Source organism: Agelaius tricolor, unplaced genomic scaffold (genome assembly GCF_023055355.1).
Source record: "Agelaius tricolor isolate 1412-34295 unplaced genomic scaffold, bAgeTri1.0.p SCAF_5, whole genome shotgun sequence".
Lineage (NCBI taxonomy): Eukaryota > Metazoa > Chordata > Aves > Passeriformes > Icteridae > Agelaius > Agelaius tricolor.
The window spans coordinates 12261102-12744364 of record NW_027269265.1 but is presented as its reverse complement, the minus strand read 5'-3'; the positions used below and the strand labels follow the sequence as shown (position 1 = coordinate 12744364).

Genomic DNA, 483263 nt, shown 5'->3' with positions numbered 1-483263 from the left:
GACTGGGCTGCCATTGTGATCTGCAGAAAACAGGTCTGATTTCTCACATCTGTATTTATATTGGAATTTTGATTCTCGTTTAGTATCAAAATAATGGAATTATGCCTGTATTAAACAAGATGTTGGCAGTCCTTCAAGTGAGTATACAGGAGACAGAAAATAATTTCCCCTCTAAATGCCAGCAAACAAATTTTCATAAACATGCTTCATAAAGGAACTCAGTCTAGTTTCAGCAAATCATGGACTCTTCCTTAATGAACCATATGACACAATTAAATCTTATCATGTAGCAGACAAGGTCAGTTCCAAAATTTAACTTGATAATACCAAGTACATGCAATTAATTCATACATACAGAATTCTTAGAAATTCAGCATTCTTGGTCTGATTTGCCAGTTAACTTTACATCTTTACAAAGTTATGTCGAATCCAACATCCCAGAATAATGCAAATAGTAAGAATGGCTTAATTTGAGAGTTATTAGAAAAGTAACTTCACTTGATCTTTGCAGCAAAGTTCTTGCCCACTGCTTCTGCAGCAGAAGGTTGCTCCTTCTGATGCCTAATGTAATATTTTACTTTAAGGTGTTATCAGTCAATTATTTGACCTGGGCAATTCCAGCCCCACCAAATAAAGTGAAAAGACAGGCTTGAAAGCAAGGTTTGCATCTCAGAGCTCAGTAGGAGTTTTGCAATAAATGTGATGGGTTGGCACTTAAAGTGCCAATTCTTACACACAGTGTAAGAATACATTGTGTTTACACTGCAAAATTATCCTGATACAAAAATCATTATTTCAAGCATTTTTATAGTCTATATATATTTCATTTATTATTCTATTCTATTCTATTCTATTCTATTCTATTCTATTCTATTCCATTCCATTCTATTCCATTCCATTCCATTCCATTCCATTTCTCTCTGTTCCAAGCTTTTTTAATCTTTTCAGTGATGTATGGATTCCTGTACCTTGCTGAAATCCAGAACATGACCGATTTGTGACGAGCTGGCACTGGATTGGGTGCATTTTATGCCAAAGTCCTGGTCCTGGAGATTTCTGGTCAGCAATTACAAATGTCATAGAAAAATCACAGAACTGCTGAGTGCATCAAAACTGTGTATGTTGTATGGTTTAAATTCAATCCATGGGGCTGTGAATTCTTTGAAATGGCCCCAGGTGATGTGAAAGCTCAACCCTGACGAGGTGGCAGAGCTCGTGTGACCCAGTTTCAAAGGCTGGGTGCTGCCACAGGCTGGGAGGAGACTGGCACAGCCTCCTTTTGCCCAAGCCCAGAAGAATTCCCTTTGCATGGGAGGAGTTGCTTGCATGCATAGGAGAGCTCAGATGCATAATCCAGAAGGATGTGGAATTAATAGAGGGAAATAGGATGTCAGGGATGGATGGAGCATGCGTTCGTGTGCGCGTTCCCTGCGCAGGAGGGAGAGGGCTGGCTGCTCCTGCAATTTTGAAGCATCTCTCTAATAGCAACAGACAGATAGCCCAAGCATATATTACTGCTCCTCTGCTTTGTTGCTCATTGCCCAGACAATCTGGTGATAAGCATGGAAAAATGCCCAGGGAGAGAAAGGCAGGAAAAACCTCAGTGTCCTTTCCTACGTTCACATCTCTTCTGCAATATTAGCCAAAGCAGACAGATGCCCAGACATCATCCTGTATCAGCCCACCCAGAGATCTCAAAGGAAAAAAAAACAGGAGTAATTGTGAGGCACGAGGATGTTTTGTTTTGCATGGAGTGTATCTCCATTAGGATGGTAACCATTTTTAAGTCTGGAAGAATTTTGCACTCACTAAGCTGATTTTACAAGCAAAGAGAAGTGCTTGTCAGCAAAGGTTAATGTAGCTGTCACGGCAGGAGAGCCCTGTGGGTAGAAAGTCTCATCTGGCTCTTTTTTAGAGGGCAAGAGTCATCACTGTGAAGGAGGAATTTTTCCATTTCTAGGAACCTTTCACATCATTGTAGTGAACTCCTGCATCAGTTACCACCTCTCTACAGTTTCTCTGTTTTTATGATTATCAATATTTGTGTCTATTATATGTATTTTAAAGTCTTATAAGATGTTCTTGTCCAAAATGTATAAGTCTTTATTTGAGAAGATGAAAAGAGAACTTCTGTGTGTTTTTATGGCTCACATTGGTACAATACTAGGGTACTGTGAAGTATAAAAGATTTGTCTCCCCTTTTTATTGATGAAAACAGGGGAAAATAAGAGATTAAGCACTGAAATCAGGCTACATACTCTAACCTCCTGCCTTGGGTATCCTGAATACCTTTAATTCATGGTGGTCTCAGCATAAGGGAATTGAATCCAAGTCTTCAGCATGGCTACCTGCTTACTGCTGGGTGGGCTCAACCCTCCTTAAAGCATCAAAGGTGAGATCTGTACAGTTATGGGCTAAATACTCCTAATTCATGTACTGTAGTTGCAACAGAGAGATATTTGGCCACATCAGGCTGGCCTGACCATGGAAGGTCTCACACTGGAGGCATCCAGACTCTGTGGTCATCTTCCATTTACACCTTCAGGATGTCACTGGCACAGCCAGGGGACACACACGCTCCATGTAACAGCAAAAAGCCAAGAATGATCCTGGGACTCCCAAAGAGCAGATGGCTTTATTTCCCCCTGGTCACCAGGAGATGGAGTCACGCCACATGAAGCATCAGTGCACGCAATGCTTTGCCCCACAGAAGTTGAGATATTCAGGAAATTTTCTCTTGGAGCTTACAAATAAGGCAGCTGGCAATGCTGAGTGCTTGGATGCAGAGGCATGGAGGGGAAGAAGGCTAAGTGTGGGCATTCCCTTGTGAGGACAGTGCTGGGAACAAGCCAGTTTCCCAAGGTGATAGAGGCTAATAAAGATGCCATTGGATACAGCTCACATGGCAGCTATTTGTGTGGTAACAGCCCTCAGGTGTTACTGAACTAGATTTGAAACAAAGACTCAGACGTGGAAACCTGGATTTGGATCCACCATACAGATGTCACATAAAGAATAGAGAAAAGTACTAATCCTTAACCCAGATCCACCCATTGTCTCTGCCACGTCAGATACTGGAAATATCCATATGGTAGCAGGCTATGCACTGGACACCACAATTTAAGTGAGAATCTGTTGACAGCAGAGTTTGTACCCTGGCAGAACTTCATGGTGAGAGCTCAGAGCACCTGCAAGATTTGCATTATCCCAAGAGCTCAGCTGTCTCCTCCAGTGGATCCAGAAGCAATCCATCCAGGAGCACCTCAGTGCCTTCCTTGGGCTTTGAGTGACCCTGAAAGACACCTTCTCTGCTCCTCAATCCACAGCATTTGGGAGCAGTAAAGAGCTCAGAGGCCCTGAGAAGCTGCTCTCAGTCAAGGGATAAATGGTGGTTATTTCATGGGGCACTGCCTGGGTTGCATAAAACAGAGTCAGCATTTAGAAATAGCACAGGATCCTCCTTAGCTGAGGAATAGCCAAAGCACCAGGAGCAGGGATGATTTTTTCACTGCTGATGCTTGCTCAGAGGGGATTTCCTTCTGCTCCTGACCCAGATGTTGATACAGTGAACAGGGCTCTGCTCAATCTAGCTTGGGTTACTGCAGGATGCCCCAAGGGCATCCAGAAATAGCAATGCTGTGTGATCTCCAGTGACCTCCCAGTTATCTCTGTGTGACAATCAGGCTGTTAATTTTGACATATATTAGCTGTAGTTAGTTCAAGACCTCCTTATCTGACCTCTCCCTTGCTGGACCGCTGGGGCTGTGGGAGGTGATCAGACCATAATTTCCCAGATATGACCTGTTCAGGGCTTGTGACAGGTCACTGACAGGGAAAGCCCCTTTGCTCCTGAGCTGTGCTCCTTCCTGCCTGCAACAGCCAAAGCTGACAACTCCTGACACCCCAGTCCCCACTGAAAATGCTGCAGCCAATGCTGAGGCCAGGGAAGAGCCAAGAGCAGAAACTCTTTTAAACCCATGTACTCCTACAGCAACAGATACTATTGCTCATGAATTAAACATCAAACAAATACAGCTCTAATTTGCAGTTATTTCCAGCAGATCTTAGAAAACTCTACAAAAATAAAAATTCTGCACAAAACCTAGAATTTGTGCCTGTTGATGTGGTTGTGCCTTTTTGGCTTTCACAGCTATGTTTCTGCAAAGCTTTTAAAGTGCCAGATCTGCTTTTGAGCATTTTGAACTATGTCAGGTTGACTCATAAATCATAACTGATATACAGACTATGAGACATTTTGCTTATGGCAAAATAACTCTAAGTGTCTGAAAATGCCATTCTTTCAAAACTTAGGAATTAATTCCATTATTTAGGTCAATAGGACTTTAGAGCTGGAATTGCAAAAGTCTAGAGGCACATACAGACAGTGGAAATGCCAAGGGTGTTGAAGTACACCAGACACTGAGCCTGTGTGGACAGCAGTGGCAGGCAGGCACCTAACCCACTTGGATTTGTAAAAGGCCATCATGAACTTCCTCCAGAATTAGGCTGTGAGAGAATTTAGTAGTCTGCAGTACTGTTGCTCCATTACAGCCTTTTCTGTGGGGCAGAGCAGCAAGAGGAAGGGAAGCAATCAGAACCTGCTCAGAATCTCCCTCAAGTTTCCAGGTACTGCCCCTAGAGCAGGTTTTAGTTGCAATGTTCCCAGACCACTGCAGCATTTGCTGTTACCAAGAGAGGTGCTTGAAGATACCCCACAGTGGCAGATGCCCCACAGCAGTTTGGGGACAAAGTTTGGGGACAAAGCCTCCTCAGCTTTGGGGAGGGAAATGACCACGTGTTTCTTCTCAACCTTGCCCATAGAATGTGAAAGGAAAAGCACCGGGTCAGTGATGGAGGAGAATGGTTGTCTTGGCCCTTAAATGCAATGCTACTGTAAAGAAACTGAAAATTTGCATATTCCCTCATCAGATAAAGTAATTCTTTGAGTATTCCTTGAAGACACTGGATTTGATTGCAAACCAGTGGCAGTGTGGTTACCAGATGTCTGCTGGTACTGGGGCAGATATGCAAGGGATGTAACTACCCGAGATTGATGATTGATTCAGGATTCTCCAGGTGTTCTAAAGTATGCCTGGTCTACACAACCATGATCCCTGTTCCTCCAGAAAAGAGCCAAAGAGCCCACTAGAATATCCACATGGACTTTTGCAATCTTTTCTTTTTCTTTTTTTTTTTTTTTTGCTTTCCTATTTTGTCCTTCCTGAAAATTTGTTTGGCCTCTAGGTATGTTTTCTATGAAATGCATATCTGAGGGCTTGGTTGAGCTGTCAGTGTTATACACCTCATTTCTCAGAAAGATTTCAGAAATACTAAATTTGTAATATCTCTGGGTTTAGACCAGCATCCATTCTTTGCTGCATAACCTGATTACTTTAGGGAAGAATCTTTCAAGTTTCAGCTGGCTTTTATTGGCTATGACTTGTATTTTCAACCATTAGAAAATATCTGAACAACCTGTTTATTAGGTTTTTTGTCCTTCAACAGGGGTGGTGTAATAGCAGCCTTGGCTGCTGCTAGCTTTCTTCCAACAAAGTAACATTTTTGTGGTTCTTAATCAAAAAAACCTTATTCTCTCCAAACTAGAGATAGAACTGAATGATCCTGGGACAAATGCCTGGATCCAAATGGAATTTTTTCCTTTTGAGTATGAGCTCAAGCTATGATTAATCACCTTTTCTTTCAGTGGAATATACTAGCTTCTGTAAGTGAGCTTTTTCACCTCACAGAGGGAAATGAAAAAGCGGGGTATTTTATTATGCCTTGGATCACTGATGAGGAAAGGCTCATTTGTACAATTCACTGAGCAAGTCTTTTGGTCTATTTCTTGTTACAGACAAATTATATGGTTATATGTTAAGTTACAACACAAAATATTCAGATGTTACATAAAACCAATACAACGCTTTCTGAAAAGAAATATACATTTTAATGTCTTTATTTCTCTTGTGACCAAAATAAAAAGATCCATGTACTATAAAACAGAGAGAAGCCATTCAAGGGTTGTTACTTATTGTTCTATTGCTGTTACCGCAGGGAAAATAGTAGTAATTTTAAAAAATCATTTCTGCATGATCTGCTTTTGTGTGAACTGATAAGAAAATATGTTCTTTCTGCACATGCAACACATAAGGAATGTTTACTGCCCATATGGTCTCTTGAGGACTCTGACATTAGAATTTCTATGGTAGCAAGTTGAGAGCAAAAAAAGCAATTATCTGAATGCTGTGAATGCCGTAAAACCGTGGTGTTTTCATCCTGCCTGTGCATAAAATGAGCATAAGAAGGACAGGAAAAGCATTTAGCAATGTGCCACCTGTATGGGAATCCTGGATATTATACACCATGGTTGAGCTCTGCTGATTTACATCCTCTGCAGGGTTGCCTCACTGCTTTGTGCAAAAACCTGCCATGACACAGAGCCCAGAAACGTGCGCCAAAGGCTACTGCTGAAGGTGCTTCATCACAGCACGATGAAAGGATGTGATGGACTAACATTGTTCCATTAGAATGAGAAATTAGGTCTTTGATGCTGCAGCAGTTCGTTTCATTCCACATCTGAGTCACCCCAGCATGCCAGGACGCAGTGGGAATTCTGCTTATGGACCCCTCTGCCAGTGTTCCTGATCCAGCACACGGTGCTGCCTGCACTGGGCTGGCTCCCCAGCTTTCCTGCAGTAAACATTTCCCCAATATCAAAACGTATTGGTAGGCCTGTCACTGCCAGTGTGACTTCAGCTACGTGTGTTCCCTGGAAAATCACCTTGAATAGAAGATGCCCATTTGCTTTTGACTGTTCTGTAAAACTATTCTTTCATCTTTCCTCAGGTTTAACACATTGTTTCAATTGTTTGTGTAGAATAGTAAGAGCTGTGTGAATGAGCAGCCTCCATGCCAGTGGATCACAGACTGCCTAGCATGGGTTCTGCTCTGTTCAGGTTTTAGCTCACCTGCATTGTGGGTTTGTATGTACAGGCACACACACATTTTCCTTTATTTTATTCTCATAATAACAATCTGTCCTCAGTTTCTCCATCAGTCAGGAAAATAAAACACTGAGAAGACAAATGAGGAGCAGAAGGGTTTTGTGATCAGATGAGCATTGAGAAAGCAAAGCCTAATTTCCTTTGAGAAGAGCCATAACCCTGTGTTTAATTCCTGACTGTTAAGTTTTTAGGGATGGTGTTCACAGCTGACTTGGGGATGAGCAGTGTGTCCTTTGGCTATTAAAGCTCAGAGCATTAAGCTCCCCTTAAGGATGGACTTCCAGACATGGGGTCTGATATTGGCAATTTTATCAAACTCAATTTGTTTACATTTTTAATCAATGTGCCCATATTCACTTATTCATGCCCACAGTCCCATGAACACTACCAAATTCTAATGCATGCAGGAAGAGAAAAAATCTGGATGTTGTACATTCAAGGAGCTCGGTCTGAGATACATAAGGGAGTTTTTTTGAGCTGCAGGGTACCTACAACTATCAGTTGCTTCAATGGTCACTAAAGATTTCAGGTTTCATACATCAAAACGAACAACATTTTTTAAATATAGTTTTTTTTGTGCCTTAATGTTGTGTTGTTTGTAAGCAAATACTGCATTTTCACACTTGGTTTTTTCAATTTCATCCATCAATAAAAATTCTAATTTTGAGAATTAATTAAAGTCAAAAACTTCAATGTAAAGTCAAAAAATCCAATATCTTAACAAAAAATATCAATTAAAAAGACACCAAAAATAAAATAAAAAAGGACTTGTTTCCAATAGCTGATAAACAGCACAAAATATTTAATTGATTGACTTAGGCCATCAGGCACAAGAATGAGTATTCAAATTAACCAAATTAAAAATGAGTCATTTTAATACAAAACTTTCTGAGTACAAAATTCTCAACCTACCATATGATCTTGGAGAATACTGCTTAAATCAAACTTCATCCCCATTCTGTGACTGCTGCACAGATGCATGTTATTGCCCCTGGGTAGGAGCAAGGGCAACCTCAAATTTAGCATGTCAGGTCAAGGGTAACAGTTCCCCTTCTGAGCTTAGTCTCTAGCAATGGCTCAGCAGAGAACTCATAAAAAAAGAAAAAAAAGGTGATTAAAATATAAATAAACAACACCTTGAGAGACTGCCATGGGGTGGATGAGCATTCACTGCCCTCATTCCACAAATGGGAGAATCCAGGCAGAAGCACAGTATCTTGGGAATAGTAAGTTAAGTCTCCAGGCAGAGCTGTGTGCTCTATGCACCACACCACAGATCCCTCAAATGCAGCCCAGGAGCTCCTACCTGTGGCCTGAGAAACCTCAAAACTCAGCTGACAACAAGCTTTAAATTAAGCCATCTTTAATTGAATGATCTCATTAATAAGCCAAAGCAGCTCCAGTCTCTGCTTCAGCAGAGCCTTGCCTGTGAATTGCTGAGCAGTCCCCAGCCTGAGGGGCAACCAAATAATTGCCCTGCCTGAAAGAGCAAAACAATGGTAGCTCTGGCATGGGAGGTGTATTGTAAATGCTCACAGGGGACTTCCAGAAGGTATTTTATGCTGTTTCACAGTGATGAGCAGACCTAGTCTGTAGTTCTTGTTCTACAACTCACTGCTAAATATGCACAGCATTTAATTTTCCTTTCATTTCTGAAACGTTTCACGGATGCCAAACTAATCAAGAAGTCCAATAGGAAATCAAGAGGCTATAGGATAAATCTCATTATCCAGAATATGTTTGGCTACTGCACTCCATTCTTTATATATTAAGCATTGTTTCAGTGTTAATTAACAGTGTCTAATAATCATTATAAACACTGAAACAACAGCCAGTGTTAACCACAGGAATAAAAGATTAGCTGGGATGAAGAGGGAGATGTCTTTACATCAGGTTTTTTATGCAATATGGAGTTGCATAACTGCATACTCATGTTTTGCATGGCTCTCAAACTTTTCAGGGGCAGTAACTTGATCACGTGCTTTCCAAAGTCCTTGCAAACGTTGTCTGTGAAAAAAGTGGTTTTAAGTGACCAAAAATAAAAGGGCAGAGAATTCTCAGCTGAGATCATTGGGTATTCTGGTTGCCTGCACATTTGGAGAGTTTTGAGTGACCTTAACAGCAGTTACATAAGCATAGGGAGAGAAAATAAACTTGTATTAAATGTGTAATACATATGGTCTCCTGACAGGATGCTCCAAGCCATGCAGTGATTTTATAGTCCTTGTGCACTGTACAGTGGTTCTTTGGTCTCAAAGTAGGAGTCAGAAATAGTATATCAGCATGAATTCCATTCTTTGTCTTTGAGGGGCAGTCAGTGAGTTAGCATTAAAATACACAATACACTTTGGCTAGCTGTGTTTAACAGCAAAAAAAAAAGCCATCTGCCAGGGACTAGATCTTACTAGCTGATAGCACCACATATGATATGGCTATATACGATGTGCATGTGGAGTAACTATCTTCCTGAGGTGTGCCATGAGGAGCTTTAGGGTAAGGAAAGTGTCCTCAGCAGTTTTCCTCGGGCAAGGGAGCATCATTCTGAGTGCTTCACAGAGCCAAGTATGTCACCTGGGTTGCTTAGGGCCACACGGTGTAAAGACTATTCCAGACTGCTTTCCAGCCTCAAAGCTAAATCTAATCGGTCTCTGCCCAGGATGAGATTGACAAGGGATGCAGAAGCACTAGTTGTACTGAACCTGGGTTTTCTTGTTATTAAACATTAAACATCTTGTTGTTAAACAAGTCCATCACCCGCATAAACTCCGAGTGCTATTATTCTGTCGTGCCTGGATCACACAAAAGTCTCAGCGGCAGAGCCGAGTGCAGCAGACATCCCTTGAGGAGTCGGTCAAAGGAATCGGTTCCCAGTAGGATCCGCTGCGGTGCTGCGTGACACCCTGTGCCGGCTGTCCGGCCAAGCACCTGCCCGGCTGCTCTCTGGACGGAATCGAAATAAAACCTCGGGTCCAGAGGCACGGCGGAGACCCGCGGGCGCGGCGAGCGGCGGTGCCGCCCGTGCGGGCGCTGCCGGGGCCGCGGGCGGAGCGGGGCCGGGCGGAGCGGGGCGGGGGCAGCGCTGCCCCGGCCGGGCGCGCCCGGCGGTGCCCGGGCAGAGCCATGCGGGGCCCGCGGGCGGCCCTGGCGCTGCTGCTGGCGGCGGCGCTCGCCCCGCGCCCGGCGCGGCCGCACCCGCAGTGCCTGGACTTCAAGCCGCCGTTCCGGCCGCCGCGGGGCCTCGCCTTCTGCCGCCGCTACGGCGAGTTCGGCTGCTGCGACCCGCGCCGCGACAGCGCCCTGCTGCAGCGCTTCTACCGCCTCAGCGACAGCCTCGACGAGCGCACCTACGCCGCCTGCGCCGGGCACCTGCAGGAGCTGCTGTGCCAGGTGAGACCTCCGGGAGCCCCTCTGCACTGAGGGTATCCCGCCCGCGTGGGCTCGGCCACACGGGGCCGGTCAGCCCTGCACGGAGCTCTGGTGTGCGCATGGATGCTTCTGCCCCATCCCGGGTGGGGATGCTTTGGCCCAGACAGGGGTGCATTGATCCCATGGGTGCACTGGTCCAGGCACAGGAACTTTGGACAGTCCAGGGGAGTGTGAGCCATGATGTGAATTCCCAAGCCCAGACTGGAGTACCCAGCCACAGGTACATCAGCCATGGCATTGGCCCCTGGGCACAGGCATGGGTACATCAGCCCACACATCAGTGCATCAGGGATAGCACAGCAGCCTGGGCATGTGCTCCTAGGCACTGGAAGGAGTGACTGTCCATCATCAAGTATCCCAGTGGACTTTTTGTTCTTTGGCAGTTGTCTAAAAGAGGAACAGGGATGTTGCTCTTCTGTAGTTTAGGAGCAGAAGTCTCTGAGATAGGTAAGTGGGCATTTCAGTTTGCACACTCTCCTCCCCTCCCAGGGTTAGGATACCAGATCTGGTGAAGAAACCCACAGGGCACCTGTCTGTACAAATCTTGCTCCTTGTTATGACCAGCTGATGGGGTCAGGTGCTTTTTTTTTTGTATTGGGTTACAGCACTTTTAGCAGGTGCCAGGTGCTAATAGTCCTGGTGATGGGTGCAGAGCAATGCCTGTGGATGTGGCCTAGGAACCTCTGTGGTGGCCATCCTGCACAAGGGGGAATTTCCACTCAGAGCTGATGTTCTGGGGCCAGATATGATAATGGGATGATCACAGTCTGCACAGAGCAAAATGTCTCACCCTATCATCAGTGGAGGCTCGCATGTATGAAAATGCCCCTAAGACAGAGCAGCTCAGCACTGTGCAAGTGTAAACCTTAAATTAATTCAGACAGTGGAGTCTTGTCTGCTGTGCTCAGATGGGATCAAAATGGCTTTTCAGAAATCCTGCTCTTGGCGTTTTGCCAGTACCTCTTGGGTTCCTTAAAGTGTGAAGAGAAAGACAACACTTTTCCACACCAGGATCTATAGAATTGGCTTCTATTTCATCTCACGTTGTACTGGAAGCAAAAAACATTTGAATATATTCCTACAACAAGTGTTGTCTCAGAGTCCATTTGCAGATAGGACACCAATTAGCAATGTGTGCTAAGCACTCTTGCTGCTGGAAGTGATAACTAAGTCTCCTGTGTTTGTCAGAAAGCCAACCATTGAAAATGTCTTCAGCAGCAGAGAAATATTTCCATGTGGGAGCAATGATTCACTGAAAATGTTCTGATGAGCTCAGTGCATCACCAGCCCAGATGTGGCTACACACCACTGCCTCTGACTGCACAAGCATGTCACAGAACTTCAGTCATTGCAAACACTCTAGAAACATTCTGCTTCTATTCATTCATTATATATACAATTTATATCCTAGACCTGAATTACCTGTGACTTAGCACACTTCTGTCTCTTTCTGCTCACAATTCATGATTTCTCTCAAATGTGATCAAATTATTTTGACAAGTGTCTCAGTTTGTACTTGTGGATCCCTGCCTTTTCCTGAATTCATAAAATAATAGAACAGTTTGATTTGGAAAAGACCTAGTCCAACCTCCCCTGCAATGAGCAGGGGCAGCTTCAACTAGATCAGGTTACTCAACCTGAATGTTTCCAGGGATAGGGCTTCTATCCCCTCTCTTGGCAACCTGTTATAGTATTTCCACCCTCATTGTAAACTTAAATTTACAATGTAAATTTACATTTGTAAAAATGTCTTAAATCTGATCTGTGTTGACCCTCCTCCAGTTTAAAGCCATTACCTCTTGTCCTATCACTACACCTCCCTGTAAATCATCCCTCTCCAGCTCTCGTGTGGAAGGTGCCATAAGGTTACCCTGGAGCCTTCTCTTCTCCACCAAACTGCAAGAGCAGGTGCCTCACTCTGCTTCTCAGGGAACAGCTTGCTTAAAGGCTTGAGTTTCCAGATGGAGGTGGTCAGGGAATGTCAGGGATAATGTGGAGGTGCTTAAATGCTTTTCTGAGGAGTCCTGTTGCTTCCTCCAGGCTGATAGCAGCAGTAAATAAGACATTGCCTGATGTGGGTGTTCCATCAGACTGTTGGAATTCCCCAGATAAGGAGCTGCCACTGAATTCCTGGAACAGACAGGATGCATTTGGTTAGCCTGTCTTAATGTGACTTGTTTTGTTTTCTGATGAGTTATTTTCATAGTACAAACTTGTTCCAGCCCTACTGAAGTAACTGATCATCTGCCCAGTAGTTTCCTCAGTCTCTGGACCTCATCATAGTTTAAAATTAATGAGCAGACAGCATCATTTGGAAATTACAATTTAGATCTAATATTGATTCTGGGCTCTGACTACGGGTAGAGCTTCTTGGCATTTTGAGTTATGTGAACATGACAGGATGATGAGAAGGCTGAAGGACCACAACATTTGCTTTCTAAGCAGAGAAATTCAGCAAAAGGCATGAGGCTCCATCTCTTCCAGAATAAAATTTGGAAAATATTTCACATGTCTTGAAAATACCCAAGGACATGCTTAGGTACTTTCAGGCTAGTGATAGATCTCTGAATTTCACTGCCAGTGTAATGCTGCTGTAATTAGCTGTATGCCACCAGGAATGTTGTAAGGAGGGAAGAAGTTGCCCCCAGCTTCTATTCAGACACAGCTGAGGCCGTGGTGAGCAGCCTGCAATGGCAGAGACAGGGAATCCTTGTCTCTGGGCTATTTTAAATTCTGATGCTGAAGCCAGGGCATTGCTTTGTAATGCATAAGATCACTGCTTGCTTTGAAAGAGGCTTTCACAGAATGAGGTACACCTGAGTACTCAAGAGAGCGGCTCCTCTCTCTGAATGGGAAACCTCCATAGGCAACAACAGATTGAGCTCCCACCCAGCCCTCCCATCAAATTCTCTTTCTATCTCATTTCAATTTGTTTTCTAAGGCATTTTTTTCAGTCATTACAAGTGAATTGACAAATGCTCTGTCTCTTTCTGTCCCCGGCACACCTCGTGTAACCAAGCCAAGTGTGTTACCCAATCTGCCTGTGTAATTTCGGTGTTTTGTTTCACAAGCAATCTTCTTTTTACCACAATAATTGCTGCTCATTTGGAAGCTTAATAACCTTCATTTTGCAATGAATGGCTTGACATTCCAGGAGGAAAGCTTATTATACACTAATGATCTGTTATATGGCCTCTCAGTTTATTATGGTATGTAATGGAAAATAAAATAAAAATTAAATATTGTGTATGCTCATCAGCTAATTTAAACAGTTTGGAATCTCAGATGTTACATCTTTTCAGCTATTGAATAGAGTTGTGATCTGCATTAATAAATGTCTCCCTATAGATCTAGAAACAGCTCCCTATTTTTTTTTTAATTAAGCTGGTTTTGCTTAGTAAAAGAAGAAGCAATGCCAGATAGCAATTAAAGAATACAGAATTTATTTACATAGTGGTTTCTCTTCTGACCTTTGTTGCCTCAGGTATTTACTGAAATATAACTTTGAAAATAATTGAGCCTCCACAGAGTCATGTTGCATTATTTGAAGAGCACTTTTGAGGTGCTTGTTGGGAAGATGCATTATAACTGGAAAATATTGTGTTTATTACAAGCAAAAACCCTTGCAAAACAGAACTGAGTCACTTTGGTCAGTTTGTAATTTACAGACAGTTTTACTGAATTGCAGCTTTTTCATAAGGAAAATGTGTCTGTAGGAGTTCTCATCATGGAGATTTCAATGAGCTGTGTGAACTTGATCCAGTCCTTAAGCAGATTTCCAAGGCTGCACCTTCCATAAACAAGGGTTGAGCTGCAGCTGCTGCCAGGACCTTGCCTGGATTATGGCTATTTGTGCTCACTGTCTGAAATCCTGTAACCTCAGCATCCCTCGCAGAACTTGGTGACCCATGTCATGATCACGAGATGCCTTTCCCCACTCCTGGCTGGGGATGTAAACTATCTGTAGGCAAAGGTCCACCAGCAAAGGCAGCTGGACCCAAGCAAGGATGGTGTCCTCCCCTCCTCCTCCACTTTCACATCCCACTCCTTCCAAGCTGTAAACCATATCCATGTTTGAGGTTCATGCCTGGATTATCAGATGATGAGGTATGAATGTCCCAGGCTTTGACCCTGATGGCCTTTCCCATTCTATCATCAGTGTGCAGGGCCTGAATCTTCTCAGCTAATTCTTTGGTTTCACTTCTGCTCTGTGATTATTCTTATTTCATAGATAGAGTCAGAGCATCCAAGGAAGAAAAGTCTCTTTTTCTCCAGTACGGTCTGCTAGGGTGATATAGCAACATAGGCGTCATTGCAGGGTTTTTTGAAGAGCTCTGTGGTTAGAATAAATGAGTAACAGCTTGAGGAAGTCAGCTTTCACCAGGAAAGCTGAAGATAATTTCCATGAGTGCTGAGACAAACCCCCTCTCTAAGATCTTTCCCTCTGTTAACATATCTTCCGAATAAACCACAACATATCTTGTAATTAAGATGAAATATCTCCAATTAGCATCACTGCTCAGCTGTTTCAGATCTGATCCAATAAATGATTTGAACCTTTTTCTCCCTCCCTCTAGGAGTGCTCTCCATATGCAGCTCACTTGTACGACGCTGAGGACCCCTCCACCCCCGTGCGAACGATCCCCGGGCTGTGCCAGGACTACTGCACGCAGCTGTGGCACAGCTGCCGCTCCATCTTCCGCGCCCTCTCCGCGGACCCGGAGCTAACGGCGCTGGAAAACAACGCGGCAAAGCTCTGCCGCTACCTGTCCCTGGAGGACACCGACTACTGCTTCCCCCACCTGCTGGCCAACCAGCACCTGAACCAGAACCTGGGGCTGGTGACGGCTGACGCCGAGGGCTGCCTGCAGCTGTGCCTGCTGGAGGTGGCCAACGGGCTGCGCAACCCCGTGGCCATGGTGCACGCCAACGACGGCACCCACCGCTTCTTCATCGCCGAGCAGGTCGGCCTGGTGTGGGCCTACCTTCCTGATGGATCCAGGCTCGAAAAGCCATTCCTGAACATCAGCGAGGCTGTGCTCACCTCGCCTTGGGAAGGAGATGAGAGAGGGTTTCTGTGTATTGTCTTCCATCCTAAATTCAAATTTAATGGTAAAGTGTACGTCTACTATTCAGTTGAAGTTCATTATGAAGAGAGGATCCGAATCAGTGAGTTCAGAATTTCTCCTACTGACATGAATGCCTTGGACCATGGTTCTGAAAGGTATCGTACACATATTTTTTTTAAGATCCTAGAAGGCCACTTGTACATTTTTAAAGATCATTAATGAATGAGACTTACTTAGCTTCATGTTTCTGCATTCCAAAGTTAGTCCAAGTCCATGTCTAGTGTATTGAGGTACAGAAGCTGTGTGTCCTCCATGGTTGAACTGCAAGTGTGCAGGGGTAAAACATGTACAGTTCTCAGTTCTGGCACGTCAGAGGCTTTAACTAAACATGGATTAAACATTATTTATAGTTAGTGTTTTGAGGTTATTGTTGGGTGGGGCTTTGAAGTTTGTTTGTTTTGTACTTTTGTGATTACCCTTTAAAACAGACTTCTGCAAAGAATGAGTGAAATTCTTTCCAAAGCCAAAGGTTTCCAAAATTAGTATAAACAAACTAAGTGATACCAGACCTAAGATGGATTTGGTCCCATGTTTCTTTATCTGAACAACAACTCAACCCTTTGATATTACAAATCTAATATCAAATTAAATAAAACACAAGTCACCATATTATTATGGAGTGCATTTAAATTGGAAATGTCATTTGTTTGAGTCTGGTCTTGCGGTTGTTCCACACTAATATGCACAGATGATGAGAGACTTGTTTGTAGAATCAGGCTCACAGATTTATAACCTGTTACAGAACTATGTTCTACAACATATAGAACCACTGTTCTATATGTTAGCTATGTATAATATGCATATATGTAACTATATATGTATATAGTTATAGAACCACTCTTTTAAGAGATCCTTGGATATTACTAATTCAAAGATTTTTTCTTCATTATTTGGATTTTATTAGGGGCTTTCCAACACCCAGCTGTGGATGATTCTAGCTCAAAAATGCACATAGCCTAATGATAGAGAGGGGACACTGGTTTATAAAGCAGTTACAGCAATCCAGTGTAAACAGCCCTGTAGATGACAGGTAAGGGGAATTACAAGGTGGCACTCAGGAAAGCAAATCAGAAACCTGCAGGTATCAACAGCCCATGAACTGTCTTGTTTAAGAATCCTCAGGCTCTATGTTTGTAACAATTTCTGTGCTTACTTAGCTTATGGTTAGTACAGCAAAAGCTTAAGAAAACAAGCTTGTGGTCCTATTGTGCTTGTATAGGCTCAGGGCCCACTGACTTCACCCTGAGCTGCTGCCCAAGAGGGAGCTCAGGCTGACATGTGCTGTGCACTGCCTTGGCTCAAATGCATGTGTCTGTTTAACCTCAGATGTTTCTCAGTGAATTTTGGTTTTTTCCATCTTCTTTGGGAGGCTGAGGAAGATTCACCTTTGTGTCCATACAGGATCCTCCCTCACTCCTCCTGTCAGCTGGAACCTGTGCACTCTTGTACAGGTATCTTGTCACAGAGATGCTGACATTTAACAGGAGGTGACAGTAACTCCAGAGCTGGGTTCCTTCCCACAACTCACAATAACTATCAACATTTCAGAATCGAAAAAAGCTGTCTAAAAATGAGATGCTTTAAAAAAAATGTTATAATTTGCTTTTGTAGCTATTAAGATGCACTGCCAGATGAAATCTGGACTCTTTTAGAAGCTGGAAATAATAAACTTCAGTTGTCATACTTGGAAACCTCCACTGCATGTATTTGTGGCTTTACCATTCTATAAAATTATGATTTATGTATTTTTCCCCTTTCATGCTATGGAAGGGATTCCAGAAGCATAAAATAAACAAATAAAATAAAGGCTGTGGGGTTAAAATTAAGGTAAATTTTGTTGGTACTTCTTTAAATAGCCTTTGGTAAATTCAGTTTGTTGTTGAGGCTGCTTTTAACTGCTCTTTAAACTCAAAAGGTCCTGAGTGTGTAATTATCATTCAAGGATTCTTCTCTCTTTAAGAATTTAACTATTCCTTAAAGTTTGAGAAGTTTTATGTTCGCCTTGAAAGCACCTGGCAGGACTGTGCCAAAAGCTGCACAGATGTACAGATGGACTGGAGTCCCTTCTCTTACAATTTCCAATTGGTTATAAGCTCAGATGCCTCTTCTTTAATAAGTTATAAAGAAAAATAAAAAAGAAGATTAACAAGGAGGAAGAAAGAATCAGAGGAAAAGTTTAAGCAATTAAAAGTATATTTTGTCATGTGATTTCCCAGACTTTCCATATTACACAATTTAGTGTTTCTGTAATCTGGAAAATATGTTGAAACTATTTAAGGTTAGAAAATCAGCTATGCCCAAGAAAAATTCAGTAACTAGGATATGGAGGAATTTGCATCAAAACCAATCTGTGGCTGCTTCCATCTGTCAAGATCTACACTGTCATGACATTGCTCTGCCCTATGCATAGTGCTTGTGCAATAGGAAATTGCTTTCTCCCTGTTTTCACTTAGGATAATCCTTGAAATAGAAGAACCTGCTTCCAACCATAACGGAGGAGAGCTGCTCTTTGGAGATGATGAGTATCTCTACATCTTCACTGGAGATGGAGGCATGGCTGGGGATCCTTTTGGCACCTTTGGAAATGCCCAGAACAAGTAAGAGTGTATTGGAATAATACCAATATAGCTGGACAGGACGTGCCTAAGCTTGTCTGGCCCTTGGTGCTGAACCCAATGGCAGCAACTGTGGTGTTCTCACCCCAGAGACACTTTGGGCTGGCTGGGTGCTGCAGCTGGGCACGTGGAGGCAAGTCCAGGCATGCAGGAGCTCCAATGGCTGCGGATAGAGCTTCCCCCCATAACAGGGTCTGCTCCTTGGGTTTACCTCTGGCACAGAAGCTTTAAGGCGATGGTGGAGGAAAGGAGTCAGTTCTGATAGAGGGTTTTGGTCCAGAACTTTATTCCTGGCCCACAGGCCTCTGAATCCAGCAACAGCTCTGACAGAACTCCCCAAACCTTGCGGTTGCTGGCTCTTTTAACCCCGGGGAGAGGGGGAGGGAAGGGGTAGGGATCCCACCAACCGGGTACATAGAAGGAGGTCTTAAGGGACAAAGGACACCTGGGTGGCTCAGTGCCCCCCTCCCCAGGGATAGAGGGCATCCTTTGAATCTACCAATCACTCTGGAATTCCAGGATTGACAGACAGTGCTGGGAGGGGAAAGGAGAGGTGACTGACACACCTGGGATGGAATTATCCAGGGAGGGACCCGAGGTTCTGAGGTAAACCCTGAAATCACAACGCAACAGAGTGGATCCATCCCTATGGCAGCTCCAGGGTGTGGGAAATCAATGCCGTGAAACCCTAGACTTTCCAACCCTACCCTCCCCCCCACGCTCTAACTTTTTGCCAAGTTTTTTTTTATAAATGATCAATCATGAGCCAAATTATCAAAAATTTTGAAAAGATTTATTAATCTATCCATGCGACTGAATTTCGGTCTCCGAGACCACCACAGCCAAAGAGACAGCATCGAGCCCGGGGTCAGTGCTGGGTGAACATGGACCTGACCTCTACCGTGTCAGAGTCCCCCCTCATTCACGAATGCTGCTTCCTGTGGCGAGATTTTATACAGTTTATTGTGCCTGAGGCAAAGGTGTCCAAATTTCTTTTGTAACTCTTCACATTCATCGCTGTTCTTTTCAATGTGCAGAGCTGGACAAAGGTTGGGTCCAGGTGTGCACTCGGCGTTGATGGGCTCCAGGGGAAGCCGTGTATTCAGGTGTATCAGGGTGGCACCCTGACTATCTTGATTGATGCAGTCGGCAAGGCAATAATCGCTCTTAGGTGGTTCCCAACAACTCGAGATACCGGTGATGATTGCCCTGGAAGCTTCTATTCTTACATTATAGCATGGATTGTTATCTTAGCTTGTGTCCAGGAATTCCTTGTAGTCTGAATAGACAGCTGCTCTTGGGCCGAGGTGGTCAGAGACATATGTTTGGATTTTTACAAATCTTTTATACCATACATTAATACATGAATTATCCCTACCATATATGACGTTTTCATTTACCGTTTTCATTTCTTCTCGCAATACAGATCAGCGCTGCTGGGCAAAGTGCTGCGGATCGATGTGAACAACAACGACCGCGGGCCCCTGTACCGAATTCCCCCCGACAACCCCTTCGTCAGCGACCCCGCGGCGCGCCCCGAGGTCTACGCCTACGGCGTGAGGAACATGTGGCGCTGCTCCTTCGACAGGGGGGACCCTCACACCAAGGAAGGGAAGGGGAGGCTTTTCTGTGGAGATGTGGGGCAGAATAAATATGAAGAAGTCGACATCGTGGAGAAAGGGAAAAATTACGGCTGGAGGGCGAGGGAAGGGTTCAGCTGTTACGATAAGAAGCTTTGCACCAATTCTTCCTTGGGTAAATAGATGCGCTCTCGTTTTTGCGGTATTCACATTCTCTGAACAGAGAGAGGCATAATTCTCTCTCCCAGGATTTTTCCCAGGGAAAGCAGTGAGAAGCACAGAGTGAGAAGAGAAAACAATTCTTATCTCTGCTTGCTGCTCCTGTTGTTTGGCACGTGTACAATGTGTTATGGAGATTGTTTACCGAGAGGGATTTGTTAATTGGACACCAGTGATGGTTGTTTTTGATTGGCCAATTGAGTCAAAGTTGTGTCGTGACTGTCTGGAGACAGTCATGGGTTTTTCTTTAATATCTCTTTTGTATAGTTATAAGATAGTATTAGTGTAATACAATATAGCTTAATAAAGCATTTATTCAGCCTTCTGAAATCATAGAGTCAGAGCACATTATATACATTGGGGTCACCCCGAATCCATTAATTTTTTAATTCCTGCCTTCAAAGCCTGGCTGCTTGGTGGCAAACACACCTTTTTGAGGTGTAAACCTCTGCTGTCTCTCTAGAAGGGAACTGGCTTGGGCATAAATACTGAAAGTACAAATGTTGCTGTTTCTGAGTTAGGAGGAAAGTGAAACATGCTAGCTGTTGTTTTTCTAGGTGATTGGTGTTGTTAGTGAAATTACTTTGTGATTCTGTGGTTTAGAAGGACAATTTCATCTTTGCCACATAAAATAAGCTTTTGTGCAGAAGCAAGAAAAATTTGGAGGAATTGTATTTTCATCCATAACTTACCTTTATTTTAAAAAAACAGAGAAAAACATTGACTGATCAACCCTTATGCATACTGCTTGCTCTGCAGGTAACTGAATGTATGGTGTATTTTCATTTCTTTTAGCTGTGCCACAAAGGAAAACCTCATTTTATTTTAATTTCTTTAAACTGTTCAAAACTGGATTGAGGGTGTTTGCTGGCTGGCTAAATTCCAGTGAACATGTGAAGTCAGAACATATTGAATTGTAAGGGCTGATGTGGACCATGTCTTGTGCTGGAACCTCTTCTCAGAGGTTCAGGGGGGAGGTGGAGTGGGCTGACACTGATTTACATTAGCTGAGATTCTGATTCCTTTCTCTTCCATGTGCTGTGTGTTGTTGTTTAATTTTCTTCCTAATATTAACTCAGTTTAAATTCCTTCCTTTTATTAGCTTTGATATAAGTACAAGTGATTAACTATTTTTTTATAAAAATGTCAAGAGCAGGGAGCAGATTTTTTGCACTCCCTTTGCTGAAGCAGTTGTCAGAGAGCTCATTTATTGCTCTCCTGTGTGACAATACCCACATGAGCATTCATGGCAGACACTTGACTGAGGTCCCCAGGGATTCAGAGCAATTTTTGATGACTTTAGAGACCCTTTGTTAGAACAGTGAAATGTCACAGCCCCTTTAGAATGATAAGTACAGCTGAAGTGTGGAAAACACCTGCTTTAGAGGAAATTCCCCTGGTGCAAATTCCTTGCTGGCAGAGCTGCTGGGTTTGCTACCTGCAGCATCTGCTACATGGGCATGGAGAAAGGCTGTGAGGATGAGGAGGAAAGGGTACCATGAGGTACCTTTGAGCCAGGAGTTTCAAAGGAAAGGGGAGGAAGCATCTAATGGAGACCCTCAAAATCAGGACATCTCTCTCCATTTTACATTTGTCTTATGTTTTAACTTATATTTCCCAATGAATATGCCAGTACTACATCATTCATGCCTCTGCCATCCCATAAATATTTGATGGCCCTTTCAAGTTGCTTCTCCATCTCAGAGGAACAGAAGCTATTTGTGCTGACATCTGACATATCTTTTCATCAGTGCCTGCAGTCTGGAGTCACCCATCTCTTTTTTTCCTTTCACCACCTAGACAAAGCTGCATTGGGCAAACAGTTCCTGCATGGGTGCAGTGGCTCTAGGAGTGACCTGTGAATTTGCAGCTAAACCAGACAAGCTCTGTAGAAATGTGCCAGAAGTGGCACTAACAGAGATGGATTGTAGTGGGAGGAGAAGGGCTCAGGAGAATGCTGAAGTGTCTTGGTGAGGGGCAGGGCAATCAAATGTGATTCTGAAAAGGTGAAAATCAAACTAAATACAACTCCATTGGCAATTCATTTAAATAGAAGATGCACCAGGGAACCTGATTGTACTCTGCCAGTCTCAGAACAATCTAGATAAAGAGCTATTCTGCAGCATGTGCAAAATAAGTCACAGATCTTTTCTGCCTTACAGATGATGTGCTTCCAATTTATGCATATCCACACAAAATGGGGAAGTCTGTTACAGGAGGCTACGTCTATCGAGGTTGTGAGTCTCCAAACCTGAATGGCCTATACATATTTGGTGATTTTATGAGTGGGTAAGTAAACACTTAGGGCACTCACAAAGTTGTACCCCCAGCCAAAATACCCCCCAAAATGGCCTGATAGCCCCTCAACCCTCCCCTCTTGTTTTTTTCATGGGCTTGTGTTGCCCTTGAAGGCAAGGGCTTGCAGTGTGTATCATACATTTGGGTTAATATTAAACAATCTTTCACTCAGAGAAACTGCAGTTCCTATTGCAGCTAGTGTGGGTAGGAAGAATTAAATATCCATTCAGGTGTCCATGCTAGCATTCATAAATCATCTGGGTCAGGCTGTAGAAATGTTCTTTTGCCTTGCAGACGCCTGATGTCTTTGAAGGAGGACCATGCTACTGGAGAGTGGCAGTACAGTGAAATCTGCATGGGGACAGGACAAACATGCATGTTCCCTGGGCTTATCAATAACTACTACCAATACATCATCTCCTTTGCTGAAGATGAAGCAGGTAATCTTTTAACTTTGAGTCACACTGAATGGCATGTTTCAGAACAAAACACCAGAGAAGGGATCAGAGAGGGCAGCAGGTTGTGGAGAGGCACAGCACAAATCTTTAAAGTGCCAATTCCCAGCACCTCCCAAATACCAAACCAAAGTTACAATGCTAATTTTGAGGTCTGAGTGCCATGCAGTGCCTGCAGTGGGAGATGGAGAGTCAGTTGCCTTGAGACTGAGTCTGGTGTGCTGGACATGCTGCTGCCCTTCCCTCTGGACAACAGGGAGCAGAGGGGGGCAAGGAGAATAAAACAAACTTGGAAAAGAAACTTCATTCCTCACAGTGCCATGCCAAGGGGAATGCAGGCCTGGGAGCCTGAGAAGCTGAGACCCAAGAGAGAGCAAGTCTATCCTCTTGTCTAGTCAAGAAGGCTGTGGGCATTATTAATGGGTACAGGGAAGCAGATGTCAAGAACAGCAATTATTTATCTGCTCACCTGGGCTGGGGTATTTGTACCTCTCAAGATGAAGCAGAACAAAACTCTGTGTTATGTCTTGCATGAGGCATCAGCAAAAGAGTCTTTAAGTCCATATTTTATTAGTGCCAGCTGGGATTTTGCTTTGCATAGGACTGAAGGATCTCAGTAGAGCTTTGCTGTGTTTTCATGACTGCAGACATTTTGATTTCTGGAAGGGAGCTGCTGCTGTGACTTGAAGAGGAGGAAATAAAGAGTCCTGGGGTGCAAGCTGGTGGTGTCTGTTCACTGTTTGTACAAGCACTGCAGAATGTGCAGCTCATGCAGCCCCTGGCTGGGGGCAGGCAGAGGATGAGCCCCACAATGTGTGCTTCATGTGTGACCCAGCAGTGCAGGAGTTGTGCTCTGCCCTGCTCCAGGGAGGTCTTGGCTCGTGGTCACAAGCACCTGCTTCCAGAATGCCCCAGCTTTTAAACATCTGTTTTTTCCTGCAGATTATGTCAAGTTTGGATGTTGCTCAAATCATATAAATGCAAATTTTTTCTTGTGAATGCAAATCCTCCAAGTTAAGTATTAGCTTGAAAGTTTGACTCTTTTTTTAGAGTTAAATTCAATTTTCTTTAATGGTTAATATTCATGGAATTTACAGCTATTTCACAGTGCTGTAGTGAGAAGGATATCTTAACCTACAATCAAATAACTTAGTTCAAATCAGCTTTGTGCCAAGTGCAATATCAAGCTGTTGATTGCAACCCTTCCTCATGCACATGAGGATGACCTTCCTCATCCTGTGCTTGTCCACAGAGTCTGGACATAGCAGGGGTGAAATGCTGCCACCCTTTTGCCCTACACTGTGCCTTGCCTAAGTATGGTAGAGCTGAGTGGAGATTTGGGCTGCAGTCTTATTTCAGAGGCAGTTAATTGCCTTGTGTTTGCTTTATAGTAATGGAAAGAAATCTGTTGATAACAGTGTGGTGAGGTTGCTTTATCTGCTGTGAACAGTCTTCTCTTGTACCTTTTTTGTGTACTAGGAATCTCATGTTTTACAAGTTTGCCACACAGTTTATTTTAACAGGGTTTTCTTCACAGAAGCACTGAAGTTTTGGAGTTGTTGCTCTGATGGATGTTAATCTACCTGCTGCAGTGGGTGTGCAAATGTTGTGGGGAGATCTCTATTTATGGCTCATTGCAATTATAAAGCCATCAGCCCCATCCCTGGCCAGCAGAACCTGTCAGAGACACCCCAGACACTCTGTCTATGGGTCACATGTGTGTAGCCTGTGTGCTTCATGGCCTGAGCATCCAAACTCCTGCTGGCAACTTCCAGGAAAGAGGGGCAGGATGTAAAACACACATCACCACAAAACTCAGTGCCAGCTGTTTCCCATCCCCATTTGGACCAAGGCTGCCTCTGGCCTGTCGTTAATGAAGCTGACCAGAAAAATTAAGCCACCAGCCAGGAGTAGCCAAGGGTTTCTGCCCTGGGATTATCCAGGAGCTCAGCCCAGGGCAGCACAGGAGAGCAGGAAGGAGGATGGAGACTCAGCCTCAGCTGCCACCAACTGCCTACACATTCCTTTGCTCACACTGATCTCTCTGTTCCTTCCCCTCTTTCCTCTGGATTACCCATAGAACACCCAAAAAAATCTCCCTTATCCACTAAGCAAGTCCACAGAGCCTCTTTTTCTATTTTCTCTCATTTTTTAAATATTGCAAGTATATTTTTTCTCTCTGATCCTTTTTGTTGCACTTCTCAAGCACTTAAGCTCTCAAAATAATGCCAGAAGTACTGTTTGTCCCAGTCTCCCCTGCACAACAGGAGAAGGATAGAAATGCAGTTAAGAGAAAATAAGTCAAATAAAGGGTGATGGACATTGTTTGGTTGAAGGTTGAGCCCTGCACATGTGACCTGACAGAGCTGTGATGAATCAAATGCCTTTTGTCTGATATGTCTCACCCTGTGAGTCTGCTAGAGAAAGCAAAAGCAAAATCCTGTTCTCCTGTAATTCATCCCAAAGGAGCACTTCATCCAAATGAGCACAAGACAGTGAACTTTCTTAATTTCCTTTCCTTTCATTTCAACAAAAGTAATTCAGGGTTTACCTGTTTTACATTAGAGAAGTCAACGGACACAGATCATAATGAGATGACAAGGAAGGTCTGGGCAGGTGAACCTGCAGTGGAAATTTGTCCAAATAGTAATTCATGACAATTTGTAAAAGCTGCCACTCACTAGGAGTATTTTATGCCAATGGACTGCAGATGAGCTCTCAGACCTGTGATGCAGAGTTAATGCCTTTGTGCTGTAAAGGACAGAAACTCCATGGACAGTTTTCATGGGTGTGTCTGTTTTTTTATCTTTATCAGGAGAATTGTACTTCCTATCTACTGGTGTACCAAGTGCCACAGCTCCCAATGGAGTGGTGTACAAAGTGGTGGACACCTCCAGGTATGAGATGTTCTTGTAGCAAGGCCTGGTGATGGTGCAGTGAGTCCTGGCATGGATGGTGTGGATGTGATGGTGTGATGTGATGAATCATGTTGGTTGACTAATTAACTCTTCTCCCATGCTGGGCTCTTCTGGGGAATTCAATCAAGGAACATCTGGAGCAACCCTTTGCAGGTCTGCTTTGCCACTGCAGTCGTGGGGGTCTACATGCCTGGTGCCAAACTTTCATGGGGCTTGTTGGTGTTATGTAGGTTTGGAGATTTCCTGAATGCTAAAGAAGTATTTTATGGGTGGCTTGTCTTTCTTTGGCAAAGTTTCTCTAGATTTCTGCCCAAAAGAAGGCACTTCTTCTCAAGGTGTTTTTTCTGAGCTCCTCTCCATCCTTTTTTCATCTCCCACAAGAGCCCTGTTCCCCCAGCCCATGATAGCCAAAGCTGGATCAGCATGACCTGCAGTGCTTTCTTGGGCAAACCAGACATGAAAATCAAAAAGTAAAATTCTTCTTAATGTTTCAAAGAGCTATATGGATTGAACAGGAAAAAAGGACCATCATTACACCTCCTGGATTCCATCTGCCTGTATCTGAGACTGGGCAAGGCAGGGAATGGCTGTATTTTATGGGAAGACTTACAGCTGTTTTTTCCATCTTCCTGTTTTTAAAGTGTTACTATTATTGGCTGAACACCAAGCTACTTTCAGCCAGAGTCACGGAGAGTGAAATTTTTTATAGCTTTTCTTTTTAATGGATTAAATTTATAGCTTTAGCTAACTGAGGATTTTGAACCAAGCCACTTGTCTAGTTTTATGTTTTATGAAACCAGTCCCCAAAATTAAAAAGCCCCCAGATCTGTAATGTGTTTCCTCCAACTCTACTCTGTCAGGAGCATTTTCCATTATCTAATGCAGCAGAAGAGTTCCTGTAAACTGTGTATGAAGAAGCTGCTATTACGCAACCTGTGCAGAAATAGAGAAAGCAGGAGTCAAACACCAGCAGTGAGTTTAACTTTTAAAAAACGCTTCATTCATGTTCAGAGTACCAAAAAAAGTAATTGGAAAGTTCATAAAAGTAGGGAACATCCTTGTATAGACAGTTGAGAGAGAAGCTCTCTGCCTTCCACAGAAATGCAAAGGCAAACAATCCCAATTGCCCAGGAGTTGTACCCTCCAAATGCAAACATCATGCATTTTAGAACCAATTAAAAAACCTCTGAAGAAGTCTGAGGATTACCAAGATGGCTGTCATAGGAAAAAGTGGTGATGAGCTGGATGTGGCTTCCCAGAAGTGAGATACATCTCTGTGGCAAACAAATTGTGTCAAAATAAAGCACCGTACTAAGACAAAGCCTCTGAGGAGACAGAGTTCTTTTCTGAAACTAATGCATTTTTGGCACGACACTTGTTTGGGCTTTCTGTATGAATAATAGTGTGTTATTTTGCTTCCATGAAAACAGTCTGAAATCTTGCATACACATGACCTTTGTGTCAGATGTTCAACATATACTATCTAGTTTTGTAATTTTTATTTTCATTTTGATTAATCTCTTTCTGTCGTGCTTGAACCTGCCAATGTTTTATTTCCTTAATGGCTTCAATAGTGTCAACTGAAAACACAGACAGAGGACTCCACTGCCTTGTGAATATTTGGACTTTCATCAATGGTGATCTGTGATTCTTTGGTTATGTTTTCTATTGTAAGAGATTACTTGCATCATTTAAACAGACTTTTTTTTTTTCCCAATAAGAATTATGTTCTTAGAAAAACAATGGGAAGCAAAGTGAGCAAAGTGTTGCAATGCCAGAGGAAAGGAATTAATTGTGCAGTGTATGTGTCCCTTTCTTTCAAGGACAGCACCACCAGGAAAATGCCGAGTTGAGCCATCGCCAGTGAAAGTCAAAAGCAAGCGCATCCCGTTTGTGCCAAAGGAGAGTGAGTGCAACTCTTGCTGTTTATTATTGGTTCAAGTTAGCTGGCAGTAGATACAAACTCCAGACTTGCACTATCTGTCCACATATGTGGAAACTACCCAGAACTTCACTCTTCAGGGTATCCTCAAAATTAAATCTTCCCAGGTGTTTTGGATCTGAGGAGTTGGTTCAAATAAGTCATACAGTATTTCCCCTTTCCTGGCCATGTGAAATTTCCTTTGTAGTTTCTGACCCTGTTCATTTTCCCTTTTTCATGCTACATTTTACACATTTCATTACCACCAGCTTGGTTTCCCTGTAACTGTGCCTGTCCAGAGACCCTCTGCTCAATGGTGCTTTTCAGTGAGAAGTGATTTTTTGCAGTAGCTTCAGGTAGTGGAGAGGATACGATGGGTAAAGGGTTGGGAAGCAGCTCATTGAGCAAGATGAGAGCTGAGTCATTGTTAGTTGAAAGTGAGAAAATATAGGATGAGAAAATGCTCCCAAAAGAATCAGTGATCACACACTGAGGTGAACTTTGGCTTACCCAAACCCTCCAGGGCCTTTTGGTTGCTTCATGCTGCATGAAGTATTGTACTGCTAAAGCTGGAATAGTCAGTGGAGCTGAATCTGCAGCAAGCCAAGTACTCTTTATGTGAGGTACAAAAACCTAAACACAATATTAGGATCTCAGAAGTAGACTAGGCAGTATCACTGTTCTTTTCCCCTGTGCTTTTAATTTACACATGTAGGTACCTAGGCAGCACCCCAACAAATTCCCTTCCAACTCAGCGTAGTCCATAAATTTTCATAGTCCATGAACAAAGCTAATGATACTGCAGGAACTACAAAGTCAGGATACTTTAATTTTTAATTACATTAATCACGTTACATTGCTTTTGAGTCACTAACAGTTCCTACAGCTTTGGCTTCAGGGAATAATGAGGACACTCAGCACCTTGCAACACTGAGTCTTTAAGGTGGAACAAACTCTAAGGCTACTTATTGACTGCTGACATGCCTGAGCACTCAGTATCTTCAGAGATGTTCCCTTTTTTAGCTGTGCAGGCAGCTTTCAAATATTTGTAACTTGATTCATGTTCAACCATTTTTGTCTGTTTCTGCTTATGCATTATTCTCTACGCAAGTCCAAAGTTCAGGTTTTTAAACTATACATATAACTAAATCTTTTGGGCTTGTTTACAAGGTAGCTTTTGTCATAAATTAAAACTTAGAAATGGTGGGAGAGATTCTACCTAGTGTGTCAAGAGCTACACTCTCTTTTTGGTGAAAAATAATCATGGCCATTTTGATTCAGAAGCATGCAAACAAGGATGTGTAGCTGTAAATATTTATTGTTTTGGTTAGTATTTAGTCTGTTATTTAGTTTTTTATTTTGGTTAGTATTTAGTCTGAATGCAACAGAATCACCAGGGCATGTGCCTTGTATTAGCTATGAGTGCATTTTTTGGAAGTGTATTTAATAAAGAGTTTAATAGAGAGTATTATATAATGACAATTTGATCCAGTGAGGTGAAAAGCACTCCCAGGTGACCATTAGCTGTCATGCAGTCCTACACAGTATTCAATCAGTCCCAGAGTTTTCAAGTGCTTTGCCAGACCAGGCTCCGGCAAATGAGCTGTGCACAGGTAAGGCCTTCAAATCTGTTTCTTGCCTTGAGAACCGCAGCTTTCAAAGGAAGGAAATATTTTCGTGTCATGAACACATTTCCTTTTTAAAGACCTTATTTGGAAAAACATGGACCCCTGTGAAGGTCTGTCTTTTGGGGACAATAGATACTAAGCACAAATAAGACAGTGGTATTTTTCCTCCTCTCTGTACTACCAACGAAATGATGAATGAGGATGCATAAATCTGGGATATAATTCAAAGTCATGATGTCTTTGCAAATGTCTGTGACACTGTTCCAGCTCTGTTGAATGTTATTCCATGAAATTCTGAATTGCTTCCTTCTGGCAAACTAAAACTTATTTTTAAGCTAAAAATGAAACACATGTGAATAAGTAAATCCAGTAACACCTGGAAACTGTGACAGCAAAGAATTTTCATCTCTTCAGAGTTCAAGGCTCTTTTATTTTTTTTCCTTTTTTTTCATAAGGAAGAACAAACCCAACCCCAAATCCTGTTTTATATGTTGTCCTGGCAACTCTGTTCCTCTTGCACATTCCAGTTGCCAGAGAGAATTGATTTTGAATGTTCCTGATTTCAGCTCCTCTGAATAAAGCATCTGGCCCAGTGGGGAGGCCACGCTCTCCTCTGGTAACGATCCAACCCCCAGTAATGAAGAGAAGAGCAGAAACAGAGCCTGTCTATAAAATGCTTTCGGTGGCTCTTCACCGGGATGTGGTGTAGAGCTCCTCTCCTGACTGTGAAGCTCCAGCACCGACCCTTTAAGGGCCAGCCTGACATTTGCCAGGAAACCTCTTGGAGCTTCCTTTTTGGGAGAGACTCGGTTGGCATTGAGCCCTGCAGTCCTCTCTGCTAGCTAACACCAGCCGACATTTTCACTGAGGAAATACCGGGTCCCTAAGAGTGTCGTTGCTTCCCAACAGGACCAAGTAGACAAATTCCAAGAAATTAGTTGCACAAGTCAAAAGGAGTTTGGTATAGTTGGTTTCAAGCATTGCCCAGAGAGTGACAGACACGGTTCTCTGCCTTTTCCCCAACAGAGTTTATTATGAAAACACCGCCACCACATCCCCGCCTGCCGACCACCACCGAGGCTCCGTGGGGAGGCGCCCCAGCCCCGCGGACCCCAGCGCCGCCACGGACCCGACCCGGGCTGGGCAGCCCAGCAGCTCCCAGCGGCAGAGCCCCCGGGCCGGGGAAGGGCCCGGAGGAGGAGAAGGGGCAGCGCAGGAAGAAGAAGAAGAAGAAGCAGGGCCCCGGCAATGGCGCGGTGCGGCTGATGCGGCAGGGCCGGCGCGGGCGCGGCCGGGGCAGGCTGGAGGTGTTCATCGACGGCGAGTGGGGCACGGTGTGCGACGATGGCTGGAGCCTGCCCGCCGCCGCCGTGGTGTGCCGCCAGCTCGGCTTCCCCCGCGCCCTGCGGGCCGCCAAGAAGGCGGAGTTCGGGGAAGGGAGCTCGCTCCGCATCCTCCTGGATGATGTGCAGTGCTCCGGGCAGGAGAGGACGCTGCTGGAGTGCTCCCACGCCGGGGTGGGCACGCACAACTGCAAGCACGAGGAGGATGCTGGCGTGGTGTGCAGCCGGGAGGAGGCGGCAGACTGGTGACAGCGGCCAGCTGAGGGACTTGGAGACATCCCTCCCTTGCCCAAGCCTCTAAACCAGCTGCAGTATTGAGGAGGGTGTGCCCTGCCATGGGGATGCTGTATCTGTTCTAAGTAATTTTACGTTTTCTTCATGTTCGTCCCCATGCATTTGCCTCGGAGGAAAAAAAAAAAGAAAAATGAAGCACTGAATTATGTTGGGGGCAGGGGCTGCATTTCTGTGGGGTTTTTTTGTAGGAAGAAACCCCCAAGCATCAGCCTTTACAGATCAGAAAAGAGATGCGTCCTGTTGCCCTTTCCCATTTCAAAATACAGCATTCTTCAGCTGTGCATCACAATGTTTTGCCAAAAAATAAGTTCCCAAATGACTGTGTTTCACTCTTATGGAAGCATTTGCATTGTTTGCCTTGCTTTGCCACCTGCAGCTCTAAGCTGAGGTTTCTAAGGACGTGCCTTTCTAAATCTGTGCCTTTCTTTGCAAATTACAAAAGTATGTATATTTTTTTAACCTTCCACTCACTAGTTTAAAGGAAAATTATTTTTCTGTAATGCTTTTTATTGGTATAAACCTATTGGTCATCAAGGATAAGCAAAATCAGGTGGTTTAGAAGAAACCATAGTGTACTGCATGGAGAATATTTCTGCAGTTTATATTAGCCTAAGTGAAAAGAACCCCTTTTACATGAACAGGATTGAAAATCTGTCCCTTTTTAGATGCACAAAATCATTATCCAGTTCTGAAGATATTTTTGTACATGTTTTTCTACTTTCCCAAACTTTATAACATGTACATGTTTTTCCATTCAGTTTTTCACAGGTGTGAATGACTAGACAAGAGGTAATGCACTGGGGCAATAATCCAGTAATATTTACCCCTTTTTAGAGGATATTAAAAAAAAAGCAAACAAAAGCAACCCTATTTTGTCTGAAATGTGTTTTTCACCTGAGTGGCAATGGGAGACACATGTCTTATTAAAGAATTTGGCCTGGTTATTTGTTTTCCCTGCTGTAATCAGGATAGGTTTTGTCCTGCTGCTTACACAAGAACATGAGAAAGACAAAAAGATAAAAAAAATCTAAACCTCCTCAAATGTAAAATGACCAGTGTGTCTAGAAAAGTTCACAAGCAAAATCTTGTATCTAGAGACCTTACTGTGGATATTTAATTTAACCCAATTTCAAGTTGACAGTATCTTCTTAAGCCTAAAACATATATAGGGTAAATTATTCTGTTTTAAATATTTTTCCTGAATTTATCTTTCTGATAAATTCCCATTAAATTGTTTTTGGTATTAAAGAACACCTTCAACATGCAAAACCAGATGATTAAAAAAAAGTATTTCCCCTTACTTCTTATGAAGTATAAAGGAGGAACAGATGCATAAAGTGCCTTTTGAGAAGTACTACTCTCATTTCATTTGAAAACCTACAAATGCCATCACGCACCAGACTGTTATCAGGCCTTTCCCTTTGCAGTGACGTTGTAAACTTATTTGTTTCAAGTGCAGAAATTCACTTCAAAGTGTTCAGGGAACAGAAGAGTCCTTTGTAAACTTTGTAAATTCTTCTGTTAAAAGAGTTGGAACCTACTGAGCTGGTGGAACTAGAGGGCTGGAAGAAAATGGAAGGTGAAGATACAATCATTCTTTTTCCAAATTCCTATTCCACTTCTTTTGGCTCCTTAGCCAAATTTCAGCTCCCTCTGTCTGAGACATTCTAAAGAGAACCTTGGTCATAGTTATACTTGAAAACTTCTAGGTAGAAAAAAAGAACTGCACAATACAAGTTACCCTAAAGGAATTGAGGTGATTCCAGGATGTCTGCCACAGACAAATTAGGCAGGAATTTCACCAGCATTTCCTAACTATTAAGTATTCTTTTTCTAATTTAACTGTTAGTTACCCTGCACCTGCTTTAGTCCATTTGAACATCCTGAGAACAAGCAGAGGCCAAGTACATCTTGGACATTGCTGGTGGGGATTTCCAGCACCCCTGGCTGGCAGGCAGGGTGACACACAGGCTCTGGTGGCAGCCAGGGGCACAGGGGAGCCAGCTCTGGGTGGGAGCAGCTGTGCCTGGCAGTGCTGGCACAGAGCCCTGCACCCTGTGTTTGCTGGTGAGGTGTTTGTGATGCTGCTACATGGGTGCTGCCAGCTCCACAGGAAATATTTATTAGCAGAGAAAGAGACAAGACTTGTTAAGTAAAGGGTTTTTTTCCCTCTTATTCCTTCTCCCAGCCTGCACTGAGTGGGGAAGGTGTTCAAATAGGATCTAGCCAGCTCAGCACACGTGGCTGTGTGTGCATGTCTGTGCCTGCCAGCTCAGTGCACTGCTATGACCTGGCAAAGTATTTCTGACCATTGTGGTCCCTTCCAAGCTTAAAATATATCTGTTCTAACTCCTGGTATCTGTCAGTCTAGTTCACTGGTACTTAAATGATGAGCCTGTACTATTTAAAGCACACAAGTACACATGCATTTAAATACCTGCTATCTCATCTGTTGTTTAATAGAATTCTTAGTGATATCATTTTTAAATAGCAGGATGTCACACCAAGTAAGCATTAGATAAACCAATAAGCCCTGCTGCTACACTTGAACATGACAGTATACCTCCTGGATGCTAATTCAGGATAAATCTTAAACTAGCCCACAGTGCAACCAGACTTCCTCATGTACTTCCTTATGTGGCAGTCCTAAAGTTTTGTCTAGTAGCAATATCATTTATTGCCTTGACTCCTGATTCAACTCTGTGACTGAAACTAGAGCACCTGCATTTTTCCTTACATAGCTTTCCTTAAGTTAGCACAGCTGCATCACATAGAGGACCCACCATATCTCTAAGGGAACAATGTAAACTCAACATTTCCATGTCTTTTTCTCTACCTCCAAGGCAGAGTAGCTCTGCCCAGAACTCAGGATTTTTCACTTACATCCTTGTGGTGCCCAGCATCCAGCCTGAGCACTCACTGCCACGCTGTGTTGCAGTCTGCAGTATTGACATTATCTTCATTTGAACTTACCATGCTCTTTCCAAGAAATCCAATAGATAAATCTTCCCAACCTATTGAGGAATAATCTTTAGAGCTTGCTGCTCAAGCAGTGGAGGGATAGTGAAATAGGTAGGGTGTTGTATCAGGGACTCTCACTCAAATACTGGCAAAACTCTCCTGGAGCTGAGCCCTGGCTGGAGAATGCCATGAAGATATCCTCCATGTCAGGGGAGTTTTGGCTCTGCCCAGGTCAGGCTGCAGGGTATGAACAGCATGAGGCACATGTATCACATTAAATAAGCAAAGAGAAACCCATTGACATTGAAACTGTACTGAAGACATGGCTCAAGTTCAGAAAGCTCAGTGGTGGCACTGTGGGTGGCACTGGCACAGGGTGCAAAGGTGAGCCTGGGGCCCCAGCTTCACGTGCTGCCATCGTGCTGCCATCATGCTGCCATCGTGTTTGTCTTGCCTTTATCTCCCCTATCAGCCTCTCACCAGTTAGACCTTTGTGTTGGGCTTTATGATGGCCAAGGGGGAACAGCAGCTCCTGAATGCCTGCCCTGCCCCAGGGCCCAAAGCCAGCAAACCACTCCCAGGGCTGTGCCAGCTCAGCCTGCCTGTTTCACAAGTTAGCATTGATGCAGCTGTGGGGGGACAGTCCCCAGCACAAATCCATCCCTCCATAGGAGAGCTCAGCCTCTTGCTGTTTGGGTGTGGTCAACATAGAAATTCAGAAGCACAGAGGACAAAAACAGTCATAAGTATCAATATCTAAGTCTGATTTTGTATTGGAAACATGCCAGTAAGTCCTCTCTGAAGGTCAGCTTGGCATGTGAGATGCATTGGCCCCCTTAGATACTTTCAGACATAAAATCATATTTTTCTCTATGAAAAGAGATGTAAGCATCTTTTGATAACTACTAACTGTATTCCAAATGTAAGCTTTAAGAAAACATAGGTTTTTTTCCTCTGTAAAGCAACAAAACATGGAGCCTATTTGATGTGTGTTCATACCTTGCTGCCTCGTACACGACTTTCCCAAGGCTCTCATGTCTGGGGCACAGGTGCAGATATAGAGCTGCCTCGAGCAATGTTTCAACATTGTCAGAAAAGCAGCTATGATGGAAATGGAAATCATTCCTTTGCAATAATGTGGTAAATAGGGATGCTATTTTTAACCAAAAAAAAAAAAAAAAGCTGTAGTGTTCAGTCAGTTGTACAAGTATCACCTCAAGTAGTTTGTTCCTCAGGGGCATTAGCTGTTGGCAATCACTAAATGCTTATACTGTTCCTGTTAGTAATAACATCTTGCCAGTCACTTGTCCACTCCATGCTGGAAATTTTTATTGACTAAGAATGATCAGGACCTCAGTATATAAGGGCTGGGGGACAACTGACTCAGGGTGAAAATCACTGCAAAGGTCTGTATTTCGCAATGCTGGGTAAGTAACACCTAACCCACTGCAGGTTTTGTTTTGACTCCTATACCCAGCTATATCAACCTGTGGCTAGAGGTCTGATTTTAGATCAGCTAATTTATCATTATTATCATGACTAACTTGTTATTAGAGTTTTCCTGTCCACATCTGCCGTGGTAAATTCTGAGTGACCAGGACGCCCAGCTCTCTGGCTATTTGTGTGCTGCTGAAGGCATTTCCCAGCACAAGAGCTGCCTATGCTCTGCCTTCTCCTTGCTGTCCTCACTTACAACTTAAACAATGCTGCACCTTCAGAGAGAGAACAGAATGTTTTCAAACCTAGACAGCCATGCAACGCCAAGCAAAAGAGAGCAGGAGTTCGGACCAACCCTATGTCTCACCAGCTTTTCAAATTCGCCTTGGAACTTCACCTGTTAACAGTTCCCAGTTCTCTGCTCTTGTGGTCGGCTCCCAGATCTCTCTCGCTCCTCGCCTTTTCCCGGGAATGTGCAGGTTGGCAGAATGTCCACGCGGTGGCAGTTCAGTCCCCAGCAGCAAGGGGACACGGGGGAAAGCTCAGCCCAGCTCAGCCCAGCCCAGCCTTGCTCCTTCCTCCCAGCGCAGCCTGGGGCTGCCGGGCAGATCACAAACACAGGAGTGTCTTGGGATCATGTCCTTCACTCAAGGATATAGAAACACGTTAGAATACAAACAAAGGGTTGTATTAAAGTTTGTTGGAACAATAACAAAAGCTTTTATTGAAGTTCATCTTTAAAGCATGAAAAATAAGATAATTTCTGCAGTGTATCCAGGCTGAATATTTAGGTGAGTTATCAGGATAATTATATTTGCCTGAGATTGTGAGAGTGTACCTGATTTACTCAGGGATTAGAACTGTATCACATAACCTCTCTTTCCCATAAAAATATATAAAATACAAAATAGTTTATCACCTCCCAGTTAGCTGCTCACAAACAAGGTACAAGCAGAACTTTTTCACAGGAATTATTCTGACACTGAAACAACAACTTACACATAGTTATGATCTATTCTTGAAGTGTGCTGAAAAAACATTGATGACACTCCGAAAATCATTGTTTCATCAGGAAGTTCATTGAATGTCTTTAAAACCATGATTTCATCAGCTAGCTTTAGTTTTTAAACATCAGCTAGTTTCAGTTTTTAAACTTTGTCTGGGTGATGCTATTCTTGCTATCAGCTATATCTTTCCTAGTGATGGATACTCATACCATGTTATCATTATATGCACTGCCTGCATATAATGATAAAAAACTGGTCTTGAACACTTCCAGGGATGTGGCATCCACATCTCCTCTGGACAACCTGTTCCAGTGCCTCACTATCCTCATAGTAAAGAATTTATTCCTAATATCTAATCTAGATCTGCATTCTTTAAGTTCAAGGACATTTCCCCTTTGTAACAAGCTCTTTTGCAGCCCCAGCAACAAGGTCTCTCCTGAACCTTCTTATTCCGTGGGCTGAACAGCTCCGACTGTCACAGCCTTTCTTCATAGGAAAAGTGCTCCAGCTCTGTGAGCATCTTCATGTGTTCCTCTGGACCACATCTACATCTACACACGTGCGCACACACACACACCCACCCACCCACCCACCCACCCACACCCACCCACACCCACCGCAACACACGCACAGGCACACACCCACACGCACACAGACACGCACCCGCACACCCATCGACACACACCGTGCGCCTGTGTTTTACAAGCACCGCGCCCCAGCATAGGCCGCTGCCGCCGGGCTCTTTAAACAGGGCCGTCCCCGCCCGCCCCGAGGCCTGGCCCGGCCCGCCCGCCCTTTGCTTCTCGGGACGGGGGAGACGCTGTCAGCCGGCGGGGATGGAGGTGCTCTGGGCGGCGGGGGTGCTCCTGCTGGCGCTGGCCCTCCTGGCTTTCGTGCTGTACTGCTGCTACGTGCACTACATCCACGCCAAGTACGACTACATCCCCGGCGCGCCGCGGGAGAGGTAAGGGCCGGCCGGGCAGGCGCGGCGGCGGCGGGCAGGCTCGGTGGCTCCGCTGCCAGACCGGAGCCGTGAGGCGGCCTCAGAGCAGAAAATCAGCCCTCCAGCCGCTGTCCGTGCGAGGGCCGGGCAAGGGCAGCGGCGAGGGGTCACGTAGGCTGGGCACAGCGCTGGTGGGTGCCCGCTTCCCGGGCAGCGCCGGCACCGCCGGGGATCCCGCATCCTGCTCAGCAGCACGGCCTGCCCGGCCGGGACTGCGTGTCCTGACCTACATGGCCGCAGCGGCACGAAGGGGCGCTTCAGAGCCGCCCGCAGGAGCTGCGCCATTGCTCCTGACCCTGCAGAGGGACCCGACAGCAGCGTCAGCCGCGCAGGAGGGACCGCACCGCCCCCGTCCCTCAGTGCGCCCGGAGCCACGCTGACACTAACTCCAGCAGTCACCTTCCGTGCCCTCCTTCGTAAGCCGGGTGTTTAGCTTCTGCCAAAAATAAATAAAAATGTCGTAAGTGATAAGGGGTGATAAGAAAGCTGCCAGCAAGGCAGTGGCAGCGCTGTCACGAGGAGTCATAGCCCCTGCAGGAGTGTGTGAGCTCCCCACTTAACCTCACCTGTGGGTGCACATGTCCTCCCTACCATGCCGCAGGAAGAGACACCAGCACTCGTACACAGCCTGACAGGGACACCACTCTCTCCTGCCCACCTCCAGGCTTCAGCCTCCTTGTGTAATCAGGGTCAGACACCAAAAGTAGAGAGAGGATCATCTTGTCATACCTGAACCTGCTCATCCTTGGGTTCATTTTGAGGTGTGAAGTAACACCGTGGTGTGATGGCACACCAGAAGAGCCACAAGTGGTACCTTGTTTCCTGTGCTGCAGATAGAGCAGTTTCCAGAGCTAAAAAAGGAAACTTCTGTGTTGTGTTTCAGGCTTTCACATCTTTTTTGGGATACAATTACAAAGGAAAAGTCAAACAAGTGGAGGATTAAAAGTTTCTGTAGATGTTGAGTAACTTTGTAGAGTTCTTGTTATTTTAAGTGCCTCCCAGTTCCAACAGTAATAAAATAAGAGCCTGTTTTCCCCCATAGTTTATTTATACTATAAAGGATGATAACATGGCTCTCTGTCTCTCAAATGGAAAACAGATCTTGAGTGCAGCTTGCTTCATTTAGAGAGGAGCTTGGCCAAATCTTCCCTCAGATTTATACAAAGCCAATGGGAATTCACCATTCACAGTTGAAAGAAGGAATTTATCTCTAAGTTTTTAATGCAGCTATATTTGAAGAGTTAACATTTTTTATTAATTTCTTCAATTTCAATATTAATCAGTAATTATCCTCCTCAGTATTTGAAATTATGCAGTTTGGGACAGAAAGAGATGATTCCTAATTTCCCTTAACAGAAATCCTTTGACAGAAATAAAGTTACACTTACCAGGGATAAGCATGTATTAAGGAGCATTTAATGCAAATATCTCTTTCATGTACAGCAAGGTAATAGCTGCAGTCAGGATTCACTCAGACAGGCAAAGAGCAAAGCAGTTCATGGGGGTTTCCATCCAGACCCAAACATCTCCTACAATAAAGCATAAGAAAAAGATCTCATCCATCTCTGTGCTGGTCTTCCTGGCTGCATGTGAGCACCAGCCTGTCTTTGGTGCCCAGTTCACCAGCTTGGTGAGGGCTGGGCATTGGCACAGCTCAGAGTTATTTTCATCTTCCCTTATGAGGAAAACATGAGCAACTAGGATTGCAATCCATGCAAAACCCTATGCTGGCATCCTCATGACACTCTTAACCTTCATATTCTGCAGCTTTTTATTTGGACACCTGCCAATCATATGGAGAATGGTGAGGAAACAGGAGTTCACACCAGATGTCTTGCTGCGGTGGTAAGTTGAGGCACATCAATAACATTGAATGGGGTAGTCCTGTAGCACATATGGAGAAATCAAGGCACAAAAACCCTTACAGAATTACATAATTAGCATCATTGAGAAGGTTGGCAAAGGAGCTAGAGAGAGAGAGCATTGATCTTTCAGATCTGATTAGATATTAGAAAAAACTTTTTCACTGGAAGAATGGTTAGCCATAGGAATAAGGATAGTGGTGGAGTAACTTCATGAAAATGTTCAAGAGGCATTTGGATGTGGCACTTGAGGATATGGTTTAGGGGTGATTATGGTGGTGATAGGTTGATGGTTGGATCAGATGATCTTGAAGGACTCTTCCAACTTTGATTATTCTGTCCTGTGATTCTCTCTTAATGGCTTTATTGGCTGAGGACTGCAGTAGTTCCCACTGCAATGTGCTCTGGTCCTTCAAGGTTATTAGGTCTGAGCTGTTACATGTTGGTAGTTTGTGCCATAATTCTCTTTTTTAAATTTTCTCATCTTACAGGGCAGAGAAATATGGACCTGTTGTACGAATTAATGCCTTTCACAGAATCTCAGTATTGATTGTGTGTCCTGAAGGAGTGAAGGTACTGAAAAATAAAGCCAAATCAATGGTGGGGATAGGCCCATCCCTCCATAACAGGAGAGCTGGTGCCTGATGATCAGAGCAGCACAGAGCAGTCAATCCGTGCTTGGCTCTGGCTAGGTTAGGAGGATGAAGTGCTTTGCTCTCCAGGCTGTCCTGATTTTTTTTTCCTTGATCAGTTAATTTATTTTGTTACTTTTATTTAAACAGCACATATAGCAAACATTTTCCATTTGTGAAAAGCAGGCTGTCTGCAAGAGCTTAGTATCTCAAATGAATGGAGCACAAGAGACCAAATGTCTTTCTCTAAATCTTTGCAATTACAACAGAGTGAGATTTCAGGTCATTGGGCAAAAAAGTGCTAGAGGGATGCAAAGCAAGCTAGCAGCACAGGAACTGGGGAATCAGGGCATGCCAAATAATTAATCTACTCTTCAGACTATAGCTGCAGAAGAGGAGAGTAGATATGTGTGAGTGAAATTTTGTGTTTTGTCTGGGAAACAGATTGCACACAGTATTCACTGACCTGAGGTTTGATTTTAGGAGTTCTTGATGTCACCACAGCACCCAAAGGATCCGACAGTGTATGGTAGTCTCTTCAGCCTGTTTGGTGAGAGGTAGGCAAAACCCATCTGAAGCCACTGTGATCTGAAAATAAATGCAAGATTAATAATATCAAAGGCATGTCATTTTGACTCAGACCATTTACCGTAGTGTGGGGATTAATTTCTGATTCCAGACACACATAAGCAGCATGTACCTATTAAACTATATGTCAAGTCAAATGTCTCTCCAGTCAGGGAGGAGGATATGTTGGATTTTGTTTTACCTTGATCATGTATCCTTTTTCCCCCTGGGGATGTCCAGTTAGTCTCAGAGCAGTCTGCTAAAGACCATCATCAAAGTTCTCAGATTTTAGAGCACTGATTTTAGAGCACTCCATAAGGCATGGAAGTTTGCAACTTCTAAATTCAATTCCAAAAAAAGAGAATTTTTCTTTGTTAGTCTGAACCTTTAAAAAATAAAATAATCCAGTTATAATATTTATTATTTACATAACAGGTGTAATGAACTAGCATCTTATTGGACTCAGCAGTCCACACCCACCTGCAGAAAAAAATCTGTGGTTTGGTTGTCATCCACAGCGATGCAATGGTTGCATACTCAAAGGTGCTCCTTACACATGGAAAAATTGAAGAAAGTAGATGTGAAAGACTTACATTTGTGACTACATGGGGTTCAGCAGGCTCCTTTGCATAAACCTGCTCCCTTCCTTGTTTTCCTGTGTGCTAGGTTTCTAGGGAATAGCTTGGTAACTGTTTGCAACCATGAGCACTGGCACAAGCAGCGGAGGATAATGGACCCAGCTTTCAGCCGAAGGTAAGGCAAATACTTCTGGGACCTTCTAACTGTCACTTCTACTGTGTTGTCATGCTTCTCCCTGTCATTATTTGATATTTGGATGAAAAAGACCCCAACATTCAGTGCCAAAATCATATTTAACAAAGAATCCAGCACTCCATTCCCATGCTAAGTATAATTTGACCAGACTTCCCACAGAGCAGTGACACCCATGAACTTAGCAACGGCAGAAAGGTCCCAAGGTTGTGTATCCTGGAGCATGGTTATGGCTGCCTTGTCCTGTTGGAAAAGAGAAGGCAGAGGGTTGGTCTGGTTTGATGCATTGTGTATAGGGTCCAAAGATAAAGTTTATGTGCAAGGGGCACAGGCCACTGCCCTTTGCCATGACACATGTTAATTACATGGCAGGGCAGAGCAGGACTGATGTAAGAAGAATGCAGCTCATTCTATAAGCTTGCTTTTTAATGCATTAAGGCAAATTAATTATAAATTTTAAAAAACTTGACCACTTTCTATGGAAAATAACAAAGGTTCTTTTGACTGAGCAAAGATCAGAGCCCCCATTACTCATCTTTATTGATTGTTCAGCTACCTGATTGGTCTGATGGAAACTTTTAATGAAAAAGCAGAGGAGCTGATGGAGAAGCTGGAGGAAAAGGCAGATGGAAAAACAGAGTTTAGCATGCTGTCAATGATGAGCCGGGTGACTATGGATGTCATTGGAAAGGTACCAGCTATCCCTTTCTTGTTTCCTCTCAACTGGCAGGAAGGGATGGAAGTGATGCCTTCCAGCAGCAGGATGGGATCAGGAGCTGGAGGCAGGGAGAAAGACCTTTACCCAGCAGTGCCAGAAGACCTGCAGGACTAATAGTGCCACTTCCATTCAGTCCATGGGAAAGGGCAGGTAGGGAAGGGTATGCATAGTCTAGGTATGGCCTGCAGGATGGGGACACGTTGCAAAAGTCTTCAGCCTCATGCCTCCCACCCCTCCATACCAAAAGGGACACACCAGGGCTCTCCCATGGTTGGAGGTTGTATTATTGCCATTGCATGTCAGCAGGAAGGCTGCCTTATGCTGCCTTTTCCCTTTCTATGCAAGCCTGTTTGGAGGAATGGAGAATAGTGGTAAATTATTAATCCACTCAAATAAGGAGAAAATATAATGTTGATATTGGCCGCCCCTCGCAGCCTCCTGCAAGGTAGGATCCAGCCTGAGGTATTTTTAGGGGAAGAGGCAGTGCTGTGAGGCTATCCTGCTCTTTCACCCCCACCTCAGCAAGTTGCCCTTTTCTCTCCTGCTTTTCAGGCAGCCTTTGGCCTGGAATTGAATGCCCTGAGTGATGACCAGACACCTTTACCCAACGCTGTGACTAAGATCATGGAGGGACTGAACAAGGCACGCGACCCCTTCATAAGGGTCTGTACTCCCCTCACTTCAGTCCCCTCTCCTCGCATTCAGCTGCTCCTCCTTGAGCTCATGGAGCTGTGTCCATATGTATCAGGGAAACAGTCATCTGTAGATCTTTCCCTCCAATGGGCATCAAGATAAAATTCATTACTGCTTTAAAAAACTCTGAAATTAATTTTGTTCCCCCCTGCATGTGTCTCCTTCTGATATGGTTTTATGCTCTTGTACCCATTAAAAATTCAGATTTTTGCCATTTATCCATGAAGGATGGCAGCCTTCACTCAAAGTGGAAGAGCATTCTTGCTGTGAAAAAATTATATTTTCAACCCAAATTCATCTACCAGATTCATCTGCTAGGACATGATGGATGTAATATGAAATATTTAAGTAAAGAATTATTCCAGTGTCTCATGAAAGCTGTAGTTCAGGCTTTTAGAGCTCCTGTTTTCCTTTTTGAGACCAGGGGTGAGATTCTGCATTGCATGCTGCAGTTTGGGAGGTGATGAATTTTGCTCACAGTCCCCAAAACATCAGCTCTGACTCTGATGAGACACGACATCAGCATGCACAGATTGAAATATTTCTTATTTCAGCCCAAACCCTTCATCCCCCAGGCATTCAGTTTGTTGCATGGAGAGCAAATGTTTCAGTGACAAGTGTCATTTAGTGCAAAACAAGGTGCTCACATGTAAAATAACACTGACATTATTTTTACCAACGAAAGGAATAAAATGACAAAAGAAATTCTATATTCAGTTCATGCCAGGAAAGCAGAAGATGCTAAAGGAGACCAGGGAGAGTGTGAGGCTGTTGAGACGTGTGGGGAAGCAGTGCATTGACCAGAGGAGAGCAGCCATCCAGAATGGGAAAGAAACCTCAATGGATATTCTTACACAGATACTGAAAGGAGATGGTAAGAGACAGTTTGCTGTCACTGTTTGAGTGAATTTCTCTGTGGTATTTTTTGCTGTGAAATTCAGGGAGGATTGTTTAGGGGATCTAAACTTGGATCTTCCTTTAAAGTTGTTTTCACACTGAAGACAATGAGAGTTACTTTGAAAATTCGCTGTTTCTTTGTTTTGGACCAAGTACTGGTCACAAGTCACCACTGAAATGCCCACTCAGCATCCTCTCTTGATGCCATCTCAGCCAACATGTGCCCAACAGGGCAGAGCATTCTGGCTGGTCCAGCTGGGGCACAGGGACATTTTCTGATTTAATTTGTTTTTCTATCTTAACAGCTCTGGAGGAGACTAGAGATGATGAAAACATTCTGGATAACTTTATGACTTTCTTTGTTGCAGGTTGGTAGCTACTTTAATGCTGTCTACAAGGTTAAGATTAACATCCTTTTTAATCATAATTAACATCATTATTAACATCATCACTCCATGTGATGATCCTGCAACCAGGAATCTCTTGGTTGGAAGACCAAGTATTACACTGGCATAGGACCAGCTGGGTGAGGTCTGAAGAGAATTCTTCATTTAACAGGCAAATGATATATTGTCCTCTTTCAGTGATACCAACACAGCAAATAATGCCAGGTTGCTGTTTTCCAACCACGGCTTCCCACTCTCTGTTCCAGCCTCTGTCTTTCCACTGCCCACTGGGGTGCAAGGCTGTTCCTTAGGGGGTTCTGGCCCTTCTACCCAGATCCCACTAAACCACCCAGATCCCACTAAACCCCACCAAAAACATCTTTTACATGTTCAATGTGTCTTTTCATCACCTCATCCACATGATTAAATGCCATTCTTCCCTAAGTAGAAGAAGGCATTGTCAAGCCAATCAGAAAATGAATGGGCTGAGTAATTATATGAGATAGTTGGGGTTTTTTTGCAGATCTTGCAGTTCAAGATGATTTAGGTTCACAAGAAGGTGTGGTCAAAATGCTGTTCTTTAGCAAGAAAGATGTTATTGTAGCAAACATCTTTGCAGAACTCTGTTTTCTGTAATGCTTAAAAATAGTACATATGTCTATCCATGAAAAAAAGGGAAAAGTGTCCACATCAGAGAGTCACAAAGTGGGTAAGGTTGGAAGGGTCTTCTGGTCCAAACTCCCTGCTCAAGCAGGGTCATCCTAACATGTAAAGCAGACCTTTCAAAGAAAGATGATAAGAAGCTCTGTTTTCCCTCAAAACCAGCAAATCCTTCCTTTTTGGCAGCACTGTGTGTCCCATAATACGACAAGGCAAATCTTGGACCTCACTGGCCCTCCTTTTAGGGAGCTCATGACCAGTAGGTGCTGCATGCAACCATTGCAGCTTTGCTTAGGCATGATGGGTCATATCTTTGCCAGCTATGTCCTTTTCTTGTCATTGTTGAAAGCTCTTTATGTAGACTTTACATACCTATTATTATTTCCTTTATTTTCTAGCATGTTTAAAATAAAACATTTGGGGTTTGATGTTTAGAGCTTCCAATTCACAAACACTTTGTAGACCACCTTTGTATCATGTTATTATTTCATACTAACTTTTAAACTGGTTTTTGTTATCATTAGGTCATGAAACCAGTGCCAATCAGATGACATTTACAGTAATGGCACTGGGTCAGCATCCTGAAATACTGGAAAGGTATGTGTGCTCCAATTTTCAGACCCAGCTAGATGTTAATTTCAAGGTGAACTTAATTGTAAGGTTATTAAAAAGATAGGATCATTAAATTCTAGCCTCCCTTCCAAAATAAACAGTTTCCTAGCACGATTGTATCCAAAATGGTACAATGGATTATTTCAGTTTCACCTAGGTGATTTTTTCAAAGCCTTTATACATGCAGGTCCCAAATGCCCCCTGATTCAGCTGCCTTGTATGCACATTGCCTCATCCTGATATGAGGTAAAAGTTCAGGAAGCCTGGATGGGAATTGGTTGGCATTTTGCCTGAGGATGGGTGTTTATGTCCAACTCAGTGTCTGGAAGGTAAAATAATGTGATTTATCAACTTGCCTCGCAAGAAACAGGCATCTGCATCTCACAAGTTTTAATTGACCTGCAGGGCTCAGGCTGAAGTGGATGAGGTTCTTGGTGCCAAGAGAGACGTTGACTATGAGGATCTTGGCAAGCTCACCTACTTATCCCAGGTACTGTAGGAGTGAGGTAAGGTACCAGGCAGAGCTGTTTGGTAGCACCTCTGACATGTCATGGAGGAGCCTCACACTTCTAAAATTTTAAAAACTATGCTAATATTTTATCCTGATAGTGTTTGTCCCCAGAGAGTCAGCCAGCAGGTAGCCTGACACATTTGCAGCAGCCCAGACTTATTGGGAAGATGCTCCTCAAATGTACAGATTCCTTCACTGCTTTCCTTAATTATTTCCAGTCTGGATGCTAGATTAGAGTTGCATAATCCCTGTCTGTTTAAGGTGAAACAATTGCTGTAATTTTAAGAGAGGTGTGCAAATTTGAGCCCAACCTGTATATGAATCTTGCACACTTTCCTAATTCATTGCTCCATTTTTGTTTGATTATTGTTAAAGCATTTCCAGCTATGATCTCACCATATGCAATAAAGGGGGATTTGAGGATAGCCAAAAATAATGGCTTGGTTTTCTAGTGTCAATTTTTCATTATTCAATCTTGAAACCCTCTTCAGTCACTCAGGGGTGGTGGGGGAAAGAGTTTGGTCCTAAAAGAGGTCTTGTGTATAGAAGTGCTGGTTGGTAATGAACTGCAAAGCCAGTGTTGGCTATTAGCCAGTGTTTGTGTTGCATTTCCTTTCTTCACAACATGGGGGACACCAGTAGCCCTCAGGAGAGGCTGAATCACAATCCTGGCAGCTGTTCTGCATAAATTGCCCTGTGATTTTAGTAGTCCACCATGATCCTTTTTGTTTTAAACTGCCCTGCTGAGGTGAGCAACAGTGTTTTACCATTTGGCATATCCCATCCCACAAATTACTGTGCATGGATAGCAGATAGATTTCATAGATCTATTTCTCATAAGGAAAAGGCAATTCTATGTGATTACAGAAAGCAGCAGGCTTCCTTAGGCTTCTCCAAACGCCATCACAATTATACCACTCCAATTAGGATGAGGTATCTAAGCCTTTGAGTTTTAAAACAGATCACATGAGAGCTCCTCAAAGCAAACAATTTATTTAACAGCACAATCTTGGATCTGTACAATCAAAATCAGTCACCCTTGCTCAGAGCCAGTCCATCACTGGAGTATCAGAGACTATGGGGCTCCTCTCCTGTTGTTCAGGCAATCCTGAATCCTTTTGTGCAGGTTTCTTTTCCATTAGTCCACTCGTGCATGCACACTGTTAATTGCATTTTCAGTGCGATGCTCATGTGCACTGTTAATTAGGTTCACTTTGATGAAATAAACCATTCTTACAGCTCACTGACACCAAAAGAAGTGGTCTTGTTCCATTTTTTTTCTCAACATTCCCTATTCATTTTCCTTTGCCAGGTTGTTTTTTGTCCTTTTGGGTCTCTGACCTGGCTCAGCTCCTCAAGCAGCAGAAGCAAAGGCAGAAGCAGACAAAGGCAGGAGCTGAGGCTGGGAAGGAGGTGGGGGCAATCACCCATCCTCATGGCAGCCTGTGCTGCTCATCAGGGGCAGGAGACTTCACTCTTAGATATTCCTTCTGAGTTTGCTTCCTAATACTTTTTTGCTTAGTTGTTCATCTAACTTGAGGTGTTAGATCTGTTCCAGGATCTCTTCTGGGTTTTGTGTCTTTTTCTCTCTATTTTACCAGGTGTAAGAAAGAACCAGGCCTGAAGGAGACTTAGCCATATACTTTGCCTACAGGAGTCCAAGGCAGATAGACCAGCATCCATTTCAAAAGTCATAATTTCCCATTTAGCAGAAGTGAAAGGCCACAGGGAGTAATTAATTTTACTTCTGCTTCCTGCAGTGTATAACTAACTGACCTCTTGTGCTTTTTGCTGCCCTAGGTTCTGAAGGAGTCGCTGCGGCTGTACCCGCCCGTCTCGGGGACGCTCCGCAGGCTGCAGAAGGATCACGTCATCGATGGCATCAGAATTCCTGCCAACACCACAGTCTTTGTGAGTCCCATCCACCTGCAGGAGCTGCCTCACTTAATCCAGATGTAACAGACCTGTGGATGAGAGGGTCAAAATCTTCCCTGGGCATATTTATACTTGATTCTCTAAAATTTTGACCAAAATTGGGGTATGGATTAAGAATCTCAGTTGGGACTGGAGAGTGGAAGGCATTTATGGTTTTATACCTCTGACAGCAAAGATGCATTTTCAGTGTGTTGCTCCTGACTAGCAAAAATAAACTCTTTTTTGGCAGCTCAACACTTATGTGATGGGAAGGATGGAAAAGTTTTTCAAGGATCCACTTACTTTTGATCCAGACCGATTCAGCAAAGATGCACCTAAGTGAGCTTCTTTTTATTCCCATGTTATTAAATATGTATTAAGAAACCATTAAAGGAAGATATTTTAAGGGAAAGAAAAGTAGAATAAAGTTATTTTTCTGTTCCAGTATGAGTAAAACTAAACCATCCAAATGTAAATAGAGAGCAATAATGCACAGCTTTTGTTCAAGAATTCTTTAGATCACATGTTACCTTACAAAAAAAAAAAAGACCAATGTTATTGTTATTAAATGTTGATATTGAGGTCAAAGCTTTGGGGCCAAACCAGGTTGAATATTTGCCTTAGTACATTGTAAGCATTTAATGCATGACAGCCCTGGTCCCAGGGTGCTTTAAATGTCTCCATATTAGACAGGGGAGAAAGGGCTGAGGGAGAGAAGGTGCTGTTCAGCCACGTGGGCAGGCAGCCTAAGTCTAGTCAGTGGTCAGGAGTGCAATAGAAGCAACCAGTGAGTGACTAAACAGATGCAGAGATCAGCACCAGCTACTTCATGAGCCAGGAGTTTTCCTTCAGCCTAGAGTTAGTCTGGTCTCCTAAACCAAACACCCCCTCACTCACATGGTTCAGAGCTGCCCAAAGGAGCAATAATTGGGCAGATTGTGATGTCCTCATGACAGGCTGAAGAGCATTTAGAGTGTGCTTGACATTCAGCTTTGAAATAAGGCTGGCTTGCATCAAAACAGCTCTGGCAGCTGAGCCATGCAGTAAAGAAATGACAAGGAAAGGTGCTGCTGAGCTGTATTGCTGCTCTGGAGCAAAAAAGAGTTAGTTTGGAGACTGCTTTAACAAGTCCAATAGGTGAGGGGATATTTAGGTCATTTCCTTGCTGCTGTGATGAAATATTTGCTTGCTTCTTTACAACCAAGTTGTCAGAGTGACAGTTTTGAACATTTTTCTTTGCAGGCCATATTACTGCTATTTTCCATTCTCTCTGGGACCCCGATCCTGCATCGGGCAGGTGTTTGCACAGGTGAGTAGAGGCCTGGAACAACACTTGGTTAGCAAGCACTGGGCCAGCTCAGGGTGTGCTGACCATGGGTGGTGGTGGGCACCAGAGGCCACACTGATGTGCACTGCCCCTCTTCTCCTCAGAGGGAAGATCTCCCCCCATTCCCATGACAGGCATGTCTCTCAAATGCTGTCACAGGAGCAGCCATCCATGCAGCCAAGGTGTCTGCAGGGAGGAGCAGCAGGCTGCACTCCTTCCAAACTTTCCTGGGCCAGCCTGCTCAAATCCAAACCCCTTAATGGGAATCACAGTCAGTATTCTAGCCAGGGTCAAGCACATAGGGAATGTGCAGGGAGTCTTGGGGATCATCTCATGGCTGCCACTGATAGAATCAAGGCAGGGAAAACATCAGCTGGAGGAGGACACAATCCAGACCTGGCACAGAGAAGGTGAGGAAGGGGCTACATGGACAGAAGGAACAATTTAATGTGTGTGAGCATGGCAGAGAGCATTTCAGGACAGCCAGAGGCCAATGCTTTGGGTCTGTGCTGTGAGCTCATCTAAGCACCAGTGCTCAGAGTGCTTTAGTTTTACAGTCTGATTTCCAAAATGGGTTTAAGACATAAACAGAAAGACTGATCTTAGTGCCTGTCAGTTGCCTTCAAATCCAGGAAGTCCCAGGTTTCCTGCCCAAACTCAACCAGCTGCATGAACAGAGTAACATTTAACTTTCAAATCTCTGTATTGACAAAGCAGTATAAGATAGTAGAGTGACTTTAAGCTGTATTTGCTGTCACTGACTTCTATTTTCTTCTTAACAGATGGAAGTAAAAGTGGTGATGGCAAAGCTGCTGCAGAGGTTTGAAATACAGCTGGTGCCAGGGCAGAATTTTCAACTCATCGAGGCTGGAACCTTAAAGCCACTAGATGGAGTAATATGTAAATTAAAGCCAAGGAGCTCTGCAAGACGCTGCCAGGCATGACTGCTCAGGGAGGGGAGTGTGGCATGCTACTGGTAGTGTTTCTTCTGATTTTGGAAATCTTGGCACTAATCAAAGGTTAGATTTTGTAGACCCCTTTAGAGGATCACTAGATTGAAATTATTTCTAAACCTCCTTATAATTTACTGAAGAAAACCTAGCTCATGGTTTCCACTAAGCTTATAGACAACACAACATGGTCTAAGTAAGCCCTTGTTTGGGGAGTTTCTTACTTACACAATAAAATCAGAAAAGAGTAGAGCATAGATTTGGGCTGAATTTAGGAAGAGATGTTTGGAGATAGTCTCTTTGTCAAAGCAATTTTTCTATCCCTGCTCCAAATGTGAATAACAATTGATAGGAATAATCTGAAAAAAAACTCAAAACATCAGAGTCCGAGGCCACTACTTTTTCCTCATGCTACTACCTGATTTTTATTCAGTCTCTTCTGCTTTTCTTTTGGTAGTATGCAAAGCATAGATTCCCTGTCCACACTGTAGAAAGGGACTATCCTGCTTCCTTCTACCCCTCCACACAGCCTGTGCTCGTTCTTCTGAGAACACTCTTTGTGGTGAAAGTGTTGCTGTGTTTATTTTAACCTGGATTTTCCCCATATTGTTTTCCACAAAGCTACAGTAACACTTAGACCAGATGGTCTAGTAGGTACAGGAGGGCTGGAAATAAGTGCCTGAACTAAATGCTGCTTAAAATGATCTTGCCACTGAAGAAATGTGTCTGCAATTTGAGCCAGAGACAGGAAGGTCCTGCATCCCCTTCTCCTGCAGATGTGCCTGAAGATGTGTCTGTGAACACTGCATGTAGGCTTGCAGGCAGGCCCTGCTAGGGAGAAAAAACTATCATTTGAAAATGCTGCCATCCAGAAATGTGCATACCTAATAGGAGTTGGGCCTCCTCTATCATGAAATACAGAGAATTAAAGGCGTTTGATGCTGCCACTTTTGTTTCATATCTTTGTGAATTAAAAGAGTAAGAACACAGTCTGTACACTGTCAGGTTCCTGTGGTGGTTTCCATATTAGGAGGGCAATATCCCAGAGCTTCTCCTGACCTTGCTGCTGTTCTGCACCATTTCATTCAGTGCAGCAGTGGGATAGCAGGCCCAGAAGGTTGATGCTGCTTTTGGTAATACAATCAACACCTCACAATGTAATAATACAACTTTCACCTGGGGTACCAGTACCTGTATTGCAAGGGAAAGTTTAATCTATCTATCAATAGACCAGCTCTTCAAGACCTTGTGCTGGAAATCTGATTATATCCTCCCAGACATTAATGAAAGCTCATTGGGAAGGCTGAGGACTCTTCAGCTGGACATGTGTTCCCAGCAGCTGATGCAGGATGTCCCATGCCAGGCAGGCTGGATGTGCTGGTGGCATAACAAATGCTTGAATCCTGGGAATATGTCAAAGGCAGGGCAGTGTCTTGGGGCTGTGGGAAGTGGGGGGGAAGCTGTGACAGGAGTGGCATATGCTATGAACAGCACACAGACAGCTCAACAGACCCTGGCAAATTGTGCTGTGGAAATGTGAGATGCCACCACACCAGGGCTCTGCTCAGTGCCAGCAATGAACTAACTGAGATCCATTAGTTACACACACCTAACTGCCTTCTGCCCCCTCTGCAGTGAGGTCAGGCACCTCCAAGGAGGGCTCACAGGGTGTAAGCATGTTAAAATTCTGCAGTGAGTTCTGTCAGCCCTCACATGCCCAAGAGTGGAGCTTCCTGACTGCTTTGTGCTTACCCTCCTCAGAGGAACTCTCCCTGCTCTCTCTGCAAGCCCAAATGCCATCCAGCTCTTCCAGGACCACTGGCCCAGGCCTTGCTCTTTTTCCTGCATCCAGGAGTGTCTCCTGTCAGGCTGATTTCCTCCCAGCAGATGGCAAGCACTCATTGCTGGTGCACCCAACTGCAGCAGCACTCCTCAGCCTTCACAGCTCCTCTCTTAAGGCAGGCTCTCCTCATACTGGAGGAGATGGTGGCCTGTGGGGCCATGCAAATGCGCTGCAGTGTTCTCATGGTTTCATCCTGCACCTCTAGCCAGGAGGTCATCCTTCATCTGACCAAAAAAATAAAAAAAAAAAACAGCCCAAAAAACCCCCAAAAATACCTCACAAAAAAACCCAAACCAAAACAAACAATCCAAAAAACCCCCAAAACAAGCAAGTTCAGGAAAGCTGCTTCCTAGTGCCCTATATGCCAACTGGGTGCTGGCATCAGCTTTGTTAAACCCTGTTGATAAACCTGGGACCTGAAGTGCCTAGGGAGACAGCTGTGCCTGCCATGGGCTGTAAAAACACCTGGGAGCTGCACTGCAGCTCTCTTGGACACCACAGAAAAGCACAGTTTTTCTTCCTGCTGGGGAAGAGAAACATAATTTCAGTTCTAGGGCAATCATTTTTGCATCAAGCCCTTGGCTGGGGTTCCTGGCTGGTAAGGCAAAAAAGGAGAGCAAGGTCTGTCTCCTTAGTTCACTTGCTTGTAGGAAGGTATCATACCTGCATCTGACTTTCTTCTTACCCTTTTCCTGGCTCTTGGGCAATACAAAGAGAAATCTGGAAATGGCTGCTGGGGTGGTTTTTTCCCAGGTGCCACCCAGGCATGGCCACACACAGGCCAGTGTTGCATGCCTGAAGGCTGGATGCAAGAAGCTTTCTCAGTTGACATGGGAGTGCAAAGCCAGGCTGCTCAGGCTGCCCCTGCACTCTGCAGGTAAGTGCCTGCCCTCCAGCAGCTCCTCTGGCTTTCACCCTGCCTCAGATGTGCACACTTGCAGCTGGACAGGAACTGTCTGGAGGCAGACAGGAGCTCAGCTGGCAGGAGTCAGGGTAACTGCTGCCCTCAAAGGCAAGGGCACCAGTGATGACATGTATTCCCAAGAGTCTTTATTAGAGCTGTCTAAGGCTTCCTCCTGTTCTGAAGTGGCTGCTGCAGGTTTCTTTGATCCCTCTCCCAGACCTATAAACTCCTGGCCTCTCTCTTCTGGACTGATGCCCAGGACTTTCATGTATGTGTTCAGAGTGAAAACTTTCCCCCCAGGATTTCTCCCCAGGTTTTTTATGCTAACCCAAGAGCTTGATCCTTTCCCTTCTAGATCAGTGTCAGAGACAAGAAACAGGGAAGTGCTCGTGCCTAGATCTCTTGGGATAGGAGGGAACTAGCTAGGGAAATTGTACCCAGAGGTGTCTGTCTGTCAGAAGGCAAACACTCAGTGTTGGCATGGGAAAATGGGATGCTTTCTCACTCCTGTTAGTCTGGAGCACAGGAGACTCCCAAATTTTCATCTACACTTCATGTACAGACTCATCATGTTTTGAGAAAGAAGCCCAGCTAGCATTAGTGCCAGGACATTTTTTCATGAGAGGAATCTCATTCCAGCCCTTACTGGAAGCCAGAAAAAGCTAAGAAGCATGGGATTCAATCACACTTATTGAAATTATAGCACAGTGTGATATTTTCTGAACAGTGGACAGCCTTCTGCTCCATCTATAGCCTATAAAGGAATGAATGTAGATAAGAAAGTGTAAGATACTGGTGGGCCTAGGGGAGCACACAGGTTAACCAGGTGTGGATTTGCACTTGGAGGGGTTGTATGATGAGAGCTGCAACAGGAGGCCTTCCCTGGATTTAAGCAGCCTCTGCTGCTGAGACCAGACAATGACAAAGCAGATATCTGCAGCATGTATCCATCTGCTCCACACAGAGCTCACATGCTATCAAAGGCAATAAATTCAGGCAGAAACCTCCAAGGAACTAAAAGACTAAAAGCTAAAAGACACTCAAATGACCACATGCTCCACTGCTACATCCTGCTGCAGCACTTTGCTGTGTTTCCCATTTCAGGTGTCAGCTATGTCAAGCAAGGCCACCTCTTGTGCCATAGTCTGCAAAAAGCCTTGCACAGCAGAGCCGTGGTCTTGGCAGGAATCCCTAAGTGCTACTGTAGAGCAAGTAAATAATCATGTGTTGTTATTTTTTTTATGTATCTGTGAGTCTTCTCTAATAGGTTTTGTTGAGGAAAGGCTGAAATTAGATAATAGTACACACAGCTGGCATCTATTCCCTTGGAAACACAGGTAAAAATGTATTTAATACCTCCCCAGTGACAATGAATATTCATTACTATGACACAGATGTATACTTGATTTGAAAATAAGAACAGTAATTAAAGAGCTATTAAGGTTAAAAAGCAACAAAGGAAATTCAGCTACTGAAAGAGCTGCTCTGGGATCAGCTTCTGACCTGTCTGTGCATGGGTAAGCACAGGACGCCTGAGATTTTCCACTTGATTATTTTACATGTAGCAGCAAAACCTTTTGTTTTGCTGTCCCTCCTCAAACTCTGCTATCTGGAAATGACCTGAGTTCAGAGTTCATTTCTCCTGCTCTCTTACAGAACAGCTGTGCTCTGCTTAGGTACTTTACTCTGTCTCATTGGCTGCCCCAGTGGAATTGAACCAACAAGAAGTGAAAGGGAAACTTTCTGCAGGCTTTTGGGAAGGAAGCTATTTAAAAGTAATCATTTATGTACATTATTTTTGTTAAAATAGCCTTGGAGATCATCAGTCATGATAGCTGACTTGCTGTAATCTCTGAAATCTCCATCCCACTGGCCATGACATTGAAGTTGAATTTCTCAGGGATGTTTCACAAAGGTTCCTTTGCAGGGGTGACTTGTGGCTGTGGCCCCAGCAGTGCACACAGAGTTATAACTGAGCCAGGAGAGAGGTACTGGCACTGCTGTGCATGGAGGGGGGAAGATGCAGCAGATGTGCCCAAGGGCAGTGCAGGACTGAGGCCCCACTGCTTGATCACAGCCAGGGCACACCCTGTGCAATCTCACCCACTGTGTGCCCGTGTGTGACCTGCAGGCTCTCAGCAGGGCCGTGTCACAGGAACAGGGCAGCAGCATCTTCCAACCCCATCTGTGCCATGCATCACCTGCTCCCTCTCTGGGGAGGGTCTAGTAGTTATGCCACTGAAAACATTGGGGCAGAAAATGAAGCAGACCAGGTGGAGAGGCAGACTATTATTTTAATTTCTAACTCGGTAGCATAAACATAAATAAAAAACTGAATCCACCCACTTGGCTGTTGTTTCGAGCTGCTCAGTGAGGAGAGTTAACTGCGTATTGCCTAAATTAGAAGCAGACTGCATCTGCCTTTGCCCTAAGCTAACCTGACTGGCTTTCTGCACAGCAGAGCCCGGTGCAGACACGTGTCTAAAACCAGTGACAGAGCCGCGGCAGGGACCTGTCCTGCTTCTCGCACCCGCGTCGGAAACTTTCCTGTCCCGCGCGGGTACACGTGTGACACAGAAGGCAACCCTGAGCTGTGTCACCGCGCCGATCGATCTCATCGCGCCACAAGTGACAGATGTGTTTTCTGCCTGCATTGGCTGGCTTTGCTGGAGGACGGGTTCGGTTTGATTTTTTTTACCCCTGGAAAAAAATTCCAATTCCGTGCTCAGGCAGTGTATTACTGATTCAACCTCATAGGGTTTATCCTTCTAATAAGAGAAAGTGCCAGTGTTTGCACTTCTTAGAAACCGAACCTGAGAGTTTTAAGCGGCAGGGAAACGCGATATCCCAGTTCTCACTGATTTTAACTCGTCGTACATCCCTCGGCTGTAATCTGCGGTACCCTCTAGCAGGGCTGACGACATTCACGCCCGTGAAACCCGCGTGTTCTGCTATGAACAGCCGTCGCTGGAGCGTGGCCGGGCGTCTGCGGGGATGTGCCGCTCGCACCCGGCAGCTCCGGTTCCCACCCCGGGCCACCTCCTCTAGAACCGCTAAGGCTGCTCCACCGCCGCCTCCCCTCCCTGGGCGGTCCGTGCCGCCGCTGCCCCGTGCGCCCGCGGGGCCGGGCCGGGCCGGGCCGGGCGGGCGGGGTGGGGGCGCCGGGGGCCCGACACGCCCCCTCGGTGGCGCTCGGCTTCCCGGCGCGGCGGAGCGCGGGCGGCAGAGCGGCAGAGCCGGGCGCGCAGCGGCGGGAGCCGGGCGGGCGGCCCCGCTCTCCATGGCGGCAGCGGCGGGGCGGGCGCGGCGCGGAGCTCGGCTGAGCGCGGCCGCGCTGCTGGCGCTGCCGGCCCTGGCGCTGCTGGCGCTGCTGGCGCTCCCGGCGCTGCCGGCCGGCCGCGGTGGCGGTGAGGCGCAGCCGGGCTTCTCGCCGCCGCTGCTGCTGCCGCCGGGCTTGCGGGAGGAGCTGCGGCAGAGGCGACGCGACCTGCGGCGGCTGGAGGCGGTGGCGGGCGGCGGGGAGGCGGCGGCCGCGGCGGGGCTGGGCTGCGGCGACCTGAGCCGGGCCACGGCCGTCAGCGTGCTGGGCTGGGGCTTCACCAAGGTGGTGGCGCGGGCGGCGCTGGCGGGCGGGGGCACCGTGGCGCTCAAGTCGGTGCACGGGGCGGGCCGGGAGGTGCGGCGCTGCGTGCAGCGGTACGGGGCTCCGGCCGGCTGCCGCCGCCTGGCCGCCTACAAGCTGCTCAAAGAAGTGACGCTGCTGCAGCGCCTGCAGCACCCCGGCATCGTCAAGGTACGGCACGGCGGGGCGGGGGGATGCGGGAGGCGCTGCCGGGGCTGAGCCGGGAGGGGCGGGGGAATCGCTGCCGGGGCTGAGCCGGTCCGCCCGTGGTGCCCACGCTGTCCTCGGGCGGCCGAGATCTGCTGGCAGTGGCAGCGACATCGCCCCGACCGTGGCTTCTGCTCTCCCGCAGCTGCACGGCCAATGCTATGACAACAGCGGAGATGCTGAGCTACGGGTCACAGCCATGCTGGAGCTGGGATCCCCGCTGGAGATGATTCAGCTCCTGCAGACCCCCTGGGAGGAAAGATTTAAAGTAAGAAAACAAAGCAAAGGAGTTTTATCAGTCGCTTTTAGACCACAAACTGGGCAAACCGGCGAAGAGCCGGTGGTGACCGCTGGGACAAACGGGATTCTCCTGCTGACACTCTGTTTGATCCCGCAAATTGTCTGTAAATCGTTTCCTTTCATTCCTTTAAAATCACATTAACACAGCCCTAGCTTGGTGTCTCACGGTTAGTTTCTTTCTCCGTAGAGCGGTGTTAAAAGAACTTCATCTGGGAGGAGATAGGCACGAAATTCTACTCGGTGCTGGGGCGGTGGTTAATACCTTCGATTACGCGATAACGTTCGTTTTGCCTTTATATTCCCTATACATATATATACATATATATATATATATATATATATATATATATGTATGCAAAAGGGCTTTGGTCAGGATGCCCTTCGGCTACCGAGTCTGACTTGGGAAAGCCACATCACCACGCTCCGAGTCTGTGGTTTGCTGTATGTTACCTGTTCCAGGCAACAAGCTGAGCAAGCTGACCCTCACCATGTGTTTATGTGGTGTTTCTGATTTTGGCCCTTTAGGAATTGTAGTAAAATCGCTACTAAATTGCTTTCGTCCTGCTGCAGGTGCTAGGATTGCAGCCCTTCTAGTGAGATCTGGTTCATCTCCTAGGCATCCTGCACAGGGACCCATATGCTCCCCAGGAATATAAATGACTTGAGACATGACACTTACTTTGGTTATAGCTTGTTTTACAGTTTGCCTCAAGGGCTCAATTACTTATAGGGGGTTCAATACTACTTGTTTGGGTGCCAGGAGGCAAAAAAAAAGGCATCATGTAAAAAAGCAAGGGTATCTTAGTGTCAGCAAGAAATGCTTTAGGCAAAATAAAAGCACAACAAAAGTCCTAAAATAAAATTTCTGTCTGCATGTGGTCCTGAATGTTGAAGGGGAGCCTTGCCATCTGAGCCAGCGGGGGAGTGTGGCAACCGCTCGCTCAGCTGTGGGATGCAAAGCTGGGATTCTTATGATTGATTCCCTAAACAAGTTAAAATAGCATCAGAGCTTCCACAGTCATTTCTCTTGGCTTGGGGAGTTTTACTTTCTTCAATTCCATACTGGCTTCTACATAGCTTTCCTAGCACCTCATCATCTTAAGCGTGCCAAAGTCTCCCATGACGCTGGATTAGCTGGTGGTAAGGTTTGGTACGGTGGCATTAGAGATTTTAACAATCTCTTGACTGCAGAAGACACTAACTCAGAATTTACCCTGGCACTGTCTAGTCCTGTTTCCTAATTAGGGTGTCTAAACATGCGGGATTCCCTTGTTATGAGCCACATCAGATACCAGGGATGGTGCGAGCTGTTCCAAGGGAAAAATCCCTCGCGCCTGCACAGATCGCTATCGGCAGTGGCGAGGGGTGACGTGGGGCTGCCTGGCACACCCAGCTGAGGATGCACTTTGTCTGATGCCAGGGCTCCTGATACTGAATGAAAACTGCTGCAAAATGCTGCTTGAGCAAAGTGCTGGTGCAGTATAAATGCACTTCTCTAGCTCTGTTTTTTTAAAAATAGTTTACCAAGCTTTCTGCTGGGTCAGGTATTGTCTGGCCTTTCACCGCTGCCAGAAAGTTGTCATAAAAGCAAAAAAGCTGGCAATAAATACATTGCAAGCCTTGACTAATTCTTCAGAAGCATGATTGTGTGCCCAAATTCATACTGCTGAGGGATGCAGCAAGGCATGAATCTGGTATTAATGACCATGGAGCCTCAGTCTGTATTGAGCAGCATGGGGGAAGGGAGGGGAATCTATTAATTTTATACCAGGCTGGGAAAAAAACCCTTCTGATTTCAACTGGCAAATCAATATAGCTCCTGAAACATGAAGACTGCTATTGTTTTCCTCACAGCTTTCTCCTCTAGCTCTTCTAACTGTAAATGTCTCTTTTTGTGTACACACATTTTTAAAAAATGTTGCTAAACTACTTACCAGTCAAATCCTGTGGCAATGTTGATAATAAATTTTGTAGCATACATATAATTACCTTTTAAGTTCTGTATGCCTTTTTTCTCTTTTAATTTAATTGAATGCCCTCCCCTTTGTTCTACTTCCAATTTAATAGCTGTTTTTCATCTGTTTTTTTCCATGCATATTCATCTTCTCTTTCTCAGATTTGCCTGAGTCTTGTGAAACTGCTGTTTTACTTGGCACATTCCCCCCTGGGTTCAATAGCCCTCTTGGATTTCCAGCCAAGGCAGTTTGTTATGGTGGATGGAAACCTAAAAGTGACAGACATGGATGATGCCAGCACCGAGGAGCTGTCTTGCAAGGAAGATAATGACTGCACAATAGACTTCCCTACCAAAAGTTTCCCTCTCAAGTGCTCCATGGCTGGGAAATGTGAAGGAATAAATGAAAAGAGGAATTTGTTCAATGCGTATCGGTATGTCCAGCTGCATGGGGGAAGATTTGGGGTGGCTGAGCTCATGCCCTGCCATGTAGCCTCTAGCACCTTGTTCTTCTTCCATGTGGTGATTCCCCTCACCTCTGTCAAAGGGTTGTTAAGAATCACTTTGAAGCAAGTTATTTTCCTTATAAGGCAGGAAAATAGTGCAGTTGTTGTCTGGTGGGAATGAAGGCATCTTTCTTCTGCTGCTCCCTTTCCCCAACGCCCTCTAAAAACTTGCCCCAGAGCTTGCACCTGTAAATTTGCTGTTTGCCAAACAAACCCTGGTGCTTGACATCCACGGGCTGTGCTTGCTGAAAGCAGTGGCAGTGCAGGCTACCTGCCAAACCCCACCAGCTTTGAGTCCTGTTGTTGGGAACAGGCTGGCCAGTGCTTCCCTTCATCTCCAAATCTCTCTGTGGGCTCCTATGGGAGAGCAGGGGGCAGGTAAAGGCAAGGGGATGAGGCTGCTGCAGCACTTCACGTGGGCAACAGCTGAAAACTGAAAACGGACTTTTGCTCACCACTGATGCTTGGCAGGTCACATCCTGGAGGGAAGCCTTGGCAGCTGGATATTTACACAGAAGGACTTAGCAAGGGAGCCTGGATTTCCAGGATTCAGTGCTAAAGGGTAAATCCCTACATAGATCATTGCAGCCTTGCAGTTGCCCCTGTCTCTTGTGCACTTGTTCCTTAGGACAAGAATTTTGTGGAAGGGTCAGGAAATGAGTCATCCTGACTTTTCAGGGGCAATAAGAAGGTCAAACCTTTTCAGGGCAAGAGAAGGCTCTTGTGTGAGTCTTCTTTCATACAGGTGTCTTTTTTTTTTTTTGTGTGTGTGTGTGTGTGTGGGAAATACATTTCTTAGTATACAAAAATGGCCCAGGGGAATGAGGGGAAGCTTTATTGCATGAAGCTTTGCAAGGTAGATTTCATGCAGCAAGGACCAGGCTTTCAGCCCAACTCACAGGAACCATCTGAGGCACCAAGATGTGCTCAAACATAACTTTGTAACCAAAGCAGACTTACTAGCTGCATATGGATAATCAAGTCACGGGAAAATGTAGACAACTTAATCACCAGGGAAATGAAGGCACGGTATTCTAATCAGCCTGTGGGATTTTTTGCAGGTATTTTTTCACCTATCTTTTGCCACACTCTGCACCACCAGCTTTGCAGCCCCTTTTGAGTGATATTCTGAATGCAACAGGTACCAGCTAATATTTATAAACTTCTTTATTAGAAGTCTCTAAATGGTATTTCATGGAATTGTTTATCTTTGTCATCTTTTTCCTTAAATGTAGGTGATTTACGATATGGAATAAATGAGACCCTGAGAGCTTTTGAAAAGGTTTTATATCTGTACAAGTCTGGGCTCTATCTTCAGAAAAGACCTCTTCTTTTAAAAGGTAGTTGATTTTGAATGCTCTAAGTAACTACTGAGGGAGTTAGGTGCTTGGTAACTGGCCAAATTCTGATGTCCCCTAGGCTTAGGTAGTTTATAGTCACTAGAAAAAGCACCAAAAGTGTCTTTTTTTGATCAGGCTTTTGTTGGTTTTTTTTTCCCATGGAAGCTATGCATGGTTGTGCTGCTTTGCAAAGTAAAAGCAGTGCAGACAATCTGCATGGACATGTGTTTGCACTGCTTCTAAATACTCTTCTCATAATGAACGTCAGTGTTCTGGGATAGCAAACTGAGTAGCTTCTGTCTTGGGATATCCTTATCCTTTGGACCAACAGGTCAGTTTTCTGGGCTGATATTCAAACTTCCAATTTGACTGTGTGGCTTTTGTCTGCTGAGCACAGATTATGGAAACGTAGAGTGGGGAGGTGACAGCACCAAGATGAGTGTGGCAGGTTATCTGGAGCCTTCATGCCCTCTAAGTTCCTTTTCTCTGAAGATCTTTCTGTTGGACCTGTGGATGGATAGATGTGCCTTTATGAGGTTCATTCCTCTGAAAAGGACCCATTCAGTGGTAGAGATGAGGCTGATCAAAAGGAAGTTTCAAAAATCCAGTGGTTACTGTGGCTTGTGTTTTCCTGAGCATTCACATGAGGTGGTGGGTGATGGTGGCTTGCAGAAGAAAATCTCTTTACATGTGAAAGAACTATAATTTGCACAGTTATGAGCAAAGATATCTGGTCATTTGCATGGAAGGACCAGCAGCTTTAACAGGAATTACTGGTATGTTCCAACAACACCTGTCTATTGGCTTCGTACTGTGCCAAAAGGATCACCATCCTAGAGGTGTGGGAAGGTGGGGAGAGACTCCTAGCAGTCAGTGAACAATAGCCTGAACAGCACCTGCTCAGGCTTGTCAGGTCTCTTTGTCAGGTCTTTTGTCAGGAGCAGGATCAGGCCTCCCTTTCCCCCAGTGGGGTTCCTCAGTCTCCTGTTCCTGTGGGTGGCACCGTGATGGGTGGGTCAGTCCGTGCCCCATGTAGCTTGGTGCTGGATCTGTGACAAGCTTCTGCTCTTGAGGCTGGGCTGTAGGAGAGGCTGTTTGGAGGCTGGCTTCTGAGAGTGCACCTGGAGTGTTTTCCCAAACACCCTCTTTCTGTCCCCAGACTACATCTCCCTGAAGGGTTTCCGGACGGTGGAGGGAGAAGGCCACAAGTGCTGGCCCTCCTACAGCCACCTGGGCTGCCTGCTGTCCATCCACAGCGCCGAGGAGGCTGCTGCCATCTGTAACTCCCAGCTGCACTGTCAGAGCTTCATTGTCACCCAGCACAGGACCTGGACAGGTGAGCTTGGGCAGGCCTCGGGAGTGCTGCAGTTAATTGCAGCCCTGAGATGTGTGAAAAGTCTCTGTTGCGGCCCGTGCATTTGAAGAATGAGTCGGAGCTCTTCAGTTTTCGCTCTCAGAGTTGTTTATTGTATCTTATCTATAAAAGTTTTTCTCCTGCCCAGCCGAGGTCTGCTCAGCAGGACAGCCAGTGGCACTCTGACCGCCCTTGGGGCGGTGTTGTCTCTTTATAGTACAAACTATGTATAACATGTTTACAATCACTTTCCAATACCTATCACCTATGTTAGACAGTGGGATTCTATTCTAAACCAATCCCAAAGTGCCAGCATCACAGCAGAAGATGGAGGTAGAGAAGAAGAGGAAGAAAGGCTAGACACGCCCAAGTCCTTCCATCTTGTTCACAAAACCCCCACTCTAAAAATCCCAAAAATCCCAAAATCCCAGTGATAACTTTATTATTAAACTTCTATGGCTTTCAGGTCTTCATACAAAGCTGGCAATTTTCTCCATGGGTCATAATCAAACCCACAGGTGTTCTGGGCTGTGTGCCAGGGTCTCTGAGCCCCCTGCAGGGGTCCCAGCAACTCTGGACACCCAGAGGGTTGTCCTGAGTCCCGACAGGCAGGGTGACAGGGTGATGCCACGACGTGCTGCTGCCTTCCTCCATAGTGCCTTGAGCCTACAGGCACATCTAAAAGCTGCCTTCCTTATCCTCAAGCTCAGATGGCTGCCACTGTGGGCATCCAGAAATCCCCTGAGTGTTTGTAAGGAGACACAAGAGCAATTATGTTCTCCCTCTGCACCTTTTTTCCTCTACAAATTTTGCTCAGGACTGCCAGGTATTGTTAAACACTTACTCATTTCTTGCAGAGATGGCTTCACTTTGCTGTTAGGCTAAACAATCCCTGTGGTATGTATAGTTTGCAGAGCTGTGGGGATTTTAGAGATGAAAGAGGCTGTGTAAAAGAAGGTGGTTACTATTGTTATAATTAAAAGAATCATAGCTTACAAGTTGTTATCCCCTTTATCAAAACGAAAGCCCCAAGCCAAGGGATTTCCAGAATGTCCCTGTAATTAGCTCTGATTATAGCCTCTTACAGTTAGCATGTTTTCAGAATTATTTTAAATTATCTCATTTAGCTGACACTTCAAGCGTGGGCTAAATTGTTTCTTGAAGTAAAACACTAAATGAGGTAAATGAGTGTTTTCACTCACAATGATGCTGAAGGATCATGTTTTGTCAGTTCACATGACATTTTAAAAAACCCCCTAAACTATCAAAAATGCAGCTTTTCTGAGGGCTTGTCTGCAATTGGCATGTGCCAAACTAGTTACGTAAGAGCCTTTACACGGATGCAACATAAATCTCTTTGAGCCACCAAGTTCCACACCAGCAATGGATTGTGTGAGTTGTGCCTAACACAGGACATCTGGCTTCCTCACAGGGCAGCTCTTAGTGCTCTGTGCAGTGCCTGCCTGGAAGGAATCCTGCTTGAAACCATGGTGAGGATGCAGGAGAAGCACTGGGACAGGGACCCTTTCTGCAGTGCCTTGCTAGGGTGCTGATCCCTGACATCCTGCACCATGCCTGAGGTTTTTAGTGCTTCCCTTCCTGACTTTTTTCTTCCTTGCAGTTTCATGGCTCATCTTTGCAGCCAAGGATGCCAGAACTGTGTGGCTGAAATGCCAAGTGCCTAAGTTTTCCAGCTGGATTAATGAGAGCTGTGGGAATGTGCTGGTCTCTCCTAAGGCTGCTTGGTAAAGCAAAGCAAGATGTAAAAGCCTCTGGGGTTGGATGATGCATTCCTTGTGCACACTCTGAGCATCTGGAATTTACTGGGAGTGCAAAACACATCTATGGCAGGGCAGAGTGACCCTCCATTGAGCAAGCAGTGTGTTCCTGTGCCTTTTGCAATAAATAGCATGGGTCAAGGTGAATCTCTCTCCTCTATTAAACTTGCATTTTTATTTCCTTTCCAGGACGCCCACTCGCCTCATTCCAGAGTAGCTGGACTGATTTAGTACCGGATACTAACGCCGTGGTCTATATTAAACGTTCAGCTTCCTCGGGGGAAAGACTTTAAAGACAATGAGATCACATAAAATGATCCTGGGAGGAACAAACTGCTGGGCAGAATTTCATCTGCTGGAAAGAATGACATGTTTTATTTTGCTTTGGCATGGGATCTCCTTGCCAGCTCAGATAGAGTCAAATGCTGCTGTCTCCTTGATCAAAGCTCAAATTTCTCTTTGCTGCTCCACTAGCTTCTTTTCTGTTCCCACACTGCTGTTCCACATAAATGGTCTCAGTTTTAGTCAGATGTTGCTAGACTGTGCAATACTTAGCTTTGCTGCTTTGGCCAGCTTGTCAGCCAAGAAATAGAAATAGCTGCAAGGGATCCGGCTTGGGTAGGCTTAGTTATTTCAGTCACCTCCAAAAATCTACAGATGATGCACTTTGGAGAAGGCAACAGCTCTTTCTGCAGCTACAAACTGGGTTTTCTTACTACTGCAAATGTAAAGGACTGGATTTCAGTGGTGAGGCCAAGGTTGCAGGGTTGGGATCTGTACCCAGAGGTTGATGATGGGGGTGGTCCTCCAAGGAGGGTCCTGATTCAGTTCCTTCCATGCAGGGGAGGGAAGTGGTGTACAGGTCAACACTGGACCCAAATATCTCTGTGTTTGGATGCAGGATTTGGGGTTGATCCTATGTGATTTCTAATACCAGCTCCCATGTATCAACCTTGAAGGTTTTTCTCTGTTACTTTCCATGAAAGAGCGAGACATTCAAATTATTTATATGTAAGATGTGCCTTTGTATGATAAAGAATGACTGTTTATTCTAAGTATGCTGTGAGAAGTTTTTTTGGTTTTTTTTAATTGCCTAAGTCTTTACTGTAACCAAATGAAGAAAAGCTGGTGTTTCCTACCTTCAGCTCACCTAGCATTGTTACCCACTCCTGAGGCCAGCCTGTGAGTGCTCCAAGCAGTCTATGAATGTTCCTGAGCCCCCTTGGACACGTCGGTCCTGAAGGACACTGTGGCTGTACTTGCAGGCTTCTGAGCATAGAGGAGACAGTGGGGTCCCAAGAGCCTCCTGCAACTCTCTTTGCTAAAACTGTAGATGTGGCCTCTGAAGAATAGCTGGGGTTAGTATAATTTCAGACTGAAAGAGATGACAGTGTAATGTGCCACTGCTGGGAGTCCCTGGGAGCAGTGACTGTCCAGGACCTCTTCTGGAGGGAAAGCCTAAATCACCACTGACCTCATGCCTCCTAGGGAAGGTCCCTAGCTTTGTGCAGAGGAGCCACACTACAACAAACAGTGTGATGCCACATTGCTTTCTGCTTGTCCCACACGGGAAATTGCAGCTTTTGGGACATGCAGGAACCGTGCAGCCATTTCGGGTGGGACCTTGCCGCAGCTGGGGCACCCCTGCACTGAAGATGCTGCAGCTCTTGCCTGGAGTCGTGCTGTGTTTTTGATGGTCTCTCCTAGTGCAGGAGCCCATCTTTCAGCTCATTAGTACTTGATTAACCCACAGCAATGCCTTTGCATGGTGTCTTTCTCATGCACTGAGCCCCTGCTGCTTCCTCTGGGGCTGGGGGAGTCGATGGTGATATCAATTAGTGAGAATTCCTAGTTAGCACAGCAAGAAGGCTCTTGTGATGACATTGCTGGAGGCTTTGTGACAGCAAGGCTTTTTAAATGGGCAGGGACAGACCCCTCTCTCCATTCCAGTGGGTCCTGTGGAAGTTGAAGGGAAGGTCCTGCCAGGGGGCTGCTATTGTTTGACACCCACCCAGTGAGCAGGGCTTCAGACACCTGCTGTGCTCTACACTAGCAAGAGGTAAAGGGGGTTTATTCCATGTCTCCCAGCCTCCTGAGATACACAGCAGAAGTACTTCCCCCAAAGCAGGGCCATGCAAGGGCCAACCTGGGGTTGTTTCAGAGAGGAAGAAACAAAATGCAAAAGTTGAAGTGGTTCCAGTTTGTGTTAGAAAGACATTCCCATCTTAAAAATTTCTCCTGGTAAAAAGAACATTGTGTATTTCAGTCGTGTGATGCTTCTTTCACATGGTGGGTTTCTCTGTCAAGTACTCATTGCAGGGGTGCTGCCAGTCACGTGCAGCCCCTCAGCAGATGGTGGAGTTGCAGGGAATGCCAGTGTCACTGGCATAAATGCAGCTTCCAGCATCAGACCTGCAGTTGGACCCTGGCACAAGAGACCACTGATCATGTCCTGAAGGTTTTGAGCACACAGTGATTAACAAACAATAATAATAATAAAAACATAAAGAAAAAGGGAAGCTAGGCTTTAAAGAATTACAGTGCTTGGTTTGCTGTTGCCATAGAAAGTGGCTTTTGTAGGACATTTAGACCACCCTGTGCAAAGGAGTAAGCACATTCTTACAGCATGAACCCTCATTCATCTGGCTGCCACAAAGAAGTAGCCAGGGCACAAGCATACCTTTATGACCAATGCTGTTCATGTGCTAGACACTAAGAAGTTGCCACATCTAAAGCTGTATTTGACATGCATTTGAGGAAACAGTCACTGGGAAAAGCAATTCCCACCCTGGTTTTTCCCAGCTTCTTCCTGTTATTTTCTGCTGAGAAACTTTTACCAATGGTTGTGCCAGTTTAAAAGCATGTGGGATTTTTTCTCTGCTATTTTGCAGTGAGAAGCTTGTGACCCCCAAGTTTCAGGCAGCTCACACATGGCTCAGTGCTGGGTCTGTGTGAAGCACCCAAGCTGTTCCCAGCCCTAAGGGGAGGCTACAGGAGGAAGCATCTTCTACACAACTTTTGGGCCCATGTGCTGCTTTGTAGTGCACTGTCTTTAAGTCTCATCTCACTCAGTCAGCCTTTATTCATTCTATCCCTTCACTAAATTATAACTCAAGCGACTTCAGACTTTCAATGCCACTGAAAATTTCAGTGCATGCCTAAAAACTGTATTTCAGTAACTACAGTACATAAAACCTCAGATATAAACATTTACTGCCCTTAAAACTCCCAGTTGCTGGAGTCCATTTGTCTCTCTATCGCTGATCAGTATTTCAGTCACCATTGTGGAATTATGTAACAGAGGAAAGTGCTTGGAAGGAAACAGCAGGGGATCAATTGCAATGGAAACCATGTGTGCTGGAGGATGATATTTACCTAAATGTGTCTATCACATCTTCCCAAAGGATGCTGCCTTTAGGAGAGAATGGATATGAAAATGTTTCCTCCATAGGTATTTTTTTTAGACAAAAACTTTAATATTCTTAATTAATTCTGTATTGTAATAACAGATGATGCATTACTCATGTTCAGTATGTTTGCACAGACATTTACATGACCAGTGACTGCATAACAGATTGAAAAGCAGAGTGAGGGACACAGAGCCCAGTAATGAAAAATCAACTCTTGATGCATCAGACAGGGTTCAAGTACCAATGAGTGTCATACCTCTATTTTGACATGGCATATTCTGCAAACTTTGATGCTCTAAACAACACTAAGATGAAATTTCAAATTAATTTAGGGAAAGAAAAGAGAAGTCTGTCACAGTCAGCTGGAGGCCCAAATGACACATCTGGATTAACACTGATTTCTGTGAGGACATCTATAAATTGGTGTACCAAGCACTGAATTTTGTGGCTGGAAGTCAGAGCACTTTGGTTCTGCTGGGTTGAAAGGGCTGGGTTTGGGCTCCAGTTTGAGTAGTGAGTGAAGTGTAACTCCAGTATCCATAATGGCCCCTCATGATGGATTGGTAGGACTTCACAGGGGACAATTCCTGCTAACTGTAGTACTTGGAGCAATCTTTCCCCTTGGTCCCACTGTCCCAGAGTATCAACGTGTCACCACCAGCAATGTGGAGATGGGAAAATTCACAGAAGAGAATTTTATGAGAGGTAACTGTGAGCCCCTCTGCCTCCTGTGCAGCATCTGCTTAGTTCAGGATGGTGGATTTTCCCTGAATTATAGTTCTTGGCTAATGGGAAAATGTATCAGGTTCCATCAAACAGGTCTGGGTGTACCAAGGATGGGTGATAGCTGAAGGGAACACCTGTCAAACTCCTCTGCTTGGAATTCAGCTCCTGGCTCTGTGTGAGAGCTCCAGGCAAGGGCTTGTGCCTTCAGAGCCTCAGCCTGCCTAGCTGGCCAACCCAGATGGCAAAAGTTCTGGGGTTACTGGTAGAGGAGACTTCTTGGCAGAGCTGTGGAGGAGCTGGAGATGCTGGTAGTATTTTAAGAAATTCATATGCTGGGACTTTCTGGGCACAGGATGATGTCCCTTCAGTGCACCCATGGCCACAACAGCCTCATCCTCACTGCTCCAGGGACCACAACCACTGCTGTCCCCCAAGCCCTAATCTGTGCCTGAAGCCTGCACACTCAATGTCTCTGTCCTGTCATTCACTCCTGCTCCCCAGGTGCCATCCCAGCACACCTACTTGTTAACCCCTTGTAGACCCACACCCCCAACACCCACACATGGCCCCACTGCCTCTTACAGCCAACACATGGAATCACAGAATCACTGAGGTTGGGAAAGACCTCTAAGGTCATCTTAAGCCCAGCTATTGATCCAGCACTGCCAGGTCCACTACTAAACCATGTCCCTAGGTGTCACATGTGTTTTAACACTTCCAGGGACAGTGATTCCACCACTTCTCTGAGGAAGTAGTACCATATAGGGCTTATTTCTATTTTGAGAACCCTTATTTCTATTTGAGAGCCCTATTATTCTATTTGAGAGCCCTTATTTCTGTTCTGTCAGAGGTGAAATAGCCCTGTGTGCAGCAGGAGGCCACATCTGAAAGGTGCAACCACAAGATCAGCCTGCCTTTGATTTGTAACCTCTCTTTTCATTTACCATCGATGGTTTCTAAATTAGCAAGTGCTAAATACAATGTAGTAATAGCTTCCTGAAAAACAACCAACTTTAAAGCTGTCCATTAAAATCACATTGCCTTAACTACATTGTATGTCACATGGTGCATACCACCCTCCAAATCCAAGTCTAGACAAAGCTTAGGAAAATGCAAATTCTGACATTATGTTACATTTGTCAGCATTTATCCTCAAACCTCATCAAAATCAATAGGAGTCTCAAGTGGACTTTTTGGCTAAAATCTGTTGTCCTACTTCCAGTACTGGAAATGTAAGATATTGCCTCAAAACTAAGCTAAAGACCAGCAACCCCCAAAATTACAAAACAAACACCCAAATTTTCAGATTCTTGTATCTGTGACTTATATCTCCCACATAACGTCTTTAGCAAGTGAATTGTTTTTCTTTGCTGGGAAAAACCCTGCTGCAAATTCCCTCACTACTTCAGATGACAGATCAGAGAGCTCAGGTTTAGATTAAAAACTTGATAATGCAACCTAAGGACACAAGTTTATCATCACAACAGATAGATGGAGAGGTGCTTTATGAATGTCTTGGAAACACTGGAGCACAAAGGGAATTCTCTGGACCTCCAGTGGAAAATGTCAAGAAATATTCTGGCACTGCTGCTCTGTCCTGTCCAGTGCTGTTCCTCATTCACTAGAGGAGGGAGTCATTTACTCCCACTCCTAATTAATCTTGTTTGTTTGTTCTGATTCTTTAAAAACACAAGAAACAAACCATTGTCTCTCCCAGTGGAGTTAATGCCATGGTTTGCATTTTTCTGGGCTTGACTCTTTCAGTTTGTCCAGCAAAACTGTTATTACATAACTATATAGATTAACATTACCTCTGAAACAAAGCAATGGCACCCACCTAAATTCACTTGAACCCCAGAGTTGTGTCAAAACCCACAGTTTTACTGGCACTGCTAAAGAGCAGGTTAAGATGTACTCTGGAAATTGCCTAATCATTGAGATTGATTTCTTTGTTTGCTTGCTATATGAAAACAACAACTAAAACCTCTATCAAGACCCTTATAAATCAGCAACATATTGTTTGATTCACCCACAGAACCTTTGGTGGAAGCTGCTTTCAGCATAGAATTATTAACTTTTCCTAAAAAAAGTAATGGTGTTTAAGGACTGCATCTCATTGAGGAGTTTTAAATTTTATTTTAACAGAGTGTTTCATCTTTGAAAGAAAACTGTGAATCAGTGTTATTTTAACAGTGCTTCCTCCATCTTACTAAGACAACACAGAAGCATAAGGATCAGTCTCCCATCCTCACCTTCTGTTTTTGTGCTGATAGAAGCTGTCATTTCATGCTAATGGAAAAGCCCATGTGCACATGCCAGTGATGCCTCCAGGGAGAGGGAGGATGGTCTGCAAAGCCTCACTGCAGGACCCTGCAGGATGTCACCAAGGCTGTCAAGGGAGCTGCCACCCTTAGGCAGAGGAGATGGACCCAGCAGCCCCATGACAGCACCTCACAGCATTGCCCTGACTCTTCCCCAGCAAGAGATAAGGCAGTGGCTGCAGGCAGTGCCTGGGATCTGGCCATGGAGGAGTGGAGGCCCCTCATGGTGGGACTCAGCCCACCCATGGCTGTCTCTGGCATGGAATGGAAACAGAGCTCCTGCAGCCACAGAGCCAGGGGTGGGCGGGACTGGGACCAGCTCCCCGTGCTTTGACATCTTTTCAGCTCATGATCTGAAGGACCACTGTCCTAGGCCTGAATCTGATGGTGATGTGCTAAGAAAAGCATCAGCCAACATGTGCTGGAGCTTCTGTTTGAAATACAGATATCAGGAATTCTTTGTTTGGAGCCATTGTTTAGCAAAGCAGCTTCATTCCTGCTAGTCTGTAGATGAGCTATCTTGGGAAAGGGGAATTGTTCCCACGCCAGGAACCAAATCAAAGTTTTGCCTTCATGCTTAGAAGTGCAGTTTTACCTTGCCTGACCCTCCCACCCTGCAGAGGACCCCACGCTGGAGAGGCTGAGCTTTGCACGTTCATGCTCAGGAAAAGAATAGGGAGAACAAACAAAACACCCCACCCTCTTCCACTCATGTGAGATCAGAAGGAGAGTGTAGGCTAAGCCCAGAGGACTGGATTTATGGTTTCAGAAAAACCTAGTTATTAAAATGTTATGAAAGTTTTCCTCTCCTTTAAATGCATAAATATGCAGATGAAAGGAGCCATGTGATCTGGCCAGTGGCCATGCTGCTGCAGGCTCAGTCTAATTATCAGCTGCCAGCTCTGCTGCATTTTAAGTGGTGAACATGATTAAAGATACACAGACAATTGAAGAAAGTTAGATCAGTTCTTCAGGCCTGCTTCTATTTTATAACCACATGGCAGCTTGGCCTTGAGACTAAATCTGCCCTTAGATGCTGAGAGAGGAAAGTTCTGCTGATCAGACGGGTTTTTTCAACCACAAGCTCCACGTGCTCTTGAATTCATCATTTTCATAGCAAGTTATTTGCCAAGTCAGACTGTTTCCCTTCCCCACTCTGAGCAAAAGGGGCTCTGAAGGGGGGAAAGGATGCAGGATGCCTGACCCCCCCCAGGTGTGTGTGTGGGGGTGTCAGGCACTGCAAATGTGTGGCCAAAATATTCAAACTCTCCCAACCAGAGAGGTGCAAACTTATTTCAAATGCGTTTCAAAACCAGCATTTCCTGGGGCTTCTTCTTTCTCTTGGGACTGGAAATATCATCAAGAAACCCAGATGGTCTCATGCTTTTGGGGGAGAGCCACAGTCCTGTGGGCAGGACAAGGAACTAGGACTTCTCTTCCAGAGCTGCCAAGTTTCTGAGTCGAGTGTCATTGCCATTGCAGCGACAGCAAGGCCAAGCAGTCTGGCAGCATCTGTCCTTTTGTCATTGTACTCACCAGGGGCCAGAGCCTGGCTCTGCAAAGTGGCAGACCTGTCAAACCCCACACACTGGGTGTGAATCTCACACTGGGGGGGTTTGCCTCAGTGCTTCCCACAGCCATGGCTGGGTCCTGTGCTGTCCCCAAGCCTCACCCCGACCCCAGGGCTCAGCAAGGTGAAAGCATCTGCTGGGCTCTGCCTGGGAGCTGCTGTCCAGCTGCACCATGCCTATGGACTTGAAAAGTGACAGGCTTCTGAGTCACTTGTTTTAGTGCTGTTTGTTGCTTTCCAGAAAGACATTTATTTTCAAAAGACAAATATCTGGTTGTTTTTTAGCATTTCAAGTGTGGCACAGCTATCCATACAGTCCTGGGAGTGAGTTGGTGTCTGCACACCTGCCATGGCCCATTCCAAGAGCATCTGGAGCCATTGCCTGCCTGCACATCCCTTGGATGGGCACAACAGCTCTGCCCTGCCTCAATCTGCTGGATCAGTGCAGAGCAGATTGGTGCCCATGCATTTGCATCTCCATACGAGGCGGTTCCTCTGTTTCTTAAGCCAGCTTAGCAGTTGGTGCTGGAAGGGTGCACCTTGCTTCAGCCTAGCCCAGACATCCCATTTCATGCATGTTCCATTGTTGCTTCAGCAGAGATGGATTTCAAGCTTCAGCTGGATTTCAAGATGCCTCGGATATGCCCCGGCTACCTGTGCAGGTTCCCTGAAAGGAACAAGTTCCATGTGTACCCCAGCTCCTGAGCAGCCACTGGGGCCTTCCTGTGAGCCAGCTTGGCCAAGGGCAGCTGCCTGGGTGCCACCAAGCTGGGCTCAGGGCTGTCTGTGTGAGGAAGCTGAGGCTCTCCACAGCCACGTGCCCATGGCCCCCTGTTGTATTGTCAATCAAAGGCAACTCTGATCTTGGTGAGGGAGAGAGAATGATGCCTCTGACTCCATCATCAGGAGGCTAATTAATGACCTAATTATACTACACTGTGTACATTGTATCTAAACTGAATCTGCCCTGCACTCACTCTTGCTCAGCACTGCACAGAACTGCACTCATCTCTCATGCTCTCCTGACTGTCCCGTGACAGTCACACACAGACACAAAGACACACAGACACAGACACAGACACACAGACACACAGACACAGACACACAGACACACACACACAGACACACACACACAGACACACACACACAGACACACAGACACACACACAGACACACACACACACAGACACAGACACACAGACACAGACACACACAGACACACACAGACACACCCACAGACACAGACACACAGACACACACACACAGACACACAGACACACACACAGACACACACACACACAGACACAGACACACAGACACAGACACACACAGACACACACAGACACACACATACAGACACAGACACACAGACACACACACACAGACACACACACAGACACACAGACACAGACACACAGACACACACACACAGACACACACACAGACACACAGACAAACACACACACAGACACACAGACACACAGACACACAGACACACACACACAGACACACAGACACAGACACAGACACACAGACACAGACACACACACAGACACACAGACACACACACACAGACACACACACACAGACACAGACACACACACAGACACACAGACACACACACAGACACAGACACACACACAGACACACACAGACACACACACACAGACACACAGACACACACACAGACACACACACACAGACACACACAGAGTGACACACACACAGACACACAGACACACACACACAGACACACAGACACACAGACACACACACAGACACACACACAGACACACAGACACACAGACACACACACAGACACACACACACACAGACACAGACACAGACACAGACACACACACACAGACACACACACAGACAGACACACACACAGACACAGACACACAGACACAGACACACAGACACACAGACACACACACACACACATAGACAGACAGACACACACACAGACACACACAGACACACCCACACTTTTTGGCCCTGCTAGGCCAAGGGAACAAAACACCCTCACTTTGGGTAAACAGTCTCCACATTGCATTCTACTTTAGCGCAACACAGGCACAGCAAGTGAGACAAGAATTGTGTTTTCTTTCTTCTCTGCTTGTGTCTCAGCTTCTCTCTGCTCAGAGGGCCTGTGAACACCTCAGTGTTGTGGCAGTACCAAGCTGCAGGTGCTGTGCCCAGCACCTCTGCACAGCAGGGACATCTCAGCAGGGCTTTGTGGGCAGCTGTGGCAGAGGCAGCAGGCTCAGCACTCCTTGCACTCAGCAGAGAGCAGTGGGCCCTTGCTGGGGCAATGCATTTGACCCCTATTAGATATCTACTCCTGCACAGGGTGAGTTACACCCTCAGAGCACCTATTGATTATAGGAGCAGCCCAGGGCAACCAGTTCAGACACAGACTTGTGAAATGAATCCCACTCCAGGAGCTTGGTGCCAATGCTTGTCTGTATAAGCTAAGAGAGAGGGCTGGTGCACTCCCTGTGCTGCTGGAAATGTGACCCTACCCTGCTGCTGAGCCAAGGTGCTCAGATGTCAGAGGTGGGGAGCAGGAGCCAGGCTGTCTCCTTGCTCCCTGATTTATGAGCTAGATGCTAACAGAGTCACTCCATCCTTTGGAAGGGAGCAGCACATGAATGCATGCAGCTCTCTCTTTCCAAGGTCAGGGCCTCCTCCAGCTCCTTGCTGATTTTACCATCACACATCCAACCAATAAACTGAAGAAACAAAGCTGGAAGATAAAACTGATCATTGTGTCTCCCACCTGGGCAGCCCCAATGGCCCCCACCCTACTGCACCAGATTTGGGGTTTTATCCTCCTTGTGTTGTATTTGTCAAGATATAAACCAGTCAACAAAATGCATCTCCTGTGTGCCAAAGTTGTGCCTGAGGAAGCTCCACTGCAATTCTGTGCTCCCCTCAAAGGTTCTGGCTCACTTGTGGGACTGGAGCACGGCTGTTCACAGACAGCCAAGGGTCCCCAAAGACACAGTTTGTGATTACACATGGGCTAAGGTGGAGATTTGCATTTTCCTTACTCTGCCCACCCTGCATTGCTTCCCAGATCACATTCTCTCTTTTAGGAATAAAGAAGTAGTGTTGTGCTCTAACTGCTCAGTAAAGGCTATTTCAAAACATAATCTCTTTCATTGTTTGAGAAAATAAACATGCCTCTTCCTGGAGATTGTTCCATTGCAAAAGATAAGCAAAATGGACCAATAATCAGTGCTAACTCTCCTGTAAAGGCCATTCCATACTGATCCAATACACGCAGTCAGGCCACAGAAATCTGTTTTTTCTGACACATTAATAATGCATAAACATGCTACTCTTTCTGGTCTCAGCCAGATGTCTCTGCATTATTAGCCTACTCTCACTAATATATTCTCTGGTAGAGGAAAAGAGGATTAATAGCATGCAAAGAATGGCAGGAATATATATATATATAATTTTCTGTTCTCAGTATTTGTTTGCATTTAAACATGAGGACAGGATGGGAAGGGATTTCTTGTCAGCTCCTCTGCTTCTTCAGGGCTGCCCCTGAGGTAGAGCACAGCCAGGACTTCTGAGATCCTCTGCCCTTGAAGTAAAATGTTATCTGTAGATTTGCATCTCCACCCTGCCATCAACTTACTGTTTATCCACACTGCAGTCATTAATAGCATACATGTCGAGTTAGGGAGCTGTTAAATGGATTGGTTCAGAGGCTGGGGGGAAGAAAAGTGACTACATTTACAAGCCCAATTCACATAAAAAACCCTCCATTTTTATCAGTACAGGGAGGAAAAAACAAAATAATTATATTGGGGAGAGAGAACATCTGACTTCAGTCCATCAAGCCAAAGCAGCACCTCATTATTGCTAAAAGGGTCTCACAAACTCCTTGTCTGCCCTTGACTGTGCTTCTGCCAGGTACCTTGAGCTCCTGCTCCCTGAAAACCAATTTCACCCGTTAAAATGGCAGAGAATTTTCTGAGAAAAGAAATTAAAATTAGTGTATGAAGTTAGTGAGAAAAAAACCTGTCTGGGTAAGTGCCAGAGGAAGAGGGAGGTTGCCAATGGATTGGAATATATTGGTAAAGAGAGGCTGGAGAAAGGGCAGGGGGACATAAAAGGAGAAAGGGCAGAGCTGTGGCAGGTGGAAGCACCATGGTACAGGAGCATTGTCCTTGTGGTTTTGTGCTCCACTAAAGCAAATATTAATCTGTGTTTCTGGAAAGTGGTGTTTACCACCACTTCCCTTGCACCATCCCCTGCAGCGAGGCTGCTTCACAGCCAGCCAGACCAACAGGCACTAGAGAGACAGAATTGAACCTGAAGCAGGCATTAGAGACAGAAATGAGCCTCAAGCAGGCATAAGAGACAGAATTGAACCAGAAGCAGGCATAAGAGACAGAATTGAACCTGTAGCAGGCATTAGAGACAGAAATGAGCCTCAAGCAGGCATTAGTGCTAAGCCAGGGAGCTCCCTGCTGTGAACATGTGGTTCATGAGTGTGGTCTGGAGGCCAGGGGGGCAGGAGAACGTGGGTGCCAGAACCAGGGAGCTGCACAAACCCCACTTTTCCATCCATCCATCCATCCATCCATCCATCCATCCATCCATCCATCCATCCATCCATCCATCCTCAGTGCAGACTGAGACTGACTAACCTTCATGAAGAAGCTGCCCTCTGGCTCTCCTCCTTGGGGCTGGGCCTTCCACCCTGAGGCTCGTGTGCTTGCAGCTGCTTCTGAACTGCTTTAATGGGACACAGAATAATCACAGAATGGCTGAGTTTGGAAGGGATCTCTGGAGGTCATCCTGTCCAACCTCCCTGCTGAAGCAGGGTCACCTACAGCCAATTGCACAGGATTCAACCTAGGTGGTTTTTGATTATCTCCAAAGAGAGAGATTCCACAACCTCCCCAAACAAATGCAAACGCAATGTGAACAGCAAAAGTGCTCATCAGCTCTCTTCTACAAGGGATTTCAGGGAAGATCTCAAATCTGAACTTGTGAGATACTGCATTTCATCACCCTGCCTGGACTCCTCTGTCTAGTTGTCCCATTGTGTGATAGGGCAGCTGAATATCCCTGTCACTTTGCTTTAAAATTACTTTGGTCAGCACTGGCATGGTCCCCCTCTTGCCTAATGGAAATACCTGCCCAAATGGAGATACACCCTAAGAGGCATTCCCATCCCCAGACACTGCAGTGAGCTTACCTAGCAGAAAGTAATTATCTTTTTTTGCCAGGTCAGTTTTCTGCTTGTTTAATTTCCTGAGCTGCCTTACCCCATGGTCAGATAAGCATCATGCCAGTAGCTGGGTATACAGGAGGGACTGGGACAGCACACCAGATGAAACACTTGGCTACTGATGTTTAACTATTGTGCAACTACAGCTTGCACAGTTCAAGTAAGTGGTAGCAAAGCTCTTGGCCTCAGAAACCCCAAATCTCTAAATACAAGACTGCCCAAAGGGATTCTGCAGACCCATTAACTTGGATTATGAAAGCACAGTGAGTAAGGCCAGGATGGCAGCAGTGCTAAGCATTTTGCATGACTCCAGGTATAAGAGTTGCATCTCCTTTGTCTTGACTCTTGGCCTGATTACTGGTGGCAGGAATCTGCTCTCTCACAAGAGCAGCACCCCCTTCCTCAGCTTCCCCAGCTGTGGGGGCTCTGCCAGGCTGAGGTGATGGCTGTTGGGGAAGGGGCTGTCATGCACTGCCCTGGGTGAAGCCCAGAGAAGGTGCCATGAGCCCCTGAGTGCTTCATAGCCTGGTTACTGCACTGCTCTGTGCTGCTGGGAGCTTTCTTCTAAGAAAGGGCAGAGTTCTGCACAAGCCCTTTCTGTGCTCACTGTGGGAGCCAGGCTCCCATGGGGTTCTGTCCCAGCCCAGCCAGCAGCCAAGCCCCAGGCAGCCACTTGCTCACTGCCCCACAGTGGGACTGGGGAGAGAATCAGAAAGGTAAAAGGTAGAAAACTCTTGATTTGAAATAAAGACAGTTCAGCTTGCACAAACAAGCAAAGCACAGCAAGGAATGAATTCACTGCTTCCCATGGGCAGGCAGGTGTTGAGCCACCTCCAGGGGAGCAGAGCCCCATCACACAGGATGGTGACTTGGGAACAAAAACACCACTCCAAATGACCCCTCTTCCTCCTTCTTCCCTCTGCTTTATATCCTGCATATGATCTGGAATATCCCTTTGGTCATTTGGGGTCACCTGTCCTGGCTGTGTCCCCTCCCAGCCTTCCAGGCACCTCCAGCTTCCCTGCATGGCAGTACAGAAAGGAGAAAAGGCCTTGGCTCTGTGTCAGCCCTACCCAGCCATAACAAAACATCTCTATTACCAACCCTGTATTCAGCACAAATACAAAACAAAGCCCCATAACAGCCACTGGGAAGAAAGGTAACTCTACCCCAGCCAAAGCCAGCATACATGATCATAAGTCTCCTTTTGGCTTGTTTCAGCCCTCTGTCACCCTTGCTGGTGGCAGCCAGTGGCAGCTTTGGCACTGTGGTGCATCTTCCAACAGCTCTCCCAGGACTGGGGGCAGCTGAGGCTCCCTGAGAACTCAGAGTTTTGAGGCATGCTCAAAATCACTCTTCATGGGTTTCATTTCCTCACAAGACATTTACAATTTGGGTCTGTGTGACACAGGGTAAATTTGAAACCATGATGGATACAAATAATTTTGATCATTCAGCCTTTCAATGGAGATGAATCCTTCCCCTCATATGAGTCAGTAGAAGAGAATCCACAGCCATGACTCAAGCCCACAGCTAAAAATCATGAAGGAAATGTTCAGGAGTTAAAACAATCAGAACTCCAGGCCTCTCTACTAATTTCTGAAAAACATAAGGAAAAAAAAATAAAAAGGGGAGGATCCATCAGGATCAGCAGGTGGTGCCAGGACAGCTGTGGATTAACATAAGTGTACCAGTATGGGAAAAGCACCTCAAAAAAGTTGGAAAACTGGAAATAGCACTCTGCACAAATGAAACTCATGGATGTAGTGATGCATAAACAGCAAAAAAGCACTGGGATTTAGGAGAAACCTGCCTCCTGTGCCCTATTTTTCAGCCTGCCTTGCAGCAATGGCATCAGGCCCCCTTTCAGTGTTCCTGCATGTTAACAAAGGAGGCCCTTCCAAGAAGAGTTGCTGGAATTTCCAAGTTCTCCCCCTGGCAGTGCTGTGGAGGCAATGGCCCCGAGCTGCTTTGCTGCTCCCCTCCTTGCCCAGCTGGCTCAGTCCTGCCCAGCAGAGCTGCATGGAGCTGCATGGCTCCCTGCTCTGCTGCTGGCTGCACAAGGAAAGCTGTGCCTGCTACAAAATCATTGTCAGGTGATTTAATTAAACTGATAGTAATCTCTAATGTAAACACAAAACAAGAAAAAAATGTATCCTTGCTTTAAAGCCTGTGTAATGCAGCAAATGGATGGTAAACACAAGGGCAAGGGAGGGTGAGCTGGCTTGCAGGTGCTTAAATTTGGAGGCTGCACGCAGTGGTTGATGTAAAGGCAGGAAAGCTGCTGCCTAGCGTTGGCAGAAGGTAGGACAGCAAAAAGGCAAATTTGTGACAGTGAAATCATTCTTATTATTCTTGTTGAAACAGCCAAAATGTCAGTTGTCTATGGATTTTAGTGTGAAATTAGAAAGTTTCCCAGAAGAGGTGAGAGGAGAAAAGAAGATGGTGCCTGTGCTGGTTTACTGCATTTATCCTCGACCTGAGGAGTGCAGGTGGGGAAGAGCTGCTGTGGGGAAAGAGATGGGGGTGGAAGGAGGCAGGAGAGGAAGGGGCAGGGCAGCACTGCTGATGCTTTGGGCAGAGGCTGGGCTGCCTGAGCTCAGGGGATGGCAGATTGCTGCCTGGAAGGACGTGGTGGGAAATGCTGTAGATCCTGCCCTGGCAATGATCACACTCTGGGAAATGCTTCTCACCTGGGTCTCAGCTGCTGGGTATTTCAGCTTTTCTCTCTCTGCTGCTGCCCTAAGACCATGGAGACCCCAGTAAAAGGTACATCTATGAACTGGAAAGTAGACACTCACAGGCTTTCTGCTGCTGTCTGGGATGAGGTATCGTGGTCTTGCTCTTAAAGACCATCTGCTGTGCTCTCCAGACAGGCACCTCTTGCCAAAAGCACCATATGGAAGTTTGATTATGGAAGACATGCCAGGGAATGGGAGAAGCCCCAGGAGAGGCTTCCCTGGCACTGAGGGAAGGACAGATTACGTGGGCTGTGCCACTGGTGTGGAAGAGCACACAGGATGAGAATGTTTCCCTGCCATTCATCCAAAATTAACTACATCAAAGTGCTCATGACTTCTCCAGGGACTGGCACGATGCTGGTGATGGGTTTGGTAGGCAGGCTCTGTGTGCCATCCCTGGGGCAGCTCCAGAGGAAGGAGAGGATGCTCCAAGGGGGCTGCACTGCAGCTCCAGAACTCAACATCTCCTTCCTGTGCTGCTGCTTGCTGTGCCAAGCTGGTCCATTTCCTGGACACACTGATAAGGCTTGAGGTGGAGCCACAATGTGCTATCCCTCTCCAAGTTTCATCTGATTCAGGGGACAATGTGGTGCTTCCTGTCTTCACTTTCAAGCCAGATTTGACATGGTGTACCCACATGAAAATACAGAATCAGAAATGAGTTTCTGCACAGACCAACCAATGAGAAGTAGGAGTAGTTTGGGTCAATTTCTTTATTCACTCTAGTGAGTGAACTGAAAATTCACTAATTCAGATGATCCTAACTTGTCCATACAGGCAGTCACCTACCATCACCCCACGAGTTTGTAGCAGAGCTAGATATAAACCACCAAATGCCTCCAGGTATTTTTGCTGGTGTTTCCCAGACTGACTATGAGAAGTGTTTATTAACTTCAGCACAGAGCAGCGCTGGCAGGGGCTGCTCATCTCCTGACTCACAGACACCTTGTGTCCTTGCACCATGTGGCATGGAGGAAACAGATCTGTCTACAAAAGATTGTACAGGTATCATTGATTTCTGGCCTTAAGCCTTATTTGTGAATTTAGGTTTTATCCCCATTGAAGGTGGGGTATCCAAAAACCCCTGATGTTGCTGGTAAAGTAACACTTGAACACCTACTACAGCAAGTGGTTATGACAGAGAGGAATCATACCATGCCCTGCAATAAAGTGTGGAGAAAGCATCCTTGCTGGGGAAGTCATATACTTAAAGCCTACACTTCAGCACATCAGAGGAGTCATTCAATTAAACGATTTCACTCTTTCCACCTTCCATTTAGCAATCAATGAAAGTTCTCCCTCCAGGGAAAAGCTTGATGGCGGGGAGCTCTTGGCCCATTGTTTTGCCTGGGGTGCCAAAAAGAAATACATCATGATTTATATGTTAATGAGGAATTCTCTTTAGGCAATGCATTCTGCAAGGTGTTGCAATGGGGGACTGGGAGGTTGATCCATCAGAGGAAGCTAATTCATCATCAAAGCGAGTCAGGGAGCTCCCTGGTGAGAGCTGTAAATAGGGCATTGGGAGAGTGACAGATCGCTGGGTGGCATGTGTCCCCCCCATTAGCACTCCCACTGACAGCCCTGCCACTGCCAGCTCCCAGGCTCCAGCTCATGCACATTATTTATAGAGCATCTCACATTCCTGGTTGGTATCCAGCCGATGTTGGTTTCAATTAGAATAAATGCTTATTGATTGAGAGGAGATGGGCCAGCTGATTAGCTCCTTGGGAAGCAGAGCACGGCTGTGAGGGCAGGCTGAGCTCTGCGCAGAAGCAGGAGCGCATGGGGCTCTGAAAAGCTGTCAGGGAGGAGAAGTCTTCTAGATTAAATCAATTCATTGAAGAGTCCATCTAATAAAGATAAGCGGCTAACTTCATTAGGGAATTAATGATAGGCCTGATTAAAAATCCCTGTGGGAGCCCTGTTGACTTCAACAAGCTTCAGATCCAGCCCAATATTTGCCTTGAAGCCACAGTTCCCCACCTCTGATTAAGCTGCTGAGCGCTGTATTCCTACAGGCAGGCAGTGATCAGAGCAGGCACACCAAGAAGCATCTAGAAGCATGCCAAGAAGCATCTAGAAATGTCCAGCCAAACCAGAAAAACAACTGTATGTACATTAAGGAGGGATTTAAAAAAAGAAAAAAATACCTTTTATTTTCTTTTTTTTATGTTCTCTCTGTCACTATAGGACATGAAAGAACACAAACACACACTGCTGCTCTCAAGGTGAAGAAAAAAGGGAAGTTTATTTTCTGACCCTAACATTTATAGTTTTCCAAAAGTGACATAGATTGGAGGGTGACAGTGCCACCTCTCCAATGACACTGGACAAACCAACAGTCCATCCAATTTCTCCTCCTCCATAAAGGAATGCAAAACAATCAGTTACTTACAGAAAGTGTGTGAGAAAGTTCGTTACGAGAATGTAAACATCAGAAGGCTTAGAAAATCTTAAAAAATCAGGGCGACAGTTCTCTGAAGAGGAATATTAGCTGGTGGACAAAAGCTCCAGAAGCGTGAAATCCCAGCGCATCGTCCCTTCCCCAGTGCGCTGTGCGCTGCCACGAGCACAGCGAGATCCGGACGCGCGTTCGGGCTCCGGGCAGGTGTGACCGGCTGGGAGCCCCACGCCACGCGTGGCACAGCCCGCGGCCGGGACAGCCCCGGCGCTCGCTCGGGTCACGGCGTCGGCTCGGGCTGCCCGCATTTTGTCACACGCCATGGGAGGATGGCCCCGCTGTGCTGAGGGCACCGGGGCGTCCCGGCCGCTCCGTCCTCCCTGCAGCCCCGGCCCGGGGCTCTGCCGGTGCCCCCATCCCGCGGTGCGGGGCCGGGCACAGCGCTGTTCCCATCAGGAGCTCCTCCATCCCTCCATCCCGCGGTTCCCATCAGGAGCTCCTCCATCCCGCGGTGCGGGGCTGGGCACAGCCCTGTCCCATCAGGAGCTCCTCCATCCCTCCATCCCGCGGTTCCCATCAGGAGCTCCTCCATCCCGCGGTCCCCATCAGGAGCTCCTCCATCCCGCCGTGCGGGGCTGGGCACAGCCCTGTTCCATCAGGAGCTCCTCCATCCCGCGGTGCGGGGCCGGGCACAGCCCTATTCCCATCAGGAGCTCCTCCATTCCGCGGTGCGGGGCCGGGCACAGCCCCGTTCCCTATCAGGAGCTCCTCCATCCCGCGGTGCGGGGCCGGGCACAGCCCTGTCCGATCAGGAGCTCCTCCATCCCGCGGTGCGGGGCCGGGCACAGCCCCGTTCCCATCAGGAGGGCCCGGGGCCGCCCGGTGCGTGCGGCTGCGCTCCCCTCCTGCGGCCGGGAGCGGCCGGTGCAGCCGAGCGCGGCTGGGGCTGCCCGGACAGCGCGGCGGGGCAGGGGAGCTGGGGACAGCTGCCAAGCAGGGATGGATGGGAGGAACAGTTACATTTTAAACAGTTTTAAACTTTCAATTTAATTTTTTTTCCCACTTCCTTTCACTTTGTCTTGTTGTTTAAGAGTGCACATCCCTTTAGGTTCATGGTGTACTTGGAAGCCCTGTGATTTGTGGGCTTGGACAGGGATCTCAGAGTGGATGAGATATGGGCTGCAAAACCCTCTCCTGGTGTGACTTTTTCCATCCTAGGGACAGCATGACCTTGCCAAGCTCAGAAATGCTCAGTGGGATCAAAAGAGAAAGACTTCAACATGAGTCTCTAATACTGATGAATCCACAGGAACAGCTATTCCGTAAATGATTGAGTCCCTCCATTATTCATGCCCGTGTCAGGTGCTGCCAGGGAAGGTCCCACTGCAATCTGCCATTGCCTGCCTGCTGCTGCCACAGGTGCAGATGCTCCAGGGATGCAATTTCTGGGCAGTTTCACTGTGCAAATACCAGATGAAGCATCAATGGCACAAAAGTGCTGCTCAGATACCACTGCCTTTTTATGGGTCTCTTTTGCCATTAGTGAATAGGTTTCAATGTTTAATAGAGTCAGGATATTCATTAGCAGCTTCTGTGGTACATCATGCAGCACACAAACTGAAGGACAATAATTGGGTTTCTGGTGGTTAAAACCTAACAAAAATCAAATCTAACAAAAATCTCACCTACCATTTTGTTTGCAGCCACAACAATAAGGGAGGAAATTCCTTTGGAGTCCACACACATAGGAGGAGTCAAATCATTTGAGCAGGGCTTCCCCTCAGCCGCAGGATTTTCTCCTCTGGCCTAAGCCTTGGGGGGTGAGGCTAGGATGCTCTGCCCAGGAGGGACATTCACAGCTCACCATCCTAGCTCCCCTACCCTGCAGCCAGAGCTCTAATTACCCATGTCATTATCTCAGCCTGCCCTGCTGGAAATGCTATCATGGAGTATGGGGACTTGCTGGGAACACTCCTTCCAGTGCAGGACAATGTAATTATTATTGCCATCAGAGAAGGGAATGACTAATAAGGACATTCAGAGAGCATTTCCTTCATCCTTTGCTCCGTGGCTTCAAAGACAACTTTAAAAGGCATAATTAAGCAGCTCAAGTGCTAAAACTGCCTTGGCTCTTTTAGTTAATCTCTTCCCAATATCGAGACATAAAGTGGACAATAATTTCCCAGCAGGCCAACAGCTCCACCCTTAATGAGCTAATGGATCTTACATCTGCCCACTCTCATGGTTTGCTTTTGCTGTGCATTTTTGGTGCTCACTTTTCCCCCTGCTGATTCCAGTGATACTGCCCAGGAGAGGTGATTGGCCCATTTCCATCTCACTCCAGCCTTCTTTGCAGAGTAGCTCCTCACAGCTGCAGAAGAATGCTGGGTTTTGATGACTACCTGCTCGAGAGATTAGTTTGATTAGGCAAGAGATTTCAGTGTGCTGGCATGTTCATCACTCAGCAGAGGTTTATTCAGCTGCTTTGTAGAGCATGAGATGTCCTTTAAGTCCTTCTGGGCCTGCAGAGAGTAAAGCTGGATATAGCATTGGTGACTATGGCAATTTCTCCTGTGTTACCTTGACCAACCAACCATTCTTGGTATGATGCCACAAGCTGGCACTGTTATGTTACACAGTGTTCTTTGTTTAAAATATTCTTCTTACAACAGTTCCACATAGTGTAGAGTTAATTTTTTGGGATTTTATTGCGTTTATTTTTTTGTTTCATTGTTTATTTTTTTCCTGTAAGGATGACTAAACCACAGAGGAGTCCTATGTAACACATCCATTAGGCTCTCAGAGCATGACCATGGTGTCCTGTCCCTTCCCAGTCACCAGTGCTCACAGCATCAGTGAACACCAAGGAGCTTTCCCAGCACAGCTGTGGTTTAGGTGGTGGCAGGGAAAGGGCCACATCTGCTCTCCCACCCTATGGGTGTCAGCATCTCTACCTCTATTAATAGCAAAGAATGATTGCAGCTCACCCCTTCCTCTTTTAGTGAATTTGTTCTTCTGTTAGTCCCTGCAGTATCAATGCCAACTTTTAAAAACATGCATAAACCTAAGACACAGCCAGGCCCCTAATCCTCATTGAATTGTTTCCTAGCATTAATTTTAAAATATGATGCTCTTTTCTATTAAAGTAGATAAATCTGCTTTAGGTCTTTTCTTCAGTAAAATGCCTTAAAATGAGTTACTGTAAATAAAAAAAATTGGAAGGCTAAAAAAAAGAATGTTTAAATAAACCCACACATGCTTTTCTGACCTTCCTGTATTGAAGTCAGCTTTCAAAAATAGCAAAGCAGGTGTCTGGTATTCCTTTATACCTCTGTGTGTCAAGGGAGGCTGTTAAAATTAATGGAGTAGTACCAACATAAAGGAGGGATAATGAATTTGATTGGTTTTATTGCCTCACCCAGTGCTACTGAGAGGTGCTAATCTGTCTGCAGAAGATGTTGCAAGGCACTTCCAGGTACCTAAAGAACTCAGCCAATGTAATACTGAATATGGGGCAAACCTAATGAGCCTCCTAAATGATTAATTACACATCCTCTTTCCCACAATGGAGACAAATTAAGCATTTTAATACAGCAGTCAAAACTAGGCCAGATATTTTGATGTGATGTGATGAAACCCGACTTTTCTGCTCTCCAGGTGTTTGGATGGGGATTAGAGCAGCCTGCTCTGGTGGAACATGTCCCTGTCCTTTGTAGGAGGGGTGGAACCAGATGATTTTTAAAGTCTCTTTGAACCCAGGCCATTCTGTGACTGTGGGATTCTGAGTTGCCCAGAAGAAAAGCTCATTATCTGCACAGAACAATGATGCTTGGTGGCAACAATATGAACCTTTACTGCTCTGGGTGATCTCTTATCACCTGGTTATAAGGAACTCCTGAAAAGTGAATTTAGACAGAAACTAGTGCAATCTTCTCTAAACAATTAACATTTATAAAAATATGAAATTTGCTTTTTGTTAAAAACCCATTGTATTAATTACTCAATTCTTTACAGAGTCAGATCCTATGTTCAGCTTTTTGCTGAAAGTGCTAAAAAATAGGTGGCAATGGCAATCTGAAAAGCACAATAAATCTATGTGTATCCTTGATTTATTCTCAATTATTGCTATGACCAATGTAATATATAAAGAAGAGAGGGAATGTAGCTTAGAGATGGGTATACCTGAATCAGTTATAAAATGTTTTTTAGCAAATCTGGTAAGATGATAATATTAGTAGCTGTAAAAAGAGCAGGTATACTTATGAATTCTTGCATGAAGAGGTAGATCAGTTATAACCATGCTCTTAGAATAGCAGAAAATGAATGTATTTATGCCTTTGGTGCATAGATATGTGTGCAGTGTACGTTTCACATATAGCATACAGTTTTTATTTACATGCTATATACATATAAATGTGTTACACACAGGTCCTATACATATAACTCTAAAATAGCAAAAAAAAAAGTAATTTCCACAGGTCTAATGTTCAGCTGGTTGGAAGAATGCAATAGCAACTCCATCATGTTCCAGGAGAGGGCAGTCAGATATGTCCACAGGGTTTACAAGCTATTTGTAAACCCAGAGCATATATAAGGTAACCTAACAAATATGAACATTCATTTCTGCTTTCATGGCCTTACTGATTGCAGTTCAGACTAAAACACAGTCCTGAACTTACCAAACCATCAGTCTGGGATCAAAAATACTCTCCCCGATGTTTTCTCTCATCTCCTGGAGGATGCCTCTTCAAGCAGCTGACAGACATTGAAGCATTGCACAAAGGCAAATTTAAATACTGTGAGGCAGTGATCCATGGGCATTTCTCTTTAGCAGGGCTTCTTCAGGAAGTCTTGTGCTTGGGGAAGGACAGTGCTGCACCTTCCCTGCAGGTCAAGCATCCCCACAGCAAGAGGGTAATAGCCCAGGAGCAGTTACATCACTGTAATCATCTGAAAGGTGCTATTAATCTATTTTGTTGTGCTAATGGAAGATGCAAGTCAACAAAAAATATTAATTGCAAACCTGCTCAGTCAAAGTGCTTAGTGGCAAGCAGGCATGGTAATATAGCTGAGAGGCTTTGTGTTTTATATTAATTAACTCAACAAGAAAGGCAATTGAAATGAAATGTTTTCAGTTGTGTTTCCCAGTACTAATCAGCAGCTCGTTATCTTTAATCACACTGGCGTTGCTGTTCTTTTCCAGCAGGTGATGCAGGGACTTGCAGGATTGTGTGGTGGTGTGTGACATGGGTGAGGTGAGTGCAGCAAGGAGAGGATGAGTGGGGAGAGAAACCCCTGCTCACGTGGAGAGAGCTGAGCCCTGTCCCCACATCCACAACCACCACTGCTGGCACCCACAGAGGAGCAGATCCAGCTCTTGTCCTGCCATTTCAGCTGCAGCACTGTTGGGCTGAATGGTGAACATTCTCCAGGAGGTCACACAGGCCATGCCACCACAAGGCAGGGGTGTCCCAGCCTTCCCTCTCCCCCATCATCCCCACAAGCACAAGCACTGATGGCTCTACAGGTGGCACTGCACTCACAGAGATTCTCAAATCCTCATGCGTGGTTGCAAACCTCACCCTCTAAGGTTCACTCAAGGCAACAGGAGCTGCATAGACAGGATGTCCTGTCCAGCTCCCTCCAGGCCTGCAGTGTGCAGCTTGCTTCAGGGTATCAGCACCTCTGGTGCCCTCAGAAGCAGGCACGGTGCCTAAATCACTCAAGAGTGTCAAGCCTGAGAGGGCAAGGGCAGTGACAGGGCTCTCTCAAGGCTCTACCCCTGTCCTAGGGGCTGCTCCCTCTGTGCACCATGCAAGGGATCTCCTTGACTCTCCAGCTGTGAGTCCAGCATCCCCAGGGTGACCAGAGCCACGTCCCTTGAGCTATAAAAGTGTGAGACTTTGAACTCTTACTGAAGTTCTCATAGCTTGTCACTGCTTTCATTATTTCCCTACATCTTCATTTCTCTTCAGCACAAGGTGGTTATTACAGGTTAACAGAATGACACCTTGTTGGGTACCAGATCCAAATGGCCTTTTCTATCCTGAAATCATGTGCTTCTGTTGACTTACTGCTCTGTCCTCTGAGCTCCCCATGTCCAAGACTGATGTTTCTGTCTCTGTTATGTGTCCTTTGTCACTGACTCAATAGCCTGTGTCACCTCACCATGGAGTTGTATTAGTGCCTGTGCTTTCAGAGTCATTTTGCAAACATCAGGCACCTGTATGAGTCCCAAAATTTCAAAGTTTGATAGTTTCCCTTATTCTTGTGTGTTTTATACCTTGCAGCATTTAGTACTGAAAAGATCAATGATGCTACTCAAAAGAACTATTTCTAGGGCTATAGATATGAGCTTGAAGCAGTGTTTTGCAGTATAAAATTATATAGTAAGAGACATGTAGGTAGTGGATAACAAGGTGTGGATAAGTCAACCAAAATAATTAAATCCTTCTTTGGAAGATCCAAAAAGCAAATTAAATCCAGATGCAATCTAGAAAGAGAGCCAGATAAAAAGCCAAGTTTTTGCTATAGTTACATAAAATCTCATCCAATAGTTTGAGCTTGCAGAGCCATCCCAAGTCTGAGATTTTATAGAATCATAAAATGATTAGAGTTGGAAGGGACCTTAAAAATAATCTAGTTCCATCTGCCCTGCCATGGCCAAGGACACTTTTCACTAGGCCAGATTGCTCAGGGCCCCATCCAACCTGGCAATGTGTGTATGTGTCTGAATCACTGGTAAGGAGAGATAGCAGTGCTAGCTACTGCCAGATTCCAGATGAAAAAGCTCAACACAATGCAAATGATCAGCAGGATAAACTCTAGAGACAGAACACCAAACATGAAATTCTACTTTTGGGTATTAAAAATCTTCAGGGGAATGTACCTGGTCTCTAACCAGGCTGTATTACCCAATATTGGGGATTGGCCCAGTACCCTGGGAGCTGGTGGCAAATCTCCCAGTGAGCTCAGCTTTTCCTTGCCCAGCTGCTGGGTGGCTGCCCAGGCCCTGGACAGGCAGAGTCTGTGCAGACAGGCTGGGCAGAGCCTGGAAATGGTCCCTGCCATGATGGCACGTGCCCCTGCAGAGAGTGCTGGGCAGCACTGCAGCACCCCATGGCCCCTCAGACAGAGAAACCAGGCTCAGCAGCCTCAGCTTCCACATGCTGCAAAAATGATGGTAAAACTGAAACCTGTATTCTTTCCTGCTCAAAACCCAAGATCCATAAATCAGTGTTGGAGAGCCCTTGGGATCCTGTGGTTCAGATCACTCAGTTCTTCCTGGAGTTAATGTCAGTGCATCTCCATCCTGCTGCAGGCTGACTTGCTGTGTGATGGATTCAGTACACATCGTTTGAGCATGTGTTACACCAGACAGACCTTCCAGAAAGGTTACCACTTTTTGTTCCCTTTTTGTTTTTCCCAATTGATTTGGTTAGAAAAAAATACAGCTTCTCCAATATCTGGTAAGTACATAAACCTAACTGCTAATTTGTATTTTTACAAATTCTGCAACTTTTTCATAAAGACAAAGGTAAATGACCATCACTGCTATGAAAAGCATGGGGTAAATGACCACCAGAAATAGCTGTCAGGGATGACAGTGCTCAAGAACTGAAAACTCTACACACACTGGATCAGCAGCCACAGCCAGAGCACCTCTGTTTGGATGCCTGTGATGTATTTCAGGGTTCTTGGCTGTACTGTTGGATGCCACGTAAGGCTAGGGGTCAAGTTCACTCCTGGCATAAGCTCAGTGAAATCAAATCATCTGCCTTTGGGTTACTGGTGCTGCAGCAGGGACTAATTTGGCCCTTGGTGCTTCATTTCGATCGCATTCAGCTGGAATTAGCATTGATCATTTCACACAGCAGGCAGGCTTTACAAACAGGAGTTTTCTCTTCACCTCCTGCTGTGTGCCTCCCCACACGTCTTCTTCCATCTTTGAAAAATTATTCTCTTTATTCCTATTGTATCTGAGGGAAGTATTCATCAATGGAGAGAGAACTGTGGATTAGCCTCACATCTGCTCTCCTCCCTGCTATGGAGCAGGGTGAGGCTGAGCAGTTTTGCCACAGGAAACAGTGGCAGAGAGCACTGCTGATGTAGATAGAAGTAAAAAGTCTGCCCTGAGGACAGCTTGTCAAATGAAGCCTCCTGTGCCATTAATTACAGTTCCAAGGTGCAGATGAAATATGTATGTGATAGAAGAGCTTTGCCTTTTAATGTATGATTTGAGCAAATTTTTAAAGGGACAGCATCAAGCCAAGCCTTCTCTTCACACAGAGGGTTTTCTTCTCTTGTTGCTCACAGACTCTTCTCATTTCATCCCTGCAATGAAAGAGCAGTGCTGGTTACACCTCCAAAGACTGACTTCTTCCTGGGAAGAAGGGCTCTAACACTGAGAGACTATCTGTGGCCACATCAGCTCTCACATCAATATTCACAACTATGAGAGTAATCCCAAAGTAATGTTATTTGTTAGAGAATTACAACTAATTAAATGGAACTGCATCCAAAATTAAAAAAGCATATTGTGAAGAGCTATAATTAGGCTCTAGTTAGAATTTTTGTGTTTCATACCACAAGTGTAACAAGACCTTGGATGAGAACAGACCATGACTGTACTGGCTACAGAAGCACCCCAAGATCTCAGCCAGGGCAGGAGCTCCAGAGACAGGAGCAGTGTGAACAAGCTGCAGAATTGAATAAACTCCCACCCCAGGCAGGTTACAACTGGGAACTTTGCTGTCTGCAGAGGGAAACTGAGGCAGGGAGAAATCTAATCTTTGATTAGTGTTGGAGAGGTGATCCCTGGCAGAGGCAGGAACTAAACTTAGCCTGCTGAGTCCTGGCAGCAGCAGCAGCCCTTCCCTGGGACAGGCTGCATTCCTCCCCCAGCACCCTGAGCAATAAATAGCAGCCAGCAGGGAGAAGGGAAAGCAGGGCAGGGAGAGCTGGGGCTCTCCTCTGGGACTGGTGATGACCTGGCAGAGCAGGGAGATGGCCAGGGAGGAGGACCCACAGCTGGGGAAGCTGTGCCTCCCCTCTCTGAGCAGGGCAGGAGGGGGACAGGGGAGGCAGGAAGGTGAGGATGATAAAGGTGGCTTTGAGAAGCAAAGAGATGTGCTTTAGGCTCCTCCTGAGAGGGCAGAGCCCTGCAGGGCTGGGGTGCAGCCCTGCCTGTGGCTCAGGGCACCTGTGGGCCCTGGGCAGGCGGCTGGGAGCAGCCCCTGGAGCCTGCGGTGCTGGGGAGCACGGGCTCACCTCTCCCTGTGTTTCCCAGCTGCAATGACTCCTTTTCTCCACCCTAGACTCTCTAGCATGCCCAGCACATCACAGCAGTCCCCATGGCCCCTCCAGCAGCCTCCACTGCAGTCCTGCCTGACACTGCAGCCTCCCGGTTTGGATCCCCACCTTCCCCTGTGTCCGTGTAACGCTGCCTGTGCTGCTGGCAGGACAGAGGTGGCACTGCAGGGCAGCTCCGGGCTCTGTGTGCGCTGCACGGCCACCCTGGCCACCCTCAGTCACTGCGGGTCACACTGCCACCTGCCCCTTCACAGTATGGACACGTGTGATCCTCAACCACTCCCATTTCCCCTCTTTAAGGAGTCCCAGATGCTTTCTGGAAGCTGTAGGAACTTTCATGTCCAGTGAACCTCATTTTTACTTGGAACTAGGGACATGGAGTGAGGATTTATTACCAAAGGCACTGTGCAAATCTTGTTTCTTGAGGAAACAGCAATGGAAAAAGAATATTTAAATGGCAAGAAAGCACTGGGACAACATCTGCCTCTAGATAGGTGGGTGGGAGTCCTGGTTATTTCAGTGCCAAGCACTGTGAGCCTTTCCAAGGGCTCAACTTTTATCTGGCAAAGGTGTGGTTGGCCTGGCTGGGCCACAGGGAGGAGTGAGGAAGGGAGCCATGACCTTTTAAAGATGAGCAGCCAGATTTCTGAATGCATGTGTGCTGAAAGGAAAACTCACTTTGCTTTCTCTCCCTTCCCTTCCCCCTCTGAAAACCCCAGCTCAAAGGAAAAAACTTCTCTGCAAATGGAAATACAATTGCCACATTGCCCTTTGCAAGAGAAACAATTTGACATTTGACCACACGAGGAATTTCCTTAGATGTGGGCTCTGCTGCAAGACAAATTTCTCTTGGGCTTCTGCTGCTTTCTAAATTAAAGGAAAAGAATATCAGTGGTGGCTTTATTCTCAGCTCTGCAGACTTTGGGATTCTCTGGTCTATTCCACACCAAGTTTAACATCTTGCCATTAATAAGGTTTAGTACCTTTTAAGTATAATACTGCAATAAAATGTAACTAACTATAGACTGATGAAGAAGGCCAGGATCCCTGATTAGTGCACATGAGCTGCTGCAGTGATGGCCTGGGGATGGCCCTTCAGCACATCTGGACCTGCTCTGCACATATAATGATGATTTCATGTGCCAGCCCTGTTGATTAGCTGTAAACCAGGTTTTCAGAGGCAAGCATTCACCTGCTACTTCTAATTCCTGTCATTTCTGTGGATTAATAAAAAGATTGATGAGGAATGGGTCTGGGATAAAGCAGAACTATTGGCTCGGGTTTGTGCTGGAGGAGAGTAAAGGCACAGGATGGACAAGGCATCTCTGAGAACTGCAAGAGGCAGCCCTGGGGAATGTGGAGAGGCAGAAACAGCCCTGGCTCTGCCTGAGATGAGAGCCCTTGGGTTTGTTTAACTGCATGTGAGAATGCTGGCATTGGCCTCACTGCTCCAGGGAAGGCACACTGCCCGGGTGCAGGAAAGGCAGAGGGGGAAATTCCATCCCCACATTCTCCCTGGATCACAATTGGAGAGGAAGAAGGAAAAAGCAGCTCCATGCATCAAATTAAGAAACTGCAAGGAAGCTTGTCCCTCCAATTTTAAAGCATAAAATGTTTGATCTGGACTTCCTGAATGCCTCCAGCTCCCAGAGCAGGCTGGGACATTTGCTCATATGTTGAAAGGAGCCCTTGGTGCTGGGCTGCTGTGTGTCTCAGGAATGGTTGTAAGGTATTTCAGCCACAGAAGTGATTGCAGCTCACCAGAGAGCAGCCAGGTGGACACCAAGCAAATCAAAAGCTGCCACAGCTCTGTGGGGATGCAGCACCTGCAGCCAGGCTGGCAAGTGTCCAGAGGGCACTCCTGGACCAGCTGCAGCACTTTAGTACACTGAGGCAGAGGTTTGGGCTAAGTGAGAGGATGTCACACGTTTAAAGCCTCATTTCCAGCAGTCCTGCTGCAGCTGTACCTGTCCAAAACCCCAAGAGATCAGTCCCAGATCAGCCCATCCCACAAAAATATTTTCCATACATTCATCTTCTTCACTTTTAATAAAAAAAGAGAAGAAAGGTTGTTACACCTTTCATGAGTATTGAATGGAAACAGATTTTTTTTCTATTTTATTTTGTATAACAATAAGCAAATTAGACTTCCATATTTGCAGGCAGCACTCAAAACTGACTGATTTAGTGAATTCTTTCCTTTGCCTCCTCTCCCTTTGTGGAACAGGGACCAGGCTCACTGATAACCATGCCACAGACTCACAGGATGACCCCAAGGAAGTCACTTAACCCCCTTCCAGGGTTTCCTCATCTCCCTGCTGGCAGGGGGATTCTGATTCCTGTCAGGAGCCTGAGCTCAGCTCCAAGGCAGTCCCTGCTCTGCATCTTAGCCCAGGCTTGCCACCTCCAAACCCAAGAGTCTGACCACACCAAGGCAGTCTTGAATTTCTCCATGAGATACTAGAGATGCCTGTAGTGAAAAACATCAATATCAGAAAACCTAAACCAAATCTGTCCTGTTTTCAATGAAAACTGTTGGCAAAAAGTATTTGTGTGCTACTTAAGCAGTCCCAAGCAAGCTTTCCTTTTAACCCCAGCAACATGCCTCACCCACAACGTGACTGAGAGAGGTTACTTAAGTGGTAATAATCTGCTTAATTCACTATTCCCAAGGAGTCTTGTCCTCTTTGCAGAAATTGCCAACAAGGTCAGCACTTCCGTTCATTGTGCCTGTGTTTATTACAGACCCAGGCGGCTCCAGCGAGTGAGGATGGAAACTCCTCCCAGATCAGTCCTGCTGTCAAACACTGGGGAAAAATGTTTGCAGAAAAGCAAATGAAAGTGGGGTGTAAAGGGCACCATGTTACAAACTTCACAGGCACTCCAATGAATAATTTTCCCTGCTGTTTGCCTCTGATTCCATTATCAGCTTCTTAATCAATTCTGTCTCCTGGCATGGCAGACCTTCACTCAGTGTTCTGGGGACAGCAGTTGCTTTGCTAGAGAAAATCAGCTGGACAGATGATCAGCTGGACAATTATCAGATCAGATCTCTCTGGGGCTCTGTTTCTGTTGCTGGTCATTCCCAAAAGCACAGTTTGCTCCTGCTCCAAATGTGGGATGAAAGCCTGATCTCTTGGTTACCTGTTGTGGCCAACCTTGGCCAGCGATAATTTTAACATCTTATCTTCAGCTTGGTGAAAACATCTTTCTATGCTTGACATAGCACAGAGCAGGGATAAAGTCTTGGGGATGAGAATGGAAATGAGATGTAATTTGTCTGAAGGCAGGGCTGTGTTTGCCTGCTGTAAATATTCTGCCTTGGTTTGGTGCTCTCTGGGGCTGCCTCTAGCACAGGCAGGTGAAGGTGTGATCTCTCTCTGACTGCAGTGGACAGAGGATGCTTTCAGTGCCTCAAAACAAACTTAAGAGTTCCTAGGATGAGCCAATAACTCAGTGTGGCTGACACCTCACCTTCCTTTATCACCAAACTGATACCCTTGATCACAGACAGCTGCAATTAGTCCCCAGAGCACTGACAGGACACGATGAGCACTGTGGCTCTTGCCTCCCTAAAGGATGACACTGCCTCTGTCATTGCTCTCGAGGTTTTCCAGCTCTGAAGCCTTTGTCAGCTAACCTTGGATACACAAGCTGTCTGGGGGAGTTATTGATTCCTCTTGTCCCCACCTCCTCCCTGCCCAGTTAGACAGATTTATAGGAACTTTGGTAGGAACCACTAAAATCCTGGCAGAGCTCATTAATCTGTGAATCTTTTGAAGACTTCCCTCCTTGCAGAGGCCATCTGTTTGCCTGAGTGCTATTTCTGCAGCTGCCAAATCAGGTTTGCAAGACTCTCACCTTCTCCTCAAACCCACCACATGATACTGCAATATTTACATTCAGGGCTCGACACTTTTTCCTACCAGATCTGTGCAGAGCAAATGCAGCTTCACCCATCTGTGCAAGACTCAAACCCAGTGAAATAAGCAGCAATAATGCCCCTAAAACCAAAAGCAGCAAGATCAGACTGAAACATATAATTTCTCTTGGCTTTTCATGTTCACTGGGAGACAATTCAGTAGCACCTGAAACCTCTGCAGAGGGAACTGCCAATAACTGTAATTACTGCATGAAAATCTACCATGTATTGATGGGAAAAGAGCTCTGGGCTATGTCCCCTGTTCTGGGTGGCTCCTGCAGAGCTGCCCAGCAGAGAGTCACTCATGTTTGTCAGCAGATGCCAAAATCTGGCCTCATGCCGTCATGCTCACCTTTTCTCCAACCTTGTGCAAATGCATCTCACCTGAGTGCCACAGCTGGCTCATTTTGGCTCAGTGTGTCAGAGGACATTGTTAGCAAGAGCTGTGGCAGCTCAGAAGCCAGTTTTCTCTTTCAAATGTAGTTTTTTTGTTTCTTCACATCATTGCAGTAGCCTTTCATAACTTCCCCCCAGAGAATGTAACCTTTTATAAATTAGATGGGATGAAAATGCCACCAAGATTCAGACTATCAATTAATTTATTCTTTAAGATAAATCCTCTTCTGAATCTTTGATCTTCTTATTTAATGTATATTTGCACATTCACATAAAGTATTTTCTCTGTGAGCCAGCAATTATCACAGGTAAGGTTCACATTTCTTGGAGACAGCAGGAATTTCTTCCCCATTTTCTTTTTGAATGTGCAAAATTATTTTCCCTGGCTGCTGGATTTGTGTCACCTGACATAGTTAATCTTCTAATCTTCTCTCTGGGGTGACATCAGAGGAGATGATGGAGACATTTCCTTTCTTGAATACAAAGCTCAGATTCAATTTTTACTAGTGAAGATCTTGCTAATAACATAAAAAAATAGAGACAAATGCAAAATTATGACATGCCTAGTTATTTTGGGGGGCTGCTATTACTCTTGTATTTGTTGTTTCCTAGAGGGTTATTTTAACTGTCAGCTTGCCTATTTTGACTCACTTTTCCTTCTCTGGATGAATCCACATGAGATCTTGTCAGAGCACCAGCTCCTCTTGGAGTCGCATCATTACACCCCCCATCCATCAAGTTTAAATGCAAAGAGAATGTGTCAGAAAACAATGATGAAATAAAATTCCAATAATTGGGACTTCCTGGGCACTCTGCCCCTCACTGAAGGGCTGCTTTTCCTTCTGCTGGTTGCTGTACAGAGGTTCCAGCACATCTGAGCAGCAGCTCCCTCCTCTTCCTCATGTCCTCATGGCACAGCATCCCACTGGCCCTGGCTTTGGCCCACTGGTCCCACAGGTACCTCTGGGACCTCACCAAGGCCCTGGCAGTGACTCAGGGGAGGTGGGGCTGATAGTGGGGGCTCCCCTCTTGCTTCTCTGCCCTTTAACTGGGTGCAATCCAAAACCTGGGGTTGATTTTACCCCTTGTATTAGAGGCCAGAAAGGCACATTCCATCCCCACCACTGCAGGGCTTTTCAAGGGGGAAAAACGTGTCTCAGCTACCAAATTCCTAACACTTTGGGCTCTTCAGGGCTCTGAGAGAAGGTCACCCCCATCCTGATGCCAACCTGCTTATAGCAGCCTGCAGTTTCTCTTCTGGCCCTATCTTTCCCTTCCCCCTCCCCGGGCTGTGAATCCTCCGTACACAACAGTCAGGAATCTCTTCACAGGGCAGGAAAAACCCGAGGGAATTTGCATAAATTAGAGGGGAGAAGCGCATTTCAGGCATTCTCTCAATAAACGGCGTGCAAATCACGCTGATGGCAGATAGAAACGCCTGCCCGAGCGGGCAGCAAGGAGCTTGCTGCAATCTCATGGAAAATTGCAGATTTAGTAATCAGATCTGGCTTGGTTAGCTAAAGAAATAATTCTCACGTCTCACGATTTCCCTCTGTCAGGAGAGAGAAAGGCAGAGGGCAGCAGAACAGCTCAGCCGTGCCCCTGCACAGCACAGAGCTTAGCAAAGCAGTAAAGGCAGCAGGCAGGGCTGAGATCCCAGCCTGGGCTGCACAGCTCCTGCTTTCCTGAGAGCTTTGGTGAGGCTGGCTCCATCCAGGGCTCAGCAAGAGGCAAGTCAGCAGTAGCAAAAGCTCTGGCTCAGCTGGGAGCTTTCAGGTGGATCAGGCTCTTTTCAAAGTCAGGTTGCTGGGTCAGTCATGTTGTGGGGAAAATTATGACCTCCCCATGGGATTTAGAATCCTAAAGCCCAGATTTTCCATGATATTTAAGCACTTAGATCAGGCACAGGTCAGATGGGATGTGTAAACATGTAGATGAGAAACAAAGTCCCACTACATGTCTTACTCATGTGGGTGACAGTATTTGGGCTCTAAGGCAACTGTATATCTGTGCCCTGCAACCAGGTTTCCCCTAATATTCCCTCTTTCCTCAGGCAAATCAGCTCAGTTCCAGGCCTTTTGTATCTCAAAAGCCCTTGGCACTGTCAGGACCGGCCTTGGACATGTCCAGGGATGGAACATCCACAACATTCCTGGGCAGATAATTCTTCCTGGAAATCTCTGGGGAGGGGAGGACACCATAGCAGCTGCTTAAGTATTCCAGGATGCAGCAGGAAAATGCAACTGTCTTCCACAGGAGACTAAATGGTCCAGGAGAATCCTCTTTAGGAAATACTCCAGTGGCTTCCTTCCACATGTTGCCTGTACTACCCCACTCATGGCACTCGTCATGGATTTATGCAGACAGCTGTCTGAAGGGAGTAGAATGAAGCAGGGAGATTTAGAAATGGTTCTCTCTGCATGCTGAGGGATAAGCATCCTTCAGGTTCCTTGGAAAGCCTAAGTGAGCACAGTTTTTGGCAAATATTTAGCCCATTTCACCTGTTAGTGTAATATCTGCTGAAATAATTTGTGCTTTACCTCTCACCCTTTATTTCAGTTTTTGACTTTTGCCTTTTTTGCCCTGACAGACACCAGGCTAATTCATAAATGTCCAAAATTTTCTCTGTCAGCCTTAAATTTTCCAGGCCTTTTTTTGGCCTTTTTCCAGGAGCAAACATGGCTTTTCTCTTTTCAGGCTGAGAAATGGAGGAAGCTAAAAGAAATACTCTGTTTTAATCAAAGAAAAAAAAAGTCTTATAATTTATTAAAACCCAGCATTATAAGTAAAGTATCCAGGGATCAAAGGTAATTTTTTGATTGAAGTATCCACATCAAAAGAAGATGTTTGTTTGTGAGTATTGTTGTAATAATTAGGTCTGATCTGTTCAACTTTTGACCTGCTTTAGTGTTTCACTGAAGAGCTCTCCCAAGGTCAAATCCTAGTAAGGGCTCTGGCAGATGAGCTCTTGCCAACTTTGCTGTAGTTGTTTAAGATGTATTTGTCCTTCCCCCTCAGTCCTCTCTGCCCCTCTCCCAGAAGATGCTGACCACCTGCAGCAGACATGGCCATGGACAATAGTGGGGGTTACTGAGGCAGAGACTTGGATTCCCCTGGAGGATGAGGCAGAGCTGAGACACCAGTCTGAGTTTGGCATGCCTTCCCTGCAGGCACTTGTCCAGCTCTGCTAGAGGGCTCTAACCTCCAGTGGAGGAGCACCAGCACACAGCTGTGAGAGGGAACTTCAAAACCAGCTGCAGCTGTTTGCTCTGAATACAAGGAGGACTGGTGGGCCCTTAATCCTGCAAATACTCATGCATGTGTTTATAACTGTGAGCAGTTCCAGGAACTTCAGTGGGGCTTGAAGTGAAATTGGCACGTAAATGCTGCAGAGCTGGGAGCCTGCATTTGCACAGGATCAAGCTAAGAAAGCTTTGATTCTCACACATTGGAGCAATATGTGTGACACTGCAAGAAAAGTCCCCCAGTCTGGTTTAGGCCTTCTTCCTTTTGCAGCTGCATGCTGAGATGGAGACCAGACACCTCCCTGGCTGCCAGAGCAGCTAGTGGCCACTCCCTGGCTCTGTGGCTGGCAGCACAATGGAGAGGTTAGGCACGCTGCCCTGCACTTCTCCTCCTTGCACAGCCTCTTTGGCACAGAGCACAGCCTGAGGCTCTGCTTCTCTCAGAGCTGTGCTCCAGGTGAGCCTCACAGCAGTGAATATTTCCATGTGTGCTGCATGAGCAGATAGAGGAGCAGGCACTGACAAGGGCTGTCCTGACAGAACTGTGCCAACAGATCCTCAGGCTGGCCAGACACTTCTGGCTCTGCTTGCCCAGCCCTGTGTAGGCAACCCGAGGAATGGTTTTGGGAACACGTCACAATCTACTTTTGCAGCTATTTTTGCTTCTTAGTCAGAGGCCTGACATCCTGAATTGAATCCATGGCTAGCTGTGCTGCTGAGTAACCAGCAGAGTATAAAAAGGCTTCTCTTCAGAGAGAGGCAGAGCCAGCAGTGCCAGCCTTTGGGTGCTTAAGCTGAAGCATCTGAGTAAAAACAGCCCACACTTTTCAGAGGTGCTGGGCACCCTGAGCTCCTAGTATACTTCATGTAATTTATGCTTTTTTTTTTTTTTCCTTCAAGGCATTTTGAAGAAAGATGTTCCCGATAGCTCATTTCCCCAGGGGCTGTCTCTGGCCACATGATCTGGAAGTGCTTCCCAAGGACCGCCCCCATGGATCTCCCCCTTGCCTCCTCGGGTTCTGGGTGTGACATCCCGATATTTGTGGAGGGCTCAGACGCTGAGGGTCTGAGTAAGGCCAAGCCCAGGCTGCTCCTGACCGTTCCCAGGACAAGAAGCGGCAGCGGATCAGCGCCCCCCGGGTGCCGAGGCTCCCACCAGGTCCCGCACGCGTCTCTGCCAAGCCCAGCCTGGCTCTAACGCTGCCAGAGCCTTTGCTGGCACTTCATTAAGGTGCCTAATGAGCACACCAGTGTGCAGGGGTACTCTGCACTGACTATGTGAGTCTGGGAACCTCATATCCAACAAATCCCACATAAACATTTCCAAAGATTAAAAACGTAAGTTGTAGGAGCAGCCACTAAACTGGCATTAAAGTGGCGTGTTTTAAGCAAGAAAAGCCATGAAGTTACAGAGAAATCTGCACTCGCAATATTATTATAAAGCACGAAACAGCCTTTAGTAACAGCGTCACAAAACAATTTCTCAGATATTACAATATAAACAAAGACCTTTTTTTCCCCCTTCCTCCTTAAAGAGATACACCCTGGCTTCTGCCCCGTTTTCCAGCAGCGCTTGTACCCGGCCCCTGCAGGAGGAGAAGGTGCAGGGGAAGCTGCCAGAGCCTCTCCCCCAGCCCAGAGCTGCCCGAGCCCCCCGGGAAGCAGGAGCGCCCTGCGGGTGGCTCCCAGCCCCGGCGCACAGCAATTAGCTCTGGTCTCCCGCCAGGATTTGCGGCTTAGCCCTTAAAAGCCGTTTCATAAATATTCGATGGCCTTTCCGACAGGGTAATGTGCCTCTGTGACATTAAAGAGGAAACTCTGCGAAGGGGAGGGATGACAACAAATTTATCCACCAATAGCACACTCTTTTGGCACAAAAGCACATTCTTATCTTTGCATCCCATAATGAGAAGGCAGGGACGGGACTGTTGCTACAGCTCTCTGGGTGGGTAGATGTGCAGTGCAAGGGAAGGGTGGCTGTGAACTGTTTGGTATTTTCTCCCCCCTTGCCTTTGCAAAGAGAAGGACCCGCGCTTGCGGTCCCGCAGTGGTTTCTTTCCTAAGCCCCCGGTGAGGAGGACTGCCCACACCATGTCAGACTGCGAGGGACTGCCTGTGGGTAAGCGCCAGATTTATATTTACCCCGAGTCCTGCGACTGGCTCACATTCTCAGATTGCAAAGGCACACGCGGAGCCGCAGCGGGGCGAGCAGAAAGTCCCCGAAACCAGCGCAGATCCTGGTGCGGTGCTCAGAGTCCGTGCGGAGGGTGGGAGGGTGGCACTGCCTGGATTTTCTCCGCAGGAACAGCGGCTGGGCAGGAGGAAGGGTTCTGGAATTCAGGCTGATGAAGGACTGGAGGGTCGCTCTCCGCAGGGATGATGGTATCGATGTCCTGAGCTCACCGAGGAGAGTTTGTGGGGATGGGTGCTGCAGGAGCAGGCGCTGTGTGTGGGTCCTGTTTGTTCCTTGATAAACCTTCCCGGATGGTAACGGACACAGCCAGGGCAGATAAATGTAATGCAAAGGGTTTATTTGCTGAAAGGAAACAGAAATGTGCATTGTTGTTAAAATAAGGGCATTGCACACTTTGTCTGCGTCTGGGAAGGAATCCTGTACTAGGGCTTAGGGCTGTATCTGTCAAACTTCACTGAGCAGAAGAGCACGTCAGCAAGAAGCATGTTTCTCAGCTGTTTTTTTAAAAACTTCTATAGGAACTGTAAATATTATCTAGGCTGCCTGTAGAAAAGGAAACTTGTCAAAATGATAGCCTTATTCTCTGCCAAGGCGTTTTACTAATAAAGAGATGGACTACTGGAAATGCCTTTTATTTTTTATTTTACCATGGCAAGCATTTATCTTTTCACATGAATATGTATATGCAACATGTACTGTGTGGCACTCCCGTTCCATTGGTCTGTGGAGGCCGTGCATCAAAGATGAGGTTCTGGGCTAAAAAGTGTGGCTGGGGAAGGAGAAGGCTGCTGCAGTGTTTTTCTTCTTTCCTCCTCTCTCTGCTTCCATTTTACAGAGGAAATCCCAAGTCCAAAACGGATCAATCGTAACTAGAGTGGAAAAATATAAATTATGTATATGGTGCAGAGTGGGCTGCACCATGCACAATTCCATGGGCTGTTGCTATCAGCTAAAGACAGGAGAGATGAAAATGAGTATTTCCTGCCTATCTGCTCAAATGGGCGAACTGTTAACCAGCAAAGTTTCACTTCTACAGGCTTTGATTTTAAGGGCCTGGCCCCAGTTTGCTTATTAAGCACTCTGAGTTGGGGGTGGGATATTTCAGGGTGACAGTATCAGTATCAGCTGGCATCTGATATTAATGATGAAACTGATAGTGAGAGTGCATGGCATCTTGTGTGCAGAAATTACTGATATCTCAATTACCTATACTGCTGAAAGGACCTTCGAGTTTTCTTCCAGAAAAACATTCATGGATGCATTGAGGCAAGGAAGCAATTTCCGAAGGACAGGAATGAAAAATAAAGTGATGTATAGTCATGGATTAGAAATATGCCAGAAACAGAGCAAAGGTTTATTTCTCTCTGTTCCCCCAATAATTCTCCCATGCTGCTTCCAGGCCTGCTCCCAGGAAGCAGAGCTCACCTTCCCCCTGCCAGGGGAACCTGTCCCAAGGGACACCTGCTTCATGGACCTGGCAAAATATCCTGTACTTACAGACATGTGGATGCATTATATTAATATAAAAATGTTTAATGAACCAGCAGTGGACAGAGGAATGGTAGTACTCCATCAGAGTTATTAAGCAATCTTAGTGAACCAGCTGCTGACAGCTTGCTTTTCATGTCAAGGAAATTTTGAAATAATTCTCTTTGTGGCTATTGCTCTTTGACAAGCTAGGTCAAAGTTTAAAACTTTAGCCATTTAAAACTTAACACTCCATAAAAGGAGTTGCAAAAAATCATCATCAAACCTTCTAATACACTGCTTAGTGTTCACTAGTGCAGAAATGCCCCTTTGCTGAATCCAATGAGCACAGCAAGGCTGGAACTGTATATCCAAAATTCTTGGTTTTGAATGCAGCCAGCTAATACAGCTACAAGAAGTTGGTGCAGTGACAGATATCATTAGCACTGCAATGTGGCTGCAGTCCAGGGCCCTGCTTCGAACACAAACCCTACAGCCCCGTGCATGTGCCCGTGTATACACATGCACAGGGCTATAAATAAGTGTAGCCAAAGCTCAATATTAGTGTCAAGTGTATGGAGTGCTTCAGTAACCTCTTTGCAAAGGGTATGCCTCACGAACAACCTGGAGAGTTGCACTTTGTAGTTACAGGAAATTAATGCCAGAGTTTTTAGGCTGCTTGCAGCCTACACAAGAATGTAGCAGGAACAGCTGTGTAATTGTTCCCTCAGAAAAGCAACTTGGGGGGAATGGCTGAATATAATCTTTGACTTAAATAGCTGGATATGAACGGCTTGATACGCCAATAATTTTTTAAGAGACTTTATTCAGTAAGAGTATCCTACTTCAGTGCTGGAAATGGTTATGCAATTTTTCGTGCTGAAAGCATTGGGTGTTTTTAAATTACTGGTTTCTGTTCAATTCCAGCATGGCTGCACCCTTTCACTGTTGTGGAATGGAAAATTGAACATGTGATGCAAACAAAGTTTTATTTTGTTGTTTGGATGTAGTACAGAAGATATTAAAATAGGATCTTAAATGCCAGAATGCAGATTACATGTAAGCAAGTGTACAGTTCAATTCTGGATTGAATTCCTATCAAAAAAACACGACAATTGAAAACCTTTTGAGATTTGAAAGTGAACAGAATTCTAAAATTTACACTAATAATTTCCCATTGTAACACAGGGAGATAAAGAAAGAAAGATCAGTCACTTCAAGACAAATGCACTCCTATTTCTTCCTCATTAGCAATTATTGACATACAGATGCTATCCATTAGTGCCAACTACATAGATTTCTTGTCACTCCTACAAGCAGATAAAAGAAAAGCACATCAATTATTTAAGTGCTTCCCCTTGTGTGTATTATTTTCCTCTTGTAAGGAGTCGTGGTTCAGTCTGAATGACTGAACAGCTTTTCACGCACCCAGCATTTTGATTAGGAATATATGAGTCATGATGGTTCTGCTTCTTAACACAAACCTTTTGACTTCAGAAAAATCTCTGAAGTCATGCAAGGGTTCTTCAAGTGCCTCTTTTCTTTCTTTCCCCTTTCAGCCACAGACTGACTTTGAATAGCATGGGTAACTTCTTGTGCATAACACCACAGTTGAAATAACACAGGGTATTGAGCCATAACAGATGAAGATTATAATGCTGAAGAAGAACACCAGGAGTCTCATATATGCATACTTTCTCTGTTATTTACTGCAACAGGGCTGAGAAGGGAAGAAACAGAATTGATGTAGCTTGTTCTGCAGCAGGTGGCATGCGAATCTAACCAAATTTCCTTAAAATTCCTCACAACCTTTTACTGGCCTTGTTTCAGTAGAGGAGGAAGCAAGACTTTTCATCTGAAATATGTTCCTGACTCTTTAGCTAAATACTTCCTTTCAGAGCTAAAATTACATGTTTCAAACATGTCTTTAAGACAGACTGGAGCCAGTTGATAAAATTAGTGTTTTCAGAACTAGGATATCCCAGGAAAATACGGGAATTTAGATTTCCTGAAATTCAACACATTCTGCACTGTCATGGAGAGTCCATTTATCTCAGCCAGAGAGGCTGTTAGTGAGCAAGGCCTCCAGCTCCCACGCTGGACTGTCTCTAACAGCTACTGGGAATAAAAAATATGGCCCATATGCATTTCTGTAACAAACAATCATGACCCAGCGCACACATGAGCACTACTCTTGTCAAATAAAATGGTCCTACTTTCACATACTCATATTAGCATAGGACTGTGCTTGAAATTCACATTTCATTAGATTTGGTAAAGAATGTCTATCTTTTTGCAGATAAAGTGGTGGAGCACCACTTCTGCATCACAGTTTGCAGGGTGAGACCCTCAGTGAGAGGCAAAGGCTGAAATCCCCTTGCAGAGTGGCTGTGCAGACTGCAGCTAGTGCTCAGGGATAAGCAGAGAAGAGGGAAGGTTTCTCCAGCATATCAAGCCAGTGCTGTAGTTTAGGAAAGAAGTGGAATGACTGGAGCATCTCAAGAGAGGGGTCTGCAGGATGAACCATAGCTCCTGACTGCACTAACCCCACCAGCACTGGCTTGCATGCTCAGAGCTCCCCAGGAGCATCCCCCTGCCAGGGGAAGGTGAGCCCAGGGTGCTGGGGTGGTGAGCACCTGGCAAGTATCTGTATCATTTATCAGGGTTTGGGATGGATAAACACTTCACAGAAACTCTAATCTTAGTGTATGAACCCCTTGGCAAACTCATTTCCTTCTGCATTTGGGAAGTCAGCTTAGGAGATGAATGCTAGCTGTTAGAAGCAGTCACCCATTTTCCAATAGAGTGTTCTTTCATCACAAAATACAAATGTTACTAATTCAAAATGCAACATTTTGTTGACAATGACAATATATTAGCACATTTCTAAAGACCATATCTTTGAAAATTCAAATTGTGTGGGAGCAAGACAGAAAGCCTTGGGATGCTCAGGTAAAATCAAATCAAATCAAATCAAATATCTGGGAGTATTGCCCCAGTTTGATGAAAATGGAACAGAAATACCAGAATTATCTTGGCAGATGGGAATTCTCCTTCTGACCAGCTCTGCTGCTCCTCCAGAAATTCCATGTGTCCTCAGTCTGTGCAAGCATTGCCTTGAGCAGCAGGGGCTGTGCATTCAGGGGGCAAACACTGAGGATGATGATGATGATGATGATGATGATGATGATGAAGATGAAGCAATCATAATTTAAAGCTTTAGAGAGGGTTTGGAACACGAAGGTCAGACAACCACACAAGGAAAAATTTAATGACTCTGGTGCCCCATAAATCCATGTTTTGCAAGAAAAACCCCAGGAGTAGATTTTTAGTGATGAGCAAGCCCCATGGAGACACCAGGTTGGGAGCCTGCCAGAGGTGTGCCTGGAAAGCCATCTCTGTTCATACAGTATTTCAATATAGCCCCATGAGTCAAAATATTCAGCTTACTGTCCTTGAAGAGTTAAAATCACCTGGGTGCAGCCTTCACCTGGTGAGGGCTGAGCCTGGGTTAAAGAGCCTGCTGGGGAGGGGTTCCCACCTTCAGACAGGGCTTTCAAAGCCTTGGGGCTGTATGGCTCAGCTGTGCTCTCTTCCCATGCACCTCCTTAGATGTTTGTTGAGGGAAAAAGGGCTTTTCCATCTGGGAGAGATCTGAGGCCTCCCAGACCACAAAGCATTTCAGTGCTGAGAAAGGGAGAGAGCAAGCAGCAGCTCCACATTTGCACTTGGGCAAAATGCCACACAAGGCAAAGCTAGTTCTTTGTCACCAAAAGCAAAGATGAAGGAAGGTGATCTCTGTTGCATTCCAGTCTTAGGGAGTTCTCAATAGGGGTTCAGCCTAGCTTAAGCAAATTTAGTGTACCTGTACATAGCTGGGTAGTACAACACCCCTGTGCCACTCCTAAGTGACATATTTCTGACAACCAGCTTAAAAGTTTGCAGCTTCTGGAATTAAAAAAATGGCAATCTCTGTTGTTAGCTCTGTTTTTCTCCTCCAGCATGGATGTCCTGCCCCTTAGGCCTGGTGGTGGTTCTGTGGGAGCTGACTATGTTCCAGGAGTGTCCTGAGCACAGGCACTGGGTTAGTTTTCATCTCCAACCTCTGCCTTTAAAGTAGCAGGTGAGGTTTCCTTCTAGACTAACTGGACTAGAACCAGACTACTGGACTAGTCTAACTATTCAGCTGGCAAGCAGAGCCTGTGCCAGTTCACTGCTTTTCTGAAGCAGAATGTGAGTATGTGTGCTGTGTGCTGCAGAGGCTCCAAGTGGGGTATTTGACCTGGCAGACACATTAACACCCATTTTCACAAGAAAATATTGGTTGGTTTGTTTGTTGGTTGGTTTTCTTTCTTTGAGGAGGGGTGCAGAAGGAGGAGAGCTCTTTCAGGCAGTCAGTAGAGGCAGTAGAAGTTTGCATGAACATTTTCTGCTGGTGGTTAAGGATCTAGTTAGGAAATACAGAAGATGCTACATCTTTCCTAAGTGCTCCTCCCCTCCTCCCCCATCCCAATGGAAGGATTTTCCTTATCTGCAGAAATACTTGGAAGCTGTAGTTTGTCCCAGGGTCTGTGAGCAAGAGCACTTGCTGTGCTGCACATTTCTGAACAGTCTTATTCCATGATGTTTGCAGGAACTTAAGGCATGCAAAAGAGAACCAGACTGTTTTTTCTCTTCCTCTCCTCCATCCCTCATAACATCTGCAGTATTGCCAACACATTCTGTGTTAAGCCATCAGCATTTAGAAGCCATAATTGCATTTAACAATGTCTGGAGCCTTCTCTTGCTGCAGACCTGTTATACAGGCGGTAATTTAGAGGGTGGGGCCCCCTTCCCTTCCTTTGCCATTCAGACTGCAAACTGAATGCTCAGTGTGTCCTCCCAGAAAACCTGGCCAGTGCCCAGTCTCTCATCATCATATTCAGCTCCTTCTCTGTCCCTGTTATTTCTTTCCTTACAGACTGTGATCAGCTCCCTCTCCATACACTTGTGGCTTCCACAATTAAATTTGTAACATTAGGGGTTACCTCACATCTCAGATCTCCTCTAAAACTCACATAAAAGACTGTCAAGATCCCTCAAATGCTTTCTTCCTTGTGGGAAAGAAACTCTGGGGCAGAGGAATGGGCTCCTGTCAGATGCCAGGTGCTGGCATGGACACATTCATAGTGCCCAGGCTCAGTTCCCTGCAGGAGTCCTGGGTTTCATGGAGCAGCTGAAGTCACCCTTGAGTCAGCACACAGGGCACACAGGGACTGGCAGAGCTGCTCTTTGCTTCTGCACATGGTCTGTCACTCACACAAATTGCTCGGGGAAGAAAAGCAAGCCCTTGCTCAGAGGACTCCAAGCTAGGCTCAGAGAGATAGATGGTTATGACCCTGGAGGAATCACCACAAATTCTGAGAAGACTTTGGGAAGTACAATGCTGTCTTCATCACAAAACCCAGAGCATTTCAGAGAGGTGCCAATGGCTGATTTATCTCAGGCAGTTTTTCCACACTGCCCAGGTGGGAACCCCCCAGCCCCACATCACTGCTCTCAGCACTGTTTGTATGGCTCAAGTTTCCACCACTTCAGTGCTCCTTGGGAGAACACAGGCTCATCCCCATGAAGTATTATGAAGGCATGAAATTAAGTTTGGAGAGATGATTGAAAGGTCCAAAATCCCCTCAAAATCCATTGATACTACCTGCAAACTTGGCATTTCCTGTGATTCTCACCTATCTTGCAGATAAATGCACTCTTACACACATATCCTTTGTGATGTGTTCTTTGTGGAGCTGCAGGATGTGCTCTGGCTGTACAATCACACTGTGCACCCAGGACACTTCCCAGTGACTAACACAGTTACTGTGAAAATGGTAAAATCCTTACTGCTGAACCACAAGGTGGAAACTCTTGGCAGACAACTTGCCTGAAGAGGTCTGCTGAGGGAAGGAAAGGAAAGGAAAGGAAAGGAAAGGAAAGGAAAGGAAAGGAAAGGAAAGGAAAGGAAAGGAAAGGAAAGGAAAGGAAAGGACAGACACACAAAAAGAGCTGTGTGTAACACCTCTGAACACCTGAGTAATTTTTTGCAGAGACTCAAAAAAAAAAAAAAAATCTAAAGCAGTGACAGCAAGCTGAGCATCTCAGGTTGCACTTGATCATGTGATTATGAAGGACCTGACTTCAGGTTAAACTTATAATTTGCACATCTCCCACTCATGCTTTGGGACCATGACCCAGATTCTTTGAAATCAAACCTTTCCATTCAGTCCAATGAATTAGGATCACAGCTCTCAGAAATGTCAGCAATATCTTCATCCCCCTGACCCACCAGTACAAATGGTGGTTGGGTCAGTTCAGTTGTACTCCTCAGAGCAGCAGCCTGAGCCCTGTGCTGTTGGTTGGTGGGATTTGCTGGGTGAGGCCCCACCAGCAAGCACTCCTGGTGCATGGGAAGCACCAGGCATTAGTCATACTTGGTCCCAGCACAATTGCTCAGAGAAATGTATTTATATTTGCACTAATCAAAACTTAGTGAATGTTTCATACTTCCCCTACTGAAACATTGCTAGATATGACTCAGCAATGTCCCACAAAGAGCCATGGCTGCAGAATTATTCAGAGTTTGTAAGTGAGAGACTGAAGCACATCAAGATTAAGCCAAAACCAGTTCCCAGTGCTGTGGGTGTGTAATTGGAGATGCCAAGGAGCTCCTCTTTCAGAGCACCCAGCACACCACTGTATTTCAGGTATTCAAGCTCCATTGGCAGCTGTGAGCATGGGCATGTCCATAAATCAGACCTGTGGTCTCTGGTCCAGCATGAGGAGATGAGGAACCTGCCAATAGTGACCATTTGGGAAACCCTGGGTTCCCACAGCTGCTCCATGGACCAACTTCTCCCTTCAAGGGCTGCTCTGTGGCTGCAGCACAGATGCAATGCAGTTCCCAGCAGAACTTTTCAAGCTAAGTTAACCTGAAGTTGTCCTTGATCTCCCCAGAATGCTACACTTTACCATGTTCAATATCTTCTAGAGGTGAAGCTGGGATGTTATGATAAACAGCATATTGGAAACACACATGTCATGAATACAAGATACTTGGACACCTCATGACTAGATCTCTAGCAATGAGTATACTTGTTGTAATTATAACTTGATATTTCAGCAATTGCTTGGAGATGCTCTGCAATGTCAATAGCCTTACACACAAACACTTCTGATACAGGAAACCTGTCTTTGGGACACTAAATCTGTAATTTTCTGCAGCTCTTTATCTCAAATCAGAGGTTCCCAGCTTCATCTTGTTGCTGTGATAGTCAGCTGGCCTTCTGACACCCATATGACTTAGGCATGATATTGCAGTCTCTTTGTGCTGGAGGCATATGGACCACATGTGGAAAGGATTTTGAGAAGGAAACTGTTATTTCCTGCATCTACCATAAATTCCAAATGGTATATTCAGGCATAAGTGTTCAAAACCAGACAGTGCATTGATGAAATGGAAACAATTTATCTGGGAAACCTCATCTAAACTGTTTGATTATTCTCAGTTCTGCCAACTCTTTGATGTTTATCATGAGCCTCTTAAGACTTGTTTTAATTTTTTTTTTTCCTAAAGCCAGGTTTCTTGGGTCATGATTTTTTGGTGGCTGTCAAAATGTCTATGCACTGTCTGTTTTCACACAGTCAGCAACACATGGGGCTTGTTATGGCACTGGAGACCGGGGATTTATTTGCAAAGATGTTTTGGTCAGGTATTCAAATATCCAAGGCTTAAGGAGAAGCATCATGTGGGAAAGTGTGAGAGAATCTGCAATGTCTGGAACAGATATGGTAGACTGAGGCATACAGTGCTCACATGTATGAGGATGGAGAATAATGTTTCTCTAACAAAAGCTGTCTTTCTAAATACCAACCACATTTCTGCATATTTTCATTTTGAATCATTTAATAAAAAAATTGGAAAACTCCAGGGAAAGCATTCAATCTGCTCACAGTTGTTCACAGGAGGAGTGTTTGTTTTCTCAGCAAACTCCTCTCCTACAATTATTTGGTTTCTCGTGGCACACAGAGGAGCTGGAGAGTCTTTTTGCTGTCCTTTACTATTCCCTGCCTACTCTGATGTCCAATAAAGTGGGAAGAGTAAGAAGACATTTTCACTATTCTCCCACTGCACTGGAAGGAGAAAACCACTGAAAGTTGACCAGATGGCATGTTTTTGTTGAGGCATGGTGAGTCTCATTCCCTAGTGTAGGAGTGTCTGTGCTCAGGCCATTCAAAACATAACCAACGCCAGCAAGGATGCAGCACCATTTCTTGCTTTGGGGATGCAGAGGGATCATCAGGCCCTGAGCAAGAGCATCTCCCTGCTTCATTCTGCCTTTGGGATTGCAGCAGGACAAAGCCAGCTCCTGAGGGAGCACAAGTGCTCCTGTGCCACATCTCTCATTCTCAAGGTCAGGGGTCCCTGCAGAGGAAGGGAGAAAGAAGAGCACCCAAAAACGCAGGAGAAAACTCACTCTGGCTATGAGACACAGCCAGCCAGGAGCTGAACATCTCAGTTTTGTCCGAGGGGATGATACAGGATTAGAAAATACTTGTTTGTACTGAACTCATTTTATTTTCTCTCACAGAATTATGCCTCAGAGTTGGCCATGTGCATTTGCTTCCTTTTCCTACTGAAGTTCAGCAGCTGGGTTGTCCTAAATAATGGTGCCAAATCTTTAAAGATTTCCTTGTTCTGAGATGATTGCTCAATTGACAATCTGCCTTGTTAGTCAAGCTGCCTTGAGGGACAGTGGAGAACTGGAGGCAAGTGGGTGTTTCAATGAGTTCCACAGAGAGTGAGAGAAGGCTGCAGCAGGAGCATTGTCCATCCCAGCACGGCCCCAGGCCCACCCAAAGAGCTGCTCTGTGCCACCTGGGGTGCCTGGGCTCTCAGAGCTGCTCTGTGCCCCCTGGGGTGCCTGGGCTCTCAGAGCAATCCCCAGTGGAGCTGTTTGTAGTGAAGGGCCAGCACAAGGAGGTCTAATTTATTTTCCACTACTTGACACAGTGCCTTGCCATGGGCCACCCTGCTCACCAGTCCTGGAGAGTGCCAAGGAGTGAAGGCAGCTGGGCAGGCACCCTCCAGTACAGCTTCTGCAGGCTTGGCCTTGTTCTTCTGTGCAAAATCACTTGTTACCTGCAATGAGTCCCACACCTCTCCTCTCAACAGTTCATAGCATCTGATGAGCCCATGTACTCGAATTTCTGTGTTGATCCAATATCAAATATCTATAAAAGGTGCAAAAATCAGCAGCAGTGCTAATTACTGAGCTCAGACTATGGTCAGAGAGGGAGGTTAACTTTAGTTCAGTAAGAGGTTATTAGATCCCTGTTTCTCCTTCCATTATTTCCCAAAACCACTTACCAGAACTGAGTTATCTTCCTTGTCTAAATTCTGTAGCTACAGATGATGTTTGGCTGCCTTGTCTGTACTTTCAAGGCCTTATGCTAAATTTAGACAAGGAGGAGATTCTTCTCCTCTGGACCTTCATTTGTGGGTTACTCACTGAATGCTGCAGGCACAATGTGAGTTAAAATCCCGTTTGCTGCACAGCCAAGTGGGTTAGGGCTGGAAAATTGATTTCTTCTTGCTACCTATCAGAGCTCCACATGCCCTTCATGTGAAGGGCATGTGCCTTGTGCCCTGAGGGATGCTGCTGTGGGTTTCCAAAGAGTCAGGATCACCTTTTTCTTTCCTACATGTTACCTAAGACAGGCACTTAAAAATTCTCTCTTCAGCTGTGTATGGGGACCTCTGGAGAGCCTAAATAAATTATATCTGTGCTGCAGTGTGGTGCTCCCTGGAGACATTTCCCCTGAGACCTCTCTGGCCTTTCTTCAGTTCTTTGAGTCCTGCCCATCTGCTGCTGCCTTCCTTGTTCTGCCCACCAGCAAGCCTTGGGAAAATACCTTGATTTTATCCAGAGAGGAAAGAGGGAACATCAAAACACCAATTGTGAGAATTCATGGGAGTAATGTTTTTGCATCTGAATACTCATGAAGTAGAAATGCAAAGGAATTTTCTGTTCACAATGAAGAGCATGAGAAAATTCTTTGTACTTATTAATAGAAAGCACCTTCTACTATTTTTGCATCTTTGATAAAGGTGTGTTTCTCCAGTTCTTATGTGATAAACATGGAATTCTACCAAGTATCCAATGATGACACAAACTACAATAGTGAAATATGATCCACTTGCTCCTGTCACTGAAACCTCAGAGGGGAATTACAGCCTTCAGCAGGGTTCATTTGAGGTGTACTACTTAAGGTAATAGGGCTGGACAATCTCATTAAGATTTATTTCCACCCCATTTAAGCACGGGTTCAAAAGTACAGCTGGAGCTGTACTGGCTTTATCTTTGGCTTACAGAAGAGATTGCAAAAAGAGGTAAACAGAAAACACTCACTCAGCCAGGCCATGAGACTGCAGTATAGAGCAGACACAGGTTTGTGCCCAGGCTTGGAGGCTGAGAAAATTGGAAAAAACTTCTCATCCTTATTACATTGCATAGGCTTTTTCCTTCTATTTTCCCTGCCATGGAATTTAGGAGATATTGCATCATTCCATTAGGAAGAGGGAGGCACAAAACAATTGCATCTGCTCTTTAATGGTAGTTCACCATGTTCACTGGATTTCTTCCAGACCTGAATTTGTCTGTACCCATTAGGGAAATGTATTGGTTAGGAAAAATACATTTTCAAACATTTCAGCTTGTGTTGAAGATTCCCTAAGCAGTCTGAGATGTTTACAAAGCTCCCAGCACATCAGGCTTGTTCTCCCACAGACCACAGTATTGATGACAGTAATCCTTCTATCACACTCCAAGTGCTTCTGTTGAAGCCATCGAGACTGTGAGTTATTTGGCAGCTTTTTTCTCTCTTTTTTTTTTTTTTTCAGTGTAAAAGAAGCAGAGGAGATCTCACCTGGGAGAGGAGAATTTGCTAGATAGCAAATGCTGCAGCCCCTGTATTTGCTGCAGTGTCTTTTTGGTGAGAGTGAATAGAAGCACCCAGAAGCATCAAATGCTCAGGGCTGGCTGCTCCTGCCCAGACAGGCTCTGGGTGATGGTGCCCTGGAACCCAGGGGCTTTTGGGATCAGACACCCTGTAAGCCACAGGCAAAGCTCAAATTGCCAGCTCAGTCCAGCTCTTCCCTTTGCAGGCAGCATCTTCAGGCTCATCCTGGTGAGAGATCCTGCAGACTGCAGGGCCAGCACCAAGGGGAGCCTCCAGCAGGCAGGTGATGCAAACAGCAGAGGACATGGCCCCAGGCATGTCCCAAGTGTTGCTTCCACATCAGCCTAGTCGAGCCCTTTGGTCTGGGAGGGGATTTTCTTGTTCAGACATTGCACTCTCACCCTTCTCAGATTTGGACCATCCTTTGTGGTTTACCCAAATCCAGAGTAAATGAGTACATCCAGAGGCCCCTGGAGAATACTAAGACAGAGAAAGGCATTTGGCTCTCTCCAACACTTTCTGTGAGAGAGTCAGCTGAGAAGTAGGTCCAGCACTGCTGTTCCCTAAGTTTGATTTCCTTGGCACTTGTTAGATGCACAGAAATGTACAATCAACACTGCCATGTAGACAGGACTAAAATTGGAATGTTTGGAAGAAAAATAAGGGATTGAAGAGAAAGAAAAATGGAGTCGGCAGTTCTAAGGACCCATCACCATAGCATCAAGACATTGTTTACAAAACTTCTTTGTTAAGAAGTTTCCACATGCTCTTTCTTTCAATTTCAGTTAAACTCAACATAGTCACTGCTCTGGATTTAAACTGTGCCCTGAAAGGCCTAAAATCTAAACATGGAAACATTTAAGTCATTTGCTAAAAGAAGAAAATGAAGCTGCATCCAGTGCTGTGTGAGGACCCCTGGGCTGATCCTGGAGCTGCAATGGCCCCATCAACAGCCAGGCAAAAACCTCTTGCAAGCCCCAGAGCTGCCATGATGGAAGGAAAACCCCAACATGCCATTGTTCAGTGGGGAAACTCTCCTGCAAGCCCCAAAGCTGTTCTTCTAGGTAGAAACCCCCCTGCAAGCGCCATAGTTGCCATCCTGGGGTGGAAATCATTCTGCAAGCCCCAGAGCTGCTGTCTCATGGGGACAACCCTCATGCAAGCTCCAGAGCTGCTGTCTTGGAAGTCCAAGGCTGGGCCAGAGGTAACAAGAGCTGCCCAGTCAGCCTGGTGAGCTAGGACATAACATGGCCCCTCAATCCCTGCAGCTGCATCTCCAGCACTGCCTGGCACATCCCTGCACTGTCCTCTCCTGTGTGATCTAGGTGTGCTCCAGGCCAACAGCAGCAGAATAAAGCCCTGCCTATTTTCAGTGGCTGAGTTGTGTGAAATGCAGTTCAGACTCTGGCATGAAAGGAGAAAAGTATTTGGGTAGTCAAACTTCATTTTCTTTAATTTGGAGTTATTAAGAATATTTATATTTTTAAACACAGTGTTTAACCTGACAGCATCCCATTAAAATGCTTTATATAAGCTTATTAGGAGCTTCTGTGCAGTACTATATTTATTGCAATTAGCAAATATAAGTGGCTCAGACAAACTGCAAGATATATTTTCTGCCCTGCTCCTATTTAGTTTCTCATCTCCTTGCCTATCATAACCTAAGCCTAGCCTAGCTTAGATTCTTTCACATATCAGCCTTTCTGTCTGACAAGCCTTAAAGAAGGAGAAATAAAAAAAAGGAAAATGAATAGAAAATTAACCATTAAGAGCCTCTGAGAAATCAAAAGAGCCTTTTAGATTAAGTCTCTCAGTAGTGTCAAGGCTAGTAGCAGTGCCAGTGGCATTAGTGGCACTAAGTTACTTAATTCTAGTATGATTCAAAATCATTTGTAGCTATGAGCTTATCCAGAGTAAATCCTCATCCTCCCAGGTCTTTTGTTTGCCATCTCTTGACAAGCTACATTGCATATAAATGAGGTGATGAAACATGTGAAGGAGGAATGTATTTTCATTTGTATTGGAGTTTCATGCGTGCAAATGCTACTGTACAAATACCAGTAATGAACAGTATTAGTGGTTAATGAACTCAATCCTTATTTGGGCTTTGTTTTGGGGTTTTGTGCCCTTACACAGATATTGAAATGAAAGGAAGGTTTCCCTGAATAAGGACAGAGGCCAATTTTAAGAGATACTTACACCTCTCTCCAGTCGGTGGCAAACGGTGGCCCAGCTGGCCTGCTCCAACCAGGATGGCTCTCACAGGATGGCTGGAATTGAGCCTCTGGGGTCTTTCATGGTTTGTGAGCAAATCACAGGCTGCTGAGCCACTTCAAGCCCACAGACTGTCCAGAATCCAAGGGAGGAGCAAAGGTTTGGGTACCTGAGTCTCAGAGCCAGAACATGTGCCAGAACTCTGATAAAAGGGCTGGTTCAGACCTTTCCGGAGAACTTGACACTCCTGTGTGTACACACAAATGCCTGAGCCTTGACACTGATGAGCAGATAAGTTCTGGTGCTTATCCTGCAGCCTCCTGAGAGGATCCAGGGCTGTGGCAGAGGCATCCTGGGCTGGGTGCTGTGCACAGGAGGGCTGGAGCAGCATTAGGGAGCAGGGCAGAACCTCTGCTCGACCCTCCACCACCCACCTTGACCTTTTCCCTGGCAATGCCTGAGGCTGTGCTGGGAAGGGCTGCTGGGCCCCTGGCAGCCCTGCTTGGCTGGGGTGCAGCATGAGATGCAGATAAGGGCTCCTCTGCCCTCTGTGCTGCACTCTCCATGAGTGATGATACCTGGGGAAAAAGACCAACTTTTTTGAGGCTGTTAGAGGTTTTTTACTTTTTCTGGAAAGGGGGAAAATAAAGGTGTCCATGAAGTTCACTTACTCACTTAACAGTTAGACAAAAAGGCATCCAATCATAATCTTTTTGATTTGAATAGATCTCACTGTAAATGTGCCAGGTATGTGGAGCAGCAAACAGTAAAATGATTTTTCATTTGCTGCGAGCATCAAAACTATCACACAAGGCTCAGAGATCAGTTCAGAGAGTTCATTTTGTGGGCTTGGGCAATGAAGGCTCTGGTTTAAAATGCCATTCTTCAGCTGTTGATTACCTTGATTTAAGGGCCCAACTCACAGATATTTTCTAATTCTGTTATTTTCTATTGGAATTGCTTGGGTCTCTGCTTCTTGTCCCAGCTGTTGCTGCCCTTTCCTCCTAATGCCCTCCAGTGGGACAGCCTGCTACTTCACCACTTGGGAATCAATCCCAGAGAGTCTCTTGCAGGAGATACACTCCAAATGCTCATCACTGGCTAAGCACGACCCCTAAAGGCCATTGAACTGTGCTATGTGTCATTGCTACCAGCAGAAATTATCTGTTGCAGGATGTCTGGAGCTGGTTTGCATTCCCATCTAGAAATATTCATGCTGGTCTCTCTCATTCCTCATATTTTCACTGATTTCAGGGAGCTCAGCTTGGACCTACTGCTCGGGCTGAACTCATGCTCCTAAAACCTCAAGGTCTCATCTATTTTATTTTTCTTGGAAGTTTTTTGATCCAAAAATGCATCAGCTGACAAGTGTATCTTTGTCTTGTTGTGCCTTGTACAACTGTAATCTTTATGGCATGTACTGGCTGAACTGAAAAATATCACTGATGCCTACTTCCACTGCCTTTCCAGGAACTGATTTAGGACACATTCTCAAGATTAATGCCTTGGCTGATGGTGAGGAGCATTAAGAGTGGGACCAAGATAGGGTCAGATTACATGAAAGGAGAAACACTAGCTGCAAAATCCACTACTATGCAGAAGAGAGCAGAATAGCTCATGGATTAATTTACCAGCATTTCAAAGCTGCTCTGCTGGAGATGGAGCCAGCTACAGCTCTACAAACTGGAGTCTGCATTCCAGTTGTTTCCTGTGATCTTGCACTAGTTGGTTTACAGAAAATTTAAAAAGAAGGATAAATATTGCCTATAAGCCTTGTTGCCAAACTAAATGCAGGAGGTATTATTTTCAGCTGCTTACTCATTAAGAGGGAACTGCAGCACTTGAGTCTTGCTTGGCTTTTTGGCTGCTGGGAGCCAACAGTTTTCCTCTGTGAGTGTGGAACTGTGCACGCCCAGCTCTTGAAGGAAAACAGGGATAAATCACGAGTTTTCCGAAGTTACCTTGTTAAAATAATATGTATGGCATAAGCATGTGCAATCATAAACATGCTGTTGGAAGGGAAAATGTTTGGGGAAACTTTTACAAATTGGAAGATGAATATGCTGGTATCTCTAGTTGTGCTCCAGTAAGGACATGCAGTATTATGTGCAGATTGCCTGAAGACATCACTGCCTTTGCCAGGGATAACAGTGTTTCCTAACAAAGACAGATTGTGCCTACAGGGAAAAATAAAAGAGGTGGCTGCCAAATAATATCAGTGAATGTATCAAGAAAATACTAGTTTGTTACAAAAAACCATAAAAATCTGGTTACATGGCTTGTCTAAACTGAAGGGACCAACTGATTGTTGGTAAATAAGATTCCTTCCAACCCAAACAATTCTATGCTTCTATGAACTAAGTATAACTGCCCAAAGGACTCATTCATTATTCCCCAGTTATCCTACTGCAACTTAAATACCTCACAAAACAGTCCTTAGCAGCAAAAATTAAAACCAGCTGTGTTTTATTAGTTACCAGTGAATCTGCTCATCAAAAGATGGGAAGGGAAGGAAAGGAAAGGAAAAAGGAAAAAGGAAAAAGGAAAAAGGAAAGGAAAAAGGAAAAGCCATTAACCCTAGCATCCCAGATTCATTCCCAAGATGGTGTTCATGGGCACACTGATTACTGAGTGGTAGTTTCAGCCCCAGGAAAGGCCTGACTCAGCCATGTGCAGCTGCAGGGATGCTCTGGAGGAAAAGCAGGTTTTGGCTCCTCTGTGCTTGGGGCTCACATCAGTAACATCAACATGCACTCATTGTCCTACCCTCCCAGCTAAACACCTCTGATTTACCTGCCCTTCACATTGGAGCAGACATAAGGAAAACCATTGGGCAACTAAAGAAGCATCGTGTTCCATCATTCTTCCTAGTGTTACTTGTGGGGAGAATTTGCATACAAAAAATAAAAGATACTTCCAAGAATATAGTGATGCTTTAACAGATAGCAAAAAATTCAACAGCTCCAAACACAGCCCATTTCAGGTTCAAAATGCCTATCAATAAGCTCAGTTACACATTCATAAATCATCACTTGAACTACAAGGATGTCACCAAAGAGCCCAATTTAATTTCCTCCCAGTCCATGACAATTTACAGGACTCTGATTTAAAACCTGGTCATCACCCTAAGTAGGTATGTTTGGGGGCTGGGAAATTAAGTCACATGAAGCTTTCCTTCTCACATGATGCCTTCCTTAGCTGTAGTTCTAGAAATCATCCAGTGCAATTATTTATTTCTTGCATAGACCAGAGCAATGCGAAGAGGTTTGCTACTGAAGTTTAGCAGCATACTCCTGTTTCTGTTATTATTCTAACATACAACCTAAGAAAGGGGAAATTCCTTGGCTTTGTTTGTTGGGGCTTATTTTCTTATTATTTTTAATTTGGGGGTGGGGGGGCAGGGTTTTATTGGAGGGTGGTTTTTTTAGGTTTTTTGAGGGTTTTTTACAATGTTGTATGCTCCCAGGGAAATAATAGACAGTGATTTATTTATGAAATTCCTACAGCAGGAGGAAGCCACACTTGGGTCTTGCTGCATGGAGGGAGATAAACAAATGAACATATTTAGCTAAAGAATATGTAACCCATAGGAAAACAGACTGAACAAGACTGGAGAGACATATACAAGCTGGCAGAGGAGATACTGAGACAGTGAACAGAATGTTTAGATAGAGGCACTTATGGGTATTCCCCACCAACAAATGAATCATCCAGGGCATAAGTGGCTATTTTTAGCAGCAGTGTCTATGTTACTTTTGCCTTTTACATTGAGAAAACTGTGAAGCACCAGATAGGAGATGCTAAAAATCCATGCAGGGCAATGCTGGGCTTCCTTGGACAGGTGGGCTGGACTCAAGAGTGCTTTTGGCCTGGCTGTGCAGTGGACCTACAGAGATAGATAGATAGATAGATAGATAGATAGACAGACAGACAGACAGACAGATAGATAGATAGATAGATAGATAGATGTGAGGGGAGGTGTCTCCATGGAGTATCAGTACACTCCCCCAACACACATCATCACCAGAGTGGGAGTCCTCAGGCACCCTTTGTGCTGACAGCCTCCACTTCCATGCTTCCCCTCAGCTCCTCTGTGGGGATCAGGGAGATGGCACCTTCTGATATCCCAATCACTGCTCTGGGGAAAGTCCTTTGACTTCAGCTGTAAGGATCATGATTTAATCCAACAATTTAGCCCCATAATAGAAACCAGCTGGTAACAGAGTATTTGGTTTTGTCATTATGTTCACCACTTGGAAGTCACAGGCTGCAAAGCCCCTTTGATTTGTGGCAGGGCATTCCATTAACACATCCATAAAAACAGCCAAGATGTTTCCATTGACAGCACTTAACAATTTTCTCTATTCTTTGATGAGTGTTCACTTTGGATGGAAAGTGCTTTTCTGCACCACTGAAGCACAGCTAGCACATAACCTTGGAGCACTGGGAGGTGCTGAGATGCTACAAGAAGTCACACTTAGGAGAGCACATCCCCTCTTTGGCACTCACTGCCAGGCCATGCACAGCTCCCTGCCTGCAGCACAGCTGTGTCATCCACAAAGCAGGACAGAATGTGCCCTGTGACATTGAGGGGGGAATGGAGTTAATCTGCCTTCCCCTTTTGCATGATTACCAAGTCGATTTTGCATTCAATTATTTGTATGCAATTGGTGGTAAAATCTATGCAGGTCTAAGCTTGCTCCCCAAGCTTTTATTGGATAGCAAAACAGTGTGTACTGGTCTGGTGGTGGGGGATATAGAGACTGTAAGTTGAGAGGCTGGTGTTCAAATCCAGCAGATCAGCATAAAGCCCTCAGGATATTATTCTTGCTGCAATTACAACTAACAGCTAAAGAAAGGGTAGGAGACTCACGTAGTGAATAGAATTGTTTCTCTTCATTTGCTTGTATGAACACTGCAGACAAGGATAAATAGTTGTAACTGTAAAGCTCTCAGTGAAAAATTGATCCCCATTTGTGTCTCTAGCTGCCTCCAGCTTTTCCTTATGGGAGGCAGTGATGGGTCATCAATGTGGTCATTTTAAGCTTGCCACAAAATAAATCCTGATTCAAGAGTCTCCTTGAGTGACCTTTGCTTATATGCACAAGAGTTTCTCATGCAAAGAGCCCCAGTGATGCTGATGCTAATAGGTAGATGGTAGAGACAATTTCACAGTGGCTGCTAGAGACTGGAGATGAGGAACAAAAGCTCCTTTCTGAGAGCTGCTCATCCATCTCGAATGCTCTGACTCACTTCACCTCGTGTGGGACTGACTGCTTAGAAAAACCAGCACTGCCATCTTTGCACCACGTGGCCAGGATCACAGCCTTAGCATACACAAAGCATTACTCATTGCAGCTGATCCCATTAACGCTGAAGACACAGGCTTGCACTTACCCTGGGCAAGCTGCAGAAAAGGCTTCTCTATGAGAGGATTATGGCTACTGTTCAGATGCTCAACATTTCCTAGTTAAAATATTTCACAGTGAAGCAACAGCACCATTAAGTTTGCAATGTATCAGCATCTGTTTTATTTCTTCTGTTAAAGTCTTGCTAAAGTTTTTGGGGTTTTGTAAAGCTGCAATGAAACAAAAATGAGCTGTTGCTGTTCTTGATTTTACAAAACTACTTAAGAAATAGAGGAAAAATCTCTAGCTCAGTTGTACAATATCATCAGATTACCAATGCAAAATGGCAATGCAATGCCATGTCAATGGAAGCAGTAAGATGAGCAGATTTCTGGTCACCCAACTTGAGCCTCTCTAAGTATGCTTGTATGCAAACACAAAGTCAGTCTGACATAAATTAGAAGAACTATGTAATCTTGCATCAAAATATTTTTCCAGCTCTCCGTGTTTCCAAATATATCTAATTTATGCATTTCTGAGCATATAGTGTGCATTGCTCAGAGCTGAAGCAGGTGTAGCAGCTCTTCCCCTAGTTATATCAGAGATGCTGTTGCATATTTCAGTGGATAGAAAAAGTATTCCTCCAGGTGGTGCCAGGTTTGAGAAAAAATTTGACAAACACATAGTAGGCATCCAACACAAGCCCTCCAAACTACAGTCTTTTACTGCAGGACATGTACTCTCCCTTTCCAGTGACCTTGCCATCCTAGGCATGTTCTTATGACATCACCTTAATGCTGTGGCTTAAAAACAGCTTAATTAATTTAGTGTCTGTGCATTGCTGTCTGCTGCCATTGTAACATCCACATAAATAAAAAGAAGAGCAGGCACTCAGCTGCCTCTAATGCAGAGCCCTTTGAGTCCTGGCCATAACCCCCCAGCTGCTCCAGGGGCATCACTGAGGAACATGAAATCCATCCCTGAGGAACCAGCCCAGGCAGACCACAGTGGAGCACCAGAGTTCTGTGCAGGTCATTTGTTTCCTCCTTTACTTAAACTCACGTTGCTGTTGAAATGATGATTGACTTATATTTTATAACAGCTGGGATTTTAACTTAATTTACAAAGTAATTAATTTTCTTTAATTGTGATGGGGGCTTGCTGTTAAGTAGTAAGTGGACAGGGATAGTACAATGATGATTTCTGGGGTCTGGATACACTACTGTGTCATTTCTGTATAGTCTGATTTTAAATACCATACTACAGTAAGAAGAATTGTTCTGATCATATGTTCTTTATAAGTATTACCTGATCATGGTGGCTAATTTAGTCTGAGTGTAAAACAGAAAATAGCTTTCTTTTTCCTCCAGTACAAACTGGAAAGAAGACAGGTGGCAGTAAAAAAAAAAAAAAGACTACAAATCTAAAGCAAGCTATAATGCCATTAATGGTTTAAGTTACTTTAATAAGAAAGGATTTGTTGCTTACTAGCTTGACATTATATATAACTGCTTTCAATAAATAAGAGAAAAAAATAACAAGATAAGCTATGAATATAATTAATTTTAAATATATGTAATTGTCCTAAATAGTAGAAATAGTAGATTTTTTTTTATTTTACCCATTAAGAAAAGTAATCCACATCTGAGATCTAGACAAGAAAATCCAAGACTAGAGTTCATGCAGAGTCTAATCTGTGTAGATTACAGCACACCCCCACACCAGATTTAAAACAGAAGGATGTGTTGCATTTCTGCCCCAGACTGGAAAGACCAGCTCTCCTGCAGCAGGGTGCAGTGGCTGTAAGGACGTGGCAGTGCCTTGGTGCTCTGCAGGTGTGACCCTGCAGGGGCTGTCAGTGGCTGCTGGGTACTGCTGGTGCCCTTCACAGCACGGGAACCCACAGAACTGCCTGAGCCTGGCAACGGGCACCCCAGCAGCAAGGGGTTTTATCTGTGTCACAGACCAGCCCTGGGCCCTGAGCAGTGAGAACAGGCTCAGACCTGACCTTCTGACAGCCCCACTGCTGCATTTCATGGCATGAGACTCATTAACTGTGAGCAGCTGAGATAGCCCAGGTCAAAAGATGCTTTTGGAGCTGGCTGCTCTGCTCAGAGAGAGCTTCACAAAAATGTTATGCTTGATCATGTGGAAGAGGCACACTGAGGATGGAGGAGATCTGTTGGAGAGCCCTGACATTTTATCCTGGCACACACCCAGGAGCTATTGAAAGGCAGAAGTACACTGAGATCTCAACAGCTATCTGAAGCTATCCAGATGGGAGCTTGAATGCTAGGGTTTGTAGAAGATCAGATAATTTACATTTTTAACAAAAGTAGTTTATAATAGATAGTGTGATGAATCCATCCTCATGGGTTCTTCTGTGCTCAAAATAAAGAAATAAAATAGCTAGATGTGGATAAATCATACTACTTTTATTGTACTGTTGGAGATCACATTGCCCAGCATGTGTGGGATGGGAATCTCCAGCATGCAGGGCACCCATGGGAGGTGGGGACAGTGGATTTTGGAGGTACCACAAAGCTATGCAGGGAATGGTCAGGCTGGGTTGCCTCCTGCACATCTTCTGGTGTCGACACTGAGCCATGCGTGCACCCAGGCACTTATCTGGCTTTTATTGCATCCTGATGTTCTCCTCCTGGCCATGTCATCCTCAAGATGTTTTTCCATCTCCTCTAATCAGATTAACCAGCTGCTCATGCTTTAAGGACACCAACTCTGTGGGATGTACTTCAGACCATGGTCTGTCTCATCTCCCTGTTTACTCCCTTGACAGCTGTGTGCCTGAAGCAAGGGGACTGCATCTGTCTTGAATTTCTGGGACACCAAAATTCCCTTTCCTGTTTTCTGAGCACTGTTCTCTCTCCAAAACAGGGCTCAAGGTGGTACCTTCCCTGGAGGCCTGGCAGGGACAGACCCGTGCTATCTGCTTCTGCTGGTGTTATCTTCCAGGGTATTTTAAGGGATGATGTTTTACATCCCTCAGGGCACTGTGGGATGGCAGCAAGTGATTGAGATGGTACCTCTGAAGGGAACAAGCTGCCACTGCAGCTGAAGCTCCTTGCTTCTTTGCAAGGATGTTGTTAGTTTGCTGTAAAAAGGAAGTAAAATTGGTATGTGAAAATGACATGTCACTGGTGATGTAAGCCAAGTTTTTCATTAGTGTCTCCACAGTCCATATACACAGCAGTAAATGTCTATGCAAGGCAAGGAATAAATGTTTCCATTGTTGTGCTTACAGTCTGAAACAAAGACCCCAGTAATCCTCTGAATAGTATCAAATATATTCAAACTACAACATAAAAGACTTCCATAAATATATTCATTTCAAGGTGCCTGGAACTCTGCTCTTAAAACACACCCAGGGCTAATTTGCCAGTGAAATCAGCAGTGGCCATGCCAATCAGATGATCAGCAAAGAGCTAACACTGTTTACAGGACAAAGTCTGGGCTCCACTCAGCTTCACAACCGCTTAGAAACAGTTGCCATCACTACTTTTTCTGATATTCTCCAAGTTCTTTAAGATATACAACTGGACTTGTGAAGCAGTAGTTACTGTGAATGTGCATATATCTTCCCTCATAAATTATTTCTGGAACATCTTTAAGGTAAGGCAACAAACATATATGAACTAGATGAGCTGTAATTGTTGGGTTTGACTCACAGGTATTTTTACTGTGGTGCTCATTGCTTCATTAAAGTATTGATTTTGTCCCCCTGGTAAGTAAATAGGATTTTTAATATAAGTTTATTTGCGTAAAGCTAATATCTGTGATGCAGTGTTTGTTGGTATATTGTTTCTACCACAAACATTAGTTGCAGAAGATGAGATAAGGTATCTGTATCCAGCTCCTACATTGGCCATACCAGAGCTGAGAGTATGACCAGGTTTATATTTACTGCAATTTGCAGAGAGAGCTTTTACACAGTTTTACATTTACTGTCTGGCTTTACATGATCTTGTGCTTACAGCACTGCAGGTGTATTTGTGCTGTAGGCAAATTTGCACTTTAGGAAACTTGGATAAGTGGTGATGTGATCATTGTCCATTTTCCCTGATCACAAATGAAAAAGCTGGCCTAAAATGAAAGGAAATCAGGATTAAGCTAGCTAGTCCACAAAAATACAACCATCTACATACACAATTTTCTTTCTGCCTAGAAATTAAAATGTTAAATATAATGTCTACTTATGAAAAGAATATATTTTATTATTTCTTCCTCTAATAGTCATTGACTATAATTGAAAGGAAAAAAAGAAACAGAAATATTTTGATTTTATAGTCTGAAAAGTGTTCTGGAAACATAGGCTTGTGTTGAAGCATTTCTCAGAATAGTTCTTTAGATCCATCTGTCAAAGGAAGATGTTAAAATGGGCATTATCTATCTATCTATCTATCTATCTATCTATCTATCTATCTAATGGGCCTAAGATGACACCTTTCTTTGAAGCACATTTCCTGTTGTTTTCATTACTCTTCTGAAACATACATGATACCATGTAGGAACATTCCTTGATACATTTATTTACTTTTTATTTACATTTATTTACATTTTCTTTATTTTTGGCTGATTAAATCCTATACATCACACTTTCTAGGCATATGTGCACCAGTACTTAGCAGTACCAACTTCTAAGTGTAATCACATCACCAGCACTAACTCAGAAAGATTATCAAACATTATCATCCCCCCTCCATCTTCCCTGCTCAAGTCTCCTTGCCAAAATTCAGGTTTCTTTCATAGTCTCATCAGGAGCTTTTACCATGTTCTTTGTTCACACATAGATGCAGCAGTGTGTCGTTTCATTCCTGAGAAGTGCTGGGGGTGAGTAGGATGGGGAGGAAGCTGAGAATCCCCGTCCCTCCCAGCCCTGCTCCTGTGCCACAGTGCCAGGGAATGTCACAACATTGCCCCTCTGGAGTGGAGCTGCACTCTAAGCTGAGCACATCACCTCATTTGAACTCCTGCAGTATAGAAAATGAGGAAAGAGGTTTTATTCTATCCAAGAACATCCCCATGAAAGGAGTGTTAAGTAATTTCACTGATTAAGAAATCTCTGCCATTCAACACTTACTCAAGCAGAACTATTGATGGGAAGATCCCTATTACAGCTTGAATATTCTTTCTCATAATAATAATGAAAAACCTGATGCATATTATTACATTTTGAATGAAGGCTTCCATGCAGTAGGGTTTTAATGATCTCACTGTTGCCAAGATTTGCTTTCAGCATTCCAGTGGAACATTTTTACCAGGCCTATTAGGTAATGCACACAACTTTCAGGCACAAATTCGCTATCTCCTATTCAATGTCCTCATACTAGACCTTGCCAATGTCACAGATGTTCTTTTTCCATCAACCATGGTCTAGAAGCTGTGGTTTTTGTTGTTCTGTTCATCACTGCTTTGTGTGCATCTTTTATAGCTGGTCATTACCCCTTAACAAAAACATTTCTGTTTCCCTTCTTTTTAAAATAAAATTTCTGAGGCCAATTGTAGAAAGATCCTACTCTGCTGTGGGCCAAGCATCAGGAACATCTTCAGAATTTAAGATGAGAAAATGTGTATTGTCACAACCAGTGAATGAGAAGAATTTTTTTCCCCCAAATCTCAGAACAAGTCAGTTTTACAGATTTTGGATTGATTTCTTCTTACTGGCTTCTTTCTAAAGGGATTGTTCACATTTTGTAAGCTCAAAAGTGGAAGCTTTAAAATTTATGAATCTTTCAAGTGCTACTTTCCATAGGACATTAAGCACTTGGTATTTTCCAAAGATTTGGGGCTCCCAGGGCCATAATGAATATATTTGACTCCAAATCAGTTGTGTGGAAGTCATGCCCTAAGAAAAGACATGAACCTAATCAGTGCCTGCAGTCTGGGCTGACTCTCCAATCCTCAAATAAATGACTGCCCCAGAGCATCTCAGCTGGGATGGAGCCTGAGGGCACCTCCAGGCTGCTGTCACTGTTTAAGGCTCCTGCTGGGAATCCTCTGCCAAGGAACAACCAATTCATCTGTTACAGTGGATCCTCTGGTCATTCCTGTTTTATTGCCTTTCTTTCAGTATTGCTTAAGAAACAGTCTTTTACAAACCAGAAGATTAATGACATCATCTAATTGGTTTTGCTATCCTTAGAGATGATGGGCCAAATTAATCCCTGTTAGAGCTCCATTAATCTTTATGGATTTACACCCAAGATTAATTCATCCCCATGATACTAATCACTTGCTGTGTGGTCTGTGGAAAATCACATAACTTTGCATGTTGTTTTTCCACCCCAGATAGAAAATGGGGGCAATAATTCTGAGTTCAGTGAAGAAAAATGCTCTAAACACTCCTAGGATTGGTTAAAATGTAAGATAGTTTTAAATAAAATTAACATTTTCTTTCTGAATGTTAGTTTGTACTTGTATTCTCACTGGTATTCTCACTTTTTAGTGAACCTTGGATAAAAACATTTCCTTGTGGGGTTATGGATATGGTGCCTCATATTTATACCAAGAAAAGTCTTGATACTATAGAGCTTGGTGAGAATTTATGTGCTGATTATCCCAGATCCATGGTGTCACACTTCAGGTTTTGCTGAAGTCACACGCTCACACCCAGAGGCAGAATTTGGCCTTTCTCATTTCTGCTTCATTTAGGCCAATTTTTACAGCTGTTCCCCAGTGAGAATCTCACTGAAGATAGCAGGAATTTTGCTTAAGTGAGGATTACAGGATTAATCCCTCTATCTCCAGTCATGTTTATTTTGGCAGTCATTTAGCTTGGAGATCTCCAAAGCTCCCAGCTTAGGTCCTCTCCATTCTGCTCACAGATACACATCTAACTGCACTTCTCATGGGTTGAAGTAGCAATTGCATTTACCAGGAAGATTCCACATCTGCAGAAAAATGTTCTGGTAATGCCACCAATTAGATAAAATTGGGACTTCTCACATATAATAGAAAAGAAACTACTGATAAGGGTTGCAGCAATTTATTTTAGCTGGCCTGCTAGAGGTGAGTAACAAGCAATCCATCAGTCAGATGACAGAAAGTACACTTGAGTTTTACAACCCATTCTCTTTGAATAACCCCAGGCACTATTACTCAACCAGAAAATATCAGTGTTGAAATCTGTTCTTCTCTATTTATGCTTTTTTAATGTGTTCAATTGCCTATGGTAGCAAATATAGGCACAGTATAGCAAATAAATAGTATAATAAAGTAGTTAAAAGGTTAGTTGTTGCAGTCTTTTCTAGAGAGAAAGTATAAAGTAAGATTTAATAATCTTTGCAAAAAAGGAAGGCGCAGCATGTTCAATAAAGAAATAATTACAGGGTTTGGACATTTATTTGATACAGCAGCTTTGAGCAATATACAGATTGCTTTCTAAGTGCAAGTATTTTTCAGCCATGCATCTTATTTTACAGCCAGTATTAGTCATTTCTTCTTAATTCTAGGTATATGAAACTGTTTTACCTCCATACTGGAATTTGAATGGACATGCTAAATATACAGTGAAATCATCGTCAATTATTCATTTGACTTGGCAAGGAAAAATATTTTTAAAGTTTAATGAAGCCAGCAGTGACACACAGTTTCATGTTGCTGGGCAACAATACTGGTGGCCAGCACTTTTAAAGTGAGGGAATACAGTATAATCATGTTGGTGCCTCGGGACTCCCTGGTACCTCCCCCAGTGAAACTCAGGGGAGCAGGATCAGAGGGTGCCCGGGACTGCATCAGCTCAGTGCATTTCTCATGCAGAAGCAGCAGCTTGCAGGTCAGGAGGGGAACCTTAGGGACAGTCCCAAAATTCCACGGGTCCCAGAAGGAAGGAAGCTCTCACCTCCTTCAGGGCAGAAATGATTGAAGGAGTTGAGTTAAATTGGAAGGGAAGCTTAAGACAGATGTAGGAAAAAATTGAATGCTATAGAGAGAGCATTTAATCTGATCTTCTTGGAGTTCAAGGATAAAGTGTCATTAAACTAAGTATATAAATTTGATTAAAAGACAGGCTTTTGCACAATGCACAACTGACCTGTGGGACTAAGTATGTCAGAGTGCTACTGAGGCCAAAAGCATAAATGATTTAGAGAATGACTAGTGCTAATACAGGCCCACAAAATCATCATTAGCTGCAAGAGGTAGGAGATATTTTTAAGCAAGGAAAAAAATATGTATATAAATATATCCACTTGAGTTTATCTCATATATATATATATATATATATGTATATATGTGTATGTATCTGTACATATATATATGTGTGTATATATATATATATTTTTTTTTTTTATGTTTCCTGGGACTAAATATCTAAAGATGAAAACTGGGGAGGAGAGTTGTTTATAAATGCCTGTTGTGTGGCAAGCTGAAGCCCATCTGGTACTGGGCCAGTCAGAGCACAGGTCTGGGTTAGCCTGGGAGTTCTTGCTCATGCAATGCTCTGTAGGGGTGTCTCCCTGCAGGATGGATCTTGCCTTGGGCAACTGCCTTTTTATTTGGGCCAAATCCCATTTTGGTGGGACCCAGGTCAGTGAGACAGGGGACTTCACACAGGAGCTTCCTGTGGCCTCTGTGGTTTCAGAAGTGAAAGGAGGAGCCTTTCCACTTGGAAAGGCCCTGGAAGTACCACACTGACTAGAGGGAGTCTGTCCAAACCTGTCCCTTACTGATAAACACACTTCCAGCCACATGGCAGCCCTGTGGAGAATGCTGCACAACTCAAAGGAGCAGAGCAGAGTCCTGCTGTTTCCTCCACCACCAGCTTCTGTTTCCCTCTGATAATAGAGGGAATGAAAACAAGCAGCACTACAGCTCCTTATTTATTAATTGCATTCTCTAGTAAAAACACCGGGGCAAAGCAGAGGCAGATTCTCTTTGATTTGTGTGTATTTTGAAAAGTGTACTCTGTGCCTATTGGGAATTCTGTTTCTGAATGTTCCTTTTTCTGTACTCTCTGAGTCATATTCCCTTCATTCCTATACCTCACAATATTTTCCCATTGCCATAGAGACAGCCTGTGAGGAAAGCACAGCCGAGTAACCTCAGGTTTTTACTGAGCCCAAAGTGCCTGCCAGACTGGACCTCTGCTTGAGTTTATCTTACATCAAGAGGTTGATATGAAATGAGTAGTGTTTTTTCTTTTTAAGAGCTTCATAGTTCCCTTTCAAAGCAGAGGTGATATTGTCACCTGTCTGATCTAAAAATCCTCTGATCTTAAATCTTCTGAGCAGTTCTGAATCTGTGAACAGCAGTGACCCCACACCTGAGTTGTCAGAGAGCAGCTAAAGGAATTGAGTTGCAGTAGTAAAGCATGTATTGCTCACATGCATCTGCCCGTGTCCTTCTCTCCCCTGCTGCTGAATTCCTTACTCTTAGAAAGAGTTTGGACCAGAGCCGTGTTTCTGAACACCTCCCTCTGTTGGACATAGATCCAAATGCCACAGCTTTCTCAAATGTCACATTACTATACCCAAGCAGAACCTGAGTTTTTTAAAGTGTGAAGATATAATTTTAAACACTGTGGTTTAGGTTCAGAAATATATAAAAGATTAATATATTTATTTGTTTTAAAAGTGTGTCTTAGATAATGCTAAAGCCAAAATTATCTTATAGAAAAGACTTCTGCTAGTACTGCAAAGTACAAGTACAGGAATTAGATAGTCTAGCCTCGAGGTAAATAATCATTTGCAGTGCCTGTTTAGGAGATTGTGTCACTAAGATATAAATCATATTAGGTCATCACTCTTTATAAGGGAAAGGAAGGACAGAATGCCTTTATGTGTAGGTGTGTGTGAATGCAGATAAAAGAGATGCATAAATGCCTTTCATTTCATACAAGGGAGTAATACAAACACATCCAACATCCAATTCTGTCCCTAGCAGTACTTTGTGATATGAAGACATATATAGGCTAAACTCACTTTAAAATATTTTCAGATGTGCTGATTACAGATGCTCAGGAGCCTCAAATGCCACGACAGCTCTTCTTTCCATAGGTGTTTGTGTTTGCCTGCTAAGCAGCAAATAGTGGCTTTTAACTGAAAACAAATACTTCAGTCAGTGTGAATTGCTTTTCCACTTCATCAGCTTGTCTGCAGGAGCATTAAAGGAGTGGATCCAAAAAAGGGAACAGAGTAGAAAAATGAAATCCCAGGCATCCCATGTACTGCTAGGGAAGCAGATAATGAGGGCACCTCAGTCCTAATACCTGCTCAGGCTTTTGGCATTTCACTGTTGCAACTGTGATAGTGATTTTTTGGCCAAGTTTTGACTCTGCTTTGTATACACACAAGAATGAAAGAGTCATTATCTCATTTTATAACAAGCACTAGTGGATTGTGGTTGCTTCTTGTTGGCCTGACCTGACACACACCAGTGACTGAGAGAAGAAAGGCTGATTCTCCATCACTAGCCCCCACAGTAGTAGCACTGCACACGAGTACTCAGTACAGTGACTTGTCTTTTGGTATATAAACTTTGTTTTCTGGTCTGTTGTAAACGAAACTGTTTTCTTCACCACCTGCTCTTGGAGGTGGTAAGAATATATTACCAATGACTTAAATGGGGAAAAATTTATCTCCTCAGGACACACAAAAACCAATGGAACAATATTGTAATTTATATTCCAGTTCCATAGCAATTGAGATTTCTTTTTTTAAAAGTAAATTGGTATTATTTGAGGTGCACCAGACAATTACTTGTGAACCTCATGTGAAAACAACAGCAGAGCTCCCAAGCTGCAACCAGCACATTTACTGAGTATGTCTCCTGCTTCCTTTTTCAGTCACTAATGAAAAAGTGGATTGTAGTGGTACTAAGGTGGAAGATGTGCAGCATCATATTTCATACCTACTTCCATTTTGTGCCACTATTTAGGTATGGTTACCTCAACAGTCTTAGACCTGTTTGAACAGGTGTAATGGGGTCAGCAAGGCTGTGTTTCCTCATTTGCTTCTAGAGGATCAAGCTTCTGATCTTGATCCTCTAAGATCAGAGGATTTGTGTGTGTGCAGAAAGCCTTATGGAAGTTGAGTTACATGACACCAACTCCCTTTCCACAGCACAATACAGGCACAGGAAGAACTAAGCTGGTTTGACAGACTTTGTTCTTACAATGAAAACTGAATGCTACCCACTTCCCTTTTATTACATAAGCACTCATAGCATGTATGTCTAAAAAATCCTAAACTTTGGAGCAGAAATTTAATTTAATCAACTGATCAATAATCTACTACTCTTTTTTCCCAATTTAAACTACATGTCCCATGCTTTCCTACTTCTGATCCTCTGACACATTAAACATCCAGTCACTCAGAAACTTAATCAGCCTGCCCTTTAAGCATGAGAGGATGAAGTTAATACATCTAGGTAATTTAAAATAAAACATTGATTGTGGTGGAGCTAAGAGATGGATCAAACTGCAGAACTAATTGATCTTAGTAACTACCACCTATTTGTTGGATTAATTTTCAGCTGGAGCAGTTCCCCATCCAGATCTCTGCACACCATTACAGATCCCTGTGACTGAGGGATGAAGGAAAGCAGTCAGGGAGTGGAATGAAGCAAGAAAGGTGTAGCTATGTTTATCAGCAATAGGATTGTCTTACTGTGTTTGTTGAAATACAGCTTTGCTGAAGACAGATACAAAAAAGTCATCAACGACTTCTACATTGCTCACATCATCTGTCATGAGCTGCACCCTGAGTGCTGAACCAGCACTCTCCTGGCCTTCCTCCTCTGCATTTATAGCATCACATCTTGTAGCCTCACTGTCCCTGCTTAGATCTTATTTTGTGGGTTTTCCTTTCTGATTTCACATGAACATACTTCTGCCATTCATCCATATCCTGGATAGTTCAGTCCCTTTCCACACACTTTCCCCTGGTCAGGTCAGAAAGGGGCTTGTGATGAAGCCAGGAACTTTATTGCTACATTTCCTCTCCTTCCTCTACACTGGCAGAACTTGAGTTTCTGAGCTCCAAGGGAAAACATGCAGAGATGGAAAAAACCTGGGTTTCAGATTTCATATGCCATATTTCCTAATTTCACATGGAAGGAAATGGTGAATGAATGACAGAGCAAGCACTCTTCATCAGACAAATGGAAAACATAAAAAATGCTAAATCATATCAAGACTCTCCCTTAACTGTACTGCTTGAATATGAAGTAACTCCAAGCAGAATGTAGCTTATGGAGGACATGAGCAAAAGAGAAAATGACATTTTTTTCTGCAGCCCTTCAGCAGTTCTGATCTGCTCAGCAGAGCTGAATAGATATTTTGCTCTGCCTCTGGCCTCTAATTGCATCATTTTCCACAAGTTCACATCTACAACAGCTGTAAATCATGAGTCACATGTATTCTTTTCCAGCATAAAGTATTATTTACTCCTTACTCTTGGATGGTCATAAAATGGCATTTAATGTCATTTGTGAAGTTGGAAAAAAGTCCTTTACCACAGTCTTGTGTGGGTTTTCTGTGAAACATCTTACTTATCTGAAATTAATGACATCAACTTCTTTGAAATGTCTTTATTTTCTTAATTGGTCACACAAAAATAAATTGCATCAATATTGCAAAACTCTTTTTCCCCTGCTGAAATGAGTGCTGAATGAAAAATATCTGCTGATGTCTTGAAAAGACGTCATGAAAGAACAAGAAGATTTTAAGGATGCTTAAATCTGAAAAATCTGGACCCAGAATTTGACTTTGCCAAAGGACTGTTTAGTTGAATGGAGTCTCTGATGAACATTTAGCAGCTAGGTTATTTGTAATTATTTCTGTTTAGAGTGCCAAAAATTATGTAGCACTTTTTCTAATAAATAAAAAGGAATGAAACCAAGAATTCAGCAGAAGCTGATGGTGCTCTGCAAGGTTACACATGAAGAGCTGGCCCCTGACCTATTCTACCCACCCCTTAGTTTAGGGAAACTCACCTTAATATGGGAATCTTTGAAGGGTTAGTTTGGGCAGAAGATGCAAAATTCTTCAGAGCAAGATTTCTCAGACATCTGTAAAATATACCATAAGCTGGTTAGAGCCAAAATAATCATTAAACAGCTACTGATATTAAAAAAAAAAAAAAGAAGAAGAAGAAGAAGAAAAAGAGCTGTTTAAGAGGAAGAATGCAAAGGAAAAGGTGGCAGACCCCTGCATAACAGGGCTGCAGGCTGATGTTTAGGGTAAGTCCTTAGCTTGGACTGCACAGTGGTCACAGAGCATCCCTTGGCAACTCCCAGCCCTTCACCAGCCCGTGTACATGCAGGGGTTTTATGTTCCTAATTCTCTTGTTCATGGCTGCATCTGCTTGTATAATTTATGGCACACAATACATATTTTTCTTTTGAGATTCGCTCTATTATTTACCCTAGCATTTATTCTGTCAGAAAGTGAGTGGGACAATGAGGGGTTATCCGGCATTGAAAAGCAGAAAAGAACTTGTCTTCTTGCCCTTTTTTCCTTAAATTGTGGCTGCTAATGAAAAAATCATTTTAGTTTTTCTTCTTTCAGTTATCTGTAGTTCTGGTTTTCTCTTGCTTCTTTGAAAGCTTGAGAAAGAAACGTCAGGTGGTGAAATACTTAAGAATTAAAGGGCTGCATCAGGAAACGTTTTGAAAATTAGGTAACTTGGTATCTGAGACAAATGTACGATTGTTCTTCATCTTGGATGGCTGGCAGCCAGGCAGCAGGGCTGGGCTGGCTCTCAGGGCTTCATTCAGACACTGCCATTATTGCCCCTATTACTTTTTCCTCCTCCAGGACTCTCTTGAATGCCACCACCAAAGAAGAATGCCACGCATGGCTTACCCTGAGGAGGATTAGTAATCCTACACCTTGCACTGGGTGGCAGAGGTGTTTTAAGAACAACCAGAATTCTTTCACCAAAGCCAAACATTTTTTTAATGTATGGACCTGATCCTGCCATGTAAACCCTAATGCCTATTTATGCTCCTGGGCAATTCAGTGAAGGTTCCTTTGGTTCAACCACTTCCTTTCCTGTATTTTATTTCATACATTTTATATGTTCAAAGGAGCTCAAAAGTGAAATTTATCTAAATTTCTGGATGCACTTGCTATGAACCAGCAGAAAAAAATTACTTTGAATAAACATATTTAACACAGAATTGCTTTGATCACATTGTGGGCCTTGGGTGATTGCACAGACCAGAACAAAAAAAAGTTTCTTCCAAGGCAAATCCTGTTCCAAAGTAAATAAAAAAGTTTAATTCAGAACTGTAGTTACCCACAAAAAATAAAAGCTACAGCCTATGCTGGAAATCAGTGTAAAGTAATCTTGAAAACTGTAGGAAAGGATTATTTCCTATTGCTTGTTTCTCCAGCCAGGCAAGCTTAGAATAGCTGATGATTTAACTGTTTCCTTCCATCCCCAGGTTGTGTCTTGGGATCTTGACCTGGGAAAGCAGAAATAAGCTGTGGCAGCAAAAGCAGTGGAGGGATGAAGGTCTCAATGTAGGTGGTCTTGGGCTCTGTTAGATATCAAAGGAATCTGCAAGTGTAGTGGATTGGAATTCCTGCCTAGCCCTTGTAGGTCACACTGCAATCCACTCTCCTGTTCCTCCACCCACTCAAGGAAAGCTCATGGAAATTCAATGAGTTTGAACCAGTGGAGCTGGTATGGTCCCCTGCAGAAATAACCCACACCATACAAATGAAATACTGTCTTCTTTCTTCCCTACCTCTTTCAGCATAATTAATATTATATTTGGTGAAAGATACAGGTGGATGGATAAGTAAAACTTGAAGTTAAGTTAGTTGAAGTGGTAAATGGGCTTATGTGATGACAGGAGTTAAAATTACAGGTAAACTCTCTGCAGTTATTTCCTATTACTTGTTTATTAGCACAAATCAGTTTTTCCAATAAATCACCCACTAAAAGCAAGCATAACATATGAAATCGCCAGAAGAAATACATTATTTTTTCCAGCTATCTCTCAGAAGACATTTGCCATCATTTATTTTCCATATCTGGGCAAATTTCCAGTAACATAACTGCAAATGTAGAAAGTGCAGTAAATGAGATTGTCTAGCCCCTTCTAACATTAATATATTGAACCAACATGGTGCTTTGTCTTACCCATACATTTTTATGTGTGCTTTGTTATCTACATGGCTGACAGTAAATTCTCCTGGTACACATCAGTTCCCATGAGATGCCCTTGATTGTGCTGGATCCCAAAGCCAGTGAAACAGTGACATGGGAAATTGGGAAAATTTGAATATCAGTTCTGGTAAAGCACAGGTTTAAACCACCATCCTACTGGCCAGGGAATATAAAATAGAGTGCTGAGATCCTTCCCTCTCATCATAGGCACTGTGGGTACCTGTTTGCAGAAGAGAGAGATTTCTTTCTCACAGTGTAGCTGATGTGTCCTTTGGACAAATATCCTCTTTTGTAAGTCTGGGTTTTACATGTTCATGTGAATTGTTACAATCCAGTTAAAATGCTCCTTCTAAAGGATGAACAGAATGGGTTCTGTAGAACCACTTTGTATAAAAATGGCAATTTTTGTGGACATCTTAAATTATCAACTTACTATGCTGTTATTTAAATATAATTTTAAAGAAATATGTCTTTATTATAGCTTACTCTAGTCTCATTCTTCTCTAATATAATTCAGAAGGCACAGATTTATGTAGCTGTGGCTTTGTATAACAACTCAGACATTAAATTTTAACAAAATATTATTTAAATATATGCATAAAATAGATCTCTGGAATATATACTGTTGCAGTAACATCTTTATAATCATAGCATAGAAATTTAAACAAAACTACTCATCTCAGCCATGTGCAGAAGGGTGTCAGTGTGCTGCAAGTCACACAGAAGCATCACTTTTTCATACTTGCTGAAAGCATTTCCCCATACCTACATTCTGGAGGCTCCCTGGGGTTCCAGTGGGTGCAGGAAAGATCCTTCTGCTGGGAGGGAATTCCCTCTGGGAAGTGACACAGACCTGTAGGGATGATCCTCCTGTGCCCTGAACCGGTGAACCTGTGCCAAAGCTGTTGTAGCTGGAACCAGAGATGCCCCTCTCACAGGAGGTAGGATTTGTGCCCCTGGGTACATAGATCTCATAGAGCTCTGGAGCAGAAACTTTCAGGCTCTGTTGGGAACTGCAGCCACCAAAAATAGGGTTGCAGAACTGAGTTATAACTGAAAACTTCCTAAGGAGTAATTTTGAAGGGTGGATGGATCATTTTGTGTGATGCTATCCATCACTGTGCCTCTTCACATCAATCTCACAGAGTATTAATATCTCAGAAGTGCTGTTCCCATCTGCAGATTGCAATGGAATATGGAACAGGAGCTGCATTCCTGTGTGTCTGTAATACATTTTGCTTCTCATCAGTTTCAAATCTCAAAGTCACAGCTGTGGATGTAGTAAGGCTGCACTCGGCCATTACATACATTGATGTGTATTGAACCCAACATGTTAGGGGGCCTTGCAAAAATAAGAGTATTTCTACCACAGGCACTGTGCTTGAAAGCATTTCATAACAAACCATACAAGTAGTATCTTCAGTGTTTACAGGCAGGATATTCTCAGTAGACTCATATTGCAGTTGGTGCAATAACTGGTAGTTATTTTGGCTTGATTTTGTCACAGACTTCCCAGCATGACCTTGGCTGTGTCATGTTTTCTTCCCATTTTCCAAACAAGCAAATAAAGCCAACATTTATTTCAAAAAGGCGGTGCAAATCTGAAAGCATCAGTGTTTGCTGAGCACCCTCCCCTCTTTGAATAGGAAGAGTCATAGATGTGGAAAGCATTATTCTTTTCATCTTCAAAGTATTCTCTTTGTATTTACAAATTCACCAATCTGCAAAACAGTATTTTTTTTCAGGACAATATGATTATTACTATTCATTTTAACTGTAGGGAAACTTCCATAGTTCCAATACATGTAGTTCAAAAGAACATGATATATATAGAAATATTGCAACATATTTTCATTTGGATTATTAAACCTGCATAGCTTTGATGGTTTCATCCCACATTTGCTATACTGTATTTTTAATGCACTCAGACTGTGCTGGTATAATGGGGATCCTCCTCTTATACCCCATCTTTCCCACATGCATGAAGTCTGCTTTGTAGTGACATTCATGAAGCTCCCTGCTGTGGCTGAAACACTGGAGTCCTGCTATTTAGAATGAATGATTATTCCAGTGGTTGAAGTGTTCTCACAAAGGAGACTGGGCAGCAAGGCACTTCTTCCTTTCCTACCACACTGGGAGAGGAAATCCTTATTTGAGCCTATGATGAGATCCTGATAGCCAGTACCTGCAAATAGTTTTAGCAGTGAGAAAAAGCCACTTCTGCAAAATAAAGACAATATATTCACTGCATGAAATTCTCTTAAAAAACCCAAACACTCATGCTGCTTTCTGAATAGAAAGGGAAAACAAATAAACAGGGTTTGTTTTTTTAAAAAAATCAGTATAAATCAGGATTTCATCAGATTTCAGGAAGCTAAATCCAAAACTTAACCCCAGAGCTTCTCTCTGCTATGTGCTGGTCTCACCCTGCTAGTTCCTAAAGCATGCATTGGCTCTTCCTTCTCCAGGGCTCCTGCTGTGTGCAGCTTGCTCCTGCTGCTGCTGCTGCTGCTGGGCATTGTGCTGCTCAGCCCTGGCCCCCAGCTTCTGTCAAAGCCCTGTGTGTCCAATGCTGAGGCAGGGCACTGTGCCTGTGCTATGATGCCAGCTTTCAGACCATCTAACTCTCAGTGCTGGGGATGAACAGCTGGAAAAGATGCCCATTTCTTCTGTTTTGAATGAGATGATTCAGGGAGAAGCACACACACCTTGTGTTTTGGATTGCAGTCTGGGCCCAGGCACCAAGTGTTGCAGTGCTTCAGCTTTTTAATAGATGAAACTTCTGACTCACTGAGGAAAAGCAAACCTTGAACAAGCATTCCATTTGAATTTTTCCAATTGAAAAGCTTCCAGGCTCAAACAGAGACCAACTGCTGCATTAGGTGACTGTGAATGGTGAAATGGACTTTTACATGTTAAATGGAAACACAGTGAGCTACAGAAATGAGCTTAGCTCCCTTTGATCATGCTGCAGTAAACGTGACCTATCAAATGATTGCTAAAGAGCTTGAGGGGATCTTCAAAAGTTAGTCATGGTAAAATAGATGCTATAATTATATCCACTGATAAATTTTAGCAAAACCAGCACATTTGCTGATGGTGCTAGATGCTTTGCCTGATGAAGATTTCTCTAGTTACAATGTACACTCAGTGTGCACAGCAGCCATCCGAGCTTCCCTGATCTGTTCAGCAGACAGGCTTTGCACTGACCTGAAAGAAGAGCCCTCCAGTGTCTGTGGTGAACTGAGCCTTCACCTCCTGTAAACTCTGCACAGAAGGGCTCAGCAGCAGCTCTGCACAGCAGGCTTTGCCACTGACAGCCAAATCCCAGCGTCCTTCCCACAGCCAGTGCCATCATCTGTCCCCCCACGAGCCTGCTGGAAGCAGTGGCATTCAGCACACACCCAGGGGGCAGCTATGAAGGCCAGGCTGTCCAAGCTACCACCACATGGTGAAAGCAGCCTGATCCTGTTTTCAGGAAGAGATAAATGGAATATCAAAATTTTCAGGAGTTGGACTTCAGTAGATCCTAGTGAACCCCTCCCAACTCAGAATATTCTGTGATTTGGTGATATTTGACTACAGCATATTAACAGGAAGTGAAAGCAAGTCTTCTTTGTCCTAATATTGGAGTATATTAATTCTTGAAAATTCATTGAGGGACGGGTGAAAGCTCTTTTATTCTCACTTAGCTAATAGTTATTTGCATTACACTACTGAAGATGAACAAAAGTTAAATCATTAGGTATAAAATACAGCTTTCAAAAATGTAACATCATAGAGTTTCTGACTGCCAGCAGTCAGTGTGCACAAGTGTACAGCAACAAATCCTTTCCCAATACACCAGCCTCACTGTACTGCTCAGGATGCCACATCCCCACCTTTATGGTTGCACACTTACCACAGAACTGGCTTTGAAATGTACAAATTATGAAGGCCACAGTATACTGAAAAATGGACAACTAGAAGTTTTTTTGTTGTTTCACCATACCAGAAGAATTCCCAGAGACATCAGTGCATCCTTCCAATCCATTGTCCCATTGTTCCCACAGCCAGACAGAATTTCTTTTTCATTTCGTGCCTTGTGGTGCAGTTTAGTATAATGAGATTGTTACAGGTCTCAAAATCATTAAATTATGAAAGTGTTTCCCTCTTCTAACCCCTGCTCTTATAGTATAATGGAATCATAACAGCATCTGGAGATTGGAGCTGAGACCATTTTCTGTCACATCTCTGAGCTGATTTGCAGCATGCTGAGCTGAAAGGCTTCACAGACACCATCACTGTTAATTTCAGTGGGAAATCTATTGCAAGGTTTTACATGTTGCATCTCTCTCTAAGAAGAGATTAGATTTGAGTTTCTAAGTGACTTTCAGTTTCTATTCTCTGAAATGGAGCCGCATTGCCTCTTTCTGGCCTTTCTCCTACTTTGACAAATCTCATAAAAGTTACTGGGCATTACCTTCTCTTATCTTTGTAGCAATCTCTCTGACAACACAGTTTTTACTACAAACATAATACTTTTAAATAGCATAGGTTAAATATTTTTGTTTTCCAAACCTTACACATCAGAGGGAGGTAGAGGTTAAAGTAACATTGACATCTTATGCCAAGCACACGTCTTGTCTCAAGATGGTGGAAAATAAGCACATTAAAACATTTCTCAACCTCAAAAATAATATCCAAATGATGGCAATAATGTTTTAAAATGAAGGAAATTCTTAATCAGAATTTTTACTGAAAATGAGCTTCACTTTTCTTTTGTTGCAACTTGTCTACCAAAAATCCCATATGTCTTTCTGTGTGTGTACAGTGTTTTAGAATAATATAGCATCTTTGAAACATTTGATGGCTTATGAATGAGAAAACCTAAATACTCAGTATTAATTTTCAAGATTAGAATGAATCATGACTTATTTAAAACACTGATTACCTATATGCTTTTGTATTTTTGAAGTAATTTTCTATTTTTTTTAAATCTCTGGTTTTGATTTTTTTGTTAAATATAACACCAAACTACCACAATTTTCTGTTATTTATAGCTCACAGCTATAAAATGCAGTTGGTTTTGTCTGATACAATTTAAGCACATCAGGCTGGGTAAGTGCTTGTGCTGCAGATGACTTCAACTCTACCAGTATTGGCACTGGCAATTCAGGAGGGAGCACTTTTCACTCTGCTTTAACATGGAACTGATATCTCTGCCTAATTTTATAGCATACTTTTGTGTTAGCACTGCCATGGTTTATGGTTGGTGAAAAGACTCACATATACCAAACCCACGCCTGTAAGTGGATCCACATGATGGAACTGCCATGCAAAAAGCTCCTGGAAGGACTGGGGACTGAAGGCATGATTTTTTTTGGCATTTTTCAAGCTGAAAGGTGCTATAGATGTGCAATGAACTATTTCCCTTGTGTCTCTTGAGGAGCTTGGACTAAAAATGTCTTTCAGTCACTGGACACTTCAACATTCTTGGCACAGAAATTGAAGCCCAAAATGCATCAAATAATTTTACAATATTACTAGCCACCAGTTTTGGACCACCACTTCACCTCAACACAAACGGACATTATGAATATATCTAGACAAAAATATGTTTAATAGTGAAAGCTATTTTAGTATCCTGTATTGGGAAAGGGTATCACTCTTCGAACTACATAGTTTAAACTGTGGCGTAAGGAATCACAGTGTGTATAATTCTTTTTGGTTTTGTAAGAGAGCATCAACTACAATGTTATCGTGATAGCTCCATCCTGTAGCCAGGAGAATCGCCGCTGACATCAGCGGAGGGCAGAAGGTGCAAATACAGGCAGGCTGTTGCTTCAGAGGAAGAAACGAGAGGAGCCTGGGCTTAGGCAGCCGAGTGCAGAGGCAGCAGGGAGGGATGCTGAGGCTGTGTCCGCGGGGCTGCCCGGCTGCACTGCAAAACCCCTGCCCCGCATCCCGCCCTGACCGAGCCCATCCACGGTGGTACTTGGGGTTAATCCCCGGGTTATGGGCGGGCATCTCCCGCCGCAGGGTCGGGCAGCGTCTCTGCTCCGCCCCGGCCCGATCGGGACACCCGGTCTCGCCGGGCCTCGCGTTCCGGCGGCGGCAAAGCCCCGGGCAAGGCAGAGGGACTCGGCAGCTCGTCCTTCTCTCAGCCGCGGCTCGGAGCCGGCGGCTCCGCCGAGGAGAGATGGCCGAGCCGGCCGAGGGACGCGGCTCCGCTCTCGCCCCGCCGCCCCGGGGTCCCCCCCGCCTCCCGGGCCGCGCCGTGCCGGCGGCCGCCCCGCCCCGCCCCGCCCCGGCCCGCCCCGTGGCTCTCCCCCCGCGCTCGGCGGCGAGCGGAGCGGAGCGGCCGCCGCCCCAGCCGCGGCGGAGTGAATGGGTTGCCATGGCAACTGAGTGAGGCAGGCAGCGAGGCCGCCGCGGCCCCAGCCGCCTCCGCTCCGCAGCGTGTGGGCGAGCAGGCAGCGGGCGGCCGCCGGGACAGCCGAGGGGACGCCGGGAGCGCAGCGGCAGGATGGAGGACGGCTTCTCCAGCTACAGCAGCCTCTACGACACCTCCTCGCTGCTCCAGTTCTGCAACGGTAAGGGCGGGGGCCGGCCCCGGCGAGCGGCGGGGTCCCGGCGCTCCGGCGGGGCGGAGGCGGAGGCCGGCGCGGGGAAGGCAGCGCCGGGAGCGGGCCTGGTCCGGGGCTGCCGGCGGCGTCTCCGCCGCCCAGGGCCGCCCGGCTCCGCGGCGCAACTCGGGGAGAGGAGGAGGAGGAGGGAGGAAACTTCAGCCCCTTCAGCCTCCCCCGTTATTCGGCGGGAAACCTGCCAGCCCTCGGGGCGCCTCTGCGAGCAACTTCTGCACCTCCTTCATGGGAATACGCGGAGATACGTGTGCGTGTGTGGACGGTAGAGATGTCTGTGTGCATCTTCCCCAAAGGCAGATCCGGCAGCTCAAGCGATCGCCCACCGCTGCGTGTCTCCGTCGCGCGTATGCCAACATACACACATATACATATAAATATATATATGTACATATATATAAATAAATATATATCTATGTGTATAAGACTTGTATTTACATGCATGTACAGGGCCGAGCTGCCCGTGGCCCCGGGGGCGCAGTGGGACGCAGGTGTCCTTCAGCCCCCGCTCCCGGAGCCCACCCGGCGCCGCTCTCACCGGCGAAGGGAAGGGCGGTGTGGAGGTGCGAGATGCCTGTGTGGAGTTACCGGAGTTGGCCCGCACTTACTGATTTTTCTTTCTGCTGTTTTTTAAGGTAGGGGTTATTGGAGTGGTGGCGTCACCTGGGTGGCAGCATGACAGGGGAGCTGCCAGGCTGCAGTGATGGGTCGTAAAATAGGAAGGAGATGAGGAACTGCAAGTGTCCTCACAGGCAGTATTGGAGATTGGCCTGCATAGTACTTGGGATTATTCAAGTAGCTGATATTTTCCTTGAGGGAAATAAATCAGCTATTCTAAATATTACAGAGAGTTCTTCATGGTAAACTGTAATCTCAAAATACCTTACTTTGGTACGAATTAATGCTTTCTAGCAGCAAAATTGTGAGCATTCATAATCTCATATTTCATATTTGTGGATCTCTTATTGCTCTACATTTTAGTAATGGTCTCTGCTTTCTACTGCTGTCTGAACAGCTGGAGTCAGGTTCATACAAAATTGCTTCATGACAGCAACTGCATCAGACATAGCTGCCTCTTTCCTTGGAAGCTGTGAAGATGACAAATTTCACATTATTTTCGTTGTGGTGTGGTGCAATAAAGGGACAGATTTGCAGAAAACTCTGATATGTGTGGACCTGGAGATTGTGGGAGCAGTTTTTTTAGGGCAGCAGGAGTTGTGTGTGTGGGCATTGTGCAGTGACACCCTATTTTTGGAGCTCCTCAGGAGAGAAAACTATGACTATGTATGGGGGTTGTACACTAATAGCAGATGCCTGTTTTGCCTAAACTTAATAAATATTTCATTGTAAGTGTTTTTAATGAGGAAGCATACAGCAATGTGTTTCAAAGTTTATACTCTAATCCATTTATAAGCAAGCTATCTTCCTACCAAAATCCCTGGACTTTGCTTTTACAGTGGTCATGATAGTAGCCTGCATGTGGGAGCAGAAGGAGAGTTGCATTACTTTCCAAATAGTTTGAAAAAGCAGAGTAGCTTATTCCTGTGGACTGTCCCTTGTGTTGATTTGGTAACTCTGAGCACCTATTATACTTGATGGAAATAAACCATATGTATTTATACTGTACATAGGTTTTAAAATCTTAGCAAATTCATTATTATTATATTTTGGAATTTGTTTCTAGAACAAATCACTTGCTTAGCTTTGTCTCATTGTAGATAATGACCTCAAGGGCTGTTGTAAGTTTGTATTATTCTCTGCTTATAAAAGAAAGTGGTTGAGTTCAGAAGCCCTTCATTTTACAAGTTATCTTTAGTGAGACTATATGAAATGAGATGAGAAATAAAAGATAATCAAGCCTTTGATTACAGCCTTGAGGTAATCAGGTATTTCACACATGACCCATGAGGAAGAAAATACAAATAGAAGATGCTAGTGAGGGTTTTGAGGTTGAAAAGTGGTAAATAAAATTGCATTACAGGAAAGTAGAAAGCTCTTGCATGTATAATGGGCACTATGAAAAATGATGTGAAGTTGGGAGTGGGGCAGACATACAGAAGAAACCAAACAAAGCAAGTGAGTGGTAGAGATAGAAAGACAATATGATTTTAGTATATGGTAAAGTGACATACAGACTGGCTGGTAAGCACTCAAAGTGGTCACTGTTGTATGCTGTAAAGGCTCCTGTTCTGAATAGGATTAATTTTAGTTGTACAAGAAAAGACTTGATGGAATTTTCTGGTGCTCTCAAACAGAATAAAGGATAAAGAGATTGCCCGTATGTATTGTTTCAAAAGATGAGGATGTAAAGGCTGTGCTCCTGAAAAGATATCTGTGGGTCACCTCTAGGGTAGTAAGCAAGGTCTGTCCTGGGCCAAGGATGGCTGCAGCTTCTGCCACTTGTCAGTACTTTCTCCTTGTTTGGAGTGGGTGGGAGCCCAAGAGGGGACAGGGAGGGAGGGAGCAGTGATGGGCAGGAGGCTGTGATGGGGATGAGGGAGCAGGACCTTGACTGGTGGAAGGCCTGGTCAGGGAGAAAAAAGTTAATACAAGAGCAGACTTGCCCCAGAGTTGCTCCTTTCTTTCTAGAAAGGGCACTGGGTTCAGGAGAAGAATTTGGGTCTTCACTCATATGCAGATTTAGTTTGCATGATTATTTAGTAATGTGTTTTTACGGCTTGTGATGTGTAAAAAAGAAGGTAAATGGAGAAAGAAGGGAGAGAAGAAAGAGGGTGAGGCAAATATGTTAGTTTTGAGCTGCATGTCTAAAATCTAGGGCAAATATTTAGCACAGCTAGTTCAAAGACACCTACTTTCTTCAAACTCCTTTTTACAGAATAGTAAAGCTACAGTTGGCATTGGAGAAACATTGTTTTAATGAACACGAGTGTCAGTCTGAGATAACATCAAAGCAAGAAATACAAACTTCCAATGTGATTTTAGGCAATTTATTTCATTATTGATGCCTTAGTTTCCTTAGTTGTAAACTAAGCAGAAAGTACATGCCTGCTCTGGAGGAGTTTATCATATTTATTGATTAGTTTGGTATCTCCCTCTTCAGTTTCAGAGGACAGTCTTCAGATGCACAGAATGTTTTGTTAGTTGCTCTGCCTGTTCTGTTTATTTTTAAGAAAGACACTAAAATAACTCCTCTTAAAGCTCAAGGACAGTTCTCAACTTACTTGTCACTTTCCAGGTAATGAAGGACTCTGTTGGTTTATTTTGCATGTTGTAAAATAAAGCTTAGATAATATTAAGTGTGCCTGGTTATAGATACCTTTCTTGGTATAGAAGTTACTTTTAGGTAGAAAGCCAGTATGTTTATCTACAGTCAATCAGGTTGTTAGTCATGTGTTATTTAAGCTGAAGGTAAAAGTGGAAGGATACTGATAAGGCAAGATAGTGTTGAGGTTTTTAGCATCTGCTTAAAAACTGGTGGAGAGAACCATGCTGGACATGAAACACTGCCAAACAAGACACATACTGGAATTAGAGACAGTGCTCATCTCACCCCCAGCTGCTTTACTAAGCTGCAGCTGTGATCAGTTTGGGAATCTGATCACAGCTGATCAGATTCCCAAAATCAGACAGGTTTTGGAAGATTACAGACAGGTTGGGAAGACACGAAGGGTGTGGGCAGAGTTTTGTGGGTGCTCTGACCACAAATCCCTATCTATCTATTCTCCATCTATTTACACAGCCTTCAGCACAGTAATTGCTCTGGGCAGGATTATTAGGTATTTGAAATGTAAAGGGTGAAATCTGGGATTCCTGCAAAATGCCTCTGTAGACTTAAAGATGGAAGTGAAAATTTATCCATGATTTCTTTGGAACTTGTAGCATCTTTTAAATGTCCTTCATGTGGCTACTGGGAAAATCATAGCTGTCAAATGGCCATTCCTGCAACTACAAATGCCTTGTTTGACAGAAGCTTCAACTTCAGAGTATCTGGGTAAAGCAGTAAAAAAAAAGTGTGAAACATTATTTCTAAATGAAATTTATATATTTGGCAAGGGACTCCGTAATATTAATTACAGTTCTGTTTAACAGATTACGTGAAGTTTAATTGTTAGTAAAAAATTTAGAGTTAGAGAAAAATTTAAGTTGATACAAACTATGCTGTAATTTATCTTTTTAAAAGAGCAGAATAATCACAGGATATGTAGAGCTGGAAGGGACCCACAAGGATCACTGATCATCCAACTCTTAGCCCTGCACAGGACCATCCCCAAGAGTCACACCATGTGCCAAGAGCATTGTCCAGGCACTTCTTGAACTCTGTCAGGCTCCTGGGGAGCCTTTTCCAGTGCCCAGCCACCCTCTGGGTGAAGAACCTTTCCCTGATGTCCAACCAAACTTCCCTTGACACAACTCCAGGCTCTGCCCTCTGGTTCTGACACTGCTCACTGCAGTGGCTGCCTGTCCTCTTGCCCTCATGAGGAAGTTGTAGACTGTGATGAGGTCTCAGTCTCCTGTTCTCCAGGCTGAACAGACCAATAATAAAAAACTTCTTAAAAATTAATGGCTCCTTTTGGCTCCCTCCCCCCAAAATCACATTAAGATTTTTGACAGGTAGTAGCTTTGATAACTGTCAGTCACGCTTAAGTCACGAAAAGTAAATTGTGTGACTCAGTTCTTTTCAGTCTATTTATGGTTTGAATCTTCTGTTTCTGAAGATTTCTTGAATCTCCTCCATTCCTGAAAACAAATTGAACATGTGTACCTCTTCTCTCTGACTCCTGTATCTGCAAGTGGAGCAGTGCCTGTGAGCGAGGAAGTGAGTACCACAAACAGGAAATCTGTATGGACAGTATTATTCTGGTGGTTGTCTCTTTTTTCCCATTTGACTCTCACACTTCCTCTCCTTAACCTTCCTAAATGCAGCCACATCTTCCTACAGCTGGACCAAAGTCACACAATATGGAATGGGTTAGGGAAGGAACAATGGTAAGTTGAGCCTTGTAGCTTTCAGGGCACCAGTTCAAATCTGTCAAGGGCTGGAAGAGACTGGAATTTGTTTTACTGTGATCACTTCCTAGCAATAATGCAAAACAAAATTGGATTTAATTCAGTGTTCACTGGGCAGATTCATGCCCTCTGTGTAGGATAAGGTGTTGCAAGCATGTTCAAAAAGATGTTGCAAATATGTTAATAGCATTACTCATGTTGTTTTTCTCAGAAGTCAAAAACAACACAGTCAGAGAAACAAATGAGGCTTTCCCATGTTTCATCTCTAGACCTCTTCTCTCCAGAACAGCAGCATGTTTTGAACTCAGGAATGGAGGCCATGCTCCACTTGAAGTGTCTACCAGTTTTGTAGGACAGAAGATTTTATTACCTTAGACAGCATTGCTTAGACAGCATTTTATTAATTTTTCTTTCAGTGAGATTTGTTCTGGCTCTTGCAGTCAAGCTCTTAAAGGAAATGCTGAATTGGACTCTACATTAAGTGTCAGTTTTATGTATTTTGGGCTATACGGAGTGGAATTGGTTCTAGAATATTTTTCTTCGCTACTGGAGTAAAGGGGAGGGAGAGGTGGCATACAGAAACACTTTTTTTTGTTGGTATGTGCAGTAATTGAATGCAGAATAAATCAGTATGCTATGAATTAAAAATAACTTGCTGCAATGGACACTTGCACAATATATATTGTTAGCCTATTAGAGCTCAAAATATTATTGCTAATAAGACACTATATAAATAAACTGAATTTGTTGCCCTTTAATTAGCTATTTATTTCCAAAACATGAATTATTAATACTTGTGCTAGTCATGAGTGGTGTTAATTATAGTTACTGGAATTTAATTTTTTTTTCCTTTTTTTCTTTTTTTAACTAAGCTTCTAAAAACAAATGAAAATGTAGACCAGTCATGAGAGAATCCTCTAGTGATAGTTAAACCTCAACAGAGAATCTGTGTCAGTGTTAGCAATATGGAGAGAAACTACAAGTATCAAGTATTTTATCATGAATAAAACAACATACAGAATTGCAAATTAAAGCATTGGGCTCTCAGCAGAAAAACATGCTTTATCTGATCTTCAAGGAGTTTTTAAAAAATTTAATAGTACTTTACGGAGCTGGTAAAATATATGTTTTAAGTTCTAATTAAAAATAGCAAATCTGAAATTCCTTTATTGAACCTTAAAACACATGCAAATAATTCAAATAAGATTAAAATTATATTAAAAGTACATTATTAAAAAGTGAATATACGTGAGGAGACAGTGAGGGAGCGCACCAGTCAGTGACATACATTTTAATAGGTTTTATTCTGACTTCCCTCTTCTTTCTCCTTTCCTTAGGAATTTAAGATGAAAATTTTAAAGTTGGTGTGCAGTTCTTTTGTCAAGAGAAGTTTTGTGAAGCTGTAATAAAGAACCTGTCTTTTGATCTCTAAAATCTTGGGGATGATGAGAGAGAATAAGTAGGAAGGTTGTATGAAATGGTGTAATGAGTACATTTTATGTTGGGTGCTTGCTCTTTGCAAATGACACTAATTGGGCAACCATAAGGACTTGTGAAAGCTTAAAGGGAGTGCAAAAGGAGCTGTGGATGATGCTCTTCTTCCACGAATCACAATTTAAAATGTTCGCCCATTACATAATTAAAATGTGGAAGTAGCTCCCTGAGGTTTTTTAGGGAGATGGGGTGGGGATAATGATATGTTAACATGATTTCACTAAATTAATCCTTTAGAAAGTAATTAAGTGAGATTGTCCACACTCCATTACTTCCAAAGGGTAAAATCTGACATGGTCCATCATATTCTCATCTTGCTTTGAAATGACTGATTGTTGAATAAATATATTATATTCATTTGAAAACTAGCATTGGAGACCTCTAGCACTGTTTTTAGGTATTGTGGAATGTAGAAACTAATCACCTTTTTGGATTTAAAATCTGAAATAAACACTTCATTGTGATAAAAGCAGTTTGCATTTCTTAACGGTATAGGCCCAGTATTTGATTGGAAACTTACGTCAAGATTCCTGCAAACAGGAGTGAAGAAATGCTTTCTGGATTTAAGTATGACTTCTATAATCTGTTGCAGGCCAATATGTGAAGCATTGCTATTGGCTTTTAGTCATCTGAGAACAGAGTGTGAACAGGAGCCTAAGCTAAGCTTTGAAAAGTGAGGTTCCTAAGATGCAGAATAGATGAACACATGTCGATATGTAAATAGAGAAACAATCTTTGTTTCAAGCTAGTAAAGGCAAATATTTTCAAATTAAAACTTTGTAATGAACCTTGTGTTTTATGAAAATTACATCTTTCTGTTTCTTACAACTGTGTTGAAAAACAGCAGACTGAAACAGCCTTTGACATTTCCCAGTGCACCTCCTGTACACTCAAGTGAGGCTAACTGGGCACTGGTGTCTAGAATTTCCTTGAGGTTGTTAAAGGTTTCTGTACCCTGAAGTCAGAAGCATTAGGAGCAGCTCTTACTTTATTTTTTTCCTTTGGTGAAAAAAAAATCCCTGTGAAACCTGAGAAAGATCCTGACAGAGAATTTCATATTTATTTTATGCTTACCAAAACCAATTACTGAAATGCAGCATTTCACAATCTGTTTTACCCAGACCTGTTGCTGCCTGGAAAGCATCCTTCCATCTCCCACATGGAGATGCTGCTTTACAGAGCTTGCAGGATGTGGCAGGTGGGTCCCTGTGCTGGAGCAGGTACAGTGTGTGTTACCCACGTTGTCTCAGTGCTCAGTGCCCCATGAACAGCACGGTGCCCCAGGGTGGCTTCTTGGAGGTGACCGAGCTCTGTGCCTACATGGGTGGTCCAGCAAGGCTGGCTGGGCCACAGGGGGCAACGAGGTCTTTATCTAAACTGATAAAAACCTTACAGGCATTAGCATATTCTGAGGCTCAGGCCAGCCTTTATTCAAACCAGTGTCTGCATTCCTGCCTTTTTGCTTTACAGCTTCCAAATGCAAGCCAAAATTATGGGGCAGTGGCAGACAGGACTATGTTTACATGATCTGAAAAATCAAGCCATCGTTTTTAGGTTACTAACTGTGAACCTAAACATTGAATTTTGAATTAATTAAATTTTAAAATTGAATTTAATGAGTTTCTATCCATGTATTATATGAGGCAGTGTAATAAACCTCAGTGTAACACAGTAAATAATTACTGATGTGATGATGGGGTAAGAAGCAAAATCCAGACAACATGCAGGTGATAGAAATTTAATTGTGGACTTCAATAGGACTGAACTTTGAAACTCTGGAAATGATCATGGCAAAGTCCAGTTGAATCTAAAAAAATGAGTGGTCTTAGAAATTTTGGTTCTCGTAGTAAAATATGTATCTATTGTAATTTAGTGAACTCTGTAAATGCCATGCAGGGAAGGAGGTGTGAGGGTAGGTTCTTGCTTTTTCTCCCTTTCATGCTAGATAGTGTGAGAAGTCCTTGTGGTAGCTGTATTTCAGTTTGGAAATAAGTGATTTCCCTTGTGTTCAGAGGTTTTAATGAACTAATGAGGGGTCCTTTGGAACTAAACATTTTACACGATTTTTAAGTTAAGCATTTCTATGTTTTGCAAGGCTCGAGGTCTTTCTCTACTGAGAAGTGAGAAAAGATCCATTTATAAACTTGGGGGGATGGTGTGTGGTCCAGCAGACCCCTGGTGTAGGGGCATACAGATAAGCCTTTTCTTGACTGGTGTACTGCAGGCTCTTGCAGCTGAAGGGCTGCATTCTTAAAAGAGCAATAAGGTGCACTGGCTCTGTGATGCTGCACTTCAGCACCTGCTATGTCCACCTTAGCAGGAACTGTGGGACAAGAGAAAGAAATCTGTAAAGCAAAACAGTTTGTGGTGAGGGCTGGGGTATCCAGTGTCTCTGCATTCACTGTGGGCTAGCTCTAACCTAATGCCATGTACCAAACACACTTCAGCACTGGAGCTGTGTTGCTGGAGTGCTCTCCCAAGACTTGACCTCTCTATGAGCCAAAGAGGGGCGATGGGTGACAAACACTGAATAAGCATCTTTGGGAACAAACTGAAATATGTATAGGGAGCTGTGGCAGCTAGAGCTGGGGCAGTTGAATTGTCATAGTATTTTAGAGATGTTTTCTCCCACTCTCTAGTCTTTAACCATTGCTCATTCTGATTTGGGAAGTAACATGGTCAGTACACCAACATAGAAGTTGCTTCCTTGATGTTCTGTCCTGGTTTTCTTGAGAAGAGATTTTTAATATTGTGAACAAGGGACCACAGGACTTGTGTTGGTCTTGAGCACTTCCTTAGGTCTGAAGATTTTTTTAAATGGTTTCTCTGTCAGAAAGATCACTATGAGTGTTGAGCATGTTCAGAACAAAAAATTGAAAACTCTGGACTTCTTTATTTTGAGCAAGTTTTAATGGATCGGACAGAGCTAAAATTAAGGCTTTGCATTTACAACAGTTCTGCTTTACTGAAAAATCTAAGCCCAGTCATTTTTAAGGCAGAAAGAGGGGAAGGAATATGGGTGTGTCAGTCTACCTGTCCTTTTTGTTTTTTAATAGCTTGGTGTTTCCATCTCTGGTTTTAAAGCTGAATAAACAGGATACAAATCGTAAGGGCTTTGGTTATCTGGGGTTCCCTCCCCAGATTGTTACTGATTATTGTGTGATGGCTTTTGCTTAGATAGTTTTTGCTGTATTGGATGACCTGTTGTTTGAAAGACTTAGGATAAGCATGTTATCTGTGCAAACCTGAAAAAATATGGTTCTGACTATCACACCAGTAGTATTTCAGAACAAATTTATAGCTGAATTACATCGTTAGTTATTTGGATGGTATTTCAGCTTTCTTTTATGATCTGGAGGCTTTGTTTTGGTTTTAGGAAAGAGTTAAATAACTGAGTTGTGGGATGAAATGTTCAGCTATGGAATTGAAAAATGGTTGCTGTTGTATTAAGTGAATGCTTTGTAACTAAAATTCATGGAAGTTGGAAAACACATTTGTTGGTGTGGTCTCACGAGAGCAATATATTTGTATCTACTCACTCATTTTTTATGGAGCACAGGGTTTTAGGCATTAGGGTGAAACTTTACAGCAGTGAACAGAGTAGTGTGGTTTATTCCAGCATTGCCTCATGTGTAAATTATTTGAGAGATTCTGTTCTGTAGCTGTCAGTTCTGGGTAAGATACTGTTGCTTGTATTTTAGCTTCTTCTGTGAGCACATACCCCCGAGTGATTGATCTGTTTATTTCTAAATTTTGTTTAGATAGGGGGAGTCTATAGCAGGGCAACCTACCACTTCCCACGCTCCCACAGGGACAAGATGAATCAAAAGAACTCTCTCTCCTTTCATCTGCCCTTTTAAAATAAAATGTACCTTGTTTCTGATGCATAGGGATGAAATACAATCATTTTTCTAACTTTGAAGATGAGTAATACTATGTGATAATGTTTCAACTGTTTCAATGAAATGAAAGGATACAAAGTAACATAGATGGGGAGACAAAGGGATGTTAAAGATGACAGGCTCAGTCCTTCAGATGTTATGTGATAAGAGGGTGTATAGTGTTCCTTAGGAGTAAAGGTTAATAAACCAGAGAGCTGTGGGAGCTGGAAGATAGCACTGTAAAATTCAGAAGACAGAGGTTAAGTGGATTCTGATCTTGAGGGCAAACCTGTTGTCCCTGCCCCACTGCCCATTTCCATTTTCACCTGGGGCTGATAAACCACACCACACTGTGCAGCTGCTGAAGGAAGGTCTCATTTCCCCTTCCCTCACTTGCTGTCTGTGGTTTTACCTACTTGATGGACTGAATTGTCAGGAGTTAGTTTAACATGCTAACCTAACAGAAAAAAAATTTAAACCAGGCAGCATCTGTGTGTGGTATTTTGGTTTTGTTTTTGCTGGGTTAGTTTTCTGCCAAGTTGGAGAATTAAATCAGTTTCCAGAGGGAGCAAAAGATAAATTGTAGGAGAGAGGGTGCTGCAGGCAGGCTGGGGGCTTCTAGAATGGCCATTGTGTCTTGTGGAACTGGACCCTTGCTTTTGTCATTGCAGCTGCTTGTGGCACCATGTGTTGCACAGCATCAATAAATTAACCCAAGTTAGAAGTGTTGCCCATCTGTTATGTATTGTAGCAGGTAGAAGTGATCCCCTTCTTTCTGTCTTGTGCCAGGCATAGTGGTGGTAGGCAAACTTTTAAAACAGTGCATAAGGCAGTACAAGGGAGAGACATGCAGCTGCTGAGGACTAATAAAGAGGGAAACTACTTTTTGACTGCTAGAAATATGATTGAAAATTGAATTAAGGTACATAGAGGTAGAAAATTACCTATGCATCATAAATTTAATTTCCATCCACCTAACCCATTCTAAGCAGAGTGAATGAACATAAATTTTTTACCATTAAGATTCCTCTCTTTCTTTGGTGAATGTTTTGGTTTTGTCATTGCTTTTCATGTGTGTCTGTGTGAGTTTTGTTGGTTTTTTCCCTCCCTGGAAACGACAGACCTCAATTTTTTTTTGTAATCCTTTTAATGTGCTCTTCAGAATATGACATCACATTCAATTAAAAAAAGAATCATAGTTAGCCCCAGGCACACAGGTGTACTCAATATTTTTTTTAACTGAAATTTTAATTAGTAATTGAATATTACCTACCTTTTTTCTTGCACTTTGGAAACTTTTAGCTTTGTATTTCTTAGAATTTTCCTTCATAGTTTTGAGATAGAAGTGAAATTTTTATCAAAAGAACAATAATCTCTTCTTTCTTACATTACTTTACTTGGGAACATACTTGTTTCAGGGGTGTGCTCATCAGATTATTCCATAACTTTTCAGGAAAAGACATACCCTAAAACCAGAATTAATCAGTAACAAACATCATCAGTGTGATGCTGCTGCTGTGTTCTCAGAACCAAATCTGGGCATTCTTTTGATTACAGGAGAATCATTGCAAAGAGAAGAGGAAGATCCACAAGATCTCTGTGCATTGAGGAATTTAAACACAAATACTCTTGCAGGAGCTAGTAATCATCTTTGGCAGTCCCATATAGGAAGGCCTGGATTAAAAATTTTGTGCTTGAGAGAGAGTTTACTCTTTTGTTTGTTTACTCTTCGTTGTTTCCAAGAAGATTAAATGGGCCTAAAGCAGCTCCAGTGATTCCTGCAAGGCTATGTAGGATTTTGTGAAGCCCAGAAACCATTTTGTTGATGCTGTGTTATTAACCTTGGTAGTTGTGACTCAGAAGGTTATGAGAGATTTGTGTGCATATTGTTCTAGAAGGTAACTTCAGGGATTTTCCTCCTTTCTAGATTTTATATTTGAGTTTTTAATTTTAAAAAATATTTAGCCTCAGGGAGCCCTCAAAATCTAAGCCTTTTACTGCCTCCTGAATTTGGCAGTTGCTTCTCTTGGTTCAAATCTCTAGGCATGTGTCATGTGAAGCTTTGAAGTAGCTGTTGCCTGGCTGAAGCCTCTCTGGAGGCAAGGAGAAGGATAATAAAGTTTTGACATTTTCTTTCTTTCTGTCATGCAGATATTTTAACAGAAGTGAAACAGCTGATTTTTAGTAAAGACTCTAAAATTACAGAATTGCTAAGATTGTCTCTTTTGTGGTTTGGTTTTAATTTAGAACAATTGCTAAAATCAGTGGTGTGGAAAGCCACATGCATTTTGTCAGTGTTTTAATATCTGGCATTAGGAACTGGTTAATCCATTTAAGTGGAACAAGAGATTCAAGAGGGAGATGTTGCAGCCCAGCCCAACATCTTAGATGTTGCCCAATGGACCATTGACAAATACCAGAAAAGGCAAAGAGAGATATTTGGGTGGGGGCAAAAACCCCAGCAGAAATTTCTCTCTCTTTGTAATTCTGGTTCTGCGTGGTGTCTGCCAGCCCCATGCTCAGTGGGCAAACAATTGCCAAGTCCATGGCAGTCTGTATCCCAAAGAGTGAGCACCTTCACCTTCTGAGCAAGGCTCAGTCTCAGCTCTGCTCCTGTACTTCCCCCAAGAGCTAAATAGATACAGGCCACCTTCTCCTGGCTACTCCTAACTTCTTCCAGTCTGGCTCCCTTAAAAGAAGTGTCTTGTTGTACAGAATAAGAAGTAGGACAATACATCAGGGAGGGAAAAAAGCTATTTCAAACATCTTGATTATGGCATGGTGAAACTCTTTCTGTTTGGGTGTTTCTGGCACACAGCACTTCTGACACTACACTGGTTTGTATTAACTAGGTTTAGTAGATTTAGTAGTGGCTAAAGTACATACAGTGATTTTAAAACAAGTGGTGTCATGCAGCCATTGCTCAGTTTACCAAGCTGTGTTCCTCTGTGCTGCAAAGACTGTGCACTGTGGAAGCTTTATCTTTACTGTAAATGTGGTAGTAAGATTTTTTTGTAGAAACTTGATTTATTTTAAGAAGTGTAAATTATCTGGTTTTACATGCAGTTTATTGGAGTACCTTTTCTTCTGCTGCATAAATAGGTAGACCTATATAAAAATGTAAAGTCACTTTGTGCTGCAAACAGCAATTCTGTAACTCTGCTGACAAGTCAGCAACTTGCACAGTTGTGAAATCTTCCCTTTTCCAGTTATGACTGGGGAAAATTGACATGTTGTTCTTACAAGTCCATGTTACCTGTCCTTTAGCAAGCTGTGGTTGAGCACTGCATACTAAATGTCAGTTATCATGTTGTGCAATCTGTATGAGCAGAATTCCCACTTCCACAGCTGCGGGAGTAGAAATGGGAAGCAGTCAAATAAACTCAGTCCCTCAAGGCTCCTCCCAAGGTGACTGGTGCAGTGCAGTGAGGTCCAGGGAATTCTTCTGACCTTTTGGAGGCACAAACCTTGGGAAACAAATGAGTGTTGTTAAAGCGATGACATCTTTCACATGATAAAAGTAGCAGCTTAAAAAAAAAGCTTTTGACACTTTTGACAGGCTTGCACATAATTAGATAGTAAAAAGAAGGTGTGGGTTGGCATTAGATATGAATGATATGCATGTTCATATCCATTTCTCTTTAAGCAATGTTGTGCTGAAAATGAAGCCCTCTGAACAGTTGTGTAAAGCAAAGGTTTCAAAGTGAAAATGGATTGTATCCATTTGAAATAATTCAAGGGAAGCTGTGGAAAGCTACTGGCACTCTTTTTCTGAATAACTCTTTGCCTCATTAAGAAGTTCTTAAGACAGCATATTATGGGTATAATCTTAGAACTGTGTGCATTGACTTACCAAGTGTCTTATTTATTCACTTTCAAATTAACTTTCAGGAATAATAAGCTTTTTTCTTGCACTGTATGTTCTGAACATTACCCTTACTGCCTTTACAACCTGTCAAGGATGCAGGAAAAAAGCTAAAAGAGAGGGTGATTTTTGTAATTTGCATTGAGAAGGAGGAATGGGAAGGAGTGAAGACAAAGCAGGGCCTTGACCTACCTATAGTGTATGAATTTTGTGATTAGTCCACAAGAAAGTTATATATGGGGAGATACACATAAGGCAGAAGACAATACATGGCATTTAGTATTCCTGTGGGATTTGGGGATCTTCAGCTTAATTTGGCAGGGTGTCATCAGCAGACCAAATGTACTGGTGGCAGCAGAATTGGGTTCAGGCAACTGCCCCTCTCCTATTGCCATGTTTCTGGCTGCTTGCATTGGACTTTGTCCATGTTCTGTGTCCTGTGCCATCTGGGAGCCTGATTCTGTACTTTCCACCTGCACAGTGGATCCCAGCTCTTTCCCACAACAAACAGAGACCCACTCCTACCTGCTGGAGCCCCCTGAGCTCCCAGCCTGGCAGTGCTGCCAGCTCTCTGCAGTATCTGGTGGTGGTGGTCACTCACCCTGTGCCCTGGGACCACGACTCCTGAGTGCAGCTCGGATGTGAAGGTATCCCTGCATGTACTGACTTGAGATATGGGGCAATCTCTTCCATGAAGGAGGGAGCAGCCACAGCTGCCTGTGTGCAGGGATTTGTCTGTGGGCAGTCAAGAGGCAGTTGTGAGGGCCTGGTCTATGCTGGCAGTTTTTCGATATTATTTTCTTTGCAGATTTTTAGTACCATTTTGATTTCCTGAGAGAAGGTCAGGCTGAGTTCTGGAGGATCAGCACTGTTGGGAGGACCCTTTTCCCAGCCCACTGCTGCTCTGTCCTGTTTGCCAGCATCCAAGTCCTTCAGAAATCAGAGGGGAGCTGCCAAAATAGCAGATGTTTCTGCTGAGTGTGCTGTAATCTCTCACAGCACTGATGCTGATCAGGCTTTGTGCACAGGTCTCAGCAGCACAGCTGAATGTCCTCCAGCCTTTGCCATGCCTGACTGAGTAGTCTTTATCCCCACAGGACAGCCCTGACTGAGGGCTGCAGGGCTAGGGCTGGGTAGATTTCACTGATGATAGAGCTAGGGGACACCTTCCATTAGATCAGGTTTCTCAAAATCCCATCCAGCCTGACCTTGAACATTTCTAATAATGGAGCATCTGCAGCTTCTCTGGGCACTCTGTGCTGGTGCCCCACCAGCCACTGAGCAGCTGAAGAGAAGAAGACTCCAGAACCTGCACTATGAGAGGGTAGCCTCCTGCAGAGTTTGTGAGGAAATGCTTTGAAATTCTTGGGACTTGCCTTTTTTCTGCTGTAAGCAGTTGTCCATGAAACAAAATGGGTTTTTTTAAATCATCTGGTACAGATCCATGGATGCCAATGCACTTTCCTGGTTGTTGGTTGTTTTGTTGGTGAAATGGCAAACAGATAGAAAGTTCTAGCACCTCTGGAAAAATTATTAAGCTTACTTTTTTAAGCTCTGGGGAGTAAGAAAATGTATGAACTAAGGCTGAATAATGAAGCTTAAAACAAAACTGGTTTATTCATTTTTATAAGTTTTTTTTAATTATTTAATCATTCCATATAATTTTTGTAGGAATTAGGCCTCATTCCTTTCAGAAGACAGACTTTCCTGGCATCAGATAAATCTGATAAGTGTATTTAATGTGATTTTGAAATGCAGTAAATATGAAACCAGTAAATTTGATGCCCAGTTCAAAAGCCTCTTTTTCATGCAAGGGGAGCTACTAGGGTATTGAGCTACTTTGCAATACAGTAGTAAAAAATATTTTTCTCTATTAATGATTAGGAAAGCAGGAACTATCCCACTCTGTGAATGACTTCTCAAAATGTAGTTTTCAGTTAACTATTTAGGTTTGGGTTTATTCTTGTGTGGATCTTTTGAGGAGCAACTTGTTTGTTTCTTTGCTTTGGGTTTTGTTTTGTTGGTTTTTTTTACTTGATAGTGGACCTACAAAGCTGTCTTGTTCCCATCTAAAAGGAAGAAAAAGAGAGTTGTGGATAGATTTACTTGACTGTGTGACCCCTTTGTCTTAGTGGCACTCACCGCTAGAGCAGTTGCTTGTTGGCTTAAGTGTAACAGGATTCCTGATCAACTGGATCATTTTTCCTTTCTTTTCAACTTTTGGCTTTGCAAATACTGATTGCTTTTGCTTTTGGTGAAGAATCAACATTTGGAAACTGTTACAAATAAGGCCATTGAGAGGGAGGTGTTGGGTCACTGGCTCAGGGACGCTGTAACCTCTGCCATGGAGATCTGTGTATCTTAGCATGAGCCTATGTATTAAGCTTGTTGCTTTTATGTAACTAAATATTTTTGTGAAGAAGCTGTACTGTACTAGGCTTTAATCTTGACTCTCTCATGGTAAAATGAAGGATATTTTGAAAAAGGCATCTCCTGGCTGACGTAAAAAAATTGATGTGCTGTGAGCAGATATTGTTTTCTGAACTATCTCTTCAGTGGAGTTGGGAGAAATGTCTTCCAACCGACTTTCTTCTGTCTCTTGTAAATCTAGTGATTTTCAAGTTCAATGTGGTGCTCAGTTTACAGCCCATGGAAATCACTGCTCTGTGCTGTATTGAGGAAATTTACTGTATCTGAATGTTGTTTAGGACAAATCTTATCGCTGCAATAATCTTTACATACTTGTAGACCACGAATCTATGTTCAGGACCACTTTAAAAATGTTCCTTCTTGAATTGTAAGTAAAGATTGTATTGTTAAACAGTGCCTTTAAAATGCTAAACTCATTTAGTTCAAGTGGCTGCACTTGACCTAACTTGTGCCTGTATTCTTGCATACAGAAGTCTGACTTATGTGCTTTCCACCCACATCCAGAGCTAAGAAAGCATAAGAGAGCTCTTGCCCTAAAACTGAATGGCCATATTAGCCTTAAAGGTTTGTCTTTGCTGATAGGCTCCACCTTATCATGAAGGCTGAGGCTCAGATTGCCATAATCACAGGGCTCCAAGAGCCTTATCAGCCAGGCTTTCTGCAGGGTTTGTTCACACTAGTCCTTCAGCACAGTGCTATTAGGAGATGGCTTTTGGGAAAGGATTTACTCTGCACAGCCATCATCCATCTAATCTCTCGAGTGAAAACTCATACAGGAGAAGTACTGGCTGCCGCCAGAAGGAAATCAGTCCCACAAAGTCCTTGAAGGAGAGGAACAGTCATGAGCCAGGCTCAGCTTGGACCTTGGCCTGAGGCTTGTTCCCAGCCAAGGGCAGACCAGACATCTGCTGACTCTGTCACTTTTACTGAGGGCTCTCCATAGCCCTGGGGAGAGACAATATTGCATTCATTGATCAAAGCATATTTCTAAACTTTTTTCACTCAATGTGAAAGATATAAAATAGTTTATCTCTGTCTCCTCCTCCATGAAAGCCTGAATTTCTTTCAAAAATAGGCAATGTGCGTGCTGTGGCATTGCCAAGTACTGCAGAGGATGGGGCAAGCCTTAGAATACAACTCATTCATTCTCACAGGGTGGCAGGACCACACTTCACAATGTGCTGGGAATGGCATCGCAGCTGGGTGACATTTGTGACAATGCTGTGCACCCTATTGTGGTGAAATAAGAATATGATCTCATGCTAGGGAACCCAATTAAAAATAAAAAGAATGGAAATTGTCTTCTAATGGAATTGTCTCTAATGGAAATTAGAAGAGTCGCATTTTTAACCAAATAATTTTTCAGATTATGTGTGCTTCTCTGTTTCCTGAAATAAACCTGAATTCATTTTTTATTTAAGGATAGCAAATAAAGGGGTTTTTTTCTTCCTTCTCCTAAATAGCCTTAATGCTGTCATCTTCCTGGTTAATGCCAGGACATCAAATATTGTTTCAAATATGGTATCTCTGGCTATGTTTGAGTCCTTGGCAAGGGCAGTTTGTTCTTTCTGCATTTATGTCAGCAAATTTTTTTGCTGGAGAGTGGGAATATGTATTGGGAAGAGTTTACAGTAAGAAAGTATATTGCTAATAATTATATTATTATATCGTATTATATTTGCCAGATTTAAATGGAGGGAAGACTTAATCCTAACTGACGATGAGGATGGACAGTGTGGGTAAAATTCCATTCAGTTATGGGCATTCTGGATGCTTTTTTACCTCTGCCATCCAAGCAAGGCTATCACTAGTTAATTCAAGTACTTCTCACATGCACTAGATTACTGCCTATTCTAGAAAAAAAATTTTGTATTTCTGTTAGAGACAGTACTGAACAAGACAGGTTTTAAAAGATGACTTTTAATAGTTTTCTAAATTTGAAATATTTTTTCCTTTAAATATTTAGATTGTGATTTGTCTTTGTGACAACCTGTAATGAAGCCTAACACTGCATTAATTTCAGAAACTAAAATATTCACGAGGTACAGAGTTCTAAAGAAAAGTCAGACCACTGCTGAAAGTAAAGCCATTTGCTGAGAGCAAGTAGCCAGAGTCTGTGAAAGTGATAAATCTGCTTTAGACATCAATGGCCCCTTCTGCAGGTGCAGGAGGAATCTTTTATTCTCTTTGTATTGTGTCCCTTAGTTTGAGTCTACAGAAAATAATTAATAAAGCTGATTAGCCTTTAAGAAATGTAAATGTAGAATGAAAGTGGTATTTATTTTACAAATAAATGCTATTGATTAGAGGCTGAGATTTTCCAATTCTTATTTCTCAGAGGATACACTTATGAAATAAGATAAAACATAAACTATTTGAAGTTGATAATTATGGATTACTTGCTGTTGATGTAGTCTCAGTTTAGTAAATTTGTAATTTCTTAAGTGGAAAAGTCTTTAATTTATTATGTATTTCTAAAGTTTAATAGTGTTTTCAATTTATTTTTAAATAAACATAGATAAGTAAGATTATAATTTTCATTTAACTGTAGATAATAAAAAAATATAGGTAAAAAGCTAATAGCCCAAGTAAATTTGAGGATCAGTTGTCATTTTAATATTGAATATGGAAATTAGGAAAATGACAAAATGTATGCTGACCTAAATAGTTTCTGAAGTGCTTAAATCCTCCTGTCTCTAATGTGACATAAGGGATGCATTTAACTGCAGATCAGCTACTGGCTGATGTATCTTAGGGTTTATTGAGACTATGAATCAACTTTTCTTTTTTAAAATGACTTAAAAACACAACAAAGAAGAAAAAAAAAATTGGCTCGTAATGCATTACCACTGGCTAACATCAATAACTTTTAAAAGGTGTTTAAAATCAGTTTTCTTGCCTTTGGAATCTCTCCTCACTGCAAGTAAAAGTAAATCTTTCTGCTTTTATGCATATGGCATAGTTGAAGAATGAAATGGAGACATCCAGTTTTTTACAACAGTGAAAAAGTATTGAATTAAACACTCTAAAGTTTCAAGGAGAAAGTTTTTTGTGAACTGATGTGTGGTGTCTATTTGCATGTGGTTTAAAGTATATTTAGGAGAAGCAAATCTCTTCTGAATTGGTTCTTTTTGTCTAGTAGTGCTAAACAAAAGCTGAAGGCTTTTTGCCTTACATCACGTGGTGAATTTGCATTCATTCCTTCCTAGCTGTTGTTGGATGACTTGGACATTTAGCCATAGCTGTGACATGGAGATGGAGAGTCATTGGAGATGTTCTCCATGTTCCACAATCTATTTTTCTTCTCTTGTTTTAAGGTCTTGATACAGGTCTCAGCACATCACTGAGAATATGACAGTAAAACACAGCCCAGCTATTCTGCCCTAATAGCTTAATTACCCTACTGGTTCCTTCATTAGCAAGTTCTTGTTAGGCTGCATCTTCAGTTTCTTAACTCCAGGCAGGTACCATGGAGTCCCTTCCTTTTCAAGCTACTATCCTTGCATTCATATTATGCTACAGAATATCATCTTTACCCTCCTGGTTTCTGTTTGCAATGTTGGGGTTTAAGGTTTTTTTTCAATGGCATGGGCTGATCCCAGCATAATGTGGAGGAATCATAACTGGCTAAAACATTTTCTATTGGCTTCTGTGTTCAACAGTGCCAACACAGTAGCTCTGAACTGTTAAAGCATTTATGTTGATAGACCTCTTCTGAGTAAAATTCCTCTAATTTATTGGTGTGTCAAAAATTTCTTCCGTCTTCTTCTAAAGTGCTATTGGGGAAGATAATTTTTAACTGATTGATTTCCAAGTAGAAGCTCATTTACCATCTGCTTGGGAAAAAATAGTAAGCTGCTGGCTATAGCTTGACAGCTACAGGCAGGTCAAGGGCACATGCTTATAATTTTGCTGCAGTGATTCCTAACTAATTAGCCACGAGGAGCTTTCTGGAAATGTTCTGTTAGATCATTTTCTTCTCTCCCATTTTGTTAATGAATGCAGTGCTCCCAGCTGTGAGGCCCTGAGTGATGATTGCTATTATGGATTTATCCTTTCAAATTCTGCCTCTAATTTTAGGAAATTATATTCCCTGTCTTTAGGTTTCTAGTGGTGAAACTGTAAAAGGACAAGTTATTCCTCAGTGAGTGTTGGGAAATAAAGTAATAAAAGTACCGGGTTGTAATAGCTAGCTGTATTAGAGGAGGAAAATACTGTTCACAAAAACAACCATCTGTAGTCCATATTAGTTGACAAAAATATTTGATGGGGTTTTTTTTGTTTGTTTGTTTGTTTTTTTGAATTAAAATGGTTTAGAAGCGATCTGTTCTCATAAGATGATGCTTTACTTTACTGCTACTGTGGTTCCCAGCACATCCAGAGTAGGGCATTAGGCAGATGTGTGGGACAGAGTTTTCTTCCCATTTCCTCCTACACATACATATCGTGTGAGGACATGGAAAAACTAATCTGGGCTGCTCAGATTACTTAATGTGAGATGTACCTGATTGTACCCAACTAGGGCATCTCCTTACATTGCTAATCACTCCTATCTTAAGAACATGCACCAGAATACAGAATGAACTGAAAAGTTGTCCTACCTGTTCAAAAATGGTATGTGTGTATACATACATAAGCTTATAGATAGGCATGGCATTGTTCCTGTAGCTATTTGGTTTAAATATTAGATATGATTTCTTGTTCCTCATAATCAAATTTTCCATCTCAAAAAGTATATATGATGCTTGCACTTTTATCCTATTATATATACATTTATAGCAAAATGCAGTTAGAGGATTAGACATTCAGCTGGCAACAAGTTTTGATTTCCAAAACTTCACATAAAGCAACAATGTTTACAGTTTTACCTGTAGTTAAAAGATTCTGCCTGTTTTTTTCCCCTAACCACACAAAGTAACAAGATTAAATAGGATAACATTATTTTGGGTTTTAAATCCACTTGCTTCTCACAGTGGAAAGCTCTAATCTGGCAGACCAGTCTAGTATGTACCAGACTTTATGATAAGCTGTTGCCCATATGTGTTGTCATTGTCCCCAGGAGACAAGCCTGGAGGGCTGCTGCTGTGTTTCAGGTATGGTACAGTGTTTTGCATTAGAAAAGTGAGCAGAGGAAAGATATTTAGTCTGTGAAATACTGTTGACATTAATCTTTTAAACAAAGGAGCCTGGCGTGGTGTTGTCAAAGGAAACTAAACCTGCTGTTTTATTTTCCCATTGTTCCCTTGCACAGAGGCTCTGGTCTGCGAATGACCACTGACATTATGCCACAGAAACTGATACAAGGAGAATACTTGGTACTTTCCAATCTTGCTTCAAAGCCTGGCAACAATGTTGAGCCTGCATTCCCCTGTTTCTGTGCTACAGTAAATTACTTGTTTTTATTCTGAGAAAAGTTGGATGATTGTCTCTCTTCCAATTTTTTTTTTCTCTCTGTTGCTGTCAACTCAGAGAAACTGTTTCTATCCAATAGCTTGTCTGCCTGACTTCTGTGACCCAGACCCAAAGATGCATGAAATGAACCAAATAGGGAGGGCAGGATTTGGAAGGTGTAGGAGAGGCCTGCCACAGAGAAATATTTTTCTGCTCTCATAGAGTGTTAAGCTAAACATGGTATCAAGAGAGGTGAAGCAGAGAGGTCATTTGAAAGTTAGTGGTAGTGTTACTCCCAGGATGCTTGAAGGAAGTTGTTGAAGTATCTCAGTTACTTGCATGAGATCTCAGTGGTGATGTGGGCAGGAGAAGGGGAACTTGCCAAACGTGTGACATGCTGAGTGACATGTGCCACATCTGACAGCTTTGCAGTTAGTGGAGTGCAAAAGCCATGGGCCTTTATGGGTGGAAAGAAGTTTCTGGAAGTGTAGGATCTTCAGTGTTCTTAATTGCTTGCTAGTATACTGGGTCAAATTCAGGCTATGGATCTCCTAATCTGCAAGATTGTGCTTTTTTTTTTGTTTGCTTATTTTTTCATAACTACTGTTTTTAACTTTCTCTCTCCTTTGATGGCATGTCTTTCTCAGCAGCTGCTATGTTCTGCTGTAGAGTTAGCTGCATGCTGAGGATGCAGAATTCCCTTCTGTCCATGTACATTTTCATAAGGCTGTATTAGTGGCCCTGAAGTTCATAGTTATTTCCAAGGAATGTAAATACTTGTACCATCTGATTTCAGGACAAGTACAGAATGTGATACACTTAATGAAATCTCTCAGTGACACAAAGTATTCCTGCCAGTTGAGCTCAATTCAGGCTTGCTGGCACAATCTATGTCTTTATGCTTGAAGAAGAGCTGCTCTGTGTGCGGGTGATGCTGCCTTTCCACTGCCATCCCTTGCCATGTTTTCCATCATGTGGGTTATCTTTAGTTTTTGCCAAAGACCACTGCTGGCATTTGCTGTCCTCAGAAGGCTGGCATTTTCTTTCCTGATGTCCTGCAGAGTGTCTAAATGCAAGGACAACTCTGCAAAGTCTTTGAGATGCCACTTTTAAAATGTATTATAAAGAAAGTGTCTAGCAACCACATTTGCAATCAGTTTTGGAAGTACTTTATGTACAGTTTTATCCTGTTAATTGGTGCTCCAAATATGCCATGTAGATTGAATAAATTCAAATTTTTTTGCCAGTCTTTTGAGATCAGTACCTAATATTTGCACTGCATGGTCAACTGCTGTGGTCTGAGCTGGACAAGATAGCCTCAAAATTAATGTCTGCATAATGCAAAGGTGGAATATGTTTAATAAAGTAGTTCTTCTAGGGGGGAGAATGCCAAGTTCTATTTTAATTATTTCATACACATTAACATACAGGTAAGATTTAGGTTTTTCAGAAGGTTTAGGTTTTTCTATAGAAAATAGTATGCATCTAATAGGCTTCCTTCTAACTAATGGTGTAAGTATGTAATTTAGCTTTAGCCCACATACAATGAAATAGTATTGAAATCACTCTTGTAAACAGCATACACATCCTGTTGTTGGCTTTGCTTCAGCTATTTCTTCACATTTGGCTAAGCTCAAGTACTAAATTGCTGTAAAACTGGAATATGCTCTGGAAGCAGATTAATCATTTGACTCAGTATTGTCTTTTAGTTTGCCATAAGAAATCTTTCCAATCTATGAGATCATGGATTAGCTGGTTGGACAATTTAGAGAGGCATGTAGTACATTCCCCTTTTTTGCTGCCTTCCCTTTGAAACTTGCAGAATCTCAGCAAAGCAAAAATGATAAATGACTCTTTTTTCCAAGTTTTACCACAAATGCCTATTGCAATGAAAAATGAGGCATCTGAATTGATACCTCATTGTTTTATCTAATTTTGGACATTGTAGGTGGCATTTATTTCATGAGATGTAGATTAATTCCCTGCCCATTGCAGATGGGCAGGAATCTTTAAGGTCCCTCCCCACCAAAACCATTCTATGATTTACATGTTAGAGACAATGATTTAGACTTGCCTCAAAATTGGTGAAAAGAAACTAACATTGTAGAAAGTGACTCAGGTTTCAGGTTTCTAAAAACATGTTGCATAAATTTCACTGTAAAGTCCTTTTTCTTCCCATTGATGAAAAAGGTAAAGATTAATTCTGTTGTGCTATTGATGCTGCCCATGTAGGCGGTGTGATGTCTGTTCTGCCCATCCGTGGGCAAGGGGTGGCAGTGACTGATAAGGAGATCTAATACTTAAAGGCAATTTGTCTGGATTTGCAGTCTCCTTCATATGCCTTTCCAAATTTCATTACAAATGTGTGCTAAAATATTCCTTGCAGATGTCCTTTGCTGTGAGGATGAATGGTACACTGCAGAGGCAGGTCACAAATTAGGCAAACAATACCACTCTTGCATGTGTGGACAGAGTAGGTGACATCTGCAGTGACATTTTAGTTGTTCTATTGTTAGTTTATAGCATTTATTGTTTTTTTCTCTTCTGATACTGTACCATTTCGCTTATTTGGCTGTGTTGAAGGTGCACCTTTATTGCTCAACATACTGGGATGTAATGATCTCAATGGCAAAAACATTCCACCCTCAACTTGCATAACAAACAGGTTATGCTTATTTTATAATTGAACTTTGCATTCTTCATGAAATGTAGTTTTGTTGTATTCTGTGTCTCTTTTCTAGCTTACGTGTACATGCATGCAAAGAGGAGGTAATGTGAAATGGTACTGGACTGTAAGCAATCTTGTCTCCAGCTGCAATCTTACAGAAAGCTGTTAAAATTTTATTTTTTTTCTGCATCCTTGGAAGGGAACTGCACCCAGTGAAGTAACCACCATAAAAACCAAACAAACTGTAGGTTACAGCAAGGATGAGGGTTATGTTGCCAGGACCCTACAAAAATGATTATAGTGGAAGATACAGATGTTGTGTCCAAGAAAGGGTTTGCTGGGGCCTGTTGGTCAGTGAGGGTGTGAGGGGAAGAGTCACAGTGACAGATGGGAGGAGGGGGAAGAAGGGACAGAACTGTACATCCTAATAGTTATTAGTGGGACTGATTTCTTACAGGACTGTAAATAAACCAGTGCCACTGATTTACCACTTGAAGATTAATGTCTGGGTGAAATTACTGTTTCCACACACTTAAAAATTAGTGAAATAGATACTTCAATGAGGATGTTTTCTTTTGTAGCAAATGTAGATCCTTTCAACACCAACTGATTTTCCCCTGGGTTTCCTTTACTGCCCTGGTTTTGGGATTTGGCTATTTCTTGTTGACTGAATTCAGAGGAAAACTATTCCTGATGATACTGAATTTGGCAGAATGGCTGAAGCTTGAATTTGGCTTGTATTGGTTAAATCAAGCTTTTGATTTGGTTGCCTATTGTCCAGTATGCTAATCCATGTTATTTCCAGCTGAGTTAAAGTGTAAAGTCATTAGAGCAGCGTGGGGCTTTTGTTTGTAGAGGAAAGGTTAAGTTCTGCAGGCAGCTCTTACTGCTGCCAGCATAGCTGCTGATCTGAGTTTGGGGACTAATTACCTGTAATAGCTACAGGACAGAGTCCTGTGTTGAGCAGAAGTCTGATTAGGCCAAAGTTTGGAAAGCTTTGTCATGGGGAAAGTTTTTTAATATTTTTCAGGAACTTGAGCTCTGATTTAGTTCATTCAGAACCAGATACTTGCATTACTACTATATTCAGTCTAATAATATCCTAATGGTGGTATTTTAAATAAGATCTGAAAATCCTATAACAGAATTAACAAGCATTTTAAACTATAGTAGTCTGTAGCTATTTCTGGACTCTCAATATTGTTACATTGTTTCTGAGTTATTTCTAATTCAGCTTTTGATAACCACAGATAGCTATTGGGGGTGTGAGAGATGAGGAAGCCAAAATTGATCTCATGAACAGATTTTAAAACCAGTCTGTATTGGAGTGATTTGGAGATCAATAGATTTTTTTGTTAAAAAATTTAATGCCATTTTTTCCTAGACGGTTATGATTAAAAGTTTGTAAGCATTAGTATTTTTGGATATGCTTTTAGATGTACTCAGAAACAGTTGTTTTCCTTTTTTAAACACTTAACTTTGTTTTAAGATTCAAGAGGAGTTATTATTTTACATAAACGATTTAACTTTCACATTGCGCCCTTTTACAAAAGAAGTGGAAAACTCTGGTTTGGAACAGAGGAGAATTAAGAACACAAGAAATGAAAACAAATACCACCTTCTTCACAAAGAGAGCTCAGCTTTAACAGAAGAAATAAAGGCTACAGGCTTGCATTGGGAATGAAGGAGAAGTCAATTATGCTTGCAGATAGCAGCATAAGTATCCATTTTTGCAACAGTATGACTTACTAAGTAATGAATTGAAAGCTATGATCCTTGACTAACATTACTGAAGATCATCCAGTAAGTTAGATACTAACTTTTTTTTTTAGGTTTCAAAGCCTAGTTAAATAAAACTTTGCAATTCTCTTTAAAAACTGTGCATTATTTTCCTATTTGATACAGACTTTGATGTCTTTGGTGCTGCTTTCTTCTTATTTCTCCTAACTTAATATTGTAAAAAGAGACAGTGTTTCTATGTGATACGAACAAAGTGCTCATTTAGGAAAAATATTCTTATTACTAGTTTTGAGTGGAAAGAACGTGTAGTCCTCATCATGGATTTGCAGTCGTGAAGCTTCTATGGGTTACTTCCAAATAATGGGTGAATTGTATCAAAGTAATGACCCTTTTAATAATTTGCAGGCCTAGAGTATAGTTACTGAGTAATTCTGAAGTTATTTGGGGTTTTATTTCAGTTAGAGGGAATGTTCTCAAAGCTGCTGGTATAAACTAGGGGTTAGCAGATTGGGTCAATATCTGTTCTTCAGCCTGTGTATGGTAGCTTGATAAAGTGTAAGCCTATCTGTTACTTATGTATTTGTAAAGTATCTCTATGACCTATGTGAGACAGAAAACTCTGGAAGGGTGTGTGCATATCAGAAAATGTAGCTCTCTATGTGAATGCCCAGCAGTGTCAGAATGTTGTGTTGAGCAGAACAGTGAAGGGTGGTGATTGATCACTGCAGTTCTGACATGCAGATAATTGGTAGTGGAACCCAATTAAAAACTGGCCCTGAAGCCAACATCATCATAACATCTTACTTAAGTATGTATCTTTTATTTATTTATTTTTATTTCCATCTCTTCCTTTTGGTCACTCAAAAACTTTCTTCCTCAAGAAGTCATCAAGTCTGAGAAAAGCCTTGCATGAGGTACTTCTGGATGGCTATCCATTATTGATAATACTTTTTTTTTCTGCTGCTTTGTTTAGATGACAGTGCCTCTGCTGCAAGCAGTATGGAGGTCACAGATCGCATTGCCTCTCTGGAGCAGCGTGTGCAGATGCAGGAGGATGACATCCAGCTGCTCAAATCTGCCCTTGCTGATGTGGTCCGACGCTTGAATATCACAGAGGAGCAGCAGGCCATGCAGAACAAGAAAGGACCTACCAAAGGTTTGCATTTCAGACAGATGTAAAACAGATAGTGCAGTTCAATGAGTGTTTCATATGTATTAAAATAGGTTGTTCATTAGATCTTGAAATATTCAAAATTAACAAATCAAACTCTAAATAAAATACATTTGACATTCAACCTGTTAAAAAGAACACATAGAAATCCAGATGATTAAATCTGTGAACCTTCTACAGTTTACATGAACCAGCAAAGCATTTGCATTTTCTTAACGCTTAATCCACAACCTACATTTAACCAACCTACTTCTGATCACAATATTTTATAAACTCTTTAGGGAAAGCATTGTCTTCTGTGGGTGAAACTCCTAATAGGTTGGGGTGTTTTTATCCTAAAAAAATAATTAAACTTAAGTAAAATGTAATTAAAATTTAATTTAAAACGTCTTAAGCGTCTGTGGACCATACAGACATAAGACAGAGCTCTAAGCTAGCACAGAGTTGACATGACTGAGGAGATGGTACAACACCAGCTGCTCAGCTACAAAAGAAAGGCAGAGCTGTGCTTGTTACCTGACCATGTTCCAGAGCAGCAGAGCCAGAGCCAGTGAGTACAAGGTGTGACAGATGTCACTGCTTGGCAGAATTCTGTGCTGTGCCCACGGGCCACAGTGTGCTCTCCTGTGGCTCCTGCTCTGCAGGAATGGGTTTTCTGTGCACAATTCAGAAAAGCTGAACTTGAGCACTTCATAGGGGCAAAGGTTTAGTAGAACCCAAGCAATGTGATTTACTGGAGTGTGTGAGCTGTAGAGGCCTGGGAGGCTGCCTGTGTGCTACTTAGGGAAACACACAAGGTATTTTAGGTCTTAGGAGTAAGAGTGGTGGCAACCTAGATGTGGAAAGAAGAACTGACTTCACAGGCTCTCTGTTGTCTAACTTAGGAAGTTGTTTTTTTGGGGGTCCTGATATGTATTAATATTAATTAAAACCTTACTTTACATGAGAATTATGCTACATATTTATGGATTCATAATTTTCTCACTTTAAAGTTAGGACTTCCTTTAATCTCTGTTATATATTTGTGACCCTGCAACAAATATTTAGTTCTAGTCACTGATTTAACAGACTTGGTAGGAACTACTTAATTTGCTGAACTGAGATGACATGTTCATTACAAAGTTTTGTGTCAGAAGATGAGGAAAGCTGAAAGGGACAGAATTAGAGAGCCAAATAATGAGTTGGTTGTGTCTCATGTTAGCTGTCAGATGAAATAGACGCTAAAATATCTGAGATCTTGTCTTCATGTTCTCTTTCTGTTGTAATCTTCTTATTTTGTCTTTGTTTTATTGAGAAAAAAATTAAAATATAAGATAAGTTAAATGTTACTAAAGATAGCCTCTACTGTGATAAAATGTTCCATCAAATCTGGTTTTACAAGGGATTAAGAGGCTTCATGTTGCCTGTAAAATAGATATTATCTGATGCATGGAGGAAATAAAGTCTAGTAATTATTACTGAGTTGTAACCAAATCTGTTCTTCATGCCTGCTGGCTTTACTTAGCAAAATATAAACCAGATTTTCATGGATTCTGTGAGCAGAGTTGAACTCTACATCAGGAGAGGTTTTCTTGGTCATGGCAGACCATTAGAGCCATAGTTCAATGTACATTGAAGAAAAGCTGCTGTAAGCCTATCCCCCTGTCTTTTATGGCTGGTTTTGTAGGGGTTTGTTTGTTTGTTTGTTTGTGGGATTTGTGTGTGTGTGTCTGTGTGTGTGGTTTGGAGGTTTTTTAATGTATGTATGGCATGCTTGGTTCTTAATGTGTGTGTGAAATTACAGTAGTAGAACATTTACTGTAATAATGCAAACAGAGGACTACAGGTGTCAATTGCTCCTCCATTGCAAATTACCAGAATGAGTCCTGGTATTTGCCAACAAAACCCACCTAATTTCTGGAGAAGATGAGTACTGTGACTGTTTATGTAAAGAACTTTCACTTTGCTGTACATCAGCTGTATCATTTAGTGTATAGTCAATATTATTAAACATGAATTATAAACATGAAAGAGAATCTGAAGTATTCAGAATACTTGTTTTTTCCCAGATGTTCTGTCAAATATGGTCTATTTCACTTAATCACCTATCATTCCTTAGTAGGCACAATTACTTTATTAAAAATTGTGTGCAATTACATAGCATAAGATTGATTTTAGTTTGGAATAGCATTATGAAGGCTTCTGATGGATATCGTTAGGAGAGGAGCTTTGTTAAACATGGGAGGAGCTGGAGTGGTGGCTTCTTATACCCCTTGGGCTGCATGGACTGAACCTGTGTTTATTCTCCCTATATTGTTTAATTACTAATTCCACATTTGAAATTTTAAAAAGTGGAATTTGATCCCACAGAATGTCACAGAAATTGTGTCCATGCAAACTGGGGCTTGAAGCATACTGTATGCTGCTGTTATCATTTGATCTATAGATGAAGTAGATCAGGATTAAGTGTGTGTGTGCTGGGGGAGGTCTGTGCCTTTGGAAAAACAGCATCACCCCAGTACTGTATAAAGTCTGCAATAATAATCTTCATGGGACAAATACCTTCATTTTTTCTGAGTACCTCAGATTTAAAATTAATTTAAAGATTTCAAGTTTCAGACTTTCAAATCTATAATGGAAAAATCTTGAGCTTGTTTTCAGTCTTTGTGTTCTTGTTCTAAACTTGAGCTAAGCAGCTTAAAAGCAGCATACATCATGGAAAGGGAGCGGCTTATCTTGTCCATTTGTGGAGCTCCTTCCCTAATGGTGTTTTGAGTTTTTGTTTAGTTGTTTGGGGTTTTTTTTCCCTTTCCTTATTTAATTCTACTACTTGGTGGAGTTTCAGTATGGCTTCCTGCCTTTGTTTTACTTGTGTTTGTTGTTCTTTCCTTTTGCAATTATTGGTTTGTTTGTAAACTTAACAGCCCTATTAATCCATAGATCAGAGTATGATTAAAAAAGCTGCTGCTGAGGCTGATAAACTTGTCAGTCCTGCTACCACAGGTAAGACCTTGAAGCACCAGAACTTCAAAAATAAACATTACTGACAAAGCAGTAATGGTGTGTTACTGACTTCTAACAGCAATGACAAGTTTGGGGTTGTGTGACTGTGATGCCAGTTACCACTGGTGTGAACTAGCTCTTGTAAGTAAAACTAAATAGCTCCTGAGTAAACAGTGGATTTATTCAATAATGCACAGTTTTTCTCTATGTTTTGCAAGAGTTTCATGGTGTTGCTTTCTTCAATAGCTGACCATTTAAATCTGTTTCCAGAAGTGTGTGTTGTGAATTGGTGCTGGATCTGAAGCAAAACTTCTGTTAAAGGTTGCAGGGTTTACTCCTGGCTGCTGCTAGTTTTGATTTCATAAGGTTAGGAGAGTAAACAGACTCCAGCTAGTTCACTCCAGCTGCTCTTTAGTAGGCATTCTTTTAAAATAACTACAAATAAAAAGATTTTAATAATTTTTTTAAACTTCTATTGCTGTTCTAATTGTCTTTTCAAAGTTCATTAAAGTTTTGTGAGCTACAGAAAGCTTGCAAGGAGACAGGTCCACAACTTCTCAACTGTAGCTACCTGTGATTCTGTAGAACACAACAGAATCATATGGATTATACATGGATTAATTGCAGCATTGCAGCAATTAGGAAAGAAGCAGCAGAGCTTCCAGCACAAAACTGTAAAAAGAATTTAATATACAAAAAAAAATAATAAAGGAGAAGTAAATAGAATTATATCTGAATTCATTAATTAAAAAAATAAATAGAGTTTACTTGGGAAGGTGGGGCTGGAAGGCACCCTCAGTGAGCATAGAGAAAATTTTCTTTTTATCTCCTTTGTTGACTTTGTTTCCTGTCATACTTCACTCTTCTAAGCCAAATAAGCCTCATTCCTTCAGTATTTCCCTTATAGGTTTTTTTCTGAATTTCTCTCCTCTGAACAAATAAACGACAAATACATAACAAGTGTGTAATCTAACAAAGTTTCAAGACAAAGTTTGTCTTGCAAGTTGCATTCTCTAGTAGACCATATATACTGACAATCTTCTGAAGGCACAGTTTTTCACATCTATCTTTTTGTTCAGTATGGGTGAACTTAGGGTGAGCAAGTCAATAAATGCTTGCTGTCAGTGCTACAATAAGATGTTGTTACAATATGACCTATAATTCTATACAATTGGTACTGTTTCAGTTTGGCCTTTTATTTCTTTTATCCTTGGCAATCTTTTTTGAAGAACATTTCATAGGTATTCTCCCTGCCATCCTCTCCAAGTTCAATGAAATTTTATGTTCCTAAAGTGACTTGTTACTGCTGCCTTCTCTCAGGTGGTGTTTCTCTGAACCCAGAGGCTTTTGGCATCTTTACAATGGCTTGTATTACAAAATCCTGTCAAATTTCAAGTGATTCAAGCTTTTTTCTCTGCTGTAGAGAGAGCACTAGTCATGTTTGTGTTTCAAGGCTATGATCCACAGTAGTATTTGTGTTGGTACTTATTGCTTGCAGTTTTAAACACTGTTTTTGCAACTAACTTCTAACTACTTGAATTGCACTGTTCTGTTATTCTAATGTTAATTACAGCTATGACACACAGATCCTTTTTTTGAGCCAACATTTGATCAGAAGAATGTAGGTAGATAATGCCAGCTTATTACCTTCACTCCTCTGCTGATTTCAGTAGCTTTTTCTGAATAAAGGGTACAAATCCTTTCTGTCAAACATAAGCCCACCTTGTTTGAAAAAGACCTTTTGGGGGAAGTAGAAATTTCTTAATAGATAATTTGCTTGTGGAAAACCTCCAAGAAGACTGAGGGACACAGAGCAGGAATTTCTGGGATGACAACTTGCCTTCATTTCTAGCACTCCTCTGGATGCTATCCAGGTGGGCAAGAGACTGATGCTCTTTTGACAGAGCAGGATTGGTTTTGAGGACAACAACTACTTTTGTGCTTACCACTAAGCTCCTTAATCTAGGACAGAGTTTTTACTTGATAGGACTATTATTATTATGAATAATAATAATAATAATAATAATAATAATAATAATATTGTTTTTAAATTCCTCAATGTTAAAACCCTCATCTATGCTGAATTTGGCCATAGTGACACAAAAACGGCACACTACATGGAAAATGTAAAATATTTTAGTGTTGTTTGCTGAAGAAAAAACACAGAAAGGAAAATGAAGGCAATGATTTCATCTTACACTTGTTTTACAGCAAGACCACTGGTTCAAACCCTGCCTTTAAGGACTACAGTTAACAATGGAACTGTATTACCAAAGAAACCAAGTGGCTCTTTACCTTCTCCATCAGGAAGCAGAAAGGAGACTGTAACACCAGCAGCAAAAAGGTAGGTGTCTATGGGAAACCTTAGAACCATGGAATTGAAAACATGGTATAGCTCCTGTCTTAACCTGCTAGATATGTAGGTTTTCTTACTTGCAAAGCAGCAAACTAAATATTTAGTTTGGAAAGAAAAGGAGATGGATTTCATTCTAAGAAGCTTTTAATTTATTCATTCTAATTGCAATTAAGGTTATTGCCATGAGTATTGAAAGAATGCACAATGCTTGGTCTTACTGGTTTGTGTACATTTCTTGCTTTTAAGCATTTAGCATAGAGAGAATAAAGCATTTCTACTGTGCTGCTGCCCAACACGATGTGAAAAGTGGTGCAAGAATCCTTTGAGTAGCTAGTAGAAAATATATAGTATGCAGAAAAACAGTGTTATCATTGCAAATCAGTATGTTATCTTTGGTGGTTTTCTCTCACTAACAAAATTATCATATAAACTGCATGCACAGGGTTAGCAGCATCTTAGGGAGGAGGAAAATTCTATGCCTAGCACATATTTATGCAAATGGAAACATCCATCTTTAGATATCTTATCATTAGCATGTATTAAGCCCTTTTAAAAATTACTGCTCTGTCCCAATTTGCTTTGTGTGTAGCTGTTTTTAAATATACTAAATGTTTTATATATCTGGTTCATAAGGAATGGAGTGGATTGGGTGAAGCAAGTTCAAGTTATATGTTGCAGTAATTGTGGTGCTAATCTGCTGTGTGGTATGTGTGTAAAAGATAATAGTGTGGGGTTTGGGGTTTAGGTTGGGGGATTTTTTTTGTACATTTCTTTTGTGTGTCTCCTCATCTTTTTATAGTGATGATGCTGTCAGCTCTGAGGGAGGGTAAGTTGTAGCGATGGGAGCATTAACCTGCTAAGATCTGAGGTCTCTCTCTTAAAAAGAATTTTTCCTCAAAGGGGAAATGGTGGCTAAGGATATGCCAGTTTTTGTTACTGTGTTGAAAGAGACTGATTTTCAAGAAACTCCAGGTTCTGTTATTGTAGAGTAGAGAGAAGTTACATTGTGCACAATTAAAATTGGAAAATACCATATTTGTTTATGTCACAAAAATGAACTCCTGTCAGTTCCTATGAGCTGGAGCTTGCTGCAGCTGTAGGCTTTGGCAGGCTGGTCTGAATCAGCCCTTAACAGAAGAGAAGGAAATCAAATACTGTCCAAGCTGTTCCGTTATTAGATTTGTAGAAGTTTGAAGATGGGTGAAAGATTTTCCTTTTAGAAAAGGGAGATATTAATGTTTACAAAGGAGTACTATTTAGTACATGCTGAATTTTAAACCACATTTGTTCTTCACAAATTATTTTTTCTTAATAATTATCATAATTTCATTCTCCTAATTAAGTTTCAACTAGTAGTTATAAAACATACAAGAATTGGGAGACTTCACCTGTGTACAGAGGGTGTGATTCCTGAGTCTGTGCTCTGTCTCTAGGTCTCAGCATGGGACTTTCTGCCCCAGAGTAGGGTGGATGAAGTGCAGCTCAGGATCATACTCATGCTTTCTCTATTCATGGAGGCCTTTATGTAGTTCAGGTGTTTCATCTGGTGTTGCCTTGTAGGCATTATCCTAGCTTAGGACCCTGTAGATAAGTGGCAGCCTGTATCCCTGCCACCTGACCCACGTGCAGCCTGGATACCCAGAATGCCAGTGAGAAAGTCCTTAGAGAGCATCATTAGGGAGTATTTTTAGACTGTCTTGATTCCTGTGTGAGAAATTCTTCCACAGGCCAAGTATTTAGTGTCCTTTTATTATGCTTTGTCTCTTCACATTGCTGAAGAAGCTAGGCTAAAGGTGCTTTAAATATGCAGCATGAAAATGTGTATTCAGTTTTGGAAAAGAAAAAAATATATGGACAGTTTTGCTGAAATAGGGGAGCACTTATTAAGAGTGCTTAGGAGGGTGGGATTGTTTCATGTCCTGAAAAAAGCAGTTGTAAATTCAGGTGCTGTACAATTATTGCTCCTTTCAAATGCTCTAAAATTCTGTATTGGTGTCTTTAATGTGAAAATGTACTTTATTATTACCTTTATTAAACTGTATTAAAGCGCATTTCTATGCTTTGCCTATAAATGTACTTCAAGAGGAATAAAGTGGAGTGGTAAGAACTTCATTGATTAATTACTGTACAAAACATTTTTTTGGTAAATTATTCTGTAATCATTTAATAGAGAACCTTGAAATAACTGGTTGGATTTCAGGGTTTTATAGTAAATGGTATAGTAAATGGTATTCCACATATTCAGTATTCAAAGATAATACAGTAAGTGCTCCAAATATCTTTCTTATATACAGTCAAGTAGAATAATTCATTATGCATTCTTGATGATGAATTCAATCACACTTTATACTGGACCCTTTTACCTTCAGGAAATGCATGTGTTTATGCATAAAACAGTAATGGAAATACATCAGCAAAATCAAAGAGCTTCCTTTTTCAAGGGGTAGGACTTGTTTATTTGTGTTGGAAGCTTCTCTCCATGTTGCACAGTTTACAGATGGTGGGAAATTTCAAGGTTTTTTTAGTTCTGATTTCTGCTAGGCAGTGCTCTTTTCTTATAACTGCTTCCAGAACTTGGCTAATTTGTCGTGTAGGTATTGTCTAGCCCAAAATATGATCATGTGACACAACAGCTGTAAATAGTATTAAGTGTTTATAAATGTTTTTAAACTTAATTTTTACGTGAATGCTTTTAATAGTTTTTCCATACAACACAGATGCACAATTGAAAAGGTGGTGGAGTTTGAAAAATGAAAGTTAAAAACAACAGTAGAAAGGGAAAAAATATTTTTTGCTGAGTCATCTTCTTAACTTTTGATCTGCTGTTGAGACTGACAAATATCTTCTAGAAAATAAATAGTAAAAAATAGCATCTTCCATTTTTTTTATTACCTGTGACCATATATGCAAGAGAAAGTGCAGGTGAATTAAGTCTTTACCAAATGTTTTACTGCCTTATGAAAAGAGAGCTTACAATCAAATATTTTCTGATTCCTCTCTTCTCCTACACTTGGCACTGTTGGGGTTGAGACTGTGTGATGTCCAATTGAAATGACATCAGTCTGTCCCTTGAAACAGTTTGTTGTGCATTATTTATGTAAATATATGCAAATAGTCTGCATGGGGACTAAGTGTACATCCATACATTCTCCTGCTTAGAGATAGAAGTATTTACTGGTATGTCTGCAGACACAATCTCATTTCATACAATAGCTGTATTAAATATGTTGGTTAACTCATTTGAACCCACAGGTTGGTATATGGCTTATCTGCCTTGCTGGATTACCAAGGAGGTGTGGTTCAGAGTTCACTGCATTTTCTGATTTCTCATTTAATATTTGAAATGGAAATGACTTCTTCTGGCAGGAATATAAAATTGGAGGTAATAAAAAATGCTTGAGGCTGAAAGGGTGGAACTAGCAGGCTTTTATTTGAGTTCTGTCATATATTCTCTCAGTGACCTTATGCAAATCATTTAACCTCTATGCATATTGCTTTTCCTTATGTAAAACATGTATCTCTGGATATCAGTAGGTTCTTATAGGGCCTAATGTGATAATTAGATCCAGATCTCACAAAGCGTTGAGTAACCTCAACTGACTCTGGGTTCAATTAGAATTGAGGGCACCAAACCCTGCGTCAGCATTCAGATCTCACAGTCAATACCCAATTGTCCAGGTTAAGGAAGGACTGAAATACCTTGAATAAAACAAAAGAACAAATCCAAAACATGGATCAACTGGATTATAAAAGTATATGGTGGTAATAAAGTGCAAGATAGAAAGCTTGGTGATGCTGGTGATACTGGGACCAAAAAGTGTGGTCAAGCACCAAGAGGAGCTGCTGCACTCAGGCTCTGGGGACCATGTGAACACAGCTCTGGGTGCCAGCCAGCTAACAGAGAGCTGGAGTGATTCTGAGATGGGCTGAACAATCATCTGACACAGATGGACAATCAAGAATTGCCTGGCTTTGAAAAGTGTTTCCACATCATCTTGACAAGAAACCTTCCATCAGAGGATTTGATTTAAATTTTAAAATATTTACTAATTCTGTGATTTAGAAGTATATGAGCTATTTTGAGTAACAGCTTTTTGAATGCTGCCATAGTTTTATTCCAAACTTTGTGCTTAGAATAATTATTTGAAATTTTCATTCTGAATAAGATTAGTGTATTGTGAGCAGAACTTTCCCTTCCCCCTGCATTTTTTTTTCTGGCATTTAATGTGGCTTGAAGTTTGCTGCTTAACACTAAATTTGTCTTTGGAATTTGGCCAGTGCGTAGTAGTGGTGTTTTGTGTTCTTTATTAAAATCTAAGGTTTTGTGACTCATCTAGGATAGCTTTGTTTCCAAGAGTTGAGGGGGAAAAAAAAAGTAAGAGAGGAGAATGCAGACAGTACCTTTCCCAGTAGGGATGCTGGTGCAGGCTGCAGGCTTGCACATACTTTGCCTTTCAAAAGGAGACAATCAGTCATTCTTTCTCCTCCAGTAGATTGCAAAGTATTACAATGGCACAAAACTCTGACAATGGAGATCAAAAGGAAGAAGCAGGAACAAAGAAAACATAAAGAGCTTTGTTTGCAGGGAGAATAAAATACTTTAATATGATAAATTCCTGTTCTTCTAAACTCTAAACACATGGCCCCTAGGAAATTGTTCAGTCGCCTGGAATTAATGTTGGGGGGCAGTGAGGGTTTGTAACTGGCACACACACAAACTCTGAATCAAACCTTCAATTAAATGCTCTGTGTAACACTCATCTCTCAAAGAAAATGTTTTAAAATATTTAGAATATAAATTAAAAAAGAAATCCCTCTCCATTGAACTTAGGGTGGGAAAACTATTACACCACTTCACAATATCTCTAACAATTAAAGTTATTAGTGCATTTTGCTCAGAGGCGCAATGAAATTAAAGTCATATGTTATTCCTGAGTTCATTCTAATTGATTTAAATGAGGGTCAGAATGAGTGCTAGACAAAATATTAATGCCATCAGTTTCTGTCTTAAGAGCATTGTGCACTGGTTTTTAATTTCTTTTATTAAAAAGCTTTCATATTTTCCCAAGTAATTTTAGTAATAAGGTATATATCTTTTTAATTTTGGCCAGATTTGTTCATCACAATTCAGTAATGCAACTGCCTGAAACATTCATGCTATGCAGTGGTATATGTATGTATATATGAGGATTTATTTTCTTGTCTTTGTTGTTGCTTTTTTAATAGTCTTTGTCTTTTAGCTGGATCATCTGTCGTGTTCCTTCAGATAGCCTCTTTGATTTTTTTTTAATTTTTTTTTTTAGTTTTGTTTTCGAGTCGCTTTACGAATGATCAGTCTGTTGGGGCACTGCTGAGATTTTGTCATTCAAAGATACATTGGTGTTCTGAAATGTATGGTTTGAAATGATCAAACATCTAACTGAGTCAATAAGCACTTTGTTGTTTACTCTTGCACGTGACTTCATATCTTGAAAGCATGCAATTTTGTCCTTTAATGTAAGTCTTGTAAATGTCTTGTTTCCACATTTTATCGTTGCATTCACTTTTTATTCTGCTTTGTTTACGCACCTCTCAATCTGGATTAAGCAGGTCTGTGAATCTTCTCAATGCATGCAAACTGAAAAAGCCTGCTCTAAGGTGAGGGATCCTTAATAGCTTTGTAGTGTTGAATTTCAGTTGTTTTTCCTTTCCATTTCAATTCAACACATAGAAAGTGGCTGTTTTAGTAAAAGCATTAACATGATAGAACTGTAATTATTATTGCCATTTTTAACATTTCCAGAAATACATGTCTAAAACTTTCTCATCATTGATAAATGCATCACACAACTTAGATAATAATAATGTCAGTGACAGTATCTGCATTATTTCATACTAACATAATTTTATTATGGGAGTATTAGACGACATTGCTGTCTCAAATAAGTTAAAAATTGTGCAACTAAATGTTATCTTCTTAAATAATTGCAAATGCTCTCCTTTCATGTCACTAATGTGGAAGTCAAATTCTGGGATCCAGTTATACTCTTACAAAGCTGTAAGTTAAATGAGTATTTTCTGTCATTTAAAATTCTTTCTAGGGTGACAGTGTATCTCTACTGTAGCTGTGGATATAATCACTGCTGTTTAACAGTCTACCTAACAAAATGTGTATAATGCCAAAACTGAGTTAATACAATGGAGTTATAATCCTTGTTTCCAACCACCAACTAATACTTTTCATTGGGCTTTTGTTGTTGTTGAAGTTTTAAAATAAAATTTGTCTGAAGATAGCATTACTAATTGGCTTAAGCAGTGATGGACATAAATCATTACAGTTTAAAAGAATTTTACACCTGTGGTTAAAGTAGTTTTTATACTGATATGAGACTTCATTATTCAGAAAGAAGATAGAATTAAACTTCTAAATTTTAGTCACACCCTTTCATTTCTTATCCTCCATTTCATCTTTTGAATGTTGACAGCTATAAAAATAAAACCCCAAGCAACATTAAAATTAGTTTCAAATTGTTTCTGTAACTTATTTTTTTTCATAAGATTAGTATACTTCGATAATGTCCTTAATTTAATTTTGGTGTAGGCTGAGGTTGACGCCTCTTATCCTTAAAGAAGAAAATATGCGTCAACATAAGCCTACACTGAAATTTTCCTAACCAGGAAAGGATGTCAAAATAAAGATTTGATCCTGACAAATCACACAGGATGTTTCTGTAATTAATGTGTTTAATAGTGGAAGGCACATGCTATTTATTTTGGAATAAACATTTTCAGCATCAAAATTTTATTTTTTAACTGGAGTAGTATTAAATTGGATGATGTTATGAGATGTGGAAAGAATAGTTAAATATTAACAGTAAATTCTTTAATTTGCTAGAGAAGGTTTTTTCATGCATTTGACATTGAGATGGCTTGGATAATGTTAGTTTAGTGTAGGAAGTACACTTCTGAAATTAAGACAGAACTAAATTCTTATTGCTGCCTTTTCTCTTCCCCTATGAATGTATTCTGTTCTGTCTTTGTGTAATTTTGCATTCTGCTTGCTCTCTTACATTGCTTTCTCCACAGAAACACTATTTTTTTAATTTCAGCCTAATCATTTGAAGCTTGTTTTTATTACAAGAATGCAGCACTGAACATCTGTCCTACCATCGCATGTACCAGAAGGTTTTTTTGTCAAGCTGCCTGAGATGCACCTTAACATGCAGATCCGCCCTGGATGGGCACTGGCTTCTTTTCAGAAGGGCCATTTCTTTCCAGAAAGACTCTGGTTCAGGTGTTCCCATCGTTTCTGTAGCTGAGTCTGAGTTGATTATTCCCCTCCTTGCTGCTAAAAAGACATGGGGGAGCAGAAATAAGTTTGGGGTTTTTTTAAAGCAGATAGTGTACAGTTGCTAAGCTAGGTGTTTTTTGATCAGACAGAAAAGTCTATCTTGGTTCCTCTAGTTATGGACAGCCAACTTACACTATACATGAAATAGGACAGAGCCAGAGGAGCTGACTGAGATGACAGGGTAGGGATAGCTGTTAGGGACTGCTGGGGAGGTTTGGAGTAGTCCTCAAGAATGAGATGAGTACTCTGGTAAGCAGAACATCCCTGAGGGTGAATGGAGGCTAAGGGGGAGGTGGCTGGGGATGAAAAAAAGTGTGACTAGGATGCTGCTGGCCTTAAAGGAGCAAGTACTGAAGTTTTCACAGTGGGGGGATGGAGGTTGTGGTTGAGATTTGGGTGGAGAGATGTGAACTGGAAAGCAATCATTGGTGTCCCTGGTTTCTGGGGTGAGAGAGCTGTTGAAGGTGGTTATTTAGTATGGGGATTTTATAACTTAAAGGGGATATTTTCATTGTTGATTCTGCAGAGGAGAAAATAGTACAGGACTGAAATGGGGGGAAATGAGACCATGCTTGAGTCCTGTCGTTCGCCTGCTGCCATGGGGGTGATTGCTGGTACTGCTGCCTGAGCCTCTGTGCTGCAAAGGGCCTGCAGCAACCTGTAAAGCATTACCTGCTTTGGGGCCTCACCCTTAGCTGCTCCCTCTCTTGCTAGGAAGCACTGCTTTAGGGAGAAGTGCTTTGGTCAATAATTTGTCTCCTATAAGGTGTAAGTTCTGAATGAGCTTCTTTTAATTCACTGAGTAGCACTGCTTGTGTTTTGGCTCCCATTTTTCCATCACAGAGAGCTGGGTGTCTAAGGGGTGCCATAAAGTCACAGAGGAGTTCCCTTGATAGCTATCTTGGCAGGAAGGATGGTTGAAGAGTGAGAGGGTAGGGTGAGCTTTAAGCCTTGGAGAAACCTCCTGTCAGGACATGTGGGGAATATAATCTATTCATAGATGTAACTAGGAAGCATACATTTTTGTCAACAATAAAAAATGCAGGCTAGCTCGCCATTAATTGCAGTTTGGAATATGTTAAAACTAGCTTTGAACCACAGAGTAATTGATATTGGATGAAGACCCAAAGTTAGCTTGCTTGTGTTCAAATTTTGACATACTTTTGGCATTCTCTGTAGTCTGGCTGGAAATGTCAGGCAATACTTTCTCTTTAAATCTTTCACTTCTTCGTAAGAGAATCCAAAAGTTCAGAAGTATGGAGCGGTAGTCAGAGATTTAAAATGTGACTCAGAAAAGTGATTGCAACTACTCTATGAAATTGGTTTAGCCCATCTTCTGTTTTATGATTAAGGAAAAAGTAGTGTGTTTGTCTCTGTTGCACCAGATACTCACCAAAATTCTTACATAGGCTCTTTACCAAATCAAGTAAAGATTTTTTTTTTAAATCATAGTTATTTTTTTAGGGTTAGTGTTCTACTTGATACATTTTTTCATAAATATTTATTGTAGAATATATACTTTTACAAGTGCCACTGTGAAACTTGCTCCTTGTTTTATTAGCACCATTAAGAGAACCAGTTCAGCTGAGCGTGTGTCCCCAGGAGGTCGGAGGGAAAGCTATGGAGATTCCAAAGGGAGTCGCAACCGCACTGGTTCCACCAGCAGTTCATCTAGTGGTAAAAAGAACAGTGAAAGGTAATGTCATCTAAGTACCTATCCCCTTTCTCTGCCTCCTGCTCTAATAATGAAATTAGTTTCTTTAGTGAACTTAGTTTTTCTTGTTTAAAATATTGGAAGCTTTTTTTTTTACAAAGCTCCAATTCTTGGACCAAAGTATATATTAAGACATTTGAAATAAAACAGGTTTTCATATTTAGATTAAATTTATTTGCCTTATTTCTAAACTATGAACAGTGTGAGAACTTAGAGTTTCCCAGGAAAGTTCATAATTATTAAACATGCCTTTTCTGATATCTTAATGGATTTCCTTCGTCTTTATATTCCTGACAAGTACTTCTTTGAGTTTCTGATTATGGTGCATTGACCCCAGCTGGCATCTAGGTATCACACAGCCATTCACTTCCTGTCCTCCAGTGGGAGAAGAAAATAGGAAGACCAGAAGTGAGAAAACTCATAAATCAAGATAAAGGTAGTTTAAGAAGTGAAGGAAAGAGGAAGAAAAACCAAAACAATTGCTGAGAAGCATTCAGTTACCACATCCCACATGTAGATTGATGTCCAGCCAGTCTCTGAACTATGAATGCCTTGATCTGACAGCCAGATTAAATATAAACATAGAGAGAGGTTTACATGCAAGTCCTGTTCAATGAAGCAGAATGAAGTGATGCCTATCTCTGTGTATCTTTGATCATGCTTCTCTGTATTGCTGACAGCACAGAGAAAAGAGGATATCTTGTCCGAGGGTTTCAGACTTAGGATCGCCTAGAACAAATAGCTGTTTCATTGAGGTTCATCAGTATTGTCAGTATAGGTCAAGCAGTTCTTTCCTGTATTTCCTAGTCAGAATTTAGTTTCAGCCATTTCACTTGACCTGTTCTATTGCAGTTTCCTTTGCAAGAAATGGTGTTGATGGTACTGTTTCACTGTCTCACTGATGATGTGGCCACAAAAACACATTGTTAATGAAGCTTGACTAATAACTTAATTTACCTGCTCTCTTTGGGCATCAATGCCATTACACGAGTCATTGTCAATGTTGTGGCACAAAATGATCCTTTAGCATATTTGCTTGAGTAAGGAGTGACTGAGCTGGTTGTGTACTATTTTACAACCCAAATATGGGTGATTACATTATTAATAGCTTGGTTTCTGGCCTATGTTTTCAGCTATGAAGCAAGACAGCAAGTGTGCAAACTATGGAACTTAGAATAAGTTATGGATTGGGATAAAAGGACAGACTAGTAAGAGTGGCTCTTTGTGCTGTTTGATACAAGCTGCCTGAACAGGAGGAAGTGCAAGGGGTCTTTTACAGGCAGCTTGAAGCAGCCTCAAAGTCACAGGCCCTGGTTCTTATGGGAGACTTTATCTACCTGGACATATGCTGGAGAAGCAACACAGCAAAGCAGAAACAGTCCAGGAGGTTCCTGGAAAGCATTGATGACAGCTTCCTGTCACAGGCAGTGGAAGATCCCACAAGGAATAGTGTGCTGCCTGACCTTGTGATAACAAGCAGGGAAGGCCCTGTTGGAGATGTGACGGTTGGAAGCAGCTTTAGTTGTCATGACCAAGAGCTGGAGTTCAGTACCAGGAGGGGATGAAGCAGGGCAGCAAGTAAGATTTTAACCATGGACTTCAAAAGAGTTAACTTTAGCCTGCTCAGGAATCTTAGAAAGAATCCCATGGGAACAGGACCTGCAGGGAAGAGGGATCCAAGAGAGTTGGCTGATATTCAAAGATCACTTCCTCCAGGCTCAAGAACCATGCATCCAGATAAGCAAGAAATCGGAAAAAGTGGGCAAGAGACCTGCATGCATGGATAAAGGAGAAGGTGTTCTGGTGGACAGCAAGCTGTCCATGGGTCGTGTCCAAGTGCATCCTTGTGGCCAGGAAGGCCAGTGGAATCCTAGGATGCAATAGGAAGAGCATTGCCCGCAGCTTGAGGGAGGCGATCCAATTAAAAAATATAATAAATTGTCAAGGTTGGAAGAGAGCTTTTAGATGATCAAGTCCAACCATTCAATTCTGCCCTCCTACTCAGCCCTGGTGAGGCACATCTGGAGTGCTGCGTCCAGTTCTGGGCTCCTCAATACAAGAGGGACATGGAGCTCCTGCAGTGAGTCCAGCAGAGGGCTACGAAGTTGATCAAGGAACTGGAGCAGGTCTCTTACAAGGAAAGGCTGAGGTAGCTGGACCTGTTCAGCCTCAAAAAGACAACTGAGAGGGAGCCTCAGTGATGTCTACAAGTATCTGAGCAGAGGGTGTCAAGATGAAGCCAGGCTCTTCTTGGTAATGCCAAGCAATAAGTAGAGGCAATGGGCAGAAACCGATGCACAGAAATAGGAGGAAAAATGTTTTTTACCATGTGGGTGACTGACTGGGCACTAGAAAAGATTGTCCAGAGAGATTGTGGAGTCTCCCTTAGTGGAGATATCTGAGAACTATCTGGACACAATTCTGTGCCATGTGCTCTGGTACAACCTTACTTGCTCAGGGAGGCTGGACCAGGTGAATAACTGTGATCCCTTCCGACCTGACCTGTGACTCAGTGAAAGGCTTAGAAAATTAAAGGAATAATGAAAAAATTTAAATACTCTCAGAGAAAATGTTATAAAATTGTAACTAAGGAAGATGTAATATTTACGCAAATTAATATCTTGTTTGCATTCTGCATCTATGCATGAGAATGAAGTTTTGATAAGCTAACAGAATTCCAAAGGACTGGGACTTCTGGTACTTATGGAAATTTGACTCTATCTTAGCATCTGAATTTTTTTTCCCTTAACATTTTTGTAAGATAATTATAAGAAAAAATAACTAATAGATGTGGGTTTTATTTTGTTTCTAAGATTTTTGTACTTCAAGATTTCTAAAAGACAAATGTAACTGAAAAAAACTTACTGTAGCAATCCATAATATCCATAAATAAATATTAATTTTGAGAGGAAAAGCAATCTATTATTAGTTTACTTAGGAACAAAGTGTCTCTCTGCATGTGCAGATTTGAACAAAATCTCTCTACCCTTGTAGAGAATGTATATCTGCACACATCTGAATCAGCAAACCAAGCATCAACAATCTTGGGGACAAGTGAGCCTGAATGGTTTGAAAGGCAAAACCAAGCAAAATCCATAATGACCAGCGAAGGGACAGCTAAAAAGCCAGCTCACTCTAATTTAAGCTGCAAATTCTGTAAAGTGTTGCAATGGTGTGTAACTTCATGCAGCTACTTTGCCTTGGTGAAGTTATTAGCATGGAGCTGCTGTTTTCTGTATTGATCTCCTTTAAATGGTTGGATTTTTTTCCTAAGGCTTTGCTTTTTATATTACATCTGTATATTACATCTTTATATTATATCTGTGTATAACTTCCTACTCTCACACATATCAAATTGTATCAACAGCCATTATGTGATTACCTCGTTGATTAAAATAACTTTATCTCCTATAAACAAAACAAACATCTTATGGATAGTTTTTGTTAAAAAACCTAGTTTCTATACTTAGATGGGTAGACTTTTTTCTGGAATATGAAAAGTGATTATTTCACCTACCAATGGGGAATCTCATTGCTTATCCAATTTGCTGTAGTAATTTAGTAAAGTTTTTGTAAAAGTTTTAACAAACATGATCCTACAGTGCCCTTGCTCTGTGTTTTTATATAAATTTTTATATAAAAAACTTGCATTAAATCAAGTGCCCAAAAGATGAATTCAGTGTGTGTTGTGCAGTGGAAGATCTACAGGTCAAAATCTAAAACAATACAGTGCTTTGCAAAGTCAGGTTTATGGATATATCTCTGATCCTGCTACCTGTTTAAGGTGACAATTATATGAAATTAGTTATATATTAAAGCTACTAAACACATGAAGTGAGACTATTAGTTTATTCACTTAAATTAAGGAAAGCTATGACTTCTATGAGCTATATAGATATACTGTATGCTTGAAAATTGATTCCAAAATAGCCGACAAATAAAAACATTGCAACAAAATAATGGTTATCTGCAAAATGTTTTGGTTTTCCTCTAAGGTTGACCGCTGTACTTGAGATGCATTTTTAATTTTTATACACTATTTCAACAGAAACTCAATGGTTATGTCATTTTGCAATTGTTAGGCCACAAAGGGTTGAAATCACTCACGTAGGATTTGGGGAGAAGGTCCAGCACACAAGGCATGCAATGGTTAAATAAAGTGCAAGTATTCCAAGGAACTAATCAAGAGCACGTGTTAGATTACCTCAACTGGTGTTTGTGATGTTGGCACCACTGTGAAAACAGTCATTGTATGGTTAGAGACTTTTCCCCTCATTTCTGTCCCATGCAGCCTGTTCAGCACCCCAGCTTTCACCTCCCTGAAGAATGAGTGTCCTTATCCTGTGGAAGAGGCTGGCTAAAGACTTGCCTCATGCTTCCTCTCAAAACTGAGCAACCATGCAAAATACAAAGCAAGAGTTATGGGAAGGAAAAAGATGATTCTGTACACTGGGACTAAGACTGTCCCTGAAAGCTGACTGTATGTGTGAAAGAGTGAGGAAGAGTGTGTTAACCTGACCATCTACTCACAGTCTGTTTGTATCCTTGAGCCCTTTGCATCCCTTCCAGCTTGAGATATTCCATGACTTTGTTTTTGAAAGCCTGTAGCGTTGTAGGCTGTTATGCAAAGCCAGAATGCTATAGAAAGCTCTTTCAAAAGCCTTAAGCATAAGGAGATGACCATAATCTCCCATGCTACTGTGAAGTGTCCCTACTCCTGTAGCTGTCAGCCAGGAGTAAGCCTTCCTGAAGGCTAGTTAAGTAGGATGTGACTCAAGTTCAGGGAAAAGGGTAGTCAGAGCTCTGAGCTGTGTGTGGTTAGGGTTTGTATAATTAGGAAGTACAGATGATTTGCTTTATTACTGTCATGAATCAGCCTTTCACATTTGCCTGATTAGCTTGAATAGGTCGGCATGGTCTGTTCAGAGCTAGGGACTGTTTGGTCTCTAATATGGCAGCATTTCTGACTAATGCTTCATCCCATAAAGTTTTTTTGTTTTCTAAAAATATATTCATTTGTAAGAGAAAATGTTCATCTTGGTGTTTACAATGGCAGCACATCATTCTATTTATATAAATGACATTGGCTGTGTATGCCAGCTTGAAGCATGTATTTTGATGCATGATTAACACAAAGGCTGATATTATGGAAAGTTGCTAAATCAGGAGTAGAATCAGAATTAATTTGGTTTGGTTTGGGTTTATCATTAAGTAAAGTATTATTCTCAATATAAGTGTCAAACTAAAGCAAAGGGAGAAATACAATAGAATTATTTGCTACATCTTTCATTTTAGTGAGAGAGAATCTTTTATGCTTAAAAAAACGTGTGTGCAAAAATCCAACACAGTCTTGTTTCCTTTTTTGATTTCTCCTTACTGCCCACTGCAGTCTAGAAAAGGGTGTTGAGATGGCATCAAGCTCTAGGAATACTCCATATTTCAGCATTTCTCCATCAGAATGATGGGGGGTTCACCCATTTTGAGATCACCCTAAGAAACTTAGAGCAGTTATCTTATACTTCAAAAATTTTATTGCATTAAAAAAGAGGGAACTGGGAAGAGAAATAAGTGCATAAAATAACTTTGTGTCCCTTCCATTCTTCATCAGAAACAACACTTTCAAACTTGATTTACAGGGGCAAAGGGCAAAAACAACAAATGACTAGAAACAAATTTCTTAACAAAGATTCTTTCCTTTTGGCCAGGGTAGTACTATCCAGAGAGCTTCTCAACTTGCTGTATCTATTTTCCCCTCAAGTTTTCCCAAATATTTTCTCAAGACAAAAAGAAAAAACCCATTTCCAGTTGTCTTGCAGGCAGCTGTGCAGTGACAAGTAGAAGACATTTTAATCATGGTTATGCGCTTTCTGTGTTTTATCAAGTACTGTCATTCACCCAGGAACAACGGGGCAGTTCCATGTTTTATGTGAAGTCTTTGGAAAAAACAGGATTCAAACTTTGATTTGCTCCTTAAATTCAGGCTGGAAACCAAAAATGATACAGCTGCTCATGGCCAGTTTCTGTGTTCTCCTGTAATTTGACTAACTTCACAGAAGAAGAGAATTTGGTAGTTAGTAGAGGAAGATCTATAATTTTGAGAATGTAATGAGAATTGAATATAAAGTGCAATCAAGGATGTTTACTGTTTTCACTTGTTTTTGCCTGGGGAGTTACTTTGTAAATAATTTAATTGAAAAAGTATTTTTATTCATACATACATTCAACAAAAATTTATTTTATTTTTAGTTTTATGTCATATTGATACATATACATGTGCAGACTGTATGTGCATGCTTTTAAAATAGTAATTTCTTCATTATTTTCACAGCAAACCCAAGGAACCAATGTTCAGTGCAGGTAGGAACTTTTCAAATTTTTAAGCAGATAGTAACTGTGATTGGGTTCCCCCACTAGCCCCCTTTCTTCTGTGGCTGCCTAGAAATTGGTATTGGGAATCTAAACATGATATTTACAGGCTGCTGCTGATATAGTATTAAAAAGTTGATCAGTTCACTTTAGATTTTATTGATGCTAGAGATTTATTTTACAGTTGATATTCTTTGTAAGAAGACAAGGACAAAAAAGACCATGTCTTCTTACTCCATATATGTTTTCTCTTTCAAAGCAATATTAAGGTTTTGGTAATTAAAGCAGTGCCAAGTTCATGTTAATCATAAAACAGTTTCCTCTAAAGATTGCTACATCTGTCCCAAAGCCTTGTAATGTAATTTGTCAAATTACAAATAAAAAGGTGGTTTGTTACTACAGTTTTGGTAATCTCTCTTTAATTTGAAAAGCACTTCAATTTTTTCCAACTTAGGTATTATCCCTGCTGAAAGATTTTGAAAGTGAAATAGTAGGTGTAAGTGAAAGCAGTGTTTGTTCTTGTCATTAAGCAGTTAAAAGTTTTGAAGAGTCTTAATAAAAATATGAAGCTGAGTAGTGTATACAACAGTGATTTTTGTTCTGAAAAGTCAACAATAACTAAAATAAAGATTGCTTTTAGCAAAATAGGGAAGGGGAAAAAAGTGTTGATTTATCAGATGTATTGTATTATTTTTATGCATAGTTCTGTGACAGTAATCATACATTAAGCTGAAAAAGTTGGAGATCTTTTGTTTACTGCACGGATTGATCAGCATCCAATAAAGCTTTTAAGCCATGTTTCAAGGTTTAATGTAACTGATTTTGAAGTCAATAATACATGAAATTAAATAAGCACTTTAATCTCTAGTGACAATATATTCATGGTTCATGTCCCTTCCATAAAAACTGATGGTTTAGAAAAGGAAAACTTCTGATTTGCACAGAATATGCTTTCCTTGCCTAATATTTCTCCTTCCTTTACACCATGTAAAAAAAGGTGTTGTAATATTTTTTCTTCTGCCACTTTTCCCATAGATAAAGTCAGTAATTAAACAGATGTGACACTACATTGATGTCCTTCTCACCTAGACAAAATTCCTACTGAAATGAATATTTTTTCCAAGAAGGTTATACTTGGTATTTTACTTAAGTATATGGTTGCATAATGGAGTTTAAGCCAGTGTTTTAATGGTAGAATCAGAGGCCCCTAACTGAGGAAGGAGGTTTAGAAGGTAATTACTCAGTGTATAGCTCAGGGTTTTGTCAAGCCCCAGGTTAGCCTGCAGCAGACTAAGACTGGACAGCCTCTAGAGCAGGTATTTAGAGAGTTATTGTATTCAAACACATCTTTATCTAGCCCTTCTGTCTCTGTCTCTGTAATCACAAGGGAAGCGCCGTGTGACACACTGCAAAGGTAGGCTTCACTTCCAAAACCTCATAGCTCTCGAAGCAAAATGGCTCTGGTGGGATAAAAACTCACTATATATACAGCTGTTTTCTAACTTGTGTGCATTTTGCAATGTTAAAACTTTTCTAGTTCTTTTGAGTGAAACAAAATGTTATATCATTTATTATATAATCTACTGAATTATAACCCTCAGGTGCACTTTAATTGTAATAACGGGTTATAATTTACATTCCTGCGGACTTAGTCCTCAGAATTTGAATTTTAAAAAAAATGTTGAGAGAGCTATATGGCAACACGTGGATGTTCACTGTGTTTGAAATGGCATTCTGCACTTCTGCTGAAATTTGTATAGAATTTGCCCCTTTGTTGGCTGTTTTGCTGTTAGCCTAACATGATCATAGAAGCCTTTGTTTTTTCTTGCTTTTACTTATTGAGTAGATTGTAGATTTTTCTGAATCTTAAATAAACAGACCTAGGCCTACAACTAATTTCTCGTTGCTTTTTGCTTAGTGTCATAAAGCAGAGTTACATTGGTAAACATACCACGTTGGTGTCTAAAGCTTTAGTTAAGTTGTAGCGTAAATATGCACATTTTTGATGCATGTTTATATCTGTGATCTGATCACAGATTTATGTGCTTTTTAGAAATAGCTATATCCTAACAGTTTTTCCACTAATCAGCGTCTTTCAGCTTTGCAATAAATGTGAATTTCACAAAGCAAAAATGTTTGTTCTCAAAGCAAAGTCTGTTAGAGAGTCTCTACCTCTGTGTATTCTTTGTACAAATTTATACCTGCAATCGGTGGTGGTCTCCTCTGCAGATCCCACTGGCATTGATGTCCTTCTTATTTCAGTTCATTAACTGTTCGTTTATGCAACAACAATATGAAATTTACAAAACCGCAGATGTAAAAGATACATTTGTCTAAAAGTTTCACTCTTGGTCTGTCTTTGTAGTTTGATGATTGTCTGTCTTTACATCTGTATCTTTACATTTAGAACTCTGCTGTCTTATAAACTTACTTAAGAAAAGTGTGAAAAAGAGGAGATTGATTGTGTAGACAATGTATTTGGGTTAGGAACAAAAACTAGTAGAGATGGAATATTACCAGAAGTTAGAAATAAGTACACAGTATGACCTCTGTACTTGACCTTATCAGCCTAAGTTCCTCTTTACAGTTAGGAGAGAGACATATACACATTCTGAAGGCATAGTTCATATACTTGTTGTAATATACTTGATGTAGTTTGTTTTCCTAGTCTGGTGTGACTAGGTCAAATGTTCCCGCTGTAGATGGCTAAATGCAAGTTTTATGAGTCCCATAAGCTTCAGATGAGAAAAGCAGCTTGGTGAATTAAACTTTGGTTCATTCACAGCATTTGATAAGTACAGCCAGTAGTTGTCATTGCTGAAAATCTGTTGACTTCCAGTGCACCAGCATCAGCAGTGTTGGCACGTGTTTGAAGCTCATTAAATAGATGCTGCATGCGCATACAAATAGTGCTGTAATGCTTTGCTATTTAATGCTCTACCCTCTATTTTATTTTCCAATACAGCTATATTGGAGTAGATTTTTAAAACAATTCCAATATTCTATCATTTTAACAAACATCTTGAACTTCCAACCTTCTGTCACCATTATTTCATCATTATTATCTCTTCTTTTTAGCATTAAGTTTTCTGTTGCTTTCACTTTATGTATGTGTTCTGTAAATGAAGCTAGAGAGACCTAACTGTAACTTTGACAGGTCAGGTAGATCTCTTTCCCATATAACTTAGTGTAAAGACAAAATACACATCTAGTTAGGTAATACAGCATTGCTATGATGTTTATTTGTTCAATCAATAATTCTTATTAATTTAGTCAGGATTTGTAGCATATGCATATTTCAAATTAAAATAAAGCCTTAGCTTTCAAATTTAAAAAATAGTGGTATATTTGTAATGATACTTAAAAATTCATAGCATAATTTAAAAGTCCTAAATTGTATCTTTTTTTTTCATTTACATGATTTTTGTTACTTTTGCCCTTCCATTTCCTCTGTGCCCACGATTATTCTGTCTAGTAACTCTACAGATGTCACTGACTCCAAAACTGCTTGATTCGCATGCGAACAAGGCTGAACCCCTTGATCTGCCGATGGAGCAGCAAGAGCCAGCACGTTCTGAATCTGGACAAACTTCATCAGAAGTTCACAGGACACCCACTTTGGCCTTGCCACTTCCCAAAAGTCCTAGTCAGACCTTCATGGCATTTCCCAGATCTCCTAGTTTTATAAGCCCCATGAAGTCCCCAAGTCAGTACTTCCAGATCTGTTATTAATCTCTGCTTCTCTGCCCCAAAAATATTTCTTACCAGTTCAACAGATTACTTTTAGTATTTTCTTCTAGAAATGTTTACTTCTGTCAGCCAATTGAGTTTTTGTAGCTTCTCTCCTGTATGTCATTTTCCTTTCTTTTAATGTGCTCTCAATGTTGTCATTCTTTTCTCAATGTTTAGTAATTCTTAAAGCACATATCTTTTCTGCATGTACATCAGCATGATTCCTCTTACTAATTGTTTGTGTTCCTTATTTCGAATGTATCTCTAACACTGTATCAAGTGTAAAGCATATCTTTACACTGGGATGCAAAGAATGCGACTGAGTGTTGGAAAATAATTTAGATGCTGATGCTCAACTGTAAACATTGATTAAAAAATAAAATTAATTTTAAGTGGCATTTCTGCGTTAATTGTAATCTTTGATGTATTCCCCTTCATTTTTAATATTTAAAAACCATAATATTGTAACATTTTTTTAAAAATTCAATTTCAGACCTTTCTGTTTTGTAGTTCTTCATGACATTGTTTAGTTCTAATTCTGCTACTCAGAATATTTAGAGGAAGAAGGGACTTCATATGTTTTTTAAAAAGTCTGCTTAGTGATTATGATTTAGGAAAAAAAAACCTGCTAAATTTCTAAGTTTGAGATTGCATGTCATTTTATAATTGTAATGCACCAAACTGTTATGTGGGAAGGGATGGAGGAGCACTGGAATTCTCCCCAATGGCTTTTTTGTGTAACATTAAACATTTCTGACCTTTTGTAGAGGAAGGATACGTAAAAATGTTTCTTCGTGGACGTCCTGTTACCATGTACATGCCCAAAGAGCAAGTGGAATCTTACAATTTGGAAGCAAAAGTAGAACTACCAGCCAAGAGGCTTAAGCTGGAATGGGTGTATCCTTTCTGTGCTGGAGGACTACTGGAAATCAATCATTCCATAATGATTTGGGTTAAATAACTTCTTGAGCTAAAGTATTGCAGGATTAAGGTCATAGGGTTCATTTAATTGCTGAAGTGACATTCCATTGAAAATAGGTGTTAATTTCTTGAGGCTGCTGTTCTTCACCTTGTAAAGTACAGGGTGGCAGCTTAAGAAAGATTTTGCTTAAATGTTGCCTGAAGGTTAAGTCTGAAGCATTCTAATTAGCCAAGGATTAAACTAGGCATATCATAAGAATGTAGTGAGATGGGATTATTAATTATAATATGCATAAGACAAGCTCATTTTTTTTTTCTCAGCAGTAAAATCATTAGTTTAGTTCTTAGCAGTAATTTATCATTTTAAACTGTTTTATAAAATGTACACCATTGTCCTTAAGAGGATGGTGCATTCAACTGGAATAAGCCCTGAATTGAGTAGTGCTGTGCAACTGATACATGCTTAGCCATAAAATTTATACAATATAATATATAAAATAATATTTGGATTTGTATCTTAAGGGGGCTTAAACACCACAAATACTGAACAACCAGATTTTTCCACTGACTTCTATGAGTGGACACAATTGCAGAAATCTAACTGGAAAGCAATCAGTGTTTCATGACATACAAAAGTTTTTTCCTATTTCACATTTAAGTATAATGATAGAATATATTCTTTATTTAAAAAAAGACATTTCACTTTTATGTAATCTTATTATATATAATAGATGATTCAAGATAAAATATAAACACAAGAAGATCTGAGTTTATTTGTAATATCTATTATCTTTAGAGAGATGACATCATCATAAGGTTTTCTATTGAAAGAAAAATCTCTTTTCTGGTTGCAGTGTAAATAGGAAATTACTTTGACTTCATAAAAGAAGACAGACTGCATATAGTCTTTTTCAAAGTTGTATAAATAGAACTGCATGTGGTTTCAGAATGTTCAGAGAGTTTCCAAAAGTCCCTTTGTATTCACAAGAGATTAATGACAGATTTAGTAACCATTCTTATTATTCCTATTGCAGCTGAGGCTGTATGTTCTATCCCATTCTGCTGGAACTGCATAGATAATGCATGCACAACTAAGTGAAGATGAGTTAAAAAGACAAAAAAATCCATAAAATTAATAAAACAGGTGAGATTACAGTGATAAATGCTGCTTGCAGCACTTTACCATCTAGTTCTACAGGTTTTCACTATTTATCACCACAGAACTGAATGATGTCTTTTGCAGTTGTAAGGAGCTCCTCACTCAAGGGGCCTAAGGATGGTAAGGAGGAAATGTTAGAAAGCTCACTGAAACAACAGAACACCCAAGCATGACACAAAGCAGAATGTCATTAGCAGCATGTAGGTGGAACCTGACGTCAATATTTCAGACTATTATAAGAAATTATAATTAGAGTAGGTCATGATTTCAGTCTCATTAGTTTCTCAGTTAAGCTTATTTGAATGACTGAATATTTGCCAGATGGATTATTATTTTTAGTTTGAATATTCATATGTCCTTCCAGGTGTGTGTCCATATACCCAGCAGAATCCTGTCTAAGGTTGTCTAAGAATAGAAGAGGTGTGAATTAATGGAACAATCTAACTAACCCTAGATGGTTATTCTAAATGGTATTGAGGAGGAGGTAGTTTTTTCCAAAAATATTGTGCTAGCTTCTTCTGTTTCTAATTTATTTGCAATTAAATCCAATCATGATATATTTATAGCAATGACTAGGTATATGGAAGGTTTAGAAAGACAATTTAAAAATAATTTTAAAAAAGAGGGAGAAGGTGATGCTCACTTTACAGACTGTAACAAGGGGAAGAGAAACTGTGAGCAGGAGCATAAGATCATTTAAGAAGAAAGACAAATACAGAAGAAAACCAAGCAATATTGCAGGCATTCATTCCAGTTGAGTTGGAGAAGCTGCACTGCTTGATTGGAGGGTAACGGAACTGGAATAGGAAAAAACATCTTTGTAACAGATAAATGAATGCAGCTGTGGGAGTACAGCCAGAAATGCTCTATAATGTAAGAATGGGGATAGGGAAACAAGATATTGGAGGTGGTGTGGACAAATGGAAAGGAAAGCAGAGTATGATGAGAAACAGCAGGAAAAAAATCTAATGTGTACAGATTTCAGGGCATTCCAGAACCATAAAGGGTTATTACAGTCACCTTAGCAGTTCTCTGGGCAAGCTGAAAAAGGTTCACACCTCTGATATATTATCATATATATTAGGACATGAAAAAACAAAAACAGTGAGTGATGAAGTGTGAGGGGGGCTGGAGCAGAGGTGCAAAATCCAAGTGAGAAATCAGCACTAGGGACATCAGGGTGGGAGCAGTGGCCTTCCCAGATCCATTTAAGAGCAACTCACTTGGCAGGCAGGAGGTTTGAAACAAAAACTGCAGGCCAAATGAAAAGAAAAGGTCAAGGTAACACTCCCTGAAATGCCAGCTCACCAAATCCAAGTCAAAGCCACCAAATCCAAGTGTGGGAAACAGTGAGGAAAAGGAGGGATCAACCCCAGGAGTTTGCATTTGAGAAGAACTGCTGATAGAAAGAAATTGAGTGTTTGACAACAGCAGTCATGTGAAGGGTTGAATGCAGCATTGTTCCCCACAAGAAGAATAGTAAAGAAAGGAGATTTTCCCTAAAGAATGTAATCTTTCCCATTTAATGGCTATTTTTGTGCACTGAGATTTGTTACTTATGCATGTTTGTGTAATGTTCTCCACTTTTTTTAGAAGTTCAATTCCTTACACTAACTTCAGCTGCTGGTTCACTATAAATTTGATTATATGTTGTTGAACTAGGGAAACATTATGTTGGCTTCAATTCATAATGCTCTCTGGCCTTAGAGAGAAAAATGAATGTAAACAAATAAATCATTGCCCAGCTATCTAGAGTAGTAACACCAACCATCACAGACAGATTCAAATTGATAGTAAATTCTTTCTAATTAGGATATTGATTGTTTCAATGTCATCCCACTTTAATATCTCAAGAAAGTTTGGCTGACATATTTCAGTTTATAAGACTAAAAGCTCTATTTCTGAATTCACACTTTAATAATTGGGTATGCTGCACTAGTTCTATTGCATTTATAAGAAAAAAGTCAGAAAGCTGTTTCTTCTAAAATAGGTATTTTTATAGGTTAACTATTGACCTTATTACTTCAACAACATTAAATGACTATTTTAGTTTGAGTGGCTTGTCACTGACCATCCAGAAGAGTGCACAAGTATCTTGTTTAGATCATGTAAATGGGGTTTCATTAACTGCCCATGTATTTTTCACAGCCAGTTCCTCCATACTGACTGCATTAGAATGCACTTCTGTTTTGCCAAGATTCTGCTAATGCTGTTTCTTTCTGTTCCCATAAAAAAAAAGAAAGCCAAAATAGTTGTAGTCCCTAATGACTCTTCAGAAGAATAAAACTACAAAATTTGGCTGATTTAACTTTCAGTCTAAATGAGATTATTATTCCAGTCATTTCATGGAATTAATTTTACATTCATATTGATATGACTACCATCAGAATCTGAGCCACTGCCTTTTAAATACTACAAAAATAAATTGGAATGGATGATGTAACCCTTTTATGGTTTTTGTCCATCTGGCAGGTCATGTCCACATTAATGAAATGAATCAACCTGCACACAGGATAATACAATCAATCCTTGTGTAGTGCAGGGAGATGTGCTGAATGACTTATCAGTGTTTCCATCAAGTCTAATTTTTTATTTTAATTAGTCAAGCAGTGTAAATAGTAAATACACCTGGGACAAAACTAGTATTGCCTTTGTCCGGTATTTAGCAAATTCTAGATGATGCTAAAGGAAAAGTACATCTGAAACTTCCCCTATTCTTTGCTATGTATTTTCTGTAGGATATGTAGGTTTTAAAGTCTGCAAAGTGCTTCAACTCTCTACTGTAGTAAGGGAAAGAGTTCTCAAGGTTATCAAGTAATAAAGCTGTGCTCAAGCCAAGAGATGGAGACTTTAGGACAGAGACTACAGACTACAAGGACAGAGAATCCTTTTTTTTTTTTTTTCCTTCTTGTTTTTAACATTCTTCATGGGTAGATGACGTTATTGCAGCTTGACCAGCACTCTAGCTATGGCTACAGGGGTCGGGACTGCCGCAGCAATCTGTACCTGCTGCCGACGGGCGAGACTGTGTACTTCATCGCGTCTGTGGTCGTGCTCTTCAACGTGGAGGAGCAGCTCCAGAGACATTACACTGGTCACAATGATGATGTGAAGTGGTAAGTCATCTAATAGCAGTTCTTTTTTTCTTCATAAGACATCTATTTGAGAGAGAGACACTCATTTTCCTTACTCTTCTTTTAGGATGATTGAGCATTATCTTCTTCTTTAGAATCTTCTTGCATTTTTTAAGTAGGGTTGAATTATTGCCCTTCACCAGGTGTACAGTCCCTTTAGGTTCAACCTAACCAGCAAAATAGTAGAAATTTCACCTGTGGCCTTCCTGGTATCTTCAGGCATGCTGAACCCATGGCAGATAGCCTGGGATAAACTAGACCTGGTTTGTTTGCTGCCATGCACACAGCCCAGATTGGGCTTCAAAGTGATTTAAGTGTGTTGAAGATCAGAGGATACTAGATACCAGCAAATATCAGAATCATTGAACTGAAATCTAAATAAACATATGGTTTATCTTGATGGTATCAGTCTGTTTGCACAGTGTAGCTGAAAAAGAGCACCTGGATTATCTGATGGGTGAAATGAGTTTGACATCCCTTCTTTAGATTAGGCATTATGAAACACCCATTGTCCCTCAAAGCCAAAAATAGGCCTGATAACCAAATCAGCTTGAATTGTAAGGATGTTTCATAAATTGAATTATTTGCATAATCTGGTTGTTTTACAAGGAGATTTTTACCTTGGACCTGTTCCATCTCATTTCCTTCTTTCAAATTTTCTGTCTCTAGATATTTCAAAGCTATCAGGTTTACTGGAAAGAGGATGCCTTTCTGGTTTGTAAAGCTAAATGAATTATTGCAGCAGTTCCTTTTGTAGGGTACTTGGCCTTTAGAATGGCATGCAAAACAGATGCAGTGAAAAAAGAATTCAGAGGACTTTAAAATACAAGAGTATGGCAATTGTTTTGTCAGTTCTGGTTTTATATTCTTTAAAAGTTTGCGCTTGTGCTGTGTGCTTTATATGACTAAAACAGGGCTATTTATTACAATCTCAAGTAATAGCTTGTTGAAATAGATTGTCAATAGATTAAATTGATTAATTTGATTAAAATTGATAATCATTTTTGATTAAAATTGATAATCATTTTAATCAATTGATAATTGATTAAAATTATTAAATAGATTAATGGCCTCTTCTTTTTTTTTTTGTAGCCTGGCTGTTCATCCTGATAGGATCACTATAGCAACAGGTCAAGTTGCAGGGACATCCAAGGATGGGAAAGTAAGTGGCTTCTTTAATGATGTATAATTGTTTATATTTCATAAGAATAGGTTATTAAGAAGATGCATGCTGTATTCTTTTCCTGCTGCAATTGGTCTTACATTTTTGGACTGAACAGAAGCAAAACATAATTTGAATGTTCCTATTGCACACTCTCAGAGTTACCCAACTCCATTATCAAGAGTGGTCAATGGTTTCTGGTTCCCTGACTTAGACTGAAGGTAAATTCGGAGCTGGTCTCTGGGAGGAATGGAGGGGTAAGGCTGCAAAGGAGACCTGAGAGCGTGGATGGATGTGGAGGAAAGGAGGACATTAAATTGTACAGTATGCAACGTCATTTTTGATCACAGCTACCAAAACCAAACTATGAAGAACAGGTTTGAGTTATTTGCTGGAAAAAAAAAAAAAAGAGGATTGGAAAAAGGACAAACCCTGTGGTTTGAAATAAGTATGGTTGTTGTTATTATTATTACATTTTAATTAAATAATAATTACAACAACAAAGACAACAAAAAGAGATAAATAAGACCCAAGAATGAAAAGTGATGTACAATGCAATGGCTTGCTGACTGATGGCCAGCTCATCCCCTAGCAGCAATTGGCTTCTCCTGGCCAACTCCCCAGTTTATGTACTGGGCATGATATTCTATGGTGTGGAATATCCCTTTGGACAGTTCAGATCAGCTGCCTGGACCATGCTGCCTCCTGGCTTCACATCTGCTCCTCACTGTCAGACCATGGGAAACTGAAGAGTCCTTGACTTAGGGTGAGCACTGCTCAGCAACAGCCAAAACATCTGTGTTATCCACATTATTCTTGTCCAAAACACTGTTTTACATCAGCTACGCAAAAGAAAATGAACTCTATCCCAGTCCAAACCAGGACAGGGGGGGAAAAAAAAGGAAATACCAGCTATGCAGTATAATTTTTATATAAAGATAACTTAGCTGAGTAACACAAACTATTAATTTTTATTATGTGTTGGAGCTTTTTTTAACTTACCAATGTATTTATGAAATAAAACATAAAAGTCTGAGGTCTGTGTTTGAGTGGAATACAGTATATAGGTATATAAAAGCCACTAATATAACTGAGGTATTGTTGCGCCCTTGGGTTTTTTTTAGATATATTTATTTATGTTAAAGGACGATTTCGCTGCTTGTGAGCGCGGACTCCACCAGCTGCCCGGGGCTGCCCCCTGGTGGCCGTGGGGGGCATCGCGGGGTGCCCGGAGCCAAAGGCAGAGGGGAGGAGCTGATCTGGGGCCAGGATGTACATCTGGAATTTTATTTACAAAATGCAATCTCATTCTGACTACAGTTGTAAAGAAGAGTTTGAACATAAAGTTATTTTCCCCAGCCATTTTTATAATGTTGAAATTAATTACATTTTAAAAATTCCTGAGCTTCTTTTCACACTTTTACCTTTTACATTTCCCAGAGTTATCTCTGTTGGTACAGTTTAAATTCTACCTGGGCCTACCAGTAAATCCCGTGTCACAAAGTCATCAACAATTTTCAGTTCATGCTGAGTATCTCAGTGGCCCTGAACTTTAGTGAACAAACTGATATCTGACATGCTGTACACTCTGCATAGTCAGTTCCAGATACTGGTCCTAGGCACAATAATCAGCAAACCATTTGTGATGTATCTGTGCTTACATGGGTGACTCTAGAGAAGTTCTGATAATTTTTATACCTTCAATTGTGATTTTTTTTTTTTTTCAGATGCATTCTCATTTTTTCAAATCCTGTTGGGTTTTCTCCATCATTGTTTGAGCTGATGTTTTCTGTGTGTGTTTTATAGCAATTGCCACCACACGTGCGTGTCTGGGATTCTGTGACTCTGAACACCCTTCATGTCATTGGAATGGGGTTTTTTGACCGAGCTGTCACTTGCATTGCTTTTTCTAAATCTGTAAGTAAAGTAAATGAGTAGTCATATCAAGACTGTTTGCTGGAAAGATCTTTGAAATCTTTTAAATTTAGGTGACCAAAACATACTTCCAAGCTGTCTTTTCTCCCAGGTTTCTCTGTAGAGGAGCAAAGCTTGTGGCCCATTTGTTTCCAGCAGCGTAGGTTGCTATTAAAGTTGACAATATCTCAGCATTCTGAGATTTACCATGTACTTAAAATAAACTGCAATTAATTTCTTTGGCAGTTGAAGAAATATTTGTGTACTTGAAATTTCAGCATCCCTACTTTTCTTGAATCATCCTATTCTGTTTCTCCCTGCATAAGAAATTTACTCTCTCTGCACCTTTTAATCCTCTCACTGTGTCCAAAATGATTGATGAAAGACTTTTTAAAAATTGAGGCTCCCATAGGAGAATCAAAATCTTTTGCTAAAAAGCAGCAAAGGCATATGAATAAAGGACTGTAAAATAGTAAAATCCTGTTGTTTGCCTCTTGGCACCATCCTTTGAACTCTAATCTTTCACAGAGATAAAGGAAATATTTACATGCTGATAAAGGCAGCATTTGAGTCCCATATAAAAACTTGAGTCTGTGACCTGGCATGTGCAAACTGCAAAGCCCCCTGTGCCCAACCAAATCTGTAAGCAGTGTATGTGGTGGTGTCTGGTTGTCCTGACAGCAGTTTTAGATAGGAGAGGACTACCTGGTGTATTCCCTAGACAAAATTTACTTCAGTGAAAGTTTCTACAAGCACTTGAAATCCATTGATAATTATGTTTCTAGAAAGTAGAAAAGAGAGGGCTGTATTGGGAGAACTAGTTAAGAATACAAAGGTGAAAGCTAACACAGTTTGACATCAACTTTGAAGGAAAAATAAAAGGATTTGTAAGCAAACACTCTGTAAATACCCCTCTGGAGGGAAACAGATGCATAATAACACAGGAGCACTATTGGCATTTGCCAGAAGAAAGCCAGTATTTAATATGTTTGCTGTGTGATTTTGGTCACAGCTTGGCCTGTTCTGAGCATCACTTCCCACTGAGTAGCAGCAGCTCTCTCACTTTAGATGCCCTCTCTTCAGGTTCCTTAGTCCTGCCTCTGCCCCACCTCATGGGCTGCTAAGGCACAGTTTTTGTAGCTGTGTCTGACACTTGTTTTGGGCCTGAAGAATGAAGAAAGAATGAAGGAATTAGGGTAATTGAGATTAGAAAGAGTGATAAATGTCATAACTATAAAAAAGACACCTGTCAAGAATAAGTTGTTTTCTAATTCCTTACTATGTTTTCTGATTTTGGTCCATTATACCAATATGAAGGATAAAAATGTTTCCTGTATTAACACACATCTGAGAATAAATAATTGGTTTAAATTGCAAAGAAAGAAATCCAGTATAGTTATCAGGAAAAGCTTTCTTAATAAAATAGATAATGATGTCTGTTTGCCTTTGGAATTTCCACTACTGAATATTTGTAAAGAGATATCTACCACATTCCTGACACTTGTCTGCAGTTTGCAAGAGTTTCTCTTCTAGGTCCCTTTTTAGCATGACCCTATAAATTATTATATTTTATGGAGATCTAACTACAAGTATAACAGTTAAAGAGTAAATATGTGTAAATATCTTCACTTACACATAGGTATTTCATTGTTTTGAATGTGTATTTATATGTTCCTCTTGTTGTTTGGATGATGCATTAATATTTCCCATGTTTTGCCTCAGAATGGAGGAAGCAGCCTGTGCTCTGTGGATGACTCCAATGACCATGTGCTTTCAGTGTGGGACTGGCAGAAAGAAGAAAAGCTGGCAGATGTCAAGGTGTTGCAATAAGATATTTTGTACTACTTGCTTGTATGTAGATCTAGTTTCTTGTAATAAAATATCTTTCTGTATTTAACTTTTTGTGCATTTTTAACACTTTCACTGTATAAAAGGCAAGGAACATGAAGAAAGGGAATATTTTCTCTCCGTTAAGATTATCCCAATAGTTTAGGTTTTTATAAAATTTTGTTGTTTGTTGTCATTCTAGAATTGATTAGAAAATTTTAGGCAGCAATGATAGGAGCATGTGCAGGAAAAAGATCCAAAACTAATCTTTTGTGTAGAAGTGCTCATTATCTGACATGATTTTTAGGGATACATTTTGATACTAACTTATAAAGACATAACATGTTTTGGCTACAAAGTAATCCAGTCTATGTAAGTAAATGAATAGCTCAGAATTATTCTTATATCAGAAGTATCAGTTTACCTAACTAGAGAACCATGTAATATTGTTTTCCTTCCTTTGCATTTTAGATTTTGATACAATGTTTTTCTTTTTCCTTCCAAGTGCTCTAATGAGGCTGTATTTGCTGCAGATTTTCACCCTACTGATACAAATATAATAGTTACCTGTGGAAAATCACACCTTTATTTTTGGACACTAGAAGGAAATTCCCTTATTAAAAAGCAAGGATTATTTGAGGTAAAATAAAATGTTTCTCTAATTTTATGTTTATAGTAATGATACAGTCATACAGAAATAAGGTTTAATAAGGTTTGAGTAAATCAAAAGAAGGGATTATTATTAAACTCAAAATGTTGCAGAAGCTCAGGTGGCATCCATGGTATGGCACAGAGAACTTTTCCATGGGTAAAACTTCCACACTGAAATTTTGAAATGCAATTGCCCATTTTTCCTTGTATTCTTTTTCCTATATTCTTTTTGCTACATACCCCCAGTCTCCCACTCACAACCTGTGGAAAATAAAATTACCTTAAAACTCTCTATGATTAAAAAAAAAGAGAGAGAATGTGTGATGGAGGAGATTTTTATTTTATAGGAGGAAAGACCCCATAAAAAATACATTTGTATGAATTTTCTTCCCTTTTCCTCTGTTCTGCTCAGACACATGCACATATGTCATTCAAATACAAATTGAGCTGGCCACTATTTGGTAAATATAATTTTCATTTCAAGGTTTGATTTGGTTTTGTTGTAGAATATAGACTAAGCTGTACAGCACTTGCATGCACAACTGAGGGATGTGTTTGCAATGACTGCAGATAACTCCAGTGAGTGCTAGTTTACTGCTTGTGGAAGCTCCTCGTGGCTCCCAAGGATAGTCAGAACAAATATTTACAATGTCAGTTCATATACTTTGTGTGAAATCAGGAGGAGATGCTGAGAGAATGCATGTAAATTTTGTCACATTTTATTTTTCATGTATTTTAAATGGATTTTTCTCCCTCTTCTGTTTCTGTTGTTCTTGATGATGGTTAGAGCTGGAAAAGGGTTGTGGTCCTTGCATAGAACAGCTCTTAGGTTGGGGGAGAAAGGGATCATACACACAGGTTGTCAACACGGAATATATAATGTCCTTAGAAGTTACCAGTGATGTTTTTGTTCCCTTACACATTTAATTTTTTTGTTGCTGTCAATGTCTTAAATGCAGAGTTTCATTATTGAAACTTGGGCTTCTTTCAAGAGATGATTCTTTCATTCTTACACTATGGCCAAAATCTCTAGTAATATTTTATTTTTTCTCCTAAAAACTTTGGAGTTAAGAATTATAATAATAAAGCTTGTTTGAAACTATGGCCACTTCTAAATACTCCAAGTCTTTGGCATTCTGCAGTAGTTGGGGAATTGGATTTATCTCAGAGCAGTCCTGGTCATGTGTTACATGTTGTCGGGCCTTCTCACTCACTCTGTCCCCAGCTTGCAATTAAAGGGTGCAGGATTGGGCCACAAACCTCAGGGGATGCATCTTCTGCCCTTGCACAGATTATTCTGTTTAGACTGTAGGAATGTATTTAACTCTTGTAGATGTTTAAGTGATAATAGAGCTGTATAAGACTAAACTAAATTAACCAAATGCATAAAGTTAAAATCCATGGGTTGTGTGTTGCTGTGAATGTATATTTTTCATAACCATGCAGAAACAAGAGAAGCCAAAGTTTGTCCTGTGTGTGACCTTTTCTGAAAATGGTGATACTATTACAGGAGACTCAAGTGGAAACATTTTGGTTTGGGGGAAAGGTAAGATAAAATTTCACTATTTACTTCCATCTAAATATTAGACTGTGCATGTAGACTTGAATGTAGAGCTTCATTTCAAGAAGAATAAATTTTATCTTGAGCTCTTTCCTACGACCAATCCAGCAGATTGTGCCTGGATTCTTTTCTACAAGAAGCTGAAGAATATCTGTACCTAACTGCTAGAGCACAAAATTCTATCAAAATTCTATCAAATGTGTTTCCCATGGTCAAATACTGAATCACAGAGCTGTGCCAGCATGCGGGGCTCCTGCTGATGTAAGAGATGCCAAGAAAAATTCTTTCTTTAATCACTGTACAGAAAGAAACATTGTTAATGTAATTGGTGATCTCCAGTCTCCTATCCTGTCCCTCTCTACTGTTTGCAGAAATTATGCCTATTGACACATGCTTTTAAAAAGACAACAAATAGCAGTATTTGTTTTCCTAGGAAGTCAAGCTAAAATGTATTCAGATCTAATTGTATTCCTCAGCTTTATTCCAGAAGAACAGATGGATAGGAAGAACTTCTTAAAAGGCATTTTCTAGTAAGAAGAGACCTTTTTTGAGGCAGCAGAAGGCAATGCCTGCCAGAGGGCAAACAGCAGCAATATCCTAAATGTGTACTTAGTGCCTGAGATGCCATGCATAGGGATAAGGAGGATCCCTTAGAGGAGGCCTTGTTAGCAAAGGAAGAAGGGATATGGATGACAGCTTTTTCCTATTTACTCAGTGCTTTCTCCCTAGATACTACTCAAAGGGATAAGATCCTGAAAACAATACAGTGGATCAGTTATACAGTTGAGCCTTACTGAGTTGTTTTGTTTTTTCTTTTTCAACCAAGGACTGTCAGCTAATTATCTCTTTGGCCAGTACACTGCTGGGGACAGGGGTGGATATGGTGTTTGTAACTTGGCTTCTCATTTATTTCCCTTTCCTTTTTCCTATGGTAATTTATAGCAAGGCACTTCAACACTTCTCCTTCTAAACTGACTTTAGAAATTGCACTGTCCCATGTCCTTGTTCTTTATTCTTATTTTGGACTGCCAGCAGACAAGGGAGGCAGGGACAGTGCGGTGCTCAGGGGCCAGTTTGCCATCATGCTGGTAGACCAATTTTTGCCTTGACTGCAAGCAGCCTCCTCTGCCCTTTCTCCCAGAAATAAAAGGGAATTCTCTGTGTGCTCATGATCTCAACTTCTGCCAGCTCTTTAGGGTTGGACAAAAATGTTTTTCTTCTTTTTCTGTCTCAGTACAGTGTACTTGCTCTGCCTTCACTACTTTTGATTCAGAGCTCTATGTGCAAGAGAGGGCTGCTTCCACCAGGTCAGAGTACCCTTAGCAAAAACTTCTCTTAATAGAAGTCAGTTGTGCCTGACACATTATATCCATAGACATGGATGAAGGAAAGGCAATTGGTTTTTCCTAACTTCCATCAGCCCCTTACTTGTGCTAAACATCAAGTTAGCCAAGCTTTGATGCAAGGTGCACATTTCAGTAATAGAATCACCAGTAATAATTTATTTGTACTTCATAATAGTAATAATTCACCAAATTAATCTAATGTAGTTGGTTTTGACAGTGTTGAGTCTAAGCTACTTGAACAAGCCAAGTTCATCAGTAAATAAGTACAGAGAGTGGAGAGTGATCAGCACATTCTGCCAAATATACAAGGACCTCTAGCTTACTCAGATTTTGGTACAAGTTCAGGATCTGGAGTCTGTAGAATATCTTATATCTGGAGGATAAAAGTTACTGGCTTATGGGTTTTTACTGATAAGGTGTGTAGTGCTACTGCAGGTCAGATGTGATGTCAAATTATTTTGCTTAAATGCCCTTGAAAGGTTTAAATGAACCTATTTTGTTTTGTTCTTGACCTAGACTGAGTATGTATATTTTCATTTTTGAACTGGGGAGAATATATCATAAAATGTACTAATTCATCCTCTTCTGTGGGTCTGTGTGTTTTGGTACAGCACCCCATGCCCACTGTTATTGTTTAAATGCAATCCTTGAGAAACAGTAGAGGAATGGAGGAAAAAAATGGGGGGAAAGGAGCTATTCAGCTGAGTATTTCAGTAATAATGCCTTTTTCCCTTCTATTCAGGTACCAACAGAATAAGCCATGCAGTTCAAGGAGCACACGAGGGTGGAATCTTTGCCCTGTGTATGCTGCGAGATGGCACTTTGGTATCAGGGGGAGGAAAGGACCGAAAGCTGATATCTTGGAATGGAAACTACCAAAAAATTCACAAAACTGAGGTGATATTGCCTATCTTGAAATTACTCTGCTACTTAAAAGTCTATTGTCCTCTGAGCATATTTTTAATTTTTTTTTTCTTATGGATCTGTGTTCTATGGGAGAGCAAATCAGTGGTAAAATACAGTATTTTCATATGCTGAGTTGGAAGGGACCCATCAGGATCATGGAGTCCAACTCCTGGCCCTGCACAGGACACCTCAAGTTTTCAGTCCTCAGGTCATTCCTGTGACTGCCTATTCATTAACATAATATTTCCTTTCTAAGGTCTGTGGTAGTTGGAAAACAAATCTTGTGTATCTTTCCATATCATTTCTTCCTTTCTTTGCATTTAATAATGTGAGGTAATGTTTAACTTCAGAATATTACAGTATTGAAGTGGTTTTATACATTCCTCTTTCCCAGAATGATGTCAGGATCTTTTTAGGGTTTTAATACTTAAAGTATTTCATTTATTTCTTGGTTGATGTTTTTGTTTTTAAAATGTAATTTAAACAAAATTTGAAAACTACTCCAGCTGCTATGTAGGAACTTAAAATACTAAAGCAGAATTTGTTTGGACAGAGCTACTTTGTTTACATACTGTATGTAAGAGAAGAATCAGCAGAAAAGTCTGAGGAAGGGCTTCAACTCTACTATATAATATTAAATAATAATGAAATAATAATACTATATAATTAACTTTTTAATATTAATAATATTTAATGTTGCAAATATATATACAATTGATATGTCTCTTTTTGTAATTCAGTTTTTAACACAGTACAAGGGACATGCTTGTTGTGCTGTTTCTAACTGTGGTGTCCTTCTTTTTTCTCTTATTTGTTCATATTCTGGTATTCTTTGTTATTTTACATCTTCCCTTGAACTTTATTTTAGAGATTTGCACTGGCTCTTTCAGAACCTAGGCTGCAATTAAAGAAACATTCATTGCCAGAAAATGTTCAGAGTAGAAATGCTTATTCTGATATCACAGCTGCAATTAAATACTATTGAATTAACACAGCATGAAGGAGCCTTTTGTGTTTCTTGAAATACTTGATTTAGCTGAGTATTCTGTAGATAAGAATGTCTTGTCTTGCAGTGTTATAGAAGTTACTGAGCTGCAAGTTGTTATAAAATTTTGCAAGACAGGCATGTGTATTAATTTGTTTCATTACTTTGCTGTGCAATATTTATTAAAACACATTTACCACTTTAAAAATGGCAATACCTAACAAATTGTCTGACTTTCCTGTCCTTTTGTCTGTTCTGACCACAGATTCCAGAGCAGTTTGGTCCAATAAGAACAGTAGCAGAGGGAAAAGGGGACGTTGTATTAATAGGAACCACCAGAAACTTTGTCCTACAGGGCACCCTGTCAGGAGACTTTTTCCCTATTACCCAGGTAAGCTGGGTTTCCTTACAGGAACACTTCTAAGTGTGTAAGAGCAATAAATATCCTGTTTAAAGTTAATTTTCATAAATATGCTTCTGATTTATTATTACAGTATTTTCAGCAGTAAGAATAATTATAAATATGTATCTATGTAGAGCTAACATATTTTTGGAATGTTTTAATATATATTTTGGTCATTTTAATACTGTTTAAACATGTTTAGTTTTCATGGCCTGACCTTCTTGTCTAAAAGCATCTCTGCTTGCATAGGGCCACACTGATGAGCTTTGGGGACTTGCAGTCCATTCCTCTAAGCCTCAGTTCTTCACATGTGGACATGACAAACACATTACACTCTGGGATGCAACCACTCACCATCCTATCTGGAACAAGATTATAGAGGTATGCATTTATTAAATACAGCTCTCCTGTTACAGAAATTCTCTAGTTATTTCTTTTTTTCTTAAGATTATTGTTTAAAATTACCTTAAAATATTAACTTGTGAGAAAAAAATCATTTCATGTTAACCTATTTTTGTCATAGAAATCAATGTAAAAGCTTTTTAATGCAGCTCTTCTGAGTACAAGTTAGATTAAATCCACTGTTTGAACCTCTGGCTTATTCAATAAAATATCTTTGCATTTGCTATGAAATTATACTTTGAAAACATTAGCAAATTTTCCTTTCTGTAATGCTGTAGTGTTTTAGAAACTGTGCATAGAAATCCTGGATCTCAACAATTCTCTGAAATTTTCTTTAGAGTTAGTAATTCTTTTCAATTTGTCACTTGCTTATAATTAATGAGAATATTCTTTCCACCTAGCCTCTAGGGCTAGTAATGACCAATTACTAAAAATGTCAGCAGCTTTACTGAAAGAGCTACAATGTGATACTGTTTTAAAATACAGAAAATTAAGGACACAAGCATTTCCATGAGATGGATCACCGGGCTGGGTTTTTTGCTTGCATTTTAAAATTATGTTTTAATGGTATAAGGAAAAAAAAAGCTATATTGGTATTTTCTGCTATAACCTGAAAAGTTCTGGATCTCATTCTTTGTAACTGGACAGGTATTATAAAGAAAATGCTTACCTTTTTTTAGGCATATGTTTAAATTGCAAGAAAAACACTAGAGTTTTACAAGGTAAAATGTTTTAAAATTGCACATCCAAATAAGAAACCCAGTTTATGCCCTTAATCTCCCACTGAGCTGCAGCTTAGGAGGTGCTAGAAAAAAGGTGTTGGTGTGTAGGAGTTAGGCTTTACCCCTCCTGCAAAGTGCACATACCTTTGTTGAGTAAGGGACTTGCTTGTCCTTCACACTGCAGGTAAACTGCAGCTTTGAGGCTTAATTCTAAGGTCAGCTCTAGTTTAAGAAGTTATTTTTATCTCTTATTTCTTTGGGATTTGTTGAGAAGCTGCCATTGCCAATGTTCTTGTCATGAAATCACTTGCCAAATTATTTTTAGAGAGTAAGGAAAAGAAAAGAGTGGCCTTGTATAGAGGGAAGATAAGTTAATTAGATAATATCTCAATTAGTTAAAAATGCTTTTTTACGTCTCAAGTTTATTTTGAAAGAGAAAATATGACCCCTAAAAATCAACAAGATAGCTTTACTGTGTTCCAGAGGCAAATAATTGAATTGTATTTTTGTTATAACTTGATAGCATGGACTGGTAAAAAATCATGCTTCTTTCTGAAACATTTCAGGATCCAGCACAGTCTTCAGGTTTTCATCCTTCAGCATCTGTAGTTGCAGTAGGGACACTAACTGGAAGGTAAGAGGTGCAGAGCTACACCTTGGGCACCAAAAAAATCTGATTTTTCCAGCTCACATCCAAGCTCATGTAGATGTATACAATCACACGTCTTCATTCACTATCGATTTCTATTGAATTCCACTGTGAAATTTATTTGTATTGCCTTAGTGCCTAGAAGCCCTAGGCTTGGGCCAGCACCCTGTGTTTGCTGAGTGTTGCAGGAGCAAAGAGATGGTTTCTGCCCTGGGAGAGAGACAGTGTAGATCAGTGGGAGGAGACATTTAGAGAGGGCAGAAAATCTAGATGAGCTGTGAGACCTGGCATGGGAAGTACTTTCACCATACCAGTGACCTAAATGTTGAATCTTTGTGTCCACTGGGAAAAAGGAGAGGCTAAAGGGGGAGTTTGATGTAGTGGAGGGAGATTTCCTCCAAGGCCTTTAGGGCTGCATGGAGGAAATCCCATAGAAAAATTCTGTGTTTTGGAAAATGCAGTGAGTGGTTCATGATCCCTAATGCAGTGACAACCAGAGAGGTTTTAAAAAAATTGCCAAATGTTCCACTGTGCTAGACATAGTGTAAAAATGCACATTAAGAGACTTGTTCTGTTTGCAGAGTGTGAGGGATAAACAAGGCAGAGGAAACTGAGGTGCAGGAGAGTATTTTAGGCAGCAGGTTGAGCCCTTGGTGACATCAGTGGCAGCTGCTGGGTTTATCTGTGGTTGTCTCTCACAGGAGGGACTGCCTTTGCCTAACTTCTCCCTCTCCTTTAGTGTCACTTGAGGGCAGGCTTGGCTGTTAGTACTGAAAACAGTTCCAGTTCACTGAGAACATACAGGAAGCTTGTAGGTTATGAGGCAAGCTTATTTCAGATTTTATATCAACCCTAAATAAAGGACTTACTTTTGTTACTGAATGTACTAAATAAAGTAAAACAGAAGGAGAAACTTTGAGAGGAATATTCTCTTTATCTTTAGTAATCTGATGCAAGTATTGAAATGCAAATTTTATCTTTGTCCTTTCTACATGTTTTCACAAACTAATTTTTGGCTCATTAAAATTAATCAATTAAACTAAACTACTGAAAAAATAATGAATTAATTCACTTTAAAATAAATTAATTAATCTCTTTCTTTTATCAGAAGAGAATGGTCCTGATGCCTGTTTGTGTTTTCCCTTGCTCTAGGATTTAATGCAGCCATCAATTTAAACATCAGTATAGCATAGAGGAAGGTCTTTAAAGGAGGAGATATCACAAGCAATGCTTATTTTATTCTTATGCATGACATACTAAAACACACTGAAATCTGAAGGCTAATATTGGGGTCCATGCCCATGCATTTTTACAGATAAAAAAGATGTGAAAGAAGTTATCCTTTTGTTAAAGTAAAAATAGACCAAACTGAGTAGCATTTGCTGTTTTTCTCTTCTTGGTATAAAACTTACGCTATTTTGACAGAAGAAAAGTTGGTCAAGATTACAGTAGATTTAAATTCCTTTTGGAATGATTTATTGGCCTATTTCTGTGTTTACAACAGGTGGTTTGTGTTTGACACAGAAACAAAAGACTTGGTCACTGTACACACAGATGGAAACGAACAGCTGTCTGTAATGCGTTACTCACCAGGTTTGAGAGCATTTATTTACTGGGAAAAAAAGGCATTGAATTTTTTATTAAATTAGGGATTGGCTTGTTTTATAATAAGTCCCTTCTTGCCACACTGAAGTTGAAAATAACTGTGCCATGAAACATTGGCAGAACTTTATGGGTGGTATCTGAAGCTCTGGTTTTGTTTTCCCTCCCTCCCCAACATGTTCAATATGGTTTCACTGGGAAGAAGGGGAAAAAAAAAGACTTAACTCTGCTGGTTATTGCAATCAGGTTAGCCCTAAATTAACTGTAGCTGCTACCAAAATTGTCATGTGTTTTTAACAGTAATATTTGTTAGTATTAAATTGCTGGTTTTTAGTCTTGATAAATACATTAACATGCAACTGGAAAATTAAAAATAAAATTTCATTTATTCATTTTTCAGTATCAAGGCCTTTAAGAACAGTTCCTCTTGTCTGTGACTTTTCAAACAAACTTTTCAAAATTAGCCTAAGTTCTTTCTTACAGAATAATTGCATTTTCACTTTTCTGTTTATAGATGGAAACTTCTTGGCAATAGGTTCCCATGACAACTGTATTTATATATATGGTGTAAGTGAAAATGGAAGAAAGTACACTAGAATTGGCAAATGTTCAGTAAGTAACCTTTTTTTTGCTGGTTCAGTATCAACACCCAAAGTGTATTTTGTAGCACTGTATTAATACTGTCAAATTGTGGCACACTGTTTGTGCAGTTGATACAATGCATTTTCTCTTTGTAGGGTCATTCCAGCTTCATTACTCATCTGGATTGGTCTGTTAATTCACAATATCTCGTGTCTAATTCAGGAGACTATGAAATCTTATACTGTGAGTAAGAATTAGATTTAGTCCTTTTGTGCAAAGTTCATGCAGTCTGACACAGATTAAAAATTTAAATGAGACCATATAACTGCCAAGATCAACCATATGTTTTAATTCATCTGGTGTAATCAGAAATCTATACAAGTTGAGAATTAAATATGTTGTTATGTGGGTTTTTTTTTCTTTTCTAGGGATCCCCTCTGCTTGTAAACAAGTTGTGAGTGTTGAAACAACTAGGGATATAGAATGGGCCACTTACACCTGTACTTTAGGATTCCATGTTTTTGGTAAGTATATTTCCTCTTATAAGTTCTTACCATTCTTCTTATTAACAAACACTTGCAATGCCAACTTTTGCTTATGAAACATGACTATTCATAATTCAGGGAAAAATACAGAACTTCTGTTATGCCATTTTTATTACAATCTGTCTCCTTATTTCAATCCAGAAAGACTCTGATTTAATATTCTTGCTAGCTTCAAGTACAAATATCATATTACAACATAAGTGGGAGATAAGGAAAAAATCACATACTGCTCTTTCTGTCACAGTGGTGCAGCTTCTCATAATGTTTAATTTAAAGTACCAGTTCTGTGAAATTGTCATGTATTTAGGCAGTTACTGGGTTGATTCCCCTTACCAAAACTGGTTTCATTTGCTCTGCTTATTGTGCAAGCACAAAATGAATGATAGTCTCCTTTATTAAGAACTTATCATGTGTTGTGATAGAGTCTGTAGCAATTAAATTGAGTGAAAGAAATTCAAAAAGAAAAACATAACAAAATCCAGTGGTTTGTTTCCATGGGACTTCTCTTTTGCTAATTTTGAATAATCCACTTTCCCCAATGTAGTCTGAAGCTTTGTACTCATTCTACAATATGTGCAGGACTGGACAGATGGTTACAAAAAATGAGTACAAGAAGCTTCAAATTCTTGAGTCCTCAAGAGGAAATAGGAAGCCGTGGTAGAAGTTCAGAGTCTGGTTTGGTATAAGTGGTAAACAAGGAATATTTGCACCCATGTTTCAAGTAGAATAGATTGCAGTGATGTGTTTGAAGGCAGACAGAAAGGGCATGGTTTCAATTTTCAAGGGCCTGAAGATGCTGTGGCAGTAGCAGTATGCTGGGAAAACACCTTCAAGTTTTCTGTCATTTAGCTGACAAGCAGTGCTTGGATAGCACTTGGATATCACAGCACACAGATTTTGTAAAAGCAGGAAATCCTGCAAGATTGGCTGCATATTGACATGATGTATGTTTCATTTAAGGGATAGAGGCTCTTATGGAACTATTAAAATATTTCTGGGGTAACTATGTGGTACACCCCACACATAGTTACAAAGCTACAAAGTGCTTGCATTTAGCATCACAGGTTCAGATACTCTGAGATACTAAATATTTTTTGTGAGGGTTCCTTACTTTTTAGTTCAGATTCCTGCAAAATACAGTCCTATTAGAGTCTGGGGCTGCTTTTGATGTATTGAAAGAGGAGAGATGCATGTCACACTTGAGAGGGAATCTCCCTCTTGCAGCAGATCAGCTTCTTGAGCCAGAGCATGGGACAAAATAATCTGCTGAGGGGGGAGGAGACATGACACTGCTAAAGCTGGAGTGTTACAAAGCCCAATGCTTTAAAAAATATTTCTTTAATAAAAGACTTACTACAGTTTAATGACAAACCCAGTTAGTGCCTACTGCTTTCAGTAGGGAAGGAGTAGTTTGGAAAGTTGAAATAAGTCAGGTATTTTCAAAGTATTTGAGTGTGATGAGCCTTGTTCTATCTGTAAAAGCAACTGGTTAGTGTCAGTTTGAGACTATAAGTACTTATTTTCAACACCTCACAGAGAACAGGCAAAGTACTGAACAACTGGAGAATGAAAGCAATATCTGCACAATCATATATATGCCTTCAGAGCCCATATGGAGAGGCTAAAGTGCAAAGTGAGTGGCTAGAATAACAAATTGAAGAAGCACATAGATTATGAGCTGGAAACCAGTCCATTTTTATTCTAAGTCAATCAGTACTTTAGGGCCTCAGAGCAGCCAGTTTGAACAGTCTTCACATGCTTGCTGGGATGGCCTCAGAAGCAGCACACAGAAGCAGCAATCACAGCATCCAGGATGTGTGGCTTCTAGTATATTAATTTTTCAGTAGCTGTAGCTGACTGAAGGCAGGGATATTTTCTCTCTCTGGTAGAACATAAAAATCCCAAACTATGCATAGCACCCTCACTCAGCATAACCAATGCAGGGGGAAAAGAGAACTCTGGTCCCTTGAACACCTGTCTTTGAGCACGGGAACACATTAGTCAGCCTGCTAGTGTTTAGAGATGATTTAACTGAAAGTCAATAGCATGTAAAGAAGTGTGCTTGAGGGGGGATGTTTTAGTGATACAAACACATAAATGTGAAGGAGCAAAGACTTTAAAACACACACTGATCTAGAAGCTCTTTCAAGAGCCGTGTGCTGCTGGATACACAAGTAAGGTATCAGTTCATAGCACGTGCCAAGTTTTGAAAAAAATTGTATTTGAGGTGAGGGACAGAAACAGAAGAAATCTAAGATACTGTACAAAGCCTGACAACATTGCAAGCAAAGCAGAACTCAGACTGGTTGGGTTCAAAACTGACTAGAACATTGGAAATGGATTACTATGTTTGAATATCTTCATTAATAGCATGCATCATAAATCAGCATGTAAAGTTTGTAGGTGGTGTAAAGCTGCAGGATTAGCAAGTTATCTTGAGAAACAGAGGAGTGGTATGAAAAAAGGAAGGAATTCAATAGAGTTCAAAGAGGAGGCTCCCCACTAGAATGGCAGAACCCAGTTGTACAAATGCAGAACAGCTGAGACAAGATCTGCACAGAAAGATCAGATTACTTTTGCATACAAACTGAACATGAGTCAACAGCATTATGCTGTTGTAGGAAGGGCAGATACATTAGTGAGATGTGTAATGAAAAGGATGCCATGCAAAATGTGAAGCAACCATCCATTTATCAGTATTGGCTTCAGGCACAGATAGAATGGCTGCTTCTGGTTTTTGCACATTGGACCAACAGATAATGTGCTGACTAGCAAGAATAATTAATTATCCATCTAAATATTGTTCTGGGAGAAGAGATGTAATGAATGAATTTTAGAGAAGAGGAGGAAAAAATAGCATGGCATCAGTCTTCAAATGAGAGAAATGAAATGGTCTCTTTTACAGGCCTGCAGAGGATGGGAAAAAATAAGGACTACTTTTTCAGCAAGAGGGATTCACTTTGCATGTTCATAAAAACTGAATGAGGCACTGGGGTAAATTTTGAAAGAACCAAGAGATTCAAAGAAAAATCCTGCTCTTATCCTTTCCCCATTTCAAAATTGCAGTCTTGTTTCTTTAACCATTTCCTTCAGGGGTTATTTATCCTTCAGGGGTTATATATTCAGCTTGTCATAGTGACCTCTTGGGAAGACTCCTGCCTCTTTTCAGCTAGCATTTGATATTCATATAGCCTCCTTCTTGTCAAAGCAGATAGTGGAAAATTTTCTGTTTCTCTTTTTTCTGCATATTCATAATTCCAGGAATAGCAATTATTATTTTTCTTTGCAGCTTCCATTTATTTGGGCCTCTTTTACTATCCCTGATCTAGCAATGTGGTGTTTCCACACATATCAGGGAAATTAAGAGCAGTCTACAAATCAGACCTTGCATTTGATTTACAGCAATTTGTAATTCCTTATGAAGACATGGAATGACCTGGTAGTGAAGTGCTGTGCAGTGATACAAAGGCTGTATTTGGGAGGAATCCCAGTGACTGAAGGATAGCTGTTCCCACAGTGCATGGCAAGTGCCCACTGTGGGGTTTTGAAGTGTCCCAAAGAAGGAGGAACTGGACTGTGCTTTGGGAGTTCTTAGGGGAGCAGGAACTCTCTCACCCTGAGCTGCAGCAGCAGAGGAGGAGCGTGCCCTTGAGTGGGCAGGGCTGCAGGGACACACTGCAGGGGACAGGTGACACAGGACACACTGCAGAAGGCAGGTGACACAGGACACACTGCAGAGTACAGGTGACACAGGGGCACACTGCAGGGGACAGGTGACACAGGGACACACTGCAGGGGACAGGTGACACAGGACACACTGCAGAAGGCAGGTGACACAGGACACACTGCAGGGGACAGGTGACACAGGGACACACTGCAGGGGACAGGTGACAGAGGACACACTGCACAAGACAGGTGACACAGGACACACTGCAGGGGGCAGGTGACACAGGGACACACTGCGGAGGGCAGGTGGCAAAGGGACACACTGCAGGGGACAGGTGACACAGGGAGACACTGCAGAGGGCAGGTGACACAGGACACACTGCAGGGGACAGGTGACAGAGGGGCACACTGCAGGGGACAGGTGACACAGGGGCACACTGCAGAGGGCAGGTGACACGGGAACACATTGCAGGGGACAGGTGACACAGGGACAGGCACTGAAAGTCACAGAGCCAAGACAGGGCAGGGGTTTTGCCAAGTCATGATGGCAGAACAGGCTGTATAACTGAAGATGACAGTGGTCTCTGAAAGCTTGCTGCCCTTTATGTTGAGTAGGGATTAGATAAAATCTAAATTAGAAAATCATAACCAGAAAAAGCCTGCAGTACTGCATACAAAATCCTGAAATTTCAATAACTGGGTGGATTTTAGTAAAATTGCAATTTATTCCAGGCAAGTATTCAAAGGCTTTGAAGATGTGGTACAGATTTGGTCTCTGCACTGTTGACCTTACAGTTTGATTTTAGGACACTACTTCATGCATGAACAGCAAAGAGTACAGTCTGTGGGGAAGGAAGAGAAGCACTTACAGTAGAACAAAAGCATTCAAAAACCTTATAGAAGGTTCAGTTCCTTTTCAAGAGATCTATTAATTAATAAATAATAATTTAAACTACGGAATGTCTTTTTTCATAGACTTTAGACTTTAGTAATATGAAGAGATTACTTTTGGATCATATTCTAGTCTAAAAAACATTCCCATGTAATATGAAAAAGTGTGTTAACTCATACATAAGGAGAAGGGAAAATAAAAGCAGTAACTGTTACTTTTCCACATAACCATATGAAAATTCTTTCAGGCTCAGACACGTGACTGTAATTCAGTACAATGCATCTTCTCAGAATACAAAGCACTTTGCTGACTAGAGGGAATAAAGTGGTTTTTTATATGTTTGGTTACCTCTTAGGATTTGGACTTTAGGTGGTGTGGAAGTACACATTCTGACTCAGATGCAGTTATTTTTATATGTTCTTCTTTTCCTTAAACAAGTAATCCTTTATTACTATTTTAACAGAAACTTAGGCTGTCACTTCTATTTCCTCTATAGAAGCCTTTAATTAGTCCCTCTGTGTTTCAGGTGTGTGGCCTGAAGGTTCAGATGGCACAGATATCAACGCTGTCTGTCGGTCCCACGGGAGAAAACTGCTGTCAACAGGAGATGACTTTGGCAAAGTACATCTCTTCTCCTATCCATGCTCACAGTTTAGGGTAAGGTATTTCCCAAAAATTTACTCTTGTAGTTTGCACAAATGCATTAATTGTTGTTTTCCTTTGAACAAAAAAAACCATCCCCAAAACACATTAGAACAGGAAGAATGGGAGTATTTATATATCTAAGGGATTTATTTAAAGTTGACTGAGACAACAATTAAATTTAAAAGTTAATTTAATATTAAAATACTTCAAGAGAATGACGTGATGCCTTGGTTTGATTGTTGCATGAATGTTCTAATGAGATGCTTTTATTCTCACTAATATGGTGTTTTCTAGGCTCCAAGCCATGTGTATGGTGGACACAGTAGTCATGTAACTAATGTAGATTTTCTCTGTGAAGACACCCACCTCATCTCCACAGGAGGAAAGGACACAAGTATTATGCAGTGGCGAGTCATTTAAAGGAAACAGCAGCATGAACATACACAGTTGAGTCGACCATGCACAGAACTTATGTATAAACTGTATATTTAAAACTTAACAGTATGTTTGCAGTTTAGCCTGGTCACTGTGATTTTTGTTTAAAAAATTCTTACAAACCTCAGGAAAATTAAGCCCTGTGCTGGTTACCTTACTCAGTCTAGTATTTTTTTTTCATTGTGTCACACCTTAAGGTTGATCGTTCTCTGTTGTACAATATACAATGCAGTACAAGTTTAATATAAGAAATGTGGCTTGACAGTTTGCAATACAGTGGTATCAGCAGAATGTGACTATCTTAAATGTTTTCTATAAACACTGCTAAACTGGTCACAAAAATGCCTTTCAAAGACTGTATATATGTGCTTATTCGTTTCACTATCTACACTTTGTACTATATATCTACTTATATAGAAAAATCTATGACAATGTCAAGGTACTGAACTGTTTCTGCTGGAGGCTGATGAATAGATACATAAAGTATAAACTGCAATTTAAGATGCAAAAATTAGTGTTCTAGACCTGAAAATGTGAATGCTGGTAAATTTGCATTCTCTTGGTAACAGCACACTGTGGGTGTCACCAATGAGGAGTTGTGTTCCTTTCCCAATGAATCAGCAGGCTTTGTCCCAGTTTGACCTGAATTTTTCAGCAGGGCTTACAGATGTCTGTGTGGTTCAGGTAGTCCATATGAGTTTAAATTAAAAATCTTTTTACTTGTATATGAAAAATTTCTTTTTGAAAACAAACCAATAAAGCTTGGCCACATCCCCATTATTGGCTCATATATTTAACTAATATGTATATTAATCAGCATGATGCTATATTGTACATGTATAAGATTTTAGCAGTTCATAACAAATGGTAAGGCCATCTAGCTTTACTTTTTTATGCTTATGGATACTGTATATTTGTATTTTAAGACCAAGTAGACCAAGTCTAAAGATATCTTTTTAAGTGTACCATAAACCTGCAGAGGGTAAAGGAAGACTTGGAAGCCTACATGAAATATTAATGTGTAACTTCTGGCCCCTGTGTTTTGTGCATGGATGGGTATTTATAGTATGAAATAAGATTGTGTTTTGCAATGAAGTAACAGTGGAGGTGGTATAAAATGGTTAAGAAGGCCTTATCAATGTTGATTGTGACACAGATTGAAATGTATTGTTTACTATGAGGAATGTATCTGAAGAATTTTAAAAGAAGAGTTCTAAGTGGACTCGAAAAAAGTAATATTAAAATTTTGCTTGTAACGGACAGTAAATGTTAATTCTCTGAACTCTAAAGCACTGGTTGTTTAGAGTGATTTAAATGAAATTGAACCAATAAATTTTGAAACTTTTTTATTACATCTCCAACCTCCTACACTGAAAGTGCAGGACACCAATAAACATGTATTAAAGTGACTTCTCAATGCATTCTTCTTGTTTAGTAAGGTGTCTTTGTTTAAGCATGATAAAGAGACAGGCTTTTAGTTAACAACAACCTTTGTGATTTCTCAATTAGAGATGCATTTGAAAATATTTGGCAGTAAAATCTAGACTTTGGGGTACATAATTTTATGTGTGCCCATGACCCTGGGGACATGGTGACAATCTATACCTGGAGAGTGAAACTCCAGCTTTGCAGCAGGAAGGACACCCCACATGCTCTCACTTACAAACTGCCTTGGTCCTGCCCCCCAGTACACATCTCCCATTTCTGGGTGCTCAGCTGGTGGAATGTTGTTCCACTGCTCAGATTTATGCTCGTGGCAAGAGCTCCTGACAATTTCTGTGTTAGGAACTTGTCCTCAGGCAAGACCTTTGAAGGCCATGGTTTCAGGGTCACTTTGCCCTGATGTGACCTGGCACTGTCACTGAAGGCAGAGGTCTTGATCCCAGCTGGTTACTCTGATCCCGTGCAGCAGCACAAGAGTTATTGTGGCCATAAGCAGAACCCAGCTGGGACACAACAACTAAGGCAAACAAAAAACCTGTTTCCTCAGTTTCTGATCTAGCTGTGCAATGTGAAAAATAAATGGCCAAAGGAGCACTGGAACAACTTTTTTTAATATTGATGTTAATCTCCCTCTTCTTGAAGTGTGTGTGAAGCTAAGGCACAATACCCTTACCCTTTCTAAGGTTAACTCAGTCATAAGAGTCCATAACACACAAGTGACAGGTTTTCATTGTGTCTGGATGCCTGGTTATCCACAATGCCTTTTGGTGATTTTTTTTTAATTTGCTTTTGCAAATGGGGTGCTTTCAGGTTTTCTGCTTTTGGAACTGTAGGTGACTTGTCATTACATGCAGCAGAGAAAACAGTAGTTGCAAATTGGCTTGGCTCATTCCCTTTTATCCTTCTCACATGGTGCTACTCTTGGGATATAGTAAAGCATTTGTGATCCCTTTCTTCATTTTAAACTGTTATCCTTTAGAAGAAATAGATGAGGAATACTGCAAGTTCATCCCTAGGGTTACTGATCAAAGGGCTTTTCAACAATCCCATCCCATCTGTGCCTCTGCTGCTCCTCTGTTTCTAACTTTTGCTGTTAAATGTGTCTTTGTTCCTCTATGAAAACCTGATAAATGTATTAGCTGAATTGGCAAATGGTGGGTAATGTCTTAAGCCAAATATCCGTTTGATGACTGTTATTCTCCTTTCTTTATCCAGGAAACTCTACACAATTTTGCCATTGTTATAGCTAATCTTCAGCTCTCCTCTCTTCCATCCTTGTTCCTTTGTTCTTGCATTTATTTGTTTTCTCAGGAGTGTCTTCTGTTTCACTTTACAAGAAAAAGAGAACAAAATAAAATAAAGAAAGAGCTTTGTGTATTTTATTCTCTCAAAACCACCTGAATTCTTTACCTGACACAGTGTCTGCAGCAGCTGTCTTTTCCTGCCTTGCCACAGAGCATAAGGCTGGTCTGAATCCATGGCTGAAGACACTCCTGGGCTTCTGCTTCTGTCTGTTCCCTCCCCTCATCCTGAGTGCAGTAGGTGCAGTGTTTCTTCAAGAAGAGACTCATCTTTTCATGTCTTTTGTGTATTGCTATTGTCTACCAAGCATTCAGATATTCCCCTTCAACTTCCTTTGGTTTCAGTTCCCATTTCTTGCTTTTCTTCCCTTCATTCTAGCATTGCTGTTCAGCTCCCAGGACTGCATCCATGACTGGCACAGGTTGCTGCCCTTACCTGCTCATAAAGCCAGTGGCCTGACTACCTCTCTGCTAGTTTTGGGGCTGTGCTCCTGGTTCCTTATTGTATCTCTGTTCACACTTCTTCTGTGACTCGTGCTTTGGATATCAGTGAGTGCATCTGCTTTCAGCCCCTTCTCCCTGCCCTGCCACCTCCCTGAGTGGGGACACTGAGGGGACCAGCACTGTCCTGTTGTTTCTCGATTGTCTCTCTGTGGGCAGCCTCTAATTTGCATCATGTACATAGATTTTGAAATATTTTTAGGGTAGGGATTTTTTTCTCTGTTCTGTGGCATTCAGGAAAGGGATTTTGGGATCCTATACTCACTCCAACACTATGACTGTCATATTTGTCCAGACTGATGAGCCTGTATTTGGGTAATGCTTCTCTGTTAGAGTATTCAAAGTGGTTAGCTTAAAATTGGTACTATCTATTCTCTTAAGTCTTAAGTTATTCAGAAAACAATACAAATGCTTTCAAAATACTTCCTTCTTCCTCTTTTACACACTTATAAAATAAACATAGACTCAATCTGGTTTTTAGGATCATTGCCCAACTCCAAGTAGAGATTTTCATTATTTTGTTTGCCTCTTCTGTCTGTCTTCATATATTTATTTTACTCAGAAATGATGCATATTTTTATGATACCAAAACTATGGCCTTTTTCAACTTAATCCAATATGTAATATTTTAATTATTTCCTTGAAGATGATTATTACATAAATGTTTCTGATAGTGCTCAGTTTGGACAGGTTGGTGAAACCTGAGAGGTACTACCAATTTCCAACAGACAAGCTCTACAAAAACCAGTCACTATATTAAAAAGAAGTTTAAAAAAAAAAGCAAAGAAGGGGATAAATGTAAAAGAAAATAATTTTTGTAATGCTGGTGAATTAAAAAATCCTACCATTTCAAATTCTTTTTAAAAATTCCTTGTGGAGCAAATAAATTTTGTTAAAATGGATTTTTTACTATTGTAATTAATATGGGGTTAGTTAATTCAAGGTCAGATTTCCTATGTGAAATGTTTGGATGATTTTTATTCTTCAGAAGATTTAATATTAGAGGATATTATTTTCCTTCAGAATTATTCATGTGCAAGAGCTTGCAAGGGCAAAACAGTCCCATTTTTGCAAGAGTTGGCATTTTTAATTTCTTCTGGTTCTGCTCAGGGAAGCAGGCAGTCTTTTGCTCTGTTTTCTACTGGAAACAGGGCTGTTGACAGATCACTCAATTGCATCCTCAAAAAATCCTACAGATGGCAAGGAAAATGTCACTTTAATTACTTGTGGAAAGAACAGACTTATGGGAAGCCTGAACTGAAATCCTCTTCTCCCATTGCTGGCCGGGGTTCACAGCTGTGCCAGGGCAGTCTGGTCACTGCCATGCAGCCCCAGCTGCAGCAGCCTGCCCTGCACAAGAGCTGCCCCAAGCCAGGGCACCTCCTCATGCAGAGGATGGCAGATGAGGAGCCAGCTCCTGGGAAACAAGGACAGAGCCACTCCCAGATGTCTGCTTGTGGCTGGAGGCTGCTGGCTGAGTGAGGACATTAGCGCTTCATGCTCTTGCTGGGAGAGATTTATGGTTCTCCTTAGTCATGAACTTCTGTGGCAATTTCATTTTTCTTAATGGAACTCCTTTGCCCCCTGAATTCATTAAATAATGAGAGATGACCAAGTGATAATTTGCATGGAGGTATCAATGGCAGTGCAGCCAAAGCTGCCATCTAGCTCTGAGTCCAACATAACTCAGCAGCAATAGCAATGGGCTAATGTTCAAAAGCCACTTCAGAGACCTGTGTCAGTCAGGATGGGTCACAGCACTGTGGATCCCCCCCTTTCCTGCCAAATGTAGAAGAAGGGGCCTCCTTTCAAAAGGGCCTGTCAGTGTCACCTAACACTGTAGGCACTCCTTTGGACCTCACATTTTGTCTGTCTCGTTAGGAAAGCTTCATGTTTTGGACTCAAGGGGTTCTTCCCCACCAGCTTCACAGAGGTTTGATTCTACCATCTTCTGGCTGACTACAGACTACACTAAAGGAATTCAGACATTTCTGTTTGTTTGTAGTGGACATACCTGTCCTTAAAGGCTGCCTTTTTGGGTATAGTCTGAGGTGCTGAGCTCAGAACCATAGGAATGGTGACCTGTTTTCTGGGTCTCTATGCAACTGAATAGGTTTTTATCATGAGCTTGTAAGAGGTGAACATTTTTTAAATCTGCCCTTTGGAATTACCTAGAATAAGCATGTAGCCAGAGGGAAACAAATTCATCTGCTCTGTGAATTCTGTCAGTGCTACACGAGCCACAGTTGCTCCAAATTCCAAGTAGTAGGATAAAGAAATCTCCTTCAGGCTGTTCAGCCATTATGGTTAGAAAGAAAATAAAAAGCCTGGGTGAGTTCTGCAGCCACGTTAGATTATTGTAATTTGCTGTTGCCTTGATTTGCCCTTGCACTGCAGAGATGTGCTGAAGGGGAAACAGCCTGCACGAGCCTGAAGAGAAGCTCCTCTCTGCAAAATCAATTGCCTGGCTGTTCTTTCTGGATTCAGTTTCTCATTGAGATAAATGTCATCATTTTAGGGTTCCTTCCTCCCTGCCCTGCTTCTCCTTTTCATCAGCTTTCATTGGCATTATAACATCAAATTTATGACATCAGTGTATAACCACAGGGAAAGTTATTGCACCAGAGGTTCAAGTGTTTTGGCCTCTTTACAGCACCTAAAAAGAGCAGAAGCTGAGTTCTGTCTGAGAGTCTCTGTCTACAGCTCCAACAGTTGCAGAGTGAGCTGACAGGAGGAAAAGCCCTGTGGCATTTCCCGTATGTGCAGCTCCTGCTCAGCAGAAAATGTGGCCACAGGCAGCCTTAGCAGCCTGGAGAGCCCCAGTGCCTCTGGCTTGGGGAGCACAGCACCACCCCTGTGCCAGCTCCCTTCCCTCTGGCTGTGGGGGAGAGGGAAAGTCACCTTTGGCCTGGAACAGGTCCCCAGGGTCTGCCTGCAAGGCAGAGCTCCTCCCTGCTGCCTGGAAGTCTGCAGCTTCCTGCTCCAGCCTCCCCAGCGATTGCAAACCCTGCTCTCAGAAGGCATAACAGGAAAAATAAAAGTGCCAGTGAGCTCCTCCCTTTCCAAGAGGAGGCACTGACCATCTCCCTGAAAGCAAAGTTGGACTCCCATCTTCACGGAGGAAGTGTAATAAAATAGAATTAAAGTATATCAACAGTCAATTTTTCCTACTTATTCTCTGCCCTTTCCTATATTACTTCTTTCCCTTCATGATTTCTTCATGTTTTTCCCTTTCATGTAATTTCCTTTTCTCTCCTTTTCTTGTAAAAATCAAAATTCCAAACTTACTAATTCCTTCATTTTTCTGTAGTCTCCATTTTCCTGTTCCCTTTAGCACCTGCTGTACTCTTCTGATACTTGATTCTTTGTTCCACTCTCTTCTCATCTTTTCTTCATCCCAGAACTGGATGAAGTATTGCTAAGGGAATCCAGGTGCAGACAGTGAGTGCCCTCACCATGGCTCCTTTGGCCTGCCACAACAAACCTGAGGTGGAACCTTTGCCAAATGGTGCCAAAGATGGTAGGGATGTGGTGGTGGTGAAAACCCAACATCCAGGACTGAACCTCTCTGAATTTTGGGGATCTTTGAATCTCACTTTGCACCTGAAATTGGAAATCATGTTCTTTCATTCTCAGTGAAGTGTCTATGAAATTGTACAACTTCATCTTTGGCAAAAGTTCTGAATCATGTTACTGTCTGAGGAACAATTCTTTTAGGAATAAAAGCATATATATATATTACTGGATGTGATATAATGAATTGATATAATTAATTCTTCCCAAGGGTGACTTTCACAAGGCTAAATCCTCCTTGCTTAGGAAGAGCCTTCCAATAATAAATGTGTAAAACAAGCTATTGTGGACATTTGTTTTCCCTTTTCAAGGGAAAAGAGGTTGTTTTGTGGACAGGTCCACAGGAAAGTGCCAGAGTTTCAAGAGAAGGCTCTGAGCTGGACAAATTCAGTGGCAAAAAATGACCACAGGGCTCTTGCTGCACCAGCCTGGACATGGCATGGAGTGTCTGAGAAAAACAGCTGGATGACCTTGAGCTCCTGATAGGAGGATGTTTACAGAGGATGTTGCCCCAGGCTGTGTGACTGCATAAGGAGGGCATCCTCTTCCTCCTCCTCCCCTCCTAACACGAAATCTCTGAAACAACAAACAGAGCAGGCCCCGGGGCAGTTATTGCAACAGGACCCAGGGGCCTGGCAGCAGATCCATCAGGGTTTGCCGTGCAGGAGGTCCCAGCTGGGAAAGGTGCAGTTGTAGGGACAGTACTTCTCTTGTGCAGGTCTGTGCTGGGCTCTGCAGGAGAATTTGCAGACAGAGAGAGGTGCAAGGGAAGAGGGAAGAGTGATGGAGTCACTCACAATGAATCCAGCAAGATCACACTGGAGGGTCAGGATTTCCCCTTGGGCAAAGAGCAGGTGAATTACCAAGAGAACAAAGATTATATAACTGTCAATACAAATTGCAGCTTTAAGTCTCTTGGAAGACATACAGTTCTGATTGCAATGTAATGTCAGATTTGTCCCAGCAAAGCAATTATTACAGGGTCCAGTCATGTCTTTCTGTCAACACAGTGATCTGCTGGCCAACCAATGAATGTTGATAAGGAAGCCTCACAGATTCTGATACAAGAAAGATTTTTAATGCTGTTCTATTTTTGTGCCATTAGTGGCCAGCAAGATTGGTATCTGTCATTCCTCTCTTGCTTCTTTCTGTAAGAATAAATAAAACAGCAAATACAATTGTCTAGTCTAGCAACCTCACTGCATTTCTGCATCACTTCTCAACCACCTCATGGGCAATGAAGCCTCCCAACCCTTTGCAAGGGTTGATGCTGCACAAGTTTATATCCAGTGAGGTGTTGCAGCTTGCCCAGGGACAGAGAGTAGCTGTGCTCAGGAGACAGGGCAGGTACAGAGTGGTGAGTGGCAGAAGCCACCCCTGTCCTTACCCAGTGGTTTGCAGTCCCTTGTGGGCAGCTGCCAGGGCTGCATGTGTCAGTACTGGGGCACATGGTGGCTGTGATTTCAGCTCTTTGTGCCCCTTTGTGCTGTGCAGCCAAGGTGCACAGATAAAAGTCTTTGCAGAAGACAGTTTTGCTTCTATAAAACAAAACATTGTAGTTTTGTATCTCAAACATAGTATGATTTACATAAATTTGCCTGTTTGATTTATGCCTGTATTAGCCTATCTTAAGGAAATTATATTCTTAAAAAACAGATTATCAGTGAAATTACATATGAATATTTTATTTTAATCAAGTCTTAAATTCTAGTATCACCATGAAACTCTAGTTTAATAAGTGTCCTCCCTGCCTTATGCTGTCTCCCATATGTCCCATGAGCTAGTCAGTGACCCACACTCTAAAGGATTAGTCAGATGATAGTAATAAGAAAATAGGTTTTATTTTTGCTCATTATTTCTTCATATGCTTAATACCTTCAGCAACCTCATCACAAATTATGTGAATGGGTTTCTCCAAGCCACTGTCACTTGGGGGAGACTGCATATCAGATCTGTGGTCTGACACAATTGTTCCTTTACACAAACAACATATTGTGCATCCTAGGAGATTTAGGATAATTGCTAATAAGAAAGGACTGTAAATTTTGATTTCAAACAAACAAGGAGGCCTCTTAGATATAGGGTAAGCAGCTTCTTTAGGAGCCCCTCTCTATCTGAAGTGAGCTTAGATGCATTGGTGGGGTTGCTTGGGAGGAGGATGGAGCAGACCTGCTGTGGGACAGGGAAAGCACGAGCTGGGAGCTGTGCTTGTGAGGCACGGGAGTGCTGGGGTTCCCTCCCCCAGCCCTTCAGTAACTCTGTCTCTAATTATTTCTTTAACATATTAATGATCATTGAAAATAGCATATATATATATATTAGCTACCAAAAAACAAGCATGGCCTTGAATAAAAGGTGTATACATGATTACTACCATGGGGTTTGTTGCTGTCATATTTTTGTGGTTGTTATTGTAGTATATTTTATTTGGTGTGGAGCTGCAGTGGACAGCAGCAAAGCCTGACAAGCCAGTGGTGAAAGAGCTCTGTAGGGCATCAAATCTATGGGCTTGATTTTTGCAATATTTATTCTGGTGGCATAGGTTACCACTACAGTAAAAGTAAGTGTTGTATTGGCATGAGTATATAAACTTTTCAGAGAAATTGAAATAAAAATGTAAAGTATTTATGTGGAAAACAGCCCCTATTGCTTTGCTCTTCATCTCCTGCATGTTCTGGGCCACAGCTGGTTGCCTCCTGTGCAGTCCCACAGTCTGCTCTGCACCATGGGCACACTCCCCTGAGCCCTCACACAACTTGGCACCATAGGCACTGGCCAGAGCCCACCTTGCCAGAGCCCACCCTCCCAGCCACACTGCCCAGAGCCCACCTTTCCCAGCCACACTGGCTGCACCTTCCCAAAGCCACCCCCACACAAAGACAGGGGCTACAGCTCCCTTGCCCTTCACAGCACACGTGGATGGGTCTCAGGGAGTGATGGGGGTGGTGTTAATTGGGATACAGACACACAGGGGGAGGGAGGAGAGGACCAGAAGCCTTTTCTATTCCAGACAGACCATGTACATACATGTGCCAGCTGCCTGGAAACCCACTGCCTGCTCTTGGATGACATGGTTGTTTGGGGGTTTTTGTGTCTAAACTGGGTAATGCAGAGCAGGGAGAGATCAGTGGGAGATGATCCACAGACTCAGAGTGAAGAGCCTTTACTGTTGAGAAATGGCAAACAAGTTATGGTCACCTATGTATGGAAGACCTGAGAAACAACTGCATAATTTTGTCCCGTATCATGGCAGATCCTTGAGGACATTCAAGTGATACCAATTTCAACATAATCTTTTTTCTACTGGGTGATGCATGGCAAGAGGTGAAGAGACATGGAGAGGAGCAAGGGAAGTTCCAGGCTCTGGACCTTGTCAATATCACCACCCTACAGGCTGGGCTGCACAAGGGAGCTGGCAGGAGGTGCCTGGAAGGAGAAGGGCAGCGGGTTAGGGACGGGACTGGGATGTGGAGTGAGGAGGAGATTTGGGTGGGAGAAGCACAGGAGTGGAGGCAGCGCAGGGTTCCCGGGGTGGGTGGTGAGTGTGGAGAAAGGACGAGGCTGGGAGCAGGGCAAGAAAGCTCGCAGGGACACTCCTTGAGACAAGTGGGAAGGGTGAGGGAGCAGGAACCACAGCTGCCCTCCGGTGTCAGCTGGAAATGCCATTTCTGCTCCTGCTTCTACCCACAAAAGCACCGGTTCTGTGCCTGCACAGGACACCACTGTGCAGAGGGGAGGTCTCCAGCCCCGGCACTGCCCCGCTCCAGCCGGGAACGGTTCGGGGACGCGGCACGGCCAAGCCCGGGCCGAGGAGCTCGGCGGAGCCCGGAGCCGCCGCTCGGAGCCGCGCACGGTGCGGGGCCGCTCCCGCCCCACCTGCGCCGGGCGGGGACCCGGGCAGGGCCGGGCAGGGCCGGGGCTCCCCCCGACACCCGCGGCGGGGCCGGGCAGGGCCGGGGCTCCCCCCGACACCCGCGGCAGGGCCGGGCAGGGCCGGGGCTCCCCCCGACACCCGCGGCAGGGCCGGGCAGGGCCGGGGCTCCCCCCGACACCCGCGGCGGGGGCGGCGGCGGCGCGGGGCGGGGCGGGGGGGGCGGCGCGGCCCCGCCGCGCGTGGGAGCGGAGCGGGGCGGGCGGCAGCGGCGGCGGCGGCGCTGCTTTGTCCTGCCCACACACACACAGACACAGCCACAGCGCAGCCGGGCGGGAGCCGGCAACATGGCCGGGCCGGCGGAGGGGCTGCCCGGCGCCGCGCTGCCCGGCTAGCGCCCCGGGGCCCGGCGCTGCCGCTGGGGCGGCGCCGCCGCCGGAGCCCCCCCGTCCCGCCGCCGCCACCGCCCGGTCCCGGCCCCGCTCCGGCCCCGGCCGCCGCCGCGCCCCGCCGGGAAGATGAGGTGAGTGCGGGCGGGGATGCGCCGGGCAGCGCGGCCGCGGAGCTCCGGGCGGGCGGGGGGATCGCTGTCCCCGCGGTGGTGTCACGCCGTGGGGGTGGGGATTTCCTGTGCGAGTGGAAGGCGGAGGAGAGGTTAAGCAATGCGGCGCTTCCTAGTCCTTCACCGGATGGATAGCAGGAGTGGGTGGTGACGTTTTTGGCATGTTTGACTGTCAGTGCCTAAGTCCATCTGACAGATTATCTGGCGCTTACAAAAGGCTGTAAAGCGCCCGTGAAACAGCCGGGATGTGCCCGCTGCTGCCGTGCCCTAATGCTGGGATGTGCCCGGTGCTGTGGTGCCCCGGAGCCGGGATCTGCCCGCTGCTGCCGGGCCGTGTAGCGGGATCTGCCCGCTGCTGCCGTGTCCTTCAGCCGGGGATGAGCCCGGTGCTGCCGGACCGTGCGGCCGGAATCTGCCCGGTGCTGCCGTGCCCTGTTAGTTGGTATCATCTGCCCGGTGGTGCCGTGCCCTGCTAGTTGGTATCATCTGCCCGGTGGTGCCGTGCCCTGCTAGTTGGTGTCATCTGCCCGGTGATGCCGGGCCCCGCAGCCGGGATCCGCCCGGTAGGGCCGGGCCGTGCAGCTCGGGGGAGCGGCGAGAGCTTCCTCGGGCAAAGGAGCCCGGGCGGGGAGAGCGGGTGCAGGGGAGGGGAACGAGGAGCGCACCGCAGGAGCGGAGATGGGATATTTCTCAGGAGCGTCCAGCATGGGCCGTGCCGGATCTCCAGTCTCCCTCTCCTCAGGCAGCAGGGATGCTACTGCTCGTAGTTTTCCCGAGGTCAATTTGTCAGCTGTGAAAGGAAGGGCAAAAAAAGCCCCACCAACCCAATTTCCTGGTGGAAGGTTGGAGGGGAAACGTTGTTTGCTTTGGTTTATACTCGTCCAAACCTCTCTCCTCATTTATTCGAGTTCGCTTGAGCTGTCAGTATCTCGGAGCAACCCAGTCCCTGATTCATCTTTAATTCTAGTGAATTTTCCCACTTAACAATTATCTTTAGCAAAGTGAAATTGCTTTGGGAAACCTTAAAAATGGAAATAACAGTTTGAAGCCAGATATCTTTCTGTGGTGCCTGATTCCTGAATTGCAGGGTTGGCATTGCTCCTAGCAAGTGCAGTGGGAGTCCAGAAAAGGCTTTGCCTGCATTTACAGTTACATTTACTCCTGGCACCATCGTGTGTGTTGAAGGCTTGGAGATGCATCAATTTTTTTAGCCATTTACATTACCAATAATTTTTCTCACTTGCTTAAAATTGCATTCTTGAGGAGGGCCTGAAGCTCAGAGACCTGCTGTGTCATGTGTCTGGTGGCCATGTGTCTCTGGTCTCCACACAAAAGGTGTGCCTGCATCAGTCTCACCTGGTGTGATCAGAATGCGACTCAGAGACCTCTGGGGAGAAGTCATCAAACACAACAGATGGTGGGCAAGTTTCCCCTTGCTCCCTCCTGCTCACTTAGGAGCACAGCTTGGGAGAACCCTTGCCCCATGCAGAAGGGTTTCTAGAGTTCTCCCAGGAAGAAGGGAAGTTGACTTACTGACTCATAAGCCCACCTTTCACCCCAGGAAGGCACCATGGGCAGATTGGAAGGCTGCAACAATGTTGGGTTTCTCCCATTGAAGATGTTCTGCTCCACATGGACTTCTACAGCTGGTGGTTGCACTTTTTGTTGGAAGAGAGAGCAGGGGGAGAGACCCACCAAGACAGACTGTGAATCAGGGCATCATAATGTCCCCAAAGTGATCCCCACCAGGAGAGCTGAGGCACTCTCAGGGGAGGTCAGCCACAGGGTGTTTTGGAAGGGAAAAGCAGCTTAACTCCAGGAGAGGCTCCAGAACTTCCCCATATCCCCACTTTTGACAATGATGGGGGGATGCTTCTCTAGGTTGCCTCTGCTGTAGCTGAGGCAGCCAGAGCTGGTCTGTGTGTGCTGCTGGGTGTGTCCTTGGGCAGCTGCCCTTTCTGCTTCCCCACGTGACACCTGGCATCTGCAGGTGCATCACACTTAGTCTTTTGTTATAAATACCACTTTCATACTTAATGCACATTATTATTTTGTTGGGTTTTTAATGGATTCCCGTTTTTAAATGCTTCCATTACAGATTTTTTTCCCTTGCATATACAGACATTACTGAATAGATTGTACTTGTCAGTAAATATATGTCTGTAAATCACCTAAAACCTTTTCCAATAACAATTCTTGTTTAATAAATACAGGCTGTATAATTCCAAAATACCCTGGCAGGCTACATAATCATTTAATAAAAGCCTCCTTGAAACATTTGCTTAAGCATGTGTGTTTTATTTATACTGCTTTTTGTGGTGAATAGATTACAGTGCTATTCTTTGCACTATTGCATTTATGTGATGGTTTCCATTTTTTGATAATTCTTTATGTCTTCACCTCAAAGGTATGAAATGTGTGAATAGTGGGTGTACTAGCCACCTTAGTAATAAAACAGGTTATAATAGATGTTCTGCCTCAAAAACAGATTAGGATCCCTGTGTGGAAAATGTTAAAGTGCAGAGGTGTTATTATTTTTTAGTACACAAAAATACTGCTTTAGTACAAGAAATGTAGGGGTTATTTGACAGTGGATATTCATTTATTCTTAGAAGTAACAAAATTAGCTCATGTTTGGGAAAATGTCTATGAATATCGCTGTGGCTGAAAATAAAATTTTTACATTCTGTCAGCAGAGGCATAACCTGTAATTTCTTAGTCATACCTGTAGTTTATAAGGCATCTGTGTTTCAGTGGCCCCTATTCTTAAAAATAAAAACCAGACATAGCATTTTGTGTGTATCCCTGAAAAAATCCATCTCTCTTTTTGCCATGGCTGTAGTGAGTGTACATTTGCTCTCTGTGCTGTGCTCCTGAGGCAATGGTGGGGGGACAAGCTTCCCACTTTAAGCACTTAGTATTTTTCTAAACAGAACATACAGTTAATATCTGGGGATGGAACCAGCCTCTAAACAGGATTATTCAGATTAAAATTATACCTCCTTACTTCTCCTGTGGTATAACATGCTTTAATCCAAGCCAAAGTAATGAGTTCAGCACAGAAATTGTGGGGGAAAACAATGTCACTGAGCACCTTAAAGTTCAGCTAAAGTCAACCTTTTTGTTCTGAGGTTTTTATATAGCTATCAACTGGAAATCTGAAAAATATGTTGTATTTAGCTCTAGTTCAAATGGATGGAGCAACATGTTGAGAAAAAGAGGACTGAATTTTCATAGCATAAATCTGTTTTAATAACAGGAAGGTGTATACATTATACTTCTTAACCCTTTTGTTTTCAGACATAAACAAGCAAAGTCTTTACATTTATATCAATAAACACAATGTATTGAGCATTTCAGTGTCCTCCCCATTATCTGTTCATTAAGCAGTTCAGGAAATAACTCAAGAGTCTTGCCAATTCTTTCAGTTTGCATGGAAGGTAACTGGACTTGCATGTACAATGTTATTTCCTAACTTTTCTCCCTTTACTGTTTCTTTCTGTTTGCATCTGTAAAAAACAAGGGAGAAGATGATGTTTTTATTTATAATGTCATCAAAATTGGGATTACCAACCTCACTGGACTGGTGGACTTTGTAGCTCAGAGTTTCCAGTAGAAAAGCAGGAGCACACCCTGAGATGGATAATAAAATCAAGTTGGCTATAAAATATAATTTAACCTTGTCACTTAGCAATTGATTTCTGAGCTGGAGCAATATGCCTGTAACTTAGCTAATTTTTGTTTAATTCAAAGGCTCTGTCCTGCCATGTTCTGACTCCTGCTGTATGCTGGTGTGTGTGGCTGTGTGTTCCTGGGGTCACCTGGGAGCAGTCAGACCACCCTCCACAGCCCTGCCTTGGATATGTTTGGGTTTGCAGCCTCTCAAGCTGTCAGTGCCACGCAGATCTGTCAGTGTTTTCTCAGTAGAAAAGCTCCCAGCCCTTTGCCTGTCATGGTTTGGTCAGCAGAATCCCAAGTGTGGGCACTATGCTGCTGACAGAAAATTGCTTTTGTTAGCTCATCCTTGATCTTTAGAGGGCTAGGTAAGCTCTAGCTGCAGATAAACTCGTTGTCAGGAGGTTTTGGAGCTCCACTGAAGGTTGTGCCACGCTGGCTGTGGCCATGTAAAGGCAGCAGTGGTGTTCCATTGGCAATGCTGGGTTCCCATCAGTGTACCCTGACTGTCAGGCCATGGAGCAGGCAGGCCAGCTGTGCCTCTTTCATGCTGTTATTCTGTATACTTTCAACTGTTTTTCCCACTCTCTAAAATAAAGCATAGATTCTGGACATATTTTTGTGCATTTCCTCATTTTTTGGGTATTTTTGTCTTGTATTTTGTAGTGGTGTGACTGAGGCTGAAGATAATCTTTCAAATGTGCACAGGCCTGTTTAACTCAGTGTTGTGGGTTTGTGTGTTGTGTCCCTTCTGCCTGTTCCTGGGTCACCCAAACCATGTTAAACAGCAGATACACTGACACAGAACAGCTCCATTAAAGTGTGTCACAATTAGAGGTGTCTGCATAGTCTGTCTGCACACGGCTGGCTACTTCTCTCTTTTGAAGTATTTTACTTAAATGTTTGTATTTCTTGTAAGAAATCATACAAATCTTTCCAAAGTGCAAACACAATTCAGTTTCAAAGAATTTCCAGTATCCTGTAGGTTTCATGATTTCTTTCCTTTTTCTTGTTGTGTCATAGCTTCACTCAGTTCTGAGCAATGTGTAAGGAGCAGTATGGAACTTCAGAAAATATTTCTAAAACTGCTGCCAAAGTGAAATTAATTACAGCTCATTTTTAATCTTAATAATTACAGAATTGATATAGAATAAGTTGAAATAAAATAAGTTGAATGAGCTGCAGGTTTTCTTTTTTTGAGAAGGTAGTTATAAATATTTCAGGATTTTTTGCTGAATCAGAACCATAGTACTATCTCATCCACTCTTTATTTACATTTAAGAAAATCTCACTGATGTTTTGGTATTGTCCTTCACTGCAGTAGGTAAGCAGCAAAAACTGCCCCAGCTGTACATTGGTATTGCCCCTATATATTTTTTGTTTTCCTGATAGTCATCATTTGGCAGAACTCAAGGGACCCACAGTGCAAAAAGGAGAACCTCCTTTTTGTTTTTCTCAGCCTTGTGGCCTGGGCTCAGTTTCTCGGGGGCAGGGAGGAGAGGTGGAGGAACTGTGCCACTGCTCCTTGTCTGGGCCTGTTGTTCGCCCCCAGGCAGATTTTGTCTGCAGTCACCTACCCAAGACTTCCATTTCATCTGCTTTTTGATCTGATGTGCCCTAATGAGGGGAAAGGACTGAAAACCAGCACAGCACACTTGATCAGCACACCCCAAAAGCCCTTGTCCCTGTCACAGGCAGCCCAGGGAGAGGACACCAGAGCCCAGCCAGGGTGCCAGGGTGCCAGCCTTGGCAGCACACAGCCTTGCCTGGCTTCACCCACCCTGCTCCTGCTACCCTGGGAAGCTTTGCAGGGTAAGGGCAGCTGTTCCCAGGATCTGGGCTGCTGGGACAGCTCTGCCCTGTGCTGTAGGGACCTCGTGGTTCACCTGGCACATTTTCCCTGTGACAGCTCCGGGTTCATGGGTGTGTGTGCACATCACCCAGTAACACTCCAAGTGTGTTTCAGTCCAGGTTGTGACTCTGTGGAACTGAAAATAGTTTAATTATTTTCTCCCCACATTTCTGGTGTATTTAGCACTGCAGAATGCTTCTTCCTGTGAGACTTTACATTTTTGCATCGGGCAAATGCTTGGAATAGTCTTTCCAAAATTTTTTCAGTACATGAAAATTATTGTGTACTAAATATTGACAGCCTTTCCAAAACTATTCATCATTTGAGAGCTGTAGGAGCATTAAGGATAGCTATCTTTATTAGTGAGATGAGAGAGAGTGGGCAAGTCCTTACCAAACATTTGAGCCTGGAAACTTTCACATTTCTGACTATCCAAAGTGCCATTCTGTAATACAACAACAAACAGTGAAGCATCACATTTCACTGGGTATTCCATAGTCCTAAAGTTGCAGAGACATGTGGCTGCCAGAAACTTTTGACTTTCCTTCTTGATGCAGGCATTCAAGCATTAAATTTGTTTCAAGCTCAGTGTTAGTTTATACATTTCTCCTGAGTTCCCATTCTCGTTCCCCTCAGCTGTGCTGATTTAGCCACTTGTGGTTTGGTAGGATGAGCTGGGTCATGAAGTCTTTACATAGAAAGACAGAAGAAAAGAAAATTCACTTTCCATATGCAAAAGGTGTATATATAAGTTGGGTTGTGGCACTGTTCCCACCAGAAATGCTCAAGAAACCATTTCTTCAGGAAGTGCTATTACTACAAATTAAAATATTTATTTTACTAAGATGCTGCTCCTGTTCTTCCTCTTATGCTCTGCAGACCCTTCCACTGCAGGCTCCCTAGTGCTTTGAGGTACAAACTGTGTAGCCTAGCTGTTGGTATGGATGAGCATTTTCTAACTACTAGTCATGTTCCCTGTCCAAAAAAGGTACTTTTCACCTGACTTCATGATGGAGGTGTTTCTACCTGCCCTGAGTTCTATATACTGTTTATCAGGAATTAAACACCATTTTTAAATCACTGAACCTCCCTCTCTGACTGAATTTTCTGTGGGCTTTCATTTGATCACCCTCACAGTCAGCACTGGGGCTGGACCTGTTTTGTAGAATCACAGAACAGTTTGGGTTGGAAGGGGCTTTAAAAGTCACTGCAGCAGGTCCCAGTTTCCTGTGCTGGGGACCCCAGAGCTGGGTGCAGCACTGCAGGTGGGGTCTCACAGAATGAAAAAGAGAGGCAGAATCACCTCCCTCTACCTGCTGGCCAACCCTTTCTTGATGCAGCCCAGGACTCAATTGGCTTTCTGGGCTGTGAGCACACATTGCTGGCTCATGTCCACGTGCTGGTTTGTTCTGTGGAAGCTCCTCACCACTGAGTTCGATCTCATTTAGGTGAGCAGTTCATTTCCCAGGCAGTAGGTGTCATTCCTGCAACTTGAGATCTCACAGTTGTAGTTCTGTCTTTCTTCAGCTTCACATAGGTGTCAGGATGGATAGACATCTTCTTCTGTGAAAAGAGAGTAAAAGTTAAAAAAAAAAAGCAAAGCAAGCTGTGTAGTACAGTGACTCACAGTGTGCCAGGGGGGCAGGCACAGGGAGATGCTCCAGCAGTTTGTGTTTCTGCAGCAAGGCTGGCCAGCCCCAGTCCTTGTGGTTGGGGTGAGCTCTGTGGTGCAGGCATGCTGTCCTTCCTGGGCTGGTCTGCAGCTGCTAAATCCCTTAGCCTTTTTGGCATCATTGCTTTATGTGCTGGAGGATGACAATTCTTACCTGAGAGGGAATTAAGATGATTAAGTAGCTGGGTCTCAGTCTAGCACTGGATTTAAGGCTTAAGTTTGGTCCTGTTGAAGTCCTTGCTTTGCTGGATTGGAGTCTCCTGTTCAAAAAGCATTTCTGAGGATGACAAGCATCTCTGTAGTAAATGCTAAGCATTACAGCAAAGTTCATTATGTATTGCCATCCATTCATTCCTTCCTCCCCTTTCTTCTTTTCCCATTCCCATCATTCGCTGCTTCTTAGTCAGCATGTGTGTAGCTTCCTGCCTTTATCCCTTGTCAGTAAGCCACTCCCTCAGTAATGAGGAGATCTAGAAAATGCAGTGAAATGGCATTAACAAGAAGCAGGGCCATGGCCACCATAATCCCTTTAATTGCATGCTGACTGCTTTTCTTTCCCCAGCTGTACACGGTTCAGGAGCTCGGCTGCAGCGATGTTCCGAGGGTGCGTGCCTGCATGCAGCAGGGACAGCTGAACACACCCAGGGCTGCTGGGTGCTCAGGATGAAAGGATAGCTGAAATTAGTAAATTCAAGTGTAAGAGCTGCAGTTGGAAATGCCTGTTACATGTGAGTAGGAATATGTCTTCAGCACTGAACAGACTAGCACTGTTCAATTCATGGTTCGTGGTCCAGAAGACATCAAAAGATGTCTACAAAAATTTTAAAAATCAGAAACAAGGCAGGTTAAAAGCATCCCCATAAGCACATATTTCATGCAGTTTGTGTGTGTACCTATTCCTGTTAGCTCCTTACTGTTCTTATTACCCAGTTAAAATACTTTTGATACTAAAATTATTTTATTACATGGCTGTTTTGTCTGTCATTCTAGCTCCCACCTGCCAAACAGTAGTGGGATTTGAGATAATCTGTGAATTTATTTTTGAAAAGGATTTTTGATTCAAAATGAGAGAAATGCTGGACAAGTATATTTTGATAGAATGAGGTAGCTTTAATATTTTGACTTCATTATGAATTAGTGTTGAGTGCTGCAACACATTTGCATGCTAATCTTTCTTTTCATTAACTAAATACATCACCTAGGTGAATGTAAGTCTGTTTTTGATGCCACAGCTGTTATGTTGAGAAGTGAGGGTTGTATCATTCAAATAAAGCAGCCTTCTCAGGCAATTAGTTTCTTTGACTATTTAGTAAGGAGAAGAGTGAAAACATGGCCTTACATGTTCATTTTACCTGCATGCTTAATAAAATGTCCTTTATCTGTCCCTGCTCATTCTCTTGCTTGTCTGGTAGTAAGAACCACCTTTGAGTAGGTGGAACAAGGAGTTACATCTCTTCATCACACTTTGGCACGTGCAGTATTGTCCATTAGAGGTGCTGCTTTGTCAGCTGTCACCAAAGTGATCCACAGCTCCCAACACCAGCTCAGATTCCACTGGTGGCCCAGTGTTGCGATGGATTCTCCCAGAGCCTGACCTGCTGCCTCTTGGTTTTGTGTTTATTTGGTGCTGAACTGTCAGATGTTAGCTCACAGCATCCAGAACCACACACAGCTGTCTCCAAGGCTGCCATGGAATAAATAGGGCAGGAAATCTTTCTCCTTTCTAATGCCTTTATTAAAAATCAGCTTGGGTGGGAAGAACTGATGGGTTGGTGGGGTTGCCCTTGCACCGCTGCTGCTCCCAGGAGTGGCACAGAGGAGGAGGAGGAGGAGGAAGAGTGCAGCTTTGTCTGCTGGGCTGCAGGCAGAGCTGGGGCTTCCATCCTCACAAGAGCATCAGGAGATTCCCAGTTTTACAGTTTGACATTCGAACTCCTCTGTCTAGCTGACATCTTCAGGTCAGGGTGAGGGGTAAAAAGGGTCTGAGCGGACACTGGATTCTGTTCCTCACGTCTAGACATCACGTCGATCTCTTAATCCCATGGTGGCTCGTTGTTTTTAGGGTTTTTCCTGCTAGATTTGGTGAAGGGTTTCCTCATTTGCATGGCAACCCCGATGTCACCTCCGCCTCACAATCCCGGGTGCCATCTTCCAGGAAGCAGCAGGGGGATACTTGACAAAGGGGGATTTCCAACCATCAAGAACAGGTAATTGAAGGAAAACTATTAACAACAGGGGATTACAACATTAACAACAAGTAGTTAGAACTCCAACTGGTTTAACTTGTGAACTCTGCAACCTTCTAAAAAAATGGACAACTTTTCTACTCATACTGGGTGATGCCCAGGGATGTCTGGTTCATCACACACCCAGGAGCTGGCCACAGGCACTTGCCTGTACCTGCAGGTCAGCCTGGAGCCATCAGCCTCCATCCTTGGGGGTTTCAGCTGCCCACATGTAATGCTGGAGGCAGGGAGAAAGCTGGCTGATGCTACAGCATTAAGGCCTTAATCTTGAAAGGACTTGTACACATTCCTGACCTGATTACTGGGCACAGCATCCTGGGGGGTTTGGGAACCTAATGGCCATTGTGCTGGGACCACTGACCGTGATCAATTTAAGTGTACGTGCAAGTGTTGGAGGGCTTGGGCTCTGATGGAGCTGTGAAGGCTCTCTTCTTCATTTAGGGCAGAACTCAGCAGGGGAAATTTGGAGCTTTTAGGAGGGGAGACAAAAGTTATTCCTGTCCTCTGTATGGAAGTCCTCACCTTTAACATATACAAATAAGAATATAAGCATCTTGTTTAAAATGTCCCCCCCCCACCCCCAATGAACAATTATTACCTGAAAACCTGTCAGCAAGTCAAGAACAACCCCAGCCAGCCCTTGGGGGAGCAGAGGAGGTGGCAGGTGGTACAAGGAGCAGGTTTGCTGGGAAGCAGTGTGGAGGGCTGGGGCTGCCAGAGCCATCCTGGTGAGGCAGGTGAGGTGGGTCCTTCCCTTTCAGGGGTTCACAAGCAAAAGTGGAAATAAGAAGGGAACAGAAAGATGGTCAGTGTGTTTAGTGTAGCTGAGGAGTGTTTGTGTCTTACTGGGGGGGTCCCCCAGGGCTTGTTGTATTGACCCCAGGGAATTTTATATTCCTCAAGATGTGACCCAAGGGTGAGCTGCAAGGGTCTGCTTGTCTCTTCTGTCCTGGCTTGCTAAATAAAAATAGTGCTGGAAGTGCACGACTGCAACTCTTTGCAGGAGCTCAAAAAGCCTGAGCCAGCATACTATTTTAAAATTTCATGGTATTAAATATGAGAGTGTTACAGAAATAGCAGAGGGGACACTGAGCCAGCAAGCTAGGGAATGTGGAAACAAGTTTGTAAGAGCAGTAAAGCCACACAAGGACATTTCTCAGGCCATGAAGTGTGGTCAGAGGTGTGCAGGGCGAATGCCTTGCGTGAGCATTTAGATGTTACTGCTGCCCTGAGGACGGGTGCAGGTCTGGTTTAGTCAGTTCTCCCACTTTCCAGCTGGTTCAGTCTCCTGAATCAGTTCCCCAAGGAGCTGTGTGAATGTCTGTCAGCACCAGAGGGAGTGGCAGAGAAGGCTGTGATGCCCCACAAGGCAGCAGGACAGCCCAAGTGGAAATGATGCTCCGTGTCTGACCCTCCTCACAGTGCTGATTTCATCCTTGCAAGAGCTCACATTTACATCACTGCATGGTCTGGTTAACCCAGTGGTTTGCTAAGGACCTCCATGCTAAATTGCTAAAAGAATAGTCCTTCTTCCTCACCCAGGAATGCTTTCTATGGGCTCCAGTCTCTGATCTCTTTGTCACTTTGGTCAAAGTCTGTCACTGCAACCTTAGTTGCACCCTGATGCCAGCTGTCATCTGTTGTTGCTATCAGGGCCTCCTCATCATCCTTTTGCTTCAGAGGTTTGGACACCTTTTGTGACCCTTAAAAGATGATAATCCTGAGAGGACACTGAAAAACAAACAACACAGCTGATGGTTCCCTGGAAAAATATTTAAAGGTATGCCTGTTTATTAAAGGTTAAGCCTGACCTTGCTAGAGCCCTTGACTTCTATTTGAATGCAGTAGGATTATAATCTAATATCAATTTCCATCTCTGATTTCCCAGCACCCATCTCAGTATGATAGGCCTGAACTGCAGCTCAGTTTCACAGATGGTACCTGCATCACAGAAAATATTAGATGACTGGTGCCCTAAATACGACAGAGTGCATTTGTCTACACATCTGTGTAGACAGAAAAATCTTTTTAATGGTAAAAAGCATAGTCACCTAAGAGGAATGTGAAAGGAGTTTGCTAGAAGACTCAGTGGTGACTTTTTATGTTTTGGAGCAGGGTAAGCAAAATGAGAAGACCTTAAAACTGTGAATAAACATGGCATCTCAATTTAACATGTCTGCCTAGAGAAGCAGGCTTTTATGATTTTTTGTTATTTCATTACAAACAAGAACTTTGATAACTGCTGTGTTTTCCCAACAGTAAAAAACATGTCAAATATTTTTGTGACCTGCTATTTAAAAAATAACCACATCAAATGCTTCAGCTTCCTTGAGGATTGTCGCATTTTCCTTCAGGACATGCATTTCTCATGGCCCATCAACATCTGTTCAGCCCTTGCAGTGCAGGAGGATGAAGTGAAGACTTCCAGGGTCTGATTTTCTCTGCAGCCTCTGGGCACCAGAGGAACTTTAGTGAAGACAGGGACAGGGAACTTTAGTGAAGACAGACCCTTTATGGATATTGAGCATGCAGCAGCCCTGGCAGTGTGTCCTCAGTGGGATGCACAGCTTTGAGTACCCCTCTCCTTGGGGGTGAATTCATTGACAGCTCAAAACTGCTGATTATGGGGACAATTTTTGCAGCATCTCCTCAGCTTTTTGCTGTCTCTCTCTATTCTAAAGCTGTCTGAGCAAGGATTTGAAGGAAAACTAATCCAAATCACCAAAAATGTGAATGTAAAGTAAATTAGGTAAACTAAATTAAACCATTGTATATATTATCTGATTCAGCATTCAAGTGACCTTAATTTGATTAAGCTTAATTCATATCACAGTAAATGATACCAAATATGAAATAGGGTTGATTTAATTAATAATGAGTGTGTCTGCAGGGATCTAATGTGGTTTCATTCATTACAGAAATGTTAATTCAGATTACCTTTCTAGAGTTTTCTCATGCAGATAAACCTTACAGGACAGTTTATTAGTTAGGCCTAAATGAGTGTAATTATGTATTTACTGCCTCTTGGCTCTAGAAGGACTTTCCCACTGCTCTCGTCTTGTGGCAGTTCATGAGTTCATTTTGTTGTGGGATGTTTTGTTAATTTGTTAATCCAGGCAAAGGAAATTCATCAGTTTTCTGTTGGCTTAGTCACCTTTTCACCTGATTTGTGGCTGCATGGTGCTCCACAGGTGAAGACAGGAATGTGAATGTGTGATCAAGGTTGAGAGGGTGGGAACTCACTTCAGGTCAGCCCTTTGAGCAAGAGACACCCTGCTGCCACCCACACTGTTGGGCTACACAGCACATGGACAGAAGAAATGAACTTTGTGGGAGTTGCCTAAAGTCACACACCACCAATTTTGATTTTCTTGGTGTTTAGGTACAACTATGATGTATTGCTTGGCTTTGGCTTGTACTCTTTCCCTCTGGCTTTTTGTCTCCTCTGTGCCTCAGTAGTACTGCAGAGCAGCATCACCCGAGTAGCTCATGCCCTCAATACACACAGGCTCTACTGACACATTTTCTGACTGCTTTGCTTCCTTTTCTCTGGGTGGCCTTGAAGTTCTGTGAGTCCATTTTTTGCTGTATGATTATTAAGGGAATGGACCCACCATAACTGTGAAGATGGGGGAGCTGCAGTGGCTGAGCCCCCCAAGTCTTTGTGAAGGGTTTTATGTAAGCATGGACTTTGTTTTCAAAGAATTGTGTGAAACAAGGCTGTGATACAAGTGTAAAACTTGAACTGAAGCACCTGATCATTTTCAAGAATTTGCCACATTGAAAACACAGGAGAGCCTTGAGGAGAGGAGTGGATGGTAAATATGAACTAGATGCAGCAAAGATTATACAATTCCAAAGCTTGGGTTTTTTTTTTTTTCTTTCTTTGTTTCTCTAAATAGAAGTAATCTGGTATCTGAAGAACAGAGAAATTCTCCAAAACATGTTCTGAACTTTAACAAGAACCCTAACTTTGATGCAAAAGCCTCTGAACTTTGGAAAGTGAGGTGGAACATAATCTTGTGCTCCAAAATTCACTCGAGGTCTGTTCCCAGAGTGCTAGGAAATGCTGGCTGTTCCTGCTAGCATCTTCACACCTTCTAGTTTGAGTTTGCCCCAGGAATCACTCCCAAACAGTGGCCAGGGCAGGGCTGTCAGCCTTCAGGAGCTTCCTGTGATTATCTGGTTCATTCTCTCTGCAAACCAGGCTTTGAAAGCCCGAGCTGTGCCCATCTCATCCTGCTGGAATATCAGCACACCCAGGCACATAAACAACGTGCCTCTTCACCAGGCAATGAAAATCAATGAGGCTTTGAAAAGACACACTCTTTAAAGTCATGGCCTTATTTGGGAACTTGCAAGAAGCTTGGCTGTCACAGGAGAATATTTTGGCTCTGTGACAGTTTTCTTTTATATGGTTCTTCAGTGAGGAATCTCCTGGGTTTGTGCAGTGATAGCTTGCAAGTGTTGTGTGTCTTTTTTACTCCTTCCCAGGAATATTTGCTTGAGGAGAAGCCAATATGTTGGTCAAAAGAGGCCAAAGACCCCATTTGACCTCTCTTATCCAAAGTATGTAGAGAAAAGGCAGGTTTTCAAAGAAAAAATGAAAAATTCCTGGTATTTCAGTATTCCTGAGCAAACTCACATGTTTTTATCATAATTACTTCTCTATACCCTTTTTATTTCTCACTACTCATTTGTTGAGTGTTGCCTTCTGTTTATGTAAGTGTGGGATTGTTTAGGAATAATCTGATCTGACATCACACTTGTGATCCTTACACTCCTTGGGAACATTTCCTTTATGTCCCTAACACCCTGTGAGCTGTGGTGGGATAAAAGAGCCTGCATGATAAAGATAAATAATAAACTGAAGGGAGAGTGTCGGAGACAGAAGCATTTTAGACTTGGAGTTGTTTGGGGAGAAAGAGAGAGGAGAGAGATTATCTCAGCAGCATTTTGAAAGGGTTTCAGAGGAGGTAGTTGAAAGAGAAAGGGGAATTAGAGAAGAAAGGTGTGATTATAACCTGAAAATCACTGTGGCTGTTTCTGAATCCCTTGTCTAAATGTTATAGAGGTGGAATATAAAATTATTTCAGAGACTTAAGCTGTACAATTTAGTGAATTCTGAGGGGAGGAGGGCCCTCAGGCCACACTGATGTTGGAGACCTGGGGCACAATGGTGGGCAGTGCCACATGGATCTGCCACAACATGGATACCAGAAAGGACACCCTCAAGCATCAACAATACTCAAAAATCATTTTAGTTTTGGGGGAAGTTGAGAAGTTGGGGGAAGAGGGTGAGATCAGCACAGTCTGGCTGTGGGACAGGTACCCATCCTGCAGATTTTGCTTCCTACAAAATACCCTACAAAATGCCCAGGACATTGAATCCTCCAGCATCTTTGTCTGGCTTCCCTTGACCTGTTCCTGCCATTGCTGTGTTGTAGTGACCCAGCCCACATTTCAGCTCCCCTCTGCTCTGCCCAGTGCCTTTCTGTTCCTGAGGAGCTGGGGAGGCAGGAGCAGGCTGGGCTCTGTTCCCAGCCCTGCTCTGCAGTGACAGAGGTAATGTTTGGAGAAGGGCAGGGGGACAGGGCAGAGTACCTGGGCCAGAAGCAACCCTCAGGTCCAGCACAGGGCTGATGTCACTTAATATTGTGCATCTGATACCAGCCTGAGGTAGCACAAGGGGCAGTGCCCATGGCAGTGGATAGGAAAGGAAGATTTGTGAAACTTGAGAGAGCTTGAGCTATTTGCAGCCAACGTGGGGAATGCATCTGGGAATGTGAGGCTGGAAGGAGCACGTGTCAGGCTGGTGTGCAATGCTCTGAGAGAGAAATGTGAGTTAAAAATATTGAGGAATAGGGATTCTTGTCTGTGGCTGGAAATTTAGAAGGAATTTCAGGAGAAAGGGGAATCATTTTTGGATAGTATTTGATGGTTTGTGATCATTCCTCATTTTATGAGTCTTGTGAATTGATTTCCAGAGCCTTGCTATTTCTGTCCTCCCTTTCAAGGTCATTGGGATGCACTGGTTACTCTGGAGCTCCATTCATTAGAAATTAGCTAAGCTGGGATTTGACTAGGATGTTTATCTGGGATGACCTGAGCCATTTGCTTCAGGAAGTCATTCATACTTGAAAAGACAAATGTATTTCATGTTAAAGGACAGGTCATGCTCACCTCTCTTTTCCTCCAAAGATGAGGGAAGTAGGATTTGACTCTTGAACAAATACTCAATACTTGAAGATAGGAGCCAGTTGTCTGAACTGGATTGGTGCCCAGTTCCATCATTGCAGATGACCTGGAGTATCCAAGTGCTGGATGTGGGGCTGCTGGCCATGACCAGAGCCCAACTGGATGCCAGACACTGTACACATGCTGGGACCCCTGGATTTGAGCCCCAAGCACTGCTAGGCAGTTTGGCAGTGGGAATAGGCAATGTTTCAGCTGTGAGCACTGCTGGGAGGGAAAAGCTTTTGTTTGCTGCAATTTGCTGTGGGGTTTGGTGTACGAATATGAGTCAATGGAACTAGAGCCAGACCACTGTGGTTGCAAAACCCACTCCTGATTTCGCCCTCTGTCCTTGCCTGGTCTTGGATACCTCCTTTGTGCAGTTTTGGGATGGACAAAAGTGTATCCCATTGCTTTTGCCAAGGTTGTGACCTGATTGTGCGACGCACTGGATGTGTTCTGTGTGCCTTGCCTCTTAGTCTAGCCTAAGGGATGAGAAGGGCCCCCTGAGCACAGGTAGGGAGGCAATTGCTGTTGTACTAAGCTGGACTCATGGTAGTGCAAGGCAGTTTGTGCTACTGCTCCTTACTTGGCTGTAAAAATGCTGCTGGCTCCACCACAGGTAGTTAATCATGGTTGTGTAGGCTAAGTGGGCAGCTTTTTTAAAGACAGAGTGAGAAAAGGGGATCATTCAGTTGAGAAATGATAAGCCATGCAATTATAGCTGGGCAAGTAGTGTCTGTGTGTCTGTGTGTCTGTGTGTCTGTGTGTCTGTGTGTCTGTGTGTCTGTGTGTCTGTGACCTCCTGCTCTGCTCCTCCTCCCAAGCTCTCCTGGTCTCTCTGGCTGGCTCTTGGGCAGGAGAGGTGGCTGGCCAGGGCTTAGGGCTGTTGGGACAGGTCACAGGAATGGTTTGATTGTTGAAGACTGGTTCAGACTGTGCATAAAGCAGAGGTCTGGGGGCTGGCAGAGCCAAAATAAGAATTCAGACTTCATCAGTAACTTTGCTACACAGTCCTGAAGTGGGGCTTCACTATTCCAGCCACCACCTTAGAAATCCTGTTTTTATTAGAGAAGATACAGGAAGATTAGGAGATGCATGGAAAATTCTGGTTATAAAACACAAAAAAAACTCCCCCTAACATGGGGTCTCTGTTAGTGTTTTGCTTTTGTGAATTTTAGTGCTTGCCCTTTTGTTAGGAAACTGAATCTCATCCCTGCTACCACTGGGAACTGGAGAGCTGATGATGTTCAGATGGTGTGGGGTCCTAAATACTGCCTGGGTTCACAGGTTGTATAAAGTCTTTTGCTGTGATGCAGTTTTTGTGATTTTCATGCATTTGACACTAAAGGATAATATGCAGCTTATGTTAAAAGGGTTTTTTTGTGTTCATTTTGGCACATCCTGTAATTAAAGTGTCAGACCTAATACTGTTTCATTGAAAAAGCCAGTGGAACCCCTTCAATGAGTCCAGCAGAAGCAGAAAAAAACAGGACCTGCGATATTTCTCAGCTTCTTAAACAAAAACAAACCAAAAACCCACAAATTTTCAATCTTCAGTCTTCTTTTATGTGAAGAACAAATGAGGGATAGAAACACAATATTCATAACAATACTTTGCAACATAAGCTTCCTGCTTTGGTTTTGATTTTCCATAGAATATCATAAAACATTTCTCCTTGCTAGGTCTGGCTCAGAAACATTGGGTCTTGGTGATGCTCTGCCAAGAGATTGGAGAAGTTGGCACATTTCCATTGACCCTCTGCAGCGTGGCCAGGCCACATGCAGTTCAGAGAAAGCTCCCCCTGAGGTTCTCCTGGGTTGTAGGATATACTTGTGGCCACCCTTAACTTTCCTCCAGCCTTAAAGGAAGAAGGCAGTGTGAAGTCTCAGCACTGTGGCCTCTCTGTGTCAGTGGTTCTGGTTAAAGATGAGGTACAATCCCCCTCTCCTGGCTGTGCTTTCCTTAGGGAGCAGGCGTGGTCAGAAAGCAAATTCCACAGGAGCTGTCACAAAAGGGGAGAGGTTATGGGAATGACCTGGTGCTGCCTGTGGAACATCTGCTGTAGCAGCCAGACACATTCAGGAGCAAACTGTTCTGTGCCCAGGGGATGGGAAGGTCCTGCTCACAGAGCCAAAGAGCTGTGGAGGCTGGCAAGGACGGCTGGAGATCATCGAGTCCAACCCTTGCTCATGACCTTGTCCTAAGGAGTTCTGAACATCTCCCAGCCTTTCCAGGCAACCTGTGCCAATGTTTGAGCACTCATGGTAGAGAAGTTTGTTCTCATTTCTGAAGTGGATTTCCTGTATTTCAAAATTTGCACCTATTGCCTCTTGCCTGTCACCTCTGAGAAGAGTCTGTCTTCTTTACTCCCCCATCCTGTATTTTTACAGAGTGGTGAATGTGTCTATAATGAAGTGATGTCAGAAGCCTGACTGGAGGCAAGATTTGTTCATGCAGAGTAGGCCAGACCCTGGCCAGGGTGACAGTGGTGTCACCTTCCCCTGGCCAGAAGCACAGCTCCAGTGGCACCAAGTCTCTCGTGCCAGCAAGGCCATTTGGGAGAGGGTGTGAAAGTGCTGATGAGTGCTAGGATGTAATGAAGCCTTGGAGGAATCAGAACTTTGTGTTTTCCCATGGGAGTGAGGAAATGTTGTTCTGAAATTGCCACAGCTTAGGTCTGGTGCTGCTGTCAGAAGCTGTTTCTGAACAAAGAATTCCACAGTGTGTGTGAATAATTCCTGCACATGTTTATTCTAATGTCTTTTGCATCAGATGCAAGGGAAGAAAAATCTGGGATTTTTTTTTCCCCCAGTTTTTTTGTAGGAAGAAGGGGGAGAACACATGCTAATGTGATGGCAATGCAGCTCAGTTTTGGCAGATTCTCTGTCAACAGCACCTTATACTGAATAACCCCCACATGTAGCAACTTTCCAGCACCTAAAGGGGAGCTGGAGAGGGACTTCTTAGAAGGGCTTGTAATGATAGGCCAAGGTGGAATGGCTTCAAATTGAAACAGGGGATGTTTAAATTAGGTATAGGAAGAAATTCTTCACTGCCAGCATGGTGAGGCACTGGCACAGGCTGCCCAGAAAAGCTGTGGCTGCCCCATCCCTGGAAGTGTTCAAGGCCAGGCTGGATGGGGCTTGGAACAACCTGGTCTAGTGGAAGATGTTCCCACCCATTGCACAGGCTGGAATGAGATGATATTGAAGGTCCCTTCCAACCCCAACCATTCTATAATTCTTTGTTCCAGGTGAAATTCTGGGCCTTGATCTGGTCTGAGCTTTCACATGATGTGTATGTAAAATCCCCATAAGCCAACAGCTCCTAAGGCTGGGTGCTGTGATCTTGTGCTGCAGAGAGCTTGCTCTACAGATAGTTTAGCAATCAGGACCTTTATCAGCTGCAGTGAGGTTACTTTTGGCCAAGGAGCAGAGCTGTAAAACAACCTTCATTTTTCTCTTGCCTATATGCTACCATCTAACTAGAGAGTGGAGAGGTGTAAGTGTTACAACCATCCCAGAAGCCAAGGGCAACCCAGGTTTTGTTAATAGATCCCTTGGGGCAGAATGGGAAAACAACACTGAATGCTCAGTGTCTGCAAATATACACATGTAGGGTTCATTGTGGAACAATTTGGTTGCACAGGAAAACAGATAAGTACCCTTTTGGTTGTTGTTATCTACAGCAACATGACAATATGAAAGCACTAAAGTATCACTTAAGGAAATATATAAGAAAGAGAAAGAAAGGGTAAGAGTAGAAAGATCTCACCACCCATGGCCCTCATCCTCATGGTGAGGCTTGGTTGGGTTTTTTTTTTGATGTTTGTTGGTCAAAGTGATGGTTGCAGACTGATCCCATGAGGAGGTGGTAGTGGTGGCAATCCTAAAGAGGCAGTGGAGAAAAATGCCCAGACCACAGAATCTGCTGGGTTTATATTCATTCAGGTTCAGGTGGGAACACCCAGGTGCCTCCCCTGGGGCAGGGACTTTAAGCTGGGTGATGTTGGGGATCAGGGGATGCTGCAGGAGTCTTTGACACCTTTGAACATGTCACAGCTGCTGTATCAGTGTTCTATCAGTGCAGCTGAGGCCATTGTGGCTCATTATGGCCCTTCAGCAGAGATGAGAACCTTCAGCCATGTGTGACTGTCCCGGTACTGCCTGGCAGGGGAGTTATCACAGCTGAGCTCACTGGAGTGAGGATGAGGTGGCAGGACCTGCCTGCTGGGGTTTGCCTCTGTCCTGAGCTCTCTCAACACCAGCTGGAGCCCCGAGGGCTGGGCTCACCCCCACTCTGCACTGCAGCAGCCTCCCCCAGTGTCTGACCCGCAGCATTCCAGCCCTGCTTCCCCTTGTGGATACATTCCTCTCCCCAGACCTGGGACCATTAAACAATACTATCCCCATTATCTTATCTCATGTCCAAATTCCAGCTGATAGGCATGTCTGGGGAGGTGTGGGCTTCAGGGATGGTTGCAGGTGGACACCTGCTTCTCTGCAGTTTGTTACTGAGAACACTCTTCTAATGTTTACCAGAGAAGATGTCTAGCAGACACTGGTATTTTCCATGCAGAATAACTTCTGTCTTGCCAGTTTACCTGATAATGAGTCAAAAATTCAGGCAATGATGTGCCCAGTTGTCAGGGGGAGGTTGCTTGGTTTATGGTGGCTGTTACTTCTGACTGCAAGCACGCCACTGGACAGGGGAAACACAAGATCTAGGCCAGTGGCTTGCTTGGAGATGACAAGAAGCCAGGGTGTTTGTGGTAGTGTGTGTATTGTATCCATGTCTGAAGCACACAGGTGTGTGTTTGGTGAGATATGAGATGTACACCCCCCAGAAGTGCCCAAATGTTTTATTGGGAAGTGCCCTTTAGTGGGTGAGTGACCATGGTTTATTCAGACTCTATTTCCAGTTCCACTGACATTTCACTTGATAGTGGTGATAATGCTGGTCAAGTTGTAACCTCTAACTTCCCTTTTCCCCCCCAGTTAATCCCTCACAATTTAGAAAAAGTCAAATTACTAATTTCAGCTAGCTTTAAGGAAGTTTACAATGTATATTTCTTCTGATTTTCCCTGATGGTGTCTTCTGTGTTCTGCTCTGTGTTTGTACAGATACTAATCAGCAAAGATGTAGCTGCTGTAAGATACTGTGCCTGTCAGGTGAATATTGAGGCAGTATAATTTATTATTACAAAGCAGATTTCTGTCTGCAACATGATTCAAATTTATCTCTGCTGAGCTGAAGAAAAAAAAAAGGTTGGTAATTTTTTATCTAGGAAAAATAATTCATTATTACCTTGCACTTCAAATTTGTGTAGCCTTGTCCCTTTCCATGGAAGGGATTTTATTTATTTTTTTTTAATCAATAGGGTCATAGAATGGTTTGGGTGGGAAGAGACCTTACAGACCATTTAGTCCCCATCCCCCTGCCATGGGCAGGGACACCTTCCACCAGACCAGGTTGCTCAGAGCTTCACCCAGCCTGGCCTTGGACACCTCCAGGAATGGGGTATCCACAGCTTCAACCTCTGGCAGTGCCTTGCCACCCTCACAGGAAAGAATTTCCTCCTAGTACCTATTCTTCACTGGCCTTTTAGATTGGAGCAGTTGTCCCTTGCTCTGTCACTACATTTTGTATTATTTTAAATAATTTCTCATAAACAGGAAGCAATACCCAAATCCTGATCATGATATTTGCAGCCTATACAGACTGAATCTCAGTTTTTAGATGTTTGGTGGCTTGACCATATTTCTTCTTTTTCTAATTTAAATTTATCTCATATATCCTTGTCTGTTGTTTATGTAAACTGCTTTTCCATGTTCAGCTTTCTATGGTGGTCAGCACCACACAGTCCTACACTTGACTGGGTATTTCAGGCACTGTTGCAGTGATCAATAACTTAATAATCCGGATGGAGCTTTTAGTTTTCACCCTGACTGGCTGAGTTCTGTTGGATTGCTAGCTGTGACTTGGTGCTGTCCCCAAGGGCTGATAGAAAATCAGTAAGAGCCCCATTCTCTCTGGTTCACTCCAGTGCACCTTCCCTAAAGCACTAGAACAAGGCAGATGAGGCTGTTGTGGAAAAACATCAGCCCTGTGTGCTGGTCTGCACCTGGTACAGGGTGTCTGTTCCTGAAAATGGTATGTGATACTCCCAGAATGATAAGAGCAAAGCTGTGGGGAAGGCATCAGCCATCCTGTGGTCAGGAATCTCAAGCCCTGAGATTTGCAAAGCATGAAGAATGTTTGGGCCAAAGCTGAGAGGGAAAAAATGGATTATTTCTGTGCAAATATTCGTGGGTTGTGATAATTCCAAGATATATAAATGAGGTAGGATTTTTTTTGGTGAGGGTTGACATCAGGAAATCAAACTTTCATGGTCAACCTGAAAACCTGAGAGTGAAAGGAAAAGCCTGAAATATGTTGGATTATCCTTGTGCATCAAAATTCACATTGTATGTTAAGGCAACACATAATAGAAATACCATTAATAAAAGGAGGGAAAAAAAAGTTCATTTTTGCCCCACCCATCCTCCCCTTTAACAGCTGAAGCTTTAAGTCAATACTCCAATACTGAATGCATCCTTGTTCTGTAAACTTAAGGGCACTGCAGTTATTTTTACAATCTCCCCAGTACCTGAACAAACAAAGGTAGCCACTCCTTTTCTATTTCAATAAACATTTTAAATCTTATTTTCTTAAGCCCACAAAAGACATTTGAACTCAGAGACAATCCTGTCAAAAGGAGACTTTTCAGCATATTCTGGGATGCTGCCTGTGATTGCCACATTCTCCACTGTGCAGAAATTTTGGAGATGCAGTGAATGAACACTCATTAGATATGCTCTTGTTGGCTCATTTCCCTTCTTTTTGTTTTCTTCCTCATGAATTGAAGTGAATGCTGAATTTTTCAGCACAGTTGCAGGGTTTTTTTAGAGTGGTCTGAATATCACTTCAGCATAATGATAATGCAGGCTTAATGACAGAAGTCCACTGTGTTAGTGGCTTTCTTCCTTTCCTTTCTTGAGCAAGGGAATAAGGGAATAACTTCATTAAAATGCCTCAGTCTGTTTGTGATCAGATAATGTCACCAAGCATCTGGCAAAGGCTTTGGTGGAATTTCAGGTCAGGAGGACAAATGCTGATACACTGATATACTAAATAACAATAATGCAAGATGTTTCACTTGAGGAAATGCATCAGCCTGAAGCCCTTGTATGGCAGTGAAATTCTAGATAGAGCCAGAAATTTCACCAGTATCCTCTGCCTTGTTCTGGTTTGTCATATGTCCAGGCTTTTTGTGCATCCTTTGCTTTTTTGACAAGCTTTCATCAAGGATAACCACTTCTATTACAGTCTCACTTGTTTGTTAGAGCCCAGCATTAAAACTGCAAAGTGTTTCCCAAAAAGCTGCTGCTTGTCTTCAGTGGGAGAGACACTCAGTGTCACACCTTTTTTGGCCTCTGATCAGAGGGTGGGGTCTGGGTCCCACAGTTCCCATTACATAAATTGTCCCACCCAATCTTTAGTAAATTTTGTCTCTTTAAATTATGTCTCTTTCATGTGACATAATTTCAATTTTTGTTAAATGAGGGACATTTGTCATCAAATGTCTGGACTGGCTACACTGCCAGGAAGGGAATAAACAACTTCTTGTGAAAATTTTCATTGCTGATTGTGGTTTCTGACATAATTTCTGTCTGCTTCTCAAGACCTCCAGTCTGGCTCAGGGCACAGGAAGTTACAGTCTTTGCTAAAACTTTATAAGGAGGTATTATAGGCTTGCATTTATTGATGAATTTGGCCATTGCATGTGTTCATGTGACTTTCTGAAGCTCCTGTGGGTTCTGTTTGGTAAAACTTCATGCTGAGCCACATTCATGTCTACAGTAGGACATGATGGTCTCAGATCTCACTATTGAATATGGGAATCCTAGGAATTAATTAAGCAGAATTGAGACTATTGGTTGTCTCACATGATAGAAGAAGTCCTGCTGTTTCTGTGTGTAGTGCTTTCAGCTGTTGTGAAAGTGCTGGCCAAGAAAAAAAAAAAGTTAAAATGTTATCCTAATGAAACCTTTCAACAGCTGACCTTTGCTGTATATGAAAACTTTGTGGAGGATGTTTGCTTTTCTAGTCCTTCACAGTGAACTCATTGATGACAGAAGCCTTGACTTGAACAGTTAACTATTTATTTGCATTGTGGCTGTTGAGAAACTGCAGAAATTGGAAGATCAGACAGTGATTTTGTCAACTTTGTTTCAAGAAGAATGCTTAGGGGAAAGCAGTATGTTTGCTCTTAATTCTATAGAATGGTTTTATTTTATATAAACAGCATGAAAAAGAAACACCAGCCCTCTTCCACTTGATTCAAGTTAGAGGAAGATTGTGGTGAGCAAGAAAAGAGAAGTTGAGAATTCCATCCTTCCCCGATGAGGGACCTTGGCCAGCTCTGAGGGTATAAAACCATTTCCTGCAAGGTCAGGAGCAGAACAGTTGCTTGCAGGGGTCCCCCTGCTGCTCCAGCTGCTGGGGTGCTGTGTGCAGTGAGCACACTTGTGCTGAATCTCAGCCTAAGTATGGCAGGAGGCTTCTTTGGATGGTTGTGTTCTTCTTGCTGCCAGATTCAATCTTTTATTAGGCTATAGCCAGAATCACCTACCTTGCAGTCCTTCTCTTGCTGGATGCCTGTGGAAGAATTAATTTCTGTCAGATGGTGTGACTGCATGTGTTTTAGTGTTCCTACAGCGTGCCTTTATTGTCACTTAACACTAACACATTTGTTTAAAGGAAATAAAATGAAACCCAAGGTCACTACTACATTAAAAACACCATGTCTCAAATAAATGTGGATTTTTTTTTTTTGTGCTGGGTTTTCCCAGTGCTGGGGTTTTTTTGCCATGAGTGCCTTTTCCTTTCATTCCAGCCCTTTTTGCCAGTATTTCTCAGAGCCATGAGATCAGATGCCACAGTTATCGTGGCCGGTCCCCAGTCACTGTGTCTAAGAGATATGGCAGTCTGTACCCTTTGGATGCTTTTCCAGCCTCCAAATCCCACAGCTCAGTGGGACAGCCATTGCCCTAGAGCCTCAGGAGCTGTAGTTGGGTTTGGATAGTTCAGACTCCAGCCAAAATCCTCCACGTGTTTCCTTGTGCTAGAAACCAGCCCTAGCAGCGAAAGAGGCAAGGAGGGGAGCAGCCCCAGAGGTGGCTTTGAATTTGCTGTCTCCCTGTGACTTTCCCAGACAGCCCATTCTCCCACTGCCCCATTCTCTCTCCTTCCCAGGGGTAGATTTCCCAGGATTTGAATCTTCCTCATTTCCAGCAGTCCTCACCTTTCACCTGCTCTCTAGCCAGCAGTGCCTGTCCCTCTCTGGCCAGTGCTGGCACCCATGGGTGTCCCCATGCTGGGGTGGCTGATGATGAGGCAGAGGCAGTGTGCACAGCCTCGGGGTTTAACCCCTCCCTGCCCTCCCCATCCCATTGCAGGGTGCACAGCCTCAGGGTTTAACCCCTCCCTGCCCTCCCCATCCCATTGCAGGGTGCACAGCCTCAGGGTTTAACCCCTCCCTGCCCTCCCCATCCCATTGCAGGGTGCACAGCCTCGGGGTTAAACCCCCCTGCCCTCCCCACCCATTGCAGGGTGCCCAGCCTCAGGGTTTAACCCCCCCTGCCCTCCCCATCCCATTGCAGTGTGCACAGCCTCAGGGTTTAACCCCTCCCTGCCCTCCCCATCCCATTGCAGGGTGCACAGCCTCAGGGTTTAATCCCCCCCTGCCCTCCCCATCCCATTGCAGGGTGCCCAGCCTCAGGGTTAACCCCACCCTGCCCTCCCCATCCCATTGCAGTGTGCACAGCCTCAGGGTTAACCCCTCCCTGCCCTCCCCATCCCATTGCAGTGTGCACAGCCTCAGGGTTAAACCCTCCCTTCCCTCCCCATCCCGCTGCTGAGTTTGGCTGCCTGGGCAAAGTCTCTGCAGTCTCATGGCTAACACCCAAACAACCCCTAAGCAAACTGGTGATGGGAGTGTGATTCCTGCGTGTCCAAAATTTCCACGGGATTGCTACGGGCATGGCGAGCCCTGGCTCCTGCTCACTGGGGTGTGTTCCCCAGCACCGTGAGCGGTGTTTTCTCAGCCTCGGCGAGGATCGCTGCCGTGTTATTCCCATCAGCAGCAGCAGCAGCAGCAGCGCCGTCCCTCGCCGAGCCCATCCCGGAGCGTGGCCGTGCGCTCCCCGCAGCCGCAGCCCCGGGGGCTCCCCCGGAGGAGGCGAGGCTGCAGCGCCGAGCCCGCCGTGCCCCGCGGCCCCCGGTTCCCCCGGCACAGGGCGGTGTGGCCGTGCCGCCGGGGGTGTCCCCGTGTGTCGCCCCTGGGGTGCGCAGCGGATGCTCTGCCCCCTGCGCTGGCTGCGCTGTTGCCATGGAGATTGCGTGCGCTGTTGCTAGGCAGCTGAAGCATCCTCGCCTGCACACTGCAATGCCACGAAATGCTCAACTTTCCTCATTCCTATCTCCCTTCTGTGATCTCGCAGACATGACTCCTTTGGCTCTTATCCCACCTCATTCAGTGGCACTGCTGCGATTTCTTGGTGTTAACCCTGTAAACCCTAAAAAGCCCGCATGGCCCTGCAAATGGGGTTTATGGCAATGAGTTCAGGGCTGAAGGAGTTAAAGTGGTTGGGGATAGACTACAGAGGAAATGATTTCTAGCAGATAAACTACTTTAAATGTTCTGGCATTCATGGAAGGGGAGGTTTGTGGATGCAGTCTTTTGTTCCATCACTGATGGTTTAGATGAATAAAAACAGACTAAAATATCACTACAAGGTAAGAAAACCAGCTTGAATGGGCCTAATTAATCTCTTTGGTTACAATATATATTTAGTTTTTTATTATCCTCTGCTTGCGCTTGCTGATTTTGATGTAGCATGTGAATGATAATTTAGCTGTGAAGCCTGTCGTGTACCATATTTGACTTATTTGGCTCGAATAATGAAGATATCAGCCTGTATTCTTGGAGTATACTGCATTAATCAGACTTGCAGGAATGATCACATGGTACTCTATCGCCTTTTCCTGTTAGCTGCTGCTTGTCAGCAGCTGGCTGAGCTGTAGGCTGCAGGCCAGTATCTGCATACCCTTTCTCCTCAGAATATTCCAAATATACTGTCTCGTCATTATGCATTTTGCTGCAGTTTGACAAACTAAATGGTCCTCTGCACGTTAAGAAGATTATTTTTAAATTTCAGAGCATTTGTGTAGTTGCTAGGCCATGTATGCATTTGAAGAATTCAGGTAGGCTCTCTGTTTTATACATCAGTGTGCTTGGTTTTTGTTCTCACAAGGTTTTTGCTGTGTAATGTCAGTCAGCTCTACAGTTAGTTCTTCAATGTGCAGATATTTATTGTGTTTTATAATCTCTGCCCTGTGCATGGGGAGAAGTGCTTGGAGGGTTCGTTGCAGGTAACGGGAGTTTAACTGCATGATGAAGTGCAAAGCTGGGTAATTGATTATATCTTGCACAAATTTCATGGCCATGCAGCCAGAGACAGCGAGTGCAGGGCAGTTATAAATATAAACCAGAAACTGTTCTCTTTAAAAGGGTCTTTGCTATTTTTAGTTCTGGAGAATCTGACAGATGCTCCTTCAAGATAAAATACTGATGGTGATAGAGAAGAGAAAATTGATGCTTGGATTGTACATAGGATGATTTTTTATGCTGCTGCAGAGTATACATGTCTTTTTCATAACCTTGTAGCTGCAGAATTCCTTATGAATTATATTTAAAATAAGGATATTGTTTTGTTTGTAGGGGTTGGTTTGTAGTTTGCAAACATTTGAACAACTGTGATTGTTAGAATATAAAATTAGCACTTTTTATTTGATATTGGTTCTGCTCAGTATTGCCTCTGCCCCCTCTTGTCCTCCATCCCCACCCCCAGTATAACTCCATCCTTATGCAAGTATTGAGGTCTATTAAAACCCCAACAGATATTTGAAGACATGAAACAGAATTTCTACCCTCACTAACAGACAATCATTTTCCTATGCAGTTTGGGACTTGAAAAAATTCTGGTCAGTAGTTGTGGGGTAGGGAGTGTCTCACTTTTTGTAAAAAAATTTTTTGCTTAATGTGTTCAGTTGTTGTAACTTGTGTTATACAATTGTCCAGATAAAATGGTGACAATGTTGAAACAGCACAAACAGCACTAGGCATCACTTTGTGATACATTTGTCTGCATATCGTTATTATAATGTATCTTTAAAATATCTTTCTTTTTGAGTAAAAAAAATGGATTGTTTGACTAAGTATGTAACTAGAGGAGATGATGGATTCTCTTTCTATACACAATGAGCATTCTTTATCAAATACCTTAAAATGAAACTTTCTACCCTCCGATTAGATATTTTTAACATTATTTCTGCCTTTTGTTAGGCAAATATATTGGCAATTTCCATTATTTTGTGACTTGCTGCTCAGTTCTGTGTGTGAGTGGTAGCAAAAGCAGTTACAGGACACCCCCACTCCCCAAAATGTTCTGATTCCAGATGCAAGGGCTGAGTAGATCCAGGCTGACTGTGTGTATTCCTCCTGTTGTGAAATGCAGCATGAATGCTGTCTGAGGGGAAAGATTTTACTGGAAGACTAGATAATGCTGTGTAACTGCTGTTGTCAGGGCTGTCAGGAGATGCTTGGAATCTTGACATTGCTGATTGTTGGCAGTAAATTAGGGTGCAAATGGGCCCCAAACTTACTGTGCCACTTACTGTACCCACAGAGTTGTTTGTATTTCTGCCAGTTTGTTGAGTCCTATTCTTAATTGAGTGAAATTCTCAATAAATCTACAATGAAGAAATTAAAAAAAAAAAGGATATTTTAAAAATTCTGCTTTTAAAGCCTTAGCTGTCTTTCAGTGGCTTTCCTAGACATCTTGGGCCAGAGAGACACCTAGTTTTGTGGCAGGAATGGCCAAATGCTGATTACACACCCATTAGGCTTATTTAATTATGTGTCATCCTCTCTTAGACTTGATTTGAAAATAGTATTAACATTTGATGTGCAGACTGCTAGACATTTTCTTTTAAATTTTGCACTGGTAGGGCTGGTGTTTCTGTATAGCAACATTTAAATGGCATTTATTTTATTAGGAATTTCTGTGGTGTTTTGTTGAGGTTGCATCTGCATGTTGATGGGTTTTTTTAATGGTATGACTATTCTTGTGCCTGTGGCTATTTTAGATTTTGATGGCATCAAAACAAATCTTGCAAGATAAAGATTGAAAAGAGGTTTAGTTGAGCAATGGGGTGGAAGCCTCCCTGCCATGGGCTCCTGGAAGCAAAGTGGCTGTAGCAGCAGAGGGCAATCTGGCCCAAGGGCCCCAGCTCCAGGGTTGCCCCACTCTCTTCTAAAGGTCCTGGTCTTCCATGTGCACAAAACACAGCCTTGCACTCATCTCTCACCTTGGCTTTAACCTCAAGTGGATGCTTGTGTGTGTGTGGCAGCAGCAGGGCTGCTCCATCCTCCAGTGCACCAAAGGCCTTGAGCACCCGAGTGTCCCCAGAGGTGGGGATCCCAGCAGTGCTGCCCATGCACACCCATCCTGGGGATGCCATCAGTGCCTGCCCATGCACACCCATCCTGGGGGGATCCCAGCAGTGCCTGCCCATGCACACCCATCCTGGGGGGATCCCAGCAGTGCCTGCCCATGCACACCCATTCTGGGGATGCCATCAGTGCCTGCCCATGCACACCCATCCCATCCTGGGCATCCCAGCAGTGCCTGCCCATGCACACCCACCCTGGGGATGCCATCAGTGCCTGCCCATGCACACCCATCCTGGGGGGATCCCAGCAGTGCCTGCCCATGCACACCCATCCTGGGGGGATCCCAGCAGTGCCTGCCCATGCACACCCACCCCATCCTGGGGATCCCAGCAGTGCCTGCCCATGCACACCCATCCTGGGGATCCCAGCAGTGCCTGCCCATGCACACCCATCCTGGGGATCCCAGCAGTGCCTGCTCATGCACACCCATCCTAGGGATCCCAGCAGTGCTGCCCATGCACACCCATCCCATACTGGGGGGATCCCAGCAGTGCCTGCCCATGCACACCCACCCTGGGGATCCCAGCAGTGCCTGCTCATGCACACCCATCCTGGGGGGATCCCATCAGTGCCTGCTCATGCACACCCACCCTGGGGATGCCAGCAGTGCCTTCCCATGCACACCCATCCTGGGGATCCCATCAGTGCCTGCCCATGCACACCCACCCTGGGGATGCCAGCAGTGCCTTCCCATGCACACCCATCCTGGGGATCCCAGCAGTGCCTTCCCATGCACACCCACCCTGGGGATGCCATCAGTGTCTGCTCATGCACACCCATCCTGGGGATCCCAGCAGTGCCTGCTCATGCACACCCATCCTGGGCATCCCAGCAGTGCCTGCCCATGCACACCCATCCTGGGGATCCCATCAGTGCCTTCCCATGCACACCCACCCTGGGGATGCCAGCAGTGCCTGCCCATGCACACCCATCCTGGGGGGATCCCAGCAGTGCCTGCTCATGCACACCCATCCTGGGGGGATCCCATCAGTGCCTGCCCATGCACACCCACCCCATCCTGGGGATCCCAGCAGTGCCTGCTCATGCACACCCATCCTGGGCATCCCAGCAGTGCCTCCCCATGCACACCCATCCTGGGGATCCCATCAGTGCCTGTTCATGCACACCCAACCATGACATCTCTCTGTGTTACTCTGCTCTTTTTTTTCTGTCTCCACACTGGCCCTTTCAGACCTGCAGGACTCCCCAGCAGGGTGGTGCAGACGGTGGCACCCTGACCCTATGCCAAGAGGCATCCCTGCAATCAGGCCACTCAAGTTCCCCCCGATTTCATTTTGATGCAGCCATCTTTGCTTCCCTGGTGAAATGGTGCCAGGTTATTTTAATGGAGTGTTAAGCAGCTGCTGGGCCTGTCTGAAGAATTGTCTCACTTAAAGACTGTAAGTGACTCTGGTGTATTGTTTGTGAAAAACTTATTTGTAAAGCCCTTTGGGATGAAATCTTTCCTGTGTGGTTACTGGCTGGATAAAGAGAGACTTAAGCCTCTGAAAAATAGGGAGTAAATCCATAGAATAATCTCACAGCTTCTTGTATCAGCCAAGCTTGGTTTATCTTCCTCTTGGAAAGAACCTAATATCCCCTGAAAAACTTTGCTTTTAAAGCAGGGTTAATGGAGCTAAGCCTCTTCTCAGTCCATATGGGCTTCTGGTTTCTGTGAGCTATGGGCTGGGCTCATTTTATTGCTGATTCCTGCACTGTCTTCATAAAACCCCAAAGCTCACATACATTTGGGCTATGATTGGAGGCAGGATTGTCCATAAGTTATGCTTTTATGACCACACTGCTGTAAGATGACTTTGCACGTGAAGCCATCAGGAGGATGGTGCACTAGGCCACGAGCAGCACTCCTCATTTGGTATCTTCCACCCAGATTTAGCTCTCTAGTGGCAGAACACAAATGCATTTTCTTTTCTTTTGTTGCTATGCCTTTATCTTTCTGGGATGTTACTTGGTATTCTTCGCAGTGAGCTGGTGTCTGTCTATTTCTGCTACACCGCCCACCACAGCATCGCAGTATTTTTAACTACATCTCCTATTCCCCCATCCAAAGAGCAAAACTGAGAATGCTACAGGAAGGAAGATGAGTCTCTCAAAAGAGAGAGCTGGCTCTGAACAGAGGAACTGAAACCCACCGATGAATAGAAAGCAGAGCTCAGAATGAACGTGGAGCATTTGGGTGCATGGAGAGCCTCTCACCTGCTGATCCCCAAAGCAACAGCAGCATTACCAGATTTCCTCTGGGAGCAGGTGATCCCCGATGGGGAGATGAAGGCACTGAGTTTATTGTGCCCACAAACATTTCATGGCTGAGTTTAGCTGCACAATTGGATCAGCGCACAGGAATTGCGATGTTTAAGCTGCATTTGCTGCTGCCAAGCAAAAAACCTGAATACGCCAAATTCGTGAAGAATTTTGATTTTAACATGATTCTGCAAAAGTGAATTCTGGTGGCAGGTGCCCATCAATTGCCTGGTCTGACTTTGAGTGCAGTATTCTCCTCTCTCTGGTGACCAACAAAAGGACACAAGGAAATGGAGTGAAGCTGCATCAGGGGAAGTTCACACTGGACTTCAGGAAACATTCTTCAGAGAGGGTGGTGGATTACTGGAATAGTTCCCCAGGGAATTGGTCACAGCACCAAACCTGCCAGAGTTCAAGGAGTGCCTGGACAATGCTCTTAGTCATATGGTTTAGTTTTTGGTAGTCCTGCAAGGAGCAGGAAATTTGGCTCGGTGATACTTATGGTTCCCTTCTAACATGAGATATTCTATGATTCTGTAATTTCACTGCTGACAGTTTAGGTATCTCCAGGGTAGCTGGCATATTTATTAAAGAACTGTATAAAGGACAAGCATGAGCATTTTGTAAAGATGGATATTACAGTAAAAGGCATGTGACTTTTCCTTCCCCCTTCCCCAACAAGTAGTAAGATGATTTATCAAAGGGACAGAAGGCTGGTGCTATGAAGGGATGCAGGCCTGTCTCCAGTAGCTTTTCCTGCTGAGAATTCCTAAGAAGGAGGCCTTTTAAATAATCCAAATTTTCAGAAGTGACACTGAATAATGAAGTTTGAATATCCAAGCAGCTTTAGGAAGCTGTAGGTGAGGTGCCAGCTAGCATGGCTTCACTAAGGGTGAATTGTCCCTGACAAATACAGGAGCCTTCTGCAGCGAGGTTACAGTGTTGGTGGATAATGAAGAAGTGACTGTCATCATCTGCCTGGATTTGTGCCAAATGTTTGACACTGTCCTGCACAACACCCTTGACTCTAAAAGGGAGGGACAACTGAGAGATGGACAACTCAAGGGTTGAGAAATTGGCTGGATGGTCACACTCAAAGAGCTGTGGTCAGCAGCTTGATGTGAGAGTGGACACCAGTGCTGAGTGATGTGTGGTGCTCCCAGGGGCCAGAGTTGGAATTGGCACTGTTCACACATTTGTTGGCAGCATGGACAGCGGGATTGAGCACACCCTCAGAGGGTTTGCCAGTGACACCAAGCTGTGTGAGGCAGACAGCACACTGGAGGGAAGGGACCTTGACACACTTGAGAACTGGCTCCATGTGAACCTCATCAAAGTCAACAAGGCCAAATGCAAGGTCCTGCACCTGGTTCAGGGCAATCCCAAGAATATGGAAGGTGTCCATGGCAGGGAGGTTGGAACTACATGCTCTTTAAGGTCCCTTCCAACTGAAACCATTCTATGACTCTATGACAATAGAAAAGGATTCCTGTTCCTTGCTGCAAAAAATACGATACTGTTGATGAGTAAGAAGCATCAGGAGAGTTGCCAAAAGACTATTTCAAGTTGCTACAGGTGTTGTAGAGATGTAATGGGATTGCAGCACTACAGAGAAGTGGAACACGTTGTTGTTCCAAGTTGGTGACTCTGACCTTCCAGGTTAGATGGAGCAGCTAGTGAAAAACACACCAAATGGTGGAGTTAATCTTTTCTGACAAGAGGAGAAAAATGTGAGGAGTAATTGTTTCTGAGTTCAAAGGGTGTTAAATGAAAGGGAGAAAGCAGGTTTAAAAAGGAGAAAATTCAAGGATGGTATCTTGGCAGACCATAATTAGTTGCAGGATCTTCTGACCTGCATAGCTGAACCTCCAATTGTATATCATGTTCAAAATATCCTGTAGGTGCTTAATAAATAACCACAAATATGTGAGCCTGGAAGCTGCAGGCTGGCCAAGTCTCTGCCTGCTCAGTGCTTTCTCTGTCCACCAGTGAGCCAGCTGCTCATGTTCCTCCCTTCTGTCCTCACATGGATGCCCACAAATTCACAGAATCATGCAATGGTTTGGGCTGAAGGGACCTTAGAGACCAACTAGTTCCAAGCCCCCAACCTCCCTCGAGACCCAGAACAACTTCCAACCTGGCCTTGAGCACTCCAGGGATGGGGCAGCCACAGCTTCTCTGGACAGCCTGTGCCTCACTGCCCTCACAGCAAAGAATTTCTTCCTGATACCTGATCCAAACATCCCCTCTTTCAGTCTGAAGCCCTTCCCCCTGGTCCTATCACTCCATTCCCTTGTAGAAAGACCCTCTCCCCGTTGCTTGCAGCCCCTTTAGGTTCTGGAAGGTGCTGTAAGGTTTCCCCAGAGACTTCTCTTCTCAGGCTGAGCAGCCCCAATTCTCTCAGCCTGTCTTTGCAGGAGAGGTGCTCCAACTCTTGAATGATCTCCATGGCCTCCTCTGGATTATCCCAAGAGGCTGATGTCCTTCTTATGCTGGGAGCCTCAGAGCTGAACGTGAAACTTGCTGAAAACACATTGTTGAGACAGAAGTTTTTGATTATCTGCAGGAATTGGCAAGTCTAGTTGTTCAATATGCAAATGTGAATATTCCATATGATGCATCTCATCAGAGAAAATGCAGAAGCCTGGGTGGCAAATTATGGTCTCAATGAGATCTAGAATACCCTTTATGTAATCCTTTACCCTTCATTTTGTGACTGAGAGACTAATTTTTTTTTTTTTTCCAAAACAAACTTGCACTAAATTAAAAAAGGAGGAAAAGGAACTGGGTTTGCATTATTCTTTTGCTGAAGGTGATTGTCTCAAATCTGCTCTTTGATATTGGAAATTGATTTTAGATCCTTGGATTTTGGACAGTTGTTATTTATCCACACAAGGCATATACCCTGAGGAAATGTTGCTTCCTTAAACAGCAGATTGAATCAAATGTTTTTGCTGACATATTTTTCCCTGTGACAACTGACACTGCAGTTGCCACATATTTCAGTGGTTTAGCACAGAGGCATTTGAAGAGAAGGAGAGAAATGCTTCTAAGAAAGTAATGTGAGAATGCTGTTGCTGGAAATGAAGATAAGCACGCACTATTCTCATAGTGGCTATGTTGAAATATTTCTACTGAAGAGGAAAATTGATAGAGACTCTTTGTTAGAGGTGGTGGAGTCAGGTTTGGTGAGATTTTAAGGGGCAAAAATTCTGATGATTGGGCATATAATCTTATCCCAAATATAAATATGACAGGAGACTTATCCTGAGATATTAATTGGATTGGAGGAGCTCCACTGTCTATGTAGGAGGTGATTTCCAGTCACAGTTAGATCAGAGTAAATTGTCTGTGGTGTGTGTATTTAGTGCCTTAAACAGGGGCAGCCTGTGGAAGAGTGTTCCCTTCTTTTCTCCTGTTGGACTGCAAACCCTCCAGAGTCTCACTGGTGCCAAAGGCTTGGTTCAGCTACCTGAGGTCAGCAGTGCAATTCATTTCCAAACACAAGGAATTTCCTCTCTGTTCCCTTTGCCTTCTAGGCATGATAACCTGTTTTTGCATTTTTGCCTTGTCTCTCTCATCTCCAAAACATGTTTATCCCCTTCTCCCTTTTTTTAACTCTCTCTCTCATTTCCAAAACATGTTTAGCCCCCCCCCTCCTTTTTTTAACCAACCTTGTGATAGTATTTACAAACAAGAAGTGTCTGCTGTTGTTTAATGAGGATCCAGACACACTTTTCAGAACTGAAGGTAGTTATCAAGGCACATGGAAATTGATATCAATCTTTAAAATTAAGACAAACACGAGTACAGATGGCTTCTTCAAATAACAGAATTTATGATAATTTTTAAATCCACCTATGGGCATCCATTAGAGCAAGTCATTCTCAGTCCTGTGTTTTTTAAGCCTTAGTATGAAGTCTGTAAAGATTTGAAGCATTTCAGCTGAACTTTCATGGTAAAAAAGCTGCTGCCCACTGCTTCCTACCTACAGTGCCTGCTTCTTGGGGGTGGATGCTTGGTTTCAACATCCTGGTGTCTCCCAGAGATGCTCATTATCTCTGTCCCTGTCCATATTTTCAGCTACAGGACAGCATGGATGTCCAAATCCCCTCTTGCCTTTTCTTGTGCAACAAGGCCAAATGGATAAAATTGCTAGCCTTGTTATTTCTGCTATTCATAAGGTAGATACAGGATATGGGGGCTTCTTCCTATGATCCATTTTAGTTCTTGTGGTGTAAAGCCTCAGACTAACTTCCCATTAAATTTGTCCATGGGAGGGAAAGAGACAGGGAAAAGAACAGGCTAAAAAGAAACAAAAGGAGAAAAAGGCAAAAATTTAGGGAAAGAGATGATTGAAACTTTTTTTTTCAGACTGAAGGAGGGTTTTAAATCAAAAGGCTCATTCTTTCTTCAGACTCTAAAAATTTTTATAATAAAAGAAGTATTCCTGTCAGCTTTGCCTCCAGACTGTCTTTGCTTCATGAGACAGCACTTTTTGATGCCATTTCATGTAGTCAACACTGTTCTGCCCAGCCATCATAGCTAAGCTGCTGTTTGCCAAGGAACTGTTTCTTATAAAGTGATGTTAAAATGGAAGTAACAGATAAGACTCTTTTGGACATGCATTGCAAATTATTTGAGATCAAAGTCACATTCTTGTTTCAATTGGGGAATGGAAATCTAAGAACCGTATTTCAAAAATGAAGAAAAATGCATTTTACACGGATCAGATTTTCACAAGAGCATGTATTGGCTCTGATTATTGCAGGGAGGAGGACCAGCTGGATGCTATTTATGTAGAAAATTGGCCTTTGTCTTTAAGGGCTCACGTAGATGTGGAGTGTTTGAATTATTTGAAAGTTTCTGTTTGTTTTTCAGTGATGAAGAGTGTGGAAAATGTGATTCTAAGTTTGCCTGTGTGTATTGCAGAATGAGGGCAGCAGGCATTTTGGCCCTAACGCTGCTGTATGGTGCAGCTGGACTGGTCCTGTTATGGTACTGGGACAATTTTGTTGCAAAAGAACCAGCAAAGGATTAGTCCTAAGTACTACTAATACAAAGGATGGGGGAAAACCCACCACCACCACTTTTGGATAATGATCAATCTCAAAGCTTGAGGATGAGACTTCAAAGACTGTACTGGCTTGTTAGGCAAGATTATTAGTACTAATAAGAGGTAATGCACTCATGTCAGTAGCTCCCCTATGGTAATTTTTAACTACTCCATATAACCAATGGCATTTTCAAAGCCCACTCAGACAGCACAAGCTCATTAAACAAAGATAGGCATTTATTTAAACTATTTATAAAGTTCAGTGTGTAAAGGAGAAGAAAGAAAATGTGTTATTAAAGAAGAAGGTGAAAATGAAGTACCCACAGGGTACAGCCTGTGTAAGGTATCTCTGTAATTTGACATGAAAACAATGTCTGATTTACTGCAGAAAATCCTGACATTGCTGACCAAGATGTAACAATATCCTGCTTTTGAAGGTCAAAGTAAGAGAAAAATCAATCCTGAAATACAATGTGATTTCCTAGCATCAGGCCTTAGGAAGTGGAGGGGTTTGTTCAGAGGGACACAGTACACTTGGCATCACCTCAGCTCCCAGAACTGCAGTTCTGCTCCTTTCAGATACAATCTTCCCTCCCAGAAAGGATCACATCTGTGCCTGCAAGTGCCCAGGCATTGGCTGTGGGTGTGAGCTCAGTCCCTGCAGCTTCCCACGTTCCTCCTGAGCTCCAGGCCCACTTGTGTGCTCTGGGTCTGCATCAGGATAACCTCAGCTGCCAAATACTGGGGATTTCAGCTGCTGCTCTTGTGTGTGGGTGGGGGAAAGCAAGGGCTCAGACACGGACTGGTTTTCCCTGTAGATGCAGAATTTGGCTCTTGAGGTCTGGAATGTGTTTTCCTTTGCTTTTTTGGTTTATTCTGTCTGAAGTATTTGAGGTTGGTCTGTCTGGCCTGGCAAGGCTGAGGAGGAGAGCCTGAGCTCTGCCTTGGTGTCACACACAGGGATTGACACCTTTGGGGTTCCACCAAACTCCAGGAGCCTGATACCATCTTACTTCTTGGGGCTTCAGCCCATCATCTTCCCCAGCATGTGCTGTGATCCAAGTACAGCACTCAGCTGGCCATGCTTCACCAAATTAAAGTTTCTGGTGGTTTTTCAGAATTTCTGAGATTTTCAAATCGTCAAATACAAAATGCAATTTGCATGCTTGTAAATCACACATGTTTAAATTAAAACAACTAATCTACAAACTGCTGCATCTTGCAGTTGTTTCTCTGTACTCCAAAAGGATGATACCAAGCCTTTTGGTGGGTACCATGAATAGGAAGTTGAATTTTAAGAATGCATTTTGAGATATATATCCTGATTTTATAGAGTCCATCTGGGAGAGGAGCTTTTGAGAAAATCCAATGCAAGAGAAGCAAAACCATGCCATCGTGTTTCTACATAAGAAAAATGCACTGTACTGCAGATTTGCACTTGTGGTTTAAGGTGATGATGAGCAGAAAGCATATTTCCAGGGCTTTCTTTGTGAGCAGATTACTTAAACCCAGATTCCTTCAGATGTCTGAGCTCAGTCATGGAAGCATTAAGAAAAAGAGTCAGCAACTTGACTAAGACTGCTCACCGAAACCTTTATTAAACTTTAAAGAAGGCAATGAAGCAAGGACTAGATGTAGATGGGTGTGGAAAATAGCTGTGGGGACAGGTGTTGCTTGTCAGTTTGAGTTTGACTTCGATGTTGGAGCGAGCCGAGGCAAGCGGGGACAGAGCTGGAGGGGAAGTGGGGCAGTGCAGGTGCACCGAGGTGGCTGGAACAGCACCTCTCACTGCAATCCCCAGAAATGCACTTCCAGGGAAGCCATCCCTCCAGGAACTCGGGCTGGAGGAGTCAGCTGGGTTTCCTTAGCTGGTGTCCAGCATGCAGACTCTAGTCTGAAGTCCCAAATCACTGTAAATTCAAGGGGAGATAGATCTGACAGGGCAGTTGTGCTCTAGAGCTGAGGATTTTTCTTTAATGCTGGGATTTAGTGCAGATGCTGCCAGACATGGTACCTCTGTGCCCATGCACATGGGGGGCTGTCCCCAGACCAGTTGTTAAAGGCAGAGAAATTGAGGTACAGAGTGTCCTAAATCCTGGGAGTGGCACTGATGAGTGAGATCCAAGCCCTGCTCTATGGCTCTCCCTCGTCCAAGGATGCCTTCCCTCTGAAACATTTCTGTATGTGTATATATGTACATAAACACACCAAGATAGTTTTGTGTGTGTGTTTCTATTTGTTCTGTAAATGAAAGTCTGTATTATGTGAGCAATTTCCTTGAAATTTCCCTGCTGGGGTTGTGAGCACAGAGGATGGAGGCAATGACACTGTTTTGATTTCTAGCCCAAATTACTGTGTACAGTGATTCAAGTGTGGCTTCTAGACAGGACTTATATATATCTGTCCATTAGATTTGGGAAAAGGCTGCATGTTTATTTACACTACTGCAATTCAAATCTATTTGTCTGCTACACTTAATGACAGAATGTGTGGGCTTTTATATATATGGAGAGATCTATTTATATACAGACATATTTAGGCAGAAAGCAAAGAATGATTTTTTTCATTAGTACATGATTTTAACAGGCAATACAAAAAGGGAATTTGGTGATAAACCTGCAAAGTGTCAGATCAGAAGATACAAATCCCAGAGAAATAGGCATGGGAATATGACTGAGAAGGACTGTTCAAAGAAAAGCACATGAAAATTAATAACAACTGTTTTAAAGGTAAATATCAGAAAAATGCTGTCTTTGTACTGGTAATCACAATAGTGTTCATACAATAGTTAATAGTATCACTGTTTTGATGAGGAGCACAGAAATCCCAGAACACTTCAGAGATGTTCATCAAGTAACTCAGCATTCTGGCAGAGATGTTAAAATTATTCCTTCTTTGCTGTTTGTAGGAAAAGTAAGGTTAAATAAAATGCCAAAGGTCAGATTCCAGATTAGATGTGGTGCTGGGAATAGAGAACAGGCTCAGACTCTTTCAACCCATGGGCTTAATTCAAATATTTGGAATGGAAAGACCTTGCCATGTTGGGAATTCACATTTGAGATCACTCTTCAGAAAGCTGGTTGTCTTCTACTTTTGTCTTTTTTCTGCAGTGGAAATTAGTCCCACTTTCAGCCATGAGAGGATTAGTAGTGCTGTGGATGCAGTTGTGCAGATGTCTGGGATGAGCTTCATTTCTCCTAACTCTGAATGTCTCCATCCACGCTGGTCCCTGTGGGCTCCTTGTGTAATCAATGGAGAGAAAAAACTGCTGCTAATGTGATTCATCTGACCTGTTTTAGCCACCTACTTTAGGAGTAGATGAAGCATGCTCTAGAAACACTTTTATTTCTTCTGATTTTAAGGGAGTCCAAATGAAGAACTGACCCTTAGAGGTTGTCTGGACTGGACAAGGTGAAGCAGAACTCTGAACTGAGTGTAAGAGGCTCTTAATATTTTGTCTGGCTCAAACTGTAGCTTACCTTTAGGAGTTTATCTTTTTTTTATACTGGGGTTTTGCATGTGTCACTTTTCAGCTTTTCTGCTTTACTTCAGCTTCTGGCCCATGTTTTAATGTCCATTAGATTTAACTGCAGTTTTGGAGTACAAACATGGGTTTGTACTTATTGACTTGGGTGAGACCACAGCTTTGAATTTGGTTTAGTGCTTGAATGCATCTCTTTATTGCAGGAAATGGAGCAAATAAACTCCCTTGTAAAACATGCTGTTAGTCAAGACAGAACTTGACTTCTGATTGGGGTACAAGCACCTCTTCCAACAAGATCACCTACTGCCCTCTTATAGGGAGAATTTTAGGGGTTCAGTTCATTGTTATCCTGATTCTTACCACATCCCCTGGGATGTCCTTTTTCTTTCAGTTTACTTTAAATTCTCCTGGAAATATATTTGGAATGCAGTGCCTGTGATTTTGAGATATATATCCTGATTTTATAGAGTCCATCTGGGAGAGGAGCTTTTGAGAAAATCCAATGCAAGAGAAGCAACATAAGAAAAATGCACTGTACTGCAGATTTGCACTTGTGGTTTAAGGTTCACAGTCATCTGAATACCACTTCTACAGGGGTACCCAAAACACTACTGCATCAGTATTCTTAGGTTAATGTGCTCCTGTGTATCCATCTAGGCTATCTACAAAATCCCTCTCTCTGTGTTAAGTTGTATGATGTGCCCTGTGATTTTGTTGTGCTTTGACTTGATAATGTATATGTAATAGCACCCAAACCACTGAAATTCTGTGCTGTCATGAAGCTTTCCAAGGGAAAGATGTATTTAAAAGTCCAAAGAGCTACATGTTCCTGGACAGTAAAACCCATCCAGATGAGGAAAACTGAGAATAGCTTCAGGTTCTACTTATCTTCCCTATGGGATGCTGGAGAAGCTGTGGAGAGAATTGCAGGGGATTTCAAAAAGTTCCTGATGTATTGAACACCTGAAACACAAAAGTGGATATGTCAAAGTGTATCTCATCTTCTTCTGGTCTGTGACTTACACTGACAGTGTGTGACTTTTGTTATCTCATTTGGGTGTTACTATCTTATGCTTTGAATCAATTAGCTAATGAAGCTGGGATAGCTGACATTTGCCTTGTTTTTATGAAGTGCTTTGTTTTAAATGTCATCCTAGACCATCCTGGTTTCACTGGTGCAGTAGTTTGCAAACACTAAAAGGAAATTCCCTTCAAGAAATAATCCCTGTGCTCCTGTTTACATGATTTTGTCACAGCCTCAAACTGTTGTGCATTTTGTAGATTAGCTGAGGATGTTCTCCATGCAGTACTACTTTATTCCTGCACTGGACCTGGCTTAGAATTAATTTACCATTGAAATAACAAGAAATAAGGATGGACCTTAAACATGGTTCATGCTTTCTGAAAACTTGGGCAGATGTGCCCATTGTTTCCAATTTTGAATCCTTTGTCACCAAAGTCAAGGATAACTGATGACTTTTTGTTTCAAAAGCTGAGCTCTGGGACAAGAAATCCCATATCCCTTCTTACACCTGCCTAAGCTTTTGCATCTCACTACTCTGAGAGATACTGCTGTGCTCTGAAAAGTGCCCATTAATATCCTGAGCTAACAGTTATTCCAACCAAGCCTATGTTGAAATAAAGGCTACAATCATCTACATGGCCCAGGAGCTGATCTCTTCTCCCCTGGTATTGCCAGCTGCAGAGTGACTGAACCTGTGGGTTTCCTGGGCTATGCTTCTAAATGTCTTAGCAAATATTAAGCAGATGAATATATAAATAATGTTAAATCGTCCAGTGATAACATCTTTATTGCAATTATAAGGTGGCAGTTACTGTTCCTTTAGTAAGAGGGGTTTTAGTTTTTTGTTTAACTTGGCAGTGAATTGATAATTCTCTTCTTGCCAACTGTGCCACATAAGACAATGAACTTCACAGTGAAATCTGACTATAATAAGACACATAATCTGTTTCACTTAGTTTTAAAGAAGGCAGTTGTTTAAAGCAGCTGGTGAAGTACACAGATGTTCTGGTTGAGGGCAATCCAATATTAAAATGGCATAATGTGGCAACAAACTTGCATTTGAAAATGAATGGCTGACAAAAGAAATATTTAGTTAAGCCTACCCTTAATTATAGTGGAAGATATTTTTCATCTGGAAGCATGTGTTCAAAAGGTGCTGAACACCCAAGCCTTCTTTGTGCAGAAAATGCTGTGTTGCAGTTCCTTAAGACAGAAAATACATTCACTGATTTGCTGGACTCAATTCCACTCTGTGAGTTTGCTGCCTGAGTCTGCAAGTGAAATGACAGTGGCTGTGCAAAGAGGCTTCACTCATTTACAGACACAAGTGCTGTGAAGCCATATAAGAAAGGAAAGCCAAAGGTAAGATGCTTGTGCCAGGGTCCTGCTCCTCTACAGGAACCAGCAGAGTTGAATTTTTAAGCTGGGATGGAGAGCAGCTGCCTCAGTGAGTTTCCTTGTGGAGGCATTTTGATCATAATATTTTACTCATCTTTGTGAATGCCTGCCCAGTGAAGCATGGAAGTGTTGGGCTTTCTCTCCCCGCTGCAGAGGAGGAGGTCAACTTATGCAATTTCCTTGCATTTCATTTCTTTGAATTTGCACAGCTGCCCTCTCAGGACTGCAAAGTCCCTGGCCCTAGGGCCTGCCAGTTTTGGAAGCTTCTAAATGTCAGGTCTAATCTCAGTTTTCATTTTAAAAAATACAAAGTTCCTTGACTTTTTGCTTGCAGAGAAAATGGAGCTATTCCCAGTCAGTCAAATCCTGGTGCCATTATATTTCTGGGTATAAGGTGGGAGACAGAATGAGATGTGACTATTTCATTTTCCTGCAATAAAATGAGGCGTGGTGCCTTCAATTACACCAATTAAATCAATTACATACTAACTTTCCTCATTATCACAAGGCCTCTGCTTTACACAGGCCTGTTCTCTAGTGCAGCCTCCAGCATCAGAAGCTCTTCACAGCCCACCCTGGCCAGGCAAAGACCAGGGCAGTTCTTTATTGCCTGGTTCCTGAGGTGGGAGTTCATCACAGAAGACACCCAAAAGCCTGAGGGGAGAGAGAGGATCAGATATTTTCTCATTCCCTCTCCTGTCTGCCCAATTTGAAGCCATTACTTAAATAAAGCTGCATGAATCTAGCCTGGAATAGAAGGTAGGTAGGTAAGTGATATCAAAACTTTAGTCTATGACTGAAAGTACATTTTGTATCCTTCCCTTAGCTGCTCCAACTGCCAGTTCACCAGTTTTAGCCCCAGGCTTGTAATTTCTGCCTCCCTTCTCTGCCCATCAGCTCTCTGTCATTGACTTAGTGTTAGTCAGAGCAGCAGCTGTCAGGGGGCTGGCAGGGGTTGCCTGTGGATCAATAGGCTGCTGTCTAATGCTTCTGGCAGCAGGGGTGGTGCAGAGACTGTGATGCTCACCTGGTCAGATGGCACCTGACCAAGCTGAACCTTTTGTCTGTGTTGGCATGATACCAGTTCATTAGTGCCATGATAATGATGGCTGAGTTGTACTCACAGAACTGGAAGTCACATTTCTTGTTTGCAGGAAGGGAGTGGTGTTTGTCCTTCTGCCATCCTTGTCAGTGAAACAATTTGTCTTTCCTGTACCAACATGCGTCACCCAGTGCCGTGTTGATTAACTGCTTACATTTTCTGGAATTCACCCTCACAGGGACCTCCTGTGTCTCAGAGTGCTGGAACCCTGCTGCCTGCTTGCATGGTCTTGGAGGCACTGATAAGAAGAGCCTTGTTCTGGCAGTGTTGTGTCTCCCCAGCCTTTAGAGGTCATGAGGGATGTGTGGCATGCAGGAGCTCTTCCTTGAGCTGGGAGGATGAAGGTAGAAAGTATTGAGCTCAGCAGCTTCACCATTCCAGTGCAGAGCACTGTCAGATTTATTCTTATTCCCACCACTGTTACAGAGACCCAGAGTTAGGATGGGCTTCAGAAAGACGATGGTGGGATGTGGTGGATGGATTGGGAGCAGGGCCTGGGAAGATCTGGGTTTCTTCCTAGGCTTGTGCTAACACTGGGGTGTCTTGGGCAAAAAGATTCCCTGTCTAAAAAATGGGCATAGGTAGACTCCTGGAATATAAACCTACTAAGGTTGCAACACTCTTCTTTTGGAAACAGCTTCTACTCAGGTGTTTTCCTTTTCAATGACCCCTCCTGGACAAAGTTATATTTGTATTTCCATGTCACACTGTTTTATAATGTGACTTCCCAGTCTGTGGCAGGAGGTGAGGATATATAGGCTTTAACACATTCATTCAGATTTAACTACCTTTTCAGGAAAATATTTAGAAGTACCTTCTCCACATAAGAGGTTTTCTATTGCTGAAAATGAATGTGCTGCCTTGGGGCAAATGCAGTATCTTCTTATTACTCATAACATGGTTACTTTAAATCTCCTGCCTTTATTGAGAAAATTATCATCCTTGCTGAGGATCCCTTGCTGAGGATCCCTCCATTAGTCTCTCAGGAAGGCGGTTAGTAGAGATGTGGATGAGTCATGTGAAGCCTTGTGTCTCTTAGTGCATGTTTGCAAACCTAATTTTAGTCAGTCTACTCCATTCCACTCTGCCAAAATTAGATAACATTGTTACAGCTATGCAAGTGTTTAAATCAAAAAGATTCTCCTGATAAATATAATTAGGAAAAGCCATTCTCTTTAGCTGTATTTAGCTGTATTCAGTCATGGATCACAAATACATCCATCTTTTTTTTCCCTTTTTTTTCCTACAAAGTACCTAAATTTTGGGTTCTAAGACTGCTCTCAGACCCACTGGCTTCAGCAGGCTTTGTGTCACATCCTTAACTATCACACATTCCAATGTGTGCCTGACATTTCCTGTGCATCTTTGTGCTTGAATGTGATTGTTACCACTACAGTGTTCTGCCTGCAAATGCCCTCCTGAGTCACAGCAGCAGTTTAAATAAAGATTTCTTGACTTGCCAGGAAATTGTCCTGTTCACTGTTAATTTTTGTGATTTCACACTCCATCGACTGGATTTGTATTTGAGCACCTCTCAGCAGTGAATCTCACCCTTTTGCCCTTGGGAAGCAGGGGATCTGACAGAGAGGTGTTTTTATGGTCACAAACTGAAGTCAACAGGGATTGGGACAGGATCGGAACCTGATACGAAATATCAACAGAACACATCCAAAAAGGAAGAAGGAAACTGATAGTGTTTGTAAATTGACTCTTAATTGCTACATCTGATGCCATTGCAACAGGCTTTTAGCAGCATTTGTTACTTCTGATTAGATTTGTTAGATGTACTCGATGACAACAGTCTATTTAAACATCCATTTATACTCTTGCTCTACCCTGTTTGGAGTCCTGTGGGTATTAAATTTGGAATTGTGGGGACACACAAGAAGCCTTTCTTCTTTCTTCCCAGTACTTTTGTTCTGATTTGGCAGCCATGGCACTTTGTTCCTGGGATCTCTTTGGCTTTTTGCCTAAAGAGGACCAGACATGGAATCTCTGGACTTGTGTTTCTCTCCAATTGCTTATGTTGGAGGAATGAAGTTAAGTCACAAAATCTTCTTTGCAAGGTGGATTTCTTGCTCCTTCCCTTTCCTCCCAAACACATCATCTGTCTGCCAGCAGGGGTTATCTCAGAGAGAGGTGGCCTGCCTGTGGAAGAGGTGGCTAACTCCAAACCAAGTGAGTGAATGCAGTGGTTAAAGAGAAGAACAAGGGCTGGCCTGTCCCCTTGTGTGCAGCCTGCATGGGGAACAAGTGACTCATGCCCTGGACAGCATGTTACAGGCTTCTCACAGCTTGGGATCCCACAGTTGCAGCTGATGTGTGACCAGTCATCCAGCATGGCTGGAGTGTGGGGCTGTGGAGCAGGAAAAATGCTGGGATGTGGTCCAGAAGGAGACTACTGCACTGGAAAATGTCCTAAAAATGTATCATTTTTAGCAAAATCTTAATGACCAAGAGCATCATCTTATCTCACAGTCAGGAGTGAATGTGGGATTTTATCCTCTGGGATAAAAAGGGGCTGGGGAGGGGAGATTGAAATATCTCCATCTTGGCCTTATTGATCCTTCAGACTTCTCTTATCCTGTGGGTTTTTCCCTTTCCTTCTGCTGCCAGTGTCCTGCTATGTGCTGAGGGAGGGCAGAGCCCTTGCTTGCATTGCACCTGTTTTCTGGGTAAACAGATTCACTGCTGTTCACAGCAGCCCACCAGCTCCTCAGCCTGCTGCAGTTCCATTTGAATAAACAAAGCATATTTGCAGTGGTGTGCAATGCTTGGCCATGGTAGCAGAGAGCCCTAGCAGGTGTCTTGAAGGCCTCTAGAGATAAAACAACAATCCCCAAGCAGAACATGCAGTGGGCTGGCTGCTTAGCTAATGGAAGCTGGCCAGCCTCCACTGGATTTCACCCAGGACAACTAGATTAACACACCACCAAAAAAACCCCACTTGTTTTCTTTCTAACCAGCAATGTCCCTTCTCTTCTGTCTCTCAGCAATCTGTCTCCTCTTTCTTTCCCCAATTTTCTTTTTCTGATCTTTTCCCTCCTTCCTCCTGCCACAAGGATCAGAAGTACAAACACACCATTTGCTAGTCTGGAATAACCCCTGAACAATTTGCCTTCTTGCCACAATCTTAGATATTGGAATGTCTTAGATATTCCAGGAAGCAAATGCTGCCTTTGTTTTTGAAAAAGACTGGTGGGGAACTTGCAAGAGGCAGGTGAAGTCCTGTGGCACACAGGGAAAGCAGTGCTGTGCTATTTGCTGGGTCCCCAGGACAAAGGAGGAATTGAGAATCTGACTCCATGTTCTTAGAAGGCTAATTTATTATATTAATATGATCTATATTATATTAAAGAATGCTATACTAAAACTATACTAAAGAATAAAGATACTTGCAGAAAGCTTAAGATACTAATGAAAAACTTGTGACCTGTTCCAGAGTCCTGACACAGCTGGACAGTGATTGGTCATTAAGTTAAAACAATTCACATGTTGGATAAACAATCTCCAACCCCATTCCAAAGCAGCAAAACACAGGAGAAGCAATCAGATAATTATTGTTTTCATTTTTCTCTGAGGCTTCTCAGCTTCCCAGGCGAAGAAATCCTGGCGAAGGGATTTTTCCAGAAAATGTGACAGTGACACTGTGCTGGCACCAGTGAGTTGTGTTGGGGAAGTGTTGGGATGGCACTGTGGGAGTGAGCCTGTGATGCTGGATCTCCCAGCATGTGACACTGGGAGGAGCTTGGAAAGCACAAGACTCTGGTGCAGCACATTGTCAATTCTCATTCCTGGACTCCATGGGCTGGCTGGGCAGTGCCTTTTGGTGGTGAAACTCCATCTTCAAGTCCTACTGAAGGACCCTTAGAGTTATTCCAGGTGGTTATTACTAGAGGGGATGAACAATCTTGCATGTCCAGCAAGAGTATTTGAGTCTGCTTAGATGGGAGGTTATCACGTGTCTAGCATTGACTGTGTTAGGAAATAAAAAGAAAAATCTTTATTTTCAGGGTTTATTATTATTGGATGAAAAAGATGAGCAGACAGTTAAAGGAGACAAATGGGAAACAGAAAAGGTAATGGAGTTAACGAGATTAAAAATTGATCCTGAATAGTGTGTATTAAATGATTTGTATTTATCCTGGTGTCTCTGTTAGTGGGACATTATTAATGACCTGTTTAGAAGGTGTGGTTAAAATGAGGACTTTTTTTTTTTAAAAAGGGGTTTGAATTATGAAACACAGCAGGAAAAACAGATGTTGGGAAAATTGGAGGCCAAGAATGTCATTAATAGACTATTTTTTGCCTTCAATGGATCTGAATACCTGATCATTTTTCTGAGCACTGCTTGGAAAAGGTGGGAGATGTGAGAGATTTATCCTCGAAGTCTTGCTACAGATGCTGAGATACTTCTATAGCTACATGTTAGTGTATGGCTGAGCAGCCTTCAGAGACTGGGAGAAAGTTCTACTTGATTAGAAGCAGCATCAGGTGGAAAATCATGGATGAAGTCAGAAATCAGTATCTTAGTTAATTGTGAATTATGGATGGTTTTTTCTCTGCTGTTTTTATGTCTTTGAAAAAGAATTGTGAAAATCTTCCTTCAGTTAAGAATATTTTAGTAAGTTCTCCATGCTGGCTCTTGAAGTTAAAAAGAATCTCTATTTACAGAAGAGGTGGAAGTTAGAAAATAGTTTGTGTTTAAGTGTTTAACCACCAAAGCCTTTTCCTGCAGAAGTATTGAGAGGACTGCATTGACTCTTGCTCGTTCTCCTGCATTGGCTGAATAATGTGAATTCAAAATTTGCAGACTGAATAGAATGAACATAAAGTTTTGGGGTTTGTTTTCTCTCCCCCTCCACATTCTAATTATGAATTAAAAAATCAGCCTGGTAGCATTAAAGCTGTGGAGGAGACCAAGCTTAAAGTCTGTCAGCTCAGTGTTATGGCAGATGATATTTTATATTTATTTTGCAATATTTTTAAAGTTAATTTTTAGATGGAGCTCAGGGAGTTATGCAACTTATTCCTGTGTGCTATGAATTAAAATTCAAATTTCCGTTGCTACACAGTGTGACAAATCAAACCCAGAAAAAAACCCCTATGAAATGCAAAACATGTGTCATTCATTCTTTGCCTAAGTTAATTAAAAAATTAAAAATTCTGAATACAAATGTACCTGTGTGATTTCTTACTGAGTTTTAATACTGAATCATGTATTCTGCTGATCACCTAAGGATGCACCAAGTTTCTTCCAACCATTAAGAGTTTCCTTTGGGAAAACCACTTAAAAGCACAAATGGGGACCAAAATGGCAGTAGTGCAGGACACCCTGTTTTAATTAATTTTACTGATTTACACCAAAATTAGTGCTTACTGCTTTTGCAAGAACTTGTGGGCCCACTTGGAAATGAAGGTGGGAGGGAGCCTGGGCAGTGGGCAGGGAGGTGGAACCCCAGGCTGCAGCACCCCAGCTCACTGCACCTCTGCATGATTTTCTCACTTCCAGAGGAGAGAGCTGGCCAGGACAGAGCCAAGCAGCACAGACCCAAGGCAGCTTCTGCAGTGCTTGTGAAATCACACTCTGCAGTCCCCCTGTGAAACTGGCCTTTGCTTTTATTAGAAAGGTTTTAAAGTATCCCAAATTGGAATGCAATGCTTAGTTGCTACATTAATTTGAAATAAAAAGTTTTTTATAGCAAAAAATGATGGTTTTCATTTGATTCATCTGTAATAGTTCAATTTTTCTGTTTTCTGTACAGAGAAATAAATCACCACGATGTGCTGATTTCTCTTTATGCTTGTTTATTGTGGTGTGATGGTTTGTTCTGCTTTCAAGTGTCATTAATCCCCAAGAAATAAATCAGAGTTTCTGAATAAGCTTTTCTTTGTCAGGTTTCATTGGGGTTTAATCCTCGTAATCGTTTAAAAAGGCTTTTCTTTTTATGGAGAAGCCTTGTTAGGAATTACAGCATGCAGACAGTAAAAGTTCAGACATTGTAGTTGTCACCTGTTAGAACCTGTATTTCTCCTTCCCCCTTCTCCTTCTGCCACATGTAGCTGTCTAGGGCTGGGGCTGAGACACAGACATAGGGGTTTGACTGCAGAGGGTGAGCAGGGGAGGATTACAGCTGTGCTGTGGTCTGGTCTGCAGCTCCTGTCTGACTCTGGCTTCACCACTCACCCCTGCAGTGGCTCTGGGTGAATTTCCCAGCATCACCAGCTGGAAATAACCACACGTGGCATTTAGTCCTGGGTGGTGTAGTCTCATGTCTCTGTGCAATGGAAAATTTAGGCTTTTGGTGCAGGGAGACTTCCTTCACAGCTGACAGCAAGGCAGAAGAGACTCATTAAAACAAAACAAAACAAAAAACTAAAACAACCCTCAGTAAAACCACCGTGCCAAGAACTGCCACAAACCACATGCTTCTTTACCTGCTCCTCCCAAGCAAAGACTGTAGCACATCAGCCAAGAGGCAAATAATTAGAAACATTTCCAAACTGTGTCCCTGAGAGGTGTGAGCAGTGAGGGGTCCTGTTTGATGGATGGTCCTGCATTTAGGAGAGGGGGAAGGATTCTCTTCTCTGTTCCCTTCCTCGTTTCTGGAAATAGCTATCAGAGTGTTGTGGGCTGGTCCCAGATTAATTTCAACAAAATTGAAAAACGGAGGCTGCATGTGGCAGAAGTGGATTTTCACTCTAGCTGGCTCCAAAGGAAAAACTGCAGAAGGCCATCAGGCACTTGGACAGGTTTCACACCTTGAAAAGTTGTTTGTCCTGCTCCGTTGGAGACATGGGATGCTCTGGTGGCATTCCAGGCAGAGATAAACTCATACACAGAGCAGAGGAGTACACATGGAAAGCACAGCATACATTAAAAGACTTAAGATCTCACAGGAGGAACTGGGTTTTTTAGTAGGATTGTGCAAACTCTTTACTTTCTACTTTGTAAAAAGGACTTAGGGCCTGTAAAACAGTTTTTGAAGTTTAGGGCTAGTCTGCAGACCTCACAATGATGCTATACTGCTGTGATTTTCTTTCTGGACTTCTTATTTGTGGCTTTATATCTAACATTTCCACTTAAACAAATTTACCTTGATGAAAATATCAATCAGCCTAAGTTTGGGAGAGGGGGAGAGCCTTTCTATTGACTGCAGAGTGATTGAGATGCAAGTTCAGACACTGATCTTGGTGTGGATGTGTGAGGTGGATGCAAAATGAATGTATGAGATGAGCAAAAGGATCTCTGAGGAGAAGAGCTGGGTATAAAAAGGCATAGATGGGGATATCTTGCAACATCCTCAGAAGTACTCCGATGCAGGAGGGATGTCTTTGTTGCTGGATAGAGTTTGCCATTAGATTTAAAGAATGGCCACTCACTCTTTGATTGAGACCACTACAAGGGATAAAAAATTACACATCTGCTTCATGCTGTCCTGAAATGTACCCTCCAATCTGCAAAAATAAAACAAGAGCTTTTTGATATGTATTCAATGTTTTATTATAATATCTACTATCCACAGAACAGCCTTGCTAAAAAACTCCAGGAAATGTAAATGACATGCTATGAATAGGCAAATGATCCCTAGGCAATAATGTGTGCTGAATAACCTTTGTGCCTTAGCAAGCTGCCAGATCTGCAGTGAGATCTGGCAGCTGAATAATGCATTGGGCTTGATGCTGTACCTGGCTCTGGACATGGAAAGCAAGATCAGGCAGCCCTGGCAGTGGGACCACTGTGTGCAGGATGGCACTGGAACAGGTTCAACCACAGCATCCCAGTGCAAATGGAGAGCAAATTTTCACTACAAAACGGTGCTGAGGATAAGCTGATTTGGGCTTCTCCAGTCATTTCACATTCTTTTTTAAGAGCAAAGCAGCCTTTCAGGACCATTTGTTGAAAGCAGAATGTGCCACTGCTGCCAGGCTTGGGGAGAGAAACATATCATCCTTTTGTGATAAGGATTAACACTGCAGCAGTGTCTACCAACACCAACATGAAAGAACACAACCTAACTGTGTGTCTTATTTGGGGCTTCTAAGTGTTTCTATCACTCTCTATGTCATCTGAGCTGTTTCAGAACATATTTTCAGCTGGATCAGCCACAGTGGATATTTTTAGAAATTCTTTCCTGTTATGCCATTCTGCTACTGACTGAAAAAAAGTGAAAGGGTAAGGCCAGCTTTCAAAGGGATGCATGCTCTGTCTGCTTCAATGAAATCAATGTTAGTCTCCACCTACTCTGGTCTGGGGTTGTTTTGTGAACTACGTATCAGAAGAACATCATATCATTACAAGCATTTGAAAATTATTCTCTAAAATCAATGTGCTATTTTCTCTTAAGCTTGCATTTAGCAAAATCTTTTCAACACTTCTTCCCACTGAAAAAGTTAGTGGCTATTAATTATGAGATAAATGCATCTGAAATTATTGTCTCCAGTGACATGGATTCATCTGTTCTATGGCCCACATAATTCTGTTTTTACTACAGTGACATTCCAGGGGTTACACCCAAGATAAATTTATCTTGATGTATGCTATGTTATTTATCCACAGAAATATTGGGGTAAGGGGGGATGAGCAAAATCTGGCTGCTGCTGTGCCTGTGCACATGCTAGAAAATCTGCTGGCAGCAAAAACAGCACATGGAGGAAAGTTAGCTGGCCTGATTCTGTCTTTTCCAGAAAGTCAGGGAAACGGAGGCGGCCCCGATGCAGCGCTGACCGTGGGGCACGTGGGTGTGCTCGGGTGCTCTGCAGCTGGGCAGGGTGCAGGGCACCCCCTGCCAGCCCCAGCCACCCCCTCAGAGTGTCAGCCTCTCCCAGAGCCCATCCTGCAGTCAGCTGAGCTGGGTTTGGGTGGAAAGGCAGTGCTTTGAAGTATACTCTGATGCCACACTAAAGGTCATCTCCACCGTGGCTCTTCCCCCTTAACTGAGCAATTGTGGGAGCAGCTGCACTGAGGCTGTGGCCACACAGACAACCACACCGTGTAGCTGCAGGAGCAGAAACATCCTTGTGTCCCTCTCATACCCAGGTGTTACCTTCAGAACTGCTCAAGGGTCATATCTTCATGCAGTGAACTGACAAAAATTGCCATCCTCTCTCTGCTTCACTCAGCAAATGCTCGTTGTGGATTTTTTATTTCTTTTTCCAGCAATGGTCTGCAACCTTGCATTGTGCTAACAACACACATCAGATTGATGGCCATGCCACATGGGGTGGGGAGCAGGGGTGCCTTAGAGCAGCCACCATCCTGCTCATGGAGATTACAGTCATCAATTTCCATTTTCTGTGAGCATCAACAACATGATTCCTGGCTTTAGGAACATCAGTTGATTCCCAAGGCTAAGTAGGTTTTCTTTTGGCAACCATTACTCCACCCCCACCATCAATGCTATAAAAAGACATCAGCAGCAGGTAATTTGCTTTGGCTCTATAATATATGAGCCTGAAATTACATATTTTCCTTTACTACATCAGACTGGTACCCAGATTGGTACCTTTTGAGCCTTTACAGATACCTTATGACTTTCAATCCAATAGCACAATCATCTCTTTTGCTGGCTAATCAGAAGCATTGTTGTTCAACACTGGTTTTGGGGAAAAAAAGAGAAAGCTTCAAACCTTAATTAAACACCTGAACAGTGCTTGGAATTCCAGGACAATAGGAGAAACAGATCCATTTGCAGGGCAGTAGGCTCACAGCCATGTTGCTGTTATCCTGCACCCCATCCAGCAGCGCTGGTCCATCCTCCTCCCTATGACCCTTCCTGTGAATTCCCCCACCCCCTTCCCACTTGGCTGCAGGCTTGGGGTCTCCATTTCATAGCTGAGCTGGTCTGCAAGCACACACAGCACGAGCTGCTGCACTTCAATCTGAATCTGAACATCCATTTCTGTCAGGGAAGACCTTTGCCAGGGTAGAGAGGATGGGTGGGGATCCTGACAGGGAAAGGGGACGCCCTGGAGGAAGCAGCTGGGGACTGTGGAGTTGAGGCTGATCCCTCCTGAAGTGTCAGACCCCACAGGCTGCAGGTACATCTCTGGTGGATCCCTAAGCTGAGCAGCTCTGAGCTGAACCTTGCAAGGGCTTTTCAAAGATTCATTCCCCAAATGCTTCTAAACAATGCCTGTGATTACTCAAGAACCATGACTGTAACACTTGGAGGAGGAAGAAAGGCTTAATAAACCCAAATGTGTTTGCTAGCAGTAATTCACAGAAGGGTTTCTGGCTGAGCCTGCCAGCTGCCACAGTCTGCATGGCTGCATTTAGCCAAGCCTAAAAGCAGGAGCAGTGTTGGCTCTGGAGAAACCTACTGCTCCCTCCCATTGTCTAGAGAAATGAATTGCTTTATAGTAATGCCTGGAAATTGTGTGCCAGTCACATGCTAAGCAGATAAACAGCAAAGGGAGAATACAGATTTGTTCAATGAATCTCCAAAGCTTTCTCACTAAGGTGTCATTCTGTTGGAGCTCCTATTGAAAAGAGGACTGATTCCTCCCTGGAATTCCTTCCTTCCAGGTGATGGTTTGTCCCTTAGGGGATGTGTAGAGCACTATCACATCAGGTGTTGTAACTATAACACTTGGTTGTGCAAGTGCTAACTGCAGTGCTGGAACAGTGTTTATTTCCTTTCACCATAGCATGTTCTAGATCCATCAGGAGCTGCAAATGTTCCAGGATAACTATGGCTTGTTTCTTTCCTTGCTGGAGCCTGCTGTGGCTGTGAGAGATCTGACTGGGGACATGTGCCAGCTGGGTCTCAGACACCACCATAATGTTGTTCAAATGTCCTAAGTGAGCTGTGCATGGGAGCATTACATGGGCACATTCTGTCCTTTCACAGGCTCATTCCTGAAAATGTTCAGGGACGGTGTTAACAGCATACTTAAATTGTCTACTGCAGTATTCATCTACAGCTTTCAACCCAAATGTTCTCTCTGTTGGCTCCAAAGTGATGGTTACTTTTGTCCCCTTCTCCAGAGATATGGTCTCAGCTCTGTTCTTTAGGAGACCTTCCTCTGAGAGCAGAGGAGTCACTCCATGGACAGCAGGAGTTTTGCATTTCTGACCCCCCCCATTTGGGTCACTTTAGTGCTGATGTACCTGCTGTGTCACCCACCTTGGCTCTGTTTGCTTGCCCAGCCAGGTGCAAACCCTCTGCTGTGGCCTCATGTCCTGTTGCAGTCATGTTTATGTCTACCCAATGCCCTGGTGTTTGTTGAATCTCCCCCTAGAGCCCCAAAATTATGCTTAAGTAACCTGATTTTTGAAGCAGGGAATTTCATGGAATGGAGTGGAATTTGTCCTTGCAAATAAGGAAAAGCCTCCTACAAAATCAACGGATTTCTGTCAGTATAAAATAAACTTGAGGGGGAAGAATCTCTTTCCTTCCTCTTCATGCCTTCATCTTTTTCCCTAAAGTGTTGTAAAAAGAATGATTGCTTCTGGTAAGCACTGTCCTGGCACTGGAAATGGCCTTCTGTGGCTACTTACAATTACTGTGGAGATCAATGGGGAGCAGCAGCACTTGTGCAGTGAAGAGTGAATGACATGAAGTTAACTTTCCCTTCCCTGCTGGGATGGATAGTGTACTGTGGCCCTGTTTCCTTATCTTCTTTATACAAGAGGCATTTCAAGCTAGGTTTTTCTTGATTATCAAAAGAGAAGTTACAGATTTTACTGTACTGAATCAACCCAAACATTGTTGCCGTTCAGAGGTGTGTCTCCTCACAATCTACCCTCCAAGCACATTTGGAGGATCACAGACCACTTCACCATAATGCATTTTAAGTTCATCTTGTTACCTTTCACACACACAGAGATACATAAATGTCCTTGTGCTGTGTTTGGAGCTATATGAGGAAGAGGGATGATCACATGTGCCTTCCCTTAGAGCAATACTGGCCACGTGAGATGTCGTGTAAAGGAAAGTGGAACTGTCTTAAAAAGCTGGGGAAAAAATTAAAAAGCATTAAGAAAGGAATGGGAAGCATTTTGTGCAGTCTACATATAAACAAAATGTATACCATTGTAAATGTCTTTTTTCTTAATTTTTTAAAGCTTGGACAGCATGATGCCTGCCATGTTAAATTGTTTCCTTCAGAAGTCATTGGCAGTAGCAATTGTATTGAAGTGGCTTTGAAGGCTGGACTGAACAGTGAGATAAATAATAGTTGCATTTTGGTTTGTGCATTATCATATTGCTCTAATTCAGCTTAATGAGTCGATTATCCACTTACAGAAATTAATTACAAAACAGGCTCTAAAAGTGTCCAGGATGGGTTCTGTCAAGCCAGTGTCATGTTGTGGGATGTGATGAATGATGCAGAGCCTCTCTCCATCTCTGTGCCTGTAGATTCCTTTCCTTGGGAGAGAGGTGGTGGGAGTGGACAACTTTGGTCTTGGGCTGCAGCACAAAACCTTCTGTCAGTCTGTCATGCTTGGTGTTCAGCTTCACCTTGAGTAAAAGTGGGCTTGGGAACATCAACATCATCTTGGGGGAAAAAATCTGGGAGGGGTTTGGAGCTAATTGAGCTGCAGCACTAAGGGCTTGCTGTCATTCTGGGGTGTTTGGGTGCTCACAGAGAGATTTACTGCAGGGATTCTGGTCTGTAAGACATGAACTACCTGTCTGTTGCAATGGTGCATCTCATGTCAAGGGAATGGAATGCAATAGATCAGAGTTAAATTAAAACACCTTTCATGTATTTATAAATGAGCAGTGGTATCTGTTTTTCTGCTTTGGTGAACCTGACACATATGAATGTACAAACCTCAGTCTCTGATAGCTGGTATTATTTTAATAGTAAGTGAAAAGCCCAGAGAGTATAAATTGCTTGTGTTTCTTCATGACAAAATTGGATTATATAAACCTGAAAGGAAACACTATACTTGGCAGAATAAAACTTATTCATGTATTGCCTGTTAATCTTTCACAATTAACACTGATTGAAGCTGGGGTTGGTTTTTGGTGGGTTTTAGTTTGGTTTGTTTTTTTTCTAATTTGGGAGTTGTTTCTTACTATCAGTAAAAGAAGTTAAGCATTGAATTGATTATTTGAATATTTAAAGGCTGAATCGTGCATTGCCATGAGTGCTGTGATCTTTAGAGGCACTGACAGCTTTCCCTCTGGCTGTTAACATGTCTGCTTTATACAACACAAATGTCAACATCACTACTCCTCTAATTAGAGCAGTAGGTCAAACAGAGTCTTTGTCTGTGGAGGAACCCGAGCCATTAGCCATGTTAAGAAGAAGCTCCTTTGTTAAGCTTGATTTATGTTTCTGAGGTTTGTTTTATCCTGTGGCAAGCTACAAATGCTGTTTTCAGAGTGGGGCATTTTTGCTGACTGCAGAAAGGGAAATACACAGAAGGGATTGTCCCTCCACTGGTTCAGCCTCTGCCTGAGCTGCAAAGCAAACCTGCCCCAGCAATCCCAGCTCACTGCAGGTCTGGCCTGTGTGACAGACTGCATTGCTTTAGTTTTATTCAAACACACGAAGTGTAGGCTTCCAGAGAGTTTAAATCATAATAGTACTGTGAGTTGTAGAGGGTTATAAAAGTAGAGAAATACAGTGTTATCCCTTAAAACTGATGCAAAGAAAAATTGCCATCGTCCTTGTTTGGGTTCTCTGCTGGAGGCACCAGTTCGGTTTTGCCTTTTCTGATTCGTTTTTAATTAGGATTTAGCATAATTTTAGCATAATGATAAATCTTCCATTTTAGATCAAGAAATAGTGTTGTCTGTCTTGACTATCCAAAAAATATGATTGGTATTTACAGATCATCCCGTTTGTTTTTCTGATGTCTTTGATTGCATCTCTTCCAATGCAATATGCATCTCACAAAACTGAAATTGCCTTATGGAAATACATAGAAAAATATTTTTAAATAGACTATGGGCTTAAAATTTTTATTTTAATTTTTTAAAAAAGATTTTAAATTTTATTTAAATGTATTTTTAATGAACTGATTTGTTATATAACATTTTTTGTCTCTGTGATCTTGGGTTTTAGTGGATAAGTAGTTGGTGAGTCTCCAGTGGAAATTCTCAGATTTCAGAACAGCAGGATTTTTCCTTAGAGTAATTAATAGTCAAATAAGCTACCACTGGCATGAGCTACTGTATATGCTTTAGTTGTTTCTCTGGAAGGAGAGTGCCAGCAGTGGAGAGGAGATCACAGCAATCTTTCCTCCTCAGAGACAAGCGTGTTGAAGAACAGGGCCAAGCAAAGATGGACAGGAAATGCTTTGGGTATTGTTTCTCTGTCTTTTGTTCTCATTAGCATTTGGCATAGCCACTTGTGCTTCCTTTCTCCTGCCCATTTCCCTACAATGCCATGTGCCACCACACAGACGAGGGTGGTCTGAGTGACTCTTTACAGATGAAATATTTGTTTGCCTCTGCCCTCTGGCAAACCTGAAGCACATGGAGAGCACAAAGGACAATGTTCCATCCTCCCCCCTCAAACCCACCCTGGGCACACAGCATGCCCAAAGCCTTGTGGCACTGGTGGGCATCTCTTGTGTGTCTGGGGCTGCCCTGTCCAAGGAATTTCCTGTAATTGGTCCCTGGGGTATGGACTGAGGTATTCTGCTTCCTCCACAAGAGAATGGAGTGGGGGGCTCTGCCTGCTGCCTTCCCACTCTGCCTGCCAAAAGCACTGCTCAAATGCTTTGCCTCTCCCAGGGTTGTCTGGGAAAGGAAACCACCTCCTGAACACCCCTGCAAGGTGCTGAAACATGCTCTTAACTAGAGATGGGAAGGTTCATCACATTTAGTTGGTAGGTGGAAACCTGAAATGGCTGAAAGTGCTTGCAGTGTTGCAGAGGAAAAAGTCTCTTCTCTCTTTCTGCTGTGCCCCAGCACAGTGCTGACATCTCAGGGGAGTTGAAGCTCTGGAGATTTTGTGTTGGAGGATCTTTACTACCATGGCTCTTTGGGTTGGTTTTTTTGGGGTTTGTTTTTTTTTGTTTGTTTTTTTGTTTTTTTGGTTTTTTTTTGTTGTTGTTGTTGTTTGGTTGGTTGGTTTGGGTTTTTTTACATGTGCTCAGTGACTGTCATTCTGCAGAAAATTAAAGCTGTTCATTACCCCCGACAGAAGCTGTGTTTGCAGATTTATGTTGCCCTTCTCTGAAGAGACAGTGCTGCTTCTGCCAAATTAGCTACAGCAGATCTGTGACCTGGAGGCTGCTCTTCAGTAGGCTGGAATTAAACCATCCAACACACATCCAACATAAACACTGCTCCTGTAATGAAGCTCAGATACAAGACACCAGGTGCCAAGTCTCTGTTGGATTTTAAAGTGTTACCTAACATATTTTTAGAAATACCAATCTTATTGCTGAAAACCAAATGAAACTGAAATAACAGACTTGGGTTTAATTTGTTTTCATTACCGCATCACAGACCTATGAATTAATGACTTTCAATTCATTTTTCCATTTCATATTGAATATAAACTGAAAGACTAAGGCATACTATTTCCTCTTTTCTTCTCCAGAATAAGAATGTCCTCAAATGTGCACCATAACTTTGCAGATGAAAAGCATGAAATAATTTTGATTGTTGTGTGTGCATAAAAAAAGTTTAATATGGAGATCATACATAAATATAAGTTTCTTAGTTTGCATAATATTTTGGCTCCTATTGACTCAGTACAAGTATTTCCTGAGGGCTGTCCTGACTCTTGGTCAAATGGATGCTCTCTGTTCCTCTGAACAAAGGAGGAGCAGAGAAGGTCACAGGTGGCCACAAAGTTGGCCAGTAGCTTTAGGAATGAGCTGGGGAGCTCTGCTGTTTTGGAAACCTGAATCTCCACAGGTTTCACACTGAAGATACCCTGTTAGCCACGCTGGCTGTGCCCTGGTATTTGCTGGTAGGCCTGCCCAGCAGGAAGCATTCCTCTCTGTCCTCACCCTGCAGTGCTGGCTCTCACACAGCTCCACGCCGTGTCTCTGAAGGCACACTTCATTGCATGCTGTGTTATGCTTTATTATAATGAGCTGGGTGCTCATTAAAGGTTCACAGTTATAAACAGAGCTGTAATTTAGCTTAAGGAGCACTGTAATATCAGTGTGGCACCTGGAAACTAACCTTGTCTCAAGCTGGGTTATGTCAAAATGTAAGTGAAGGTACTTATTTGTAACAACTGAAGTGGATGAGAGAATTGCAAGTGTTTATAAAATGTACAGATGAAAAAGTGAAGGAAAATCTAATCTAAGTCTACAAACCCTTTCTCATTCATTCCAGAATCAACCCTGTCTCCAGTCATTCAGCCAGCCCTCTGCTTCCTGTTCTTTGGTGTCATAGCTGTAGAGAGGGACTCTGCTCTCATCTACTGGTTCCAGAAAGTTTCCATTCCAGCAGAGGAGGCTCCCAAGAGCCCTCCAAGGGTCTGCATCACACTCCCTTTTCCTCTGTACATTTATAAAACCAACTAAATTAAGAGGCCACTATGAATTGCTTCTGATAAAGCCATGGTTTGCCTCCCCTCACATGTAAAGTATGAGTCTCTTTTTTGGCATCTGACTGAGATCACCCAGTGGTGATGCTAAGTTTGAAAAGACTGATTCCCCAAAACTGTCTTGAATGGGTGCAAATAGAATAGAATAGAATGAAATACACGAGTAAAATAGAATTTCCAACAAGCCCCTATCTTTTCTGAACCTTATGCTCATCCAGAGGTTATTTAGATGACCCAGCAGCAGCTAACAAAGCAAGTGTGGCACTGATGTAGCAGGGAGTGTTGGGTCCCAGAGCCAGCCTGGGGAGTGTGGATGTGCATGCTGCTGAGTGAGAAGTATTCTGCCTGTTTTCTGGAGGGGTTCTATTAAAAGCTGCAGTGCCTTGAGACTCCAAAATCAGAGCTGGGCAATTAGCATGGCAACAGTGTGCACAGTGCCTCAGGCATGGCATAGACCAAGAGAGCCTGAATAGAAAGTAAAATATAGAAAACCTCTTTATCAGCATGTTTTATTCTTATTCTCATTTTTAAATGGTGTGAACCTAACTCTAAGTGTCAGTGGAAGTGAAAAACCAAGAAGAACGAGGTATCGGGCTGTGCTGGCACACCAATTCATAGCTCTTGCTTTATTCTATTTTCCCCTTTCTCTTATTCTGGGGCAGGTGGGATGAGTACTGAAGAGCAAAACAACTCTATCCGGAAAAGATATGGGAAGGGATGGAAAACCAGGCAAATAATAAAGAGTCCACTAGATATGTAACACCAAGCTGGGAGCTGGAAACCATTCCCTGTGTCATTCCCTGTGTAGGCCACCATACCATCACAGTGAGGCAGGGAAGTCCTGTTTTCCCTTATCATGTCTTTCAGGGGAGTATTCCCCAAATCCATGGTCTGATTTCCAGCTGTGGTTGTATTATCACCTGAATAAAGACCATGGTCTTGGTGGTAGAACCCAGTTAGCCTAAGCAGAAAGAGATGGGCAACAAAAGCAGAAATACTGAAGAAGAAAGGTTCATGGCAAAAAATGCAGTCAGTTGTAAGGAAAGTGGTTCTTTGAAGCTTGTGCTCCCTAACCCAGTTCCAGTGCCCTTCATGGGAACCTGAGCTGGATTTGACTGGGATTGACTTGGAGGTCAGTGCTTTATCCACTAAGCTGCAGCTGCCTAAACTGAGTGTGCAGCCCAAGAGACAATTGAGAGCTTTGCCTGGTTTCTGTTCTGTTTGCACTTTGGGGAGTTGGTTTCAGCAGACCAAATAATACTGTAACATTGCTCAGCTGATAACACACCAGTTATAAAGTTCACTGTGAGGGATCTTGCTGTGACTTGACTGAAGGGTTCTGTGTTGCTCTTCATTTTGATGAGCCTTTTGGGGCCTACAGAGAAACCAGGGTGTGATGTAGGGCAAGACTTCCAAGGCTATGGCAATTTATTAAATCTTTCAAAACTCTTGTGTTGTTTTGGGGTTTTTTTAATTAAAAATTTGATCTTAATGTGGCTTTGAATGCTGCTTTCCATATTCTTGTTGGGGCTGAGAAATAATGGTTGATGCACTTGAATTTGCCTTTTGTTCCCACTTGGCTGTGGTTGTTAGCATTACTGTTGAGGCTGGGTTGCCTTAACACTGGCCCAATGGAAGATGCACTGCAGCTGTTATCTTACTCCCTAGAAATCCTCCATGACCTGAATTTGTGATCTTGGGAGATGGTGGAGCTGTAGAAGGTTCAGAAAGGCATTAGAAGGAACAGTGAGCTGAGTTACTGATGAAACTTTCCCCATTCCCTGTATCCTTTCTCTTACCTGACCTTTCTGTAAATTTGTTGACTTGTGAGTGATTTTAATTTCTCTTTTTAATTTTTTTCCCCAAAACATTGTATCAGTAATGCAAAAGGACAGTTTGAAAGATTTCAGTCCTGTTATAATAAACCCAGGGTATTGTTATGAAAAGTACGTCTCGACACAGACAGAGGCTTGTTGAGTACTCCCACTCTGTGTAATGGCTCAAGGGCTAAACTTTTATGTTAAGCTTTGGATGGAAGGGTTATCTTTTGACAAGTCTGAAGTGCTGACAAAACCCCTACATGTTTTAGACAGTGAAAAAAATGCCAGGTGACTAGAAAGTTGTACTTTTGGGAAAAGTCTGTTATTCTGATGCTGATTTTGAAAGGAACTGTGCATGCCATTGTGGAGGGTTTGGCGGTCATCAGATGGACAAACTGGTGAGGGTAGCAGTGGAGGTGAGCAGCAATTCTTTGGGAGACCCTCCCTACCAACGTGACTTTGGTTTGCTCTTCTAAGAAAATGAGGTTTATGCAGTTGCTTTACCTCTGTGTCTGCCCATCCTCTTCCTTCTCTCTATCACCTTCCCAGGAGCTGACCAGCAGATTCAGAAGTGTCAGCCTAGTTTGACAGAGGAGTGAAAGTCCCTGGTTTCTGGCACTCACCAAGTGGATGGAGAGGAGAGGGATTCAGTCTGGTGTCCTGTGTGAGGTGAAGGCAGGACACAGTCAGGTTCACCAGCAATTCACTGCCAGCTTGCACCTGTTTAGTAGATGCCCAACTCCTGAGAAATGGCTCTTTGTGGTGTCCCTGCATGGTGATGGGAAAGTCACAGAGGACATAACACAGTCAAGAAAATAATTTTGGACAAGATAAAGGGGGAAGGTTGCTAGGAGAAAAAGGATAAAAATCATGGTAAAGCAGGAATACTTCTGCTATGATTTGACAAACATCATGCACAAACAAGTCTGGTGCACAAATGTGCTCAGGGATCCTGTTTCAGTTTTGGCACTCAGAAAATCTTTTTATCTGCCAGGCAATGGGAAAAATCTTTGCCAATAAATAATCAAAGGAGGGAAAGGGGGAAAAGAAGGGGCTGCCAGGATAATTTTTGTTTTATTAAGTATTGTCAGTGGTTTTGGATGAAGGATTTGCATACTACACATCTCCATTTGCTAGCGGTCCTTGTGTTTAGTTTTGCTAAAATAATCTGAAAACTATTCTTCTTGTGAAATTTAAGAGACATTCTCCCACCTTCCTGATTGCCACAATTAATATGGATTTTTGAGTAGAGTTTATTGACATTTGGTGCCTTTTTATGCCCACCTCAAAAAGAGTGTCACCTTTTCACTGATGGAACACTACAAACAGTCAGATCTGCAATGTTCACTTTTTAACAGACTAAAGATACTTAATCTAAATCAACACTGTGACTCAATTGTGCAGCTTGTTTGGGCCCAACAATGATTTGTTATTCTTCCCAGCCAAAGTATATCTGCAAATATCAGGGCCACACTCATTGTCCATCACTGCAAACACTGGATTTAAGATGGGACTTCAACAGACCAGTATAATTTACCTTGTTCTACTGTCTGATGACACAGATGATATAAAAGGTAAATTGCTGCTGCAGCTGGAATGGCTAATTGCTAATAGGAATTTTGCCATCAACTTCAGCAAGGGTAAAGCAAGTATTGATTCATGCAAAACTACCTCAGTATCCTGTTAAATGCTACAAGGGATTATTCTAAGACATGAAAAAATGTGGAAGGAATATGGATGCTTTTAAAGGAGAGAGCATCTCTGTATGTGTGCACCTCGTTGTGTTACATGGCAGTGAAAGCTGACATGAAAAACTGCTGACTGTACCCATTCCACCTTCAGGGATCCTTCTGCAAGTTGAAGTTCCCCTGTGCCTATAAGTCAGCTATTATTTCCAACCTGTCCTATTCCAGGAAACATAAATATCAGAAACAAGGGCGGGCATTCTTTATCTTGGTGTGAACCTAGCCTTCTAGAGCCTGCACAACCTTCACTTTGAGCCCTCACTTTTTAGGGATGGGGTTTCTGTCTTGAAAAGTGCTTTCCCAATGAATATCACCTTATATGACCTGGACATCAGACAGGCACGTGCCTTTAGAGAACTGATAAAAAGACAGTTATGTGTGATTTCTGATGGGTTTTTGGTCAGCTGCTTTCCCTCCAGTCTCTTGAGCTGTGTTTATATGGTTTTTCTTTACTCTGGCATCCCTTATGTCAGAAAACCTCTCCTTATGTTCACACCTGCTGGGCTGCACCTCACCCATGTACCTCTGAAAGGTTTGTGATAGAAACCATTCCATGGGTTTATGGTGCCAACCACATGTGATAGGGCTGTCTCATGATACAAATATCTGATCTGTTCAGCAAAACATGATGCTTGAATTGCATTTCTTAATGGTGGATAGCATTAAATAGCTAAGGTAAGTACCAGAATTGAGGCAGTGCTAGTTTTGATTGAGAAACTCCTGGTCTTCCTTTGGGACTATTGTGAAGTTGGTATTTCTTGTTTCAAGTACAAACCCCAGAAATGAACATGATCACCTCATAAATCAAGAGCTACAAAAAAGTAATGTAGGCAGTTGAAAGGACCTCTGCCAACAGCTGCTGAAACCACTCATCATGTTTACTAAAGTTTAAGGAAAAATACAAGCTGAAGGTGAAAATACATCAGCTGTGGAGCAATGTTGGGAGATAGCATATGCTTGGTGACATAAATATGAGAATGTTTTTTAGCTGATACCCCAAGTAAGTTTATATTTACACTTAGACCATATCTAATAGCTCTTTAGATCAAGGGCATTGCTAAACTTTGACATAAAAGAAAAGTTATGTGGGAAAGCTAAAATTTGAAGTACAGGAGGTTTGCAATACTGTAAATCTCAGCTTCTGGAAAAGGAAAGGAGATGGTAAGCCTGAGCTGAGGTGCTGCTGGGAAGAGCAGCTGCTCTTTGCTGCATTGGAGCAGGTCTGGGTGGAGGGGCTGGTTCTAGCTATAGGTACAGAGGTGCCTCCTGCCTGCAGCAGGGAGATGCCCAAGCTGGTGGCTGCAGTGAGACTGCTGACATGGAGCCTTGGATGATAGAGCCCTTGGCACCACCAGCTGCCATGAAACAATGGGAAAATGTTTGTTTAATAAGGACTGTAAAATGTCCCCGGCACTCAGGACTCTTAAGTACTTTCATAATTTCAGAGGAACTTTTCCTGGCAGACTTTGATCATGTTAAATAGATTTCCCATGATATCATAGTGCTCCGTTTGTTATAAATGTGCTGATTTGCGGATGTGCAATTAGCTGACTCAAGCACAAAGCACTATAGATACCCTGTGTATGAAGTGGCAGTTTATTTCTCTCCATATGGTCTGTAACTTGTTCCATGCTGCTTACCGTGGGGTCTGGGCTCACTGCCCACTGCTCATCACAGTTTATAGAGAGGAAAATTGAAGGCAGCCATGGAGTTAATTCTTTGCAATACAGTTATTTCCTTCAGGCAATACCTAAGCTGTTTGCATCAGCCAAAACATCCCCCTGGAAGCAGGTGAGTCCTGACTGCTCCCTCTGCAGAATGAGGGTGAGATGAAATAATCTTAGCAAAGGGCACTGCATGACTTGAGAGCCAGGGGCTTCCCAGAAGGAAAAAACAGAGCTTCCCGAATCCTGCATAACACGTGGCCTTCAAAAGACTTTTTTCCTGCCATATGTTTATTTATCACTACTTGAATGGATCTATACAAAGGGCTAAAGCTTGTCCCTCTTAAGTCCATGGAAAGACTTCCTTGCACCTCAGCAGTGATGGGATTGCATCCTAAATTAATATCCCCAAAAAGACTGATTTGTAAAATATGCTCAGTGCAGGATCAATTGTTTTGCTGTTGAAGTGACACCCAGCACCTCACCTCACTGCACATTTTTAACTCTTCTAATAGTAAATAAGCATATTTTACATTCCAGTCTGGTTTCTCTCTTGGTCCTTTCAAATGAGTGGGGAGCATGGAAAAAAAGTGATTTGAGAGAGCAAGAGCATATATTAACATACAGGGTTAAATTTTCTGAGGACAAGGAATTTTTTTTGCCTCATCAGCATGTTTAACAGTTGCAAATCTCAGTGTATGAGGAAATGTCTTACATTCAAAGACTATTAACAGCTGTGAAATTAGATTTACAAATCTGAATGTATAAATACATATTTTATATGCTGTTGCATATCATTTGTGCATATATTCATGAAACTCCCTTGTAGTTTATGAAATTTGAGTGTAACATTTCAGTGGGAACTTCCAGATTTCTTAATCATGAAATCGTTAAATGAAAGTCTTGCCATATGCAAATTTTGAAATTTGTGCAATATACATGTTGCCTTTTGAGAATAACACAGAACTAAACCCAGAAGATATATAAGTATAAATAGTTATTTGGAAGGTCTGAAACATGCTTGTTAAGAAAAAAATATTTTAATCATGTCTACCTTCAACCAACTCGTAGGTGGGTACAGTTTTATACTATGATTGTGATTCTTATTTTTTAAATTGTATAAGCAACACATTCTACAGTGATTCACTTCATTCTTAAAAATAGCCTGGGTTTTATGCTTGGAGATGAGTCATTTTGAGGCTGAGGCACTCACCTTTCTCGCTCAGCCTATAGCTCTAAGGATTGAAAATACATAACATTATTGTCATATACAAATCACGATTCATCTGGTAAGGAAACTCTCCAAAAGAAAGCAAATCCAATATTTGGGAGTGTTTGGAACATGAAAGCTGAGTACATGGCCAGCAGACGTGCTGCTTGCAAACCTATGGGAATATTCACTTAATTGCAACTAAAGCCTTGCTTCTGTGTTTAGGAATCCTGATCTGCTCACACAGATCTCAACACATGACTGAAATAATCTGTTTATCCAGCATATGGTTCTTTGTGAGGACTGGATAGAAGTCAGCTACTCGGTCTTATGTGTCATTTGTCACAGAGTGCTGTGTCCTTCTAAGTGCTCCCTTTCTAGTCCAGGGCCATGGAGGCATTTTAGCAATGCAAAGAGGTGATTAGAGGCACTTCTGCTGGAATGTATGCTGTGCTGCTTAGTGAAATTAATTTGGCTTATGACAGGGGCATGGAAAGGCAGCCCTGGGCTTTGTCCTACTCACTGTCACTATTTCCTAGGGTGACATTGGATGTGTCAGTAGTGACCTGCTCTTTGCTGTCCTTCAGCAAAGTGCACAGTGCTTCATGCACAGTGCTAGCAGGAGGGAGGAGATTGGGAGTTTCCAGGTGTGCTCAAAGGTGTTTGTTCAGGAGAACCAAATCTTTAAAGCCAGGGTTTTCTAGCTGATATTATTGCAGCTGATATTTGTGTGTAAGGAGGGTAATACCTGCTTGGTTTAACAGGGAAATTATCATACCTCATAAGTGCTGTCTCGTTTCCCCCAAATCAGTGACCATATCTATCTCAGACACATCAGAGAAATGAAAAGGCTCCTCAGATCTTTGCTTATCTTCACCTTCTTAAGTTCATCTAAGTTCATCTTCCTGCATCCTTCTGCCTAGAACAGTGAAGCCAGCATGGCTGATCTGGGCCATTAGTGATTTGTGTCCATACTTACTTGGAGATGCATTTTTCAGGTTATGTCCTTTTCTGCTTTATGCAGTAAAGTACTATTTGCACTGACTAACTCTACAATTATTGTCAAGGCAATGTGTGAGCTATATAGAAAAATTGCCACTTGACCTGAAATAATGTAAAATTTTCAATTCATGAAAAGCAGGATTTTTTTGAATGAAACAAGGTACTGCCCGACATCCACACAGATCTCAAAGCAGAAGGATGTAGTATCAGGAAAATGCAGCCAAATTGAAATCCCAAGCAATAATAAAATGCTTCATTAAACAGAAAGAAATAAAAAGAGAGAAAAACAAAAGCACTACAGAAAAAACTGTGCTTAAATGTCAGTGAGAACTTCAATTCTTGTTGGCTTTTAAATTCCCCCCATCAGAAAACTGAAACTCTTCAGTCATACAGAGATTTTCTGCAGAGGAACTGGAAGCAGCAACTGAGCAGGCGATGTCCCAGCAGCTGGGAGAGCAGCCAGATTTTGACACCCATGTTTTCACTAGGTGCCATTTCAGCAGTAGTTTCTGTAGGTCTTTCAGTTGGACCATGAAAGTCATCTCTTGTAACAGGAAAAGCAGTGAAGGTGAAAAGAGCTCTGCTCCCCTGCTTAGGTGGAGCAGTGTTTGCAACCCTTGCTGCCCAGCAGAAACTGCATTGAAGGGTTTGTGTAGCTGGCGTGCCTTGCCAAATTCATTCAGCCTATTTCTTACACATCTCTCTTTTTGCTATATTGAACAGGGACCTAAGGTTTTACAAATGTATCTTACACTCTGAAAGCACGGCAAGGATGTCAGGAATCGTGTGATCTCCTGAGGACTGGTCTCCTCAGGGCTCTGCAGGTTTTGCTCTCTTTAGCAGAGACTTCAGGGCCTCTGATGCTGACTCCCAGAGAAAGTCTGTGTGCCTCCGTGGTAAAACCATGGCTTCTGACTGTGTTTCCAGCAGTTCTTCAAGAGCTGAGAAGCTCTGCAGTTTTTTGGGTGCTTTGGGAAGTTACCTGGTGTCTGCACCCTGTGTCCTCTGCTCCAGGTCAACTTGAGCAGATGTGGAAAAGGCATCTAAGTAGGTGAGGAGATAAAATTTGCACTGTGCTGTGCCAGGTAAAGTTCTGGGCTGGAGCTGGACCTCAGCAGGATGCCAGGCTGGCTGCCAGGCAGTACAGGGCCCTCGGTGCCACCAGGGCGCCTGGGTTTGGTTCATTGTGTAAACACCCGTGCCATAAATGAATAACAGCAATTTTTTTTCTTGGTCTGAGCTTTATTTGCTTTTGCTTTTTCTTGGACAGTGAACCTGTGCCTTGAGAAAATGCACGAAAAGTTTTTAATGTCCATGCCTCCAATGAGGCAACAACGGCACATCTAATCTAAATCTATATTGTTTGTACTTTTGCTCAGCAAAGCAGCTATAAGAAAGAATACATTTCTTCTTTAAAGTGGCTTCCCCGCCCCTGCTCTATGTTACTTCCTGCCCTCCTGCTCTCTCAGTAGCGCTTCCCTTTCCTGTTTTGGTTATAAGCCTTCATAGAGACTCTTGGCTTGTCTCTCTGCCAAATTTGTCTTCTGCTCAGGTGAAATAGAGTATTTGGATTTGAGCACACGTGCCAGCTTTGAGCGTACACCTCTGTGGGATTGCCTGACCAGGTCCTCCTCCATGGCAGGCACGTAAGTACCTGGGGACTGTGCCTGTTGGCAGGGACTTTGGTGACCAGAGTTAATGTGACTGGATGTGAAGGAGAGCATGTATTGTGATAAACACAGAAGGTTTGTGTTTTGGTTATAGCCTGGTAGGATAATTTATAATTGTATAAAATGGTAATTAAGCTTTTATGGCATGCTACATTAATATGCATCCCCTGGTAGTGAGGGAGAAGCTGACTTGATGAAGCGAGTGTTTCTTCATTCCTGATCTGCCTCCATCAGCTCCAGGGGAATTGTCACAGGTTTATTTACATTTCTTCTGGGATTGAAGGGAAACCAAGGCAAAGTGATGCCAGCTTTAATGAAAGATCTTTATGTTCATTTCCTCTATTCACTTTCGAGTCTGCCTTTCCTGGTCATTAGTTGTGATTATGATCTTTCAAAGCCTTTTTTTAAGGTCTCATTCTCCTGAAATACAGATATGGTTGGCCCATGAGTGAGAACCCTCAGTCATGTATTTTCACTTGACAGTTCAGTTTTGCATAATTCATATTTTACAAGATTAGGTACTTCTCGCTTTTATTTCTGCAATTTCAGGGGGAAGGGAAGTAGTTTATATTGATAGCAACCTGGTCCGGTTGAGTTGCTTTTTTACTGTTTTTCTCTAATTGAGTTCCTGGTGTTTCTTCAGGCCATTTACTTGACTCATTTTTAGGAACTTCTAAGCATTTACTTGATATTTACTTCTAGCAACTCCCAAAGTGTATCTTCAAGGTGGTGTATAAAATCTGGAAGCGAGCCCCGCTTCACAGAAAGAAATTTTACACGATTCAAAGCATTAACGGAGCAGTGAAGTTCCTCCATTAGGCGTCCCCATTAGCAGTCAGCTGTTGGAACTTGGAAGGAAAAGTTTCCTGGAGCGTGGCCTGGCAGCAGTGGCACTTAGCTTAATCACACCACTTCCCCAGTGAAGTGCCTTGTGCAAAGCAGATCTCTTTAAGCATTTCTTAGCATGCTGAGTTGAGATCCTGATAACTGGAGTTCCCCTGAGAGTCATTTGAATTCTTATGCTTCAGTTCACAAAACCTACCAGAGGAGGGATGGGTTAAAATTAACAACACTGCATGGGTTTAAAATCTCAGCAACACAAACTAAGCAGATGTGCTGGCTTACAAGGGCATCAATCTGTGGCCTCTCTGCTGGCCCCAAATCTGCACTGATTGGCAGATGTGCTATTTAGCTGCTGTGGCAGACACTGAGAGGTCAGGGCTCTCACAGACCTTGGCTGGCAGTGCTGAGGACTGAGCTGTTCTGGGCTGACAGTCAGACCCAGGTGAAGTATCTGTTCCTCTGCAGTCATGTTTTGCATACGGTATAATTTTTTGTATTTTTTCTCACTTTTCCCATGTTCAAGAGCATTGAGGTGTGACAGAAGGTTATGCAAGTTTCTCTGGTCATGCCAGGATTGTGTGTGTGTTCCCAAATTTAGCAACTCATCTGCCAAAGTCCTGGCTTAGTGTGCAACCTGGGTGCCTCATAAACTGCCTCTTCTCTGGTTTCCAGCTGATATGTCTGCTGTGGGTATCTGCAGCAGATACTGGACAAGGCTGTTCCCACTGGGTATGCCAATGTATTAAGGGACAATTCAAAATTAATGTCTTATTCCTAACAGAAAGTAACTTTTGAATATTCTTCCTTATGGAGGTGAAGTGGTGTTCATCTTACTCTTAATAGCCCTATAAGTACCAGTATTTCCATTTCCTGCTCTGTAAAATATGTATTTGTCTTGCAGGTGTGTCATGATTGTATTTAACAGTGTCAGTCCTTTGGAGAGTTGCTTATGAAGGAGGCTTCATATTTTTACTATTTTCTTGTAATTATTTAATATTAAACTGCCTAGATGCTAGAGTTTAACAGTGGAGAAAGGTGATGGCCAGGCACCTTCAGCAGATGCTTAGTGCAAAAGGCTCATTTCCCACTGGCAGCGCAAACTCCAGCACCAAAAGATCTGCAAGGTGAATGTGCAAACCTGAGCAGGAGACCAAAAAATAGCAGCTTCTCTGGGAGCTTCCCTTCAGGCTGACTGGAGCAAGGGCAGCACTGTTGGGTAGGTCCCTCTGCACAGGCAGGCAACCAGGAGCGAGTGTAAATTGAGAACTTCTGACCACTGGGCCCATGGGTTGGTTTTTCAGGGAATGCCAGAAAATGGAGCTCAGAAAACAACTGGAGGTAGTCATTGTGGCACCTCCATATTATAGATGAGAGTGTGACTGCTACTATTTATATAAAAGTCAAGCATTTTCATGTCACTGGGGACTAAAAGCACCTTTCTGGCTATAAAGCCCCCATGGGGCTGCCCTTTGGTGTGATCAAGGGCTAAATGCTGTATTTTCACTATGAGGTCTTGCTGCATTGCTTGAGGAAGTTTCTTCAGGGCTCTGGGACAAAGGTGAACGATGGTGACACCGGCTGTGCTGCAGTTTTGGTTGCAGAGGGAAGTAGACTCTGAAACAGGGGGTCCCAGGAGTCACAAGTGTGAGTGACATTGTGCTGGAGAAATGAGCCTCCCAAGAAGAAGTGGGGCCATGAGCAGAGCTGGTGGTGAATCTCTGGTGGGAAGGCTGGAGAGTCACTGCACTACAGCAACTTTAACAAGCTCAGATCTCAGCTATGGTCTCTATGTAAGCCCAAATGATCTGACTGTCTTGTCTTCAGAGGGTCTCTCAGGTTTTTTGTTCTCTAAATCCAATGGTCAGAGACAAATGTCCATTGTTTCAGGTTACTACTGAAACACTTCCCCTGCATCCCAGTCATTATTATGTTTATTAAAGTGAAAGCTATTAAAATGTTTACCAAATTAGTATATTAGTGTTTGAAGTACACTTTAAAATGCTGCAGGAGCATGACTTGTATCTTGCTAATTCTGAGGTTAACACAGATCTGTACTGCACAGATTGCACATCTCTGTATACAGGATTTTGGATGTACATTAGCTGTTTAAGCTGACACTGAGAGTATTCTGTCAGCTTCTACAATCAGCATCAGCAATTTCTTGCATGTCACGTTTAACCACACAAATGTGATTTCCTGTGGCAGCCTCAGTGTACAAGTAGAGTAAGATGTGCTAAATGACTTGTGCATTATCCCCCACATTTTCTGGGCTGAGGTTTCATTCTCAAGTAAGGCAAGCCTAGGGCTAAGTAATGTCAACAATTTCTCACACCAATAAGTGTGATTAGATCAGTCTAAAATAACTTTAATTATTAATGATAAAAATATTGAGGGGGGGATGTATGGGAGCTGGAAATGAAAAATAAGGTAAATGCTTGTATAAATAGCTATTTGCCTTTTCTATGAGTACAAGAAAAGAGCATCTTTAAAGGTCAAAGAATCATGAGCAGCTTGATAAAGGTAGATCTGTAATTGGTTCAAAGCATGAGATCTTGATTTCTGTCAGGGAGCTTTCAGAGGGAAAAAGCTTATGCTAAGGGAGTGTCTGTCCCAAGGACACAGTTGTGTCTGTAAATATGAAGGATAGTGGAAGTGTCCAGGTCCACCTGGCATGCTGGAGTAAAGCCCACAGAATTAAGTGTTTGGTCCCAATGTTAGCTGGTCGTGGGTATTTGTTACACCTTTTGTGAGCGTGATTTGGTGACCCCCCAAAAGCTGTCTGACCTTGTCCTGGCTCTAAGAGAAAGTATTTGAAACCTCTCCCATTGCCCCAGAGGTGTGAGCTCTGGGTGGTTTGGTCTGCACAGGGGGTCCAGGCTGGGGCTGGGATAACCCTGTGCCATGCAGGCTCTGCACGGGGCTGCTGGTCAGAGCAGGCTCAGTCACTCAGTACCAAGCTCTGCAAAAGTTTTACTCATAAGAGGATAACGGTGTAAGTAGAGAAAACAGGTCAGTGAAGGAGCACAGTGCAGCTTGGCCACTCAATCTGGAACGAGAGGGAAAAGCCTTAGAGACCCTTCAGAGCCAGACTCTCCTCCAAACATTATGGTTTGCTCTCTTTTTCCTGTTTATTCTCTGGGACTGGTCTTTTGTGGTTCCAGCCTGAGCTACTTGCTTGTATATTTGGATAACCCACTGGGCTAGGTAGTGCCAAGCCACCGTTTGTCATGTGACAATTCACAAAAAATACAGGTATTTTCCCAAGAATCCTGGTGTTATCTATTCCATTTGTGGCTCTTTTTTGGCTGTAGATCTTGGTAATCTTATGCTTACTAGAAGCCAGGAAGAAAGGACTGCATTCTCAGGTTCTGAACAGATGGAAGAGGAGAGGAGAGTTATTCCAGGACAAAGGCACCTTCCCTGCAGCACTGTCTCAAAGTGCTGGGCAAGGAAGGTCAATGCTGACCTTTCAAGAAGGGTTCAATCCAATTTAACCAATCTGCTGATTTTTTAAGATTAATCTTACACAGAAGAGATGGATGAGAGTGGGTCAAAATGTATCACACAGAATGAAACAAACAGTATTATCTGCAAGCTTTTTTTTTCTTAATTTACAGTTTTGTAGTATTGAAACAATATTCTATAAATCTCAACTATGAACACTGGATTTTAGATATCATGTGTGGACAAAACTAAACTTTCTTTAACTTCAGGCAAAGAAATGGTACTAGTGCAGAGGTTTGCCATCCCACAGATGTAATGCTTTCAGAATAAACAGGGGTGAATATTAGGATTTGGGGTCCCTAGGAAGAACCCCCTCCCCTCCACATTTAAATAAGATGACTTTAATCTGCCCCATAGTAAAGTGTTGCAAATTGGAGCAGATGTTGTGCACAAACCTGAACAATTTTGTAATTAAGACCTCTCTATGATTCAATTTTTATATATTTTTATACATAATTACCTATGGTCGGAAGTCAGGTGGATGAGTCTGACTGCATGTTAACGTAAAATAAAATATCAGTAGAAGAATTCCTAATTTTTGACATGTGTGAAATTTGATGGACCTCCATCAAATACCAAATTTTCAGTAACTTTTGTGTATTAGGAAAATAAAGCAAGTTCTAGAAGTGTACAAGCATAATTTTGCATGTAAATACTAATATATAACAAACTCTTATCATGGAGAAGGAATGTGGGTACTCAGAATTGTGTCACTAAGCACATTTATTACCTGTCACATGTAGTTGACATCAGTGATGTATGGTCCTAAAAATAACCCAAAATTTTGCTGGACCTTTGTGAAACCACTGGTGCTTGATTTGTGTTTAAAATAATGTACAGAGAGTAATACAGAGATTCTCAGTGAGGTTTATAAAGGGAGCATTTTCTGGGCTGATTTCAGAGAAGCCTCCTAAAGCAGCAGTGGGACAGTTGTGCCTTTTATGCATAGGAAGAGTAGAAAGTCTTCAGGACACAGAGTTACTAAACTCTTGGAGTTGTCTCACTCCATTTAGGGGGAGACAGCAAGCTAGCAATGGGTCCCTGGAGGCATTTTGGATGTTGAAAGATTGATGAAGTGCTTTGCAGGAAAGGATTCCCCTGGTGTGCTGTTTTATGTTCCTTTCTGTTATTTCACTGGAGGCCAGATAACAGGCTCAATCCTGTTTCCATTTAAATGAATGATGAAAAACTTCCATTGACTGCAGGAAAGCAGGGATGGAGCTTGATGTGCTGTTACTTTATGTCACAGTAACAATTGGCTGTCGTGCATCAAACACTGCTCCTGAGGTCTGTGTTTCAGCCACAGGGCAGCAGCAGCTCCTTTGCTGCTGATTTTGGTGGCAGCAAAGCCTGAAGGCAAAGTTGCTGTATCTGCTGGGATCTGGGTATGGCACAGTGAGCAATGCCATGTTAAGGCACCCGTGTCTGGATGGTTAGGTGTAGTGTCTTTGTTGTAAGTAAGGATAATTTAATTTTGACTAATTTAGCAGCTCGTGGTAATTGTGGATTTCAAAATTAATCTGAAATGGAGACAGCGTTGGGTTTTAGGCTTGCTCTGATGAAGCCAGTGATGTGCTCTTGCTTACTTTAGTGCACAGCAGGACTTGTAGTGCGTGGCAAGGCTTGAGGAGAAGGATGTGGTGTCACACTGGCTGAGTGTCACTCTCCCAGGAACATTTTCCTGGAGCCCCTGGCTCCTGGGCAGGGCATTGCTGTGCCCTGGGCAGCTGATGCTCTCCCCACCTCGGGAGCTGGAGTGGCACAAGACACCTGCTAGCAAAGGTAGGTGGCCACCATCCATCTATGAGACTGCACTGGGGATTATTTTTAGCCTTTCCACTTCCATATGACAAAGGCAATCCAGTGTACCTGCTGTTTGCTGGTCTCTTTCTCTCCCATTCTCCCCCTCTGTGAATCCAAGGCAGACTGAGTGTCCCCCAGCAGGTCTGGAGGATGCAGGCAATGCTGCCACTGCTGCCAGGCTGCAGCTCCTGCTGCAGCTGGAGGATTAGGCAGGCTGGAAGGAGCTCAAATCCCTCAGCTGCTCGTGTCAGATATGGAGGAGCTGCCACAAGACATTAGCTTACCTTAAAAAACAGGGGGGAGAGGTCTTTGGTGGGTAAGTACATCAGCAAAGGTGCAGCTGTTCTCCAGGTAAAATAATAAATAATACCAGGTATCTCACAAAGCAATAACAAGTGGTGGATGAGCTGGATTTTATGAATTCTGAATATAAATAAAATCATGTTTTGTCCTTCTGATCTGTATATATTGCTCTGGTAACAGAATTTGGCTGTTTCTATGATATGTAATAAAAATACAATTTATTCTGAATTTTCCTACCTTGTTCTTTATAGAGATGTCTGCTGGCATCATTGCTCCCTCTATAAATGCTGTGAGGACTTTCCAGGCTTTTACTGACAGCCTGGAGGAGACCTGTGGGCTACCTGGAGGCTGTGCAAAGTGATTGACAAAACAAGCCAGAGTCAGTAGGCTTTAGTCTACCATGGGGGATACATCTGCCTTGGAAATCTTTTTGAGACCCACAGGTCAGAAAAGATTGAAAATTGCTGCTGTAATCAACCCAGATCCTCTTAATACTTGAAGTAACATGCTCCCTTTCATTAAAATGATGGCAGTGATGGGGTCAGGCAGGTTTGAGTGTGCAGCAGTTGATAAAATTTACAAGTGGTGTAATTTGGCACAGTGGCAGTGCAGCAGCATGGTTTGGCATCACCCAGGAGCTTCTCCTGTATGTGTGTGTGTGTGTGTGTGTGTGTGTGTGTGTGTGTGTGTGTGTGTGTGCTAGGGGGGCAAACCCAAACCAAGAGGGAGGAGAAGGATTTGTGTGCAAAGAGGATTAACCACTTGCTGTTGCATTGTTGAAAATTATTTAATATGGCTTGGGCTGAGGAAGGGAGGTATGTATATACCTATGTATCAGTCTAAAGTTAACAGGACAGTCAACAGTTTCATTTAGATGCACTAATTGAATCATAAATGCATCATAAGATGCACTATTTGCTTGTTGAAGATCCCCGTTATATTTAAAGACCTCAAAGCTCCAAACTTTGCAGGATTAATTTTTTCTTCAACTTGTATTTCCTCTGGTATAAGAAAACTGGCTGGGAGATCACGAGAGTGGAACTGGAATTCTGAGCGGTATTGACATGTCACAGCATTTGCCAGTGGCATTTATTGCCCTTGAAGGGTGTGTTTTATTATGATTCTCTGTATGTATATTAGTCAGGATATGACTAACAAACAAGAGCTAATGTACTGAGGAATTTCAGTGACTATAAAGGAGAAAAATAGTTATTTACACTATACAAAACAGTGGTTATATACTTTAATACTGGCATGCATCCAGGTTTGTGGATTCCCCTTCCCCACTTTCTCTGCTATGAGGATGAAGGAGAAAAGAGTTCCTGTGTGTTTTGCTCTGGGTATTCTGGGACTTCCAAGTGCGTCAGCGGGTCTGGGAATTAGGCGTCAGCTGGATTAACTTAATTGATTTCTTCAGTTTACCTAACATGGCTTTTGCTCCAAGGTCTGCTTGCTTCCAGTTTGAAATGTATAACTCAGCTGTGGGTGTCACGTTTGTTTTGTCAGCAAGCTGTAAAATATTGGTAGGTTTTCATGCAAATGTAAAAGGCTTCGCTTGCCAATAGATATATAAAATAAATAGAGCGTTCATGCTGTTGGACAGTTTTCATAATGTTTATGTGATGCAGGTTATTTCTCAGGGCTTAATGTTTTATATAAAATAGATTATTGGTTCAAAACAGCAGTGTACAGGAGGTTTTTTAAGTCTGTGAACACATAACATGTCAGCTTTAATTTAAGAGAGCGCATTCAAAGGATTAGCAGATCTCTTATAAAACATATGTTGAAAGCAGTACTGATAGTTTCTGTTGTCTTTTTTTTTTTCCTTTAGAAGCTTTAAGTAATAAGCAATAAGCAGCAAATTCACTCTTCATTCCTTATATTTTTGTTTTTCTCCCCAGTGAACAGAGTATTTGCCAAGCCCGAGCTTCAGTCATGGTCTATGACGATACGAGTAAGAAATGGGTGCCAATCAAGCCTGGACAGCAGGGATTCAGCAGAATCAACATCTACCACAACACGGCCACAAACACCTTCAGGGTAGTTGGAGTTAAACTGCAGGATCAACAAGTGAGTAACTACATCAAGTTTCCTGTAAATTAACCTTTGATCTCATTTGGTAAGCTCAATTCTATACCTAATGCAACATTTCCTGCTCCCTGCAAGGTGTCTGCTAGTCTGTTTATATACTCCAGTGATTCAGGTTTTGTATAATTTTTTGCACACACAATATGTCATAAATTATTACTGCTTATTTGAAAAAAGAGTGTTTGGTAGATGCCAAAGAGATTTAAATGTTATTTCTTCCCCCCTCAATTTTTTCTTGTGAAATGAGTCTTATTCACTCTGCAGGTTTTGCTCTCAGCTCCCCCCAGATTACTTTTTACTTGTTCTTAGTACTATATTAAAAATAGAAATAAAAATCAATTGTTCTGCACTGCTGTCCCACAAAGAGTGGTTGTTACATTGCTGTGATAAGCAATTAGTTCCTTGTAATGCACTTTAAAATCCTAGGTGCACACTGTGATCTGATTTACAGCGGACTAATTTTGCAGGACCTCCTTGGGTATTAAAGGAATAATATGGGATTTAGATTATCAGAACTGGGATCAGACCCCTGTTGGCCACAGAGCATGATGCTCAGCCCAGGGCTGCCACAGCATGGCTCCAGCAGCCTGATTTGAGCTGTGCTGGGCAGCACGTGCCACCAGAGTGTCACAATTAGACCCCAAACAAAAGTTCACTTGAGTGGAGTAGTGGTGCAGTACTGCATTTTAGAGCAGGAATTTCAGAGTTGAGGGCTGCCCCCATGTGCTGGCATGAGGCTGGTTGGCAGTGGCAGCCCAGCCTGCCCGCCTTTTGTGCTCACCTTGGGCTCTGTGCATGGCACAGGGAGCAGGAAAAAGTGGGCCAGTGGGAAGGTGAGGCAAGCACTGCTGCTGGTGTGACATTGGCAGGGGCAGGGCAAATCCAGCCAAGCTGAGCCAGGTCAGGCCAACCCAGAGAGCAGGAGCCAGGGCACCACCACCTCTCAGCTGCCACCAGTGTTGAATGGATGGACCTGCTTGTGGAAATGCTGATGATCCTCAGCTGACAGCTGTAAAGGTGCTTGGGCCAACTGGAAAAGTTACTCAGGTTGCTTACTGGAGGTGACATGACTTTGGTACACCATGCCTATGCAGAGTAATCATTCTGAAAAAGAGGAACAAAAATAGGTGGGTTTCAAGCACACTGGTTTTCAGCTCCTTGCAGGGCACTTTTGAAACACCCGCCAAAAGTTTTGCGACTGCTTTTATTCTTTTCTGTAGAGCAAAGGCAATACATGAAAATAGTTCCATTCAGAAATAGAAAATATTTTCAAAAATAAATGAAATCCAGTGTTTTCTTTGTCAGTTATGAAAGCCAGTACTGCTCTGTCCCAGGCCATGCTAGTTCTTCATTTTACATAGCCAGCAGGTGAATGTAAATGATTTTCATGTGACTGCAATCTAAGATGGGACTGAATAGCTGGTGTACAAGAAGCAGAAGTTATAAAGTCAATATGTATATATGTAAGGGAGACTAAGTACCAGAGGTCTGTCTTAATCACACTATGCAGTTTAAAGAACAGGACATATTAAAAAGTCAAATCTTAAGCTGCCCTTTGAACATGCTTTGTGTTAACTGTAATATTTTATTTGCTTGCAAATGTTCCAACTTATGAAGATGCTGCATGCTATCTAAAAATCATCTCAGTTCAGAAGGAAACAGGTAGAAGAATATATTTCTCCAGAGTTTAAAGACTAAAAATCCTCTTTTAACTAAACAGAAATTATAGTCACCTAAAACTGCCCTTAAACTAACTTACCTTAGTCGCCTAAAACTGCCCTTAAACAAAGTGTTTCCTTTAAATATGATTATAAAAATCCAGTATTAAAATCAAGACAGAATAGTAGTACTTAAAGGAACACTCTGAAAGTCTCAAGATTCAGAATTTAATATATTTTATATGAGTCTGACATGGAATCATAAGCTTGCTAGGCTTGCTAAGTATTTACATTTAAAGAGAATAGAAATGAATTTCAGTTAAAATAATTCTCTGTTCGAGCCATTTCATGCTTGCTCTCAGGTTCTGTTAAATCTCACTGAAATTGAGGCTTTAGTGAATCTGTTGATTTGCCAGAAAAGACATATTTATCTGAAAAGGACCAATCTTCAGCTAAAATGTGATTTGGCATATGATGAAGCTAATGAAGCTACACAGATTTTTGAAGAGTTGAGAAGCTAGTTTAAAATATGTCATACAGCAATACCATGGAGGAACAATTTAAACTTTTCTTACAAACTGTTTGTCAAGTCACAGACTAGAGTAATCTTCATGGCTTCATCCCTGCCTGACTTTATTTCCCTTTTAATTTTGTTGGTTTATATTACACCCCTAATAATATCTCTCTTTAATTTTCATCCTCTTTTTCATTTTCCACATACCCTCTTCTGTAGATGCCTTGTCTTGTCTCTGTCTAGCTGTCTTTCTCTTTTCCATCCCTTTTTTGGTGCATGTGCTGTAGCTTATGACGCTGTATTCGTGTTCTGCTTACCTTATCTCCTCATCACCTTATCTCCTTCTGTAGCTGACAGTGTCTGTAGAGTTCACCACAGATGAATATAATTGGTAGAGCAGCAGAACTGGAGCATCATTCTCCCCCCAGGAAGTGGCCACCGGCTCTGTTCCCTGTGTGTGTCGGGGAGGTGCTCACCGCGTGCCGCGGCGGCGCTGGGTTACAGACCAGCGGTACCTGAGCTCCCTTCCTGCTCTGCACAAGGTGCAGCCTTGCACAGGCTCATGCTGGCCTGAGCAGGAGCCTTCAGAAACCCCCAGGTGCTGCCTTGAAGCTTTGAAGTCGCCACAGGGGCCAGAACTGGTTTGAAGCTAAGGCCAGATCAGTGTTGCAATCACTTAACGTCATGAGTTTGATGTTTCCTTGAGGCCTTCATTTTGGACTTGATGTTCAGTGAGGTCTTTTCCAACCTGAACTGTGATTCTTGAAGACAGCAGAGGCAATCATGTCTTTTACACCCATGTTGCAACTTGCCAGCTGTTGTTGTTACCTGGCCTGGTGTAAAGGTGACATGTGTGAACTTCAGCCACCATGCAAGAAGTTCACAAAGCTAACAAGCAGTAGCTCCCCATTCCAGAGTACTGATCAAGTGAAGGTTTTAAATTAGGACTTTACATCAAGTGATGTCAGTTCAGCATGATCTCATCACCCAAAGGCACGAGCTGAACAAACAGGCAGGGAGGAGGGTGCAACTCAAAAGTGAATCACATCTCCTGAGGGGCTGCTGTGTTCATGTGGCTGAGAAGTTAATTCAGGGCCTTGGGGAAGGTGAGAAATTGTACATGTGAACCCAAGCCAAAACTGAAAGAGGGACAGGATTCTTGTGATATTAGCTAACCACAGCATTTGAAAAGAAAGGACCAATTAATCACTGTTGTAACTGATTAGAACTTCATCAAGTTTGGGCCTGCCTACAGAAGTAAAGAATCTGGCCTCAGCTGTAGCAGTTTTTATATCCTTGCTGTTTTAGCAGTCAGGGCTGCTCCCTGAGAGATGAGCCTGAGCGCTGGCAGCATGGCAGGGCCCAAGCTGCTCTGCAGAAACAAGCAATTGTCTTGTCCTGGTTCCATGAGCAGGAGTATTGGCAGGGAGGCTCGTGTGGGAGCCCTTCCCATGATCCTGGCTGTGTGTTACACCTCAGCTGTTGCCCTGCAGCCCACTCTGTCCCCTCTAGCCCCATTCCTGTGAGTCCCATCAGCCACCACCACCATCACTGCTGACAGCTCACAGCTCCACAGTCAAAAGGAAAGGCTTCTTGGTTTTGAGCTTTTGTACAGATTCTAAAATTCCCTGTTGCTCCCAGGGAGCCTACACCTGAAACTGAGGTGAAAGGGTAAAGGAGAGTACTGGGTAGAAGTGAAGCTAATCTTTTTATACTGATGGGAACATTTAAACATGCCAACATAATGATATGCATGACTGGTCTGTGAAACTCCTTGCCACGTAAGATCATTGAAATACAGAATTTAACAGACTTCAAAACAACACAAACATTTATATCAGTAAGACATATGAGTAAGACTACATTATTTCAGGATATAAAACATTAAAAGAGGGTTGAAAAGGAAAAAAAGTGGCATATAAAATGTCATGTTTCAGCTTTTAAGTTAAATTCTAAGGGAAGAGTTATAGGAAGAACTGTTTGCCATGGACAAATCCATGATTTATTTCTTCAAGATTTCCAGTGAGAGCTCCTCCAGTTCACCTATTGTAGACAGCAACTGAAGATTAAAAGATGAACTCTTGGTCTGCTCAGCCTGGCAGATGTGCTCTCTAACTGACATACGAAGCTGTAGAGCAAAGATCCCTTAGAAGCACCTGTAAAAAACCCATGCTTCAAACAGGGAGACCTTCTTTATTTTAATTACTGCTCTGAAGCTCTTCATTATGATCATGTGCCTTGTAGAGTCTCCACACCATCTGTACAAGACACCTTTGTGCACCCATTCTTAACAACAGCCGGAGATCCCCTCCTCTTTTTTTCCATTTTCTATAAACACAAGCCAAAGGAGATAAAAATGAAAGTCTGGCTATTTTAAGTTTCATTTCCCAGTGATTCATTTCTCAGTAAACTCTGATTTGAGTTTGAAGACAAGGTATTACATGTGTGGGCATCCTGATGATTACTGAAGGTCAACATTCACATTCTGTATTTATTCAATTAAAAGGATCTAACCTTCAGAACAAAGCAGATCCTTGGAGTTCATTGGAAGCAGGTTTTGAACAGTTTACCTGACTTCCATTAAACAACTTTTGGCATAGGTTTTTACAATTTCTGCCTTTCATTGTACAGCTGCACTGCACCCTCTGGTGCTCTTTGGGCTTTGATAGGGGTGTCCTTTGAAACAGAGGTTTCTGTTAGTAGGTGAGAAAGGCTCACTTTGAAAGCCTGGTAGAAGCTCACAATCTTTCTAAACTTTTCCTCAAAGATACTGCCTAAGCCTTCCCTTGCTTGGTCCACGCCAAAATGGTTGGAAGCCTTAAAAATTGATCCATGATAAAAATGTTGGTTTAGAAATGCAGGCATGAGTCTACTTGATGCTCAAGAGACTCTTTGAGTGTGAGCAACATTGGCACAGGCTCTCCCAATGCTCAGTAGAAGAATGGGGTGATGTTCTCATTTTTCAAGGAGAAAAGGCTTTCCAAGCTGTCAGATACAAGAGCAAGTTCAATGCCTCTGCTGTGACCAGTTTCCACTTCATTCTGGTTGGTGTGGGTGTCTCCCCATGCATCATGTTGGTGATGCAGTTCCCATTTCCAGGGGACTAATTCTTGGGAGCCTGCATACCCAATGTAGGGCTGCATCTTTCTTTGGCTCACAGGTTCCAAATTTCTCAATGAAATGTGTCAAAAAACCCCAAAAAAGCAGTGTAGGTCTGATTGCTTCTCAGTGCATTTTCATGGAGCCTTAGTAATGATAGTAATGATACTGGTTTGGGTGCAGCAGCTGGACCATCATATTTGTGCCTAAAGCTAGACCAAGGATTCAAATACTATCTTCTGCATCACTCTCTAATGCTCACTCTGTAAGTAAATGAATCCTAGAAATAAGAGTGTATCTGTAATCATCTTGGGGTCTAATGGCTTCTTTGTTGGTTTCTAAAATTTTTTGTATATTAATATAGTAAAGTTACAAGACATCTGTTAACTGTATCAATGAGACACTGTTATCCTTCAAAAATACTAATGTGGGTGGAACAATTTGTTCCTTATTAGGTGCTCATCTAATGTTTCTTTGCCAGTTTAAACTGGCAATCCACTGAATATTCAAAACTCAGAGCTAGGAGTTGTTAATCTTTGAAATTAGTTTTTAAAGTCTGCCTGTATAATTAAGAATTGTCAGTCATCTACCAAAAATATTGTTGGACTAATAACATACAATGAAGCTTTTTAGTTGCAATCATAGTGTTAACAGAAAACTTTCCAAAAGGCTGGTCAGACTGTAAAAAAAAAAAATAAAGGTAGGTTTTCTGGTATGTGGGTCCACCTCTAACATAAATTCTGTGTACAAAGTGGTACAGTGGTGCAGTGGACACTCCTGCCTCCCCACCCTTAGCTAGCACAGCTTACACTTTTAGCAGTGGAGGTTTCTGTCTGGATCCCAGCTGTTCTGTGTAGCTGGGTGTCCCAGTGCCCTGCCCAAGGATAAGCAGGGCATTGTATTTAGCAGATTAAATTTCAAAAGAAACAGCCTTCTGCTGCAGTCTCCCCTTACCTGGAAAACACCACATGTGCAGCAGGGGACAAGGTGGGAGAGGAGTGGTGGTCTGGGTGTGTCATTGCCTGATTCTAAAGAAAAAAACTAAGCACAAGAAGCTGGTGGTGATCAGACACATGGGAGGAGGAAAGCAAAACTGGTGCAATGAGTCAAGAATTTATGTGCTATAGGGCAAGGTTAATGCCAAGAGCTCTGTCTGGCTCTTTTTCTAACAATTGTGCATGATCATCCTCCAAAAGATGGAAACAGCTGCTGGCCCTGGCTCCTGACAGCTGTTTGCACATCTGCACAGCTGCATCCTGTGGAGGTGCTGTAAAAAACAGGAGCAGGTAATAGATTTTGCAAAACTGGCTTGCAAGTCCCCGAGGCTGAACTGAACTGTTGTAAATCTCACCCCCAGATGTGAGTTTTCTGTCACTGAAACAAACACTTACCATGCAGCCAGGTAGGGACTGCCATAGGAGCTGCCTCTACCCATTTAGGTAACCTTCACACAAGGGTTGGGTGGGCTTGTTTCCCACTGAAAACAGAGCTATTGGTAATCCTTACTCCTGTTTCAATACACAGGTAGTGATTAATTACTCCATTGTGAAAGGACTGAAGTACAATCAAGCAACTCCTACCTTTCATCAATGGCGCGACGCACGGCAGGTCTACGGCTTGAATTTTGCAAGCAAAGAAGAGGCTACCACGTTCTCCAATGCAATGCTGTTTGCTCTGAACATCATGAACTCACAAGATGGAGGTAAATTAATCTCTGTTAGTCTGTGGCATTTTAACATGCTTGTTACCAATCACCTAGTGCAGTTGTATTGGATATTATGCCATTATAACACACATGATAATAAAAAGCCTTAGCCTTTAGATCAGCGTTTGCTGTGGTATGAATTGCACATTTTCAGATTTTATTTCCCTTTCTTCTCATTTTTCATGGTGCCTTAACTCACCATAGGAAATCAATAGTTATTTGGGAATGCCTCAGCAGGCAGGGAGCCCCACTGATTTATGTGGATGTTGTTTTACATATGAGATGGCAGAAGAAAACTTTAAGTAAACAGAAGCTAAAATCTGAAGTAAAAAAACAGAAAAAAACAGAAGCTAAAACCCTTGAGTAAATCAGAAGCTAAATCTGACGTAAAATTAGCAAAATCTGACAGGATAGGACTCAGAGCTGGTATTTCCAATGTGTTGGGCCAGCTTCAGCCGTTGGCTCTTGTGGGTCAGCTTTCCAAAAGAGGAGTGTGGGGCACCTTGGCTATTGAATACTATATTGACTCTAAAAGAATTTTGTGGTGAAGTTTGCTGTTCTGTGAATTTGTCATTGCATTAGCTTGAACTGGGGCCAAAATAAAGTCCTGGCTTCTCAGTGGAAACCAGTCTCTGGTTTGTGGTATCTGGATGAAGCACTGCCCTCAGTTACACGTTTATGACCTCTCTGCAGCTCCTGGGCTGGGAACAGAACAGTCCTTGTGTGGTGTCTTTTTTTTTTTTTTTTTTGCTCCTGCAAAAACATACACCACAGCCCTATTTTCCTTTTGCAAACATGATGAGTCAAGGTTTGCATCATGTGCTGCCATCCAGGTTTCACTGCAGTGTTCGCTGGTGATGGACAGCAGCTCTTCAGAGGGAGATTGTCCCCTGACAATCTTCAATACACAAATATGTCTTACTAAAAGGTGTACTTTAATGTAGGAGTTCAGATTTTTTTTATTTTGCTATTTCTGTTCTATTAAGCTGGCAAATGCAAAACTCGTCAAAAATCAAGACATATTTCTAATTCTTATCTATATTTAGAAGTACTGAGGACTTAATTCTGCTTTCTTCATCTTGAACATTTTCAGCTGTAGTTGTGCCACAGTAGGAGATTTCATGAGGAAATCTGGCCAAGATTCACCAGTCCCAAACTCACAAAAGTCTGAAGAATACAGAGCTCTTTGGCTGCTCAGATGTGCCCACCCCTTTTAGACCTCCAAATCTGTGTATTTTGACTATGGTCTGGGTGTAGTGATTGGTTTCATGTCTGTGATGAGTCTGCCTTTCTTCCAAAAGCCCTTAAATTTGGGTTGTTTTTTTTCCCATCTGTCTCTTCCTGTCAAAGGGAGTGAGGTTTTTGCAGGATTTTGAGTTTGCTTCAGGGAGATGCCTTATGGAAAAACAAGTCTCAGGGTAAGAATACAAGAAACTTCCTTAAATTATGTTAGCAACACCTAGCAATGAACAACAGGTATTTTTAAGGAAGTATTTTGAGCACAAGAAAAGCTTATTAAATTTCTGAGAAGTTTATGAATATACAGCCAGCAATAATTTGCATTTTGGTTTTTTTTGTGTTTTTTAATTCATTTCCTTAGCACACCAAAAAAAAGCACACCAAAAGTGTGCTTTAGATGCTGTACAGGTTTAAAATCCAGTCCATGCTGAAGAGCTTGTATTTAGAGTTTGTAGTTGTCACATTCAAAGACATTAATTGGGTCACAGATAAAAAACTTTATTTCCTGGACAAAAAAGAATGGTCTGGTAAACATTCAGTCTTCAGCAACCCTTTTTGTCTCATAATAATAAGTTTCAAAGATTGCCAGTTGTCCCAATCTTTACAGCTGAACTTGTCAAAAATTGAAATTTTGATTAAAGGGAATCTCAGGTGGTTTTTTTTAAAAACCCTCTGATTGTATGAAACAAATTCTAGAAACACTCATTTTTCATTTTTTTTTAAATTATGGAATTTATTTGCAGAGGTATTTCTCTTTGATATTAGCTACACATTGATAATGGATTAGAATGAAGCTTTTTATATCATCATAAGTTTTCCCATTACTGCAGTGATGTCAGCATGCAAATTGACAGCAAAAGTACATAATGGATATAAGGTGTAAAAGAGTTTTTCATATCTGCTCTTCCAGGCTTCTATAGCCCTTAAGCTTTTGTGGGCATGAATTAATGTGATAGGAATTCACACAAACACACATATGCATATATCTTTTCAGGCACTGCCACTTCCTGCATACTCCATCCTTTCTGCTGCCTGCATGCTGCATTAGGGTCTGCTTTTTCATATGGAAAAATCATTAGGGAAAAAACATATTTATTATATCTATGCATCCATGTATTAAAGGTGCCCATGTGCTTGTGCAGATGGATGGCAGCTTTAAGGAGTGCATTTGTATACCCAGAACTCCTCATACACTCATAAAAAGCTCAACCAAAACCACAGAGTGAAACAGAGTCTCCCTCTGCACCATTCTCAGGGCAGCAAACCCTATCTGCTGATCTGAAGTTGGAATATGCTGTGTGCACTATTTGGCACAGGCTATTTCTAATGTTTAGTTTTTTCCCACGTTCCCCACTGAGATATTATTACATTTGATACTGCTGATCCTCCCATAGTTGAATAGATTCTGGCTTCCATGGCTGCTTCTCCCTTCATTCTACCACCCACTTCCATAAACTAAAATTAATCATGGTAGACTACAGCAGTGGATGTGAGACTGCATCATGTCTTCAGCAGTTGTGGAGTCAGGGTACTGTTACATTTGGGAAAATAACTGATCTTGGCACAAAGTAATGGTGTGAGGTTTGAATGGTGCATTAAGCTGAATTAGTTTGGAAAAAATGGTAGTAGTCTATGTTTAGGGGAGTTGGAAATAATTTTTGGGTAGTGATGACTTTCAAATGACTGGGTCACTTCAAATGAACACACAGTTATGAGCTAGTGATGGGAATTACTGTACTGTCCTTCTTCTTCATGTGAGAAACTGCAGTGCCCAAGAACAACCACAAGCATTGATCTCCCTGTCCTGACTGCATGGGACATGAGTGAAAACTAAACCAAGTGCTTTGTTAAATGCCAAAGGTTAAATGGGTTGAATCAGATCCTACAGCCAGACTGTGTTTACCCAGGTTATATGTGAAGATCTGTGCTGGGGCAGGTGTCTTCCCAGGAGTGTGACACCCCAGAGTTTGCAAAAGTTGGGAGAAAAGCCACAGCCTAAACTCTCTCTCTGGTATGTTTCTGCAGTGGATGTGCCCATACCCATGGGGATGGCTGGCCACCTTACAGGTGACCATGTTCTCAGTGCTGTGGTGGGATCTTCTCCCAGTGCATGTCCCCAGGGTGGGCAAAGCAAGCCTTGAAAGAGGTGAACACAAACCTGGCTCATTCTTGTGCTTTGTAAGGATGCTGATGGTTAGGTCAGGGGTAATGCAAAATCAGATAAAATGGGACTTAAACTGAAATAATATTACAAATATGCACCATCCTTCCTTTAGAGGTTGACAGCTGCCTCACTGAATCACAGTTTTTTACCTGCCAGCTTATTTATGTGCCTAATTAATTTGATTTCCTTATACATCTCTTTAATCTGTTCTTCCTTACAAACAAAAGGAGAAATGTTGGTTCTGAGCCAGCCTGCAAAATGAGAGCAAACGATAACACTGACTTGCTCATTATCAATCTCTTGCTTACAGTGCTTTAATGGTGTCATTTAGTAAGATCATTAATATGACAAACAACTTGCCATTTAATTGTTTTTCTTTCATGCATGTCCACTTTGAGAAGCCAGACCTTTTGCTGGTATAACTTACCTGGTACAAGGTAGTGTGTCACCAGCTTACTTTGTCATCTGCAGCCAGGTTTCGCTGGGGGCACAGCATCACCCCTTCCTGCCCCAGGAGACTGTGGAAGAATTGTGCACAGATCCTGCCCACAGGCTGTTTGATGTTTCTTGTTTTTCAGGGCTTACATCCTCTTAGATTTGCCAAATGCCATGGCTGGTGGCAGGGCAGCATGGTTATTGGAGCAGGACATAACATGAGAACATTAGTAAGCTAAAGTGGGCAGGTTCTTCCCTGCCATAATTGTGTAGGAAAGGCAGTGGTGCCTGTAATGAAGGTAACTTTCTGCAGGGCTTAATGGAGCCTGTAGTCTCAGTGCCTCTCCCAGGGGGTGCTTACACTTCCAAGAGAGAGGGAATGAGATTATTTTCTCTCCTTTCATGTTTCCAATTTTCTGGGGATGGACAAAGGGATTCTTCATCTTTTTCTTTCCTTATTTGCTCACTGCAGACATTGAGTCCCAACTGGTTGCTGGCAACACCTGCATGTTCCTATGTCACATCAGGGGACAGTGGTTCAGCTTTGGGGCTTGGCATGACCAGCTCTGAGGGCATCTTGGGCTTCCATGGCTTAAAGACTTGGTACCTCTCAGAGAAGAATTAATACTCTGATTTGTGCTGCTGGTAAATGCTGCCTGTGACATAGTGAAGATAATGTACTGTGAACTTCTGCTTTTCTTTTGATGTCCATGCCCTGGGGACTTAGATAGTTATTGTTGACTTACAATGTATGAAAATTCCATTTCTAAATGTAAACACCACATGCTGAAATGCCTTCTGCAGAGAGCTCAGTGCAGAGTTAATCACAGTTAGAGGTCAGCTGCCTTATCTGACTAAGAACAGAGAATTTGGAGGAAAGCTTGAAATAGGAGAGAGGTTTGAAGAAGATTAATAGTGATTTATTTCTTTATTTATTCCTTGTAAGAAAGCCATTTTCTTGTTCTAAGTGTCTTACAGACCACACAATACAGACATAGGTCGTGGAGGGTGCAGAGTTCAGCCCTGTGGCTTCAGCTTCAGACCCTGCCTTACCTCTGCAGGGAGGATGTTTTGGCAGGCAGAAGGATTGCTCCTCACTCCTCTTCCTCTGGTTAGAAGATCTGCTGCCTTTTCCACCACTGTGGATTATTTCTCCTTGATTTTTTTAAGTTCTTGAGAGTTTAAGATCTTTTTCCATTCCTTCAGTCATTCTGCTCTTATCCTTTCAGAAGTGACGACACGTCTCCATTGCTGGGAGGAAGTTCCTTGAAAAACACTATGGAGAAATAAAAGAATAAAGCTTTGATTCATCAAATAGCAGACAAACTGGCAGAATGTACCATACATTCTCTCTCCTAGTTAGATGCCCTAAGTATTTGCAAGGTTTCTGTCAGTGAAGGATGTATGTGAAGATTATGGTGCACTGGATTTCAGACAAAAGTGTACACGGGGTTTTTTGGTTTTTTTTTCTAATATTATATTCAGCTCAGTATTTTTTCATTAACATTTTGACAGCTAGTCCTGCATCCCTCAGTATTTCAGTGTCAGTAAAGTGTAACTTCTGGGAAATTTAGTCATCATCTATAAAGCAGTGTCTGTTTTATTTGATAATATTGCCCCAAGACTTCCCAGCACCACAGAGGACACAGTGTGGGAAGACAAAATACTTCATCTTCATTACAGCACTGCATAATACATAAAATAGCTCATCAATAATGAAAGGGACCCACCACAGAACACAATGCCCACTTGCAGCCAGCTGGTTCCAAAACTGTGCTGGGGTAAAGAGATCTGTGCTCCATGCAAGGTGCTTTGCATGCTGCACTGTGCACTTGTTTCCCACACTATCAGGTGTGTTGGTGCAGATTATAAAGCCCTAAGGTGGTGTACTCTGTGCAAATGTAACTTTTCAGAGTGCTAATAACACTTAAAGATGTGTGTAACTTCAGCTGGCACAGACATTGCAGAACCATAAGCATGCATTCTGCTGCAAGTCTTTGGATCAAGTCATTCCAGACATTGTTCCTATTTATAATCTAGGCATAGAGAACTTGTAAACAGCAAACTTTTGGACTCACTGGTGTAAATATGATCCATGTGGTCAGACACCTAGGGCTAGCCAAATAGCAGCCTGCAGGCAGTGGTTAATTGGGTGCATGTGAAAAATAAAAAGAAAATTCTGTTTCTTTAAAACACAAATGTTTTCCCAGGGGAATAACTGTTTGGTGACTGACATCTTTCAAAAACACCAGAAAAAGGTTTAGAGAAATAAATTTCACAATGTTTCCAGACTCATGCCTACACCAGTTTCAGTATCAACTTTAGTCACTCAGAAATGTTCTGCAGATAGGGGGGTTTCTGATCTAAATTGCTGTGCTTTGTAAGTCAATGAAGAGGGAGGGAAAATTCAAATAAGATGATGAGCTTTTTCCTTTCATCTGCTGCATTGCTTTATCACTGAAACTGTTCCAGAAAAGTCCACGTGACATACAGAATCTTTTAGTATATTGCTTACTCTAGAAATACATTCCTTCCTTTGCCAGTTGGACAGGGATGAGCTGTTACCCAGCAAACCAGGTGGGAAATTATTTTCCTGCAGCAGCCAGTGAAAGGCTGTGAGGGCAGGAGTCCCTTGTGACCCCAGCTGTACAATATCAGCTCAGCCACAGGACCATGCATTGTGTTTAATTCCCAAAACTTCTTCCTGTGCTGGGGGGGGGGGAATGACAGTCCCTGTACAAGGCCTCTGCCCATCTTTCCAAAATAACCAAACTTCTCCTGGAATAATAGGCACTCACTTGCAGGCTTCCCCTGCCTGCCAGACTGCTCAGGTGCCCTTTTCTCAGGTTAACCTGGGCTTCCTATTTGGATATATGACATTTCACAGGATCAGAGTTGGAAAGGACTCACAAGGATCATTGAGTCCAACTCTGAAGTAAATGACCCATACAGGAATGGAACCTACAACTCTTGCATTATTAGCATTAGGCTCTAACCAACTTCTAGGAACCTGGGTACACTTCACATTAAGAGAAACATGTTTCAAACCAGAACTGAAACAAGTTGGCCCAGCCAGGAGAAGCAGTGAGTAAAACTGGTTAATCTTCTGTATTAGCTGACTGGAGCCCAGGAGGTGAATTGATTTGCTGGTGAATAGATAAACTGGGATTACAGACTCCTTCCAGTGCTAAAACTATAAATATCATTGAAATTATTCATCTGTCAGGAAGTATCAAACCGTTATTTAATTATTCTGCTCTATAGAAGTAGGCACTTTTTCAGCTCAGTTTTTCAGTCCCCCAGATGGTAGGGATCCACAGCAGAAAGTTTTCCAGGGCACTGAGGTGCTCTCACAGTGTTATGCAGATAAAGACCCATGACATGCTGCCTGTGTGCCTCTCAGCCCTTTCCTGCAGGACTCCATTGAACCCTGCTCAGAGCCAGAGCCGCTGTCCAACGTCTGCAACAACAAAAGGTGCCTCTGCTCTTTGAAAAGCACTGTGAACCTAAAGGTTCTTGAGTCTCTTGCTGATGCTTTTTGCTGTGCTGAACTCTTCTGCACTAAATCAAAACCACTTCAGGAAGGAAACTGTGTGTGGGAAACAAAATTGTTGAGAGATTTAAGAGAGACTTGCACACATTGATTTGTGCTAGCAAGATTCCCTTGCACCATTGCCTTCAAACCCCTGTTTATCTGAGTATAGTGCAAACTGGGGAAGTTCCCAGAGCTCAGTGATAGAAGAGTCACTGTGGCTTTTTCACTAGACTATAGTCAGTGGCAGAAGAATATATTAGCTTAGGAAAAAAATTAATTACCAAATATAACAAGTCCAGTAATTTATGTGCAAGCAGTATAGGCAAGATTTTGGCAAGTGTTCATTTGGAGACCATTTATAGAATTGTTTGGGTGGGAAGGGACCTTAAAGATCACCTAGTTCCAGCCCCCTGCCATAGGCAGGGATGATTTCCTCTAGATCAAGTTGCTCAAAGCTCCATCCAGCCTGGCTCTGGTTGCTTCTTTTTATTTAATAGACTTTCTGTATCCTCAGCTAAGAGCCAGACTCTATAATAGTTTGTACCTGCACAGTAACTCATCTACTCCCCTAGCTGTGATCCCACTCCTAGCAGTTAGTAATGTGTGACCATGATTTTCCTGTCAATGGGAGTAGAACTATCAGCATCTGTAGCACTGGCTTTTGTACCTGAGCTGGGTGGGATCTCTGTGTGGTCAAGAAACAGTAACAGAGGCTCTTGGTACAGTCAGTTATGTATTAGGTGTCCCTAAAGGCAAAATTCATCCCATTCTCCCTCTCTTTCTCATCACTGACTGCACAGGATTGATGCTAAGAACCTTTCTTTGGTCCCTGACAATTTTACTATCATCTTTTTACTTTCTTATTAATGAATTAATGATTTCTAGTTATGGTGTAATTAATTAGTAACTATAATGATAATTAAACCTCTGGTTTAACAATAATAAATTAGGGACCTGAAAACTAATGTGCATAAGGTTTATTTTTAGTGGTGCTCTGTGGATTTCCTTAGGACAGTCAATGAGAACTCCCAGGAACACATGTGTGTTGTGCATGTCCATACATGTGATCACATGAGCAGTACACATCAGATTTTCACTTTTCTGCCTGCCTGAGCTCTGAAAACAGATGGGCTTTTTGCATGCAATCTTTTTTTTTATTTTATACCAGAAGTGAACTTGGGAAGATATTCACACATATATAGATTGAAGTCAGGAATAAGTTGCTGGGCTAAGAGGATTTTTAGGAAGATATTCACATTTTTTTGGAAGATATTCGTATTTTTTTAGGATGGTATTCACACATATATAGATTGAAGTCAGGAATAAGTTGCTGGGCTACGAGGATTTTTCACTGATAAAATTGGTAGTATTTTAAATTTCTTTTTTAAACTATGCTGCCATTATGTGCCATAGTTCAGTGTGCAAACAGCACTCACTAGAAAGGTGCTCCTGGTCAAAAAGCAGTGTTAGGACCAGGGGACTGTGCAGGGACAGCCAGTGGTGCAGCTGGGGAGGTGGGGCAGAGCCCTGGAACCCTCTGGGGCAGCAGGCTCAGCTGAGGGGAAAGTCTGCTTAATTCCAGTGAATCCCCATATGCTGCTGCCTGCAAAGCATGTACAGCAGCTTCTCCTGCTGGCTGGTAATCCCTGGGCAGCTCACACAAAGTCTGCCAATGGCCTTCTTAGGTGACCCTCTGTGGCCATCCAGCATCTTCTCTTTCACCAAGTCAGGGAGTGGAAGGCTCTAGGTTGTGTTGCCTTCTGCAAGCAGAATCTCAGAGCCCTGTGGCAATGACTCCAGTTAATGCCAGTGAAGCAACACAGCTGAAAATGGGATTCATTTAACTCAACTGCAGCCATTTAAATGCTAGGCAGCTAGTTTACAATAATTGTGCATTTTGGGGTAGGGAGGTGAGTGGCTGCAGCCCTGTGCTGCTGGCCCAAGGAGCTGCACAGTCCCTGCCACACAGCAGGGAGCAAACTGAGTGATAGAATGGAGCAGCGTGGGGCTCTGCTGCAGCTCAGGAAGGAAGTCATCTCCTAACAGGGGATTTTAGTCCTCCAAGCATCCAGCCCTTGCCCTTGTACGTGCTCAGCTGCGCAGCTGAGGAGGACACGGCCTGATTCGGGTCCTGATGGCGCCTTTGAAATTCTGCTCCACCTCTGCTGACAAAAAAGCCAAACCCTGCCAAGCAATCACCGTCAATCAGATTTGCATGGATTGCTTTATCTGTTGGTCTTGATTAGTATTCCGGAGATCTCAGTAGAAAACATGAATTTTAACTCTGCTTCCTCCAGTGCTGGTTTCCAGGGACTCCCTCTGGTGGCCAGAGCAGCGCCTGGGAAGCTGTGAGAGCATCAGCTCTGCCACCCAGCACGCTGGGAGAGGTGAACCGAAGAGTATTTGGACTTTTTTCGCACCTTTAAAAATAAACTTGGGGCCAAAGTCACTGAGGTTATCACCTCTTTTGACTTCTTGAACTGCTAAGTGTGGATTGCTCGTTCTTGTCAAGAAATGGTGCCTTTCCTGCAGCATGGCAGGCTGAGGAGCATGGCTGCAAGTACCTGTGTGCTGCTCTGGTGCTCTGCAGACAGGAGCACGAGGACGTTCAGAAGGTTGGGTCAGAAATCCATTGTCAGAAATCCATTTGAATATGGATTGTCCTGAAATGTAGTGGATATCCCTTCTACAGCATTTTAGATTATGGAGTATTTGCTTTTTCTTTTTTTGGCTTACCACTAGCATCCACAATAGAAACGACTCTGCACATTTGAATCTGGGTCCCCAGGTTCCCCTGCATCATTTACAAACACATACATTGCAGTTTCACTTCTCAAGATGCTTTGCCAGCAGATCTTACAGGATCCTTGCTAAATGCAAAAGAAAACATTTTGAATCAGCAAAACAGCAGGGCTAACTGAACTTGGACAAAAGGAGAGAGCCTTTCAGTGTCCTCTGGAGCCTGCCAAAGCACTAAGTGCTGGTGATGACTAACAAGGGTGGCACATCTAATGCAAAAGCTGGCAAGAGTTACCATGCACAGTGCAGCAGGAAGGGTACCAGAGGGTCAGGGATGGAGAGGTGGAGGGATGCAGGGAGCCAGAGGCTCTGGAGATGCATGGCCTGAGAGTGTGGACAAGTTTCTGGTTCTGCAGTGGAGGCAGAAGGCACCAAGAGAAATCTTGGTTCTGGCAGAGTCAGCAGGAAAACTCCTGACTCAGATAAATGAGTAATTTATCCCTAGTTTGTGGAAGGAAGAGGGATTTGAAAAGTGTAAGAGAGGTGAGGATCCAAAGGGAAATGTGCCTTATGCTTCCTGCTGATTGTTTTATTTCTCATCTCTCTGACCTTTCTGATTACTCTAAATAAGATATTTCAGCTTCAGAGCTAAAGCTTGAAAATAGATATTTGGCTCTTCAGATGAGCTGGCATTTGATTTCTTTGTTTTTGGTCTGTGCTGTAACATTTCTGTGAGAGCACAGAGGAACTGTGGGGGTTTTACTGCTACTGCAATGATTTTCTCCCAGGCGAGATTGCCCCTGGCTGGCTTTACATTATCTCATCAGCCTGTGAGTGCACCCCCAAATCACCTCTTTTTGCTTGTCAGAGTTTACTGGTGTGTCCAGAAATTGCCCAACAAGGGTCATGCTGAATATACTTCTTGTCTTGCATCACATTATATTGCAGTCAGGTCTTTCAGCACCGCTGTATTTTTAAATAATGTTTTTCCTGACGCTGCAAATGGTGCAGAACATTGTAGAGGCAGACAGCCCCCAAAGTGAGCTGCTGAGCAGGGGGCAGGAGCCTTGGTCAGCAGGCTGTAACACACAGGGAAGCTATTTTACAGTGAGAAACCATTGCAAAAACCTCAGTGTGCAGAGCTGTGACCTTGGTGGGGCTGCAGAGGTCGGCACTGGGGGCATCAGTGGGGCTGGGGGTGCAGGGGCTGCAGCTGCTCTGCAGGCAGGACTGCTCACACATTTCACATCTCCCATCCCCTGGAGTGCCTCTGCAGCTTCTCAAGGTAAATTACAGACCAGACACACCAACTGGGCTTTGCTTCTGGAGCACTCCTAAGGTGCCTCCAGCCTGGGGAGCTCACTGAGAGGTCCACACCAGGGGTTTTCAAGGTTCTCTTAATGGAAACCAATTTTTTTCCCCAGAAATGGGTTACATTTGGTTGTAGTTTTTATTTTACTAAATCAAAATTGAACTTTCAACCTTCCTTAAAAGATGAAGTATGTATTTTTTGTTCTGAAATTACATTTTGCTTCACTTTTGGTTTTTAAATGCACATCATGTAAATTACCATATTTGGTTATTGTGAAGGCAATGAGAAAGCCCCAGCTTTCTGATCCAAAATAAAGAGAAATTCAAGCTAAACATTCTTTTGTGTTTCCATTTTGAAGCCCAAATTCATGGCAAATTACAAAACTAAAAAGACACATTTTATTTTTAAAGATGAGAGGAAACATTGTGATATTTTTAAAGAAAAGAAATATTTTTTAATGAGAATGGAACCTCCATACATTTCTGTGCAAATTCAAACGTTGTTTTTAAACTGAATTTTAAAATTAAACCCAAAAATTCTATCAAAAGTTCATTTTTCATGGCTACACTAGGAACAGTAAGGCAGCAATGAATCCTGGTCAGCAGCATCTTGAATTATTTGATTTCACATTATTTTTATTACGTTTATTTTTAGTGTCAAAATTCATTTACAGCTAATGTGAGAACATTAGCTATTTAAACAAAACTGCAGAACATATTGTCAGCTTTCACACTACATAAATTAAACTGGTATTTTCTCATATTACATGAGAAATAGTTACAGTAGGATATTTGAGGTTTTTATCATATCACATGATTCTGAAGGTATCTGTCGTGCTAATCAGCTGATTTTTGGGTTTCATTTTAATTGTTCTACAACACTCAGAAAGTCATTATGTCTTCTACACATATGTGCCTTTAAATTAGGTGGTTTTATTTCTTCCAGTTTAATATTGCTTGGAGATTTTGAAATGTTTTTCACTGGGCTTTCATCAGCACATTTCAGTCTTCTCACTGAGCTCAGTGCCTACAGAAGTTACAGTTACATCTTAGTTTCTTTCATTTTTTCAGCTGAAATACATTTTCCCTTCCTATGAGTTCCTGTTAATGTGAGAGCACTCAAGGATGAGCTCTAGTAGTCTCTGGGGTTCCTTCCTCCATTGCCCAAGTTTGTCCTTTTCAGGGTTTGTCCTCTGCAATGGGTTTATCAATGGGGGTAGATGGCTGGAGCAAATTTGAATGGATCTTTTTTTCTCCCTGTCAGTAGTGGATGGTTTTCCAGAGCTTTTATTTAAGTGATCTGGTCATGTAATCAATGACTTATAATTCAAAAAAGAGCAAACCCAAAATTTGACCTGCTGATAGGGTGAAGCATAATGTCTGTGCTGGCTTCTATGTGCACAGCACAAAAAAAGAACCCCAAAAAACCCCCCCCAAAAAAAATCCAAACAAACCAACCAACCAACCAAAAACTAAACCAAATCAACAACAACAAGAACAGCAACCAAGTCCTCCCCCCTCCAAACCAGCTGGTTTTGGATGGTGTATTTTCACAGGAGATACAGTTCTGAAAGGAGATGCTTTGGGAACCAAATCAGCTGGTGCATTTTTATAGGGCTCCATGTGCAGGGCACATAGGACATGGGATAAGAATTAAATCCCAAAAATCAAAGGACTATGGCCAGTCTCAATAGCCAGGAATCCTTGGCATGTTCTGTCTCTAGAAGAGAGGTAACAGCTGCACCTTGTGGGCTTGAAATGCCTGGCAGAGGGAAAGGAGCCCTTTGTCATGACCCTGACTTTGATTAAAGTCTTTTATTAACTGACTCCCAGAAGTTATCAGCAAGGCTTTGTCCTGTCAGAATAGATCTTACTTTTGAGGTACTAAAGATGAGGGCACATTTACAATGATGATTGTGTAGAGAGAGTATTATGCAGGGATTTATGTTCATTTGCATGTCAGATTAAGGCTTTATGCCATGCCCTGTGTGAATTAAACACAGATAGCAGTTTTGAGAGTTATGAGATTTTCTGATGGATTTCTAGGCTGAATTGCAGTGAAATTGTATCTTATCAGATGGAAGTGCCCACTCCAATACATTAATATCCTTTCGTATTTGGAATGGATATATAAATAGATATCACATTGTGCATGCAAATTAGTCACCATATTTGCACAGATTTTTATTTCAAAGAAATTAAAGGTCATTCTGACTCCATAGGGAATAAAGTTTACAATTGGTAAGACAAAGCAGAGCTGCCTGCCCTTTAATGTCACTGGTGCCCTCAGGGAATGGTGCTTCATGTCCCCTGTCTCAGGGGGGTGTGTGGATCCAGCTTCCCATGCCACCCCATCACTGCAGTCACCATCAGAGCCATCTGTCAAAAAAAAAAAAAAAAAAAAAGGTAATGGAAGGGAAAGATGACACAGAGAGAGAAATAAAACTAAAGAAAACAGTGGGGTGATGCCCAGCCAGTGCTCCAGCAGCAACCCCTGGCCAACCTTCCCCCTGGTTTTGTTGGTGAGCATGACCCCAGGTGGTGTGGAGCACCCCTTGGGTCAGCTGTGTCCCCTCCCAGCTCCCTGGTCACCCCCAGCCTGCTCACTGGTGGGGTGGGGTGAGAGGCTTTGTGAGCACTGCTCAGCAGCAACTAAAACATTCCTGTATTATCAACACCATTTCCAGCACAAATCTGAAATACAGCCCCATACTAACTGCTGTGAAGAAAATTACCTGGATGGCAGCTAGAAGCAGCACACCAGCCTTCTGCAAAGTGAGCATCCACACCAGGAGTGCAGAAAACATTGGTGTACTTCTTCCTAAAAATCTGCAGAACACCAACACAATATACAAACATACCCATACACTAATTTTATTCATAGAATCACAGCTTGGGTGTGAAGGGACTTTGGAAAATCATCCTCCAGCAGCAATCAGCCCCTCCCAGTCCAACTCCAGCAGTTTATGTACTGATCACAGCACATTATGCTGTGGAATATCCCAGGCCAGTCTGGATCAGCTATCCTGGCTGTGCTGCCTCCTGGCTTCTTGTGAAGCTCCTCACTGGCAAAGCACAGGGAACTGGAAAGTCCTTGAATTAGGGTGAGCACTGCTCAGCAACAGCCAAAGCATCCATATTATCCACATTACTCTCATACTGAATCTTCACCAGCTACCGGGAAGAAAATTATCCCAACTGATACCACAACAGGGTCTTTTCCAACCTGAATGGTTCTGTGATTCTGTGACCTTCCCCTAGCTCAGTTTCCTCAAGCACCATTCAGCCTGACCTGAACACTTCCCATGATGGGGCATCCACAGCCCCTCCAGATATCCCATTCCAGCATTAACTGAGAGCCCTGAGTGCTCAGTGCCAGGTACAGGAGCTGCTTTGCAGGATTGAGACCCCTCCTGCTCTGTGCCCAGTTCAGCCTCCTCTTCTGCAGGAGGATTTTCTGAGGAAGCATTTTGAGAGAAAAGCTATTTCATGCAATACTTTGGTAAGGAAAGAAAATTTCTGTGAAGGAAGTGGATTTTCAGTTGTTGGACATCCCATCAAGAAGAATTATTAAAATGTGAAAATAATGTTCAGCCAGAGGGTAATGGGGTGTGCTGATGGTGTGAAATGGGCTTCATGGTATTTCAGTGAGAGGTTAGCTCTCACCAGGAAAATGTGCTAGTTAGAAAAGGAGATAAAATGCTCCCCTATCACCAAATGTGAGTTACTGTAGGATTTATGAACACGGTCAGGGCTGTTGTGGTTGTGACTGATGATAGAAAGTGACTGCTGTGACCCTGCTACTTCATAACATCTCTATTTAAAGTGTCAGTGTATCACTTTTTCATAATATTGTGAGTCTGTTCCCCCAAATTTCCTTGAGGTGTTATTCATGGCTGCTTTCACAGTTTTTCATCTCAGCTAAGATGATTGATTAAAAATAGAACAACTGTCTTAAAGGTATTCCATGGCTCAATTCTTCCACTGAATTGCTCTTGCCTGGTCTCCTACCCTTGCTATATATATATATATATATATTTGGTCCTGGGAGGAGGTGTGCTGCTACCACCAGTATTTGTGAGAGGGATGTAGCAAGGGAGCTTTCACCAGATATTGAGGAAAAGTAACATTGAGCTGGTAAGCCTGAACATACAGAGAAGAAATTTTACCACAATTATTCTCTTCCAGTGTAGCCCAGCATATATCTGGAATTATATATATATTAAAAAAACTTCTACCAAATTGTTCATGCCAAGATTGCAAGAGATGGTTCATTTCTAAAATTTCTTTTAAGGGATCACCTCCAAAAGCAAACAATTTTTGACAAAAGCTGTTCAGCAGGCGCCTTTGTATTTATGTATTAGAATATGGTGGAAAAAGCAAACCAGTTATTAAATACAAAGCAGTGCTTGTCTCTAACAATATGTTTTAATAATATGTCATGTTGCCACAGAAGGGGTGAATATTTGGTGTCCCTGGTGCCCCTAGGGTTCCATTACAATTTTTTAATACTACACATTACAATCTCCTCTCTCTGTGATGTGAACCTGTGTTACTTTGGCCTAAATGGTAAAAAGTAAATACCTGTCCAGCTGGTGTCAGTGGTGAGGAGGTGACACCAGCAGCCCATCCTGCTGCTCACAGGCATCTCCACACCTGCACCTCAGAGCTGCTTTGCTAGAATAGGTGAGGAATTAATAAACCTTTCACATCTCACCAGCTAAGTATTGCTGCAGAGGACATCTGACCTGAGTGAGAGGTTCAAAAGAGCCTCTGTGTTCTGGTTTTGGTGTAGCTGCTCCTGTGGGACACCACACTCTTTGCCATACCCCTATGCCCATTCCCTATTTGGGATGGGCACTTTCCTGACTTTCAAGAGGTACTACCCCCTGCAAAGTGGTATTTAACATTGAAACTGAGGAGTTTTGTGTGTCACATTGGTATTTCAAGCTCTGCTTAGCAAATCTTTGATAGCAGACAGGTGTGATTCACACTGTGGTGCCAGGCAGATGGGTGACATGGGCTGTGGGTAAAGCCATCTCCTGCCTCAGGCTGGGATCTGTGGTCCAGGGCAGCTTGGTGCATTGTTGCTGTGTGAGCAGGGAGGCAAACCAGCCTCAGGCGATGTGAGGTTTTGTGACAGATTTGAGGTGAGATCCCACTCTTTTCCCAGAGTGTTCTTCATGCCATGGGATGTCCCTGGTCACACTGGGATTCACTGGTCTGTGTTTAGGTGCCAGCTTTTCCTCAGCATCTCATTTGAGCACTGTGTCTGACTGCTTAAGTCAATGCCTCTCTTCACATTCCCCTTAGGAAGCTTTTTATAAAACACCAGTTTATAAAATTCCAGTTTATAAAATTCCAGCTGGCTCAGCTGCATCTTCTGGAAGCGGTGATCTGGGCTGCCATCAGCCCAAGTACTCACTGGAAGTAAAACAATCATGTGAATAATGGTGCTTACAAAGCCCTCAGTGCTACCAAGCCCTGCCATGAACAGCTGGTCTGGGTTTTTCAGTGCCACTTCTTCAAAATAAAAATAACTGCATGTAGCCCTCTGCTGCTTATATCTTTAAGCTATTATTTTTTTAATGTAGTAATGATAACTATTAATTAGACAGCTACATGGCTGCTAAAGCAGATATCAGTACTTTCACTGGGTGCATTGAAAGAGGGAATGACACAAGGACACAACCACAGAATGGATAAGGTTCGAAGGGACCACAGTGGGATAAAATATTTGTACCTCCAGAAGAAGTTAGCTAATGTTAATACTGAGTCGTTGCACTGTAGCCAAAATTGCATTTTTTTAATGTGTGATTCTTAGTTCCTGTTTATTATAACTCTCACAGGTCTGCTTTTCTTACATGGCCTTGGCACAATGCACTGACTTTGTGCAGTCACCTCTGATTTACACATTTGGTGGAAGTCCAGTCTGTTGAGATGTTTATAAAATGCAATTTATACCTACTGAAGAGTGAGAGTGGGACATGAGATGATAATAGCATGCAAGTTTTTCTTCTGAATGATCTGTGTTAAAGCTTCTTGCATGAGAGGCTTTCTCCTCTTCCTAACTCAGCTGACCTGTCTGGTCACCTCTGCCTTTGAGTGCAAAGTAGTTGAGCTACGTAAAGAGATTTATGGAGCCATTAGATAATGAATTTCAGCATAAAAGAAGGCAGATCTGCAATTACACCTACATTTTGTTTTATTTTCCAGTTGTAAAGTGTGGGATTTATGCTTATTTATCTTTTTTCTTTCTCCTGAGGAGATCCAGACAAAGGGATGGTGTATTTCAGCAAAGAGGATTGGTGGTGGTTTGTTGTGCCGTCTTAGAACAAGTGCATATTGCAAGTTTAATGGGGCAAGCTGGATTTAATAATTGGTTTATTAGGATATATTTTTGTAGCAGCAGGCAGCAGACCTGCTGTGGCTCCAGCAGCATTTTGTCTCCTGGTGCTTTCTGGAGAAGTGGGGATCTTTAGTCCATGGTACCATGTAAAGCAAGGTTGGTCATGAATGTGTAGAGTATTGGTTAAGTGTGTGTCAGATTTTATGGGATGGAGTGATGAACTGCTCAGGGTACTAGCAGGAGGATGGGGCACTTTCCCTGCTTTTTTGTCCTTTGTGTCCTTGTTTCTTGGGGTCTCTTGCTGATCAGAGTGAGCCCGAGATAAGTTAGAAAATCTCTTTTCCCAGCCTGGCGGTCGAAGAAGGAGTCAGAGCTCTTCATTTCTCACTCTCAAGGTTGTTTATTGTATCTTATAAAATTCTTTCTCCTGTCCTGCCAAGGTCCGCTCAGGACCAGTTCCAGGCACTCTGCCTGCCCCTGGGGCAGTGTTCTGTCTTTATACTAAAAACTACATGTACAATATTCACAATTACTTTCCAATACCTATCACCTATGTTAGACAGTCAGCTTCTACTCTAAACCAATCCAAAAGTGCCAACATCACAGCAGAAGATGGAGGCCAAGAAGAAGAAGGAGAAAGGCTGGACATGCCCAGATCCCTCCATCTTGCCCCCTGAACCTCCATTCTAAAAACCCCAAAAATCTATTTTTCACCCTGTGATAAATTCACTATCATTCTACTTAAACTGCTGTGGCTTGCAGATCTTCATATAATTTGCTCCACGAGTCATAATCAAAACCACAGGCATCTTGGGCTCTGTGCCAGGGTCTCTGAGCACCCTGGCAGGGGTCTTGGCAGTCCAGGACAGCCAGAGGGATGTCCTGCATTCTGACACTTGTTCTCATTCCAGTTGGACAGAAGTCCAGTCCATGAGTGAGCAGATGATGGCTGTGCAGCCATTTGAGAAGGCCTGAGCAGCTCAGCACTTTGTGCTGCCTCAGGGAGTGAAAAGTGTTCCATGTCCTTCAAAACCTGTCTGCCCTTTCACCAGCCTATGACTACTGGCTCTCTATCTGCCCCTGGCTGGTCCAGTGTGCATCCAAAAATCTGTCTCTGTTGGTCTCAGAAGAGAAACCAAAGTGCCTGCCCTGTGGGTTGTCCTGGTTTCTCATTGTTGCAATTGATTTTTATTTTTTTATTTGTTGTGGAAAAGGTTAGCGGAGTATATCAGCTAGTCAGGAACCAGAAATGTACGAAGCTGGTCCAAATCAAACCTTTTCAATGAGGAAAGGATAGGTTCTGGTTTCCAGTCTTTCAGTTCAATCATCCTAAAAGCACTGCATGAAACACTAGATGCTTCAGAAAAAAAATACAACATTTAAATAGACGTATTATTCTGCCAAGATTTATTTGAATTAAAATTCACACTTGGAGGAGGGCTTGGGGGGAAGGAAGCATAATTTAATTTGCTAAGTGATACTAGAAAATTCCTTGTGAACTGTAAAGATCCTGATGGAAAAAAAAATCCTGTTTTCATTTCATCCTTTTTTAGGACACTAAGAGATGGCAGGTTAAGAAAGTCTGAGAGAACACCTTGTGCATTGGCACAGAAGCAGCACAAAGTCTTTCACATATCCATATTCTGAAAATTAATTATTTTCAACAATGGGAACACAATATAATGATTCCTGCAGGTCTGCTGCCACAATGCACCAGTTCTGTCAGTTCCCTGCAGCCCAGGTTCAGCCTGCAGCTGATGGTGCTTGGCCATGGCCAGTCCAGCTGTCAGAAGTGATGGCTCAGAGGTTTATGTTTGAGCATCTGCTTGCCTGCTTGCCCAGCTAGGATCCCAAGTGGCATTGCAGTACTGCAGTGCAGAAGGGCAAAGTGCTGGCATCAGGAGGCTGGAGAAGACTCACTGAGGTGCCAATTTCTGTCCCAGATTTCCTAAACCCCTAGGGCAGGAAGGAGACAAGCCTTGTCTCCAGCAGGTCTGTACAGCACGCTCCTGCCATGAGTGCGCCATTCGGGTCACAGTTGCATTATCACAGGTAAGAAGTAGTTTATGAAAGTGTTTTATTGAAAGTGAAATTGTAGCCCCAGCAGTTGTGGGTGTTGCTGAGGAGAGCCTCATGTCTGACAGGGAGAGACCTTTATCATCAGGGGAACTTCTGATTCTGCCTTTCCTTGTCGTTCGATATTTCTTGTCATTCCCATCTCCACTCAAAGGCACCTTTGTTTATTCTTCAATGTCAAGCTCCAGCATGACAGCTCTGTGCAGCATGTTTATCCACCAGGAAGGAAGACCTCCAGGAAGGATGCCCTTGAGAGAGGGCTGAGTGCAGCCACAGTTCCCATCTGCGGCACCCAGGCTCTTTCCAGCACAACCCCTCACCCATCCTGTGGTCTCCCTCTGTTAATGGCTCTGGCAGCTGAGAGCCATGACTCAGTCACCATTTTGCTCCTTACTTTCCCTCTGGCCATAGACCTGAGAACAACATCTTTTTTTTTTTTTTTTTTGCATTTTCACCCTACATGTCCAGTTGTATTGACTCTTTCTTCTTTTGTTGCCCCCGAGTCAGAGTCTTTCACACGAACCCTCTCTGAGCTCTTGCAGGGCTGCTTGGGGGGTTCAGGGCTGAGCTGCCTGGGCTCCAGCAATGCCAGTGACACATCCAGGCAGGCTCCCAGACAACCCAAATCAGTGGAGCATCATCACCTGCTAGTGGAGGTGGTGGATGCGTGCTGCCTTGGCTGTCACCAGTCTTGGCCCTAGAGCCTGTGTCCATGCCATAAGCAGGCACGTGTTTACCTCATCCTCAGTTCACCTCCAAACAGGCAGCAATGTTTCCCACAGTCAGCTGGGAGGACATGCAAGGGGAGTGGTGCAGAGCAAGAAGGTCCCTCTGCCATTTCACCCTGGCAGCTGCTCCCCAGCTTCTGCCCTTTTTCTAATATTCCTAGTTTTCCCTCATCCTTCTTAATATGGGGAATTGGAAAGGAGTATAACACACTTGATGTTTAAAAGGTGTCTTAAGACACTTTGGTGTCACTGTTTTGGACACCAACTCCAAGCGTGGTACCCCATGCCGTGAGATGCTGTGAAGGAAATCAGCTCCATGCCAGTCAGAGCTGATACACGCCTGTTTGGGCAGGGATGCTCATAGCTGGTCACACCTGGGCCCCAGACAAGGCAGGGCTTGTGCAAGGCTGGGCACTCTGGGCACCCAGGCAGGCACAAAGCATCAGCAGCTGATCTGGCCATGCCAGGTGGCTGATGCAGTGAGCAGTGCTGGCTCCTGGAGATAGCAGTGCAGTACCCAGGCTCACAGGAGCTGCTGTGCATCACCACAGAACAGGATGCCAAGCACAGGGGTGGTGGGGGTAGAAGGAGCAGCTCTGTGTTGTACTCAGTCACATCGCTTAGAGGAAGGGGGTTTGCTCTGTGCTACTCCCCGTACACACACACATTTTTAACAAAAAACAAAATGCAAAACAGAGGTGTGGAGCAGCCAGCTGCTCCCAGAGTTAAAGCCCTGTGCTGTGGAGGGTGGTCACTCCTCACAGGGCATGAGCTGACCCCTGTGGAGTGATGTGAATAATGTCTCAACCAGAGTAGATGAGAAGTTTGTTCTTTGTACCTGATCCTGTGTTTTCAATTGGGAGTTTAAACTGGAAAAGAGTTTCAGGATTTGTCTGATGTGTGACTGTATGCCAATTTCTATGGTAACCACCACATTTTATGTGCTCAGGGCATTTTCCTAAATTCTGCAAGAAGCTGTAGCTCTGTTTATTTATGCAGCTCAAAGTCAAGTTCCATTAAGCCACTGGCTGTTTTGGTTTTTCAGTCTCTCTTTTCCTTTTCTTACCACCATCCATTTTAGCTCTGCATTTTTGTTTTCCTTTCCAAATACAAGTGTTGTTTTGAAACACAGGCCCTTGTCTGTACCACTCCCCCCCTTTTAATTACAAGAGAAATGACAACTAAGAACGACTCTTCCTTGACACAGAACAAGTAGAGTAGCACTGGAGGAGTTGTCATCATTTAGCTCACTTAACCTTACTTGGAAATTTTGAAGTCTGCAGTGTCCAAGGCCAAAGTTCCTGAATTCTCACAGTCTCATGAAATTATTTATTATTAAATCAACATAAATTTTTTGGCTTGGACTATTTTGCTGTAGTGTGTAGAATAGCATTGTGTCTTTTGGAGGCTTGGAGCTGTGGGGAATTTTAATACTAAGTCAGCATCCTACTTCTGCTTTTTGGTTCCTTGTTTCATACAAGGTCATCTGTTACAGCAGAGCTCAAATTCAGGCAAGCACTTAGGAGATTATTAAGTATACTTAGGTATTAAATGTGAATTATCTTTGAAATAACGACCTTAATTAAGATCTAGAAGCTTCTTAGTGGACCCCATGCCATTAATAGAGAGGTCATTTTGCAATAAAAACCATGGTCAGATGAAGTTCCTTTATTTGCTCTCCATATGCTGTGGACAGCGATACCTGCTTCCTTAATTTCCCCAGTGTCTTCAGGCAGAGTTATTTAGGGATCTCTGGAGAACATCTAGTCCAAGCACCTATTTAAAGCAGGGCTAAATTCAAAATTTGCTCAGGTTCCTCAGTGCCTTGATCCAGTGAGCTTTGAGAATCACCAATGATGGAAAACCTCCCCACATGACCAGGCCCTTGTTCCTTTCCCATCATGAACCAGTTGGTGCCACAGTGAGATTGGTCCCCAACCTTCCTTTCTCTGAGCCAAACAAGATGACTCCCCCAGCCCCTTCCTCATGTGCCATTTGCAGCCTCCAGTCGTCTTCATCCCCCTCCAGTGGATCACAGAATCACAGAATCATGAAATCACGAAATGGTTTGGGTTGAAGGACTTTAAAGATCACCCAGTTCCAACCCTCCTGTCATGGGAGGGACACCTTCCACTGGAGCAGGTGGCTTGGATCCCCATCCAGCTTGGCCCTGAACACTTCCAGGAATGGGGCATCCACAACTTCTCTGGGCAACCTTGCCAGTGCCTCACCACCCTCACAGTAAATAATGTCCTCCTAATATGGAATCTAAACCTCCCCTCCTTCATCTTAGAGCCCTTCCCCTTGTCCTATTGCTACATGCCCTTATAAAAAGTCCCTCTTTCTTGCAGGCTCATTTTAGAAGGTGCTCTAAAGTCTCCCCAGAGCCTTCTCTTCTCCAGGCTAAACAACCCAAACTCTCTCCAAGTGTCTTTCTGATCATCTTTGGGGCCTTCCTCTGGACTCACTCCAACAGGTCCATGTTTTCCATGTGCTGAGGGCTCCAGGGCTGGGCACAGTACCCCAGGTGCAATCTCACAAGGGCAGAGTAGAGGGGAGGAATCCTCTCTCTGATCATGGCACTGTGTCAATAGTTTTCTTGCTGAGTTGGGTAGGCATGCCCTAGGGAGATGAAACAAAGGGCATTATTGCTCCATGAACAATAACTTTTCTTTTAATTTCAGCTGTGTACTCTAGCTCCAAGTCACTGCCATGCTGAGTGTGAAGAGTAAAAAGTCCAGTGTCTTAATCTAAGAAGAGTTGTGACACTGAGAAAACTGTGTATTTCCCAAAGAATCTGGGAAGCAAAGAGTGTTCATTTTCCCTGCTCACTGCAAAAGTGTTGATGATTATGTGCTGAAAGTACTGAATTTCACAGCATTGTGTGGTCCATGGATTACATGCAGACTGCAAACATATTTTTATGACAACAATCCTAGATTTTGTCTAATTTCACCTTAAGTCAGTAGAGGATTTCCATTGACTTCTCTTGAGGTTTTTTGTGATAAGTGTCTGACATTATTGTATTGAGTTGATGCTTATTTTTTTATGTAGCAATGGAGCTTTAGCTAAGAAATGTCAGATTTGTTTATTTCTTTCATCAGTGACATTTTATGTTCATTAATGATACATCTAAACTAGAGAAATAGAAAGGAGAATTGTATTGCTAAAAAAAGTTGGTTTAGCTACCAGGGATATGCCAACATGTCTGCAAACTCCACTTAAATTCAGTAAGTAATTGAGCTTATCTCCTCATGCACAGGATACTATTATTAGCAAAGCATTTAATTAGCTGTCTGTTGCATTACAGCTGAAAGCCAAACACCTCCTCTGGTATTTCCCAAGAAGTCTGTCTGTAGTTCTCAGAGCAACACTTTTAAGATTGCGTGTGGCTGAACAAGATTTTGCTGCAGGAAGCTTTATGATAAACTTACTGGTACTATTATTGGCCAGCCTAAAAAAGCCTTTCTTGAAATTTCCTAAGGCAAAATTATGCTGATTTGGCTTCATCTATGAAAGAAAGGGTTTAGAAAATGGCCCAAGAAGGTGCAAATGTAATATAAACCTTCAGGATACTTTAAATTGTCCAATATCAATTGTCATGCCCCTGCTCTGGCACAGCTAATGAATGAAAGAGGGGCTTAAGAAAAGGCTCTTGAGGAGCATCCTCCAGGTATTAGAAGAATTCCAGCTAGAATTAAGCTGCATGGCAAGGAGGACATGTGGTGGAACTGATCCAGGAGGTGCTGACTTGAACACACACCAGGAATGTGCTCTTGGCCCTTTGCAATGCCAGGAGAGGCAGAGAGCTGGCACCTCTTGTGCAGAGCTCAGCACTTTGCAGAATTGGGTCCACCTGCTGCTTGAAGCCTATCATCCCAAATCAGGCAGCCACATGGCTATCAAACAAGGTGTGTTAACCACTGCATTCTTCCATGAGATAAAAGCAAAGATTTTGGTAGAGACAGGAATTCTGCTCTGGTTGCAAAAGCACTCAGCCAGGGCTAGTGGGAAGGCTCCTGGTTTTTGTTTTCACTGTGTTTCATTTTGTTTTCATTGTTTACATCTGTGGTGTATTTTGTGTGTCTGTCTCCCAGATGAAGGCTCAGGACACTGCAAGGCTCGGGGTTAGCAGTGCTCCTCTTCCTCCCCATCTGGCTGGTGGGAGATCTCAGCTAGTGGAGTAAGGCTGGAGGGTGTCCCTGCCTCGCTAAGGGACTCCCATCATTAGGAGATTGAGAATTACTTGCCTAGATTAGGATCTGTCCAGGACTGGGAGTAACTCCATTCATGCATTTGTCAGCACTTGGCAAACAGCAACAAAAACTAAAATCAAGGCATTATTGACAGTATCCCACAAGTAAAATGAATACAGATAAAAATGTTTATTTTTATAATCTTTTCTCATAAATTAGCTGAAATAACTAGCTTAATATTAATTAGCCCTATAGACCCACACATATCCATATATATTAGTAAACTGCTTTTACTCAATAGCATGATAACACAACTTGTAAGAGAAAATATGAAAACTGAAATTCATTAGGGAAACATTTTGCAGTGCAATTAGATCTGATGCTGCTCAGTGTGGGGTTTCAATTTGTTTAATTCATATTGATGTGCAGACAAGGCTGCAGAGCAAGAAAAAGAGAAGCATACATTTAATATTATCTATTTTGCTTGTTCGTGCATACTTCAGCTAAAGTCTTGGCGCCATATGATTTCAGATTCTTTCTGTGTGTCCCTAATCAAATATTCATGGTGGTATTCACACTTACAGAAAGGATTCTGAAGCCTACCTTGAAGTAAACACAGGGAATAAGGCATATGTTCAGTCCAAACTTTGTTCCTGCTCATGCACATATGAGCTCTAGCAACAGCTACAACCAGTTACATGTGTGAAAATCAGACAGATGCTTCTTAGGCACAACATTAGCAGTGTGAACCTGTTGGGCTCTCTAGGACTGAGACACAGAACACTATGAACATGTGCAGTCCTCATTTCCCATTTCAGCTAGGGAATGGGAAAATGTATTTAGCCAAGAGGACAGATCCACACAGAAAATATAATCTTCTAGATCCAATTTAGCAGGAAATTATGTCCATTGGGTTCAATGGAGTAACATTTGGGTTCCAGCTGAGGGGCTGGTCTTCAATAACAGCTTTCACTCTTCATTTCTAATTGGGGAAGAAGTACAAAAGCAACTATCTTAAGATAAACATTTAATTCTGCTTATTTCATTATTAAGGAGTAGTAAATATCATTAATATTAATTTTCACATTATTAAAACTAAATTTTATTAATATATTATTAGGATTTTTTGACAGTGGAATAGAAAATTATATTTTGGTGTACATCAAAGTAACTTTAAAAAGTATGAGTGTTTGAACATAAGTTATTTCTAAAAAAATCTTTATAACATCTGTCAAAGTTATTTAGCTCCCTAACTTTGCCTGTGTTGAGCACTTAAGTCTTACTTGTACAATCATTTTCATGTTTGGTTCCTATATAGGTTGCTACTGTAAAAAGAAGTAAATTTGCTGGTGCTGTGTATTATTTATGCAGCACCCTAAGCAGAAAGAAAGAAAACTGACAACATCCAACCTTACCTTCATTTTAATTCCTTGGGAAGGATGTTTCATTATTTTTCCCCTCTTTGAAGTACCAGCTCTCTGAAATCTCTTTTTAATGATACAGATGCAAAATAAATCAGTAGAGGAAGGAGTCAGCGTGCAGAATTGGAAGAACACGAGACATTTTGAGGCCGTGCCGTGCAGGGGGGTGGGAGCAGCACCTCGGTGTGGGAGGCTGTGTGTGCTGGCTCCTGCTGCTGGCTGGGGTTCAGCAGCCAGGCAGGAGTTTCTCTCATTGTCAGGGAAGCAGCTGTTCTGGCAGATGATCGTGCTGAATTTCAGGTCATTTGATAACTAGGGCAGGCAGCCGTGGTCTGCAGTTCAGCTTGGGTGACACTTGAGAACTTCACCAGCGCGGCGCAGAATTGCTCACATTTCTGGGGTGCCCAGGTGGGCTTGTTCTGGGGGTGGAGAGGGGGTGTTCAGCCAGGTCCCACCCTTGGCAGCCAGACAGCAAGTCCTGCCTCCTGTTTGTCACTTCAGCATGCAGGAGAAGTGTGGGACATTGCTAGATTTTCAGCTTTATGATGAATGACGTTCCCAGTAGTTCTTATTTAGGCTATTACTTAAATCTGCTGGCAGGCTCTGCTTGGTCATCAGTGTGAATTGTGGTGCTGGCTTCCAGACTTGGAAGAAATGCTTATACCCATGTCAGGGAACAGCAAGGAAAGCTTCCCAAATCCTTTGGTGGCTTGGTAATACCTGAGGGCAAACTTGGGGAGAGGGGAGCCCTTACAGAACCATAAAGAGAAGCAGTCCAATCGTGCTCCTTTGTAAAGCTGCTCGAAAGAAAAGTTGCAAGGCTTGAGCCAGGGGAAGGATTAATGTAACATTCTGGGGAAAGCAGCTGGAAATATCACGGTTATTTTCTCAGCTTGGCGAGCTTTTAAGCTTTAATGTACTCCCAGAAGAGTCAAGCAGATCTTTGGTGTAAAGAAGCCCATAAGCAATGATGTTGGATTCCTAGAACTTTAGAGTCAGAAAAGATCATTAAAGCCATCCACTGTAACCTCTGTGTTCAAAGCTTTGGGATTCTGAACACAAATCCTTTACCAAGTGAAGGCGTCCTTTAGAAAGCCACTGCCTTGATGTAGTAACTTCATGTGACAGAGAATCTACCACTTCCCCAGCTAAGTTTGCCCACCTGGCTCATTACCCTCACTGGTAAAAAAAATACTGTGTTTGAAAGGATACAGCTTGCTCTGAAAGCATCAAGCTGCCTTGCTGATGCTGATAGCCAAACCAGACTGTCCAGTCATCTCAGCCCTGGGTGCAATGGGGCCAGTCTCCAATCCAGCTGGGACACAGGCACTGAGCAGGGCTAAAGGAGGATGCTGGGGAGCTGAAACACCACTGGTATAAGAAATGTGGGAATAAAGGCAGGACTGCAGTAGATTTTAAGAAATAACCTTTTTGGTCTGAAAAAAAGGCTGGTTTTAATGTAACTTAGAAGGTTGCATTTGCCCTCTCTCCACCAAAGCTTCTCATAACACTCTGAAAAGCATCTACAATTTGAAATAGTAAAGAAAATTTAAGGAGAAGAAAGAGCAGGGATTTAGGTGTTTTGGCAGAAAGCAGGCTGCTAAAGGTGCCTGTCATATTAGAGGTGGCAGCTTAGACTTGTTTTCTGTGTTTCAAAGTGAATACACCCTCTAAGGCAAACCAGCTATTTTTAACTCTCATTCTGGGAAGTCCTTTTTTCTCTATGCTGGGAGAAAAGATACGGGCTGTGTGTCACAGTTGTCTCACAACCACACTTACCTCACCAGCCTCCTTTCAATAATGAGACAGATAACAGGGCAGAAAGCTGGTCAGCAAACTCAGTGATGGATAAACCTCCACTCCTCATTCTGGGGGATGAACAGGGAGGGGAAAAGCCTGTTTGATTTATCAGGAGAGGTCCCATTCTGGGAGGTCAGGCAGAGCCTAGGAGGTGTGTGTTACTCACTGCAAGGAGTGTTTGCCCACTGTGCCCCCTGAAAGGCTTTTCTGGCACACCCAACGTGAGTCACAGCGGTGAGCAGAGTGCTGAGCCAAGCTGCAGTGGTGTTGGGTTTTCCAAACCCTCCCTGAGTCTGGGGGTAATTTGGTAGAGTTTATGGCTTAGTCTCTTAGGATTGGACTCATCCCAGCTGTATTTATAGGACTGAGTCTCAGCCAGGCTTCTCCTGTAATCAGTGGAGAGACACACTGAGGCCAGGGAAGATTCATCCTCCCCTAGACTGGTGCTGATAACTGAGGAGGGTGGTGTTGCAACTAGCAGTTTGCAAAGCTGAAGTACTTTGAGTTGTGCCTGCTAGCCTCTTTACAGGAGTTTGGGGCCTTTTCTTGGGTCTCAGGCTTTCTGCATCAGAGGAGTTCATCATGGTTTCCCAAGAAGTGCCTGTTCAAACTCTCAGGCAACAGAATGCATTTTCAAGTGAATCACAATCAATTTGAAAGTATAAATTAATTAAAGTCAAGCCCTCTGAGAAGTATCAAATGCATTCCTGCACTTCCTTTATACCAAATTATTCTAATAGCAGTGTAGCAGACTTCAGATTTCCCCATCAGTTAAATTGATTGAAATTTTTTTTGCAGATGGCAATTTAGAAAGCAATATACTGTAATATAGGTATGTTGCTAGTGACTATTTAATTGTTACCATATTACAGGCTACTGGCAGACAGCAGCTTAAATAACCTGTAAGTGGGGCAGCTGTCATGAGAAGTGGCTTACCAGCCTTCATCTTTCCTTCATCTGTGCAGCTATTTTGCTCTTAGCAGTGCCCTGCAGAAAAAAGATTTGCAAAGTGTAAGCATGTCTTCTAAATATTGTTTAATTTAGTACTACAAACACTGACATGATTTAATCAGGCATATTATTAAAGAATGGCATCAGTATATGATGTTCCAATGCAGGTAATTTTCTGGTAACTGTAATTTTTACTTGAGTTGACAGGGTTTTTCTAGGCTTAGTCTGTGAGACTTATATTTGCCTGGAATGCTTCTTGCTCTCTATTTCTTGGCAGAAACTCTCAGTCTTGCATCCCATTTAAAATGGTTTGTAACTGGAAATATGTGTTAGGGGCCAGTTCTGAAATAGATGCTGTGCCAGCTGAGTCTTCTCACTCCCATGGGTGAGTCCTGATTCAGGCACCTGAGTGTGGGCTGTCCATGCAAGAGCTGAAGGTTCCATGCTCTGTTCCTGGGTTGGTCTCGATGAGTTGTGCCTGAACTGCAGCTACTAAAATTTGGGAGAAGTTCCATCAGCTCAAGTGTCCTGGCTTGGCATGGACTGAGCCAAGCCTCTGTGTAGGGAACAGCTCCAGAGAGACAAAGTGTGGAGATGAGCAGGCTGATTTCTCCCAGGTCTTAAATCTGCTCCATACAGTCATAGCCCAGCCTAATTGCTAAGGTGTGTGGCTGCATTGACTGTGGAATAGCAACCATGCCAAAAGCATCCTGTACTTGTGGGAAACACCTCTGCTCTCCTTGGCACAGTACCCAGGAGTCCTTAGGAACTGATGGTGGGAATGGAGGTTGAGAGCAGAGAAGGGCAATATAAAAAATTAAGGCTGGTTCAGTATAAACAGCTTCTCCAGGTATAACAAAACATCTGACACTGACCCTTAACAACAGAAATGAGTTTCCATCTTAAGAACAACAAAGATATGGTCAATGGCACAAGAATGGCTTTTTTAAATATATTTTGTCTGGCTGAGGAACTTAAAAGCTCATTGTTCTCCTTCTTGAGTGTTTTCCAGAGTTCTCTAAAGTACAAACCTTCTCAGGGTGCCAATTGATAAAGACTCTACTAAAATGAAACCAGGCACTTGATTCATTTCATAGTGTTAATTCAGTTTTGGCAGAGCCTCTGGGTTCTTAGCTGTCTAATGTGCTGTTAAGTGCCTTCTCAAGCATGGATAATAGATATTAGGAATAGAAAAGGAAAGCAACCTTTTTCAATTAAGGACAAAATGTACAGAAAGTAAAATGACTTGAGTTGTATCAGCTGCACATTGGCTCGTACGTGCACAGTCTCCAGATACCATCAGTAGGTGCTCAACCAGATAATTACAGCCTTCCTGCAGAAGGCTTCATGTAGGAGAGTCACCTGCCTGCCTGCTACCACTTGCAGGATCAGAGCTGTCCTTTATTTTCACTGCTGCAGATTGTGGAATTAGTGTTTTCCAACTTCGTTTTTAAAAAGCATTTTTCTAGCACATCTTCCAGCAGGCTGCTGCACCAGGTAAGTGCTGGACATCAAGAGAGATTTGTCAGCCTTTTTGTCAGTAATGATTTATATTTGTCAAAATGCAATTTTCACAATTGATTTCCTGTTGCAAGGATTAGAGGAGCAGTTTGTTTGGGGAGTGCTTGCCTTCCAGCCAGCTGATATTGCTTCATGCTCGAATTGAGGTCAAGGGTTTTTATATACAGGAGTAAGAGGTGGTCAATTGAATTGTTACTTAAAATCTCTTCAGGTGCATCTGCAAGTGCTCCTCTTTGAAAAAAATCATCTGTGCTGGCACAGGCAGGCTGGGCTGTAACCTTTGTGAAGGTCAAGTAATGCTAATAAGAAATGACAGGATTTCTGGGGGGCAGGTTTATGCCCAGTGCTGCATGACAGACTACCCCTTTGAAATGACTTGCATGCAGCTGGTGGCACATGTACCACGATTTAAGAATCCCAGTGCAGGTGTTATAAAAGTATTTTCACAATGTTTTTGGCCACATCAGATTTTTCCCCTCTAAACTTGGACCAACACCAATGGTGTCCAGCAAATCATAACTTTGTTTATCCAAAGTAGAAGCAGAGGTGGTGGCTCATGTCATACTGTCTGGGGCAACTGCCTTCTCAGGGTATTTAATTATTTTTCCTGTGGGCCATGCTGCTATTTCCACTTAAAAGAAAGTGGAACTCACTCTTGCTGGTGGGATTGTGGAGACCAGTTCTAATTTCAGAGTCAGAAGAGGTGGTGGAGTCTCTCAGAGAGCCTGTTCCCAATCCATATGAGCTCCTGCTCTGCCATTTACTCAGCCACATGGTGGCCCTGGCTGTGCTGCCCCAGGTTGTGTTTGACTGAGCTATTGAAAAATCCTGTGTCAGTTTTAGGGAGGAGGGTGGGGCTGGGGTGGAAGCAGGAGCTGTCACACCCACTCACTGGTTTTCTGGCTCCATGGCAGACTGTGGGCAGGGAGTTTGCTGTGCAGCTGGTAAGTCTGCCCAAGGATCTGTAGGAATCTGTTAATCTCTGTTAGATCAGTTTGAGAGTCTCTGAGATGCTGTTTGGCCTTGAAGGATGTTTCTTAGCTTTTTATTAGTCATGACCGTATTTAACCCTGTAGAAACCACAACCTCACTGTGTAAGAGAATAATAAAGAAAATATGGGGAACATAGTCTCAGCCAAATAAGTGACTGAAAGAGTTAGATGCATTCTTAGGACAGAATTAAGTTGTACATCTCTGGATTTACAGATTCTGTCATTAGTTTGATACAGTGTTTTAAATTGCCTGCATTTGTGTAATAGTTTTCTTTTGAGAGAGCAGGTGATTCCAATGGCATTGCAGGATAAGAGAGCACTTTAGAGAGTTGAGCTGATATTTTACATCAGCCAGATGCCTCCCTTCAGTCCTTCAGTGTGAGATACAGGAAGAAAGCACAGGAGAACAAAAAGGATTTGAAGTGCCCTCAAAACTGAGAATGAAATGGTTTGATGATACCGTGTTCTCTAGGAAAACTGGAGTCCTGAATATAAAACATGGCCTACAATTTTACAATTTTAATGCTGTTTTTGTTCATTTAAATATATTCCTGAATCTTCTTACATTCTCAGAACGTAATTACATAAAACCATTGTCATTTATGGCTGTGAGACCCTGAATTTACACTCAGGTTTGAATTTAATACTCCTGTTTCTGGCGTGCCTCTATTGGCTTTATAACCCAGCAAGCAGGAAACAATGAGCATATACAGGTACAGTTTATACCATCTGTGTGCCATAGTGAAAAAGATAGTTTGCTTTTAACAGAGTTTTTTTGCTGTCTCAGATATTGATTGGTTAATGCTTGTTGTGCTCCATCTGATAGTGGGGAATACCTGAGAGGTATTGATATTGTAGACTTAAAATGGGACATAAATAATTCATAGCAGCAAACATTAGAAAACATATGATAAGCAGCTTTGCTATTATCTACATATCAGTCTTTCTGAGAATGTTGTGGGAGGCAGGTACAGAGAGTGAGCAACTACTCAGTTATGATGAGTAAGTATTGTCTGAGAAGGATAGGAGTGGCTCTGATACATTGCTAATTATGAACTTGTTCCACCTGGGTTTCACCTGGAGTAACCATAGGTAACTTATAAAAACTTCAAATTTTTATTCAGCATATTCTAAAAGTCAGATATTAGATAAAAGACTTAGCTGCTGAGTTCAGTGGGTCAAAATACCAATTGATCTACATCAGGGTAGTGTCACTGAAGCTGTGGAGATAGATCCCCTAAACCAGCTATGAATTTGCTTGAGGAGTAGAGCATTAGGCTGGGTGAATCCCCAGCAGACAGAATAATGCAAAGGCAAGGAGAAGGGAAAGAAATCAAAGGTGATAAGGCAGAGGTAGAGAGTGAATAAATATTCTGTTTAGCCTCCTCATAGAAACTCTCCATTAACTTCAACTGGATTGCCTCTGGAAGACGTGCCATACTTAAATATAGAAGAGGAAAGTGATTAGCAGGCCAAGAAGGTGAAGTGTTGGGATCAGAGGAGATCAGGTATGATGGGATGATGAAGAAAACATTTAACAGTAGATGGGGATTTAAAGCCATATATACATATCCCTGAAGCCATCTTGTTCACACTTACATTTTAAGACTAGTGCTCAACATTTATCACTGAACCCCTTTGACTTCAGAAGCTCCCAGTGAACTTGATCCTGCATGTTCAACAGCAGCCATTTTTTCCCCAAGACAACTGAACCTTCTGTTTATTCACACTTCACTTTTATTGTAATTGCGTGCACGTAGGTGAACACAGGGAGCTCTGATTGGGGCGGGAGGCAGAAAACGCAATTTCTTTCTTTCACAGCATTACATGGAAGTCCAGACAAAAGTCTGGCTTCAGACACCCCGAAGTGTTGTGATAGGTGAGGACGAGGGTCCCATTAAATATTGAGGTGGCCGGGCCCACGGTGCTGCTGCAGCAGGGATCGATTACACCTGGTGAAACCTGGCCCGGGAGCGCCGGGCATGCGGGGAGCGCGCTCGGGAGGCTGCGGCCGTGCTATGGTCAGCAGGGAATGGATCTGGCACTGCTTCTGCCTCTGCCACTGTGACTGCATCATCCTGTGCCGAATGTCCTGTAGGTGATGGAAACCTCGCCGCTGCCCTGCGTGCCGGGCTCCTGCGGGAAGCGGGAAGGGATGCTCGTTTTTGCATGGAGATGGTCTGTGCTGCCACCCTGTTGTGCTGGACAGCACTTCCAGTTGTAGCTCGTTGGTGGATGGTTTGTCTGTAATTTGCTTTTAATTCAGGCAGGCGGGCAGTGGGAGGCTGAGTAGTATTTGTGAGAAATGAGGCATCAGGCTGGGGAGATGCGGGCAGTGGGAGGCTGAGATAGTATTTGTGAGAAATGAGGCATCAGGCTGGGGAGATGCGGGCATTAGTCAGGGCTGTTAAATCAGGAGAGGTCATTACAGCAGGAATGTGGGATGATGACTTCTGAATCAACATGTTGGATTGCTTCTGCTCTTACTGCTAGTGAATAGCATCTGTACTCATGGAATAGATAATCATTGTAAAAAACAGATATTAAAAAGGGCAGCATCTTATACCTCCTATATTAATGGGATATTTGCCTATTTTTTCCTTCCTAATGACCTAGCTGTGACTGTCAATTCCTGTTAGCTCTTCTGGAAACGAAGATTTACAGAGATGAGTGGGTTTACTCTGGGCCTTCCTAGTCAGTGGGATTTTTGCTTCCCTTAAGCAGATAGCTTGGCTTTGGGTGTAAGTGTGAATGGGGATCAGGTGCTGTATTTGAATATTTTGTTTATCTCTTAAATTTATTTAAGACTGTGACTTAATTATCAAGGAACCCTGCCTGTTTGTAATTATATTTTTTCATGTGGTTTGTTGGGTTAGTTTGTTTTTTTTTTCAAAAATCCCAAAATATGTCTCCATTTAGCTGTGTTTTGTAGAAAAGTCCTCCTCTGTCCAGTACTCTTACCCAGGTACAGGTACCCATCCTAGTTGCCTTAGAGCAGTGGTGGGAGTTAAATCTTGGTAAAATGGATCTTGTCTGGATCTTAACCATTAACTAGGTGCAAACTGTGTGTTTATAGTATGGTGTTTTCTATGTGTGCATGGTGCTTCAGTGTATGTATGGGCCCTGCTGTTCTCCATGTGCTGGAAAAGGCTGCACTGAGGGGCACTTTATTGTCCTACCAGTAGGGAAACAGAAAGGAGACACTTGAAAATAGAGAGCCTTGCCTTGCAAGGTTGTACATGGAGATAGGCCAAGAATAGACCACGCTGCTCTTGGTGCCTTGGGTGCTGCACCAGGCTACAGTGGGGGGGTGTGTGTGTATATCTACATTTCTGATCTAATGTGTCATAAATCCTATAGTTAAGCAAAACCAGAGATTATTTTTGACCAGTGATATGTGTAAATATCAGCTGATTGAACTGCTGTCCATGCTATTGGCTGGGTTCTTTTCCCCTGTGACTTCAGAAATTTTCAAAACTTCAATTTGTCAAAAAAAAAAATTGATCAAATCCCTGCTTTTTATTTGATGTAAAGAAATGTAAGTGTGAAGTGGGTATAAACAGGTATATGCACTTACTTGGGTGCAGAAACATACAGAGTCACACTTAGCTAAAAGCAGATAGCTTCTGTCCCACAGAACAGATGTGTGGGGCTTGAGACATCCAAGGGAAATTGCTTTTTGATATCAGCAACACTCCTACTGCAGAGCACAGGGCCAGCATTGCAGTGTATCTGTCTCTGCAGGGACAGCACCTGGCAAACTGGTACTGGAGTGAAACAATTCATGTCCTCACTAAAACCAAATTCAGGAAATATCTTTGCAATATAAACCATATCTTTAGATGGTATGTTTTGGTTTGTTTCAGGCATCCACTGCCTGAATGCCCATGCAGTGGTGGGGTGCCAGCTTCTCAGGATGGCCTGTGCTCTTGATTTTAATGAGATTCTGATGGTATTTGGTGTTTTTCTTAAAGCTCCAGTACTGCCTAGAGGCACAAGATTATGAGCTAATCTTCACCTTTATTGAAAAGTTTCAGTCCTGGATGTTCAGGAAAATAGGCTTGATGCACATTCTGAAAAACAATCAAGAAGAGGAGGGAACAGAAGTGCTTGGGGGCTTGTTTACTTGCTACTAATAATTGTGGGGTTAATTTACTTCCTTTTATTTTTTTAAGATAATCTCATTATCCTGAATTTTATAGATTACTTTTTTGCTTCTGTCACTGATTGATGACATCTCCCATCATCTTCCCTGAATGTGTTCATAAACCCACCAATATTGAAATTACACCCTTAGAAATTCAACGATGTCCTTTCTTTTTTTTCTTTTTTCTTTTTGTGATGATAAAGTAAAATTACTCTTCCTCTACTTTTCTATGCACATAACATTTTTCTCAGAGCCAGAGGTGGCTCCCCTAAGAAAAGCATTGGTCATCAACTAAGCTGGATGCTTGTTTATCATGAAACTGCCTGTGGAAACGAGGCTGCTTCTCTAAATGCATCAGAGCCCCTGCCCCAGCCCTGCCAAGGAGGGAGGTGCTGACATTCCCCACCTGGGGCTGCCTGGCAGGTGCTGCCTTTCCCACCTCAGCTTCAGCAATGCATCATTGAGCCATCACTGAATTAGTTCCCTTTTGCTCAGAGCTCAGCTCAGTAAACAGAACCCCCCTGGGATGCTCGAGTTCCATCTTTTCCTGTCCTGCATGGAGGTTTCCTGCATTCAGTATTCTATTTGCTGGGACCCCCGTGGCAGGCAGGAAGGAAAGATGAATCTGACTCCATGTTCTCAGAAGGCTAATTTATTATTTTATGATACTATATTATATTAAAGAATACTAAACTATACTAAAGAATACAGAAAGGATTCTTACAGAAAGGATACTTACAGAAGGCTAAAAAGATAATAATGAAATCTCATGACTCTCTCCAGAGTCCCGACACAGCTTGGCACTGATTGGCCAATGAGTGAAAACAACTCACACCAGAAGCCAGTGAAACAATCACCTGTGGGTAAACAATCTCCAAACACATTCCACTCAAGCAAAGCACAGGAGAAGCAAGTGAGATAATAAATGTTCTCCTTTTTCTCTGAGGCTTCTCAGCTTCCCAGGAGAAAAATCCTGAGCAAAGGGATTTTTCAGAAAATGTGAATGTGACAACTCACCTTGCCAGAATTTCTCTCTGTCTTGGAGAGCCAGCACTGCACAGGTCCTGGCACTCCCTGGCACTGAGGCCTGATCCAGGTGGGTGTGCAGCCACCTCCTTCCCTGGGGCTGCCATCCTCATGGTCAGGTGCTCAAAGCCCTTCCTCTGGAAGTGGGGAACCAAGGTTCAGCCACTTCCCCTGCCCAGGCAGAACTGCAGCTTTCCTTGCTCACCTTCCCCCACCCCAAAAAGCTCGTGCTATTCTAGGTCAGTGTGTGTTTTGGGCTTCCTGTCAGAGCTGAGCTGCTGAGAGGAAAATAATTTCCAGTTCTTACACAGTTCTTATATTTATGTTGATCAGATAAAATGCAGGGAGTCCCATAGGTGAACACATGGGCTCCCGTCCCTGTTGCTTGCCCTAACTGTGGGGATGCAGTCCCATCACTCCAGGCTGCATTTTAGGGGAGATGCTGACCCAAATGGCCATGGAGCCACCTCACTGTGAAAGGTTTCCTGTTTGCACAGTCACCTATGTGTATTTTTAAATCTTGTTTAAAGCTGGTTATGCTGTTTCTCATCTGAGAGGTAACCCAAGCTGTGCTGCTGAGCTGAGATAAATGCAGCCAAGCCATGTCCTTCACATATTTACTGTGACCCCTGCTGTCAGAGTGGAGTTGTTTGCAGCAGGAGCTGCTTTAGCACTGTCTCATCTGTATTGCGTGCAGGAGGGAAAAAGAAAGTTTTTCTCCACCAGCTCAACCAAGACACAAGCATGAAAAGCTGCCAAATGCCGTGCCAGTGCCATGATGAATGAATAGTCAGGATCAAACAAATGCCTTCATATTTCATGCAAAATAATGGCATTACCAGCTTTAGCATTTGAGTCAAAGGCACTGGTTTCATGGTGTTGTGCTCAGTAACACTTCTGGTGAATTGGAGATGGTTTCTGTCTCATCATCTTCCAGCACTGGATCTTTGCACAGCCTTTTTGTTTGGTAACTCCCCTCTGGATCTCATGTCTTCCATCCTGCCCAGTGCACATGCTGTGTGGCTCTGCATGTGGGGACCCTTGCATTTCCATCTGTTGATTTTCCTAAAAGAAAAAAGGAAGAAAAGGACTGTGCACAGCATAAGCACCTGTACATAAGTTCTTGGAGAGGTGTGAGCGAGGGCAGGGCATTCCCATGTTAAATACAAGGCTTGTTTTTCCAGCTCTGTCACTGTCCTTAAATCTTATCTGCATCAGAAAGTTTCAGCATTGAATGTTAAATCAGTTTTTAGTTCAAATGAACAGACTTCATACAGACCCCCATGCTCACACCCTTATTTTACTTTAGGCAGGGCCTGTTTCATGTTAGATTACAGTAATCTTGAGGTAAAAGGTAAAAGATAAAAGCAAAGCAGTTGCAATCTTGGGAATGGTGCTTTTAATAGCTTCTAAGACAGGAATTTCTAGAATTCAGCTGAGAGTTGGTACCTGATAGACACTGTTCCTTGTCCAGTGTGATAAAAGGTAAATTCAGGTTATGTAAAGCATTGCTGGGGATGATTTTAAGAGGATGTGTTTTACTTTGCCACAGACTTACAGCACTGTTGGTCACCAAGGAACAAGGAAGGGAGGTAGAGAAGGTTTTCTGGCACAGAGTTGGAAATGCTCCTTTCCCTGCACTCTACTTGCCTCAGGTCAAACCAAATTTGGTCTGCATCAGAATAAGAATGCCTTAGGTGACCTTTTACATGGTTTTCACTGTGTCAGTAGCAAATCTCACCTGTAGGTAAATTGATGCAACCAAATTTTATTTGTGCAGACACCACCTGGGTGTAATCAAGTCACTTCGGCCTCATAGCTTAATTAAGGCTGATAAAGTTCTTTGCTCTTCTCAGAGGAGAAGTTTGGTCCATGTGTAAATGATGTCATAGAAGGTATTTAATGTACTACTCTGTTAAAATGCTGCTGAGGCACCCAGCCTGTGAGTAACACTCTCTGAAACTCTATTTCCAGTTAATGTTTAATAGGAGCGAGACAAGCTGCCTGCAAGCATTCTCTGTGACACTGTGCTCCCTTCGTGGGGTGTGCTCCCTCTCCCTGCCGCAGTGCTGCTGCTCATCAGACCAAACAATGAAATAATTAGGGCAGGAGATCTTTCTCCTTATTAACGCCTTTGTTAAAAATCAGCTCGGGTAGGGAGAACCGACGGGTCGCGCTCACCCTGCGGCTGCTCCCAGGAGGGGCACGGAGGAGGAGGAAAAATTCAGCTTTGTCCACTGGTCTGTGGGCAGAGATGGGGGTTCTGTCCTCACAAGAGCTTCAGGAGGTTCCAAATTTTTGGTTTGACATTTGAGGTCCTCTGTCCAGCCGACATCTTTTTAGGTTAGGGTGAGGGGTAAAAAGGCCTTGGCGGATACTGGATTCTGTTCCTCACGTCTGGACATCACTTCGATCCGTCAATTCCGTGGTGTTGGCTCGCTGTTTTTAGGGGTTTTTGCTGGGTTTGGTGAGGGGTTTCTTCATTTGCATGCCAGCCCCGATGTCCCCTCCTGCTCACCCTCCGGGTGCCATTCGACAAAAGGGGGAATTCTTAACCATCAGCAACAGGTAGTTAACGAAAAGGACAGGTTATTACAGTAACAAACAGTTAGAACTCCACCCAGCCCAGCCTGTGAACTCTGCAACCTTTTAAAAAAACGGGCAACTTTTCTACTCGTAGCAAACAAGGCAGGAGCAGGAGGTGTGGAGTCCCAGCCCGCTGCGACAGCAGTGCCGTGGTGGCGGTGTGGCAGCAGTGATCCATCCCTCCTCAGTCCTTCAGCTCGCCATGGAAAGTCAGGTCAGCCCGCCCTGCCGGGTCATCCAGCCCGAGTGTGGGCACCCTGCTCTATCTGCGGGCTTTATCTCGGCTAATTAGATGAGTGCTTTGTCCAGGATAATTGTCTCTACTAATGAGTTTAAGGGAGTGTCAGCAGCACGGCCGGTCACCAGCACTGTTGTTCCCGCTCCAGCGTGGCTGTGCCGGGACATCTCCAGCACGGGCAGTCCCCACCAGGAGAGCAGGCTGAGCTCCTCAGGGCAGGGGCAGGTGCTGGAGCGCTGACAGAGCCTCTGCAGCAGCAGCAGCGGGATTGCCCAACAGCGGCGAGAAAGCTAAAATTACAGACGGGCTGTGAATGGGGAAGTGGCGGCCGATGGGGACACGGAGCGCTTCCCGCTCTGCCTGACGCGGGGACAGCAGCCACCGATGTCACAGCCCCCACGGATGTCACAGCAGCCAGGTGTTATGAATAAAAAAAAGTTACCCATTTTTTTAAAAGGTTGCGGAGTTACAAGCTGAGCTGGTTGCTGGCAGAGGAGAGTTCTTTGTTAACTTCATGTTTTAAGAGTCGGTCGTTAACTCCCTATTGTTGAGAATTCCCCTTTTGTCAGTGCCCCCCTGCCTGCTGCCGGTGGATGACCCTTCTGGACAGTGAAAGGAGGGGACATCGGAGGGCGTGCAAATGACCTCGGAGCCAGCATGCCACGGGAAACCACCCCACCAAACTTACCAAAGAGACCCCAAAAACAACGAGCCAACACAGAATTAAGAGATCAAAGTGATGTCTGGACGCGAGCAACAAAGTTCAGAGCCTGCAGAGACGCTGAGACCCTTTTTTGCCCCTCACCCTAGCCTGAGGACCTCGGCTAGAGACAAGGCCCTGAAAGTCAAACCAGAAAAGGGAACAAGGGATGTCCCAACGCTCTTGTGAGGATGGACCCCCAGCTCTGCCCACAGGCCAGCGGACACAGCTGCACCCTTCCTCCTCCTCCTCCTCTGAGTCACTCTGGGGAATTCAGCGGCGGGAGTGCGGACCCGTCGGTTCTCCTGACAGAGCTGACCACTTTTAATAAAGGCATTAAAAAGGAGAAAGGTCTCCTGCCCGTGTTTATTTCAGCAGCCAAGGATGTCACAGCCCCAGGGGTGTCACACCTCAGTGTGGGGCCGGCCTGCTGGCAGTGGGGCAGCAACACCACCATAGCAAAGAGCCCCAGGTGCACAGGGGGAAGAGAAGGGGTGATGGTGAACCCCAAAAATAGCCTGCCCAGCTGAGTCTCAGTGTGAGTTTGCACACCAGCCCAGGCTGTAGCTGAACAGGGACCATGGGATTAGCATCATTCAGAAATGTTTTCAACAACTGATATGTTAGGGTTTTATGACAGAAGATGCCAATTTATTTGAAAGATACTGCTGTTGGAAGGAAAAGCTTTGCAGAAACTTGTAATCTGGAAAGATTTCTTCTGTTCTTGTCAGGATAAGCAGGAGTTTATGTCACATTGTCAGAATATAAACAATGACAGATCAGATCTGATGGCTGAACCAAAGTCTCCCACAATCCAAGTGTGTGCTGGAATCATCAAACAATGAGGGACAGCTGTCTGTGTCTCTGACACCTCTTTTCCCCCAGACATCTGCTGGGGGTTTGTGTTTGTTTGTTTGTGGTTTGGAGGTTTTGTATTTTTTTTTGCACAAAATCATGTTTTTCTCATATGTAAAACAAAGTTTTCATTATCATGAATTGAAAGCCCATATGTATTTCTAATTCAGCTCTGACTCTGGATCTTTTCCTTAGCCCACCACTGTCACCACACTGGTCCGTAAGCACCATGGAGCTGTAGGAGCTGCAAAAACCCCAAGCAGGGGCTGCTTCCATTCTGTGTAATGAATGAAAGTGTGTTTGTAGATTGGACTTGCTGTGTGGAAGAAGCACAAAATACCCGTTGCTCAGAGAAATAAACGTGTTTGATACTTTTTTTTCTAAGGGTATGCAGTCAGCATTGCTCGCAATTGAAGCCAAGGTGAAAGAGGGAACAGAAACATTGCTTGGAGCTTGTCCAGCAGGAGAGAAAGGATGGCATTGTTCCTGTCAGCCCGTGCCTTCCTGGCACTATTGGAAGCCGGAGCATGGGTTTTCCTTCAGGGACAGCTTTGTTCCTGGGGTTTGGCTTGTTCCAGACGTGGGCATATCTGTGCAGCGTGCAGGAGCAGCCCCAGCACGTGGAAAGCTCCACACCCAGCACAAAGCAGTGCCCTGTGCCAGGAGTTCCCCCTCGCTGGCTGCAGGGACAGCTGGGCAAGGGCAGAGTGGCTGCTGGGGTGGTTGAGCAGGAGGAGAAAAAATAAACGCGGAAAACATCTGTGTGCTCCCAAAATCTGCCTTCAGCTGAATCACAAGATGCTTCTATAAAAGCGTGGTTAATTATTGCAAAGCAACCAAGCGAGGAAACACAGACATTCGCAGAGTATCTCCTGCCTTAATTAGTTGCTAAAAATGTGGCTCCCAGCAGCTGTGGAGCTGCAAACGGGTCAGCAGCAAAACTCTTTCTCCTGGTCACTGTGCTGAGAAGAGCTCCTCTCTGAGGCTGTCCCCAAAGGCTGGCAGGGTCAGAGGCAGCTCATGGACAACCAGAGAAAGCATCTTCAAATGAGGGTGGCATCACCAAGAGCACTCACTGTTCATGTCTGCCTCTGTCGGAGAAATACCGAAAAATGTGGAGGGGAATTAAGCCTAGAAATCCAGTGGGATTGAAACCCCTGATCCTCGCAGCTGTCTGCTGTACGTGCACAGCAGAGCATGCATGTGCAGAATCGAGCACGAAATTAATCCCTGCCCTCCGTGGCCGCGAGCTGGGGCTGAGCAGGCTGAAAGCTGTCCCTGGCATCCTCACCTGTGGTTTCTGAGCTCCTTGCTGCACCTTAAACTCCTTTCACGGAGCCGCCTGCTGGGTGGGTCCCAAATATTTGCCAAGGTTTTCCCTGAGGCTTTCTTCCCAAAACAATCACCCGCTTCCCCACGTTCATTATTTCGTGTGATCTTTACAAAATGTGGCATTTCTGTCTAAATAGTTTGCCAAAGACCTATGATAAACAGCACTAAATTGTCAGTCATGAGTCATTAAAGTGAACTCTCTTCACTTCATGCCCAAACATAGGATATTTTTAAATGTCAGAGCTTTTGGCTTAGTGGTTGTCACTGGCTTCATTTTTGGGAGACCCCAAATTAGAATACACAGGCCTGGTTTTCAGAAAGTTCTGTGTACCCTTACTTCAAATGTTAGTCCTTAAACAGATTTCAGAAATATGCATGATTTCCTCAGGATCAGTCAATGCTCTGGAATTTCTGACTACGATGCGTTTCTGCCATCTTTCCTGTTTTCACATTTTCTTAATTGGTTTTCAGATAGCATTCAGCCTGGCAGTAATACATAAAGAATACAGAGATAAATATGCTTAACAATTTGAGAGTGACATATTTAGGTTTGTAAGTATTTAATTCTGGTTTGCTCTTGTTGGATAACTTTAAAAAGTGAGAAGTTTTACATTTAAAAATTAAAAAATAAGGTAGTCATAATAATTTCTTGCACATAATTGACCTCCTTCCCAGTTTATCAGGAAAATTGCTGTTTGATTTAATAAAAGTCTTATCTGTTTAATCACAGTTGAACTCCACCTCCTCAAATGAATGGAACAATCTTTGTAATAGGTGCAGGGCCACTTATGTTACCAGCAGTTATTTTTATTTTCAGAATAATTGTTTCTTTCTGAAAATGGCATGTAGGGGCAATGTCCTTGATTAAATGTCTGAGAACAGAGATTAAATGATGAATCAGGAGAGGAGATGTGACTCAAATGGTCATATGCATAGTCAGCTTTTGTTGGTGGATGCCAGTGAAAGCTCAGCTTGCTGTGCATCCCCCAGAAACAGGAGACCACAGCATTGTAAAAAGAAAAGTCACCTTTGTAAAAGTCTTGTTTAATTTTGCATCTCTTTGCACCTTCCATCAGGCAGCTTTGATTCCAGCTCAGCATCAGAGATAGCACAATGTGTGCTCCCAGACTCAGTGAGGCAGTTGAATTTCTGTGCAAGCACAGAATAATATCTGAAGGATGGAGCTGAACCATGTCAAAGCTAAAAATGCATCCCAGTGCAGTGGGCTGTCCTTCTACAGGACAACTTTTGCAACACTGCAGGCCCTCACATCACCCAGGGATTAGTGTGTAATCTACAGAAACCATGGTGCCAAGTTTCTGGACAAATCTGCTCCCTGAATTCTCCCAGTGGAATTAAAACTGTACAGGAGTCAACGATTTGTCTAATATGAAAAAATAGAGCTAAAAATAATAAAAAGGCAAAGAGAAAACAATAATGCTTGAGGTTTATCTGTCATAGTCAGGTGGAGAAGCAATCTGAGTGGCACTGTTTTTTCAGTTGCTTTCTTTCTTAATAGCATCTTCTCATTTTTTTCTGTAGGTCCAGCTGCCCAGCGCCAGATCCAGAATGGTCCATCTCCAGATGAGATGGAGGCACAGAGAAGGTGAGTTAATCAGCTGTGGCACAGTTCTAGCTTGTAACTTGCATGAACATGCAGTCCTTGTTCACCAGTAAGCACTGCTCTTTTTGCTTGTACACATTTTAAGCTGGTTCTGAATGTTTTCTAATTATTGTTAATGATTCTGTAATGGCTGTTACAGGGTGAAGTGAGCCAATGTTCACACTCCAGATAAACTCTTTGCTGGGTAGGTGCTCAGGAGTCTTCCTGCCTCCAAAAACTATAGGGGAAGTGTAGGGAAACTGATTTCCTGCACCTCTATGAATAACTGTGAAAGACCTGAGATTTAGTAGGGATTTACCCATGACTGGTCAGCAGTGAGGATATTTCACCTGAGATTTACTTTGGGAGAGCAGAGATACCACAAAGGTCAGAGAGCCCCTGCTCACACAGGGCAGGAGATATTGCCTCTCCACTGCCTTCCTGAAAAACCTGATCCAGCTCTTCCTTTAACCAGTGGAAGTCACTCATTCTGTGTGTGTAATTCAGGCCTCCAGTCTGGATGTCTGTTCTGTACATTTAAAATGTGAGCAGCTTAACTGTTAGAATAAAAAAAAAATATTTCTTCTTTTTTGTTTAGAGAAGTAAAAGCCCTTTGGGTAAGCATTATTTGACTGCTGCAGGGCACATGGCCCTAGGAAAGCTCCTTTTGCTCCACTGGAGTGGAATAAGATGTGCCAGTAGATGCAGTTAGATATTACTGCATCTGCACTAGAGGACTTTCAGCTTTAATTATGCTGATGCATTCTTTAAGCATAGAGCAGGCCCAATTTTAAGCCTAGGGTTTTTTTAATAAGCAGGAAGGAAATTAAGTTATGGTTTCTACCCTGCAAATTTGTCTGTTTAAAAGCTTTTTTTAGAGATGTTTACACAAATTTTTAAAGAATATTCTTTTTAAGTCAGAGTGTAATTTGTCCTCTCTTGTACTTTTCTCCTTGCATACTCCTTAAGTAACCTTGTGCCAATCCCAGGCTTTATTTAGTTCAACTAGAATAAATTTGACTTCCTAAGACTTTAAGAACTTCTCCTTTTAGCATGTGTGGGAGGGTGCATTTGGCACATGTAAACTGCTTCTGGCCAAGGGCAGAAAGGGCTGGTATGAGCCCCAGTGACTCCAAGTGGCAGTGGCTAACCCCTGCTTTGGATTTTTGCACCCTGAACCTCAATCTGTTCTGCAGCAGCTCTGATGATTTGGGGGTGTTTTACCCATATTTCTTTCTTATTCTGTCAGACTGGAATTTCCCAGGTTGGTTCTCTAGATAAACCTAGAATTTCCTCCAGGTTTAATCAGGAAAATGTGTGTATCAAGTTGTTCTTCATCATCAAATTTTGCTAATAAATGCCAAGCTAAGGTAGAGGACAGTATGCTCAGGAAATTCTTAGACATGTGTTAACAATCCATAACAATCAAGAAAGAGTCAGGACATGTATTGAAGCAAAGATTTATATTTATTTGGTTTAAAGTGTAATAGCTTAAATGACACCAGTTGAATCAACCAACTAAGACTTTCTCAAAAGTCATTCACCTTTGCACATATGATAATTTTCTCAGAAACCTGCAATATTCTAGAAATTGCATGGATTGCATGTTCTGAACATAAAACCACTTTAGGATTGATCCCCCCATAGCAAAATAATGTATTTTCCCTTACCATATATTGAACTAGATATGAAACACAGAAAATTTGTTTTGCAAGTTAAAAGAGTCTTTATTTTCCACATTGGACTATTTTTTACTTTAAAACCTTCTACTGGTATATAAATAAGACAGAATTGCTCAGCATTGCAGACTCTGGAAAGTACAAGTAAAGATGTAACAGGGAGGTGTCTTAAAATACTGTGCAAGGAGTCAAAATAGAAATGCTGCTTAGAGTTGAGCTTGCTTTACTGTACAAAGTAAATCAAGCTGAGAAAAGAGAAAACTGCTCAGTGAAGACTGGTCTAAAGATAAATGAAATTAATTAGGGCAAATTCAACCTAGAAACTGTGGAGGAAAATAGTAATAAACTTTATTATTACCAAGTGCTTCAGCAAGGTAAATTCAGAGTTGTGTTTTAATACTGTCAGGGTTTTTAGGAGGAGCCAAGTGAGGGTGGGTTTGTGGCAGGGGTCAGGGACATCCCTTCCTGCAGGAGCGGTCCAGGGTGCAAGAGCAGACTCTGCTGCTGGGCCCTTGGAACTGCACATCCCTGCAGAGCTGGCCCAGCCTCTCCCTGCCGGGGAGGCTCCACACCAGAGCTGGCAGCTCCTGGGGCAAGGAGCAGGGAGAGCAGCAGTGCCGGGCCGTGATGGGGTTTGCAGAGGGAGCAGAGCGGTGCTGGGGCTGCCAGCTGGACCGGCAGTGCCAAAATGGGCCTGCATGTGCACCTGGACAGCAGAGGCTTCCTGCAGTCAGCACCAGAACACAGATGAAGCTTTGCTATATTTCCATTCTAATATGCTAAAGTTCTACAAGTGCTTTGGGCTCCTGATCCATCAAAGATTCTGGACTGTGTCATTTTGAGTATTTCCTTCTCTGTCCAGACAGCTTTTGAATATCTTCTCTGGAGATACTCAAAAGCTGTGTGGACAGAATCCTGGGGATTGTGTCCTCCAGGGGATCCTTCTTGAGCAGGGAGGTTCGACCAGATGGCCTCCAGTCCTCCCTTCCAACCTTATCCAATGTGTGATTCTGTGATTTTATGTGGGATGCCCCTTACTCTTTCCTTGCAATGCTCACACACTTCAGGTTAACAGCATGCATGTTTGCTGTGCTCTCCTGGGCATTGGGCACTGCCTATTCCTTGTGCAGAGCGCTGAGGAGTTATTTTAAATGGATCAACCAGCCCCTGCAGTGTCCAGTGTGTGCAGGGCCATGTCCTGGTTAGGTTTCCCAAAGTGTGAACTGGCACTGCTGTGGCCAGGGTGAGTGAAATCAGACCCAGCTCCATCTCATAGGATCAGCTCTCTCCCCAGACACACAGTGCTTCTCAGGGTATGAAGCTTTCTCTCAAAATGATAAGGAATATCTAATGACCAAGGGTTTTTTCATTGCTGTTTTAGACAAGTGATGGAGCAACAGCAACAGCGCCAGGAATCCCTGGAAAGAAGAACCTCTACCACAGGCACGTATCAAATCAAGCAGATACAGTCTGCTCTCCCTGACTGTCTCCTCTTGCTGCTCTTGGGGTTGGTGGGGTGCTGTACAAAAGCTAGATTGCTGAAAGTGGTTATGGTTACAGTTATATTTTAAAGATTAGATTTCCAGCTAGAGACATACATGCATTTGGGCACGGTTGTGTTGTTTTGCAGGGGCTCAGGTCTGAGGCATGCTGGTGGAGCTGGGCAGGTTTTGCACTTGGCAAAACTTGTACAGCTGAGGGGCATTTTAGGTGTACCAAGGGGGCCTGGCCATGCTTCTTCCACACCCTGGGGAGAGCATGAAGCACAGCCAGCCCAAGAGTGACTCCAGGGGATGTCAGCACAAAGGGATTGATGCGCTGGATGTGCTCCAGCACTCCCCATTGCTCTGCAGCACAAAACAAACTACAGAGGAAGATACAGCTCTAGATGCTCTTCACTGGGGATTTTGTGATCATGAAGTCTTCTGTGAACTTAATGGAAAAAATATATATATTTAATGAGCTTTAAAAATCTTCTATAGCATATTAAGTTGCACTAAACTGAGAGAAGAGATGGCAGGAATAGTTTATAGCTACAAAGTATGGCTTTGCCTTTTGAAAAGGAGGCAGAGCAAGCAAGCCAAGATGGCCATCTTGTGTTTGGGCTTTGGATTTGGGCAAGTTTTTTCAGTTAATCTGGCCACATAAGGGAAGTGTTTTTTCTCAGCTGTTAAACCATTTCTAGCAACCAGCTCAGACACACACATGTGCCTTTGATGACAGAAAGAGTTGGACTCTTGTTTCAGCAGAGGTTAGTGTGCTGTTCTGTAGGGAACTTAGGCAAAATCCTGCCTTGGCATCCACAAGGAATGGGACATGGCTCCTAGGGGCTGCTGGCTGCTTCCTCTCTGCCTGCAGGGTGGCCACCTCTGTGTTCAGCCTGTCCCTTGCACCTGTCCCTGGTGCAAAGGTGATGCTCGTGATCCTGACTCAGATCCACGTGGGGTTTGGAGGAGCCTCGCTGTCACCAGAGCATGCAGCCCATCCCGTGCTGCCAGGGTTCTGCTCTGCACACCCCTCCAGTTCTGCTGAGGGCTGGAAATCCCCAAGCTGGTGCCTGCACCATCTCCTCTTGGCTTTGTTTGAGTTTCTGTTTGCGTTTACTTCACGGTTCCTTTTCCTCCGTTCCACTTGTTTCGTTCCTTCCTGTGTACCCACCTTATTCTTTTGTCTCTTCTGTTCTTTTAGTTTCCACCCTTCAACCAAGCATATGCTCTCCCCCCTCTCATCCCCAGTCTCCTCCTCCTGCCTCTAGTCACTGCGGTACTCCTGCCTCTGGTGTTGTGCTGCCCCCGCTACCTCCAGCCAGCGCTGTCTCTTCAGCACCCGCCGTCCCCGAGCCCGTTGCTCAGTCCCCTTTCCTGGCCCAGCCGAGAGCCAGAGAGCCCCCGCAGTTCCTGCACAGGCACTCGGCCTCTGAGCTGCCAGCAGCCCCGGGCTCCTCCCCTCCACCCTGCCCAAATGGCAGGACTGTCATGCCAGGCATCAGGAGAACCTCGCTGTCTCCACCACCTCTCCATCCTCCCCCCTTTCCCTCTCACCAGCCTCTCAGGGGCTCTTCTCTTTCCTGCTCTCCTCAGTCTTCTTCTCCCTCTGTCACAACTGCACCATCTCTGCAGAGGGGTGATGTCCTGCAGCCACGTGGTCCCACCATCCTGCCCGTGATTCCTGTCCCACCTGACAGGGTCAAGGCACCCGCAGATAAAGCAGGGTGGGAGACCTCAGCAAATGCCCCCCTGAACGGCCATCCTGAGGAACAAATTGCTTTAGGCCCCCCTGGAAGCCAGGTGAAAAGTGTGGATGGGTCCTTCTTTCCACACCTAGGAGCTGCACCCTGCTCCCCGCTGCCCACCATCGCCAGCCCCCCCAGCTCCTGTGGCCAGGCTCCCTCCCCATCCTGCCATTTGCCATCTTGTCCTGCCCAGCAGTGGTGCCAGCCCATGTCACACTGTCTTCCATTGCCTCCCCCTCACGCTGCTGTGTCTGAGGTGGCTTTGCCCAGGAGGACCCCTCCTTACATGACATCATCAGCCATTGCCCACTTGAGTAAGTACTGATTTTGAATGAGTTGTGACCTGTGTAAAGCCTCAGCTGTCACCTGTTCAAAAAGCCTGGTTGGTGCTGCCCCTGACCAGTAGAACGAGGGCTGAGAGACCCAAAGCTGCTGGTGCTGTGTGTGATTTCTGAAACTGGGGTGGAAAAATATCAAAATCACTCCAGACTGGTCCTGGGACCAGGCAAAAAGAATTACAGAACCAGGACCATGTAGCTGGGTTGTTCCAATGCATATTCCTACTATATTATCCCAGACCAAGATTTTTGTCATTCAGCAAAGTCAAATTGTTTTAAAGGGCTTCATATAGAACCTATTTTCAGCTGGTCCAAACATAGTAGGTGGGCTCTTCTGAAGTTGGAGGCCAGGTCTGTGGTAGGTTTCTTGTCTGTGTAGGATATTGGTAAAGGTTGTGATTTTTACTCTTTTTGTTAAGTGGTATTTCTGTTACAAGTGAAACACAGAACATGGATTTTGTTTAAGATACCCAGAATTCCCTGTGGTTGTGCAATTTATTTAATTCAAGAAACTCTGTTCCTGGTATTCACTGCATGTATAGTTGTGGGCTTGTCACTGTAACTATTCCAGCAAACCTTTCTCATTGAAGGCAGATCAAGGGCTGGGCTTTGTGTCTGTCCACTTTGTATATGGTCTTGATTTCTCATGCCTATCTAAAATGAAGCCTGTGGAGTGAGAACAATTTGCAAGCAATGCCTATTTGCAATTCAGAGCATATGTTTTGTGACTTGGATCTATTCAGATTTATAACCACATATAATGCTGAAGTAGTGTGCCTGTAAAAGGAAGAAAACTAAGACATTTCCTTTTACTTTCTGCTAAAAGTATTACTGTAACCACTGGAGGCTCAGTCCTTCAGCTGATGCAAGTCCTTGAAATCCACTTAGTTCAATACAGTTATTTTAAACTCACATCACTCCATTATTTTGACTCAGTTCAATTTTTGCCTGAGGCTGCCCTCTAATTAGGTGGGTGTAGTTTTGCAATTACAATTAAATGTACCCACAATGAATTACTAACTGTTATGTTCATGAACGAAAGAGGGCTTGAAATGTTTAAAGTATTTCTAACAGCAGCTATGGTTCATTTCAAGAATGGAATTGGGAGTGTGAAATAATGGCAGAAGTAACCACAGAAATCAGGCAATATTATAAGAAAATCTAGATAAGAAGAAAAACAAGCTGTTAATGTTAAATATGGTTTCCAAATATTTCTCAGTCAAAAGCCACCTGTCTTTCAAAGTAACACTGAACAACTGAAGCTGTGAATACATACCAAGAGCAGCCTGTTCTGGCAGTGTGCATGGAGAAATACCCTTGGGGAGGTGTATTCTTTCAGCTGACCTGTTACAGACAGGTGGAACACTGCAATGGAGTTACCACCATCATCCCATCTAACGGGCTGCTGCTGAGAGGAGCTTTGCAGAAGCTCAGGGTACTTGGAGCTTGAGTCTGCCCTGGTTATTCTGCAAAACTGGCTGAGGCCACACACCTTCTGCATGACAGAAAGGAGGATGTGTCACTGTAGCCCACAATTCTCCTGAAAAGCTGATGTCAACCAAAGTCCATGGAGTTTATTATCTCCATATAGAAAGCTGTGGGAGAAGAACAATGTGCTACTTACAAACTGGGAAGCGTTGTCTGTGTTCTGATTCTGACACAGAATGAAACACTAGCCCAGCCAGGGAGGAGAGGAGGGAGAAGACTGCCAGTGACGGGGTCTCTCAGGAGGACACAGCTGTAGCTGGCTGACCATTGATACAAGCACCTCTTCACATGGATGGTGCTCCTTTGCACCAGCCCCTTGTCCTGGAGTCAGGCCGTGGTGCTGGGAGTGGGAACGTGACCTTGTCTGTGGGGCTGGAGGACATCGTGCTTCACATCTAATTTCTGTTCTCTGCATTTCAGGCCCAGCACTTCCTCCTGGCCACCCCAGTGGTGCTGCTGTGATCCCTGCTTCATCTGGGGGGCCCCCACCTCCGCCACCCCCCCCAGTCCCTCCACCACCCATGGGAGCTGCACCCCCCCCTCCGCCCCCACTGCCGGCAGGCGCGGGCCAGGGGGCTGGCGCTGAAGATGGGTCAGTGTCAGGGCTCGCAGCAGCTCTGGCTGGTGCCAAACTAAGGAGAGTTCAGCGGGTAAGGAGGTGCCACTGGGACTCCCCAACGGGCTCTTCTCTGCTGCAGGACAGCCTGGCACAGCTTGGTGCAATGGTCTGCAAACCCTGAGTGAAACATGGTGAACCATGCTTCAGCCGCCCGTTGGGTGAACCTTTAAATGGGATTTTGCAGTGCAAATGAAGCTGAGCAGGAAATGTTGGGTAGAGTTTAGTCTCTTCAGAACATATGAGTTAGCTAATGGCTGTGACTGCTCACATTGCCAGGGTTTCACTACTTCCACATAATCCACCATTGTAATATGCATTAGTGTTTTCACTTAAGTGGTTAAAACTACACTATACTTACAGAAAAAAACAGTGTAGGCTCTTGAGGTCTGGTCAGTAGCTGTCCACTTAGGTAAGGGTTGCTTAACCATGCATAAAAAAAATTATGAACAAGCAGCACTGTGGGTTTTTTAATAATTTGCATCACCCAGATCTGCCTTGGTTTCAGTAATATTCCTGTGGGTCTTCTTCCCAAGGCAGAACACATCCTATCTCTGGTTTTGGGCTGTGATTGTGATTGCTGTTTCTAACACTTGGGAAAACTAATCATTAAGGGCGTGGTTGTAAAGCAAACCTTTCATTAATTCCAGTCTTGATTTCTCTCTTAAGCCAGAAGATGGTTCAGGAGGGTCCAGCCCCAGTGGGGTCTCTAAGAGCGATGCCAATCGAACAAGTAGCGGAGGAGGTGGAGGAGGACTAATGGAAGAAATGAATAAATTACTGGCAAAAAGGTTTGTACTTCCACCTCTAGTAAGCCCCATGAGATCTGAAGCAAATTGTGGAACAAGGCACTGTCATTTTTGTGGTTAGCAGTGGGTGTTTCCTTGCAATTTGACAGGTCCTGCAGATGTTGGTCACCAGTGTTGCCCAACTTCTAATGCGAAAGGTGTTGCATTGGAAAAATAGGCTGCCTTTTCCTAGTGTAAGATGCTATATTTTTAGATCTAAGTTTTTAAACTTGCAAGTAGTAAAAGAAAAGGATTAATAAAATAATGAAGGGTAGGTGCAGTTGTAGGGTGCACAGAGATGGAGTTTTTAAATAATGTTGTCTTAGTATAAAGACAGTTCTCCGCTCAAAAGGTATGATTTCAACTTTCCTCCATGTCCTGTTCATTTCAGAGGAAATTCTGAACATGGGCTGTGGATTCTTTGAAAATCCTTGTGAAACCCTTTGAAAAGTAGTAAATAAGTACACAACACTCTAAGAAGTTCCCAGCAGTATAAAATAGCAAACAGATAATTTTCTTTCTTTTCAGAATTAAAATAGCTTGACAGCTCTTAATAGATTTTAGGGATTCTTGGCCTGCTCTGTATCAAGAATGACCTTCCCTAACTGGAAGTTGTCTACAGGCAAAGTAAGGTTTGGTGATGCTGGGGTAACTAGCTCTGTTCAAGCAAGCAAGCTGAATGGGCATCTTATGTGTTTGGATATAGAAATTCAGCAGACTTGTGTGGTTCTGGTCTAAAGTATACTCCAGTAAAGCTTTTGGCAGTAGGATCTTGTGTCTTCAGGTATTTAGAGTGGAATTCCCCTGGTATCTTGACAAAAGCACTTGCACTGCCATAAGCATTGTGCTACCTCTACTCTGAAAATAACTGAGCCCCAAATCCTTTCCCAGGGAGCTGATAGCAACAGAGTTATCCCCTAAATTTTGCTTCACAAAGCCAGGGAGGTACCTGGAAATACACAAGTGCCATTCAAGGGTGCTGTCTGGGCACACGCTGTTAAGCTGATACTGCGAGGATTTCCTTTAGCTGCAAATTCCTTTTTATATGTGATGACATAGGGAAGGGAAGAACCTAGCACTGTGTTTCAGATTGCCTACTATTACCAGAAGGTAAAAAAAAAATATTAGTTTGGTTTTAAATTGAGCATGTTCAGTACAGAAATCAGAGTTATGAGCATGGGATCTCAGGGGCCCTTTTCTGAGCAGTAAACCCCATGCTCAGAAACAGGGAATATGTCTAATGCTTGGTAAGTAATGGAGGAAAACATTTCTGAGAGCTCAGATGCTATAAAATACCACTCTTTAGATTCAGTGGACCCCATGAGAGCAGCCCTTTGCTTCAGGACTAAAGTGCAAACAGAATAATGAACCCGCAGACCACTGTCACTCCCAGCCCAGTTAAGTTTGTTGCAGGACATAAATCTAACACTGGTCTCTCACCCTGGAAAATATTTCCCTCACTAAGATTTATAATAATTACAATTTCTTTTTGTTAGAAAAATCAAGTAAATATTAGAGAAAGACCAAAAAAATATTACTGGTTTAGTAAAATTATTAATGCAGTGAAATATCTGGAAATAATTCCCACAGAGCACTGTGTCCTACAGACACATACTGCTCAGTTTTTTCAGTTTTTTGTCACATTTTCATCAAATCCTCCAAGTTGTGTATCCAGTGAGGCTTTTCTCAGAAGCCTTTCTTAGTGCTTCCTGAGATTTTTTTTCCTGAGTTGAATTTTGTTCACTTCAAAACCAAGACTAAATGAAAAACCTGTCAGATTGGTGTTTAAAATCATCTGCTAAGGGAAGTGTTCACAGGTGGATAAGGGTAAAGTTCAGCACAACTAAAGTCCATGTGGAGACTTGAGCTGCAGTTCCCCTAATGGTCTAAAATGGGAAATTGGATTTCTAGAGCCTCAGCACCTGGCCCACTGGAGTAATGTTTAGAACCTAAATAGGGCTTAAAAATCAAGAATTTGGTCTTCTTTTCATCATCCAGTTTGGCTAATGCCTAAGAAGTTTTTTCAAAAACATGTATTTTTTAATGTATTTTTCAAAAATAAACAACCAACATCTTTGTTTACTGTCATGTCCAGTTTCCCAGTGGATGAATTGCAGCTCTTTGCCACTTACTCCTCAGAGAGTTTTGGCCCTCCTTGGGAAGCAGAAATGAGTGTGGTTCTCAGGTCCTCACTCAGCTTCTGCAGGCAGCACCAACACTGCAGGTCCTGGGACTACAGGGCTCAGGAGCTCTGCTGCCTTTGAAGTGCTTTTGAGACAAAAATAATCTGCTGTTGTTCACCAAAGGCCCTTGAAAACCAGGTGGATGGGCTGGTTTCCTGATTCCTAGTCTCCAGCCAGAGCTTTCCCACCCTGGAGGGAAGAAGGGGTCTCTTGGCTGAGCAGAAATGGTGCCCAGTCTCTCCCAGTGAGGGTGAACCTGGCTTGAAGGGCTTTTTGGACAGTTTTCCCATCATGTGGGAGCACTGCTAGAGCCCTTTCTCTGTGAGGATCAGGGATGTGGGATATAGGACAGGTGACAAAGTGACACTGGAGCTGGCTGCCAGCAGTGTCATCACTGCCATGCCCACCTGAGCCTCCTGCTGTGGGCAGGGTTGGTCCTCAGAAGCCCCTGAAAAGGGGTGAGGTGTTCCTCCTCTGTAGGACTTCCTGAATCCTTGAGAGAAGCCATCCTTTTCTCACCCAGTTTCATACCCAGCTTTGCTTCCTCCCTCTGTTTCATCACGTTTCCTTATGCTCCACACCCTCTGTTAAACACCACCTCATAATTTTGCCCCTCTCCCTGAGTTGTATCACTGGGATCTGAATTCTTCATCTCCACTCCAGCCCTACCCAACCAAACACTTCCAGCCATTGTTATGTTCCCTGGGATGAGCTAAAGAAATGGTAACTCCCACCAAAGCCTGAATCTTGTCTTCCCCTGAGGGTTGTTTTTAGAGGGTTGACTGTGTCCTATCTCCTGTTCCTTTGCAAAGGAGGAAAGCAGCGTCACAGTCAGACAAGCCAGCTGACAAGAAGGAAGAGGAAAGCCAAAATGTAAGTGAAACACTCCTCCCTGCTGTGCTCTTGCAGATTCCTTGTAAGCCAAAGCCCTGTGCTCATTCACTGTCTGGCAGGCAATAACTGCAGTGCTGAACCAGGGATAGATGTGCCCATTCAATCCAAAGCCAAATGTAACTGCTCCCACCTTTCCTGGGAGCAGCACCCTATAAACAAGAACAGCATATGAACATGAAAGCATATGAATATGCTTTATTCATAGGGAGGCATTGTCTAAACCAGGTTAATGAGCTCTATTTCATGGTCTAATCCCAGTGTTGTAGGGAGCAGGATGCTATTGCCCTGTAAGAAGGTGCATTGGACCTTTGGGCAAGTTAACTTGAGATAAAGTTCATGTTGCTTACTTGATATTTGAGGCTTGAGCTAAGCTGAAGTAGACCATCAGCCCTGCAATGTAAATTTGGATTGCCAGCCTCCATGCAAAGCAAGAATCAGCTCACTTCAGACTTCAGAGTGCACAGAGAACGTGCCTGGTGGAAGAAGGGGAAATGGTGTATTAACCATTAGATCATGGCCAAAATATGTGACCCTGATGGCTGCACTAAACTGACATAGAATTTGGACAACTTTGGGGAACTTTGATTAATTTCTCTTCCACAAAAGCAATTATACAAGTGGTTTTATTTGACTCAGTCTGTAGACTGAACTTGATGCAACAACTTTGAGTCCAACATGCAGATGAAAACACTTTTCTACCTGTTGAATGGTAAAGTGTGGAAGATCTTCTCTGTTTTAGGAGAGGGCAGGATTTGCACTGTGTCCTTTCCAATGTGATGCTTTCCCAGGCTGCTGCTCATTCAGCATTGCTGTTGCTAGCCAGTACCCTTGTGAAGCCTTTCTGCCACAGCTGCAAGGTCATAGAGCATTCAGTGTGCCTCGTATCGCCTGTGTAGCGATGTTCTCTCCAAAGACAAAGCTGTTCAGTAGGAAGTCCATTAAAAAAACAATCTAGGTCTTGCCCCAAGCAAAAAGGTTTGTAGGAAGAGCAGGAATAAGCACTTTTCACTGTTTAGGGAGAGAAGCAGCTGTTTTCTGCATGTTGTCCAAGACATGCTTCAAGCGTGGAATTTGCCTGGTGAACCCCTATGCAACCATTGCCCTTAATCTTGCCCCAAAGCTGGTTATGAACCATGCACTTGGAGATGAAAGGCACCATTTAGCTTCTAACTTGCCAGCCTCTGCTTTCTGTCCATTATTCTCTCTTGCTGAAAGTCTACATTAGTTTATATCCCCAATCAAACTTTCCAATAGCACCAATCTCTTTAGAAAAGTGATTTAGAAAGCACCTGTTTAATTTGTGTCTTGAGTACATTTCATGTTCTTTCAGACTAGGTGCAATTCCATTTTACAATGCAGAGCTCATGCTTTACCTGAGTATGTTTTGAGGGTTGCTAGATAATATTGTCATACCAAATATATGGATGAATGGTTTATGATCTGTCACACATAAATCCAAGATAAAAGAGTCCATATCTCTGATGAAGTGTTTAGTCTTCTACTTCCAAGGAGTACTGATTGATTTAGTTACATTCTGTTAGTACCTGATTTCCTCTCTCTGGTACTGCTGACTGTCTTGGGGTGAAAGACTGGGATGTGGCAACAGTTCCTTTAGGTGGCTCAGTTTCCACATCTCAGAGAGTTTCTAAATTTGGGAAGTGGATGATTTGTATTTAGGGAACAGCACTTTAGAGTGGTTTCACCTGATTTGGGATATAGAGATAAGAGTGGTTGAGTGTAATCACGAAAAGGTGTCCACATTAACTAAAATAAGAAAGGATGTATTTTTCCACCCAGTGTGAGAAAGTTAAAGTTTAAATGGCCTTGAGCCCATACCTTGGCACCAGTGCCTGTTGGACAGGGAGGAAACTTGCTTTTGTACCACATGTGCTGCAGCTGCCTCCAGAGTAGAAGAGGACTCTGCACTTCTTCCCTAAAACTCAGTAATGCCCTGTTTTTCTCTTTGTAGGATGATGCTAGCACCTCTCCTTCAACCAGTACACGAGGCTCTGCCCAGCAGCAGCAAAATTCATCAGGTATTAATTAAGTTGAACTACTGGCATTGTAGTTGTCTTCTTAATCTAGTCTTCTCCACCACCTCTCGACTCTGGATTCATTGTCCTACTTCTGAGTGCAGAAACTAACAGTAACTAACAGAAAAATTACCAAACACCTGTGGTTTTAAAAACTATATTCAGCAAGAAATTATGACTTCTATATGCTTCATAGTCAAGAAAATTGCAAGACAATTTAGTTAGACATGTAGCTGAGGATCTGTGTCTTCAACATTACATACCTAAATCTTTTAAGAGAAAAAAGCTGTATTATTTTACTTTTTGTAGTGTAAATGTCCTGATCTATACAGTTGGGGTTTGGATGTCAAACTGCTATTTAGTTTGTTGCAATAAGTCTGATCCTGAGAGTTCCCAAATTAAATTGTTTTTCCTAAAATTAGTTGAAATAATTGTATCTGAGTAGATGAGCTGCAAACACGCACATTCATCCCCTCATCAGTCTTGGCTTTCACATGTACTGAGAGAATCTCTCCCAAGGGAATGACTATTTAGCCATTCCAGCTTCCTTTTGGAACAGAGCCATGACTTGTGTGCTTTGCAGGGAAGGGGAGGAAGCCAGGAGAAAGGTGTATGTAAATGAGATCTAGAGATTTCCTGGGAGTGCCTGTAATTCTTTTAAAAGGCTTTTCAGGATCTCACAGAGAAGCAAATCCTTGTATATAAAGTTGTCAAATCTCTGCAACAGTTCATTTTAGGAGACTGGGATGATATGAAGTGCTTTCAGCAACAAGTGTTATGTAGTACAGCTTTTTGGGAATGTTCTTTGTGTTAGAAGTGCACATAACATTAAATAAATTCTCCATTATTCTAATAATGGAGATTTGCATAGTGGGCTCTTGCTGCCCTTTTTTTACATACACCCCCATTTTCTGCCAACTATGCAGACAGAAAACCTAAGACTTCTTAATATAAAATATAAATAAATATTGTACTGAATAAAGTAAGCCTTGCAGCAATTAGCCTGTATTTCCTAATAGAAATTATTTATTCTTTTCCTCCTGCAGTTCCAGTTCCATTTCTTTTTAGTGTTGTTTAACTATGTAGTCCCTAATTAAAGGGATCACTAAGCAGATTTTTGCTAATGCTTACCCAATAATGTAGGCAAATGCACTCATTCAGCAATCTCATTTTCCTGGTTCTTCTCCTAAGTCCCTCATCCTCACTGCAAGAAAGCAACTGTATAAGACAATCCACTTCAGGATATTTTTATTTTTAGAGCAAAAACAATAAACTAACTTTTCATGCTTGCTTTTCAGACTCTGGGAAGAAGCCATGGGAAAGGAGCAATTCTGTTGAGAAGCCTGTATCTTCATTACTTTCTAGGTGAGCTGCGTGGGGTGTCCCAGGTGGGATGATGCTCACGCTGTCCCCGTGGCACGCGCACAACTCATGTCTCGTTTCATTCCATTGCTGTAGAAATCCATCAGTGGTGAAGAGCTGTGAAGCTAAGAGCCCCACACAATCCCACGTGTCTTCTAGGTACTGGCTAACTGCCTGGCTTCTTAACTGTCTTGGCTTGTCCTTTGGCTCATCCCATCATTCAGCACTAGTGTTCGTCTTCTGCCGCGTCTTTTTGCTCATTCTCTCGCAATCTGCTTTGTCTGTTGCTGCACCAAGTGTGAAGGTGTCATGTCAGAGCTTTGTTCCATGAAAGCAGCCCCCTGCTCACTTGGGCATTATAGATGTTAATCATGCTGGAACCAGCAATTAAACCATCCATGTGTGTGTGTGAGTCAGAGACATGGGTCTGGCAGTGCTGTGCCGTGTGGAAATCACATTTTGGATGATCTCTCTACAGCAGGTTCATGGTGACCCTGCCAATAGGTGAAGCTTTCATTGCTCAACCTCTGCAGAAATTAAAAAGCAAAAGCAGAAATGATCTGAAGAGCTTGCAACTGGGATAAGGGAAGTTATTCTTCTACCCATGCAACCTCAGTGGGTGCATAAGTGAAACTTGGTAATAAAATCAAGCTGTAAAAAGGCCCCACCACAGACAGATCTTTCAGACACATGGGGTACAGAAACCAGCAGGTGTCAAAAGCCAAGAAACCTAATAGTTTGAGTAGCCAAGCTTCAGGATCAGCACCACTGTTTTTAATCACAGAGATTGAGATAAAGTTTGATGTTGGACAGCTGGAGAGGCTTGCTTCTCGTGCTGGTCCAGGAGCACCCAGTGTTACTGAACACTGAGATGGATGGATGAGTAAGGAGGTAGAACACAGGCTTACAAATGCTTAGTATTTACTGCAAAGAGAGAGATGTCACTTATTTTACATTGTTAGGTATATGACAGTGCTGATAGTCTAGAGAGAGGTAAGTTGCCAATGGCAACTATCTGCTCGTACTTGCTGCTTTGTTTAAAATGCTGTAACATGTTCTGCCCAAACATTCAGAGGCATGCATCAGTGTTACTACAGCAAAATATAGTTTTGCCAGCTCTCCTAAAACCAGTGAAACATGTTGGTTCTAGGAAAGACATGAGCTTCAAATAGATAGAAAAAGACCATTCTTCCTCTTTGGAAATGGGAATGAAACATGGGCTATTTAAAGCAGCCATCACATTTCAGTAGCTATTTTTTATAATGGCATTGCATCCCAGGAGGAGGAGTTCAGTGGGGAAAAATGGTTTCCTAATTTAGCACCTGGAGTAGTGCTCAGTAGTAGTAGGGCTTGCTTGAAAGACTTCTGTGGGGGAAGCAGGGCAGGTTTCTAAAGCTGTCTATGGTGACCTGTTTCCATTCTTCATCAGTTTGATGGCATTTGGATCTTTCTTAACTCCCTTAGCTGTGAGATGATAGGACACCATGTCAAGATTTCCCAAGGAAGGGTTGCAAGACCAAGCAACCCTCAGGAGCAGCAGCATCTCCATCAGCCCCCACTTTGGGCTTAAAGATGATGGCAAAGTTATTTGAAGCCTTTGTATAGCATAGTTAGTTTTTTAAATGTTTTAGAGTTACTGATTAAAAGAAAAAGGCAAACGGCTTCTAGTTCCTTAATTTATTTTATCAGATGTCATCATGGCTCAGCCCACTGACTAATACCATGCAGAAAGACTGATAACACTCAGGTGTACTAGCCATTAAGGCCAGACTGGTTTTGTTTCTGAGTCAATAAAAAATGACTGTGATACATGACACTATCAACAAGCCACACTTGACTCATTGAAGTCTTCCAAGGAAAGGATTAGTGGGTTATTATTTTCCCAATAATATTTTTCTAAGCTGTAACCTACTATTACTTTAGCACCCAGTGAAAGCCTAGGTTGCCAGGACAGGGCTGCTGTACAGAAAAGGGACTGTGAGAGAAAACCAGACACGTAGCTTGCAAATTGCAAATGCTGTAATAAACCACAGTGTTCAACAGGCTTTATCCCCTCAGCATTTTCTAATCTGAAATCATTGAGATTCCCAATACAAAAAAAAAATTAAGAATTCACAGCATCTTTGAGGGTCAGGTTGTGCATACAGGAGCAGTGCTGCTCTCTGGCTGCCAAATATTCCTGTCCAGTGTTTGAACACAGGTGTTCCTGCTCTGGGGTGGATTTCATCCACACCATCAGGTGGGTGCAGTTTAGCACACATTGCAGGAAACTGACTGGTTCTTTTATGCTTTTCTTCCATTTCTCAAGGATGAAGCCAGTGAGCAGCAGCAATGATGTGGCTATGGATGCCTTAGATTTTGATCGAATGAAACAGGTGAGTGAAGATGTCATTGGCACTTTTAGAGGTTTGGCAAGCTACCCATTTTCCCCCATGCATGCGCTGTACGAGCAAAACGGCTGTTCAGTCTTCTGATTTCCTCTACAACTAGGTGCCTAGGGAAGGGCTAGCTGGTGAGCAGCAAGAGAGCACAATCTCACTGCTATTTCATCCTTGTGTCTGCACAGAAATGTGCAAGTAAATATGCCAGCATCCTCTGCATCCATGCCTGGAGTGCAGAGGTAGCTGTTAACAGTGCTAGGCTCTGACCAGCAATGGAGGTGGGGGACAAGCACAACCATGTTAAACTTGCATTTTCTTCCACCAGTTAGAAGGAAATTCTGAGCAGCTGACTTGTGTTTTGTCTCATCAGGAAATATTGGAGGAAGTTGTAAGAGAGTTACACAAAGTGAAAGAGGAGATAATTGATGGTAAGAAAGAGAAAAATTATTATTTTTCTCATCTTTATGACTAATTTTCCACAGATAAGATGATAGGAACTGCAGAGAGTTCCCTGGTGTATTCAGACTTCTCTGAACAGCTCTGATTTATACACACATTTGCAGACAAGCATCTACCTTATCTGAGCTCTGACCATAACACTGCACTTACATCCTTTATTGTGCTGTTGATGAGCATTTTTACCACCAGCCTATGAGAAATTTGCTGGCTGGTGTTTCTCACAGGTGGGAGGGTGAGAAAGGGCCTGCCTGTAGCCCATGGCACATCAATTTATCACAATCAGCAAGCATGAAATTCACTTGTAACTTGCCAGCCACACAGGTCCGGGATGAGGAGGGGACAAAGGAAGCTAACTGAAAATCCTTCCCAAAAATCTTTTGTAGGCTTCCTATGCTTGAAGAGTTATTTCAAACCTTCACTTGATTACAGCTTTCCAAATAGCCACATGTTCTTATATTACATTGAAAGTACAGCAGCTGTACCAAATGTATCAGTAGGTTTTTATAAATTACTCTGCAGTTTACAACTGAAAGTATTTTTCAGGGCCATTATTAAAACGCACAGCAAAATTCTCATTTGAAGGCCACATTAGGGCACAGGACGATGCATGTCCAGACCCTGCACTCCCCACCTTAGATTCACAGGGAAGGGGAAAAAGAGGAGACTGTAAAACAGCTAAAATCCATTCCCTGTGCCCTTGCCCTAGATGTGTGTGCTCACAAACCTCCGAGGCAGTTTGCAGTAGGAGAGCCCCTTGTCCATACGCTACTGTCCCAGCAGCTTGGCCCTCAGAGCCTCCCTAGTTCATTCCAGTGCAAAACAAGGCATCCACATACACCACAGATGCAACTTCTCACAGTAGTACTGCAGTTTGCAAGCCAGCAGCTGACTGCTTACCCTTACTCATCCTTTTGCCCTCCACTCATCCTTTTAGCGGCGTGTACTTTCTGCAGCCTCTGCACTGAGCGATGTCCATCGCACTGGCTGTACCACTGTGCACTAACTCTCTGCTTTGGTTTTCCAGCCATACGGCAGGAGTTGAGTAGAATCAGTACAACATAATGATTGCAAAGCATTTGGACGGTACTAAGAATGCTAGGAAGATTGGATCATTTCTAAGTGTACCAAGGTCATGCAAGATGGTGGGAGAGGACACCGGCACTGTCTTTGTTCTTACACCCTTTTTATTAGCAGACTCAGCACACTTTGAAGCTTGCTGCTGCCTTGGATTCGCTTCATTTTACAAGTCTTAATCTAAAGATTATTAAATTTTAAATTTCTGGATTTTTTAGATTTCATCTGACACTGCACATTGGATTTGTCAGCCTTTTTTGTATTTTGTATTTGCTTATTTAAATGTATTACCTTTCTTTTTAGTAGTAGATAAGAACACACGTGAACCATTTGCTTTTGATAGATTACTTCAAAGTAATTTTACTAGTAGTCTGCAATGTAAATGAAGATCCTTTGCCAACAGAAATGTATTGAGGCATCACCAGAAGAAAGAGACATGTTTAGTTGTCAGCCAACAAGTTCTTTGTCTCAGAGTTATCACAATATTAAAAAATGGTACGTCAGTGCATCACAGTATCTGTGTTCATATTGGTAATAAACTGTTTATTGTCCACACGGCCCTGCCTTTCTTTGTTTCATTTGTCCCTTCAGTTCCTGCGCTTCTGTGTCACTTGGTAAGAGGAAGGTGACTGAGACTCACTGTGGGGTTGCAGCTCTGCCTCCTGCACTGTAGAGCATGAGGAGGGAGCCTACAAGTGCCCTGTGGCTGGAGCAGTGCAGCAGCCCTGCCTTCTCCCACAGGCAGACGTGGCCCTCGCCTGCCCAGCCTCTCACGTGGCTGGCTGAGCACCATCCTGCAGTCAGGCTGCCACCACCTCAGCAATGTTTTGCCAGAGCAAGTGAAGGACAGTGGCTTAAGGCTCTTCTCAGGCCACCACATCTCCTGCTGTCACTGAAAAATACACAGGTCCCATCATCTGTGCTCCTGCGGATTTGCAGTAATAAAAGGGAAGTGTTTGTTCATGCAGAACAAGGCTACCAAAGTATTGGGTGGATGCAAACTGAAATCCCAGGCACAGCACTGCTGACTAGGGACTTAAGGGGAGTCATTGGTTAATGGTGTGCAGGTCTTGTGCTTTACTGGTACAGGACACTGAACACTTAACAGTGCATAGCCAGTCATATCATCCAGGCCATGAAATTGTTTCCTTTGCAGCCATTCTTCCCACCAGAGTGATGCCTTGTCAAGGCTGACCTAGAACAGAGGCTAAACAGAGTTAAAGAATAAAGTAGGTATTTATTAAAAGGCCTCAATGGATACACCTTGGGTAGTACAAGAGCCCAGCTAGGGCTATACCCAAGATGAACCCAAAATGGTCCCAAAAATGGATGACCAGGCACAAGGTCTCTCACTTTTATAAGTTCTGGTCCATTTGCATAGTGGAGTTATTGTCCAATTAGAGCTTTAGGTTATGAAGTCCCATCCTTCTTGTTTTTCTCTCTTCAGTTCACATTGTTTATGCTCTTGGGCCTGAAATTTGGATTGGTTGTCCTTGGTCCCCAGCTGGAGATGGAATTGTTTTGTCTCCCTACTCTGTAAAGAGAGCTTGCTATCCCTTGATATGAAGCTCAGAACTACACACTAAAGCAGTACAGAATCTGAAAAATATAAAAGTTAAAACTTGAGGCATCAAGAGCAATCTTGGGAATTTCTGCTTGACTTAGTCTGGTGCAAGCTTTGCATGGCAGTTGTCTTGATACCATATTCTGGTAACCCTGTGCAAAAGCCAGGGGATTGGAGTTCCACTGTTGAAATCTGTCAAGTATTTTCCAAGTTCCCTTCATTTCTTCAGGCTTCCATAAAGATTTAATTTTAAAAGCCAGGCCCTGAGGGTTGGTTTTGGGAGCAGAGCCTGATGCAGCAGCCCAGGATTGTCCCATTGCTGGTGGAGCAGGCAGGAAGGACAGCCAGCCTGCTAGAGGAGACCCAGCAGAGGATGCAACATGGGTCCTGTTTGGCAGTCAGCTGTAAAGTGTTACCTGTTTTGTTTTGAGGTGTTCTTCAGTACTCTTCAAAGCAACCCAAATGCCTTGTGCAAATGAGTCTTTTTCACAGTCTGGTTACACTGTAGATTAAGTATGGGAGAAATGGGAGAAATCTGAGTTTAATGCAACAGTGAGCTCCAGACTGAGCCTGATGTTTAATGCCAGCTGTTTAATGCCAGCTGAAGGTAGGAGAAAGGTTAAATAACAAGATAAAGATTTCCACATGGGAACTAAAGCAAGCAGACACTGATGTGCATCACATTGCAACAACCCCAGGACCACAAGAAGGAGCCATCCCAGTATGAGCAACCCAAACAAGCATCAGTAACAGCGGAGATTAGAATGCTCTGTTGCATAAATCTCTTACAGTAGCTCATGCATTTCCTAATTATAAACCCATTTAATGGCATACCTGATAATGGCAAGTACTCTTCAAAACTGCTGCTTTTTAAGATCACATCTGTTTTGTGAAACTGTCCCGTCATCCTGATTAAGGTTCTGGAGGTTGGTGCTTGGCATGGTTCATGTTTTTCCTTGGAATGTGGCATTCTGCCTAAGGTCAGTAATAACCATGTTTTACAGCCTGGATATGGCATGCCCCTGTAAATGGGATTTTCTTGCTTTCTCAATTACCTTTGCAGGCCTCATATAATTACAAAATAATAAGCTGAAGTTTGCACAGGGACACTTAATAGTGGGAGCAAAGTGTGTGGGGTGGAAGGTGAAACTTGGCAGGGGAGCATTCCTGGCATCACTGTGCCAGTTCCCAGCCTTCAGCTCCAGTGACAGGGATGTGCAAGGTGGCTTATTTCCAGTAGTGGCACTGCCAGAGGATTCTCTTCTCCCAGACACTAATTCAGTTTGCCAGCTGTCTCTGCAGAAAAGGGTGTCCTCTCATCCTGGGCTTGTTGAGCCACTGCAACAGGGCAGGCCACAGGCATCGTACACAGCAGAAATCTAAGGGGACATCACTCTCCAATCCTTCCTATCATATAGCTACTTGCCAGACCCTTAGTGTGCCCAAACAATGAAGGAAATCTAGATCAATTTTTAAGCAAAAGGAATAAAACTTTACATAGCTCTAACACACTTTTAACCCAGACCCATATGCCCTGTGGTTATGAAAAAAAACCCTCCTGCCAATATTACTGGTAGTAGCAAAGACAAGCGCCCATGGAGAGAACAGGATCACAGCCTTCTCCAGCAGCACCCCAAATCCTGGAACCCAGCTCACACTGCACATCTGCAGGCACTGCAGCCTTCCAGCCAATTCCTGCTGAGATGGACAGTGCTGAGCAGGAGGAATGTGGGGCTGCCCAGGCTAAGCAAGCTGGGACCATGATGGAAATACTGATGGGAGGCCGGTGAAGAAGCAGCTGACAGTTTTGGTTGGCTCATTTACACCAAAGCCTCTGTGTCAGGCTAGGTTAGTAGTCCACAGCAGATGGGTGACCAGATCATGAAAGCTGAGTAAGGGAACTACAGCATAAAGTCACTCATAAAAGAGGAAAAGGATAGCAGTCATATTGAGGAAGTTAGCATAATCTTTATTGTGGTTTTTATATTAACTTATTAAGTTGGGCAAGAGAGTTGAGGAACTGCTAAAGACACAGGAAATTGAATACATGATCAGAGTGCCAGCAAATCTGAAGTAAATTAATAAAAATCTGAAATTCCCTGACATGAACACTGACACAGAGGTAATGGAAGTTCCCACACCAGCACCTTTTCCTTTGGGAGAAAAGCAGCTTTAATAATTCAGATATAATATGTGTTAAGTATTTTCATCACTGAGGAATCAGTAAAGGCTGAAGTGCTGGGAGAAGCCTCATTCTTGCTCTTCTTATCCAAAAGCACAAAACAGTATTGATGAATAAACTGGTGTTCCACCCCTGTATTACAAAGGATCGTGATCTTCTGAGCAAGCCTGGGTATTTATTTACCCAGCTGCTAAAATCACATGGGTGTGAAAAATGGAGAATGGGGAAATGAAGGAGGAACCCAAATGGCTGCAGCTTAGCTCAGCTGCCTCGTGAACAGACAGACTGGCTCCCTGGATCCAGTGCTGCTGAAGGAAGGGACAAAATCATGTTTAGTGAGGAAATCAGGCTTCTCAGGTCTAATACTCTGAGAGACCAATGAGGCTGCACAATAATCTTTTTCTTTGTTACAGACACAGATTTCCAGCAGAAAAAAACCCAAACTGTTAAAGGGCTACAGGGCAATTATATATAAATGCATAATTTCTCTCTTTTAACCACTTTATAAGGACAGAAATAATTTGCCAGTTTTCCATGGTAGAGGAAATTTACTAGATGGCATTTGAATTCCTGACTCCCCAGATATTGTGCTGCTTGTAGAAAGGTTATGTTGATTAAGGTTTTTGATGATACAGAATTCTTGAGGATAGCCAGAAGTTTATAATTGGAGAGGACAAGCAGGAAGATTTTAGTATGCCAGCAGGTGGAAATGAGAGATGAAGGTTAATGTCAGTAGCACCAAGTAAGAGATACAGAGAGAGAAACGACCCCATCTCCATGTTCCAGATGCATCCCCTTAACACCACCAGAGGCAATTTTATAGAGCTGGAGTATCATGTGCTTCCCAAATGTCAAGTTGTGCCCCTTGAATGACAGAGGAAAAGAATTGCCATTATTCTGAAAGCAGTTAGGAACAAATACCACCAGGAAGATGAAGGCACCTCCATGTCTCCGCTGACACGTACTCCTAACTCCCATGCACAGAAAGGGGTGCAATATAGAGGAAACCAAGAAAGGTGACCAGGAATGCTAATAGTTTTGGCAAGGAAGAATTAAAACTAGAACCTCTCCTTTCCCCAGAGGACTTACAGTAGGGAAAAGGGTGAGATACATGAAGTTATGAATACTGTTGAAAAAGTGAGTGAGAAAGGAGCACCCAGTTCCTCAGAGGCACATCCATGCTGCTGATCAGGAAGTAGGTGGAACACTAAAAAAAGGATTTTTCCTTGCCACAGTTCAGTTAGCAATAGTATTATATCCTACAAATGGAAATTCATTCATAAAAGGTTTAGAGAAAGCTCTGGAATAAAGATCAAACAGCATACTGAAATAATGCTACAGATGTACAAAAATATAAACGTATTCCATTGCATATATAAAATTTCTGCTATTAGCAATTATCAGAAGATATTAGATTAGACAAGACATTGAGATAAAAGCACCCTTGTGTTTCCAGAGAGTATCATTTACTTCTGTGTGCCAGTCTTCCCTGCTTCCACAGTCCTGTGCACGCAGAGCATCTACTTCCAATCTGGTGCCAAGAGAAACCAGTCCTGAACTACACACACATGCTCACACATAACACATAACAAAAATTCCCCCCACAGACAAAGCTAAAACATAGGCTTAGGCATATGTGTCCCAGGAAGTTAATTCTAAGCCTAGACCAAAGGTTCACCTAATCATAGTTCACTCTAATCTAGGTTCTGAGGGTTGCATATACAAATATCCTTTATTAAAATGTATCAGTTGTCTAAAATCGCTTCATTTTCACACCCATCTTCTTGGCATAAGCAGCATGCACCAACTTCAATTCAGTACACACAAAGATCCTTCTATTTCTGCAGAAAACTGAAGTCGTGGGAATGAACAAACACACACCACTGAAGCAGGAGGAGCTGCCCCGTTAGCTTTCCTTTGCCAGCTTGCACAGTCTCTTAACCCTTGAATAAGGACCAAGAGTGTCATCAAAAACAAAGTCCCACAGAACTCGAATCCAGGACTGGTGATGTGGGAGGTTATCATAATATTCTGCTGCAATCTTCTTCACCTGGAAGAAGAAGAGAGAGAATGAGTGTTTGGCTGCACAGTCAGGTGTGTTTCAACCTTCACACTCAGATCTGATAGCACAGCCATTACCTGAAGTTACTTGTTATTGCTTGTGAGCTTCTGAAGTTCAGCCAAAAGCATTTAGATACTTCTTAACAGATTTCTGATGTAAGTTTTGCCTCACATAATTTTTTTTGTCATAATTTGAAAGGCGATGGATTGCTGCCTTCAGTCAGAACTATTTTGTCTCATTTCAGAGGTGGTGGGATCTCCACAATGAGAGAAACTTTATCCACTTTATCAATTGCCAAGACTCCAGCACACCATATTTGAAGCCCTGTTTGCCCCATGTAATATTCTTCTGTTGAGGGTTCTGGGTAAGAGAGAATTAACAACCGAGAAAATGACAGACACAGCCTTGCCTACGCTTTGTTTTGTGCCCTGCATTCTGCTACCATGATGCAAATCCAAGAGATGGGTTCCTCCAGCAGGCAAAGAAAATTGCAGGAGTGGTCTGTTCTCCTCAGTCTGATATTAAAAATACTGCGAGATTCATTATTAGGTCACAAGTCTAATAAAATTTCATCCCTGCTACAGTTCCCAAAGTCTTAAGACTGTTGCCATCAGAGAAGCACTGTGCATGCATCATTGGAGTGGTACTTGTAGTGGGAGTTAGGCCAGAAGCAGAGGACAAAGAGGTTTCAAAGCTGGCAGGTTCAGGGGACTGTGAGGATTCCCAAGTTATCAGTTATTATTCCTGCTCCAACTAGATTGCTTTGCTTTTTGAACACATTTATGAAGCAGCAGAATCTGTTAACTATAGTACACTTGCACAGAACTGCTTGGGCATGGTTTTATTGCAGCTCCACCTCCTAGACAAACAAAGCTCTAGAATAGCTTGTCTTGCTGGACAGCATGACTTCTCTCTTTAAAACCCTGCAGAATTTTAAAGCCAGCTACACTGAGCACAGTGCAGACTTGCAGTGAAGAGAGAAAGGGTTACACAGAAATCACCATGCAGGAAGAGGGTCTCATCACCACCGAGGTGTAATGGGGCAACCTTAACACAGCATTTAACTGCTTGTGAAAAGGTAAGAATTCCAGTGAAAGTTAAATTATAAACTAGTATGGCTCCCTGCTAATTACCTCATTAATTCAGCTTCCTAGCAGACACTTCTCTGTGAAATAGGTTGTATAATGTACAAGAGTCATTAAAATCTTTTACCTCTGTCCCTTACACACTCCTGGTGCTCCTGGCATGTAGTGCTGTGCTAGAGATGGAAGATTCAGTTCAGGTCTGACTGTATTCTGTCTTTCACTGAATACCTCCAACTTCATAATCATTTTCTCTATCCTGCTTTAAAGCATTGGTTGGTACTTCAAAGTAGTTAATTTTCAATGGTTAATTTTCAATTATATTCAGACAATATCAGGATTTCTCCTTAGAGATATTTGTTAATGACAGGAAGAGAGGTGATTTCCAGGTTTCCAAGATCTCTGGAGAAGCAGATTTGGTTCTCTGTGCTCCTTCTGTAACCCCAGTCAGAAATAACTTAATCTGGGTATTGTGCCCTCCCTTTTCCCAGCTGGGTAATTGAAATAGCCAGAGGATGAGAGGGAGGACTATTTCACAGTAAGCTCCCTTGAATGAAGGTTACTCATGAGGCCTGATGCAAACACAAAGGGGGGCTCCTACACCCAGCTTCAAAAGCTTCACTCTAGCTCTGACATGGTCATTTCCTAGCACACAATAGCTTAGACCTTCCTTCCTGCCTCCATTTTAGAAATCCTGCCTTTCAACTGTAGTTTAGCCCTCATCTACACTACCCAAGAGCATATGGCAGGTCTACCATTCCCCTCTTCCCCAGAGCCCCAAGGATTTCTTGCCCTCTGAACCAGACCATGCTTTCTTAAGTAGTTACATTATCCTGCAGAGCTCTTGACCATGTTATATTCTGACCACCACAAGGGCTTCAGGAAGTTTTCCTATATTGCCTTTGCACATGGAAGTGCAAGGCAATATAGGAAAATATATTTCCTACTTGCACATGGAAGTAGAAGGCTGGAGATTCACAGAAGCCAATTCAGCTCCTAGGAGCATTGTCTCAGGCTATGTCCTCTGGCTCCAAAGGCTCCAAAGGAAAAGTAGGAGTGACATAGTCAAAAATGGCCCAGAGAAGAGGCCAATAAACAGCCTATATTCAGCCCAATAGCTTTTGCAAACATGAGCAGCACCTGCTGCAGGAAGGCAGGCACCACTTGCACCACTGCAAGGTCTCAGGGCAGGTCACTTGTATGAGAAGCACAGAAAACATGGAGAGGGAAGGTGAAACTGCAATAAGAAATGGAGGAAAGAGAAAATCTATTGAATGCAGTTAGAGGGGGACTTCTGAAAGATTTTCTTATGGAAAAGAAGGAAATTTGGTAGGTACATGTTCCCATCTTGCTAGCATATGGCAGGAAAGAATTTTAAAATATGTTTCTCTTTTATAAGAGATCTATGCAAAAGTTTTCCAGCAAAACCATCTCATTTTTCATTCTTTCTTTCAGCATCTCCATACATAAAACAGAATTATCACCTTATCTACCAGAAAAACTGGATAGTAGGAGGGCAGTAATTGGGGTTTCATGCAGGCTCCCTTTTAAATGCAACATCATATGGGGAGTGGCTGAGGGAGCTGGGGTTGTTTAGCCTGTAGAAAAGGAGGCTCAGGGGAGACCTTATCACTCTACAACTCTCTGAAAGGAGGCTGTAACCAGGTAGGGCTCAGCCTCTTCTCCCAAGCAACAAGCAGCAGGAAAGAGAAAAAAGGCCTCAAGCTGCATCAAGGGAGAAGGCTGGACATCAGAAAGAGTTTCTTCACTGAGACTTGTCAAACATCAGAACAGCTGCCCGAGTTAGTGGTGGAGTCACCCCTGGAAGTGTTCCAGAAATGACTCAACATGGCTCTTCATCCTATGATTTAGTTGATATGGTGGTGCTAGATCAAAGTTTGGACTCAATGATCTTGGAGGTCTTTTCCAGCCTTAGTGGTTCTATATCTATTAGTATGGTTGAGGCTGGCAGAGTCACCCTCTATGTTACAGTACAAAACCTGTAGATGGCAGTTTCCAGGTAGCAAGTTTTGTGGCCAGATCACAGATTGTCTTAAAGAGGATGGCACTGTAGTTAAGTATTCCAAAATCCTGCTCCTCAAGCTCTCCATATATTGCATTGTAGGTGATCCATTTTCTTCAACTCCTCCCTACCTTCTTCCTTACAAATCTCAACTGTAAGTCTTAACTCATTGCTAGTTTGTAAATGAAAATTGAGGCACATCTGGAGTGCTGTGCCCAGTTCTGGGCTCCTCAGTACAAGAGGGACATGGAGCTCCTGGAGTCCAGCGCAGGGTGACAAAGTTGATTGAGGGACCAGAGCATATGAGAAAAGGCTGATAGAACTGGGCCTGTTCAGCCTCAAGAAAAGACAGCTGAGAGGGAACCTCATCAATATCTTGAAGTATCTGGAGGGTGGGTGTCAAGAGAATGGATCCAGACTCTTCTCAGTGCTACCAAGCAATAGGACAAGGCAGAAACTGATGCACAGGAAGTTCCACCTGAACATGAGGAAGAACTTCACTGTGCAGTCACTGAGCACAGGAACAGGCTGCCCAGAGAGGGTGCAGAGTCTCCCTCAGTGGGGATATTCAAGAACCATCTGGACACAATCCAGTGCCATGTGCTTCAGAATGACCCTGTTTGAGCAGGGAGGCTGAACCTCGCCCATTCTGTGATTCTGTTATCATGGAAAGATAACAAGACATTGCAAAGTCTGCAGGACAATTACTAGGCACTTGGCACATGGTATATTGAGGCTTTTCTTCAAGTAGGTCAAGGTGGCAGGGCAAGAAATCACATCTTTTGGACTGAAACTTTTGTTCTGGTTCTGTGCTTGTGGAGCACAGTGAGAGGACCTTACTCATACTCTTCATATCTGATAGGTACAAAAGTTAAATGCAGCCTAGTATTTCAGCATGGCTGTTACACACTCCTTGTCCTGGGGCTATACAGAAGCTAGAGATCCTTATGACACAAAGCTGCAAAATTACATTTAGAATGCTCAAAGGCTTATTACAAGAAGTTCCTTCTATAGTCCTACATCTCCACCAAAGGCTGGTGAGCACTGGAACTAGCCCTCCTGGCCATCATAGGGTTAATGAAATCTGCAATTCAGAACCAGCACATCTACCATGTTTTCCAGTCTTGTCTGTCTAATAAATCTGGTTTCATACCATGTCTTTTCCTTTTCCCACAAGCTTAATGAGTAACTAGTTTGCCCCTGGTAACACTGCTGCTTTTATTGCAGCTTCTAGTAGAGTTCCTCCTCCTTCTCCAATCTCCTTTCTCCATGAGCATACTCTGTCCTTCAGACAATGAAGAATGGGTCTCTTTACTCATTGGTAAACAGTGCAATGTTTTATAGTTGTAAGACTTCATTCAAAGACTAATCTATTCTTAAGTCTACAGGGGTTTTTTCTTAGAGTAGGGCCTTCATTGCAAAGTTAAATTTCATGGTCTCTTGTGCAATCTCTCATTATACTAGTGGGACAAGTTTTTACTGTGCACCCATGTCACTCATCTTTAATATCCATAAGCTTATGAGCACAGCCTAATTCTTCCTCTTTCAAATCTGTCACAGTCCTAGGGTAAAGGTCTTTGCAGTGGCAAACACATTGCTCAGAATGTTCTGAATGACACACCTGTAACAAAGGAAAACACTGAATTTACTTTCCTGATAAGCAAGCTGAAAAGCTAGTTACTTTCCAAGATTAAGATCCAGTTATTCTCAAATCCTATTTCTCCCCTGATCTCAATCATGTAGGATAGATCTTTAAAAATACAGGTCTTTACTCCATTTTCTACCTGCCAATAATAAAAATAAAAATAGTCTTGTTGAGAGATCATCCATACTACACAATGCAACTATTAGAAGTTCAAGTGTCTGAGAGACTAAATCTGAAAAAAAAAAGATCTTTTCTGAGTGAGCAATTTGCCAGGAGGTTAAGCAAAGTAGAGCAAGGTGAGGTTGCTTACCTCCTAGGAAGTTCAAGATTTAAAGTTAATCAGAGAGGATCTGTTTCCTTATCTCTTTTCATCAGAGCAGCAGAGATTTTTTTTCTCATTTTGCAGAAAAGAGTAACCAATTTGTTTTAATGGTCAAAGGATTTTCTACGGGAACTGTTTTGCCAAAGAAAATACAACTTTTTTTAATAGAATTCTTTTTAATAGCATTTTCACTTGTAATTGATCTCTCATCAGACTCCAAGGCTTCCATATAGCTCTGTCAGGCAGCAGTGATTGACAAGCCTGCTCTCTCCTCCACCAGCAGGGCAAGTCTCAGTTGCCAAAGAGCAAAACACACATGAACACAAGCCCATGAAATTCAGCTAATAATTCCATCCTCTTTATGCAGGAGGGCAGACACTTCCAGCTGCTGCACTGCCTCAAGGAACTAGGCTGAACCATTTGTGGTGGGTGGAGAAGAGCTTTTCAGGTCTCAGTCAGGGCTGGAGCAACAGTCCCAGCAAGTTCAATTAGTCACTCACCTCCCTTGTGCAGGATACTGAGCTAACCTCCTTCTCTTCTATTTTCATTTTGGTAATCTAAGTATCTGAGCCCATCTAACAAGTTTGAACATTTGAAACTAGAGCCAAGCACATGCACTTCCCCACTGAGCTATCAGGTGTATCAGGGATGGGAGTGCCTCACAGGAGAGCTTCATATGCTAGTGTGGGCTGCTGCACCAGCTCCTCTGGGCCTCACCAGGAACAGGCAGTGTCTCCAGGACAGACCTCCAGCAGCAAAGGAGTGAATGGAACACAACTGCAGACTGTATAGAGGCTTCCCACACCCTTCTACACAAGAAAATCTCCCCTTGATTTGAATCTTCTCCCAGGGAGTGTTTCTGTGATGGAGAACATGAGCCCATCCAGCAGGGTTTGCCCACGTATGCCATCACAGAAGTTGTACATGGTCTCAGTAGTGGTGGGGAGGTCACAGCTCCTGAGCCTCAGGCTCTACCTCCACCTCATCTGGATATTGAGCAGCAATTCCCAGCTTTGCATCAGGCCACACAGAGATGTTTCCTTCCTGTTCCGTCAGAGAACTCGTGTGCAGGAGTAATCCTTGGGAGTCACGTACCTCCGACACTGCGAGCACCTGCTGAGCAGCCCTTGCACAAAACACACAAGAGCACCTACACACCTGGAGGGAGATGGAAAACCATTCCTAGACACCTGGGCTTTGCAAATTTGATTCCCACAGCTGATAAAACATAAACAAAAAGGGGTTTGCCTTTCAAAGGAGGAAAGCCACAGTGCTTTCCCAACGACAGACCAGGCCTCCTCAGTTTCTGTGGGTGGGGCAGGAGAGCTAAAAGGAGTCTCAGAGAGTGCGGCTTTATTTTCCAGTGCTACCTATGTCAGGCTGGAACATGCCCCAAAAATTATGTCATCTCAAAACCAGAAAAATTTTCTTTGATGTTAATCAAACAATATAGTTAGCAGATTGATCATTAGACAAATTTAAAGTAGTAATTGCCACCTGCCTCTCTTTAGATGGGTCTTTAAACTTTCAGAATCAAAACTTAGTGGCTGAGGGATGTAAATCGAGACATTTAAAGCCTTGTTGGAGGATTTTATCATGCAAAAGGTATTCCTCAAGCCCTCTGAGGATCAGATGTTCTAGTTTGCATCAAATAAACTAAGTATTACAGCAGTTTGACAGCTGTTTCTCTCAATCTCTGGTTTAAAATTAATTAGAAACAAATCCAGAAAAGCCGTTCTCTTTCTTTCCCCTTTTTTTTCTTAAATTCATCAATTGCTATGATTTGGAGTGTTTTCTTTGACACAGTTTAGCAGCTTCAATAAAAATCCAACTCCCTCCTGCTATACTTACCATGGGCAATCTGCATCCAGGAATGCTGGGGAAGTCATGGTGCTCCATGTGGTAGCCTACATTGAAGGTGAGCCAGTTCAGAGGTCCATAATAAGAGTATGTCTCATACCCTTTCAGGAACATGTAGTGTTCTGCTATGAAGTGCCCAGAAATGGGATGAAAACCCAAGCAAAGAATAGTACCTGCTATTAAGTAAATAACAGGTTTGAGCCCCCACAGGTAGTAAATGATGAGGTCTATAGAGAACTGGACGAGCGCATTGAGGATTTCCATCCGTGTGATTGCTTTGGGGTTCACATACAGCGGCCTCAGACTGTAGAACAGAGGCTGCAGGAACAGCCACAGCAGCTTCCGGAGCGGAGTGCAGAAAAACCAGCCCTCAAAGTCTGTGGGAATGTCCACGTCCAGGCTGTCCCCTCCCAGGTAGCGGTGATGGTCAATGTGGTATTTCTTGAAGGAGGCAGAGTAGGGCACACCCACGGGCAAGTTGGCAAAGATTGCGAACCATCGGTTCCACCTGGCCTGCTTGTTCCCAAAGGCCACGTTGTGTGAAATGTCATGGATGGCGAGGGTCAGGGAGTGGTTGATGCAACCCCCAAAAGCATAAGCCCAGAAGAAAATCCATTTCCAAGATAAGTCTTTCACCAGGTAGCATGCCAGAAGCTGTGTGAAAACCATTCCAGATACAATCCACTTTAAATGTGGATCTGGTCCCATCAGAGTCTTGATCTCTGGATACTTTGCTAAAGGGAAAAATGCAGAGAAAAACTTGGTTAGACATGATTAAGCAAACACAATCACCACTGTAACTCTCCGGTTTTATCACACTATGTTTGAGGCCCTGGTTTTATAAAATGTTAATTCCAAAGTAGGGTTGCCACTAAGGTGAAAGTTTTACTAGTTCCAGCATCATGTCCAGTTCTGATTTATATTGATAAACATATTAAAAAACCACCTTGATGGCCTCTGTGTGGTATGTGCCGTTCCCACAATGAGTATTGCTTCACAGCCAAATCCCACAGGACTTAAGCTCTAAGAAACACCTTCTGTCATGTTTTTAAGTTTTTATGTCCTTTTGTATTTTTCTCAAATGTTATTTTCCACTAAAGGGATACAACTGCCTTCTCTGTAGCCCTTTTCACACTGCTGTTTCAAACACACAAGCAGAGGAGAGAGCTGAGCAACAGGCTCACCAGGTTTTGCCCTGTGGTTAGATGACAAACACAGCATTTAAAAAAATTCCTAATTGTTTGAGTGTTTACCAGTGCTCACAACAGGCACAACTCTTCACACACAGAAACATCACAGTAAAGTCAGTAATATTTTCAGGATTTTGTACAGCATGGCAAATTTTTCTCTGTTCCCATGTCACATACCAAAAGCAGGCATAAAAGCCATATAGATTATCACACAACAGCTTCATGAGACCTCAAAAAAAAAAAAAAAAAAAAAAAAATTAAAAAAATACTGCAGTACAGTGGAGACCTGGGCTAGGCCTGCAACTCTGCCTCACATCAGGCCAGGGCCAGATTATTGATCTCCACTCCCACCAGCCATTCTGTCCTTTAAAAATAAACTAAAATATGGAGTACAGCTGATCCTCTAGGTGCTGTTCACTGATTCACATCTCCTCTCTGCAAAGCCACACTTCTCACTTCCAGTATTAACTTGCACATGATTCTTTCTGCTGCCTTATGGCTTTTAGCCACGTACTGGCCTCCTTCCTTTAACTCATACTTTGCATTTCTCAGTAATTGCAGCTTACACAGATAAGTGCATAGAGAAGTCGCTCATTCTGAACCCTGAGGTTGCACAGTGTCCCTGTGAGTTTCATGGGCCCTTTTTATGAATAGTAAAGTAAACATCACAAGACTGTCCCAGTATAATACCAATACAATAAAATCAAGATTACAATGATCTGCATCTATGCAGCTGTGTCTACTATAAACAAAGGCTGGAGACAATACATGTAATTTATGTGACCTTGAAACAGTGGCAGATATTGAGTGCTGGATGCAGAGAAGGTTTTTGTAGAAGTGAACCCTGAGAAGTTTACAGAAAGTCAAAAAGATGAAGTGCTACTTAAAGAAGCAAGTTAATGTGGTCATGCTCTGCAACCATTCCAACAATCCTTGAGCCTCTTGGCCAACTTCAGCTCATCTTAACAGTAATTAGAGATTACAAAGATTAGAAAAGTGCTGTGGAAGATGAGGACAAAGGAAATATACTCAAATCTTCTGAGGATAAGGAGGCCAAGGTCACCATGAGGAGTATTCAAGCAAGAGAGAGATTTTCTAAGTGCTGGGAAAGCTGTAGTGAAAGTTCATGTCTTTCTAAAATAAGACAAATATTTTGACAAAAATCTCCAGAAGCTCCGGAGTTTTTTTTTTTGTTTTGTTTTGCTGTTTTGTTTTTTTGTTGTTGTTGTTTTGTTTTGTTTGTTTTGTTGTTTTTTCACCATTCCTGAAATTATATTTTTCACACCAATAAAGTTAACATGACAAAAGTTGTTCTCTAGTACCTGAATAGGTACTTTAGTTTTACACACAGTGCTGCTTATGCAAAGTTTACTCTAAAATACAAGAATATAACAGCCTGGTCAGAAAGACTGTTCCAGGCATGCAGTTTTATGTAGCTTAGTCTCATTCTTAGGGGCATCTGTCCAAAAGCCAGAAAAGTCTTTAATAAGTCAAGCCACCTCAAATGTTGTCAGATGATGTGGCTGATAGAGGTAAGTTACTGCAGTCACCAGAAGAAATCACATGTAAAACAACCAAATCTGCTCCTTAGCCTGGTCAAATTGAGGCCATACTGACACCCCCCCCCCCCAAAAAAAAAACCCAAAAAGCAATTATAATGGAATGGGAAAATTGCTTAGAAATGCTTCTTTCTGAAGCATCTGAAAATATTTCTGAAGTCATTTGAAAATGGAAATTTTTGACCTATTTCTTTCTGTGGCAGCCAACAAGGAGTGCAGATTCCATTTAAAAGGTTCCAGAGCAGGTGTGTGCAAGCAGCAATGCAGGCAGGTTGCACTTATCACAGGTGACAGCTATTAAGTAACTTGCCAGGGTTTAATATTAAATTCAACACATGATTAACTCCACCAGTAAATTTTTGCATACTAGTCAAACCACAATACTGTGGCTGTTTATCATTAATACTGATAAAGGCATGAAACCATGGCATGGAAAAATTCAGGTTTCTCCTCACAGAGAAACCATGGCTTGGGCAGGGGGGTGGGTGAAGGCATGGACACACAACACAGGACAGGACACCACACCTACAGTTATGTGACTGCATGGGATCAAGTTTTGCCCTTTATAGTCCAATGAGAACAGGAGAGACCCAGCTGCTCTGGTGTCTGCACAGCACATCTGCCAGCCTCCAGCTCAGGCCAGCAGACAGGTTATCCATGTGTGCTGCTTCTAGTCCGAGTTCTTGTCCAGACTGAGCCACTGCACTGCTGAGAGGGTGGGAGCACTGGTGTAGATGTACAGCAGTGCACAAGGGCTCTCTGCTCCACGATGATGAGACAGCATTCCCCACTCTTACAAGTCAAGAGAGAACAAATACTGCAAGTATAATGTCAGAAGGGTTCACAATTCTGAAACGACCCATTTACTGAATTAACTTTTCACAGAGATTACTCCAGACTGTTCTGTGCATCCTTTGAGAGGCAGGTCTCACTCACCAAGTGCCTAAACTGACAAATTAATCTGACTAGGTATTTTGTTCCATTGATGATTCTCTCTGGAGATCCAAAGCACTCACCATGGCCCTACAGTGATCCTCAGTTAGGGCTGGAGCAATTGTTTGTGGACAGGCCATTGGCTACCAGGTCTTGCTGTTCCTCCTCCTCAGGAGACAGCAAATACCTTGTTCTGAACTTTCATTCATCCTCTGTCCTACTGATCCTGTCCCTGAGATAACCCAATGATGGCACCAGACACAATTTCTCATTGATGTGACACCACATACTTCACAGTTGCATGTTTTGGTACACATGGGATTTGAAAGTGAACAAGAGCAGGAGCTGCCCACAGAGACAGTGGTGATGGAGGTTTAAAGGAGCAGCAGCCTTGCCCACATCCATGAGAAACTAGAGTAAAAAGAGAAGAAATTTCATTTCTTAATTTTCCTTCCTTTTCCTTGCAGCATACTGATACAGTCAAAGTGGACATGCTCCTCAGCATAAGTCACTTAGAAGGTTTATTAAAGGGAAGTAGGAAAAAAAAATCTGTTACACTGCTGTCCTGGACTGCATTCTATTGATTATGAGTCCCTGCCAAAACAGACAAAAGACACACCAAGCACAGGATGTAAGTTTTACTACTGGTAGTAGCTTTAGCTGGTATTTGTACCAAATAAATAAACAAAACAAAGGAAGAGAGTTTACTAACATTATAGTGTTTTGCCTTGTGGCAGCTCAGCTCAAAAACCTGCTTATAAAAGCACAGCACACCCAAGGCCCCAGTGAATGACATGGACAACTTGGAGCAAGTCCAGAGGAGGGCTGAAAATTGTCAGAGTGCTGGAGCACCTCTCCAGTAAGGAAAGGCTGAGAGAGGAGAATGGAGGCTGTTCAGCCTGGAGAGGAAAAGGCTTTAACAACACTTTATTGCCTTTCAGCATTAATGGGGGTTTATAGGAATGATGGGGACTGACTGTTTAGTAGGGCTTGTTGTGATAGGTCAAGGGGTAGCAGTTCCAAGCTAAAAGAGGAGACATTTGATCTACACATAAGGAAGAGATTTTTTACAAAGAGGGTGGTGAAACACTATCACAGGTTGCCCAGAGAGGTTGCAGATGCCTCATCCCTGGAAACGTTCAAGGACAGGTTGGCTGGGGCTCTGAACAACCTGATCTAATTGATGATGTACCTGGTGCTCAATATATTATATGACCCTATTATTAATTCCATTATTAATTCAAACAATGCATTAGTCAGGACACAGGTAGGATCCACAGAGGACAATATAGATGACTACACCTTCTGGTTTTTCAGAGTCTCCTGTGAAAAAGCCCCTCCAGTACACAAAATAATAAGAAACATTTTTGGCCCAGCTAGTTACACTGAAGTTTTATATGTCCACTGTGAAAGGACAAGTGTCTTGTATTTGTCACCCACAAGCTTCCAAATATCTTAGTGCAAGCTGGTCCAAGGGCAGTGGGCCACCCAGAAGTGGCCACCAGAGGGAAAGTAGTGGAAAAGTGGAGAGAAAGCAGTGGTGCCACTCTGCTGGTGTCAACAGAGGTGGATGATGTCAGCACATCACTATGTCAGCAGCTGTAACCTGTTTGCTTACATTTGTTTATTAGCTAGTGCAGAGTAAAAGGATGTAGGAATGCTAGAAAGAGAGCTTCCAGCTCCTTCTGAAACAAAAATCTGCAATATGGACTAAGCTGAAGCCTTGGGTTGTGCTTAATACATTTCCCATGGAAGACCATAAATGTCGAAATCAGTGACTTTCTGCCCATGTGATTTATTTCCAAGGTGATGCCCACAGGGGAGTGGCCTGAGCACTGGGACAGCAGCTCTCCTGGGTGCTCATCAGAGCCTGTTCACAGCCAGGGGCAGCACTGTGCCCACACACTGCAGCATAAAGGACAAACATTGTTTCTTCACTAGAAGTACATGTACTTCAGGGCTTTGATTTAAGCTAGGGACATAATATATTGCATGTTTCAGTATGTATAACTTATCAGAATTTTCATAAAAGTGAGGTTTAAAAAGAGACAGCTGGAAGAAATAGCAGATTAATCTCTAAATAAGAGACCAGAGCTGGAAACTATACTCAGATCAGCTAAATGCTAAAATAAAATGGATCTGGCTTTTTAATTTTGTTCTACCTATCCCCATGAACTAACATCTCAGCCTTCCTATAGGATAAAGTACATATAAAACACTTGCACCATCTCCACTCCAAAATAACTTGCCAAAAAGCTAATTACATAACTATTAAGCATTCTTGTATGTTAGATCATATTCAGATGTTCCTGGTCTATCCTGAGCAACATTGATACAGCTCTCATCCTCAGCAGCAAACAAGTGCTTCCCTAAGGATGCTGTGAGGCAAGACATTTTCTGTCTAACTTACAGTAATTTTATAAAGTTAGATACAGCCCACGGCACAAATATGATCTCACTCTTCCCATATCACAACATATTGCTCCTTTCTTGCATTTGGGAAATTGTTTGCAGGTGAAATGACCAGACATTGTATGATTATGGTGTTACCTGCATTTAAGCGATGATTTTTTTCATCTGTCAAGAGTGAAAAGCCATCAACACTTCCTACTGAGCAAGAGCATAGTTTCTCCAAGTCTTTCAGTCCAAGAAATCCTTACTGACAAAAAGTAGAAATCCTATTTCTACTAGATGCCCTCTCTTGGTTATATGTCCCCCTAATTGCATTTTTGTACCTATACAGAAAGGCTAAGCAGATCTAGATGAACAAACTTTTCCATCAGGAAGTTTTTAACCAGATCTTTCCCTAACAGAGCTTACTGCAGCATTACACAAATCCCAGTCCTGACAGAAGGCAGTAACAGGCTTTTCATAAACAAGACAGGGAGAGAATAGCAATGAAACCATTCCATTTCATAAACTGCAAAGCGTGAATAACGTGTTCAGGAACATGTATAACGTGATCAGGGTCCAAGTGCCAGCTTGGCAAGAGAACTCCACTCTAAGTCAGAAGCAGTTGCACACAGACAGTACTAAGCACAAGCTACATTTTAATACCTAGAGACTACAAAGAGATAAGAGAGACAATATCTCCTCTCCCTTGTGCAAAATGTTGGTCTATTTGCTGGTATAATTACAGCCTTTAGGAATGACAACCCTCATGTAGTGCAGCAGTGTCCTGCCACAAAGCCAATTTCCAGCCAGCCCAGCTGACAAACACTGCTCACAGCTCTGTGGCTCAACTGGAACTGGCTGCCCAGAGGAGCTGTGATGGCCCATCCCTGGAAGTGTTCAAGGACAGGTTGGATGGGGCTCTGAGCAACCAGAGCTAGCAAAGGATGTCCCTGCCCATGGTCAGGAGACTGGACTCGGGGAGCTCTCATTCAGACACAGTCACTGACTACAAAAGCCTTACAGACACCTGGGCTTCCTCTTAAGCCAGGACAAACAAATTTGTGATGAACTTTTTTTACCTGTCAGATGCTCTATAGGAACATATTGGGACAACAGCCCAGGAAACAGCACTTATGTAGAAAGAAACTGCCTTATGTGTTTGTTAGTTTGCCCATTTTTTTTTTCCTAACAGATAATTTCCATTTGTATTTAAATCCAAGTAGCCATGCCTGAGAGAGACCAACATTTTTAAAAGCTGCAGCCCAGAGAACAATCAAGTTTCAGTGCTTAGCAACTAAATCATTAACCTATTGGGAAGGAAATAGTTCCTTTACCAGCATGGAATGCTGTCCCCAAGGTATTGTTGTACACAAAAATGTAAAATACATGGATTTTTATAGATATTTGTTCATATGTATTTAAGATTCTTATTGTGTACTCCAGCTTAGCAGACACTAAACACTTTGGTAATTATATACTCTGAATACTAGGTGACCTTAGGTTTTGAATAATAGAGTGAGGATCATTACAGAAATATTGTGTGTTATATTATGATAGTTTCAGTAACTTTTGGTAGCATTTTGGTATTTGTGACACTAACTTTATAGTCCTTTCTGCCTTATCAGACACAGATCATTCATGCCTCTCTTTCCATGTTGTATTTCTCTCTGCCCCTCCTTCCACTCCCACAGCTGAGACAGGGGAAGCTGTAAAGAAGGAGATGGACCTTGATTCCAACTGCTTGTTCTTAACTCAAAGAGGGGGTGGGCAAAACCTCTGCAAGTGTGCTGCTGAAGAGTCCTAAAAAGAGTCTGCTGCAACAAGGGAGTCCAAGTACCTCCCTACAGCTTCATCATGGTTTGCACTCCCCATTGACTCCCCTTTGGTTCTATAGCACAACCAAAAACACAAGCAAGCAGCAAGGGCAGAGACCCACCATACACCCTCCCACCCTTAGCTCACCAAAATGCAGTCCCCTTGACTGAGGGGATGAGGAGCACAACAGCAAGAAGCATCATTTGCTATACTGATGTAATTTGACTATCATGATTACATAGTAAAATAATTATTCTTGGATATAATTCAAACCTGGACGTGGATATTCCACCATTGCAACTATACCGGAAATGTTTTTGTAATTTAGATTAATCCTGGATTAATCTGTAAGATTGTGGGGGAGTTAAAGAACTGCACCTAATTACTATATACCCTGTGCAGCAACTCAGTCACAAGTTCCACTGCCTTTTTATAAAAGTTCTTTCAAAACTTCATCTTACTCATAAGAGGGAAGAAAACAAAACGACCAACCCACCCAAATGAAAAGAAGGGAAAAAAATCAAAATCTTTTTTATTAATAAAAAGTTGAAAATGTATTTTTAGGAGATACGGAACAGTGCTCTGTGACAATTCTGAATTATCAGTTATTCTCGAAAACGATCTTCGGAATAGCCCAACCCCTCCCACAAAAATAAGCCTCCCTACCCACCACACTCCCGTGCGCAGGTGAGCGCTGCGTGTACAGCACGAAAATACAGGAGTGTACCTTGTCCCCGACAAGCGGCGGGGATTTGCTATTATTATCCAGCAGATCGGACCCTTATGCCCGTTTACTTCCATGCTGTACCCAGGCAGCGGCAGGGAACGCGTGCCCGCAGGAGGGCTCCCAGCCCGCGCCCGGGGCACACCCGGACGAGCCGCCGGCACCCCCGAGGGCAGCGGCCGCTGCCGGGGCGCGGTGCGGGCAGGCGGGCGCTGGGCACAGCCCGTGCCAACCCATCCGCCACTGCCACCCCTGACCCGGCTCGGTGCGGGCAGGCGGGCGCTGGGCACAGCCCGTGCCAACCCATCCGCCGCTGCCACCCCTGGCCCGGCTCGGCAGAGCCGGGCTCGATTCGGCCGCGGCATCCCCGCCGCTGCCTCCCTTGGCAGAGAGCTGGGAGCGCTGCGCTCCTCGGGGAGCGCACCCAACAGCCCACCGGGCTGCGGCACTCGCCCTCCGCAGCCTGGACACCGGCCCGAGCCGCACCGACACCGGCGCCCCCGGCGCGGACCCTCCGCCCCGCTCCGCCCGTCCCCTCCCGTCCAGCAGCGCAGCCCAGCCCGGCTGCCCGAGCCGCCGCGGCCGCTCCTGGGCTCCCCGTCGTACCCAGGATCTCCTTCCTGCGCTGCGTGTGGGGCTGCTCCGTGTAGACCCACTCGAAGTCCCCGCGGGTGACCCGGTTCCCCATGGCGCCTGCTGCGCCCCGCTCCGCGCTGCCCTTACAGCTCCGCGCTGCCCTTATAGCTCCGCGCCCGCGGAGGGGCGGCTCCTCCGCCCGCCCCCGCCCCGCGGCACCGCAGGCGGCACCGGGACAGCTCCGCGGCTTCGCTCGGTGGCAGCAGCCGGGAGAGCTGCAGAGCCCCTCCGGGATGTCGGGGGCAGTCCGGCGGGAAGAGGGTGCCTCGGGGCTGGCTCGGGACAGGGCACGGGCGGCCGAGGCTCGCCGCGCTGCAGGGACTCGAAGGCAGCCAGGAGAGGTGTGTGCGGTGGGCGTGCTGGCAGGGCAGGGGGATCCCCGGCACAGCCACTGCATCCATCGCTGCTTCGGGCGGATCCAGAGCACAAGGGGAACTCCAGCGCTGCAGGTCCCCGGGCACTTCCAGACACAGCTTTTGGAAAGCAAAGGTAGTCCAAACGCCATAAATCCAGAGAGAGAGCCCTAAGCACACCCCTGGATTAGGGCAAAACCCAGCTGAGTGAGCTCCTCCCAGGGATGGAAGACCTAGAACAGTGCAAAGGCGACCAAAGACTGACATACATTTCCTTGGCTCTCTGACAATCTCCGTGAGCTGTCCCGGCAGAATCCAGCCCTTGGCTGCATAACACTTCACTCCTGGTTGTCTGTGGCCCATTTCCCAGGTATTGTCCCTGCTGGAGCAGCAGGAAATCACACTGCTACCTTGGTAACAAAGCCAGGCAAAGGACTTGCTAACCTTAAAACTAAGGTGACCTTATGTACCTCTCTAGCCTCTCTGATTCACAGAGTTACATGTTACACAGTGATGTTTCTACACACAAAACCCAAAATTAAAGTGCTGCCCTTGTTTCTACTGTGTTCTTTTGCAAGTCCATACCTGACCTCCTGTCCATCTTCACTCATTATACCTATCCCTATCATTAGTCCTTCCAACAACAACATCAAATGTGGATCAGTTCCGATTTTAGTTTCATTCTGTTTTGATATGAAAGTCTCTAGAACCCCCCATTCCATCCTACCCTTAAATATGCCATTACAGATGGAAGTTAAAAGAGACAAAAAAGCAGCCTTGAAAATATGAGGTGTAAATATTTTCAGGAAGAATTTTTGTCTACAAACACTGGCAACACTATCACCTCTTATATTAGACTAGTGGAACTATTTAAGATGTCTTGGTAGAATAGTGACACCAAGGGCTAAAAAACACCAACAATGAAACAACCCACAAGCCCAAAACCCCGACTTGACTTCTAGGAAGCTTGAGGAGGTTTTTTTGAGAGCTGGGGCTGGCTTTTTTCCCTGTCTAAAATGTGGAATCAGAGAAGCTGAGTTGGAAGGGATGCACAAGGACCATTGAGTCCAGCTCCTGGCCCTGCACAGGACCATCCACAAGAGTCTCACAATGTGCTTAAGAGGATTGTCCAAACACTTGAGCTCTGTTCAAGTTCAAATGGTCAGCCTTGGTGCTTTGACCATGCCCTGGGGAGCTGTTCCAGCCCAACCACACTCTGGGAGAAGAACCTTTTTCGAATATCCAACCTAAACCTCCCCTGACACAACTTCAGGTCATTCCCTCAGGTCCTGCCACTGGTCACCACAGAGAAGAGATCAGTGCCTGCCCCTCCTCTTCCCCTCAAGAGGAAGTTGTAACTGCAGTGAGGTCTCCCCTCAGTCTCCTCCAGGCTGAACAGACCAAGTGATCTCAGCAGCTCCTCGTACAGCTTCCCCTCAAGGCTCTGCACTGTCTTTGTTGCCCTCCTTTGGATGCTCTCTTCTAGCTTAAAATGTAAACCCTTGAATGATGAAAGGTGCAAAGCAGGTTGAGTGGAAGGAATATGGTGTTAGGGAAACAGTTTTACCTGCAGCAGGAGCAGGAGTTTGGCTATTTTGCTGTTACAGTTCAGCTCTGTGTAAATACAATGGTTTCTTCACTATTGCTCCAGCACAAGTTTGGTGCTTGCCCATGAAGTTGCAGGGTCCAACCCAGATAAGGGACTGTTAATCCAAGTTAAGGTTATTACGTGTTTCCAGAATAAATGAATAAATGGATTGTTCAGAGAGCAGATGCATGGGTATCTCAGCCTAAACCTTTAATTGGCTCAAATGTTTTTGTGTGTTGGCAGTACCCGTGGAGAACCAAAGACACTAAATGTGACGACACCCTTCTGTCACTTCCTGATCATGGGAGCTGAAGGTGACTAAAATGAAATTAGTGGGGCAGTCCATGCAGTTACAAAGAAAACAAATATGACTTCACCCCAAGGCTTGTCCAATAGGGTAGTGCTATTGCATTATGGTAAGTTACACATGGAAACTTAATATCTCCTTTGTAGGCAAACAGCATCTCCTTCATGTAGCTCATTACTATGGACTCAACCTGACCACATAAGAAGAACAGAAAAATTTTCTGTCTCCAGTGAGTTGGCATCTGGTTTTGAGAACACAATTTCATGCTTTCTATTTCTATAAAAAGCCAAACAAATAGTACTAATTCAAGAGTAATTGTGGACACCAGACAAACAAGAAACACCAGCTTTAGATCGTCTTCTAGAATTAGCAAAAGTATTACCCAGTTCTGACCACTTGGCACCCTTAGTTTTACAGCATCCTAGTAAAATCATTCACAATGGAAAAGGGAGGGAGGGGTGTTAATGGCACCTAGGAATAATGGCACCCTTTTAATGAATAGTGTAATGACTGTGAACTCTACAGATGCACAAAGTCACTACACTTTACACAGTTCAAATGTGCTTCACCGGTTGGGTTCTCTCAGCTGTATCCTCCCCTTTCTCATTTAATTTCCCATACTTGTTCAGGATTTCTGGGAAGTATTGGGAAGCCTAGATGAGGGAAATGCCTAACACACTCAGGAGGAAGAGCACAATTGGTGACTCTATGCAAGGTACCATCAAAATATCTAATTTTCATAGTTTTAAGTACACATCACACTAATTTCCAGCATCCCAGGGTAAAAAAGACAAAAAATCCTTTGCTCCACTGTGGACATGATCTACGATACACAGCTCTAAAGCAAGACATACTGGTCCACAGCTCCACACATCCAGGCAGACTCACCCTTCCTCACCCAAAGGCGCTTCTCCATCAGCTGGCTTCCCAACATGAATGCATTTCTGCTATACAGCCCAGTTACTTTCTTCTGCTCATGGAAATGACAGGTGACAGAGTAAATACAGCAGGAAGACCTGCATACATCTCCTAGTGACTACTGCCAGCCTTGGGAGTTTGAGGTACATATTCTGCCCTGGTGTGCAGGTCTTAACTCCTCTTCTTGTGGTTGTCAACAACTAATCTTGGTTAAGGTTGTTGTTCAGGAACTAAAATAAAGTTGTCTGGGAATTTTATCTCTAAATAAATTGGTTTCTCCTCTGAAGTAAGAGCTCCATGTCCCATGACAGACTTGTGTTTTCAGTTAGTGCATTACCTACTTTCTTCTCTGTCTGCATAAATTGGACTTTCTCTCATTACCAGAAGAAAACATAGATATAATACTTGCCTTTTAATTGAAGATTTTGCTGTCATTTTGAATTGGGTATCACTCTCTGACCTGATGTAACTACTGTCAACATTTACAAGGTGACGTACTTCATTGAACAAAGTCAAATTTTCATAGGCAGCATAGTTTGTAGATGAGCCATGCCAGCACACGCCCACATTGAAGTAAGCTCAAGAGAAACAATTTGCCAATAAGACCTCGTTTGTTTTCCCATCTCACCTGTGCTGACCCTTCTCGGGTCACCCTGGACTTCTCTTTCCGCTGGGTTAACTCTGTGCTAGAGCTGTGAGTTGAACTGACCAAACCAAGGTGGTGAGCAGCTGGGGCGGGAGCCTTAGGAGGAGCTGGCGGGGGGCGGCTGCGGGCCGAAGGGCTCCAAGGAGAGTTCCGCGGCAGCCAGGGCTCGGCTGCCCGTGCTGCGGCAGTGCCGGTCCGCACGGGCCCCGCGGCGATCCCGGCCCGCCCGTGGCGGGGAGCGGAGCCGGGATCGCCCCGGTGCCCCCGGAGCCCCGGCCGCGAGCGCAGCGCGCCCCCTGCCGCCGGCGCGTCGCCAGCGCGGGCACGGACCGCGCCCGCCCTGCTCCGCTCCGCGCCTGCCCCACGCCCGCCCCGCTCCGCTCCGCGCCCGCCCCGCTCCGCCCTCGTCCCGCTCCGCTCCGCGCTCGTCCCGCTCCGCGCTCGTCCTCCTCCGCGCCCGCCCCGCTCCGAGCTTGCTCTGCTCCGCGCCCGCCCCGCTCAGCCTCCTTCGTTCACGCTTTCGTTCTTCCCCAAGCCCCGCCGCCCCTCCGAGGTAACGGAGGTCACCGGAAGGGTGCCTGAGGAAGGGCTCACTAGGCAAGAGCGACGGACTTGGTTTGGTAGCGCTCGAGTGTTCTCGCTTCCTTTAGAAATACGTCCTTAAGGAAGTTAAAAATGTTTTGTCTGGAGGTTAACAAATGCGGGGCTGCTGTAACTAACTCCCCTGTATACATTATGTACTGTGATCCGGTACATAATGTATACAGATCGCTCCTGCAGAATTCACATGGAAACAATTTCCTCTCCTAGCTAAATATTTTTTTCTCGTGACACATTTTTTTGTTTTTCTAAAGAATCATAATCTTTCTACGAAGTAATTTATTCCACGGAGTGGTTTATGCTGTCCAAAGGATTGGCAATTGCTTTCTCTCACAAGACGTATTTGCTGTTACACACCATAAGTACTTCCCCCATGGATAGCTTATGCCACCATCCCTGCAATCTCGGGCATTTCAGGAAGCTTTACAACCTGAGTGGAGTGTGGGAACCAGGCTTCTATTCTACAGCAAAAATTTAAAACACAGAAAGTAACAACAACGTTTGTAATCTCCTATCCACATATGAGAACCTAAGGGGTTCACTGTGGACAAGTTGTCAGAATTATGAGAGAATGTGGGTCCTTGAAGAAAACTTCTCCTCTTCCCCTCCAACCATCGATGCCACTCTTCTCTGAAAGCTCACCCTACTGGAGTCGCTGCTCTGGCAGTGCTCGCTGCACTGCAACTCCCCCTCGCAGATCTGCTTTCCCAAACGTATTTCCCGATACTCAGGTTTCAACCTGATGCACTAAAAACCTTTCATCTCAGTGCTGCTGAGCTCACTTCTGACAATAGGCGTGACACGGGGTTAAGAGGGGGTACTTGTTCAGCCTCTTGAAGTCAGAGACTAAACTTTGAGTAGAGGAAGAAAAAAGCCACTTGAAAATGTCTCACTGTGTGTGTTATGTAGTGTGGATGTGTAGGAAGAATTGCCTCTGCAGGGAACAGTTGGAGAACAACTTTGATAACAAACTGCACTGAATTCCCAAGATTATGTCATACAGTTATTTTTATTTTTAAGAAATATTTTCTATTTTTATTTTTAAGAAATATTTTTAGTTAGCATTTATATTGTAGCAACATATATAGACCCTCCAAGACGGACTAGGGTTTGACTAGGAATTCACAAAGTAAAATTACAATCTTTCTTCTGATGAGTTACAAATCCTTCTAGTAGAAAAACCATTGATCAGCTTTGCCCATACCTAAAGAGTGTAAGATTTTGCTCATAGTTTAGCAAACTCTCAGTTGAATCACAATATCTATTTCCTCATGGAAACCTAGCTAAGTTGGTTTAACAAAAATAAAAAACCAAAAACAAAAAACAAACAAAAACAAACAAACAACAAAAAAAGCTGCCCTTGGGCTTTCCTTGTAGCATTTTATACCTTATTTATTTATTTTTATTCAACCTTGTTAATTTCAATCTATTTATTTTCCGTTTAAAATGCAATATTAACTCTAGGGCTACATCTCCCTTAGTGCTCCTGGGATCTATCTGATGACTTCAGTAGAAGCCGAGAGCTGACACTTTGCAGCACCAGGTCTGTAACCCCCGGGATGCATATGCAGGAGAAGAGATAGGAAGCCCAGCTATTTGCAGGACAATCAGCATCAACAGGAGCTGCAGATTTGCTCCCTGGCCCCAGGGAGCAGTGTGAGCAGGCAGGACACGCTTTCATGTACATTGCCTGTGCTGGCAGGTGTGAAATCCTACCATGCTGGCCCAACTAATAGGTATTCATTCCCCAGAAATTTCTGCTTTTTGTGTTGTCTCCAATTTGCAAGATAAGGACTATTCATATGTCCACCCATGTCCTGTGTTGGTATAATATGACTTCTTTGTGAAGACTGAGGATTTTTAGAAGGGTAGCTTCATACCCTCAGCCATGAAATCAGGAATGTAGGACAAAAACTTCATTTATTATCATCAGGTTTAAAGCTTAATAAAAATTATTTGTATTTTTCATTCATAATTAAAGGACTAAACGTTTCTGGAGTGAGGATTAGTCCCACTGATTCATGTATCCTTTCATATGGCAAGAAAAACTTAATTATATGATCTTTTCCTTACAACAAAAACCTATTTAATGAAACTGGGGTGATTAATGACCATAACTTCGAAATTAGTTTGGAAAGGTGGCATTCCAAACCCTTTCTCCATCACTCTGCAAGATGACTGATGAGAGAAAATCCTTCCTCACTGCGCTCAGCCTCAAAAACACAAGCAGATGACAAACGTACAAGAGCACTATAAATCTCAGTAAATTAATTGGTGTAGCTTTGTTAGCTGCTTAGTTTGCTACTAAGAGGGGAATCTGTAGTAGGATGTGATAGAGCAAAGAAAACAGTAATTATTAAAAGTACCAGAAAGCAAACCAGAGAAAAGAGGTGTACACAGTGTTCACTGCTTGTTTCTAGTCATGGTTAGCAAGCAGAACCTTATGCTCATAATGAGCTTTACGTGTGTATTGTAGGAGTCCATACACAAATTGGGATCAGGGATTTCCCTCGTGTTTGATTAGCAGTCTGAGGAGAGAGGACAGTGACATTTGTAGCAGAATCTAGTGGGCCATAAAGCCAGGCATGGTGGCAGTTATATCAGATCAGCTGGAGATAAGGAAGCTAAATTATGAAGGACTATAGAGGTAAAGTTAAAACCACATTTCCTGCAGAGCTTCAAAGAGCTAGGGCAAGGACTCTGGAAAGATGGCACAGCTGATTAGCATTTTATTTAGTGAATTCTTTTAATAGCATTGTAAATTCCAGGTTTTAAATTTCTTCCTGAGTTAGGTTTTGGGGTTTCTTTTTTCTCTTCAAGATTTCTCCTGTTTTCATTGAGTAATAGGCCATTCCAGATGAAGATAACAAGGAAAACCTGCTATCTTGAATTGGCAGAGCTTATTCATTAGTCCTAGATAAGTCATTAACAAGTGTTAGCAAGAATAGCCTTTATTATCAACTACTGATTTTCTTTTCCTCCTGTGAGTGACTTTCTATCTGGTCTTTACACAAGAGCAAGAAATCTTAAAAGCTATCCATGCCACGTATTTAACTAGATATGTAAGTATTATCAGTTTAGTGATTGGTGTTGGCTTACAGTGGGAGGGCTAACCTTTCATTTTTTCTTAAACATTAGGCAAATAGTTTGTTTGAGAAAGAGAAGGAAAAATAAGATATCAGAATTTTCCAAACCAGTGAATTTGAAAGGCTGGGTGAAACAAATCAGGAAAAGGGTGTGTTAACCCTGCAAGAGGCAAGAGAGAAGGCTGAAGATGCTGGCTGTGAAAACCTCACTTATTTCACAAGTTTCACACTTTAAATGTTTTCCCTTTGTTTTGGTGTAAAATTAAGAGTGTAGGAATAAGAGTAAAAAAAAAAAAAAGAAACACAAAAAATCACTCCAATATTTAGAAAACAAGTATTGATCATTTTGTTAATTCACTTGCACTTTGTGAAAGATTAACTTGGTTTGTGTGACCTTTCTTTTCTTAAAATACAGCAGACTTCTGTATTTGCTAAGTAATTATTTTCAAAAGAAGAGCTACCTAGTTTGGGCTAGGTGCAGCTGAGATAAGGGTTAGGACAATTAGTTCTGTAGTATGAAACAAGAAAAAGCTCTTCATATAAATATCACACAATCAGATACTATGCACAAAGTTGGACTAGTACAGCAGTGACAGCTGTGGTTCTGGAAGCTGCAAACAACTAGTTCACCACAAGGAAATACTGCACAAGAGTAAAAGCATAACATTGATAGAGTGGCTAATGATGTTGAGTACTGACCATTGTCTGCTGATCATATATACAGTATATAATACATACATATATGTGTGTGTTGTGTGTGTATATATATGTGTGTAGGGAAAAAACTTATACTGAGCATATCTGCGAGATGGGTTGTTAGAGTTCTCCCAAACCAGGGAGCTGCAATGCCTCAAGCACCCTGTATCTTCTTGTGCTATGAGCAACACTGCTTATTTCTCTGTAGGCAGTCTGCATTTAACAAATGCTTAAAGCATTCCAGGAATTGCAAAATAAAATTATAAATAAAATTTAAAATTAAAATGTAGCTATGTTCTAGTGGTGCCCAGTGAAAGGACATTAGGCTACAGGCACAAATTGGCAATACACAAAGTTTTCATTAAACATAAGGGAAAAGTTTCTTTCAGTCAAACATGGGAACAAGTTGGCCAGAGAGGCTGTGGAGTCACCATTACTGGAGATATTCAAAGCTTGGCTGAACAAAACTCTTTGCTCTTTAGAACAATTTGCTCTATTTGACCCCACTTTTGAGCTGGGGCTTGGACTAGAATTTATCTAGAAATCCCTTGCAATCTCAGCTCTGCTCTTCTGTGATCCTGTGAAACTGAGAAAGTCAATGTCTCTCATTTAGCTTAGTATTCTTTGGGGTTAATTGAAACAAAACATGATTTTTCAAATTATCCTTGTATGCCATCAGTGCACATGGTGGCAGTAACCTGCCTGCAGAACTTTCTACTCCTTACACAGTTGTACCTCTTCACCCTAAAATGAGAACCCAGCAGATACAATCTTCTGTAGTACTTCATGCCAAGTACATGTAAAAGCTAAAAGTTGAAGGAAGGCAGTTCAGAGGCATAGGAAATGTCTTTGAGAGCATTAATCTTGTCTTCTTTTCCTACCTCTCCTTTCTTCTCCTGCCTTCCTTTTCCTGTGCATGGTACTGGCTCAGGTAAATGTGGATGGCACTACTTTTTTACAACACTGCAGCAAAAAGAAAAGAGGTGACTTCTCAGTAACCTGTAGCTTTCTAACTTGTCCAAATGATTTCTGTACAGAACTACTACACTGTTTGTGCTGGCTTTGAAGTTGCCATCTCTTTGAATCCTGAGGTTTTCCCTGCACATTCCAGTGCTAAGAAAAGCAGATATGTGAGTCAGTTCAATCCAAAAGAAAGGAAGGCTGTGAGGACAGCAGAAGCTGGGTTTGTCAGGAGAAAACCCATGACATTTTGTTCTTTCAGTCAGGTGTGCTTGGCACCTGAAACTACTACCAGGAATTTTGCAGTGGCAAGAACAGAGAGTGGAGATAAAACAATGTTGGTGGGTGTGTGCATGTGAAAAGTGGAAATCTGGTTTCTGCAGACTGATGGTGGAATACAATTTTCTGCAGCAGATTTTGGGGAAGAAACCAGGGAAAAACACCCTCACCCTCTCCCCCCCCACAATAAAACAGCTAAATCTGAGGCATTGAGAGCTTACAGAATACAATAATATAACAGAATATAAGAATTTATAGTCCTAAACACTTGTTAGAGATGCTTAAAAATAATTTTTATTTCCAATGGATGGTTTACATTTTTAAAATTAAACCTTTTTATGCCTTGCTTTTTAAATGTGTCTAGGAAACAAACTGGCATTCTGAGCACGGGGAGCAAAATGGGGAGCATAGGGCAAGAAGATAAGAGATTATTAAGGGGATAAATTCTGCTGCTATTTGGATGGGGGACAAAGTTTTCTTTTAAACACCTTTTCACTCAGCAGCTTTCAGGTCTTTTTATTTTTCCTTGTTGCTGTATTTTTTAGTCAAGCTGTTAATGGAAAATAATGTAAGTTAAGCAGATCATCTCATTCAGGATAAAGAGAACACAATTAAAAATGAGGTGGTTGTGATACTTACAAACTTGAAAGAGCCTTTTCTGAAATTATATAATTGCTTGCAGTAAGAAAAAAAGGAAACCACAAAAATGAAACAAGGTTGTGCAAGATTATTTAACTATTATCGCTGACCTGAACCAAAAATTTTATCTCAATAAACAAGAGAGACTTGTGACTTTGTTCTTGTATTTGACAAAGCTCATTTACACTAACACCAAAAAAACCCCTTCACCCAAAATAATCCACTCAGGCCCAGTCCCATTTGCTCTGATGCCAATGTCAGCTCTGATGGGAATTCAAGAGCAGGATTGAGTGCATGTCTAACATGTAGGTGACATTAATATTTTCTCTATGCAGGCTTAGAATATAAAGTATAACTGAGTGATGTATTTCTCCTAAAAAAATAGAAAAGTACACCATAATGACTCACCATTTTTTTTTAATTACATGTAACTTTTATGGAGGGACTAGAGAGACTTCAATCTAATTTTGAAATCTTGTTCTTAAAAGCTACAGAACCATTTTTCCCACGCTGGTACACTTGTCCTTTCAGCTATAAACAGAGAGGCAGAATTTATATGTAGAGTACTGGAAATCTCTTTACAGGATCTAAAAACAGCCTTTCAGTTTGTGAGAATTTTGCCATGATAAACTACATCTTCTAGTTTGTTAACATGGGAGTGCTGAGCATGACTGGAGAGAAGGAAATTCCAGATCTCCGCAAGTCAATTTGTTGCTATTTCTAATAGTTACTAGGAAAGTATTTCCTAATCTCATCATTAGGGCAAAGCTCAGTACTGGTGTCTTGAGACTTGGACTAGACTAACTTGGAGAACACTTGATGATGAGGTAGAAGAAGAAAGTATTTATTAGCAGGAACTTTTTATCAGTTTTTATAATGTGGCAACTTGGGATATGAGCAAACAAAGCAATGGTGTACTGAGAAGTGAAGGTTAAAATGGAATGTATACTTGCAGCAGCCTTGGAAATACTTGTGAGGCAAATCTGCACTTGTAGTGCAGAGGGGAAAAGGGGAAGGAAAAGTGATACAACAGCTGGAAAAAAAGGAGGAGTGAAGAAGAGGAGATAATCTTGCCCTGAGTACAGAATGCCTGTGAGACTTGTTTTAAAACCCTCACTTTCGATTGTACTAATTTACTTTGTATAATCCAAGACTTCCTTTTTTTAAAGAAGTACATGCTTGTAGAGCCACCAGCACGTTAGCGTCTGACTGAAGATAACACAGTCCCTTTGAAGGACTTCTGGCAGCCTGTAGAGAACATTTTACAATTACTCAGTCCACAGCTCCACATCTCCTACCCACGACATCTGCTTGTTCACATCAAGACAGGCAGCTGCTTCTCTGCAAATTCTGCTCCAGATTTACGCCTGACCCCCTAGAAAGCCAATAACCAAATGCAATACACTCACGAGTGCTACTTTTCCCTCGGCACCTCTGCACACTGCGGTTCCCTGATGGGGTAAGGAAGGGATGTCCTGCAGCAGTGGGCAGAAGGGGAAGGAAGTGGAGCGTGACTGGAGCGCGGAGCTGCTGCGTTTGCAAGGCACGAACTGTTGTGCGGCTGTTGGAAAGGTTCTGGGGAGCAGCCGAGTTCGGGGACGGAGAGGTTTGTTAATAACTAAGGCAAATACCTACACTTGGTAGCTTAAATGAGGGGATCACTTCACGTGGTGGAATTTTGTGCGGTGATTGAACTGCAACGCTTCACTTATTTTAAACGCTGTTTCTCAGTAAGCGAGCTCATGCGCTCGGCCGCTGATCGCCCCCCGGCCGTGCCTTCGGGCCGGGCTGCCGGCGGCACCGGGAGCGGGCGCTCCGCAAACCCCCGGCGTGTCCGTGCGCATCTCCGTGCACGGCTGCGGGGAAGCGCCGCGCCCCGTGGGGAACGCACCACCCTCCGGAGGGCTTTCCAAAGGGAATAAAGGGAGGAGAGGCAAAGATTCCCACGTGCCGATCACAGCTCAACTGTAACATTCAAACGCGCCGAAGGGGCCCACGTCCCAAGGCTCAGCCGCAGCTCGGGGCTCGCCCGTCCATCAGTCCCGGCAGCGGCGGCAGCGGCGGGGCCGTTTCCCCGCCCGAGCTGCCGGCCCGGGCTCCCCGCGGGGCCCCGCCCGGGACACGGGCCCGGGGCACAGCGCGCGCCCGCCGGCGGAGCCGCCCCGGCCCCGCCCGTTAACGGCCGCGCGGCCCCTGCGCCCCCTGGCGGCGCCGACCCGGCCACCCCCGCGAGCGCGCACGGAGCTGCGGAGCCCGCGCGGGCGGCGGGGCCGGGGCGGCGCTTCCGCGCGGGGCGGGGCGGGGCGGAGCGGAGACGGCGCCGCGAGCTAATTGGCTGCTCCGCGCCGGGAGGTGCGCCCCGCGCTCGCAGCGCTCCGTGATAGGGCGAGGAGGGGCAGAGGGGGCGGGGCGCTGCGGCACGGCGCGCCCCCGTTGGCCGCTTCTCTCGCCTGGGCGCGGCGGGTGCTGCCATTGGCCGGCGGGCGGCGGGGGGGGCGAGTCCGGCGGCAGCGGCCTCCAGGGCTGGGGTCCGTCTCGGCGGCAGCGGCGGAAGTCTCGCGAGGGAGCGCGGCCGGGATTTGGCGGTGCTGCCTCCCTCCCTCCCTCCTCCCTCCCTGCCTGTCGCTGGCTGCGAGGCGCTGGTGTTTGTGTGGAAGGGGGAGGAGGAGGAGAAGGAGGGCAGGCGAAAGGAGCCCGAGCCCCACCATCCGCCGAGGGGAGCGGACCGGAGCCCCCTCGCCGCCCGCGGAGCCCTCTTTCCCTCCCCTCGCCCCGCCATGGCCTCGGGAGACACCCTGTACATCGCCACGGACGGCTCAGAGATGCCGGCCGAGATCGTGGAGCTGCACGAGATCGAGGTGGAGACCATCCCGGTGGAGACCATCGAGACCACCGTGGTGGGCGGCGAGGAGGACGAGGAGGAGGAGGAGGAGGATGAGTGCTGCGAGGAGTGCGGCCCGCACCACCCGCCCCATCACTACCACCACCACCAGCCCATGATCGCGCTACAGCCGCTGGTGTCGGACGGGGACCCCAGCGGGGCGGGCGGCGGCGCGGCCGGCGGCGGTGGGGGGCAGCTCCACCTGCACCACCACCACCAGGAGGTGATCCTGGTGCAGACCCGCGAGGAGGTGGTGGGGGGAGACGACTCGGACGGACTGCGGGCCGACGACGGGTTCGAGGACCAGATCCTCATCCCCGTGCCGGCCCCCGCCGGGGAGGACGAGTACATCGAGCAGACCCTGGTCACTGTGGCCGCCGCCGGCAGCAAGAGCGGAGGCGGCGGCTCCTCCTCGGCCGGCGGAGGAGGCCGCGTTAAGAAGGGCGGCAGCGGCAAGAAGAGCAGCAAGAAGAGTTACCTGAGCGGGGGAGGCGGCGGCGGGGCCGAGGGCGGCGGCGGCAGGAAATGGGAGCAGAAACAGGTGCAGATCAAGACCCTGGAGGGGGAGTTCTCGGTCACCATGTGGGCCTCGGGTAAGTGCGCGCCGGACCCCTCCCTCCCTGGGCCGCGGGCCCCGCCGGCGGCCGCGCGGTGCGGCCGGGAGAGTTTTGTTTTGAAGGGAGGCCATGTTTTGATGTGTGCGATGGGCGCCGCCATGTTCATCGCCAGGGCAAGTATGGCGGCTCCCCGAAAAGATGGCGGGGTCTGCGCTGCCGCCGCCGCTCCTGCCCGGCCGCGGCGGGGGGAAGGAGGCAAACATGGCGGCGGCCGCCAAGATGGCGGCGGCGGGGGGTGCGCGGGCGGGCGGCAGCGCCGCCGGCTCCCGGGCCAGGCCGCAATGGCGTAGTTTCTGCAGCAGGGGGAGGCGGGGTGCGGGGCGAACCTCCCCGCGCTCCCCCCGTCCCCGCCCCGCCGCCGCTCCCCGCGGGGCCCGCTCCGCGCCTGCCCCTCGCGCTCCCTCCCCTCCCCCGGCCGCCGCCGCCCTCTGTCCTCCTTCTCCCCCGTGTCCCGTCCCGCCGTCCCTCCCCGGCTCCCCGCCTGCCGTTCCGCTCGCGTCCCTCCCGCCCCGCGGCCGCGGGTGAGGCGTGTGCGCCGGGCCGTGACCGCGATGTGCGAGCGAAAACTCGCCCGCCCCGACCCCGCGGCTCCCCGGCCCGGGGACGGCGAAGCCCGAAATACCGTGTGCAGCTCGCCCGGGGGCCGCCGGCCCCGGCCCGCTGCGGTGGGTGGGGCCTCCCCGGCCGGAGCCCGCCGTGCCGGCGAGGGGAAGCGGCTCCTCGCCCCCGCGGGGCTGCCCGCGCCTCCCGCCGCCTCGGAGGGGGCGGCCGCAAACAAGCGGCCCTTGAGAGGCCGAGGGGCGCCGGGGGTGACGGCCGGGAGGGGCGGCCCCGGAGCTGACCTCCGTCCCTGGGAGCCGCGGGCAGCAAAGGGGCAATGTCTGGCTGGCCCTCGGAAACCGTCGGGCTTTTCCTCGACTAGGTCTGAAGCTTTAAATAAGCTTTTTAAGTAGGCACAGGGAGACCTTGTCGTGGGAGATTCTCTTTTTGAGGATTTTTTGTGTGTGTGTGTGGGGGGGTAGGAGTGTCTTTTAAAGGCAGTAAAATCTCGTGAAGGTGTTTAGTATATGTGGGGCTTGGAGTAAAGCTGACATGCACCTACCCTGCCTACTTTATTTCTTCTTTTAATTTTTACAAAAATGTATTGCCGGCAGCAATGCTCTGTAATCAGAGTTCTGTCCATATGTTACATAAATGTGAAAAAAAGAGGTCGAATAATACAGTTCATATAATGTGTAAATTGGTGGGTGTTTTTGGAACGGTAACTTGGTAATCTGTTTTGCATATCATAATTTTTGTGCTCTTTCGAGTTTTTTAGAAGGAGTCTAGTAAGATTGAAGCTCTTGAAGCTTTTGATGTAGTTGAAAATGTTTGTATTCTGTGATGCCTGCAAATGACTAGAAGTTATTAGCAAGGGCAGTGTGGAAGGGAAGGTGTATTGGATGGCTGAGTTCTCCTGCCTGAAAAGATGGAAAGCACAATGGCATGGATTTCTGCTCTCTTTTTAAATACAGGTGACTACTTTAGCAAGTTTCACAGTGTTATCTGACACTATTGGCATGTCAGGTGACAACCCAGTGAGTTTGATTGAAGTTCTTCTTGATGGAGTTTTCTATATCCTATTTAGTAGGATGGTGTTCTGTGTGCTTCTATATCACTGTATGAAACTGAATAAATTCCCTTGCTAGTAGTTTTATTAGAACTGACCATCCAAGAAAGATAAAAGATAATAGAAACTAATATAGTCTGCTGGCTTGTGGAAGCTGCTGGAGGTAGCAGAATGCAAGTGGCTGTATGACTCATGAGCTGGCAGGATCCAGGACCTCGCTGAGATCAATTGACAATTTCTAGCATGCATTTGCACTCAGAAATTCAGAGTGCCTGCTAGGATGCTTCCTTAGGACTGCATGCTAATTATTACTTGGCCAAAGTGAAGCATGTGTATAGTCAATAAATTTGCTTCTCTTCCCACATACACAGCTTTTATATCGGGGTAGCCTTATTGATTTTGGCGATTTTCTTGTTTAGGAGCATGACCATGGAGCTCAGTAGGAAGGATCCCACTTATAATTTACTGGACATTGAATTGCATTGCTGCATTTAACTCCATTATATCCATGATGCAGAAAAATAAAGAACACCTAGTCTGACTTTACTTGCCAAAAAATGCCCTTCCAAAAGCAAAATCAAATACATAGGGAAAAGTTTGACCTCCCCTCCCTTTGTGTATGCAGGCACCACCCACCAGCTTCAAACAGCCTTGGTAATAACTGCTCAGCTGAGAGTGTTGTGATGTTTTACTGAGAATATTGGACAGGCTCTTACACCTCATATGCAGCTTATTTATTTAAAGGGGTCTGATGTGGTCAAATGCTGGGAATTTTTTTCCTTTCTTTTTAAAAATTTTTTATTTTGCCTTTTTTTTTCCTGAAACATCAGAGGCTGAATTGTTGACAGAGAAATCGAAAAAGAAACAAAACTTGGGGCAGAGGGATATACACCCAAACCAAAAAAAACCCCAACCTGAGTACCTTCCCCCAAAAACCTCAAAATAAATAAAGGCCGAAAAAACCTAGAATCACTGGCTTGCAAAAGGGTAGTTCTAAAGTTTCCCTAAAGAATCAAACTACTTTATTTTGAAGAAATATAGTAAGTTTGAATCTGTATTTTGACATAATTAAAGATTTGCTTGCACGCTGATTCAGTTGACAGTTTTAAAAGCTAAATGAAAAGTTAATCAAAAGACAAGTGATAAATAGGCCATGCATCAAGATAAAACAGTGAGCCCTATATTGCTGTGCATGGGATTTTGAATTGGGAGGAAGGACACTTTGCTCACTACAGTGTGGGAAGACAATGTGAATTTATTCCTTGTTACTGTTTGCTGGTGCTACTACATTAGCTTGTACAGGGGTGGTACTAAATTTAACCAATCATAAATCTTTTTCCATAAATTCGTACAACATGTCTTGTAGCTCCTCTTGAAATGTGTAGAAATAATCTGTGAAATATATAGCAATGTGACTAAAGGGGACTACTGAATCCTTGTCTTGTTATGTGGTTTCTTAGAAATTGCAGCACTGTTGTTGGCAACAATTTAGACTTAGCATAACTTCTCTTATCACCTTGGTATCTATGGTGATATCAAACTTGTGACCCATGATTAAAGTGTTTAGTTTGAAACATGAGTGCCTTGTTCTAGTTCAGATCAGCTTTTCAGTTCTTAACAATACAATTATTTGTCTTTCTTCACGTGTTCATGAAAGTAAGAAGTGAATGAAGGCATATTTCTGAAAGGGTTGAAGAGGGCATATGGTGGATAGTTCAGTCATGTTCCTGTAGTGTGTTTACTTTATATCAAATACATGAATCAGAAAATTGCATATAGTTCAATTGCATGTAATCCGAGTGAGACACCCCAGTTTGTACTAGAAAAATTGTAGTTATCAAGTAGAATTTATTGGTATCTTTGCTGCATTTAGCTTGAATCATTGTCTTTAGTGAATTTTTCCAGGTTGGGTGCACAATAGTGAAGGGGGAGGGGAAGGATCGTGAGAAATCACTTTGTCAGATGGTGCTTGCAAAACTGATTCTTGCATGCAGGAACATTTGGGAAGGTGGTGCTTAAATGCTGGTTGCACCAAATGCTGGAAATTTCAAGCAATTGGGGCTTAAATTCAAAGGCGAAAAAATGGATTAGTGTAAGTACATCTTCTAGGAATGCCTCTGTCAAGCTTCCAAAGCTGAAATAGGTGTTGGCTTAAACCGTTATTGTAAGCATCGTCTGCAAACTGAAGTAGCACAACCAAATATTGCCCACAGATGTTAAACTGCTCAAGTGTCCCATCCCTAGATGGGAAAGACAAAGACACAGAAGTTACATGTATGGTTTGGAAATTATTTTTGATAATACAGGAAGCCTGTGCTGTGGATCCTTATTTGGAAGTTTGGGAGTTTATATTGGGTTTCTAGAAGATTCTTCAAAATCTGTTAAACTTTCAATGACTCAAAAAATAGAAAGGTTTTCATTTTACTTGATCAGATTGCAGGGGTGAGAAAAATAACCATCTGCTGTCTGACCAGTTGTCTTATGTAGTATAAATGATAGATGAGTCACTTAGTTCAGTTGTGGGGCTGTATCAAGGATGGCCAAAATGCTTTGCAATGACAAATAGGTAATGAGCTTCTTACAAAGTTTGTTATAATGGAGGCAGAAAGTGATTCTCTGGTTTAAAATATTAAGATGACAGTCTATTTCTGACTCCGATTAAGGCAATGATACAAGCTTCTGCTGTAAGCATCGAATCTGCCCTGACATTTTTTCCAGTGATAAGGTAGACTGTTCTCTGTGTTTGTTTTAAATGTATTTTCAGTTTTGAAAGTGAAATACATGAATGTGGTTCACCATCTAAAATGACTCGGAGGACTGTAGTCTGAAGGTGGGCTAGGAAGCAAATTAACTAACTTGCTGTTGGATCCTTCCCTGGGGCACTCGAGTCACTCCTGTGCTGACCATTCAGAAGGTCACAGTGCTTCAGCACAGCCCCATAAGTGCTGAAGTCAGATGATGACTGTTGATATATGCACTGGTTTTGTCAGTTCATGTCTCAGTGGTGTGAAATAAGAGATGGGTGACACAGGGAAAGAAGAACCTGTTCTCCATCTGTGTGCAAGGCACGTCAGAAGGAAAGTAACCTAGCAGCCGTTTAGGTTAAAAAATGACATACTGTGCAAAATGGAATTTTAACATTCAGAAGTGTCTGCTAAATAACTGTATTATTTAACAAGCTAATTACAGTTCTTTGCTTCCAAACATGACCAATGAACTAATTTGCCTGAGGAGATTGCAATGTGGTAGCAATAACCAAGCTGTTACCACAGTGCCTTGGTACTGCACAGCTGCCGAATACATCCTTTATCCTGTAATTGCTTTTCAGCTGTTCCTAAAAGCAAATGTGTTTAACTGTGTGATCATATTTTAAGCTTAAATGTTCATCCTTTTAGTGGCTAAGTAGAATGTCTTAATTTGGTGCCTTGAGGAGGAAGCTGTAGGATCAGGTGTCATTGCTTTGCTACCAGGTGTATCTCGAAAGTTCTCTTTTGCACCCTGTTTTCCTCAGATGAAAACTGATTGAACAACAATAGTTCTCCCTGCTCAGTAATAGAGGAGGAGGATGGCCAGAGATTTGGGGATTTAGATAAAATCAAGAATAAAAAGGAAAATCAAGAATAAAACAGAGGAAAAAATAATGACAGAGCTTCTTGGGTTGAGAGTTAAGAGGGTCAATTTAGTAAGCTGGGGAGTTCCAGAGTTGTCAGCTGCAAGTCAAGAAATGCTCTAAATAATGGGATTCCAAGGGGGGTGGATTTTTCTGTGTAATAGGAGGGCTGTGAGAGATGGAGAAATTGTGGTAATAGGAGCAAGATGTGATCAGTCAATTATTGGGAAGCAGATTCTACCATGATTTGTTATTGATTTGTTGCATGGAGTTACTAGTTTGATTCCAGTAAACTTGGTTCTTCCTACTATATTCAATACTTGGGCTTGGTTCTCTCAAAACTTCAGGATGTTTCACCAGTAGTCAAAAGACACAACTGCTAAACACTGAATTTTCACTGATGTTAGTAGAAGAATGTTTGACATACTTGCTTTGGAAGGTCTTAGTGGATCTGGTTCCATATGTGTATTGCCCATATTTAGGGGGCAGTGAGAGACATGCAGATGGAAGGACACTGAACATGAAGGTGTGTTAGGGTATGTCTTGAAAAGGTGCCTAGAACATCCCAGTTTAGACTAAGTAAGCAATGCAAGACCTTAATGCAAGTTGGCATGGAAGGATGTAGGGGGAGGCCATTAAAATTGTGTTCCAAGTTCATTACAGAAAGCTGCATTGGATCTATAAGAATAGTGCTTCAGCCAAATGCCTTATATTTGAGTCTGCTCTGCTCTCAGGTGGTTTTAAGGGACAAAACAAAGTAGATCAGACAGTATACATAGTAGTTAATTTCCTTTACCTGACTGCCTCCATGGTTCTGTCTGTATATAACTCATATGGGTGGCATCCAGAGATGTCACTGTATTTTCAGGGTTGTGTCTGTGTTTTGCTTTGCTTTGGATGCAGTATGTTTCATTCTGTGATGCTTCAGGAGAGGAAAAGGGGGAGGTAATTTGCCTGTAGTGGGCATCAGGACTTACTTGAACACAAAAACCAGCAAACAGTTAACTTGCCCAGTTAGCAGTGAGAATGATCAGTTCAGCCTGAGTGAAAGTTTGCTTGCACTTTACCCTCCAGACTTTGAGCTGCCTAGTCCAGGTTGATAGGCCATCACAAATAAAGTAAATTTGTGCATAGACGACATTGGTAAAATGTTTCCATTTCCAGACTTCCTCCAAAAAAGTGGGGAGGTTTCTCAAAAGAAACCCCTGGGGTTGGCTCCACTGTGCTGGCCCTGTCCCCTTGTGCTCCTCTCAGTGCAGGGGAGCATGAGTGCTGTGTTGTTGTTTTGTTTTCCCAATGACCTGACAATGTCACAGGATGGTCATGATACTAAAGAGGTACTGAAGTCTGCTGCTACTTTTTCAGAAATATTAGCCAAAAATTACACTTCAAGGTAACTGTTTTGTATTTTATTGTTTTGGTTTAAATTTATATTTGGAAGTGTGTGCTGCTTTAGAGATGCAGTTTTTTGTTATAGAAAAATGTGGTTTTTTTATTTTCATATAACTGTTAATATACTAAACAGTAATTTCTCTTATGTTTTATTCTATCCAAGCAATATGTTTATAGGTTTTTTGTGTTTTGCACCAGTAGTCTGTGGAATTATATAGCTGTGGAATTGACTTCTGTTGGCAGGCTTTTGGGAAGTAAAGCCACTGAGGGCTGGCTTTCAGTTTGGTCCTCAAATAGCAAGAAAGCACTGTGGTATAGCAAACCTTTGTGCTAGGGAAGGAAAGAACATCTTAAAGAATGTATACAGAATTTCCTAGTTGACTCATCTGATGTGAGGCAGGAAATGAAAACTTGTCTGTGTTATGAATGCCATCAAACAGTCAAACTGCAAGTTCTAGGTAACTGTTGAAATGGCCACGTTGAGGGCAGCTGATCTCATTCCAGTCTACGGTGTAGAGACGGTGTCACCTTTAGCTTTGCAACAATTCTGTGCCATTCTGAGCTCCCAGGCTTTTTTCAAGCTTCTGTTAGAACAAATTGTTGCCAAACTACTAGAGGCTTATTGACTTGAATTGTAACTCCTTCAGTTGCTGTAAAACTTAACATATAATCCTCACTTGAGGTAAATTCAATTGCTTTTTTAAAGCACTGGTAGGGACTGAAAGGTAGTGTGGTGGTGAGTGGACAACTAAAAAGGTCAATAGTCAGTTTTGTAGTTTACTTTGAGTTTAATGCTGCAGATAGTGTTTTCTTATTTACACTTCTGTCTTTGCAGCATTGGAGTCTGTTTTCCTCTTCCACCATGGAATATACATGAAGTGCTATTTGATCTGGTAGATCAGATTAAACCTCAAACCAGCAGTAACATTTCTAGAAATAGCTTGGTGGCAAACATTAAAAGCAGGCATTACAAATTGAATAGAAATTTGTGTCTGGTATATTTCTTTTATTTGCTTGTCTTGTTCTCTCTTCCCTAGCTAAGTTACTGAGTAATGACTAATGTTATTTCCTGTGTTTCTGTTTAGGGGAAAAATCCCGAAACATTTTGTCTTTTGTTTTCTGCCTTATGTTTTCCTATCTTTTTTATTTGGTGAAATACTATTTCTGTCCTGCCACTTTGTGTTTCCACTGCTTAAACAATATCTGTAAAATAAAACTTCCTGCTATTTTTGTGTAACCTCCTGTGTATAAAACAATTTCCAGAATCTTCTCCCCATTCACATAGTAGGATAAGTACTGTCAAGTTGCATTACATAGAGCTGAGTAGTTACAGCCATATATACCTCTGTTGTCCCAGGTGTATCTGAGGGTGGAAAACAGGATAGGTGCTGGGTCTTCCTTTCTGCTGCTGTGAACACTGCAGTGAGGAACATAGATGGATGTTTCTGTTCTCTCTCATTTTTGTGTCTCCCAGTTTCTGTTATAAAATAGCAAGAGGAGATAGAATGCATGGTACAATGTTTTCTGAGGTATGAATGTGAGTAGACAGCAACAGCAGGTCTTCCACCTGATTTCACTGCAGTCCTTGAGCACAAATTCATAGGAGGAGCTCTAGAGCAAACAAGAGTATCTTAACTGGCTTGCAGATCAAAGCTTTGAATAATCCCAGTGTGCTGTTTACATAGTGGAGTGGGAAAGGGCTTAGGATGGCCCTTGCCACAGAAGGAAGAAGCCCCCTTGGGAGAGAGACACACGATTTGAGTTGCTTTCTTTGAGATCTGTCTGCAAGTGTGAGAAAAACTTAATTTTACAGGCAGATGCTGAAGCCCATCAGCAGTTATTTTTAAATTTCTTGTCTCTATGACACTTCTGTTGGAGGTCAGGGAAGTCTGCAGACTGAAGTAAAGATCAGTAGTCCTGACGCCTTAGGGTAGGTGTCTGCTGCCCTTCTGATAGGCTTCCAAAGTTAGGGACTGCTGCTGAGTATCAGCGTGGGTATAGTGAAGATTAGTCCTGAAGAGGTTAAGGGAAATCAATATTTAGACATTATTTCAGGAAAAGTACATTATCTTTCAAGTGCAGCCAACATTTATAGGATTGTTCTACTAATTTCTGTATTTGTTTGTGCTTAAAATAGATATGCAATTTCTGCTTTTTTTCCCTCACTCACTGTATTCTTTCTGTGTTCTTCAGGCTGTAACTGTATGGATGTCTTTTTGCTCTTCACAATTAGTGTGGAAATATGGAAGAGCAGTGTATTGTTTTAAATGTGCAGCAGTAGTGAATTTGTATTGAGATGTAGCCTAATAAATTGTATGCTGTTTTGATCATTAGTATGTATTGAATTCAGTATTTTGTGTATTTCAGATGATAAAAAGGATATTGACCATGAAACAGTGGTGGAAGAGCAGATCATTGGAGAGAATTCTCCTCCAGATTACTCAGAGTACATGACAGGGAAGAAACTTCCTCCTGGTGGAATACCTGGCATTGACCTCTCAGACCCCAAGCAACTGGCTGAATTTGCTAGGTAAGTAGAAAGAAAGGAGGTTTAAAATTTGATCTTTTCACTGGTTAAATGATGAAACTGTTAGGCAAAATGCTATATTTAGTATGGTTTATAATTCCATTTAATTACCTTCTAAAACAAGGGATTTAACACAGCATCAGCTACTCTGTTCTGAACTAAAACAACAGTTTTATATTCAGCAGTGAATTCTTCAGTGTCTTCAGTCTCCAGTTCCATTAGGTAAGACAGGACCTAAATACATTCATTGATAGACTGCATCACTCATTGCTCCAGGTAACCCTGCCTTGGGACTGGACTAGATAGATGCTCTCTAGAGGTCCCTTCCAAGCCCAGTTCTGTGATTTTACATGACAGAATATTTCTGTAATGTGAGTAGCCTTTAACTCCTGAGCACCAAAGGATCCAATGAGTGAAGTGCTGCATTGGGGTTGTTCAGTACAAAATAGTAAGGCTACAGGATTTAGCTGGGAACGCCACTTCCTGTTCTTTTTCCCCTGCTTCTTAAACTGAAGATCTCAAATCACGTGTCCTGCCCTTTCAAGTGCCACTGTTAATTGCAGCTGGATTTTCTCTGGTGAGTCAGAATTGTCGCTCGTTTACGTGTCAAAGGGCTGACCGGAGTGCCAAGGTGACTTTTCCTTTCAGGCGGAGGTGGCGCGGCCCGCGGCGGGCGGGGCGGTGGCGGCGCCCCGGGCCCCGCTCCGGTGCGGGCGCTCGGGGCAGCCCGTGGCCGCCAGAGGGCACCCGCGGCCGCGGAGGCGCCGCCCTGGGCCCGCTGCGCTGCGCTGCGCCGCGCCCGTCCCGTGTCCCTCGGTGCAGGGACAGCGTCGCTGCTCGGTCTGCAGCTGTCTGAGCAGGGCTGCTGCCTGTCTCTGGCTGCTGCTGCCGCGTTTCCCCAAGCTGAAAGCAAAACGTGTAAAGCCACATTCGTTTCGACCCCATTCATGAAAGGTGCACTATCTGCCTCTAGACAACAGATCGTGTAATGGTTGCTGGACATAATTAATTATTTTATCATTTACTACATTTAAAATAATACATTATTTTATCATTTACTAGGAATTAGGAATATTTAAATCCTATTTTATGCATTCATTTTTTTTTATCTTGACATTTTAAATTTTTTTCATTATATAATTAAACCATATATCCCTACATTATCCAAATCACTTATCATCAGTACTTCCAATTAACCTTCCTCTGTATTTCCTGGTATATTTCCTGAAAGCAAAACGCATGTAAAGCTACATTCATTTCTGTAGGAGCTGGCTGTTCTTCAGAGCTTGGGTGCACGGTTCTGACACTCAGCAGGTGGACAGTCACATGTTGTTATCCTTACTACCCAGTAGAGAGAGACAGTGTACCTTTTTCCAGGTAGTTGCTACATGGTCTGGCTTCTTGGTTAGCTGGATCTTGGTGTCCAGTGTGTGCATTTATTCCTGTTTCACCTTTTTGATCTTTCTGCTTTTTTCAAGTTTTGTCCTGTTACTCTGTAGTGTGTTTGTGCTGGAGGAATAAGAGCACAGCCTCATCCCACAATTACTTTCACTAAAGCCATTGAACTATGAGTTTTGAAAGCTCCTAGTAAAATAGTTCTGTAGGGCTTGCTTCCTGCTTCAGACTGTCTGATCTGGAAATGTATAAAAGCACATTACAAACAGCTGAAAACAGGGTTCTGTCTGAAGTGATGGGTGGCTCTAGCTATTGATACTCTTTTGTGTATTACTGTCATTTATCAAAGTTACTGTAATGCTCTCTGGGACCTGCTGATGAGATCATACAATTTTTTTGAAAGCAGATGTTTAACTGATACACTTGAGTGTACATAGTGTTCCAATTCTAAACTGTTACTTACATATTTCTACTCATCATGTGTTTAGAATGGTGTTCTCCATTACCTTAAAGCATACTAAAACTTTACTCTGGTTCTATTAGACACTGAAGTACTGAATAGCTGTCTTTTGTTAGGAAGCAGAAATAGTTTCTTGCAGGGTATTCTCCATGCAAATACTGAATATTTTGTCTTCAGATTGAGTTGAATAGTTGAAATGGTTGTCAGGATTTGGGTTTCTTGAAGTGACCAGGCTGCTTCTATCAGATGTGTCTGCATATTTCTAATAGTGTGGAATGTTTTAGCAAGGTTTCTATTGAGAAAATAGTGGCTGCTGGCAACATGTCAAAATTACTACTTTTCTATATTTATAGTATTTCAGAATGTTCTAGGAAGTTCCAGAGTTGGAATTTGTAGCATGTAGTGGAAAGATTCAGTTTTATGTGTGCAGCCTCTTTTCCCACAGCAGATAAAATGAAATCCGTTTCAGTCAGAAGATAAATGTGTGATGGCAGAGGAAGCACCTTGCTTGGATATCACCTTTAGTAATATCCCCAAGTTGCTCAAAACCCGGGAAAAAATGTTCTCATAGCTTAATTGTAGATACATGACAATTTAATGCATTTTCTAAGAAAGGTTATTGGGTTTCTTGGTCAGAATTGGTGACTGTCAAACTTTTACTCTTGCCTTGCAGTTGTATGTTATGTCTTAAATTATTGCATTTGTTTATTCTTCTGAGACTGATGACTATGGGTGTGTTAGAATTTGAATATTTCTTGTTAAGGTCTTGTCCTCCTGCAAAGAAGTGTGTTGAAGGGACTCCTTAGCTAATGAGATGGATTCAAGTACTGATATCTGCAGACTGCTGTTCGATTGTCTTATTGACCTTGCTGTGTGCACTATCACTAGGAACTTTGCATGGCAAGCTGGAAGAAAATATTAGGTTTCCATTGTTGGAATTGGCTTTGGAGGTTCAAGGAGTACAGTTTTTCATGCTAAAAGAATGTGTTTGTTTAGTATAAAGCTCTGTGAAATTGCCAAACATTGCTCATTGCTTTACAGTTCAGAAAATTTTTAGTAGCTGTATTGTGAAAAATTTTAGCAGCACATGAAGTTGAAAATTGCTTCTAAACTTAAGTAGCTTCACATGCTGTAAGGTTTTGAATTACAAATTTGTATTTAGATTGCTTGAAAAAAGAATTGTGACTGTCCACATCAAAGGATGTGTGAACTGGCTAGTAAAATTGTGTGCCAGGGGCATTGTGCATAGTTGAGAGAAAGCTGTGTAGGGTTGCTTTTTTGTTTTCCTTAAAGTAGGAAGGAATCTCACCATACATTTGTAGAAATTACCTCCTCTGAACAAGGCTAGAGTCACTGTTTATGACAAATGCAGCTTATTTTGATGAAGGATAAATTGATTTTAAATATTTGCATTGATTATTAGGAACAAAGTTCTGAGGTTAAGCTTGAACAGAAAAAGCTTGAATTCTAGTGGTAGTAGGTTTTGAGCAAGGTTCTGGTATTCTGATCATGATCTAGTTAGTGAAAGGTAATGCAGGGACAAACCTGATGTTTGAAGTTGTTTGCAGCTCTGCAGCCCTTCAAAAAAATAATTGAGAACTGTGGTAATTGAGCAGCTGCAGTGGCCACCAGTGCCCAGAGCTTGGTGGCTCTCACAGAGTGAGGGGTTCTGATGTCTCCTGTGATGCAGTTGTCTTTCCCTGCCTAGTTTAGAGCATATGTCATTGAGTCATGTAGCAGGAATCTGAATCCTTTAGCTGGAACTCTGACAGTTTTTCCTGGAAAAACTTTTATGCATTCTATGATTCCATTGAAAACACTGTGAATAAATAGGCTGTGTCAGAACATCGACATGTTCAGTAATGTGTAGATGGATGACCAAAAGTTACACCTGGCTGGCAGTTATCACTTTTTTACAGATTACTTTAATTCTGTTTTAGGAGTCTTGAATTTTCTCTAGCATGCTCTGAAAACACAATAAAAAAGAAAAAGGTGGAATTCTCTTGTAATCATATCAAAATGTGAAATGTTAATTGTGAATTATCTGCTCAGAAGGACAAAACCTAATAAATTACCATGTTTTCATTTGATACCTTTGACTGGGAGACTGGAAATCCCTTCAAGTGGAGTAAAATGCTTTATCCAAATCTAAATTGATGACAGCTCAGTAGTTGGCTGTGCAGAAATCATAGCTGCTTGGTAGTGAAAACTTAGGAAGGTAGCAGGGGTATTTCTAGAATGTGCATATGGCAAATTCCCTCAAAGCAAGCCACTAAAAAGGATATCCCTAGTTACCCTGTCCCTCCCTCTTGTCCTCCAAATACATGACTGAACTGGCTGAAGACAGAACACAGACATCAGTAAAACAAAGAAATAAGAAGGAATATCCTATAGCTGGGAAATTGGCACAGTAATGGGTCCTGGTGGTAAAAACTATTCTTTGTGGTTTTATTTTCTGCTGATCTTGGTATGTTTTCTGAAGGAGAGCCATTGTGAGAACTGCCTTCTTTTCCATCCACTTTCCAAACCTATAGAAAACAAAGGAGAGGAAACTGCATTAGAGTTTGAAATAGGACACCCTTTTTAGAAGTGACAAAGCCTTCTGGTCATCCAGATTTATGACTAGGCCTCTTTATAAGGTGTATGCTTTTGTATGGTTCTTGTTACAGAGAAGCTTAAAGGGCAGTAAAGTGACAATTGCTTTACCCAGTATTCTTGTAGGGGAGGGGACATCCCCTGCTCTGTGCCCCACTGCACAGGTCAGTGTCCCTGTTTGCACATAGGATATTCCTCATAACTGGGACAAACCTAGTAGTAGAATCATGGAGTGAAAGAACTTCTTATAGCAGTTTTCTTCCTAACTGTGACTGAAGCAGGTAAGACACTGGCTGTTCTTGGGTTGTACACAGAGAGATTCCTAGGACACCTTGTGCCACTCCCCTTTCATCTTGTTTGTCCAAAAGCCAGTCTAGCCAGTTCCAGTAGTTGTTCAGCACAAATAAACTCTTGCAGTAGCACAGGGCTGTGACACTCAAGTTGGTTCTGCTCAGCAGGGCAGTGCAAGGGCAATGGCAGAATGAGGGGAGCACACCAGCAGTGCCAGTAACACTGCTGAGAGAGAATCCTATCTTCCACCTCTGACTGTTCTGGGAGGCAGAGGAGGGTGGCCATCAGCACAGGAGAATATCATTGCTGGTCATCAGAGACCTCTAGGATGTGTTAAAGGAGCTGCCTGAGAGAGAGAGAATAAAGCTATTAAGATTAGCTTTATGTACAGAGGGAGCTGAGAACACAAAACTCCTTAGCAGTGGCAAAAAAAAGGGAGATTATGGAGCAAAGGGGTAATTCTATACTGTTACTTGAATTGTATTTCCTTTCTTCCCAGCTTTAACACCATTTCTATGGCTGACTTTTAAAATTGCATCAATTGACAAGTCTGTAGGTTATGGAGTTGGACAGGGATTTGGGGAGGGGATTAAGGTTCTCTGAGGGTGAAGTACTCTCAATTCAGCTGTGTAGATGGAAGGAGGTAGTTAGGTTTAACTTTCAGATACAGCACAGTATTGTTTTCTTTGTTTTGAGAAACTGAGTGATTTAATACGTGATTTCACTCAATATTCCTTATGCATGGATAAGGGAGTGTGCTTTTATGCAGCTCATCTGTAAAGCTGTTGGGTTGCACACATTCCTGCTTCCTCTGCTGTCACCCATTCCCTCCCTCCACTCCCCCAGTGCAAGTTTAGACGTAGCCTTTAATTGCAGTGTCCCAGTGACTTGATGCCAAGGTACAAGGCACCCCTCCTGATTGTCACAGTTAATTGATTTGCAGTTGCCTCTACTCACTGCAATGAATGTAAACTCACTGCAGAAATGAAAATTTTGGTCTTGCCATGTAAATTGACTTTCTGCAAAGGCAACTGTTTCTGAAGTTCCACTCCAGTATTAATGTGTGTGTCTGTACTTGTGTTAAATAGTGATATTTGTTAGAGTTCTGTTTTTGATTAATATTTCAGGCTAAGAAAACTTGGATGGAGCTGGTAGAGATGCTCTACTGGGTGGGAGCCAAAAGTCTAACCACCACCAGCAAGAGCTACCTGCACCAGTGTAATTAAGATCAACAGCACAGATTCTAGTCTGGTCTCCTTTTGCAGAAAGTTAATTTTAAAGTAAGACCAAAACCTTTTTACTAATACATTGAACATGTAAGTCTTTACATTCTTCTCTGAGGGATTGTCCATATGGCTTCTGCAGCCTTGTGAGCAGGATGACATTTTTTGACATAATGATCTACTGTAGCTGTGCCTGTGGTGTTCATGCCCTCATGCCTTTAATCCAGGTGTACAAAGGGCCCAGCAGCTTCCTCCTGCCTGTGGCACTGAGATACAACCTGGACACTGTTTGCCATCTCTTCTTTTGCATTGCCTGCTGCTGTTTTGTTCATAAGCCTGGCTGTCTGTGGAACCCTGTGTATAAGTACAGTCTTGTTCCACATTTTAGGCTTAACTTGCTGTGCTTCCATTAAAAATGAGAAGATGTAAAATTACTCATTTTTTAACTGAAACCTTTTGTCATTTGTATCCAAAAGTTCAAGTATACTACTGGGCTGATACTGCTTGACTTATAAACAAAGCCTGAACATTAAAAAGACCTGGATGGACATTCATGTTCTATGCCTGTTCAGACACTGAAGTGAAAAGGTGTATATTGATGCTGCAGTCTGTCCCATGTCTGACCATCCAGTTCACCTGCAATTGGTTCCTCAAGCTTCCTTCCTGCACTGGCCCAGGGGATTTTCCTCCTTACTACCTCAACAACCTGTTAGAGATGACACTGTTGCAGCATTACTTTCTCAAAGATTGACTTAATACCAGAGGTAAGATACAAGAGTCAGGAAGAGGATTCAACACAAAGCTTGAAAATGCAGGCACTGCCCACTAAAGCTATTTGCCACATCTCTTGTTAGCAATTCTCTTGGTCAGTCACTCTCTTTACTGGTGACCAGTTAAGACTTTGGAACAATAGTGGTTTTACACATTCTGATTGTGTAAGGGACACAGATCTCAGACCTAGGAAGTTGGTTTTTTTTTGCTTCAGTTTTTTGGGGGAATGACTCAGCCAACATTTAACAGGTTGATTGAATTAAAAGGAGGTGGTTTTGGCACCAGCTTTGTCTCCTAAGGATGTTTGTTCTGTAATGGAATTAAATCATGACACACTGTTCTCTCATGTCCCATCTTGTCAAATCATTCTTCTGTGACCATTTTAACAATTGCTCATTTCTGTCCCTTTTCCTGTTTTTTAAAATCACAGTGATACAATAAGGAGAATCCCATGCTAAAAGTAATTGAAGGCTTTCTGTAGGGGTACTGTAAAGACAGCTTTTTGTGTGTGTTTTCCTACAGGCTCAGTACCTGTAGTACTATTGAGTCTGGAACCTCACTGGAGAGTGCAGTCAGTCAGTTAATCCCAATCACTTGTTTGGAGTCAGGTATTTTACTACTTTACTCAAAGAGACTCTGTAAACTGAAAACACCACAACCATTCTCTATTCCAGTTGGATTATATAAATTAAGTCTAATCAATAAGGTCAACTGAGTTGGTCTGTAGTCTTGAAAAAGATAGTTACAATGAAAATTAAGGTAATGAGGAGACTGCTGTACAGCAACAGATAGATGTAGTTTGCTGTATTCAGAATGTTTCTGCCCTTAAGTTAAGTTGTTGAAATCTTAGTTGTACTGCTGGTTGTGGTGCACAAGAGGAGCTTTGTCAGCACTAATACTTTACACCCATTCCCAAGCCACTGTTAATATCTGTAAATGTGTTTGTAACCCTGCAGGAGGCTGTAGTGTTCTTCAGGATAGCTCTGTACCTGCCAAGTGTAGTCTGGAGATACTGAGGCAAGTAAGAGTTTCCCATGTGCCCACTTAGAGAAAAGAGCAAAATAAACCTCTAAGTCCTTGGGGTTTAGTGCTGTCTGTGAAGTGGCTGTCAAGTGCTTTAGTCTGTAGATGATCACTTGAACTGTGCTACATCTGCAGTACTGAAAGGACTCAGAGTCAGGGACCAGTGATAGCTGACAGAGCCATGGGAGACTTGTCCATCACATATCACTCCACTGGCAGTTGTAAGATGATTTTCCTGGATCTTCAGGATTTCTGAGGGAGTTTTTTCACTGCTCTTGCCTTAATTCACCCTCTTCTCTAAGCAGTCCATGTGAAGGAAACAGGTGAAAGCAGAGTTCAGTCACCAGAGTGTGACAGTAGCAAAGAAGTCTGGACTCAGCTTGCAGAAACCAAATGCTTTTGTGGTCAGAATGGAGGCATTTTAGTTTATTTTCCCTACAGCTCTTGGGAAGTTTTTGAGTGTTTAAGAGTTGCTGTTTAGGTATTTTCATATAAATTAATTAAAAGGGATGTAAAAAAGTACATATATGCATTGGAAATCTCTTCCCCCAACCTTGTTCTTTTATATCAGTTTCCAGAAACAGAACTCATGCGGATTAATACGGTCATGGATAGGAACAGACACTTTTCTTTCTGAACATTGAGTGTGTACCAGAATTGGAATTCTGATAATTCAAATTATTTTGTTAATTTCAAGCTACTCATTCTGTTTGAGACTAGGGAATACCACCAAACCTGTGGATTAATTTACAGGTATGATATGTCGGCACCTTGTGACACAGAACTGTCGTGTGCTGTATTGCCAGGAAAAGCAGTTCAGTAAACCCACATGAACACACTGGCTCTGCTTCCACAGCAAGGTTTGGGAATGTGCAAAATCTCATTGCTTACCCAAGGGAATCTCAGCTGTATGGGGTTCCATTTATTTGTACCCACCTACTGCTGTAGTTAGATGGAGATAAACATTTTCTTTTTAATTTTTTGAAGACAGCACCACAGGTTTGAGAAATAAAGACAGCTGAAAGTGCAGTGCAGATCCCCAGAATCACATCTGGCTCTTCTGACTTTGTGATAGGTGGTTGTTATAACACTGTTCAAGGTTGTTTTGTACAGAGTCTTACTGTAGGTAAAATAGATCTAACACCTACGAGCAAGAGTTTGCTGGGCTCCTTATGTAGCAGTGGAGGCTAGTGGCTATAAAATAAAATGAGGATCCCTGTCAGTGACCAGAGGTAAATTGGTGATTGCTTGTCAGATTGCCAAGAGTGGAATCTATGTGCACAATACCTTAAAGTAAGAGTGACTACCATTTCTGTGGTTGAAATTGATGTCTACATTGTCTGTGTAGATTCCACAACCTGCTTGATTCTGCTTTCCCTGCTTCTGTAGAGTTTTCTCTAGAAGTCTTGTGTGATGAAAATACTGCAGAATGATTGAACCTATACTCCTTCATGTCCTGCTGTATGGATGGAGAGGAAGTGAAGCTAAATAGGCCACATGGGTACTGGCACAGCACGAATGGAGTTTTCAAACAAAACCTCCTAATTGCAATTAGCATATGTCAGGGAAAAAGAATCTCAATTTCCACATATTCAGAGGATTAAGAAGATTGTATTAAATGTCTTATTCTGTATTTGAGAGGTCCTTCTGGAAAGCAGAGCATTCCAAATGCTGAATTATACTGGTAATATTTTTATGAAGGTTTTGAAAATGTTAAAGTGAATACCATTGACACATGTAATACTGGGGGATAAAATGTGCTCATTATGTAGGCACTCAGGGGAGAAGAGCTGTCTACTAATGTGTTTCTACTAATATTTTATGTACTGTTTTTTTATCTTTAAGAATGAAACCAAGAAAAATTAAAGAAGATGATGCTCCACGAACGATAGCTTGTCCTCACAAAGTAAGTGAAGTGCTCAGCTTCTGAGTAGATAGCAATTTGTAGATCAGAATTTTGTATTGATGTTTTCTCTTGAGAATGAATAACTAAAATATCTTACTGTTAATAGTATACACTCAGTTAAATGTATTTTAGTTGTCATTCTCTAGAGGCTTCCTCTAAAACCTTTCACTGAATAATATATTATTCCCATTCCTTGTCTTAAGGTTAGTGCATCCCTAATCTTCTGGTAACCATGATGCACAGTCCCTAACATGCTGGTTTTACTGTTGTGATTTCCCGACACCCAAGAATACATACTTGAAAGAATGTTCTGAAAGCTGTTCAAAGTACGTTCCTAAGATCTATATATCCTCTGCTTGGAAACTATGACAGATTTGGAGTCTAGATCAGGAATCAGCAATTTATGGTGCAGATGCCAAAGTCAGCTTTATTGGAAGACTCAGAATTGCATTCCACAGAGCTGGAAACTGCATCATCATGAAAGAGAGAGGCAGGCATCCTTGAGATATGATTCTGATCCACTGGTAGCAAGGAAGCTTCTGTCTTGAATAAACGTTGCCAGTCGCCTAGATTGGTAGCCTGTGGCTTTACTGCATTATCCAGCTTTTGTAGTGCTTCTTTTAGCTGATTTAGTCTGTGACTAAAAAAGACAAACACAATCTTGCTGACTTCTGGTCTAGATAAGTGTGAGCCTAAGCCAATAATCAGGGCAGATAGCTATTAGAGTTATCCATTAGAGAGCATGAATAGAAGGCTACTTTCTGACAGCCATGGTGTAAGGAATTTTCCAAATTCCTCTTTGTGCTTATATTGATTTCCAATTCTCCACATTCTAAAAGTGTCGTGTTTTTTTGTAATACAGTATGCAGAGATACAGGAACAGTTATTTTTTACTATACCAAGGAATGTTATCTTCATTTCTTTGATTTACTTTTTCATAGCCTCAACTTCATCTAAACGGGGGGGGGGGGGGGGGGGGAAACAATATTCTATCCTTCCATTTTTCTATCTTGTAGTGTTTGTAGGCTTTGTGCATTTATGAATTCAGTTTACCAAAAGAAAAATATTGTAGCTGTACCTGCTTCTCTCAGAGGCAAGAAGGGACTTAGAAATAAATGCAAAAAAAAGTTGATGGTCTGTTTACTTTGGTAGTGCTTTGCCCCACCCAGTTCTGCTATGTGCCATGAATGGTGGCACAGTACTTCAAAATTAGCCAAAGTGGTTCTGGTGCCTGAAGAGAGAACTCCTGAAAGTGACATTTTGCCCCTTTTTGTAAGAAACAAAGCTTATTTAAATGTATTTAGGAAAAAGAAAAGGGCCTGGAGAATTTAAGATTAGCAGTTTAACAGTCCTTTAGGTACTGTTAAATTTTATGCCTCATAACACAGTGGTGTTGGCAGACTAGTCTTATATAAGTTTAAACAGCATCACTAGTAGTACAGATAGGATTTATGATTATTAATAGGATTTTATGAGGGATTTTGAGCCTTGAGGAAGACATTTATAAAACATATGATAGATATCTGTTGTTTGTCACTAAGAAGTGAAAAAAAGAAAGATTAGGTAAATGGAGCCCCAAGTTACTGCTGGCTTAGGCATACTCTGGAATCAAAAGTGGTATTCCTCTGTCAATGCAGGGTTGACTCCCAGGTTAAGACTTTTGATGCTGAACCTGAATTAATGTGTCTTCTGCTTTTGGATTGAGCTGGGACTAACTCACTCTGTATTCTGCTGCCCAGTATCACTTTGTAGGTTTAATCTGCAGCAGCAGTGGCACTCTCTGTCCCAAGGGGGTAGTGATCAGGCTGCTGCCGCCAGTTTGGACAAGGTAGTTCCTGTAAGTTGTTATGTGCTGGAAACCCTCTTGCTCCATTTGTTCTCAGAAATGGGCAGGACAGAGAAGGAAGAGGACAGAATGGTGGGAGATGGTGCACATACCACTTGGTACTAGGGCATAACCTGTGGTATACTAAAGACTAATATATTGTAGTACTATAGTTCTCAGAATATAGCACTTTAAAGAGTACACCATAGGTATCTATGAACTCTCCTTCTGTCTTTTGGTTTTTTTTGGTTGATTTTTGTTTTGTGTTTGTTTTTTTTTTTTCTCTGAAACCTGTTAAGTGCTTTTGTTCGGTTTATTCATTTACTTCTGTCAGAATCTGCATCTTCTCCATAAGACTGTCCTGTTATTCATTTGACTACACATGGCTCACAATAATGAGTGAGGAAAGGGTTTGGGATCTTTTTGTTTGGGATTGGGTTTTGGTTTTATTTTATCAGCTTTTCAAATGATTAGATTTTCTCATATTGCTTTTAAGAAGTAAATGTAAGGGATGTTCTTTTCAGGGCCAACTATTAAGAAAGTATTCAGGATATAAAAGCATTATAAATGCTTGTACTGTAGCAGATAAAACCTTCTTTATGAGAACTAGCTTATCTACTAATTGAGTTTCACTGTTCTTTTTAAGGGCTGCACAAAGATGTTCAGGGACAACTCTGCCATGAGGAAGCATCTGCACACTCATGGCCCTCGAGTACACGTATGTGCAGAGTGTGGCAAGGCCTTTGTGGAGAGCTCGAAACTAAAGCGGCATCAGCTGGTTCACACCGGAGAGAAACCCTTTCAGGTACTGCTCACCTGCAGGCACGAGTGCCACACCACCCTGGGAGCAGGGAGACTCCAGCTATAACCTGCCTTCCACAGGACTTGGGCAAACTAGGGCTCTTCTAAAATCAGATGAGGCACCTGAAAAACTGGGAGTCCCCTTGAGTTAATTAGCCTGTCATTTAATTATTTACATGGATTTCTCTTAGAAATTGGTAAATTGGATGTACATGAGAGATACCTTTCAAAATATGATGTAAAGTTGCCCTCTTTAAAAATGAGGTCTGCAGTTACTAGAGAAGTAAGCAAATGTCTCTTTCTCCTCATCATCTTTTCAGCTTAGTGCTTGTGGGTAACTGAGACTTGGAGCTGCTTGCTCAGTTACCTCAGAGTACTGATTTTCAGTAGGGTTTATTAATCAGTTTTCAACAAAATGATGGAGTCACTGAATCTCTTTCCATTTATATTGAATGATGTGGGCTTCTGCCACCAGAGGTCCCCTGCCCTCTTCATATACTCCCTATAAATCTTTAAAGTTAGTCTTGAACACATATGTGTTCCCCAGAACACTTAAGATATGTAGGGTTTTTTTTGTTGTTGATTATTTTCTAAAATAAATTATTCCAGAAACTTGATTTGCAGTCCTCAGGCGTTTGCTTGCACTGAATGCATGCACTGAATATTCTGTGTGGTCAGTATAAGTATTTAACACTAAATGTGCTGTCCTTTTTATATCAAGCCCATCTTAAAAGTAAAGCAGGTAAAATGAGAAAATCTTTGCAAATCATCACTCAGAGGGGGAAGTTCTGATGTGAAATCCTGTTTCTGTTTTGTTGTACAGTGTGGGTACAGTTTCACATGCAGAGAAGGTGTCTTTAGTGGAAGTGCTTGCTTGCATGCTGGAGGTCATTTATCTCCCTCTTTGAAAATAGATATGTTATTGTATATATACTATATACTGAAGTCTTGCAGTTTTTAGTGCAGTTCAGAGGGGATCCCTGCAGAGCTTCACCCAGAACAATTTTCAGCCTCTGGCTTCATGTTTCTGCAGTCTAGCGATTTAAAGAAGACTGTTTTTCTGCTCAGTGATGGAGATGAGTTCCACTAGCTAACAGAGTGGTTTTTTCCTTCCAACAGTGTACGTTTGAAGGATGTGGAAAGCGTTTTTCACTGGACTTCAATTTACGCACACACGTGCGAATTCACACTGGCGACAGGCCCTACGTTTGCCCGTTTGACGGCTGCAATAAGAAGTTTGCGCAATCAACCAACCTGAAATCTCACATCTTAACACACGCTAAGGCCAAAAACAACCAGTGAAAGTCGAGGAGAACGTTCTCGAACTCAAAGCATCTTACAGGAAAATCAATTGGAAAGAAATACGCCTCCCCTTTGTATATTGTTTCTAGGAAAGAATTTTAAAAAGAACCCTACAAAACTAAAGGACGTGTTTTGATAAGTAGTAAATAAAAAGCAAAAAAAAACCACACAGAAAACTTGAAGGTGACATTGCTAAGATGATCCACCTTGGTCTGTAACCCCGTTTCAAGAACACGGTGTTTTGTAAAGTGTGGCCCCAACAGGACGGGTCAGCTCATGAACTTGCATCAGAAAAGACAATTCTTTATACAACAGTGCTAAAATTGGACTTCTTTTCACATTCTTATAAATATGAAGCTCACCTGTTGCTTACAATTTTTTTTAATTTTGTATTTTCCAAGTGTGCATATTGTACACTTTTCGGGGATATGCGTAGTAATGCTATGTGTGATTTTCTGGAGGTTGATAACTTGCTTGCGGTAGATTTTCTTTAAAAGAATGGGCAGTTACATGCATACTTCAAAAGTATTTTCCTGTAAAGAAAGAAAAGTTATATAGGTTTTGTTTGCTATCTTAATTTTGGTTGTATTCTTTGATGTTAACACATTTTGTATAATTGTATCGTATAGCTGTAATGAAATCATGTAGTATCAAATATTAGATGTGATTTAATAGTGTTAATCAATTTAAACCCATTTTAGTCACTTTTTTTGGAGAAATACTGCCAGATGCTGATGTTCAGTGTAATTTCTTTGCCTGTTCAGTTACGGAAAGTGGTGCTCAGTTGTAGAATGTATTGTACAGGCACTGACCGTTTATTAACACCTGATAATATGTACATCCCCCATGTAATAGAAAGGACAACAATAAAACAGTGGTCCTAAAGAAAGAATCTGGCAGAAAATGATCTGTAAGTGCAGTCAATTTTCTTTTGTTGTCCAGAGCAGTTCTAGTTCCTCTTACCTCCCAGAAATTGGAAGCTAAATAAACTCAAGTTTCCTTTACTTTGCATTCAATTACAGTGATTTGTGATGCAGTTAATACCACATCAGGTGGTATATCTAAACAGAATTGCTGACTGTAATTCTGGTTTTGAGTGACCTAGACTTCCATTAACTGGAACGATGGATTTGGAGACTTGGCAGTGTAGTGGGGAGTGTTCTGTGTGCCTGGACAGCAACTTGGTAAAACAGTACAGGAAATAACTAAATGGAAACCTTTTTTTAGTCAAGGTAAGGAATGTTGGCAGTTTAAATGCAGTAACAATAGAAAGTGGAGGAATGGTAGGGTTTGGGTGATCATACCAGGAAAAAAAAGAAACTGTTTCTTCTTTTGGCTAACTTGCTTGAGTGTAATGATAAAAATTTTTGGAACCTTATTGGACACCTTTTGTTTCAAAACAAGAACTTGAAGTTCTAAGAGAGCTAGATGGAGTTTTGATGGTCTAACTAAGAGTGGTTACTTCTCATTTGTTCAAGTGTTCAAAGAAAACTTAGCAGATACTATAGTAAAATGTGACAGATTAATAAACAGAAAAAAATGCAGAGAAATGCATAAGTTATTTTTTAGAGGCATGTAACATATTTTAATGCAGTAAAAAGTGTTGTTAATCTTTTTCTGAATTCTTTTCTTAAAAGGTTCATCCAAGTTTTCATTGCTGATACTGTAAAACTTAATTTTGAGTCCATTGTTGGTGGTAGTGGCAAAAACATGGGTAATAAAGAAACTGCACTTAAGACCAAGGGAATTTTCATCCATACATAAGTTAATCTGAACACTGCAACTCTAGTCTGAGGTTATTAGGAGTAGAAAGAAAGTTGGGACATTTAATTGTAAAGTATGCGTTAGAATTTTGGCAGTATTTTTTCTTTTATATATAAGCAGTTTTTGAACAGGACAATATACTGAAACTTGTATAGTTATAGTTAAATTAAATTCTGTATACAGTTAAATTAGTGTCTATTCTTTTTGGAAGGAAATAAAATTAATTCAGTCTAGTTCTAATTGACCTTATATTTTTTCTTAAGCAGTATCTGTGATGGTGTTAGGCTTACACAGAAGTTTTCTTTCTTGTGTCATAAAGTCATTTATTGAATTGCAAGGTGTCAGTACTTCATCCTTGAACATACATTAGGGACTGAACTGTTACTTTAAACATACATTTTGAGACTAAGCTATGTTAAATATTGATTTGAGGACCAACTGGGAACTGTAACTGTTATTGCCTCTGGTTGTATTGCATCTGATTACAGAGAGACATTTCCATCTAGGCCTCAAATCAGTAGCACTCAATATACTCCTGAGTGTAAGTAGCAACACTCAGTAGCTTCAAAGGTCTTGCTTTGTAAGTACCTAATTCCATACTGGGTATGAATAAATACAAGCATTAAGCAGCTGCTATAACTTGTTTAAGCTTTTAAAGTATAATTGGCACACCTGGCTCTTAAAACATCCTGCTTGATTGATTCCAGAGTTTTCCTCAAGGTTTTTCAGTGAAGAAATTACAGGATTTGAGAATAGCAACAGAGTTGACTTTGAAACCACCATTCCCAGCGTGCTATTGAGTTCCTGCATTCCACCACCAATTTGTGAGCGAGTTCAGGTAAGGGGAGGAGAAGATGAGGGGTGGTAGAAATGTGGGTTTAAAACTGGCAAAAAATTTCCATGCTTACTCATTCCACATGTTCTGCTGCTGGTTTGATTGTACATACACCTTGTTTGGTTCTGCTGCTGTCAGAATGAAAGGAGGCAAACTCAGACCAACTTAAAAGGCAGAACTGACCAGACTTTTATCTATTTATGGTCTGTCAGTAAATGCAAACAACTTAATATACTAATTATTTGTGGAGAGTGTTTCTTGAAAAGGTTGTAGGAGGACTTCAGATTCAGATTTGAAATGCTAAGAGAATAAATCTTTAGTGAAACAGAATGCCAGGACCTCAGCTAAACCTGCACTAAATTTTAGTTATCTCCTGTTTGAAGAGGGTCACTGTGGAATTGAGGTAGTGCATTTTGACTTTACTCTGTAGTGGTTGCAAGTTGTCAATCAACAAAGCCAAATACTAAAAACACATCCTAACAACAGCTTGTCACCAATAATGTAACTTTAAGGGCAGATGGAGATCCTTTCTCTCTGCTAATTCCACAGTGGGTGGAATCCACTATGGAAGATGGTGGATCCAATAATTACTGGATGGAAGATCCAATAATTACCAGAAACAGCAAAAATATTGAGGCTTTAAAATGTTTGAAGAAAGTGAATCCCTTCAAAGTGTCATGGCTGTGATAATAACAAGTGTTTCCACATGCTCATCATGTAGCTCATGTAGGGTATTTTGTCAGTATGCCTTGGAAAAACTGGGGATGGTTGGTTTTTCTACTCAGTTAAGATGCATGAACGTGAGGAAGTATGTGTTGAATCTAATTTTTCCAAGTGTTTCCTTAATACCTTGAAGGAATTGAGAAAATCTGGAATTTTCATCAGGGCTGCTAGACAAATCTGTCTGGAAAGTCTTAATCAGTCAAGTGGCAGCTGCTACTGGCATGGTTGGTATATAATGTGTGTCTATAATGTGCCATCTGTAATGATGGCATCGCAGAATAAGTTTTTCATCTGTACAGCACCTTCTAAAATCTGCTGTGTAATCATGGTGTGAGGAGAGGAGAAAAGCATGTTCGTGTCAGCAATGAGCTTTACTGCACTCATGTTCCTGGAGCACTTAAAGCTACCAAGGGGAACCTGGGGTGGATTTCAAAACTGAATATTGGGTGTGAATTTTGCAGGCAGGAATGCAACTAAGAGTTCACTTCAATATTCTTGTTCCTGGCTGTGTAAATGGAATACTTTAAAAAGTAGCACTTTCCTTGGGAAGAGTCCCAGGGCAAAGGAATGGGAAAGTGAAATAGAGCAGAGGGAGTGCAACCCTGCTGCTGAACACAAGGAGCAGAAACATCTGCACAGTGTCTGTAAAGGTAGATGTGAATCAGAGCAGGACTGTATGTGTTTGTATTATGATATTCAATATTCAGTTTGATAATATGAATTGGTCTAGTGTCAATTGCAAGAGTGTGATAATGGCTTTACAGCAATGCTGAAATGCCACCTGGGTGGCTACTGGTTTAATTTTGTGAGGTAATTGAATCAGTGGTTCTTTTCTCAACTTCATTCTCTTTGCCTAAAGCAAACCAGCTTTTATGTGTACTCTCAATGATCCTATATTATTAAGGCAGTTTAACTTAAGAATTTTTTTCAGTCCTTTTCTCTGGAAATGACCTGGAAAGTGTTGTATTTCCTTTGGGGCAAGCACATCAGATTCTGTATAAGAGTTAATGTGAATTTTTCAGGTTCTGGTTTCCCCTGAAGTGTCAGGAAAACACTGTTTTGCTGTAGGTAAATGAATAAGATTCGTTATAGCAACTGGGTTTAACACAATTCCCGTTTCAGGGTTTTCCGAGTCTTCTGTTACTTTTTCCAAGAGAAAAGCTCTAAGCCTGGGTGCTGGTTGGGTACCACAGCTTCTGTTGTGTGTCATGGTGTGGACATGGTTCCCTCATGTGAGCTGCTCTTCTCACCAGGTTCCTGTGGCTGCTGGGAGCTCTCCTCTTGCAGGAGCAAGCCTGAAGTTCTGTCCAGATGCTGGTGAATTTTGGGAGGTAGAGAAAGGGATGGAGAGTCTGTGGCATCCTTGCAGGATTTAGGGTGCTCCTTTTGGCACCACTGTTGAAGTGATGTAGGTTGAAGTGCGATTCCTCTCTAATGGCTCTGGTGTCAGCTGTGTCAGTCTTTGTTTGGTTCAGGAGCTGCGGGTCGCAGTTTGCCAGGAGGTGGCAGTGAATCGCCTGTTTGCATGGCGTGACCGGCAGACAGAGTGGCAGTGTCAGAGTGCCCCTGCGAGGTCAAATGAGTGTCCTGAGGCGTTCAGTGGACCTTGGCAGGCTTGGAGTGTGCCAGTGGCAAAGAGCAAATTTCCCGCACACCACCGAGGGGAATAAGAATTACAATTGTGTACTGATTTCCTAGAGTCCTGAGTTTACTTGTGCATTCATTAAAAGCACCATCAAGGCATTGAAAATAAAAGACCATAAATAAAAATTGTTGAGTGTGACATGGGTCATATATACATGCATCCATAAAATATTAATATTAAATACAGAGTAATGTGGGAATCCAGTGATCAATGGTATTAATGAATGTGCTTTCAGCTGTGAGTGGCTATTTTGGTTAACTGCTGGATCTGTAAAACATCACTGCTTCTCTCCAGCAGAGGCATCCTGAAAAGTCCCAGTTCTTCTGAGGCAGTTTGGGCCTTTGCTTCAGTCTGTAACTGCTCATAATGTGTGCAAGGCCATTGCAGAGACTGCACAACAGGACCCATGTTGCATTGGAGTCCTGCATTGCTGCTCTTTAGGGCATCAGAGATCTCAAGTAACCTGTTTTCCTCCTTGGAGCAGCCCCACAGAAAAGATGAATTTCAGAAGAATGTGAATAACCAAGACTTTTGAGATAAATTATAGAGCATGTGAAGACTGTGGCATATTATGTGTACTGCTTGTTAAACAGTGGCAAATCCATACACAAAAGGTCTTGGTGATAGCTCCTAGTGTCCTTTGGCTAAATCTCATCTTGGGAAGTGATTGCAAGACAAATTGTGGAAAACTGTTGGTTGGTGTTTTGATTTGAGAGCTCACAAAGTCAGGTGTCCTTCGGAGTTGCAAGGTGGACTTGCCAAGGACCTCATTGATCTTGCCTGTGCCAATTCTGGCTCACAAAGGCTTTGACTGCCTCACATGTGGGGCATCATGCAGCTTATGCTTTGACTTATTTTTCAACACATGTATTTTTTTCTCAGCCAAACAGAAAATTTGGCCTTTTGATATAGAATCCTTCAGTTTTCAGTCTTACCTGCTGCTTTGACTGAACCTCCAATGGATTTATGTGAATCCACTGACTCCCATAGCTTTAAAGGCATACAATGTTTATGGTTTGAAAATGGATTGTAAGGAATAATACTTATGGGAGGTCTTTAGGTTTTCCTCTTGTGTGGTTGGTTGGTTTGCTAGTTTTTATTTTTTCCTCCTGCATAGGTTAGGGACAGGGCATTTCATCTCAATTTTCCCAGACTGTGAAATGAAAATGTGTCCAGTCTCTCAGTTAAGAACTGGCAGGGAAGCAGGAAACTGCCTGGATTAATTTAAGGGTAGAAATAGTTATTACATTTACCTCCTTTAACTGCAGTTAAAAAGTTTGAACTTTATTACTGGCCTGTTTGAAAGCACCTCTCATAGATTCTTCCTAAGTGAAAATACCCCAGTTCACAAGGAAGAAGGTGTATGGGCTGGTGGATTGCAACACTGAAGTATTCCTAATCTACAATAACTCTCTGCTTAAGATAATAGATCAGATCCTAGAAGAGGAATATTCTGGTTTGAAATAAACACCAACTTTAATCTGGCCAAGTCAAATTACTTGAGCAACACTTCTTTCTATTCTGATATATATAAGAAATGGTGCAGACCATGAGGTCAGGCTTCATGATGATTTTAGTGTTTTATTGATTGACACATGGATGTGGCTAAAATGGTAAAAGTCTATTTTACTGTCAATAAAAATGCAGTGTGCTTCTTTCAGTAAGAAAAACAGTCATAATAAATTATGATAGTGAATGATAACTAAGCAATTTGACTGTGTTAGTTACATTTTATAGACCCTAAGGATATTTTGTGAACATTAGAACTTGACATTCTTCCATTTATATCAATCTATAGGGCATTAGTGTACACTGAAGACCTTGCCTTTATTTCAGTTTATTTATTGATGAACCTATACAGCTCAAAATCACTTTCTAGGTCAACTCAGTTAAAACTAGTAATAAACTATAAGTAGAAAAGCTTTTACTGTATCTCTTATGTATTACTGTGCATATTATGTCACTTTTTTCCTGTTGGTGACAAGTACTTTTGCAGTTAGTGAGGACAACACTAATACAAAAATTGCAAAAGAGTTGCACTGGGAAGATGAAAATGGCTCATTTTCCTCTGCTTGTCTCCCCTGGACACACATAAATTCCTGAACATGGAAAGCAGCAGTTTGCTTCCCCTTGATATCAAAGGCTGTCTCCCTTAGGTTTGGCCCAGCAAGTTCTCTGCTTCCCTGATCTCTTGCTATGCCCCCAGAGTCCCTCAGATCCTTCATCTGTCTCCATGGCTGTGGTGTTTGATAGGGCATGTTGGCTTGGGTAACCTTCTCTTTTCTCTGCCTGTTTTTGTGGCAGAAGAGGGGTTTAACTGCACAATCTGCTAATCTAATGGTGTTTGCCACACTTCTGGGTTTTAAATTGTTCTTTAAATATCCATGGATTAAAAGTTGGGCTAACAGCAGCTGACATTAAACTGTTAACACATGTTGTCCAGCATAATAATAAATACATTTCATTTTAAAGAACATGCACCTCTTTTCTTTGCAAGGTCAATGTTTACATTTGTGTCTTAGTCTTTTTCCCAGCATGCTGCCAGTGCTGCACCTGCAAAGGACAGGTTTTCATCTCTTGAATGTCTTGCTACCCCTTTACCTGAACCATATGGAAAGCTTTATCACAGAATGGGTTGGAAGGAGCCTTAAAGATCATCTAATTCCATCTAATTCCAATACCCCCTGGCATGGTCAGGGACACTTTTCACTTGACCAGACCCCCATCTCTCAGACCCCCATCCAGCCTGGCCTTGGACACTTCCAGGGGTGGGGCACCCACAGCTTCTCTGGGCAACCTGTGCCAGGGCCTCAGCACCCTCACAGTGAAGAATTTCTTCCTTACAGCCAATCTCAACCTGCCCTCTTTCAGCTAAAGGCCACTACCCCTTGTCCCATCACTGCAGATATGCAGAGAAAGACAAAGCAGAGAGGACAAAAATCTTGTCATGTTACAGACCTCATAAATAGATTTCACACTAGTTGTTCTACTGTGGTAACTTAGTCAAGCAGTAGTACATGCTTGACATTCAAAAGTACATGGGTACTTCTTTCCCTTCTTTTCCTTACTGGACATGTTTGTGGCTGTAACTTTTAAAACTGGCATGACTCATCTAGTTTAAGAAAGAACAGGGCAGAAGAACTTGATAGTGAGTTTCATTTTCAGGGATTTTTACCTTCTTAATCCCTTCAGTTATTTGGGAACTGCTTGATAATGGTGCGGAAAGAGGATCTGGGAAGCCAGGACAGGTAATTCTGTCTGAATTGGCTCACATCTCAAAAATCTATCAGGAAAAAGAATTGTATCATGATTTAAAAGGCTGGGGCTGTTGTCTAGCTTGATTTAATAGTTAGAAGTCACATGGATTTCAAGCAAGTGACATCAGACTAGGCTGAAAGCTGACTTAAGCCTGAGAAGAGGCTAGTTGAGTAACATCCAGTGTCTGCTACTGATTATTTAAGTTCCAGATGGATGAATTTCTGGAACGAATGCTTTAGTAAGCACTGCAAGTAAAACATTATTTAGCCCTTTTCTGTTTTAATGATATTAGTCTTCTAAGGAGACACTGTTTGCTTATTCCAGGTATTTGTTTCTGTTCCATAGTTCAATGTTGAACATAATTGTTGTTCCTGCTGAGAGAACAAAAGGTACTTGACTGGAACTGACCCTGGCCATGGTCAGGTGGAGAGGAGGTGGCCTTGCTGTTTCCAGAGCCAGGAAATGATGCTTGACAGGGTTTGTGTCAGCCACGTGTATCTGCCCTTTAAGATGAACTAGTGGAGCCAGTACCTGAAATAACCTCTGAAGAGGAGGACAGGAACCTACTGGAGCGAGGCCAGAGCAGGGACACAAGGATGGTCAGAGGGTTGGAGCAGCTCTCCTTTGAAGACAGGCTGAGAGAATTGGGGCTGTTCAGCCTGGAGAGGAGAAGGCTCTGGGGACACCTTCCAGTACCTAAAGGGGACTTACAGGTAATTCTGTAAGTGAAGAAGAGAAGGTGGAGAAGGACTTTTTCCAAGGGTGTGGAGTTATAAGAGGTAAGAGTTTCAAACTGAGAGCGGGTCAAGATGAGGTTTTGGGAGAGATTCTTTTCTGTGAGAGTGGTGAGGTGCTGAACATGTTGCCCAGAGAGGTTATGGACACCTGGTTCTTGATTTGGATGTGACCCTGCAGGGACCCAGGACTTGTCTTCCCCAGCTGTGCAGCCTTGGGGCTGATCAGCACAGATTGAACCAAATGCAGAAGAGGAAGTGTCTAAGCACAGGGGCAGCTCTTTGGCTCTAAAAGCAGGATTGTTCTTTCAGAAGAGGAAAGGTCAGTTTAAAGAGGTGAGGTCAGGCAACTTCCTTTCTTTGGTGGAGCCTAAGCCAAAGCAAGGCCCTGCCCTTCTCAGTGGTGCACACAAGGCAGATACAGAGCAAGTTTTCCCTGGCAAAAACCAGAAACCCCATCCTCATGCAAGCTTGATTTGACACAAAAAAGCATCTGAGTAAAACATAAAAAAAAAAACCCAAATTCCAAACAATCAAAGGCAAAATTTTAAAAAAATTTATTCCCTCAATATATATACAAGAATTGACATACTTCTGTACAAAGGTGTAAATGGTCTTTGCTGTGATTTGTTGTGCATATGCAGCTTAGTAGACAGATTTAACATTCAATTTGAATCTCAGTGCAAGTAGGCACTAAAACATCCACCATACCTTCAAGGTATAAAAAGACATACCAATTGTACAGGTTTCTCCAGCATATTTTGTTACAGTGCAAAATGCTATGAAACAACGCTTCTTTAGAAAATTCATATATATTAAACACATATTGCACTTGTCCCAACCAAAAGTGTAACAAGTTGTACTTACTGAACTAGTTTAATATGTTTGAAAACATTGCTCACACACATACAGTCCTTCCTCCTGGCTCTTTGTGCCAAATATGTGTAGCTTTTAGCTCAAATCTTAAATAACTCTTTGTAGCTCTTTGGCTAATTCAATTCTTCTTGAACAGACTGGTAAAAAAAAAATACAGCAGATTAATGTAACAAGAAAATTCTCTAAGACCCTTTTCAGTCTTCTTTCCAGTAGCACTGTAACTAAATACATAAAAATCAGTGTTGTTTAAATTCATAATGCAAGTGTACTGAACAGTAACCATTTCAGACACTTACACCCCTGTTTTCTGGAAAGGTATGAAACCTCCAATCCTAGATATTTTACATATTTCTAAGATACTTCAGGCTGCTAAGCTAACATTGCACCCACAAACATTTTGTGCAATAGCACAGGCAGGACTTTGACTTCTGTACATCACTGGCTGCTATGGGGCATGTTGGGAGAAGTGGTGCAAAGTTGCATTAACTTCAGAGAACAAAGTCCATTAGACTGAGCTACTCAATGCAGTCTGTGCACCCACCAAATGAGAAAGAGGTGAGGGCAAACAACACCAGTCCTACTAGATTTGAGTTTCCCTAAATCCTTACAAGCCTTGAGATTTGAGGAACAAGTGCATTTGAGTGCAGATGCTAACTTTGTGCTTAAGATATTTATTCAAAGCTGAAAGGTCAGGGAGTAACTTAGGTACAAATTTTTTTGTTTGTTTGTTTTTTACAAATCAGTACGAACAAAGTTGCTACTAAAACCATTGACATATAAAAGCAAAGGAAAACTAAAACACAGGACTAGCTGAATGCTAGTCCATGCCTCTACAGTTCAGGGCTACCTGCAAAATGCTTCCACCACCAAACTTCTTCCCCCTTCTTCACCTTAGAGGATCACACTGGCTCCTGTCACATACAAAATGAGTATTTCTTTCATGAAAACATTTCTGCATTCAACTCAACTCAGTCATTCAGAACCTGAGTGAAAGAAAACTTGATTTCTGGTGCTAGAACACTCTCCAGAGCCTCTTCTGGAGCCACAACAGCAACTTTCTAAGTGCAGGTCCCCCTTTTACATGAATACTACTAGATGTGGAGTCTTGAATAAGGCAAGATACTGCTTATACAAGTAGTGAGATGAAATCCCAATTTGATACATTTAGGAATTCTTTATACAGATAGCATAAATCTACACTACCTGTGTGGGTCAAGTGTTCATGTTTCACAAAACCCAACCAGCTGGGCTTTGGATGGGGAGAACAGGGAGAGAAGGTTCACAAACTGGAAGGCTGAGGGATTACCGGAGCCGGCTCACATTCGGGAAGGCTGTCCTCTGACTTCATGTACATCAGGAACACAGTGACAGTGGCAAAGGTGGCTGCATTGACAGGAAAAGCACGGAGAAGCGTGGAGGTGAGGCCCCTGGTGAACACCCTCCAGCCCTCCTCGTGGTAGCTCTTGCGGATGCAGTCCAGGATGCCGCTGTACTGCGTGACGCCCCCGACGCCGTCGGCCTGGAGCCGCGACTTGATCACATCCATGGGGTAGGTGGAGAGCCAGGACACGATGCCAGACATCCCTCCAGAAAACAGCAGCTTGGGAATGACATAGCTGTCCTCGGCCTCACAGCCCAAGTACCGAGTCATGCAGTCATAGGTGAGGAAGTAAAAGCCAAAGCTTGGAGTTTCTCTTATGAAGGTAGAGACCATGCCCCTGTTGATGCCCCTCAGCCCTTCCTTCTGATAGATTTTGATCAAACAGTCCAGAGAATTTTTGTAGTTCTTTGTTTTTAGTTTGTATTCTCCCGTTCCTTGAAGCTGCATCCTTGTCTTTGCCAGCTCCATGGGGCAGCAGATGACACACTGGATGGCCCCAGCTGCTGAGCCTGCAATGAACTGGTTCAGAGGAGTGTCTTTGCCCAGAGCACGAAGGGTGTTTCCTTGCACACCGAACACCAGCGCGTTAATGAATGTAAGTCCCATCATTGGTGACCCAATACCTTTATAGAGTCCAAAAGCCTAATGGAAGAAGGGAGGAAAAACCCTTTTTAGCAGTGGTGTGGATAACCTTCTCAAAGTGCAGAACACAGCCTTGCTGGCTCTCCCTTGTACCCCATCAGGACCACCTTGTTTTGTAATAAGAGTTTCATCTCTGCCTAGGACACAAACATCTAAGCAATCTAGCAGTACAAAAATATAATTGGACACATTCAGAAAAAAAATCTTACTCCACCCAGAGATCAGTTCTCTGGCAAATTTTATACTTTTAAAATAGCTCACTTAAAGCCTGAAGCAAACTTTTTAACAATGGTCCTAAAGTTTCAGCAGCAGCAAAAACACTCACAAATTTCTTCATTCATTGCTTAAATTCTCAGAAAACTAGTTAATTAAATAACTTCTTATTTTATTAAAGAAGTTAGCCTCAAAAGACCATCCTCTGACTTAGTGATCTTCTCCCCAAAGTTTCTGGCAAAGTTCTGACTACAATATCTGCCCTACGGTGAGGGGAGGTTCAGAGCATGCTTTATCTCTTGATCTTCAACATTTATCAGCTTTGTTTTCAACAGCTTTCCCACCCTCCTGAGCCAAAATACACAAAGATTAAAAAAAATACACAAAGCAATAATTTTGTACTTACAGATTCTTGCTTTATGATGGACTGAAAGCAATGGAAAGTCCCACGGTAGAGAGGTTTCTCTACATTTTGAACTTGCAGACGGACCTATAAAAAGTTGTGTGAGATACCAATTTGTACATCAGGAACAGCCTAAAGGGTAAGCTACTGTCTGGTACCTATGTGGAGATTTTCTATAGCAATGCAAATGCAAGAGCACAGGCTGGACACTGGAATGCCACATGTGGCACAATAATTTGAATAATCTTGTGTAAGTGCTTTCAATTAAGTTAGGGGGTGAAAACATGAGGGGAAGAGGATCATTAACTTCCTGTAAGTATTAGCAAACCAATAAGTGGAAGGGTACATTGACATCTAGAATTTCAAACAGATGCTTTCCAGTGCAGGCTACAATAGGGACTTTCTTTACCTGCCAAGAATACTTCTGTTCACACTAAGGAATACCTGTGCAAACCTGAGACAATTTAATTAAAAAATTATTTTCAAGTCAAGCATGAGATTGGGAAAATTTTAAAGGGATGGAAACTTTCTATAATACCCATAGTGTTTCTAAATGCCAGATTTGGGGCATTCATTGAGATCTAATTTTTTTTTTCCAGAGGGTAGCTGGGCAGTGACTCTTAAAATGTCTGTCTTTGCATAAGGGAAGGAGTAAAAAGCCATTTGTCCTTTTAAATTTTAGTCTGGTTTAGCTTTTTAGCCTGCTGAATGCAAACAATTGGTGAGGGTGTAGCTGCTTCAAACCTTTGAATGTCAGCAATCCATTAACTTTTCCAAAACAGCTGGAGAGATAAATGCTACTGTAGCTGCTGCTCTTAGGAGATCCCTTTTCTGGATGCTTTTTAACCTATAATGGAAAATTTCACTTCTGTTTTTTCATGCTTATTTGCCCTCAGCACACTTTAAAAGAGTCTCAGTTCTACCTAGCTCAGTCAAAGCTCTACACTTAGCAATGAAATAAGTTGATTTCACTAGACTGATGAAATTATAAATCTGTGTTTGACCTCCCACATGGAGGGATGCAATGATCTTCAGAAAAGAAGCTTATAAACCCTGTAATGCTGCTGCTGCTACTCCAGGGCAAAAAATTTCAGTCTCTTATTCTGAGCAAAAGAAAAAAAAATTACATCTATGTGAAAGATTCCTGACCTTAATTTTTTTTCATGGTTGCATAAAGTAATAAAAAACACCACCACCACAGCAATGAAAGACTGCCCATCTGTGTGTCTAGAAAATGATTTATGGAGGTGGTTTGTCAGAATCCTATATTCAGGGTAGCTTTCTTCAAAGCAAAAAGAAATGGACAGTTTTAGTGTTTTTCCTACAACATGCTATTTCATGCTTTGTAAATCAGAACTTTAGTTTTCAGTGTTGTTTTAGTATGTACATTAGTGTATGCTAGCCATAGTGGGAGGCTGAGATCACCTTGGGTCTTGCAACATCTCAGCGTTAAAAGCAGGATTACAGTGGGATTCAAAGAAAAATAAACCCTCTGTCACTTCCAGTGACTTTTGGGGGCAGGCAGACTGTCAAAGCTGTTCAAGAAGCAGGTCCATAAGCAAAGGCAGATCTTAACAAGCTGTCACAACTGCACAAACAAAGGTTTTACTCCATTTAGAATTTACTGTTATTTTTTCAGACCTTGCCTGTGCCTTCCACACGTAAGGGCTTTGGGGGATTTGCAGCTTAGAAACCTTCTTACTTTATCTTTTCTGCTTGTGTTGAATAGTTTAGAATTAGCCATATCTATGGGCTGAATTTCCTAGTGCCATACGGCTCCCTCTATTTTTGTCTAAATAATTTATGAAATATTAACCAATTAAGCTTTGCTGTAGGGTAGAATATTTAGAGTACTGACTCCCCAGGTCTAAGAATGAAAATCCTCTTTCTTTTGAGCACAGTGCTGGTCACACAAGGGTACCCACATCAGCAAACTGCCACGTATGGCAATGAGTGCACATAAAACTCGCATTTTCATGTGTGTTAATGCCATATTCAACAAGCTCCTTAGTGTGTACAACTGTAGGAAAGATGAATCATGTGCAAAGTTTATCCACCTGTTCCCTTCATTGCCCAATAACCTTCTTATGGGAAAACACTGTTACTAAGGCTTTTGCTCCACTAATAACACCCAGTAATTTCACATCACTGAAGACTTGCATAAAGGCACTCAAGACTAAATAAAGAAACCCAAAGCACTACATCTTCAAAACAGTCCAAGCATTTAATAATGTGGGAAATCAGTGACTTCAGAAGTATTTGAGCAATGAAAACATCATCCAAGAATATGTAGTGGATAAGCCCTCAGCAGCAGTGTGCCTGAGATTTGGTTTTAGAGGCACTGTGTGTGGGAATGTACACAGCCAGAAATGCATAGCAGAAAGAAGGTTCAGAATAAAACTGAAAAAAACATTTTAAAAAAAAGGGATATTTAAACCCCGCTCCCTCCATGCCATAGCTGTAGAAGAGGGACACATCAGTTTAAAATTAAAAAGGGAAAAAGCTTCATAAGTCTTTCAGTTCTTTACTTGAACTAATACATTTGGGAATAAATTAAGACTGAGAGAAACAGAAGTGTTCACCTGGGCTATACTTACTAGGTAACTCTCCCGTGATGAGGCTTATCTGTCATCTACAACAAAGTAACACTTTTGCTGTTAATGAAGACAGCCCCTAGCTCAGAAAGTAAAGGCAGTTAAAAGCAAAAAAGCAATTTTATACATTACATCAACAAACCAGGGATAAAGAGTTTGCCAGTTCTGAGAGCTGCTCAGTTGCAGGTTTTGCAGGGTGACTTCAGCAGCTTAATGTCTCCCTGTGTGTCCCACCATCCCCCTCCCAGCTCTGTGAAACACCAGCACCAGCCAAAAAAAAACAAAAGAGCTTAAATGTCAAGGCAGATGTAAAACTTTGGCTTATCTAAGCAGGTTTCCCATTGTTCAATTATATTAAAAATGCACAGTCTAAGGTGACTAGCAGCTAGCCCTTTAAACACTGCAGAACAATAAAAAAGTTAAGAATTAACACATATACATACACAAGTTATGCAATGTCTTTTTTTTTTTTTTTCCTCAAAGGGTGGTTAGTTTTTCCACATACAGTGGTGGCTATGCCAGCTAATAGTACAAACATTAGTATTTGTTTTAACAAAATAGAGATAAACAAGTACAATACCTTCTAAAGGATAGGAAAATATAATGTGTCACACTGGATTTCATAAAACATTTGAAAACAAATTATTTGCTCTATTGTGAAGTAAGATGCTTTTTTCCCAGGCTGATAAATCTATTTTCCAATGATACATCTGCTGAAACCAGCATGGGAGCCCCAGTTTTTACAGTTAAATGTTTAGCTTCATGCAATAGAAGCTGCTCCACTTTAAAGAGAAAAACAAAACAAAGAAATCACCAACTAATAAGCCCACACGTGGTTACCTTTAGTCTGAGCATAGAATTTTAGCAGTTTTACTGGATTCAATGAAATGATTGATCACCTTCAGTTAAGCATGTAAAACTTGGCAGGGTGGGAGAGAAAAAGACAGCTGGCCCTGTACCACCATAATAAAAATTGTGCAAGTCTGGATGATGCTATTCCTGAAAATATATTCTAGAATTCAGCTGAATTATTTAACTGTCAAATGTTCCACATTCTGAGCAACAAAAAGACAGATTTTACTGTTTGAGCAGCTTGCAAGGAGGATCAGTATCCACTAAGTCAGGAATTCTGTATTGAATTAACCATGTGCTGGAATACAGAATGTGCTGGGGTCCTGGGTAACACTATCAGCCCACAGCCTTTGCATATCTAAATTCAGCAAGGTACAGGTGTTCCAAATATAGATCTACTACGTGGCATGCTGTCTGCTGCAGTCAAGTGACCTGATGGATTACTTGAGCAGGGAATACACTGATATCCCTTCCATTCTGCACTGCAAGGCTTGGGATAAGGCTGCCAAAAGATGACTCAAATTGTCATTCTGTTCTGGAAAATGGGCTTGGGCTTCTGAGAGCCCTGCCTGAGGGACCCTCCAAGGAGATCTCAAATCTTGTACTTAAAATAGCTGAAGTACGTGTAACACACACAACTAACCATCAGAAAACCAATTTTTACTTGGAAAGTTACAAAAATATATAATAATACTTGGAGGAAACAGCCCCCAGACAAGCTCCATACTGTGGATTTTTATTGACTTCCACCTAGTGCTACGAATTAAGGAGTAATAGCAGAGCTTGAGGGGAAAACAAAACACCAACCTTTCAACATACTAACAAAGTGGGTCTGAGTTACAAGTGCAGGGAGAGGCAGTTTCAGCAGTTAGTGTTGAACAGCCGCAGAGAAGCAAGCTTAGAGCAAAATTTACTTCAATGCAAAGCTGTATTTCCAAATATGACATTGTTACTGCACTGAACTTGCAGTTTAAGGCCAAGGTTTATGTTATTAAGTTTTCACTTCTGAAGAGTTGGAGATTGAAGAATCTAAAACACTAACTGTAGAGGGTTGTTCCAAGCTTTCCCACACAGATTTACACTCCTACAGTGTCTGGGAACTTTTTTGCTTGGAGAAACTAAGTTTTCTACTTAGAGGAAAATATATTTCATAATGAACCCACCTTAACAGTGTCAAAAGGGTGTCCCACCAGCACACCAGCAGCACCTGAAATGAAATGCCATGGTTATTACTCTGAAGTTTCTTCCTGGCTCTGGGGCTACAGCAGAACCACCAGCCTGAGGTGTGAGTGCACAACATGGTTAGCAAACCAGTCAAAGAGCATCCTACCAAGCCAGGAGATAAGAGATCTACAGTTCAGTCCTTCAGGCCAGTACCAGGTGCCTTTATGCTTCCCAGGCAAGCTCTGAGCCCCAGGCAGGGGTTGAGCTGTGACCACAGACTGTGCCACACCATATGGAGTGTGCAGCCGTGACTCCCGGCCTCAGCTCAAGGCAAGTCCAGGGGGCAGAAAATGCCTCTAAAACACAATATTCCATGTACAGATCGCTCTGTGCAGGCACAGAAAACATGTAAACATCTCTGAAGGCAGCAGAGCACTAATGCTCTCAGCATTAATGGAATCTGGAACAGCCTTTCCAGCAGCACCTGCAGAGGGACCGCACACTACTGAAAACCTCTGCTTTATTCTAGCATCAAAGAACTTTTTAGAAGCCACATGCAGGCCTATTACTTACACCAATCTGAACACAGGCATTGTGCACACACAGGCTGGAGCTGAATCCTCTGGCCCTGCACTTCTGTGACCCAGCAATCCCTGCAATGACCGCTGACAACAGCGAGAGCTACGAGAGCATCCGCGCCCCTTCCCACATCCCTGAGGGAGCAGAGCTGCCCTCCGTGTCCAGGGAAGCCCCTTCTCGTATCCCTGAGGGAGCAGAGCTGCCCTCCCTGTCTGGGGAAGCCCCTTCCCACATCCCTGAGGGAGCAGAGCTGCCCTCCCTGTCTGGGGAAGCCCCTTCCCACATCCCTGAGGGAGCAGAGCTGCCCTCCCTGTCTGGGGAAGCCCCTTCCCACATCCCTGAGGGAGCAGAGCTGCCCTCCCTGTCTGGGGAAGCCCCTTCCCACATCCCTGAGGGAGCAGAGCTGCCCTCCCTGTCTGGGGAAGCCCCTTCCCACATCCCTGAGGGAGCAGAGCTGCCCTCCCTGTCTGGGGAAGCCCCTTCCCACATCCCTGAGGGAGCAGAGCTGCCCTCCCTGTCTGGGGAAGCCCCTTCCCACATCCCTGAGGGAGCAGAGCTGCCCTCCCTGTCTGGGGAAGCCCCTTCCCACATCCCTGAGGGAGCAGAGCTGCCCTCCCTGTCTGGGGAAGCCCCTTCCCACATCCCTGAGGGAGCAGAGCTGCCCTCCCTGTCTGGGGAAGCCCCTTCCCACATCCCTGAGGGAGCAGAGCTGCCCTCCCTGCACGGGGCCTACCCCAGGACGGTGCAGCCCAGGTTGTTTAAGGCCAGCACGGCGGCGACACAGCCCAAGATAGAAAAGCAGCAACGTGCACTGTGTTCGGCACGGAAAAGCCAGCGGGGCGGCTGACCCCGAGGGAACCCTAGCAAGGCAAGGAGCACTAGGATGAAATCAGAGAGACGGCGAAAAAAGGAATTTAAAACATGTTTGCCAGGTTGGCAAGAAAAACAGCAAGCGCAAATACGCGAGAAGACGCGGGAATAAGACTCCTGAACACAATTTAGCAGCTGCTAAATATAGCAGGCGCAGGCCGGCCGCAGATGCGCGGGGAGCGCAGGACGCGCGTCCGTGTTCGCCCCTCTCCATCTTAAACCTGCCCGGGGTCGCTGTGCTCAGGTCGGGGTTCCCATCGCCCCGCTGCCCCTGTGCTCGCCCCAGACCCCTGTCCCCGTCCCCATCCCCCGCTCCTCCCAGCCCCGGCACTGCGGCAGGGCCGGGGGGGCTCGGTGCGGACCCGGCACCGGAACCCCCGGGAGCTGCCCCGGCCCGGGCCCGGCCCCTGCGGCAGCGGGGCCGCTCTCATCGCCCCGCACCATCCTCCGCTCCCAAAATAACAGCGCCGCGCCCGGCCCTCCTCGCCGACCTGCCTGCCTTTCTTCCGCATTTTAAAAACATTTCTCTCTATCCCCTTCTCCGCCTCTTCTCTATTTCCTACCTTTTCATGTTTCTCCCCTTAATTCCCTTTTCTTTTTTAGCTATTTTTCTGCTTATTTTTATATAACTATTTTCCTCTCACCCCCTTCTCCCTCTCTTTCCTTTCCCCTTTTTCTCCCCCTTCCGCACCGTTTTTAATGATTATTTTTCTCCCCCCGCAGACGCCGGCACTCACCGCCGACGCATCCCGCCAGAAAATCCAGAGCCATGCCGGCAGCGTGGGCCCTGCGCTCCAGGCTCTGCCGCTGCGCCCCCCGCCCGGCCCTTTCTACCCTTGCGAGGTTCGGGCCGCGCCTCCGGGGGCGGGGGCCGAGGGACAACTCCCCCCGGGCCGCCCCCTGCACTGGCGGCCGCGCGGGGGCGGCTCCCGGCCAGCGACGGGATGGAGATGCCGGGAATGCCGAGACTGCGCTTCCCTCCGGCACCTCCGGCACCTCCCTCTCCCCCCGCCTTCAACCTGTCACTGCTTTCTCTGCGACAGCTGCGCAATGAGCCAGAAGGAAAGGCTGAAAGAAATTTGGGCGGCTGGGGAGGTGGTGGTTGGAGGGTGGAGGGGGCAGAGCATCCCTCTTGTCACCTCCGTTGTTTTGCCCTGGGGGGGGGTTTGCTTCCTGGGAGAGGCATCCCTGGGTGCTTGTGGTTGGAAAGCCTGAGGAGCTGATAGCATGAGGCCCTTGGAGAGGGTGTCCCCTTTTAACAGGGGTAAAATGCCTGCCAGACCTGTTACAGGGAAAGGCTGGGGGAGTCAGGGCTGTTCAGCCTGGAGAAGAGAAGGCTCCAGGGACACCTTCACAGAACAGCTTGGGCTGGGACCACAGTGTTGGTTCTTGTCCAACCTTCCTGCTTAAGCAGGGTCACCTCAGAGCACGTGGCACAGGATTGCATCCAGATGGTTCTTGGACACCTTCACGGAGGGGAAACTCCAGACCATTTCTGAGAAATCTGTTCTGGTCTGCAGTCACTGCACAGTAAAGGAGTTCTTCATGTTCAGGTGGAACCTCCTGTGCATCGATTTCTGCCCATTGTCTCTTGCTCAGCACCGCCAATAAGAGCCTGGGTCCATCTTCCTGACACCCTCCCTTCAGATGCTCACAGACATTGACTGAGTCCCTCTCAATGGTTTCTTCTCAAGGCTGAACAGGCCCAGCTCCATCAGCCTGAGAGATGTGTTCCTGTTCCTGGATCAACTCTGTTGCCCTTTGCTGACTCACTCCTGGAGCTCCATGTCCCTCTTGAGCAGCCCAGAGCAGGGCACAGCGCTCCAGGGCTGAGCAGAGGGGCAGGATCACCCTCCTCAACCTGCTGGCAATGCTCTGGGACGTGTCAGAGGAACTGTGGATGCCCCATCCCTGGAAGTGTCCAAGGCCAAATTGAATGGCACTTCAAACCTCCAGTTCTAGTGAGAGCTGTGTGTCCCTGCCCATGGCAGAGGGGCTGGAACTGGGTGGTTTTTGAGGTCCCTTCCAACCCAAACCATTCTATGATTCTATTACCAGACTCCCCCCCAGAATATTGTCCCACAGAGGGGGGGAAGGGTTGCACCAGCAGATATGGGCCTTGTTCATTAAATGCTGCCCCCATGGCACAATGGGAAGTGTGGGAATGAGACCCTGTCTTTGGTGGTCAAAGGCACAAACGAGTGGGGCTTTGCAGAGCCCTGGATCTCAGTGTTGCACAGCACTGCTGCACTTCACCCTGCACAAGGGGCCTCTCCCTCCCTGCAGGCTTTTCTTGTTCTGCATTAATTCTGCTTTCCTGCTAACATTGCCTGGCTTCAGGGTGCCCTGATGCCAGAGTGCTTAAATGGGGAACTCAAGCTGTTGACAGTTTGAAAAGAGAGCCCTGTTTAAGCTGCTCGTTATTTCTGCAGGCAATGTCTGAGAAAGGGGAATACCAGTGGCCTAGAACAATAAGTAGCCTATTCCAGCTTTGCTTAGAGTAACAGGATCTTCTTCAGGGCCTGCACAGTCTAAATTAATTTTGGAGGGTAAATTCCAGAAGCAGAATGGAAAAGCAGATAGGTGGATTTTTATTCCTTTTTTTTTTTAATTGCTTTCCATGGTGTGGCAGGGGTTTTTTTTAGGTGTAAAAGCTCCATAAAAAAATCAGTAAGATCTTGCAGTGGAATAACACATTAAAAATCAATCCAGCTTTTACCTTCTGTGCAAAGAAAGCACACAAATAAATCAACAAAGACAAGGATGCTTTCAAAGAAGACTGAAAATACTAGTAGAAGAAAAAAAAGAGAATCTGTCCCAGATTAAGCAGCTCTTGGACTATCATTTCAATTAATATGTAGAGAAGATGTAAATGCAAAACATTCAACAAATCCCTGACATTACCCATATCTTCCAATCTAATGCTGATTTGGGTTCCTTCTCATCTCTAAAACCCATCAAATTGAATCAAGCACCAAGGTGTCTCTAGGATGCTTTGAGTCTCCTCATTCACGTACCTGCCCTGCCTGGGGATGACCAGCTGGACCTAGAGAGCAGATAGATGGGCTGGTCCTGCCCCTGGCACAGCACCAATGGCTTTGGGAGCTGCCCACTCCTGCTCCATCACCCACCTGCCAACAGGAACCTTAGGTTTTACTGAACTCACACACCTACAGACAGTACTTGAGACCAGACAGAAATCCCTGACCAGTCATTTTTCCTTATGCATTGTATGCAAGTATGAGTGGAAGTGATTTTCTGTGACTCTTGTGTACCCTGGATCCATGGGGGAAGTTACAACCATGTGCAGAGTTTTGTAGGTCAAAATCTGGATGTCATAGGTCTCTGTCTTGTAGCACAAGACTTGGAAGGATCAGCTTTGCCTAAAAAGTTCCTGGCCAAACTGTTTTTAATCTGTTATTCAAATCCTCTGGTCTCCCAAGCAGTCTGCCTCAGAGGAACGACCTTCTCTACCAGAAGTGGTTTTGTAATTCTAATGTTTGCGCACAGTCATCAGGGAAAACATTTCCTGTCTCTTTGTAGGCACTTCTAGGTTATCTGAAGACTATTTCAGTCTTAGTCTTTTCTTCTCTGAATTATAATAATAATAATAATCTTCTGATCTCTGAATCTTCTTAGTCCTTCTTTCTTCAGCTGATATGATGGTTCCTTGAACCAAGCCCTAAGGCTGAGTGAGTTCTGGGAGATTACCCTGGGTTCTTGCAGACAACACTCTTGTTCATGTATCTGAATATGAGATCAGATATTCACAAGAGACATAACATAAAACATAACATGACATAACATAACACATAATATATAACAACATAATATGATATTGCTCACTTATGGGCAGCCTGTGAACATGATGTGTTCCAGGTCCCTTCTGGTGGATCAGCTGTGTGCCACAATGTTCCCTACCTTGACCTTGCAGGTTTTGTTCTGTAGTCATTCCTAGCTGTTCATGCTAAATTGTATTTCCAGTTTGTCAAGATCACTTGAATTCTAATCCTGCTGTTGATGTTTGTGCAGCCCCTCCCAGGTTGCAGCAATCTCCCAAGGCTTGTCTTGTTCCTGTATGCTTGAGCTGTTTCTAATAAGCTTTATTTCATTTTACAGGATGTTTTATTCAATGCTACTGAACATTGGAGCACTGCAGAGGGGTGGCCACTTTATGTACTGGTGCAGAGAACATCGAGGGATTGTTGGGTACAAAGTCTGAGATGTCCAGGGCTGGTTCACTAAGGCATGAGCATGGCTTTAGTCCCACTGGGGACTTTGTCTTTTGTTCTTTTTTTCTTTTCTTCTGGGGTTTTGCTTTGTTTTCAGTTCAAGTTACACTTGTGAGGCAGCGCTGTGTGAATGTGGATGAGTTTATTGATCTTGTGTGTGGGTGGGACAGTGAGTCAATAGAGATGCTTGTATTTGTGTGATAAACGAAGGAAGTGTTACAGCTCTTATAGCTGGGTAGTATTTCTTAGATCAAGTATTTTGAATATTCATCCAGGGCTATAAGTGTGCTATAGTATAGATATGGTTTTGGAGAGGACACCTAACCTGACACAGAAGGAAAACAGATTTAGTCATACTCCTCTTCCCTCTGCCTGTTTTTCTAGATTTTTCAGAAGCTGTGTCTGATCTTGTGTCTGCTTTGTTGATGTGCAATGCCTGTGGCTCAGAATGTGACTCAGATGCCTGTTGGGACCCTTGTGCCCTCCAGCTCCATGGACTGGGCTCAGCTGTGACTGCCTTCCTTCTCATTCTGCTAAGGCTGTTCCAAACACAACTTGCAACTGCTGGGATGCATCCCCTGGAGGGCTGGAGTGAGGGGTTGTGCTTTTCCTGCTTTCTTCTTCTTTGGGAGCACGGAGCTTCCTCACTGCATGGCAAAATGTGGGCCCCTCAAATAAAGCAGGCAGAAAAGAAAGAGCCCAGAGCAGCTTGGGGAACATACAGAGTCTACCAGCATGTGCAGCATGTGTCTGAGAGAAAAGTTACAACTTAATCTAACCCTTCAAAAAACCTCTTACCTTTGTCCCTTTGTCTTTTAGGTGGAAGAGGCTTTGCAGATGATGCTGGAGGGGTGAGATGGCAGAGAGAATTTCTCCTCATTCCTGTGGCAAGAAGTGACCCTGTTAGCTGTCTGCTGTCCTCAATGGCACAGGGGAAATCTGTGAGAAGGTGCCACCAAACTGAAACCTGCTCAAGGGCATCAGGAGGCTAGGCAATGGAACAGGAAAAAGGCAGAGGGCAAGCAGTGTGACAGAATAAACACTGCAGGGAAGTATAACATGAAGCAGTGGGGCACAATGAAGTAGGAAAGGAACAAAAATGTGGAGTTGTGATGAACTCGTGGAAATTCTGGTGGCAGTGGCATGCAATAAAATATACATTGTTGATTCAGGGGTTTCAAAATCTTTCTGTTTGCTTGTGAATTTGGCATCAACAATTGGCCATGTCCCAGTATAAAGGTCCCACTACAATGTGGAGGGTGGTGGATGAGGGAGCCTCCTCTTTGCTCCCTAGAGCTTTGCTGAGGCTTGGCCAGCTCTGGGACTACCTTGATGGGAATTCTCTTTCATTCAGCCTTCTGCCCTCAGACCCTTCCTTAACTTCTAAGGTTAACTGAGCTGCATCATTACAGCTTCAGCTGTCATCGTGCTGCCCAGAAAAATGCATCAGTTTCTCTTTCTATTTTGAGCTGTGACTGGATTTTGAACTTCTCCCTAGCACCTTCTTTGCTTCCCTGAATCACTCTTCAAAGTCTCTTTGGGGCAGCAGCTCTGTGCCCCATGATATGTGAAGGTGGGTGGCACTCAGACCATGTGCAATGTGACCATTTACAGCAGCAAACTGCTTTGAAGGAAAACCTTGCATTTCCCAGAAGCTGCAGTCCAGCACAACCAGGCTTGATGACAGAGTGCTTTACAGGAGCTGGCATCCAAAGCAATGATAAATAAATCCAAGTGGTGAAATGAGAGAAACATTGGGGCACATTGTACATAGGAAAACAGCACCTTTGTCTGAAAAATAATCTTCTCCAAGTGAATTCACTGGGTACCTTTGTGTGGATTCATTTTCCTTGTCCATTTTTCAGGTCCATTTTCTTTGTTTTCCTAAACATTCTTGTGTTTGCTGCCCTCCTTGTTTTTTGCATTGTCCCACTCAATGTTATGTTATTGAGTCAGATCTGTGGGATACTCCAGAACCTCTGGATGCAGCTGTACTTGAAGGCAGAGCAGCTAAGGCATTATTCTCAGGGGACTAGATGCCTTTATTATCCATTAACTTTATGACCTTGGGTGCCTTTAGGGTATTCTCTGACGTCATTATCCCACTGGCTTCAAAGGTACTGTATACCATGTTGAAACTTCCCAACCTGATAAAATCCCTTGATAAGATTGGAGCTTCAAAGCCTGAAATGTAACTGGTGCAGCTGTACAGGAGCTGAGTGCTGCTGAGACAGAGTGCCTTGCTTACAGATCTGCTGATGGCTGGAGGCTTTGTGATGCCCCAAACTGTCCTGGTCAGGGTCCCACCATGTAAGGCCTCTTCTGTTCCCAGGGAAACCATGGCAGACACACAACTGCCTTGGCTAATACCTGAAATTGAGCTTACCTTACCTGGCTAATACCTGAAATGCTGAGCTTGTGAGGAGCAGAGGCAGAGGCGCTGGGGGACAGGAGCGGCTTAGTGTGCTCTAAGTTGAAGGTGCCCTGAAAAGTTCAGTCTAGCTCCAACTTTCCATGCTTTATCCTGGTAAAATGGATGCTTTTTTATTGCTGGGAACACATACCTTCTGGAAAGCCTGCCCCTCTCCAGTTTAAGAAGAATTGGCCAAGTTCTGACATGCGCCTTCTGCTGTTTGTCTCAGCCTCTGCTACACGTGTATGTGGATTAGTTTGGGTTACTGGCATGTTGGAGAAGAGAAAGAAGCATAACCTGCACACTAAACAGTCCACACCATTTGTGTTCATTCTGAGGAGGAATCTATCCCTGTTCATGGTCCTGTTCATGGTTGGTTTGTGCTTTGTTTGAAATACAAAACCACAGCAAACCCCTTCTACTTCTAGGGTGCTTCCCTAGAAGCAGGTGAGAAATGAACAGACCAAAAAAGGAGAAAAAGTTGCCTATAGGCATTAGTCCAAGGTCTTTTCCTTGGCATTGTCTTTGTTTTCAAGGATCATACATACTTTGGGTTTTTTTAAAACTAAACTGTTGAGTTTTCTCCTTTTCTGTCATTTTTGTGGTCAGCAAGAAGGCTCCAAGAGGGCTGGCTACCACACCCATGCTGAGTCTTGTCTCCTCCTATCACAGGTCCCATCTTTTTGTGTGGCCTGTGATAGTACTATGATGGCTAAGAAATGATAATTTCTTTTTTAATGTGTATTTGGGCAAGGACCTGAGTCCAAAGTACTTGAAGTATTGCAAGGACTATGTTCTCTTCTATTTGCTGCAGGTGGAGCAGGTTTCTTAACTGCTTGCTTTCCTTGGAGAAGGCCAGAAGACTCTGCATGCCCATGCAACCAGGGGTGCTGAGAGCAGGTCTCCAGCAGAACCCAAATGTTATTTAGCATCACAGTTGGAAGATGCCAGGGACCACAAAGAGGCATGCTGAGGTAAGAGAGGGGGCACTGAGTGCAGTCACCTGATCTAATAACTCTCTACCAGCCCAGCAGCTTCACCATCTTCCCCTCTGCAAGTTACTGTCACTCAGCAGATACTCTCGTGATTGGTGACAGTGAGCAAAAACTGTTGGGAAATCATTCAGGAAAGGAAGATAAAAGCTCAGTAACTGGCATCTTTATAGCATTTTTCCAGCCTGAATTTGCAGACAGTATAACCTAAGCCTCAGGCTGTTTCTGTGAGGTAAAAAGGTGCAATTATATCTATTTTATAGATAAGAAAGCTGGTAATACTGATTTGGCCCAGGGGAACAGGAGGCAGAACTAGGAGAACAATCTCCTTTGCCTGCCTTATGGCTTTTTTTTTAAGTTACTCTGTTCTTACAGGAACCTTTCTGTGAGGCTAATGGCTTTTCACTGCCAACAGGTATAAAAATATACTTTCAACATCACGTACTTGAAATCCTCTGGCACAAGCTGCATTCACATGCAAAGCCAGTGACTGGGAGACTAGGTGTCCAGCTAAATCTAAATCTATACTAGGCTATTTACCAGAGTAGGCACACAGCCACTAAGGTTTATGTCTGGGCCATTTTTCAATATGTTGGCCTGTCTTCAAGGCTACTTCCCGCTGGGTCATTTGTGGGCTTCCAACTGTTACGTGGAATGCTTTGTTATTGCAACAGCCTTATAGTAAAGACACCCATTTCTTGTAAACTGAGAGAACAGGCTTGGCAGGATGACCACTGTGCCTCTACAAACTCTGGAAGTGGACACTCCTATGGCTTCTGAACAAATAAGGCAGGTGATAAGTGAGACTGTGCACTTCCTATGATACTCAGAGCCTGGTACTGTTAGTATTGGTGTCTGAGAGTGCTCCTGAAAAAAGCTATGGAAACTTCTGGCTTAGATTTTGATTTTTCTCCTGGTTGGGTCAATGGAAAAAGTCAGGTTAATGTTGGAGGCATAGGACTGAACACTTGCTGCTGAAATGGGTCTACATCTGCACTAGGACAGCGCACACAGGCAGAGATCCCTGAATTAGTATTGATCAGGTTAGGATGGGTATCAGAGGCTGTTCACCATCACCCCCCCAACAACAATGTGGGGCCCTTCTCCAGCATTAAACTTGCTCTGTAGCAGTATTTTTAAGGGACATATTTTGCTTTTCAGTTGTTTTCTATTTCTGCAAGATAAAATTCCTCTGTATATATCTCCTCTCAACATAAGCTCATTATAATGCTGGCATTTAGAAAAAGTTCTCTTTTCTGAACTCTTTGGTGCCAGGTTTTTCTGTTAAGTAACCCTTTCCCATGTGACTTTAGCGGCTGATCTCAAAGTCTCAGACAATAATGCCTTATAGTTCTAGAGCTGAGTTTTCTTTCTAATTTCCAAGTAGCTCTGAGGTTGTTAAGTCATATAAAATCAGCTAGCTATAAGGAAGAAGACCATTGGCTAGTCAATAATGTAGCATTTCATAGATTTTTTCACTGGTGTAAAGCAGAGGTCTCAAGGAGACACAGTTTGGGAATATTGCAAAAAAAGATACAGGAACACAGACTCTGGAGTGAGCACTGATGGTGCACCAGGAACATCAATAAATAGATTGGGAGCTTGTCTCTGTTCCTACTACAAGAGCTGTGTTTTACTGTCTAACACCTGAGGTGCCTCTGCTGAAAGGGTAGAGGCTTGCACATTAACATCAGCATGAAATAGAGTGCTTTATTGCTTGGTGGCAGGGAAAAGCAGGCCAGGAAGGTGAGTGCCTCTCTCTGCTCCTGGCTCTCCAAGCCTGCTGCCAAGTCACTGGCTACATCTTTTGTTCATTAAAGTGCAGAAAATGTGCAAGAGGTTGGAAAATGGCTCAAAAAGCAGTCAGAAAGTCAAAACAGTCCTGACATCCCCTCCTTCCATCACAGCAAGGAGATCTTTTGCAATGCTAGCAATGTAGGCTGGCATAAAATCCTTCCTGAGAACTTGCTGGGGTGGTGCACTGCCAAACTTCCTCTTTTTACTGTGCATCCCAGGGTGATGTAATCAGGGCCTTCCAGTGGCTGAAGGGGGCCTGCAAGAAAGAGGGGGAGGGACTTCTTACAAAGACATGTGGCAGCAGGTCACAGGGGAATGGATCCAAACTGAAAGGGAGTAGGTTTAGATTATTTAGATTATATAGATTATTTAGCTTGTATTAGGATGAAGTTCTTTCCTGTGAGAGTGATGAGGCACTGGCACAGGCTGCCCAGAGAAGTTGTGGCTGCCCCATCCTTGGAAGTGTTCAAGGGCAGGCTGGATGGAGCCCTGATCAACCTGGTCTAGAGTAAGGTGTCCTTGTGCACAGCATGGAGATTGGAATCAGGTGATCTTTAAAGCCCCTTGCAACCTAAACCTGATTCTATGATTTTGGGGAAAGATCTATGTAACACTTTAAATTTTCAATATATACATAATTTCACAGGGGTGTTTGTATAGGATGGGTGCTAATATTGTTACTTCCACCTTTTCCCATTATTTCCTCCTGAACAGAGACTTGTGGCTCTCTGAGAAGTGTCTGGATCCTTGCAGTGTCTTCATGACAGTGGACACACCAGTCATGCTGATGAGAAGATTAGGTATAGAGAGATGGAATGACTTCTTAAATTACTGCAATCATCTTCAGCTTCTTGGAAATGTACTATTTTCCCTCCCTTTGGGAATGTGTGTAGAAATATTACAACCTCATTTCAGCTTTCCAGAGGTGAAATCACGTATCATTTATACCTGATGCAGTTGCCAATGCTCAGAGTGCTTTCCTTGCTGCCTCTGTTTGTTTTGCTGTGAGACTCCTGCTGTGAGTTCTCGAGTCCTTGGAATTATTGGTTTTCCTTTAGTACCTGAGATAAAGGACAATGAGCTGCTTTGATTTGAAAATCCATAACACAGCTGGAGCCAGGAGGTTCCACCCCCCATTCCACCCCCAGCCCTGGAGCCAAGGGCCAGGCCCTGCCAGCTCAGCACTGCTGGTGTCACTGCTGTCACTCCTTCCCGTTCTGCAATGTGCAAACAGCTCGGGGGCGGAGCGACGCTGTTTGAACAGTCCCTCCAGTCAAGGACTTTTCCAAAAGAAATTGGACAGGAGTTAATGGATGTGCACATGAGTGCAGCATTGCACAGTGCAGGTGGGATGGAAAATGCAACATGCTGAGGCAGGAAATGAGGAAGGAGCATTTTCTCAGCAGAGCTGGCTGGATGAGCTGGCAGAGCAGAAGGAGGACAGGCTTTGCAGGATGGATGGAGTTGGTAAAATCCTGTGAATGTGCTGTGGAAGAAGATGGTAAAATCAGCTCTGCTGATTTTGTCTCACCTGTACAATGCTATTTGGTTGTCATCTTATTGCAGAGGTTCCATACTATTGTCTCCTTATTGCCAAAGTTTCATACCCTCTTGGTCCCTTCTTGTGGGCAGCTCCTCAAAGCACTGCCCATCTCCTTCACCAAGCAGCCAACAGACTCCTCTCACCCAGCCACCCACCCTTATACAGCACTCTTCTTCTCACTGGTTACAGCTGTGGCCTGTTAAAGTCAGGCCTGTTCCTAATCTTTGATAATTGGCCCAGCTGCAACTCCTTAGGGATAAGATTACTTTCTATACTACCTTTATTTTCTTATATTCTATCCCCCTACACTATTTAACACTGCCTGCCTGCCTGGAGGCTCCCTTCCTACCTTTCTTTTTGCTCCATCATTTGTTCCAGTCCTCTAGACCCTTTGCTGTGGAGCAGTTCTCTCTGCCTGGGTGGGCACACAGCTGCCTCCTCCTGTGAAGCAAATTGAGTGTTTTATTCATCACACACTGGGTAAAATTGGGGTCTTCCTCACTTTTAATCACTCAGTTTCACGATTTCCTGCAGATTGCTTCATATTGTCAGATCTGTGGTTTTATCTGACAGCACCTTCCATGCTCTGCTTTCTCAAGGCCCTGTGAAATTGGCCCATTTTGAACAAATCACTCTTGACCAGTTTGCTACTGGAGGAAAGAACTCGTGACTTATTTCTCATGGAATGCTATCCCTTGTGGAGGCTCAAAGCATGTTTGGTGTGTGATTTCCTAGGCCCTGCTTGGAGAAGACCACCAGGACCAGGCACTTTCTCTCCTCCCTGCATAGATGTGGACCATGGTGTTTATTTGCAAGCTAGACTAGCAGTGATCTTTGGATCTGCAGTCCTTGGACACTGTGTCAAAGTGGGACAGGAATGATTAATATTTCATCTTGGAGAAATGCCTGATAAGATTTATTTGGGTTGGATTTTCTGGACTGTCTCCATTGACCTATAGCACTGGGTTCTGGTAAATTAATGAGGCTGGTAAATCTCTGAAATCTAGGGAAGAGAGGATGGAGGAGGAAGCTCCTTCAGAAGAAGAAGAGTGAGACTTCAAGGACTCAGTCTCTGGGAGGAGTCCTGGTAGGGAAAGTTGAATTGCTGCTGTGGAAGAGGGTCCTTCTTTTGCACAGGGAGTTTGTCTGTGCTGTTTGGGGTGTGCCAGCAGAAACACAGGCTCAGTTCTCAGATGGGGTGTCCTTCACACAGGATTACACCTTCCTCAGTACTTGCTCTCATCTGAGCACTTGAACCCTGGTGTGGGGCTCCTCTTCTGGAAGACTCTTGCCTTGCTGCCATCATGTGGTGGCCAGGCTGAGCTTGGCAGTGGATCCCATTTTCCCCTAAGTCCTGCCTGCCCACCAGGAGCAGAGAGTACTGTAGTGGTGTTTGCTGAGGCTCATGTTACTCTGCTAAGCCCTGGCTGAGGCAGATGTCCTGAAGCAGCTCTGTGTGTGCATTCCTCCTGAGCTGGCTGTCCCAGGAATACCTTCATGGGGTATTGAAATGGTTCAAACCCCAAAATACTCTTCTTTCATATGGACATCTTCTGAATGACCTCTATTTATAAGGCAACCCCAGTCAGATGGAAAAGCTGACCTTTCCTGGTGCACCCCATTGAAGGGACCAAAACCATTATCAAAAGGTTGTGGAGTCAGATTCCTGCTATATAAAGCAAGTGACATTTTGCTAGAAGCATTGGTGTGAATGGATGTTAAAAAAATAAACAAAGGATTCATTTTCTTTCACAAAGGAAGGGTGTTGGGTTGGTTGGGTTTCTTTTTACAATCTCAGACGATTTCATGAGGAAGATTCCCTTTGAGCTGTTCAGCTCAGCTAAAGAAGGTAGGAATTTTGCTTGGTCTTTTGATATTTCATGGAAAATACTAATTAGCCTCACTGCTTTAATCAGCCAGAGTGAAATGCCAGCCAGCCTCTATTTTCTTGCTGATATGGCTCCAGTCACTGCAATGTGTAGAAAGATCCCACCCCCATGTTCTTCCAGGCTGCCCCTCCACAGGGAACTGTGTCCTTGTCCCTGTGTGCCACTGACACAACAGGCACCATCCCTGGTTCTGCTGCTGGAGGGGTCCTGCAAGGACAGCAGCAGAATGGGATGATGGGAGAAGAGGAAACAACAGATTTCCCTGCACTTGGCATGCACAGACTGTTGATTAACCATTAATAACTCCTGTATGGACAACAGGTATATCAAGGAAGAGCTACTAAATAACCCAGTGTGTTTTTGCAGCTACATGGCTACCTCTCTAGATAATATTTTACTTGTGGTTTTAAGTATTTTGCTGTCCTTGCATGATGTTAAACTGGAATAATCTATTCTCTTCAGAACAGAAAGCATTCAGGGAAAGATGCATAAGAAATCACAGGAAGCAAGTTAATAAAAATACTTTCATTTTCAATTCCCAGAAACTCTGCCCTCACACAGAGCTGTTCTGTCACTGCCACAGCAGCCCCAAACACGTACTTCAGTGAGAAATATGTTCCTGGGAAATGTGCAGGAAATGGCAGTGGGTACTGAAGTGCTCAGCTCCCCTGTAAAGCTGACCCAGGGGGCAGCAGCCGTGAAATTTTCTTTTCCCTTTGCTGCCAATGTACCTTGGCTCTGACCCGGGAAAACCTCCACAAGAGGGGTAAAATTCAGGTCACGCCTTGGCAAGCCCTTCATTGCATCAGGACTTTGGTTTCCAGGGTCTCTCTGGACAAAGCTTAACCTCCCACACGTAGATGAGGCACTCTTTTGTAACGGGACTGTTGTGCAAAACCAGGCAATATGACATTTCCTTGAACTCCTGGTTCCCTTTGATCAGCAGGTCTCTCTACAAGGAGCTGACACTGGAAAGGGGGTTAGGAATCTGAGCAAGAGATGAAGAAGAGCTGCTCCAGGGGCTGGGAAAACTATGCTGCTGCTGTCTGAAATAGAAGCAAATACTCTGGATGTGGTTAGATTAATTACAGAGGTTCACAATTTGTACAAATAATGAGTGGGTAATAATCTACGGGGAAATATGTAGAAGTTAGGGTCAGCTTCAAGCATCAGCAAAGTCAAGAAAAATGGCTTGGTAAAGGCAGAAGGAATTTCCATTAATGGAAAGGGTGTGTGGTCCATCAGAAGGAGAGACTGGGCTGGGATAGGGGAAGGAAGAATCCTGCAAATGGTCACAAATGCAGCATCTCCGTGGCACAGGCCAGCAGTGTCCTCTGGCAAACGGGTGTGCAAAGCTGTCTTGTGGGGCTAGTAACAACAGCAGGGCATGGCCCCCTCAGAGCCAGCCTTTCCCTGCAAGTCACCCGCCCTTGGGCCTTTCCAGGCAAAAGGGCACAGGGAACAGCAGCCCTGGCACAGCATTTCAGGGCTCCACGGGATTATTTATTCACTGTGTTCCTGGAACACTTCCAGGCTTCCCAGCTCTGCCACCAGCGTACAAATTCATCCAGTACCAGCAAGACTCACAATCCCCAGAGGCAAGGGCAGACTGTAGGAAGGTGATTCCTGTCACAAACCAGTGTCTCTGGAGGACTGGCAGGGCTCTGGGAAGACTGAACTGGATCCTCGTCCCCTCCCCTCCTCCCCAGCGCTCTCGGGGTGGTTTCGGCAGCAGCCGCACTCTGCATGGATTTCATTGCTGGGGCCATCGGAGGTAAATGCATGAATTGGTGCTTGTTACCCAAAGCAGATAGCTGTGTTTCCTTCTTGTTCAGCTGAGGAGCAGGTCTCAATAGCAGAGCTGAGAATCTATGATGGGGGGCTGCTTGTTAAAAGTGTGTTCTTCCTCATGAAGTGGGAAATGTCATCAGAGCAGGCTCACGGAGCTGCTGGAGAGGCAGCGCTGCAGCTTGGTCAGCTGAGGTCATTGCCTGCAATCTCCTCCAGTCTGGTTGCAGTGGGACAGGGTAAAACTAATAGGAAGAGACAGAGTGTAATAGGTTTTGTGCAGATATAAGCCAGCTTGTATAGCCCTGACAGTGAAACCCTCACGTGTCTGGAATCCAGGGGTCCCAGCAGCTGCTGGGATGGTGGCTGAGGGGGGCTGAGGATGTGATTTTTGAGACAGGAGGGGAGGAAGCACAGTGTTCTTATTGCATTCAGATTGTCTGGATGAATGCCCTTTGCATTATCTTGGGTTAAGATGCATTTGCAGTTGTGATGGTGATCTCAGTGCAGGCGAGCCAGGCAGCAGGCTTTGATCTGGGAGAAAGTAGGTTAGCTGTATATAAAAAAAGCAACAGGAGAGAAGTGTGATTAAATTCTAGACATTTTTAGAGCATGTACTGCTCAAACCCATCTTTGTTTTAAATGACAGAATGTATCCATTGGTCTCAGTTCTTTGCTGAAATCTCATTAGATTTAGTGGAGTATACAAGATAATATATACCAGTAAAATATATATATTATATATATAATATAAATTATATATATTTTATATATATATAAATTATATATACATATATAAAAAGTATTTTATATATGTATATATAAAGTAAATTATATATATATATATATATATATATATATATATATATATATATATATATATAAAATATATACCAATAAATACCACAAGAAAAGCCTTTGGTTCACCACTGACAGAAAGGCCAGGTAAACCTGCCAGGTGGCTGAGACATCCAGCCCAAGCCTGCATGACAGATCTCACTTTGACATTTGCTGAAATTTGGCATTTTCCCCTCACCAGGAACAGCCTGTGGTCCTGCTGCAGATGTGTTTGTCCTGGGAAGGACCATGCTGAGTCTTACCCTGCCCACTAATTGCTCATCTTGTGCAAGTGGGGAGAGGTTTGGCATCTCTAGCATCCAGCCCTGGAGGTGCCTGTTGTTCCCATGCTTGGAGTGTTGGTCTTCCAGGGGTGTTGGGAGACCCTTCCTGGGAGAGGAGGATATAACCAGCCCCACCATGATAGCTTGTCTTTCTCCTCCTGTTTCCCTTCTGACTTCAGAGCACCCTGTGGAGAAGGAAGCCTTGTCCTAGGGCTGGCAACAGGATGTCCATCCCAGAAGGATTAACCAAACTTCCTCTCAGACTTCATGTTCATGGTGGGGCAGAGATGATTGCATTTGTTTCTTGGACTCCTTTGCTTTTTTAGCACAGTTTGAGACAGGTCACTTGAGGACAAGCTTCTTTTGCAAGGTAATATGATGAGCTGAAAACAAAGTTTGAACATGGCAATTCACCTTAGTTTTCTGTCCTGGCTCCCATGCAAAGCCAGGGTTTGTGCTGTGACCCCCTGTCCAGGCTCCAGCATCGTGTTCTGTCCAGCCATGCAGCAAGAATCTCCCCTGTGCCCTGGACACAGGCTCAGCCTGAGGGGATGCAGGCTGTGGAGATCCAGCTGGGACCAGAAAAGTCTTTGCCTGTTGTAAGGCACTTCACTGACCTCAGCCTGTCAGAGAGCAAGATTTTCCATCCTGTCCTCTATGTCCAGCTCAGAGCTTTTTTGGGAGGGATACTGCAACTTCTCACTGGCTGGCAGAGGTGGGAGCTTGCCCATAGACACAGGGGAGGCACCTGGCCAGGGCTTCTGAGGCCATCATCCTTCCCCTCAGACAGGACAGCTCCTGGGGCTGGACATCTATCCTGCAAGAACTGGGATGGATTTGGTGCTCAGCTTGTTTTGGGGTTTATGTTTGCCAGAGCTGAAGCAGTTTTCATGTTCCTAAGGAGTCTGTGAATCCAGCTAAGGAGCATCAAGCAAGTTGAGGCAACAAAAAAAAATAAGAGTTTCTGTTTAGTAAATGACACTCTAGTGACCTAGATCGATTTTCAGAGTGTCTTAGAGAAAGCATGGCTTAAACACCTCTGAAAAACAGCAGAGGCCATGCCCATTTGAATTCCAGCCTCTGCACAAATACTGTGCATCACCTCTGGGCAATGAATTCTGTGGCAATGAGGTAAAGAAGCTCAGCATCTTCAGCCCAAGAAACAGTGATCTGCTCTGGCTCCAGATAGAAAAAAAAACATGAGAGAAACATGCTTAGGAGACTTTCTATAACCAGCAAATGTGGCTGGATGTTTTAGGAAGCAGTCCTTCCTGGCCAGTAAAATTGAGCAAGAGGTTGGACTAGGGACCTCCTGAGGTCCCTTCTGACTTGAATTTTCCTGTGATCTCATGGACACTTTCTAGCCCTGATGCAGCAGCAGCCTGGGCCATGGCAGGGGATGGGGACTGATGGCTGGGGCTGGTGATGACTGCAGGATGACTTGACTCTTATGTCAGGAGTAAAGATTTGGGGAAGCAAAGCTGAGGTTTACCCAGTGGTGGTAGTGCAGCAGGGTCTGCAGCAGGACTGGGCTTTTCCACAGCTGGGAGATTACATGCAGTCCAAGGAAAGATAAAATAATCCCCTATAGAAGGAACATGCCCTCTCCTTACAGATAAAGCAGCTCCTGCTGGGATCGTGTGACTAAATGAAGCTGAGCTTGCTTAGGGTCTGTGCACTGATGTTCCCAACTCTGCACAAAACAAAGGGTTTTGAAAGTCACTGTCTGCCCATCCAGTGCATGGACAATGATCCCTGCTTGTCCCTGGATGTCTCAGCCAAGGTTTGCCATCAGCTCAGAGCTGCTGCAGCCTGGTGGGCTCTGTACAGCTGCCACTTGCTCCCTTGTGATTGCCACTCCACCAGATCCTGTCTTTATTTGAGTTGCTTGCTCAGAGTGACATGACTTGTGCAGGGACTGTGAGTGATCTGTTCTGTGCCCTCTGTGTGTGTAGGGGATGCTGCAAGCTCTGCTCAATACCTGGGAATATCTCAGATAAAGAGGGCATAAAAAATGGCTCACTAAAACCAAAAAAGGTAATTCCCTTGGTTTTAGTATTTATTTTTGTCACAGCTGATGCAGTGTTACTCAGCAGGAGTCCCACAGGAACCCTCTCCTGTATGCCCACTGTTCATTGCTGGCCTTCTTTGATTTTGCTGTGCAAACAGGGCATGTGTGGGTCATGCTATCTTAGTGCCAGGCTATTTATATCGTGTGAGAGTGTGCAGAGCCCTCATTCCTCAGCCTTTGGCAGACTTGGCCGAGCTCCTCAGCTCTGACAACTGCTTGGAGTGCTTTGTGCCCCTAAGTAGCACAGTTCATGGCAGGTTGGGTTACTCGGAGGTTTGGGGGATTCACATCTTTGCTGGGAGCAGTGAAAAATTTGCTTTTATGGTCCCCTCCCAAGTGGAGATGTTTGATCCTTACTGGAACCAAGTTGATGGGGAGCCTTTAGGGCTGAAAGAGACTGTTTAGGGCAACCTACTGTGCTGCTGTCTTTGTATCCTATTGTGTGAACAGGGTGATTTCTCCAGAAGGGAGGTCAGTTCTTGTCAAACACTGACCCAAATCATCCTTGGTGTGTGATCTGCATGAGCCAAAGCTCCTACCTTCCTTATCCAGTGGAGTGAGCCAGGACTTAGCTGTGCATGGTGCCCCTGTGTCCCCAGCATCTGCTCAGCCCATGCCCATCTCCTCTAAGGTTCAGGAAATCTGAAAATGATGAAATGTGTCAAAACCTCCCAGCTGAGATGCGGTGCATGGCCTGGGGACTGCAGCTGTGAGGTCAGCACTGCCCTACTGGCAGTGGCCCATGTGCTGCCCTTCCCTGGCTGCCAGTGTCCCTGCTCACTCTGGCCAGGAGCCTGGGACAGCACAGGTGTCCCCAGATGACTTTGTGCATTGTCACTCTCTGCTTGGACCTAAGCCATTGCTTCTCCCAGCCATATTATTGCCTGTGTATTCCCCCTTGCCCTGTCTCTTCCATCACTGTCTCTCTTCTATCTAGGCCCTTTTCCCCCCTTCATTGCTGTTTATCTGACACAGATTTGATAGGTGTTTTTGAAGAACAAACCTCAATTTTCTGCAAGAAAGATGCTGTTGGTTGTTTTCCTCTGAGTAACGCACTTTGGGATTGTCTCCTGGTGACTCACAACAGCAGCTGCTGCTTTTCTCCAGAACATGGGAGAGCTTTCCAGAGCTCTGAGCAGCCATGCAATCAGAGGTGAACATGCCCACACCAATAACACATTTTTAAGTAGCTTGGGTTTTAATTTTTCTCAGTCAGAGGCAGTTTTCAAGAGGTGAGCCATTAGATGTGCCCTGTATCTCTGAATGCCTGGCTGCCTGATGGGCTCCTCCAGCACTTCTATGAACTTGATCTCTGTTTAAATAGCTCACATGGACACAGCTCCATTGTTCTCTAGCCTGACTTCCTCTCAGGTGTCGCAGGTGTTGTACTGGGAGGAAGTTTTCTGGTCAGCACCTTTGTTACCTGCTAGCACTTAGCTCAGAGCTGAGAAATGCAGCGAGGTGAGATCTATTTATTGTTGCAACAGAGAGAAATCCGTGTTGGAGCTCTTTAGCCCTCCTGACTTGCCATTAAGCTTTGTCTCAGGGGATTAATGCGTGTCCAGGGGCTATTTTAAGGCTCTAGGAGTGAGCTCTAGGGGGTGTTGCTGGAGGACTGCAGCGCCCCGGGGCTGGACGCGCTGTGTGTGATGCTGCGCTGGGCGGGCTCGGCAGCCGCTGGACACTCCCAGCGCTAATCCCTCCCTGCCCCAAATCCCGCCGGGCCCTGAAAACCAAAATTGCTCCAGACTCTGTGAGTGGGGACGCTTGATCATGGTTCAAAGATGCTGTAGTGCCTAAGCTGAGGGGGGAAACAAGCAGAGCCCAGTATCCTCCCTCCATCCTTCGTGGGGCAGCGCTCTCAGTGTCTCTCCCTGTCTCATCTATCCTCAGTCTTGTCTTTCATGATAAATTTCCCATACTCTGTTTCCTCCTCTGGGTGAGCCTTGGTCTCACAGAAATTTGCATTTTTCTCTGTTATTCATGGCCCAAACGTCATTACTGGAGCTCTAGAAGTCTGGTGCCAGGCACAGCTGGGCTCTGGAGCTGTTTTCTGCTATTGCCAGTGCCCTTCTGTGATGGGTGAAAAGCTCTGCTGTGCCATGTGCTGTTAACCATCTCCAACATATTCTCTGTTTCAGGTGGTCTAAGCACAGCTGTGGGTTATCCACTGGACACAGTAAAGGTACCTGTTGGAGCTTTATTTCTTGACTATAGAACAAAAACAAAGAGGGCCTTTTGTTTCCCCCCTCCTTTTCAGAAAAATAGCCCCATGATAATACTTTATCTGCATTACATCTCCATACCTCACTGTATTTGGAGTTTGTCTTTAAAAAAAAAAAGTTTGGTCATGTTATTTTATGGTCAATTACCTGGTTTGCTGCTACGGCATTTGTCGTTTTATTTATTTTAATGTGATATCTGCATTTCAAAGTTGTCTCTGTATTCCTAGGTGAGAATTCAGACTGAGAACCACTACAGAGGATTTTGGCACTGTGTTCAGGAAACGTACAGGACAGAAAAGGTGGGTGCCTCTCAGCAGCATTGCAGGTGCTTTGTTTCAGAGCAGCAGAGCTGCCTCTGTCGCCTTGGGGAGGATGGGCACCAGTTGCATGCAAGCATCAGCTGGGAGAGCCCTCAGGGTTGAAATTTAGATTTGCTGATGAGCTGTAAGGTGGGAATAAGTTTTGACTCAGCAATGTACAGCCAGTGCTTTTGAGCAGATGCTTTCCCATGCCGTTCACCTTTAAAAGTCGCCTTTCTCCTGTTTCCCACGAGGTCCGGGGGTTTTACAAAGGGGTGACCGCCTCAGCCCTCGCTGTATCAGTGGTTTCCGCAGTTTCCTTTGGCACATACAAGAACTTCCTCGGCGCCCTCTGCAAGCTGCGCTACGGGGCTGCAGAGGCCAAGCCGTCCAAGCTGGATGTTTCTCTGGCTGGAGCTGCTGCCGGCGCTGCCCGGGTACGTAAACACCCTTGTGAAAAACGCCAATCACTTGCTTTTAAAATGTTAAAAAGTTCAATAGTAATAAAATGGTTCTAAAAAGAGTAATGCAATTAGAGTAATAATAATTTGGACAAATTGAATTAGGACAATATGACACAATAAAGACAAAGAGTTATGGACGTCTGGGTTCATCTTTCTGGGCAGCACGAGCCCGAAAAAGGACCCCCGTTAACAAAGGATTAACCCTTAAAAACAATAGCCTGTTGCATATTCATACACCTTATACATGATGCATAAATTCCATTCAAACACAGGATTCTGTCTGGTCATCATCAACTTCTTCCTTCTAATCCTAACAGCACCTTCGTGGCAGGAAGAAGTTTGTTTCTTCTGCTAAGAGGGCAATAAATTCTTTTGCTCTGAAAGATTTAGGCGTCCTGTGGCTGATATCTGGTGCGAGTGCCTCATTCCTTTCTTAAAAAAATCCCACTAACATAGTTCTTATTTTAACTACAAAGGTTACCTTTTAATTACAAGACTACATTTACTATTAAAATGTTAATACAGCACTACTAATCAATACATCAAAACACATCTGGTAAATATCTGTGTAGAGCCATATAATATGCACTTTTCACACCCTGCAGGGAAAGCACAACGAGAGCTCTTGTTCACAAACACAGGCGGCTGGAAAAGCAGGGAATGTTTTTTCGGTCCGTGAGGCCGCAGGGGAGCCTGCAGCAAGTCTGGTGGGTTTGTTTTTGCAGGGGAGGTCATGCTCTGCCCTCGCTGCCCCTTCGTGGCGTGGCCGAGTCCTGCTGGGCAGCTCGTGCTGGATTTGGTTTGGAGCGCCAGGACGCTTAAGAACGTGCCATTAACATGACACAGACCTTGGCAGCAAACCAGGAGGAGGAAGAAAGCACAGCATAGGCAGCAAACTCCCCCAGTGGCTGCGATGGTGTGTTTGTGTAAGACAGACAGAACTCTGAGTGAAAGCACGGGCAGAGCACAGCCTTGCCAGGATTAAACTCAGTGGGGTAACCCTGGGAAGTGATGCTGCATTTCAAACCTGCAGGATCCTCGGGCAGGGCTGGGTCCAGGAGCAGTTTCCCACAAGCAGATGAGGGTGAGCATCCACAGGTGCTGTGGATGTGGTGGAGCTCATCCCATCACGCTGGAATGTGTGCCTGGCTACAATCCTCTTGCAGAGCAGTCCAGATGGTCAGGCTTCTAGGTGTTTCCTACAGTCAGTGACTCAACATGGCTTAAATTTTTACAGCCTGGATGGTCTTGGTTCAAATACAAATAATGGACGGTCTTGGTTCAAATACAGGTACAAATAAGAGCCCTGATGTGTGCTTCCCTATGGCTGAGGACATCCCTCTTTCCACACCCATCTAGTTTATCAAATAGTTACAGGTATTTAATACCCTGTGTTGATTCTGCCTTGCCTTCCTCTCTGCTCACTCATGTGTCCTGCTGCTGCTGCGTGGAACAGCACAGACAGAGGGGAGGAGGCTGGAGCTTGCTGGAGCTCACAGACAATACTATTGCCTGAAAAGCTGGGAGACAAGGATTTACACCAGGGAGATCAAAACACTGTTTAACTGTGAGGGTTAAAATGCCATTCTCTGGTGTTGCAGGTTGTGTTGACAAACCCTAGTGAGGTGGCTAAAGTTCGGATGCAGACTCAGAGGAACCCATGCACTTCCACCACACATCAGCCTGTTTCCAAGCCAAAGTACCAAGGGTCTCTGCACTGTCTGAAGGTTATCATCAAGGAGGAAGGTTTTGGGGGTCTCTACAAGGGCTGTTCTGCATTACTCTGCAGGGATTGCTCTGCTTCTGCAGTATATTTCCTTTCCTATTCTGCTCTGTGCGACTGGCTCACACCAGATGGGAGAAATAAACCAGGTAGGTATTGGAAAGCATCTGGCATTACCTGCAAAAAGGGCTTATTTAGTCCCACACTAAGGGGGAAACCAGGTTCTGGGCAAACAGTACCCATAAAACCTCACCCAGATCCTGATGAGGAATTGCTCTGTGTGTGGGGGCTTTGGCCCCAGCCCTAGTGACAGCAGCCTGCATGTGAGGGCTTCACTGTCCCACCTTGTCCCTAAGCAGCTCCTCCTCCTGCAGGAGGGGTTCTTACCACACACTGGTGCCTGGAATATGGATATGAAATCCTGTTAATGCAAAAACAGGGTAGCAAGAAATTAAACATGGACAAATCTTCTGGGAGCCATGATGGAGCTCAGACAAGGGTCAGCCCAGAGCTTGAATATGAAGTCCAGGTGGACAAGGTAAAGACACTTTAGGTTCTTAGTTGTGATTTGGCTCCAAAATCCACATTGAGAAAAGATTGAATAGGTATGATTCAGCAAAAGAGCATCTCCCTGAGAATTATAAAAATTAGATCCATCTGAAGAGGGTGTGAGTGCTCTCAGGCTGTACCACATCTAGTTCACATGGTGTTCAAAGTGTCACATGTGCAAAAATTCTCTGAGATCACTGGAAAAACTGCAAGAGCTGCACAAAATGACTCCCAAAAAATATGAAAGTTACCCAAGTTTGTTGTCAAATCTGAGATGGCTGTAGCTGAATGAGGTGCAAGTGAACTGCCCTTCTCCCTTCACTCTCTCCTGCAGGTTTCCTTGTTGTTCTGCTTTCTGGTGGTTTTGCTGGAGTCCTGGCCTGGGGATTCGGTACTCCCATGGATGTCATCAAATCACGCATGCAAATAGATGAATCGGACCAGCACAAGTACAAAGGCCTGATCCACTGTGTGAGGGAAAGTGTGAGAAAGGAGGGGCCAAAAGTGCTTTTCAAAGGACTGGGTTTAAACTGCATTCGTGCCTTTCCTGTGAACATGGTAGTGTTTGTAACATATGAAGGTGTACTGAGATTTACAGATCATTATATAAAGAAAAAATAGCTTGTTCCACTCTGTCCAAAGTGTATTTTATTTATTTTTTTTTCTTTTTGTAAGACAACATCCACAAACAACTGTTGAATTGATGGGCAGCATAAGAAGCATGGACATTTCAGCCCAAAGCTAACAATTGATGGCTTTGTTTTATTCTTACAGGATTACAAACTCATCAGGGAGCCTTGGCTTCATATAAAACCTCCCTTTTATCTCATTAAGGTATTTAGACTGTGGCCGCTGCTTAGGCCCTTGAAACATTTGTGAATTTTTATGTTCTAATAATTTGTTTGTCTGAGCAGGGGTTTTGGTAAATCAAGTAATTTTTTTTCTACTGGCACAGACAATGATCCTCCCAACCAAAGGAAGAGCTGGGGGGAGTTTGTGTAAGATTTAACACTCTCCAGCGTGTGCTCTTTACATGCTATGCCTGCACTGCATTCAGCGAGTGACTCACATATTTATGCTCCAGGCTGCAACCTCCCCTTCCCAGCAGTAATTTTCCCAAAGCACTCTCCAATTATATTCCCTTGGCAGGAGCTGAAGCAGGAATGTCCTTTCTTTTCCCTGCTGCTCTGTATGAGTGGCAGCCATGCTCTGTTTACATAACTGTGCTAATGGTCTGGCTGCAGCGCCAGGCAGGCTGTGGGATTTTCTCCCTGAGCCCCACAGCATCAGCCCTCTCCTCAGGCCATGGAGCAGCAGCTCTCCATGGCACAGCCTCTCTTGGCACAGCTTTGGAGGCAATCTGTTCTCATCCTGGAGCGAGGGCAGGGATGGATGCAAAGCCTCTTTGCTTGGCAGAGGAAAGGCTGCCATGAAACCCGTGCATTGGCTGGGTTGGGCAAGTTAGAAGAGAGCTGAAAAGTTGTAGAGCATAATCAAGATTCCCAGCTTTTAAAAGTGCATTCTCTTCTCCCTTTAAACGGTGCTGTTGGGAGCAGCTAAATGTATTTTGCCAAAGGTGCATTTTGAAAGAATTTCAGACTTTTCTGTTACTTCTTTCTCATCTTCCTACTACTTATTTTTCATTACTTTTTCCTACTTTTTTTTCAAGAAAAAGACAGTTGAAGAACCAGTGCCCATGCTATTGCTTCAGAAGGAAAATCCCTAAACCCAGAAATGTTAGTTTGCTCATTCTGCCTCAGGCAGACATATATGCTTCTGGTTTGATCCCTGGATGACAACACTTGAAGCATTCCGGATCCAACCTCTCAGATTCTGCTAAAAATACATTGCATGGATTGCATTGACTGCATTTTAAAAGGAGTTCTCATAATTAGGACCCTTCTGGCCAGCAGTCACTCTCACCAGTTGATGACACTGGCTGCAGTTTTGCAGCAGACAGGATGTGCCAGCTACCTTCGACATACAGAAAGAACTACAAGTTTAAGGAATTCAGGTGCTCCTAGACAAGAATAAAGGGAACTCTTCTACCCACAGAGACCATTAAAAAGCTCCACAATTCCTCCTGAAATCTAAGCCTTCAACTGGCCTTTTAAACACATCACAGCCATGCTATCATGTCAAACAAGCACCTGAATTTTTTCAAGGGTCCACTCAGCTCTTGCAGCTGATCCCAGAGCAGGGTGAAGAGACCAGGCTGGTGCACACTGGTGTCACCTTAAGGGGAGTGAAATGAAAGGCCCAACACTAAGTTGGATTCTCTCCAAAATGCTTATGGCCTCAGCAACCTACCACACTGGTGACAGCTTTGGGTGTCAGCACCAGATGTCCTTTAGTCAGAAAGTCCTTAAAACAGAAGATTTAACTATGTCCTTGAGGTTTGGAATTCCTCTTAAGAGTCTACTACCCTCACCTCTTTCTACAAGGCATTTAACTGGGTAGTGATTTACCCCTGCTCTGCCTGGATGTTTGGAACCATACTCCTTTATGCCATGTTATTCTCAGCCAACCTTGTTCTCAGGCATTACATTCTCTGAACTGAGACAGTGAAACAATGCCTGCAAAACAGACTCAACAACCTTTTATTGTTAGGCAGCACTGATACCATTCATGGGCAGCCCAAGGTTTGAATATTAAACAGCCCATCTTTCCCAGTACACTCATGCACTCAGATAACTAAAAATGTCTCCTCCTGTGGGTGTAACTGAAATACAGCTGATTCCAAGGGAGAGAAATCACAGAGGAATTGCAAATATGATTGGGAGTAACTGCAGAAGCCAGTGCAAGGGGCTGAGAACTGTGTCTTGGGGTGTTCAGTACCATGTATAAGCAGGCTCTCATGTGGTCTGAACAAAAGCTACATGAGAGGCAAATTGTATCTCTAGGCAGCTTCTTTCAGGAAGGGAAGGGCTTCACAATCCTGGGAAAAAATCATCTACAGTGTGTGGGTGACAACCTGAGTAAGAACTCACACCTGATACAAACTGCAACAGGTACAGGAACTGTATGAGTACTGGCACATGAATTTAAACCAATTTTTGCTTACTGACAGGACATATATTATGTACTTCACCACACACACCCCAACACACCTGGGTGTTCAGCTTCTGGTTTTCAGCACTTGACTGCTTTATTTTCTGCTTTGTATTATCTTGACCTTTAGCTACTGTAATGATGACAGAACTATTTATTTTGATAAACTAGCTAGCTGAAGGCCAGCCAACAGAAAGAAGGTACCACATTTGCTGTGCTGATACTGGGTTTGCTTTGCTATACTTGTCATATAGATAATTTCTTTCAGCAACAAAGTTGGTGGCCTTGAGGGGAAAAAACTCTTAGAAGTCACACTAGGATCAAGTTCCATGTTGCTGACAGTTCCTGTTTGCTCTGACAATGCTCATGAATATCCAGGCAGGTTTCAGCTTTCCTCTTGGAATTGTGGAAGCTCTGTGGGAAGATATTTAGGATCTGTGCTTTTGCACAGAAATTGTGAGGACTGTATTTCCACTTAAGCACCAGTTTACGCCAAAGCCACTGAGGTGTCACTGTAAACAGGTCTTGTGGCCCTTCCCCATCCCAGAGCTGGCTGCTGTGCACAGGGACATGAACATCCAGCCTGGCCTGGGACCAGGTCATCTCTGCACAACTGACCCTTTACTGGACCAGTCTGAAGCCTACCTGGAAGGGGGCTCTAAGGCTCCCAATACTTCCAATTCCAATACTTCAAAACAAGGACCAGCTACATCAGGTACCAAATCAACACATAAAAAGGTAGGAAGAGAAGTCAAAACCAAAGCAACAGTAATTTAAGGCTTAAAAAAAAAATAAAACAAAAGTAGA

At 43.1% G+C, this 483263-nt stretch overlaps 10 protein-coding genes and 1 long non-coding RNA gene across 25 annotated transcripts; 8 read left to right on the top strand and 3 right to left on the bottom strand.

Annotated features, from left to right (window-relative positions):
* The first annotated feature begins 10107 nt into the window (after positions 1-10107).
* HHIPL1 (HHIP like 1) lies at positions 10108-31695 on the top strand. 2 transcript variants are annotated; one of them, XR_011679128.1, is made up of 9 exons: positions 10108-10391; positions 15008-15654; positions 18013-18156; positions 19601-19929; positions 22136-22262; positions 22566-22711; positions 25542-25623; positions 27473-27550; positions 30220-30359. XR_011679128.1 is itself a non-coding variant. In XM_071426498.1 (9 exons), exons 1-9 carry the CDS (start codon positions 10125-10127, stop codon positions 30783-30785), a joined length of 2391 nt encoding a protein of 796 aa, XP_071282599.1. In that variant the 5' UTR covers positions 10108-10124; the 3' UTR covers positions 30786-31695. The 2 variants fall into 2 exon arrangements, 1 of the variants encoding a protein (XP_071282599.1); XM_071426498.1 differs by having other exon boundaries at positions 27468-27550; positions 30220-31695.
* A 5139-nt stretch (positions 31696-36834) lies between these two features.
* Positions 36835-50727, top strand: CYP46A1 (cytochrome P450 family 46 subfamily A member 1). Its single transcript, XM_071426497.1, has 15 exons — positions 36835-37199; positions 39006-39083; positions 39592-39673; positions 40216-40289; positions 40966-41052; positions 41623-41761; positions 42341-42451; positions 43199-43355; positions 43684-43746; positions 44949-45021; positions 45442-45526; positions 47348-47458; positions 47712-47800; positions 48704-48770; positions 49571-50727. The coding sequence occupies exons 1-15, from the start codon at positions 37072-37074 to the stop codon at positions 49730-49732; spliced, it is 1506 nt and encodes a 501-aa protein (XP_071282598.1). The 5' UTR covers positions 36835-37071; the 3' UTR covers positions 49733-50727.
* A 4965-nt stretch (positions 50728-55692) lies between these two features.
* LOC139589785 (extracellular tyrosine-protein kinase PKDCC-like) lies at positions 55693-64601 on the top strand. The gene is made up of 7 exons (XM_071426496.1): positions 55693-56278; positions 56460-56582; positions 58731-59002; positions 60136-60215; positions 60310-60414; positions 61574-61750; positions 63736-64601. Exons 1-7 carry the CDS (start codon positions 55766-55768, stop codon positions 63837-63839), a joined length of 1374 nt encoding a protein of 457 aa, XP_071282597.1. The 5' UTR covers positions 55693-55765; the 3' UTR covers positions 63840-64601.
* Positions 64602-90181: 25580 nt separating this feature from the next.
* LOC139589784 (uncharacterized) lies at positions 90182-101457 on the bottom strand. Its single transcript, XR_011679127.1, has 2 exons — positions 100996-101457; positions 90182-90312 (listed from the first exon to the last, which is right to left on the bottom strand). It is a non-coding gene; the product is annotated as an uncharacterized lncRNA (long non-coding RNA).
* Positions 100796-222443, top strand: EML1 (EMAP like 1). Of its 7 annotated transcripts, none has more exons than XM_071426490.1 (24): positions 100796-100972; positions 170236-170418; positions 175627-175759; positions 181361-181408; positions 184663-184797; positions 191144-191172; positions 192569-192595; positions 195681-195810; positions 199960-200109; positions 201220-201289; positions 203096-203206; positions 204926-205021; positions 205536-205670; positions 207128-207227; positions 209331-209485; positions 210745-210870; positions 211132-211263; positions 212573-212640; positions 214160-214248; positions 214772-214869; positions 214995-215082; positions 215268-215363; positions 220469-220599; positions 220882-222443. In XM_071426490.1, the coding sequence occupies exons 1-24, from the start codon at positions 100945-100947 to the stop codon at positions 221005-221007; spliced, it is 2484 nt and encodes an 827-aa protein (XP_071282591.1). In that variant the 5' UTR covers positions 100796-100944; the 3' UTR covers positions 221008-222443. The 7 variants fall into 7 exon arrangements, with proteins under 7 accessions (XP_071282591.1, XP_071282589.1, XP_071282590.1 ...); XM_071426488.1 differs by lacking the exon at positions 100796-100972 and adding an exon at positions 142508-142777; XM_071426489.1 differs by lacking the exons at positions 100796-100972; positions 192569-192595 and adding an exon at positions 142508-142777.
* A 9523-nt stretch (positions 222444-231966) lies between these two features.
* On the top strand, positions 231967-380030 carry EVL (Enah/Vasp-like). Of its 5 annotated transcripts, none has more exons than XM_071426484.1 (14): positions 231967-232234; positions 309842-310010; positions 316824-317001; positions 360888-360951; positions 364009-364070; positions 368106-368335; positions 368971-369092; positions 372085-372145; positions 374136-374202; positions 375498-375564; positions 375658-375720; positions 377870-377936; positions 378313-378370; positions 379426-380030. In XM_071426484.1, the coding sequence occupies exons 1-14, from the start codon at positions 232230-232232 to the stop codon at positions 379461-379463; spliced, it is 1251 nt and encodes a 416-aa protein (XP_071282585.1). In that variant the 5' UTR covers positions 231967-232229; the 3' UTR covers positions 379464-380030. The 5 variants fall into 5 exon arrangements, with proteins under 5 accessions (XP_071282585.1, XP_071282586.1, XP_071282583.1 ...); XM_071426485.1 differs by lacking the exon at positions 231967-232234 and adding an exon at positions 258476-258795; XM_071426482.1 differs by lacking the exon at positions 231967-232234 and adding an exon at positions 259051-259263.
* LOC139589781 (ena/VASP-like protein) lies at positions 364078-368097 on the top strand. The gene has a single exon (XM_071426487.1). The coding sequence runs from the start codon at positions 365102-365104 to the stop codon at positions 366182-366184; it is 1083 nt and encodes a 360-aa protein (XP_071282588.1). The 5' UTR covers positions 364078-365101; the 3' UTR covers positions 366185-368097.
* A 2955-nt stretch (positions 380031-382985) lies between the features above and the next one.
* On the bottom strand, positions 382986-401683 carry DEGS2 (delta 4-desaturase, sphingolipid 2). Its single transcript, XM_071426481.1, has 3 exons — positions 401437-401683; positions 392207-392949; positions 382986-385271 (listed from the first exon to the last, which is right to left on the bottom strand). Exons 1-3 carry the CDS (start codon positions 401516-401518, stop codon positions 385128-385130), a joined length of 969 nt encoding a protein of 322 aa, XP_071282582.1. The 5' UTR covers positions 401519-401683; the 3' UTR covers positions 382986-385127.
* A 12343-nt stretch (positions 401684-414026) lies between these two features.
* On the top strand, positions 414027-439763 carry YY1 (YY1 transcription factor). Its single transcript, XM_071426477.1, has 5 exons — positions 414027-415012; positions 424015-424177; positions 433778-433838; positions 436310-436468; positions 437584-439763. The coding sequence occupies exons 1-5, from the start codon at positions 414316-414318 to the stop codon at positions 437764-437766; spliced, it is 1263 nt and encodes a 420-aa protein (XP_071282578.1). The 5' UTR covers positions 414027-414315; the 3' UTR covers positions 437767-439763.
* A 7495-nt stretch (positions 439764-447258) lies between these two features.
* On the bottom strand, positions 447259-457325 carry SLC25A29 (solute carrier family 25 member 29). 2 transcript variants are annotated; one of them, XM_071426479.1, is made up of 5 exons: positions 457037-457323; positions 454850-454893; positions 452838-452872; positions 450244-450327; positions 447259-449624 (listed from the first exon to the last, which is right to left on the bottom strand). In XM_071426479.1, the coding sequence occupies exon 5, from the start codon at positions 449589-449591 to the stop codon at positions 448881-448883; it is 711 nt and encodes a 236-aa protein (XP_071282580.1). In that variant the 5' UTR covers positions 449592-449624; positions 450244-450327; positions 452838-452872; positions 454850-454893; positions 457037-457323; the 3' UTR covers positions 447259-448880. The 2 variants fall into 2 exon arrangements, with proteins under 2 accessions (XP_071282580.1, XP_071282579.1); XM_071426478.1 differs by lacking the exon at positions 452838-452872 and having other exon boundaries at positions 457037-457325.
* Positions 457326-470709: 13384 nt separating this feature from the next.
* On the top strand, positions 470710-480040 carry SLC25A47 (solute carrier family 25 member 47). 3 transcript variants are annotated; one of them, XM_071426474.1, is made up of 6 exons: positions 470710-470939; positions 476287-476330; positions 476598-476669; positions 476924-477106; positions 478735-479005; positions 479740-480040. In XM_071426474.1, exons 1-6 carry the CDS (start codon positions 470912-470914, stop codon positions 480024-480026), a joined length of 885 nt encoding a protein of 294 aa, XP_071282575.1. In that variant the 5' UTR covers positions 470710-470911; the 3' UTR covers positions 480027-480040. The 3 variants fall into 3 exon arrangements, with proteins under 3 accessions (XP_071282575.1, XP_071282577.1, XP_071282576.1); XM_071426476.1 differs by lacking the exon at positions 476287-476330 and having other exon boundaries at positions 470712-470939; XM_071426475.1 differs by lacking the exons at positions 470710-470939; positions 476287-476330; positions 476598-476669; positions 476924-477106 and adding an exon at positions 477940-478049.
* The last annotated feature ends 3223 nt before the right edge of the window (positions 480041-483263 follow it).

What these genes read in the sequence shown, in the direction of transcription:
- HHIPL1 (XM_071426498.1), top strand. Translation starts at nt 10,125, where the DNA reads ATGCGGGGCCCGCGGGCGGCCCTGGCGCTGCTGCTGGCGGCGGCGCTC. An exon ending in TTTGGAAATGCCCAGAACAA is followed by an intron (nt 18,157 to 19,600) that starts GTAAGAGTGTAT and finishes CTCGCAATACAG; the next exon opens with ATCAGCGCTGCTGGGCAAAG. An exon ending in CTTTGCTGAAGATGAAGCAG is followed by an intron (nt 22,712 to 25,541) that starts GTAATCTTTTAA and finishes TATCTTTATCAG; the next exon opens with GAGAATTGTACTTCCTATCT.
- CYP46A1 (XM_071426497.1), top strand. Translation starts at nt 37,072, where the DNA reads ATGGAGGTGCTCTGGGCGGCGGGGGTGCTCCTGCTGGCGCTGGCCCTC. An exon ending in TTCAGCCTGTTTGGTGAGAG is followed by an intron (nt 40,290 to 40,965) that starts GTAGGCAAAACC and finishes CCTGTGTGCTAG; the next exon opens with GTTTCTAGGGAATAGCTTGG. An exon ending in CTGCCAACACCACAGTCTTT is followed by an intron (nt 47,459 to 47,711) that starts GTGAGTCCCATC and finishes CTTTTTTGGCAG; the next exon opens with CTCAACACTTATGTGATGGG.
- LOC139589785 (XM_071426496.1), top strand. Translation starts at nt 55,766, where the DNA reads ATGGCGGCAGCGGCGGGGCGGGCGCGGCGCGGAGCTCGGCTGAGCGCG. An exon ending in CCTGGGAGGAAAGATTTAAA is followed by an intron (nt 56,583 to 58,730) that starts GTAAGAAAACAA and finishes TCTCTTTCTCAG; the next exon opens with ATTTGCCTGAGTCTTGTGAA. An exon ending in AATTTGTTCAATGCGTATCG is followed by an intron (nt 59,003 to 60,135) that starts GTATGTCCAGCT and finishes GATTTTTTGCAG; the next exon opens with GTATTTTTTCACCTATCTTT.
- EML1 (XM_071426488.1), top strand. Translation starts at nt 142,711, where the DNA reads ATGGAGGACGGCTTCTCCAGCTACAGCAGCCTCTACGACACCTCCTCG. An exon ending in GGAACCAATGTTCAGTGCAG is followed by an intron (nt 191,173 to 192,568) that starts GTAGGAACTTTT and finishes TGTAATCACAAG; the next exon opens with GGAAGCGCCGTGTGACACAC. An exon ending in GTAGGGACACTAACTGGAAG is followed by an intron (nt 212,641 to 214,159) that starts GTAAGAGGTGCA and finishes TGTTTACAACAG; the next exon opens with GTGGTTTGTGTTTGACACAG.
- EVL (XM_071426482.1), top strand. Translation starts at nt 259,241, where the DNA reads ATGTATGCATTTGAAGAATTCAG. An exon ending in TTAAACTGCAGGATCAACAA is followed by an intron (nt 310,011 to 316,823) that starts GTGAGTAACTAC and finishes TTCAATACACAG; the next exon opens with GTAGTGATTAATTACTCCAT. An exon ending in AACTAAGGAGAGTTCAGCGG is followed by an intron (nt 368,336 to 368,970) that starts GTAAGGAGGTGC and finishes TTCTCTCTTAAG; the next exon opens with CCAGAAGATGGTTCAGGAGG.
- LOC139589781 (XM_071426487.1), top strand. Translation starts at nt 365,102, where the DNA reads ATGCAGCCCATCCCGTGCTGCCAGGGTTCTGCTCTGCACACCCCTCCA.
- DEGS2 (XM_071426481.1), bottom strand. Translation starts at nt 401,518, where the DNA reads ATGGGGAACCGGGTCACCCGCGGGGACTTCGAGTGGGTCTACACGGAG. An exon ending in GCGCAGGAAGGAGATCCTGG is followed by an intron (nt 392,950 to 401,436) that starts GTACGACGGGGA and finishes TTTTCCCTTTAG; the next exon opens with CAAAGTATCCAGAGATCAAG. An exon ending in CTGGATGCAGATTGCCCATG is followed by an intron (nt 385,272 to 392,206) that starts GTAAGTATAGCA and finishes TTCTTCTTCCAG; the next exon opens with GTGAAGAAGATTGCAGCAGA.
- YY1 (XM_071426477.1), top strand. Translation starts at nt 414,316, where the DNA reads ATGGCCTCGGGAGACACCCTGTACATCGCCACGGACGGCTCAGAGATG. An exon ending in CAACTGGCTGAATTTGCTAG is followed by an intron (nt 424,178 to 433,777) that starts GTAAGTAGAAAG and finishes TTTATCTTTAAG; the next exon opens with AATGAAACCAAGAAAAATTA. An exon ending in CCGGAGAGAAACCCTTTCAG is followed by an intron (nt 436,469 to 437,583) that starts GTACTGCTCACC and finishes TCCTTCCAACAG; the next exon opens with TGTACGTTTGAAGGATGTGG.
- SLC25A29 (XM_071426478.1), bottom strand. Translation starts at nt 457,070, where the DNA reads ATGGCTCTGGATTTTCTGGCGGGATGCGTCGGCG. An exon ending in TCTGGCGGGATGCGTCGGCG is followed by an intron (nt 454,894 to 457,036) that starts GTGAGTGCCGGC and finishes ATTTCATTTCAG; the next exon opens with GTGCTGCTGGTGTGCTGGTG. An exon ending in CCATCATAAAGCAAGAATCT is followed by an intron (nt 449,625 to 450,243) that starts GTAAGTACAAAA and finishes TTCTTCCATTAG; the next exon opens with GCTTTTGGACTCTATAAAGG.
- SLC25A47 (XM_071426474.1), top strand. Translation starts at nt 470,912, where the DNA reads ATGGATTTCATTGCTGGGGCCATCGGAG. An exon ending in ATCCACTGGACACAGTAAAG is followed by an intron (nt 476,331 to 476,597) that starts GTACCTGTTGGA and finishes CTGTATTCCTAG; the next exon opens with GTGAGAATTCAGACTGAGAA. An exon ending in AAACGTACAGGACAGAAAAG is followed by an intron (nt 476,670 to 476,923) that starts GTGGGTGCCTCT and finishes GTTTCCCACGAG; the next exon opens with GTCCGGGGGTTTTACAAAGG.